Source organism: Panthera tigris, chromosome D2 (genome assembly GCF_018350195.1).
Source record: "Panthera tigris isolate Pti1 chromosome D2, P.tigris_Pti1_mat1.1, whole genome shotgun sequence".
Lineage (NCBI taxonomy): Eukaryota > Metazoa > Chordata > Mammalia > Carnivora > Felidae > Panthera > Panthera tigris.
Window position 1 is genome coordinate 6850001 of NC_056670.1, and position 556553 is coordinate 7406553.

The following is a 556553-nucleotide window of genomic DNA, read 5'->3' on the forward strand; positions in this document are numbered from 1 at the left end:
GGCCGGAGTTCTCCTTCCAAACATCCAGGACATAATCTTTTCTCTTTTGCCTCTCCTTCAGAATCTTCTTCCATAAAAGATCCCCTTAAGTGCAGAAGGAAAGCTATTGTGAGCATGACAATTGTCCCGCTGTTGTGTCGGGGCGGAAACCCTCAGGAGCTCTTGCGACGGGCACCTATCTGGTGCTGAGTGCTGATGGCCCTGTGAAGCTCCATGCTCTTATCACCAACGCTCATTACTTCATGCACATCCCAGCATGCAACCAAACATCCCCAAACTTTACGACTTCCCACGTCCCTTTCTCTCCAACCTTCCCCTCTTCCCAACGTTGTTAGCCTCGTAGCCTCAAGGGTCCAGCCCAGAATACACAACGTACCACATTCCGTGGTTGCAAGTAAAGCACAGATCATTGCTAACATTACCTCATCCTTCACATTAGCTTGGTGAAAATTAATATGCACTCAGGAGTTTTATAGGTATGACTCTCAGTTTCAGTTCATCTAATTCATCCTGACACCTACATTTAATCTAACTCTGGAGCTATCTCTCCCAGCTCCTTTGAGATAAAAGGCCCCGGACCCCCAGTCTTCCAGGAAGCCATCTTCAGGTCAAGCAGTTTCCTTGTTCTGGATGGAGATATTCTCTGAATTGGACATTTGTCATCCTGAAAGCAACGTATTTCATTCGTGTCCGTCCTCGTCTTCTGGTGGACACATTTCCCATAGTTTCAAGTCATGGTATCTCTAAAACAATTCATATTCCTTTCATTGTTAAACCCCGTCTCCGGAGTTCTCCTCTGTAGCCTATAATCTTCATTCAATTCATCTAGGGGGTCTTAGACCCTAAGTACACATCTCTCTTCATCATTTCTCATTAACAAATTTACAATGACGAATATTTTATTTTTCACATCATAGATCTTTATTCTTTCAAGGGGAGGCATTCTCCTAGAACTGCTCAGAGTGTTCCTGGTAAGGGCACATAATGGATAGATTAAGACATGGTTTGGCATTGATTTTTACATCTTTCCTGATGTACTGAGCAGTGTAGATGACAGGAGCAGTTTTATCAAGCACCAACTGAAACCCAAATGTGGGAGTCGAAGGGCCTCACCGGCAGCTCTCAAAGAGGCCCTCTTCACTGGCAACCAGAGGGATGACGGACCTGAAACCAGAGGTGAGCCTTCATGAAGAGTGGCAGAACTTCGGAGAAGGTGAATCCTCTGCCTTGGCAAATCCCTTTGACAGAGTTGGGGCCCCACAGGAAAGGAGAGGGGCTGTGAGGCATGGAGCACGGACCCTGTTAGATACTCAAGGACCTTAATCACCCAGTTTTCCCCAAGCCCTCTGGACCTACAGAGGTGGCCCACTCCCTTGTTGGAAGATAGAAGAACTTCTCCTTGCTTGACAACTATACAGAAGGTTCCAATGAATCGAGTATCTTACCAAATAATGCTGGCCCTGCTCAGAATTCGCCCCCTTCTCTCCCGGCCACCAGCCAGTTCTAGGATCACATTTTAGTATGAGTCAAATGCAGACGTGCAGGGTTTGCTAAGGGAAGAGAGGAACGTGAGGCAAAGGAGCTGCAGGATCTGGCTGATGTAGACCAGCAGGAACCCAGAGAACGAGTCTGGAGTGGATCCCAAGGGCACTGGATCAAGTGGGCAGAGTACGAGTCGAGAAAGGGAGAGGTCATGGATATAATGGTGGCACTGTCTGGGACACAGGATTTAACACCCTGGCAAGGGCCCTCGAATGACTCTTAGAGGTTTGGCTTTCCTACTATTTCAGTGCCATTCATCATGTTTTAACCTCAGCTTCTTCATCTATGAAATGGGGGACTTGGACAATGTTTATTAGTTGATTGTTTCAACAAGTATTTATTGGCCATTCGACTGGTCCTAGGGAGTGGCTCTTCAGTGTTCCATAGCACCGACATGGCCCTCGGTCTTAGTGGGAGAGGCTGATAGCAAACCAGTCAACAAACAAGGAAAGCAATACAGGTTGCAACAGGGTCCCTGAAGGAAATAAACAGGCACTCTAACAGGGGCTAGTGGAAGGGAGAGCCTTATTTAGCTGAGGTGATCAGGAAGGGCCTGTCTCAGGAGGTGACATTAAGCTGACACCTAAAAGATGAGAAGTCAGCCACCTGAACAGCTTGAGTAAGAGCTTTCCAGGCTGAAGAGAAAGGAAATCACACTCGTGAGGTGAGAAGGAGATTGGGTATCTCCCAGAAACAGATAAAAGGTCAGAGCTATATGGACATGTTCCCTTGCTTTTGTTTTGCGGCTTGGGTTTTAGAACTGTACTTAGTATTTGGAGCTTTGTGCTTTTAGGCAAAAATGCCTTTGATGTATAGGACAGGTGCATATATTGTAAAGTTTTTGCTATGAACTCACACGTTGTTATTTCTGGATATAAACAAGAACATTAGTTTCTACTTATTTATCTTACTAAATGCCAAGTATTCCTTATCTCACTTATCTGTCCCAACAATCCTGCAAGAGAGCTAATATTAGCCCGTTTTACAGATGAGGAAACCAAGGCTTAGAGAGGCAAAGTAGCTGGCCCAAAGCCACTTAGGACCAGCCACAGGATTTCCTCCACCACCTGTCCCCAAAACCTATCCCAGCAGACTCAGTTGTGGATTTCCAAATGTAAAACTCAGAGGGTTTTATTTTATTTTAATTTAAAGCTTTGGCCCAAGATATAGTATATTACTTTATGATAGAAAGCAAATAGAAAGGAGCCTCTTCCTGATGGCTACAATGAACACGAGTGTTCTGTTTTTCCAGCTTGCGTCTAGCAATTCTCTTCTTGAGCCAATAGGACACTACTTCAACAGATTAGCCCAGGTTTGATTCGGACGGCAGGGCTAAAACGAAACCCAGCTTGGATTTAAGTTAAATTCAGCAAATGAAAGCAGCAGGAAGCATTCAGCAGTAACGACCACAAAGGTAAGATTAGAGCTGAAGAAATGCCTCCATTTTTTAGATTCCAAAAGGATGCTGCTGACGACTTAGTGGGGACATCTGGAGAGCATCAGAAAAGCATTTACAAATTAAACTCTGATTTGAAGGGCCAATCCAAAGGCTACAAAGATAGTAATTAAAATTCAGGCATGTATAAACATATAAACAAGCAAACTTCGTATTGCTGCTGGCCCTTCCATTTCTTAATTATAGAGTAGAAAGTCAATGGTACCTTGTTGAAATCCCTGGGATAATTACAAAGGGCTAAATGAAGGCAGGTTTTCTTGGCCCAGAAAGATGCGTGTCAAGTTGGTGCAGGATCAAATTCAAAGGCTATTGCCTACATGCACGGAACAAGAGTAATAAAAGGGCACATTTGGGCGAATAATTCAAAGTGGTGGAGGAGAGAGTGGCTGTTCCAGCATAAAAATGAGAAGAAATGGCAAGAGCAGTTCTGTCTAGTTACAACGAGAAATCCACTCCCAGTTTCCAGTGACTCTCACTCTACCCAGAGAGGCCCCTGATAGAATTGGAGGGTTCACTGGAGAAAGAGGGAAACCCTGGGTGAGAGGAACAGAAGAGGTGACTGTTCTCAAACTGGACTGTGCACTGCCCTGGGGTACTTTTAAGGGGAAAAAAAGAAACGGAAGAAGGGAGAGAAGGAGGAGGAGAAGGAGGAGAGGAGGAGAAGGAGGAGAAGGAGGAGAAGGAGGAGAAGGAGGAGAAGGAGGAGAAGGAGGAGGAGGAGAAAGGAGGAGAAGGAGGAAAAGGAGGAGAAGGAGGAGAAGGAGGAGAAGGAGGAGAAGGAGGAGAAGGAGGAGAAGGAGGAGAAGGAGGAGAAGGAGAAAGGAGACGGGAGATGGGAGAAGGAGGAGAAGGAGAAGGGAGACAGGAGATTGGAGAAGGAGGAGAAGGAGGAAAAGGGAGAAGGAGAAGGAGGAGGAGAAAAAGCATGTCCCAGACCTCATCCCAGACCAAATGAATCAGACCCTCTGGGAGTGGGGCCTAGTATCCATACCTTTGGAAAACTTCTTAGGAGATTCTAACGCAGGGGATACATGGAGAATCACTAGCTTTAAGGATCTCAGGGGCTGTGAAGAGAGGGGAGGGAGGATGGGAATGGTACGAAGGGAATGAGGGACCTTCAGAGACTATAGCAGCTGCCCTTCAAGGGCAGGTTGAAGAGAACGAAGGACCTCTCTCACCCCCGCATTCCGTGTAGACTGTGTATGGTTTGGAAGGTAGGATTCAGCCATCATTAAAGGACCATCTATCCATCTGCACTATTCGTGTGTAACTTGCTGAGATAATGGAGTTTCATACCGGACGGCCCCCTCCTGTAAGTGCACAGTACTGTTACATTATTTGTCCAGGGGTGTTCTCACAATGGAAATAGAAAATTTCCAGATTGGATTCACTTCCCCTGCTGCCTTGTCACCTATAAATTATTTGTTTGAGCTGATGTCTGGGGGCTGACTGGGTTGAGCTTGCTAAGTGTTGACGGTAACCAGGCCCTTCACAGCCTGATCATGGGAGTGTTTACAGTGGAAAGTCGACGTATGAGCTACCTATGTGTGGTTGATGAAAAAAAGATTACAGGGACTCCATCATTGCTGCTGATGCCTACAAAAAGAAATTCTAAGAAAAGGGAAAGATGTTTCCTCTTCAGGCCTTGAGTTGATGGAAATTTCAAGCAAGTCCAGACTAAAGAGGAGACTAAGAAGCTGAGATTTTAAGGATCCCAGGACATCTTCCCCCCACCCCCCGCCCCGCCAACATAAAATGTCTCTACTGATCCTGACATGTCCCATGTGAATCATTTAATGGACCTCAGCACAAACGCAAATGTTACCTGAGATAAACAGCAGCATTTGCTCAACTGATCATACTAGGCAGTCAGCTGGCAGAACCCTGGGAAAACTGAAAAAAAATCAGTAAGTTCTGATACATAAAAAGAGTTTAGGTTTGGGATGCTACCTTGGGCTGGTAAAGATTCTAAATTGGGAGGCTCCAGACTCAAGCAAGTTCCCTGAACTCGGCGGGTATATGTGGGTGCCAAAGAAAGGCAGTGTTCACAAAGGAATAAAGAAATCTGAATGCATAGATTGGCCGCCTTTTACTCTTTAATCTAGCATCTTCTTGAACATGATAAATCCTGCTGAACTAAGAGGAAAACATTAACAGAGTTAGAATGAAGTCTCTTGAATTCTGTTCCCTGAGTTCCTGGCAAATCTTAGGAAAATGTGCTATATACTCACTTTGGATCAGTGTTTGAACTGCTCTCTGTACATCATGTACTGCATTGGAGACTTGAATAACAGGATGATTATATTTTCCTTCCCCTTTGACAAACAAGGGTACATTTCAGTCAATTCAAATATTCAAACAGCCTCTTTATGCTAGGGATGGAAGTACGAGGTTAAACAATGTTAAGGACAAATCTTTACTGAGTTCTAACTCCATAGGGAACAGATGTTCCATTTGTCAAACATTATATTCCATTTGTCAAACATCTGCCCTGCTCTTTTCTTTGCCATACTGTAAAGTTTAAGACTCTCAAGCATACTCTATTCTCTAATCAAAATAGCTTTGAGAATGCCTCTTGTGATAAGAATCTCAGAAAGAGGGGCACCTGGGTGGCTCAGTTAGTTAAGCATTCGACTCTTGATTTCAGCTCAGGTCATGATCTCACGGTTGTGAGATAGAGTCCCACGTCGGGCTCTGTGCTAACAGCGCAGGACCTGCTTGGGATGCTCTCTCTCCCTCTCCTCTGCCCCACCCCCAGCTCGCTTGCATATGCATGCACTTTCTCTTTTTCTCTCTAAAAATAAATAAAAATAAAATATAATAAAAATAAGTCTTAAAATAAACGATCTCAGGAAGAGAAGAAAATATTCCCTTAGATGTGCAGAAGAACATATATCATTCCATACTGTAAAGCCAGTTGTGATAAAGTAGAGAATTCAGGCCATTCACAAAATTATCACTCTTGGTCTCTTACCCAATGTGAACACTTGCATAAAAACTATGTAATCTTATTCTAATCTTCTTTGGTTTAACAGAAAAGTCTTTCAAAGACACCTGGACTGCTGAGTGTATTGCTATATCCTGTGAAAAGAACCTTATAATTACTAGAATTCTGTCATTCTGACTGCCTGGCTTCTGTAATAATTTCTTGCTCGAGGAACAACATTTAAATTGATCTCTCTTTTCTAAAAAGGATAAATGCTTGCAATATTTCTACGCATGAAAGCTTAGCTAAGCATGAAGAGCTTCATAATGTCCTTCTTCTCCCCTCATACATAAAAAGGTAATAAACCTATGATTCTGTTGCATTCCTTATTCAACCCAAGAGTTACAGAGTCTATTTCTCATTTACATTCACACTGCTAAGTGCTCTGATAGAATTTAAACTAAGAGTCATCACTGTCAAGAAGAAATAACGGTCCCTTTTGAGGATGGGGACCTGAGAAAGCTTCACAGAGGAGATGACATTTAAGATGCTGTGAAAGAACAGCCAAATCTCTGCAAGCAAAGAAGAGAGGAAGGAGTTGGAAGGAGGGCATTTCTGGTGGAAGGAGTGGTAATGCCTTGACAACATGACACGTCATGTGTTTAAGGAATGTTGCCTCTTTCAACCTTGGCAGGGGGCGGGGGGGGGGGGGCGGCGTCGGTTACTGAGTGAGGCTGGAAGAGTTGGCTGGGTCAGATCAAAAGATGAATTAAGCATTTGGGGACTTTAAGAAAATAAACAGCGGTGTGCCATAAAACATTTGTAAGTAGGTGGTTGCATGATTTGCTATTTACTTAGGGACGTAAAGAGCAGCAAGATAGAAGACATACTGAAGAGAGGAAGACCTGGGTACAAGGACCCCATTTAGGAAGCTACCTGCATAGTCTCTGGGGAAGGTGATGGGGTCCGTGGCAATGAAAGGATAAGGAGAACAGGAATTCAAGACATTTCAGAAGTGTAATGAAGACAAGAGAAAAGTCGGATACACCTACGGGTTACTAAAGGGGTTGTAGTATCCCTCTCTTTTGAAATTTATAAATTTTTCAAAAGTTTATTTATTTAGAGAGAGAGAGTGCACGTGGGGGAGGGGCAGAGAGAGAGGGAGAGAGAGTCCCGAGCAGGCTCTGTACCAACAGCGCAGAGCCTGATGCAGGGCTCAAACTCATGAACCGTGAGATCATCACCCAAGCCAAAACCAAGAGTTGGATGCTTAACTGACTGAGCCACCCAGGCTCCCCACTCTTTGGAAATTTATACTCATAATATACGCTCTGTATATCTTTGGCATGTTTCGGAGGTGAGAGATAGGATCATAAATGCAATCTATTTTACAGGAAGTCCTCCACAACAATGAAGTATAATACTCTGGCTCTTCTCTGTGAAACTACCCTGCACTTCTCCTCTAGAGGACTTAATACTCTTGCCCTGGAATGCCCATATTGACCTCCAACTTGACTCATATCTCAGACTATTTCTTTGTGAATAATTCAACCACTTCTTTATACATAGGCAGAATGAATTTTTACCAAGATCCAATAATTGAACATTATAAGATGCTTCTATAAATCCTTTATCTAGTCTTTTTGAATCAATGGCTCCCATCCTCTGAGTACTTTCTTTTTAATTCTATTAATTTTCCCTGTCTTCAAGTTTCACTCACTTTTGTGGTAAACACTTTTGGTAATATTTTTCATGAAGGATGTATTATGAAAATCAATGACGGAAAGTAAGCCATTGATGTGTTACATCTTGAGCATAAATGATATTTAATACTTTTACAGTTCCAGTTTGATAAAAAGGGACTCACCCAAGTAATAAGGCTCAGCATTAAGGTGCTCCAAGTTGTTATGTATCCAGATTTAATTTTAGGAATATTATGATCATGAAATATGCATCAACCAAATGAATTGAAAAATTACCTCATCTCCGGTCAACCATATTGTATCATTTTCCAAGAGATGAATTTTGATGTAATGTAGAAAAGCTTTATTTTTTGAGTTATCGGTAATACTTATTACCAGAGCCAAAGACCTTGTCAGTATTTTCCTTTCCATTATAAATTTTAAACTATCAATAAAAATTTTAAAGTCAACACTAATCTATAAAAGGAGGAGGCAGAAAGGAAACATGTATATTCTTACATATTTTGGAATAATCCAAGAGAGAAAATCATTTTCTCTGGAAAGGCAAGACTGAGACAAACAGTTGAGATAAAGTGTTGAGGTAAACAAAACGTTTTGTCCCAGAAGCTGAGAAGACATATTACTGAATGATTATTTAGCCCAAGATGTTTACCTTCAAGGGGGTCTTGAGACAAGAATATGTAATTATTTTTTAGTTCAATCTTAGCTGAATGGGTTTTACCAAATTTCATTCACGCAGACATTCACTAACTTATCAACAATTTATGCAACATCTTTTGTGAAGCAGGTACTATGTTAGGTGCACTGTTAGATACAGAAGTGAACAAGGTAAGAGATCCCTCATTTTGTGGAGTTTATGATCTAGGGAAGGACAGAGGCATTAGATATATAATCTCTAACTCATTCATTTATTTATCGACAGATATTTATTGAGGTTCTATCATGTGTCAGGCATTGTCCTGGGCACTGGAGATAAAGCAATGCACAAAACATAAAAACCCCTGCGCTCACAGAGCTTAACGTCTACTCGTGCTAAGCGCTACAGAGGTAAATGCAGGCTGCTATGAAAACCCATTCAAGCCAAGCCCTATAGTTGGTCTAACTACTTGCCCAAATGCCTCTTGGAAAGGGCTGGAAAACTGACCCTTGCTGTGTTTCCCCAGGGGTGAGTTCCACCTGTACTAGACCGGAGAAAGTGAGAGTGATGGAGGAGGGCTTTGTTCATGCCTAAAGACCCTGCAATTACATTTTGCATCGTATGTATGTACATACGTACTACGTACGTGTGTGTATGTGACACTACACTTGAGGAGACTTCTCTGCTTCCAGAACATCTTATAGGACCCTCACTAAACAGGCGTTATCATCTGCAAGTATACATCCTCTGGGGAGGCATTTGGGACCAGGAAGCTGCATGTCTTGGGTCTGTTTTGGAAAGCTGACCATGTATTTTAGTTGTGTTGACTTCCCTCTGTGTCCTTCAAGTGAATTGACTCTTACTTGTCCAGGTGGGATCTGTGCCTGATCTTTCCATCCATCTAAACCTGCTACTAAAATCAGTCAATTTACAAGATGTGCAGCTCAAGGTAGACTGAACAAAAGTGACACATTATCTAGGTTTTCCATATAATTTTAAAGGTGATAATAAAAATTATGAGAGAACTTTTAAAAGCTTCCTAGTTTAGGCATTACATCCTATCACATACACTCACTACAGGGGCCACGGAACAGGAGCATCTCCAGCCCAGGTCATTTCACTATGAAGGCTCATGTGAAGGTGATAACAGACTCATATCTGCATGCAATATGCAGCTGCCTTGAGGGTGTAGTTTGAGGGAAGCTGGAGAAGACTGTTTTTAACCAAAAATGTTCCCACTATTACTTCTTGTTCAGAATCAAATATAATATGTGGTAAGTGTCTTAGTTTGGGTTTACCCTAAAGCACAGCATTCAACAAGGAGGACCTGCGACCAGACACGTTATTTGAAGGTGATTCTAGGGACTAGAAGTGAGAGAGTGGAAGGAGTGAGACATGAAAGAGAGAAACGCCCTAGAGAAACTTGAGAACAGAGGGTGTATCCTTATCACACTTCTCATGAGAGCTCCCAGCTTATAAATCAATTTGCTGCCAGTTAGGAGAGAAGAATACCTCTACAGTATTTTTCATGGAGTGTTCTGTGTTAAAGGCATCTCTGCTCATTTAAGAGAACCTAACAGTTTGGAAAAAAGGATTTTGACTTGACACTCAGATGACTCACACTGATACGGAAATAACAGAAGAAACAGAAGAGCTCTCCAACCGAAATGTAACAAGAACTCTCAGGGAGAAAGAATTAGAGAGCACAAAATAATTCCTGAAACTTAATACATGATTTCAAATTTCAAAATTCAGTAGAAAACCTGGGGGGAATAAAAGCACTACAGGAAAAAAATTAATTACGTGGAAAAATAATGAAGGAAATGCTTTGTAGCACAAAGCCAACACACAAATTTTAAAATGTAATCAATGAAACGTTAACAAAAATGAAGAAGAGAGTCAGAAGACTTTATGTGTATGGAATTTCTTAAGACTACTAGAACCCAAGATGGGCAAAAAAATCTTTTTTTAAAGCAAAGGTCTCACCTGTTTATTACTGAACCAACCTACTGGTGCAGAAGCATAGAAGCAGAACAAAATCACTTTGCCGATAAAAACGTGTCTATCTACTGTTCGGGTAGTAGGGATGTTCAGAGAGTGATAGGACGCGAGCAGGCGACTTGCATGCAGCATAAATACGTGTGCCATCTCACGTGTGATCCCTTATCGACCCAGCTTGGGTCTTCTCCAATACCTCCTCTTGGAGTTGTACCTCACCAGTTTTCATCTGAATCCACTCGGACGATTCTGTATTTGTTTCCTGGCCAGGAATCGCTTGATCCTGAAAGTCTCGTGAGGAGACATGGCGAGGAACACGTAATCACACACATCACGATGGTGGACCAAAGGCGCCAAGATGAGGAAAACTTTGATCTTGAGAAATTAATAAGAATGGGAATATGAGCAATAAGACAAACATTAATTCTGTGATATAATCATTCTTGAAAATACTTTTGTTCTCAAATAGGTAATCTTTGTGTATTCTTCCTCTTTTTGCTTCTTTTTTTTTTTTAATTTTTTTTTAACGTTTATTTATTTTTGAGACCGAGAGAGACAGAGCATGAACGGGGGAGGGTCAGAGAGAGAGGGAGACACAGAATCTGAAACAGGCTCCAGGCTCTGAGCTGTCAGCACAGAGCCCGACGCGGGGCTCGAACTCACAGACCGCAAGATCGTGACCTGAGCCGAAGTCGGTCGCTTAACCGACTGAGCCACCCAGGCGCCCCCTCTTTTTGCTTCTTAAGGTGTAATGTAACACATCGTGTTTGTGACTTTAAATGGTTTGAAATGTTAAGTTAGGGGGCAGCCTGGGTGGCTCAGTCGGTTAAGCATCCTACCCTTGAGTTCGGCTCAGGTCAGGATCTCACGGTTTGTGAGTTCAAGCCCCTGCTTGGTAGCTCTCTCCCTCTCGCTCTGCCCCTTGTCTATTCACACACTCTTTCTCCTTGTCAAAATAAACAAATAAACATTAAAAAAAAATAATAAGTTGAAATGTTAAGTTTGCAGCAGAAAAAATATTTCTTGAATCCTTATGCTTTAATGTATCATTATATAAGTAGTACAGAGATATTTAGAGGAATGGTAATCGTTTCATGATTTAATAAACGTTAATTTTCAATAGATACTTATATTCATTTGCCAGGATTGCCATAAAACATACCACTGACTAGGTACTTTAAGGACCCAGGGTACTTTCTTTTTCGATGCTGCTTAAACAACAGAAATGTCTCTTCTCACAGATCTGGAGGCTGGAAGTTCAAGACCAAGGGGTTAGCTGTGCTGGTTTCTTCTAGGGACTCTCTGGTTTGCTGATGGCCGTCTTCTCTGCGGATCTTCACATAGCCTTCCCTCTGTGCTCATCTGTGTCGACCACCAATCTATTTCTTTATTTCTTGCGCATCTTGGGTTCTAGTGATCTTCCATGACCCAAGAGGAAAAGAATGCCATCTCGGTCAAGCGAAGGTGGCGACTCCTGCGTTGCTGACGGGATTGAAATTTTTCGGAGGAGGGGTTGAACTGGGATCAGAACAGGAGACCCATGAGCAGGTAATTCACATTTGTACCACTTGTAATTAGATTTTTATTACCGAGTTTCACCTATCACATCATGGGATTTTTTTTCCCCCAAAACCTATCTGTTAGTTCCTTATTGACGCTGTAACAAATTATCACAAACTTAGTGGTTCAAAACAACAAAAATTTGTTCCCCGCCAGTTCTGGACTTCAGAAGTCTGAAATCACTTTCACAAGGAGCTAACATCAAGGCATCGTCAGGGCAGGTTCTTTCTGGAGGTGCTGACAAGAGAATCCATTTCCTTGACTTTTTTCAGCTTCTGGTGGCTCCCGTATTCCTCTGTCTGCGGCCCCTGCCTCTGTCTGGAAAGCACAATGCTCCATTTTCTGCTCCCAGCATCCCACCACCTTCTCCTCTGGCTTGGACTCCGCCTTTGACCATCCTACACAAGGAGTGCTGTGCTGACATCAGCCTATTCAGAACATCCAGAACGGTCTCCCATCTTAAGGTTCTTAATCCTTCTGCAAAATCCCTTTTGCCATACCAGGTGAAATTCACAGAATCTGAAGGATTAGGACATGGGCATCTTGAGAAATCATTATTCAGCCTGCCACACTATCCTTAATACATTTCATACGCATAGATTTAAATTTTAGAAAACTTGGTGTTTTTACTGGAATTGAGGGGCTCTGTGGGCTGGCAGCACCTAATTTTTATCCTTTCATAATGATATATTGACATAGTCTGTTGGTGTCACTAGAAACTTATGTATGTCTTATCGGTACCTCATTATAATTATAGGGTCAGTTAAATGTTATATTACCCGCAAGATGGGAAAATGAGTGTATGCAGTTAGGTTTTGGGGGGGCATGTGTCCAATTTGTCATCTCGAAGCACATCTTCAAACACACCATTGGACTCTCGTTTACATGATTACTGTGTATGCCTAGAGGTGCTAATCAGCTATTACCTCCTGTTCCCCAGAGAGACCCTCCTTGTTGATCAGCCCTTCCTTGATACAGTTCTTTTTTTTTTTTCAGAACTGTTGGAAAAAATTCATAAACATTGGTTCACCCTCTCTGTCCATACAGACAGAAGCAGGAACTTAACCTCTTCCTTGTGAATGGATAAACTAATAAAAATAGATCTAATTAACATTAAATTATATATTGTATAATAAACAATATCCTACTTACTAAAATAAGGCTAAACATAATTTATTTACTTTTTTATGTATTACAATGATCATTTTTATACCTTGTATAAATTTTCCTTTTGCACATTAGTTTTATAAACTCTTGGTCCTTTAAAAACTCAATGAGTTCCAATTCGACATAATTATTATAATTTTTTATGATCAAATTGGCCTAACTAGGTGATAAGGAACCCCCTTAAATTGCCTCTTGGCTTTTTAGAATTGCCTCTAAAGATCTTGAGAACACCCTGTCTTCCTAGAAAAACAACATCAACAACAACAACATAGGAATTTCTGGATGCCTCCTGATTGCTTCCTGCCCTGGGATATTAAATTAAATATCCTCAGGTGCCTTGGTTTCCTCTAGTAGAGAATGATGTTACAGATCCGGATATGAGCTGCAGCTTATGTGTAACATAAGCGGTGGTGGTGAGCAAAAGGGCTGTTTCTGTGGTGCTCAGAACTACCACAAGAGAGAATTCTTCCGGGGCGCCTGGGTGGCTCGATTGGTTAAGTGTCTGACTCTTGATTTTGGCTCTGGTCGCGATCTCACGGTTCCTGAGTTCAAGCCCCACATCAGGCTCTGTGCTGACCGTGTGGAGTCTGCTTCAGATTCTCTGTCTCCCTCTTTCTCTGCTCCTCCCCTGCTCTCTTTCTCTCTCTCCAGAATAAATATTTATAAATAAATAATACATAATTTAAACAAAAGATTTCTTTTTACGGTTCACACTGGTGGTTCCACTGTAACACATTCTGTTCTTGCACCCTACTTAGCGGTGTATGGTTTTCTCAGTCACTAAGATTTTCCCCACGCTGACACTTGTGAACAAAACAAAAGGCAGCAGCGGGAAACCATTTTTCATCGTTCAAACAGGCAAAAATTAGAAAGATGGATGGTGCTCAGTGTTGGCCAGAGGGAAGGGAAATAAAGCAGTCTCATAAGCTGTGGTGGTCGTGTGAACTGGCATAGCATCTTCAGAGAACCACTGGGTGACATCTGTTGACAGCACAACATCTTCTAGCCTAGAAATTCACTTTCAGGAACTCACCCTACACATAAGTTTACACACAGTAGGTCTGACCACTGCAGCATCGTGTACCGGGAAAGGAGGTGGTGTGTAAGAGAAACACGTCTAAACGCCATCGTGAGGGGACTGGTGAAATAAATTATTACGGTACAACCAGACACGACGAAATGCTATGGAACCATTGAAAAGAATGAGACTATACATGTTCCCATGGAAAAATACCTATGATACATTTATGGATAAAAAATAATAATATGGTAAAGAAGAATTAGTTTAGTTTGATCCTGTGTGTATGTATAAACACATGTGTACATATATACATGTATGTCCATATGTGTGTATATATCCATGCATCCATGTATGTACGTGTATATACACATGTGTATACATATGTGTGTACATGCATACATGGATATATACATACACACATATGGATATATACAGAGACACACGTTTGCCTTCTAATAGCAAATGGCTGGATATATAAGAAACAGTGGCTTTACCTCTGGAAATCTGAATGGGGGCAGCTCCAGAGAGGAAGACTTTTACTTCTCACTTTATAACATGTTATAATAATAAACTTTAAAGGTACTGTTGATATTATCTCCAGGAAAATAGTTTCATTTCTGTGCTCATTAGTTAATGTTGTTAAGAAACAAAATTCAACTGAGTAAATTTTAAATTTTAAAGATCTTCTTGGCTTTATTCAGTGATTCATGAAATGGGCAGCATCCTGTTTAGCAGACAGAAAAGAGCTGTGAGAGGCTGTACAAAATAAAAGACTTTTATAGCTGGAAGGGAGCAGTAACAAGAAAGTTATACTAGCAGGAAGTGGACTGGCTGGGGCACAGTCCCTTTTCTTTAGGGGATCAGAGGAGTCTCTCAGGCAGACTTCTTCACTAGTGCTGATCAGGTGATTAGTGACTCATTGGTTTAAGATTCCATTTCTGGGGGAGATCAAAACTGTAATTAAGTCTTGGTGTGATGACATGGGCTTACCATAAGTGACTCCATTTTGGTCCTGTTGTCTTGTTTTTAACAATGTGAACTAAGCGTTAAGTTGAGCTTTTGTTTCAGGTTTTCTCTGTTGTTGACTGAGAATTCCTTCTTCCAGTAGTTGCTCTGTTTTCAATAATATCATTGTCTATGTTGAGTCCCTGTTGGGCTTCCTTTCCCCTTTCTGTAGTGTCAGCACCTGGTAAGAAGATATGATCCCTTACCAAGGAATCTGATCGCATTAAAGGCTGCAGTGTTCTCATCAGGCCCTGCATGAGCAGTTGATACATCCAACAATAGTAAAATAGGGGCTGCATGGTCTACTAATGACAGTTTCTTAAGTGGGGGGGGGGGGGGTAAGTAAATTTTATTAAACAATAAAAACCCTTTTTAGGCTGCCTTCATTCTGTTGCTTGAATGGCCATTTTTATCCAGCAGAAGTAGTTAAAATGAAGTGATACAAGAATTCAAAGGTGAATTAAATTCTTAGATATTTTCAAAGAATGATACTATTTACCTCAAAATCATGTATTTGTTGTATATCAAATAAGTTTCAACATTCAGAGGAGACTACAGAAATATGAGATCATAGAAATCAGACTGCTATTAAGTTTTACTTCTTTTGGTATCTCTTCTCTGGATTTCTCATTCATGAACCCCATTTTTAACCATCCATCCACTCATCAAATACCATATTTACCAAAATAAATACTATGACCAGGACTGGATTAAGATTTGGGCATATACCCAAATCTTTAACTTGTTTAAAAAAAAAAGTAGTGTTTACACTACAAGTACAAATATATGAAACAAAAAGGAAAAAAGGGGCGCCTGGGTGGCTCAGTCGGTTGACTTCAGCTCAGGTCATGATCTCAAGGTCTGTGAGTTTGAGCCCCTGTGTCGGGCTTTGTGCTGACAGCTCAGAGCCTGGAGTCTGCTTCAGATTCTGTGTCCCCCTCTCTCTCCGCCCCACCACTGCTTGTGGTCTGTCTCTCTCTGCCTTTCAAAAATGAATAAACATAAAAAAAATTTTTTAATAAAAAAAAAGAAAAAGAAAAAAAAAAAGAGGGTGACTCTGTAGCTTAAAAAAGCTAAAAAGCTAATGTCTTTGGACTATTAACTAAGTTCAAGATGTTGAACCTTGTTTATATCCAGAGTCCAGAAAGCACATTTTAAAAATGATGAGATAATTAGAAATTTAAATTCTTCCGGGATACTTGATGATATTAAAGCTGTTTAATTCATTTCTAGGTGTGACAGTAGCATTGTGGTTATGTTATAAAAAGGAGTGCTTTCTCAAACATACTGAAATATTTGCAAATAAAATCATATGATGTCTGAGACTTCCTTCAAGATAATATAAAGGTGTGGGGGATGGGTAGGGGTGCAGCAGAGATAGCACTGGCTATGAGTTTATGATTACTACGGCTGAGTGATGGTACAGGGAGCTTATTATTTTATTTGGTTTCTTTCGTCTACTTTCAAAAAAATTTAGAAATCTGCCCTCCCTCCCTGCCTCACAGGGGGAAAAAAAGAGATTTTCTCCTTACCCTCTTGGAGTTTTCAGTCTTAGAGATAAAGCAACATTCACTGCGTAACTAAAAGATGAAATGTGTTAAAGATGAGAGTGCAGGGGTGCCTGGGTGGCTCAGTCAGTTGTGCTTCTGACTCTTGATTTCGGCTCAGGTCATGTTCTCGTGGTTCGTGGGATTAAACCCTGAATTGGGCTCTGCGCTGAGCAAACCTGTTGGGATTCTCTTTCTCTCCCTCTCTGCCCCTCCCCCCTTAGGGCACATGCTCTGTCTCTCTCTCTCTCTCTCTCAATATAAACTGAGGGTTGCTGGAGGGGAGGTTGGTGGGGGGGGGGTGGGTTAAATGGGTGATGGGCATTAAGGAGGGCACTTTTCGGGAGGAGCATTGGCGGTCCTATGTAAGAGATGAATCACTGGGTTCTACTCCTGAAGCCAAGACTACACCGCATGTTAACTAATTTGAATTTAAATTTAAAAAAATTAATAAACAGATAAAAGAATTTTTTTTTTTTTAATAAAAATGAGAGTGTAGGGTGGCAGCAGACCTCACAACTTGAGCAAGCTACCTGGAGGTGGAGAGAGACATTCATTGAAAGTTTCTTTGATGAAGTTTGGTTGAAACTAAAATTGGAAGGTGCGGTGGAATTGTGGGAGCGGAAAGAGAGAGGCATATGGCAGGCAGGAAACAGCATGTTCCAAGCCCTGGAGAAGTATGCATATATATATGTAACTTACATGCTGTACAAGCCAAAATAGGATTTAAAGTTAAAAACTCAGCTGAATATTTTGTTTGCATATGTCACAACATTTATCTGAACTTGAAAGAGGTACATCCACGGTATCTTTTGCCATGTCACCCCCAACTACATGCGACTAAATTCAAGGAGCGTTGTTCTCAGTATCACAGATGTCAAGTTGAGTAACATATGGTTGCTTCCTTTAAGAGCCTCACAGTCTAATGAGAGTGACAGAGAGATCTATACCTGTCTATACTTGTCAAAATGAAATATGACAAGGTCTCTACTGATAGGATAAGCTGAAGATGGGAGGGGTATAGAGGGGGAGTGCTTCATTCTGCCTGTTAGAACAGCAAACAGCTCAGAGAAGAGAATGGCACTGGGGCTGGGTTGTAGAAGTTAAGTACGACTTGGTTGGTCAAAAACAGGGAAGATAGGGCGTTCAAATCAGAGGGAACAGCATGAGCACAGGATCAGAAGCGTGAAAAATATATATTGCGTCTGGGGATTCCCAGGTAAATGCTGTAGGTAGAACATACAATTAAAATAAAATTTAAACCATCTCTTTGGTGCTGTGATAACATGTCACATGCATGCCTGCATTTTTTCAAGCTCTTCACAAATAAATAAACCTGTACTGGCTTTAGTCACAGGAATTTCAGGAAAGGAAATGCCTAAGTAAAAATGAATACAGATAATGTGGAACAGTGGATAGAAACAGAAGCTGGGTCAGGATCTGTCTCAATTTTTTATTCATCTAAGAAACCAATGACAGGTACAGTTGAGATAGTACCAAAGCATCAAAGTAAGCTTTTGATAAATGAATTTGGCCATTTTCATGATGCTAGAACATCCTTCCTGGCTCTTCTCCTGACCACCTCTGGATTTGGTAGTTTTTCCAAGCTTTGTCCTGAATCTCTCTCTTTTTAAACAAACAAACAAACAAACAAACAAAAAAACAAACAAACATTACTTTCTTTTTTTCATGGCCTCAAATAGAGACGCTTAAGACTATATTTATCAACAACTTGAACGTCTCTTCTGAGCCCCAAATGCATACATCCAAGTGCCTTCGTGCCATCCTGACTTGAACGTCACACACATGGAAGACAGAGAGAGCTGTGCTCGCTCTGCCATGTCAATACTGCCTTGAAGCCCGTCCTTCCACATCTTCGTTAATGACACCACCTTCCACTCGGATATTCCAGCCAGAACTTGGAAACTATTCCTAACTCCTCCCTCTTCCTTTTCTACACATTCAAACTCTCACTAAGACCTTTTAGCTTAGCTCTCCCCAGATCTCGAATCTCTCCATATGTGTCCTTTACTGCTGTCACCCGAATAAAAACCACTGTCTTCACCAGCTTCCACCAGTTGCCTCCACTATGCATTCTCCGTCTTAGAAAGACAAGGTTAGGTAATTTCTCCGATTAGATCCCTTTAATGGTTTCTTTGCTCATTGATACAATGCAAAATCCTTAATAAAGCTAACAGCGTCCTGCAAGATCTGACCCCTGCCTATCTCTCCCATCTCATTTCTAATTATTTGCTGTGTTACTATCGTATTAGCTTATAGGTTTTTGAATGTGTTAAGATCTTTTCCAGTTCATAACCTTCACACTTGCCCTTTCCTGCCTGGGAAGTTCTTTTCCACTCTCGTGGCTGGTTATCTCTTTTATGCTAAGCATTAGCAGGGGCTTAGATAGTGAAAATCACTTCCATCACTTACCTGGCTGGAATACTATACATGGATAAAGCCAGCCACAAAGTTTACAGGAAGCAACTTCTCCCAAGAACATGCTATTTCTCCCAAGGACAAGTGTCATAACAATGTCTTTGTTGAGTGATTACTGTCTTCTGACTTGTTAAAAAAACTCTGTTCTCTAAAACTATAGACCATTAGAAGCTTTGGTATTTGAAACTTTACGTTAAGAATAAAATATCCCACTCTGTCTGGAGATTCTAAGACACTTTGACACAGAGAATCAAATTCGATTCCCAACCCAGGTACAGAGCTTAAGATAAGGGGGTTCTGGATATACCACTCTGCATCTATCTTAACTTTGTAGTTTCCATGGAAATAGGACTGTGGATCCTTCTCAGACCTGATGTTGACCTCTGATCTGCTTTCAGTCTACCCAAACGCTGCTTCATTTATATGTCCCTCAAATTCTACTCTTACCCCAAATCCTATAATAACTTTATCTTTTCTTTGTTTGGTCAGATGCCTCACAATTCTTCTTATCCCTGGGATTTGACCTGAGGGCAGAAACTCCATTGGAGTCAACAGTCCAAACTTTAAGAATCAAGAAAGGGCCTTTTTCTTTAAAACAAACAAACAAACATGGCATAAGAAGAGACATTCAGATCAATGGAGCAGAATACAGAACCTAGAAATGGACCCACAAATGTATGGCCAACTAATCTTTGACAAAGCAGGAAGGAATATCCAATGGAATAAAGACAGTCTCTTCAGCAAGTGGTGCTGGAAAACTGGACAGCGACATGCAGAAGAATGAACCTAGACCGCTTTCTTAAACCATACACAAAAAAATAAACTCAAAATGGATGAAAGACCTAAATGTAAGACGGGAAGCCATCAAAATCCTTGAGGACAAAGCAGGCAAAAACCTCTTTGATCGTGGTCACAGCAACTTCTTACTCAACGTGTCTCCGGAGGAAAGGGAAACAAAAGCAAAAATGAACTATCGGGACCTCATCAAAATAAAAAGCTTCTGCACAGCGAAGGAAACAATCAGCAAAACTAAAAGGCAACTGACAGAATGGGAGAAGATATTTGCAAACAACATATTAGATAAAGGGTTAGTATCCAAAATCTATAAAGAACTTATCAAACTCAACACCCAAAAAACAAATAATCCAGTGAAGCAATGGGCAAAAGACATGAATAGACACTTCTCCAAAGAAGACATCCAGATGGCCAACCGACGCATGAAAAAATGCTCAACATCACTCATCATCAGGGAAATGCAAATCAAAACCACAATGAGATACCACCTTACTCCTGTCAGAATGGTTCACATTAACAACTCAGGTAACAACAGATGTTGGCGAGGATGTGGAGAGAGAGGATCTCTTTTGCATTGTTGGTGGGAATGCAAGCCGGTGCAGCCACTCTGGAAAACAGTATGGAGGTTCCTTAAAAAATTAAAAATAGAACTACCCTACATCCCAGCAATTGCACTATTAGGTATTTATCCAAGGGATACAGGTGTGCTGTTTCAAAGGACATATGCACCCCAATATTTATAGCAGCACTATCAACAATAGCCAAAGTATGGAAAGAGCCCAAGTGTCTATCGATGGATGAATGGATAAAGAAGATGTAATATAGATATACAATGGAGTATTACTCGTCAATCAAAAAGAATAAAATCGTGCCATTTGCAACTATGTGGATGGTATTATGCTAAGTGAAATTAGTCAGAGAAAGACATATGTCTTTATATATATCATATGACTTCACTCACATGAAGACTTTAAGAGACAAAACAGATGAACATAAGGAAAGGGAAGCAAAAATAATATAAAAACAGGAAAGGGGACAAAACATAAGAGACTCTTAAATATGGAGAACAGAGGGTTACTGGAGGGGTTGTGGGAGGGGGGAATGTGCTAAATGGGTAAGGGGCATTAAGGAATCTACTCCTGAAATCATTGTTGCACTATATGCTAATTAATTTGAATATAAATTAAAAAAAATAAAATTTAGAAAATGCATACATACATATATACATATACATACATATACATATACATATACATATACATACATATATATGTGTGTGTGTGCACGTGCAGCCAGCCATCCCTCATCTACATCCCAAATCAAATATTTTTTATCCACTCTCTTTAAAATTTTTGAATTTCTTAAAAAATGTTTCATTGTATTCATATATAAAGCAGCATTATAAGCATCACTGCTTCTCACTTCCAAGAATATCCTCTAACCCAAACACATAAAATCATGAATAAAAATGGGCTTACCACAACCAATCCTTCAGAAATACAAGCAATTATCAGATAGTACTATGAAAAATTATATGCCAACAAACTGGACAACCTGGAAGAAATGGACAACTTCCTAGACACCCACACACTACCAAAACTCAAATGGGAAGAAATAGAAAATTTGAACAGACCCATAACTAGTGAAGAAATTGAATCAGTTATCAAAATCTCCCAACAAATAAGAGTCCTAGGTCAGATGACTTCCCAGGAGAATTCTACCAGACATTTAAAGTAGAGTTAATACCTATCCTTCTCAAGCTGCTACAAAAAATAGAAACAGATGGAAAACTTCCAAACTCATTCTACAAGGTCAGCATTACCTTGATTCCGAAATCAGACAGAGACTCCACAAAAAGGAGAATTACAGGCCAATACCCCTGATGCAATGGATGCAAAAATTCTCAACAAGACAGTAGCAAATCAAATTTAACAGCATGTAAAAAGAATTATTCACCATGATCAAGTGGGATTCATTCCTGGGCTGCAGGGCTGGTTCAATATTTGCAAATCAATCAATGTGATACATCACATTAATAAAAGAACAGATAAGAACCATATGATCCTGTCAATAGATTCAGAAAAAGCATTTGACAAAACACAGCATCCTTTCTTAATAAAAACGGGATAGAAAGTCGGGATAGAAGGAACATACTTAAACATTATAAAAGCCATTTATGAAAAGTCCACAGCTAATAACATCTTCATGGGGAAAAATGGACAGCTTTCCCCCTGAGATCAGAAACACAACAGGGATGTCCACTCTCACCACTGTTGTTTAACATAGTGTTGGAATTCCTAGCATCAGCAATCAGACAACAAAATGAAATAAATGGCATCGAAATTGGCAAAGATGAAGTCAAAGTTTCACTTTTTCCAGAGGACATGATACTCTACATGGAAAACCCAAAAGACTCCACCAAAAGTCTGCTAGAACCGATACATGAATTCAGCAAAGTCGCAGGGTACAAAATCTATGTACAGAAATTGGTTGCATTTCTAAACACCAATAATGAAGCAACAAATAGAGAAATCAAGAAATCAGTCTCATTTACAATTGCACCAAAAACCATAAAATACCTGGGAATAAACCTAACCAAAGATGTAAAAGATCTGTATGCTGAAAACTATAGAAAACTTATGAAGGAAACTGAAGAAGACACAAAGAAATGGAAAAACATTCCATGCTCATGGATTAGAAGAATAGATATTGTTAAAATGTCAATACTACCCAAAGCAATCTACACATTCAGTGTAATCCCAATCAAAATTGCACCAACATTCTTCTCAAAGCTAGAATAAACAATCCTAAAATTTGTATGGAACCACAAAAGACCCCGAATAACCAAAGTAATATTGAAGAAGAAAACCAAAGCGGGGGCATCACAATCCCAGACTTTAGCCTCTACTACAACACTGTAGTCATTAATACAGCATGGTATTGGCACAAAAACAGACACATAGACCAATGGAATAGAATAGAGAACCCAGAATTGGACCCACAAATGTATGGCCAACTCATCTTTGACAAAGCAGGAAAGAGTATCCAATGGAAAAAAAAGACAGTCTCTTTAGCAAATGGTGTTGAGAGAACTGGACAGCAACATGCAGTAAAATGAAACTAGACCACTTTTCTTACACCATACACAAAAATAAACTCAAAATGGATATGTGAGACAGGAAACCATCAAAACCCTAGAGGAGAAAGCAGGCAACAACCTCTTTGACCTCAGCCGCAGCAATTTCTTATTCAACATGTCTCCAGAGGCAAGGGAATTAAAAGCAAAAATGAACTATTGGGATCTCATCAAGATAAAAAGCTTCTGCACTGCAAAGGAAACAATCAACAATACTAAAAGGCAACCGATGGAAGGGGAAAAGATATTTGCAAATGATGTAGCAGATAAAGGGTTCATATCCAAAATCTATAAAGAACTTACCAAACTCAACACCTGAAAAACAAATAATCCAGTGAAGAAATGGGCAGAAGACATGTATAGAAACTTCCAAAGAAGACATCTAGATGCCAACAGACACATGAAAAGATGCTCAATGACACTCCTCATCAGGGAAATACAAATCAAAACCACATTGAGATACTACCTCACACCAGTGAGAGTGGCTAAAATTAACAATTCAGGAAAAAACAAATGTTGGTGAGGGTGTGTAGAAACGGGAACCCTCTTGCATTGTTGGTGGGAATACAAGCTGGTGCAGCCGCTCTGAAAAACAGTGTGAAGGTTCCTCAAAAAATTAAAAATAGGTCTACCCTACGACCCAATAATGGCACTACTAGGAATTTATCCAAAGAATACAGGATTGCTGATTCATAGGGGCACATGTACCCCAATGTTTATAGCAGAACTATCAAATGTCCATCAACTGATAAATGGATAAAGAAGATGTGGTTTATACATACAATGGAATACTACTTGGCAGTGAGAAAGAATGAAATCATGCCATTTGCAGCAATGTGGATGGAAGTGGAAGGTATTATGCTAAGTGAAATAAGTCAGTTGGAGAAAGACAGATATCACATGTTTTCAATCATATATGGATCTTGAGAAACTTAACAGAAGACCATGGGGGAGGGGAAGGGGAATAATTGTTACAGAGAGGGAGGGAGGCAAACCATAAGAGACTCTTAGATACAGAGAACAAACTGAGGGTGGATGGAGGGGTGGGGGAGAAGGGAAAACGGATGACGGGCACTGAGGACAGCACTTGTTGGGATGAGCACTGGATGTTGCATGTAAGCAATGAACCACGGGAATATACCTCCAAAACCAAGAGCACACTGTACACACCGTATGTTAGCCAATTTGACAATTAATTACACTAAAAAAAACAACAACAAAGAAGGTCCTCTAGGTTTTCTGTTGTTTGCAAAACATATATATTCCAATTACATGAACAGCAACAATTACAAAAAGCTTCAACAAATAACACTTGTGCCTAACGTACCATGTAACGATGTCATTATGTAGTTTTAATACCAAGAACATTCTATTTCTAGAAATTGTAAGAAAATGGATCTTTCTTTTGAGAACATCTAAGGTATGTGAATATTTGACTTTCAAATGCCCAACATACGGCTGGTTGCTTCCTGCTTTCCTAATCTCCCCATGTGAACCACAGCCATGCTATGCTGAATTCATGGAACTGCCCAACCCAACATCTCTTTCCATCTTCTTTCTCTTCTCCCAGACTTCCATTCCCTTACTGGTAACAACTGTCTTTAATCTACACCAGAAGCAGAAAAAGCTGAGCTCCTGTCTATTCTCTTTCAGTGCACGCTCAGTTACACCACTACTGTATGATCTTAAATAATTTCACCTTGTGAGAGACTTTTTTCTCATCTATAAAAGGAGATAATAGTACCTACCTGAAAAGGTGGTAAGGACTTTTAAAATAAAGCATGCAAAGCTTTTAGCACAATGCTTTGTTGGCAAATGCACTGTAAATGGTAGAATTATCTCCAGGACTATCTTCAACAAGGTTAACAGTCCTTCCTAAACCCATGATCTTAACTGAGTGATATAAAAATTGTGCTTGTGATAAAACTGTTCCTTGAAAAAGCAACAATGACTTTGGAAGTAAAATCTGTCCTCGTACTAATCGTGTGGCTGCTGTCACAAATTATGACACACTTAGTGGCTTAAAATAACACGTTTATTATCGTACAGGTCTAGGGATCAGAAGTGTAAATGGATCCACGGGCAGCTTTCCTTGCGGAGGTTCTAGAGGGAGGACCCACTTCCTTGCCTGTTCTGGCTGGCTTCTAGAGGCCACCCACATTCCTTGGCGTGTGGCCCCGCATCACTCTGGCCTCTGTGTCTGCCATCACATCACCTTCTCTGCCATGGCCATTGTCTCATCTCATCTTTCTTCACTCTGACCCTCCTGCCTCCACTTAGAAGGACCCTTGTGATTACCTAGTTACACCAGATAATTCAGGACAATCTTCCCTTAACTTAACCACAACTGCAAAGTCCCTCTTGTCGTGTAAGGTAACATATTTACAGGTTCTGGGGATTTGGATGTGGATATGATTGGGGCTATTATTTAGACTATCACAGTCATTTAAAATAATCGGGCCATTTCACACGTACCCCAGTGTTTACAGCAGCACTATCGACAATAGCCAGAGTATGGAAAGAGCCCAAATGTCCATTGATGGATAAATGGACAAAGAAGACGTGGCATATATATATATATATATATATATATATATATATATATACACACACACACACATATATATATGTGTATATATATATGTATATATATATATATATACACACACACAATGGAGTATTACTCAGCAACCAAAAAGAATGAAATCTTGCCATTTGCAACTACATGGATGAAACTAGAGGGTATTACAATGAGCAAAGTTAGTCAGAGAAACAGAAATATCATATGACTTCACTCATAGGAGGAATTTAAGGTACAAAACAGATGAACATAAGGGAAAGGAAGCAAAAATTATATAAAAACAGGGAGAAGACAAAGCATAAGAGACTCTAAATATAGAGAATAAACAGAGGGTTGCTGGAGGGGTTGTGAGAGAGGGGATGGGCTAAATGGGTAAGGGGCATTAAGGAATCTACTCCTGAAATCACTGTTGCACTATATGCTAACTTGGATGTAAATTAAAAAAATTAGTAAATTATAATAAAATAAAATAAAATAAAATAAAATAAAATAAAATAAAATAAAATAAAATAAAATAAATCAGGCTATTTAACCTTCTGGAAACTGCACTTAAATTTCCGCAGAATCTACACAAAACTTTCTATTTTCTCATTTTTCACTAATAAAGTTTGCTTTTCTTTAGATGCAACCAGTTGATAAAAATAATGCCATTGCTGATTCAATATATTTTTTCTATTTTGGTTAATTATCAATGTTTTGATACAATAGCATACTACAATTTCACGGCAAATATGTATTCTGTGTAATCAGGCTAAATCGAGAAGCAAACAGCTATTATGATATTTATCCTCTGGGTGAGTTATTTCGTACTCCCAAACAATGTACTCACCAACTTGAAAGACAAGCTTTTTTTTTTTTTTTAATGTTTGTTTATTTTTGAGAGACAAGAGAGAGAGCATGACTGGGGAAGAGATAGAGAGAGAGGGAAACATAGACTATGAAACAGGCTCCAGGCTCTGAGCTGTCGGCACAAAGCCTGACACAGGGCTTGAACTCACGAGCCGTGAGATCATGACCTGAGCCGAAGTCAGATGCTTAACCAAATGAGCTACTGAGGCATCCCCAAACTTTTTTTTTTTTTTTAATTTTTTTTTTTCAACGTTTTTTATTTATTTTTTTGGGACAGAGAGAGACAGAGCATGAACGGGGGAGGGGCAGAGAGAGAGGGAGACACAGAATCGGAAACAGGCTCCAGGCTCCAAGCCATGAGCCCAGAGCCTGACGCGGGGCTCGAACTCACGGACTGCGAGATCGTGACCTGGCTGAAGTCGGACGCTTAACCGACTGCGCCACCCAGGCGCCCCATCCCCAAACTTTTTTTATTGTGATTATATATATATAATCGATATTGTAAGAAAATGTATAGGTCTCTCTCTATATATATCAGAAAATGTATATGTCTCTCTCTATATATACAAAACATAAATTTTGCCATTTTAAACATTTTTAAGTGTACAATTTAATGGCATTATTATTATTATTACTTACAATGTTGTGTAACCATCACCACTATCTATCTCTAAAACCCTCTCATCGCCCCAAACAGAAACCCTGTACCCATTAAACACTAACTGCCATTCCCTCCTCCTCCCAGGACCTAGAAATCTTGAATCTACTTCTGTCTCTATGAATTTGCCTGTTTTAGATATTTAAGTGGTACATTATGATAGTTGTCCTTTCCTTCTAGTTTGTTTTATTTAACATAATGTTTTCAGGATCCAGTATGTTGTAGCATGTGTAAGTACTTTGTTCTTTTTATTGCTGAATAATATTCTGTTGTATATATACCACATTTGTTTACCCACCTATCTGTTGATGACATTTGGGTTGTTTCCCCCTTTTGACTATTATGACTAATGCTGCTATGAATATTGTGATGTCAGTATCGGTTTGAGTCCTTGTTTCTGGATACATACCTAGGAGTGGAATTGCTGGATGATAAGGTAATCCGATGTTTAACTTTTTGAGGAATTGCCAAACTGTTTTCCACAGCAGCTGTTCCATTTCACATTCCCACTGTCACAGACTATGAGTCTGGAGTTCTCTCTTGTCCATCAAGAGAACAGATGCAGAATTGAATACGAGAGAGGCTAACGTCCAGGAGGAGACAAGAGCCCTGAAGAGGGGTTTCATCTCTGTATTTATTGGGCTCTCAAGATATTACCCATGTGGTGAATGTGAAGAAAACAAGACCTTACACACGCGGTGAACGTTCAGAAAACAATCAGACAGTAATCATTAACTTGTGTGTGTAAGAAGCAAAGGATCTGGGGGGCAAGAGGAGTTTGTGATCAAAGCACAATAGTATATTGGCATCAGATGGAAAGTAATTTCCTGCAGGTGATATAACAGGTTACTCATGATCCCATTACAATATCTCGCTAGGTAACCTCGGGCACTTTCACCTTGTGGCAGTGACTTTCTGCCCTAAACTTTCTTAACACATTTGTGTAAGTATAAGGAATTCTCAAACCTATTTCCCCACACCCACAAGTGATGGACTAGAGCTCTACTTTCTCCACATTTTAACCAACCCTAGTTTGTGTTAATTTTAGCCATTCTAATAGGTGTGAAGTGATATCTCATTGTGGTTTTGATTTGCATCTTTTCACATGCTTATTGGCCATCTGTATATCTTTTGGGAGGGAAATGTCTATGCAAGTCCTTTGCCCATTTAAAAAATTAAGTCCTTTGTATTCTTGTTGAGTTAAAGGATTCTCTACATATTTTGGATATTTGTCCCTTAGGGTTAGGGTTAGCAAGTATTTTCTCCCATTCAACGGGTTGTCTTTTTATTCTCTTAAAGGTGCTCTTTTTGTACAAAAGTTTTTAATTTTGACGAAGTCCAAATTATCTATTCTTTGTCACTTGTAATTTTGGTTTCATATTTAAGAAACCATTGCCAAACCTCAGTTCATAAAGACTTTTTCCTATGTTTTTTCTCTAAGAGTTTTATAGTGTTTAATTTTTAAATTTTATAGCTTTTAAATTTAGGTCTTTGATCCATTTTGAGTTCATATTTGTACATGGTGCAAAGAAAGGGTCCAACTTCATACTTTTGAATGTGGATACCCCAGCACCATTTGGTAAAGGACTGTCCTTTCCTCACTGAATGGTCTTAGCTACTTTCCCGAAAATCAATTGATCATAGATTTGAGGGTTATTTCTGAGTTCTCAGTTCTCTCGAGTCCATTGGTTTGTATGTCTTCCTTATGCCAGGGTCACATGGTTTGGAGTATGATAGCTTTGTAGTAAGTATTGATACTAGGAAGTGTGAGTGCTATAACTCTGTTCTTTTTCAGGTTGTTTTGGCTATTCTGGGTCCCTTGACCCAGAATTTAGGACGGGCTTCTCCATTTCTGCAAAAGGATTGTTGGGACTTTGATAGTGATTGCACCAAATATGCGTATCACTCTGGGTAATATTGTCATCTTAACAATACTAAGTCTTCCAAATCTATGAACACATGATGCCTTTCCATTTATTTAGGTTTCTCTAGTTTTTTTTTTTTTACTTTATTATTTTTGTAAAATTTAAATCCAAGTTAGTTAACATATTTCAGGAATAGAATTTAATGATTCATCACTTACGTACAACACCCAGTGCTCATCCCAACAAGTGCCCTCCTCAATGTCCATCGCCCATTCAGACCATCCCCCCACCCAACACCCCACTAGCAATCCTCAGTTTGTTCTCTGCATTTAAGAGTTTCTCATGGTTTGTCTCTGTTTTTATCTTATTTTTGTTTCCCTTCCCCTATGTTCATCTATTTTGTTTCTTAAGTTCCACATATGAGTGAAATCATATATTTGTCTTTCTCCGACTTATTTTGCTTAGCATAATACACTCTAGTTCCATTCATGTTGTTGCAAATGAAGGGATTTCATTCTTGTTGACCACCAAGTAATATCTCATTGTGTATATATACCACATACTCTTTATCCACTCATCTATTGATGGACATTTGGGCTCTTTCCATACTTTGGCTGTTGTCAATAGTGCTGCTGTAAACATTGGGGTGCACGTGTCCCTTCAAAACAGCATTCCTGTATCTCTTGGATAAATACCTAGAAGTGCAATTGCTGGGTTGTAGCATAGTTCCATTTTTAACTTTTTGAGGAACCTCCATATTATTTTCCAGAGTGGCTGCACCAGTTTGCATGCCCACTAACAGTGCAAAAGGGTTCCTCTTTCTCCACATCTTTGCCTACACCTGTTGTTGCCTGAGTTAACTTTAGCCATTCTGACAGGTATGAGGTGGTATCTCGTTGTGGTTTTGATTTGTATTTCCCTGATGATGAGTGATGTTGAGCATATTTTCATGTGTCTGTTGGCCATCTGGATTTCTTCTTTGGAAAAGTGTCTATTCATGTCTTTTGCCCATTTCTTCACTGGATTATTTGGGTTTTTTGGTGTTGAGTTTGATAAGTTCCTTATTGATTTTGGATACTAACCCTTTATCTGATATGTCATTTGCAAACATCTTCTCCCATTCTGTCGGCTGCCTTCTCCCATTCTTGTCGGTTGTTTCCTTCACTGTGCAGAAGTTTTTATCTCGATGGGTCCCAATAGTTTATTTTTTGCTTTTGCCTCTAATTTATTTTTCTCTTGCCTCTGGAGACATGTCAAGTAAGAAGTTGCTGCAGCTGAGGTCAAAGAGGTTGTTGCCTGTTTTCTCATCCAGGATTTTTATGGTTTCCTGTCTCCAATTTAGGTCTTTCATCCATTTGGAGCTTATTTTTGTGTATGGTGTAAAAAGTGGTCCAGGTTCATTCTTCTGTATATTGCTGTCCAGTTTTCCCAACACCATCTGCTGAAGAGACTGTCTTTTTTTCCATTGGATATTATTTTCTGCTTTATGAAAGATTAGTTTGCCAATATGTTTGTGGGTCCATTTCTGGGTTGTGGTCTGAAAATATGCAAGGTATGATCTCGATCTTTTTGTACGTGTTGAGAGCTGATTTGTGACCCATTTTGTGATCTGTTCTGGAGAATGTTTCATGTACACTTAAGAAGAATGTGTACTTGGTGCTTTAGGATGAAACATTCTGAACATATCTGTTAAGTCCATCCAGTTCAGCGTGTCATTCAAAGAGAATGTTTCCTTGTTGATTTTCTGCTTCAATGATCTGTCCACTGTTGTAAGTGGTGTCTTAAAGTCCCCTACTATTATGATATTATCATCAATGACTTTCTTTATGTTTGTGTTTAATTGGTTTATATATTTGTGTGATCCCACATTGGCGGCATAAATATTTACAATTGTTACATCTTCTTGGTGGATAGACACCTTAATTATGATATAATGACCTTCTTCATTTATTGTTACAATCTTTATTTTAAAATCTAGTTTGTCTGATATAAGTATGGCTACTCCAGCTTTTCTTTGACAACCATTGTCATGATAGATGGTTCTCCATCCCCTTACTTTCAATCTGCAGGTGTCTTTAGGTCTAAAATGAGTCTCTTGTAAGCAGCATGTAGATGGTACTTGATTTTTTATCCATTCTGATACTCTATGTCTTTTGATTGGAACATTTAAGTCCACTGACATTTAGGGTGAGTACTGAAAGATATGAACTTAGTGCCACTGTGTTGCCTGTAGAGTTGGGTGTTTCTGGTGGTGTTCTCTGGTCCTTTCTAGACTTTGTTGCTATTGCTCTTTCTCATTTTGTTTGATCTTTTCTCTACTCAAAAAGTCCCCCTTAAAATTTCTTACAGGGCCGGTTTAGTGGTCACAAACTCCTTTAGTTTTGTTTGCCTGGGAAACTCTTTTTCTCTCCTTCTATTTTGAATGACAGCCTTGCTGTATAAAGAATTCTTGGCTGCATATTTTTCTAATTCAGCATGTTGAATATATCCTGCCACTCCTTTCTGGCCTGCCAAGTTTCTGTGGATAGGTCTGCTGCAAACCTGATCTGTCTTCCCTCATACATTAAGGACTTTTCCCCCCTTGCTGCTTTCATCATTCTTTCCTTGTCTGTGTATTTTGTGAATTTGACTATGATATGCATTGGTGATGTTTGGTTTTTATTGAATCTAATGGGAGTTCTCTGTGCTTCTTGGATCTTGATGTCTGTGTCCTTCCCCAGATTAGGGGAGTTTTCTGCTATACTTTGCTCACATAAACGTTCTGTCCTCTTCATCTTCTGGGACTCCTTTGATTCAGATGTTATTCCTTTTTAATAAGTCACTGAGTTCTCTAAGTCTTGTATCATGATCCTTTGCCTTTGTTTTTTTTTTTCTGCTTCATTATTTTCCATAATTTTATCTTCTATATCGCTGATTCCCTGCTCTGCTTCATCCATCTTTGCCATCGTGGCATACATTTGAGATTGCATCTTGATTATAGCCTTTTTAATTTCTGCCTATCTAGGTTTTATTTTTATCTCTGCCGAAAGGGATTCTCTGGTGTCTTCTTTGCTTTTTTTCAACCCCAGCTAGTATTCTTATTGTCATGGTTTTAAGTTCTAGTTCAGACATCTTACTTATGTCTGTGTTAAGTCCCTGGCTGTCATTTCTTCCTGTTCTTTCTTTTGGAGTGAATTCCTTCATTTTGTCATTTGAGGGGAAGAAAAACATTAATAAAAAGAAAATTTTAAATAAAAAAAAACACAAAAAATCAAATAAAGGAGGCTAGATCCTAGGTGTGGTTTAGTCTGCTTGTTGAAAGAAGTTTGATAGAACAGAGTAAAAAGGGAAAGGAAAGAAAAAAAAGGGTAAGAAATTTTTTAAAATGTATATAATAAAACAGAATAAAATAAAAAAAGAAAATGAAATATAATAAAAAACTTAAAAAATAAAATTAAAAAATAAAAACAAAATTTTCTTTCTATATTCAAGAAAGAGAAAGAAAAGAAAGAAGAAAGAAAACAATTTAAGCAAAAACAAAAGCAAAGGAAACAAACAAGTAAGCTAACCAGCAAACAGAATGAAACCCAAATGAAGTTACATCCAGTTTCCCCTAAAACTGACACTATGAAGCCCTCTATAGTCCGCATACTAAGCAGGTGGAGTGATTTGTGCTGGTCTTGTGTGGGATGTGCTTGGAGGGTGCAGTTGGGCACAATTTGGTGTAACGGCTCTGTTCTCCACTGGGTGGCACTGCTTACTGGGGTGGAATCAGTGTGGCATGTATGTGCATGCACTGGAAAGGTGGAAATGGCTTCACCTGGTTCCCCAGCCTCTGGCACAGGAACTTTGTGGTCTCATTGACCCGCAATCACACATCCCTCCTTTGTCTCAGGCTTCCATCCACTCCCGCCCTTACCCTGTCTATGTCCAAGCCATCCCCCTGCCAGGGAGCACTTCCCTCCAGAGTTTTGCCTCAGATCGGGTTGTGTTTCAAAACCCCACACTTCAGAGACTCCTGTGGGTTGGACCCCCAACTCTCTGGGGGAGGGTATCACTGAGCAATGGCCGGTGCAAGCTTGCCCCAGAAAACATTTGTGGGATCCTGCAGTGGCAGAGATTAATGGCAAACCACAATACACAGCCAGCGCCAGGTTTCACCACACTCTGGTGTCTTTGTCCCAATACCAGCAAACGTGGGTGCTCTCTAGGGTCCGCTAGAACCTTTGCCTGTGGGGAGGCCATAGGGCCTCTACCAAATGCCCCCTACCAGGGGAACCACTTCTCCTGTGTGGCACGTGGACCTCTTAGACCCTGCTGCCTGCTCCTGGGGATTCACCCTACTTCCTCACTAGAACAGCACCAGGCACTGAGCTCCAAAACTTCAGACTCTGTGTTCCACTGTTTGTAGAATCCTGGTGATATGGAAACTCTCTCCTTTCTTCCCATCAGTGGTTTAGGAATAGATTTCTTGTTCAGTCCCCTGTGAGTGTTTTCACTCTTTCTCTCCAGCTACTTTTGGGGAGGGGGGACGGTGCTTTTCTTGCATGATCTCCATATGCCTCACTCTCTCCCTTTCTCTTTCTCTCTCTGTGAAAATAGCTCCCTATCTTCCATGACTTTTGCCTCCCTCAGTTTACCTCTCCACACTGTGTACGTACCGAGTTCTGCGGCTCACGCTATGCAGACTTTTGTTTTAATCCTCAGATCAATTTCCTATGTGTTCAAAGTGATTTGGTGGTGATCTGAGTTTCAGGAATAAGACAAACTTAAAGGCTCCATGCTGCTTTGCAATCTTAACCCCATCGGTTTCTCTAATTCTTTAAGCAATGTTTTATAGTTTTCAGTATAGAAGTTTTGTGCCTCTCATTGGTTAAATTTATTCCTAAGTATTTCATTCTTTTGGCTGTTATTGCAAATGGAATTGTCTTAATTTCCTTTTCAGATTTTCCATTGCTAGTATATAAAAATTCAGTTGATTTTTGTGTCATTTTGTAGCCTTCAATTTTGCTGAATTCATTAATTAGCTCTAAAAGGAGTATGTGGGGGAGTATGTATGCATATTTGCATGAATTCTTAATGTTTTCTACATTTATATAATGTGTGATATAGGCAGTTTTTCTTCTTCATTTCCAATTTGGGTGTACTTTATTTCTTTTTTCTTGTCTAATTGCTCTGGAACTGCCAACACTATGTTGAACAGAAGTGGCAAAAACAGGCATTCTTGTCTTGTTCCCAGGATTAGAGGAAAAGCTTTCTATCCTTTCCCATTGGGTATGATGTTAGCTGTAGGTTTTTTATATACAGCCTTTATCATGCTGAGAAGGTTCTCTTCTATTCCTAGTTTATTGAATATTTGTATCATGAAGGGATGTTGGATGTCATCAAGTGCTTTTTCTTTTAACATTTTTATTTGAGAGAGAGACAGAGAGAGAGAGAGAGAGAGAGAAAGAGAGAGAGAGAGAGAGAGAGAGAGAGGGAGAGGGAGAGGGAGACAGAGCATGAGTGGAGGAGGGGCAGAGAGAGAGGGAGACACAGAATCGGAAGCAGGCCCCAGGTTCCGAGCTGTCAGCACAGAGCCCCATGCAGGGCTGGAACCCAAAACTGTGAGATCATGACCCGAGCTCAAGTCAGACGCTCAACCGACTGAGCCAACCAGGCGCCTCAAGTGCTTTTTCCACATCAATTGAGATGACCATGTGGCTCTCCCCAACCTTCGTTCTATTAATGTAGTGATTGATTTTGTATGCTGAACCACTATTGCCTAAATCCCCCCTTGGCCGTGGTGTATAATCCTTTTTATATGCTGCTGAATTTCATTTGCTAGCATCTGTTGAGGATTTTGGTGTCTATATTTGTAAAGGATAGTGGTCTGTAGTTTTCTTTTCTTGTAGTGTCTTGTCAGACTTTGATATCAGGGTAATGCCAGCCTCAAGGAAGGAATTGAGAAGTATTTTTTCCTCTTCTATTCATTTAATAGGCCTTTCTTTGTTGGGAGACTTTTTTGTTCTGTTTTGCTTTTGGTTTTGGTTTTTTGTTGGGAGATTTTTGATTGTTGATCTAATCTTCTTATTAAAGGTCTTTTCCGATTTTCTATTTCTTCTTGAGCCAGTTTTGGTAGTTTGAGTGTTTCTAGGCATTTGTCCATTTCCTCCAGGATGTACAATTTATTTGGTATACAGCTATTCCTAGTATTCTCTTATGCTGTTTTTTTTATTGCCGTAGTCAGTAGTAATATCTCCTCGTTCACTTCTGATTTTAGTAGTTTAAGTATTCTTTTTTTACTTTCTTAATCTAACTAAAGGTTTGTCAATTTGTTCATCTTTCCAAAGAAACAGTTTTTGGTTTCATTGATTGTATTGTTTTTTCATTCTCTATTTCTGCTCTAATCCTTATTATTGTTACTTTTTCCCTCAAACTCAATTTAACATATCCAGGAATTAATTTTTTCCTTAAATGCCTAAAACATAAAAATAAATAAATACCTCTGTGCCATCAGAGAAAGAATAGCCTATTTGTTAGATTTACTGCTTAATCCACATGAACAGCTCTCATATAACAAATAGAATATTACCATGTCTTTATGAAGATGTTCAAAAAAGGCTTAATTAAGGTCATGGGAGAGAACAGCCCCAGACTGGATGTTTAGGCCATTCGCTTAAGACTTGTATCCAGCTGAGAGAGACCAATGCCATGAGCCTCTTGGGTATTTACAGGAAAAACTGAAACCAAGCCTCTCATTTTTAGACTGTGATGTCATCATGAAACACCTTATAACTGGGTCTGGTTCTGAAGAAGACAAGCATGACAAGAGTCCTCTGATATCCTATGAACAACGATTCCTCCCCTTGAGGGAAAAGCATGGATCTAAGTGATGCCAGTATGGTAACGTGGATTCCACCACTCTCCCCAGAGATGTGGCTCCTAAGTCCCTAGGACTGGCTTTCTAGGGCTGTGCTTGGGAGAGTTGCCTTCTCTGTGAGGTTCAGTTGTATCTCCTGCTTAGCCTTCACACTTCACCTTGTCTGACCCAGATTACCGTCACCGCCCACACACCTTCTCTTCTTCCCTGTGCTTCTCATGCTTCCTAAACCATGATCATTCTGAGTGAGAGACCTCGGTCTAAGGAGCTGGGATCAGAAAGTCACCATCTGGGATTTGCTTTTATTCTCAAGAGGTGACTTCAGCAAGATCAAGAAAGGCACAACAGGACGTTTAACCTAAGGGGCTAATGAGGCTTAATGGGCACTTATACCAACTAGGAGACTTTCTGCGGAGAATAATGAGACAAAGGGTAGTTTAAACAGTAAAGATGGGTATTACCTTAGACACCAGGACGCCCACGGCAAGCACACTCCTGGGTTACTTGATCAGCTCCACAGTATCACGAAGGGCTCGGGTCCACATTCGGCCGTGTCATCTTGCTGTGTTGGTCTTGTCTGCAAGCTGGCTCCTGTCTGCTTGCAAGATGCCCGCGGCAGGTCCCGTCATCACATCTGCATGTGACAATGACCAGGGCAGTTGCCTCTTCCTTATGTATACTGTTCTCACTCACTTTAAGAATGAAGTTTTTTTTAGGATTATATTTAAAATTATTGGCATCTCGGTGCTGTCCATCTCTTTCGTCTTTGCGAACCATCAGTCCAATCTATCAAAAACAAAATGTTGGTGTAAAATAAATTTTTTTAAATAAGTTTCATGGAATAGTTGTTGAGTGAGCTGGGGATTTGAGGTGCATAGAGGGAGAAGTGCATAGACTTTTAGAAGGTGAGGATCTACTGGGGCTTAAATCCTGCAGGAACAGAAATTTGGAACCGGAGGAAAAATTTTGAGTCGGGATTTCTTGGCCTGTTTTTTTTTCTTTGTTTGTATCTCCTTAATTCTAAAAGAATTGTATTCTATAACTTGCCTTGGCTAAGTTTTCTTAATCTTATACTCTAAACTGTCTCATTTAATCAATAAGAAGTACTCCACCATCTTTGAAATACCCATTTTAGGCATTTCATTCACTGAATACCATCTCCTTTCCTTCCAGAATATTGAACTGTGCCAACTGCAATACTCCTTTGAGTCATTAGGATCTCCAATCCACTGATCCTATAAAGTGTTGAGTGTTTATTGCCCCATCACTCGTCTTTTTTAGAACCAAAACAACTTTCTCAGAAACTGCTCAGTAGATGGTCCTTCATATCTCAGTGCCTAGAATTGAGTGACATGTTTTTTTTTTTTTTCTTTTTTAAAGAGAGAGAGAGAGGGCACAAGTGAGTGAGGGGCAGAGAAAAAGAGGGAGAGAGAAAGACAGAATCCTATGAGAGGCAGAGAGAGAGGGAGGGAGAGAGAAGGAGGGTTCACCTGAAGTGGGGCATGAGCTCACCCAAAGCATGGCTCGAGATCACCCCCATGAGGGACTCAGACTCACAAACCGTGAGATCATGATCTGAGCTGAAGTCAGATTCAGATACCTAATGACTAAGCCACCCAGGTACCTGACATGCTCTTTATTTAACCAAAACTGGCAAGAACAATATAGTTACCAGGATTGGTTTAAACCAATCAGGACTCTTCCCTTAAGTGGGGACAGAGTGACCTTCCTTGAAGGTGAACACGTACACACATTGATTCCAAGAAAAAAGGCAGAATGAATGTTGAGTGGTTTACTAATAGTAACTATTATAGCGTTATACACAATATTTATACTTTTAGCCCCACCTACAAATGACACTTTTTGAGGTCACTGTTCATTTGTAAGGAATGGGGTAGGTGTCAGGAAAAGAAACACAAAGATGACTCTTTCCACTGAAACATTCCAGAACTGGTTCTACTAAGTACTAGTTAGATGAGATGACTTTAGACAAGGCACCTAACCTTTGTTTTGATTTCCACATCCACAATGTCATGGATAGCTGGGAAGGTAATTACATTGCATAAATACAAAGCAATATTATTACCACATTTCACCTTCCCATACTGTCTGCTCTATGTCATTTATTCATTCATACTTACACCCTTTTAACAAATAATTGCTGACAGTCTACTTAATGCAAGGCATGAATATCTGAGGATCAACCAAGTTTTCACCATGGCTCTTGCATCTAAGGTATTAACTAATGAATGATTTACCAGTAACTGCTTTATCTCCTAGAGTACAGAATCAGACAAGGCAGTGCAAGATATAAGACAAAAAAGGCGGGGGAATGACGGGTGTTGTTTATGGAACCACAATGGTTGCTTCAGTTGGAGCAGTTATCCTGTTTACTAAAAATGCTGCCACCAAGTATGTGAGTTCATAGATGCCTACACTGCTTTCGTAGCTTAGAAACACCTACTGATACACAGTATAGGCAAAGCAACCCAACCCAAGAAATACGGGTTTATGTTACAAGAAAACAGTGGCAAAACCTGAAAGATTGGTTCATGTGTGGGCCAGTGAGACAACGTGAAACTTATTAATGTATTAAAGAAGAACTAATAAACTTTTCTCTGAAAGTTCTCTGTTCTTGGGAATAAGGAAATAACGATGGCTTTAAAGTCAGCTAACCAATTATCTTAAAGATCTAATCACTCAAAGGGATCTTCCCATTTTGGAAAGCTAACATTTCGGGGAAAAATAAGATGTTTAAATTATTGCCGTTGTCTATGCTTGTTCTTGAAAAACACAAGGAAGAGGAGAAATTTTTACCAGGATTTAGAACACATTATTCATCTTTGTGATGGGATAACAAGACATTTTGGAGGGGACTTCTCAAGGAAATGATGTCTCTGAACAACAGTACTGGCATGTACAGGAAAATCCTTGTAGACCAGGACCAGAAAGTGAATAGCAAAGCACAAAAAGAATACTGGCAATTTAAACACTTAAAATAGTTCAATGGATATAGAACCAACATTCGATGGGAAGGAAGAATTTCCAGTATCAAAATCTTAAGATGTGTCAAGACACTAGACGGGAACTTTTGTCACTGCAAAATAACTCCCATAGCAAGGTATAATAGAGAATGTAAAATAAAAGGTCACCTCTATTATTGTGCATGGTTCATTGAAGTTGTCTACTCATCAGTTGAAACACAACGTTGTTAAACAATTCAGCGTAGCTTTCATATGCTGGCGAACAACATAGTGGTCAGCTATCAGTGATGATAGCGTTCCTTTCAAGCCAAGGTAGTTTATCTCTGGAGTCTGGTGGTCTATCGAACCTCCACATTCAAGCAAGGTTGAAGGGACTGCTGTTGAAGCATGGATCGTACCAGCCCCATCCATACATATGGTCCCTTCTTCTCTTGGCTGTTTCTACTGCAATAAAAAACAAATAAGCACTAAATCAATGACCAGGAAAGGAAAAGTGAAACAGCAGGGCAGTAAGATACTAGAGTTAAAGCTTTCTTGGCACAGGCACGAAGTTAGTTGCTTAATGTAGTTGTGAGATCACAAAGATCTATGACAAGCTGGCCATTGTCAGTTTACTTGGTTAAAGGAAAAGCGACAATAAGAAACATCTTAATTGTGCTCAGTAAACATTACATACTGATTTGGGGCCAGGAACTATAGCACATCTTTAGGTAAACTGCTTCATTTAATCCTATCAACAACCCTATGATATAGATATTATCCTCAGTTGAGGCAACAGTTTAACTTGCTCCAGATCTCACAGATATTAAGTGATGCAGCTGGAATTTGAAAACCAGAAAGCCTAATTTCAGAAACCACGGTTTAAATTTTTTTTAAGTTTATTTATTTATTTTGAGAGCGGAAGAGACAGCACAAATGGAGGAGGGGCAGAGAGAGGGAGAGAATACCAAGCAGGCTCCACACTGTCAGCACGGAGCCTGATGCAGGCTTGAACTCATGAACCCTGAGATCAGGACCTGAGCCATAACCAAGAGTCAGTCGCTTAACTGACTGAGCCACCCAGGCGCCCCCAGAAACCATTTTTTTAATCGATACTTTCTATGCTTACACAGACAGTCTACCCTTCCCCCCATAGTATTTACCCTTTTCCTTTCTTTATTGTTTCTGCATCAGAAAGCCATCTTCTTTAGGAACGTTTTTTAAAAACATTATAGATGTAACTTAAAATACTATATTTGACATCATGCAATCTTAAAAGTGGAATGACTATTTTAGAAATCCTATGAATAATCTGGGAAAAATACCGTATTCTTTAATATAATGGATGGATTAGAAAAGCTCTACATTTTTTAAATTTTATATATTTATTTTGAGAGAGTGGGGAAGAACAGACAGAAAGGGAGAAAGAGAACCCCAAGCAGGCTCCATGCTGTCAGCACAGAGCCTGATGCAGGGCTCAAACTCCTGAACCAACTCATGAACTGTGAGATCGTGACCTGAGCTGCAATCAAGAGTCAGATACTTAACCCACTGAGTCATCCAGATGTCCCAGAAAAGTTCTGCTTAAGACAAATTAGAATAATGTAGAACAACAGAATTGAACTTTTTTCTTTTCCACTCTGGGAGACACAACAGGCAACGTCCACTTCTGGATAAAATTGCACTACCGCAAGCAATTCAAGTCTTCTACGCTCTGTTGGATTCCCAGAGCTGACCACCTAACTTTCTGTGTTTCCCATTCCTCTCAGTTGTAAATCCAAGCCATTTCCATATTCTGAAGACCTAAATCCTACTGTCCCATCTCTTTAGTCTTGCGTCCTAAGTCATTGAGGAAACTGAGGCCATCAGCTTGAAATCCATCAATTCCCTCCTGCTAAACCAAGAAAATTTATCAACCTGTGCGTCCATCCTCCAATCTTCTCTTGGAAAATAAGGTCTCCTCTTGTTTCAGTCCAAATCAAGTTCTCTGTGCTCTTGGTTCCATGCTCTGTCACCTCTTCAAGGAACCCAAACCATTAATTTTCCATTCAACTTCTTGTGTTATGGTAGATTTGTCAAATACATTGCTATCATGCTCACAACGCCATAGGAGAGAAGGCAACCCATCCACGGTCTTTGCCAAGGGGCAGCCACGTTTTATACCATGCAAACTCCTGGGTACTAGCTGAGTACGGGTGGCAACTATCTCAAAGAGCAGCCAACATACAGACATGAAACGATGAGCAGGGCCTGTTGCCTAAACAATAATAAGAGAATATTATGAGAAATTATATGCCAATAAAATGGGCAATCTGGAAGAAATGGACAAACTCCATACATATACACTACCAAAACTGAAACAGAAGAAATAGAAAATCTGAACAGACCCATAACCAGTAAAGAAATAGAATTAGTAATCAAAGTCTCCCCAAAAACAAGAGTCCAGGGCCAGATGGATTTCCAGGGGAATTCTACTAAACATTTAAGGAAGGGTTAACACCTATTCTCTTGAAGCTGTTCCAAAACATGGAAATGGAAGGAAAACTTCCAAACTCTTTCTATGAAGCCAGCATTACCTTGATTCCAAAACCAGACAAAGACCCCACTAAAAAGGAGAACTGTAGGGGCGCCTGGGTGGCGCAGTCGGTTAAGCGTCCGACTTCAGCCAGGTCACGATCTCGCGGTCTGTGAGTTCGAGCCCCGCGTCAGGCTCTGGGCTGATGGCTCGGAGCCTGGAGCCTGTTTCCGATTCTGTGTCTCCCTCTCTCTCTGCCCCTCCCCCGTTCATGCTCTGTCTCTCTCTGTCCCAAAAATAAATAAAAAACGTTGAAAAAAAAAATAAAAATAAAAAGGAGAACTGTAGACCAATTTCCCTGATGAACACAGATGCAAGAATCCTCAATAAGATATTAGCCAACCAGATCCAGTAATATATTAGAAAATTATTCACCACGACCAAGTGGGATTTATACCTGGGATGCAGGGCTGGTTCAATATCCACAAAACAATCAGTGTGATTCATCATTATCAATAAAAGAAAGGACAAGAATCACATGAGTCTCTCAGTAGATGTAGACAAAATACAACATCCCTTCTTGATAAAACCCCTCAAGAAAGTAGGGATAGAAGGAGCATACCTCGAGATCATAAAAGCCATATAAGAAAGACCCAATGCTAATATCATCCTCAGTGGGGAAAAACTGAGAGCTTTCCCCCTAAGGTCAGGAACAAGACACGGATGTCCACTCTCGCCACTGTTATTCAACATAGTATTGGAAGTCTTCGCCTCTGCAATCAGACAACACAAAGAAATAAAAGGGATCCAAATCAGCCAGGAGGAGGTCAAACTTTCACTCTTCACAGACGACATGATACTCTATATGGAAAACCCTAAAGATTCCACCAAAAGACTGCTAGAACTGATTCATGAATTCAGCAAAGTTGCTTGATATAAAATCAATGCACAGAAATCAGTTGCATTCCTATACACCAGCAATGAAGCAACAGAAAGAGAAATCAAGGAATCAATCCCATTTACAATGCACCAAAAACCATAAAATACCTAGGAATAAATATAACCAAAGAGGTGAAAAATCTAAACACTGAAAACTATAGAAAGCTTATGAAAGAAATTGAAGACACAAAAAAATGGAAAAAGATTCCATGCTCCTGGATAGGAAGAACAAATATTGTTAAAATGTCGATACCACCCAAAGCAATCTACATATTCAATGCAATCCCTATCAAAGTAACACCAGCATTCTTCAGAGAGCTAGAACAAATAATCCTAAAATTTGTATGGAACCAGAAAAGACCCCGAATAGCCAAAGCAATCTTGAAAAAGAAAACTGAAGCAGGAGGCATCACAATCCCAGACTTCAAGCTATACTACAAAGCTGTCATCATCAAGACAGTATGGTACTGGCACAAAAACAGACACTCAGATCAATGGAACAAAATAGAGAACCCAGAAATGGACCCACAAGCGTATGGCCAACTAATCTTTGACAAAGCAAGAAAAATATTCAGTGGAATAAAGACAGTCTCTTCAGCAAGTGGTGCTGGGAAAACTGAACAGTGACAGGCAAAAAATGAACCTGGACCACTTTCTTACACCATACACAAAAATAAACTCAAAGTGGATGAAAGACCTAAATGTAAGACAGGAAACCATCAAAATCCTCGAGGAGAAAGCAGGCAAAAACCTCTTTGATCTTGGCCGCAGCAACTTCTTACTCAACACGTCTCCAGAGGCAAGGGAAACAAAGGCAAAAAATGAACTATTGGGACCTCATCAAGATAAAAAGCTTCTGCACAGAGAAAACAATCAGCAAAACTAAAAGGCAACCGACAGAATGGGAGAAGATATTTGCAAATGACATATCAGATAAAGGGTTAGTATCCAAAATCTATAAAGAACTTATCAAATTCAACACCCAAAAAACAAATAATCCAGTGAAGAAATGGGCAAAAGACATGAAGAGACACTTCTCCAAAGAAGACATCCAGATGGCTAACAGATGCATGAAAAGATGCTCAACATCGTTCATCATCTGGGAAATACAAATTCAAACCACAATGAGATACCACACCTGTCAGAATGGCTCACATTATCAACTCAGGCAACAACAGATGTTGGCGAGGATGCGGAGAAAGAGGATCTCTTTTGCATTGTTGGTGGGAATGCAAGCTGGTGCGGCCACTCTGGAAACCAGTATGGAGAGTCCTCAAAAAACTAAAAATAGAACTACCCTACGACCCAGCAATTGCACAACTAGGCATTTCTCCACGGGATACAGGTGTGCTGTTTTGAAGGGACACATGCACCCCCATGTTTATAGCAGCACTATCAACAATAGCCAAAGTATGGAAAGAGCCCAAATGTCCATCGATGGATGACTGGATAAAGAAAATGTTATCTATATCTATCTATCTATAGATAGATAGATAGATAGATAGATAGATAGATAGATACAATGGAGTATTACTCAGCAATCAAAAAGAACGAAATCTTGCCATTCGCAACTACGTAGATGGAACTAGAGGGTATTATGCTAAGCGAAATTAGTCAGAGAAAGACAAAAATCATATGACTTCACTCATATGAGGACTTTAAGAAACAAAACAGATGAACATAAGGGAAGGGAAACAAAAATAATATAAAAACAGGGAGGGGGACAAAACAGAAGAGATTCTTAAATATGGAGAACAAACAGAGGGTCACTGGAGGGGGTGTGGAGGGGGGATGGGCTAAATGGGTAAGGGGCACTAAGGAATCTCCTCCTGAAATCATTGTTGCACTAGATGCTAACTAACTTGGATGTAAAAAAAAAAAGAATGCCAAAAAAAAAAAAAAACTTCTCAAAAGCTACTCACTGCTTTAAGAATAAGAAACCCATTTTAAGTAAGATGAGAAGATATTTATTATTAGAAAATTATGAAATGATCTTTGATGCATGTCTTTTGAAAGTCATTCACTTTAATGTTCAAAAGTAAGGTGATACATTGTAATTGTTAGAGACTTCTGCATCTTAGTGCAGGAATAATAATACATAATATCAGTGAACATTATTAATGATAAAAATACTATTTATAGCACCCTCTTATATGAATTTTAAATGTCATCTCTGATTCCCACAATAATCCCACAATATAGGTTCTAATAATTCCTAATTTTCAAATAAGGAAACTAAGGCTCAGAGGACTTGAGTTACTTCCCAAGATCACTCAGTTAATGCTGGGCCGAGCTTGGAGTCTGGATCTAAAGCTTCTACATATATTCATTGTCCTCTTTATACTACCTCTGGCTTTTTCCTAGCAAAAACCATGAAGGCGTTGCTTAATTTCATCATTTGTTACCTTGTCATAACATCAAAATGATAGGAATAGGTTTAACAAATATATAAATCAGCATAATACTAGCAGATGAAGAATGAGAATGAGAAGGAAAATAAAACTGGGGGGGCCTGGGTGGCTCAGTCCGGTAAGCCTCTGACTTCAGCTCAGATCATGATCTCACGGTTCATGAGTTCAAGCCCCACGTCAGGATCTGTGCTGACAGCTCAGAGCCTGGAGCCTGCCCCATATTCTGCATCTCCCTCTCTCTCCTTGCTCCCCCGCCCCACCCCCCCCCCACTCTGTCTCAAAAATAAATATTTAAAAAATTTTTTTTAATTTAAGGAAAAAATCAAGCTAGGGACAAATTTAGTGTAAAAGAATGTGTGCCAGCGGTTCTGTATGTGGTTACATACACATACAGATCTAAAGATCAGTCATGGGAGGCAATCGTTATTAGGCGCATATATTAAGCAAAATATAACGACATACATCTGATACAAATGCTTGCTGAATGCACTTAGAAGTATTATCAAGCATTTCAGCCTATAAAATGTCAAGGTTAGGGGTGCCTGAATGGCTCAGTCCATTAAGCCTCTGATTCTTGATTTTGGCTTAGGTCATGATCTCACCGTTAGTGACATGGAGCCCTGAGCCCAGCTCTGCGCTGACAGTGTGGAGCCTGCCTGTGATTCTTTCTCTCTCTCTGTCTCTTCCCTGCTCACACGCTCCCCACCCCTTGCTCTCAAAATAAGTAGATGAACTTTTTTGCTTTTAATGTAAGGGTTAGGAAGTCCGCAAAGAAAAGGTTCACCAAGTGTTAATTTGAGTCAAGTTCTTGATCGGTGGCCACAAATATTCAGACGTTCTACAAAATGGCCTAACAAAAAAAGAACACCTGTCCATGTGAAGATGACTTCCTGCTACGAATGTCTTAAAATGTGCAGCGTCCCAAGTTAGAATCTATTGGTGATTTTCCACCATTTTCTTCAGTGGCTAACATTCAGAGGCACACCTCTCTGAACCAGAGAGCCACATACGCCAGGAGAAAAGAGGTAAAGATGCACGCGGGCTTACCAGGGGCAGCGTGGTAGCGTCTTTGAAAGAAAAGCGACCTTACAAACACAGGATCCAAATTTCCTTCAATTCGCATCACCGTAGGACTTCTTCAATCTTTATTCTTTTCCCAACTAGCGCACGAAATGGTGTTCAAGTGGAGAAACCAAAGTGTGGTTCCGATTTATGATTTCTCCTCTTTTCTTGGAGCAAAGATTCTGAGCAAGAACGTATGAACAAACCTAGCCGCTGACTGGAGTATGGAATCACATGGGCGCAGAGTTTGCTCCATATAGCAGGTTAGCTCACACTTAGTAACGCAGTCAACCTGCTGGGCTGTGACTCAGGGCGCCCAGGAGATGACGGTCGCTGGGTCTCTGCTCTGTAAGCCTCTGGTATCAACGAGCACAATCCCGGGGTGCTGTCTGGCTGAGGTCAGCTCCTCTGGCCCAGGTCCCAATACCACCAAAGGCTCGGGAATTAGACTTCCTGCAGGACAGAGCCTCTTTCGGGTCCCCCTCGCGCCTCGCCGTGTGCTATTTTCAGACTGCAACCGGAGAAGAGCCTGGGGCTCCGGGAGGCACGCCGGGGCGGGGCCCGGGGAGCTACATTTTTGAACAACCGCCTCAGGTGCCCCGGCCGTGGGTGGTTCAAACACGACGTTTTCAGACACGCAGATGAACGGGGCGGGGCGGGGGCACGAGTCAGCCTCGGGAGACTCGGGCTCAGTCCCGACGCATTCCCGCCGTAGAAATTCAAAGAGCGGGGGCGCCCTCGAGTCAGCCTGGGAGGCGCCTGCTACGCGGAAGCTCGCCCACGCCGGAGGCCAAGCCGACGCCGGCTGCCCCTCAGCCACAGGTCTCCGAAGCTCCGCGAGCGGCCGTCCCGGCGCCACCGGAGCCACAGGCGCCCCGAGCCCCTCGGCGCTCCCCGCCCGCGCGCCCGCGCCGCGCCGCGCGGCGAATCCTGGGGGCGCAGGCCGGAAGCGCCGTCCGGACCCGCCCCCTGCCCGCCGGAGCCGGAAGTTGCGACCCCGGCCCGCACGTCGCCCCTCGCGGGCCGCGCCGCACCATGCTCCGTGGCCCCCCGCGCCTCCTCAAGGTCTCCGTGGCGCCGGTCGCGGCCCTGGCTGTGGCGCTGCTCTCGTCGCTCTCGCGCTGCTCCCTCCTGGAGCCGGACGACCCCGCGGCCTCCGCGCTCAGCCCCTACTTCGGCACCAAGACCCGCTACGAGGATGCCAACCCCGGGCTGCTGCCGGACCCCGAGGCGCCGCGGAGGGACCCCGAGCTGCTGGAGGACGCCTGCACGCCGGTGCAGCTGGTCGCCCTCATCCGCCACGGCACCCGCTACCCCACGGCCAAGCAGATCCGCAAACTGCGGCAGCTGCACGGCCTGCTGCAGGCCCGCCCGTCCGGCGACGGCCGCGCCGGCCCCGCCGGCGGCCGCGACCTGGGCGCCGCGCTGGCCGACTGGCCGCTGTGGTACGCGGACTGGATGGACGGGCAGCTGGTGGAGAAGGGACGGCAGGACATGCGACAGCTGGCGCTGCGCCTGGCCTCCCTCTTCCCGGCCCTGTTCAGCCTCGAGAACTACGGCCGCCTGCGGCTGGTCACCAGCTCCAAACACCGCTGCGTGGACAGCGGCGCCGCCTTCCTGCAGGGGCTGTGGGAGCACTACCACCCCGGCTTGCCGCCGCCCGACGTCGCAGGTGACAGCCCGGGCCCGGGGCGGGGCCCCCTGCCTGGGTTCCTCCGCGCTCTTTGTCTTCCCCAGCCATCGGCTCGGCTCACCTCACCTCCCCCCGTCTCCGGAGCCCCGGCTCCTCTCCGGGCTCCCCTCACCTCCCTCTGTGCCCCGGAGCCTCCGCCCCTCCTCGGACTCCGCTCACCTCGCCCCCCCCCCCCCAGCACCCCTTCAAGACTTAGCGACCTCCGGCTTCCAGCACACATTCATTTGTCCTTTGATCAGGTGTCGGCGGGACACAGCCGTAGGTGTTGGTGCGTTCGACCAGAAAGGAGACGGAGGGGGGCACTCTTTGATCCACTATTCCCTAATAGAAGTGCGCCCCCTCTGAGCACCCACCTTCGCCTTTCCTCCCTCCCTGGCAGCTAGTTCCATAGTTGTGTAGTCGCGCGCACTTGGTAAATACAACCTGGGACTTTTCTTCCTCGGGCTTTGCTTCTGATACTATTGGGTTGTTTTGTTTTGTTTTCCTTTTTACGTGCCGGTTCTTGACCCACATCCTGCTATAAGGAAGCTACTCTCAAACTTTCTTTTCTGCTGTGCTTTTGATGAGGTTTTGGGCGATGGTGGGGTGATCCAGAGCCTACGGCCAAGAAAATTCTTGAAGACGTCTTTGGTGCAAAAAGGTGATTTTATTAAAGCAGGGGACAGGACCCGTGGTCAGGAAGAGCTGCACTGGGGTTGTGAAGAATGGCTGGTTTTAGACTCCGGAGATGGGGAGATAAAGTCAAAAGGGAGGCCTCCAGAGGGACTTGGATGCTACAGAGGACTCCAGTCTAGCTAAGGTTGTTTCCTTCTAGTAAGGCATTAGCAGTAGGGGGTTCTGGAGAAATGTTCTACTCTGTATTTGTCTCCAGTATTTGTCCATGGGCTGCAGGTTTATAAAGAAATTTGATGTTACCTTCCATTTCCTTCTGCCTTTGTTCCCCACATCACTACGGAGGGAGATGTTGGGGCTCCAGGAAACTGAGTCTACAGGTTTTTGGAGATTATGCTGTCGATAAGATTTTTTCTTGTATTTACTAAGATATTTGTAAACTGATGGAGACTCCTGTCCCGTATGACTGTGATCTCTGTCAGTTAGCGATTTGTTTTCTTTCCTGTCCTTTGTCCTTGGTCACCAGGAGAGCCTGAGGACTATCACACAGATCCCACCTGCACGGGGCAGAATGGGGGTGTGTGCTAGCTTGCATTTTGTCCTCAGCCCGCCCCAGGCTCCCTCATCACTTTTTTCTCTGTTTTGTTCTTGTATGTACTGTAGAGTACCATCCCTTAGCTGTGATTCACGGTCGCGCTCAGTTCTCTCCTAATTTATTCCATCACTTACTCTTTTGCAAAATAAGAGAGACCGTCTATTCCGCAGGTGAAGAAGCCGGGCCCCAGAATATGCCTTGTTGATTGTCCTTGGTGAGTTTGAGGACTAGAGTCAGGCCAGGAATCAGTGTCTTCTTTTTCTCCCTTGAACCGGTGCCTTTTTTCCCCCCTCAGAAAATTTTTAATAGTCACAGATACTAATCACATACTCTTAAGGCCAGCTACGGTGTAGGCTGTGTGCCAGGCATGCCTAACATTTATTTCACTAAATCCTTACAAAAGCTCTCTGAGGTTGGCAGTATTTTCTCCCCACGTAACAGAAGAGGAAATTGAGACACAGAAACACTAAATAATTAGCCTGCTTTCATATGGCTGGGTATGGGCCCGGGAGATGTGATTCGGCACATGGGCTCCTAACCATTATGCCCTGCATTCTACCTTCCGTTTGTCTTAAGAATGAAGATGAAAAATACAACGTGCTTGTGCCAAAGAGACGGGCACGTGTTCATGTTTTCTTGGCCACTTTTAAGGTCAGAGACGAGGTGAGACATTGTTTAGCTTTAAACCCCAGTGAAAAGTAAATTAGGAGTAGACTGGTTTGCCGTTTCTCCAGGAGCATTGTCTTCAGCGAAGCTCAGCCATTTCCAGGAGGTCATTCCTGCGTCCTGTTACTGCTGTGCGGGTAACCGTCGGCTGACTTGTGTTTAGTCACTTGTTGAATTGTGCTTTTTAATGATTAACGTGAGTGAAGATGCCCCACAAATCTGAGAGCTGCATGTTAAAAGCAGCACATACTTCAGTGTAGCACAATATATACAGTGTATATAAAAAAGGGGCTCCTGGACCTCCTGAGATGAGTTCTTAGAGATTGAACTCTTTGTCTGGCTACATCATTATAATCCATGGACCGTTGGTTTGCCTGTTGTGTACATCCAGGCTTTTGAGAGAGGCCACTGAGTTAGGTTTTGTATTCTTACAGAAACGGGACAATAGCTTTTTGTTTTGTTTTCTGTTTAAAGAGCAGCCGTAATGAGATAATAGCAAGGATGAAATATCCAGGTCCACTTGGGAAACCATATTTTGAGTCCGCAGAGAAAGATGACAAAGGTCACTTACTTCCAAGTCAAGATGTTTTTGGAACTGTAACCCAATTGGCAGTTAAAGTGGGCAAAATTATCCATTTCAGGATCTTCTGAAAATGGATACACACACATCCATCCATATATTTTTTCACACCCACATCCAAAGCAAAATAATAACTTCATTCATTTTCTCATTTTGTAGACAGAAGTAGTATTCTTGGTGTTCTTTTCATGGTAAATTATTGGAGAAACGAGGACTGACATGGATGTGTTTTGAATATGACCGAAAAAACTTAAAGGGTACCCGGTAGTTAACGCATGATTGCAGATGCTATTACAATACATATTCACTGCCAAATCAGCGAAATATGTAATTCCCAAGACCTAAATGGAAGGTCTTTGGGAACTTTCATTATAAAATAGGCCAAAATTAGAGGCACCGTGAAATGGAAGACCTGAAACTCGGTTCCTGTATTTTGTGCTGTTGTCAGTAGTTTTTGTCCAAAGCGGAATGTTTTGGAAAGTAACAGCGTTGGGCATGTTAATCGAGAAAATAAAACACCCTATTTAGATTTTGGCTTAGGGTAGAAAAACAGATTTGATCGGTTGAATTCGTCTCTCACTTTGTAATTAAGAATTTTGCTACTTTTCAATTTGCTTTCCCAAGTTTTCTGTGCCTGGCAGAAGTGATACTTAATAGAACACATTTTTGCACGTTTGATGATTTTCATCTCTATTTTTGTTTTCTTTAAGAAAATACTTACTTCAGCTACCTTTTTTCATTGTGTAGTACTGCATGCGGTAACGTTTTATTTTGTATTTGATCCTCTGTTTCTGTAGTCTTCTCCACCACGGACTCTCATGAATTACGGTCATTCCACAGTTTGGCCCTTGCTTGGTCGGTGTGCACTTATTTCAGACACGCCAATAAATAAGCAGGTTTTTAGTGTTCTTTTTCACACTCGAAATGAAATTTTCAATAATTTGAGATCGTCATTTAGGCCAATGGTATATATAATGAATAAATAATTTTTTTTCTCTCAGATATGGAGTGTGGACCTCCAAGAATTAATGATAAACTAATGAGGTTCTTCGATCACTGTGAGAAGTTTTTAACTGAAGTGGAAAAGAATGCCACGGCACTTTATCATGTAGAAGCCTTCAAAACGGGACCAGAAATGCAGAACATTTTAAAAAAGGTCGCAGCTACTTTGCAAGTGCCAGTCAACAATTTAAATGCAGGTAATGTGCCCCTTATCTTTCATTTGAACTCTGAAATAATTTAAATGTTTCTTGAAGTCTGAAAATGAAAAAATATGGAAGCATAAAGTTATTCCTTTTAAAGGCCCACAATTGATTTTACACTAAGAAGATAATGTGTTCTAGGTCAAGAAAATTGTGTGTCCCGTGCTTACTGTTTTTAGAGTCATATTCTTCCTTGAACTGTATGTAAATTAATATACAAGAGTCTTGCAATATCCTGGAACTTTTTTATTGAGGGCAGAGGTATATAAAGCTTTAACTGTAAGCATACTTTATAAAACAAAAAGTGTATTTTTGAATTATCTCCCCAAGTGAAATACTATATTAATTTTTCAGCTTTTGAAGCCGTTGAGAAGTATGTCCAGGTTAATGTTTCAAGAGGGTATTAGAAAGTGAAAAGCAAAGTGCTGTGGGTATTTTGTTTGAGGCTTTTAAGCCTAGAGATGCTAAAAAAATGAACAGTTGTGTCTCTCAGTAGATATTGCAGTGGATGGGCTGACTGGCAATTTGTTATGCAACCTGGGACGCTTGAAAGACACTATTAATACTTATGCTGGGAACGCAGGTGGAAAGCCAGGGCACGTGGTCACCTACCTATAGGAACTTAAGAAAAAGTAGTAAGATTTTCCCCTGATTTCTAAGAATTTATAAATCACACTACAGAAGTGGACAAATGTGCATACGAAGATTGTGGATTTTGTGTGATGTAAATAAGTTTCCAAAAGACTAGAAGTAGGAGATGGGGGAGAAAAAGATTAGAATCATGGAGCCTGAATGCTTTGTAAGCATCAAAATAGCGAAGACGCGAGACTAGCGTTTAAAATTGAATTTTTTTCTCTTTCCTCAAAGGTGCTAAACATTGAGATCACCTATAGAGCTTTAAAAATTATTTATTTTAGGGGCACCTGGCTGGCTCAGTCAGTAGGGCATGTGACTGTGGATCACAGGGTGGTAAGGTCAGACCCCACGTTGAATGTGGAGATTGCTTGAAAATAAAATCTTGTTTTTAAAAAAAAAAAAAAACATATATATATATATATCGTATATATGTATATATCGTGTATATATATATATCGTGTATATATATATATATATATATATATACTTTTTTTTTTTTTTTTTTTTTTTTTTTTTTTTTTTTTTGAGAGAGAGACCGAGACAGGGTGCTAGCAGAGGAGGAACAGAGAGAGACAGAGACTCAGAATCCAAAGCAGGCTTCAGGCTCTGAGCCAACGCGGGGCAGGAACTCACAAGGTGTGAGATCATGACCTGAGCTGAAGTCACATCCCTAACCGACTGAGCCACCCAGGCGCCCTGCAAATAAAATCTTTAAAAAAATCAATTATTTAATGGGAAGCCATTTAAACGTATAGTCATAAAGGCTAATCTAATGAGCGTCAGTATACCCACAACTCAGTTTTATCAAATTTTAACACGCCGCAGTGAGTCGCTTTAAATCATTTGAGGTCCTTTGGTCCCTCCCAGGATTTCATTCCTCTTCTTTTTTTCCCAGTGGTAACCATTGTCACGAACTGAGCATTTAAATCATCCCATGCCAGTTATTATATTTAGGTTCCTGTACATAAATGGGATATCGTTTTGCAGGTTTTAAAACTTTCGTGAATGGTATCAAACTATGATAGCAGTCTGAAATTCAATTTTAATTCACCTTTTTATTTTTCATTTAATGTGTGTGATTTTAGTCTTACATTTTAAACTTCTGTACAGAATTCCATTATATAACTATAGTAGTGTCTAGCCATTATTCTGTTAGTGGGTGGTAAGACTGAAGATTTTTTAAAAAACAATATTTAGGGGCGCCTGGGTGGCTCAGTTGGTTAAGCAGCCGACCTCGGCTCAGGTCACGAGCTCACAGTTTGTGAGTTCGAGCCCCACATCGGGCTCTGTGCTGACAGCTGAGAGCCTGGAGCCTGCTTCGAATTCTGTGTCTCCCTCTCTCTCTCTGCTCTTCCCCCGCTCATGCTCTGTCTCTCTCTCTCTCTCCTTCAAAAATAAATAAACATTAAAAAAAAAATTTTGTAAAAACAATGGTCTCTGACTGGAAACAGATGTTGTGTTTTACTGATGGAGTAGCTGAGAGCAACTTCTCTCTGGAGGCTCTAAGCGTGGTTGTTGAAATCCTGGGTTCTGGAGTTGGACTGTTTCCATTTGAATCTTGACCCTGTTATACTATCGACTAACTCTCTGGTCTTTGGCAAGTTCCTTAATATCTCTAGGCCATAGTTTTTCCTCTGTAAAATGGGTATAGGAATTGTACCTTTCTTTTAGGATTATCGCAAGGATTCTTTAATTCACATAAAGCGTTAGCACACTGCCTGGCAGAGTAACTTCTCAAAAATATTGTAGCTATTTAAATGCTTTTTCTTTCTTTTTTTTTTTTTTAAACGCAGAGGGATGTTGCTGTATATAATCATTTTTACTTAGTAGAATATCTGTCTTATGCAGATCTGTCTTGTTCTGAATTTTATGTTATTTCACAGGCTATATAATTGAATTTCTAGGTCAGTGATAATTAAAAACTTATTTAACCCTTCAGATTTTACTGGTGGAGGGAGCTTGGAGCTAATACAGTGCAAATTCTTTTTACAGGAAATCACTTTCCTACTGCGGTTTTTCGTAGTTTGTCACTCTTTTGAATGATGTTACAGTCTGGGTTTTGCCCTGGAGAATTTATCTGTAAGATAAATACTGTAGGTTGGAGTTGTTGGGTTAAGGACAGTGCATATTTTACCTCTTGACGTATATTTCCAAATTGTTCTGCGAAAGTGTAGAAAAATTTATATCAATATATGAGATGCTCACTTTTCCTATTTTATCCAACAGTGGTTACCATTAGTCATTTTTTAAATTTTTTATTTATTTTGAGAGAGGGAGCAGGGGAGTGGAGGCAGAGAGAGAGGGAGAGAATATATCCCAGGCAGGCTCCACGCTGTCAGCGCAAAGCCAGACGTGGGGCTCGAAATCAGGAACCACGAGATTATGACCTGGGCCAAAACCGAAGAGTCAGACACAACCAACTGAGCCACCTAGGCGCCCCTTTAGTCATTTTGATTTTTGCCAATTTGATTAATGAAAAATGGTATCTAGCTTTAATTTGCATGTCTTTCGTTACTTGTGAGGATGAGCCTCTCTTCATATGTGTGTTGGCTGTTTGCATTCCTTCTGGGAATTGCCTCTTCATTACCTTGTCCATTTTCTCTTGGATTGTTTTTTGTTTTTCTTATTGGTCATAGCTACCCTTTATGTGTTATGGATATGTCAATTATATGTCCTTTAATTTTGCTTTACAAAGGATAAGTCTTTTCTGTATCGTATGTTGCTAACATTTTCTCTTAATTTGTTGCAGACTTTTTAACTGTGTTTATGGTGCCTTTGATTATACACTTTACATCTTTTACGTAGCCATGTATGTCTTTTTGTTATGGCTGTTCAGTGTTGTATTTTGCCTAGGAATCCTCCCTTAACCCAAGATTATTATATTTTCCTATGTTTTCCTTTATTTTATTTTAGTTTTTTAATGTTTTATTTTTTTAATTTTTATTTATTTTTGAAAGAGAGAGAGAGAGTGAGCGTGTTGTGAGCACAAGCCAGGGAGGGGCAGAGAGAGAAAGAGAGAGAGAGAGAGACAGAACCCCAAGCAGGTTCCACGCTGTCAGTGTAGAGCCCGATGTGGGGCTCAATCCCACGAACAATGAGATTGTGGCCTGACCCGAAATCAAGAGTCGGACACTTAACTGATTGAGCCAGCCAGGCGCACCTGGCTTTTTAACATTTAAATCTCTGATCCATCTGAAATATTTTTGTGGTTCCACAAGACTGACCAAGAGATCAGCGTGGTCATAGTAGATGGGTCAGAGCTGTAACTCCTGAGAGACTTCCTCACATTTCTGTTTTGCAGGTGGGGAGATTGAGACCTGAGAGGTTAGAGTCACTTGCTCAGGATGATTAGTGGCAGAGTTAGGTTCCATAGCCTGTCATCATCGTAAGTGTTTTTTGGTGAGATTTTTCTGTCGACTCCCTTCTAGTGGAAGAATAGATCATTAGGATTGACTTTCACAGCTTCAGAACTGGAACTTTGGGTGTGAATGAGTCCGGCTCTTTCATCAAAGGTCCTTGGCACTTAGGAGTCACTATGGTATGTTAGGTATTAGGAATATAAACCCTTTTGTTTACATAAGAAAGGTTTTAAGTGACTTCTACGTGTATTCTCAATTAAATATTCTTTTTGTACTATATGCTGCTTTAGGGAAGTTCTTTAAAATCAAAACTGGTTTCTTGGGAATGCGGAAAGACTCTGAAATTAAAGAATAAAAGTAAAGCGTAGGAGGCAGCCTCGCAGCGGACTTTCTTTCTCTCTCTCTGACACCGAGTGTCACCCATTTTGCCGTGACCGGAGAGCACTGCTCTCATCTGGTACTGGCATAGCCACCTTTCATGGCCTGGGGACTTGTTGCCTTCTTCCTTCTTGTCAAATTCCAGGTGCATCTAAATGTAATCGGCTAGTTAGCAGCGTAAAAATCCAGGTACCTTGCTCGGAAATCTGCCTGACTGAGCAGCCAAGTTTGAAAAACGGATGCTGTTAGCCCCCCCCCCCCCCCCCCCCGCAGTGTGTGAGTTCCCTGCTTGTTTCTCTCCTTCTTGACCTTTGTCTCACCTTCCTCCTGACCTGATCCACTTTGCCCATTCTTTCCTCACCGCCTTCTGCGTTCTTTTCTCCCTTTTTATATCCTCTCTCCTTCGTAACAGTTACAGTGTGAATTGTGTGACGAAGAGAACTGTTCAGAACTTATTGCTGATTTTCAAGATGAGGACTGAAAGCTTATAACTTTATGTCCCCTCCTCCAGCCCTCTAAAACGAACAAAAGCAAGTTCTGTTTAACAAGTTCTTGGATTAAACTTTTTGTCGGGTTCGTTAGGCAAATATGCTCTTAACAAACACCTTACTTGTAAAACCTGAAAAAGTTAGCGTTTTGTAGAGAGAAAGCATCTTATTTTCATTGGACTGAAATTTGGACCTCCTCGTGGTTTCTTCCTGACAGTTCCTTATGTTAGGGATAGTACACAGTGAGTCGTCTGTGATGGCCAGGAAGAAGCTGAGTCGTGTTTTCTCCATGCTAGACGTGCCCAGGTCCTCTGACTGGCTGCACGTGACATTCTGTAGACATTCAGCCTTTGGAAGATTACAGAAAACAGTAACTCACAAATTTTACCTTTCTTTTTCCCCCCCCAGATTTAATTCAGGTAGCTTTTTTTACCTGTTCATTTGACCTGGCAATTAAAGGTGTTAAATCTCCTTGGTGTGATGTTTTTGACATAGATGATGCAAAGGTAAGTATTACTTTTGTAGTTTATTTGCTTTTTTTGCATGATTTTTATCGTTGTTGTTGTTACTTGAAGCAGCTTTTCAAAAAATAAGCAGAGTAGGGAACATGAACTGCCTTTGATTACTTGTAATGTTCCTTGCATAAAGAGATGAATTGTTCAGATACGGCCCACACACTTATAAATAGTTCAGGTTCAGAAAACTTTGGAAAACATCCTTCCATGGTGATGTGATTTCTGGGTCCACCCAGTTAAAAATCTGTTTTGCCTGTCATCAGATTTTACTGCTGGAAAGGACTACAGAGCTGTTAAAATCCCAAGTTTTCTTATTTAACAGTTTTTGTGACAAATTGAGTTCCATGGCAGTAATTCCTCTATGGTTTCTGTCTGCTTCCTATTTCCTTCTTTTTCTCCTCATTCATGTTGCCTTTCTGTGGACTTTCAGACTCTAGAAAGAGAAGGGCAGACAGGCCTCTGGTGAATTCTGGTCAATTCTGGGATGTTGGGAGCCAGAGAGGTGGGTAGGAGAGTTCATTGTTTTCACAGCACTGAGAATAGCACCAGCTGGTAGAGTGCTGGTGTCTGTGTGGATCATTCAGGAACGTGGACGTCGGAAACTTTCATCGTCTCCTACATACACACAAAGCGTTCAGTACTCCATGCAAAAATCCATTATTAACCTCAAATTTTGAAAAGAAGGGTACTACTTGCCAGATAGAAGCAGGCTCTTAAGCTGAGAGCTAATGTACATTTGAGGGTAAACAAATGCTTTGTTCTGTTACTCAAAGACCAAAGTGACCAGCAGCCAGATGAAGGGTGATGTGATGTGTTAGTGTGCTCATGCGGGAAAGAGCAGGTGAGTGGGAAACAGAGGAGAGGGCCCTGGGTGGGTGGCTGTTCTAGGACACAGCACCAGGGGTAACGGGTGCGTTCCATTTCCTCCCTGTCTGCTCCTCTCCTGTAACTGTTCAAAAACTCATCACTTAGAAACTTCTTGACCACCGGGGTGCTTGGGTGGCTCAGTCGGTTAAGCATCTGGCTCTTGGTTTTGGCTCAGGTCATGGTCTTGCATTTCGTGAGTTTGAGCCCGTGTCAGATTCTGTGCTGACAGTGCAGAGCCTGCTTGGGATTCATTCATTCATTCTCTCTCTCCCCGCCCTCCCACCTCTCTCCCTCCCCCTCCTCCTCCCCCTTCCGCACTTGCTCTCTCTCTCTGGAAATGGATAAACTTAAAAACAAGAAATTTTAAAAGAAATTTCTTGACCATAAAATTAATTAATTATGCCCAGTGTAGCTATAAACTGAAACTTCTGGTCCCCGTTCACCTGTGTCAAGATACGTCCTTTTTCTCCCTACCCAGACTGCTCTAGGGCAAAAAGTCGATAAAGCAGTAATTTTCAGTGCCGTACAAATGATTGATGAGTGTTGTCAAAGGGAGATTTACCTTTTAGCAGAACAACTACAGCTACTAGTTACTACAGCTGGTGGACTATTAGGCAGGTGCCCACATGCCTCTGCTGGCCATCCTTCTCCCGTTAGGAGGTGCTGCGTCCCCCTGCTCTCTTCCCAGGCCTGGCGGCTTCCGGTTGAAGTGCAGGCTCCCGCAGCTCCAAACCCCGCCCCCCCCCCCAGCCAGTGGTGCAGATGTGCCTCAGAGCCTAACCGGCCTGGCCTCCACTGACTCATCTTCTCTCCACCTGCTTACCTCCTTCCCTGTCCCTTCCCGAGTCCCTCTCCTCTTAAATATTTGCTCTTGCTTTTTGTGCCTCCGTCTCTTCTGGGAGATGTAGTGTCACATGTTCCAGAAACCCTGGAGGTCATGATCTGGGTAAAGTTACACTTCCTCTTCCTATGCCTTGATTTCCCTATCTGTTAAAGGATGCAACTGTTGGATTACTCAGGAACACCCCTGTAATTCTAAGATTCTGTATTACTTGGCTTTTCCTGTTTTATTTATTTATTTTTTTAAGGGTTATCCTTATATCTGTTTATTGCTTGTGAAGAGTTTTTTTTTTTTTTCCTGCAACTTACTTTGATAAATTTGAAGCTGACAGAAGTTGTGAGAATAATACAATAAACATTCACATTCTTCACCTATATTCACTGGTTGTTAACCTTTTTTTTTTTTTTTTTTTTTTTTTGCCACATTTCCTTTTCTCTATATATGGGAGTTTCCTGTTGCTGCCATAATGAATTACTGCAGACTTAGTGGTTTTAAAACAATACACATTTATTATCCTACAGTTTTAGAAGTCAGAAGTTCAAAATGATTCTTAACAGGCCTAAAATCAGGATATCAGCACCGTGTTCTTTCTGGAGGCTCAAGAGGACGATCTGTCCCTTGCCTTTTCCAGTCTCTAGAGGCTACCTACCTTTTCCCCCATCACTCTGACCTCTGCTTCTGTGGCTAATCTTCTGCTCTGACTGTCCTCGCTAAATATTTATCCTAAGGATGTTTGCGATGACATTGGCCAACCTAAATAGCCCAGGGTAGCTTTCTCATTTTAACATCCTTACCCGAATCACACTTGCAAATTCCTTCTCATCATGCAAGATAACATATTCATAGAGTCTAGGCATTAGGATGGAAACATCTTTGGGCAGCCATTTATTCTGTCTACCACATATAATCTTGGCAGACATCAAAGCACTTCACCCTTAAATACTTGGGTATGCATCTAAGAAACAAGAACATGGCTGTAATAGTTATATACGTGTATATATATATGTGATAGTGATACATAAAGGAGAAAGTTGATTTAATGGCAGTTTTCAAAAAAACAGATGACATATGAAATAGGTATTTTTCTGTGGGATAGCTTTTTGCAACTTTGTATATATTTTATACTATAATGAGCATATCTTGATTTTCTGTCTCTTCTGGAGTCAGTTTTGGTATTTAATATTTTCTTATAAAAATCATTCAGGTTTTCAGATTTATTTGCAGAGGTTGGCAAACTTTTCTTGCAATTAAAAAAAAATTTTTTTTAATGTTTATTTTTGAGAGAGGACAGTGCAAGCGGGAGAGGGGCAGAGAGAGGGAGAGACACAGAATCTGAAGTAGGCTCTAGGCTCTGAGCAGTAGGCACAGCCCAACGTGGGTCTTGAACCCACAAACCATGACCTGAGCTAAAGTTGGACGCTTAACCGACTGAGCCACCCAGGTGCCCCTCTTGCAATGTTTTAAACAAAATGTTTCCCCTCTGTATCTGAGATTATTTCCCCACTATTATTACTTGTGTGCTTGGATTTTCATCATTACACTAATTTAGTATTTACTGATGTCATTTTTTTACAAGTAACAGTTTATATAATGAAATCACCCACCTTTTTTTGTCTATCTAGTTTTTATTTAACATGTTTTTAAGTTTCACCTATGATGCTGCATGTAGCTTTAGTTCACTTATTTTCATTGTTGTATTGTATTCCACTATATGAATTACCACAGGTTTTTTTTAATCCATTATTTTGTTGGTAGACATTTGGGTTGTTCTCAGTTTGGGGCTATTACGAACATTCTTCTGTATGTGAATTGGGGCATACACACACACGTTTCTGAAGCTCTGTCTGTGTGTGTGGTAGAATTGCTGGATTACAGGGCGTAGAGAACTTGAAATTTACTAGATAGTGATGCCAAACTATTTTTGATGTTGTTCTAACTTGTTTCTGTGATTATGCTTCTTTTCGTATCTTTTTTTTTTTTTTTTTTTTTTTTTTTTTGCTTTTGACTTTTTTATTTTCTTAAGCCTTTGGAATTCATGATACTTTATTTACTCACAGTTTTCATCTGGCTGTTTCATCTGTTAGCAGGGTTTTTTTAAACATTTATTTATTTTTGGGACACAGAGCATGAACAGGGGAGGGGCAGAGAGAGGCAGAGACACAGAATCCGAAGCAGGCTCCAGGCTCTGAGCTATCAGCACAGAGCCCCAAGCAGGGCCATGACCCACGGACCGTACCGCGAGATCATGACCCGAGGTGAAGTCGAATGCTCAACAGACTGAGCCACCCAGGCGCCCCTTGTCATATAACTTTAAAGAGTTTTGAATTTTGTTTTATTTTACAGTTTAGTTACTTGTGGGTCAGCTTGATCCTTTTGACATTTATTTCTGTGAGTTTCATGCCCTAGATCTGAACTTAACAAAACTCAAAACCAAATCTTGTAAACATGCTTCTGCTGTTAAAGTGTGACGTTTCTGGGGTCTGCGTTGAAGCTGTGGATGTCTGAGTGTGCCCTGAAAGTCTCTTACTTAGGCTGCTTGGAACCTGATGATCTCCCACTTTTGTGATAGCTCTGGAATTCAGCTTGTAACGCCCACAATATTCGGCGACAGACTCAAGGGGACCCCCAGATTCCTAGAGCTCTCTTCTGGGCAGCTTCCTCCTTTCTGATACTCCGCCCTGCTACTTCCAGCCCCTTAAGACTCTGTTCTCCCTCCTCTGCTCAGCAGGATTCTGCCTGACATTCCTTTCCCTGTGCCTCCAGGCACAAACCTGGGACAATTGTAGGGTTTGCTGGGTTGGTTTCTCTTCTCTCAGCGATCACAGTTCAGTGCTGATTACTCAATGACTGAAAATATTTATTTTACATATTTTGTTTTTTGGTCCAGAGGACATGCTTGGTATCAGGTAGTCCATCCTGGCATATGGCATTTCTTTCCGTATGCTGTTGAATTTTATTTGGTGATGTTTTATTTCAGATTCATTAAAGCCTGTTTGTAGTGAGGCTGGTTTATGGCAGTGGCTCTCCTTTGTGGGTGGTCCTACTGGCCTGGGCCCATTCTTTTTCCTTCGATGGGTTTAGAACGTGAGGGGGAATTTGTGTCCGTAGCAGTGACTAGGACACACAGTGGAGGGCACAGGAATTGCAGTGCAGTGGTCCGGATTTTCTTTCCTCGACCCTTTCCTTAGGGCTTTATTTGTTCAGGTTTGGGTACAGGCTTCTAGTAGCTTCCTAAAATGAGTTCAGAAGCTTTCCATCTTTCCCTGTACCTTGGAATAATTTAAATATTAGGAACTAACCCTTCTTGAAGGTTTCGTAGAGCTCCTATTTAAAACCATATATACCTGGGGGCACCAGGGTGGCCCAGTCGGTTGGTTAAGCATCCGACTCTGGACTTCACCTCAGGTCAGGATCTCGTAGTTCGTGAGTTCAGGCCCTGTATCCCGCTCTGCGCTGACCGTGCAGAGCCTGCTTAGGATTCTCTCTCTCTCTTTCAAGATTAATAAGTAAACTTAACAAAAATTATTTAAAAAAAAAAAGAAAAGAAAAGAAAACAAATATACCTGGTATGTTTTAGGTAGACCTTTGTCTCTATTTTGTATGATCAGATTTTTCTGAGTCAGTTTGGGTAATTTGTATTTTCCTAGAAAAACCACTTATTTCATTTACATTTTCAAATCTTTTTGAGATAAAGTTTCAATAGTGTGCATGTATGATTTTTTTAAAATCTTTAGTTATATCTCCTTTTTTATTTCTGACCGTTTTTTATTTTCTTGAATGGATTTGACAGAACTTTAATTCTTTTAATGTTAATTCCTTCCTTTTAAAAAAATGTTTACTTTGTCCCTTTTGCCAACTTCTTGATTTAATTGCCTTTTTAATATCTCTTTAGTTTTGTTTTTGGATTATGGCAATGACTTACCCTGGCTCTTGCTCTTAAAGTTATAATAAAACTACTACTAGTTTTCTCTGGGGGCTTTTTCAGAGAAGAATAACTTATAATTACTACAGAGGCTTCTCTTGTGTCTCTTTTAATTGCACGTTTTAGTTCTCTAGTTTTGGTGTTTATCTGATCAAATGATACGTGAGTGCAGAGTCTAACATTCAGAGAAAGCCTGCCTTAATCACCAATTCTAATCCAAGACCTCTCCATAGCGATCAGTCATTGCTGTCAGTTTAATATGGGCCTTTTAACCCTTTTCTGTGCTGCTGTTAATAATCTATGTCATTCTTAGAACTATAAACAGCATAATGTATACATGTAGGTATGTATGTCTTGGTAATACAAGGTATTATACTGTATTTATTATTCTCAACCTACCCTTCTCATTCAGTACATCCTGGAGATCCTTCCACATCAGTGCACGAAGATCTACAATACAGAAGTTTTAAATAACTGCATAGTGTTCCATAGTATGTGTATACCCTAGTTTAGTCAACCATCTGCCTATTAACGAAATGTCAGTATTTCCAGGAATCTTTTTTCCGTTCGATAAGCAGTGCTGGTGTTAAGACATTCTTACACATTCTCTCTTGTGTTCCTCTGTGACTAAAACTTCCTAAGAAGTGGAATTAAATGGGTCATAGAGATGTATGCTTTTATGGAGTTTGCCGACTTGCCCTTTAGAACAACTATGCCAGTATACATTCCTTTTCTATATTCTTGGTCAAATTTCATTACTAATTTTGCCGTGCTGACACATGAACCAAAGTAACTTGTCTTCTGTCTGGTTTCTATCTTCATAAAGTTCTCAAAAGTTCCTAGTCTGCTGTTGGCATCTTTCTGTCCTATAATAAATAACCTTCTATGTGTATCCTTTTTTCTTTTTTCTGTATATGTATTTGCTATCACTTTAATTTTCGCAGAAAGGGGAAGTGAGCATGTTAACCCTCTGTCCTGCGGTGTCCTGGGTGCTGGGTTATGGCATGAGTGCTCCTCACTTGCTCTTGCATGCCCTCCTCTACGCTCCCACGGTTTGAGTTTTTGTGTCATCGTAAATCTGTCTGTGTCATGGACTTAAAATGGCAAATATAAACTCGACACACTTTGTGTAGAATGGCAGTTAAACAACGTAATCTTTTCTGAGAATCACTGTTAAATCAGGGAATCTGTTAACATTAAAAAAATGTAATAGCGATTTTTGAAATTTTCGTTTTTAGGTATTAGAATATTTAAATGATCTGAAGCAATATTGGAAAAGAGGATACGGGTACACTATTAATAGTCGGTCCAGCTGCACCCTGTTTCAGGATATCTTCCAACACTTGGACAAAGCAATTGAACAGAAACAAAGGTAAAAACTTAATTTTTTTTAATGTGTCTTCTTAAATGCTCAACTGAACTTCTGGAAAATGTTTTATAATGGGTGATTTCAAAAAATAGTTTTGGGCCCCGTGGCTGTCTCTGTCGGTAGAGCATCCGACTTCGGCTCACGTCATGATCTCACGATTCGTGGGTTTGAGCCCCGTGCCGGCCTCTGTGATCACAGCTCAGAACCTGGAGCCTGCTTCGGTTTCTGTGTCTCCCCCTGTCTATGTTCCATCCCCCACCTGTGCTCTGTCTCTCTGTCTCTCAAAAATAAAGATTAAAAAAATTTTTTTAATAGGTTTTGCTTGTGTTTTTAAAAAATAATAACTAGACATACAAAAGAATGAGATGACATATGTGAGTTATGAGATATATACACCCTTTGTTCAACCCAAGACCTAGAACGTTACTAATAATTCGCATTTGCAGTGCTTCCCTTTTCCTGCCTCCTTGTGTTCCCTCTACTCCATGTCCGCTATAACCACGGTTCTGAATTTGCTGTATATCAATGCTTTGCCTCTTTAAAGTAGTTTTTATTGTAAATGTATGTGTGCAAACAGTATGTTTGGTTTTGCTTAGAGTCATATGCCTGTTGTCTTCTGGGACTTCCCCGCCGCCCCCCCCACCCCCCACCAGCATTACATTTATAGTGTTCATCATATTGTTACCTATACTATAAAGTCAGAAAATAAACAATTTTATGTGGCACCTAGGTGACTCAGTTGGTTAAGCATCTGACTTTTGATTTCTGCTCAGGTCATGATCTCATGGTTTGTGGGTTCGAGCCCCACATCAGGCTCTGCAGTGACAGCACAAAGCCTGCTTGGGATCCTCTTTCTCCCTTGCGTGTGTGTGTGCGTTCTCTCTCTGTCTGTCTTTCTCTCTCTCAAAATAAATAAACTTAAAAAAATAAACATTTTTGCTATAGTACAAGATTCAATGGCATGTGATATTCAGTAACTAAATACCACAGTTTATGCTCTCTTTTGTCAGTGGACATTGGGTAGTTTCTATTTTTTGCTGTTATGAAATAGTGTAATTAATTGTACATGGCTTGTGGTAGGAATTGCAAAATGTTTTTGAGTAAGACTCTCTCATGGAAAATCTTTTGTTAATCATACTTTTCAAGTTTTTTTTAAAAAACTTCTCATAATTTAAACCTGATAGAGTCTAAACCCCATTTTATTTGACAAATATGCTTCCACGAAAGCTTATGCATTCATAATTAGAGACAAAAATGCTATAAAGATGGAGACAGAAAGATGGAAGATTGTGTATTTGATTGTGTTTGCAATATTAAGTTTTTCATATATACATGTAGAGAGAGAATTTGTGTGTGTGTGTGTGTGTGTGTGTGTGTGTGTGTGTGTAGCTCCAGTTCATGAAGTTTTCTTGTGTTTGATGGGAGTTAGGGAGAAAACTCAATTGAGTATTTAGTTTCTGCTACCAAATGATTTTTGTGGGGCAAAATAGTCAAGGCAAGTTCTATCTTTGAGGTAAGCATTAACTTTTCCCTACTTAGTTTTATGAGTGGTTTATAACCCATAGACTTCATAAGATAACAGATCTTTTCTATTTGTTCATCGTTTCCGTCTCATTGTTGAACGTGTTTTGGGAATCTTGAAATTGTGTCAGAAAGATTCTTGAAAAATTTTTTGTAAGATTTGCTATTATAATTTGATGCCAGATTAAGGTTAAGTTAAGTTTGTCTTCATGTTTCAAAATGAATGTTACATTACAGAGTGAATTAAAGATGACCCAGATAAATGAAGAGATATACTATCTTTATGGATTGGAAGATAGATTGATCATTTGTAGACTGAATGCAATCCCCATCATAGTCCATAGGTCTCTTTGTAGAAATTGGGAGGCTTATTCTAAAATTTATACAGAAATGCAAAGAAGCTTGAGGAGCTAAAACAATTTTGAAAGAAAAAACAATAAAAACTTAAAAATATTTCACTTCAAAACTTACTATAAATCTATAGCCATAGACAAAAAGACCAATGGAATAGAATCAAGTCAATAAATAAACTCATAAATAAACCCTTATATGGTCAATTTGCAACAAAGATGCCAAGGTCATGCATTGGAAAAAAGGATGGTCTTCAGCAGTTGGTGCTGGAACAGTTGGATAACCATGTGTTTAAAATGACACTTAGGCCCTTACTTCACACTATACAAGAGATAAAACTGTGAAACTCCTAGAAGAAAACATGGAAGTGAATCTTTGTGATCTTGGATTAGGTCAATATTTCATAGCTAAAAAGCCCGAAAGCTCAATCTACAGCAAGATGGTTAAAATGGACCTCCTCAAAATTAAAAATTTTTGTGCTTCTTGGGGTGCCTGGGTGGCTCAGTTGGTTGAGCATCCGACTTTGGCTCAGGTCGTGATCTCACGGTTGACGAGTTCAAGCCCTGCGTCAGGCTGTGTGCTGATAGCTCAGAGCCTGGAGCCTGCTTCGGATTCTGTGTCTCCCTCTCTCTGCCCCTCCCCAGCTCATGTTCTGTCTCTCTCTGTCTCAAAAATAAACATTAAAAAAAATTTTTTTTTAATGTTTATGCTTCTAAAAATACTATTTGCAAAATGAGAAGATAAGCTATAGACTTGGAGATAATATTTGCAAAATATACATATATGTTTAAGGATTTGAATCCAGAATACATAGAGATGTTACCTCCCAATAAGGAGACAAACTAATTTTTAAAAAGAGCATAAGATTTGAATGGACAGTTAAGAAGATATGTGGATGGCAAATAAGAACAAGAAAAGATGCTTTTAACATCATTAGATGTTAAAACCACAGTGAAATACCACCAGTATATTCCCAAACTGGTTTTGAAATGATTTGAAAAAAAAAAAAAAAAAAAAAAAAAAAAAAAATATATATATATATATATATATATATATATATGTCTCTTCCCCAAGTTCTTGACATAGGGCTCCTGAAACCCGTGGAATTTCCTGGGTGATAGGCGTATCTTTTGTTCTAATGAGGCAACTTTGGGTGGCACCCTGGACAGCTCCAGGATGAGTGTTGAAAGACCAAGCCTTGAGTAAGTAGAAGCTTGCAATTTTCAGCCCTGAGCCCCATTCTCTTGAGAAGGAAGGAGGATTGGAAATGGAGTTAATGATGAATCATGCTTGTGCGATGAAGATGTCATAAAAATCCAAAAAAACGTTTGTGGTTTCGGGAGCTCCTGGGTTGATGAACAAGTAGATGTGCCGAGAGAGTGAACTATTATGTAGTCCATGCCTCAAGGGGGTGTGGAAGCTCCGTGCCCCATCCCACAAACCTGGCCCTACCCATTGCTTCCATGTGAACATTCACCTGCATCCTTTATCGTATCCTTTTGTAATAAACTGGTAATGTGTTTTCCTGAGTTTTGTGAGCTGCTCTGGCAAGTTAATAAACCTACAAATCCTTTGATTTGTAGCCCAGTTGGATAGAAGCTGTGTGTAACCTGGGACTAACACTCATACTTGCAGTTGGTGCCTGGAAGCGGAGGGAGGAGCAGTCTCGTGGGACCGAGTCCTGAGTGGAATCTGACACTGGCTCCAGGTACACGGTGTCAGAATTGAGTTAAATTGTAGGATACCCGGCTGCTATCACAGAATCGCTGGGTGTGGGGAAAAAGCCCCACATGTTTGGTATCAGAAGTGGTAGGAGTATGTAGTGTGAGAGTAGAGGAGAAACACGGGAGGGAGAGCCTGGGTGTTTTTCATACTCGCTGGCTAAAATTTAAGTTAAAAAGAAAAAAGACTGTCCTAAATGTTGGCAAGATGTGTAGGAACTAGAAGCTTTACACATTGCCGGTGGAAATGTAAAATTTAATACAGCCACTTGGGAAAAGTTTGGTGGCTTCTTAAAAAGTTAAACAAATCTACCATGATTTAGCAAATTTAGTCCGAAAGTACCCAATAGAAATGAAAATACAGGTCTGCACAGACTTTTATGTGACTGTTTATTGCAGTATTTTTCATAGTAGGTAAAAACTGTAAACAATTCCTTTGTCCACCAGCTGATAAATGAATAAATGCAGGTCTTATGGCCGTGTGATGGAATACTACTCAGCAATGAAAAGGAATGAATTACTGACAGATGCAGCAAAATGAATGGCTCCCAAGATACTATGCTAACTGAAAGAAGCCTGTTGGAAAAAGGAGGGGGAAAGAATGAAATAGTCTTTTGGTAAAAGTGGAAATAATTTTTAATGAATTTAGCAACTCAGAAAAATGGAATCTTTCCTTAGAAATTTTGACAGGATGACTCCAAAATGCTTATGACATGTAATTGCTTTAAATGTGTTTTAATTATCAGTTCGCTTCCCTGCCTTGATAAAATACACTAAAATAATTGAGGAGTCAAAACAAAAAATCAGGGCTCTTGCAGTTCCATGAGATGATCTGGATTACTATAGACAGGACAAGCCGGTTTTTGTTTTAAATAGTTTTGTTTTTTAGAGCCCATTTTGGTCTACAGCAAGATTGAGCGGAAGGTAAAGAGACTTCCCAACAGTCCCTTCCCCACAGCCCTCCCTACTATCACAATCGCCTACCAGAGTTACTTTTTAAAAGCAGTTTTGAGAAATAGTTTCTATATCGTGTAGTTCATCCATTTACATTGTGCAGTTCTGTGGCTTTTAGTATATTCAAGAGTTGTGCAGCCGTCACCACTGTTTAATTTCAGATCATTTTCACTACCTGAGAGAGAAACCGTATGCCCATTAGCAGTCTCTCCCCATTTACCCAAACGCTCTGAGCAGCAGGCAGCCCCTAATCTACTTTCTTTCTCTATGGATTTGGGTTTTCTGGACATGTCATATAAGTGGAATCATGTAATATGTGGTTCTTTGTGACTGGCTTCTTTGACTTAGCGTAACGTTCTCAGGTTCATCCGTGTTGTAGCATGTGTCAGTATTTCGTTCTTTTTATGGCTGAATAGTATTCTGCCGTATGAATATACCATATTTTGTTCATTAATTGATATCTGGGTCCTATCCACATTTTTGCTCTCGTGCGTAATGCTTCCGTGAGCATTTGCATACAGACTTTTGTGTGGTCACGTTTTCATTTGGCTCGGGTATATGCCCAGAATGGAATTTCTAGGGAGTCATGAAGTTTGACTCTCGGGAATTGTTAAAAGAGTATTGAAACTGTAGCCATGTAGGCAATCTCTGACATGCGCTGGTTCCTGGATGTGATTTGTAGACAAAGTGTTCCAAGTTGAGGTTGCCCTGTTTACAGTGATCCAGATGACCTGCTGGGAGGTTTTACTTGTTTTGTTTTTATCTTAAAGTGAAATTCCAGTTTTTAGCTTATTTTCTTACAATTTGTTTATCTTACCCACAGATGAAATACAGACGGAAAAATGGAACTAATTGAGGAATCATTACGTTAGGTAGTAGCCAACTCTGTACTCAGAAGCTAATGAGGCTAATTGTCGTGCATGGCTCCTGGGATCAGGTGCGGTAATACAGAGGCAGTGTGATGCTGTAGGCAGGTACTTGGATTTCGTGTGAGTCCTGATTCTGCTTTATTGATGTTGCAGATTCCTCACTTCTGAAAGGGGGCTGCGTCTGCTGACTGACAGGGTTGTTGTGATAATGAAATGAGATAATGTCTTCAAAGCACTTAGTATAATATGATGTTCCCATCAGCAAGATGAAGGAATTCTTACCCTCTTTTGGATGATTACTCCTTTATTTGTGGAGTTGTGAATTATTTGTGAATTAAAACACCTGCTATGATACATGTCAGGCAGTGTTTCAGGACCAGCAAACAATGATGAGTAAGACAGACTCATTGCACTTGTGACTTACAATCTAGAAAAAATAGAAATGTGTATCAAATTCACGGGTAATGGTGTAACTGTTCATGTGAGATTGTGAAACAGTATAAACAGTCAAAGGAAGGAGAGTTTGAGCTTGTATGACAGCTGATCATGTTGGCCACTGCCTCCTTTTCTATCTGAGGAAGGAGAGACAGCAGTAATTGTGAAGAAACTGGCAGGTGCTTTTCAGGGACCGGTTATCTCTATACTAAAAGACTGATCAGAGTTTTAAAAAGTATTTACGTAGCTGAATCAAGATTAAATTGTCTTGCCAAAATTACCTTGATTCCAAAACCAGACAAAGACCCCACTAAAAAGGAGAATTATAGACCAGTTTGTCTGATGAACATGGATGCAAAAATCCTCAGCAAGATACTAGCCAATCGGATCCAATGATGCCTTAAAAGAATTATTCACCACGATCAAGTGGGATTTATACCTGGGATGCAGGGCTGGTTCAATATCTGCAAAACAATCAATGTGATTCATCACATCAATAAAAGAAAGGACAAGAACCACATGATCCTCTCAATAGATGCAGAGAAAGCACTTGAAAAAATACAGCATCCTTTCTTCATAAAAACCCTCAAGAAAGTAGGGATAGAAGGATCATACCTCAATGAAAGACCCACTGCTGATATATCCTCAATGGGGAAAAACTGAGAGCCTTCCCTCTAAGGTCAGGACAGGGATGTCCACTCTAACCACTGTTAACTCAACAGACTATTGGAAGTCCTAGCCTCAGCAATCAGACAACGCAAAAGAATAAAAGGTATCCAAATCAGCAAGGAGGAAGTCAAACTTTCACTCTTCACAGATGACATGATTCTCTATTTGGAAAACCCAAAAGATTCCACCAAAAAACTGCTAGAACTAATCCGTGAATTCAGCAAAGTCACAGGATATAAAATCAATGCACAGAAATCAGTTGCATTTCTATACATCAATAGTGAAGCAGCAGAAAGTGAAATCAAGGAATTGATCTTGTTTACAATTGCACCAAAAACCATTAAATACCTAGGACTAACCCTAATCATAGATGTAAAAGATCTATATGTTGAAAACTATAGAAAACTTATGAAGGAATTGAAGAAGACACAAAGAAATGGAAAAACATTCCATGCTTGTGGATTGGAAGAATAAATATTGTTAAAATGTCATTACTACCCAAAACAATCTATACATCCAATGCAATCCCAATCAAAATTGCACCAGCATTCTTACAGCCAAACAATCCTAAAATTTGTATGGAACCACAAAAGACCCCAAATAGCCAAAGTAATATTGAAAAAGAAAACCAAAGCAGGAGGCATCACAATCCCAGACTTTAGCCTCTACTACAACACTGTAATCATCAAAACAGTATGGTACTGGCACAAAAACAGACACATAGACCAATGGAATAGAATAGAGAAGCCAGAATTGGACCCACAAATGTGTGGGCAACTAATCTTTGACAAAGCAGGAAAGAGTATCCAATGGAAAAAAGTCTGTTTAGCAAATGGTGCTGGGAGAAATGGACAGCAACATGTAGAAGAATGAAACTAGACCACTTTTCTTAAACCACAAAAATAAACTCAAAATGGATGAAAGACCTAAATGTAAGACAGGAAACCATCAAAACCCTAGAGGAGAAAGCAGGCAACAACCTCTTTGACCTCAGCCGCAGCAATTTCTTACTCAACATGCCTCCAGAGGCAAGGGAAACAAAAGCAAAAAATGAACTATTGAGACCTCATCAAAATAAAAACCTTCAGCACAGCAAAGAAAACAATCAGCAAAACTAAAAGGCAACCGACAGAATGGGAGAAGATATTTGCAAATGACATATCAGATAAAGGGTTAGTATCCAAAATCTATAAAGAACTTATCAAACTCAGCACCCAAAAACCAAATAATCCAGTGAAGAAATGGGCAAAAGACATGAAGAGACACTTTTCTAAAGAAGACATCCAGATGGCTTGCAGACCCATGAAAAATGCTCAACGTCACTCATCATCAGGGAAAAACAAATTCAAACCACAATCAGATACCACCTCACACCTGACAGAATGGCTAACGCTAACAACTCAGGCAACAACAGATGTTGGCAAGGATGCAGAGAAAAAGGATCTCTTTTGTACTGTTTGTGGGAATACCAACTGGGGCAGCCACTCTGGAAAACAGTATGAAGGTTCCTCAAAAAATTAAAAATAGAACTACCTTATGACCCAGCAATTGCACTACTGGGTATTTATGCAAAGGGTACAGGAGTGCTGTTTCGAAGGGGCACATGCACCCCCATGTTTATAGCAGCACTATCGACAATAGCCAAAGTATGGAAAGAGCCCAAAAGTCCATCAATGGATGAATGAAGAAGATGTAGTGTGTGTGTGTGTGTGTGTGTGTGTGTGTGTGTGTGTGTGATGGAGTATTACTCGACAATCAAAAAGAATGAAATTCTGCTGTTTGCAACAATGTAGAGTGTATTATGCTAAGTGAAATTAGAGAAAAACAAATATATGACTTCACTCATATGGAATTTAAGATACAAAACAGATAAACATAAGGGAAGGGAAACAAAAATAATATAAAAACAGGGAGGGAGACAGAACATAAGAGACTCTTAAATATAGAGAACCAGCTGAGGGTTGCTGGAGGGGTTGTGGGTGGGGGGGATGGGCTAAGTGGGCAAGGGACATTAAGGAGGACACTTGCTGAGATGAGCGCTAGGTGTTACATGTAGGGGATGAATCACTGGAATCGAATCCTGAAATCATTGCACTATATGCTCACTAACTTGGATGTAAATTTAAAAAAAAAAATTTTTAAATAAAAATTTTGAAAAACAGCTAAAAAAATTAAATCTTCTTAAATAGAGGGAAGAAGGTATATTTAGAGACTTCTATCATATTTCTGTCCAAAAAAGCAGATTGATAGGATTTTAGGAGCAGTGCTACATTTAAGAATACTTCTAAAGAAAACCAACATATGCTCAGTAAAGAGAATAATAGCGTTTTAAAAAATTAATAGATTTTGTGTCTTAGAGCAGTTTTAAGTTCACACCAGTTTGGAGTGGGAATTCTAGAGTTCCCAACTACCTTCCCCTCCACATACACAGCCTCCCTCAACATTAACATCACACACACAGTGGTAGGATAAGACTTCAGTAGATTTTTCTGACCCATTCTATCAGAACATTAACCTTTTTTCTTTGCGACTCTTAAAATCTTTTTTGTATTTGTGTTTAGAGTCTGTGTGTATGTTTATGAGCAGTATTTTGTCATCCTGTTGTCTGAGGGAGAGGTCTCTCACTTCATGGTGGAGCCCCCAGGCTACGTTTGCGTTCCATGTACTACTGCTTAGGCAGGCTGTTCCCTCTTTATGTTCATGGTCAATCAGAGATCGGCTTCCGAGTTTATGAATACTTCTTCAACGTAATTTTAGGAGCCTGGTTTTACTTCACAGAAAAACTGGAGATTACAAACAATGTTAATTGGCGAGGGTCCGCATTTTGGCTGCGTATAGCTGCCCTTCAAGCTCAGGGTCCTTTACTCTTATTAGGATCTTGATTTTTATTTTCCTCCTTGAACCATCACCACAGTGATGGGATTAAAGTTAAAACCAGTACATTCACTATTTAAGCAAATTTGAGCAGCTTTTGCCATTTAAGCAGCTGTGATTAGAAAAGCAGATTGCGGAGGGGTGCCTGGGTGACTCAATTAGGCGTCCTCTGTTGGCTCAGGTCATGATCTCATGGTTGGTGAGTTCGAGCCCCATATCAGGCTCTGTGCTGACAGCTCAGCGCCTGGAGCCTGCTTCAGATTCTGTGTCTCTCTTTCTCTCTGCCCTTCCCCTGCTCTCTTTCTCTCTCTCTCAAACATTAAAAAAATTAAAAAAAAAGACTGGATTTACTAAAGGGATGAGACTATATGGATTTTATTCTACTGTACCCATTCCCCATTATCTCTGTTGATATATTTTTATCTTTTTAGATCGGGGTAATTCAATAAGTCACTTCTTTTTTAAAATAAGGTTTATATTCTGGACTGTAGTTGCTTAGCCTGATGAGAGCTTTCATTTCATCATGGATAATCTCAGAGGCTGAAATTGACTGCTGTCAATATTGTTACTATCATTCAACTTACTAACTTTGTCTACTTTTTCACTGACTCTCAAATCTTGATATTTTCATATTTTGCCATTGAACAAGGGTATGGCTTTTTAACGTTGTGTAGTTCCTTATTTTAACATAAGATGGCAGCATTGAAATTCACGTGGCAACAAGTGATTTTATTTTTTATTTAGTTTTTATAATTTTTTAAAGTTTATTCATTTATTATTTCCGAGAGAGGGAGAGACATGGAGAGCCCGCACAAGTGGGGGAGGGGTAGACACACACACACACACACACACACACACACACACACACACACACACACACACAGAATCCAACGCAGGCTCCAGGCTCTGAGCTGTCAGCACAGAGCCCGGCTGGGGGCTTGAACTCAACAACCGTGAGATCATGACCTGAGCTGAAGTTGGACACCTAACCGACTGGCCCACCCAGGTGCCCCAATGGGTGATTTTAAATAGCTGTTTGGGTTGTTTGGCCCGTGGGAATTAGGGAGGGGGGGCTTGTCTTTTAAAGTTCTTGGAAACGTGTGCAGATTCTAAGTCCTCAGGACGTGTGTGCCGGTCTTTTTGCTCCCTTTCTGCAGTCAAGGTTCCATGGAGTCCAGGTGGATGTTCCAGCAAACTCTAGGAGTGCTGCCTGTCGAAAGAAACTGGCTAAATAAAGATTAAAGTATAACTAGTCTGGCTGTGCCAATGTCCGTCTGGTTTTGGGAAAAACTTTTGGACTCTCCGTAGAGCATAGGTTTGTGGTGTCTGGAACTTTATCTCGGTGTCCACTCCTCGGTGCCTAGAACGAGCACGGGGTACATACAGTTGGTGGTCGCTACGCATCACAGGAGTGTCTGCAGTCCTCTCTTTCTCTCCCATCCGTTGTCCCTGTTTTAGTCCGTGCTTCCGTCATGCAGGCGTCCCAGCCGCAAACTGCCTCATTCTGGACTCTGCCTCCCTCACCTTCTACCTCTACTCACCGTGTTGCGTTCTGTATTTGTCGTTTTGTGGGGTTTTTTGGTTTTGCTTCCAGATTTAGATCTGTTCCTTCCACGTTTTTTACCCCACCGCTCCGCCCTCAGTTCAGGCCAGTATCTTTCTCTTAGATTTCAGCAACTGCTTCTAAGTGCTTGCCTGGCCTCAGCGTCCGCCCGCCTGACTCCCGTGTATCATGCAGGCGGTAGAGGGTGTACATCTAAGTTACTGTCTCAGGGAGCTCATGTCCTAGTTTGGAGGATATTTATATAACAGCACTAAAACCGGTTTTTAAAAAAGTGCTAAAGGAGAATGAATTTGAACTTTGGAATTTGGTAAAGGCTTTATGGGATGAGTCCTTGAGGTTGGTCACTGAAGACTTCTTTCAGTAACCTCAGTGTATCCACCCTTAATACTCATTTTAATTTCTTTAAAAGGTTTTATTGACCTATCATTGATGTAAAGTTAAGTGGTACATATTTAAAGTGTACAATTTGGTGAGTTTTTACATACGTACATATATGTGAAACCGCCAGCGAAGGCAAGATAACGGAATATCCATCCTGTGCAAAGATTTCTTTGTGACTCTTTCCACCTGCCCCCATCCCCAGGCCAGCCGCTGATCTGTTTTCTGTCACTCTGGATTAACCTATTTTTTCTAGATTTTAGATAATGGAACCATCTACTGTATACATTTTTTGATTTGACTTCTTCTAGCATAATGGTTAGGAGATTCAGCCACGTTGTTAGGGGTTGTTAGGCAGTCCCTCCCTTTTACCGCTGAATGGTATTCCATCATACGGACACACGCCAGTTCGCTGATCCATTCCCCCTGCGGTAGATGTTAGGTGGTTTCCCGTTCAAGGCTATTCCACGTGAAGCTGCTGTGAACTTCGGTTGTCCTGCTGTGGACCTGTGCCTTCTTTCCTGCCGGGTGACACCTAGTCAGAGAATAGCTGAGTCCCCTGTCGGTGAATGTTTCCCCTTCTTGAGAATCGGCCAAACTCTTCCTGTCCGCGGGTGAGAGCTGACGTACTCTACATTCTGGCTGACGCTTGGTGTGGTAGGTCTTTGTAATTTGAGCAGTTCTGATGGGCACGTAGTGCCTCATTGTAGTGTTTGCGTTTCCCTAAAGACTGTTGACGTGCACCGCCCTTGCAGGTGCTCATTTACCACCCTAGTGTAATCTGCCGAAGTGTCTTCCCATCTTCAGCCGTTTTGTAAGCGGGTTGTTTCTCATCTTTTATCGTTGTCAGAGTTCTTTGTACGTATTCTGGGTACAGGTCCTTTCTCAGATTTATGCCCTACAGATATATTCTCCTAGTCTGGGGTCTGCCTTTTTGTTTTTGTAAAAATGTCCTTTTTGGGCTGCTGGTGCCCCGCTATGGAGGCAGGTGCCCCCGAGCGTGTGTTTGGTCCCTGTACGTTGGGAGGTTTTCCTAGTCTGCATTATGGGAAACAGACTACTCCTGGCCCTGGGTTAGCTTTGGGAATGGTTTCACCTGTTCCTTCCCAGTGTTTTTTCCTGGATTTGGATGGTTTTCTCAAGTGTGTGCGGATCGGTGCCGGCTGCAACCTCGAGGTGTGGGTCCCTGCCGGTCTCTCTTCTCTGGAACTCGGTCCTGTGAATTGCGGCCAGCGTGGCCTCCCTGAGCTCTGGGTCCTGTCTCATCCACAGGGAAGGTGGTCACGCTCCGCCCGGGCTCCCCTTGCCTGTGCTGCCACCTGGAAACCCTGGGCGGTGAGCTGGGGGAGCCACTTCGCTTTTCTCGCTCCTCCTCTGCCTCGTGCTGAGCGCCTCAGAACCACCGCCCCATGTCGGTTTTCAGGCTTCGGGTAAATCCGGTCCCTGTCGCCCTGTCTTGGCTGAAAGCGGGTTATTTCGGTTGTATTTTTGCCTGAGAAAAAACTTTATGCTCAAGCCGTTTTAGTTCTACATTTGTGCTAAGCTCTCAGTCAAACCGATGCTTCCCCAGATGCCTCACGGGGCTGATGTTTCAGTCAGATGTATAAACAGACTTAAAAAATATCTCTTTTCCCTGGTAATTTTCTTCCCAGAGCATCTCCTGTGTCTGGCACTTCACGTTTGTGTCCTTACGTAAGTATGGGAATTGTCTGAGTTGTCTGAAGCTGGGTTTGAATTCCTGGATCGCAATTAAAAATGTACTCTGTGTCGCATTGGTTGAGAGCGAAACACGAATTAAGAGTTTAGGAAGATCTGAGCTGAGTACGTGTAGAGGAAAACCCTGCAGTTATCAGTTGTTTTTATGATTGAGCTTCTTTGTGTGACTTTTAAGTACTTTCTTGAGGTGTTTTGCGTACATTGAACATACATAGTCATCAGCCCTCGTGTAACAACGTAATTTGAGACTTCAAATTCAATTTTGTTTTTTATTGAAGATTTAGTGAAGTCTCCTTACCAACTTGTGTACGTAAAAGGGGGCTGTTAATTTGGAGAACTACATTCTTACGTCGCTAGATAGAGTTAGGTAATCTGCTTGCCTTTTTCTTATTTCTGTGGTTCTCTATATTTGTTAGTACAGAATATTGATTTGTTTCCTTATATTTGTATTAATAGTTTACATTTTCTATGATGTTTTTTCCTTCTTAAAGCTAAAATGTGCCTCTTTTTTAAAAGTGGTTTTGTCACGTTTTGGAAAATGTAACATTCCAAAATGCATTTGATAAAAATGCATTTTTGTCAAAAGAAGAGAACAGAGTTACTGGTATCCTATTTCACGTCTTTGTATTCCTTGTCGTTTGGGAGACCGTTCTAAGAATTCTAAAGGATAGTTGTTACAAGTCAGGGATAGACGTGAACTTGACAAACGTGACCAATGGATCATAGAACTCTGTGTTGGGGACACCTGGGTGGCTCAGTCAGGCGCCTGACTCTCGATTTCGGCTCAGGTCGTGATCTCAACGTCGTGAGTTCGGTCTCTGCGCAGACAGTGTGGACCCTGCTTGGGATTCTCTGTCGTCCTCTCGCTCTGCCCCTCCCCCACTCGTGTGCTGTCTTTCTCGCAAAATAAGTAAAGGTTAAAAAGAAAAGAAGTCTGTGTTGGTTGATGGATCAGAATACGGAAAATACAGAAAGATTTCATCGGCTCAGACATTTGAAATACAGGCCTCATTAGGGTAAGATTACTAGGCTTCCCCAGAGCCCACGTGGTGCAGGAGGCACCAACAGGTGCGGGTCGGACGTGCCGTGCTGTCCCTCAGGATGTCAGACTGTGACACGCAGCGCAGGGAGTCTCGGCTCCCAAGGCTGTACTCCCGGTTCCGTGGGTTCGTGTGTTTCTCAGGGATGAAGTCCCAGTCCTTGAGTCAGATTCTCAGTGGTCGTGTGTCCCCAGAAGCTTACGGCTTCAGTAGGTATCGAATCCGTGCCTCAGTACCGAGGGCCCGGCGGCTCCTGCTCTAACAACACTGACGTCTTTCCGCCAGAAGACTGCGTTCTTTTGTTACAGATGAGAACCTGGTACCTCCCGTGGAGACACCCTGAACCTCCCAACCTTGTTCCTGGGATGGTCACGACAGAGAAGGCCACACGGAATCAGAGAGAGAGTGGGATGTAGTGTCTTTGGATTGCCTTCAACAGTCCAATGAAAAAAATTATGTGCCGTGGTCTTAAATTAGGAATCGAATAAACTGAGAAGTGGTGTTTTCCCCCACATTCTTTCCCCTTTTATCCTCCTCACATTACAGTCTCTCATTCCTCGTGTTCTGACCCCCCACGCCAACACACACGCACCCTCCCTTACTTCCTCATTCAGACACACACACGTCCTACCCATTTTCCGTTGCCAATATTTCGGGCTTAATCATAGGCCAGCTTTGCTTTGAAGAAGCTTGGGAATGAAACCCACCAAAGTTCTTACGCCGCCTCAGGACTCTGGTGTATTCAAGGAGAAGCTGGGGATTTGGTTCTTTCAGTAGCAGGCGGGCCTCACTGGATGTAAATCAGTTCCTAGCGGACGGCCCAGAGCATTTCTGAGATTTATTTTCTGTTAGGAGACGGAGCAAAGAGCGGGGTGTTCTTGAAATAGAACCACTTAACTTCAGAGAAATTATTGATTTACTTTACAGAACCTGGTACATATCTTTAACGGCTTCTGATAAAAATAGGGCCATAAATAAATACTCTTAGGTATTTGCTCTGTCATCTTTAGAGCTAGAAAAACAAACAAAAAACCCTTTGTGCGTATGTCCACACAAACTCCACAGCTCTTTAGTCTCCACTAATTGAAGATATCCAAGTCCCTACTTTTAGTGCGTGGATGTAATTTAGGATAGAAATACAATATGTTTTCCATTTAACATTAATGCTGCTTAACTTTGTCAAAGAAAACTGAGATGTGAGTAAGTCTTAAAAGGGGGGCAAACACGTATACGCATGAGCAGCTGTTTAAAGGGGAATTGTATTAGCTCTTTGGAGGGAGAATATACTCTTTTTTTGGTCACCCGTATTCTCGTGGTAGCAGTTTGTTCCTTTGTTTTTTTAATTAACGAACTTAATTTTTTAGAGCAGTGTTAGGTTCACAGCAAAACTGGGCAGAAAGTACAGAGTTCCCATAAATTCCCTCCCACACCCCAACACACACCACACCACATTGGGACCTTCGCTACACTTGATTACCCTACACTGACACACCTCATGGTCACCAAAGTCCACGCTTACATTAGCTCTCACTCTTGGCGTTCTACGTTCTCTGGGTTTGGACAGATACACACCAACATCTACCCACCGTTGTAATATCCTACACGATAGTTTTACTGCCTTCAAAACCCTCTGTGCTTTGCCTGTTCATCCCTCCCTTCCCCCAACCGCTGGCAACTACTGATCTTTATACTGTCTTCATAGTTTTGCCTTTTCCAGAATGTCACATATTTGGAATTGTACAATAGCTAGCCTTTTCAGAATAGTTTCTTTTACTTAGTAATACACATTGAAGTTTCCTCTGTGTCTTTTGATGGCTTGATATTGCATTTCTTCTTAGAACTGAGTAGTATTTCATTATCTGGATGCACCACAGTTTAGTTACCCCTTTACCTACCAACAGGCCTTCTTGGTTGCTTCAAGTTTTGACAATTTGTAAACATCCACGTTCAGGTTTTTGTGTGGACATAACTCTTTAGTTCATTTGCATAAATACCAGGCAGCACAATTGCTGGATTGTATGATGAGAATATGTTTAGTTTTGTGAGAAAACCTCCAAACTGACTTGCACAGTGGCTCTATCCATTTGCTTTCCCACCAGCAATGAGTGAGAGTTTCTGTTGTCAGCCTTTGGCATTGTCAGTGTTCTGGACTTCTGCTGATAGTGGAGTGGTGTCTCATTGTTTTAATTTGCAATTCCCTAATGATGTATAATGTTGAGCACCTTTTCATATGCTTAGTTGCCATCCGTTTATCTTCTTTGCTCAGGTTTTCTGTTCAGGCCTTTGGCCCATTTTTACATTTAGAGGGTTGGTTGTTTTTTTTATTGTTGTGTCTTACGAGTTTTTTGTATATTTTAGATAACTCCTTTATCAGATATGTCTCTTGTAAATATTTTCCCACAGTCCGTGACTTGTCTTTTTATTCTCTTGACATTGTCTTTAGTAGAGCAGAAATTCTTACTTTTAATGGAGCCCAGATTATTAATTTTATCTTAAATGGGTCACGCCTTTGGTGTTACATTTAAAAAGTCCTTGCAATACCAAGGTCATCTAGGTTTTTCTCCTACGTTATCTTCCAGGAGTTTTATAGTATTGAGTTTTACATTTAGGTCTGTGATCCTTCTGAGTTAATTTTTGTGAAGGGTACAAGGTCTGTGTCTAGGTGCAATTTTTTTCACGTCCGGTCTTCCAGCACCATTTGTTGAAAAGATTGTCTTTGCTCTATTGTATTACCTTTGCTTTCTGATCTTTACTTTGTCAAAGACCGGTTGACTCTATTAATAGGGGTCTATTTCTGGGCTCTCTGTTCCTTTCTATTGGTCTGTTTGTCTTTCGCCAGGACCACACTATGTTGATTACTTTAAAATTACTGTAAGTCTTGAAATCAAGTAGTGTCAATCCTGCAACTTTCTTTTTCTCCTTCAGTGTTGTTTTGGCTCATCCATATTGTTTTGCTTCTCCGTGTAAACTTTAGAATCAGTTGTTGTTATCTACAAAATCACTTGCTGGGATTTTTATTAGGATTGTATTGAATCCATAGATCAAATTGGGAAGAACTGACATTTTGACGGTATTGAGTCCTCTTTGATTCTTTCATAAGAGTTTGGTACTTTTTCTTATATAGATCATAGACATATTTTATCTTATACCTAAGTATTTCATTGTGATGGTACTAATATAACAACAATGTGTTTTTAATTTTAAATTTCCACTTGTTTATTGTTGGCATATAGACAAGCGGTTGGCTTTTATGTATTAACCTTGTAGCCTGCAAACTTGCTATACGTACTTACTAGTTCCAGGAGTTTTGGGTTGATTTTTTGGATTTTCTACATAGACAATCATGTCATCTGCAAACAAAGCCAGTTTTATTTCTTCCTTCCTAATAGGTATACCCTTTTTTCTTGTCTTGGAGTGTTAGCTAAGACTTCCAGTATGATGTTGAAAACTAGTGGTGAGAAGAGACATCTTTGCCTTCCTTGTACCTGATCTTAGCAAGAAAGCTTTGCATTAAGTATGATGTTAAGTGTAGCTTTTTGCATATGTTCTTTATCCAGTGGAGGAAGTTCCTCTGTTCCTAGTTTGCTGAGAATTTTGATCATGACTGAGTGCTAAATTTTGTCACATGGTTTTTCTGAAGCTCTTGATGACATGATTTTTCTTTTTTAGCCTGTTGATGTGATTGTTCGCATGACTTTTGAATATTGAGCCAGCCTTGACACCTGAGATAAATCCTACTTGGTTGGGGTGTATAATTCTTTTTATACATTGTTGGTTGGATTCAACTTGTTAATATTCTGCTTAGGATTTTTGTGTGCTTCTGTCTTCATGTATCTTGATTGGTTGTGTTTTCTAGGGGTATCTTTGCCTAACTTTGGTATTAGGGTAATACTGGTCTCAGAATGAGTTAGGAGTTCTTTCTCTTTGCTTCTGTTTTCTGGAAGTGCTTGTAGAAAATCGGTAGAATTTCTTCCTTGAAGGTTTGGTAGAGTTCACCGGTGAATCCTTCTGGAAGGAATCCTTTTGGGAGGTTATTAATTACTGATTCAAGTTTTTAGTAGATATAGGCTTACTTGGATCATCTATTCTTGTGTTTTGGCAGATTTGGTCCGTTTTATCTAGGTTATCAGACTTAGCAGGTATGGAGTTCATAATATTCCTTTATTATCTGTTTAATGTTCATGGGATCTTTGGTGATCTCTTTTCTTTCTTTTCTGATATTAATAATTTGTGCCTTCTCTTTAGCCTGGCTAGAGACTTACTGATTTTATCGATCTTTTCAAAGAACTAGCTTTTGATATTGTTCATTTTTTTCTAAAGATTTCTCTGTTTTAAATTTCACTGATTTTTGCTCGTATTTTTAATTTTATTTTCTTCTGCTTACTTTGGATTTGATTTGCTTTTCTTTTTCTACATCCCTGAAATGGAAGCTTAGATAGTTGATTTTAGATCTTTCTTCTTTCCTAATATAGGCATTAAGTGCTATCAAATTCCCTATAGGTACTGTATTCACTGCATCCCACAAATTTTTGGTAAGTTGTGTTTTCATTTTCATTTCATTCAAAATGTTTGCGAATTTCTTTGGAGTTAAATTTCCTTTGAGAGTTCTTCTTTGACCCATGTGTTATTTAGAAGTGTGGTGTATAACCTCCAAGTATTTGGGGGTTTTCCAGTTGTCCTGTCAGTGATTTCTAGTTTCATTACATTGAGCGAATGTCACACAATTTCTGTTCTTTTAAATTTTTTAAGATGTGATTTGTGTCACAAAATGTGGTCTCTTAGTGAATCTTCCATGTGAAGTTGAGGAGAATGTATAATCTGCTATTGTTGGATGAAATCCTCTACAGATGTCGGTTAAATCCAGGTGATTCATGGTCTTGTTGAGCTTAATTTCTCTTTACTGACTTTTTAGCCTGCTGGATTGGTCCATTTCTGGTAGAGGATTGTTAAAGTCTCCAACTATAAGAGAGAGTTTATCTGTTTATTCTTGTAGTTCTGTCAGTTTTTGCCTCATGCATTTTGTTCTGTTAGGCACATACCTACATACACATTAAGGAATATTCTATCTGCTTGGAGTAGTAACCCCTTCATCAATATGCAATGCCCCGTTTATCCTTAATAACTTTCCTTGCTCTGCAGTTGGCTCTGTCTGAATTTATATAGCTACTCCTGCTTTCTTTTGATCAGTGTTCATTAGCGTGCTATATCTGTCTCCGTTAGTTTACTTTTAATCTGCATTGAAAGTGGGTTTCGTGTAGGTAACATGTAGTTGGGTTTTGTGCTTGGTCCACTCTGACAATCTTTGTCTTTTAGTTGGTATATTTTGTCCGTTGACTTTTTCAGTGATTATTAATACAGTTGGATTAATATCTACCATATTTGTTACGATTAGCTGTTTCTTGCCCTTGTTCTTTGTTCCGATTTTATCTTCCACACTTTTTCTAACTTCTGTGGTTTCAGTTGAGGATTTTGTATCGTTCCATTTCCTCTTCTTTCATAGCATATCGGCTGTATTTCTTTTCTTGGTGGTTGCCCTAGAATTTGCCATATGCCTGCACAACTAACCTAAGTCTGCTTTCAGATAACACTGTTAGCACTTCAGGGGTAGTGCACGCACCTTATAACAAACTGTTCCCAGTCTTCTTTCCTGTCCCTTGCGTCATTGCTGCCATTCATTTTACTTGCACATAAACATACGTGTGTGTGTGTGCGCGCGCGCGCACGCATGAACACGCATATATAATCAAGTGCGTTATTGCTATTATTATTTTGAGCAAATTATTATCTTTAGGTCAGTTAAGAATAAAAAAATACAGTAGCTCAGTGGGTTAAGTGTCCGACTTCAGCTTAGGTCATGATCTGTCGGTTCGTGAGTTCCAGCCCCACGTCGGGGTCTGTGCTGACACCTCGGAGCCCCGAGCCTGCTTTGGAATCCGTGTCTCCCCTCTTTCTCTGCCTCTCCCTCTCTCACACTCTGTCTCTCAAAAAATAAAGAAGTGTTAAAAAAATTAAAAAAAAAGAAATCATAAACATTTTTATTTTACCTTCACTTATTCGTCTTCACTGTTTTTCTTTATGTAGATCTGAGTTTCTGACCTACAACTATTTCCCTCTCTCTGAAGAACTTCTTTTAACGTGCCTCGTGAGACGTGTCCACTGGCAACAAATTTCCTCAATTTTTGTCTGAGAGAGCCGTTATTTCTCTCACTTTGGAAGGATGATTTTGCGTGGTACAAAATTCTATGTCGGTGGGCTTTTTCTCTCAATACAGAAATACTTCACTGTCTTGCTTGCATGACTTCTTTCAAGATTTTTTTCTTTATCTTTGATATTATGAAGTTTGAATATGGTATGCCCAGATACAGTGGGTGGTTTTTTTGTGGTTTTTTGTTTTTATTTGCTTGGCGTTTGAGCTTCCTGGATCTGTGGTTTGGGGAAATTCTCAGTCAGTATTGCTTTAAATATTGCATCATTTTCTGTCTTTCTCATCTCCTTCTGGTATTCCCATTACACATGTTCATTAAACCTTTTGTGATGGCCCCGCAGTTCTTGCATATTCTGTTCTGCTTTTCCCAGTGTTTATCCTCTGTACTGTTCAGTTTGGGAAGTTTCTGTTGTTATGCCCCAACTTGGAGATTCTGTCTGTGTCCAGGTTACAGACACATTCCTCGCTTCTGTGCCATGTTTTTAATGTCTAGTACTTTTTTGATTCTTTCTTAGAATTTCCATCTCCCTACTTACATTATCCATCCATTTTTGCACGTTAATATTTGTTGTTGTTTTTCTTTTTTATCATGGGAGGGGTGGACGCACAAGCTGGGGAGAGGGGCAGAAGGAGAGAGAGAGAGAGAGAGAGAGAGAGAGAGAGAGAGAGAGAGAGAGAGAGAATCTTAGGCCCCATGCTCATGTGACGTGGTACTCAATCCCATGAACCATGAGATCATGACCTGAGCTGAAATCAAGAGTCAGATGCTCAACCAACTGAGCCACCCAGGTGCCTGTGAAGCCCTTACATATTAATCATAGTTAAAAATTCCTGGTAATTCCACCCTTATCTGCCATACCTGATTCTGGCTCTGATGTTTTTTCAGTCTCCTTAAACTATGTTTCTGCCTTTTAGTATACCTTGTAATTTTTTTGTTTAAAGTGGGCATGACGTGCTGGATACAAAGACCTGTGGTAGATAAGCCCTTAGTAATGTGGTGGTGAGGTGTATACTCCTGTAGACCTGGGATGAGGTCTCAGCCTTTTGATGAGTCTGTGGCTCAGGCTGTGGACGGCACCAGTGCTTCTCACTTCCCCATCCTTAGGTGGCACAGGACGGGTGGAGGTGGCTAGAACTGGGTATTTCCCTGCCCCTAGGTAAGTTAGACTCTGGTAGAACAGTTTCTCCTGAGGGTAGGCCTTGTTAAGAGGAATAGAAAGCTCCGTGTCTTTCAGAATGGTTCCTTTCCCCTCCCCCTGCCAGCAACAAGAAGGGATTCACTGTGAGGACCTGGCCGGGTTCCTGGAGGTAACACTCACTAAGTGTGGGTGTTCCCCAGGGTCCCTCGATGTTTTTAACTCTGACTCGCCCATATTGAGCCCCTAGCCATTCGTCACTAACAGTTGAGGTTTTCCCACCATGCCCCGATGCCCGCCGTCTGTGTCTCCAATTTGGGGGGTATCACTTTGCCTTGCGAACTTTGGCTCAGGTCATGATCTCACGGTTTGTGGGTTCAAGCCCTGCATCGGGCTCTGTCGCGCGCTCTCTCTCTCAAAATAATATATAAACATTAAAAAAATGTATACCTAGAGTTTGATATTTTGGCAGTTGAGTTTCAAACAATAAAGTAAAAATCAATTTATGTGTTGCTTAATCATTGTAAGAAAAGACAAAAAGCATTCTGACGTTCTTAACTATAAGGAGATCCCTGATTTGTAGTAGAGAGTATAAAATGGCTGAATAATTATTGGCTTTATTCTTTGGAATTTTATACCTCGTAATTATAAGTTAGATGTTTTACTTCTACTTTCTTGGGGAGTCTTGAAGAAGATTACATTATTACATTTAGTTTTAACACTGGAACCATTAAGGATTACTAAGATGAATTTGGCTAGGAAAACATAAAATAGTGAAGAAAAACAATTATGTTGGAAACTGAAGTGATTTATATTGTGAGCTATAATTTAATGGAACTACTTTTGAGTTAGTACAAAAAATACTTAACATTCTTTTAGATTTCTTACCTTATTTAAGAGTGTGTTAAATTCTTTCTGCCTTAACCCAACCTAGACATTTAGTGAGCTCTGAATTCTTTTCTTTTTTTTTTTTAATGTTTATTTATTTTTGAGTGAGAGAGAGAACACAAGTCAGGAAGGGGTCAGAGAGAAGGAGACACGGAATCCGAAGAAGTCTCCAGGCTCTGAGTTGTTGACCCAGAGCCCGACATGGGATTTGAACTCACAAACTGCAACGTCATGACCTGAGCCGAAGTTGGCCACTTAACCGACTGAGCCACGCTGGTGCCCCTGAAATTTTTTAATGCCAAAATCAAGAAAGAGATTTTTAAAATTGTGTAAAACTTGAAAGTGCTTAAAGAATTTTTAGGCCACTTCAGGGTTTCAATTTTATGTTCATGTTGATAATATATTTTATAAAATATCCTAAGGCATTCTTTTCTATTTAATAAGGTTTTTCTCTATGGGATAAAATTTCTCTAAGCCAAATTTTTGATAGTCTGCTTTCTTGACATTTTTGAAAAGCCATAAACCAAACCAATTAAGTGTCTTGTATGCTCAATAAAGATTTGTGCACACACATTTATGACTGATTTACATACAGCCCATGAAATGATCCTTCTTTTCAGGTATGGATGAAACAAATTGATGAATGAAACAAATTAATAGCTAGTGTTTTTCTAGTGAGTTAAGAGATCACTTGGATAAGTAAGTTAACCCCAGTTTTTTCGTCTGTTAACAGGCGATGATAATATCCATGTCGTAGGGTAAACCAGCCGTGACCCTTTACTGAGCCACAGTGGGCAGCATTTCTGTTGTAAGACTTACTAGGAATGTATCTGTGACCCTGCTGAGACACCGTCTCCTCTAAGTTCACCCAGCTCTTCCCCAGCCAGGAGGGTTTGCTTCCCTTTGTTCAGTTCCCTTAACACAGGAGTGCTAATCTGCAAGAGCCAGGAACATGTTTTATTCGGATTTTTTGTTCTTTCATCTTTATAACCTTTCTTATTTTTTCCTCCCCTTCTAAAAACAGATAAGCACAAACAGCAAAAAACACCTAGCGTGGTACCTGGCACTTGGCAGGGAATGATCGGACCTGTCACCCCTATAAGCTTAAAATATTTTTATCTGGTTATTGTAGAAAATACAACCTGCAAATAATTGTAAGTTCCGTATTTCCTACGTACACATTTGGATTTCTAAGCAAATTAGTGTTTTCCGTGTTTAAGACTGTTTTGGGGAAGGCTATGTTAGTTTTCGCCCCATAATCAGTAGTTATCCTTGTCTCAAGTTATTATTATTGTATTGGTGAATTTAACTATTGGTGAATTAACTATTTGCCTGGAATACTTTTTTATTGAAGTATGATTAATATACTGTGTTATATTCGTTCCAGGTGTACAATGTAATAATTCAACAGTTCTGTACCTTATTCAGTGGTCACCATAAGTATAGCCACCATCTGTCATCCGACAGCGTTACCTTACTGATTATGTTCTCTATGCTGTACTTTTCATCTCTGTGACCTATTTATTTTGTAACTGGAAGTTTGTACCTCTTAATCTACTTTATCTATCACACGCATACCTCCCCCCTGGCAACCCCAGTTTGTTGTCTGTATTCGAGAGTCTGGGGTTTTTTGTCTCTTTTATTTCCCATTTGTTCATTTGTTTCTTAAATTTCATTTAACATAATACCCTCTAGGTCCATCCACATTGTTGCAAATGGGTCCTTTTTATGGCTGAATAATATTCCATTGTGTGTATATACCACATGTATAGAACACCTCTTTATCCATTCATCTGTGAATGGACGCTTGGGCTGCTTCCTTATCTTGGCCGCTATAAATAATGCTGCGATAAATGTAAAACATTTTTTTTTTAATTTAGATGTATCAAATGGCAGAAGACATTTATTTTTGTTAACAGAGCTCCCTGTGTAAATCTAATATATAAACTAACTTGATTTCCCATAAAATTCCTGAGTATTTTCAAAGCATAGTTTTCCTCAACTTTCTTCTAAAAAATAGCTGATTTTAACATATAAGTGACAGTAAAGCAAGTCAAAACAGAAAACGAAGTTTGATTGCTCTTTCTACATAAAGAGCCTTCAGGTTTAAAACTTACATGTGGGTCCCAACCTAAATTTAATTTTTTCTGTAGCTTGGATGTCATCACTGCGACTTTGGACTCAATGATTTGTACATAGCCGTGTTGGTTTCTTCCCTTTCCCTAGCACGCATTTTTTTATACATGTGCTTGTTATTTGTCTCATATCTTTCTTTCCATTTTCTCTTTATCTGATTGACTTTTGAGTCCAAGTATATAGGGCTGTCGTCACCACTGTCTGTCATATACTCCTATGTGGGTATGCTGTATACAGTTCTACGCAGTAGTCACGAGCCACACGTGCTCATTCATTCGGCACTTGAAAATGGGGCTGGTCTGCATGGAGATGTGCTGTGAGCATGAAGTACACACTGCATTTCGAAGACTTGATAGAGAAAAAGAGTGTAAAATAGTTCATTGATAATCTTGCTGTAATTGGTTGAAACTAGAAAATTTTGTATCGTATATTGTCTTACATTTGTTGGAGTTCCTCAGTGGGGAAGAGAGGAGGGTCGCTGACTGGTCTTTCTGCAGGACTCTGGAGGTATTGCTGCGATCCTTCCTGACCTCTTCCCATCCTGATGGATCCTTTGGATAACGGTAATGGAGCATCAGGATGAGAGCCTGTCCTGGCTTTGCAGTTGCTTCCTTGTACTAGATGACTTAAAACGTAAACCAGAGCAGGCGACCCTCAAACAACAACAGATTTAAACTGGGTGGGTTCACTTACATGGGCGTTGTTTTTTGTTTGTTTGTTTGTTTGTTTTTCAATAAATGCAGTGTAGTACTGTGAATGTGATTTCTCTTAGGACTTTCTTAACATTTTCTTTTCTCTACTGTGAGAATACAGCATGTAATGCATATAACATACAAAATATGTAATATATTGCATTATGTATGTATACACTGTAACATGCAAAATGTGTTATGTGTTATATACAGTCAATAGCATATTATAAAAAACAGCAATCAACTGTTTATGTTATCAGAAAAGCTTCCGGTCAGTGTATTATATACAGTCAATCAGTAGTCTATGATAAACAGTCAGTTAACTGTTTATGTTATCATCAAAAAGGCTTCCAATCAACAGGAAGCTAGTAGATAAGTTTTTGGAAGTCGAAAAGTGGTACACAGATTTTTTAAAAAATTTTTTAATACATTTATTTATTTTTGATAGAGACAGAGCACAAGTGGGGGAGGGGCAGAGAGAGAGGAAGACACATAATCCAAAGCAGGCTGCAGGCTCCGAGCCGTCAGCACAGAGCCCGACGCGGGGCTCGAACTCACAAACCGCGAGATCATGACCTGAGCGGAAGTCGGATGCTTAACCGACTGAGCCACCCAGGCGCTCCGGTACACAGATTTTCGACAGCACGGAGGTTTGGTGCCCCTAACTCCTGCATTGTTCACGGGTCGACTATATTTTTACATGACTTACTTATTATGTATTACCGTTAAGTTCCATTATCTTCACATTATGGCAGTGGTATTAGCTCTGGCTTGCATTTATTCAAATGTATAAAGGCACCAGGTAAGTAATGAATGAATCCATCTTGGTTAGACAGTGTGCAGTGACAGATGTCCTGGGCTGTGGGTATGTATGTCCTCTCCGGAGTAACCCTTATTCCTGTTCAGCTTATTTTTTGCCTTATGGGAGCATATGTTGTCAGGTCTTTTAGGTTTTCAAGAGGAGCCAAAAATCTGTGGATTTTTCAGAATCTGAGATCCACCCGATCTTTAAAGACTGACAAATAATGCAGAATTCAAAACTAGTTATGCAGATGAAACCAAATATAACTGTGGTCTAAATGATAGTGCTTTGTAACTTTGGGCCTAAGGGGATGCTTCTTGGAAATAAATACAGATTTTAAATACTTTAGATGACTGAATTAAAAAATACACCAATTAAGAAGAGGGAGTAACCCCCCCCCCAACTCCCTCTTCTTAAAGTGCTTATTCCCTTTTAGAGAATATTAATCTCAGAGTAGTGGATAATTGAGAAATAGTATGTTACAGTTTCTATGTATTTTTTGAGTAGTTCTAGTACTGTATACTTTTATTTTTTGTAGGGATGTTTTCCTGCTCCTTATTCTTCTATTTACTTTTCTATCACTCATTTTAATGTGCATTTAGTTTCTCTGAATATTTAGAAGGCGGCTCACGTCAGGTTGCTTCTTTAACCTCCTGGGGCTCCCTTCTTTGGTACTGTATGTGTGTGCTGTTCAGAAAATGGCAGGTTGCTTTCTGAGATCTCCTGGTTCTGGTTTGCTGCCCTGACCTTGATCCGACTGGCGCTTTTTTTGGCCTTTGCTGTCCCTGTCCGACTCAGTCTTGACTCCCTCCCACAGCTTCTAGTGTGTGCAGCCTCTGGGCTAGAATGGGGCCTTGGAGTGGCTGTTTCGAGAGTTCCCGGTGGCTAGATTTCTCCAGCCCTGGGAGAGGTCTGACGTGGTCCTCCCTGCACCCGCCAAGTGTGAGCTCTCTCAGTACCTACCAGCTGTGAGCTCTCTCAGTACCCACCAGGTGTGAGTTCTTTCTGCACCCTCCAGGGGTGAGTTCTTTCTGCACCCTCCAGGAGTGAGCTCTCTCTGCACCCACCAGGTGTGAGCTCTCTCTGCACCCTGTCGGTGTGAGCTCTCTCAGTACCCACCAGGTGTGAGCTCTCTCAGTACCCACCAGGTGTGAGTTCTTTCTGCACCCTCCAGGAGTGCGCTCTCTCTGCACCCACCAGGAGTGAGCTCTCTCTGCACCCTGCGGGTGTGAGTTCTCTTAGCACCCACGACCAGGTGTGAGCTCTTTCAACACGCTTTTCCACACGGACACTGATCATGTTCAGGTCTGAGGCTGTTGGTGATTCACTGAGAAAACCTTTCCCTACTGTTATTTGTAAATGTTTTCTTTGGGTTTGGGATCTGCTCTCTAGTTCTGTCTGAATTTGTGGGGAATCATGAAGGTCCAAACCTGCTCAAATGCTGCTGTCCACTGGGAAACCCAGGTGCCCCAAGTGTGTAATCTGGTGTGGGGCTGGCAGGCTAATCGATTAGACGGCTCAGTGTGTTTGAGTAGATTTACAGATTTTGTTTAAGAGCAAAGTTATATTCTTTCTATTAAAGTTGGGGGAAAACTAAGTCATTTGCTGCTGTATATATATTAAAAAAAAAAAAAAAAAAAAAAAGCCTTTACCAAGAAAAGGCATAGAAGGCATAGAAAACTTGCAGTAAAAAAAGGTGACCTAGCTCATGGTGTGGAAAGCTGTTGTATTGCTGGCCCCGTGCAGACTCCACTCCAGCCACAAACACGGCCGGGCGGCTGGAACAGGTTGTCTCTCTGCCCTTTGTGGTTCTCTTCCCAATGTAGTGCCCAAGGCAGGTCTTATAAAACATTGAAGGAGTACATGAGTTACCATTCACTGTTCAGACAGGTTTGAGCCAAGACCTTGACTGAGTATTGCTTGTCCCCATTTCCCAGATACAGATACGGTAGCGCCTGAGGTTCGTTCAGAAGCCCTCCGTGGAGTAATCAGTGTTTACTAAGGGCCAGTGTGCTCAGTTTCCTTCACGGAAGGGCCATACGCTTTTGAAATCCACATCTGCTTCGAGGTCGTTAATCTCCTAGTAAAGACTCTCTTCTCTCTATGTAAAGAAGAGCGTGTGTGCAGTGTTTTAGATGGATTTGCAATACCACAGCGATCCTGAACTGGGAACTTAACCCTGAGTGTAAAACATTCAGTTCTCAGCCACACAGAACCTTAGCCGTATTGTTGGCGCTGTACATAAAGATTTGAAAAGGTGAGAACGTTGTGTGCTCCTTCTCACTACTGTAGATATTACCTCCACGACATGAATACATACACGTATTTTTTCTCCATTTGTCTTTCAAGGTCTCAGCCAGTTTCCTCTCCAGTCGTCCTGCAGTTCGGTCACGCGGAGACCCTTCTTCCACTGCTCTCTCTCATGGGCTACTTCAAAGACAAGGAGCCCCTGACGGCTTACAATTACAAGGAACAGATGCATCGGAAGTTCCGAAGTGGCCACATTGTGCCCTATGCCTCGAACCTCATGTTTGTGCTTTACCATTGTAAGAATGCGAAGACCCCCAAAGAAGAGTTCCGGGTGCAGATGCTATTGAATGAAAAGGTGTTGCCATTGGCTCACTCCCAGGAAACTGCTTCCCTATATGAGGATCTCAAGGAGCACTACAGGGACCTCCTCCAGAGCTGTCGCGCCAGTGACGAGTGTGAATTACCAAAGGTGAACAACACGTCTGATGAGCTATGAGTCACCGGACAGGATCTTCCGTCCGTCAGGGAGTGACCCCGCGCTTGGAGTGGCTGGGCAAGCCGCGGTTGCAGGAAGCTTTCCCAGTACTTGTGTATTGCTGTCTTTTCACAGAAAGACGTCGAGTTTCTTTTTGAATCTGGACAGGGATGTGTAAGCAGCGGTCCTCCCGGGGCAGCTGTCTTACGGGGGAAAAGTCTGTTGGGAAAAATAGCCGGCACTGCACGTGTTGACAGCAATTAGATTCTTCCTATTTGTAGAAGAACTCTCACACTGACACAATATGATTTCACAGTGATCCTTGAGGGTGCTGGAGTCACAGCGTCTGCCCCAGGGATGATCGTAACTTCACGGTTGTGCTGCCCTTCGCTTTCCCGCAGGTGGCACGGCTCTGCTGTCATCCATCTGCCGCGGAAAACAGGCGGAGCCCCGGGAGCGTCACTCTGGAAGAAGCTAGCCTCTCTAGTGAAGGATTTGAAACGATATTAAGAAATAGAGTGTGATTTTCAAAGGACACCTTCACCGAAGGAAGATAGAGTATAATAAAACAGATATTTTATAAAGTATCTGAACACTTTTTCAGTAATTCCTTTTGACCTCCTGGTGAGTCTTGCGAGGCCATTCCTTAATTACTACCTTAGCTGCTCTGCATTTGTAACGGTGGAGGGACAAAGGGGACCATTAGCAGCGAGTAAGACGGAAAGAATCAAAGTTTCTTAGTCCGTTGCTTCGCAGTTTGGTTTGTTTGTTTTTTCATTCTATCACTTTGCCTCTTTTTATATTTTGCCTCTATGTGAAATGTATCTTTTGGTTATTTATTGCTTTTCCATTCTCCCCCTTCCCCTCCCCACCCCCCATAAAGATTTCATCCTGGCTGGCTTAGTTTCGTAGATCTGAACCCATTTTTCAGATACTTCTGAGTTTTGTCAGATGCTGTGAAAGTGTTTGCTATAATAATAAACAGAATTCTTGTGACTTTATTATCAGGTCTTTTCTGCTGTGTTGATACAGGCAGTAAATGATGGTAAAAAGTTGGAGTTTCAAGTAGCTTTGACTAAATCAGGCAATATAAGGCAGTTTTATTCTGATAGAAATTTCCTCAAGTAAATTTCCACTTTAAGAGAAATGGAAATGCATTTTCTTAAAAATCTAGATAAGAAGTATCACAACTATATACTGAAATTATAAAAGAAGTTGCATAGACCATCTGTTGATGATTGATCCTCAAATGAATTATGTTCATAAAATAGATGATTAGCTGGTAAATACCCCTGGTGTACCAATATGCCTCTGATTGTGCCTGCAAAGGTCTGGTGTTCTCTCTCTCTTTTTTTTTTTTTTTTTTTGGTAAATGAGCAAAGAAGAGAATACTATAACCAACGTTCATGTCCATCATCCTGTTTGTAGATCCAAATAAGGACAGTTAAGGACTTTTTTGTGTTCTGTGCCTCGGGGTAACCAGCATAAAATTTAGTATTCTCACCAATTCCCTTGCCGCTTGACTCATGGAAACTGGCAGTATTGTTGCGGGGACTCCATTTTCTGTGAAAGGACATATTATACATCTCATTCTTGAATGAGGGATTTACTTTAACTGCCGTGTCTTCTCTTGAAGATTTTCCTCGATCCTGATTGTCACAAATTAATATTGTCAATACATCAGTACTTGAGTACGCATTATATGTACGTACACTAGACTCAGAATATAAGTATATAAAATAGAATGGACGTAGTTCTTCCAAGGGGCTTATTCTACAAGCCCTTAACATTTACTTGGTGTCTGACACATCGACTAAAGAATTTTTGATTTACAGACTTTCTCCTGAAAGTTTAAAGGTCTCATGTTAAGAATCGTTTAATTTTATTGCTAAAAGGACCATATAGTCATCTTAACAGTGAATTCTTCAGGCTGGAAGGTAAGTGTGGTCCAGTTTAGCTAATGCTACAGAGATCATGTTTATTCTGGTGCTATTATTCCCATTTAGGATATGCCTGAAACTGAAGAATTTTATGGTAAAATCCAGCGGTCTTCTCCAGGATGGGATATGTAAAAAGTTGAACATCGAAAAATGATCTTTGGCTAACAAGTTCATTCATAATAGGTGACCAAATCACTGAGTTAAGCCAAAATTTACTGACCGCTGGTTCTGACATTTTGGTCGATTCATAACAGGCTGTGGCCATGAGCCATTTTTCTGTCTAATCTACAACTTGATGTATGTGTGCATTGTACTTACTGTTTTTTATAGTCATGTTATCATTTTGAGGTTTCTGCTCTCCAACCCGTCATCATTCACTTGATACTATTTTTGCATATAATCCTGATCATCATCTTAACACTGAAGGCAGCACTGAACTTGTAAAGAAATAAGAGCTGTTTTTTTCCAGGCACAACCAACTTTTGTATCTTCCCTTGGTTGCTTTCCTCTTGTCACCTGCAGAACTGATGCATGCCCTTAAATATCTGGGAGCCACACATACGACCAAACCAGAAGATGTAAGTGTAAGTTTTCAGAATATATTTCTCTAAGATGGGTATTTCATGTGGTTCATTAATGATTCTTGGAATTCGGACTGTCTTCTGCCAAGTGGAAGCTGAAAATAAATATTTGCATTACCATACAATTTGCCTATATGTAGCTGTCTGGAACTTACTTCCCAGATTACTGCGTTCCCTCCTAACCATTCTTCCCACTCCCTTAGCATTTCCCTCCACTCACCCAGCCGCTCTGGCCACTCTTAAGCACGTTCACATCCTGTTAAGCTATTTTTTAGTGTGTGTGTGTGTGTGTGTGTGTGTGTGTGTGTGTGTGTGTGTGTGTGTGTGTAATAGTATTTTTGAGAAAATGCCACAGCAAAAAAAAAAAAAAAAAAAAAAAATCATGTTGTTCCATTGAACAGATTTGTAGTTTGAGCATCCTATCTAGCAACCTGGGAGGACGTTAATTTTTAGAGCTGTAGCCATATGGGGAACTTGTGGCTCAGTATGAGGTAGAGTATGTGACTCTTGATCTCCAAGTTGTAGAGTTTACCTAAAAAAACCAAACTGTTTTGTCATTACTGAAGTAATACATTGTAAGATAGAGGGATTCTTCATCTTATTCGAAAACTAGTCTCAACTCAACACCTTCCATCTCTTCCCGGATTTTGAACCATTATTTAGACTCCAGCATTTCGCGTTCACACTTTTGTTTGATGTACTGGGAGAACAAATGTTTGTTCACTAAAATGATAGCCTTCCAGATTCAATAATACTTCTCGTATCATGAGAAAATTCCGTGAGAATGTTGTACAGGATTTCTGAAATAGCTAACCTGGAAAATCAAGCTGGGGTGGAAATCTATGGATACTACCTGCTTTTTTCTTTAGAGTTCATGCTGCCGACCTTGGTTCTGATTGTCTTTTGACCAAACGTTAACAATATGGGTGCTTCTGGAGACTTTTTCAACAGATACTCTGTTTTAAAAAAAAATCCAGTTTTGATACAGATTCTACAGATGGTGGTGTATGTCTTTGTATACCTCCGGATGAGAAAGCTCTCTTTAACTGGTGAGACAGTCTTCGTGGAGATGGAAAGAACACTAGCAGTGCCCTAGCCATAGTCCCTCTTCCCCTGGCAGACCATTAGTTCTCTTCCTGATGTCTGCCCTTTCCCTTGCCTTCCCGAGATGGCGCGGACAGGAGACTGCTCTTTCTCCTGTCTGCAGTGTCGGCTCCCTGACATTCTGTCACTCTTTGCCTTGGGGGGATCGCGAGGAGAGCCCGGTTTCCTGACTTGACTATTTTTAGACAGTTAAAGGTTTTGTAGTCTCCTTCCCCTACCTGAGTTCTCTCCCTGGTGGGGAAAAAAACAATTGGCTTTCAGAGGGTTTTTTGGCCATTTCACTACTAAGATGCCTGGAAAAGAGTCTGAGGACAGATTGAGATGCTTGGGACAGATAGAAGCAATGTCCTGGGGCCTTTTCCTCGCTGAGACCAGTGCCTGAGACTCCCAGTTACCTGTAAGGAGCCGGAAGCCGCTGGGATTCTGTGTTAGCCTGGTTGCCAAGTCTTCAGGGCTGTCTGAGAGGGAAATGGGCTGGCACAGCCAGCCCCGTGCAGCTTTCCCAAACAGGTAGTGCTGATTTTTGCCTCATCACCTGCTGGAGGGAGGAGATGAAGCTGTACTTGCTTTTCAAGTCTGGCTGTCAGCAACCTCGTTCTTGAAAAAACAGAAGCCTAGCAGGGAGACTTGCCTCCAAGAGCTTCAAAGAACTGTTTACTTTGACAGGTCTAAAAGCTCTGGTTCCTCAGTATTTTACAAGCACTGTTGTAGATCGGGGTGCACGTATTTGTTAGTATTTGCCCAAACGGATCGGCCAAGTCTCGCCTTCAGAGAAAAATCATCTCGTGGTACAGAGCCATAATGTAATGAGAGGTTAGATAATTCCCAACATACCTGGTGTTAACGAGGTTCCTACAAAATAGTGTGTAAACTAATAGTCACCATCGGGTAAGGGAAATACCTACCCCTACCGCGTACTTTAGAAGGTATTTTACTGTTATTCCGCCTAATCTCTGTTACGGACTGTGTAGTCAGCGTGAAATCCATTTTGCGGATGCAGAAATGAGGCCGAGCACGAAAGTGCCTGGTTTTTTGTTTCGTCGTGTTTTTTGTCTTAATACTTGAAGCTCTATTCGGATGTGTTCGTTCTATCAGTGGTAAGGATGGAATTTCGACCAAGTTCATCTGAGGCACTTTGGTGCGCAGATTGTTTGAGTCATGCATTCTGTACACCACATGAATCTCTTAATTCTGCTCACCAGTGCAATGAAAATGCTGCCTCCCTCTATGCTTCTCTGAAGCCGTTGGCTCTAACTGCTGAGCTCAAGGGAGACAGAACGTCATCAGAGCCTTTCAAATGACCTTTTCCAAGGCAGATGGGTTCCTTCCGTCTCCCCAGGCTCAGCTGACTGCACCACGCACCTAGTGGAGAAGGCTTTCCGAAGGGCGGGTTAGTTGTTGTATCACAGACCGTCCCTTAAAATTGTATTTGTGGTATTTCAATTTGTTTATTTTTGAGAGAGACACAGTGTGAGCATGGGAGGGGCAGAGAGAGAGAGAGAGACACAGAATCGGAAGCAGGCTCCAGGCTCTGAGCTGTCAGCACAGAGCCCAACGCGGGGCTCGAACTCACGAACGGTGCGATCACGACCTGAGCCAAAGTCGGACGCCTAACCGACCGAGCCACCGGGTGCTCCATGTGTCTGTAGTATTTCAAGCAAGCCAGACCCTGTTGGAGATTCTAGGTCATTTCAGTTCCAAAATAATGGGAATGATCATTCACTGCGTACTGATTTTCCCTTCCATTGCTTCATTCAGGAAAGCAGCCACTCACATGGACTCTTGTAGCCTCACTCCCATGACTTACCCTCTGAGTCCATAAAGCCAGGTTCTTTGAGCACACCTCAGTGGCGGCAGCGGGCAGATGCTTTACCAGATATCTGTGATGCAGAAGTCTAAGGGGGTGGGAGGTGCAAAAGGTGAGAATTTACTGCCAAGTTGCACAGGTTACGCCCCATCAATGATCTCTGCCCCACTCCATCATATAACCGTGCCTCTTGGATTCATTCCCATTGCAAGAACAATGTGGGTTAGAGCAAACACCACGTGACTACTGGGTGGTTTTATGTCAGAATCCTGTTCCATACAGGCATTGCTAGAAAATATTTCCCAATCTGAGGACCTGAACACAAAAGTTGATCTCTCAGTGATCATGTTATCACTTTAAAGTGTAGCCTTCAGACCAGCAGCACGGACCTCACATGGAAGCTTGTGCACTTATGTGTGGGATCTTCCTATAATCTGCTAATTCATTTTCCTGCACCTTGGCTGCGGTGGCAGGGTATACAGGGTGGGGGGTTGGTCAGAAGGGCTGTCCTTTGCACTTCGTGAGCTCTCCTGATTCAGTCCCAGCCCCCATTTTCATCTGGACCTTGTCTTTTATCTCCCGTTCTACCTTCTATGGATTTTTATTCCCAGGAGAGTCTCCTCAAAGTGGGGCCATCTCCTAGAAGGGAGCACCAGCAGCTGACGTTTAGGGGTTCACGGGGCCTCTGCTCAAGTCCTTTCAGAGCTGAAGGTAACCCAGCTGCATTTGGGTACTGGCCCTCTACTTTCAGTGAGTACCTGTGGGTGAGTCCCCATGCCATCAGCTACCCCACTGTTCCCATGGAGACGACGCTTATATGGTTATGGGCCGCGTGGCTCTGTGTCCCTTCTCAGTTTGGGGAACTCTTGGGGCTACTTCATCAACTTGTACTGTGGATGTTGTCTGTGGGCTGTTGGTTTTATAATCTTTGTTGCTCTGTTTTTATGGGAGTCAACGGGTCGGAGAAAGCTAAAACATTATGCCACCATTTGCCATCTTCTCAGATTCTCTTTCCCAAGCCTTTTATTTTTTTAACTTTTTATGTATTTATTTTGAGAGAGACAGAGGCAGTGCAAGTGGGGCAGGGGCAGAGAGAAAGGGAGAGAGAGAATCCCAAACAGGGTCCACGCTCGGCACAGAGCCAGACACGGGTCTCAAACCACAAGATCGTGACCTGAGCCAAAACCGAGAGTCGGATGCTTATCTGAGCCACCCAGGTGCCCCCCAAGTCTTTTAGAGGGTCACCACCATTCCTGTCTCTTCTTTGATAAAGTGCCTGTTCAAATATTTTGCCCAGCAGTGGGTTGTCTGTCTTCTAGTTATTGAAATGTGTAAAGATTCTTTACAGATTCTGACTACAGATTCTTTATCAAATAAATGTTTTGTAAACATTTTGTTCTAGTATGTGGCTTCTTTCAATCGACACGATGTTATGAGGCTCATTCATGTTTCACGAGTGACGGTTCATTCACTCTCATTGTATTGTATTATATGAATATACCATAAGTCACCCATTTATCTCTTGATGGACATTAGGGTAGTTTCAAGTTTGTGGCTAGGAGCGTAGTGCTGTCATTAAAATTCTTGTGCCTTTGGTGAACATATATATGCATTTCTAAATCTGTATAGATTCCATTAGGAGCGGAATTGCTAGGTCATAGGGTATGTCTGGGTTCACTTTTGGTAGTGAGTGCTAAACATTTTTCCACAGCAGTTGTACTAATCCACACCCCCAACAACAGCATGTGACAGTGCCATTGGGCTGACAATACTACTTGGTATTGCCCATCTTTTCGCTTTAACTATTTGCGGGGGGAGGGTTGTTATCTCATTCTGGTTTTAATTCGCATTTCTCAGGTAACTGATGGGATTGGGCTGCTTTTCAAAGGCCATTACACAGCTTCTTTGGTGAAGTGCCTGTTTAAGTCTTTTCCCCCTTTTTCTGTTGGATTATCCGCCCTTTCTTTGTTTTTTGTTTGTTTGTTTTAATCTGTAGGCTCTGGTAGCTTTTAGATTTTTCTCTTTACCCTTGATGAAGTGTAATTGTAAGTGTGGAATTGTCTTTGTTCAGTATGAGAGGGTAGACCTCAAAGCTCATATCTTTCTCCGGTTCTGGAACCATCTCGATTTTTCTTTCTTTAAATATTATTTCTCTGCCATTTTCTCCGTCCCGTCTGCTGGAACTTCTGTTAGATGTTATGTTGGATCCTTTCAATCTCTTCACCTGTAAGTTGATCCCCCAAGCCTCTTGGCTGCTGCTTGCTTTATCTTTTTTAACCCTTTGTGGATACTGCTTTCCAACTGATGTTCTGACCACATCCATCTGGTGAGGTGTTTTGGGTTTTTTTTTTTTAATTCATTACTACTTTTTAAAAGCTTCAATGACTAAAAATACTTTCCAGTACTTCTAATTGGTTCTTTTTCATATCTGCCTGTTTTAATTTCCGTATTTTTGTTTTGTCTTCTTTTTGTTCCTTACACTGAAGGTTAATCTTCAGTTTGTCTCTTTGGCCATTCTGAACATTTATTTTAAGTCTTTGTCAGCCTGTGGCCTAAAATTAATTTTCATTTCCTCCTGAATGAATTCATGTTCCCCCTGTTGATTTTATTTTATGTGTGTATTTATTTTTCTCTTCCTAGTTAGATTTCTTTTTGGAAATGTCGTGGGCACACTTGTTTAGCATGGAACTTGTGTTTATTTCTGCCTGCCTTTTCCTCTTCCCAGTCTTTCTGTCCTCACTTCGACATGCCTGGTGTTTTTGCAGTTGCCACAACCTAGATTCCCGGTCCCAAGCCACACTTATCGCGATATTGGGGGAGTGGCTGTGTCACCAAGCCACTCCTAGCCCTCAGCATGGCCCACCGTCCCTCCGTGGGCCAAGGCACACCCCTTGCTCTCGGGCTGTGTCTCCCAGGAGTGGCTGTACAGCACTTTTGTTCATCCTTTGAAGCCCAGGACCCTGCTTTCAAGCAGCAAATCATTGATCTCTCACCTCATTTGAAACACTTTTGGTCCCCATTAAATTTCAGAACTTACAAGCCGAGCCCCCTCTGCTGTTTCCTGGGGAGCGCCAGCCCATCTCGCTACTCCGTGTTACTCTTCTGTTCTGGCTCATGGAATATGTAGTCTGTGTTTCAGACCTTCTGTCTTGTCTTGTCTTTTTTTTTTTTTTTTTTTTTTTTTTTTAATTTTTAAAAAATGTTGATTTATTTTTGGGGCACCTGAGTGGCTCAGTCAGTGGAGCATCTGACTCTGGCTCATGGGTTTGAGCCCCGCATCGGGCACTGTGCTGGCAGCTCAGGGCCTGGAGCCTGCTTTGGATTCTGTGTCTCCCTCTCTCTCTCTCTGCCCCTCCCCCCCCCCCACGCTCTATCTCTCTCTGTGTCTCAAAAATAAATGTAAAAAACAAAAATTTTTAAAATATTTATTTTTGAGAGACAGAGAGCGAGCGCAGGGAGGGTCAGAGAGGGAGGGAGACACAGAGTCTGAAGCAGGCTCCAGGCTCTGAGCCATTAGCACAGAGCCTGACACGGGGCTTGAACCCACGAACTGTGAGATCATGACCTGAGCCGAAGTTGGATGCTTAACCAACTGAGCCACCTAGGTGCCCCCCCCTTTTTTTTTAATGTTATACCATATTATTACTTAAGCAGAAGAAGTATGTCAAAGTACGGACTTACTGAACCATCTTGACCAGAAACCCAAGTACTGTATGTATTTTTAATACCAGTGGGTACTCCCAAATCTGGGGAAAATTACTGAGCTGCTCTGAACCTCTGTTTATTTCTCTGTAAAACGAGGTCTTTAAAGTCCCTCCTGCTTCTGAGTTCTGTAGTTGATGTTACCGACAGACAGCCTCTGGTTGTGTCCACATTCACTGGGACCATCTGCCGCGGGGCGGGCTTGGAACCACGGTTTCTGCTTTCTGACTCCAGAGCTGTTGCTGCCATGATTCCAAACAGCAGGTTGGATAAGGTTTCAAAAGTAGAACCTCTCTGACGCAAAAGTGGACTTTTATGGAAAGAGCAAAGGGCAGCAGTTGAGAAAGAAGCTTTTTTAGTGTGGTTCTTACAACCTCAGAAAACTGGGAGCAATAGTGAGGGCAAGCAACAGGCCTGAAACAGACAGAAGAGGTGGTAGTTAGTGATGAGGTTTTGGGGGCGATAGTGGGGCTCGCGGGGTCCAGAGCACACGGCCGAAAAAGAATTCTTGAAGACGTCTCTGGTGCAAAAAGGTGATTTTATTAAAGCTCGGGGACAGGATCCCGTGGGCAGGAAGAGCTGCCCGGGGACCAGGAGGAGAAACTGGGGGAGGTAAAGTCCAGGGGAAGTTTCCAGCGAGATTTTCATATGCTAAAGAAGATTCCCAGGATGGTGGAGGCCAGAAACTAGGGTGGTTTTCCCTCCAGCAAAGCATTAGCATTGAGACAGCAGGGGGTTCCCCGAAGAAACGTTTGCTCGGCCGGCCTCAATTGTTTGTCAATGGGCTGCAGGGTATAAGGAGATTTAGTTCTACCTGCCATTCCCTCCTGCCTCTGTCCCCACATCACCATGGAGAGGTGATGTTGGGGCTCCAGGAAATGGCGTCTATAGGTTTCTGGAGATTTGGCTGTTGATAAGATTGCCTGTTTCTTGTGATTTACTAAGATGCTTGTCAATAGATGGAGACTCAGGTCCTGCAGGACTGTGATCTATCAGTTAACCCTTTGTTTTTCCCCTTTCCTTCTTGGGCAGCCTGGAGGGTGTATCACGTGTATCCCGCCTGGCAGGGAGGGGGGGTGTTGCAGCCTGTCAACTTGCCTTATGCTCCCTCATCAGTTAGGGTGACAGACGGCTCTTAGGGCTCTTAGGTCGTAAGAAACGGTCACAGTTACCACACCATCAAGGAAGTGGGGCCTGGCAAAAACTACCTGTTGCCTTTTCGTTTACCAACTAGACAAACTAAAGAGATAGTCTTTTAAAAGCCACAAAACCTGAAACTTTCAGAAAACTGCTAACGTTTTTTTTTTTTTTCAGCCAATTAAAGCCCAGGCTCAGGTCCTGACTCCTAGAGTAGCTTCAGGCACCAGCCATGGACAATGAGAAGGCTTTGTTGTGTTTGGGGACAGAACAAGAGTGCTAGACTGAAGTTCAGTCCTGGGGTCTGATGAGGGAGCGTGAGGGAGCGTGAGACAGGCTGAGGGGCCAAGCACAAGCTAGCACCCCCCTTCCTGCCCCACAGATCAGATGGGATCTGTGTGATATTCCTTGGACACTCCCACCTACCCCAAAACAGGAAAGGACAAAAAACAAAAGAGTCTGTCCGTTTACAAGGAAAAGGCAATCCCATCAGTGGCCTAAAGTCCAGGAACTCCCTACTGTCTTTTTTAATTTTTTTTTTTCAACGTTTTTTATTTATTTTTGGGACAGAGAGAGACAGAGCATGAACGGGGGAGGGGCAGAGAGAGAGGGAGACACAGAATCGGAAGCAGGCTCCAGGCTCCGAGCCATCAGCCCAGAGCCCGACGCGGGGCTCGAACTCACGGACCGCGAGATCGTGACCTGAGCCAAAGTCGGACGCTTAACCGACTGAGCCACCCAGGCGCCCCAATCCTCTGTTTTTTTTTAAGCACAAAGGGGTCCTGGTCAACTGAGTTCGTTCAGTTTCAAAACCTCAAAGGCAAAAATATAAGCGTGTTAATGTAAGCTGATTTAATTTGAAATGGTGAGGATAAGAAAATGGCAATTTGAAGGAACAGCTGGACAAACCAAGTCCTGCTGCGATTCAGACGAGCCTGGGCCCAGCTTTCTCTCCACTGTGCCTCCGGCTGCATTTTGGGACCCACACTGGCATAACCCATGATCTGGATTGGCCTGGAAAGGAAACATCTGGTCGGGCCTCTTTGCATTGTCTCCAGCACTTGGCCTCACCTCAGCTCACCACACTTGAGCGGATTACTGTTGCTCTCCGCCAGTCCTGTGCTAACATCTTCCTGCTTGTGACGTGAAGCAGGCAAATCATTTCCCAAGGCAAACAAGTGCAGGCTGTTCATCTGCAAGGCTGTCCACTTTCTCCCCCGTCCACAGCAAGTGCCGATTTTCTCCTTCAGGCCAGTGACAGCAGTGAGAGGTCCATGAGGACTTGGGACCCAGGGAGAAGAACTGAGGCTTTTGTGCGTGAAGTTACAAATCTAAAGAGGCTTTGTGAGAGCCAGTCCTGTTCCCCACCCCACCCCCACCCCTGCTGGGACACCCTGTTCTGAGCTCTGTGGTAAAGTAAAACCAGGGTGCCTGGGTGGCTCCGTCCAACTTTGGCTCAGGTCATGATCTCACGGTTCGTGAGTTCGAGCCCCACCTCGGGCTCTGTGTTGACAGCTCAGAGCCTGGAGCTGCTTTGGATTCTGTGTCTCTCTCTCTGCCCCTCCCCTGCTTGTGCTCTTTCTTTCTCTCAAAAATTTAAAAAAAAAAATAGAAAAGAAAAAAGAAAGAAACCAGGGCAACCAGCCAAAAAGTCCATCTCGGTGCCTGATGCTTGCTAGCTTCGAAAGCTCGAACCTCCCTTGTGCCCCTTCTCCTCCCTCCTTCACACCCTGGCCTCAGCACAGGTCGGGGGCAAAGGGCAAAAAGCCTTTGACAAGGGAAGGAGTTAAGCTCAGAGAGAGTAGAGGGCAGGTTTGAAAGGCGTGGGGTCAAGGGCTTGTGTCCTCTTTGACTTTGAAACTGGCTTCTACACTGGGGTGTGTGGGGTTTACGCATCTGGAATGCATGCTTGCCACACGCTAGGGGCTCAGTAAACTAAATGTTGAATGCGTTGAGCGAGAGAACCTTCTGAGCCAGGTGTGGTGGGTGCTCTCGAGTCTTCTCTCTGTCCCTCGGATGATGGGGCTCACCTAGCCTGAGAGTCCCGGGGCTCACGCTCACCTCCTGAAAGAGCCCGGAGCAGCCGAGCGCTAGGTAGGGCCACATGCTCTTTAGAACGTATGGCTTCTTTGCTGACTTGCCAGTTCTCCCCGCACTCCCTTTTCTGTGTTCTTGCAGTGTTCTGATCCAGAGGAACCTGGGTTTGGGCTTTGGGAGGGAGGGGGCGCGAGGGCTCCTTTGCCCGGGGACCGTCGGCCTGCCTCTGGCCACCTGGAGGGGACCTTCCACAAGGTCCGGCCCAGCCCGCTGTGGTCTGCGGGGGATTGGGGGCCAAAGTCTTATGAGGTGCATTTGCCTGGCCTTGTTTTTTGTGCGTTCGTTTTTCTTCCCTCAAGGGTGTAAGGTGGGAAGGGGGCCAAGAGCAGGGAAGGGGAAGGAGAGAAGCATTTGAAACCCCAAGTCCCTGCCATCTCTCCCTATGTAAATCCCACTCCTCTTTCGTACGACGTGCATCGTTCATGAAAATCTGTCTGGAGGAAGCTGAGGTCTGAAGCGCCAACTTCCTGTCCCGCTCATTTCAGCCATGCCGACGGGCAAGGAGGACGGGCCAGAGGAACGGATGTCCTGTGGCCGCAAGGTGCTAGCCCTGGACTCAGCCACTCGCCCACAGTCTCACTAACCCCCCTGAGAACCCATGGGGTAGACACGTTTCCCATTCCCATTTCACAGACCAGGAAGGTGAGGCTGAGACAGAAGCACCTTGTCCAAGGTCAGGGAGCAGCAGGGCCAGCAGGCCAAGTCCGGCAGTCTGACTCCAGAGCTGCTGTTCTGTCCGCTGTGTGTGTCCCCCGCATGCTGAGGAACAGTGCGCCTGCCGTGGCCCCGCCTCGCGGATACGCACTTGTGTCTGTCTCCCAAGACACGTCCACACTGCATGGTTGTGGTGTTTGGGACTCCACCATCAGGTAGACTCCCGGCCCACCAGGCTGCATCCGTCAGTTCCTCATCGTGAAAGAACAACTTGGCTGTTTTTCTGAGTGGATCATTCCCGCCAAAGAACAGTCGCCCCTTAGGTCTATTTGTCTTAATAGAAATCAAAATCTGGGGCGCGTGGGTGGCTCAGTCGGTTAAGCGTCTGACTTCGGCTCAGGTCATGATCTCACGGTTCGTGAGTTCGGGCCCCACACGGGGCTCTGTGTTGACAGCTCAGAGCCTGGAGCCACTTCCGATTCGGTGTCTCCCTCTCTCTCTGCCCCTCCCCCACTCACACTCTGTCTCTTCTGTTTCTTAGAAATAAACATTTAAAAAAATTAGCAAAATACGAGTTTGTCAGTCATTCCTAAAACACTGACCAGCTTAAACACCTACCTTTTTGTAGCATTTACATGTCATTTTGGAAAGGGCCTTGGCCCATAATTATTCTTATCTGGAAGACCTACAGGACATGGACGTGCGAGGACAACCAAAGCCAGAGGGAATGGGTGTATTTCTGTTCTCAGCGACATGGTGCTTTACTGGCACAGAAGTGAGTCTCAGTTCAGGATGCTGACCTGGTCAGCCAAGGGACAAGGGTACCGTATTTCTTTTCAGTAATTGTATTGGGTGCCCTTGGAAATCACGAGCTCGGTGCACCGAGGAGGAAACACATAGAGAAACCCTGTGTTCACTAGAACTTTCATCCACTTTTAGATGACTGGAAAAAAAAAAAAAAAAAAGAAGAAGTCTCTGGAATATATTCAAGGAAATACTTCAAGGAATAACATCCTTCCATGCCAAGCACATGTATCTTTAGCACATAAAATGACCTCATTTTTCACATAAAATTGACTTTTAAAAACGACTGGCTTGAACTTTGCTGAGCTGGAAAGGTGAGGCTCATATTTTCTTCCTCTCCCTCCTTCCCTTCCGTATATTTTTGAATGTTAACTAAGACTGATTCATTCTCAGATAATCCAGGTTGGTTGTGCAATAACACGAGTTACATGAATGTCAAAGGGCACAGGGAAAAGGGACTGTGAAAAGAAATGTAACTGGTAGGATTGTTCCCAAGTTAAACAGTAAGAGATGATGGCTTTCTTTTTTTAAATTTTTAAAATGTTTATTATTTTTGAGAGAGAGAGAGAGAGACAGAGCGTGAGCAGGGGAGGGACAGAGAGAGGGGGAGACACAGAATCTGAAGCAGGCTCCAGGCTCTGAGCTGTCAGCACAGAGCCCAGCACAGGAGTCGAACTCACAAACCGAGAGATCATGACGTGAGCCGAAGTCGGACGCTTAATCGACTGAGCCACCCAGGCGCCCCGAGGTGAAGGCTTTCTTGCCATAGCTTCTGGTGTCCGTCCTCTGATGGCATTTTTCACGGAGACCCAGGAGAACCATTGGTTCCCAGTCGGTAACCGCACACATGATCGAGTGGACTGTGTCGAAATCTGATGCCCAGAAGCTGTACTTCATCCCTCAGGCACTCCCTGAGCGTGTCCTGCGGCTCCACCCCCATGCTGGGCACTGAGAAAATGACACAGGCCCCTGCCGGTCTTCTGAGGGAGACGGGCCCTTGAGAAGGTCCTCGGACACCGGGCAAGTGTCGAAATGAAGGCACAGAGCGGTCAGCTCTCCCCAGGATGGCCAGGGAAGCTTCCTCAGGAAGGTGACCTCTGGGCTGAGCCCTGAGGGCCGAATAACACCCACCTGATGAGAAGGGGCGGACGGCCCCAGGGTTCAGCATGACAAAGAGCTGTGTCTATTAATCTCACCGCGGTAACACTCTAACACTCTTGCTGTAGATCTGAACAAAACAGCCATAGCAATCGCTGCTTTTCCCAAGAAGCCCAAAAACAGGGCCTTTGTGTTTGGACAGACCTAGCTTCGGATCCTGACTCTACCCCGTACCAGCTGTAACCCAGAGGATCTTATTGTGTCTCTCTAAGCCACAGCTTCCTTATTTGTCAAATTAGCATGGTACTCCCTGTGTGTGTGTGTGTGTGTGTGTGTGTGTGTGTGTGTGTGTGTGTGTGTGTGTTTTAGGGGTTACGAGGGATAGCACATGGCAAGCCAGGTAGGTAGGATTGCCAGATTTGGGAAATAAAAATACAGGATACCCGGTGAAATTAGAATCTCATAAAACAACAAATAATTAAGTATAAGTATGTCCCAAATTGCATGAGACATGCTTACACGAAACAATTACTTGTTGTCTATCTGAAATGCAAACTTAACTGGGCATCCTATATTATTTTATCTAATAATAAGTGAACTGTACCTTAATAAGCCATTGGCATAATGGATGTTTTCTGAGACTGGGACGTACTGACTTGGAGTAAACAGGAGTTTTGAAACACAAGCATGGACTCTACGTGGTATGTGGATGTGAGTGTTCATACGTGGGGATGGGAGAACTATTAGTTAATGTAGGGCATTCAGAAGCTTCTCCAGGATTTTGAACATAGTCTCTTGCGAATTATTTTTCAAGTCCGTTAACAACAACAGAACCAAGAAGTCTGTGAGAACCATTCGTTTAAAAGCCATGCCAACAGGATCTGAGATTTGGCACTTTACAGCTTCAAACTTCTTAGCAAACTGGAACCGCAGAGTTGTTGGCCCTTTTTCAAGACATAAAGATAGCTTTCGGGCCCTTAACGTGTCAGACTCCACACGTATTCCCTTCTCTCTCCTAATCGCACTGCCAGGCCTTGGTCTCCTTGGCTGAGGAGAGGACGGTGTACGTCAGACCAGCTAAGAGCCCAGAGTCTGGCACTTTACAGAACACTGAGCTTACGCCAGGAACTCTGGGGAGGGGGTGCAGAAAGGGATAAGTCAAGTCCCTTGCCCTCTAAAAGTTTATGACGATGCTGCCGAGTCTGCAAAAGGAAAGATAGATTCGTTGTTAAATCGAGTCACTTCTGGAACTTCTGTCCTGTGAAGGCCAGGTCAGCCTTAGCAAGGGCACCCCAGAGCCCAGCCAGCCCCCTGACAAACACCTGATGGTAAATCAGTCGGTGAGGGCTAGGTTCACGAGGGCAGCGGTCATATCCGTGTTATCACCGCTGTGTTCCCAGCACCCACCAGCCAACTCATTCCCTGGCACTGAGTGGACACCCAGTAAGTATTCATTGAACAGGTACATTTGTCTGCACAGAATCATCTCCTCAACCAAAAAACACAAAAACAGGGGCACCTGGGTGGCTCAGTCGGTTGAGCGTCCGACTTCGGCTCAGGTCACGATCTCGCGGTCCGTGAGTTCGAGCCCCGCGTCGAGCTCTGGGCTGACAACTCAGAGCCTGGAGCCTGCTTCTGATTCTGTGTCTCCCTCTTTCTCTGCCCCTCCCCTGTTCATGCTCTGTCTCTCTCTGTCTCAAAAATAAATAAACGTTAAAAAAACACACAAAAACAAAAAACCCCACACCTAAAGACAAAAAAACAGCTGACAAGAACTTGCCCAAGAGTTTCCAGATCCAAACATCCAGTGGTGAGCCCAGGCGTCTCTTCCTTTTCTTTAAAAAAAAAAAAAAAAATTATGGGGACACCTGGGTGGCTCAGTCAGTTAAGCATCTGACTCCTGATTTCGGCTCGGGGCGTGATCTCACGGTTCCGTGGGGTCGAGCCCCACATCAGGCTCTGTGCTGACAGTGCAGAGCCTGCTTGGGATTCTCTCTTTCTCCCTCTCCTTCTGCCCCCCCCACCACACACACATGCTCTCTAAATAAATAAATAAATAAATAAATAAATAAATAAATAAACTTAAAAAAATTGCAAAACAAATTCTGTGACTGTAATGCGTAGCTGAAGCTGGGGAATCTCTTGGAAGGCATACCACTGTGAGGAAAGTGTATGGACCCTGCTATAGTCTCACGGATGAAATTTCCTCTATGCAGTCTTTGACATAAAGCTTTATAGAACCTTCTCTACTCTAAAAAAAACACGATGACCATGACCTTTGCTCAGTATAAGCTTGTTTCTGCTGGGTGTTTTATTTCTAATCACACCCATCATGTTCTCTCCAACTTTATTTTAATTCCAGTATAATTAACATACAGTGTTATGTTAATGTCAGAGGTATAATAAAGTGATTCAGCACTTCCCGTACTCTTCAGGACAAGTGCCCTCCTCAATCCCCATCCTGCACCCACCTCCCCTCTGGTGACCATCAGTGTGTTCTCTATAGTTAAATCTGTTTCTTGGTTTGCTTCTCTCTCTCTCTCTCTCTCTCTCTCTCTCTCTCTCTCTTTTTCCCTTTGCTCTTGTTCTCCAACTTAAAAAAAAATTTTTTTAACGTTTATTTATTATTGAGAGACAGAGAGACACAGAGTGTGAGCAGGGGAGGGGTAGAGAGAGGAGGAGACACAGAATCCAAAGCAGGCTCCAGGCTCTGAGCTGTCAGCACAGAGCCCGACGCGGGGCTCAAACTCACAAACTGTGAGATCATGACCTGAGCCGAAGTCAGTCACCCAACCAACTGAGCCACCCAGGTGCCCCTCTTGTTCTCCAACTTTAAAAGTGAGAAATTACCACCATAATCAACAAACATATTTGAATTAAAATGTATTTTCCATGGGGCGCCTGAGAGGCTCAGTCAGTTAAGCTCCCGACTTCAGCTCAGGTCGTGATCTTGTGGTTCATGGGTTCGAGCCCCACATCACACGCTCTGTGCTAACAGCTTGGAGCCTGGAGCCTGCTTCAGATTCTGTGTCTCCCTCTCTCTCTCTGCCCCTCTCCCACTCACTCTCTGTTTCTTTCTCTGTCTGTCTCAAAAATAAACATTAAATTTTTTTTTAAATAATGGAAAGATTTAAAAAAAATTTTTTTTAAAAGGGGTGCCTGGGTGGCTCGGTCGGTTAAGCCCCGTGTCAGGCTCTGTGCTGACAGCTCAGAGCCTGGAGCCTGTTTCAGATTCTGTGTCTCCCTCTCTCTCTCTGACACCCTCCCCCATTCAGGCTCTGTCTATCTCTGTCTCAAAAATAAATAAACATTAAAAAAAATTTAAATAATGGAAAGATAAATCTAAAACTAATAAAAAGAATTAGCTATGAGGAAGGGAAACTAGGCTTTTCTAAATATACCTCATTTAAAATTTTTATTTGTGATGAGGTAAATGTTATAATTTAAAAACAAAATTAAGTTAAAAAGAAAAATACACAATCTCTAAAATTCAAAACCAGGAGCGCCTGAGTGGCTCAGTCAGCTAAGTGTCCAAGTTTAGCTCTGGTCATGATCTCATGGTTACTGAGTTCGAGCCCCACAGTAGGCTCTGTGCTGAGAGCTCAGAGCCTGGAGCCTGCTTCAGATTCTGTGTCTCCCTTTCTCTCTGCTCCTTCCCTGCTCATGCTCTGTCTGTCTCAAAAATAAATAAACCTAAAAAAAAAAATTCAAATTCAAAACCAAACACAAAAGAAAACCTACCTAGGTATTAAGGTGGTGATGTAGTTACACTGAGAAGAATTGTTTCACAGTAATTTAAAACACAATATTTTGGGGCACCTGGGTGGCTCAGTTGGTTAAGCATCAGACTCTTGGTTTCAATTCGGGTCATGATCTTGTGGCTCATGAGTTTGAGCCCCATATCGGGCTCTAGGCTGATATTGTGGAGCCTATCTGGGATTCTCTGTCTCCCCATCTCTCTCTGCCCTCCCCCCTCACAAAATATATAAACTTAAAAAGTACTAAAACACAATATTTTGGGGTGCCTGGCTGGCTCAGTCGGTAGAGTATGCAACACTCAACCTCAGGGTTGTGAGTTCAAGCCCCACATTGGGTGTAGAGCTTACATTTAAAAAAAAAAAGGAAAGGAAAAAAAAAAAAGAAACGCACAATATTTTACGAAATATTCTAAGGGTAAAAAAAATAAATAACTTCACAGAAACGTAATGTATAGTCAGGAGTCTTTGTGGTTATATTGGTTTTTAAATATTTGATATTATTATTTATGTATATTGCTTATCATGTTATTAGGAATCAAATTTTTTTGGCCTAAGAGAGCTGCAAATAGAGAATATAAAATAGAAGTTATTAAGTACAATCTTTGCAATCTTAAAATTGAATTGAAATTATTAGTATGAACTTGTGATTCACTTTTCTAAAAAAAACGCATAATTAATAGCTGTGTCCACTGAAGCCTGAGAACAATGACATCCCAGTAGTGAAAACCAGTTCGTGTTCCCCAAATGCCATTTCCCACTAGAAGGAACCAGGGCACTTTGGAGAAATGGCTGATTCCTGGTCTGGGGCAGGAACCACAAGATGAGCCTGAGACATCTTTTGTGCCCAAGGCAAGTCTCAGACATGTCAGACCGATGGGGGTCAACAGGACTGATGCCAACCTGGAGCAGCTCCTAACTGGCCAGAGAGGAGACAATCTGAGCATCAAAAATAATAACTGCAGTCGATTAAAACACATTGAATATAGAAAACTCTGAATTCGGGGCACCTGGGTGACTCATTTAGTTGAGCGTCTGACTTCAGCTCAGGTCATGATCTCATGGTTGATGAGTTCGAGCCCCACATCGGGCTCTGTACTAATGGCTCAGAGCCTGGATCCTGCTTCGGATTCTGTGTCTCCCTCTATCTGCCCCTCCCCCACTCACACTCTGTCTCTCAAAAATAAATAAACATTAAAAAAAATTAAAAAAGAAAACTCTGAGTTTATAATGATCCTTAAAAAAGGAAATCCAAAAACGTGTAACAAACCATTCACCATTGAAGGTAGCTAGCATACTAATACCTAACTTTGAAAATTGGCCATTAAAAGGAAAGAATTAAAATTTACCTTGCCTTGTACAAACTGTAGTCTTATTTACAGAGTTGCCGCACACGCCAGGAACTGCCCGTTTGGGGAATTCTTTCTTCTTCATTTTTAAAGGTGGGGGGGTGGTGGAAAGAGAGAGAGAGAGAGAGAGAGAGAGAGAGAGAAAATCTTAAGCAGGCTCTTCACTCAGCACGGAGCCCAACTTGGGGCTTGATCCCATGGCCCTGGGATCAAGACCGAAGCCAAAGTCGGATGCTCAACCAACTGAGCCCCCCAGGCGCCCTAGGACGGCTGTATTCTCTAATCATGAAAACCTGCTGGGCTGCCTGGCAAAGGAGAATTAAGGTAGCAGGTAGAATTAAGGTTGCTAATCAGCTGACTTTAAGAGAGGCCAATTAGCCTGGGTTATCGAGGTGGGCTCCATATTATCACAGGAGCCCTTCAATCCGGAAAAGGGAGACAGAAGGGGTCAGAGTGATGTGGTGTGTAAGGACTCAGCAGCTGTGGCTAGTGTAGAAGGTGGGAAGGGCCGAGTCCCAAGGGATGTGGGTGGCCCCTGGGAGCTGGAAAGAGAAGGAAAACAGATCCTCTCCTGGAGCCCCGGAAGGGAGTGAGGACACCTTGGGGACAACTCACTGTGGCCCGGTGAGACCCATTTCAGGCTTCTGGTCTCCAGAACTGTAAGCTAATAAATCCGAGTTGTTTTAAGCCACCAAATTTGTGCTCCTTCGTTGTAGCAGCAATAGCAAACGAATCCACCTATGTACGGCCATAAACCGAAGCTCACAGGTGTAGATGTGATGGTGCGTTAGGGGACAGCCGCACTGGTGGGGGGCACAAGGGAAAGGGGCTGACAGGTCAGAGCCTGAGAAATTAGGCAGGAGATCGGGTGTCCTTCGAGTCCTCGTGTCATGACACGCTTGGACAGGGAGTGACCGCAGCTTTGACCCTTGGTTCTTTCTCTAGCCCTCCTTCCTATCTGTGACCTCAATCTCTATGGGAGAGGTAAGGAACACATTTCGTTTCGCGGCTACATTTTTTCCTTTGTAGATTATCTGTTTCTCCTGTATGTAGAACACGTCTAAAAAAAATTGAAACTAAAAAAAAGAAAGAAAATCAACAGGATAGGTCTAGGTGTTAATGTTTTTCTTATTGTTTTCAGTTGCAGGGATAGGGTGGGCTCTTGGATTCCACGTGGTACGTTTTCTTACCAGTAAAATTTTCTCCTGTTGTTAATTCCCTGCTTACGTTTAATTCCGGCCTGTGGGATAGCTATTATCCCGTTGTTGGATCTCCAGTCTCTTGCCCCATGAATTTATTGCATTTCACCTCTCTGTTTTTCCTTTCTCTGTTCCCCCTTGGGTAGCCTCCGCTCCCACTCACATACAGACCCTCCACCGTAGCACTGTCCCCAGGGTCCCCAGAGCCTGAAGGTAACAGATACCAGGCCGAAGGTAACAGATATTCCGGGAACAGTTCTACGTAGGGTCATTCTGTTCACGCCCGTGCTTGCTGAGGAAAACCAGTGCCTTAGCAGGAAGCTTGGTCAATGAAAGCACACGGAGCGTGGATTCTGAATTTTCAGCTTCTAAGAGGTACTTTAGGCTGAAGACAATGAACAAGTAAGCAGATGAAAAACGAAGTATTCGGGGGCGCCTGGGTGGCTCAGTTGGTTAGGCGTCCAACTTCAGCTCAGGTCATGATCTCGTGGCTCATGGGTTCGAGCCCTGCGTCGGGCAGCCTGGAGCCTGCTTCAGATTCTGTGTCTCCCCCTCTCTCTGCCCCTCCCTGCTTGTGCTGTGTTTCTCTTTTTCAAAACTAAACGCTAAAAAAAATATTTAAGGGGCACCTGGGTGGTTCAGTCGGTTGAGCGTCCGACTTCGGCTCAGGTCACGATCTCGCGGTCTGTGAGTTCGAGCCCCGCGTCAGGCTCTGTGCTGACAGCTCAGAGCCTGGAGCCTGCTTCGGATTCTGTGTCTCCCTCTCTCTCTCTGCCCCTCCCCTGTTCATGCTCTGTCTCTCTCTCTGGCAAAAATAAATAAACATTAAAAACAATTTTTTTTAAATAAAAAAATATTTAAAAACAAACTATTCAGAAGAAAATAGGGTATCTGTTTTTTGTTATGCTTTCCTCTTCTCAAGCTTATTCTCCAAATCACTGCCTTGGTTTCCTTTCCCGTCGATGTGTGACTAATTGTGTGACTGAATTTTTTTTTTTTTAATGTTTATTTATTTTGAGAGAGACAGAATGTGAGCAGGGGAGAGGCAGAGAAAGAGGGAGACACAGAATCTGAAGTTGGCTCCGGGCTCTGAGCTGTCAGCACAGAGCCCCACGAAGTGAGGCTCGAACCCATGAGGTGAGATCATGGCCTGAGGTGACAAAGTTGGATGCTTAACCCACTTACCAGGTGCCCCTGTGTGACTGTATTTCCAACTTTTTTTTTTTTTTTTTTTTTTACGGTGGTCCCATTAGCTCATACAGCTTTTGATTTCTGATTCCCTCTCAGCGAGCTCCTTTTTCATCTGTTTGTTGTCCCATCTATATTTTGCCTTTTATTTCATAAGATCCACATCTTCCTAAATCTTATTAAGAGTTCAACCCTGGTGGGTGATGGGTATTGAGGAGGGCACCTTTTGGGATGAACACTGGGTGTTGTATGGAAACCAATTTGACAATAAATTTCATATATTAAAAAAAAAAAAAAAAAGAGTTCAACCCTGATGTTTTGTTGAGTTAATTAGGTTTTCTGTAGAAATATTTTTCAAACACTTGTTTTGCTGAAAACCTCAAGTGCCAGATTCTCTATTGTGTATGTTAATGTTTCACAGGCTTCTCTCGCTACTTTTTAAATATTATCCTTGCAAAAGGAGAGCTGTATTCAGCCCCAGTGAACGCCTGTAATCATGGGGAGATGGTCAGTGTCCGAATCCTTTATTTGCATCTTAGACTGGAGAATGGATACCCACGCCCCCTGGCCCAGCTTTCTGTTAGCCTGAGATTCATTTATCCCTTATTCACTTTAAGGGATAGATCCCTGACCCTTCCAAGATAGAGCTTCTGGTCTTCAACATTGATTCACCCCTCAACCCGGAGGAGAATAATCTCTGGCCATTCTGCCCGTATTTACTCCTCTTAGAGCCCCTCTGTTGTGTCTCTGGGCGTCTCACTCCAGGCTTTGGTACAGAGACATCTGGCAGATGACCACAGCATTTCTAGTTTCGAATGCCATTGTAACTTTATCTACTCTCTTTGGTTCATGAGTATCTTAATAGGATGTAGGAGAAAGGTGATCAGTGTTGTTTGGTTCCTGCCATCTGGAAGTTTTGGTTAAGAACCAATGGAGACTTAAAAAAAAAAAAAAAAAAAAAAACAACGGAGACTTTTCTGCTGGGCTTTCAGAAACTTTTCGCACTTTCTCATTTGTCTCCTCCCAGATACATATCCTGGGCTACGGTTCTCCTGGTTTCTTACCCTCCTCCCTGAAATACCACCTGCGTTCCCAGGCCACCCTCTCCATAGTAGTTGCACAATTGTGCTGCTGCCCACCTGACTCCGAGATGGTGATACGTGTGTAGGAAGTCGCTAGGGAGAGCTTGTGGAAAGGACACAAGGAAGCAAGGTTAGGCAGAAGCTGAGTTCGGATGTGGACAACTCCACCAGGAGCTGTGGGAATACATTTTTCATTCCCGAAGGGGAAGCTGGCTGGGGTAGCCGTGTCTACCTTGGGCAATCGCTGGATATGACAGCCCCCTACTTTGACCTCTCAAGTCTTAAGGACCTAGCTTGAAAGACACAGAGTGCCATCTTCACTGGGTTGACGAAGGTAGAAGGACAAGATTATAAACTTCCTGCAGTTGATTAGAGTTAAGATAATAACCAGATGGCTTTACATTGTTTAGGGTACTTTAGGCTAAAAACATTTTTTTTAATTTTTTTAAAGTTTATTTATTTATTTTGAGAGCAAGCAAGAGACAGCACAAGTGGGGAAGGGGCAGAGAGAGGGAGAGGGAGAGAATCCCAAACAGGCTCTGCAGACATGGGGCTTGAACTCATGAATGGTAAGATCATGACCCGAGCTGAAACCAAGAGTCAGATGCTCAACCAACTGAGCCACCCAGGCGCCCCCAAAAGTATTTTTTTTTAAGTGTATTTCCTATTGAGAGGTAACTGACACTGACACATAACGTGTTAGTTTCAGGAGTACCACATGACGATTCAATATTTGTATACACTGTGAACTGATGACCACAATAAGTCCAGTCAACATTCATCAGTTTACACAGCTACAAAAAAAATTTGTTTTTCGGGTGATGAGAACGTTAAAGATTTACTCCCTTAACAACTTTCAAATATGCAGTGCAGTATTATTAACCCTATTTATTTACTTATATTTTTATAGCTATGTATACTTATATTATTAACTAAAAACCTTGTTGGCAACAACTGATGAGGAAAGAGAATAGCTCTAGATAAATACAATCCCCTAGTAGTAAGTTTTAACCAAACTGGCAAGTGTTACCTGCTTTGAGTGGTGACAAGGAGAATTAATGCAGAGACCCTTGGATTCTCAGAGAATTGACGTTGTCTCTCTTGTCTCTTTCCATGTTATACAAGTGATTGAACATAGAGGGGTGCCTGGGTGGCTCAGTAGGTTGAGCAGCTGACTCTCGATTTTGGCTCAGATCACGATCTCACAGTTCATGAGATCGAGCCCCGTGTCGGGCTCTGTGCTGACAGCGTGGAGCTTGCTTGGGATTCTGTGTCGCTCTCTCTGTCTACCCCTTCAGTGCTCTCTCTCTCTCTCTCTGTATCTCTCTGCCTCTCTCACTCCCTCAAAAATTAAAATAAAATACAAATAAAGTGCTTGAACTTAGAATCATCACAAAGTTTAAGTGCCAAAGGAGAGATTTTTGTTTCATTCAACTGTGAAGTGAATCCCTCCTTTGTACCCTGTCTTCCTCAGGGACAGTTAGTGACTGGTGATGGCAAAAATTCCAGGGGGTTACAATCTCCTGTGCCCACAGAGGAGCAGGTACAGAATGGCAGGCCTGGGAGCTGGGATGTGAATGCTCTGATGAGGGTGGTAATCTCTCCTACTATTAACACCTCACTTCCTCCATTCGGGATTTGGCCCAGGGCCGCCAAACAGTGTGATTTTGCAAGAGAAGCCGGAAATCCAGATTTCTATGTGAAATTTCCAGATTTTCTAGTATGGGAAGTTAATCCAAAGTTAAAAAAAAAAATTATGTAAGCCAAACAATGTTATCAGGTGAAATCAGGTCTGTGAGCTGCCAGATTGTGACTTGTGAGTTAAGTCTTTACTCACAATCCTTTTTGGTAAAGTCAGTGAGAATTAGGGTACAAGCAGAATGATGCTACATTTTATTGTAAGAGCATTTCCTTCAAAAACGTTGTTACAACCTTAAATCGGCCCCAGGATATTGTTGTCGAAATAGCCAACACCAGGAATATCCCTAATGATGCATTATTTTTTTTAAGTTTATATATTTTGAGAGAGAGATTGAGCACAAGTGGGGGAGGGGCAGAGAGAGAAAGAGAGAGAGAGAGAATCCCAGTGCGGAGCCCAAGGTGGGGCTCGTACTCACGAACCATGAGATCATGACCTGAGCCGAAATCAAGAGCTGCATGCTTAGCCCACTGAGTCACCCAGGCGCCCCTATTATTACGCTCGTAACTGTACATTTCTTTATATTTGGTAATAGTCCAAGTCGGTAAAATACTTTAAGGCTATTCTAAAACTTTAGACCAATGATCTCTTGCCGTTTGCTCTTCAAAGTCAGTAATGACACGGACACATGCTACTTTTTATTCGTAGTACCTCCTCTGTCTACTGGGAATAACACCTCCCCGTTCTTGGGAATTGTCTCCCCCTTCCCTGTTCCAGCCATGTGTCTCCACTGGGAGCTGCTGTGTTTTCCTCTCACCTGGATTTCCTGTTCACGCTTGACTGGTCTGCTCCTGAATGTCTTGACCCAAGGCCGATGAGGAAAGGGAGTCAGGTCTTCAGGGGAGAGAGGGAAGGAAGCCCAGCTCACCTGCAGAGGGAAACGGAGCGAGCGGTAGGAAGAGAGAGGGAGTCCCGGCTGCAGTGGTGATCCTGATTCTAGTTGTTTCTGAGGCCTCGTTGCATCCCTGGCCCACCTTCCTTCTGATTCTTTATGAACATCAACAGCATTCGTCATTGGGGAAATAGCCCTTCACAAACACTCGCATGGCGATAATTAAAAAGACAGGCAGTAGCAAGTACAGGTGAGGATGAGCAGACATCGGAACCCTCACGGCTGGTGGGGTTAGGAAATGGCACAGCCGCTTTGGAAAAAAAGTTTGGAAGTTGCTCAAGGAGTTAGACGCGGAGTTACCTACCTTATGACCCAGCAATTCCACTCCTCGGTATCTACCCAGGAAAATTAGAAACACGTGTCCACACAACACTTGGACTTGACTATTCATAGCAGCGTTCTTCATAATAGCCAAAAAATGGAAACAACCCAAATAACTATCCACTGGTGAATGGACAAATAAAATGTGGTAGATTCATACAATGGACTGTTGTTCAGCCTTAAAAGAAATGGAATACTTAAATAAACGTGGTACAGTGTTTATTAACCTCGAAATCATTATGCGAAGTGGAAGGATCCAGTCACAAAAGATCACATGTCGTGTGATTGCCTGTGTATGAAGTGTCCAAAATAGACATAGAGAAAGATCCAGAAAGAAGATGAGTGGTTTCCAGAGGCTGGAAGGAGAGGAGAAAGGAGAGTGACTATTAATGGATATGTGGTTTCTTTGGGGTGGTTTCTTCTTTTAAGGACAACTTTTATTCTGAAGTTTAATGGTGGTAACGGTTCCATAACTATGAATATGCTAAAAAAAAAAAAACCCACTGAATTATACACTTAAAAAGGGTGAATTTTATGTTAAGCAAAATATGTCGCTATAAAGCTGTTATGAAAAGCGCTTAGGTATATTTGTTTACACTAATTTTGTCTCTGTTTTTCAGATAATGTCAGCATTTCATTTAACTATCCTATTTAGTCAGAAACCTAGTAAGACTCAACAAATTAATATACTACCAGCGGCTGCTGCAGAGTTTACCGCAGAGAATGGAGAAGGTGGTAGACAGAAGGCTGGGAATGTACGAAAGGGGTTTAAAACACAACAAAAAAGACTTAAGAGGTGGGGGTTCAACCAAGTCCTGCTCCAGCTGTGGTTTGGTTCGGGAAGGAGCCTCTGGAGCAGAGCCGCCTCATGCCGTTGGGCACACAGTGCACTGAACAAGGGCGTGAAGCTAACGGGCTGAATAGGGCTGAGATTACTCTGTTCTCGGCCCCCGAAGCCATGTGCCCTGGTGTGTCCGTCCAAAAGAGCCTTTCTCTCTCTCTCTCTTTTTTTTTCCCTCTCTTTTTTTTTTTACATTTATTTAATTATTTGTTTTGAGGAAAAGAGAGAGAGAGAGACATGGGAGAGGCAGAGAGGGAGAGAGAGAGAATCCCAAGCAGGGATCCAGCAGGGCTCAATCCTATGAACTGTGAAATCATGACCTGAGCCGAGATCAAGAGTCAGATGCTTAACCGACTGAACCACCCAGGTCCCGAAGGGCACCTTTTTGTAATCGACACAAAGGGGCCATGCAGCCTGGGGACAGTCCTCCATCAAGAAAATAGTAAAACGAAAGTGGTGACAGACACAAAAGCAGAGGATGGTCCCCAAGGGGTGGGTCAGTTAGGGAAGTCTTCCTGAGAAAAGCAAGGCTGGAATTGGGCCTTGAAGAAAGCAGATAGGAGCGAGGAGGACAGAGAGGAGCTGAGAGAGGCACTAAATGACGGAGTAAATGTTCAGGCATATTGGGGGAAAGCATGTGGCCCCGTTCATGCACTCGGCACACGGAGCCACCACTAGGGGCCAGGCCCTTCGCTAAGCACCGAGATAAAACCATCCTGAGACCCAGCCTCTGGGCAAAAAGGCCAGAAATCTAATAGGCCGGGAGACCGCCAGTCCCACCACAGGGGGAGAAACCCATGGTGGGACGTTTCAAAGCCTCTAGTTCTCTGTAACCAGAGAAAGAGCGGTTCCCGGAGGGAATGTTTCTAATTCTCCATGTGACCGGGAAAAACCACCCGGCTGCCGAGTGCCGCAGGAAAAAAAATGCCACCGACGTCTTTTCCTATGTGAATAAAACAGATTTGGAAATCCTCTGCTTGGAAATCTTATGCATGTTAGACCTGGAGCATAAGCTCTCTGAGGCTAATTTATTTTACGGCTACTTAATTGCCCTCACGCTGTCGACTGAGATCAAACTGGATGTGAACACACTGTGTAAATGGCATATATCAGGTTTCATTTCCTTTTTAAAAAAATTTTTTTTAAATGTTTACTTATTTTTGAGAGATAGAGAGAGGAAGACACAGAATCTGAATCAGGCTCCAGGCTCCAAGCTGTCAGCACAGAGCCCAAAGTGGGGCTCGAACTCACAGACCGTGAGAACATGACCTGAGCCGAAGTCAGATGCTCAACCGACTGAGCCTCCCAGGCACTTTTATAACCATTTTTAAGTGTGGAATTCGATGTCATCAATTACATTCATGACATTGTACACCTGTCTCCACTATCTCTTCCAAAACTTTTAATCCACTCAAACAGAAACTCTGTACCATTAAGTGATAATTCCTCATTCCCTCCTCCCCGTAGCACCTGGTCACCTCTAATCGACTTTCTGCCTCTATGAAAGTGTCTGTTCTAGATACTTCATGTAAGTGGTATCATACAATGTTTTTCCTTTTGTGTTTGTTTCACTTAGCATACTGTTGTCAAAGTCCAATCGTGTTGTAACAGGTAGGAGGGCTTCCTTCCTTTTCAGGGCTTAATAATATCTCATTGTATGTACACGCTGCATTTTGTTTATCCCTTTATCTGTTGGCGGACATTTGAGTTGCTTCCAACTCTTGACTATCATGAATAAGGCTGCTGTGAGCATTGGCATACAAGTGTTTGCGGCCCTGTTTTCAATTCTGAGTGGAGGATTCTGGAAGTAGAATTGATGCGTCACATGGCAAGTCTGTGTTTAACTCTTTGAAGAACCACCAACCTGTTTTCCACAATGGCTGCACGAATTTGATATTCCCACCAGCACTGTGCAGGGTTTTCGTTTCTCCGTATCTTTGCCAACACTTGTTATTTTTCCATGTTTGGATTACATCCCAGCTGTTATGAATTGTTGTCTCATTGTGGTTTCAATGTGCATTTCCCTAATGATGAATGATGGTGAACACCTTCCATGCGCTTATGAATCATTTGTCTATCTTCTTTAGAAAAATGTCTATTTGAGTCCTTTGTCCATTTATTAATCGGATTGTTTGTCTTGGTTCAGTGATAGGAGCTCTTCATATATTCTAGATGTTAAATCCTTATCGGGCGTATGACTTGCAAAATATTTTTTCCCATTCCATGCTTTGTCTTTTCACTCTCTTGATAATGCAATCTGTTTTTTGAGCAATACCTCCAATCCTTACATGGAAGGAGGAAGTCGTAATTGGGAACAGAACAAAATGCAAAAGATCATGGGAGTGAGGTGGAAACAGTGGGAGGTAAAATAAATGCATGCACATATGAAACAAGTATCACTCTCCCCAGAGTCACAGGCTTCCAAGAGGATTTGAAGCACTATCCACCTCATCTTATCTGGTTGGCTGAACATGAATGATGGAAGCTTAGAGCACATATTCTGAGCATCCTACAAGCCTGCGGTGGAATCCCAGGTCAACCACTTGCCAGCGACAGACCTGGGGGGAGGTACCTGTCTATCTGAACTTCAATTGCTTCACCTTGTAACGATTCAGTAAGGTGATATAAAGAAAACATTTAGCGTACCTGGCATACAGTGGAACTCAATAAAGGGGCGCCTGGGTGGCTCAGTCGGTGGAGCATTCAACTCTTGATTTCGGTTCAGGTCATGATCCCAGGGTCGTGAGATCAAGCCCGGCATTGGGCTCTGTGCTGGGAGCTTGGGAAGCATGGAGCTTCTTGAGATTCTCTCTCTCCCTCTCTCTCTACCTCTGCCCCTCTCCCTCATCTCTCTCTCTCTCTGTCTGTCTCTCTCTCTCTCAAATAAAAAGGCAAATTAAGAAAAAAAAAGGGTATCTGTGAATACCATTGTTGTGCTATGTACGTGTCCAGTGCTGAGTCTTTCCGGCACCCTCTTAGCTCTCTTCCGCCATTCGTTCCATGTGACCCGAAAGTCCGCCATTGATCTGCCTGCAGGACAGCTCTCTCGAACATTTCCCTTCTCTGTCGGTCATTGACCTCACTCATTTTGTCGGGTTGGAACTTCAGTCCTTACCTTTGAAGTGCTCATGTGTGTTTCCACATCCTGGTGCCCTGTGTGGTCTGCTCATTGCTTTCAGGCAGGTGTGAGGGTTAGGGAGGAGTCTGTTTGCTGGCTTTCTTTCTGTTACATTTTCCCAGATTTCCTGAGGAACAGAGAAAGGTGGAATCCTGCCTACTTTGCTCCATTCCCCTTAGGATTTGGCTCCTAATGAGAGCGGAGGCATTGTGCGTCAATGGGCTAGGCAGCGTTCTATATGGAATTCAGGTTATGAACGAGAAACAACTATGCGGAAATCAAAGTACAAGGCAGAAAATGGTTAGTATTATGAAAATGACACGAGCCGAATGTTACACGTTTATACAAGGAAATATTTACATACGGTTAAAGGATTCATAAAAGGCTTCATGGAAATGGAAGAAGTTGAAAGGGTCAGATGGATTGGTTTTTGATGATGAGAGAATATAAGAATATACCTCCATGTACAGGGAAGGGTATAGCAAAGACATAAAGGTAGAGTGTTGCACACATGTTTTTTTGTTTTGTTTTGTTTTGTTGAGAGAGAGAGAGAGAGATTGCAAGGGAAGTGGGGAGAGAGAGTGCCCAGCAGGGAGCCCGATGTGGGCTCAGTCTCACGGCAGTGAGATGGTGACCTGAGCCAAAATCAAATGAGATGCCTAATAGACTGAGACACCCAGGCGCCCCTACACACGTTTTCTTATTTAATCTACCGACCAGCCTGTAGCAGGGATCTCTGAACTGTGCCCCTCACTGAGACGCCTTCAGGTTTGCCTGGCCTTTTAGGTGGCCCCCAAGATGGCACCAGTTTACGCCATCACTCTTCAGGAATAAATAGGCTTGTTTGGAATATGCCCCACCCAGTGTGCTGCTTTTCACGTTTTCCCGTGAGTGTGCACTAGACCTAGTAACCTACCTCTAAAAAGAATATGGTAGACATAACGGGATGTTGCACCTGAGATTAGGTTATAGAAAGACTGTGGCTTCAATCTTGGACGCTGTCCCTCTCTTTCCCTCACCTTCTTGGGTTTCTCACTCTGGGGAAAGGCGGCTGCCATGTGGTACACAGCCTTGTGGAGAGCCCCTCCTGGCAACATCTCTGGCCACCAGCCAATCAGAGCCCGGGGCTCGCCATCAAGCACACGAGGGAGCTGAGACATGGAACTTACCCCGGGTGAGCAGGTCCAGTGGACACAGTGACTGGAGCCTGAGCCAAAGGCATCATGATGCACAGAAAGTTCTGAGAAAATAAAAGGTTGTTTTGGATTTTTTTCTTTAAGTTGCTAAGATTTGGAGTCATGTGTTATATACAGCACGTTATGCAGACTTTGGTGAAAGTCTAAATGTAATTAGTCTCCTTATTCTCCAAACCAAAAAGATAGCACACTTCTTCTCCCAACTCTCATGTTACTACTTTCTGAAATTTGGGTTCCAGCTTGTTTGTAAACACATAATTTTAAAACTTATTATTTATTTTGATTTACCGCTCTCTCTATATTTTTGATTGACCCCGGTATTTTTAGTGTTTTATTTGCTCATGGTGATTTTTTTGCATCCTTTCTTTAGATGCACTTTATTTTTCTCCCTGGAGTACTCCCTGGGGTAGTTCTTTCAGAGACCATCTTTGGATAGTAAACTTTCTAAGTATTTGTAGGTCTGAAAATGTCTTCATCTTGCCTTTATATTTGGGTGATAATTTGGCTAGAAATAGAGTTCTGGGTCCCAGATTACTTTCCTTTAGCACATTGAGTCGTGGCCTTCAATGTTTCTAATAATCTCATTCTCCTTTCTTCTAGATATTCTATCTTTTCCCTCCGATAGCTTTTAGAATATTCACCTTATCCCTCATACTCTGGAATGTTACACGACATATTTAAGAGTGTGTTCTTTATTTATTCTGCTGTACACTAAGTGGAAATAATTCCATTTGAGGACTCTTTCTGACCCCCTTTCAGTTTGGGGATGTTTTTGCTTGTATCTCTTCAATATTACCTCTTTGCTATCCCTTCCACTTTGCTCCTGGCACTCTTATTAAATATATTTTGAAGGGTCTGCATGTGTCCTCTTCTCTTTGAACTTTTCCTTAATATTTTCACTCTTTTTACCTCCTTGAGCGACGTTCTAGTAGATAAACTTTGTTTGACATGTTGGTTCACTCATCCCATCTTCATCAGTGAAGATTCTAATTCTAACACGTTCTTATTTCAAACTTCCTCTGGTTTTGTGGATTTTTTTTTCCCACCTAGATTTGTTTCTTTGAGGATTTTGAGAACACCGTCCTTGGAGAGCTCACCCTCTACCCCAACACTCATAGGAACCAAACAGTAAAATTTTGTTTATGAGTTGGATCTAAGTGAGATAAATGTCCCAAGAGCTGGAAGCTTCTCAGGGAGGGAGAACCAAGAACACTCTTCTCTCTTTCTACTTTCCGTCTTCTCACAGGACAGCCCATGGGGATGAAATGGAGAGGTTTCTAAAATGCACTGTGCACACTCAGAAATAGTTCTAAGAAATTACATTCTGCTGGAGAGGGGCCGGGAAGTTACTTTCCTTTTTCCTCCTCTTCAAGTCTTACTCTAGAAAGCTCAAGGGGCACCGGGTGGCTCAGTCAGTTAAGCATCCAACTTTGGCTCATGTCATGATCAAGTTCGTGATGAATTATCGCAAGGTGGACCAAGATGACAAACCTTGAAAATCACAATGGCCAGGACTCTCAGCGTCCACCAGTCAACATTCTGAAGCTTAAACAGTGGCATGAAATGAGAATAAACTCTGTCTTTAACGTTTGAAATCTGAGATCAGTAATCAGGTTAAAGTTGTAATTTGGATTTAGATGGGATTTAGCTTTTCCCTCCTTAAGAATTCTAGTTTGAAACCTGAGCTTTGCAGGGCGGGCTGAGTATGAGTAAATCTGAGATTCTTAAGGTGACATTGAGAAGCCTTGAGCTTTGCTTGATTGTTGTTCAATATGGAACAAAAGAAAACACGAAACAGTGGGTTCTGATTAGGTGGAGTGGACATTTAGGACTGTTAATGTAGAAGCATCCTAGGATAGGACAAGTTACAAAAATAGGATGAACTTCACTTTGATTGAAATGCCCAGAGTCTAAGAGACCCCCAAAAATGAACCACCAGAGTCCAGAGTCAAAGCTAAGCAGCAAGGGTCATTTATTGCAGGTTCGAACCTGGACCTCTGCGCCCTCGTTGCCGGTGACGCCAAGAGGTCCTGAGAGAGGTTTTTACACCCCTTTTATAGACAGGTACAAACAAGTCATAGGGAAATCAGGAATTTTCCACAGTTACAGAGCTGCGATTGGTTTGTGTTTAAAGTTGGACACTTAACAGTATTCGATTGGTTCCTGCCTTTAGGTCAGACCACAACCGGGGGTACGGGTATCACAATGATTGATCAGGAATACACGGATGTGCCAGGCAACAATGATTGATCAGGAGTACACGGATGTGCCAAGTAACAATGGTTGATCAGGAATATAAGGATGTGCCAGACAACAATGATTGATCAGGAATACATGGGCGCGCCAAGCAATTGTACAGAAGCGGAACAAGCTGGTTAAGCTTGGTTAGGTTTCAGTTTCCCGTAACTTAAGCTTTTAAGTTTTAATTTTCTCAGGCCTCTCATGATAATGTCATCATCACTAATTCTGTTTTCCATTTCCCCTTATGCCCCAAGTGATATTTTATCCTGTAAAGTTTGTTTTTCTGAGGGTTTGATTCGTTTCTTCTTTCAGAGATAGGACATGTTGAAGTAATCCCTGATAAGTTAGAACTTTGTTTGACAACTCGATAATAGGGGACCCACCACTTTGGACAGGATTCCTAAGTAGGGAGCAGCCTCGTGGGACTCAGCCAGTAACCTGTGGGGTCTGGTACTACTTCCGGTAGTTACTATTAGAATGGAGTGAATGACAGAGCACCCAGTTGGTGTCTGCAGAGAACAGAAGAGTTGCTTGCCACTCACACACACGTTTGTCGTCAGAAGGATTCCGCTGTTGTAGATAAAAGCACCCCGGTGGTAGACTCCAAGGCCTTTGCTGGCCACCCTCCCAACCCTTCACAGCTCAGCCTCTGCCAAGTGCTTGGAGGCCCCCGGACGACCACGTGGTCCCTGCATCCATCTGGCGACTGCTGTTTCCACATTTGACTACGTGGTGACCTTCTACTCATCATCAAGGCTCCTGGCGAATGAAAGCCCTTCCGAGAAACTGGTTGTTGATTTTTACATAGTTTGTTAATGGAAAACCACCGAACTCTTTGATCTGCTTGGACTTTCTTAGATCACATACCGTTTGAGTAACTTGCCTCCTGCAGCACAAAAAGAGTAGTGCGTGTTGCTGACGATCAGTTGACAGCGTTAAGTGACAGTCTTAAGTGGTTTATGTTCTCTTATGTGTCCTTTGGAGGAATTGTTCTACCAAGATGTCATGGCAGGAAAAAGAAATTTACCAAGAAGCCCAGAGCTTGCTGTGTGTCATACCTGGAGTCGCTTTCAAAACCTGTGCACTGGAAAACCTGTTTTACAAGTAGATTTTCATGGTGTTTGGTGAAACCTTTTGTGCCAAATGAATCAGCAAAAACGTCTTCTAGATTAAAACCACAAATTAAAGTTAGTCATGATATTTCAAAATTACATTTTGTTAGAAAATTCCTTGTACGGTAAAAATGACAGATATGTGTTAAATATATTTATAGTTTTCATCTATTTAAGTGAACTGTTGGGCTCTACCAACCTATGTACCAGGTTAGAGCACAGCTTTTCAAAAATTTATTTTGAAACCTGCGAAAATCAAATATGCTCATTTCCCACATCGCTGCTTCAACTCTGAAATGAATTGCTTCATTAAAACCTAGTTATTTCTGGGGCACATGGGTGGCTCAGTTGGTTAAGCATCCATCTGACTTTGGCTCAGGTCATGATCTCACGGTCTGTGAGTTTGAGCCCCGCATCAGGCTCTGTGCTGATGGCTCAGAACCTGGAACCTACTTCCGATTCTGTGTCTCCCTCTCTCTCTGCCCCTCCGCTCCTCATTCTCACTCTCTCTCTCTCAAAAATAAATAAACATTAAAAAAATAATAATAAACTCTGGAAAAAAAATGTTTAAACCTAGTTGTTTCTAACAGATCCCCTTGTGATACACGGGCTCTAAATGACTAGTCAATTTTAGGATTTTCCAGAAGTGATCCTAGAACTGACTCAAGCTTTCTGATGAGTACATTGGACGAGGGGCATTTTGTGGTTTGGCTCACTTGCGGGAAGGAAATCCAACATTTGTCGAGCACTCGCTGTGTGCTTGACACTGTGCTGTCTTTAGGTATGTTTCAGCTTATTTCAGCCGCACGACAGCCATATGCCACAGCCGTCATGGTCCCCATTTTACAGACGAGAACACCAAGGATCAGAGAGATTGCGTGACGTTCCCAAGGCCAGTCAGTGGGAGAATGGAATTTAAACCCACGTTAGCTGGTGTTCCTCCCGCAGCAGCGGCCTGCTGAAAGGAAGGACACTGATGGTTCAGCACCCACCCACCCCCCCACCCCCCCCTCGCCGGCTGGCACTGGGGGTGGGTGGGTGCAGGCTTGCTCAGAGCACAGGGTGGAAAGCACTTCCTGAAGACGGCTAGCGGGCAGGTATGCCAGCTCCAGAGCAGGCTTTCCTCCCAGGGTTTGGTTCTTGTATAAAGTGCTCACACGCCGGGGCTTCAGGGACAGAGGGCTGCAGCCGGCACATTGCTCATGCGTCTTCTTTAAGCCAACAGCGACCTGGCAACTGAGTTTTCCAAGCCTGGCCAGACAGATCCTTCAATTTTGCTTTGTTACTTTCAAGGGAGTATCCTGCCCTTTCACAGACTCGGTGCTGTGCGGGGGGACTACATTTATAGAGTGTTCTGGATAATGAGGTCAGGCAAACATTTGAAGAGACAGTTCACAGACTACAGGGACACCACTGTCTTTTTCCAGGACAGGCTGGGAAAAGAAATTGGACGCTGGACCAGACAACGTCTGCGGTTCCCTCTGAATCGCTGAAGTGCGCCAACGCCTGGCTAGCAGGGACGCAGCTGAAGAAGGAACTGTAACATTATTATTCTCGAAGGATGTATTTTTAGTACACAGCATATAAGGTGTGACCCTCTTCTGTGGAGAAACACAGAATGGAAATTTGCTTCGTGCCAAGTTGCCACCACATGATAAACTGAAGTGAGTTAGAATCCATAAATCGTGTATATGAGTCCAGAGAATTTTCCAGTAGAGCCCCTCAGACTTGTTTCATTTTTAATCATATACACGAATTACCAGGGAGTACTGAAAATAAGCTAAAATTTGATAGGTCAGTACTCCTTGCTGATTTTCTTACATCAACTTCCCTGAGTTTTTTTTTTCCCTGACTGTCCTCTAACGAGACATCAAGGCAACGATCTCTGACCTTTATTGATTGTGTCTCATCAATAACAAATCCTTGTGCACTAATCTCCAATACATGTGTATTTACATATTTAGGAATTATATCCGTTGACTGCTGCGCTAATATTTTCTGCACAATATAAAACAGGCCAGAATTAAATTTTAAAGGATAAAATAAAGATTAAACTTTTTTTTTTTGAAGATCTAATTGGCCTCATTCAGAAGTTGTGAATCAGGCAGCAAGCACCCCATCTAGCAAGTAGAAAGAGCTCCGGGGAGCTGTACAGAGAGTTTTGTAGGCACGTGTAGGCACGTGGGGCAGGAAAAGGAAGTTTCTTAACAAAGGAGGGATTATTTCAGGCAAGGTCTTCCTTTGGGGGAAGGTGGGGTCTAGCATGCAGACTCCATCACTAATACGGATCAGAGGATTCCAGACTGACTGGTTAAAAGTCACATTCCTGGGATCTTGGTGAAACCATAATTCCGTCAGAGAGTAAGTCTTGGTTTGCTGATGTGGGGCTGAGCACAACTGACTCCATTTTGGGCCTGTTGTCATCAACACCACTCTCCACTGCTGTTCTTATCCTCTCAGCTTCTGGTGATCCTTTGTGTAGTATTTACAGGTTAGGACATTTTTTGCTCGGTCCCTATGATATTCGCGGGTCATGACTTCAGATTCACATTTTTAAAAAAATTTATTTATTTATTTTGAGAGAGAGAGAGCACCCAAGCACAAGCAGGGGAGGGGCAGAGACAGAGGGAGAGAGAGAGAGAATCCCAAGAGAGAATCCCAAGCAGGCTCTGTGCTGTCAGCATGGAGCCCAACGCGGGGCTCGAATCCACGGACTGTGAGATCATGACCTGAGCTGAAACCAAGAGCTGGACACTTAACCGACTGAGCCACCCAGGCGTCCCGCATTCATAGTTTTTAACTCAGTCATTCTCTTCATTCCTTTTCTGAAATACTGGTCTTAGGAAGATCATTTTCTTCGTGGTTAGTGGCTACAAACATGTATTTAAAGTTTTTGAGAAGAAAACAACACACCAGGGAGTTTACTTATAACTGTTTTAAACAGGATAATTCCCAACATCTACAATGGACTTTGGAGCCATCACCCCTGAGACCTAAACCAATCAAAATCAAATAAGTTGAAGACTCCATTGAAGGAGTCACCCTATTAAGCCAATTTCCCCAGAAGTATTGATCCAGGCATAGCAGGTGGTACTGACCATAGCACTGACACCTTGCTCAACAGCTATCCTATTATCAAGAACAACTTTGGCCAGAGAGGCTAAGGATTTTTGTTCAGCAACGATTGCTTTAGCAACAGATTCTGCAGTACTTTTTTGAGAGAGAGAGAGAGAGAGAGAGCGCATGTGTGTAAGTAGGGGAGGGGCAGAAGGAGAAAGAGAATCCAAAGCAGGCTACAGGCTCAGCGCAGAGCCCAACTTGGGGCTCTATCCCATGACCCTGGGAGCATGACTTGAGCCAAAATCAAGAGTCAGGCACTCAACCGACTGAGCCAAACAGGCTTCCCAGTTCTGTAATATTTTTTAAGTGTTTTATTTAATTTTTTTTTGAGAGAGAGAGAGAGAGCGTGAGCAGGGGAGGGGCAGAGAGAGAGAGAGGGAGACACAGAATCCAAAGCAGGCTCCAGGTTCCGAGCTGTCAGCACGGAGCCCGATGCAGGGCTTGAATTCACAGACCACGCGATCATGACCTGAGTCAAAATCAGACGTCCAACCGACTGAGCCACCCAGGAACCCCTAATTCTGTAATATTTTTAACAGAGGTCAAGGAGAAGTCCCTGATTATTTTACACTTAGTCTCAACCAGGGAAGTAGGGCCCTGCCAAAGGAAGTAAATCATAAATCATGAATGCCTTTTGGTAATTCCCATTTGAATCTGTGGCTCAAGACTGGAAGAGTGATAGCCATGGAGGCCAGTAAAATTTTAGGAGTCTGTAGACCACACAGGAAGCTTTATTCTGGTTATCCTTGCCTTGTGTCCCGCCCCACCCCCACCCCCCCTTTTTAATAGATCCTCGACGCAAAGTTCCCCTTGGACTAGGGAAAGGATTGACATAGCAGACATCACTAATTGGGAATGCAGACTGAAGGCTCCACACTGATGGGGAGCTGTGCACTGCCATAAACAGCTCTCAGTGGATCTTCACACAGAATTAAGGGCTGGGGAGTTTCCTGCTCAAAAACCTGGAGACTGTGGTCTGAAAGGTTAGGGGCATGGCTCTAGGCTAAGCCATCTGCCAGCTCATCTGGGCTCCGGACAGATCTGGCTGCCAGCTTTACCTGACTGGCCCTTCATTGGAAAGCCAACCCTATCGGGAGCTCAATGCAAAGAGAACAGAGCTCAGAACCAAGAGGAACTTACCCATGGGCCTAAGAAACATCTAGAAAAACAGAGAACCCACAAAAGGGCTCACAGGTACCAGGCCTGTGTTTTTCATTGGCCCCGTAAATGCCATCAGAACTTCACTTTGGTTCCCACCACTGCCACCAAATCTGTTAAAAAACAAAATTCAACCAAGTAAATTTGAAGTTCTAATTGGCTTTATTCAGTGACTCATGAATCAGACAGCACATCATCTAGCAAGTAGAAAGGAGCTTCCAGATTAAATTATTTTAGGGGCGCCATTGGTTAAGCCTCAGACTCTTGGTTTTGGCTCAGGTCGTGATCTCTTGGTTTGTGAGATCGAGCCCTGTATCAGGTTCTGTGCTGACAGCACAGAGCTTGCTTGGGATTCTCTCTCTCCTCTCTCTACTTCTCCCCTGCTCACTCTCTGTCTCTCAAAATAAATATATAAACATTTTTAAAAAGAAAAAAGCTATTTTTTAAAAATTTTTTTAAATGTTTTTATTTATTTTTGAGACAGAGAGAGACAGAGCATGAGCAGGGAAGGGGCAGAGAGAGAGGGAGACACAGAATCAGAAGCAGGCTCCAGGCTCTGAGTCATCAGCCCAGAGCTCCATATGGGGCTCGAACTCACAGACTGTGAGATCATGACCTGAGCTGAAGTCGGACGCTCAACTGACTGAGCCACCCAGGCACCCCAGAAAAAAACTATTTTAAAAGTACTTTCAAATTGTGTTTTATTTAGTAACAGTACAAAACCCACTGCTTTTGCTAAGGAGAACAATATGATTGTTTAAATATACTTCTTTCTTTTTAGGAAAACATTTGTGATTATATACTACAGTACAAAATTTGGGGCTAGTTCAGTTTATTACAATACTTGTCTCCTTTTAATCTTTCTTTTCATTGAGATATAATTCACATACTGTAAAATCCACCCCATTTAAAATATAAAATTTAGTTATTTTTGAGATGTTCACAAAGTGATGTGAGCATTACCACCATATAATTTAAGGAGATTTTCATCACCTCCAAAAAAACCTCACACTTATTAGCAGTCACTATCCACACTCTCACTTCCCAGTGCCTGGCAACCCCTAATCTATTTTCCATCCCAATGGATTTGCCTATTCTGGACCTTTCATGCGAATGAAATCATGCTCTATATGGCTTTTTGTGCCTTGCTTCTTTCTTTTGGCATAATGTTTTCAAGGTTCCTCCATGTTGAATCATATACCAGTATTACATTCCTGTTCTATTCTCTGTGTATCCCACAGTCGCAGACTATGAGTCTGGAGTTCTCTCTTGTCCAGCAAGAGAGCAGATGCAGAATTGAATACGAGAGAGGCTAATGTCCAGGAAGAGACAACAGCCCTGAACAGGGGTTTTGTCTCCGTGTTTACTGAGCACTCAAGATCTTACACACGTGGTGAATGTTAAGAAAACAATCAGATAGTGATCATTAACTTGTGTGTGTAAGAAGCAAAGGGTCTGGGAGGCGAGTGGACTTTGTGATCAAAGTATATTGGCACCAGATGGAAAGTGATTTCCTGAAGGTGATATAACAAATTATTCATGATCCTATTATAATATTTCACTAACTGACCTTGGGTGCTTTTGCCCTGTGGCAATGGCTTTCTGCCCTAAGCTCTTTTTTTTTTAATTTTATTTATTTTTTTATTATTATCTTTTTAACATTTACTCATCTTTGAGAGACAGAGAGAGGCAGAGCATGAGCGGGGAAGGGTCAGAGAGAGGGAGGCACAGAATCTGAAGCAGGCTTCAGGCTCCGAGCTGTCAGCACAGAGCCCGACGCGGGGCTTGAACTCACGAACTGCAAGATCACAACCTGAGCCAAAGTCAGATGCTCAACTGACTGAGCCACCCAGGCGCCCCGTGCCCTAAGCTTTTTTAACGCATGTAAGTATAAGGAATTCTTGAGCTTATTTCCCCACATCCCACCTTCTTGTTATCTCTTCATCAGTTGGTGGCCATTTGAGTCATTTCCACTTTTTGGCTGTTGTGAATAATGTTGCTTCGAACATTTGTGCATTATCTTTGGTGTGGACATTTGTTTTCATTCCTCTTATGTGTATACCTAAGCTTGGAATTGCTGGGTCATATGCTAACTCTATGTTTAATCATTTGAAGATTACTTTCCAAAGTGGCTGCACCACTTTACAATCCTGCCAGCAGTGTGATGGGGGTTCCAGTTTCTCCACAGCCCCACCAACAGTTGTTTCTGTCCATCTTTTATTGGAGTCATCTTAGTGGGGTGTGAACGGTATCTCATTGTAGGTTGCCTTGGTTTCCCTAATTACTAATGTTGTTGAGCACCTCTTCATGTTCCTGTTGGTATTCTGTATATCTTCTTTGGAGAAATATCTATTCAAATCATTTTTCCATTTTTACAGTGAGTTATTTATCTTTTTATTGTTGAATAATAATAAGAGTTCTTTATATATTCTGAACACTAGACCCTTATCAGATCTCTGATTTACAAAATTCCTTTTTCATCCTGTGGGTTATCTTTTTCACTTTCCAATAGTGGCCTTTGAAGCACAAAAGATATTATTTTTGAGGAAGTCAATTTATCTGTTATTTTTTGAAGGTTGCTTGTACTTATTATTATTATTATTATTATTATCATTATTATTTGGAGGTTGCTTGTACTTTCCGGGTCATATCTAAAAACCATTAACCTAATCCAAGGTCATGAAGCTTTACACCTGTGTTTTCTTCAAAGATTTCATAGTTTTAGTTGTTACATTTGGGTCTTTGATCCATTTGGCATTAGTTTTTATACATGGCCTGTTGTAGTTCAAGCTTCATTCTTTGAATATGGATAGTCAGTTATTCCAGCATATTTATCGGAAATATTATTCTTGTCCCTGTTGAATTATGCTGATACTTTCGGAGATCACGACCCGAGCCGAAATCAAGAGTCGGACGCTCAACCGACTGAGTCACCCAGGCACCTCATTTTTTAGCGATTTTTAAGTCAGTTGCATCATTGTCAGAAAAAGCGATCGGCATGCTACTGATTCTTGAACTTCACTGAGACAGATTCTACAGCTTGATACTAGGTGGACTCATGGAGGCTCCTTTATGTGACCATGATTGATTGGCTGATGACTGCCCACATGGTCGAAGCCAGTATTCAGGTGGACCCGGACCGTGTGACCCCAAAACCCTGATTCTTCCGGTTCTGTGAAACGATACAAGTAAAGCTGAAGAGTTAAGTCTTACCATTTTCTCATTTTTCAAAACCTCCGTTTAGCCATCTGAATCCGGCCAAAGCTTTCCTGGCTCAAGTCCCATTTTCCCCAGTGGCTGAAAAGTCTCTTGAATTCTTAACTACTCTCACGTTGAGGGCAGAACTCTCTTTTGTGGGCCTGATCAATAAGGAAACTGGATCTTTGTCAGGAAAGCCAGTCCTTGTCAAATTCTTCTGTTTGCTGTCCCCTGCGGCCCTTTCCCTGACGCTCAGTTTGAATGACTCCCTCCTCCCTGTCTGCGTCATAAAACTTTGCTGCTGGGTTAGAGAACTTATCAGAGTCTCTTTTTCTTCTTGATTGTTTATTTACTCTTTGCTTGACTGTGAGCTTCCGCCTTATTCATCTTCGTATCTCTCGTACAGCCCAGTTTAGAGTAATAATTACTGTATTACATGGACTGGAGCTTTGAAGCACAGGAGACTGGCAGGAGTAAGAAAAAGACACAGTCACTGGTGTTTCTATAAGAATTTAGTCCATAGAGGATGTGACTCTTGATCTTGGGGCTGTGAGCTCAAGCCCCACATTAGATGTACTTAAAAATAAAATTTAAAAAATAAAATAAAAAATAAAAAAAGGGGGCACCTGGGCAGCTTGGTCAGTTAAACGTCTGACTGTAACTCAGGCCATGATCTCACAGTTTGTGGGTTCGAGCCCCACGACAGGCTCTGTGCTGACAGCTTGGAGCCTGGAGCCTGCTTCCGATTCTGTGTCTCCCTCTCTCTGCCTCTCCCCTGCTCATGCTCTGTCTCTCTCTTAAAAATAAACAAACACTGAAATAATTTTTGGAAAAAAAAAAGAAATTTGGGGCTCCTGGTTAACTGTCTGACTCTTCATTTCATCTCAGGTCATGATCTCACGGTTTGTGAGTTCAGTTTGTGAGATCGAGCCCTACATTGGGCTCTGTGTTGCCGGTGCAGAGCCTGCTTGGGTTTCTCTCTCTCTCCTCCCACCCCTCTCTTTCTCAAAATAAATAAATAAACTTAAAAAAAAGAAATTAAAAAATAATTTTTAAAAAGTTGGGCTTAAAGATAACACAGGTAGCATATTTCATTTTATTTTATTTTTTAGTTTTGAAAGGGAGATTATTTTTAAATGTGTCAAAATTTACAGAAATATATTGTGCAAATTCTTGAGACTCAACTCATAATTTCTACAATCTATGCCTCTTTTTTTTTTAATGTTTATATTTATTTTTGAGACAGAGAGAGACAGAGCATGAGCAGGGGAGGGACAGAGAGAGAGGGAGGCACAGGATCTGAAGCAGGCTCCAGGCTCCGAGCTGTCTGGACAGAGCCTGATGCGGGGCTTGAACTCACAAACTGCGAGATCATGACCTGAGCCGAAGTCGGATGCTCAACTGACAAAACCACCCAGGCGCCTCTTTTTTTAAACACATACATTTACAGCTAGAAAAAAGGATAGACTCATTTAAAGACTCACTTAAGCTTGAAGGGGACACTAAGTTCTATTATGTTTATTAAAACATCCTTTCCTTACGTTATAATCACTTCTTATATACATTAAAGGGTAGTGTTTTTTTAGTTCTTGTTTAGGAATTTAGAAGGTACTGATTAAATAGTGTCTGACTGCATACTCAATTTGAATGTATCCTTATTACTAATATATTCGACGCTTAAATTTGCGCAAAGACCGTGACCTAGAATTTTGCTAGCATGCAGTGTCCTCTAAAGTTAGGGACATGTGCCATACTGTGGATAGAAAAGCTCCCAGGGACTTCTGTATTGTTGGTGGAAAGGCTTTTGAGTGGAAAGGCATCCATTTCAAATAGATCCATTGCAAGCCTGGGACACAGCTACCAGTAAAACAGCTAGATGCGTAAGGAACCCTGTCGCCCCACCCATGAAGTTCCCAAAATTTTGAACACCCCACCCTTGAATCTTAATAGAAAGAGCCCCAGATAAGCACCTGTGACCTTGCTGTGTGGCCTCTGGGTGTATATGCCAAGTACCTTCCAAGACTTGGGAGTAATAAATCTTGTTCTTCCAGATTCTTTGATGGTTTTGCTGAGGTGTGCCCTGAAGCAACAGTTAAGAACCAGGGGGCCCCTGCTATAGCCACAACGTTGGCCCTAGCAGGGAAGGGGGAAACACCCGTGGGGCTCGCTGTGAGTAAATATGGCCCTAGCGAGGGGCTCAGGTATTTCTAGGCAAGGACGTCACTATCAATAGGATGAGAAGACACAACATTTTATTTTGAGTAACTTTGGATGGAATGTTCCCTGGTGCCCTGAAACGCAAATGCAAATGATTTCCTAGAGAATGTGCCCTCAGGGTCAGGCATCAGGCAGTCCTCACAGAGAGCACAACAAATTTGGGCTCATAATATTAAAAAAAAAAAAAAAAAATCAAAGAACCTTCAAGAAAATAAGCCACCATGAATGAGAGGCAGCAGAAACGACAAATGATGAAAGCAAGTCCATAAAAACCTCAGATGGCTGAAGGTGACTGTTTTGAGTCAGGCATCCTAAGATCTTTTAGTTTTTCATGTTTATTTATTTTTGAGAGAGAGGGAGAGAGAGAGAGAGAGAGAGAGCATGAGCAGAGGAAGGGCAGAGAAAGAGGGAGACCTAGAATCTGAACCAGGATCCAGGCTCTGAGCTGTCAGCACAGAGCCCGACACGGGGCTCAACAAACTCTCAGACTACGAGATCATGCCCTGAGCCGAAGTCAGACCCCCAACCAACTGAGCCACCCAGTCACGCCCCCTAAGATCTTTTCAAAAGAAATATATTGATTAAATTTACTTTATATGTTAAAATTCTAAGAGTAATCACCCAAATAATAGAAATTGAATGTATGTGCTCCAAACAGATGAAGGGCAGAAAAATGGAATGAGAAAAAACACTTTAATCGGTCCAAAAGAAGACAAGAAAAGAAAAGGAAAATATGGAAAAAAAAAAAAAAAGCAAGGCAAATAGATAGCATATAATATAAGCAAATAAGAAGAGAGCAAAAACAAATCCAAATAAATGAGTTATCATAAAAAAGGTCAATGGCATGAACTTTTCAGTTAAATGTCATGGACTCTTAGGCTGCATAAAAAATTAAACTCAGATATGGGCTGCTTTCAAAAGACATAACAAAAACAGCAGAACAGAGAAAGGTAGAAAGTAAAAGACTGGATAAAAAATAAGCAAGTAATGAAGGGAGGTGGGTGGGGGGTGGGTAACTGAGGGAGGGCACTTGTGATGAGCACGAGATGATGTTGGGGAGGGTGGAATCAGTACATTGTATACCCGAAACTAATATTGCACTGCATGTTAACTAACTGAAGTTTAAATAAAAACTTAAAACAAAAACAAAGACGACCAGGTAAATACTAACCAGGAGAAAGCTGGTGTAGCTGTGTAAATCACAGGCCACAGTCAAACCAGGATAGAATTTTGAAATGTTACCAGTAAGTCATCACTGAATGATGAAAGGTTTACTCACCAGAACAACATAAAAATTCTAAATGTATTGTACCTAATAGCATAAATAGAGCTTCAAAATATATTAGGTAAAGGAAGAATAGCTATACCGACCATTATTGTGAGAAACCTTCACGCATACTTTTCTCAATAATTGCTACAACAGATGAAAATTTCTTTTTTTTTTTAATTTCTTGATGTTTATTTATTTTTGAAAGAGAGAGAGACAGAGTGTGAGGGGGGAGGGGCAGAGAGAGAGGGAGCCACAGAATCCGAAGCAGGTTCCAGGCTCCGAGCCGTCAGCACATCGGGGCTCGAACTCACGGACCTCGAGATCGTGACCTGAGCCGAAGTTGGACGCTCAACCGACTGAGCCACCCAGGCGCCCCATTGAACAGATGAAAATTCCTAAGGATATGGAAGAATTGTCCAACATAGTCAGCAAGCTTGAAGTACTAGACATATTAACCCATTACTCAACGACTAGAGGAAATACATGCTTTTCCTGAGCGCAGCAACACTGTGCATTAAGGAATTTGACCTTGCCAAAGACAGGTCTGGCTTTTTCCCTTGACTTCTGGGAGATAATCTAAGTCATACTTCATGGGAGTGTCTTTGTTTAGGGTAGATGTGGCTGGCCATGCCAGGTGGTCTTAGATTAGGGACTAGTCATGCCAGAAAGACCAATCATGGGGTATAGAGTGGGGGGCTTTGGGTCACACAACATAGGAGACTGGATTCAACCATGTGGGCAATCAATCAACCAATCAGTCATGTGCACAGTTGAGGCCCTAACGAAAACCCTTGACACTGAGGCTTAGATGAGCCTCCTCTGTTTGGCAACACTCTGTGCGCACTGTCACAAATCAATGCCAGGGACCCCGACCCTTCCAAAGAAGGGTACTAACCCTTCCAAAGAAGACAACTGGAAGTTTTGCATGAAAACAAAAAATAAAGACCCTTCCCCTCTCATATGTGGGGAATTTTTAAATCACACTAGTAAATTGCTTATGGACCAACATAAATCTTCTAAATGAAGAGTTTTAGTTAGTTTTGTATCTACGTGTTAAAAAGGAAAAATAAATGCAATACCGTATTCTTGGTTTGCAAGGTCAATTCACAGACATCAGAGAAGATGGAAAGAAGCTCACTAGCTAGATCTTTAACCAAACATTTGCATAATTGGTGGATGTGATAGGAAACGCTTAGTAAAAGGAGCCGATGATGCATTTTTCCCCATTTGATGTCAGAAACTTTGTGAGTTGTCTTTTCGGCTGTGACATACATTAAAAACCAAGTACTTGAGGGAAAATGGGTGATTGGCATTGAGGAGGGCATTTATTGGGGTGAGCACTAGATATTGTATGTAAACCAACTTGACAATAAATTATATTCATATTAAAAAAACAAACAAACAAGTACTGGGACATGCAGATCAATGGAATAGAATTGAGAGTCCAAAAATAAACCCATACATTTATGGTCAATTGATTTTTGTTACCATAACAATTCAATAGGGCCAAGAATAGTGTTTTCTTTTCTTTTTTAATTTTTTAATTTTTATTTAAAAACAATTTTTAATGTTTTTATTTTTGAGAGAGACAGAATGTGAGCGGTGGAGGGGCACAGAGAGAGGGAGAGAGAGAATCTGAAGCAGGCTCCAGGCTCTGAGCTGTCAGCACAGAGCCCGACGCAGGGCTTGAACTTGTGAACTGTGAGGTCATGACCTGAGCCAAAGTCAGACGCCCAACCAACTGAGCCACCCATGCGCCCCCCTAAGAATAATATTTTCGACCAACGTGCTGGGACCACTGGCTATTCGCATTCAAAACATGAAATTGAACTCCTACCCCGTGCCATGTGCAAAAATTAATTCAAAATGGATCAAAGACCTACACAAAAGAGCTAAAACTGTAGAGCATAGATGTAAAGCTTCCCAAGCTTGGATTAGGCAGTGGTTTTTTTACATATGGCACCAAAAGCAAGGACTTTGGAATCAGACCTTTGTGTCCTATGCTCCTTGCTGGATCTACAATCTTGTTCATGTCGTTTTCTCTCTTCGACTCTGTTTGATCATTTGTAAAATGAGAATAAACCACCTCACAGAGCTGTTGTAAGAATCAAATGAAATATGTTTGAAAGCATTTTAGCGTAGCGCCCGCACAGCGTAGACATTCAGCTGCAATCATCCTCGTCACCGTCAACATTGTCAGGGAAGGCAGACGAAGAATCAAAGCGTGCTAAGGGCTCGTCCGATCAGGAACCTGTGGGAACAGCTTGAACGACTCTGTAATTTGTAGGTAACTGATCACAATGCGACATAATTCTTGTCTGTAGACACACAAATTCTGTCCTGTCTTTTCGCGGTTTGGTTGACTTCCTACTCCATCCCTTGTGGGCTCAGCCTCCATTTACACGTTCAGTTTGGTATGGCTGATCTCTAAGCAAGAGCACTTTGTTGTATGCTTTAAGTGGTTAAATTGTGTGGTGTGTGAATTTTATCTCAATCAAGCCATTAAATTTTTTATTTATTTATTTATTTTTTTTTTAGTCCCCCAGCACCATTTAGCATCATTCCAAGAAAGAATCCAGGTGGGAGCAATTCAGGCCACCCTTCTGGAGCTGGAGCTAGCCAAGCCATAGGCCCCTGGAGGGAATCCATACGTATGGAGCCCAGAGCTCTAGGGGTATCTGGTTGGCCAGATGAGGCAGCAGGCAGTGGGGCAGAAGGACTCCACAGGGGAGAAAATAGATGCATGGCCAAGTTGGGTCCCAGTCCATGTCCCAGACCAAACGGGACTTAGAGAATTTCAAGGAAGGCACTTCAAAGTGTGGGGGCTGTACGGGTGGAGGGGCTCCAATACAGGCCCCTTTTTCTAAGGTAATACCACCAACATGATGTCTCTTTCAAAAATGCTTGCCTTTAGTGTTGAGTTCTGTGAATATATTCTAATTAAGTTAGCTGAGGACAGCAAAAATAGAAAGACATTGTTTAAGTCTGTACTACAAAGTCCTTCTCTTCTCCCATCCCTTGGGTTGTTAACCTCTAGAGAGTTTTCACACTTTGATGCTCTGGGGTCTTTCACATTCGTAAACCCTCTTCCTAGAATCTTTGGTACCCTCAACAGATCAAAGTCTCCTGGAAGATATCCTTCCTCGCTTGTATTAGTTCCATTTCCAGGAAGTGAGGTACATCTGCATTGCAAAACAACAGCCATGCGGCCTTCTCCCTCACCAGCCCGGGGTAAATGTTATTTTCCTGACAAGCCGTCTGGATGCCTTCCAACCCCCACGGCTCTGTGCATCAGTCTCTATGGAAACCGTTTTCCTTTCCAGACAAGCTTGTCTCCTCCGGTACAAAATGGATTTTGCACTCTTTTGCCCTAATTCAAATCACCTCCCCTCACTGCTCTCTAGAGCTGCAATTCTGCAGTTCTTCTAGCAAGTTCTGTTGAATAAACCACTTCTGGCCCCGCCAGACTCATCTCCGCACACGCACCCTGGGCAATTCCCCTCTCTCCCTGCCTCCCTCCCTTTGGTCATGTTCCTGCCTGCGCCTAGCATTCCGCTCCCCGCCCCCCTCCCCATTTAACCCAGCCGAGGTAAAGCACCACATATCTGAAGCATATTGTGGCCATTTGCCTCTCAGAAGAGTCTAGAAGCACAAAGTTAGCCGCATGTGAGTCAAAATTTCCAGCTTCAGCCGGTGCCTCAGGCTGGCAGGTTGAAGTCGAAAGGAACACAGCTTTGTACCCAGCCAGCCGCTGATCTTAGTAGTCGGCTATTAAAAAGAATAATAATTTTGTTAAAAAGGCACAACTTCTATGCGGAAGGATGTGGGGGAAAGAGGAAAAAGAAGTAAAGTACTGCCTTTTCCAAGAAATGTGTTTGGAAAATTCCTGCAGGTAGAGCTCTCAGAGCCTGTGTATTTGGGGCCCATGGGCCTCCTACCATCGTAACGACTTTTCGTGGCCCCACAATTTTCCTTTCTTTTTGGGGGGGGGGCGCTGTATGAGGAAAACAATGAAAATTTTCTTTAATCTTACATTCATCTTTTTCTTGTGCTTTTAAAAGTGGTTACAGTAGTTTGGGGGCACCCGGGTGGCTCAGCCGGTTAAGCGTCTGACTCGATTTTGGCTCAGGTCATGATCTCACCATCATGAGCTGGAGCCCCATGTCAAGCCCAAGCCCAGCATGGAGCCTGCTTAAGATACTCTCTCTCTTCTCTCTATCTCTCTCTCTGCCTCTTCCCCATTCACTCGCTCTCTCTCAAAAATATATATATTATATATCATATATGATATATAATATATGATATATATATAATATATGAATATATGAATATAATATATTCCTGGAATTACAATACTTTTAGAGGTCAAAAATATATATTATATGGTATATGATATAATATATATTATTATATGATATATTATATGATATTATGATATATGATACATAATATATGATATCATATATCATATATATCATATATTATCATATATATCATATATCATATATTATATTATATCATATATATCATATATCACATAATATCATATATCATATAATAATATATTATATAATATATCATATAATATATATATTTTTGACCTCTAAAAGTATTGTAATTCCAGGAATTACTCCTAATGGAGAGTCAACCCAGAAGTCCTGTCTCTGACCTTCCTAGCTACGTGACCTCAAGGGAGTTGTTTTAATATATTTGCGACTCAGTTTCCTCATCTGTAAAATAGTTTATTGGATTGTGGCTAAGGTTAAACGGGCTAATATGTGCTAAGACCAAAGACTGACACACAGCACTGTGTGTGGCAGCGACAATCATTATCACTTATTGCTAATATTAGGTATTTAATCAATATATATAGAATAAAAAAACGAATATTATCCTTATGCCAAGATATTATTTTTCAGCAACATCAAACCACCTTAAAAGAAGGATTTAACATTTTTTTTAATGTTTATTTATTTTTGACCGAGAGAGAGAGAGAGAGAGAGAGAGAGACAGAGCATGAGTGGGGGAGGGGCAGAGAGAGAGGGAGACACAGAATGTGAAGCAGGCTCCAGGCTCTGAGCTGTCAGCACAGAGCCCAACGCGGGGCTTGAACCCACAGACCGAGAGATCGTGACATGAGTCGAAGTCAGACGCTCAACTGACTGAGCCACCCAGGCGCCCCAAAAGAAGGCTTTTAAATGTAGGCATAATTATTTCTATTTCTGAGAAGGAGAAAAAGGAAACAAAGCCTTCTGGGAGATGAGGCAAATCGGTGATAATATATGAATGGATCTTTTTTCCATACAGGTTCAGGAAGTCACAAACCCTTTTCCAGTGTAAGCATTAAGAGGCCACCTGGCCTCGCCTTCTAAACACTGAAAAGAATCCTTTATTTTTTTTTTAATTTTTTTTAATGTTTATTTATTTTTGAGACAGAGAGAGACAGAGCATGAGCAGGGGAAGAGCTGGACGTGGGGCTTGAATCCACAAACCGTGAGATCATGACCTGAGCTGAAGTCAGACACTTAACCGACTGAGCTACCCAAGTGCCCCTGAAAAGAATCCTTTCTATAACACAGCATCTTCAACACTCTCAAGAACATGGGGGAGTTGAATCATCCATCAGGGATCTCTTTCCACCATTAATCAGGTCAAGTCTGAGAATGTTCTTCCATCTATGCCCACTAAACCATTGCCTTCCTGCAACTTCGATCCATTGAACCGGCTTCTGCCTCCTGGAAGCTACTTAGAAGAAGGTTGTTTTCAGACAAGCTTTCAAGCATTTTTAGATGGAGGTCAAGTATTCTTTTGTCTTCCATGTTCCAAGGTCATATCCACACTTTTCATCGATGCTCAAGAGCCCGTGACTCAGACTCAACGCCAACCTGATCTTGCTCCACGGGGCACAGTCTAATACCACCCGGACTACTTGGGCCCCCAGCATGCTGTGCCCGGACCAGGCAGGGAGCCCTGGCACGTCATTGCCTTTGGTCTGGGTACCTCACTATATTAACAGAAATATAGGTTGAGATTGCTCGAGATGTTTTGTCAGTTTCGTTATGCTGTGGTTGGTTTATACGAAATTAGTGATCAGTTAAGTTCTCGAAGTCCTTTTCGTATAAGAATTTATCAGGCCAGGCTTTCTTCGTCATTCACTGGTACAATTCAATTTATAAACCTGTACGTAGGACTTCCCTTACTGCTTTCCGCTCAGTGTCTTAGCCTGTTAAATCTTGATTTTCTTTTGGCAATCACATTGGTTTTCCCAACCTTTACCACCTAAAAACTTGGCGAGCCTACCTTGTCTGGCTTTATCTAAGTCATTCACACACATCTCACCTAGAGCAAGGTCAGACCACTCATCTAAGAGATTGCCTCTGGGTTGACATACTTTTTGGATATAGTCACCCAACCAGTTTTGAATGTCCTACTTGCCATCATTTAGCTCAAATGTGAGCAGAAAAGACTTTGTCAGAGGCTAATTCAAATCAGCATTTAGTTTGTCTAGCGAGGTGGTTTGCAAACCAAGATGCCCTTCAGGATCACGTCCTTTGAAATACAGATTCCTGGCCCCAGCCCAGAGACCCTAAGTCAGTAGGTTCTAAGTTCTGAGAATTGGTCATTTTTATTTTTTTAAGTTTATTTATTTATTTTGATAGAGAGAGAAGGAGAGAGAGCGAGTGGGGAAACAGCAGAGAGAGAGGGGGAGACAGAATCCCAAGCAGGTTCCGCATTGTCAACGTGGAGCCTGACGCGGGGCTTGAGCTCACGAACCGTGTGATCATAGCCTGGGTTGAAATCAAGAGTGGGACACTCAACTGACTGAGCCACCAGGTGCCCCTATGAGTCATTTTTAAAAGCACCCCAAAATCATTTTGTATGGCCGGCACCGGGGGACCAAGTGCTCTTGCTAAGCCAAGTGTGGCTGCTGGGTCAGAGGCAGCACCTGGGAGGAGCTGGTTGGGAAGGCAGCGGCTCCTCTCCGACCTCGGCCCTGCTGGGTCAGCATCGAAAGATCACCAGGTGACCCACTGGGAGCATTACTGTCTAATGCGGAACTCTGTCTAAGCTGTTCCCATAAGTTAGCTCTCTGATCACTCAAGAAGAAGGAGAAGGATGAGGAGGAAGAGGGAAAGGAATGGGGAAAAGAGAGAAGTTCTGCCCCCTCCATTTATTAGAAGTTTGGAGCTGGCCAAATTATCTCACGTCTCTTTCACCTCCGTCTCTTTGTCTATCCAATGGGCATGGTTCGCCTGCCTACCTTACAAGGGCTTTGTAAGGGTTAGATGAGCTGATGCCTGGGAGTCACTGAGCACAGGGAGCTCTTAGTGTGTCTGCCCCAGGGTGAATTGCGTGCCCCCCAAATATATTCAAGTCCTGACCCTGGGTATCTTTGAAGATACCCGGTGACGAGGCAGGGATTGGAGTAGTGCGGCTGTGAGACAAGAAACACCAGAGCCTGACAGCCACCGTGGGAGGCTATGAAGAGGCAAGGAAGGACTCCCCTACAGTGTTCACAAGAAACATGGCCGGCCAACACCTTGGCTTCAGACTGTAGCTTCCAGAGTTGTAAGACAATCCATTTGTTACTTGAAGCCACCTAGTTTGTGGTACTTTGTTAGGACCGCCCTAGGGAACAACTATAATGTCTTAGATACAATTACTGTTATTACTACCCGACGCCGGCACTGTGGTGAACAAGACCCAGTCTCTGGAGGGTAGTGATGAATGGCTTCGTACCCATCGGTGGGCCTCTTCCAAGAGCAGGACCACACCGGGAGAGCAGAAAGACTTCCCGAGGGAGATGTGATCTCTGGGACTGGACAGTCGGGTAGGAAACAAGGCTGCTTCTGCTGTTCCAGGCGGAGGGGCAGTGGTCGAAGGCCACTTAGGGGAAAGAGGTGGCCAGTAGCACCTCTGAACTCCCAGCTGCCATCTTGGCAGCCTTTGGTCTGTGGGTTGTCCGAAGATGGCTGAATGAGCGCCTTTCAAATGGCCACGTGGCCTCAGTTTTTCTTCAGCACCTGGAGCGTCGGGTCCCCTCTTTACAGTGAGTGCTGTTCACACCCCATCTGAAGACTCCTTTTGGAAAGAAGACTGCAAAACGGTACTTGAGCGATCCTGCGGTCCCCCGTTTAGCCTTCCTCGCTCTCTCTCTGGTGTCTGCGTCGTGCAACCCTTCTGTCCGCTCCACTGTTCCCGCTCAGCCTGACTTACTGCCTCCCTGGTAATGTTCAGATAAGGCCGTGTCCGTTTCTGGGATTTGTCCTTAATTCAGCAACCCATCTTGTCTCTTCTGGGTTTCTGTGGTGCCTGTTCTTTGAAAAATGTCCCCTCATCAGAAAGCTGCTTCTAGGGCCACTCTTCTTCTCTCTAGGACTATCGAGAAAATTGCTTTTATTCTCACTGTACTCAACGTCAGTTTTATTTTTAGTGTGTTCATTTTTAGACCCTTCCATCCCTGTTGAACACATGCATCTCCTTGGGGGTTTCTAGCCATAGACTCCTGTCTGTCTTCTCTATGAACTTACAAAAAAAGCTTTATTGGGGCGCCCGGGTGACTCAGTGGGTTGAGCCGAAACCGAGAGTCAGACGCTTCGCCCGCTGAGCCACCCGGGCGCCCCTAATGAAGGAACTATTTACGAAGTTGTGGGCAGGGTTAAGAGAAGCCAAGGGCTCACCACGAAAGGACACGGTCACCCCGCCTGCGTCTGACGGGCAAAGAGAGAAGTGTGGTGGAAGGTCAGGGCCACCTACGGGGACAGTGGGAGCCAGTACCCCTGGGCAGCCTGGCAGGACGGGAGCAGGGCCCTTAGTACCAGTGGTGATTAATCTTCTGTGTCAGCTCGGCTAGGCCGTGGTCCCCAGGTTTTGGTCAAACGGCAGTCTCCATGCTGCTGTGAAGATACGGTTAACATTTGAATCGCTGCTTTCCTGCCCACGCCCGAGAAATACAGCCAAGCTGGTGGACGTTGTCTGCGGAGGTCAGAGTCGGGGGGGCAGATCTGGAGGGGCAATCGGGACTACCAGGCAGGGCCAGCCTCTTGCCCCGAGTACCGATCTGGCCTGTCTACTGATGCCCAAGGCCTTTCGCCGGCGCCCATCGCCAGCCGTGCACAGCCAGGCGCACCCACGGTGCCGTCGGGATGCACCTGCCCACCGGCTCCCCCCGCCCCTCTCCCACCCTCCACTCGGTTCCCATGGCAGTTCCGTGAAGCGCTTCTGCTTCCCCACAGCAAGCGGGCTTTTTCAGCAAGCTGTGCTCTGCCCCTCTGTACACACTGCTCCGTCTGCCCGGGCTGCCCTTTGCCCCCGTGCACTTGCAAATTCTCGCTTATCCTGCCAAATCCGGCTCATGTGTCACACGCCCCGTGCAGTCTGTGAAGCCTGTTCTGTTTGCGGGGCCCCAGAGCGGCCCCGGCATCCTCTCGGTTACCTCCGCGTGACACACAGAAGTCAGTTATCTATCTAGAGGTCTGCCTTCCTCCTGCTCCGTCAGCAGCATGAGGTTGGGGACGGGATGTGCCCCCTCTCCCGATGGACACCCAGAGCGCAGCCTAAGTGAGGGAGCTCCTCTGGCTTCCCACTGACTTGCAGATGCACCGACTTTTGGGGACAGCCTCAGACGACAACCGTGGCTTTTTAGATGCATGCATTCTGAGTGTACCTGCGTGTCCGTACTTTACACGCTTTGAGGCAGGCTGGGACACGTACTGGAGATGGAGGTCTTGGCGAGTATCTGATGTCAACCTCACTCCTACCAGCTACCCACGGTGTGTAATGAAACACACTGGGCTACATTCTTTGGCGGCTTCTGGCAGAGCGAGGGGCATAAAAAGCAATTCAGCGGTGGGACAAGGCTCTCTTGGTTCATCTTGTCCCGAGGTCTCAGCACCAAAGCAAGCTGTTCTAAAGCCCTTTGCAAAATGGCTCGTCACTTGCACAGGCAGGTCTCTGTGTTTGCTGGGGGAGCACGAGGGGAAAACCTAAACGTGTGTATTTAGTGCACTTTTTTTTAGTGAAACCCTTATTCATGCTTCCTGGAAGTCAGCGACCATGTTCAATTTCAAATCCGTGTCCAGAATCTCTCGAAGCATAGCATGGAATCCCTCACTGCCAGTGAATGCTGAAAGGCTGTATTTCTTTTTTTTTTTTTTTAATTTTTTTTTTAATGTTTATTTATTTTTGAGACAGAGAGAGACAGAGCATGAACAGGGGAGGGTCAGAGAGAGAGGGAGACACAGAATCTGAAACAGGCTCCAGGCTCTGAGCTGTCAGCACAGAGCCCGACTCGGGGCTCGAATTCACGGACCGTGAGATCATGACCTGAGCCGAAGTCGGACACTTAACCGACCAAGCCACCCAGGCGCCCCTGAAAGGCTGTATTTCAAGCTGAAGTTCATTCAGACACCACCCCGCCCACCACGAATGAGCCCCTTTTTTGATTGCTTAGAAAGGCTGGAGTCCAGAACGGAATGGCTAATATAATAACATCATGAAGGAGAATAATTCAGTTGAATGCCATTCTACTGGATTGGGCCATTTTATGTAAATTTAATGCCTGAAAAATACTATTCTGTAAACGCTTAATTGGTGACATACATGTGCGAGGCACAGAGCTGTTGATGAAAGGACGCTTACTGAGATGGGGTCCTGCCTTCAAGGAGCCCACGGTTCGTGGGGGCATCTGGTGCCTCACAGTCAACTGTAACCTAAGCCAAGAGGAGGGGAGATTTGCTGGGACAAGGCCAGAGAGCGTGGCAGAGGGAGCGGGCATGGGAGCCTTGGAAGATGGTAGGGTTTCGACAGGTTGAGCTGGGGGAGAATGTCACCCTAGGATACGGGAACAGTGTGGGTCACGGCACACAGCAGGTTACGTGTGTAGTCCCTTCAGTGAGCGGTGGCAATAACACAGCATTAGGTGCACTGGGACAAGTGACCAGGGGGAGAAAAGGCTCGAAATACGGCTTGGGAGTGATATCTTCAGGGACCCGAATGCTCCCTAGAGGATGGTAATCAAGAGGCAATAGGGAGCCGTGAAGAACTCAAGCGAGGACTTGGTATGAATTGATTTGTGCTCGGGGTCAGTGACTCTGGACGCAGATGGCTCAATGGACGGGTTTAAAGAAGAGAAGATCGAAGAGGTCTCCTCGGGTTTATACTTGTTTTCTTAATACCTGACTGTTTAGACTTTATAGCACTTTATACATTAACAGGTAGCAGCAGCTGTGTGTGTCCTTCTTTCTTAGAAGGTGGTCTGCTTCTCTCGACCGACTTATTCCCTCACCCTCTCATTAGGAAGACAATCTCTACAATTACAATACAAGTAGCGTCTTGTATGCAACTGACTTGAGTTTTTCACCCCTTCTAAAGGGAAAGTGTGTGCTGTATAATATTTACCTGTTTGGCTTAAAATTGAAATGTGAGCTTTATTTTAAAATATGTAAACTCTGGGGTGCCTGGGTGGTTCAGTCGGTTGGGCATCTGACTATTGGTCTTAGGTCATGATCCCAGGGTCATGAGATGGAACCCTGTGTCAGGCTCTGCACTGAGCATGAAGCCAGCTTAAGATTCTCTCTCTCTGTCTCTCTCTCTCTCTCCCCCTCCTTCTGCCCCTCCCCCACTTGTGTGAACACGATCTCTCTCTGTCTTTCTCTAAAATAAGATTAGGGGTGCCTGGGTTAGCTCAGTTGGTTAAGCATCCAACTTCGGCTCCGGTCACGATCTCACGGTTCGTGGGTTCGAGCCCCGCGTCGGGCTCTGTGCTGACGGCTCAGAGCCTGGAGCCTGCTTCGGATTCTGTGTCTCTCTCTCTCTGTCTCTGTTCCCTCCTCCATTTATACTCTCTGTCTCTCCCTGAAAATAAATAAATAAAACATTAAAAAAGGAAAACTTTAAAATTAAAAAAAAAATCCAGGTGACGGTACCCAGACCCTGTTCTTTTAAAAAAAATTTTTTTTTAACATTTATTTATTTTTGAGACAGAGCGAGACAGAGCATGAACGGGGGAGGGTCAGAGAGAGGGAGACACAGAATCCGAAACAGGCTCCAGGCTCTGAGCCGTCAGCACAGAGCCCGACGCGGGGCTCGAACTCACAGACCACGAGATTGTGACCTGAGCTGAAGTCAGACGCTCAACCAACTGAGCCACCCAGGCGCCACCCCCCCCCAGACCCTGTTCTTTCAGCCCCACTTTTGCTTCCGTCGGCCTCTTTGTCCACTACCAGCAGCCTCGAGCTCGCGTTCTGACAGCTTCAGCCTCCACTGAGGGGAGACTTTCATCTTCTCAGTCCTTCCGCAGACGTTCCAGGTCGCTTTTCGTTGAGGACCATGCACATCATTGTGGCCACGGGCTGAGAACATAGCCAGTACCTGTGGTCGGTGGTGGTTGCCATGGGACGGGGTGCCAAGCCTAGACCTCTGTGGAAGGAGCCGCATGAACAGAGTCGTCTCCCAAAGGAAAATCAAGCTGCTAAGACCGGTTAAGGAGGAGACGAATTCTAGGCCAGGAAAATAGCAGCTGTGCCCCCTTTTGTACCTCCAGCCCCTTGCCGTGTGCCTGACATCAAGTGCGTAAGGACTCAGTACAGCTCATGGGATGAATGAAGGACCAGCGTATGCTGTCGCTTTTCTTCCCCACAGAGAAACACAAATCTCACCTGATTCTGATCGGCCCGGTGGTCTCCTGACTCACGTTTTCCATGATTGTTCATTCTGGCTCCAATAGGTTTTTGAATACTTGGCTTCATCTTCGCTACTAATAGAAATTTGAAGATGTTTTTATGAAGACATTTTCCTCTTCAGCTTTTATTACACTTTCATCTTCTCAGGGTCAAGTGAGAGCTTCTCTTGGATTGATATCAAATGAGCATGGCTGTTGTGGCTCTGACATCCACTCCAGGCACTACAATGAACTGATTTACACCTGATCTTTGGAAGACGGTGTGGGAAATTGTCCATTTCAAACATGCACTACTTTACTCAATGATTGCAAAGCTCTTTTGCTGGCCAAGCAAAGAAAAAGAGCACTAGGGATTCTGTCATTCACGACTCTGCTTTAATACAGGTGAAATGCACATTTTTGTAGTTCCTAGTGTTTGGTCTTCCTTTTGTTTTGTTTTGTTTTGTTTCTTGTTTTTTTGTTTTTTTGTTTTTTTTGAGAGGCAGAGAAAGTGAGAACGAGTGAGCAGGGGAGGGGCAGAGGTAGAGGAAAAGAGAGAATCCTAAGCAGGTTCCACGCCCAGCGTGGAGCCCAACGTGGAGCCTGATCCCACAACCGTGAGGTCACCACCTGAGCAAAAATCAAGAGTCGGACGCTCAAACGCCAGAGCCACCCAGGCTCCCCGTGGGCTTCCATGTTCTTTAGAAAATCTAATACAAGCACGTATAAAAAAAATTCAAACACTACGAAAGGACGTCCCCTGAAAATTAACTCCTCCTTCTACCCCTGATTCACCTTCACGGAGACCACCCCTGGCGATAGCTTTCTGCTAGTCCAGAGATATGCGATATCTACATGTATTTATCATCTCCATAGCTTCCCTTTCCTTGGTTACAAAGTTGGCAAATGCACCTGTTGTGCTCCTTGTGTTTTTTTTTTTAACTTATCAGTATGTCTCAGAGAACGTTCTATATTACAACATATAGCTCCACCTTGTTCTTTTTAATGACCGCCTCGATTTCTATACTAACACTGTACCATAGCTTTTGTTTGTTTTTCAGTGCAAAAAGATGTTTCTAAACATTGAGTTAGTTAGGTTATTTATTTTTATTTTAAGAGAGAGAGCATGCAAGCATGTTTGCACGCATGCAAGTGAGGGAGGGACAGAGAGAGAGAGAGAGAGAGAGAATCCCAAGCAGGGATTCAAACCCAACTCGGGGCTCGATCTCATGAACCGTGAGATCATGACCTGAGCTGAAATGGAGAGTCAGACGCTCAACCAGCTCAGCCACCCAGGCTCCCCAAAAAAGTGTTTTTATTAAAGCACAGGGATAGGACCCATGGGCAGAAAGAACTGCCAGGACTATATAACATGACTTTTTAAACACTTATCTGTTGACGGCCATGTAAGTTGTTGCAGTCTTTTGATAAAGACTTTCCAATAAAGACTTTCCACTTCAGCGGACACAATGTTTTTGCCTTTTATTAAAAGGCAAATTAAAAGGTATCACTGGAGAACACCCCAAAGAATAAATAAAAATAAAAACTTTAAAAATTCTAAAGCCATGGTATTGGCATAGTAGCATTTTCTACTGCCGGTAAAGCGCAGAATGCCTTAGTTTTCCTGGGAAATGGTACCTCTGTCCTCACACTCTATTCCTACTGACTCCTGTTGGATGATGAAGGGAGGGGTATTATATTCCTGCCTTTGGTCATTCCCCACCTCAAGTTCTGGAGCCGTGCTGCTCCCCAGAGTAGACCCTGAAATCTCAGATTCAACCGGACTGAAGTCAAGGCATCTCTCGCCACATTCCTGTCTCAGGAGGGGAAGCCTAGGAGCTGCCGCCTCCGTCACATAAAGATTTGGGGGACTTTGACCTCTTCTTGGATACATCTGAGGGTCTCTCTCCTGAGGGCTTAGTCAGCCCTTTGCTAACCAATTTATAGATTTTCCTCTACTTTCTATAGGGTTAGTAAGCCCATTGTAAATTGAAAATATGGTAAGTCAAAAATGCATTGAATATACCTAACCCAGAGGACCCTATAGCTTAGCCCAGCTGACCTTGAATGTGCTCAGAACACTTACATTAGTCTACACACTTGGGCAAACCATCCCACACAGAGCCTGTCTGATAACACGTTGCGGACGGCCTCATGTGATCACGGAGAGCTGTGCTGTGGTGAGAACCGGGATGGCCGTGCGGGTGCGGGATGGTCGTCAGCGAGTCGGTCGTGGACCCTGTTGACGGCAGGCTGCCTGGAGGCTGCAGCCCCATCGCGGGAGAGGATCGCGCTGAATCTCGCCAGCCCCAGGAAACAGATCCAAACTCAGAATTCAAACCGTGATTTCTACCGAAGCGTGTCACTTTCGCACCATCGGAGAGTTGAGAATTCATACGTTGAGCCATTATAAGTCGAGGACTGCCTGTATATATTTAGCAGTGGGGTCCCATCACACACATCTTTAACTTACAAGAATTCTATCGTGTGTCCTTATCAAAAAGAGAAGGAATTCAAATAATGTGGGGACCAGCCCTGCTAGTCTACCCAGGAGTGTGCCCCCGGGGGGAACAGTACTATTCAGTGTCTGAAGCCAGCACCACCTGTGGGCTGAGAACTTTGGGAAGACCGTGTGAATGACTGCAAGGCTTTGATCCAAAAAGGGAAACCGTTTCTCCTGGTGGCAGGCACGAGGGTGGTAATAGAAGAACGAGAGGAATTCGATAAGCGTAATTCATGAAGAGTTGGAGAATCTGGTAAAAGAATTTTCACCATCGACCACACCAAACCATGCATTGGAACTGTACGTGGTTTTGTATCTGAAGGATTTTCAAGGTTACTGTTGACTGCATGTGAACCGCACCTCCTAACGTGGTTGAACTTCCACCACCCTAAATATGACCCCGCCATATCTCGTCTGAGCTTCTGGGAGGCTCACAGAGGTAACGAAGCAGCCAAAATTCGCAAGCCAACAGATAAGTAACAAGAATTCAAACCGATGTTGCCAGCAAAGCCTAAAGATGTACGTGGTCTCTGCCCTTTCCCGAATCCTCATGTATAATTCTGTCACATGACAAAGAGAGTGAGGCTGACTCTGGGCTGACTAACCAACTGGGCTTCCCTGATACTAAAGGACTTCCTGGGATTTTCACTTTTCAAGTGAAGACAGTCCCAGGCAAATTGTGGTGGTCAGCCGCCCTGTTTGGATTTCGGAAGGCTCAGAGTCCCGTGATGTGATCACCCTTTCGTTGATCTTTCTATCCTGAATGCTTCCTCTGATACTCTGCGGCTGGACCTGATTCTGAGCCGCGGGTCCAGGAATAATGCCTTGAAGGTTAAAACAGAGCCTGTGGATAAAGCAGGTCTGCGAGACTCTTTGGGTCTTGAACGGTATTAAAATCAATCCTTTGATAGTTCAGGTAATCACTGAGTGATTCAGGTGCTTTATAAATCTGTGTCTGTGATACTCTAGAAGTTGTGGATTGCAATAAGATGAACGAACCCAGTAGCGTCATGTTGCAATACCTTTTGCCATGAGAGGGAAAACAGAAGCCAAGTGGTGGGTAGGAAGCTCTCCAAAGAAGATATACAAATGGCCAATAAGCTCATGATGAGATGTTCAACATCGTTAGCCTTCGGGGAAATGCAAAGCCAACCACTATGAGATCCCACGTCGCACCCATTGGGAGAGCTGTAATAAAGACGGTCGAGAACAAGGAGTAGCGAGGACGTGGAGAAATTAGAACTCTCGCAGCACCAGTGGGAATGTAAAACAGCGCAGCCACCCTCAGAAAATAGTCTGGCGGTTCAAGTCCTTGGACATAGAGCTAGCACGTGACCCAGTGATTCTACTCCCAGATGCATACCCAAGAGAAATGGAAATATGTCTACACAAAACGTTCATAGCAGCGGCATTCACAATAGCCTAGCCAAAAGGTGGAAACAACCCAAATGCCCATCAGTAATGGATAAAGAAAATGTGCTTTTCCCATACGATAGAATATTATCAGCCATGGAAGGAAGTGGAATATTGATGAATGCTACAACATGGACGAACCTTGAAATACGATGTTAAAAAATAGAAGTCAGACACAAAAGTTCACATATTGTGCAGGAAATATCCAGAATAGGCAACTCTAGAAAGATTCATGACTTCCAGTGCCTGGAAGATCGGGGAATTGTGGGGTGATGGCCAAAGAGCGTGGGGTTTCTTTTGGGGGTAGTAACAATGGTCTACATTTGGTTCTGGTGATGGGTATACAGCACAAGTTTGTGAGTGTACTAAAACCCACTGAGTTGTATATTTAAAACCGGTGAATTTTATGGTATGTGAATTATACTTCAATGAGGCTATAAGAAAGAAAAAAAACTAAGGAAGGAAGGAAAGAAAAAAAGCAGGGAAAAGATGAGAGGTTGTTCAAAGCTTTGCTTCTATCTCAAGGCACAGCCCAGACCACGTTGCCAACCTTCTGACCTTCAAGGAGGTTAAGTCTAACTCAAACTCAGCAAATTCCTCTGTCATCAGCCCCTCCCTCCAGGTTCGGCTGGAAAGATCCAGGGATTTTAAGCCTCTTCTACTATAAATAAGAGTAAGTGATCAGATCACCACCCTCCTACCACAGACAATAAAAGGGCTAGAAAGGACTCCTGTTTGTTGGGCTTTGACCATTTTCCAGAATTGAGGTTGAATCTATAGGAATCAATTTAAAGAACTATAATTATCCTGGCCAATAGGAGGGAGAGTTCATTTATGATTTTAAAATAATAGTCTATTCCCTGTGCCCTGGAAGCTAGCTAGCATGGAGAGAAGATCCCTCCCTAAAATGTTCTGATACCAGTTTTTGTAAAAAAAAAAAAAAAAAAAAAAAAAGTCAAAATTCTTCCTTTGGACTCCACCGATAAGAAATTTCTGATTATTCAGCCTGGACAATAACATGAGACAGAACTGCAAAAACACTGTCTCCAATTTGCAAAGCAAATTGACATTAGGAGCACACCTTCAAGGATTCATTAACCCTACGTAAGAGAAACTGTTGTTCCTGAAGTCCACCAGATGAACGTGTGTGAATGAAGCTAGTACGTACGAGGGCCCCTTCCCTCGCCACGTCTCTGCCCGGAAGCATAACTCAGGAGCTGGGCATTAGTGCTCTCTGTTGGAGGTATTTGAAAAGAATTATAAAACCATTTCTTTCAAAGCAACAAACAAGAAAATAGCTAGAGTCTCTAAAACCATTAAAGTTCCTCTTTTCACTTATGCAGAATGACTTTTCTCCTGCTAACTCCAAGGTTAATGAGCACTATTCTGTGTAATCAGTTTTTAAAGACAGATTTCAGGGGCGCCTGGGTGGCTCAGTTGGTTGAGTGGCCGACTTCGGCTCAGGTCATGATCTCGCGGTCCGTGAGTTCGAGCCCCGCGTCGGGCTCTGTGCTGACAGCTCAGAGCCTGGAGCCCGTTTCGGATTCTGTGTCTCCCTCTCTCTGACCCTCCCCCGTTCATGCTCTGTCTCTCTCTGTCTCAAAAATAAATAAACGTTAAAAAAATTTTTTTAAAGATAAAAATAAAGACAGATTTCATGCACAGTCATGGGTGGGGTTGCATGCATCGTTGTTGGATGGCCTGTGGGCCACACTCCGGGTTTGAATCCTGGCTCAGCCGTTGACTTAGGTACTTAACCTCTTTATGTCTCATTTCCTCTTCTATAAAACATGCGAAGCAATATTACATGCTTCTTGTTGTGCAGGTTAGGTAAGTTAATATATTTAAAGCACTTAGAATGGTGTCCAGTGCTCTGTGCCCTGGCTTCATTGTCATGACTTAGCCAACCAGGCACTGGGCCTAAAACAACAAATTAATCTTAACAGCTCAACCTCACTTTGCTGCACCACCCTGGGAATCTGTATTTGTCAAGAGAACCCAGTCGGTAGACCACGGGTGGGTTAAGCTAATGCTTTTCAGCAGAATTCTAATATGAAGGAAAGGGTCTGTGTCCCCACAGATTAAGGAATAGAGTGAATAATGAGGACTAAGTGGGGAAATACGTTTTTTAGGCAGGGAAAAGTCTACAGAATCCCGTAGATGACTTTTTTTCTGAAGTTACCTATAAGAACATTCAGAATTATTTTGAGAGCCCTTATATCCATCATTTTTTGGAATGTTTGTGTCTTACGTGAATCTGCTACCTAAGTCAACAGGCATGTAATGTGACACATGAGTTAAAATAATTGCTTCCTATTAGAATAGCATTTTAGGGGACCCCTGGGTGGCTCAGTCGGTGAAGCGTCCGACTTTGGCTCAGGTCACGATCTCACGGTTCATGAGTTTGAGCCCTGCATCGGGCTCTGTGCTGACAAGTCAGAGCCTGGAGCCTGCTTCGGATTCTGTGTCTCCCCCTCTCTCTCTGCCCCTGCCCTGCTTGTGCTCTCTCTTTCTCTCTCACAGACAAATAAATAAACATTAAAAAAAAAAAGTGAGTAGTGAGTATGGACAGAAAGCACATTTAAGAATTCATTTAAATGATCTTAAAATGATCTCACTTTGTCAAGGCCATCTTTGCACCTCATGATGCGGTCACACCTCAGGAGGGAAGGGGGTTACAGGTGTCACAGCTTTGGGAGTGTTCTCTCAGGTGGGCTCCTGGGCCTTTGACACGTCCTCCTTCTTTTTTCTTTTTGTGGCTTTCTTTTTGATTTAGTCTGTTAGCACTTCCTTGCTTTCTGGTGCCTAGCCTCATTTTGTATTCTTCCTGCCCTAGACCCGACCTCTTCTCCACGGAAGGCTGGTTCCTTTCATGGGAGAATGACATTTAGAAACCAAGGTCGGGGCCCTAGGAGGGCTGATTGCTACTGTAAACGTCGGTGCCTTGAGACTCTCTCAGTGGCCAGAGCGAGGAAATAGAAGCATACATACTAACACGTTTGTACACACACATCTACATTTCCACATCTACTGATATGTATATACGTGAAAACCCCATGAACTCACACTGGTGTCTCTGTGTCCGACCCAACACTACCAGGTTCGTTCTAGCTTTGGCCTCTCCTCCATTGGTCATCTTTTTCTCACTGGCTGAGAACGCCGGTTCTCGTTACTTGCAATGTATTTATTTTTTGTCGTAAGCCTAATACGCCTATCAGATAGCTTCAGAATTGCTACCCCATATTCCCGTGGTAAACAAACTTACTAAGTAGAATACCGTTATCTGTATTCAGTTCCTTCTGTCTTAGCGTACAGGAGCCAGTCAAAATACTGTGTTCTAATGTAACTTACGGTAGTTCTTTTCTTTACCACTTTCCTCAGTATAGTCATGTTATTCGTATTTATGCTTGTTTTTTTTTACCATTTGTATTCCATTTTGGATTCCCCACACACTTTTTTTTTAAGTTCACGTTCAGTAAAATTTACTCTTTGTAGTATACAGATCTGTAGGTTTGACAAGCGCATGATCAGGTGTCTACCTCCACGGTCATGGTATGGAATAGTCAGAACGGTTCCGTCACCTTCCAAATCCCCATTGCTTCTCTTCAGAAATCAAACCCTTCCCCCAACCTCAGTCTCTGGCAACCACTGATCTGTGTTCTGGCCATATAGTTTTCTCTTTTACAAAATGTCTTTTTAATTGTTTTTTTTTTATTTGAGAGAGAGAGAGAGTAGGGGGAGGGGCAGAGGGAGAGAGAGAGAGACTCTCAAGCAGGCCCCACACTCAGTGCAGAGTCCGACATGGGGCTTGATCCCATGACCCTAGGATCATGACCTGAGCTGAAATCAAGAGTCAGACGTTCAACCTACTCAACCACCAGGCACCCCTAGAAAATGCCTCATAAGTAGAATATAGCCTTTTGGATCCGGCTTTTTTCAGGTAGCAAGACGCTTTTGAGATTCTCACCTGTTGTGTGAGTCAACAGTTTCTTCCCTTGTTACTGCTGAGTACTACCCCATTGTATGGGTGTACCAGTAAGACTTGGTCTGTCTCCACCCACCCATTTATCCATTCACCATTAGAAAGGTGTCTAAATTGTTTTTAGTTTGGGGTCATTATGAATAAAGTTACTATAAACACGCATGTACAACTTGTGTGAATGTAAGTTTGAATGTTTTCTTAGGTAAAGTTTTAGGAGTGAGATTGTTGGATCTATGGTTAGTATGTGAAGATCCAGCTTTATTTTTAATAACAATCTTGTTGAGGTATAATTTACATAGCGTCAAATGTATGATTAAAAGTTACTAGTACGTCTATTTGTAATATATGCGTGTATTAAATCTCGTTGACTGCCTAACACTTATACAATGTTATACGTCAGTTATGTCTCAATGAAAAAACAAAACAAGCCAACAACACCTCATTGAGTTAAACGCTTAAAAAATGTCATTATGGGGGCGCCTGGGTGGCTCAGTCGGTTAAGCGGCCGGCTTCGGCTCAGGTCACAATCTCGCGGTCCGTGAGTTCGAGCCCCGCGTTGGGCTCTGTGCCGACAGCTCAGAGCCTGGAGCCTGTTTCAGATTCTGTGTCTCCCTCTCTCTGACCCTCCCCTGTTCATGCTCTGTCTCTCCCTGTCTCAAAAATAAATAGATGTTAAAAAAAAATTTTTTTTTAAATGTCATTATGGGGCACCTGGGTGGCTAAGTTGGCTAGGTGTCTGACTTTGGCCGAGGTCATGATCTCACAGTTCATGGGTGCAAGCCCTACACAGGGCTCCCTGCTGTGAGCACAGAGCCCGCTTCAGATCTTCTGTTCTCCTCTCTCTCTGCTCCACCCCCTCGCGTGGTCTCCTCCCCCTCTAAAAAAAAAAAAAAATGTTATTAGTACCATCACAGTGTCAGGCAACCATCACCACTATGCAATTTTAGGACATTCTCATGGGCCCACAAAGAACCCATGTTCCCATCCGCAGTCACTTCCAGTCCCCGTGCCCCCCAGCTCTTGGCCAGCAGTAATGTACCTTCTGTGTCTATGGGTTGTCCGTTCTGGACGGTTCATACACATGGAATCATACAGTGTGTCACCTCTTATAATTTGTTTCTTTCACTCAGCATTATGTTTTCAAGTTTCATCTGTGTCATAACAGATATCAGCACTTCTTTTTTTGAATGGCCAAATGGTACGCCATTATATGGATGGACCACGTTTTGTTTACCCACTCATCATCTGCCGATGGACATTTGGATTATTTCCATTTTTTTGGCTCTTATGAGTAATGTTGCTGTGAATATTTATGTACAAGTTTTTGGGTGGATATTTTTTTTCACTTCTCTCGGGAATATAACTAGCAGAGGAATTGCTGAGTCATGTACTAACCATTTGAGGAAATGCCAGACTGTTTTCCAAAGCGACTACACCACTCTACGGTCACACTAGCAATGAGTGAGGGTTCCGGTTACCCCATTGCCTTGCCAACACTTGTTATTGTCTTTTTTATTATAGTCATCTTAAAAAAAATTTTTTTTTAATGTTTTATTTATTTTTAAGACAGAGAGAGACAGAGCATGAGCAGGGGAGGGGCAGAGAGAGGGGGAGACACAGAAGCCAAAGCAGGCTCCAGGCTCCGAGCCGTCAGCCCAGAGCCCGACAGGGGCTCGAACTCACGAACTGTGAGATCGTGACCTAAGCCGAAGTCGGGCGCTCCACGGACTGAGCCACCCGGGCGCCCCTTATTATAGTCATCTTAATATGGAGTGGTATCTTACTGTGTTTGGTGACACAGTTTTTTTTTTTTTTCTCCGTTTAAAAAATTTTAATTGAAGTGTAGTTGTCGTATAGTATTACATTGTTTCAGGTGATTTGACAATTATGTACATTACACAATGCTCACCGCAGTAAGTGTAGTTCCCATCTGTCACCGTGCAAAGTTATTACAACATTATTGGCTACATTCCCTATGCTCTACTTCTCATCCCTTGACTTATTTATTTTATAACCAGAAGTCTGTACCTCCTAATTCCCTTCACCTATTTCACCCGTCACCCCACCCCCATGATACACTGTTTCACAAAATTGAAGCATAGTTCACAAACAATGTTACATTAGTTTCAGGGGTACAGCATAGCGATTCACCAAGTTTATACTTTCTGCTCTGCTCGTAAGCATAGCTGCCATCTGTCACCACACTGGCCTTGACTCTATTCCCTGTGCTGTGCCTTTTATTTCCATGACTGGTTCATCCCGTAACTGGAAGCCTGTGTCTTCCACACCCATTCACTCGTTTTGCCCGACCACCTCCCCCCGCTTCCCTCTGGCGGTCATTAGTTCGATCTGTGTATCCACGGGCCTGTTTCTGCTTTCTGTTTGTTTTGTTTTTTAGATTCCACATCTAAGTGAAAGCATATGGTGTTCGTCTTTCTCATTCTAGTGTGTGTGTGTGTGTGTGTGTGTGTGTCCCACATCTTTATCCATTCATCTATGGATGGGTGCTTGAGTTACTACCCTGTCTTGGCTATTGGACATAATGCAGTAAACGCAGGGGGACGTGTATCTCTTTGAATTAGTGTTTTTGTTTTCTTTGGGTAAATACCCAGTAGTGGAATTGCTGGCTCATATGGTAGTTCTGTTTTTCTGCTTTTAATTTTTCGAAGCACTTCCATCCTGTATTCTCCAGTGGCCAGTTTACATTCCTAACAACAGTGTAAGAGGGCTCCTTTTTCTCCACATCCTCGCTGACACTGACTATTTCCTGTGTTTCGATTCTGGCCATTCTGACAGGTGGGAGGTGGTGTCTCATTGTGGTTTTGATTTGCCTTTCCCTGATGATGGGTGATGTTGAGCATCTTTTTGTGTCTCTGTTTGCCACACAGTAGACTTTTGGTTTGAAAAAAAAAAAAAAAAAAAAGGAAAGGCATGGGATTAAAGTAAAGAGCCACCAACTTTGAAATCCTTCAAAATGCACAAAAAGTCTCTTAGATTCGTTGCAGTTCACAGCTTTTTCACCTTCTCGAACTAATCTGACCCTCCTCAAGCCCCAGCATTCAAGTGAAGAAAAGAGTGATTTTGGGGTTTACGCATTGTATAAAAATATTATCTTCTGCTTTAAAATTCCCTATGTACCAAATTTCAGGTGCATTACTGACTGACTAGATTTTCTCTTGGGTGCCAGGGACCAGAGGCCTGGCCTGGGAACCTGGACACAATATGTAACATTGTGTCTGTTCAAAACCATTCAAAGTTCCAAACCACTGAGTAATAAGTAAAATGTGGCATAGGATCCTTAGTAAATCAGGAACTCTCTGAGGTTAGTCTTTGGGTGAGGATACAAACCAGATGTTATCTTGAAAGTGCCAAAGCAGCCCCCATGCTTTCGCCTACGGAAACCAAGAATTGGCTGAAGTCATAGTTTAAGCCCCTTTCTCCACCATGGATCCCGTTCTGGTGGCAGGGTGGGAGAACCAAGCCGTGACTTTCCACTAGCCCAGCTCCTCGACTGTTCCAAGGGACAGGGTCAGAGCTCTAAGCTGAAAGGGGACACAACATGTATTTCTCAAAGCACAACTGATCCAGAATCCTTCCTAAGTTAACTTTAGAGATCATGGCTACAGATTAAAGGGACACCATTTCCCTGTCTGCCAGATCAGTTTCTTTTCTGGTCATGACGACTAGGAATCAGAATCACGTTAGCCATTCACGTGGACTCTTGTGCTAAAGGAACACATTTGGGATATTACGCAGAACCAAGACCCCCGTGTCCAGCGTTCCTGGCTGGCAAAGGAAAGACGCTCCTTTTCGAAAGCTAGGCAGCAAAATCTCTCACATACGTCAGAGATTACAACGTCTCAGTATTTTTGCAGAATAGCATGACTCTATAGACGTCATCACTAATGATCTAGTTGGGAACCTAATTAAATCACTGGATGCAAGTTATGGGGACGTCAGAGGGAGCATGAGCAGAAGAAACAGGTGTCATTTGTAATAACATATTGTAATAAAATAAAATGAGCAGAATTAAAGCCAAGTGAGAAGGGGCAGAAACATTTCGCACAGAATTGTCTTTAAAACCACACCGCAAAGGAAGCATAGGTGTAATATGTTCTGTAATAAATTATTGTTGACTATAAACTGCGGTCAGTCACTTAGGCTGCCGTTGGCTGTGGCTACCTGTATGATGACCTGAAAATGCCACCAATTTTTCACATTTCGGAAGATCTTCAGATTTGGGGTGGGATTCAAGTCATTTCTATTTTACACCTTTAAAATTGTGAAATAAGCTTGGAGATTATAATAGAATTTTCTATCAAGCTTGAAACCCCGAATTGTCACAAATGTAGAGGCAATTCTCTCTCTCTCTCTCTTTTTTTTTTTAACGTTTATTTATTTTCAAGACAGAGAGAGACAGAACATGAATGGGGGAGGGTCATAGAGAGAGAGAGAGACAGAATCTGAAACAGGCTCCAGGCTCCGAGCTGTCAGCACAGAGCCCGACGCGGGGCCCAAACCCACGGCCTGTGAGATCATGACCTGAGCTGAGGCCGGACGCTTAACCGACTGAGCCACCCAGGCGCCCCAACTCTCTCTTTTTTTTTTAGGTGTATTTATCTACTTTGAGAGAGAGAGAGCACGTGCATGTGCAAACGAGTGGGCAAGGGGCCGAGACAGAGAGGGAGAGAGAATCCCAAGCAGGCTCTACTGTCAGCCTGGAGCCCCGATGCAGGACTCAAACCCTTGAACCATGAGATCATGACCCGAGCTGAAGTTGGATGCTTCATCAACTGAGCCACCCAGGCGCCCCAAATGTAAAGGCAATTCTAAATCATCCTGCTCGATTCCATTCAGTTGGTAGATTTATTGAGCCTTGGTTGGTGCCATGCTGGGCATCTCTTGTCCCTTCATGCAGTTTTCACAGTGGTCCAAAAAAGGTGGTCTTAAATAAGGGAGGCCTATTTTGGTCCCAGGAGAGGCCACCCGACTCAGATTACCTCGAAGTAAGCAAGTGTATTTGTTGGAAGGCTACTCAGGTAACTCACAGGATCACGGGAAGAGCCTCAGCAAGCCGGGTAGTTCTGGGAGACTTGAGGCAGAAACTAAGAAAGAACTTGACACCATGAGGTCTTCTCCCCAACTTTTCGTCCTTCTCTAGGTAAGACTCCTCCACGGGGGAGTAGAATGGCCACTAGTGTTTCTATATGCAATATGTACTTATACACAATACCAACCCTTCCTAGCAGAGAAGGGAAGGGTCTCCTTCCAACAGAAGAGCTCCAATAGGAGAATCCTGGCAAAAGACTTAAGCTGGTCATGGGCTGCTCTGGGGCGATGCTCAGCCTGGATCCCATGCCCACCCAGCGGAAGGGAATGGCTAGACCAACAAAAAGGTATGAACCTACGTCTTCTGACTCCGAGCCTAGGATCCTTTTGGTGTGTCCTATACACAACCTCATGGAGCCGGCTCGCCCTTGCACCGCGGCTCAGACAGCTGGCAAAAGACCGTTTGCGGCTAAGAGCCCTGTCCAGGCTGACCACTCCTGGACGCAACTGAGCCCCCTCCCAGAAGGACTCCTCAACTGGCCTTTGATTCCATTCTTTGGGCCACTGGCTCTCAAAGTGTGTCTGAATTACATTTGTAAGGGGCGGGTGGAAGGAATGTAGTTTTATTAAGTAAATAAGTTTTTAAAAGTTACTGAATGCAGTAATCCATAGCATTCCTCCAAAACAAGAGTGATAGAAGGGGATAGGATGGGAAATCCCTTTCATAATCCATGGGGATGTATGTACATATGCACGAGGGTCAAGAAACCAGAACAGAGGGGCGCCTGGGCTTCTGAGTCGGTTGAGCGTCCGACTTCGGCTCAGGTCATGATCTCACAGCTCATGAGTTCGAGCCCCTCGTCGGGCTCTGGGCTGTCAGCTCAGAGCCTGAAGTCTGCTTGGAATTCTGTGTCTCCCTCTCTCTCTGCCCCTCCCCCAGTTGTGCTCTGTCTCTGTCAAAATGAACAAATGTTAGAAAAAAAAAAAAAAAAGACCAGAGATACCATATGCTAGAGAAGAAGCTTGACTATCCCATCAATTCTTCCCACACTGAAGGTATAATTTGTTATTAACAATTTACATTTTTTAAATATTTATTTATTTTTGACAGAGAGAGAGAAAGAGAGAGAGGGAGACAGAGCATGAGTGGTGGAGGGGCAGAGAGAGAGGGAGACAGAGAATCCAAAGCTGGCTCCAGGCTCTGAGCTGTCAGCACAGAGCCCCATGCGGGGCTCGAACTAGTGAACTCAAGATCATGGCCTGAGCCGAAGTCAGACACTTAACCGACGGAGCCACCCAGGCGCCCCAGTTATTAACAATTTAATAGCAACCCTATACAATTTTGGGGGGGCAGGAAAGGGGGCTTGATAAAATAATTCATTAATTAGGAAGAGCAAATGAGCAAAAACGTTCCGAGTTATCATTTGTAATTGAGCTGCTTCTCTCAGGATATCGCTGGGGGGGCGTCACAGGATGTATCGCTCAGTAATTGCCAGGGGAGGCCTCAGCCAGCTCACACCGCGTTCTGGAGAAAGGGCCATACACCAACGGACAAATGGATAAATCATTCATGAATAATGTCAGAAAAACAAATGATACAGCAGGACAATATTTTAAGTATAGTTTTCACACCTAATATTTCCCCATTCGGGCCCTCTACCATTCAATCCAAACCAATTCTGGGCTCAGGATGGAAAGCAGAAAACAGAACTAGGTTCTTTTCCTTGTTTTAAAGCCTAAAGCCCTTAGAGAAAGAACAAGAACTCTGAATAAACAAAGCATCTGGAGGGAAAAAGGACGAAGGCCTAATTAAAAACCCTCAACGGAGAATTAGAACCTGCTAAGTGATCTCCCAGGGGAATTCTAAGGGTGGGCTTCAGGAATGCGTGTTTCTACAAGCACCCCAGGGGATTTTTGTCGTGGTGACCAGTGGGCTAGATTCCCAGCTGCAAAGCAGAATGGGCCCCAGGGTGTGACATGTTCTGGAGCAAGCCCCAGCCTGGAGATCTGTAGATTGAGGAGGGAGGGAAGCCCAGGCAGCTGAATGTATAATTTTAAGGCTTTCAGTGTGATTTTAATAGAGCTCGTAAAACCTGTTTCCTTCCCCGGTTAACATTGTAAGACATTTTATTCCCAGTGGTGGGATGGTTTTTAAGAGTGTTACCCAAGGTTGTCTCCCCAGCACACCTCTTTCTTCTCTTTCGACTTATTTTCTAAATTTCCTACAACAAAGTAAAATGTGTGGGTGAGTGGGAAGGCCTGTATCCAAGGCAGGGATCTGTACAACTGTGGTTCCTGGACCAGTAGCAGCAACGTCATGCGCGAACTCGCCAGAAGTGCAAATTCTGTGTCCTACCCTTGACATCCGAAGTGAGAAACTCTGGGGGGGCGGGGTGTGGGGGGGGGGAGGCAGTCTGTAATTTAACACAGGTGATATTGATGCACCCGCCCCTTTGAGAACCAATGATTCTCTTAAAGAGAAACCTTTCAAAACTACGGATGCTGGGACCCACCCCCACCCCCCCACCCTGAGTTTGATTTGATTAGTCAAGTGTGTGGTTCCTCAGATGGTTATAATTTACAGTGAAGTGTGAGAACCTTTAGGGCTTCAGGTATATATGTTCTTTTTATTTTAGAGAGAAAGTGAGGGAGAGCGAGAGTGCGTGTGTGGGGAGAGGGGCAGAGAGAGAGAGAGGAAGAGAGAGAGAATCTCAGGCAGGATCTATGCTCTCAGTGCAGAGCTCAGTGCAGGGCCCAATACCATACCCCCGACCCTGGGATCATGACCTGAGCTGAAATCAGGAGCCAGAGGCCCAACCAACTGACACACCCAGGTGCTCTGAGAACCTTGAGGGCTTCAAAAGTACATCCCCCTGTCCAGAGCAGATTTTTCTTCCTTAATCAAAAGTGAAGAGGGGAGCCTGGGTGGCTCAGTCGGTTGAGCGTCCGACTTCGGCTCAGGTCACGATCTCGCAGTCCGTGAGTTCGAGCCCCGCGTCTGGCTCTGTGCCAACAGCTCGGAGCCTGGAGCCTGCTTCCGATTCTGTGTCTCCGTCTTTCTCTGCCCCTCCCCTGTTCATGCTCTGTCTCTCTCTGTCCCAAAACTAAACAAACGTTAAAAAAAAAAAAAAGTGAAGAAAAGAAAGACAAGTATGTGTGTGTGTGGTGGGGGAGGGGGGTGTAATTAAGAAAATAGAGGGATTTCAAGGTTCGAGCATAAGTTTGCTTTAGCGGCACATGTAACAATTTTGGCCAATATTTATGATTTTTTAATATTTTTTTATTTATTCATTTTTAGGGAGACAGGTGAGCACGGGAGGGGCAAAGAGAGGGAGAGAAGGAGAATCCCAAGCGGGCTCCCAGCTGTCAGCGTGGAGCCCAATGAGGGGCTCAAACTCCCAAACCGTGAAATCATGACCTGAATGGAAATCAAGAGTCGGGTACTTAACCACCCAGGTGCCCCCAGTATTTATGACTTTTGTTATAAACGGACCGTTGCCCCACTTTTCTTTGGAGATTGATTTCTCCTATGATTGTAGCTGCATTTTTAGTATTGAAAACATGATGATTGAAAATATTATATAAAGATCAGGAAATGAATTTGATAACATTTTAAATGAATTTGAATTTTATTCTTTTTTTAAAGTTTACTTATTTATTTTGAGAGAGAGAGCGCAAGCAGGGGAGGGGCAGAGAGAGAGGGAGAGAGAGAGACTCTTAAGCAGGCTCTGCCCTGTCAATGAATTGTGAGGTCGTGACCTGGGCAGAAATCAAGAGTCAGATGCTTAACCGACTGAGCCAGCCAGGTACCCCTTGAATTTTCTTCTTTACTGCAGCATCTAAAGACATTTGAAAAATAGCAATGTATGTGTAGAACTAGTCCTTTTTCAGAAAATGCTTAGTATCCATAAAAACTCTCTTATAATACTGTAAGGAAGCCTGATGCCTATAAGTTAGGATTTTTGTATCTTTATCTAAGAGAGATGGGAGCACCTGGCTGGCTCAGTCAGAAAGACGTGTGACTCTTGATCTTTGGTTTTTGAGTTGGAGTCCCATGTTAGGTGTAGAGATTACTAAAAAAATAAATAAGTAAACTTAAAAATAAATTAAAAAAATAAAAGATATAGAGAGAGTGAGAGAATATGTTGATTTTTTTTTTTTTTTTTTTTTTTTTTTTTTTTTACTGCTTAGCTTTACATGATGTGGCTGTCCAAATTTATAAAATCCTTACAGAAGATTTAGGACACACTAGTAAATTAAATTTATGCTCAACATATTATATTCCAGTTATTTGCAGATTAACTGTACATTTATTTGCTAATCACTATAATATTTATTATACCACCACATTTCTTAGTTGTGTTGGAAAAGAGAGCACTTACCGTGTCTCCGTAGAAGTGATTTCTAAATGGAATACTTCTGTCCTTTCATAATTAGAGACAGATTTCTAACAGTGTAACTAATTTCTCTGACTATGTCATCTTTTGTGATTTTTTTTAACTTTTTAAAATGTTCGTTTGTGAGAGAGAGAGAGAGAGAGAGAGAGAGCGAGCACGAATGGGGGAGGGGCAGACCGAAAGACACACACAGAATCTGAAGCAGGCTGCAGGCTCTGAGCTGTCCGCACAGAGCCCGACAAGGGGCTCGAACTTCCGAACTGAGATCGTGACCTGAGCTGAAGTCAGATGCTTAACCGACTGAGCCACCCAGGCACCTGGTGTGATAGTTTCTTAATTTTTGGCCAGATATCACAACCTCCACTTCTTTCTTCTTTTTGTCGTTTCTTTTTTCTTTCTTCCTTCTCTCCTTCATTCCTTTATGTCTTAAAGTTTAGCTAAGTTTCGTTGGACGTGTTTCTAATCAGTTAAAGTTTAAGGTACATAATTTGTTAATGAGATAGTCAATAGTTACATAATGTAAGTTCAGTTGAAAATTTTTCTGATAATCTAAAGCCTCTAAGTGACATGGCTTACATTATCTTCTACCTTGCTAAACACGTTTTAAAATAAACAGTTGGAGACTGAAAACTCGCCCAGTTACCAAGTGTAACTTGTTTCCGCTGAATTTTGGAGTGAATTTCCCTAACTACCCTAAGTGTTTCTATTTTGCATAGTGTGTGTGTGTGTGTGTGTGTGTGTGTGTGTGTACTTATAAAGTGCATTTCTTTTACCACCAATACAAAGAGTAGACGCTTTGGACCAGATTCCACCTGAGACATGGAGGAAGACTGTCCCTTTTGCCTGGGGGTGGGGGCTTTTCCTCTGTGGGCAGGTTCTTGGCGGGCGAGTCCGTGCTGCCGTGTGCTCTGGCTGGCTGCAGCTTTGCTCTGCTCTGCTTGGGTCTTTAGCAAAGGCTGGGGCACGTCTGGAAGGAGGCCAGGGAATGGCGGGGTGTTCCGTGTGGCAGGGACATCAGCCTGGTGACAGATCACCCGTCTACCTGGCTTTCTCGTATCCTTGAAACTCAAATTATCACCACCCATGAGAATCTCTTCATAGTCCAGCGGTCATGGCATGTCGGAGGGTTCTTTCCCTGTTACTCTGAATATGCCTTTATGCCAGCACTTACCGCGTTCCCTTGGAACTGTTTGTGTACATATCCATCTCCCTCGCCAGACCGTGGACTCCCAGGACAGTGACTTTTCATCCCCGGACACAGGAAGTATCCGGTAATGACTAATGAGCTGCCGGATTGCACTTGGCACACGTCCTGTCTTACAGCCTTCTCCTGCTCCTTTTTTTTTTTTTTTTTAAGAGAGAGAGAGCACGAGCAGGAGAGAGGGGCAGAGGGAGAGAGACTGAGAATCTTAAGCAGGCTCCATGCTCAGCACAGAGCCTGACGTGGGGCTCGGTTCCACGACCCTGGGACCATGACCTGAGCCGAAATCAAGAGTCAGGTGGACGCTCATCCGACTGAGCCACCCAGGTGTCCCAGGGCACTTAATGTGGTTTATAAAATCCCGAACTGGACTTTGTTGGAGATGTCTGCTGGGAACGGTTTCTGGAACTCCTATCAGCAGAACCATGCCGCAGTAGAACCCGAACCCTTTAGCTGTGCTTCAAAGACGAGGGATGTGCCTGGCTAAGGCATGTACCATTTTGACCTGTCCAGTTAGGGATTGTATTGAAATGATTGGGACAGATGTGGAAGGCACTTGTCACCTGTACTTGAGTGTGAGTTTCTTGAAGACAGGGACCACATCTTGCTTGATTTGGGACTACATGTGCCTGGGAAGAGTGTTTGGGTCCTTTAGAGGACTTTCTCTAAGGGCCTCTTGACTCAAGGCAGCTGTTCCACTAAGTTTTTGTTAAGGGGGTTTCAACAATTGGGTCTTTTTTTTTTTTTTTTTCCCATTCATTGCAGCCACTAGGGGGCAATGTAGCTGCATTCTTTTGGAATGACCATCCTGGGGAGCATGCCTCCAGGCTAGATCCCCTAAAATGTGATGAGCCCCGCAACCCCACCCCCCCAAAATGTGTTGGAGAACCTATGGCATAAAGATCTCACCGTCACTGTTGTTCTTTGCAAATGTGTTTCCCTTGTTTATTTGTGGGAGCTGACTGATTCCATCTTTTCTAAACAAGAAAAGGACCAAGCAGTAACCACCAGCTCATTAAGTTAATTATTAAGCCCAGCCAGTTCTGGAGGGAAGAAAAGTAAATAGGAAGAAGAAGAAAAAAAAGAAAAAAAAAACAACTTTGTGCACATTCGTGTAAGGATTACAAATTGGCACAATGCAGCCCACAGTGATTCCCATTGGAGTCTTGGAGGGAACACTACTGAGAAAGTGATGGGACTGGTGTCCATATGAATGACAGACTTCAACCCTTCTCCTGAATGAGTCTTCTTTCAAGCTCGAATGGGCTGGAATCATAGACGCCAAAAATTAAGCTACCAGCTGCCCATAAGAAGGCATGTCCTTTTTTAGACCCAAGATAGTAGTGAAATGAAAAAGAATTCAAGACATTGCCTTTAAATTTTTTTTTTCAACGTTTTTAATTTATTTTTGGGACAGAGAGAGACAGAGCATGAACGGGGGAGGGTCAGAGAGAGAGGGAGACACAGAATCGGAAACAGGCTCCAAGCCATCAGCCCAGAGCCCGACGCGGGCTCGAACTCACGGACCGCGAGATCGTGACTTGGCTGAAGTCGGACGCTTAACCGACTGCGCCACCCAGGCGCCCCAAGACATTGCCTTTAAAAGAAAAAGCAACAACAACAACAACAACAACCATGAAAGTAAAAAAGAATGATTATTTTGCTTTTGAGTGAGTTACCATGTTGAATTCGTGAGACGGATACTGTGATGTTCAAGGGTCTTAGAGCAGCTTGGGTCCTTCTATTTCACAAGAACTGCTTCCAGATAAGTTGTAAAGCCTATCTATTCCAAAGTTCTAGAAAATTAATTATATCTAAAACAAGATAAATAGTCCAGTTTACAGTTTCATGGCATCTTGAAATTGCTGACCGAGTGATGGGGTGATTCAGCTCCCAGGGCATTGAGGGAGTCACCGACCTGGGTTTTAATTCTCTGCTGCCCCCCCCTCCCCCCACCTGGTGACAAGGGTCAGGCTCTCCGTCTTCACACTGCCTTTGTGGTTCACACTGCCTCTGTGAAATACTGGGCGATTGCACAAAGCATGTCAAGACCTCCCCCAGGTCTAAACAATCCTAGATTCCTTTTCCAGGAGGTGACCCTTAGGGACTTGCGCTTAACTTCCTTCGGTTTCAAAAACACCGCTATTTGAGAGGCAACATGAAACACCACAACCGTGATACAAATCGCCATTTCGCCATCCGCAGTCCACCTTTTTTGCAGAGGGCAGGATCTGGCAGGGTTCAAGATATGGTCGGAACCCATACAACAGGCTCTTTCCGATGACATTAGCGTGGATGTTACCGTTTAAACCACGTACATTCAGAGTGTTGGCGCCTAGAACAAAAACTCAAGTCCAGCATTTGCCCTCTGGCTGCTCACAGTTGAAGTGGGTGGTGGGTGCTTATTCACGGCGGGTAAGAAAATAAATACACTGACATTTCAAGACTGCACAGGCATGTAGGCCGACTCTGGAGTTTTTGGCTCCTGACATTTTTCCTTCCCGCCTTCCCATAGGGAAGGAGTGAATGCCCAGGTCTTCAGGTGTCCGTCTGGAAAGCTGGTAGCCCTCCAGAAGAACAGTTCGGTGTGAAATAAAGTTCCACCCTTCACCTCTCTAGGAGATAGAACTTCTGCAGCCGTTTTACAGAAGGAACGTAATGGAAATGAGCCATGTGGCCCTTGTGCATGTTCGGGGTTCCTTTTTCGTTCTTTCTTGGTATGTCTTATTGATCTGTCGGTGGCATTTGCAAGGGGTGAGATACCCAGTGATTGCCTGCCAACTGCTTGTCACGAATTACAGCTTCCCTCCTTACTTCTTTGCTCCTCGCAGACGCGGACGCGGACGCGGACGGTTGGGTTAAGAGGGGTGGCTGGCCTCATGCTGTCTTCCCATAAAATCTGATAAAATCTCGGATGCCCGAGGGTCTAGGTCATAAGGCTTTTGGAGTGGGGCCTCCTTTCTTTTGCTCTTTCCCCACAGGGCCCATCCACACAGAAGTACTAGAGGAATGCTCGGGGAGGGGCGGGGGACGGAATACAGTTGCAGGGCCACCACTGGCCACTGTCTGGGGCTGCCCTTGCTTCCTAGACTTTGTGGGGAGGAGGGCCCGCTGGGGCCCATCTGTAACTCGGGGAGAAACACCGCGAGCTCAAAGGAGCGAGTGCGTGCAAAGCCCTTAGCACCGCGCCGGGCGCAAAGGCGCGGGCGAACCTTGGCCTCTGGATTTTAGCAGCACGCTCGAGGACGCTGGGGTAGAAAGCCTGGGCTGCGGAGGCCGCCCGCCCGGGTCTGAATCCCCCGGCCTCAGAATGTACCTTCGGGAAAGTCTGAAAGCTTCGATCGCTTCTTTTGTAAAACGGGGAGAAAGGAGGCCCTGATGCCCTCGCGGGGGCGCGCGAAGCAGAGGGCGCGTGCCCTCCCCCCCTGGCTGCGGCTGCGAGCGGAGGCGAAGCGGGGCCGGCCGTCGGTGCCCACCGAGGACCCTGCCCACGCGCGGGCGCCCCGCAGCCGGTCCCGGAGGCGGGAATCCTTCCCGGCGGGGGCGGGGGCGCGCCCCGGCCGCCGCCGGGAGCGGCCCGGGCAGGGCGAACTTGACCCCGGCCTGGCGCGGGCGCAGCGGCTGGGCGAGTCGGGGGGCCGGGCCCGGGACCCCGCCCAGACGGCCGCCGGGTCCCCTGGGCTGGGCGCTGCCCGCGGAGCCGACGGGGCGGAGAGGAGCGCGGCGGGGGGAGGAGTGGGAGGAGGGGGCCGGTCAAGGGAAGTGCGACGTGTCTGCGGAGCCCTTTTATACCTCCTTCCCGGGAGCCGGGCCCCAGCCGCCGCCGCCGCCGCGCTCGGAGCGTCCCCGCGCCTCCGCTCCCGGAGCGGCGCAGCGCCCAGCCCGCCAGCATGTCGGGGGTCAAGAAGCAGAAGACGGTAGGCTGCGGGCCGCCCGACCCCCGCCGCGCCCGCCGGGGTGGAGGGGGGCCCGAGTCCCCCTCCGCCGAGCGCGCGGGGCGCGGGGGAGGGGGAGGGGAGGGGAAGCGGGGGGACCCCCGGGCGGCCCTCTCCGCCAGCGCCTCCGGGAGCCTGCGCCCCTCGGGGTCGCCGCGCCCGGGAGCGACCTCGGGAGCTTGCGCGGCGGGTCCCGGGCGCGGGAGAGGGGCCGAGGCAGGACGCTTCCTCCCGTCCCCAAGGGCCTCCCGGGACCCGCCTTTTCTTCCGTGTGAGCTCCGCGCCGCTGGGGTGGGCGGTGGGCTGAGCCCAGCCCGGTGCCGCCGGGTCTGGTCGCTGGGCGCCCGTCGGCGACAGCCACCGGGGCTTGGTCCACGCAGCCTCCTCGGAGTGCGCTTTAATGACAGACCTCACGGAGGAAGCTGCCGCTGTCTACACCCGCAGCGCTTAGCCCTCCAGCTGGAGTCAGCTCCCTGTTGGCATCGGTTCCGGGCCCGGGGGTTCCTGGGCTCGGCGGGTTAGCTGCTTTTAGAGGCTCGGTTTTGTCCGGAACTAATCTGCGCCCCCCTCCCCCCCCCCGCCCCGTTATGGGAGATAGAGGGCTTGTCAAAGAGAAAAGTTCCCTTCTCACTTAGCAGTAGGGGCTCCTGTTAATTTTGCATCCTAAAAATGGCAGCTGTGATCCTTGACCGGACCTGGGAGGAGCCTCGCGGAAGGCGTTTGGGCCACACCAGGTGGTCTGCAAGCCTTCCGTAGGTCCCAGCCCGCAGTCTGACTGCTGAGCGTCCGTCCTCACCACGCTGCACGCCTCAGGTTGATGATTGTGGTTACCGCATGGGTTGACCCCGCTCCCATAGTTAGACTTGAACTTGGCACATAGTAGGCGCTTGATACGTGCTTATTACTGTGATTATAGACTGCCTATTACTGAGCTATCTTTGAGGTCTGTTCCTGGCGGGCTGGGAGGAGACGTGGAAAGCCAAGAATTGGGGAAGGAGCCTGGTGGGGCGATTCAGGGGCTGCAGGGAAAGGGGGTGGGGGCCCCCTCCTTTCAGACCACACGACCCATCCGGGCAGGAAGGCCCAGGAGGAGGGATGGGATCCGGCTGCCTTTTATAGGAGCTATTTTAAAGTGGGGAGACTCTCAGTATTGTGGTATCTTTAAAAATACTGTTAAGTGAAAATCACTTGTGTTTTAGTCCCATTTAGTCCGGTTAATTTCTGTAAAATTCGGAATGGTATCTTTTAAGTGATGAGCTGCTGTGGCACTTGGTAGCTTTGCAAATGGGGGTGGGGGTTAATTCTTTCCTTCCGTGTTCTGATAGGGAGCCTCCTCAAGCGTTAGTAAGGAAGGGGTAGGTGGGCTTTCCCTTCACGCCCCCACTCCACAAGAGCTGCTGGAGCGAGTGGGGTTTGAGACCAGGAGCTCTACACACTGATCCTGGGAACTGTGTGGTCAGAGAGAGTGTAGAAACGTGACCGCCAGAGGCTTCGCTTTCTCTGGTTACACATTTTGAACCTTCTGTTTTTTCTTTGGGGGGGTGTGTGTGTGTGTGCTGTATAGGATTCAGCTGAAAAAGCTGCAGGGCTCCTGAACTTTTATTTAGCCAACACGATTATAATCCAGGTACCAGCACTCGTGCCCAAAGGGCCAGGTAGATGCGATTGGGTCAGACAAACCAGCTTTAAATGCATGGGAAATCTCTCAAGCTTTAAATGCTAACTCAAGATGTATTCTGAAACCTTGCGGTCCAAAGCAAAAGATATCCACGTGTGTGGCCTCTGAAATAATCAGTATTTGAGAAGTGAGTCTTGCTGCTCTAGGAAGCTCTCCTAGAGGGGAGGCTGGGCTTTTTCAGAGACTCACGGGAGCCATTACATTCTTTTCTGCGTTGTTAAAGAGGATGTTCAATATACAGTCGCCTGCAGTAACTTCAGATGCTTGTTGAGCCCCTACTGTGTGTCAGGCAGTATCCTGGGATGAATACATTCCCCCCTCCCCAATTTTTTTTTTTTTTTGCCACATTTTCCGGATGAGAGACTCGAGGATGATTTTCTCACAAGTTTGACCAAAAAATGTAGTGTTCTTTAAAAAGGGAAGGTAGCACATTCCTGCTGGGCTCAACATCCTTACCATGAAAACCAAAGATGGCTGTGTGTCACAATACTCCCCTCCGTCCCTTGACTTAACTCTAGCCTGGCCACCAACATCCCCCCTACACACGCACATACCCAGGAGAAGGAAGGAGTCAGAGCGCTCCAGAGGACTGGAAAGAAAGGCAAAGGCCTGATTCTTTCTTCTTGCATCATTTCCTGGATTAGCATTTTTCAAGGCAATGTTATTATGTTCAGACAATATTATTGTGTCCTGGAGACAGGAGACAGACAATGGACCTAAAAAAGACAACTGAGATAGGAAAATATTTTCCAAAGGCCCCAACCAACCAATGGTTGGGGAGGGGGTGAAGGGGCATTGGAACCTTAGAGTTATTCATAAATGTAAGAGATGATCTACCTTTTATTATTTTATTTAGTGTTTTCAAGATTGTTGATTTTATTTTGATGAGAGGGAGGGGGAGCAAGCATGAGCAGGAGAGGTGCAGATCAAGAGGGAGAGAGAGAATCCCAAGCAGGCTCCACACTGTCAGCACAGACCCTGACTTGAGGCTCGATCCCACAAAGCGTGAGCTCATGACGTGAGCCGAAATCAAGTCAGACGCTTAACTGACCGAGCCACCCCGGCTCCCCTACCTTTTATTATTTTAAAGATTCTATACAATAGGACATTATTTTTCCAACAGTAGCTACATTTAGACCTATTTGGAGATGCTGTCCAAGGCAAGACATGAATTTTCAGATGAGTAAACGTTGGAAGGAAGGAGGAACCAGCGCTCCCCCAGAGGCCACACTGTATCTCATTTCACCCGCACCGCAGCCTGCAACCCCCCCCCCCCCCCCCCCCCCCCCCAGCAAACAGGGCCTCATCTCCAGGGGAGGAGAACGCCAGGAGCAAGTCAGGATTCGCATTCAGGCTCTTGTTCCCTCTGTATCCTTGGCACATAGTACCCCATCTGTAAAATGGAGGTAATGACCACTTACCCCTTACAATTCTGGTGAGGAGTGAATGATCCCTAAAAAAAGTATCTCGCACAGCTCAAGGCCCGGAGCGAGCACCCCGGATGCGGTAACTGTTGTTCCTACACTACACCGTCCTGGTGGGGCAAACAGGGAGCAGAAAAAGCAGGTCCTACTGTTCCGAACGCCGAGTACAAAAGAACCACCAGAATATTTCATAAGAGCACACAGCTGCGGGCGTATAGAAGCGATGATACACACCCTGACTGTGAAAAGCTGGACAGGAGACCAAGGGGGGTAAGCAGTGTGGACACACCGGAGTGTGTCCAGATTATCAACACGGTTGTGCCAACCACCTTGGCCAACCGAGAAAGGCCTTCGGTCAGTATTGGACTAACTTCTCTCCACCCTTCTTGTGCCTCCGGCTGTTTCCAGAGCTGCCTCACAATGAATGTTGTCCAATTCGTGCCATGATTCCCAAATCCTCTTTTGTGGACTTTTACAGTTAAATGCACTCCACCTTGACATAGTTATCTGTGTCTTTTGTCCCTTTTCTGTTAATGTAGGTGGCTCTGTGGTTTGCTGAGGGGTGAATTCGGCGTAACTTGAATGGGGAATGGGGGCCGGAATGGATGAGGTCGATCTCCGTTCTCTGGGAGATCACTGCTTATTTCAAAATCTATCAGTAAAGAGTCAAGGGCACTCCTTGGTCTTCGTGCTTGCAAGTCTTAGGAAAACACAGACACCAAAAGCAAATGGATATATCAATATAATGGTGTTTCAACTCCCCTTGTGTCCCCTGGGTGACTTGTTCATGTGAGAGCGGAAAGGGCACGCATGCCCAGCAGCCTGGCGTACAAACTGGAACCGACTAGATGCTCAACACGTAGCTGTTGCACAAATGCCTACAGAATTCATCCCAGGATGAATTCGCCTTGGGCGATCTGTATTCTCCTGAGATTTCCCCTTCCCCCTGTCTTATCTACATGTCCCTGCGCGGTTGCTTATTTTTGCCTGGGTATTTGTCATTACCACTGAAAAATGACTTGTAGGGATTCTTGGAGGCTTAGGATGAATGGCCTTTTTTTTTTTTTTTTTTTTTTTCCTCCTCCGGGGAGAGTTTGCTTTTGTTTCTGCCCGTGCCTGGGGCCACTTTAACCTAAATTTACCACTTGACGAGTCTCAGACCACCCAGGTGAGGTGACTTGGAGGTGCAGTTTGGCGCACAAGGGCCAGCTGTAGACTACAAGTGCTGACGCCCACCCCGCCCCTTTTTCCGGATTCTTCTAGTGCCTAGGTGGAGTGTCCTCCCCGGTCAGGATCTCCGCGTGGGGTGGGAGGCGGGTGTATTCTCATGCACTCTTACTTGCTTGGGGGATTCTGAGCCCCCCCCCCCCCCCCCCCCCCCGCCGCTCACCTTGATAAGGGCTCTTTTCATTCTTCTCCCTTGGACGTGTTCTGGGCTTCAGTTTCTGATTGATTTCTCTCCCTGCGAGGCCGTCAGAATCAGTTGTGAGAATCAGTTCACACCTGCCCCTATCAGGACAAACGTAGCTCCCTGCTTGCTTGCCTCTTCCCGGCAGATTTTAACCTGGTGGTTTCTTATTATTTTGTCAGCTTTCGATGTTTCCAGTGAGATTATTTTATGTTGTAACTTGCATTTTTTTTTTCTACTTGTTTCCGTGGAAGGAAATGTATATGACCTTGACCATCATTGCTGCAAACGGAGATCTCTGCCTCTTCTGGATTCTCTGTGTGTCAGTAACGTTTCATATCATTTCTTTACCTTCTGTATTTGTATCGTTCTTATAAAGGGAGAACTTTAAAAACAAGGGGCACCTGGGTGGCTCAGTCAGTTAAGTGTCTGACTTGATTTTGGCTCAGGTCATGATTTCACAGTCCCTGGGATCGAGCCCCATCGGGCTCTGGGCTGACAGCTCGGAACCTGCTTAGGATTGTTCTCTCTCTCTCTCTCTCTCTCTCTCTCTCTCTCTCTCTCCCTCCCTCCCTCCCTCCCTCCCTCCCCCCCCCCCCCTTTGTCTCTCTCTCTGAATAAAGAAACATTTAAAAAATAAAAAAAAATAAAAACAAGTGCCTTAAAAACTTAAATCAGTTTGCTAGTCAGAAAGATTTAATTTAATCCTTTTTCCCTACAAAGTACTAATGTCGGGGTGGGGGGTGCTTACCTTGTCTTGATGGCTCTGCATGTGTGGGCGTCTTTTGAGATGTATACGCTCCTGTCTCATCCTTAGTGTGGGTCCAGTTCAAGTGCATTCCGGTCTGAAAGGCCCCTTCTCCTTGCTTCCCCATGCCGTCCTTGGGTACCCCAAGGTCAGTGCTGCCCCTAGCACCGTTCTGGGGGAGGTGTGGCGAGGCCGGCTAAGATCCTTGACACTCGCCGCCATTCCCAGGAGCGTGGGAACTGGATTCCTGCCCTTGTGTGACTGAGCTGGCCCTGTGAGGAGCTCTGGGGGCTGCTGGGGGCTGTCTGTGCGTCCTCCCCCCTGGGGTCTGTCCGGGATCAGAAGCAGGCCTGATGCCCTCTGTTTTCAGAGCCCCCAGAGCTACTCGGCCCCTCCCTCCTCAAGCCCAGTACCAGGCACAGGACACCAAGCCCCTTCTCAGACTCGCACCGGCATCTAAGCACCCTTTGCTTTCCATAAATAGGAAATAAAGCTTTTCAGGAAGGTCAGTTAACAATAACATTCTATTTGGGCAGATTTGGTCTTGTTCCTCTTTTCCGCCTTTTCGATCATCAAAACATTTTTGCAGTTTAGAATAAATTAGTGCACGAGATGGAAATATTTCTTCTCTCTGCAAGAGGGCCACTGTCTAAAAACCTGAGCCAAAACTTTCTTGTGATAACACATGGTGTATGCAATGACTTCCACCAGTTGGCTCGTGTGACTTCCTCTGAAACCTTATCAGCAACTCTTTCTGCATTTCAGATTTACTCCGGAAGTCCATTTTGCTCTAACATGACTGCAACATAAATATGGCAGGTTTAATCTATCCAGCACCAAATATTAACTTCTGGCAATAAAACTGCATAGCTTTTCTAAACATTGCATAAATCTGTTACGTCAAATGCTACATCATTAAAGGCGATCATTTGCTTTAAATATCTGGTTAACATCTACTTTATGTGTTTTGTTATGAAAAATATTGATATTTATCCACCAAGTGTCTGTGGCCAGTCTAATAATGACTTTTTTCCTTTTTCTTTTTACTTATTAAAAAAATTTTTTTTACTGTGTATTTTTGAGAGAGAGAGAGTGGGGGAGGGGCAGAGAGAGAAAGAGAGGGAGACACAGAGTCTGAAGCAGGCTCCAGGCTCTGAGCTAGCAGCACAGAGCCCGACATGGGGCTCGAACTTGCGTACCGCAAGATAATGACCTGAGCTGAAGTAGGACTGAGCCCCGCAGGTGTGCCTTTCTCCTTTTTAATGTATGCTGGGTTTGTGCCTTAAAAATCATTTGCAGACTTTACTTTGAGACTTAAATAAATCACAGAGGGTGCAGTCTGAGATGTTATCCCCATAACCTCATTCATCTGTACTCTCCCCAATCATCATTTATTTGTGGGTAATTCATGTCTTCCCAATTTCTAGCAAAATCAGCAACTCAAGATGTTGGCGATGAATTTATTTTCTTGTATTTCCTACTGTTAAAAACCTGAATTCACTTTTTGGTCATCCGCATGTGGTCCCATTGTACACTATTTTGTTTTCCTGAAGGTCTCTTAAAATCTTTCCCCTTTTTATTTCCTGTCAAGTCTTCACGTATGTATCTGTGCATTGGTTTACTCACCAATCATTTGCTGAATAACCTAACCAGGATCTGGTCTTGCCGTAATTAACTATAGCTACTAAAGCCTTGTATTTTCCAATTATAGTTTTTTACTCCATTCAAACTCTGTCATTAAGTCTTTTGTAAACACAGCATTTACTTTTTGTAATTGTAACACCCCACCCACAGCCTTTCTATTCTTTCAACCTTCTGCCCAGTCAGTACTCGAGCGCTCTAGGCCAAAATCCACAAAATTCCCAAGTAACTTCTTATACAATTGTTTTTCTTCTTTTTTTTTTTTCTCATATAATTTTAAAACTCTTTTCCCTATTAAGCTAAAATTTTAAATTATTTACTTTTTATTTGGGCTGCTCCTACTTAAAAAAAAATATATATATATATATATTTAAGTTTACTTATTTATTTAGAGATTGAGGGAGAGCTCGGGGAGGAACAAGAGAGAGAGAGGGAGAGAGAGAGAATCCCAACCAGGTCTGGGCTGCCTGTGCAGAACCCTACTCAGGGCTCGACTTCACAAACTGTGAGATCATGACCTGAGCCAAAATCAAGAGTTGGATGGGATGCTTAACTGACAGGGCTACCCAGGCGCCCCTTAAAAATATTTTTATTTTATTTTATTTTATTTTATTTTATTTTATTTTATTTTATTTTATTTTATTTTATTTTATTTTTATTTTTATTTTATCTTTTTTGTTTTAATTTTTGAGAGAGCGAAAACACAAGTTGGGGAGGGGCAGAAAGAGAGACACACAGAACCAAAGCAGGCTCCAGCCTCTGAACTGTTAGCACAGAGCATGACATGGGGCTTGAACTCACAAACCGTGAGATCATGACCTGAGCTGAAGTTGGAAGCTCAACCGACTGAGCCCCCCCAGGTGCCCCTAAAAAAAATATTTTTAAAGGAACCCTAGCATTTTACTTCTGGAAGAAAAATTCAGAGCTCATCTTAATAAGCCCTTTATAATTGCGATTGATACACAGCTTTTAAAATCTTTGCCAAGGCTTGTGGCCACCTTCCTGGCCAGCTGGTTGGTGACACCACCATAAAGGTAGAACTCTGATCACTCACTCCATACCCAGCACTTTTGTCTCAATCATATGCTCTTTGGAGGAAGCCCAGCCCATTTTTCTGCAGCTTGGTTTCTTTTATTGACTAGGAAGTATTCTCCATAGATGAAGAAAAAACCACTCCCAAAGCTGATTATCGGTGAGTCATGATTACACCCTGATTTAGCTTTCACATTTTGTTTTGACATTCTGGAGATAGAAAACACAGACCAAAGAGCAACATTCGAAAAATATAAGGGTACCATTCTGAAATATTTTCTCATTAGCCGGCCTGCTGCTCGTTAGAAAATTCAACCTGCTCCCCCAACCTCACTCACTCTTCCTTAAGCCTTCTCATACGGTTTAATCGTTTTATCAAGAAAAGAGAAAAAGAGATGTCAATGATTATATGCTGTGCGATACAGATAAAACCGTATTCGGTCGAAGCTGGACCTTGTCAGTTGCGCATGAAAGCCTCAGTTCTTATAGTTCTCGGAATTTCCAGTCTAACCTCAGAATCCATCCATGTGTACTTCTCCGAAGTTCATGACCCGCTGTGCGGTCAATTACGATGATTGTGTGGTCCTGCCAGGCAAATCTACCTAGATGGCGAGTCCCAGCAGGGAGTCTGTTCCTAAAGTATATATGTTACAGATCTTGGGCCATTGGGTCAGTAGTACAACGACGTTTTGAGTAGTTACTAAAAAGTGAAAGAAAAAATTGTATATTCATCCCACTGTGTTTAATCGTAAGGAGAGAGCTGATAAAACCGAGACATTAAAATACCACCCGAGGGATTTGCATACGCACCAGGAGTTTTGATGTGGAGAGCGCATTGTCTTAGAAAATCCCTTCTCTGTTGTGACTTGTTTATCTCCAGCGCTGAGCCCTTATGCGTTTGGCACCCGATTCAGAGGGTTCCTGTGCTTTAACTCATTTAGGCCTTAACAGCTCATGAAGCAAGTTTGTGGACAAATAGTCAGAAGGGAACTCATTTCACTGGAAGAAGTCTTTGGAGAGTTCCCCACAGGAGATGCTAAAAATCGTATTAGCTCCTCCGTGGTGAATAAGGTGTTTATTTCACAGAGGGAATGAGATTCAACACCCAGTAGCAATAGCGCAGCTGGGTTGGGTAACTAGTATGCTTCATTTGTAAAATATTTTGGCAGCTGCCTCGTGCTAATACCTCACGAAGATAATAATGGATTCTGCTTAGAGATATTCCCCAGCACTTTTTAGAAAAGAGTGAATGGCAGGTGTTAGCAAATGTTGTGACCTTTACCATCCCACACTTTTTTCCCTTTTGGTGACATGAGGTGAATAACGGGAAAATGAATTTTCTTTGTTTTCAGACGCCACAAGTATGGGCAATAGTTTTTTGCTTATTTTTTTATTTTTTTCAATTATTTTTTATTTTTTTTAAAAAGAGAGACAATTAAACATTTTTTTTAACTTTTATTTATTTTTTAGAGAGAGACAGAGTGCGAGCAGGAGAGGGGCAGAGAGAGAGAGACACACACAGAATCCGAAGCAGGCTCCAGGCTCTGAGCTGTCAGCACAGAGCCCAACGCGGGGCTCGAACCCACAAACCGTGAGATCACGTCCTGAGCCGAAGTCAGACTCTTAAGGGACTGAGCCCCTCAGGTGCCCATGTTCCCACTGTGTCAGTATTTAGCAAACACGAACAGAATGCTTTGTTTCCACTAAAACTGCTAATACTTGAGCCAAGTAGTAACTGTGATTTCTAGAAGGTAAAAGCAGACTGGGCCACCAGTGCATTTTTCCTACAATAAGGATTTGACCCAAATGGAGGTTGAGGCTTAAGGATGTTGGCGACCAGATAGCGCCTGATTCCACTTCACTGGGGACCGATGAGGGGCACCTAGGAGCTGTGAGATTATAAGAGGCACCTTCCCATGGTTGGAAGAAACATTTTGGGAGTTGCCCCATCCTGTCATCAGGAGGCCAGTAGAGTCCCGGGCCACCTCCTCAATGACAAACAACAGGAAGGCCTAGATTCCAATTTCAAGGAGGCCCATATGTGGGAGGCTGGAGTCTACCCTCATGGTGTGAAGGACAGCGGCACTGGCCGCGTGTACTTATAGGCGGGGCGAGACTGAACCCCTTCCTGGAGCAGGCTCATGCTATTTCAATGAGGAGAGTAGTGTGGAGACCGTCTAGAAATCACGAGAATCCACGTTGTCCCCGTGCCAGACACCCCGGATAGAAAGTTCCGTCAAAAGGATGTGTCGTACCTGCACAGGTAGCTACTTTAATGAGTGGAAAAACCGGAGTCATCATGAGTACCTGATTTCTTCCTTGGCGTGTGTGTGTGTGTGTGTGTGTGTGTGTGTGTGTGTGTGTGTGTGAGAGTCCACCGTTTAATAAGCCTTTTAAACGCCACGCGGTGATACGAATTCTTGATTTCATCATAAATCTCCCTCAGGGTTCAGAAAGGTATCTCATTGATCCATCTGGGTTCCCTAAACAGAGGGAGGGACAGACATTAACTCAGGGACTTTCCAGAGCCTTATCTCACGGTGACCTACGAAGCACCTGCTGTTTTCGTCCAGTTTCTAGTCCAGGACGCTCAGGCTCGTTGGGCTTACGTAACTTGCCTCGGGACACGCGGCTGTAAGTGGCCAAGCTGGGCCAGACGTGTCTTCAATCATTCTCTTTCTTTCGTGTCTTACTGTAACGGACGTGACGGATACTAAGACTCTCCGAGTGAGGATTATTCCGATCCTTTAGACATCACTTTTAGATCCCGTCCCCGTGGATGCGGATGAATGCCGCGACGAAACCAGCAAGATGCTGCGCTTCCCTCGAAAGGAAGGTCCCTCAGGGGCTTCCTGGAATGAGGCGTGCTCCTCAGAAGACGTGGATTTTAGCAAATGCCGTTAAAAGGCAGTAAATTCTAGTTTGGATGAGGCTCTGCGGCCAGCGTCGGGAACAGTGACGTTTGGAATCCGACCCAGCATCTCGCTCGAGTAACACAAAGCTCCAGTGTTCCGGGGGGTGAATGCGTACACTCAGGAGTAAGTGTCCGTAGAAATAATTGCAGTGACTCACATGTAACCGTAGCCTTTGCCTTGTTCGTTACGTGAGCGCCGCACAGGCAAGCACTCGTGGGCTCCGCGTCCCCAGAGCCCCCAGGCTGCGTGCCTGGCCTCTGCGTGTGCTAGACCGGCACAGAATTTTAATCCTTCACGATGCGAGGGGCCCGTATCCTAGGCACAGCTCCTAACCAGGACCAGTCGCAAAAGTGAAAAAAAGATACAGAGGGGTATCAACACGGCCTGAGGCCCACCGTGTACAGGGCCGGTGTTTGGAAGGGCGACTGAGACCTGTGTCGAGCCCCCCCGCCCCGAACCGCGCGGTTTGGGGCACGTGCTGAATGCAGTCACGTGTCTCGGGGAGACGCGATTTGATGTGTGCTGTTTGCACAGGGGTGACTGTCGCGTCCCTGATCTGTAGGGGGCCTCTTCTGGGCCGTGCACGCTCCCTTTCTTGCATCACACTCTTCTCACTGACCCGAGCAGCTCTCCAGAATGGGTAGATCACAGGTGAGGACGCTAAAATAAAGAGATGGGGACGGGGGCAGGGCGCCTGGGTGGCTCAGTCTGTTCAGTGTCCGACTTCGGCTTAGGTCACGATCTCACGGTTTGTGGGTTTGAGCCCCGCGTCGGGCTCTGTGCTGCCAGCTCAGAGCCTGGAGCCTGCTTCGGGTTCTGTCTCTCTCTCTCTCTCTCTCTCTCTCTCTCTCTCTTTCTCTCTCTCTCTGCCCCTCCCCTGCTCATGCTCTGTCTCTCTCTCAAAAATAAATAAATAAGCTTTAAGAGACAGGGCCTTCTTGGGAACCAGTGGCAACCCCAGGTTCCCAGGGCCCCTCGCACCTCATTTTGTCTCCGCAGACAGAGGCTCAGGGACATCGGAGTGATTATTTGAATGAATTTGAATATTTGAATTCTTCCCGGGATTGCACCAACTCACTGTGTGTCATGAGACATCACGTGGTCTCGTTTCCATCGAGAGAGCTCGGGCTGTAACAGCCGTAACAGGTGGATTAAGTGGTTGTTATAATTATACATGTGTTTATATGTCTCTCCAGGACTAACACATGATCCTGGACACAGGGGAAGTTGTATATTCAGGTTTACTACTGTGTGTGTGTGTGTGTGTGTGTGTGTGTGTGTGTGTGTGTGTGTGTGTTTATTTTAACGAGGAGACCGGGAACTCAACCATTTCTTTGCTGCTAATTCTTCCTGGATTATGCTCTTATTTCCATGGAGCATAAAAATTCTGCTCTTTTTATGGTGTCATCCTGGTTGGCTTTGTGAGCAGGTGCCTATAAAATGTGGAAACAGTAATTATCTCAAAAAGTGACTATAGATAGAAACTCGAGGAAAGAGATGGATGGGTGTCCAGGAGATCTCTGGGTGGGGGTGGGTGACCCTGTGTGCTAAGAGTTAGGAAATTACGTCCTTGGCCCCCAACCCAGCCCCTCCCCTGTTTTGCTATAGCCTGTAAGCTAAGAACAGTTTTTACATTTCTTTATATGGCTTGGTAAGAAAACAAAAAAACAAACAAAAAAACAAACAAAATCAAAGGAGGAATTCTATTTCATGACGTGTGAAAAGTATATGAGATTTGGGGCGCCTGGGTGGCGCAGTCGGTTAAGCGGCCGACTTCGGCTCAGGTCATGATCTCACAGTCCGTGAGTTCGAGCCCCGTGTTGGGCTCTGTGCTGACAGCTCAGAGCCTGGCGCCTGTTTCAGATTCTGTGTCTCCCTCTCTCTCTGACCCTCCCCCGTTCATGCTCTGTCTCTCTCTGTCTCAAAAATAAACGTTAAAAAAAAAATTAAAAAAAAAAGTATATGAGATTTAAATTCCAGTGTCTATAAACCAAGCTTATTGTAACTCAGCAGTGCCCGTTCATTTACACACTGCGGCTGCTTTCGTGGTAGAGATGTGTCTGTGCAATAGACCACGTGCCCTGGGAAACTGAAAATATTTACTGTCTGACCCTTTGTGAAAAGTTTGCCATTTCCTGCTGTTGACAGTGGGGGGTCAGTGTGCTGAGTTCTGACTTACTCAGGTCCCTGGCCTGTCAGCCTAGCTCTCACATCTGCATTCAGAGGCCTGAGTGCCTAGCCTGCCTTCTCGAGCCCCCGCCCCACTAAACTGTGTTTGGTTATTTTTGAGACCGAGAGCAAGTAAGGGAGGGGCAGAGAGAGGGGGCAGAGGGAGACACAGAATCCGAAGCAGACTCCAGGTCTGTGCTGGCACCTTAGAGTCTGACACGGGGCTCAAACTCACAAGCTGTGAGATCATGACCTGAGCCGAAGTCAGACGCTTAACCGACTGAGCCACCCAGGCGCCCCTGCTTTGTTTTTTAAAAAAATTACTTTTAAAAAGGTTCCTAGAAACTCATTGTCATTTCTCCCGTAATGATACTATTGAGGTTATTGTTCATTTATTGTGACACATGGTATTCTCTTTACAGACACCCATGGGAGAAATTTCTGTCTGGTCCAAGTACCAGAAAGGTTCTATTTTTCTGACGTGTTTGTTTGCTTTGTTTTGTTTTTGGCATCATCCTTTGGAAACTGTAACTTGTGCAACTGTCTGGGTTTTCAGCCTCAAGATGCCTGCCAGCAAGCTCAGAAGTGAATTCGAGGCTCACTTTCCTTTTTTTTTGTACCAGATTTATGTTTGGTGCCATTTTGCTGTATGTCCTGTGTTGTTTTCCCATCTCTCTGTCTCCTACGTTTCCGATTCATGAGCTTTTGCTACGCGTCTTGTATCTTACAAGTCACTGTACATTTTTTAAGGAACTCTGCAGAACACATTAAATTAAAAATAAGATGCATTTGAATTTTGGTTCCAGAAAATCATGGAGCTGTCCTTACGGTACCATCTCAGAGAGCACTGCACCCTCTCTCTCTCCCCGTTATTTTGCGACTGTTCAGGGCTCTGTGTCTGCAGGGCCTTCGACACCAGTCCCTGAAATGTTCACTGGGTGCTCTGGGGTCTAATGTTCCACCTTTCCTGGACGCCTATAAACCAATCACTTCAGGATGGATAAAGACATAGATCAAAGGTCCTTCCTCTAGAATCCAGAGAACTTAAGACAATTGTGAACAGAGATGAGGACGATGTTTTCTATAACCTCCAACAGAAAGTATCGTTTCTTTGCATGAGGAACCCACCCAACGAACCACGGTAGCATTAGCAACAGTTCTGATTATGTCACTGATAGAAACCACAGACGTTTTCATGTCACATTAGGTCATTGCTGATGTCACCCAAGATACAAAATTAAGACACCTGTTGTGGCGGTCTGAAGAACTAGAGCTTGTTACGTAATAAGTTGGTAAGGAAGAATAGCTATTACTGTATTGTAATTCAAAAAACCCACTTTTCGTAGCTACGGTTCATTGTTTGCCTTTGCAACCCTTCGTAATTTATTGAGTGCACTTGAAAACTTGTCTTTTTTTCTGAGAAGGGATCTATCTGGCTTCCGTCGCAGCTGGCTACCGAGGGGTTTCTTGACTCAGAAAAGAGTAAGAAACCTCTGTGCACAGGTACATTCATGCACGCACACCGCCTCGCACTGTTTCATAGCGTCCACGGACCTCCTATGGGGCCTACGTCTAACGTCCGTAGTTTGAGAATGCATGCCCTACTGACTAAAATTCAAGGCAGTGGCAGGCCAGGTGAAGGAGGGTTTTTATCTTGTTTTATTTTTTAAGTCTCCATTCAAGTGGATCACTCAAAGGCATGGACCTACAAATGCCGTTCCAGTCATGGTATTGGTTCTGGCTGTAATGGTTATGTGTCCTCTCCTTCCTCCATAAAACTACGAGGGTATCTGTCCCTATAAAACAGTCCTCTTGGCTTTTGCCCTATCAACTCTTGGAATTTTCCAGTGAGAGATTAACAACCTACTTTCATGCTCGTTGATTTATAGTTTGTATTAAAAAGAGAGTTGAGGGGGCGCCTGGGTGGCTCAGTAGGTTGAGCGTCCGACTTCGGCTCAGGTCATGACTTCTCAGTTTGTGAGTTTGAACCCCGCGTCGGGCTCTGTGCTGACAGCTCAGAGCCTGGAGCCTGCTTCGGGTTCTGTGTCTTCCTCTCTGTCTCTCTGCCCTCCCCCAGCTCTCACTCTGTCTGTCTCTCTCTGTCACAGAAATAAACATTTAAAAAATTAAACAAAATTTTTTTTAATGTTTATTTTATTTATTTATTTATTTTGAGAGACAGAGAGCGTGAGCAGGGGAGGAGCACAGAGAGAGGGAGACACAGAATCCGAAGCAGGTTCCAGACTCTGAGCTGTCAGCACAGAGCCCGATGCGGGGCTCAAACCACGGACCATGAGATCATGACCTGAGCCGAAGTCGGACGCTTAACCGACTGAGCCACCCAGGCACCCCTAAAAAAATGCTTTTAAAGATATTTGAGTCTCTGACTTTTCAGAGCTCGATACATATGTATGCCATAAGTTTGGAGTTGGATAACAAGTTCGAACGCCACCAGAGGCTAATGACATAATACCTTTCATGTGGTTCTGGGCCGCGAATGGTTCTGTTATTGTTTTTATTGATCAAGAATATTTATTGTTCACGTACAGGGAAGCCAAGTTTCACTTGAGAAGATCGTTCTCTGCTGATACCTATGTGCTGTGAGTCCCTGGTTAGAATTCTCTTTACGCTTGCCTGTGTCTTGTGTGGTCTTGTGTTCCATCCAGTATGCTCATGCTGCTTGCTTCCCTTAATTAACGAGACCTGGCTGCAACCTTAGAGACCATCTGTCTTGTCCAGTGTTTTTCAACCCTGCTAAGCTTCCCCGAATATTGATGCCTGGACCCTACTCCCAGAGAATCCGATTGGATTGGGGTCTGTGTTGGTTTCTTTAAAAGCCAGCTAGAAGATTCTGTGGTTCCCCCCCCCCCCCACGCCCCAGCTGGAGAAATGTGGCCTGGCCTATTTCCTTCGCCGTACAGATGGGGAGCATTGTGACAGGCCTGAGGCCCCCCAACTAGCTAGTAACAGACGGGTTTCTCCACTTCAGGATGATACTTGCTCTTTCCAGATTTTTTTTTTTCTCCAGATATGTTAGGCCATTTCCCCGCAAAGGCAGGCTTCTGTGATCGCTGCATTGCTCGCGGAATATTTAAAATTAACTACTGCAGCTGGAATGTTTAAAAGCTTGCCAGGCCTGTCCTGTTTCACCATTACCTAATGAGCAGACAGCTTTCTGGAAAAACCTGGAGAGCGTTGTCTTAGTCAGCTGTTGTTGGCTTGTGGTGCCTGTCTATTCCTTGGAAAGTTGCCCTGTTGCCTATTCTCACATCGCATTCAAGAGACTGGCCCATTCTCGTGGGCAGCTTGTGATTGTTGAGCGTGGAAGTTTCCAGACCTCCCTGTTGAACCTAGTGGGTTCTGATGGGAGTAGATCTAAAAGAACCCCTTTGTCATGTTTGATGGACTTGTGTCGTAAGAAGCCACATGGGGAGAACTCTCCAAAGATGCCTTTGCTTCGTGAGTCGTGAGTGTAAATTGAGCGTTTCTGGGAAAAATATGTAAGGACCTCATGGGCCTCATGGGCAGATACGCTGTCCGTTTATGTATTTCGTGCCTGTCTTCTTTCTGTAGATGATTTATTATTTTTTTAAATGTTTATTTATTTTGAGAGAGAGGGTGCAAGCACGGGAGGGGCAGAGAGAGAGGGAGAGAGAGAATCCCAAGCAGGCTCAGCACTGTCAGCGCAGAGCCCGGCGTGGGGTTCCAACCGTGAACCGCGATCGTGACCTGAGCTGAAAAGAGTGGGCGCTTAACCAGCTGAGCCAGCCAGGCACCCCATTTCATTCCTATCTTCTAAAATTGCTTAGAATGAATCAAATTAATTTATAACCATTGTACCTTTTCCACCCAAGTTAATAGACTCCTTGTCTCGGTTTATCTGAGGGTTTTGATATATGGGTTTTAATCAACTTTATTGATCTCATTAGGTTTAAAAATTAATAAGTTGCCATATATAGCAGTAACCTTCATAGAGATTATTCATTCTTGTTTGCTTTTTAATTTTGATTTTTTGAGGGAGAGAGCACAGGTGGGGCACAAGAGGGGCAGAGAAAGAGGGCGACAGAATCCAAGCAGGAGCCACGCTCAGCGCTGAGCCCAATGCAGGGCTCGACCTCAAGACCGTGAGATCATGACCTGAGTGGAAATCGAGAGTCAGACGCTTAACCACCTGAGCCACTCAGGCAACCTGAGATTATTCATTCTTAATGCAGCAAATAAAAGAAAAAGTAGACTTTCATTTAATACAGATACATAGACTTAAAAAGATTAGATGAATCAAGCTCGTGGCAGTTCTTAAGTTAATGGCAGGCTTTCTGATTTACACTTGGTTTCTTTCGGATGGCAACTTTTCCTTCTGTCTTATTTTGAAGTGCATTTGGTTACAACGGTTTTGAACACCATGTGCCCATTTATACGAAACTCAGAAGAAATTCAAAATGATCCTTTTACTATAAATCTCCTATATAACTATCAGGAGGAAAAACAAATTTCACCTGTAGCGGGTCAATATACCTTGGGATCAAACATGAACAGGGGCACCTGGCTGGCTTAGTCGATAGAGTGTGGGACTCTTGATCTTGGGGTCATGAGTTCGAGCCCCACGTTGGACATAGAGCCTACTTAAAAAAATGACCGAGACCAAATGGCTTGGTGTCTTGGAAGCAGGGTAAATAAGACTGGGAAGTTCTATCCTAAGTCTTCTCACCAACCCTGTGCAGAACCAGCACAGAGAACTGTCAGGTGCATTCCTCCTCGAAGAAGTTCTGTGTGCCTCTTTTGGACTTCATTTTCTTGCCTTGCTTTGCCTTGCCTTGCCTTGCCTTGCATTTTTTTTTTAAGTTTATTTATTTTGAGAGAGAGAGAGAGTGAGCACGAGCAGGGGAGGGTTAGAGAGAGAGGGAGAGAGAGAATCTCAGGCAGGTTCTGTGCTTGACAGGTGGATGCATCTGGACAGGTACCAGTGCAAGCAGCACGTTATGTTACAGGAGAGGAATTCTAAGCTTAGGGAATCTGAACCTCTTAATAATGGGCGATAGGCATGCAGGCTCTTTGCCCTGGAAGGAGATGCTGTCTCTGTCATCCAGGGCTATTTACGGACATTCCTGAAAAGGCGGTCTGGAATAAATGGCAGTTGGCACCCAACCCACACGATGTGCAGAGACATGGGAGACCCATGGAGAAGTTATTTGCTAATCTGGACGTGCATTTGCAAGTAGGAGACTGGAAGGCTGTGAGGAACTCCCGATACTTTGAGGCTTTCAGCGAAATGGTATAGTGAACTCGCTGGTCGTATTAGTAAGCCTGGGTCTGATGTCACCCAAGTCTGCTTAGATCAAAGGTCGTTATGGCCACTCCACCCTTGGCCCTGGTCCACACTCTGCAAGGCAGGTAATTGGTCTGGAGGGGTCCCAGCGGACAGTGAGAGCATGGAGTCTGCAAAAGTCATTCTCCACGACCGTGGCGAGCAGCCATCTTGGGCACGTGTGGTACTCTCAGATCTGGGAATTAGACCCACTATTTTCTTCTTTGCTTTTCTTTCTTTTTTTTTTTTAAAGATTTTATTTTATTTAAGTTTCTTTCTTTCTTTTTTTTTTTAATTTAAAAAAAAATTTTTTTTAACATTTTTACTTATTTTTGAGACAGAGAGCATGAACAGGGGAGGGTCAGAGAGAGAGGGAGACACAGAATCTGAACAGGCTCCAGGTTCTGAGCTGTCAGCACTGAGCCCGATGCGGGGCTCGAACTCACAGACCGCGAGATCGTGACCTGAGCTGAAGTCGGACGCTTAACCGACTGAGCCACCCAAGCGCCCCTCTTTCTTTATTTTGAGAGAAAGAGCAAGTTGGAAAGGGCGGAGAGAGAGAATCCCAAGCAGGCTCCACACGGGCCAGCACAGAGCCTGACGTGGGGCTCGAACTCACGAACCGTAAGCTCATGACCTGAGCTAAAATCAGGAGTCGGATGCTCAACTGACTGAGCCACCCTGGGCGCCCCGACTATTTTCTTTAGCACTGGAGCGAGCCTTCCTTGATTTGTCTCCTTTAACTCCGTTTCACACTGAAACAGGCCTGTGCTCTGCAAGCATGAGTTGAAAATGGGCAGGGCCGGGTGGGTGGCTGTGGCTTTCTTGGTTTTGGCACCTGGATGACAAAGTGCCCGGGGAACAAGCTGTCATTCATCAGCGGAGCACACTGGATTTCTGTCCTGCAGTAAGGGTGGGCCAGAAGGAGTCACGGTGGAGGAATGAGTTAGCACGCCTGTTACGAAGCACCGCGCCCTCCCGAGTTACCTTGAACGCCCCCTTTGCTGCTGTAGCAGCAATGGCCCTTATTTTTAAACTTTCTTTAAATATAATATACATACAGAAAAATCTATAAATCTTACCTGTAGTGCCCAGTGAATTTTCATAAGCACACCTGTGTACCCAACACCTAGACTGAGAAACAGCTGCCAGCAGAATCTCAGAAGCTCCTTCCAGTCTCTCTCTCTCTCTCTCTCTCTCTCTCCCTCCCTCCCTCCCTCCCTCCCTCCCTCCCTCCCTCCCTCCCCTAGGTCACCATCTGATTAGTCCTGCCAGATTTTTAACTTTACGTAAAAGGAGTTGTGTGTTACAGACTCTCCTGTGTCTGGCTTCTCGTGCCCAAGTTGTATTGAGGTCATCCGTGTTGTGTGTGTGTGGGGGGGGGGGGCCAGAATTTGTTCATTCTCACTGCCGTGTGGCCCTGATTCTCCAACCAGGGCCGACCGGGTCCCTCCGGGGACATTGGCAATGTCCAGAGACAGTTTCTGGTTGTCACAACTGGGAGCAGGGAGAAGGTTGGTGCTAACCGTCCTGAAATGCACAGGACCGCCCCCCACCACAACGTATTCAGCCACGCATTTCTTAGGGCCTCGGCTTCGGCGTCCAGGAGCATCATACAGCTCAGCCCTAGCTTGGCAATTCTTGAAGTCACGCTTACCACAGTCTCCTCGAAATAAAGAAACTTCCAAACAGGAGACGCTCTTCATTTCAGGTAAAGGTTAGCGTCAAAGTGAATTATTATGTGCAGTCTTAGTCATAGACCAAAGTTGCATGTTTTGGAACCGGTACAAGAATCCAAAGAGGTTCTGAGTGAGGGAATGAAACGGGCTAACTCAGGGTTTCCATCAAACAATGAATATGTGTAAGAATGTTCTTAAACACGGCTCTCTGGAAGTCTAATCTACACACTATAAACTGTTATGAATTTACATACTGTAAACTGGCCCAATTTAATGATGCAGTCACGTAATACGTGAAGGACCCGAGGATGCTTACAGCTGTGCAATCATCATTTCAATCTTATTTTATTTTTAAAATTTTATTTATTTTGAGAGGGAGGGAGCATGCAAGCAGGGGAGGGGCCGGAGGGGGGGGGCAGTGGGACAGAGAATCCCAAATCCCAAGCAGGCTCCATGCTGTCAGCACAGAGTCTGACACAGGGCCCGAACTCAGAAACTGTGAGATCGTGACCCAAGCCAAAACCGAGAGTCGGATGCCTAACCATCTGAGGCTCCCAGGCGCCCCACAGACTGATTTTAGAACATGTCCACCACACCCAAAACATTCCATGTGCCCATTTGCATCACTCCTGTTCCCACCCTGAGTCCCAAGAAGCCAACTGTCTATTTTCTGTCTCCAAAGATTTTCTGGCTCTGGATGTTTCCTGTAAATGGGATCATACAATGCACGGTCTTTTCCGTCTGGCTTCTCTCGCTTGGTGAAATGTTCTAAAGGTCCATCCACGTTGTAGTATGTATCGTTCGTTCTTTTTTTTTTTTTTTTTTAATTTTTTTTTTTTAACCTTTATTTATCTTTGAGGCAGAGAGAGACAGAGCATGAACGGGGGAGGGTCAGAGAGAGAGGGAGACACAGAATCCGAAACAGGCTCCAGGCTCTGAGCCATCAGCACAGAGCCCGATGCGGGGCCTGAACTCACGAACCGCGAGATCATGACCTGAGCCAAAGTCAGACGCTTAACCGACTGAGCCACCCAGGCACCCCTCGTTCGTTCTTTTTTATGGCTGAGTAGTATTCCACTGCAGGGATATATCAGGGGTTGATGATCGCCAAATGAGGGACACGTGGGTAGTTTCCAGTTGTGGGCTATTGTGGAAAGCAGACGTGAAGCAGAGCGAGGCGAACGGCCGACACGAGGAGGCCTTTGAAATAGGGACATGATTCTGGGCCAGATGCTATGTATCCTTTTTATTTATTTTTTTATTTTTTTTAACGTTTTTATTTATTTTTGGGACAGAGAGAGACAGAGCATGAATGGGGGAGGGTCACAGAGAGAGGGAGACACAGAATCTGAAACAGGCTCCAGGCTCTGAGCTGTCAGCACAGAGCCCGACGCGGGGCTCGAACTTAAGGACTGTGAGAGCCGAAGTCGGACATTCAACTGACTGAGCCACCCAGGCGCCCCTATGTATCCTTTTTAAAGGTAATTGGCACAATTAAAAAAAAAATAGGGGAGGGAAAAGACCGGAGAATGATACAAGGAGCATTAGGCTAACAGGGAAAAGGGACCTCTGACATTTACCTGTATAGGCCCTGGCATCTTTGAAGGCATTTTATAACCAAATTGCAAGGCAGCAAAACTCTGCCTTAAAGGGAAGGAAACCGTATCCCTGGTTCCACTAAGCGAAGTCATTAAACATGCCACGCTTTTTAAATCACATTTTTGTCATGTCACTTCAAAGAAATCCAAGTTTACATCTTTATCCAGGTTCAACAAATGCCTAATATAAGAGAGAGAAAGAGAGAAAGAAAGAGAAAGAGGAAGGAAGGCAGATAGATGTGGAGAGGGGAGGAAAAAAGAAACAACAACTAAAACTTTTGCTCAGCTGATCCAGGTTTCCATTTTGGTAAAAGATCTTCCATAAAAGATCTGTTTGCTTAAGGTTTGCTAAGTTAGCTCGTTCGTGCGTCTGCAGAAGAGCAAAGCGGAACGCTCCGCCCTGGGCCCCAGCCTCGCCCGCACAAATCAACAGAGGGACGGCTTGTGAGGTAGGCACACAGAATCCAGTCAGCTCAGCCTTGGGGCTAGTTTTTCCAGTTGAACCAAGAAGACCCTTGTTGGGGGCCCTTGTTGGGGGGGGGGGCAGAGTTAATAACCAACATTCAAACAAGGCGTCTTTATAATGTACCGTGAGGGGATTTCCCAGGGCTGTGAAACCACCTACCTCAATGGGAGCTGTCCATACTTGAGTTGGAGCTTTAAGATTAGGTCCTGGAGATGGAAAGCGTGTGTTTGATAACCGTGCAGAATGTTTGTGTTCGAGAAAGGTTAGGAAGCATGCAGCTGAAGAGACGTTTGCAAAAGAAAGACGGCAGTCACTGGAAGCGGGCATGAAATGGTGCAGAGTGACTCATTCCATCATCCATATCAGGACATTTTTTCTGTTTTTTTTTTTAATGTTTATATATTTACTTTGAGAAGGGGGAGGCAGGGAGAGGAAGAGAGAGAATCGGAAGCAGGCTCCATGCTCCGCGTGGAGTCCAGGGTGGGGCTCGATCTCACGACCCTGAGATCGTGACCTGAGCCAAGATCAAGAGTCTGATGCTAACTGACTGAGCCACCCAGGCGCCGCCGTGTCAGGCCATCTTATCAAGTGAGGCAGCGCTGACGGTGTTGATGGCAGAGGTCGTGCCGAGCTCAGAAGGTGGGGGTGGCCCTCGTGCCCCCTCTCACCTCCTCGGCGCCGGGAACAGGAGGGGGTGTGCCTGTCCTCACAAGGAGGAGGGACACGGAGGACAAGTGTGGGCAGATTGACACTGTGCTGACAGAGAGGGGAGGCATCTAGAAGTCTCTCTTCTTCGCCCAGGGAGCGGGGAGGCTGCAAAGCCCAGAGATGCCGTTGGCCTTCCCCGTAATTCTGAGGCTACGGCCGAGTATCCCAAATCGTGTAGCTTCTCGCCTGACCAGAAGCACGACGGTGCGACAACGGGGGCCTTGTGTGTGTCTGAGGGGACGCGCCTCACACTCGCCATGTTCCCATCGCAGAACACGAGACCGCGGAGTGGCTCCGCATTGATCCTGCAGGACTGTGGTGGCACCATTGTGTCCTCGCGTCCATCCATGAGGGTTTGAACACGTGGCTGGGGGGTCAGGCTCACTAGCAGCTCTTTTAGGCTTCTTCCGCGTATTCAGCTAAAGTATCTTCTTCGTGTAATCCATAGAAGCAGGAAAGGAGGGAAGGGACACACAGCCTGCACAGCCATTTGATCCGTTGATAGTCAAGTCGTCCCACTCAATGCACGTTGTCCACAAACTGCAGCAAAATAGAAGTGCCCGGTGATTTGAATGCATGATCCATGGAGACGAAGCCAGCCCGTCAGGTTAATCCTGTTTTGTTTTGTTTTATTTTGTCTTCTTTTTTTAATTTTATTTTTTATTTTTTTAAAATTTACATCCAAATTAGTTAGCATCTAGTGCAACAATAATTTCAGGAGATTCCTTAGTGCCCCTTCCCCATTTAGCCCATCCCCCCCCCACACCCCCTCCAGTAACCCTGTTCTCCATGTTTATGAGTCTCTTCTGTTTTGTCCCCCTCCCTGTTTTTATATTATTTTTGTTTCCCTTCCCTTATGTTCATTTGTTTTGTCTCTTAAAGTCCTCATAGGAGTGAAGTCATATGATTTTTGTCTTTCTCTGACTAATTTCACTTTGCATAATACCCCCTAGTTCCATCCACGTAGTTGCAAATGGCAAGATTTCATTCTTTTTGATTGCCGAGTAATACTCCACTGTATATATATACCACATCTTCTTTATCCATTCATCCATCAATGGACATTCGGGCTCTTTCCATACTTTGGCTATTGTTGATAGTGCTGCTTTAAACATGGGGGTGCATGTGTCCCTTCAAAACAGCACACCTGTATCCCGTGGAGAAATGCCTAGTTGTGCAATTGCTGGGTCGTAGGGTAGTTCTATTTTTAGTTTTTTGAGGAACCTCCATACTGTTTTCCAGAGTGGCTGCACCAGCTTGTATTCCCACCAACAATGCAAAAGAGATCCTCTTTCTCCGCATCCTCGCCAACATCGTTGTTGCCTGAGTTGTTAATGTGAGCCATTCTGACAGGAATAAGGTGGTATCTCATTGTGGTTTTGATTTGTATTTCCCTGATGATGAGTGATGTGGAGCATTTTTCATGTGCCGGTTGGCCATCTGGATGTCTTCTTTGGAGAAGTGTCTATTTGTGTCTTTTGCCCATGTCTCCACTAGATTATTTGTTTTTTGGGTGTTGAGTTTGACACGTTCTTTATAGATTTTGGATACTAACCCTTTATCTGATCTGTCATTTGCAAATATCTTCTCCCATTCTGTCAGTTGCCTTTTTAGTTTTGCTGATTGTGCCCTTCGCTGTGAAGAAGCTTTTATTTTGATGAGGTCCCCATAGTTCATTTTTGCTTTTGTTTCCCTTGCCTCTGGAGACGTGTTGGATAAGAAGTTGCTGAGGCCAAGATCAAGGAGGTTTTTGCCTGCTTTCTCCTCGAGGATGTTGATGGCTTCCTGTCTTACATTGAGGTCTTTCATCCATTTTGAGTTTATTTTTGTGTCTGGTGTAAGAAAGTGGTCCGGGTTCATTCTTCTGCATGTCGCTGTCCAGTTTTCCCAGCACCACTTGCTGAAGAGACTGTCTTTATTGCATTGGATATTCTTTCCCGCTTTGTCAAAGATGAGTTGGCCATACGTTTGTGGGTCCATTTCTGGGTTCTCTATTCTGTCCCATTGATCTGAGTGTCTGTTCTTGTGCCAGTACCATACTGTCTTGATGGTTACAGCTTTGTAGTATAGCTTGAAGTCTGGGATTGTGATGCCTCCTGCTTTGGTTTTCTTTTTCAAGATTGCTTTGGCTACTCGGGGTCTTTTCTGGTTCCATACAAATTTTAGGATTATTTGTTCTAGCTCTGTGAAGAATGCTGGTGTTATTTTGGTAGGGATTGCATTGAATATGTAGATTGCTTTGGGTAGTATCAACATTTTAACAATGTTTATTCTTCCTATCCAGGAGCATGGAATCTTTTTCCATTTTTTTGTGTGTTTCTTTCAGAAACAGAGCAGGTCTGTTTTGTTAGCACACCTTTGGCTTTATAACTGTTAAGGCTTCACTTTTCACAGGTGGAATGTGAAGAGACCTGTTTGGATTGGGTTTTTTTGGGGTTTTTTTTCCCCCTCTTGTTTTTCCTGTATTGAGGAATTCTTTTTCCTGTATGGAGCCTCCTCTGGCTCTTTGTAGGAAAAGAAATACCAACTCACATTTATGTTTTTTAGAGAATTTCCACGGATGTATTTTCCTTCCTCCTGCCTCTCAAGTGACAGGACGTTCAGGTAGAGGTGGTTTAACATTGAAAAGAAAGATCAATTTCCCAGCCTTGGGTCCAGAACCAGGAAGCTGATGGGAAGTCAGTTCTTGGCATCTCCCTGGGGCGAAATGGCGGAGCACACACAGGGCCACCCGTTGCCAAGTTCCCTCATCAGCAGGACATGACATAATCCACTCCTTCATCCCTGACCGTTTTAGAACAGGGAAGGAGGTTGCTGGATCTTTGGTGAGATGATGGCCAGAGATTCCGCACCCAGGAAGGCTCATCACTCACTTTGTTTCCTGCTCTGGAGAATAAGAAGGAACATTCGCCACCTTCAAGTCTGGACGGAAGTTTCTGTTTGTTAGTTGGTTGTGTATGTGTATAGGGATAGGTTAAAACCAAGTTTGTTCTAAAGGCCTTTTTATTCAAGTGAAATGTGCAGGCTGTCTTCCGTAGAACTTCATCCTTTTCTTCCAGACACTTCTTTCCGCTGTGGAAATCTGTGAGCCTTGTCAGCCAGGAGAGTGGCAGTTCTCCAAAAAAAAAAAAAGAAAGAAAGAGAAGAAAAAACGCCATTTTACTCACTGGTTGACAGAGGGGGAGAGTGTGGCCACCTAGGAATGTCTGAGTTGCTCAGTCGTGGATCCTGAGGTTGAATTCTCTTCCCCACAATGTCTCCGTATAGTCTCCCCATGCCCTGCTACACAGCCTCCCCCCTCCGCGTCCCGTTCCATCCCCCTCCCCAGCCCACGACTCTGCTCTCCACCAGTTTCCAGGTAATGTGTGAAAGCTGCATGTTCTTAATATAGGCTATCAGTCTTGCTGGAAAAAATGATCTAGACTTTGAAAAACAGTGATGTCTGAAATTTCAGAACCGGTAAAACTTTAGTCTCTTGCGATGACACATACTGTGTTCCTGCAACCGAGTTGTTTCTAGCAGCTAACAGTTTGGAAGCAGGACTTTTTTTTTTTTTTTTTTTTTTAATTTTTGAGAGAGCGTGTGAGCAGGGGAGGGGCAGAGAGAGAGAGGGAGAGAGAATCCCAAGCAGGCTCCATACCGTCAGTGCAGAGCCTGATTCAGGGCTCAATCCCACGAACTGTGAGATCATGACCTGAACTGAGATCAGGAGTCAGACACTTAACCTACTGAGCTACCCAGGTGCCCCTAAGACCGTCTTATTTTAGATTTTCGCTGGTTAATTTACTTACTAGACCAGCGCACTTAGGTAAAGGAACTAGAATGTAAATATGCGAAAGTTTACACCCACTTCAAAAGGAAGTGATGATTGAATAGGAAATTGCACATAGTCTTTTCTGAATTTGATGTAATCTTTTAAATGGCCGGATTTAAAACTGCCCTAGTAGGCATAATGTCACCTACTTTCCTTCATATACTGGTTTGTTCTAAAGTTCTAATCAAATGAATTGTGTATCCTTAAAGCCCTTATTTCTAGCAGGGTTGAATTTGATCAAGGGGAAAATGAATGTGTACTATGTAGTCAGGTATGACCTGGAGCCTTCGTATAAAGTACAAATTATTATGGTTCGATCTACATTGTTCTAAGGAATTTATAACTCATTATAAGCACTTTCTTTTTTTTATTTTTTTTTTTAATTTTTTTTTTAACGTTTATTTATTTTTGAGACAGAGTGAGACAGAGCATGAACGGGGGAGGGGCAGAGAGAGAGGGAGACACAGAATCAGAAGCAGGCTCCAGGCTCTGAGCTGTCAGCCCAGAGCCCGACGCGGGACTCAAACTCACGGACCGTGAGATCGTGACCTGGGCCGAAGTCGGACGTCTAACCGACTGAGCCACCCAGGCGCCCCTATAAGCACTTTCATTTACAATGACACTAAATAAAAAGCTAATTCACATATATTTTTCCAGTACAAGAATTAGGCATGTGGGACTTCTCATAAATTCATCAAGCCTCAGGATTGCAAAGACTTTATACTATTTACCATTGAGTTTATATATTCTCTCTTCTTCAGAGGAAAATCCTTAAGAGTGATAGAAATTTCTAAGAAACAAAAGCCCAACCACTCTTTTTTATTCAGACTTTCATTTTTTTTTTTAAAGACTGGCCAAAACAACTCTGTATTTACGTTCTTTTCTTACTTTTCTTTTCTTGCTTGACGTGGTACTCGCATTCCGTCACACCAGTTGTGTCCAAGCTGTAGTATAACCAGAAAAATTGGAGTCCCGACTGAAAGAAAAGATTGATCGATTCCACTACACTGAAAACACTAACTCTGTGGCGAGCAACATTGTAAGCAAGTCATAAGTCATACCGATCGCAAAGTCAGGGAGCAAAGAACCGACGGGAAGATTACTGCCAAAAGAAAGAGCTCCTATAAATCAACTAGCACAAGAGCAAGAATGCAGTAAGAAGATGGGGGAGGGGTACGAAGGAAAGCTTAAAAAGTAAATGAGTAAAGGAAATACAAACAAGCCTAACGTAATACAAGGTGTGCAGCATCATTCTATTCTAAAATAGAAATTCAAAGTAAAATCAGATTGAAATACCATTTTTTACCCATTAGATTGGAAGAAATCCGAAAGTCTTGATAACATACCCTGGTGTCAGTGCTGTCGGAAAGCTGGAACTTGTGTATCGATGGTGAATGTGTAGCTTGGTATATTTTCCAGGAGTATAAATCTTCTCTGGAAGGCAACTTAGTTATATGTATCAATATGCCCATATTGATTGACCACCTAGTGATCCTACTTCTAAGAATTCATCCCATAGGCATAGTTTCACATGGGAGAAATTAAGCACATGGGAATTCATTGCTGCATTGTTTACAGCAGTAAAACATTGGAAATGTCTATCAAAAGTTAGCCACATTATGGTATATCCATACAGTGGAACACTATGTGGGTAAAACGAATAAGAAATCTCTCTGGATGGAGGTGGAAAGATTCACCAAGGTAGAGCTGATAAAGATGTGCAATAGTGTGGAAAGGAGGATGAAGCAATTAAACATTAAATACAGATTTTAAGCTTTATTTCCGTTCGCGTCAAGAAACTGACAGGATGTGGGGCACCTGGATGGCTCCGTGGGTGAAGCCTCCGACTTTGGCTCAGGTCGTGATCTCACGGTCTGTGAGTTCCAGCCCCGCGTCGGGCTCTGTGCTGACAGCTCGGAGCCTGGAGCCTGCTTCCGATTCTGGTTCTCCCTCTCTCTCTGCCCCTCCCCTGCTCACACTCTGTCTCTCTCTCAAAAATAAATAAACATTAAAAAAAATTAAAAAAAAAAAAAAAAAGGAACTGACAGGACATACGAGGAACTATTAGAAGGGGCTACGTATCTTCGGAGGTGGGAAGGGAGGCGGGTAGACCTTCCTGTGTAACAGAAAGTTTGTGGGTCATGTGGATATTACTTATTCACAGTTCAGTATTAAAGGTGAAGAATGGTGTGGTGCATGGACCCAAGAGACAGCTTGGACTTTAGGGGGAAATTCTGGGGTTCAAACTGACGGGTGCGTAGAAGATGGAGGTAGAGGGTGTGCGAGGTGAGGTGTGAAAATATGAAGCTGTCACAGCAGAGGGCCACCCACTGAGCCGTGTCAGAGCTGCTGGGTAAGAGTCAACCCAGGTGAGCAAAGGTGGTTTCTAAGAAGTCTTAGAATCAACAGCTGGGGCCAGAGGCTCCAGGAGAATGGGCCATGTGCCCAGGAGTGGATCTGGGGTAGAAATGCCCCAGTCATTTCTAGGAACCAGATCTAAGTCAATAGGAGTAGAGGTTTCGGGAATAAAGATTATGAAATATGCAAAACATGTGTTTTCTAGATCCTGGACTTCTCCTCTGGAGGGGAAAAAATGGCTTCTTATAGGCAGCCTGTTTCCACTCTTGGGTTTCATCAACCAGCCCCAGGCACGTCTTTGTAAGGAAGCCGTGGTAACGACTCGTTTGCACCCTGTGTCTAATGACTAAACTGAGTGTGTAAGATCCTCAAAGATTGTTCAGTTTGGAATAAGAAGACTTGGACTTGAGATTCTGTGTGACCGTGGGTCAAACGGTTGACCTCTTGGAACCTTAGCTTTGCTGTCTGTGAAATGGACATGATGGGGCATGCCCTACTCTGCTGTTTTGTGAGGCTTTAGAAACTCTAAGTTTCGGTAAGGGACTGACTACTGAGATATCTTTTTAATTTTTATTAAAATTTTTTTAAATGTTTATTTATATTTGAGAGAGAGACACACCCAGAATGCGAGTGGGGGAGGGGCAGAGAGAGAGAGAGGGAGACACAGAATCCGAAGCGGGCTCCAGGCTCTGAGCCTTCAGCACAGAGCCCCATGTGAGGCTCGAACTCCCAAGCGGTTGAGATCATGACCTGCGCGGAAGTCGGACGCTTACCCGACTGAGCCACCCAGGCGCCCCCTGAGATATTTTTGTATACGCTCGAGTCAGGGGGGCCCCGTGCCGTGTGCTCTGCGCGGAGTTAGAAATGCAGGGCACGAAGAGCTTTTACAGCTGGAGAATAAGGGAGAATGCCCCTGAATTTTGAGGAAGATGGTTACGTTTCTTTCTGTACTACATGTTCCATGGCAGGGGAGGACTGAGCAGAGAGAATCCCTTGGGCTGTCTGGATAATTTTAGCTATGATCGGTCACTTAATTATTGTTGTATTATAATTATTAGTAATAATAACTATTTTAATTATCATTAACAACAAGCGTAGCTGACATTCAGGGAGGGCTTAGCTATTGGTCAGGCCCTACTGTTTTATGTCCATTTTCTCATCTAATCCTTGTGACAGCTCAGTTAGGCAGAGACTGTTACGCAGGCGATTTTCCAGGGATAGGAATGAAGAGGTTAAGGAATTTGCAAGAGGCGTGCAGCTGGCAGGTCGGAGAGCCGGGGGGGACCCCAGTCGCTGCCCGTGCCACCCATGTTTTCAGCTTTAGACCATGCTGCTGTTTGAAGGGAACATGCGTCCAGTCTGGGGAGGAGAGGTGGGGGCCGGCGCTTCTGTTCATATGTATGTCGGTTTTTAATTGATATTGTTGAGTTCATCTGCCAGGGCTGATAAGTATGGCTTAGCCCCGGATCTGTAACTCTGCCAAGATTTTGAAAAGATTTTTACCCCTCCTGTCACCAGTGCCCCTGCATTGGCTGCCATATTCTTCCAAGAGTAGTTCAGCATCAGGCCCTCTACCTGTGCCCATAATACGCATTAGAATTAAGGGCGCCTGGGCGGCTCAGTCGGTTATGCGTCCGACTTCGGCTCAGGTCATGATCTCGAGGTTTGGGAGTTCGAGCCCCACATCGGGCTCTGTGCTGACAGCTCGGAGCCTGGAGCCTGCTTTGAATTCTGTGTCTTCCTCTACCCCTCCCCCACTCACACTCTGTCTCTCTCAAAAATAAAAATAATAAAAACAGTTAAAAAAATGGATCACCTTTAAAAAAAAATAGAATAACAAACCTTATCTTATGGACTGTCACGGGCATGACAAATTAGTTTCACTGAAAATACTTAATATTCATTTCAGTAAATTTTAATTTCTTTTAATGTTTATTTATTTTTGAAAGACATAGAGACAGAGCACGTGCGGGGGGAGGGGCAGAGAGTGAGGGAGACACAGAATCCAAAGCAGGTCCGGGCTCCGAGCTGTCAGCACAGAGCCCGACACGGGACTAGAACCAGGAGATCATGACCTGAGTCGGACGTTTAACCGACTCAGCCACCCAGGCGCCCCTCATTCAGTAAATCTTAAACTCCTTCAATAGGCCAGACACATGGATTCCAGGACAAATGTGGGTGCAGACTCGACCGAACTCCTAATCTGGGGAAGCAGACAGAGCTGTCGGTTAATAACCATAATTAACATCAATTCTCTTACATCAGCTAGCGTTCTGACATCTGCCTGTACTTCCCAAACAAACAAACAAACAAGCCAGTTTCTCGGGCCTTACCCCACAGCGGCCGAATCGCAGTCTCTTGGGGTTGGTCTCGGGAATCTGTATTTTTAACATACACCCCTCAGAGTTCTGCAGTTAAGTTTGAGAAGCGAGATATGGGTAGAAGCAGGATACTGTGGGATCCGAGGGAGAAGCTAAACCCGTCTCTGGGTGGGAAGACGAGCCAGAGGCTCACAGCCACGTTGAACCCATACCTGCAGGAGTGAGGGAGCGTCGGGAATGTAGAGAACAGGACGTTACAAGGAGGGAGAATGTGGGTGAAAGCACAAAGCAAAAAAAAAAGGATGGTTTGTTTTGGATGGGTGCCTTGGTGTAAAGGCCAAGAAAGGCGGCAGGTAATGCTGAAAAAGGTGGTCCTGACCCCCGTGTGAGGTCTGTGGACTTCAAAGAAGCCAAGAGACTTTATTTTAATGTTTATTTCTGAGAGAGAGAGAGAGAGAGAAAGTGTGAGCAGGGGAGGGGCGGAGAGAGAGGGAGAGAGAACATCCCGAGCAGGCTCCACACTGTCAGCACACAGCCTGATGAGGGGCTTGAACTCTCCAAGCGCGGGAGCATGACCCGAGCCGAAATCAAGATCAGACGCTTAACTAACAGAGCCACCTGGACACCCCAAAGCCAAATGATTTTAAGCGAGAGAATTTTACTCTTGGTAAAGGAGGGGACTGACGCGATGTGGGGGGAGAGGCAGGGAGTTGCGTCTGAAGGCCGTCCGGGACGTTCTCATGAGCAGTTAGCTAACTGACAACAGCGGGGTGGCTTGGAGGGTATTTCTTCGCTAAGATGGACAGCACTTACGGATAAATTGTGGTTTTTTTGTTCTAAGAGGGAAGGGACAGTAGGGTGGCCGAGCTTAGCTAACGGGGAGAAGTAAGGTCATTGCATGTGGCAAAGGAGCGGGGTGGCGGAGGGGGGGCGGTTGATGACAGGAGATGGATCCTGCCTTGATCCTGCTGCGTTTCAGAGGCCCTGGGGGACTGCATGTCCTGGGCATTTGGGCGTCTGAAGATGGAGATTTGGAGCCCACAGCGGAACGACAGTAGACAATGCCCTACCTTGCAGAGAGCCACTCAGGGTGCACGGGGGAAGGCAGAAGGCTGGCTAGGGGGGATGAGGACAGTTTTGGCACTGGAAGCCGCTGTTACAAACACTTTACGTGCAGCTGTTTGTTTATTTATTTATTTATTTATTTATTTAAAAAATGTTTGATGTTTATTTCCGAAAGAGAGAGAGAGAGAGCACAAGTGGGGGCGGGACAGAGAGAGAGGGAGCCACAGAATCCGAAGCAGGCTCCAGGCTCCGAGCTGTCAGCACAGAGCCCCATGCGGGGCTCGAACTCGCCAAACCGTGAGATCATGAGCTGAGCCAAAGTCGGACGCTCGACCGACTGGGCCACCCAGGCGCCCCCATGCGGCAGTTTCTTGAATCTGTCTGAATCTCCCGGTGGGCATCAAAGTCATATGGCAATGGGTTAGAGTCCCAGAATCCTAATAATAATAATAATAATAATAATAATAATGCCAGTGAGCTACAAGAAAGGAGTTCATCTGGCTCTTTCACAACCGCTCTTGGCTTTGCTCCTCCTCACTGAAGTAGGTGCCTCGCTGGGTGCACTCGTGATGGTTGATGGAGACACTGTGCCTTCCGATCTCAGTTTCGGTCCCCGAGTTCTCGTCATCGAATCATCAAAAAATTACCACAGTACTATACATTTCAAAGAAAGACTTGAGCTGGGCAGGATGATTGTGTTTATCTCAGAGCATGATGAGTTTAGTGACCTTTCTTATCCTTAGGTATCGGCCTCACCCTGCACATAGGACAGTCAGTGTGGCAGGGGAAGTTTTAATTTACCTGTGTTCGAGCACAGAGTGAGCGAGGTTCGCACGTGCGGGCATCTTGATACGAACTCTTCAGAATGGTGATTTCAGGCTATTTCAGGCTGAGGAACTCTTTTAGTTGACGATGATACACATTTTAGTTTGGCAATCTTTGCGTTATTTGTTTTGCAGTTGTGGTGGAAAAACAGTGGCAGAATCCGTGAGAGGTAGTGCTTAGGAAGTATGTGGCCCGTTTAACTTATTCAAGAAATGCCTTCAATAGATGTCCAGTTTAATATTTTACCGGATTCAGGCGATGGTGTGGATTTCAGCACTAACTGGAATGCATTGGGTCCCATCAGCTGCAATGAGTCTCCGGAGATATGGGAGACTCACTAGAAACCCCAAGTGCAAACTGTTTCACACTTGGGGCAGATTTGATGCAGATTTCAAAGAATGGACGAGAGATTGCTTAAGGATATCCGCTTCAGTCCATCAGCCAATGGAATATTTGTCAAACTTCTATTATTCATCCAACAAATATTTACTGAGCACTTAGTGAAGCCTAGGTACTGCACATTTGCTACCTCCTTTTCATCCTTGCAGCAGTTAGCAAGAATTGTAACCCCACAATTTTGCAAGAGTTGGAGAAGTCAGGCTTAGCTTGTTCAAGGTGCGAGGGGAGCCAGAATTTGACCCGAGTCTGAACTGGCCAGCCTTAAAATCCGTATCATTTCCTCCTAGCTGGTCCTTGTCAGGAATATAAGATACATAAGCCATAGCTTCCCACACTTAGGGTTGACAGTGAAGTCTAAAACAGAAGACTTAAGTCTCTAAGCGTGTAAAGCATTAGGTCTGCGTGCAGAACATCCAAGGGCGCCTGGGTGGCTCAGTCAGTTAAGTGTCCGACTTCGGCTCAGGTCATGATCTTGCAGTTCGTGAGTTCGAGCCCCGTGTCGGGATCTGTGCTGACAACTCAGAACCTGGAGCCTGAGTCATCAGATTCTGTGTCTCCCTCTTTCTCTGCCCCTCCCTCCCCTGCTCATGCTCTGTTTCTCCCTGTCTCTCAAAAATAAATAAATGTAAAAAAAAAAAAACATTTTAAAAGACTTTACTCTACAAAGTACAGAAAAAAGAACAAGATACGTATTTTAACAGTGAGTGAGGTCATTGTCCAGAGTATAGTAAATTACGAGGGAGAGAGATGACTATGCAAATGTCATTTGTAACTTACGTAGAAATGCATATTCTTACTAGTAACTAATCTAGGAGGAAAAAAATAAAATTGCAAACACAGCACATGAGTTGGGTTATGTAGAAACAAGTATATGGCAGTCTGGTGGTTTTGTCTTTCTGGAATGAATTGGCAGTCCATAGTGAGACCTAGGAAATAGTTCATGGCCTTTAATACTCAACCATTTCATTCTGAGTTAGACGTCCCAAGGAAATAACCTGAAAGGGAAGAAATATAAATACACATTGATAATTATAAAACATTTGAAGGTCTTCATGTTGAGAATGCCCACAAAGCGAGATGTTTATTTATTTATTTTGTTACTTATTTTATTTTGAGAGAGAGAGAGAGAGAGCGAGAGCGAGCAGGGGAGGGGCAGAGGAAGAGGGAGAGAATCCTAAGCAGCCTCCGTGCTGACCAGCTGAGTCCCACGACCCCGGGATCATGACCTGAGCTGAAATCAAGAGTCGGATGCTCAACCGGCCGAGCCACGCAGGCGCCCAGGGAAAGAGTTTTCGATTATTTACACTTTTGTGTGCTGTCAAAAGCCCGAATGTGCGTTATCTTGTGTAGTCTCCAGTGATGAAGCTGTGACACAGAAGTCACCCGGCAGGAACAGGGAACGTGGGGTTCTGTGTAGGCAGAAGGGGGACCTGGCCTTGGTGGGGAAGGGCAGGCGCGCCTGAAACACTTTCCACCACAGGGATGCCCAGCGGCAGGCAGGACCGGCGCAGAGTTGTCCTTAGGACGGGAGGTGGCTGTGTTCGTGCCATGTGGGAGGCGGGAGGGTGCAGGAGAAATTCAAATCCACTTGACCATCTTCTAGTGAAGACGTTTCGCAAAAGTCCAAACGGCCTGGGAGCGCAGGGAAACCCCTGTCTGACCCACCGGCTCCTGCGTCCTGGTTCCTCTGGCTCTGAACCTTTCACGACACCCGGCTTGGATTCGGATGCCCTGCCCGGCCCTTTCCCCTTTCTCCTAGTCACGCAAAGTCAAGGCTGAGGCTGGGTCCTCCCCTCTCTGCACCACCCGGCGCCAGAGTCAGAGCGACTGACCTGGGGCTGCGACCCTGGGCTGTGGGACAAGGTCCTTGCACTAGCAGGGGTGAGGCTGCCCTGGGGCAAAGGCCATCCTGTGCGGGTAACTGAGGACTGAGTGGGGAGCCAACACTCTGGTCACTGATGAGTGGACTGAGGTGTGTGTTTACTGGCTGGACCTTGGGTCAAAGATAATAACAATCACAACAGCAACAACAACAACATAGGGTCACGCACCGAGGTGTGGAGTGTTTACTGGCTGGACCTTGGGTCAAAGGTAATAATAATCACAACAGCAACAACAACAACATAGGGTCACGCACCGAGGTGTGGAGTGTTTACTGGCTGGACCTTGGGTCAAAGGTAATAATAATCACAACAGCAACAACAACAACATAGGGTCACGCACCGAGGTGTGGAGTGTTTACTGGCTGGACCTTGGGTCAAAGGTAATAATAATCACAACAGCAACAACAACAACAACATAGTGTCGTGCACCGAGGTGTGGAGTGTTTACTGGCTGGACCTTGGGTCAAAGGTAATAATAATCACAACAGCAACAACAACAACAACATAGTGTCGTGCACCGAGGTGTGGAGTGTTTACTGGCTGGACCTTGGGTCAAAGGTAATAATAATCACAACAGCAACAACAACAACAACATAGTGTCGTGCACCGAGGTGTGGAGTGTTTACTGGCTGGACCTTGGGTCAAAGATAGTAATAATCACAACAGCAACAACAACAACAACATAGGGTCATGCACCGAGGTGTGGAGTGTTTACTGGCTGGACCTTGGGTCAAAGATAATAATAATCACAACAGCAACAACAACAACATAGGGTGTATGTGTTTAACTCTTTGCCCCATTCGAAGTCCTGTCCTGCCTCACCTCCCCAGACCAGCCTTAGCGTGGACCCCAGTCCCTAGGTCGCTTCTGAGTCTGGCTGATTTAGACAAACAACCATGATTTCTCCAGACTAGATTAAATGCCCCCCGGGCCACGTAAGATTCACTGTCTTCCTGTGTGTCCTGTATTTTCTTTGATACTTTATATAGAGAATCATTTTATGTAATCCTTTCAGCAACCCTGTGAGGAAACTTCTCGGCCCCATTTTACAGAGCAGCCAGTGGAGGTTCCGTGATGTTATTAACATACCCAGAGTCCCAGAGCAAGGAAGGCTACGAAGCAGGTTTCAAACCCAGGTTTGCTGGACTCCAAACCCCATACTCACCCTACCCCTGTTAATGCTTCAGGGAGCCTTTCTGGGCCAGTGACTGGAAAAAGGGAGGGCTTTTTGCCACATTTTTCTTAGGGACCCAGAACAGAAATATGCCACCGACGTTATGGTTTCTGCTAAGAAGCAGTGCTCAATGAGGTGCTGAGGCTCTCTGTTGATACACGCAGGGAAGCAAACATTTTTTTTTTTCTTTACCGTGTGTTTTGTCTTCCACAGAGAGCATTCTTTTTCTGACAGCCCCTTTCTTTCCAAAGTTTAGAACAGCAGCATATGCTCGCTAGAAGAGAGTAAAGGTTTCAGCAAAGCAAAGTTTTTGGCTGCCCCGCCCCTTTGCAGTTCAAATATCATTCGAAACATCTGTTTCTATTCTGTTTGCCTTTTGGAGAAAATCAAGGGAAGATATAAATAAGAAGCAAAAATGCTTTCCTGAAGCAAAAAGCCCAGTACCTGGCCATCTGAAAAGATTTTGTTTGTTGAGACATTGCTGGAATGATAGAACACTTGTACAAACATCAATGATTAAGATTCAGCTAATAAAAAACCCCGAAAAGTCAGAGGTGAACTATTAAACACTACAGTGGGAGCTTTTTTCCCCCAGTGGATTCTGAACTGTTTTTGAAAACCAAGCACTTGGTGGGAACACAATTTACAAGATGGTAACAAAGTTTCCACAGATGAAGAAAGTGTAGAGTTTATTCTGGATCTCCACCTGTGGCGAGAAAAAAAAAAAAAAAACAAAACAACAAAACAGCCCAAAGAGAGCAAAAGAACATCTTTGTGGACAAATTCAGCTCTGGTGGGTGTTCGTGCGTACAGGTGGGTGGCCATCCCTTAAGTCAAGGGTGTTGTGATTAGGATCAGAGCCCTTTTTTAATAAAGGCAACAGTGTGGAACAATAGAATTCCGTCATCTGAGTCTTGACATCTGAGTCTTGTTACATATTTTCTTCTTTGCTTCCTTTTTTTTTTTTTTTTATGGCTCTTTTTGTGTGTGTGGTAAAATTTACACGTAATGAAATGTCCATCTTAAGTAAATATTCCGGGAGGGCCAGCCGATGCACCTGTGTACTTCAAACCCTTGCCAAGACTTCCGACACTGCTCTCCCCTGGGGAAAGCTGCCGTTCTGACTTGGTGTGTGTGTGTGTGTGTGTGTGTGTGTGTGTGTGTGTCCTGTTTTCCCGTTGATGGCTACTCGGCTCTTTGCGGTTTTTGTCCAAATGAAGTTGTACGTGTCTTTTTGTGGATACGTTTTCTCTCGAGTCCGTGCCTGTGAAACGTTTTCTCTGGAGTCATTGCGTACGAACGCAATTGCTGAGTGGTACTGGAGGTTAATGTTTAGTTTTACAAGGCACCTGCCGGACGTGTTTCCGGGATGGCCGTCCCACCTGACACCCTCCACTATTAACATGAGAGCGATGTCCTTGGTGCCATTCGATGTTAGCAATGGCGTCTCATTTGGGTCGCAGTTGGGATTCTCTCGTGACCCGTGACATCGAGCACTTCAGTACTCTCTGGCCGTTTGTGTGTCTTTGTGAACTGAGTGTTCAGATCTTCAAAGAGGATACCCATGTATGTATGAGACCCTCCAGCTCTCCGGGGTGTGGGGCCCCACTTCATCTCTTCCGTCTATATTTCTCCCCAAAATGATGCCATCCTGCTTTGTTTAGTATCCTATTCCCGGTGCCTAGGATGGCCCCTGGCACAGAATAGGAGCTCATTTAAATAAATATTTGCTGAAAGAATCAATGAATGAACAGATGAACTGACTTTTGGATCTGATATCCAGACACGGTTTCCTTGACTGAATGGCAGTGATTAACCAGGAAACAGAGAGAAAAGGAAATTTTAATGTTCTCCTTGAGCTATAAAGTACTCTTGGCACGAAGGTCTCAGGATACCTTCAGGGGATTTGCTCGCCCGAGGGGAACAGATGCTAGAATATCTCACGAATGAATCTCATTTGACCTCATTTATGAACCGTCTCGTGCTTCTTGGGTTCTGACTGGGTTTGCTTGAAAGATGATCAGAGCCTCTAGCCCCAGAGGGTTTATGTGACTTAAACCAGATTCCACTGTGCCTTCGGGACCTAGCTGTTGGTTCCCTCTGACACTGAAAATGCCTGTCTCCTACCGGACTGCCCCTTTGCTGGGTTCCATGCCTCCCTGGCGGGGCCCCGCCCACTGATGTATGCTGCGTTTCTGAGCCCCCAAGGGCCAGCAGGGGGCTGGCTCTTTCCCCTTGGTCTCCAAGCCATTTCCCTGGTCCTAACCCAGCTGGCTCCAGCCTCTCCTGATGGGGGTAGACCCCGGTAATCATCAGCAGCGTCCATTGTCGCGGAGAACTTGACCATGTATAGAGTATGTTCACACCCATGATCTCATACAAGGTCCCAAACAGTCCTAGCTGTATTCCTCTTTGTTGTTTTTTTTTTTTTTTTCCCCAAATGAGGTGCCATAAAGAAGTAATTTAATTTGCTCCAGAGTATAAAATTGCCCACATGTGGCCCCGAGTTTTCTCTGGGACTTGCTCGAAGAATATCAGTAACCACCATATGGGTTCCCCCCTACCCACTGCCCTAGGATCACTTGTTGTTTAGGAAATGTCCACCCCAGACTATACTTACTGGCTCATGTTACCATTTTTATTCATCAGAGTGTAGGATCAGGATCAGATAATCCGTGCCCGTACTGGCTGATTTTATTACGGCCCAAATAAAGACACTCGAGATTTGAATTTGCCTCCAAGACTCATAACTGGCACATTTCTGCTTTTGCGGGTCTTTTTGAAAGATTAGAAAGTTCACACGCTGACCCTTGGGAAAGTAGAAGCAGAGGGTAGTGCTTGTGAAAAGCAGCCTCGGGCGCTGGGACTGTAGTCTGAGTCTGCAGGGAGCTAGCTGGGTGTTGCTGTCTCAGCGCTTTACTCTGTGATCGTGATCGGGCTTCTTCCTGGCTCCGTAGAGAGAGGGGCTCAGTGAGCCCCTTCCTAGCACTTCCCCGGGGGCTGGGTTATCTGGGTTGTTTTCCACTGACATCCATAGCATTTGGTGAGAATAGGCACTTACAGAGACAAAGGCTTTCCCCTAACCATTATCTAAAGGTGCACATGAAAAAAATTAGAGAGAGATAAAGAGAGCATTTGAGAGGGGGGAGGGGGCAGAGAGAGGGAAAGAGAGAGAGAGAGAGAGAGAGAGAGAGAGAGAGAGAGAGAGAGAGAGAGAATGAATCCCAAGCAGGCTCCACCATGTCAGCACTGAGCCCAGTGAGGGGCTGGAACTCACGAACTGTGAGATCACGATCTGAGCCGAAATCAAAGTTGGGCGCTTAACTGACTGAGCCACCCAGGCTCCCCTAAAGGTGCACACTTTTATTTTTATTATTTATTTATTTAAAAAAAATTTTTTTAACGTTTATTTATTTTTGAGACAGAGAGAGACAGAGCATGAATGGGGGAGGGTCAGAGAGAGGGAGATACAGAATCTGAAACAGGCTCCAGGCTCCGAGCCGTCAGCACAGAGCCCGACGCGGGGCTCGAACTCACGGACCGCGAGATCATGACCTGAGCCGAAGGTGGACGCTTAACCGACCGAGCCACCCAGGCGCCCCAAGGTGCACACTTTTAAATGTCACGGAACCAGAACTTTTACAGTGTGTCAGTAATTGTTTTATTCAATGACGCTTTCAACGGGTCATGGGGTGTATTCTAAAGGCAGCGTCTTTCTCTAAATTAGTAGAATTAATAAGTGTCTAAGTTTCGGTTAGGGATGACTGTTAACGTCATCGGTTATTTAATTTTTTAGTTTTTGTATACGTAGTGTATTATTTTACTAACACGCTACTGGGCTTGGTCTTACTTTGTAGGAGAGCCAGCAGAAGTCCACCAACGTCGTCTATCAGGCCCACCACGTGAGCCGGAACAAGAGAGGCCAGGTGGTTGGGACACGGGGCGGATTCCGAGGATGCACCGTGTGGCTGACGGGTATGTTGCGTTGATAGATACGTATGCATTTTGTTAATTGAACACTGGTGCGTGACACACAATTTTAAGGAACTTCGTGTGATATATTACACATATCACGTGTCTGTTGTAACACGGGAATGCGGCCGGCAACAGTGTGAAAAGCCTGGGCCTTAGCCCTCCCTCTGCCATCAGGGGGAAGAAGGCCTCCATTAAGGCACTGAGCTTCTTCTTGGTTCACGTCCTCTCTGGCAGGAAAGAAAGGGACAGGTTGATGATGATGGCATTGCTTTCAGCTAGCTCTAAAGCATCCTTGTGCCCAAACACATTTACTGGCAGATTCCTTATTTGACAACAAGCATTTGGCTGTCTATGAAGTTTTGGATGTTTAGAGATGTTCTTTATCGTTTTCTGATGTTTTAACATTGTGGGGAATGTTTCGCTTCAAAAAAAAAAGTAAGGTTCTGCATAAGAAGGAAAACCAGTGAACCTTCATTAGGCTGACGATTGCCCCTTGCAAATAGAAATAACTCAGTCCCGCGGAGGTGACCAAACGAATCTCCCTTTTCCTGTGTTTTTTGAAAAACATTTTTTTAACTTTTATTTATTATTGAGAGACAGAGAGACACAGAGCATGAATTGGGGAGAGGCAGAGACACAGAATCCGAAGCAGGCTCCAGGCTCTGAGCTGTCAGCACAGAGCCCGACGCGGGGCTCGAACTCACGGACCGCAAGATCGTGACCTGAGCCGAAGTCGGCCGCTTAACCGACTGAGCCACCCAGGCAGCCCCCTTTTTCTGTGTTTTTATAGTCTCAGAATGTCAAAGCTGCGGGTTAGTGACAGAACAGGAATTAGTCCTGGGCTGTCACCTTATACTCTGAGTACAAGGCGCAGGATGTGGATCCCTGGGAGAAGGCCAGCGTAGCCCGGACTCAAAAGGAAGTACCACGCACCCGGTATTTCAAATAGACGCAAAGATGTTTGCCCAGGTTCTGAGATCAACAAATGAGTTCCTCTCTGCTCACAGATGCGGATTCATTCCAACCCGAAGGGAACTCTCAAGAATATGGCGGGCAGGACCCGCCTTACCCCTTCCCTTGCCGTTGAGTCTTTCCTGTTCCTGTCTCTATCAGCCTCATTCTTTCCCAAGTTTTTTCCCCGGTGCCGGAGGCACTTGCCTTTGGCTTCCTGGTTTCATCCCTCCGTGGCACAGCACGTTTTGCCAGCTGGCAGGGTGGGGATAGACAGCGGAGCAGGAGCTCGCTATAATCCGAACGGCGCTGTTCACCTGTCACGATTCCTGGAATCGCCCCCCAACTGCATCTCAGGGACACGCTGGGCAGCAGTAGACAAAACACGGCTGTGTGTTCCAGACGCTTCCCTCTTCTTACGTGTTTGCCTTCACGTGTTCAGTTTTTGTCCCGGGACATACACGCAGGGTCCGCGTTATCGAACGTGGAATGGCCTTAAAACCAAAAAGAGAACAGGTAGAAGAGGGAAGAAAAACCCAAAACCCTAAAGCATGCACTTCCCCTGTCTTTTTCTTACTCTTAAAAAAAGACATCTTTCCCCGATTTATTCCATGTTCTTAGGCTGCCAAGATAGGCTACTGACCGGGCAGACCAAGAGAAACCAAGTATTTCGAATCCAGAGACTTGGTTTGGAGCCCCAGCTGCACTTACATTAACTGTGTGACTTGGGACAAGGCAGCCAACCCGGCCAAACCTTGGTTTCTTATTTGTGAAATGAGAATCAGCACAGGACCGGCCTCCCGGGGACGGGGGTAGGAATAAAAGAAATAAAGCACGTAGGCACTGGGCCCGGTGCCTGGCCCGTAGTAAAGCTCTTGGGAAGTGTGATTCACGTTACCTCAGTGCATTAAAATAAATACGCCAACAACCCGGTTTAATACAGTCACTGTGATTTAGCTCTTAGCTTTGAGACCTGAAGCAAAATCGAAGGGAATTTCTATTATTTCTCTCCTTTTCCGACGTGAGAGAACATGCCAGAGATTCGGGAGTCCTGCTTCTCCTACCCCACACCAGACACCCTTCTAAGAGGAATTTATCACCTGTGTCCCTATTCGAATGAAACTGAGTCACACACTAATATAATAGTGCCTTCAACAGTGATTTACGAAGATGGTGGTGCCTTCCTCATGGAGCCATTTCTACTCCTGATTGTCCGTGAAGGCCAAGGGCCTGATTGGAAAACATAACTAAACCTCGGAAACTGATTGTTTACTTTTGTATATCACCTTTCTTTCCCAGTCTTTTTTTTTTTTTTTAAGCTTATTTTTTTTAGTAATCTCTATACCCAACGTGGGGTTTGAACTCACGACCCTGAGATCAAGAGTCACATGTCCCTCTGCCTGAGCCAGCCAGGCGCCCCTCTTTCCAAGTCTTTATTCCTCTCTGTCTTTGACCCCTGCTTTTCTCTTACTTTTTTTTGTCCTTTCTCTCCTTCCCCCTGCCATCTTCTTTGTGTTAAGTCCTTGTCCTTCTTTTCTCCCCCGGTAACTTTTCCTCTCCCACACCCGGCTGGCTGCCCGACCGTGGCTTGGTGCTATGCTGCATTTTCGGATTTAGAGATCTTTAGGACAACTGGAGTTTTGGAGTGCTACATTTCCAGGGCAGTTGAGGTTGTGAGCTCTTAAGTAATTTTGGGCAGTCAGCTTTGTCTTTCTCCTCACGACTTCCCTCATAGAGAAACTATAAAGTGTGGCGTCTCCGTCATTGTGCCTCGAAACCGGGGGAAGAGGCACGTGGCAACTCAGTTCTCGCGTGAAGACTCCAGGCACCTGACCGTGCATCGGTCTCCTGGCTCAGGACTGTCTTCCTGTTTTGAGAGTCGTTTTGGAAAACATCTTGAAGCCAGAGGGGTCTGTCGTCCAAAATGGTTATCAGCCTCCGCGGGAGAGGTGGGCCTCCCGCTCTCCGTGACTGGCTGTCCCCTCCACCCCAGGTGATTCCTGTCGGGAGGGGCCGCGAGATATTCTGATTCTTTTTTTTTTTTTTTTCTCAAGAGAAGCCAGGATCTGGATTTGCACGCACAGTGTTCTGATCTTGCAAATACCCTTCAGGCAAAATAGGACACACCAAGAACCACGTGTAACCCCCCCGGGCCCCCCAACTTAGGAACCCCACTTGCTATGAAATGCTGTAATTCTAACACAGAACAGCCGGCTATTTCAACACGGAAGGTGCAAATACTTGACTCGTAGCAAACTATGCTTTTTTTCCTCGATTTTTGTGGTATTGATTTGAGATCAACTGGTTGAAATGAACAGGTCTCTCCGGTGCTGGAAAAACGACAATAAGTTTTGCTCTGGAAGAGTACCTTGTGTCCCACGGCATCCCGTGCTACTCCCTCGATGGGGACAATGTCCGTCACGGCCTGAACAAAAACCTCGGATTCTCTCCCGGGGACAGAGAGGAAAACATCCGCCGAATCGCCGAGGTGGCCAAGCTGTTCGCTGACGCTGGTCTGGTCTGTATTACCAGCTTCATTTCTCCGTTCACGAAGGTAAGATGATGTGGCCCTTCCCCCCCCGCCCCCCGCCCCGTCCCATCCCCCCAGCTCCCCCCCCCCCCATGCCAGTGCTTCTGAACCTCCGGAGAGAGGAGTCAGGTGGAGGGGAGGGCACCAGCGAATGTTGTCTTTTCAATTTCCCCCACTCTTTCTTCTCTTGCTCCCCCATTTCCTGTTTCATATTGGTTATGTAAAGAGAGTTCCTTCATTTCCAGATGCCGGGCCACCGGCTGACATAAACCCTTCCGCACTCAGCACCGTGAGGGACATCTGGCCGCAGTTGAAAGGAAGAAAAAGTTAAACAAAAAAAGTCAAAGCCTCTCTAATCTCATTTCTCCAAAAAGTCCGAATGCTTATGGTTTGCTGAAGAAAACGGGCAGTTCAGTGGGGGCCTGGGTGGCTCAGTCCGTTAAGCGCCCGACTTCGGTTCAGGTCACGATCTTGCAGTCTGTGGGTCAGGGCCCCGCATCGGGCTCTGCGCTGACAGCTCGGAGCCTGCTTGGGATCCTCTGTCTCCCTCTCTCTCTCTGCCCCTCCTCCCCTCGTGCTACCTCTGTCTCTCTCAAAATAAATAAACAAACTTAAAAAAAAAACCTCAAAAAAACCCCAACAACTATCAAGTGCCAGAGCCCACACCGTTTTGTGAGGGAGCTTTCCGTGGCCAAAGCTCTGCTTACCCTCTCCAATGTGTTTTCTCCAGGACCGTGAGAACGCCCGCAAGATCCACGAATCGGCAGGACTGCCGTTCTTTGAAATATTTGTTGACGCGCCTCTAAACATCTGCGAAAGTAGAGATGTCAAAGGTCTCTACAAGCGGGCCCGAGCTGGCGAGATCAAAGGTAGGGGAGCCAGCGCTGTGGCCCGTGCGTAAGTTACTTCTGCCGCTGAGCCTTGGCAGTCTGTCCCCACAAACCCGTCTGAGGTTTCAAAACCCATTTTCCAAAATTGCATTAGCACACCCAACTTTTTGTCAAACCACAGTATGTTAAAAAATTGTTTTTTTAATGTTATTTTTGAGAGAGAGGGAGAGACAGAGCGTGAGCGGGGGAGGGGCAGAAAGCGAGGGAGACACAGAATCCGAAGCGGGCTCCAGGCCCCGAGCTGTCGGCACAGAGCCCGATGCGGGGCTCGAACCCATGACCCGTGAGATCATGGCCTGAGCCGAAGTCGGACACTTAACCGACTCAGCCACCCAGGCGCCCCCAAAGCACAATATATTCACGATGTCCCCGGGCTAATTAAAAGGTGGGCTTGTATTTTCCAAGAGCTATCACCTCGGTCGTGAGTAGTAAAGTTCACGGAACTGAAATGGGTTTGTGCACATGAGTGTGTGTCTAGAGGGGATGGTTTTAGACTTTTCTCTTCTGCTTGTCTTCCTTTTAGATTCTAATCAGCTCCAGAGGGCTTGGACCTCCCCAAATTTTGTTGATAATTTGGGGCTTTCTATGTGGAAAATACAGCTCTGTGTGTGTGTGTGTGTGTGTGCATGCATACATATTTTATCCTTGGCTAAAGGTCAAGGGTGGCCGATGACCTTCTCTGTTATAATCTAAATCCTCAGCTTAACGCATGATTCTGACCCATGTTATGCCTTGTTGTTTAAAAAGACTGTTCTGTTGGTGCTGATGTGATCTTCACCCTTGTGCCCGGCAGGGTTCACAGGTATTGATTCCGATTACGAGAAACCCGAAACTCCCGAGCTTGTGCTCAAAACCAACTTGTCTCCAGTGAGTGACTGTGTCCAGCAGGTGGTGGAGCTCCTGCAGGAGCAGGTGGGTGGCCCGGCCGTCTTTTCTTCTTTCTCTTTTTTTCTGAAGTTGAACCAAATCACAGAAGATCATTTATTTACCAAGGCATCCTTCTTACCGTTTTCATTTCAAATTGTTACCAATTCCGCTTCATTGCAGAACATCGTACCCCACACTATAATGAAAGGCATCCACGAACTCTTTGTGCCAGAGAACAAACTCGACCAAGTCCGAGCTGAGGCCGAAGCTCTCCCTTCGTTAGCAATTACCAAGGTAAGACAGACAGTGCAGACTGACCGCAGCAGAACCAGGCGTAATGGCGGTCGTTGTAGTCCATTTACAATCACTCTTAATAATGAGGACGGAATGGGGGCGCCTGGGTGGCTCAGTCGTTTAAGCATCCGACTTCGGCCCAGGTCATGATCTCATGGTTCGTGAGTTCGAGCCCCGCGTCGGTCTCTGTGCTGACAGCTGGGAGCCTGGAGCCCGCTTCGGATTCTGTGTCTCCCTCTCTCGCTCTGCCCTTCCCTGGTTGATGCTCTGTCTCTGTCTATCTCTCTCTCAGAAAATAAATATTTAAAAAAAATAGGGGCACCCAGGTGGCTCAGTTGGTTAAGCATCCAACTTTGACTCAGGTCCTGATCTCATGGTTTGTACTTTGACTCAGGTCATGATCTCATGGTTTGTGGGTTCAAGCCCCACATCGGGCTCGGTGCTGACAGCTGGGAGCCTGGAGCCCGCTTCGGATTCTGTGTCTCCCTCGCTTTCTCCCCCTCCCCCACTCATGCTCTGTTTCTCTCTCTTCTCTGTCTCTCTCAAAAATAAACATTAAAAATTTTTTTTAATAATAAGGAAGGTATGGGTGAGGGAGGTACAATGTCCATAAAGAAAAACACTTCATTTTTTTTTTTTTAAAACCTCTTCTTCAAGAGATTAAAAAAAAAAATTTCCCATGAAGAGCTGCCCCAGGGCCCTGGTCGATGCCACAGACAGGGAACGTAGCTTCTGGTATGCACAGGGCAGCGTGACATGAGTGTTGTTGTATCTTCAGTTATGCAAAAGTGCAGGCATCGGGCAGTATTGACTGGTTGGCAACTGCTGAGAAAATAGTTTTTTCAGAATGCCAGTGTTCTTTGGGGCAGTCGAGAAGGAATTTGGAGAAAACCAGTCACCCCGTGATCTAAAGTCACAGGAATCTTTTTCTACTCTGCAAATCCTACTTTTTCCTAACGAGGCAGAGTCCAGCCTCAGTGGAGGGTGTAGACTGCTTCGGTCACATTGAATTTACTGCCCGGCACAGGGAAATACCACCTCGGCAAACTGTACTACACGCGTCTGCCTTCCTATGGGTCAGTACCAGTCGGTCCATAGCAGGCGATCACATCTTCACTGGTACCTTTTTGTTATCCTTGAAAACCCCGGACGGTTTTGAAAGAGGCACAGTAAGTTGGGAACCTGTTTCCGCTCACTTGTTCTCTATGAAGTCGTGAAAAATTTATAAGCAGAACCCCCTGGCCCCACAAAATAAATTCTGAGGCCTCCAGCGCTCCAGAAAAATGTTATTATGTATTGCTGTACGTAATTATAATTGCGGTGTGGAATGATAGTTTCAATAACAACATGGGCTGCAGGGTACAGCAGAGCTTCAAATAACCTAATAATTAATTTTTTGGCCCTAGGGTCGGCAGGAAAGGGCATCCGAGCAATGACGCATGATTAGGGTTTTAAAGGATGAGTAAGGTTTCTCCATGAGCCCAAGGGGCCAGGGCTTGCAGGGCTCTCAGTATCACGCTAAGAATTTGGGACTTTTAGAGTCAATGATTTGGCAATTTCAGTCGACTAACTAGTACATGTGGTGAAAGCGTGTGGCCATCCCAGAATTTTCTGTAGGAAAAAAGGAAAAGAGATTGAACGGTGAATGTTCACACAGCTGCACACCCTCGGGAAATCTGCAGCCTGAGGCGGTCAAAGAGGTCGCCTCCATTTGAAATCTTTTCCCTACACTCCAGTAGGAAAGTTTTAGACTCAAACTTAATCTGACCCCTGGATCATGGGTCAGCATAAAAGTGGGAAGACTGAAAACAGAAAAACTTTTGCCTTTTTCTCCTGACAGCTGAGTAAGAAAGGGCTTGCCCCGGGGCCAGATGGCTGAGAAACGAGCTTCTGGAAATGTTCACCTGTTTCTTGTGTTTTGCAGCTGGATCTGCAGTGGGTCCAAGTTTTGAGCGAAGGCTGGGCCACTCCCCTCAAAGGGTTCATGCGAGAGAAGGAATACCTACAGGCTGTTCACTTTGACACCCTGCTGGATGGTACGGGCTCTCCCTGTTTGTTTCTCACTCTTCGTTATTATAGAAAAAAAATCTTTCTCGAAATCTTCACAGGATCAAGGAACGTTCATTCTTAGTGTTAATTCTCGAGTCGCACATCTTAACCGTGGAGAAACATTTAGATCATGTATGGTGGGTCTAATTCTATCATGCGTAAATTCCATTTTTAGGACTTTTTTCATGATCCTTGAGGGATTAGTGATTATTTGAATCTAAGGGCCTGAAAAAGGAAGGTTTTACTTGCACGCAAAACCAAGAGAAGGTGAAGTGTTTCACCGCACTTGTGCTGGTGTTTAGAATCGAGTCGGGAGCACCGTTGCCGGCCGCTGGGACCCCCCTGGGGCAGCCAGGGAGAAGCTCGCCCAGGGTCCTGATGTGCAGGGTGCCCCTCAGCCCCCGGACTGCCGGGTCACATGTTATCGCAGCAGCTGCATTCCTCGGTGGATGAAAGTGTCACTGTTCATGCCCTTCCACGAGATCAACGCGGTGGCTTCCTCCTAACCCTCACAGGGAGCATTAAGTCAGCCTTCTGGGCACAGGCTGAATGACTTTAGAGAACTGACTGGTCCAGGTCGGAAGCACGTGTTATTCAGAAAACTTCCGGCCCCTTCCGTGATCATTTCCTTCCCAGAACTGCCTGTACTTGTCAAATGGAACTTGTCTGTTTCAAGATTCTCCGCCCCCCCCACCCCCCCACCAGGAATGGCTCCTAAGTGGGAGGGGCTGGGAAAGCCCCCCGGGATTTGTAACACTAAGCAGGGCTCCCAGACCTTTTCGGAAGAAACATCAAATCAGATGTTCTTTCTTGACAAAAGATGCTGACGTTCTGAGCGTGTGACTCTGCCTAGGGAATGGGGCAGAAAGGCAGAATCAGAACTCCGAGAAGGCTCTGGTCAAAGTAGACCCTCCCCTCTTATTCCCCTGTTGGGCCTGAGAAAGTGCCATCGCCCGCGACCTTCATTCCTCAGATACGGTAACATTCCCAAATACGATTGCTCTCCTTGTAGCCTGCCTTTACAACAACAACAGTAACGTGCGTCTGTAGGCTTTCCCCATATCCAGGGCATACTCTCGGGCCTTATTTAACTTGATCTTTATGAAAGTCCTGGAAGACGGGCAACGATGCTCGCCCCCTTGGCAGACGAGGAAGCGGATCTCGGGCAAAGTGCTTTGCTCGAGTTCATGCCCCTCGTCCAGGACCAGAGACCAGAACCTCCCGACTTCTGGCCCAGAGCGATTTCATACCAGGCTGTTCTCCTGGCGTCCTTTCCGATAGAAGTTAGAAGGCCAGGACGTCTGACGTTTACCTCGATGTCTTAATTGCGACACATGCCGAACACAGGCGGTGTCAAGTAAACGTCACGGGGCCCAGCAGCCAAACGCGGACGAGAAGAGGTTGACCACAAGCACCCCGACCACCGTTGTGGCTCGGAGACTGGCAAACCGCAGTGTAAGTGAGGGCTTAATTCCAGACACGGCGCTGTCACCTTTTGACAGGTACTTGTTCCGGAAAGAAACATACAAGGGCGGTGGGTGCAGGTGCAGAAGTCAGCGTTGGTGGAAATTCGGGGTCCTTCACCCCGGGGTCTAGGACTTCGTCGTGGGGGGCACAGAAACCATCCTAGGATAGGCCCCAATCATTTGTGGTTTAAGGGGGGGGGGGCGGAAGGGGCATTTTCCTGGGTTGAGAGTTCCTAGCTTTTGGTAGATTCTTAAAGGAGTCTGTGGTCCAACAAGATGAACAGCGAATGCTGTAATAATCCATCTGGAGAATTTAGGCACATCTCGCTCCCTCCTTCACACACCATTTCAATGTCAGTTTATGGTGTTCTTCAATTGGTGAAACACCTCGATTTTCTCCTTATTCGGTCCTCACCATCATGAGGTAGATGAAGCCCTTATCGCGGCCCTCCCTGCTCATGCCGTCACGTGTCCCCCCCCCCCCAAAGCCTACCAGTACGGAGACATGAGTGAGGCCACTTTGCCATTGATACTGGGGTCCCACGAGCTCCCGATTCCTACCTGCTGCCGCAGAAACCCCAGTCCTCCCCCCAAACCCACAAGCAAGCATCTGCGGGAGTTCTCCAGGGTGTGTTTCGTATGGTCACGAGTCAGGCCACAGCCACGTGGATCCGTGTGGTTGTCGCACCCACAGAGGTACGTGTCCCACCAGCTCACTCCAGCCACTAAAGCCTCTGTGCCCACAGGGCACAGACTCTCTCGAGTGGGAAGGAAAATGTTCCCTTCCTCCGGGCTGCCCTCAGTCAAGGACTCTCCAGTGCACTGCTTGAGTCCCAGGGTGTTAGAGAGTTGGGTGAAACCTCTTGGGATGAGTACACATGCCTTTATGGTCCTCTGGTTGCCGGTCAGCAGGAGTCCGGATCACATGCCATGCTGCTTCTTGACCCTTACCCCTTCCCACCTGTAGGGCCTGTTTCTGGGACTCTTTGCAAGACTCCTTCCACCCCCTGCCCCCCTCCCCGTGGGGATTTTCTGCTGGCTCTACCGTCTACCCCGGAGTCAACCACAGTCCCACTGGACACGGGTCTGCAACCCCAATTGTAGTTACAATTCAAAAGTGCCCCCCACCCGAGACGCCTCCTCGACTCCTATGTAAACTGATTAATAAAAACAGACACCAGGGAAATAGAGGCGGGACATCACAGTGGGAAGAGTGCGAGCTTTGGATCCACACTGCGTTCATAGGCTAGTGATTTGCTAGGAACCTGGGGCAAATTAGTTACCTCTTTGGCCCCAGCTCCCTCATGTGTGGATGCTAATAACCGTACCTACCACATTGGGATGCTGAAAGTTTAAGGAACGACCGGTCCATGAGTAAATGTTCCATATATGAACAGACCCCCACTGCATACAATGAAAAGACCCTGAAATCTTGAAGAGACTCTGTGGCCATAGTTACATCAGTTTGGAAGCAGCACAGATAAGGTGTTCATCGGTTAGCCAGTAAATATTTACGGAGTGTCCTCCTGTGCCAAGTTTAGGTTTGTTCTAGCTGCTGGAGGTAGAGTGGTAGTGAAGACAGATATGAGCTTGCGAGGACAGATATACAGCCCAGTTTCCGAACCCTAGAACAGTGGGTTCTTCCCCCCCACCCCGTCCCATATCAGTGGTTGCCAAGCCTGTTCTTCTTTAAGCCAAATAATGTGTTAATTTCAGTGAAATCTGAGGCAGTCTATGCAACAGAATGGGTGGGCTTGGCCTCCCTCCCCGTTGGACGGCAGCCCGGAGGGGGTCGGGAGGAAACGGCTTGCAACCCTGTTCTGTGCCACATCTGTGACGGTCTCATGGGAGGGGTTGGCCTCTGACGGCTTTGGACTGTGTAGACACAGTTAAATTCCAAACAGTGATGGATGTGTATATCAGAAGGTCGAACACGATATCATTCATAGGGACATCGTTTTAATCAGTCCACGAAAGTCTGAGTGACCACCACTGACCATTTGAAATTTCTGTGGCCACAGACACGTAGTCTCCAACTTTGGCCATCAAACAACTGTATATTTCTTGATCACTTATAATCTGCAGGCAGTATTTTCTTTTTATTCGGACCATGTCTCCCAGAAGTATTTTTAAAAAATTTTTTTAATGTTTATTTTATTTTTGAGAGAGAGACAGAGTGTGAGCAGGGGAGGGGCAGAGAGAGGGAAACACAGAATCTGAATTAGGCTCCAGGCTCTGTGCTGATAGCACAGAGCCCGACATGGGGCTTGAACTCATGAGCCATGAGATCATGACCTGAGCCGAAGTCGAATGTTCAACTGACTCAGCCGTCCAGGTGCCCCTATTTTGTTCATTTTAATTTTCTCGAAGGTTCACATTTCTCCTTAAATTACAAAGCAAAACAAAACAAACAGAAACCTCAGCCTACTCAGTCCAAAAGCAAAAAAAAAAAAAAATTTTTTTTTAAGTGTTTGTGATGATTGCATAACATGAGTTACTCCTTATATTACTCAAGGATCTACTTTCATGTCCATTGATTATACCACTTTATTTTTCACTAGATACAGAGTTTTGAGGTTGTTACAGATCCTCAGGGCATAAATGTCTCATCTGAATTTTTTAAAATGGCACCTCAAGCTTGTCAAGTTCTTGACTGGTGGCACTTGAGGAGGGTCACAACATGGTGGCCTTGTGAGTCTTGACCGTTTGATGACGTCTTATGTAGCCCTGACTTGCCAAGACAGGGCTTGAGGGCTTTCCATATATCCCCCCCCAGCATTTATTTAGCACCTAATGTGTTCCGACCCCGGTGTTTAACACAGGATATCACATTTAATCCGGATAACACCACTGTGAAGATATTTTGCTCCTATGAGGAAATAAGTATTGGAAAGATTAAATAACTCGAAGCCCGGATTCAAATCCAAGTTATCTTGGTTCTAGTTTTTGTACTTGTTCTACTAGGCATACTTGTGTGTGCTTTAAATATCTGGGATTCCAGGACATTCTAGAACAGTTTGCTACTACGCCTACCAATACCTGGTTTGGAGCCATTTGGTAGTAGTTATACAACATCACATATTTGTAAGAGACAACTTTTTGCTGAAGTAGGAGGTGCCTCTGGCATATGCTGTAATTATTTTAAAACAGATAATCATCTAAGTATTGCTTGTGGATTGCACTGAACGACATTTCAGTACAAATTCTGCTGTCACCAGCTTTTTGCGGTCATATACTCTTTAGAGCAGAAGCAAAAGGCTCAGTGCGTTTATCTGTTGTATGTGTGACGTTGTGTATTAGGAATTTGTTCTTTGACATTGTTGCTTTAAGATTATCTTGGTGGAGAGCTGAAAACATGTTTCTTAATTGTGTTTGTATTTCTCTAGGCATGGTCCTTCCTGGTATGTACTTTAACTTTCCAAGTAGTTCAATTATTATAATTAGATATTTATATTAATTATAAATGGTTAAGAACATAATTTAAAAAAAAATTCAAATGAACCAGTTGGAATTGCTAACAGTTCATGATCCAGCCAGTTATAAGAGAATAATGCTGCATTCTTCTGTTGATTGGAGTCCAAATAACAGGAAATTTCTGGATCAGATGCAGCTGTTGTCTACAATGTCGTATTTGGCTGACAAAAGTAAACTTGTTTCTAAATTATTGTTGCACATTTTGTCCCTGGGATTTAAAGAATTTATAATCCTTTCTGCTAATTACTTCTGAGTGCTGTTCCTCAGTTAGTTTTGCAAATCCAGAATGCTTTCTCTACTGCATTTGTAAAACATTTTTAATCGATGAAAGATAAATCAATTTTACATGCAATTTAAATGGACGCACCTGGTTGGATTGTGGATAATTGTACTTCATTTGTTTGTGATGTGTGATTATGCATGAATTTAATTTCAAGCTATGATGATTGATAGTTGTAGAACTGGGAATGAATACACAGCTTTGTTACGACTGTAAAGTTCTGCACTCTACCAGAATGAAAAGGTAAAATTCTGAAGATACCATTTATCTTGGGCATTGTTTTCATCACCGTTGTTTTCCTCGTTGTTATTTAAAAAGCCCAGCTAAGCAATAAAAAGCGATTTCGTTTTTGCGTAGAAACAGCCCTTGTTTCACGAAACACGGAGTTATGTGTTGGACTAGCCATGGACTCCGAACCCAGCAGTCGTTTCCAAAGCGAGATGGATCCCTGTAAGATCAGTGCTCGCTTCGGCAGCACGTACACTAAAATCAGATCACTGTAAGATCAGTCTCGGCAGACGAGTGGCACACGATGGAAAAGGCTGACAGCCTGAGTCAACGTGTGAAACCGTGGAGGGTGCTTCAGCACAGAGTGCCCTTGTGGGATAAATTCCTGCGGTAGAACAGTTGGTAACGCTGGTAGAGAAAGCACAGTAAATCTGCTTATACTGATTGTTGCTGCAGGCGGATGAGTTTGGGCGGCCTCAATTCTCAGCAGACCTCTTTCCCTAACTCCCCGAAGATTAGCTCTCTTATCTTGACCACCTGCCAGGAAGGGCCGTTTCCCCAGGTCAAGGCCAACGTGAACGTGGCTGAGAGACTACCTTGGGCAGGAACCTAGTGGACCGAAGGAGGTGATTGCCACAGGAAAGTGCTGGAGCCCTTGGATTTCAACCTAGAATAACTGCCCGAAGCCAGCACTGCAAGGGTGTGGTGGGCAGACCTAGGCTCTCTCGGGCTTCCCGCTCGCTTTTTGCTTTGCATTTGGTTTTCCTTCATTTTGGTCAAGTCGCTATAAGCAGTGTGGTCCGTAATCCACAGAACGCATGCTATCTAGTTAGATCATCGACAGCCTTGAAGGGGTTCCTGTTAGCCTCTCTCCCCTTTTCTCAGCTCGACTGAGCGGTAGGATTAATCATCTTCCATCATCACCCTCCACTGGCGAAGTGCTAGATGACAGGGCCACTCTCGGCAACCCAGCCATGTACGTAGTATTTGTTAGCCCATCTCTCAAGTGGGGAAACAGCACAGGGAGGATGAGTGGCACAGGCAGTCAGTGGGAGAACGCCTGAACTTTGAAACAAAGGAGTTATTTGAACGACAAAACGCCTGACTTCCTGTGCAAGCGTCCAACTTGTGGTTTACCAGGGCTCCCATGGCCGGTCACAGGGTTTTGAAGGTTAGGTTTAAAAGACTTCATGAATCGAGGGGGTATTTCCTCAGGTCCATAAATAACTGCATTTGTTTCCTATGGAGTTGAATGTTTTCCTTATTCACATGCTCTTGTTCCCTTCTGAGTCTTGAACTTGGGAAGCCCTCCTAAAGCTTCCTAAAATTCTTCACTGTCGTACACTCAACGGCGTGCCCCATTTTCTTGCCTGTAAGTACAGCAGACGTAGTTGGTGGATGTTTGGCGTCACCATAGAAGTGGGGAGACAGCTGGTTGTTTCTTTTTTTTTTTTTTAATGTTTATTAATCTTTGAGAGAGGGAGAGAGAGACAGAGACAGAGCACAAGCGGGGTAGGGACAGAGAGAGGGGGAGACACAGAATCTAAGGCAGGTTCCAGGCTCCAAGCTGTCAGCACAGAGCCCGACGTGGGGCTCGAACCCACGAACCGTGAGATCATGACCTGAGCCAAAGTCAGATGCTTAACCGGCTGAGCCACCCAGGTTCCTCTGGGTTGTTTCTTTTATATTATCTGGCCTCATTAAGAAATGAGATGTTTCTAGGAAGCCGGATTATAATCTTTGAAGCCCCAAACTAAAAAACGACTACATCTTTTAACCATTTTGTCTAGAAATATTTAAAAATGTACTGCTAAAAAACCCCAAATGATTTCATATTCACTTTAAAATATGTGTTAAACGCAAGGCAACTTTAAAAGTGACTTCATTGGGGGCTCCTGGGTGGCTCGGTTGGTTAAGCGTCCAACTTCGGCTCAGGTCATGATCTCACGATTTGTAGGTTCAAGCCCAGCATCTGGCTCTGTGCTGACAGCTGGGAGCCTGAAGCCCGCTTCGGATTCTGTGTCTCCCTCTCTCTCTCTGCCCCAACCCCGCTCACACTCTGTCTCTCTGTCTCTCAGAAAATGAATAAATGTTAAAAAAAATTTTTTTTAAATAATTAAAAAAAAAGTGACTTCACTGCCACTATTGAGCTGAGTGGTAACATAATGGTGCCCTGAGGGGTTACTGGCCCCACACAGAAGGAACCCCTGTGATTCTCCTTTTGGTTTCTTTATTAGTCAGGGTTCTCCAGAGAAACAGGAGACGGGGGGGGGGGGGGGGGGGGGGTCACAGACAGAGAGGGAGAGATTGATTTTAAGGAACTGGCTCTCGCAGTTGTAGAGCCTGGCAAGTCTGAGATCTGCAGGGTAGACTGGCAGGCGAGAGACCCCGGGGGAGATGTAATTCAGCCCCACAGTCTGTGGGCAGAATTCCCTATTCTTCCTAGAAAGTCCGTCTGTTTCTGTTGGGTCCCTCAAGTGATTCTCTGAGGCCCACCACCTTACGGAGGGTAATCTGCTCTACCCAAAGTCCCCTGACTTACATGTTCATCCCATCTTAAAAATACCTTCAGAGAAACATCTAGAATAATGTTCGACTGACTACCTGGGAACTGCAGGCTAGCCGAATGGACACATAGAGTTTCTGCATCAGTTTTTAAGTCGTTTTCCTGCCTCTTCCTTTGAGGCCAAGCTGTCGCGAGGCATGGTTACAGCTGAAGACGTAAATTCTCTGAACACCACCTCCCACACCTTCCAGTTTGTTGTGTTGTATACGGAGAGACCAGAATGCCAGTTGACTTAAATTCTTTGTAAAGTAGGATACTTAGCCTCAGGGGGAGAGGTGCTCGCTGTCCATGGGAAATGCATGAGTTTTAGGAAACCAGCTTTGCATGGTTTTCCCTTCTCTCTGTTTTTCGACTGGTAGTTCTCTATAGCAGTTGGGCTGGTGAGGATGTTGGTCCTCAGGTCAATCTTTTCGATAGCATTTAAAGGTGACGCTGAGCCTGGACCATAGTAAACAGAGCAGGTGGATGGCTTGGTCCTTCCTACCTGCTAGTGTTAATGGTCTGACTCTTTTTTTTCTCTCTCTTTTCAATACAGTGTGTTGGTAGCACAATGAGAGCCTAAACAGAGAACAAGAGATTGGCCAATGTTGTTACAGGACTCATTTCCAAGAGAGACTAGAGGTTTGCGTTTGGGTTTGCTTGGCCAACCTTTATTTTGTGTAATTGGATTTCTAAAGACCTTAAAACTCTTTGGTATGTTGAGGTCAGCACCACGCTTTCAAAAGGGAACTCAGAAGAGAGATGTCCCCTCCTCAGTCCCCAAATTAGGTCACTTACTGAAGCCACCTCCGTGATTTGAAACGCAGCCCACTTTTCACAGATGCGCGTGTCTCTTGCTTTGAGAAACCTCTCAAGGACTTCTTGTCAGACCCCCTGGAGAAATTGCTGCGGCCAACACAGCCATGGGGGATTTTGGTCTTCGTGCCCGTGCACTTCAGGCAGTGTTTGAATGCACGTTGTGTGCATTCGAATCGCCCTTCAAGGATGGTACACCTTGGATCCCGTATTCACGCGTCCTGTGGCTCTTTCTACAGATGGAGTGATCAGCATGAGCATCCCCATCGTGCTGCCTGTCTCTGCGGATGACAAGACGCGGCTGGAGGGACGCAGTGAGTTTGTCCTGACCTACGATGGACGGAGAGTGGCCATCTTACGAGACCCCGAATTCTACGAACACAGAAAGGAGGAGCGTTGTTCCCGTGTGTGGGGGACAGCGTGTGCAAAGCACCCCCACATCAAAGTAAGTTGCAAGACCTCTGGAAGGGCTCTCTTGTTCTCGTTCGATTTTGGATGAAAAGCGTTCCTTTTTATTCCTTCACGAAGGACTTAGCAACACCGGGGTAGATGGAGGAAGGCATTCCTAAGGTGGGACTTACAGGCTTTGCCTTGGGAGATCTTGTTAGAAAGGGGCAGAAAATGTCTTCCTGTTTGAGGGCTGCTCTGAACGATCCCCTGAATCTCCACATGATGGTGACTCCCTCAGCTAAATGGGAAACGACTGGACCGGGTATCATTTAGCCTGGCACCTCAAATACAGGGCAAAAGTCAGAGCCGCAGCGGTGCCCCAAACTAGGGCTTGTGGCGCTCTCCATCTTGAACATTCACCGGGGAAGCGCGTTCCTTCATGCAGAATGGGTCCAAGCAAACCCTGGTAAGAGACTCCAAGTTCATGCTCTGTGGCCAGCTGAAGGGGGGTCAGTGACATCCTTTCAGTAAACAGAGCTCAGCACATATAGCGGCAGAGTTTCCAGAGGGAAATAGCGCGTTTTTGTCAGTGGCTATTTTAAGACTGAAAAATGTGGTCATCTGATTATGATCATCTTGAGTCCATCCTGCCTACAGGCAAAATAGGCTAATCTTCCTCAGATTCCTTCACAACCTCTACTTGGTGGGGGTCGGGGAGGGGCAGGAATGGAAAATACCATGGAATCACTGGGTGTGGTTCATTTCCCATAAAGACAAGTATGTGAAACTGAATGCAAAAGCCAACCCTCACCCAAGATCAGAGCATTAGGGTTGAAATTTTAAAAAGCCTTAAACTAGTAATTCGACTTACCAGCTTCCCCAGGGGGCTGGAGTAACAGACTTCCAGAAAATTCATGGGGACAGAGAGCAGTTTGAAGCCCAGGAGACACTAAGAAGCCTTGTGATCAGACAAGGTCTGGGCCTCAGTTTCTTCATTGATAAAAGGAGGGGCCAGACTCAACTCCAGAATCTCTCTCAACCCCATGACCCTAGAAAATGGCTGTTTGAACAAACCTATTGGTACTGGTCGGGCAAATGTTTGTTTTGTCTTGTTTCCTTTAGTTGTGAAAGGTTGCAAGGTAAGAGAAGGGCTCTTTCAAGGCCCCCAGTGACGTGACGGCCTCTGAACACAAGAGGTTAATGGGCAGCTTTTCATTTATTGGACACGATCCGTCCTGCAAATTAAGCATCTTTAATTTTAACGCACATCCAGTTCAAAGTCATCTGAACAGGGTCCAAGAGGCTGGCAGACAGTCCTTGAAATGGCTGGGCGCTGACTGAGAGTGATTTCAGGAATTGTGTCCTGGGCCTTGATCATGCCTGTGGTGCATTTATTTCCTGATCGTAATTGCACAGGGTTGGGATGTTATCTTCGGTCAGTGACCTAAAGGATGAATAATAGTGACCTTTTATCCTCCTACCTCAGAAATTTCCAGATTCAGAAATCTCTGGGCCTATCATCCACATCTACATGATAAGCGCTAAAAGAAAACAAACAAACCCCCCCCCCAAAACCTAAGGAAGCCCTTAAGCAATTATTTCTTTTCATTTTTGTCTCACAACATGTGTTGGCACTTGGAGTTCAGAATTTCTTTCTTTTCTTTTTTTTAAGTTTATTTATTTTGAGAGAGAGAGCAAGTGAGCACAGGGGAGGGGCACCGGGAGAGGGGGTGGGGAATCGATGTGCAGGGCTCAAACTCCTGAACTGTGAGATTATGACCTGAGCCGAAGCCAGATCTTCATCAACTGAACCACCCAGGTGCCCCGGAGCTCAGAATTTCTTAGAAGCAGGCATGACCTGTGGTCTTGGTAATACAGTCGGTGGCCCTTCTGTTAGAGCATCAGGGGGGACTCTGTAAACATTCCCAGTGAGCTAATGGCGAGAAATGGGCCATGGAGAACGAGACAGAGGAAGCCACTCACGGTAGATTCTACACTCGGTGTTTACCAGACACACAACACATGGGATTTATGGGGGGAAGGGGCTCTTCTCGTTGCACCTTTGTTTTTAGCACCTCAAAATTTACAGTAACGCTAAAAGGTGTTATTTTTCTTTTTAACCCCAAACTTGCAAAAGTCACCCCTTCCAAAAGTAACCGTGGGCCTTGTATTTGCACTTGGCCCTGGGAGTGATATTTGTGTGAATGGTCGGCCACCACGGAAATGGTCTGCTTCCTCAGTTCCCCACGGACACCGCCCTGACCCTCCACCCTAGTCCCCCCCTCATCGAGTTGCTCACTGAACCGTGTGACATGACATCAGGTGAGGTCACGAGAGCAGGTGAAAGTTGCGGAACTAAACCCCAGAGGAGCCGTGTTGCTGCCTCCCAGCCTGCTCCCAGCATGCTTCCATGCCCTGATTATTTTGCGCAGTGATTATTCTCGTGAAGCTCCGAGGAATCATTAATCCCATTTACGGACGTAGAAACCAACCGCTTGGGGCGCGGCTTCCCGATGAGGCGTAGCAGTGAGAGAGGGTCTGCATCCCGAGGTCTGCAACATACAGCATGTGGTCCGTTAGGTCCACGGCATCCCCTGGGGAGCCTCACAAGCTCCCACCCTCACAGACCCTGGTGTACTTGGCCGGGTCTGGGTGCCAGGGTGAGTCCGGGAAGGTCGGGAACCATGGCATTAAGAGAATTCTTTGGAGCGGTTTCCCGCAAGCACTCGACACCCACACGCCCAACGCCTCCCCAGCCCTGCTCCCCAACGGCGGTCCACATCCAAATCCTGGACGTCCGCCTTCTTTCTCCTCCCTGCTTCGTTCCGCCGTCGGGTCCTGGCGATGCTCCTTCCATGTATCGCTTGAACTTGCTCACTTCTCTGTTCTACCGCGTGTGGGGCCGTTCACCTTGCCCTTGTCCTGCCCCACCGGCCCCACTGTTTTGTCACTTCTTAGTCTCCTGCCACCTCTTGGTCAGCCCCCAGCAGTGCCAGGGCTGGGCCGCTGGAAGGGCTGACCGCGCGGAGCCTGAGCATAGGTCCCTCCGAAGGCAGTGCCCATGCGGGACAGCAGGTGCAGTGGCAGGAACAGCGGGTTTGGAGGGGTCCTGGGGGTCCTGGGTGCCCTGTCCTGCCATCTGGGAGACGGCTGTGTGCACTTGAGCTCTGCCTCTTCTCCCGTCTGCAAATGAGGCATGAAGGCCCCGTTCCCTCCATCCCCTCCGACTTCCTTGCGGCCCCAGGCCTCTCTGATGCGGAGGGAAGAGCACAGAAATGGATATATGCTCTCCACGTGCACCGCCTGGGTTGTCTCTGCCTCTTGACGCAGATCTCCGGACCCTGTTCTCCTTCTCTGCATTTCTGTTGCCTGGCCCAGCTCCCCTTTCGCTACCCTGTTCGATTCCCCCCCCCGAGCCCGTTCCTCCCTGCTCTCCGTGTGCGCAGGTCTGCAAACTCCAGCTGCGTTCCTTTGCCCGCTTTTGGCAGGAGGCTTGAAGCAGGTGGGGGCTGGGCGATTGGGCAGAGCCACTGAACCTCCCAGCCTGGTAGCGGAGTCTCAGTTCTGGGGCGCGTTGGACCACCCTGGGGAGAGAGATGCCCTTTGCGCCCTCCCCGTCTCAAAAACGCCCAAAGCATAGTGTCAGCACTGCTTTTCAGATAGACACAGGCCTGGTTTGTGAACCAGGTTGGTTCCATGTTGCCTTCACCAGCAGAATGGTATAGGGTGGACCCCTAGCGTCCAGAATGAGTTACTGCACTCCTAGGGATTTGGGGTGTTCACGTCTTTCAAAATTTTATCTGTAGCCTGACTGGGGCAATGAAGAGAAAGTAAATGAACAGGTAAGGATATCTGACAATATCTTATTAAGTGACTTTTCTCGGCACCGAGTTTAGAAAGGGGGCCACGGACCCAAACCCTTGAAAATCACCCTCTGTACCCAGAGTTTCTCAACGCCAGCACTGTTGACGTTGGGACTGGGTGATTCTTTGCTGTGGGGACTGTCTCGTGCCGTGCTGGGTATGTAGTAGCATGTTTCTGGCCTCAGCGCATTAGATGCCAATAGCACACCCTTCCCTGCCCCCATCATGACAATCAAAATTGTCTTCAGATATTGTCAAATGTCACCAGGAGGGGCAAAATCGCCCTCTTTTGAGAGCCACGGCTGTATCCCAGTTTCCCAGATGTTGAGCCCCGATGGAATGCAAATCGTTACAAGCTCCAACGTCCAGCCACAACAGGGGATGTGAACCAGGGGTATGCACACCCTGGGTGCCTTGGCGTCTTCCAGCTCAGCGCTTTATCTTCCATCAGCTTTATCTCGCTACTCCTGCGCCCTCTCCTCAGCTGTCATCACAGGTGGCCATATTGTCCTTGGACAGCACGAGAGCAGTCGTGGAATTTGATCAGTGGAAGGGTTATGAGATCATTAACTGATGGAGAAGTTGGACTTTCCATAACGTCCATCTCAGCAACTGAGACCCTTGCTTTAGCAAGGTTGTAGGTTGTAACTGATCACATCACAGCATTATATGGGGCGTATTTAGGTTTATGACAAAACAAAGGTCGTGTTTTTCTTCTCTCCCCAGCCTTATTGAGATATAACTGACACACAGCACTGTGTGAGTCTAAGGTGCACCTTATGACCCAGTTGGATGTCACCAAGTGGGTGACATGGGTGACACCCATGTGTCCTGTCAGGCCCGAGGGTGTCTTCCCTCCCATGAGGGGAGCGCTGGCCTTTCCTCCCTCCATCCCACACTGGCTTGTTCTTCGTTTTCGTTCCTATGGCCGCTCCTCAACGCCAGGCTCACCCCGAACGTTTGTGGGGCCCGGGGCAAGGCCAACATACTGCATCTGAAGGTCACATATCTAACTCACGAACCGTCAGAAACAATGTGTCCCATCCTTCTTCTCTGACAGCTATGCCTTGAGAATAACCCGGAAGGTCAGATTCCAAGGTATGCTTCTTGATTCTGCACTAGAACACGGTGCCGTGTGAAGAGTTGACTCCTGGCCTGCAAGGAACCCTCCTTCCTCTTCTATGCTTGGCCTTGTCCCACACCATGAGGGCGCCCTGGGCTGGGTGTCCAAGCTGCACCCACACCCCTGGAAAACTCCCTTCACTTGGCCAGTCTCCAGAACCAGTGCTGCCCTGGCAGGGTCCACCCTGGAAAGACAGGCGGGGGCAGAGGGGTGAAGCGCTCTGACTCCTGGGAGCCAGCTCGAGGCTCCTTACGCAGGGAATTCTGGAGTCCCATGCGCACAGGTCATGACCTAGACCTTGGAGATGTAGACCAAGTGCGCCTGCCCCCCCCTCCCACCCCCCGAGGCTTCTTTGCCCTGACAGAAAGGGGCACAACCACAGAGGGGAAGAGTGGGGTCATTGATAGTGTGAGACACGGTGCACAGAGTGTTTCCTATAGGTCTCCATTTCCTGTCCCTCACTCACCCTTTCCCAAAGTCATCTTTTCAACTGAGACTTTGCCAAGTGAGGGTATTACTAGTAACCGCAGTAAAATCCTCAGTGAGTAAAAAAACAGGTCCTAATCTATCCATTTATCTATGCCCAAAGCATATAACCTAACATTTACCATCTGTAGCATTTTTGAGCGTACCATTCAGGAGTGTTAAGTCTATTTACTCTGTTGTGAAAGGAAGGGCCAGAACGTTTGTTTGGCAAATCTGAAAATCTATACCCATCAAACAACTTCCCTCCCCCTCCCAGGTAGAAGCCCTCCTATTCGCTGTTTCTATGAATTTGACTCGTTTTAGATGCCTCTCCTAGGAGGGATGATACAGTATTAATCTTTTCTGTGAGTGCTTTTATTTCATTTAGTGTAATATCTTCATCCACGCTGTAGCCTGGGACAGGCTGTTCTTCGTTCTTAAGGCTAAATAATACTGTTGTCTGTATGTGCAACAGTCACGGTTTACCCATTCATCTGTTGTTGGGTCCTTGGACAGGTTCTACCTCTTGGCTTTTGTGAATAGTGTTTTTATGAACACGGGCGTGCAAATCTCTTCAAGATCTTGCTTTCCATTCTTTTGGCTTTATGCCCAGAAGTCAGATCGGTGGATCGTATGGTAGTTATATGTTCTAATTTTTTGAAGAAATTCCACAGTGTTTTCCACAGCAGCTGCACCAGTTTACAATCGCACCCGCAGGGCACAAACATTCTGGTTTCTCCACATCCTTGCCAACACTTGACATTTTCTGCTCTTGCCAGTAGTCATCCTAACAGGGGTCAGGCTTGCATTTTTCTGATGAGGAGTGATGCTGAGCGCCTTTTCCTATCCCATTGGCCATCTGTAGATCATCTCTGGAGAAATGTCCATTCAAGTCTTTCACCCATTTAAAAAAGCAGGGTATTTAATCTTTTGTTGTTGAGTTGTAGGACTTTTTTTAAAAATATATTTGGAACATTAGCCCCCATTAGATGACTTGCAAATATTTTCTCCCATTCTTAGGTTGCCTTTTCACTCCGTTGATTGTGTTCTTTGAGGCACACAAGTTTTAAAGCTTCAAGTAGTCAGTCCCATGTCTATTTTTGTTTTGTTGCCTGTGCTTTTTGGTGTCCTATCCAAGAAACCATTGCCATGTCCAAGGTCATGAAACTTCTCCTCTGTTCACTTCTAGGAGTTTTAGAGTTTCAGATCTTACATTTAGGACTTTAATCCATTTTGAATTAATTGTTTTTACAGGGTATAAAATAAGGCTCTAACTCTATTCTTTTATCTGTGGATATCCAGTTTTCTCAACACCATTTGCCAGAGACTGCTCTCTTACCATCCAGTGGCCTTGGCACCCTTCTCAAAGATTATTTGAGAAAAACAAGATTTTAGCTAATTAGTCTGTGCTTAGCCTTGGGTGTGGATTTGGCTACATAGTGCTGCTCTTTGGACATTTTCTTTTGTTTCCAAATTAGAGATAACTAAGAAAGATGCTTCTTTGGAGAGTTTCCTTAATAAGTGTGCTTAGCAATAATTAATTAATTGGTAGAAAACAACTTGCCTGATTTTTTTTTTTTTTTTTTCAGCTTCTCTATTCTGGGTCCTTATTGAAAACAGTCTAAAGATACATGAGGCTGTATTAGGAATGCACTGGCAGTGGTCCTCGGAGAGTGGCTCACAGAACACTGGGGGTCCCCAAGACCTTTCCCCAGAACCCCAGTCTCAAAACTGTTCATACTCCTGAGACATTATTTGCCATCTTCACCGTGCTGACGTCAGCACTGAGGGTACAACAGCAGTGGCGAATAAGATTGCCGGCTCCTCAGACTCGGGACAGGGACAGCCGGCCGCACTCGGGTGGTTGTGCCCCTCACCACACACACTTGCAGGCAAGGCAGTGCCAGCCTCAGTTGAGAAAGTTCTTTTATCTTTTTTTTAATGTTTATTTTTGAGAGAGAGAGAGCACAAGACAGGGCGGGGCAGAAGAGAGAGGAAGACACAGAGGTAGGCTCAGGCTCCGAGCTGTCAGAGCCCGATGTGGGGCTTGAACTCACGAACTGTGAGACCATGACCTGAGCCGAAGTCGACGCTTAATCGACTGAGCCACCCATGCATCCCAAGAATGTTCTTGATGAAGCTGTAAAAACAATTACTGAATCTGGACACTTGATCATCTCCTTTTAATAGTCTATCACCAGGCATCCAACTTAGGCTCAGGTCATGATCTCACGGTTCATGAGTTTGAGTCCTGCGTTGGGCTCTGTGCTGACAGCTCAGAGCCTGGAGCCTGCTTTGGATTCTGTGTCTCCCTCTCTCTCTCCCTCCCCTGCTTGCGTTCTGTCTCTCTCAAAGATAAAAAACGTTAAAAAAAAAGTTTGTGTCAGGAGACGGGCAGTGCACACGAAAGTGCTTTTGTCACACGCACGGATACACAACGGTTGTCTCAGTTGGAGACTCAGTCGGGCACCTGAGCCGTGAGCAAAACCAGCCACTTTTTCAGGAAATGCGGTTTTTGCTTAGATGACTGACAAACTATGGCTACTCACACTTGGTTATTTGGCAGATATTTAAAAACAAAAACAGTGAACGTGTCACTTCAAGGAAAACAATGGAGGGTGTTGGTTGCCAATGATCTCAAACTGAGCTTTCAAATGAAAAAATGCTGGAAAGCTTTTATTTGCCACAGTGGGTCTGGCATCTTCCCAACACTTAAAAAATTGTCTGATGATGTTAATAAATATCAAATATTGATATTAATGGCAAGTATATAGATATTAATATTGATATTGATATCAAATATCAATTTTTTTTACATCCTAAACTGAAATATGTCGACATCTGAGAAACTGACAAACTCAGTGAACCAAGAGTTTCTTTTTTTTTTAAACTTTGAGAGTGAGGGAGGGAGGGAAAGGCAGAGACAGAGGCAGAGACAATCTCAAGCAGGCTCCACACTCAGCATGGAGCTCAATGAGACGCTTGAACTCACAACTGTTGAGATCATGAACTGAGCCAAAATCAAGACCCAGACGCTTAACTGAGCCACTAAGTCCCCCTTCACTGCCTTCTATTAAGTCAGACATTAAAGAGATTTGCAAACATGTAAAGCAATGCATTTCTCTCTCTTCTTTCTTGGAAAACATTTATTTTTAACTAAAAATAAAGTTATTTATATTACTATACAGTAGGTTTATATTAATCTTAAGCAAATTAAAAAATATTTTTAAAATTTCCCACTTTTAATTTCTAATACGGAAAATACAATAGGCAAGAGCCACAAAAACAAAAGCTCTTTGGGGGGTCCTCAGTAATTCTGAAAAGCATAAAGGGGTTGAGAGACCACATAGTTTGAGCAAGGCTGCGCTAGAAATGCTTAAGAACTGAAGGTGGTTCTTCAACAGGAACCCGAGATCGGTTCGGAAGGAGAACATTTTTTTTTTTCCAGGTAAAACAGAAGCTGATCTAATCTCCAACACCTTTGCTAACGGTCTGTTCTAGATGGTGATGGAGAGCGGGGATTGGCTGGTTGGTGGAGACCTGCAGGTGCTGGAGAGAATCAGGTGGAACGATGGGCTGGACCAGTACCGCCTGACACCTCTGGAGCTCAAGCAGAAATGTAAAGAAATGAATGCTGGTGAGTAGGCTGGCTCGAGAGGGTGCGTCTGTTAACACTCGTCGCCACCCTCCCGTTACACAATTAAAGGTACCAGGAATCGGCAGGTTTATAGTTAAAAAAAATTTTTTTTAATGGTTTTAAGTTTGAGAGAGAGATAGAGAGCGAGCAAGCAGGGGAGGGGCCGAGAGAGGGAGGGAGGGACAAAATCGCAAGCAGGCTCCAAGCTCGGTGCAGAGCCTGATGCAGGGCTCGAACTCCCAAACTTTGAGATCAGGAGCGGAGCCAACACCAAGAGTCTGACGCTTAATTGACCGACTGAGTCACCCAGATGCCCCGGCATGTTTATAGTTTTTAAAAGCTGGAAGCCTCCATCAGCATTTGTATTGACACAGACTGGAATGAGCGTATAAGGTTGATGTATATCCATATATTGGAATAGTTGCAGCCCGTTAACGATATGCATGGACACAGAAAAACACCCCGGCTGTATTTATTAAGCAAAACCGCAAACTGCAGAATAACATGCAGAGCAGAGTTCTGGAAAACAAAATAAAATAACTGTTCTTAAGTTAAATAACTGTATATAAGCCAAGGTCTGTGCAGAGTATGTGCCAAACCGCAGGTGACAGCGGCTGCTTCTTGGGGACAGGGACCAATGGGCAGGAAGGTTTTCATTTTACGTATTTTGAAAAAGAGAGAGAAAAAAATCATGATAGGATTTTAGGTAGTTTCTATATCCTATCTTGGGCTTTTCTGTATTTCCCAAATTTTTCATAATGGATATTTCTTTCATAACTAGAAGGAAAAATTAAGCCTCTCGGGGGTCCATTATTTTTTTTTAAGTTTCATTTATTTATTTTGAGACAAAGAGTGAGCCAGGGAGGGACAGAGAGAGAGAGAGGGAGAGAGAGAGAGTCCCAAGCAGGCTCCGAGCTGTCAGCACAGAGCCCTGACGCTGGGCTCGAACCCACAAACCATGAGATGGTGACCTGAGCTGAAATCAAGAGTCAGACGTTCAACCAACTGAGCCACCCAGATGCCCCAGGAGCCCATTATTAAGTGGAGTAGTTTTGGAGATTTTTTTTTTTTTTTGACAGTTGAAGGTGAAATATTTTTTTACGTCTTTAGATTATTGAAACTTTTCCCAGGCCCAGAAGGTGCTGGTCATGGTTCTTGTGCTGGGGACGTGAGAGACAGGAGCAAAGGGTAAACTGAGGACTGACCAGCACCAGCTCTGGTCTGAGCCGTGCTTGGCTGCAAAGGCCCTGGCCACAGATGTCTTCATTTCCGAGTCAGGCTCTCCCTCTAGGGCTTCCTGCCTGTGTGTCCCCGCCCTGTGGATGCGGTCTGGCACTGTGGGCACCTTTGGAGTAAGAGTCCTGAAGCCCCAGGTGGAGTCTCTGGGTGCTGTTTTGTTTTGTTTTTTTTAATGTTGTATTTAGTTTTGAGAGAGAGAGAGACAGAGCATGAGTTGGGGAGGAGCAGAGAGAGAGGGAGACACAGAATCCGAAGCAGGCTCCAGGCTCTGAGCTGTCAGTGCACAGCCCGACGCGGAGCTCAGACTCCTGGACTGTGAGATCATGACTTGAGCCAAAGTCGGACGCTCAACCGACTGAGCCACCCAGGCGCCCCTCCTGTTGATTTTTCAAAGCTGATGGGCATAGCAAATGCTCTGTGCCTTAGACATAGCTGTGTTTCCTTTCTTTTAAAATCAAAGTTCTATCTGGCTTTACTAAACGATTCTTGCAAGCAGAGGGGAGCTCCCCTGCATTTCCTCTTGTTCTTGCGGACGAGCGACAGCGTGCACTTCCTTCACCTCGCCTTCCTCCTCTCCTTTCCCAGATGCGGTGTTTGCCTTCCAGCTGCGCAACCCCGTCCACAACGGCCACGCTCTGCTGATGCAGGACACCCGCCGCCGACTCCTGGAGCGGGGTTACAAGCACCCCGTGCTCCTGCTGCACCCTCTGGGTGGCTGGACCAAGGACGACGATGTGCCCTTGGACTGGCGGATGAAGCAGCATGCAGCTGTGCTCGAGGAAGGTGTCCTGGACCCTAAGTCAACCATCGTGGCCATCTTCCCGTCCCCGATGTTGTATGCCGGCCCCACGGAGGTGAGCTGTCTCCAGGCTGGGCTGTGGGCCTCAGAAATGTGGGCTCAGACTTGACTTAAGAGGAGTGAATGAGTCTCTGCGATCCTTTTCCCTCATGAGCAGATTCTGGAGTCTTCTGCTGTGTCTTTTTTTTTTTTTTTTTTTTAATTTTTTAAAAATGTTTTATTTTTGAGAGAGAGAGAGAGAGAATGAGCGGGGGAGGGGCAGAGAGAGAGGGAGACAGAATCCGAAGCAGGCTCCAGGCTCTGAGCTGTCAGTACAGAGTCCCACACGGGGCCCGAACTCGCCAAACCGTGAGATCATGACCTGAGCCGAAGTTGGATGCTTAACCAACTGAGCCACTCAGGTGCCCCCTGGTCTCTCTTCTTTATCCAACTTCATTAGGTTTCCATTTCATTTCTGTAAAAATGCTAGAAACACCAAGTCGAGTCTGTTACGCACTGCCTCTGAGAACACGGAGGTTGGTGTGCAGATAAGGAGAATGCAGCTTAACTGGGGTGGTATTGGGCAAACTGTATTGAACCTAATATTCAATTTCCAGAGTCTAGTCACTGAGTCACCACACAGGCCCTGTGAGCTCCATTAGAAAGCCCCACTGAAAGCTCAGTGTCCCCTTTGATCATAACACAGAGAGCCTGTCAAACAGACTTTCTTTGTCCTCCCGGACCACCACTGTAGCGGGTTTGAACACGTTTGCAGGAAGTATGATGAACTGCGAGGGTCACAACTGTTTGGAATGCCCCAAACCGAGTTTAGTAAATTCTCTTCAACCAGATCAAAGTACCTGGTCTCTGGCTCTCTTCTCCACCCTCCATATTTCTATCTGAGCTTTAGAGAGGGCAGTTCATTTTGAAATCCCAATATTTGTGTCAAACTAGAATCGATGTCTGTGTATAATCAGCTCATTATTGGCGATCAGATAATCAAAGATGTTGGAATTTGTAATTTCCTTTAAACTGTGATTTATTCTGAATAGGGAGGGCCTGGAAAGTAAGATTCACATGGTTCTGTAGAACAGTAAGGTCCCCATGCTCCTGGCTCACCTGCCTGTTTAGAGAGAACGATTAGGAAATATAACCTCAGGTTCCAGGAAGCTGGGGGGTCAGGCAGGGGGGATTTGGGTCTAAAGCTCCTACCTCATGTAAACAAGCATGAAGAAGAGCTTGGGGTCTTAGATACCCCACGGACTTCTGCACCTATTAGGTGATCCTGTCACTGAATTATTTTTACAGCAGAATAAAGGCATCTCTGTAAACAGGGACCCAAGTGTTGGCCAGTGGTGACCAGCATCTCCCTCCCGTGATGTCTCCTAGGTCCAGTGGCACTGTAGGTCCCGGATGATCGCAGGGGCCAACTTCTACATCGTGGGCCGGGACCCTGCCGGAATGCCTCACCCTGAGACCAAGAAAGACCTGTATGAACCCACTCATGGGGGCAAGGTCTTGAGCATGGCCCCCGGCCTGACCTCTGTGGAAATCATTCCATTCCGAGTGGCTGCCTACAACAAAGCCAAAAAAGCCATGGACTTCTACGATCCAGCAAGGTAGGTTTCCAGAGGAGGAGGCGTTCATCAACATCTGCTCAACCAGAAAGAGGCGGCAAAGCTTGGGCCCCGTGCAAGCTCTCCAGTGCTTCTCCACCTTCTCCTAGCAGGAATGAGAGTCCCTTGAAGGCCAAGACCGGTCTTACACATTGTGTGTCCCCGTAAAGTCGTAGCATGGCCGCCTGGTATGTCAGTAGAGGGTCCGTCCATAGCTCGCTTTCAGCATGTCTCCCCTGAGCTCAGAGCTCACGGACGCAGGCGGGGCAGCAGAAGACAGAGCAGGTACACGGGAAATGTCGAATGCATACCTGCTATCAGTCGCCCTTTCTTGTGCACATTCCTTTACTGAAGACCTAGTGAATCACCCATTCCAGAAAGTGCAGCATTTTACAGAAAAAAACAGGGTCTAAACACCCCCTCACCTACCGCGGGCATCTTTAGGTTCGATGTGCCTCCCCCACGCTGAGTTCTGTGTTGCTGTCCTGTGACAGGCACAACGAATTCGACTTCATCTCAGGGACCCGGATGAGGAAGCTGGCCCGGGAAGGAGAGAATCCCCCGGATGGCTTCATGGCCCCCAAAGCATGGAAAGTCCTGACGGATTATTACCGGTCCCTGGAGAAGAACAACTAAATTGCCCTCCGGTTCCAGAAGTTTCTTCTTGAAGTGCTCTTGGATTCCCTTTTCTATTTTTGTGATTAGATGCTTGGCATATGATTGCTTCTCAGTGACTGATTTTTCGTGTTTTATGACAAGGTTAAAAATTGTGTCTATAATTTAAAGTCAACTTCAATAATATATAAAAGAAAGTCACACTGAAGACCACATCTTAGCAGTGACAGCAATGCTGTTATGATTTCAGAATGAAATTAGTTGTATTCTCTTTTGCATCTGATTAGGCAGGTCCTGGATTTCTTGATGCTTTGACCGTGTGCCTAGTTTCCTCACCAGAAGGTAAAAGCGTGTTTTCCGGCGTAAGTCTTGCCAACCTGCACTCGCCCAATGTCACGGTAGTAAAATAAACCAGGTGAGCAACCTCTTCTGTACGACTGACCTAAGGCGGGGGAAACAATCCTCACCCTAAGTGAGGGGTGGCTCGCATAAGATCCTTGCCCCTATGTCACCCCTCGTACAACCTCGCTGCCCAAACTTTTAGGTGCTCACCTGCCTGGAGACACCAAATGTGTGAAAATGCGGATTTAATCTCGGATCTATGCAACCTCGTTCTGCCAAGAAAGTTACGTTGTCTCATAAAGAAGTCTTAGCGCCCTTGTGTGAGTAATCAAAGTCCAGTTAAAGGGTGATTTTCAGTTGGAGAGTGGAGCGTGCTTTGACCAAAAGATTTGCACCCGAGGCTCCAACCATCTGGCATTGTTGTGGCAGGTTAATTTCCCTCCTCTTTGCTGTGGTCATTGTGTCCTGGGTGAGGCGGCACTTGTCGGCTGCAGCTGCAACGGAAACCAGTTCACACCATTAGACTAGCCAGCTGCTGGGATGGGAAGAGACCACAGAAAACGTGGCCTCCAACCCTGTGGTCTCACAGAGGACCACACTAGGCGATGCATAGCACATGCTCCGTGAGCTGCTGAGGCTGCCAGAAAAATCACCACTGGTATCATTTAGGAATGACTGGGAGGACGGGGGGCCCGAATGGGCACGCTGCCACTTGACTCCCTGTCTGGTGCTCTGTGTGCACTGCACATACGCCCGTCGGTTTGGCCAAGCTCCTTGCACCAGGGCACCCGCGAAGCAGACTTCTTGGATGCCAGAAGGTCCAGAGTTTTCTCACCAGTTTTGTAGTTTACGGCTGCAAAAAAAAATCAAAACGCCGAAAAGCCCAAAAAAACCCCGCATACTTTTCCAAAGACTTATGCTGTGCCGACACCTAACCTCCAATGGCTTTACTTCTTGGGAGGTGATCTTTTGTACTTTACGCAGAATTCCTTGTTGCCAAAGAATATATGAAGAAACGGTACCTTGTGTACTTGGGTCTCTCTGGGAGAGACTTAAAACTGGAAAGAGAAAACTGTGATTTTTTTTTTTCATATTCTCAGTTTTTTTAAATGCTAATCTTCGCTAATGAAAGCTCTTTTGAGAATAAATCACATACAGTGGCCACAGCAAAACGTAACTGCCTTTACGAGAATAGTGCCTGTATTGATTTAATCATCAGAGGTACTCATTGCTGCCTTTTTAAAACAACAGCGTATTTATTGAAAACATGAGACGGGAGGGATGTAGTGCCTTAACTGATACATTTTGTGATTTTAAAAAGTAGATTTAAAATTGCTCTTCTGCTCTTAGTACCACCATAGTGCAAATGACTGTTTCCATGGACAAGCAATGCTTGTTTTTGTTTTAATAAAGTTCTCAGAATGGCAGCGGAGTCTTTTCTGCCTGTGACGCTGAGTGGAGGTTGGCCCCGTGAGTGCTGAGAGCTGTGTGACTTTCATAATTGGACAGCAGCAACCCTTACACTGCAATTAGGAGGCTGTCTTTCCTTGTTCGAGTCGCTTTATAAACCGTGCTGTACATGTGAACGGCTCATGTGTTCAGGGGTGACTTGGTAGCTTAGGGACGCCCCTCAGGATGTCACTGCAGGAGGATCTGACCCTTTTCTTCCTAACTTGCTTCCTTTTCTCCAAGTGCCCGCAGGCAGTCGCCCCAGCAGGGTGAGGAGCGGTCTTTTTGCTGCTTCGTATTCACATCATCCACTCCAGCACCTTTTCCAACGGGAGCCACTCGAGAAAGGGCACCTGTTTCCACCCCTGCTTTCAGTGGCCTCCAAGCACCTGGTACTTTGGGCTTTCCCCTCCCTGGCTGCCTCCCTTCTGTCCCAAAGGCTGGGGGCAAATTTGGCTGCGGATCCTTTGTAGAACGCTGGTGTAAACGCTGGTGTAAGAGCCGCTGGAGGCTGCCACTCTTTGTCCCTCCCTCTTCCTGTCCAGAGCCTGCTCACTCGTTCCTAGTGGCAATTAGCAGCACATAGTAGGGCAGGAAATGTGTTAAGGACATGGAGATACAAGAGGTGCCTACGGAGGACGCCAGAATGTACAGGGCAGGGGGAAAAAATCCTGGAAGGGCGTATGTAAGTCATTCAGTCAGATAATGGCAGAACTTCCAAATACAGTAAAACCTTGGATTGCGAGTAACTTGTTCTGAGTGTTCCGCAAGACGAGCATTTTTCTTTCTTCCTTTTTTCTTCTTTCTCTCTTTCCTTCCTTTTCTTCTTTCTCTTTCTTTCCCTTCCTTTTCTTTTCTCTTTACTTATTTTTGAGAGACGGAGAGAGAGAGAGGCAGAGCATGAATGGTGGAGGGGCAGAGAGAGAGGGAGACACAGGATCTGAAGCAGGCTCCGGGCTCTCAGCTGTCAGCACAGAGCCAGACGCGGGGCTCGAACTCATGAACTTCGAGATCACGACCTGAGCTGAAGTCCTATGCTTAACCAACTGAGCCACGCAGGTGCCCCAACGAGCAAACATTTCTAATAAATTTTACCTTTACAAATGAGCAATGTCTTGTGATATGAGGAGTTTGTGACACTGAATGTCACATGATCACAACTGAGCCAGTTCTCTCTCTCTCTCAGATTGTAGGTGATCATCTCCCATGTTCAGATGCTCGGTCTCAGGCCACAGTGTTTGGCAGAAATCAGTGATTTTTCAGAACGTTGGAAGGTGCCCACAACTGGCACTGGTGTATTTTCTGTCCCTTCAAAGCACCTGTGGACAGTCCTTTGCTTTTCCAGACAAGAGTGAGCTTAGGAATAGTTTGCTTCATTCTAGGCCAGGCTGCCTACAGATACAGACCGTTTCCCCTGCTGCCTTATTGCCAGTTACATGAAATACAGTCTATGACAAGAGTTTATTAATTCTGCACTGTGGTCGGCATCCACGTGAGCGTATACAATGGCCCCATGCAGAAAAAGATTCCTTGGAGTCGATAGCAGTGATTCCGTTGGTGAGAGTGAAAGTTGTCCTACACAATAACCCTCCTCTCTTCTGTCTCCCTCATACCAGCCACGAAGGTTTTCAAAGGTAAAACTAGGTAAGTACAGGTTATTTTTCTTTGTATTTTCTTTACTATTTTGCATTATATTACAGAATTGTAATCATTTTTATATGAATGTTTTTGGGTTGTGCAACAAATCCTCTGAGTTTTCATTATTTCTTATGGGGAAATTCGCTTCAATATACAAGTGCTTTGGATTAGAAGCATGTTTCCGGAACGAATTATGCTTGTGAACCAAGGTTTTACTGTACGTCAACACTCAGGCGATAGGATTTCCTTCCAACCCATCCTCCCTGGCACAAAGAAAATCTCGGTTACTTGAGAACACCAAGTTGGATTTCGTTTTTTCTTCGTTCTCCTCCTTTCTGTCACACGGCTTTCAGGTCTGGTACTGATCTTCAGAATTCCCTGACAGTAGGACACTAGCTGATCAGAAATTAGATGGGCACCAGACCACCAACTGCTCTTACGCCTGAAGTTTGGATGCAACAGTAACAATGCAGCTTTTGCCTGAGGTTTTGCTACAGGTTCCATTATCTGAGCGTTTCCTCACTACCAAAATGCATCAACTGTCAAGAATGAGCCACATACACAGGTACTGACAACCACGGATTTTTCTTCTCCCTCGGATGCACTTAGTTCTTTGATGAATATTTACCATTATCGGGCCACTCAGTGCCCACTCACCGAATGCTGAGAATCACATACAAGCAGGTGGCTAATACACACGCCAGAGGACAGCCTGGCTTTTCTGCTTATGTTGGAAACTATTTTAATGAAAATAAATTATTATGGAACTTATATTACCAAACATAAATGGGTCATTGGCTAGAGTTTGGAGATTTATTAGCCACAATATACAAATCCTACTTTCTTATGGGGACCCTCAGGGGAGGCAGTGAGTTTACCAACGGTTTCTCTCTTGTAACAAGGTACCTCCCACCCCGCCCCAGCCTATTACCCTTCCTGTAGACCTCTTAATTTGGATTAATTGCAGGGAAGGCCAGTCTCCATGAGTAAGATACTTAAATTATGGAATGTTTTTTAAAGTAATGCAGTTTTATCATTTTCAAACACATAAGTCACAAACGGATGGACACAGCTCTTTTAATTTCATATGTATTAATGATTGCTGACATCCATAATACTTGGTAAAGTTCTTAAATATGGTTGGTTTCGGGTTTTTTCCCAGAGGTTTAAACCTGCTGTGCACTTCGTTCACAAAACAATGTGACAGTTCTTACAAACTGTACTGCATTGTACATGCTTACGTGGAAAGAAAAATCTTGATTTATATTTATTTCACAAGCCCGCTTTCCATAAATAGTTCAAAGGCAAAATTCAGCTCAGCCCAGGTTGAAATAATGATGGGCTACTTGCATGAAAACAACTACAGTATCAACCTGGAATTGTGAACTTGTTAAGAGACTGGCTTTTTCATGTGTCTTCACCAAGGAAAATCTGCATTTATGGAAGATATTGATTCCATGAACCACTAAAGAGGCTGTAACCCCCATCCTATCCTCAGAAGGGAAAAGGAATTCTATAAAACAATCACAGAGAGAGCTACAGCTCCAACAGAGTCCCGGAAGGAAACAAGTCTAGTACACACAAACACCAGGCACACAGAAGTGTCTCCAACCCGCCTACATAATGGCGTATTTTGTAATCCGTGCCTGTTAGAGCAAGTGTGTTCACCGAGGCTGACAGCCTGCAGTAGCTGACTAGGCCGCCCCGTTTCGGAGCCCTGATGGGCAGGTCAGCCTTGCCGAGGGCCCTGCATCTGTCTGCCAACATGGCCACCGTTGCCACAGTGTGTGGCTTAGAGAGCTGGGATGCGGATGTAAAGACATCCATTTCAGCACGTCCATCACCGTGCAGACAAGGAAACAGAGGCCTGGAAGTGGGAGATGGGAGACGACTTTCCTAAACACATGATGACCGGCGGACATATTCATTTCCTAACTTCCAAAGCATTTCCATAGGATTCTTAAAACCATTCCAGGAGGTATACATTAGGATTCCTATTTAGAGATAAGGAGACAGATGCTCAAGGAAACAGATTTTGCCCAAGGCTACACTGCCATATATATGTGTGTGTGTGTGTGTGTGTGTGTATGGCATTGTAGCCTTGGGCAATGTATATATATATATATATATATATATATATATACACACACACACACACACAGACACACATACATACATATACATACACACACATATATTTATATATATACACATACGCACACACACATATATATATAATTATATTACACATATAAAAGTTTCACGGTTGGGATTGAAACCTATAAAGTTGGAAATGAACTTCACCTGAGTTAGAATTCTGCTAGAATGAATGTAGGAGGGCGTGAAAGACCTTCATTACCAGGGCAACAAGAAAAAAGCCGGGCAAAATAAAAATAATGGTTTTCTACAAGGCTCGCAAAGAACAGTAGCTACGAGGATTATTCGCCAACTGCCTTCCGGAGAGAGCTAAGCCGCTCAGGGGTGAGCGGGGCGCCTCGGTGCTTGTGCATACACTGGGGAGGAGACTCCACAGTCTGGATGCAGTGTATGGAAAAGCAGGCCTGCCTTAGATGGCGAGACTTTGCAGGGATGAGAATTCAACCAAGACTCACGTCACTGACTGAAATCTACAAACACATCACCTTCAAAAATAAACTGCCTGGCGAGATGATCCCCCTTCCCGGCATCTTGCAGAGCAAATGGTGAAAGAGGAGCTCAAGTCTTGTGCGTCCTCATGGTGGCTGGACGCCAGGACCCTGTCAGAACCGAGTCCACAGGGCCACGAACATCTGAACCTCACACCTCCCACCCAACCCATCTCCAATACCGCTAAGATCAAGAGGCTGCTGCAGGAGAGGGCAGGGGTGGCCGAAGCCCGGCCACCCCATCTTATGAAAGCGACAGCCCAGACCCGGCGTACCCGGGCCCTGGGATCGGGATGACCAGGCCTTCACCCTCACTGCCCACAGAGGAAGAGGTCTGCGTTCCTTGGAAATAAAACAAAACCTAACATTATCCTTCTGTCTCCAGTGTTCTTTTTTTAGACCTGTTATCTGGAACAAAATCAGGAATAAGTTAAAGATCACCCAGCTAACACGCCGGACAAGCCAGGCGGCACTCTGGCAGCAGGGGCGAGTAGAGCGCGCGGTCCCCACAAGGCTGTGCCCACACAGTGCACAGTGCACTCCAACCACAGTGTTGGCGGCTCCCACTTCAACAGGCCCCCTCTGGTTACAGGATCAGCTCCGTTTGGCTCGTACCTATGGTATCGCGCGATAAGCTGGTCCTTGTCATGTGTTTGTCCAGCCACCTGGTCCACAGTACTCACTTTTCTTTGGTTGAAATCCTGCCATCTGTTGCATTTAGTCGTGAGGAGGTGGTACACCCAGATCCTTGCCCTCAAGCCATTTAAGCCAGGGGTCCTGGAGGCTCATTCTCTCAAAGCGCCAGGGCTGCCGACAGGGACATTGACTTGGGTTTGCACACCTACTTCCAGGACTTTGAATCACTTCCGGGATTCAAGAATGGGGCAATTTAAAGACAAACAGGATTCATTTAACCCAGCAGAGGAATAAAAGCAAGATTCTTGAACAATTCCAGTTAAAAAACCTTCTGGAGCTTTCTGTCCTCTAAGTCCACTTTTTTTTTTTTTTTACATTTGAGAGAGAGCGAGTGTGGGGGAGGGACAGAGAGAGGATCCCAAGCAGGATTCTTGATTAGACTTGCTCAAACCTACAAACCATGAGATCGTGACCTGAGCCAAGATCAAGAGCCGAATGCTCCCTAAGTCCAGTTTTTTACTTCCTTTTGAGCTCCTGAGCTCCCCCATACCCTTTCAAGTGAATTCTTCACTGCATAGGTCAGCTGTCTGGTTACCTAACCAGTACCCTTTACAAGACCAGGACTATGGCCCAGTAGACAATGCCTGTCTCGCTCAGATGTGTCTGCAAAGATATGTTTTGAGAGAGAGAGACAGAGAGACAGAGAGAGAGAGAGAGCAAGAACCCCAAGCAGGCTCTTCACGGAGCTCAGCACGGAGCCTGCCAAGGGGCTCAATCTTACAACCCTGGGATCATGACCTGAGCTGAAGTCAAGAGTCGGACGCTCAACTGACTGAGCCACCCAGGCGCCCCAGGAATTTGTTTTACTGGATGATATATCACCACCCCCCATTTGAGTATCTCGGTCATTCCTAGAATTTCTGGAAGCTATCCGTCTTCCAAACACAACACAGTGTTCTATTCTCAGTTCTAAGTTTTGCATGTCAGTAATTACTTAACTAGAGCTTTGGCTCTGGTTTTGAACTGAACTATCATGACTCACAAACTCACAAACTATCATGACACACTCCACACCAGCATGAACATTATTCACTGCGACTGTATTTCAAAGCCCAACAACTTACACCTAAAAGCATTCTCAAGCAGAGAACTATAAATATTAGACAATCACAAAAATGTACTCCCAGTCCAGTGTCCTATTTAGAATAAAATGCTTTTTTGAGAGAGAGACGGAACGTGTGCAGAGGGAGGGAGAGAGCATCCCAAGCGCTATGAGTGCAGAGCCCGACGCGGGGCTCGAGCCCACAATCCGTGAGATCATGACCTGAGCCAAAATTAAGAGCTGGACACTTAACTGATGGAGCCACCCAAGCTCCCCCAGTAGAGTGTTTTAGTAATGAGACCTTATGTGCTGTTAGTACTGACAGTGTTAGAAGTTACACGAGTGTTACTTAGGATGTTTTATTCTTACTCACATGAGTAAGTGATCGTGTTTAGGGCCGATCTCATTTACATCTGGCACCCGTGCTGTCCATCTTCTCGGTAGTTTCATGGAGTGGTGAGGAGGGCGTAACTTCCACCGACACGTGTAAACAGAGCTTTAATTTTTGACAAGATTAGTGAACTGTTTCACGGCTCAGTCTACAACATATTTAATAATGAAGGCCCTCTGAAGATTTGTCAGCTCTACATGGAACGATTCTATGGCTTCAAGGGCAGGATATATGCTCAGGATATCAGAATTCTATTCAATATTCTGACCTTGAGAAAAGCTAAAAGATAAATATCATCTGTTTTAGTTTCTTTATCCAGAAGAAAGTTACAATGTTCGTCTACAAACAACACAATGCCGATAAAAAAAAAAAAAAGAAAAAAATCCCCATCAATAAGGGAGGCACTCAACGCTTACTCAAGGCTTGAGCCATCCTCCTGGAACACCAAACCTTTAAGGTACAGCTGCTAAGTGATGTTAGGTCATTCTGGTCCACGTGGCATATTTCCAGGAACCCACCCAGCTCTTGACAGCATGGTGGGTTCTGGGTTGTCCTGCATTTGGGAGCTGAGAGGTAGAAGCAAAGGAAATCATAAAGAAGATACTGAGCTGCTTCCAATATGGAGTTCCCGAACTCTCCACAGAAAGGCCTGGAAAGAGTGTGAGACACACCAGACTCACCAGCCGTCTTCCAACGACGAGGGTGTCAGAAGCATCACACAGGTGATCATCTCTATCTCAGTCCCTAGAGTACGGGCCTGGGGATTCTGCAGGTGGAGTAAGCAGAGAGAATGCTCCGAACTTCAGCCTGCCAACAGATACGCACGTCGGTGGGTAAAAGTAAGAAACGAATACGGTGACGGCCCGCATTTGAGCGAGGACTGCTCTGGGGCCGGTGCTGAGCGCCTTACACGCACCGTCTCCTCACACCACCCCGTGGGTGGGCGCCACTGCAGCTCCATTTTGTGGAAGCGGAGGCTCAGAGATGTTAGGGGACTAGCGCGCAGGCAGAGGGTTAATTCACAGGGAGCCTGGATTAGCCACCTGGACGTCCACAGGGAGCCGCCCAACTCCACGTCCGGCGTGCATAACTGCCGCCCACGAGGGAATACCCGGGAACCTGGAGCCCAGCGACCTGTGTCAAATGCACGTCTACAGCGAGCACAGATTCTGTGACACTAAAAGCTCTCCGAAATGACATAAAGAAGGTTCCTCGACTACTGTAAGGCCCCAAGATGCCCGGATGAGTCACGATTGACGGGACCTAACTTCACGTGGTGATTAAAACCATGATAAACTTAGTAACTGTACTACTGGATGCTCTGAATTTAAGATAAAAAGAAAGGACATGAGAGATAGATCACCTCTTTTTTACACCAGTCTGCCATCAGAGTAAATGATTACTGAAATCCATCCTAAGGCAAAATAACGATAAGACCTGAGATTGCATGCTACTGAAGTGTGAAAGCTACTCAGCAAGATAAAACACTCCAAATGCAAGTTGATAAACTAAAAAACCCCCAGAAGATTTGTAACTTTGGAAGAAGACCAAGTGGAGAAAAATTAATAAAGAGGGACCTCTTTATTGTATGTTTATAAAATAATCGTATAATATAGTTATTAAAAACGGGAGACGAAACTTTTTATTTTTGATATCTTGTGTTTTGCAGTCAATTTTTAATCGTCTTCACAGTTTTTGAAACTTGCTTTTTGTCGTCCAGAGTACTTTCCGCAATCTCTACCCGCCCGCTACTCGCACAACCAAATAAACTCCCCAACAGGTTCAAGTGAGAGACCTACTATCAAATAAATTACTCTAATGACTCACGAATGAAGACTGAAGAGTTTCAAAGAAATACAATAAAAACAAAAATATATGGAGCATAATTTAATCTTTCAGATGGTTCACAGAAGGCACCTCAAGACCATATTGTGCCATTTTCCTCATGCGGTGTGTTTAAGGGCCTATAACAGAATTCTGGTTAGTGAAATTCTGGACAAAAAAAAAATGTTTCCTATGGAGGGCACACAGCATCGAATGACCACGGATACAATATGGGGACTCTGACGTGTGTATCTGTACTAACTAGGGCACAATTTATAATATGCTAAGAAAACTTTAAAAATCAAAGTCACAAAATGAGTATTTTTAGCACAGCTAGCAACAGCTACTTGTTTTAAACTATCATTCCATTTCTGATGACCAAATTATATTTGACCATAATTAAAAAACATAACTTTAAAATAACATTACAAAACCATGGCTACAACAGAACTACGTTCCATCAAATGAAGGAGAAGTCACAGATGTGTGCCGCATGGCACTGTAGTTTTTCAAAGCCCTTTGGAAAGGCTCCTCCAACCACGTTCACGTGTATCGACTGAAAACAGGCCTCTGCTCAGTGTGCTTCCAGAAAGACTTGAAATCCGTGTCGATCGTCCAAAAGCCTGACAACCACTCAATGCTGATCACTGATCAAGTATTTTTGTTGGATTTTCCGACCAGCGTAATAGTGGAGCCCCTTCTGAAGCAGAGACGTGGCGGACTCCGACTATTCCACTGCGGAGAAATGCTCAACTTAAAACGAAAGCGGACACAAGTGACAGCTGGAAATGGCTGAATCACTGTACCTTTACACACGACCAGAAATCTCAGTTCTGCTGTACACTATTTGGTACTTTTTGATTCAGTAGTTGGGGTAAAAAAAAGTTTCCGTATTCAAACATATCTACAGAGTATTGATATAAAATGTGTGAATATATACATTTAATACACACGCACGCACCCACTCACTCACTCACTCACTCACGTATCGAGAAACCAGCACTTACCCACATCCCTGTTTCCACGAATGACTCGACAAATCGTTACTTTAAGACCAGCTTAGATGCTCTGAGGCCGCAGCGTCCGGAGACAGAGGTCAGACGCGAGCCCGCACTCAGGCTGGATTAGACTGTTCCTCCTCATGATTTCTGACGAGTAGTAACACCGCTTATAGAACAACTACATCTCAATAACTTAGGAGTCAGAGTATAAAACCAGTGTCGTGAACATTTAACTCTCTCACGGCGTGAAGGACATTCCTGTTTTCATTCTATTTCCACTGATGATAAGAGTGCACCAAACTAGATCACACTGAACTGTACAAATGATCTTTACTCTTAATCTAAACAAACATGTGTCAAAACATTCTGAAATGCGGCGTCCTTGGATTTCTTCATCTTCTCAATCGCTCGATGCAGGTCCTGCTGTTGCACAGGCCGGATTTCATCTTCATCGCGGCTAAGACACAGACAAAACCGCCAGATGGTCAAATAACTTTCAAATACACCTCCCTAAAACATCCTCCTGAGATTAAGAAATGAAATCTTTGTCCCACCTAAGACCCCCAAGGACAGCCACAATTATGAGCTTCATGTGAATGCTTCCAGAATTTTCTGTGCAGACACAAGCTGGGGAGGATGTTTTTAGAAGCACGGGCTGCTGGGAGGGAGGGGGCCAAAATGGCCGGCTGTAACTCAGTGTTGCAGATGTGGTCATGAAAACCAAATGCCTCACACTAAGAACCAAATGCAGAATGTTGGCACAACGCGGAAATATTAGATAAAGGTGTGCAGTTTATGTGGGCGTAGAATTCCCATCAAGGAATCAAAAATTATTCCCATGAAAACTGAAATTAAAAGTAGCATTCTTGGGTATATATTCATGTACATATTTAGCATGTGACAAACTAAAAATAAAATTCTTTGCTGTTAGTAAAAAACCAACTAGCCTAAACCTCCCCTATTCAATAATGAGAAAAACAAAATCCAATATATAATGTCTCCTTGTAATTTACAAACATTTAGGGAAAAAGTTACGATAAGCCAAGTCTAAGACCCAGATTTTTCATCCTGACATATAAAATTTTCAAAGGCTTTGAGGACAGCAGAAAAATAGGACTTTCTTTATTAACGTAACTTATTCACACAAAACGTATTCATAAGTTGTTTCTCCTCCTCTCCTCATTTTCTTACACACAAGAATAAAAACCTTTGGCAAGTAGACTCTTGGCTCCGGTCAGAGGTCAAAAGTATTCCCAGCATCAGCATTAGGGGAGCTGGAATAATCCAGCAACAAATAAATGAAGTGAGCCTCTCCATAACGGGGCCCCAGGGAGCACTGAAGGCAGGTGCGGAACTAGGGCAAACATAGCTAACCTTTCTTTCTACACCAAGCGAAAGAGTTTTTGGTGAAGCTTGCCATGGCGATGCACCGTCATTAAAAACATGGTCATTAAGAACATGGCACCACCAGCATATCCAAGTCTCCTGGAGTGAGAGCCTCGGTGGCGGATGAGGGAGGAGGCCTTAGAAAAAGGGGCCAGAGGCAGAGAACTCATTCAACATGAGGCCCCAAAGTACAACAGTGTGCTAAGAGTTACAGGAACTCTTCATCAGAAGGTCAATACTCTGAAAAGAGGCTTAGAAACGCAGTGTTAGGCTGGCCCAGGGCAAGCGGCCTTCTGGGAAAGGTCCTTGCAGGACACAGTTCATGGGGGCGGACTTGAGCCGGCTCACTAGCGTCTCTGGTGAAACAGCCGGGCACAGAGCTGGTTTCTCAAACTCGTGCTCTGAAACGGCTTTCGAGTGAAGTTTGCCCCAGTGACAACAGTCTGTTTAGTACACGCATTACTGTTAACACACTGAAGTCTAATCCCCAGCAATGGCCCCCAGGCCCACTCACGGGGGAAATCCCTGGAAGAGCACAGGAAATGGAACTAGGACTTTCAAGTGCAAAGCAGTCCGGGAATCCTAGAGAACCCTCTTTCCTAGGAGTAAGTAAGCCTAAGCTGCCGTCGGCCTCCTGTGACCCAGTGCGGGGATTTTTGGCAAACGTGCGGCTTCTGTTTCTTCCTCTTCCTTCCAGAGCCTCCCCACAACCCCCGTCCCCAACTCGCTTTCAGAACTTCCCTTTAGGAAGAAAAAAGGGCAGTTCATAAAGTTGGGGAGATTGTTAATTCAAGTTCACCTTTTATTCCATAAGCAGAGTTGGTATTGTAAAGAAAAATAAGGGAAACCACCCTGAAAGGTCTAAAAGGGTCTGAGAAATAGGAGATGATACCTTTCTTCCGATGTAGAGTTAACATACTCCCGGACACACAGGAGGGCGGCGTCCCTGCACATCTCCTTCAGGTCACTGCCCGAGAAACCGTCCGTCTCCTGGGCGACTTCCAGCAGGTCCACGTGCCTGTCCACCTTTCACGAGGAAAAACAAACGTGAAAAGTGCTGCAGAGCATGAGCTAGCCACTGTCCTTCCACGTAAAGAATGTTGAGCATGTTGGAATAGTACGGAAGGAGAATCATCCAAAAATACTTTGTTTCTACTTTTCCTTTAGCCATAAAACCTGGAGTTTTGAAATCTAATTGTCATGAACTGCCATTACGACTGGAGTATTAAATAAAGCCTTACTCGATAGATCATGAAGCGAGAGGGAAGAACAGACACTCCAACACTGTCGGACTCTCCTTGGCGCCTCTTAGGAAGGTCCTGAGTTGCAGGACTGCATTCACCATTCTTGGCAAACAGCCCGCATCAAGTCCCGGGTCCATGACAGCAAACCTATCAACGGGCGCTTGCTTGCCCTTTGGCCGCAATGCTCTGTGTTTACCAGCCCAACACCCAGCGTAATAGTCTCGTTCCTCAACGTAAGCTTCGGTCACCGTCCTGGGCGCACAGCAGGCCTAGGAGAGTACACACTAGGCTTCCATGTAGGTTGAGAAGAGAAAATGAGCAAGAACGACGTCCTTGTATTAGATGATGCATACGTGTCACTCGCCACGCTAAGCACTCTGCATGTTAATTAGTTTCAGGGGACCCTGCCAGGCAGTGTTCTTGTTCTGAGGGAGCTTAAATACACTGCCCGAGGTCACACCAGAGCCGGGCTGTGGACACGCTGTGGTTAAGGTCCAGCCGAACTCTTCCCCTGCATAGCTGACCATCTGCCTTAACAACACTTACTTTCTTCCACCGACCTGAAATGCCACCTCTGTGAGTTATTAAATGCCCACTGGGTAAGCCCCAGTGTTTGAGTAACACTGGCAACCGTGCACGAGACTGGGACGCCAGACGGTGTGGGGTCTACAGTCAGCTCTGCAACTGTGACCTCACGCGACGCCGGTCTCCTCATCTCTAAAAGTGGGGGTTGAATGAGGAGATACCCCACATTCTTTGTGAACAGAAGTGAACGCAGGAGGTAGGTGTGGGGCTGGCAGTAGAGCTAAGCGAAAAAAATGGTAAACACGGAACTAAATAAGTTTTAATAGGGGCGCCTTGGGGGGCTCAGTTGGTTGGGCATCAGACTTCGGCTCAGGTCATGACCTCACGGTTGGTGGGTTCAAGCCCCGCATCGGTTTGTGAGTTCGAGCCCCACATCGGGCTCTGTGCTGACAGTTCAGAGCCTGGAGCCTGCTTCAGATTCTGTGTCTTCCTCTCTCTCGCTGCCCCTCCCCCACTCGTACTCTGTCTCTCAAAAATAAACATCAAAAAATTTTTTTAATAAATAAAGCAAGCAAGCAAGCTTTAATACATACACAGTAGTGACAGTCATTTAAAATTTGGGGTGGGGAAACAACGTGGAACTAAAATGTGAGACACAGAACATGTGAGACAGGGAACATCCACGCAGAAACATTTGAAGTAAAATTATAGTATCAGGAAGAGGGAGGAAATAGTGTTAACCTGGACTATAGGTATATATAAAAAAATTTTAAGGGTACCCGTAAAAGATAAAAAGAGAATGTGTACCTTCCGAAACAGCAGAAGAAGAGGAAAAAAGGGAAGAAAACACAAGAGTGGGGGTGGGTGGGCAAAAAACAAAAAGCATAATACATAGAAAGTACTAGAGTAAGAAAGAATGAATCAGAGCTTATCAGTGATCCCCACAAATGCAAATAGGCTAGGCTGGTGAAAGCCCATTAGACTGTATAAAAAACCAAAATGCAGTTAATTTGAGGTTTAGAATGGTCACACCCCGTCCAAGGGGAAAATAAAACAGATTTGGTGTTCAGTTTTAAAAGAAAAAAAGTTCAAAACAAAAGGTTGAGAAAGGACAGACAAGGCAAATATTAACCAAAAGAAAGCTAATTTAGTTCTATTCTCATCAGATCAATAGAATTTTACTCAACACACATAATTTGGAATAGAAATCATTAAATAATAAAAAAATAATACATCAGAAAAATACAACAACTCTGCACTGATATGCATTTAATAAAATATGGCCCTGAAATACATACAGCAGAAATGAACATAAGGACAGGGTGAGATGGACAAATGCACAGTAATACTGGGAGATGTTTTCTTTAAGATCTTAAGTAATCTCTACACGCAGCATGGTGCTCGAACTCACAGCCCCCGAGACTGACAGTCCCAATCTCGAGTGAACTCCCGTATCATGTACTGATGGATCAGACAGTGAGCACTTCTAGGTACAGTGAGCGCCTGTGATCTGATGTACACAACAGAAAACATGACGAACTCACTACGGGACTTCTGTATAATTTGGATATTGGTCCCCTGTTGGTCACAGGGTTGTAAATCTGTTCCCGGGGGCTTTTCTTTCATTCTGTGCATGTTACCTCGTCATGCTTCTGATTATAATCAGACCTGTCTATTCTCTTCCTGGGAAGCATACGCTCCCTTGTATCTGACAACCCTTCTTACTTGTGCACAAACACACGGCACCAGACATGCAAGAATCTAATTTCTCTACAGTTTGTAAAACTCACGGAAGAGTAAAAATAACCTACACCTGCACACGCATCACGTGTCCATCCACACACAACCACGAAACAAATTTCCACTACCCATCAGGACAACGGGCTACCAGTGACAGTGACTGCAGGACATGGGAAGCAAACATGTTAAGATCACCCGTTAAATCCGGGTGGTGGATATAAGGTTGTGTCTGTGTATACAATATTCCATACATTAAAAAAACTACTTAAGAGGGGCGCCTGGGTGGCTCAGTCGTTTAAGCGTCTGACTTCAGCTCAGGTCGTGATCTCACGGTTTGCGGGTTCCAGCCCCGTGTCAGGCTCTGTGCTGACAGCTCAGAGCCTGGAGCCTGCTTCGGATTCTAGGTCTCCCTCTCTCTCTGTCCCTCCCCTGCTCACACACACTCTCTCTCTCTCAAAAATAAACAGTAAAAAAAATAAGGGGCGCCTGGGTGTCTCGGTTGAGTGGCTGACTTCAGCTCAGGTCATGATCTCACAGTTTGTGAGTTCGAGCCCCGCGTCGGGCTCTGTGCTGACAGCAGGCCTGGAGCCTGCTTCGGATTCTGCGTCCCCCCCCACCCTCCGTCCCTCCCCTGCTCATGCTCTGTCTCTCCCCCTCTCTCAAAAATAAACATTAAAAAATAAAACATTAAAAAAAACCTACTTAACACCTTCCAAATTGTACTCTGAAATATTAACAATCTGTCTTCCTCACTTAAACAATCAACGCCTCCACCCCATCTTTTGGCCATACTTTGTTGGGCCACACTATGTTCTAACCACTCACAAATCTTGTGCACGACACAGCGATAAAGTTACAAAGCGATAAAGATGAACAAAGCAACTTTGAGAAAATATCAAAGAGGAGAAGATTCCAGGCAGCGGGGGAGCAAGATGAACAGAGGCAGCATGCCATAATGGTTGAGAGAAAGGCTCCATCACTACTTTGCTACATCGGCCTGGGCAATTTATTATAGAACTTCTCTGAGTTTCGGTTTCCTCAACGTAAAATAGTATCAACATGTGCTCCTCAGATGAACTGAGGATTAAGTAAAACAATGTAAATCTCACCACTATGCTAGGTACACAGCAAATAATCGGAAAGTAACCCTTTTTATAACAGCTAGTAGATAAACCATAAAGTCATGGGAACTGTTTTCATTAGGCATTCCTTACACCCGTGCCGAATGTCATCCTAAAAGGATTTCCAAAGGTGCTACTCTTAAAAAAAAAAAAAAAAAAAAAAAAAAAAAAAAAAAAAGGAATAGATATTCCTTGATATAGATATTCCATTGAATAGATATTCAATGACAGTAATGAATTATTGTCCTTTTTTTGTTAAGTGTAATAATGGTTATGAGATTAAGTCAAAAAAGAAAAGAATTATTTCTTTTAGAAGTGAAACTAAAATATTCACAGATGCAGTGCAATGGGAAACCTGGGGAGTGGGGAAGTAGGGCAGCGAGGGGCACAATCACCCTGACAGTGATTCATGGAGGAAAACCACAAAATACAAGCAACCCGCCCTATGGGAATCTATCAGGTTTTTTAGTTTGGACAGCAAGTTCAAGGAGTGAGTTTATTTTATTTACTTATTTTGTTTAAGTAAGCCCTATGCCTGATGTGGTGCTTGAACTCATGACCCCGCAATCAAGAGTCGTGTGTTCCACCGACTCAGCCAGCCAGGCGCCCCTCAAATAGAGCTTAGATACAAAGTTTAGGATGGTGAAGAATGCCATGTTATTCAAACCTCAGAAGCCAAAAACGGGGGAAAAGAATCCAGCAAGTTAAGAAAAACAAACCAGGAAAAAATACTTCAAATCATATCAACTAAGAGAATTCTCTCTAATATATTAGAGTTCCTATAAATCCCTAAGCACAAGAACACTGCAACAGAAAAATCGGCCAAGAATATGAATGGGTGTTTCACAGAAAAAAACCTCAAGAGGCTCTTAAACACGAAATGCTCATTTCATCCTTAAGAATACAATGAGATACCATTCTCCACCTAGATCACGGGGGCACAAAGCCCCACCGCATTCGTCGGCAAGGCAGCCGGGGAGGCGCTAAGGCTGCTGGTGTGAGAGTACATCAGCGCGGAATCTGGCAAGAGCCACCAGAATTCTAAATCAGATCCTGTGATCTAGCAATTCCTTTTCTGGAAAATCACCCCTACTAACATCCCTGGACAAGTGCGAAGTGACATATGTTCAAGGTTGTTATTCAATACGGCATTTTTGTGGTAGTAAAAGACTGGAATCAACCTGAATGTTCTTCAGTATGGCACTGATTTAATGAGCCGTGGTATATCCAGACAGTGGAGTCCTATGCAACGCAAAAACGAGAGAGAGAACGAGAGAGAGCGACTGAGCGCACAGAGTAAAGACACTATCTGCTAATATGGAAAGGTCTGCAAGATGAGTGACAAAAGCAATGCACAGGACAGGGTATGCAGTCTATTAATATGGCTTATGTAGGAAAAGGAAAAGGAGTAACAGTATATCCTACGTGCTGTTACAGACTGGGTCATCTGAAGGGACACAGAAGAAATGTAGGAGGAGAAGTGGGATTCTTCTCTGAATACCATTTAACGTACATGTTTTAATTCTGAAGGATGTGACCTTAAATACAGAACCCATTTAAATTTTGATTATCATACCCTTTTAAATCTCAACTGCAACTTCAAAAAATATCGTAATCAAATAAATAAAACCCATACTGCTGTACAAAAATAAATGTATCTTATATAACTGAAGAACAGCCTAAAAATATCAAAGATATGAAACACAGCACTTTAAAAAAAAGCAGACCATCTTTAATTAGTTCAAATGGACCATGGCTAATGCGTTACATGAACGGCCAACAGTTTTACAGTGATTTATGTCAAGTACAAAGCTGTTTATTCTCCAATTACTTTTTCATTTCTAAAACGGTTTTATGAACGTAAACATATTTACAGGTTGGGGGAAAATGTAATTTTCTACTTACGTTTTCATTTTTCAAGATGAGTCTCAGGATTGCTTCTCTTTGTTTCAGAGCCTAAAACCAGAATCATTTCCAGTTAGCATTTAACAAAACTAAGGATCAACTAGTTTTCGTGATATTTCTTCTTTCCTCTGTAAACTATCTGACAATACTTGCAGGAAACGCCAGAAACTCTAACAAAAATCATAAAATATGTTGGCTAAGCAAGGTCTAGATTCTAGACTCTAGAGTAATTGTGGTCAACCTACTGAACTCCTGTCTTCTTATTCTGAACCCCCAGCGATCAGCACAATGTCTGGGAAACAACATGCCCTTCAATGTCTTTCCTCTACGGCTCTGGCAAACGTCCTTTTCTTCATTTACACAATTGGACAGGATGGCGGCGATGTAGGCTCGGTTCCTCCACGTCTGCCCACCGCTCCCTCACTCGCTAATTTATACCAGTCAGTGTTTGTTTGGCGTTGGCGGTACACGTGTTTGTATACTTTCCACCCGAGCGATGGCTCACATTATATCACAGAACAGGCATTTTGATAGGATACCTTACATAGAAAGTAAATATAAAGGCTTTAAAAATGTATTATGGCTGAACTCATTCTTGTTCTCACAACCACTGAAGACACAGCTGGTTACCACCAGTATCAAATCAAATGACCGGGAAAAACGCAACCGAACCCTGCTGTTCCCGTAATTCAAGATGGTTAAGTATGAAGGTAAATTTGGTATGTTATGTGATGACCAATGACTACTCTTTGTGAATAACCACTCAATTTGGAGAAGAGTTTTAAGGTAAGGTTAATCAGATACTTCGACATCAGAGTTCTGCGATAAGAAGAAAATTACCCTATAGAGTATATGTATCCACTAAAAATGGAATGAAAAGGGGGTTACAAAATCCCAGTTTGTACATTAACAGCATACAAATTTGTAACAAGTTTGACAACCCATTTTGGTAACTAACACAATTAATATGTTAAAATGAGAACTGTAGTAAAGGCTACCTTGTGAGTTGTTGTATCCTTGTTCTATTCTACTGTGTATCAAAAACCTGTTTCCTGTCGGACTCCAGACAGAGATTCCATCAATGTAATCTTTGTCTTCAGATCCACCGAGGGAAGGAAATTAATTTTCTTTAAAAACGTCCTGCTGTCTTGCCAACGCAAAAGCCCGATTCATAGGCAAGGCAGACAAAAGCCACGTAAACCTGGAGGCAGCCTACTTCTCCAGCCTCGGGTCCCTCTGCTTCCCGGACGCCCTGCCTGAACTACCCCCAGAGTCTCAGCAAATACACATTACCTTTCACACATTCTTGCCTTTGCTCGCCTCCCCCGCGTATCAAACTCCTGCCATCCTGGATTCTGTAAAGCTTACTACTACTCAGACAGAATTAGTGGTTTTCAGCATCATTTCAGGGTCTCAGTTCTTCAAACATTCTTTTGGTAAGTATCTTTTATGTCATTCATTTACGTGTCTGCCTCCCGTGCCACCCAGAGCTAAGGACAGGGGCCGTGCTCCATTCCCCGGAGTCTGGTGGGTGCCTGACACAACCCAGTGCTCAACGCTAGTCACACTAAATAAATTTAGTGTGAATTTCAGCAAGGTGAATTTCTCCATTGCTGTAGCAGGTGAATCTTCTAAGAGCGGCACACTCTGAGCATGTTCTCTCTCTGAGAGGCCGAGGTCTTAGCTACAGCAAATAACTGATCAGAGTAAGAGGCCACAACCCTCAATTTTAGGAAACCACGTTTATTGCCACACACTGGTACGTTGTGGGATACACAGTGGGACAGATGTTTTTTAGCCAGAGACTCTCAGGGGTATTATAATCTTTTATTTCAAAATTTGAAAGGATTGACACTAAAAATTCCTCTACACAGCTATACATGTAACACGCGGACTGACTGTATGGTGCGCATTTTCAATGATCAACCCTGTTTTTTCCCTCTTCCATCGAAAGGCACCCAAAATTCAAGATTTGAGGATTCTGTGCAAAAATTATGTAGAGTACCAGTAAGTTATAATCGCCTACTCGAGGGTACTTCTTAACTGACAGAAAAGGATGCTAGAAAGAAGATAGCCCTGGTCCAGTACACCCTTACATCTACATTAAGTTAAAGTGTAATATCTTAGCCACTGGTTAATCATTAATCCTATCAAAGGGAAACACAGATTACAATCGACAACAATCAATCAGATAAATCCAGTTCTTGTCAGCCTTCTGCACATGATCTTAGCCAAAAGGCCGAGAAGCGACTTGTCAGCCTTCTGAACAGAACAATTCTTTAACCCCATCCCTCCGAATTTTATCCTGTGCCAAACCAAAATTATAACTTCAATTTTCTATGTACTTTCTCAGACAACGTGCTACAGTCTAAAGAAAATCAAACAGGTGGCTAAGCACACGAGGTAAGTATAGACTCTGAAGGGAAGCAAATGACACTCATCTTAGGAAAGAAAGAAGAAAAAAAGCAAGACAGAGTGGAAAGGACAAATAATTATAGGGACTCTTACCCCATTCCTTTCCTGCCTGCCATAAATAGTAAGTCAATCCTATTAAAAAAAGATCATTCCTGGGGTGCCTGGGTGGATCAGTCAAATGCCTCACTTCAGCTCAGGTCATGATCTCACAGTTCATGGGTTCGAGCCCCGCGTTAGGCTCAGTGCTGACAGCTCAGAGCCTGGAGCCTGGAGCCTGCTAAAGATTCTGTGTCTCCCTCTCTCTCTGCCCCTCTCCCACTTGCACTCTGTCTCTCTCCAAAATAAAAAATAAACATTAAAAAAATTAAAAACCAAATCATTCCTTTCCTGTAAAAAGCTGAGTGTCTAACAATACACAACATCAATCACAAGCACTTACAGGCTGGTTGATATGAAACCTCGTAGGCATTCTTCTCATTATGGCCGAGTCAAGGTCCTGAGGACGGTTGGTGGCCCCCATAACTATGACCTGGGTGGGCATAGAAAGAAAACACAAGGCATTAAATCCACTGATAATGCACCTTTTAGGATATTACTACTAGGGCTTAGAAGCTATGGAAAAATAAGGAGTGTTTACATCTTCTTTAAAAAATGACTTTAATCTAGTATTACTCAAAAATTTATACATACAAGTCAAAGTTAATCCTAAATGGATCCAATGATGGCAAAAGTGGTAAGACTGATGCATTTCACCAGAATTTTAGTAACTAATATACTGTTTAGTTACTGAAGAATTATGAAGATTTAAAATAAAAAGTATTTTGCAATATATGGTTGCTCAGTGGCTACACACTGAATAACTAAAAGCCATTTAGGTTACAGCTTGGGAGTCTATACAGGGGATACTTCGCGTCCTTCGATACTAAAATTAAATCATTTCCCCTGAGTCTAAGGATTCTGGTGACGGTAACAGGTATCGTGTACTTTTACCTCTAGATTTCACACCACTATCTCATGGCACTGTCAGCCCTGCCGGTGATGTCTTCTCAATGCTACAATAAAACCTCAAGTGATCAAACTTTCAACAAGGGCAAAAATTAATCAGACAAATGCTGGGCAGAATTTAAAAAAGAAAAAAGAATTAGGTGCTTGGCTGGCTCAGTCCGTAGTGTGTGTGACTCTTGACCTTGGAGTTGTGAGTTTGAGCCCCATGTTGGGGGTAGAGATTACTGAAAAAATAATTAATTTTTAAAAAAAGAAAAGAAAATGCTGGTGACCTGCCAATCTCTGGGCCTATGTCACTTTACTCATAAAGGATATAGACATGAAAAATCAATGCAAATAAAGACAGAGATATCCAAAATAAGTTAATTTCTGGAAGCCCTCAATATTAGCATTATTGTTGGTATTTTTTATATAACCCAATAACAGCCCACATCTGCTACCCAAAATGAAATTTATCAGTATTCTAATGGAAACTTTTCTTTAATATAATTTTATTTCAGCCTAAGAGGTTCTCAATTTCTGAAATAATCTGAAATCTAACTTCCAGAACATGCTGAAAGATCCATTAAACCTTACATTCTACTTCTACTCTACATTTAATGACATTCAAGAGACAAATTATTTTCAATTTAACTGTTGACAGGTTGCCACCTAGAGGGAAAAAATGTAAATACAAAGGTAAATTTGAGAAATGTTAGTTCCACAATATAATGCAATTTTGTATTTAAATTAAGTGGTCCTAAAATCAAAATATTAAGGCTCTTACCTATTTTTCAAATTTATTGACTTTCCACAACCCTATAAAATTAGTAAAGTAAAATTTCCATCAAATGTAAAACAAAGAAGCCCTAAAAGTGACCAAAGGAACTAAATGCATAAGATAATGTATGAGTAGAAGAACATCTTGAGATACAGTATACATTATGTGTTAGAAGAGGTTCAAAGTGATTTGGAAGCTTGCGGAAGACTGACCACATCAACTTAAAATAAAAACAAAGCAAAACCCAGTATGGCAGATGGGACGCTAAAAATTAGGATCAAGGAGTCTAAACAAATCCAGCACAACACAGTCTAATGGATACATACAGGATGATACAGGTACTCAGGATGAAGAAAAAGCAAGTGATTCAAACTACCTGCTTCCCTTAAAGAAGCTCTTTCAAGCAGTGATTTTAAGGGGCAAAAACGGATCAACTGCACACACACATCTTAACTCTAGTGCAAATGAGCAAAAATCCAAAATGGGAAGAAACAGTACTGTTTTAGTGTTTAAGCAGAAAAATTAGTGCTTTGGTTGACTTTTTAGAATCTTTACAACATGTGATGCTTTATCATTTAACATTTCAAACAATCAGATCTAAAAATATGCCTGAAACCTTTACCTACGTCAGCAACTACCCTACATACACAGTTAAGTTGTATGTCTCATGTCTTAGCAGATGAAGAACATGTCATCAGGTACCTCTGACCCCCAGTGTGGGTGGTGGCTACCTCAGACCCCCAGTGCCGGTGGCGGGTACCTTTGGACCCCCAGGGCCGGAAGTGGGTACCTCGGACCCCCAGTGCGGGTGGCGGGTCTGACTGGGCCACTCGGCTACCTCTGTTTCCACTGTAGGATATCACACATACAAGAAAAAGCTGGGGTACTGGGCTTGATCCGTAACCACAGAATAGATAATTTTAGAGAAAGCCGGACTGGTTCGTTCATATGAAAGAATATGTCTAAAACTAATATTCAAGTTAACATCAATTTTAATCCCCTCAACGCACAAAAAAGGTTGAAAAAATTTGTCAGCTTTATAAAAAATTAACATCTTCATTTGCTAGGAAGGTTTATCACAGTGAAAACAGTACATTGTTACTATCAGTGTAATAAAGAATGACGGTTCTGAAAACTCAGTGTTGTTTCATATCAGAACCATGCTGTGTGGCTCTGGAGAATACTTCATCCAAATGCTATTTTCTTCACTTCTAAAACTACACTGTGATACGAAATAATATTAAACGATTTTCTCTTACATGGGCTAACTATTCAATAGTCTAAGTGTTTTCAATACTGTTGCTTAGGAGGATCATCAGTTTTTGGAAACCTGTAAACTATTCCCATTTTGAACAGATTTATTAGCACCAATTACTAATAACATTGTTTCTATTACCATCACCTAAATTTACAGATGTTGTACTTTGTTTTCTATCACCCAAACACTAACGGCAACTTTCCCTCATAATGAAATTATATTTTCATAAAGGTGATGTAGAAGGAGGACATGTGGCTTAATATTCTCTTTAAGGATGGTGTTTTAATTTTTGATTTATGGTAATGTGGTGGATGTAGGAGATCCTTAAGCCCTCCAGCTATAAAACAAAAATAATAAAGTATAAAAAAATCTCAATCAATCAACAAATCTGCAAAAATGTGAAGGAATTAAGATAAGGCCAACAGTGAAGTCTACACATAAGGGAGGCAAGGGAGGGTAGAAGCTGCCCACGTACCACACAGAAATGTACAGATCTTACGCAGTGGGGCTTGCACTGGACACCTTACAGGCTTAATGGTAAGAGGCCACCCTACATAAAGCTGGGACTCATGAAGTAGGAGGGTCTGAAAACAGTGTGAAATATTAGAAAACGCATTCAGTAGAGTCAAGATTTGGTTCTTGGTCAGATGTATAAACACACACACACACACACACAAAATCCCTACGATTTCATGGTTCTTCACCAGCTAACCTGGATCTCAGACCTGAATTTACCTAGTGTTGAAAAAAATCTGGCAGAAGACAAAAAAAAATCCTCTGAGGAGCAACAGACCTTCAACATAGGTTCCAAAAATCTATGCACACGGTTTTACCAAATATGACTTTTCCCATGAAATCACAAAACACACAAGCAAAAACCACATAAAGTCAAAGTACAGAACCAGATGTATAGTCATATGTTAGAATTGCTGAATAGACTATAAAATTAGTATGTTAACATATTTAAAGGAATAAAAAAAATCACATAGCAAATACTTGTTAACTGGTACTAAGTTATACCAGGCAAGTTATAAGCACTTCACTTCCTTAAAACCATTCACCAGTTTGTAGTGGATGCTATCCTTCCCTTTTTTATAGACAGTACTCCCTCCATTCAGATACAAAGTGACTGTATTATCTGATCAAGGTCACACAGCTAGTTGATGCCAGGACTCTGGTTCTCTAATCCAATTGGAAACATGAGTTGATGGGTCAGAGCCCATCAAAACTGACCCGTCAGACTTCAAGAAGGATCTAAAAGAATCTCTAGGACTAAAAAATGTAAGTGAACTAATAAGCTCAATAAAAAGGTTAACTCTAGCAGAAGAGATGCAACTCAACTTAGTTTAGTTAAACTAAGTTTTAGTTAAACTTTAGTTTAATTGGCCAATTAGACTAACAAAAACATTTCTCAGAATGTAGCACAAAGAGAGAAAATACGAAAGAGAGATAAAACGCGCGCAGTGTAAACAGGAACATCCAACGGGCATCCCACAGGAAGATCGCATGGTCACGGAGGGAAACGGTATGTGAAGAATGGCTGCATTTTTCAGTTCTGGTTCTGGAACTGCCATTTCCAGGAACGTGGCAGAAAAACAAACATGCGGGGTGAGGTGTTTGTTTGTTTTTTTTCTTTTAATGAAAATACATTACTGTTCTGGCAGGAAAGTATGGATTATTCAGAGGCAAAGAACTAGGAGAAAATGGAAACTGCCAGAGGTACATTGAACAAGACAGGTGGCTCTCCCTCTGGGGCCATACCAGGGGACCTTGGTTCCGGTTTTCAGGGCCCACAGGGCACAGAGACAAAGCGTAGGATAAAAGACTTTCATAAAAGCGGGATGCTAAGGAAAGTACACGGGCAGGAAGTGGGAAAGTGTGTGAGTTCCAGCAACTAATGAAAGTAGTAAAGTGAAACTAAGGTGACAGGAACTGAGAGGAGGGAGTGTAAGATTCACGCTAAAGGGTCTAAACACGCACAGAGTACCCACAGCCACTAACTAGTTGTTTCCTTTCCCTCAGAGGAGAGACTTCACCCTGGTTTTCTCTTTTCTGTAGTATTTGTTTCAGGCACTTAGGCAATCTTTTAACATTGTGTTTAACATAAACCCTCAAAATGACCAAAAGTATACACAAACCATTCTTTCAGATCCCCGTCACTTAATGGTAAGTATAAATAATTATTAAAAACAAAAACAAAAACAAAGAACTTCTCAACAAAACCAGAAGGTGGTTCTTTGAAAGAATTAACAAAATCGACAAACCACTAGCCAGTTGGATCAAAAAGGAAAAGGAAAGGACCTAAATAAAGTCAAAAATTAAAGAGGAGAGATCACAATCAACACAGCAGAAATAAAAACAATAATAAGAGAATATTATGAGGAATTATATGCCAATAAAATGGGTAATCTGGAAGAAATGGACAAATTCCTAGAATCATATAAGCTACCAATAGTGAAACAGGAAGAAATAGAAAATTTGAACAGACCCATAACCAGTAAGGAAATCGAATTAGTAATCAAAAATCTCCCAAAAAACAAGAGTCCAGGCCCAGACGGCTTTCCAGGGGAATTCTACCAAACATGAAGCCAGCATTACCTTGATTCCAAAACCAGACAGAGACCCCGCTAAAAAAGGAGAACTATAGACCGACTTCCCTGATGAACATGGAGGCAAAAATCCTCAACAAGATTATTAGCCAACCGGCTCCAACAATACATCAAAAAAATTATTCACCATGACCAAGTGGGATTTATACCTGGGAGGTGGAGCTAGTTCGATATCCGCAAAACCATTAACATGATTCATCACATCAATAAAAGAAAGGAAAAGAACCGGGGCACCTGGGTGGCTCAGTCAGTTGAGCGTCCGACTTTGGCTCAGGTCATGATCTTACAGTCTGTGAGTTTGAGCCCCGCGTCGGGCTCTGTGCTGACAGCTCAGAGCCTGGAGCCTGCTTTGGATTCTGTGTCTCCCTCTCTCTGCCCCTCCCCCACTCATGCTCTGTCTCTGTCAAAAATAAAATAAACATTAATAAAAATTTTTTAAAAAAAGAAAGGACAAGAACCATATGATCCTCTCAATAGATGCAGAGAAAGCATTTGACAAAATACAGCATCCTTTCTTGATAAAAACCCTCAAGAAAGCAGGGATAGAAAGATCAACCTCGAGATCATAAAAGCCATATAAGAAAGACCCAACGCTAATATCATCCTCAATGGGGAAAAACTGAGAGCTTTCCCCCTAAGGTCAGGAACAAGACAGGGATGTCCACTCTCGCCACTGTTATTCAACATAGTATTGGAAGTCTTAGCCTCTGGAATCAGACAACACAAAGAAATAAAAGGCATCCGAATCGGCCAGGAGGAGGTCAAACTTTCACTCTTCACAGATGACATGATACTCTATATGGAAAACCCACAAGATTCCACCAAAAAACTGCTAGAACTGATTCATGAACTCAGCAAAGTTGCAGGATAAATTGGTTGCATTCCTATAAACCAACAATGAAGCAACAGAAAGAGAAATCAAGGAATCGATCCCATTTACAATTACACCAAAACCCATAAAATACCTAGGAATAAATCTAACCAACGACATGAAAAATCTATACACTGAAAACCATAAAAAGCTTATGAAAGAAATTGAAGACACACAAAAAATGGAAAAAGATTCCATGCTCCTGGATAGGAAGAACAAATGTTATTAAAATGTCAATACTACCCAAAGCGATCTACATATTCAATGCAATCCCTATCAAAGTAACACCAGCATTCTTCAGAGAGCTAGAACAAATAATCCTAAAATTTGTATGGAACCAGAAAAGACCCCGAATAGCCAAAGCAATCTTGAAAAAGAAAACTGAAGCAGGAGGCATCACAATCCCAGACTTCAAGCTATACTACAAAGCTGTCATCATCAAGACAGTATGGTACTGGCATAAGAACAGACACTCAGATCAATGGAACAGAATAGAGAACCTAGAAATGGACGCACAAACGTATGGCCAACTAATCTTTGACAAAGCAAGAAAGAATATCCAATGGAATAAAGACCGTCTCTTCAGCAAGTGGTGCTGAGAAAACTGGACAGCGACATGCAGAAGAATGAATCCGGACACTTTCTTACACCATACACAAAAACAAAGTCAAAATGGATGAAAGACCTAAATCTAAGACAGGAAGCCATCAAAATCCTCAAGGAGGAAGCAGGCAAAAACCTCTTTGACCTCAGCCACAGCAACTTCTTACTCAACACGTCTCCGAAGGCAAGGGAAACAAAAGCAAAAATGAACTACTGGGACCTCATCAAAATAAAAGCTTCTGCACAGCAAAGGAAACAATCAGCAAAACTAAAAGGCAACTGACAGAATGGGAGAAGATATTTGCAAATGGCAGATCAGATAAAGGGTTAGTATCCAAAATCTATAAAGAACTTATCAAACTCAACAGCCAAAAAACAAATAATCCAGCGAAGACATGGGCAAAAGACATGAATAGACACTTCTCCAAAGAGGATACCCAGATGGCCAACCGACACATGAAAAAATGCTCACATCACTCATCATCAGGGAAATACACATCAAAACCACAATGAGATACCACCTGACACCTGTCAGAATGGCTCACATTAACAACTCAGGCAACAACGGATGTTGGCGAGGATGCGGAGAAAGAGGATCTCTTGTGCACTGCTGGTGGGAATGCAAACTGGTGTAGCCCCTCTGGAAAACAGTATGGAGGTTCCTCAAAAAACTAAAAATAGAACTACCCTACGACCCAGCAACTGCACAACTAGGCATTTCTCCACGGGATACAGGTGTGCTGTTTCAAAGGGACACATGCACCCCCATGTTTATAGCAGCACTATCAACAATAGCCAAAGTATGAAAAGAGCCATCGATGGATAACTGGATAAAGAAAATGTGGTGTATATATACACAATGGAGTATTACTCGGCAATCAAAATGAAATCTTGCCATTTGCAGCTACGTGGATGGAACTGGAGGGTATTATACCTAGTGAAATTAGTCAGAGAAAGAAAAATATCATAGGACTTCACTCCTATGAGGACTTTAAGAGACAAAACAGATGAACATAAGGGAAGGGAAACAAAAATAAAATAAAAACAGGGAGGGGGACAAAACAGAAGAGACTCTTAAATACGGAGAACAAACTAAGGGTTACTGGAGGGGTCGTGGGAGGGGGGATGGGTTAAATGGGTAAGGGGCACTAAGGAATTTCCTCCTGATATCACTGGTGCACTATATGCTCATTTGGATGTAAATTAAAAAAATAATAAAATTAATAAAAAATAAATAAATAAAAATAAATAAAACCAACCAAAAAGTTAAAAAAAATTTTTTCTAGGCCCATAAAACTAAGTATTAAACATTTTGTATCAATGAAATATGAAATAAATTATTAAATGAATTGATAAAGTTTTACTAACAAATGACTGAACCAACAACAAAAAACTTCTCTAAAAAAGCCTAAGAAGTAGCCCACTAAATTTTCTCCTACCACCACCGCCAACCCCCACACCCGTCGCCACTGCCACCAGCACCCACTGCTGCCCCCCATCCCCCATCAGCACCCACCACCACCACTGGCTCAAGGCAGATTTCTTTCACACACCTGACAGCTGTGGTCAGTATCCAATCCATCCCACAGACTCATAAACTGAGCTTTCATCATGGCGGTAGCTTCATGGTCAGAACTTGAACGGTTTCGCAGAAAGGAATCTAGAAGGAAGAAGTCCTCAACCTTAGAAACTAATTTGAATTATTTACTCATCGTAAAACTTCAAATCATTAACAAAAAAATCAAAAGCTAACAAATTTGTGAAAGAGTACAAGACAAAGAGTTCAACTATGCCTTTTCATACGTTGGTCTGATACAACAATTTTGGCAAATAATTAAGAAATTAAAACGCAATCAACTCCCAATCTTCAATTCTTTCCTATCAATACATTAATGCCAACATATGTAAAGAAGTACAGGATCGGGTAATTAGAAGATATGGATCAAGTGGTGTCTTGGAGGAAGGTCTGTATGCTTTGGCCCTAACATCCCAGGTTATGTGCATCCTATGTATTCCTAATTGTGGGTCACACTCTTTTTCTTCACACGCTTTTCCTGGAAATAAAGAAAAATGGCATTGGAAAAATGTCAAAACACCATTCCGTGGGAAATGCAGGACAGAAAATGGTTTCGAACACACATGCTCGTAGGCATGTGCATATACGTGACACAATGTAAAGAAGCCAGCAAGAAAATACACCAGAATGCTAATCGCTTTAGTTATCTCTCAGTGACAGACTTGAGGACAATTTAAATGTTCTCTTGAACTATTTGCTGTCTTCCCAATTATCTACAAAGAACATGAAATGCTTTTAAAGAGGGGTAGGAGGAACAGTACATCCTAATTATGAAAAAAAGACAGGCATAAGTCCTAGATTTTCTAGTATAATCCTATTTCAAGTGCTTTGTCTTCTATTCCTTCAAATAACTAGCATTTTAGCACTGAAACTACAATCATACGTGTGAGTTACACAGAAATGCTTTGGTCCAAACTTAAAAAAAAAATTTTTTTTTTACAGGGTCTTCGGATGACAAATACACATTCTGGATTTTCTTTTGTAGTTTCAGTTTCATACAATCCGTCCCACTGTTGGACTAGGTACAAAACTAACCCATCTATTCTGGAGGTAGAAAATGTAGTCATTTTTAAATTGCTTCTTTTTAAAGATAATATGTGTCAGTACAGCTGCCAGCTAACCACCATAATTCTGCTATCAATTATTCCTAAATCATCTTCATTACTAAGAAGTTGGTTCTGGAAAAACAGCTGCTTGAAATAATATAAAAAACTTAAAATGCTGGATAAGTATAAATAACCTAACTGTATTAGTAATTACATCAAATGTTAAATGTAGGGGCGCCTGGGTGGCCCAGTCGGTTAAGCGTCCAACTTCAGCTCAGGTCATGATCTCACAGCTCATGGGTTCAAGCCCTGCGTCAGGCTCTGTGAGCCTGGATCCTGCTTGGGAACCTGTGTCTCCCTCTCTCTCTGCCCTGTCCCTACTTGCGCTCTCTCTCTCTCTCTCTCTCTCTCAAAAGTAAATAAACATAGAAGAAAAATTAAAGAAAAAATGTTAAATGTAAATGGTCTTAGAGTACCTACATAGGTGGTTGGGAAATCAGACTGGACAGTTAGGAAACCCAAATGTGTGCTGCTTACAAGAGACACTTTAAATCTAAGAGCTCAGAATGTTGCAAAGGATGGAAAAAGACATACATGTAAATACTAACAAAAAAGTTGGGAAAAAAATATTTTTAAAGTTAATGCATACCTGACAAATGGTGCTAGAACTGAACATCCATGTGCTAAAAATCTATCTAGACAAAGACCTTATACTGTGCACAACAATTAACTGAAAATTGATTCTAGATCTAAATGTAAAACACAAAACTGCAAAACGTCCAAAGATAACATAGGAGAAAATCTACGTGACCTTGGGTTTGGTGATGAGTTTTTACATACAACACCAAAAGCATAATCAATCCAAAAAAAAAAAAATAGTAAAGTTGGGCATTATTAAAATTTAAAAATGATCAAAAATGAACTACTGGGACCTCATCAAAATAAAAGCTTCTGCACAGCGAAGGAAACAGTCAGCAAAACTAAAAGGCAACTGACAGAATGGGAGAAGATATTTGCAAATGGCAGATCAGATAAAGGGTTAGTATCCAAAATCTATAAAGAACTTATCAAACTCAACAGCCAAAAAACAAATAATCCAGCGAAGACATGGGCAAAAGACATGAATAGACACTTCTCCAAAGAAGACATCCAGATGGCCAACCGACACATGAAAAAATGCTCACATCACTCATCATCAGGGAAATGCACATCAAAACCACAATGAGATACCACCTGGCACCTGCAGAATGGCTCACATTAACAAATCAGGCAACAACGATGTTGGCGAGGATGCGGAGAAAGAGGATCTCTTTTGCATTGTTGGTGGGAATGCAAGCTGGTGCAGCCCCTCTGGAAAACAGTATGGAGGTTCCTCAAAAAACTAAAAATAGAACTACCCTACGACCCAGCAATTGCACTACTAGGTATTTATCCAAGGGATACAGGTGTGCTGTTTCGAAGGGACACATGCACCCCCATGTTTATAGCAGCACTACTGACAATAACCAAAGTATGGAAAGGGCCCAAATGTCCATTGATGGATGAATGGATAAAGAAGATGTGGTATACACACAAACACACACACACACACACACACACACACACACACACACACACACACACACAAAGGAGTATTACTCAGCAATCAGAAAGAATGAAATCTTGCCATTTGCAACTACGTGGATGGAACTGGAGGGTATTACGCTAAATTAGTCAGAGAAAGACAAAAATCATATAACTTCACTCCTATGAGGACTTTAAGAGACAAAACAGATGAACATAAGGGAAGGGAAACAAAAATAATATAAAAACAGGGAGGGGGACAAAACAGAAGAGACTCAAAAATATGGAGAACAAACTAAGGGTTACTGGAGGGGTTGTGGGAGGGGGGATGGGCTAAATGGGTAAGGGGAACTAAGGAATCTACTCCTGAAATCACTGTTGCACTAGATGCTAACTAGTTTTGATGTAAACTTAAAAAAATAAAAAATAAAACAAGCTAAAAAAATGTTTTAAATGCTCAATAAAGAAAAACAAAATTAAAAATTCTTCCCTGTGGAAGACACTGGTAAGAGAAGAGATAAGCCAGGGTGCCTGGGAGGCTCAGTTGGTTGAGCATCTGACTTCTGCTCAGGTCATGATCTCATGGTTTGTGGGTTCCAGCTGTGGGTCAGGCCCTGTGGTGACAGCTCAGAGCCTGGAGCCTGCCTTGAATTCTGTGGCGCTTTCTCTATGCCCCTCCCCCACTCATGCTCTATCTCAAAAATAAACATTTAAAAAAAGAGACAGTGAGAGAGAGAGAGAGAGAGAGAGAGAGAGAGAGAGAAGAGAGAGAGTAAATACAAGCCACAGACTAGGACAAAAGATTTTCAAAATACTTCCCTGATAAAAAGTGTGTATCCAAAATATACAAAGAACATAAAATTAAATAATAAGAAAACAACCCAATTAAAAAATGGGCCAAAGACCTGAACACACACTTCAAAGATACATGGATGGCAAATAAACACATGAAAAGATGCTCAACGTCATATGTCGTTAGAGAACTGTAACTTTAAATGACAATGAGATACCGCTCGCTACATGCTTGCTAGGATGGCTAAATTCCAAAACACTGATAATATCAAGTGATGGACAGGATGCTGAGCAAGAGGACCGCTCATTCATTGCCAGTGGAACTGCAAAATCACACAGCCATCTTGAAAGTCAGTTTGGTAGTTTCTTACAAAGCTAGAGTTTCACTGTAGGATCCAGCAAACGCGCTCCCAGGCATTTACCCAATTGAGCTGAAAATGTATGTCCGCGCAAAATCTTGCACATCACTGTTGTTAGCAGCTTTATTCACAATCGCCCCAAACTGGAAGCAACCAAGATGTCCCTCAACAGATGAATGGATAAACAAACCGTGGTACAACCACACGATGGGAGTATTACTCAGCCATAAAAAGAAATGAGCTACTAAGCCACAAAGACACGGAGGAACCTTAAATGCATATTGCTAAGTGAAAGAAGCCAGTCTGAAAAGGCTACATACTGTATGATTCCAATTACAATATTCTGTAAAAGGCAAGATAGTAAAAAGACTAGTGGCTGCTGGGCTTTAGGAGTTTAGGATGAACAGGTGGGGCACAGGGGGTTTTCAGGGCAGTGAAACTATTCTGTCTGATACAGTAATGGTAGATACATGACATTATGCATTAGTCAAAGCCTGTAAACACAAAGAATGACCCTTAATATAAACTATGGACTTTAGTGACTAATAATGTAGCAATACAGGCTCATCAATTATAACAAATGTATCACACGAATGCAAAGTACTGATAATAGGAAAACTGTGTGTGTAGGGGATGTGTGTATGGAAACTTTCTACGTTCTGCTTTCTATAAACTTAAAACGGTTCTAAATAACAGAGCCCAGTTTAAAAAAAAAAAACAGCTTAACGAATATCTGAGATTGTAAGAAAGAGAGAAAAACAACCGTCAGAATTCAGGAAATATGTGGTGGGAGCATGAGGTGTCTGTGCCAACTGTGGACACGTGCACTCGTGGACACGGCAGGGAGGCAGGGACGCGTGTACCGCCTCGGCGTTCATGTCCACGCTGAAACCAAGCTGCTCAAAAGGATGTCCACTCACAGAAAGTGTAGACAAGAAAAAAAATCCTGCTCACTACTACAGGGAGTTAAAGACCAAGTCTGTCTTGTCTGGGCTCTGGGGGTAAACAGGTCTCCCCTGAAAAATAAAAAACTAAGGTCACAGGGGCTCTCCCTCAGGCACGAAGACTGGATTTGTGCGGTCATTCAGTCTAGGAACATCCACACTGAGAAATTATCATAAAAATTAGCCCTGAATGATCAGACTCCACACAAAGGCTCTAAGTGGAAGGTAGGAAAAGCACTCTGACTGTTCTTAGGCAACACAGAATTCTCCTATAAAAACAAGCTGTGCTCTGTCTCAAAAATAAATAAACGTTAAAAAAAAAAAAAAAAAAAAAGGGGGGCGCCTGGGCGGCTCAGTCGGTTAAGCGGCCGACTTCGGCTCAGGTCACGATCTCGCACTCCGTGAGTTCGAGCCCCGCGTCAGGCTCTGTGCTGACAGCTCAGAGCCTGGAGCCTGTTTCAGATTCTGTGTCTCCCTCTCTCTCTGCCCCTCCCCTGTTCATGCTCTGTCTCTCTCTGTCTCAAAAATAAATAAATGTTAAAAAAAAAAAAAAAATTTAAAACAAGCTGTAGGCTATCTAATGTTAGAAATGAGCCAAGGAAACAAGTTAGTATGAAACACTCAACAATACAAAGGAGAAGCAGAATTTCAGACAACAGAACAATCCAAAAAAACTATATATAAAAACAGTATGCTTAAAACTGAGACATAAGAGGGGGTGGTGCCTGGGTGGCTCAGTTGGGTTAAGCATCCAACTCTTGGTTTTGGCTCAGGTCATGATCTCATGGTTTGTGGGTTTGAGCCCCACTGACAGCACAGCCTGCTTGGGATTCTCTCTTTCCTCTCTCTCTGACCCTCCCCCACTCATGGTGTCTCTGTCTCTCCCAAGACAAATAACTTAAAAAACAAAAACAAAAACAAAAAAAACCCAAGACATAAAAGGGACTGAAATTCAAACAGAAGAGCAACTACAGTGAAAAAAGGGAAATTTAAAAAAGAACCAAATAGAACTTCTAAAGTTCAAATGTAATCAACAGAATACAAACCCAATGGCTGTGAGGTTAACATAGCCAAGCAAAGAACTGCTTTTTAAAACTTAAAGATTGATGTTTAAGTTGTATCATTATTTTATGTATCAACAAAGTTTTAAATGTTGCCAAGTAAGTTATAATACTCAAAGAAAAAACTCTGCCACTTAAATTATAACATGTTACCCCAACTTCAGAAAGGTTAACATGTAAATAACAAAATGGTATATTTTAGAACTGATGAAATATGGGAGAACTCGATGTGGCAATGACTCAAAATTAAGTAGAGAGGGTAGATACATATAAATATATGTATATATTTATATTTACATATAAAATGGAAGTCTCGCCACAATCAAAGATACGCAGTGGCTGAGAAATTTTCTGGAATGAAAACCACGAATCATCAGATTAAGAACCACAGTAAGTCTCAGTGGGATAATAAAAATAAATACAGACCTGGAAAAACCATAATCAAACAGGAGAACAAGATAAAAATCTAATAACACTAGAGAGAAAAGATAAAATTACTTACAAAGCAATATTTGACTATAAGCAGAATTCTTGAAAGCAACAAGAAAGACTGGAAGACAATGGACTTGTAGCTTCAAAATGCTGAAGAAAAATAATTCTGTTATCATTTAAGAGTGAAGGTAGAATTAACACATTTTCACCCAAAGACAGAATTTACTGTATTCATGATCTTTGCTGAAAGAACTCCGATAGACTTCAGTGAAGGGAATTAAATCCAGAAAAGGCAGCTTTGTAAAGAAGCAACAGTGAGCAAGCAACTGGCAGAGGTGGTCTCTAAAAAGTACTGCCAGTACAGAAACAACAACCACTATGGAGGCTGTAAAATAAGAGAAAATGTTAACATGTAAGTAATGAGTGGAATGATTAGTGTTCACGAGTTCTAAGGTCCCTGTGATTATTTGGGAGGAGGGCAGAAATGATTAGCCTGGACTTTTAAGGCAAGTAGGTATTCTAAATGTTTCACTAAAGAAAAAGAATATGTTACTTCTAAACCTGTAGCAGGGAAAAGGGGATAAAGTGAGAAAAGTCCACTAGATTGGTAAATAAAAAAGCACACGTAATGTGGCAGAAATAAATCTAAATACATGAGCTATCGAAATAAAGGTAGACTGACCACACCTCCTGGTTAAAGTGTCTTAGATTAAAATTTTTTTAAATCTAGCTATAAGCACTTTTATGCAAAATTCACACCAAAACTCCAAAATAGCTGTAATAAACCGATGAGACACACAAGACAGACAAGTAACCAAAGAATTATATATCTATACCATTTTTCTCTCTATAGTTCTGTATAGTCTATCACATTACATATAATAGTATAACTAATTCAAAGCTATAGTTTCAATCACCATAGCCTTATTATGACTTACCTTACCAGGAGCAGAACCAAAAATACTGATGATCCATAAAATACAGAAAAAGTATACTAACATAAAAGTCATGAACAAATAGGGAAAGATAATCTATTTTATAAATTGGCTGTCTATATGGAAAAGAATGAAATTAGATTCCTACTTCACAATATATATTTTGAAAAGAGGGATATTTATGGGGGTAGGGAAGAAATTTGTAAGCCAGACACAAAAAGTATAAATCATAATAAAAAGATATATACAACTAAATTTAAATTTCAATTTCTGTAAAAGAAATTATCATAAAGTGAAAAGCCAGTCTAGAAAATATTTGCGATCATAATAAATATCAACAAAGAATTACCAAGAAAATGCAAATAACCCTAAAGAAAAACTGACAATTTATAAGCAAGGAAACTCAATGACTAGTCAGCATGGTAAGAGATGCCCAAATTTACTAGCAATGCAGGGAAACACGAAACAATGATAATTCATGTTCTTTACTTTGACCAAAAAAAAAAAAAAAAAAAAAAAAAAATCAATCAATCAATGATAATATCTGAAAAAATAAATTTTAGGGGTATGCAGGGAAACTATATAACGGAGAGAGTGAAAACAGGTAAAACCACTTTTAACAACTGGTAATCCTAGTGAGGCTGAAGACAGACATGTCACACAACCTAACAGTTCAACTTCTGGGCATGTAGCCTGGACAAGCACAGGAACATGACGAAACACGTACACAGATGTCCACCGCGTGATGTTTGTAACACGGAGAAGACAGGCAACTACTATCGAGCAGCGGAATGAACAGACTATGGTTCATTCTGGAATAAATTATACATAGCATATAAGGATGTTGGTGATCTCTTTTGTATTACTAATTTGCCCTAATAAATGTTGAAAACTAAATCTGGTCATCTAAATACCACCCTTAAAAATGGCGTTATCAAATGCTCACACAGAAAAGTCGCATACCTATTTCATCTATAAAAATGATGGAAGGCTGTAGCTTTATGGCAAGGGAGAAGACCGCAGCAGCCAGTTTCTGAGACTCTCCGTACCACTTATCCGTCAGCGTTGAAGGCTGAAGGTTAATAAATCGACAGCCTGCTTCTTTGGCTGTAGCCTTGGCAATCAATGTTTTACCACAGCCTGGAGGCCCATACAGAAGAACTCCTGGAAATTAACATGTCATTTTATTATTTACGTTTTTATGTGATAATCAACACACTAATTCGGCCCACACTAAAATTTTCCCCAACATGTTAATAGTAGGAAAGGAAGGCGCCACTTCCTAAGTTCAGTGTCAGTGACGGCTATAAAATTACAGCATGCTTGTGCCTTCTCCCTTCACGCAAAGGTCTAGTTCAGGATCCCCTTGACATCCAAACTCACGCCACTCGATCCATGGTTGACGAAATGGTCCAGTGCCCTCCACCTTCACAAGCTAACAGAGCACTACAGCCCATTAGAACAGCCCAGAGAAAACTGAGAACTTCTTCAAAACAGGCTGCAGGAGGGGCACCTGGGTGGCTCAGCCGGTTGGGTGTCCAACTTCAGCTCAGGTCACGATCTCACGGTTTATAAGTTCAAGCCTCACATCAGGCTCTGTGCTGACAGCTCAGAGCCTGGAGCTTGCTCTGGAGTCCGTGTCTCCGTCTCTCTCTCTGCCCCTCCCCCGCTTGCGCTCTGTTTCTCTTTCTCAAAAATAAACATTAAACAACAACAACAAAAACAGGCTGCAGCAAACACCGTTTTGATGTTACTGAGACTTAAGTTTTATCCAAAAGGGCACATGCCTTCTTCCAAACAGATAATGATCTCTTCTTCCAAAGGACAAAAGCTGCCAGTCACTTTTGTTTTACTCTCCAAGGAATAAAACTGAATCCTTCACCTACCGTCTCCACAGACAGTAGTCTGCCGCTTAATACAACTTAAGGTAATTCTTTTAACAGGAGATTTCTAAACTGGTCGAGGCCTTGGGCATTTTGGGAATCATCACCAACTGTTTTGCAACTAAAATTAAGTAACATTGTCTATGTTAATAGTAAAATTATGTTCCTGGCTATAGATTATCTGTAGACGGGCCTGACGAATATTATAACCTGCAGACTTAAAATATTTGCTTAATTCACAGCTTCTCTACTTTTCCCATGTCATAGCACTTAAAAAGACAATATTTACAGGTGGCATATTAGGGTAATATGAAGAGACTTTGGAGATTTCCAAAATATTATTATGCAATAAAAATAAAATATAGGGGCGCCTGGGTGGCTCAGTCGGTTATGCATCCGACTTCGGCTCAGGTCACGATCTCACAGCTCATGGGTCTGAACCCCGCATCGGGCTCTGTGCTGACAGCTCAGTTCTGGAGCCTGCTTGGAGTTCCGTGTCCTCCTCTCTCTCTGCCCCTCCCCCGCTCACGTGCGTGCGCGGTCTCTCTCTCAAGAATAATAAACATTAAAAAAATACAAAAATATAAGAAAAGTAAATATTTTGTATTAAAATCCCACCCTGCCTAAATTTTCATTTTTTTCTTTTTAATGAGAAGCTTGATTCCATAAAACGAATATTTTTCACATCAAGCTCTTCAAAGTAATGTTCAGGCACACAGACTTTTCCTCGGGCACGCACAGATTTTTCTAGGGGTCTTCATAATTCTTTAAGAATTAACGAAGTTTAGTCATCTTACTTTTCTGAAGCCATTTTAAAATTTAAGTCAATAAGCTTTGCCAGTACATCGCTTTGCAATTTTTAACTAAGTCCATTCAGGTGTAAAAAATGTAGTTAAGTCATTTATAATTTGAGCCCCCTATCGATACTTTGTCCTTTGGATGGCACATGTGAACACCACAGAGCAGTGGCCTGATGCCATTTAATTCACATCAAACTGAAAACATACGGGGTGACTGCAGATGCCTGAATTATTACGACATTTATTATTTTGATCATACAATTTAATATGGAATGCAGATCCACAAACTTTTATATGCATATTATTTGAATCTTAGGGTTTTCTGAGCAAACTTCTGATGCAAAAGTCCTCGTATCTTGTTGACTGTGCTGCTACCGCACACCTCACAAACCGAGGCAAGTGTCCTTAGAATGTCCTCTTTGATTCCAAGTATTCGTTCACCACTTTGAGTCCTCTATTCCTGATAGTTTCGTTTTGGCACTCCTTAGCAGGATTAAGTTTTTCCTATATTTTCCTTCAGGAATTACAATTAGTGTTATTAATTAGGCAGCTTTTTTACAGTTTTGTTTTGTTTGTTTACAGAGTATGAAACTCAACATGCGTTGAAAGCTTTGGGATTTCATCATCTTCCGGAGGACAGACATGACGGGGAGGTGCACGTATGAGCAGGGAGTGTTCACTTCCCGACTCGGGTGGTAGCTATGGAGGTGTCAGCTTTCCAGTCACCCACTTGGCTGCTTTATCCCCACTTCTGCACGTTGCTTCACTAAGACTCACGTTGTCTCACCTGGCATGTTATCGAGTCTAGCAGTAACACTGTTTGAAGGGCCATCTTCTCTACATCCTTTGTGGGATGAACACTACCCTGTTCGTTCTTAGGAAGAGTGATACACGAATGGTCCCACGATGAATGCGAGGCATCCGGCTTCAGTTATTAGTTTTGCAGTCTTTTAACTAGTTTTTTTTGAGCTCAGTCTGGTACTTTTACAACCATTTTCAACAAAACGAAAAACTACGATTATTACCTTCATGCTTTGCAGAGACTAAAAATTCAAACCCCTCTTTAACGTGGATGTTTTAGTAAGGGCTTTACTTCGTAAGTACTACATGCAAATAAAAAATTTAGGGTGAGGAAGAAAAGAAGAATTGGGACAAAAGATCTAAATTTGAAATAATCCTGATTAGTGACAAGTATATTACCTTATTAGTAACCAACTTTTTTCTTTTTTGAACTAGTTTATTGACTTTCAAGCTTTAATAAAAAAAAATTGTCCAAATGGTGGAAAAGTAAGTATCTGTAAAAACTGAGTCTATTTAAATACAAAGTACTCAAGGAGGTGGAGGGAGGGATGGAGGCCTTTATGGCCCCAGAAAAATCACTTCTCAAAATATATTTTTCCTAAGTTACCTACATTTTCAAGAACATCACAACATGGAACATGATAAAATTCACAAACATAAAATTTATGCGCTAAAATAATGATTACCGAAGCTAGAGTTTAGCGAGAACTGTTTGTATTCACAGGAATTTTAAATGTAAATTTCTAAACATTTGGAAGAAAACACGGTTATTTTTTTAATGCAACCATGAACATTTTATGGCATGTCCTTGTGACCACTTGGTGGCATGACAGCTGCCAACTTTCTACCTTCACGTGATTGGCTGATCTCGTGTGCTACTATGGAAGACATTCTCAAATCATCCTCGCGTAGTCTGTAAGGCAGTGCGGACTTTTAGCCCCGACAGCAATGAACTGTCCAGGGATAACATAAAATTGGCAATAAAACAACGACTCTAACCTATGTAACCTATTTCCAGTTCAAAAATGGAACAAACTACGGTATACAACCGATTTTACGTTCTGCTTCTGTCTGCTAACATCCAATTTATGTTGAGGGTCAAAAAGTAAATCAATGGCTTTTCAAATTTTGTTCCTGATAAAAAACTTTCCAAAAATGCAAGGCTGAAAAGGCTCAAACAGTATAACTTTAGATTACATAATCAAGAGCTAGTCAGGTAACTTAAAAATTTTGAAATACACACAGAAACCACTTCTAGTTTTGGACAATGCTCTCAAAGAAGCACCAGATATACACGTAACTTTGAGGTATCCCATTGTAATTTGGTGTCTGCTGTGTTAATTGACTGGGGCTTTAAACCAAGTGCGACTGGTACAGCGACCCAATTACCCGGGCTAGGCGTCGCTGACGAGGGCTGGAGCTTTCCCGAACAGCACAGAAAACGCATCTTACTTTTCTCCCATCCAACTACTAACTGGGCCCCATCCTGCATCTGACTTTTCTAGATTCACAAATTAAGAAACTAGGAGATGACAACTCACACAAGGTCTTTCTTGTTCAAACTACCAACCAGCCGGAAGAGGGTAAAGAACTAAATAAGCCAACTTGTACTTTACTCTTTGATCTTGGCTCAGATAAATCATCTGCAATTTTCTTCTGGGGAAAAAATTTTTAAAAACACAATAAACTAAATGCTTTTTGTTAGGGGGGAAAAAAGGAAGTATTGTTGTTTCAGAAAATAAAACGAAATACCTAATGAACAGTTTTGCTGTTCTAGTTAATGAAAAGAACACGTCATCATCACCCTCTATTTACCAGGAGTAAAAATTACCTACTTCGTGAAAGTGTACAGGTATCGGCTTCAATTACTTTTGAAATATAAATTGATGCATTTTGATAGAACTGCAAAATTAATAAGATGACAAGCAACCATAACTTACACACAGCACTATGTTGATATTTCTAAAGATCTTTTTTTTTTAATGTGTCTAATAATTTGGTTTCAGCCTCGAAGAGCAATGGAAAAGTAAACCTGTCTAGTGTGAGGAATACCCGAAAGGGCAGTTTCCACTCTTTCCGCTGCTGTAGCGTCTGTATGGGAAAGCCACGGTAACACGTGTATTTATCTCACTGCCAACGGTCACCAAAGCTCCATCTGAATCACCTTCCATAACACTTAGACGTGATTCATATTTGAGTGGACAACAATAAAAGCATTACACGTAAGGAAGGAGTTGTAAGCGTTTCCAATTCTTGAGTTCTGAGGTGTTTAAAATCATCGCTAACTAGGAATAAGGAAGTTTCCCTTAAAAATAAGTAGCATTTAGGGGCGCCTGGGCGGCTTGGTCGGTTAAGCGTCCAACTTCGGCTCAGGTCGTGATCTCACGGTCTGTGAGTTCAAGCCCCGGGTCGGGCTCTGTGCTGACAGCTCAGAGCCTGGAGCCTGTTTCGGATTCCGAGTCTCCCTCTCTCTCTGCCCCTCCCCTGTTCATGCTCTGTCTCTGTCTCAAAAGTAAAAACGTTAAAAAAAAAAATTAAAAAAAAAAAAAAGTAGCATTTAATTTCTAGTTCACCTGTACTCCAGTACTTCTTCTAAAAAACCACTGCAATCCAAAAATAATGAAGATTACTAGGAGGAAAAAACAACATCGCTAAATTATGAGACAACAAAAAGAGTTCTTACTTTGAAAACAAAAGAACCCATACCATGACTTCAGATTTTTTAATTTCAATTTTCCCAATTTTTATTTACTTGGAAGTAATGAGTTTGCAATAAAGGGATTATTTTGACATGTAATCACAGGGAAAAAGTTTTACCTAAATTTGGGAAGCTGAAGAATGAGCAATTATTTTAAAACTACTATTTATAAAACAGCTCACTGGATCTCAGTATTCTCTTCAACATCCGACCTCAGCGATACCAGTTCTATAATGGCAGAAAGTTTCAATGTTTCCTACATTTTTAATACTTTAGCAAATGTAAACTTTTACCATACCCTTCGGAGGCTGCAGAAGCCTGGAATTTTCAAACAAATGCTTCTTTTTGATGGGTAAGATGACTGTGTCTTTCAGATCCGTAATGACATCATCCAGACCTGCTATATCACTCCAAGTAACCTGATAAAAGGTAAGGTCAACATGAATTTCACAACTTACATATATTCAATGAAGTTAAAAGGAAAAAAAAAAAAAACAAAATGGCAAACCTTAATCTGATAATTATATGTAAATGATAAAAGATTAATATATAATACTAGTAAAGACTTTTTACAGCAATACTGAAATTATTTAATTACCATGAAATTACAAAAAGGAATTAATCATCAACTACCTACTATTAAAAGCACTAGGCCCAGGACTCAAAACTCTACAGGGATCTAATAAGCTGAATTCACTCCGTGTAAGAGGAAGGAATACTCTGCCAAGAAGCTGGAGAACCAGCTCAGACAGAGAACTCAGCGCTAGCTGATGGGGAAAAGCTTACCAGCAGTGTCCCTGATTCATATAGGGTGCTATCAAACACAACAGGTAGACATTTTGGAAATAGGTTCATGCAACACTGGACTTCTGAATTTTATTAATCAAAAATAAAACTTTCAAAACAGAACTTTCATCTTTGTAAACAGGGGATATATACTGTCAAAATAAGCACAGCTTGTGTATTTTAAAACCTTCTGACTCACCTTCAAAAATGGGGACGGAGGGCGCCTGGGTGGCTCAGTCGGTTAAGCATCTGACTTTGGCTCAGGTCATGATCTCATGGTTCATGGGTTCGAGCCCCACATCGGGCGCTATGCTGACAGCTCAGAGTCTGGAGCCTGCTTTGGATTCTATGTCTCCCTCTCTCCCTGCCCCTCCCCTGCTTGTGCTCTGTTTCTCAAAAATAAATAAATGTAAAAAAAAAAAAAAAATTTTTTTTTTTTAAATGGGGACGGGGTGAAGGGGGGAGAGGAGAAAAAAACAAACTGAAAAAACCTAGGGGGAAAAAAAAAATCAATCTTGCTCTAACCTGGCAGAGTAAAGAGGCTGAAGGTGGGGTGAGTCAGAAGCCATATTTACAAGAAATTTACTTTCACTACAACTTAAAAAAAAAAAAAAGGGTGAAAAACCACAGCCAAATCTGAAAAAAAAAAAAAAAAAAATAGCACCTACTTTCACTATAACAAAAAAGAGAGTCTGTTAGTACAGCCTTACTCAGAAATGAACACAGAGACAAAAAGTCCCACTGTAAATTTATAAATTAAATTGAAATGGAGGATTAACTCTGGGGACATGTATCGATCTCTGTGCACACAGATACTAACAGACATTGAAGACTTTTATTTCCTAGATTTGGAGATAGGAATACCATACTTATTCTATTCTATTTATTTATATCTGTCGTACAAAACCTATTTATACCTGCTGTTATCAAATATTCACATAGGATTTTAGAGTTTATATATTACATTAATCTGATCCTCCAATAATCCTTTTGAAGTAGGTACAGCAGGTATCACACCATCCCTGGATTACACGAGGGGACTGACACTCAAAGAGGAAACAATTTGCCAAGGCCATGAATGGAAAAAATTAGAATTCAGAATCTTGTGTTGCCTACCGTATCTTAATATGAACATCTACATTTAAACTCCAAATCAAATATCCACATAACTTAAAGCAGTACGTTTTATATGCCACAAAGGTGAATATATAGAAGAACAAGTTTATCTAAACAAGTGTGTGCCAAAAAAGGTTAACACGGCAGGCCTCAGGCTGTTGTCCTTAGAAAGGCCTACCTGCAAGGCTGGCCTTCGGTTGCAGTATGGGGGCTTAAATTTCGGGAGAATTCCTTCATTCCCTAATAAGAAAACCTCGCTGTGCAAACAAAATGGTTTACGGGGGACATGTGTTTCTCCTCTGAACGTCTAGAATTTTGGTAGATGTTGGGATGGGGGGTCTACATGACCAGTCCCAATTAAAATCCTGGGAGTCTCTACTGAGCTTCCCTGGTGGACACGGCACTTCACACTTGTCCTCACAACCTGCTGCTGAAGGAATTAAGTGAAGCCCGTATGACTTCACTGGGAGAAAGCTCTTGGAAGCCTGTGCTTGATTTCTTCCAGACTTCACTCCAGGCCCCTTTTCTTGCTCATTTTGCCTCGTATCCTTTTGCTGTACTCAGTCACATCCGTGAGCACAAAACTATGCCAGATCCTGTGACTCCTCTTAGAGGATCATCAAATATGTTCGTCTTCAGGACCCGACACAAAATGCCAGACCCAAACGATCTTAAATAAGATTAAAGATACGTACGTGCATGTTAAGAGGGTCTACGAGATGAGCTGCAATACTCATTTCATATTCTGAAAGCTTCACATTTTTCACACCAATCTGTTTCATTAATTTTTCTGCCTAGAACAAAAAAACAAGCAACTTCCTTTAGTCTGGTATTTGGGTCCTGGCACTTCAAAAGAGATTATCTGTGAAGTCTAAAGAGCCATGAACAGACATGCAAGAATTTTCCAGGGAAATTCTAGGCCCCTTGACCTCCTCTTTCCCCAATGTAAGCTTGTAGGTAAAGACAAAAGGGGAGTGTCTAACTGCACAGAAACCAGGGCAATTTAAACCAGCTCCTAGGAAATGAGAAAATTAGGGCACATGATTGAGGAGATACACATAGGGCCTTGCACTGCTCCAATGAGATTCTAGGGTCCAACTTGATGTCCTTTCAAGTAAGACCATCATGACAGGTGCAGGTGAAACCTCCAGATGAGAGCAGAGCAGTTAAACATTTAAAAAATGGACAACTGGAGTTTCTTTTCTTAAATCAAGTTTCTGAAAACAGATGCTTAACTTCCTTCAAATTACCCAGTTATCGACACCAGGTGCCCACGGCAATCAAACTCCAAATTGTTCGAAGATGCTGTCCTTTTTGGTTAAAGCCAATTCTTGGGACTCGGCAACCAGAGATAATAATTCCTAAATTCGAAATGATGGGGCGCCTGGGTGGCTCAGTGGGTTAAATGTCCGACTTGTGGTATCAGCTCAGGTAGTGATGCTGTGGTTGTGGGATTGAGCCCTAAATTAGGCTCCGTGCTCAGCTCGGAGCCTGCTTGGGATTCTCTTTCTCTGTCTCTCTCTCTCTCTCTCTCTCTCTCAGCTCCTCCCCTGTGAGCACTCGCATTCTCTCTCTCTCTCAAAAAATAAACACTTAAAAAAATAAATAAATTGTAAGTATATTTGCATATATATTTTTAGAGCTGGACAAGACTAACCTGAAACCTACGAGCTCTAGCAATACAACAAAGATTTCAATTAAAATTAAAATCAATAATAATCACAGACATTTACTGAATGGGCCAAACCATACGCCAAAATACTGTAAATGGATTAGCTCACTGAATCCCCCGAGCGAGCCTATGGGGTAGGTACAATTTCTCCCCACCACAGAAAAGGAAATTAAAGTTTAGCTCAGATGAAATAATCTGCCTCAGGTTCAAGTCAGCAAATGGAAGAGACGACAGACACATGCAGGCAGCCCCACTCCAGAGCCCACCCTCTAACCACCTCCCAATGACCCTACTTCCCCCAATTATAACGGGGCTTTGTGAGCACTGAGGAGTCTTAAAAAGACTGCAGAAAACACATTCAAATTTCAATTAAATGAACATACTTAAAAGTGCTCTGATAAATACCTGTTTTTGTTCCATTTTCCTAAAATGCTTTAAAAATATATTGTATACTTTGTTTATTTTTAAGCAGGCTGCAGTCCAACTTGGGTCCTGAATTCACCACCCTGAGATCAAGAGTCACATGCTCCACCAAGTGAACCAGCCAGGCGCCCCTAAAATACTTTTGATTTTGTAAGATCTTGCTTTGGTCAGGGGGTATGGCTGCTCTAGAAGGAAATGCATCTCACACAGCACTATAGTTACAGACTGCTCAGAGCATAGGATAAATGTGGATAAAGTAGGATAAATCATATCCTAGTAATGTAGCATTTTTAAAATAAATAACCACATCGTTTTCCTATTTAGCCCTCCCACCCCCCCCCCCCACCCCCGCCGGTAAAATTACCAAATCAATGGAGAAAACAGCCTTTTCCAGGTTTTTTAATCTCTTTCTTGTAAATATCTTCTCTTTCGCTGATTTTAAATCTTTTGTGTCAGGTATGAAAGGTATCCTATTTTAGCCTCTGTAATAACATCAATTATTCTTTTCCATTATGCTTCTATAAATGTGCAGCCATCCCACATGTGTTCTTTTTAGGCTATGCTGTAAAACAAAAGTTTCCACCAGGGGTGACTCTGCCCCCCAGGGGACATCTGGCAAGGTCTGGGAATACTTCTGGCTGTCACGACCTTGCGGGGAGGGTGCTCTTGGTATGTAGTCAGCAGAGACAGGAATGCTGCTTAACATTCTGAAAGACACAGTACAGCCTGCCCCTCCCCAATTATCTGGCCCCAAATGTCAACAGTGCCGAGTTGAGGCATCCTGCTCTTTCGCCATTAGCTAGCTGCTCTTAAAATTTTACTCTAGGTCACAAATGCTTCTTGCTTTAAACAAACTTTATTTACGTTTGGGATTTCCTAAGTAAAAATGATCAACTATGTTGTTTATGTTATAGAAATAGAAAATGCCGTGGTCAAATTTACCTAAAATCTTTCCCCCCATATAAGCAGTCCCATTTAACAATGTCTTCAGGTTGCATTAACAACACTGACAGAAAACAAAATTAATGTTTATGGGGCAAAACTCATTTTCATTTCCTTACCATCAGCCCGTACAACCATCCTGAGAGGTAGCTATTACTATGCTCGTTTTTCAGATGAGGAACTCAAGAGTCAGAGAAATCAGAAGAATTGCCAAGATTATGAGCTAGGAGTTGGCATTACCAGAGTTCAAACCCTGATCTGTCTAATTCCAAAGCTGTTCTACTGAAACACTAATATTCCTCATCTGCGAGACCAGAACGTGGTTAACAAATAAATAAAATAAAGTACCCCTAAACACATCAAACTGTCTTCCAGAAGAAGTTATCCAACTGTTTCTAGCTTTGACAACTTTAAGTGAGCCCGTTTCTAAAATGTTTTACCAAGAAAAACAAAATGATTGTACTCTAAAAATGGCTTATGTTCATGAACTGCTTTATCACTTACAGCTCAATGACAATCGTATTTTCTAGTTACCAACTTTTGCTTGGTTTTTAAGTGAATCTCTCCAAGTAGTTGTCACTCTGTGGAGGAAAAATGGTAGGTGAGGGGTTGAAGGGAGTCAGAGGTAGGAGGGAAACTTACGTATTATTGTATAGTCATCTCTTTAACTGTTTCATAGTATTTTTATCCTTTCATGCTATTTCATTTTTTTCCTCCATGTAAACTATTAAGAAGATTAAGATTAACAAGATTAAGAAGTGGAGTAGGAAATAGTGAACTATTTTTGCCTAGAATGGGAAAGGAGGAAATGGAGAGAAGGAGTAGCAGAAAAGAAACGTTTCATTAGTTTCTGAAAGATTTGTAAAATTGGTTGTTCTTTTGGGAGATTAATTTTAGAAAATTAGAGAGAGCATTAACAAGGGTGAAAAACCAGAGGTAGGTTAACTGATTAAACTTAGGTCTGTTTATTAAAGTCACAGCTAAAGTACTCTGATTTAAGTGCGGACAGAGGAAGTCACTGACAGACAGAAAGCTCACAACACTACATTTCCACGGGAAACGGCAAAGAGTCTGAATAATTATATTTTAGATGTAATCTCTTATACACTTGTATTAAAATTCTTGAAAGCACCCTTTTCTAGACTAACATGGAGACAAGTCGTCTCCCCTCTCACGGTCAGTCTCTGGACGTCCTAAGAAGAGTGGGCTTCCTGCCCTCCACCGCACCTGCGTGTGAACAACACTGCGGACCCCCCGCCCCGAGTATCCCTCTCTCGGGAGCTCTTTCCTCAGCATTTCCACCTTGGCCAGTCAGGCAACACCAACTGTTTACTCCTGACCTCCTATCTCAATGTACTGGCTGCTCTTACAAATACCTGGCAGTTGAGGGGCACTTGGGTGGCTCAGCGGATTAAGGATCCAACTCTTCGTTTCTGCTCAGGTCATGATCTTGCAGTTCATGGGTTCGAGCGTCAAGTCCAGTTCTGCGTGGACAAACGGGGAACCTGCTTGGGATTCTCTGTCTCTCCCTTTCTCTCTGCCCCTCCCCTGCTTGTGCTCTCTCTCTCTCTCTCAAAATAAATAAACTTAAAAAAAAAAAATACCTGGCACTTGAGAGTTCCAGTTTTGTTTTTTTTTTAAGGTTTCAGTGTATCATTCCTTCACAAAATATTTCAGCTATTATTTCTTTCAAAATAACTAAAAGTTTTGAAGACTAAAGTACAATGACAGGACTAAAAATAAGAAGACATTAACTTATCTAAGGTCACAGTCCACAACCTTCAGGTGTATGAAGAATTCTCAGTAGTGAATCTTCCCTGGCCTTTGACAAACTACAATCTCAGAAATATTATACAGTGTAATTCTTCAGAAGTATGACATAGTCTCAGAACAGGTCAAGCATTGTTATTCCTCCTGTACTTGGACAGCATACCCAGAGGGTTCCTTCTTCTACGCCCCAATTATCCCGACCCACCCTTTCATCACACAGACCTATCAAAACTCTTCCACTACATCTAAATACAATCCAAGCAGCAGCCGCGGGCCCAGGAAATCCCTGTCCATTCCGTACAAACGGTCTCCTCTCTCATTGCCAATTAAATATTCCACATTTCACCAAGCTGGGACGTTTTCCTGGCTTCAGGCTAGAAATTATCTACAAATATCGTGTTTAATTCAAACATTAAGACTACTTCTGGGTTACTGTTCCCGATGCGAATGTACCTACATCATGTTACCTTTCTTTCAACTATAACCGTACTACCTTTAAACTCGCACGAGGCCCGCTGATTAAGGTAGCCTCCAAATGTTGCCTAGGCTGTTAAATTCAGTGCTCTTCCTTTGTGACTGAGGAAGTCATACCTTCCTCCTCCCCCCCCAGTCACACCTGATCTCTGCCCTCAAGGTGTGCTCCTAATTCTCTAATTCCTTTCTGTACTCCCACTTAATTACCCCCCACCTGGCAACACTGCACTTCCTAAATGGCCTGGACCGCAGGTCATTATTTCAACAATGTCTTCCGTTGAACCTTAGCACACCCCTTACACTTGTACCGGTCAGGGTCAGTCCTGTTCTCGGTGCTGGCTCCGCACCACCACTCAGTTTATCTGCTACCGAGATGCTGAGAAACGCCCAAGAAGTTAAGAAAAACAAAACAACTGAATTCCCGATAAACTCATGCTTCCTTCAACTACGCCCTAATGTTCATAACCCACAATTTCTCTCATGAAACACGGATCACGTATTTACCTGAGCAGGTCCGAAACCTCCATTCCCGTTTAGTTGTAACATCGCCCCACTTCACTGAGAGCAAATGAACTCGACCTTAAAAGGTTCTCGTGACCACTGATCCCGACCCCTCTGGGACCCACCTCCATCCTCTTTGGCAGCAACTCTCCACCTCCTCCTTCTGCGTTAGTCTTTTCCCTTTCCTTCTTTACCTGTCCGCCAGCAAACTCTGGAACGACCACATTCTTTTACTTTAAATGCTGCTTGCTGTCCCCAGTGAATGGAAAGCACTCTACATTTATGGACCACTTTTTCTGATCACATTCTCCATATTCTCCTTTCCTCCTGGATCACTCTATGACACAACATTCACAACCAATTCTCTTTTGCAACCTTCTCTTCCTTTGGTTTTGAGGACTTGACCAAAGGATTTTTCAGACAGTGGGAGACAAATGTGAGGAGGGGCTTATTTAAAGTTACATTCAACACCCACTGACTTCCCCCAATTAGTTCTGTGATTTCAGAATGTAGGCCTTCCAGTTCCAATTGACTGCCACAATGAACGACTTCTACAGTGTGCGCTGTTTTGTCTATTTCAGGTGTGTTGGGATGGGAAAGACTAGTACCAGCACCTTACATTATCCTGGTTTTATTACTACTCCTCTGGCCATTTTTTGGGTGTTATTAATAATTGGGTAGATGTTAAAAAAAAAAGCCTTTAGAATTTACAGGTGAGGCAAAAGAACCATAGAGCATGTGCTCTATAAATATTTGTTACACGAATAAATTCAAGTCGTTAATCTACGGAAGAGATTATTGTAAATGGTACCAAGTAAAAATCGAATTTTACTCCCTCTCATATAGAACCAACTGTCCAAGTGTCAGTTATTGGTTCATCCTTTCTCCAATAATCTACGTACAAAGCAGAGCCAGTCCTTTCATACATCAATTTCCCACAGCATGCCTAGGTCTGTTTCTCGACTCCACTCTGCTGAATTTGCCAATCCACCCCTGTACCAATAACATACTGTCTTAATAACTGTAGCTTTGTGAAAAGTTTTGATATAAATTAGGGCAAATTCTCCCTCCCCCAATATACATCTTGTTTTCAAGAGTGTTTTGCCTATATCTCAACTTTTATTCCTCCATAAAAATTTTAGAAAAAAAATACAACAAAAAAAGCCTGTCAGTATTTTTTCACTGGCATTGCATTGAAGTGTAGCTTTCAATCATTTTGTAATTTTCATTAAAAATGTGTTGTACAGGAGCCTGGGTGGCTCAGTCGGTTGAACGTCTGACTTCGGCTCAGGTCATGGTCTTGCAGTTTGTGAGTTCAATCCCCATGTCAGGCTCTGTGCTGATGGCTCAGCACCTGGAACGTGTTTTGGATCTTCAGGTTCTGTGTCTCCTCTCTCTGCCCTCTCCCTGGCTCGCACTCCATCTCTTTCTCTCAAAGATAAATGTTAAAAAATAATGTGCTGTACAACTTGTGCTTGTCAGTTATTATGTATTTTTTTAATGTTTATTTTTGAGAGACAGAGACAGAGAGAGGGAGAGAGAGGGAGGGAGGGAGGATGGGTGGGGGAGGGGCAGAGAAAAGGAGACAGGATCTGTGCTGGCAGAAGAGAGCCCAGTGCAGGGCTCAAACCCCCAAACTGTGAGATTATGACTTGGGCTGAAGTCAGACACTTCCATTGACTGAGCCACCCAGGCGCCCAGTTATTGTGTATTTTTGATACTACTGTAAACACTATCTTTATAAAGCTGCATTTTCAAACTGCGGTGGGTACACAGAAATAGTTGATTTTTGTATACTAATTTTATATCCAGCGGCCCTTAAATTCTTATTAATCCTGACAGCTTTGCTACAGATGTTGTTTACTTTCTATGTAGATTATTGTATTATCTGTGTTTAATGACTGTTTAATTTTTTCTCTTCCAATCCTTCTATCTCTTGTTTTTTCTTGATTTATGCATCATTAACAGTAAAATGTTACACAGAAGTGATGACAACAGGCTCCCTTGACTTGCTCCTAATCATAAAGGAAATGCTTTCAACTATTTACCATGAAGTATGTTTTCTATAGTAAATTCACTGCATCAGGCTAAAGACATTATCTTCTATTCCTAAGATACTAAGAGCTTTTTACTAAGAGCTTTTCTAAAAAGAATGAATATTTAATTTTAACAAAGGCTTTTTCTGCATTTGAGATAATCACAGTTTTATCCTTTAATCTGTTATTATAGAATAAATATATTTATTCCTCAAATGAAGCCAGCCTTAAATTCCTGGAATAAATCGTACTGGTCATAATATGTTACCTTTTTTTTTTTTATACACTGCTAAATTCAACTTGCTAATATTTTAAGGTTTTTCTATTCATTTACAATCGAGATCAAGCCTGTGACAAGTTTTAGAATTGTTATTATGCTGCCCTCAGAGTTTGCATCAGGTTGTTATTATAAATTTATTCTTTATATGTTTCTAGAATTTACCAGTAAAACTTGATGGGCCTGGAGTAATCTTTATCAAAATATGTGTCCAATATTACTTCATAGGTATGAGACTAAGTATCCACGTTTTCTAATCCTACCTTCCTTTGAGAGAGAGCGCATGCAAGTGGCGGGGCGGGGGGGGGGGGGGAGGGCAAGGGGATGAGAGAGGATCCTAAGCAGGATCCACAGCCGGTGTGGAGCCCAATGCGGGGCTCGATGCCACCACCATGAGATCAGGACCTGAGCTGGAATCAAGAGGCCTGACGCTTAACTGAGCCACCCAGGTGGCCCTCGTCACCTAATGTTTAAAAAAAGTTTATTTATCTATTTTGAGAAAGAGAGAGTGAGAGTGCACGTGCAAAGGGAGGGACGGAGAATCTGAAGCAGGCTCCGTGTCCCGCACAGACCCTGACACTGGGCCCTATCCCACAAACCATGGGATCCTGACCCGAGCCGGAATCAAGAGTCAGAGGCTAAAACAACTGAGCCGCCCACATGCCCGTCGTCTTCTAATTCTTAAGTCAGTCACGGAAATAAGTATTTTTCTAAGAGTCTGTCTAGGTTTTTACACTTATTGGCGATTATTTACTTTCCTTATTTTTAACGTCTGCAGCATCGTCATTATGTTTCCTTCATCATTCCTAGTAATATTTATTGGTGGCTTCATTCTTTTTTCATGATTGGTTTTACAAACCTGTCAAAAATTTTTGTATTTTCAAATAACTAACATATTGGCTTCACTGACTTTCTTTACTCTGTATTAATTTTCTGTATTTTTATTCACTCTTCTATTGTATATTCATTTCTTATTAATTTGTCTTACCTTGACTATTCCCATTTTTTCATTATTTGTGGGTTTATGTTGAAAATCTTTTCTTGAGCTTAAGTTGGAGATTTAATTAATCTTCTCCCTTCTTTTGTAACAAACACTTAAGACTATAAATCTCTGAGTACCATTTAATACATGACGTTTAATTCAATTATAAATATTTTCTAATTTGTATTATATTTCCTTTCACTGAGGAGATCTTCAGAGATGTTTCTTACTTTCCAAGCGTACTGGGGGGCACCTGGGTGGCTCAGCCGGTTAAGCATCCGACTTCTGCTCAGGTCATGATCTTGCAGTTTGTGAGTTCGAGCTCCACGTCGGGCTCTGTGCTGACAGCTCGGAGCTTGGAGCCCATTTCAGACTCTGTCTCCCTTTCTCTCTGCCCCTCCACGCCCCCTTCATGCTCTGTCTCTCTCTCCTTCAAAAAAAAAAAAAAAAGTCCAAGCGTCCTGGGTATTTACTGACCTTCCTGTTCTGCACTGGAGCGGGGGGATGTAACAAGCACGCTACCAGTACCACGAAGCCCGATGTCTGCTGTACAATGCGGCAACCGTCCAATTTTGTAAATCCTACATGAGTGCCTTGGATATGTACGCTGCGTTTGTCTGATGCACAATATGCTATACATGGCCACTAGATAAGCTGCTACTTACTTAAATCTGCTATATCCTTACAGATTTTTAAAAATGTTTCATCTGACCACATCAAAATAGAAAAGCTTCTGCACATCATAAAGGGAAGCAATCAACAAAACTAAAAGACAATCTACTGAATGAGAGAGGTATTTGCAAATGACAGATCCGATAAAGGGTTAGTATCCAAATTATATAAAGAACTTATATAATTTGGGGCGTCTGGGTGGCTCAGTCAGTCAAGCATCTGACCTCAGCTCAGGTCATGATCTTGCGGTTCGTGAGTTTGAGCCCCCCATTAGGCTCTGTGCTTACGGTTAGGAGCCTGGAGCCTGCTTTGAACTCTTTGTCTCCCTCTCTCTCTGCCCCTCTCCCATTTGCTCACTCTCTCGCTCTCTCTCTCAAAAATTAACATTAAAAAAAAAAAAAGATATTACACAATTCAACATCAAAAAACCCAAATAATCATCACAGACATTTCTCCAAAGACATCCAGATGGCCAACAGACACATGAAAAGATGCTCAATGTCACTCACCATCAGGGAAATGCAAATCAAAACCACAATATCACCTCACATCTGTCAACGGCTAAAATAAAAAACACAAGAAACAACAAGTGTTGGCAAGAATGCAGAGCAAACGGAACACTCACACTGTTGGTGGGAGTGCAAACTGGTGTAGCCACTGTGGAAGACAGTATGGAGGTACCCCCAAAAAATTAAGACTAGAATTACCATACGATCCAGTAATTCCACTACTGGGTACTTACCCACAGAATAAAAACACTAATGCAAAAAGATACATGCACCCCTATGTGTACTGCAGCATTGTTTACAAGGGCCAAATTATGGAAGCAGCCCAAGTGTCCATCAATAGATGAATGGATAAAGAAGATGTGGTCTAGATACACAATAGATTACTCAGCTGTCAAAACGAATGAAATCTTGCCATTTGTGACAACATGGATGGATGTATAGGGTATAATGTTACGTGAATAAGTCAATCAGAGAAAGACAAACACCATATGTGGAATTTAAGAAACAAAACAAACGAACAGAGAAAAAGGAGGCAAACAAAAATATAGACTCTTAACTATAGAGGAGAAACTGACAGTTACCAGAAAGGAGGTGGGGGCAGGGAATAGGTAAGACAGGTGAAGGGGAATTAAGAGTATACTGATCATGATGAGCACTGAGAAATGTATAGAATTGACCAACCACTGTATTTTGCACCTGAAGCTAATGTAACACTGTGTGTTGACAGTTTGGAATTAAAACAAAACAAAGCAAAAAAACTTTTCATCTACCAATTACTGAAAGCAATGTTAAAAACCTTTCACCATGATGATGGATATGTTATTTCTCCTTATAGTTCGATCAGTTTTTTGCTTTATATATTTTGAGGCTGCATTAATAGATGCACACGAATACAGAAATGTTCTATTTCTTGTTGAACAGAACGTTTAATCATTCCATAATGAACCTTGTTTTCTCTAATATTTTTGCCTTAAAGTTTATTTTTGTTCACCCAGCTTTCTCTTTGTATTTGTATGGTATATGCATTTTCCATCACTTTATTCTCAACAACTTTCTGTATCTACAATTTCTACGTGGCACTTCAACCAGTGTATGTCTTAAATTTCTCTTTTTAAACCATCTCACATCTTTATCTTTAGGTGAATTACCAGAGGGTATAGTCTTTTGGAGTCAAAGATTTATGGGACTGTTGTCTCTTGGATACCCTACCTTGGAATAGGCCTGTGCTTTGTGTCCTGAGCTCCTCTAGGCCATAAAAAGAGAAGTTCAAATTCAGTGGGTTCAGCAAATTCTCCTCCAACGTGAAAGCTGGCCATCAAAGCTCATCATATCTTTTCCGATCTTTGCCTTCAGTTTTTTAGCTGAATTTCTTACTTTCTTGCTAGCTCATGAATACCTTTAAGATGATTTTAGAAAATATTTTATCTAGATCGTTTAGTTGTTCTCAGCAGAAAGGTGAGTCCGGGTATCTAGTTACCCTAACTGACCTATTCATTCTCCACTGGCTTCACTTCATCTCCCCATTCCCTAGATGAAGGCTGACTCTTTGGCCTACTATTCATGGTGTTTGATAGCATCTCCTTTAGAGATCTCATTGCTCCCAATAGTCATCCGCATCTATCACAGTGACAACTACATGAAAAACTCTCAACAAAGTTTGAACATATAAATCCTGATGGTGGTAGGAGGAAGATGGAGGAGTGGTTTGGGGAAACCCCACAAATGATACGTTTTTACAAGAATCACCCTGGGGCCCACTGCATCCAGTGAGACTCACTTCTCTAAGGAGTCCGACTACTTACGAGCATCTCATGGATGCTCTGAGGACTGATCTTTCCTCCAAGATGTACACCTACAACTGTAACTGCTGGATGAACATTTTCCCCAGGATTCCTACCACCAATACAAACTCAATATGCCCAAATCAAGTATCATCTTCCCACAAATGTGCCCTAGCTACTAGTTTCTAAACCTCTATGAAACACACTCGGAGTCTCCGAGGACTCTAGACAAATCTTGGATTCATTTGTAAAATGTCCTTTTTCTTTTCCCATATAATCACGAAGTCCTTCCAGCATTCTTTTTTTTTTTTTTTTTTTAAGTGAGGCGGGTGGTGGTGGTTGAGCATCCGACTCTGGTTTCAGCTCAGGTCATGATCTTGAGGTTCATGGGATCAGGCCCTGTGGCAGGCTCTGTACTGAAAACACTGAGCCTGCTTGGGTTTCTTCTCTCTCTCCTCTCTCTCTGCCCCTCTCCCTCCCCCTCTCAAAATAAAATAAACTTTAAAAGATAGTCACATCTCTGATTTTAAAAATTCTGAAAATGATACGACCTGTTAACACTGTGACCTCAGACTGAAGTGGGCTTTCATAGTGTAGGCGGCGGGAAAAGCTGCACTTCAGCTGACACGAGGATATACTTAGTTACACAGACACACGGGCGCGCGTGCACACACACACACATACCTGGCGATGGTCAGACATCTCAAAGAGTGACAAAATGACTGATATCATGACATAATTGAGACCTCGAGTCAACTATTTTGTAATCAAATTTAGGGAACAAACTCATACCTGTTCGAACTGCTTTTCAGTTACAAACACTAAGCAGTGTTCGTGACACTGATTCTTGCCGATTTACAAACTATGCGCAGCGCCGTGAGGCAGTCATCTATCCACATCCCGGGTTGCCACACTAGCCCCGAGCATTTTAAAAGAACAAGATTTATTCATCTTTTACCCTTGGCACCAAGAATCTGCTAGGAGCTCAGTAAATGTTTACTGAGTTCACCAGTCACAACTCACAGAAGGAATCTAAAAATTGACGAACAGGAGGAACATCTTGCCCTCAAACAGCAAGAAAAATTTGAGAGGCTCCTTGAGGGTTTTACTTTTTTGACTGAGAATAGACACCAAAGCAAATATATCATCCTAATAAGGAAATGACCACAAGAGGCAATAACAGAAAAAAATTAAAAACTACTACTTATACTAATAACATTTAACAATTTTTAAATTAGAAATCAGAGTAGTTTGCAAGTGTGAGATCGCAGCTTATCAGTATTATCCACATTTCAAATGTCATGCAAAACAAATTGTATACCATTACTAAAGATAAATTGTTTTTCTTCAGTCTGTTGACAAATTTTACCTAGACTCCCTCATTCATTAGCTGACAAAAACCTTCTAATGAACATGTTCACAACAAAACGCTGGAATGTCTTTATTCTTCATCATTTTTTTATTCTGGTAAGTTACTAACAGAGTTGGAAAGTTGAGAAGCGAGCACTTTTTTAAGAAACAATGAAATTAAATATGATGTGCAAACACATTTTCACACGGCGAACCTCTCAGTGTACAATTCTACTATACCCCTTGTTTTACGGCCAAACCGCAGCTAGCTGCAAGGAAAGTGACCCTCAGACATCTCACTCGTACCTGTTTCTGAGCTTCCACTTTCTGCTTTCTGGTGGGATCGATTGCATCTACCATCCATTTGATTGTGAAGTATGTCACTGCACCAAATATTGTCAAACGGAAAATTAAACCAACAACTTCATTCCGACTCAAGGGACGAGAAAAGGCTTCAGCATGTACCATCTTGATTAACCTTAAAACACAAACAGAAATGTCACTAGGTAATAACTACATTGATTAAAACTGGGAGACTGAGATGTAGTTCACCCTCAGCAGGAAAAACTTAGTCAAATTCAACAATATCTACCTTAAAGGGTTTATTTTGAGGGAAAATGAATTTTCAAATGTTCAACACACACATTTTAAGCTCTCTTTGGAAAATGAAGGCACATATTAAAACACTGAAGATTTATTATACTTTTTAATGAATTTTCCTAAAAGCTCACAGAATTTAAGCAGACAATAACTCTAGATGAAAAATGCATTCAATATCTTAAAGTATTTATTTACTCTTTTAAACAGCTTTTAAATAACCACTTCAGAAAATGCAGAGATACACTGACTATAACACTAACCCAACTGAAGAAGGCAGCCCATTACTAGTGTGAAAAGAATTTCTTCTAAGTGCAATGGACAGCAGGTGATTTCTGAGTGAAATTAAAACCGTGAACAGACTTGCTTCTCCCTCAGACTTACTTTTTTTAATTTAATTTTTTTAATTTACATCCAAGTTAGTTAGCATATAGTGAACAATGATTTCAGGAGTAGATTCCTTAGAGCTCCTTACCCATTTAGCCCATTCCCCCTCCCACGCACGACCCCTCCAGCAACCCTCAGTTTGTTCTCCATATTTAAGAGTCAGACTTACTTCTAAAGGTTTTCAAGGCCTGCTTAAATTTAAACATGACATTTTCTCTATTAATAAGTGACGTTAAATTTTTTGAGGCATCCTATCGTTTCCAACAACCCAGCTAAATATGAAGCAATACATTCAAACATTTTTGAGCCACAAGATTATAGTACTCACCCAAGAGAGGAAAAAAGGAGGCAACATGCCTGCTTTGACATGCATCTCTGAGCAGCTAGATCAGTCCCGTACAGGCTTGCAGAAGGCATGCACGTGCCTATCAAAGGCAGTAACTACCCAGAAAACTAAGGCTGTTAGGGGATGATTTGACTATCACATTTTGCAAAATAGGATCTCGGCTTCGAACAATGTCATTAGTTTCTCATAGCGCAGGACCGTGCTGAGTGCTATGCTATACGAATAAGAGAGGGGGAGGCAGAGGGAGAGAATATATTCTGCTCTCAGGTGAAAAGGAGTAAGTGAGACTTTGCACAGGCAGCTCAGCAACAGGTGAAAATCAGGAACCGCAAAGATTACCATCCATGGTCTTTTCTCCTCTAACATCAGGTTTGCCTTCTCACGCCTACTACCCAGTTAAAGACCTTCGCTGCCCTCCCCTGGGATAGCTCCGACAATTCCCCAAAGCTTTTCCTTTACTAACAGGATTTCCAAGCATTCAAGGCATCCTAACCTAGCCCCAAAGAGGAACTTCTCACCCCTTCTGTAGCTGGAGGCACTGGTACCAGAAAACGCTACGTGTATTTTCCCTCTACAGTATTTGCCTGGTGCCCCAGATGGGCCAGTTCTCCCCCTTTATCCAGGATCAGTCAAATTCTACCCACACCTCAAAGCCTTCAGATCACATTGATATCCTGTATTATTCATGTGGCCCCATTATTGAGCTTATATAATGCCTAGCCTACTCAACCAGAATTCAACTCCTTATAAAAAGGGATTGATAATCTTCTCCACATGAGAGGCTACTCAGTAATTATCTGTTCAAAAGATAAACTCTGACTGCAGAAAAACTTCCCACTCTATCATTCCAACAAAACCACTGCCAGACTTTTGAACGATTTCCAAAACAGAAAGTCAAGGGTTCCACGTGTCTCCATCACTAGGGGCCATTTACTTCACAGCAGCACATCATTAACTTCAACTGACTTAACAAAATAATTGAAAGCCTTCATTTCAGATGAAGAAACTTTGACCTAGGGACATTAAGTGATTTGAGTCAAACCATAAAGCGCCTCCTGAACATGAATATATATATAATGCCTACTATATACTGGCATACGATAATGGCTAAGAGACAATGACTTTGCTCAAGGAACACACAGTCCAGTTATTAATTATATTTTTATAAACGGAGCTAGGGAGGAGCCACCTAATTAAAATCTCTCATGTAACAAACTGAAGTGTGCTTTCATCCGTCAGCACGGACTCCTAAAGAGGAGTTAACAGCACTCCACTTCTGATAAGAGGAAAATTGACCGAGCTAACCTTCATTCCAACAGGGTCCATTTGAAAATGCAGTTGGAACCTGTGGAATCATTGTGTGGGGATATTATTCATACAGGAAAATAAGCCAGTAGGCAAAAATCAAGGTCTTATTAGCCTAATCTATGAAAACTAGTGACAGCTGAATAAAAGGATTCCATTTATTGAAAAGTTTGGGTTGCCGGTGATGAAACCGCCATCTGCTGGATGTTCGCCGAACTGCACGAACAACTAGGGCGATTTTCAGTACATCCCAGACATCGAGACAATGCCACTTTCGAATCCTACAGGGAGTATCATGACATAAAACCTGGTAGCTACACATATTCCTGAATTTAAGTTAGTGCCTGTCGTACTCTAGACCTATGGCCACCCCTAAAACAGTAGTCCGTCTTTTACAATGACTTTGAAATCCTGAAATGAAACAGAAACTTCTACTTGTAGGTTGAAACTGTATATACTTTATTGTACACTCATCTATCATTCATACGACATTGATACACCTGCAATGTTAAGGCCGTTGCAGGAGCCGTGCCACGACAGCAGAAAACACAACCAAAGCTCCATTTGCCTACAACAGTAGGGCATGGGTTTCAATCGTGTATAGACGTTAGCGACGAACCAAATGCACACACAAATATGTACATAAACAAACAGTATTACGTGCAACTAAGAAAGAAACCCAAACGCTGCCAATTCGCAGTTATCTGTTAGGCAAACGTGATCCCAGGGAGTTTCACTTAAGAGAGTTCTCCGTTTCAGGGCAGCAAACTTTTGGAAATCGGACCACCTCGTCACTAAGCAATCGACTGACAGCTGAGGGGCCGAGGGTAGAGTGTTTCGGTCCTATTGCACCGCGGGGTTGCAGAAAGTTTTTCTCAACCCCGGAGTCCCAGTTTCGCAGGCAACAAGGCCCCAGGAACACAGCCTGTGACAATGCCTGCCAACCTTCACATAAAGGACGCGTTATTACGGACAGCACCATCCTCTGCGAAAGCGAGCCCTGGCCCGAAGAACCGCCTCCGCCTCTGCACTAGGTGGTGGCAGCGCCGGGCCGACAGTCAGACCCGGCTCCCTCCGGCCGCCTCCGCCCAGGATCCCCCGGTGCCGAGGTCGCCCGGGACGCCCCCAAGCCCCCGCAGCGCCCCAGCTGCCTACACAGGTCCCCTCGCAAGTGGCATCAGTCAGAGGGGTAGCGCTAGCGGGAGACCTAAGGGCCTAGGCCGGGCCGGAAGCCAAGGCGAGGCCCGGGACGCCCTTGGAGGTTAATCCGCGGGATACCAAGGGCTGCGGGACGCCGGAGGGGCGGCACCGAGGTGGGGCGTGGGAGGAGGGCGCGATGACCTCTCCTGCTCGGCTTCCCGGAGGCCAGCCGGTCCCCAAGGGGGCTCCGCGGGAGCCCGCGCCCGTCCCACGAGGACCCCGCTACTCACCCCAGGGCGGACACTGAGGCAGCAGAAGCCCTCAGCCAGCCTCACACAGGAAGGAAACGCCGCCTGGGAGAGAATGCTTCCGGCGGGAACCGTGACCCGCCCCCTCGCACGGAGCATGCGCCACCCCGGGCCGACGGCGAGAAGGGAGCGCGTTTCCGGCTCTCAGGAATGGCGGGGGGCCGCGGACGGGAGAGCGCTCGTCCCGCAAGATCTCTCTTGCCCTCTGCGGGACTGAGGCGCCCTCTGCGGGACTGAGGCTTCCCGCGAAGCGGGTGTGTCCGCTTGCAGCCCTCGCTCAGGCTCCGGGTTTAGCTGCGGAGTCTCAGAGGTACGATAGGGGAAGGCGCTGATCGCAGAAGGACCCTGCCCAGCTCGCGGGCTCCGGGTGCGACACTGACACATCGGGGAGCCTTCCTCATAGTGCCAGGAAATGCCCGGTGTCTCCGCAGACTTCTTCCCTGACTCCTCCTCGATCCTAACTCCCGCCCTTAGCCCCTCACCCCACGTGAGGCCGCTGTTCCGTCTGTCCTTTAGCCAAAGCGCTGACGCGCATGGCCACCCCCCGCCCCTCACCATCTGCCTTTCAGTTTCTCGGGTGAGCTCACCCTCCTCCCCCGTCTCCGCGCGCTGACAAACACCTGGGGGTGGCGCCTGAAAATCCTGCAAAACAACTTTGCAGCCCACCCAGGCAGGACCGGTATTCGGAGCAGAATAGGTTATCTGGTACCAGGTTTTGCATTTCGGTGACTTCCCTTTTTCTTCTACACCTTCCCCTTTCCAGAATGAGAGACGTGACACCAGAGGTCCCCAGGGAGCAAGGCCCGCGCCTCCTGAAAACACACAGGCTACCAGGGGGCAAGATGACATTAGCCACTGTTTCCAGATACTTCCTTCAGATAGAGGAGGTGAGACTACGAAGCAGTGAGACGGTTGCTCTCTACCCTCCTCTTTCTGCTTTGGCCATCGTCTCTGATATCTGAAATTCTGCAGCCTGATAGTAAAAGTTAGTGTATGCCACCCTTGTTACAAGCGTGTGATGCTGGGGTGAGGAAAGTCGCTGCAGTATATTGAAAGCCTACTAAGTATCAGGCTGTAGGCTTCAGTGTGCTTCAAATCCATAATTTAAATTCCTCAAAAAACCCAGTCCTCTGAAGTAGCCATTGCTTTCTCTGTTTTTATAGATGAGCAGATTTTGAGGCTTGGGGAAAGAAACTTTCCCAAGTTCCTGTACCTAATTGGCAAATTTCGCTGGAACCAAGTCTGTCTAATTCACACCCTACGCTTTACACTTTCTCTTTGAGATAGTAGTTTCATCCCAGTTATGTTTTAACGTTTAGCTGAGAGAAGACTATGAAATGACAAGATCATAAGGCTTTAAAGGGTGAGGATGAGGTGGCAGGGATATGTAAATATTTTAAAACTGTGCTTGGGTTCAATGGCAATTAGGATGGAATTTAATACTCAATGATATGAAGATAGGTTTGGGAGGGCTAGACTCATTAGAGAGGAGATAGAACTTTGGGAAGAACAGGATGATGATGAGACCTGGACGATGTTTACAAAGAAACAAAAAACAAACAACACAAAAACCCACAAACCCAAACCCCAAAACCATGGTTGCTCAGCAGTCTTGGCAGAGGCTCTCTACTGGTTCCCTAGGATTATCCTCTGTCTGAGTCAATCTGAGCTTGGATGCTCCTGGAACATGCATTGCCAGAGCTAAAAGGCAGAGAATACTGAAGGAAAGAACTTTAGGTGTCCCACTAGAGTAGTCACGCTCTCCAGTAAAGAAAAGGAGCTGCGAAGTTCAAGATGGTCATGGATTTCCATCCTTCACGGAATGAAAATGCACCGAGTAAAGACCTCACCTGCCTTATGCTAAGGATCAGGGTGACCAGTCTACTCAGCCTGTCTGGCACCAAGAGGGTTTTTGGAACTTAGGACTTTGATTGCCGAAACAGAGGAAGTCTCAGGCAAACCATGAAGCGTTGGTCCCCTCTTGGGGACACCTTAAATGAATTCTAGAATGAAGGGGAGCTCCCAACGTGATTGTCTCTAGTCTCAATTCACCTGGAGGATTGTACAGGAAGTTGTTGGATAAAGCAGCCAAGACGGGTGCTAAAGAGTCGACATGCCCCCAAATCAATGCTGCTGCTCATTCCTTTTCCAGTCCTTTGGCTGGACACCAAGTATCTACACACGTACCTCTTGGACGTAATTTACATTTAGCAAATTCTTAAGAAGCCTCTTATGTCTGGGTCCCAAGACGTCAAATTACTGCCTTCCCACATACCATGCATGTTCATTTCCAGCAATCACTAAATCAGTGAGGTTCTTCCAGAATAGAGCTGAGTGAACATATGCTTTTCATCCCAGGATAGCTTTATATAATCCCTGGCAGCATAAAACACCATATTTGGCCCACAGTAGGGGCTCAATAAATAATTCATTATGTATAATATTAATCAGGAAATTATAACAACAGATTTTTTTTGTGGACTTTCTGGGCCTTCCCCCTGTGATCGTTGGAATCAAGATATCAAAAATAATTATTGCATTTATTATTGAAAGTTAGGTTTTGGGTTTTTGTCTTATTTTCTTTCCTTTTAATCAATGCCTCCTAAAACAGTTTATGGCCGTTCTTCGAACCACATGGAATTGAATTATCCCTTACTTTTGTTAGGATGGGAGTGTGATTAATTTGCTCTGCAGCCAAGGTAAATCTTTGTACTGCATCCTGAAGGGGAAGGGATTCCTTAGATTGGGGTTCTCAGATTTCATTGTGGGCCTGTACAGTTGGACAACATGGCAAAATGCAGATTCCCAGGTCCTAGCCTTAGAAGCTCCCATGTAACTGCTCTAAGTTTTAGCCCAGGGGTTTGAATGTTGAATAAGCATCTGAGATGATTTGCACATGGGTAGTTTTGGATCACACTTTGAGAAACTCTGCTCTAGTGAGTGATGATTTTAGATGTATTTTTGCAAAAATCTCTATTGCCCCAGTCCCCAAAGCCTATCTGATCAGCTGAACCATTAAGTCAGCTGGGATATATCAAGATATCAAGACAAGGAACCCTCATGATCAGATTCAAAATAAAATCTCTTTGGAAGGAGAAACAAATCTGAAATTTGTGGATAAGTAAGCACAGTAAACCTGACCGTGTTTGTTGTTCATTAGAAATGATTCCCTTGACAGTGATTTAGAAAGAGCAGAACTTTGGGGCTCCTGGGTGGCTCAGTCCATTAAACATCTGACTCTTGATTTGGGCTGAGATCATGACCTCGCAGTTCATGGGTTCAAACCCTGTGTCAGGCTCTGCACTGATGGCATGTAGCCTGCTTGGGATTCCCTTTCTGCCCCTCCCCCACTTGCATTTTTTCTCTCTCTCTCTCTCAAGATAAAAAAATAAACTTTAAAAAAATAGAAAAGAGCAGAACTTCAACAAATAGATAAAGTTATATAGCAGTAATTATGCCAGTATAATAGTCACTTGGTAGCCTTGGTTCTTTTAAAAACATTTCATCAGTATAGAATAATCTTCATTATTATTTTGACAAGTTAAATAGACTAGTTGGAGAAGAAAAGTAAAGCAAGAATATGAAGCTGTGCCTGAAGCCATAAAAACACTGTGAAAGACCAAGATTAAGTGCTTGAAGCTCCAATAGAAAGAATAAGATGGAGTTGAGGCAAAAGGAACGAAAAATTAAAATTTCAGCAGTTTGGAAGGAATGGAAAGATGAATTGGTAGCCCCATTCTATAAAAAGCACAGAGAGCTAAAAGATGCAATAGCCAAGTTTAAAGAACATGTCGTAAATCTACTTTTCATGCTTCTGTGTTTTCAATTTCACACATAATTTAGGAGCACCTGGGTGGCTCAAGTATCCAACTCTTGATTTCGGCTCAGGTCATGATCTCATGGTTCATGGGATTGAGTCCCACGTCAGGCTCCGTGCTGGCTGTGTGGAGCTTGCTTGGGATTCCCTCTGCCCCTCCCCTTCTCCCCCCCCCCCAAAATAAACTTTAAAAAATTTTTTACACGTAATTTAAAATATGCGTGTATGTGATTTTCTAATGTTATCAGGATGGCACTAAGCCACAACCTTACATCGCTACACGATCCTTTTTCTTAAACACTACTGCCAAGTGGACCTTTTTACAGTTTAGGTGAGCAATAAACATCATCTAGAACTTGAGTATTTATTTTAAATCTGCAATATTTTATCACTCAGCTTCATACAGTACTGAAAATAACACTGTTCAAGTGATACTGTCTGTGGAAAGTCACGATCCATCAACACAGAATTGCTTGGGAAGAAGTCTAACCTTACTATAGATTCATTAGCAGAGGATTTAAAGCACAGGCGAATGAGTCTCTTCCCTAGGATTCGTTTGGGACCTTCATAAGTGGTCTTCCATATGGTGTTTTACATGGGAGAGGAGATGCGAAGGATTGGGTGAGAGGAACAAAGATATGAATTCATCAGCCAAAACTGAAGAAACAGTAGTTGAAACATTAATTCTCAATTTCTGTAACAGCAGATTGATAGATGAAGCATAAAACAAGACCAGATGCTGTGGTTTCCAGGATGCACTTGGCTCCCCATCCTTTATAACCTGGAGCATTTTTTTGCCGTAAGTAGGTCACTTGCTTGCTCTCATTTACCTGATTCTAAGAAAATGCCCTTGAAAGTATTTGGAAAAGAATGTGTGCTGGTGCTTAACATTCAAAAAAAATATTAAGATTGTGTAAACCCTTCCCTGCCCCCATTTCTCTATTAGAATATGTTGTAACCTTGAAACACATGTGAAACTGAAATGGAAAAGAAGAATTTGAGATCTCTTATTTTCTAAGCACAAAGACACTAAAATCTGTGCCCATCCTGTTAGCCCCCGTGATTTCACTCTACGTAGCACTGGCACAGTGTTCACCTCACAGATTCTAATTGGGGTTTAAGTTTTTTGTATTCTCTTATCACATGCCAGCTGCTTGAGAAAAGAGGATGCCTCGGACATAGGCAGGGCTTAAATGCTTTCTTAAAATGTATTTATTGAGGTATAGTTGACATACAATGTTACGTTAGTTTCAGATGTACAACACAGTGATTCAACAACTCTCTACCTTACTCAGCGCTCTCCGTGGTAAGTGCGGTCACCATCTGTCACCATGCAAGGTTATTACCATATTATTGACTATATTCCCTTTTCAGCCCCGTGTCCTGTGTATTTTATAACCAGGAGCTGAATCCCCTTCACCTATTTCACCCATCTCTCCACTCTCAACTAGGGTTTTAATTAATTGACTTTTTCCCCCTGCAATCTGACATATCTCATGGGGCTTTGGAGGCTCTATTACTGCAGATTTAATCTGACCGAGAGGGGGAGAAAAAAAGGGCAGGAAGGATATACAGTCCAAAGATAGGAGATGTGGAATCAAACCATTTTATTGACCGTATGTATATCATCACTCTGTCTTTGGTAGGTCCGTTCCTAACGTGTCCATCGGAGACCAGTCCCATCAGGGTGAGTCTTGGTACTCATGGGATTTAGGAACATAGACACTGAGGCGCAACAGACCTGGGTTTGTATGGACAATCTGCTGTTTACTAGCTCTGTGATTTGGGGCAAGCTATAAAGTTGTAAAGCCTCAACTTCCCCATCTTTCATACGGGGACAGTAGCAGTACACGTGCCACGGAGTGGCACTGAAAATTAAATGAGACGGTTTCAGGGAAGTGCTGAGCTCTGTGCCTGACGCTTAGCAAGTGCTCAATAAACATGCTGTTGTAACATCCCAGGTGATGTTTTTTATTGTACTATGAAATGATGTTCTCTCATTTCCCGAAGTCTGTGAGGACAAAGATTCCTTCCTATCTGCTTATTGTTTGTTTGCACGAGGACTTCACCTCCCAAGTTTTAACCATGGCATCTTGTCTGGGAATATTTCCTCTGACTAGTGAAAAGGCCGTGCCCCTGTCTCCCTGACCTCTTGATTCTCTCATTCTCGATCTTAATACACTCATCTGGCTGAGTCTTACTGATTAGTAGTCAAGAAACCATTTATGATAGTTCTATAAAACCCGTAAGATTCCATCCTTATGACCACCAGACAATTACATTTAAAATACTGATCAATCCATGAAAATAGCTACCTGGATATTTCTCAGTTCACCAAAGACCATTATTGATACTGGCTGTTGTTCCCATCTGTCTAATAACAGCCATTTATTGAGCTTATACTTCTTGCTTTCATGGAGTTCTAAAGACTAAAACGTCTTATAAAAATGCAAGTCCTCACAGAGCTATTGATTTTTTTTTTTTAAGCTCAAGGTTTATCCCATATTTCACCCCCATTTCTTATTTGTTTAGGGAAAACTTTCTGCCTTAGATTGCTGAGTGGGTTTTACACAAGAAAAAGAACTTAGTTCAGTGGGTGAAAGTGAAATGCTGAACCAGACTGGAGATTTTAGACGTCGATACTTTGCATGTCTGATCTTTCCTTTGCAAACTACAGCCAGAGATTTTGGACGTCGATGCTTTGCATGTCTGATCTTTCCTTTGCAAACTCCACTTTCTTATTACACTTGGGGACTGTCATAACATCAGAGCTGCTATTCTTCGTATAGAATTTAATTCATTTGAGCACAACACAGTTAAAAAAAAACAACATTTACTATGTGCAACTCAGGCCAACGCTCCTAAAATTGAAGGAGTTTTGCTGAGCAAAAGAAACGCAATGTCCTGTTTAGAGCTTGAGTACATGGCTTTCAAAGGCAAAGCCAAGGTCACACCTTGCTGATTTTAGATGTTTAAGACTGAGATACATACTAGACCTTCTTCTTTCACCTTAAAAAGGCCCAGCAATAGAGGACTGGCAAGCTAACATTAAAATCGCTTTCTCGTCTCTTTAGTGTCAATGTTTCTGGAACTGGAAAAACAAAACAAAGGTGTAAGTAAAAAAAGGAAGAAAGAAAAGCCTGTAACTTGAGTTACAGAAGTACAGGAAACAAATCAAGTCCCATTCAGCTTCAAAACATTATACCTGATAGAGTTTCACACAGCTTTCTCCTTTCCAGTCTGCTTCTTACTGAGTTTGAACTCCAGACTCATAATGGAGCTGTCATTGCTGAATGAGGCCCAGTGCCAGAGGCATGGCCCACACCCATTTCTTTATGTCTTCTGTGTTCTCAGGTAAACAGGGGATCACAAAAGGGGTCATTAAGGAAAGGAGACAAAGAGGTTGACTCCCCAGCAGTGGTTTTTTCCCCCTATGGTGTTGAGATGCTAATGATTCTTTGTATTTATTTGTTTAGTTGTTTGATTTTTATTTGAGAGAGAGAGAGAGAGAGAGAGAGAGAGAAGCTTAAGCAGGCTCCATGCCCAGTGCAGAGCCCAATTCGTGGCTCAATCCCACAACCCTGGGATCATGGCCTGAACCAAAATTAAGAATTGGATGCTCAACAGACTGAGCCATCCGGGTGCCCCAAGATGCTAATGATTCTTTTTTAAATTTTTTTGAAAATGTTTATTTTTGAGAGAAGAGAGAGAGCGAGCACGGAGGAGGGGCACAGAGAGGGAGACAGAGGATCCGAAGCAGGCTGTGTGCGGACAGGGAGCCCTATGCGGGGCTGAAACTCACGAACTGTGAGATCTTGCTCAGAACTGGAGTTAGTCGCTTAACCGACTGAGCCACCCAGCCGCCCCAAGATGCTAATGATTCTTAAGCAGCTGAAAGCAACATTAGAATTCTGTCTAGATGATCTTGATTCTCAGGCTGGACAGTATTCCACCTTCCATATTCTGATCCATCCATCATTCAGTTCTCCTTGTGCTAGATAAACTGGCTTTATATTGTCTATTATCATGTTGTCGTCATAGGCTAGTATTTAAGGAGTCTCCCCCCACTCCTCCCTTGGAACTCTTGGATGTAAACGAGGAACAGTTAAGTGAATGGTGTCTAAAGTCATGAAATACAATGACTGTTTTTTGTGGGGAGAGGGAGAAGAGTAAATAATGATATTTCTTCAGCCGAGTGAATCATAAACATTTCCAGCACTCGAACTTACACATGTAGGCAAAAGCAGAAGGCAACTAAAAACCTCTCCAGGGGACATTCTTCCTCTTTCTTTAGGAATGTGGGGTCGATGAGGCTCCGTTTTCATGATCATTCCCAAATTCCGTCTCTGTGCCCAATCAGTACTGAGGTGTCAGGTACAAATACAGCCTCGTCAGGATAGTTTCAAACACGCAAGACACGGATTATTGGGTACGGTGTGTGAGAAACTCTGAGAATACTAAATGAAAGGGCCAGTTGTGTGGCCTGTCCCGTGTTAGGTAGGCTTTCTGGGTTCCCTCCTCTGGAAGTGGGACCAGCCTCCTAATTCCACGACTCCATGATTCTTTCTGACCTGAGTGTGGAGGGACTTCTGTTTGAATGTTTCCCCCTTTGGACCCCATAACTGAATGCTAAATTTGAATTCTAGCTCTGGGGGGTATAGTTAAAATATTAAGTACTGAAGATTTCCAAGATTCGTGTAATAATACTTGGTGAGCCACCCACCATTTTGCCAGTCCTAAATTTTCCACAGTGTGGTTTCACGTTTGTGAAGGTCTGAAATCTTGGTATGTCCGGAGGGGTCTCGTTGCTTTACGCCAAAGAACTTAGCTGCAGTGATCCCTCCCCTCATCCCCACTCCTACCCCATCTGAAGGTCACAGGGTGAAGATGGAGGAGGTCTCCTATTCTCCACCCTGTCCCTAGATGACAGTACAGAACAACAGTAGGAAGCCGGGTCTAGAAACACCATGCCCTCCTTTTGTGGAGAGACCAGCTGGCTACTGAGAATGTTGTCGAGGCTGGCAAAAATGATACTACACAGAAAGCAAATGCAAGAAAGCATTAAATATCAATACATTAAGGGCTACAACAAGAAATTAAAAATTTTTTTTTCTTTTAATCTTTATATTTGAGAGAGAAAAACAGAGTGCAAGCCAACGAGGGGCAGAGACAGAGGGAGACACAGAATCGGAAGCAGGCTCCGGCTCTGAGCTGTCAGCACAGAGCCGGACACCAGGTTCAAAGTCATGAACCTTGAGATATGACCTGAGCCGAAGTCGGACGCTTCACTGACTGAGGCACCCAGGCGCCCCAAGAACTTTTTAAAAAGGGAAGTGTGGTTAATATAAAATAAACCCCATCTCCCACAGCAGATCATGGCTTTCAGGATATGAGCTCATGAACAACAGAGGGAAAAGAGTCTTTTTTTTTTTTAATTTATTATCAATATTATTGTTGGATTCTCTTGTAAATTCCCTATTTTCCGTGAAACCCGGAACTTGCCAATGAAGGTTTTAGCTAACAGGACACTTTTCAGGAATGTATCTGTTACTACCTCCAGTTGGTGAGAGATGACTGTGACAGATTTATCATGTTTTAATAGAGAGCTAAAGAGGAAGAGTGGAGGGGCGAGGACACAGATTTATCGCCACTTACTTGTTCATTCGGAACTTTTATTGACAGAAAAAATATTTCCTCTTTTTTTTTTTAAAGAAGATTTTAAAATCTCATTCTCTAGGAAGTAAATTCAGGAGTAAGAAATGCCACACCTGTTCTACATAGTACAGTTGATTGTTAATTTCATTGACTATTGACATGCTGAGTGGTGGGTTAAGCTTGTAACCCATCTCTTTACTCAAGTGAGAAACTAACATTAAGAAAGATAGGACGTGCATTTTTCCCCTTGATAAAGACACCTGCTGTTCCAGTGTCATAGAAACGGTTAGGGAAGATCTAGATACAGATTTAGAAGGATAGAATTTCCCGGAATCACATTCTCTCAGGATTGAAAGGAATATTAAATGTCATTGACTCTTCAACTCAAGGCAGTGTAGAATTGTAGAAAGGATGTCTGCTATGGAATTGAGGGGACCTGGGTCAGATCATAGCCTTGCCACATCGTAGCTATGTGTTTTAGGAAATTTAATCTCTCTGAGCCTTAGTTTCTCGCCTATAACTTGTGAATAGTGACTGCATTATAAGTTTGGGGAGGATTGAAGGTACTGTATGTAAAGGACCTAGGACAGACACAATAGGCATTTAGTAAATGACTGGTGGTTGTTATCAAAATTGTGCCACCAACTGGTCATAAAACTTACTGGAACATTCCCAGTGATGTGATTCCCAACTGTTGGGAAGCCCAGGTCATGTTTGAAGAGCTCTTCTGTGTTCGCCCTTTTACAGAGCCAAATTCCTTCCCCCCTAGAACTTCGATCTGCTGTTCCCATTCTTGCCGGCGGGGCTGCGTAGGCTATGTCTGTCACCCGATTGAATGCGCCGCCGAGAATGGAACAAATATGCCTTCAGAGTGGTATGACTGGTGAGGACACTACAGACGTATCAGCACAACTCAGAGTCAGACTAGCTCCCTTGTCCTGGCAGCCACCAGATACCTACTGAACTTGCTGTTAACGAAGCCCGTTCATCATCCTCACAAGAGCTGAGCCAAAGTTTGTCACGGTTTTGAGGGAGAGACTCAAGCGCAGAAACTTACAATGAAATCTTTATTATATTAATTAATAAATTGGTAAAATTTCACTTGAGTCATGCTAGTATTTTTGAATATTTCATCAATTCTGCCATTCTGTGGCATACGTATATGGTAATGTAACTGACAAACGGGCATTTTCTTTAACTGACACTCAATATAATATTTAATATGTGCCAGGCACTATTCTAAGTGCTTTGCATATATTAACTCACTCAATTCTCACTCATATTTACCCTATGTAGTAAGTACTATTATTATCTACAGACAAGGAAACCAAGGCACCGAGAAGTAAAGTAACAGAGTAACACTAGCTTTCCAAGGTCAAATAGCTAGTAGATGGCAGAATTAGGATTTGAACCAGTCTGTCTGGTTCCAGAGCCTGTGTTCATACTGATGCCCTTCCCCAAATTTGTTGAAATTAAAAAAAAAAAAATCTGTTACTTAGATTGTTAGAACTTCTTAAAAGCAAAAAACAAAGTATAGTGAATTAGTGCTGCTAGATTCACAACCTCCAAGCTTTATGCAAACATTATTAGAGAATATCTTTTGAATTACTATGAACATTTATGAGAGTCCAAAATGTTGATTGGAAGCAATATCTAACTCCATTCTAAGCAAGACTAGGCTGGCTTGTATATATATATATATATATATATATATATATATATACACATATATATATATATATACACACACACACACACACACACATTTTGGAGAGAGAGCACAAGCAAACAGGGGAGAGGGGAAGAGGGAGAAAGACAGAATCTTAGGCAGGCTCCATGCCTAGCACAGAGCCCGACATGGGGCTTGATCCCACGAACCTGGGATCATGACCTGAGCCAAAATCAAGAGTCAGCCGCTCAACCAACGGAGCCACCCAGGCACCCCAAGACTAGGGTTCGAATAATGTTCTGTTTTATATTTCCACAACATAAGAAGAACTAAGAAGAAGTTAATGGCTGCCTCTGAATCTTGGTCTTATTCTGATAAAAATTGTTTTCAAATATTGTAACAGCATTGTATCATATTTGAGTGTTATTTTAAATTAGCATATGGTAGGGGCGCCTGGGTGGCGCAGTCGGTTAAGCGTCCGACTTCAGCCAGGTCACGATCTCGCGGTCCGTGAGTTCGAGCCCCGCATCGGGCTCTGGGCTGATGGCTCAGAGCCTGGAGCCTGTTTCCGATTCTGTGTCTCCCTCTCTCTCTGCCCCTCCCCCGTTCATGCTCTGTCTCTCTCTGTCTCAAAAATAAATAAACGTTTAAAAAAAAAAAATAAAAATAAATTAGCATATGGTAAAATTGTGCGTAAGTGCATGTGTGTATAGGTCTTAGAATTTTGATACAATAGATTCATATAACCACCACCGCAATCAAGACACGTAACAATTCCATTATCTTACAAAACTACTTTGTGTGACTCTTTTTAATTACTTCCTCAACCCCTGGCACCCACAGATCTGTTCTCCATCCCTGGAGTTTTGTCTTTGTGAGAATAAGACGTCAATTAAGTCACGCAGTGTGTAACCTTTTGAGACTGGCTTCTTTTATTCGGCATTCCTTTGAGATGCACCCAAGATGTTGCATACGTCGGTAATTCATTTGTTTTTATCGCTGAGTAGTATTCCGTGGTCATACAGTTTGTTCATTCAGTCATTGAAGGACACTTAGGTTGTTTCTAGTTTTTGGTAATTATGACCGGAGCTTTTATAAACATTTGTGTGTAGGTGTTTGTGTGAGCAGAAGTTTTTGTTCCCTTAGAATAGATACTGAGGAGTGGAATTGCTAGGTCACATGATGGAAGTATTTTTAGCTTTATGAGGAGCTGCCCAACTCTTTTCCACAATGGCTGTACCCTTTTACATTTCCTTGAGAATGTGCGAGCATTCCGTTTCTTCTGCATTCTCACCAGAACTTGACAGTATCGGTATTTTTTTAAGTATTCTAATAGGTATCGAATTGTGGTTTTAATAGGCATTTCCTCTAATGGCTAATGATATTCCCATCTTTTCGTGAGCTTATTTGCCATTCATTAATCTACTTTGGCAAAACACCTGTTCAGGTCTTTGGTTTATTTTACAATTGGGTTGGTTGTGTTCTTACTGTTGAGCTTGGAGGATTCTTTTTTTTTTTTTTTTTAATTTTTTTTTTTTTTAACGTTTATTTATTTTTTTGAGACAGAGAGAGACAGAACATGAACAGGGGAGGGTCAGAGACAGGGAGACACAGAATCTGAAACAGGCTCCAGGCTCTGAGCTGTCAGCACAGAGCCCGACACGGGGCTCGAACTCACGGACCGCGAGATCATGACCTGAGCCGAAGTCGGCCGCTTAACCGACTGAGCCACCCAGGCACCCCAAGCTTGGAGGATTCTTTACGTATTCTGGATCCAAGGCCTTTGTCAGTATGTGATTTGCAAATGTTTTCTTCTAGTCTTATCTTTTTATGCTCTTGCTAGTGTCTTTTGTAAGGTTTTAAGTTTGGATCGAGTCCAAGTTATCAGTTTTTTTCATTTATGGATCATGTGTTTGGTATCATGTGTAAGAACTCTTTGCCATACCTAGGTCATAAAGACTTTCTCTAAAGATTTCTTTGGCAAGCTTTATATTTTACATTTAAATCTATGATACATTTTGAGTTCATTCTTGTATAAAGTGTGAATTTGGGGTCGAGGTTCATTTTTAAGTGTATGAATGTCTAACACCTTTTGTTGGAAAGACTATCCTTTGGACCTTTGTCAAAAATCACTTGGCCGTATTTGTGAGGATCTCTTTCTGGGTTGTCTGTTCTGTCCCTCTGATCTATGTGGCTGCCCCTCCACTGTCACCACCCTGTCTTGGGTAATCTAGCTTTATGGCATAACTTAAAAAATCAGGTAGTGTGATTTCTTCAACATTATTCTTTTTCAAACTTATTTTGCCTTTTCTATTTCCTTTGAATTTCCTTGTTAATTTTAGAATCAGCTTGCCTGTATCTACTAAAATCCTCCTGGGATATTTAATAGAATTGAGTTAAATCTGTACATGGGCTTAGGGAGCTGAGTTTTTTCGTCCCTGAACATGATATGTCTTCCTGTTTATTTAGGTCTTTTTTAAAAATTTCTTTTATTAGTGTTTTGTAGTTTTTAGCCTACAGATCCTGTTTATGTTTTGTTAAATTTATTCTTAAGTATTTAAATAATTTAGGAGCCATACTAATGATTTAAAAAAAAAATCAATTTTGGTTGTTCATCCGCTGGTATGCAGATAAGATTATTTTTGTGTTTTACCTTATGTCCTGTGACCTTAACTTTACTCAGTTCAAGGGGGAGGTTTCTTTGGTCACTTCTTTTGGTTTCAATTATGTCATCTGCAAATAGGGACATTTTCGTTTCTCCCTTTTCAATGTTTATGCCTTTTATCTCTTATTCTGGCCTTATTATACTGGCTAGGAGTTCTAGTAGAGCATTAAATAGCGATGGTGAGAGGGGACATCTTTGTCTTGTTCCTGATCTGAAGGGGAAAGCGGTCAGCTTTTCATCGCTAAGTATGATATTAGTTGTTAGCTTTTTGTACATGAACTTTAATGAGGTTGAGGGAGCCCCCTTCTTTCTTAGTTAGCTGACTTTTTTTTTTTTTTATCTTGAATGGATATTGAATTTTTTCAAGTGCTATTTCTTTATCAGCTGACATAATTATGCAGCTTTTCTTCTTTAGTCTACTAATAAAGTAGATTACATTGATTTTTTTAAAATACTGAAGCAGCCTTGACTTTTCAGGATAAGCTCTGCTTGGTTGTGGCAGTGTATAATTAAAAAAATACTTAGGTGTTCAATTTGTTAAGGTTTTCCCTGATTTTTTATATCAATGTTTATAAGACATATTAACCTATAGTTTTTGTTTGTTTTTGTTTTGTTTGTTGTTTGGTTTTTTTTTATCACCTTTGTTTGGCTTTCATATCTGGGTAATGTCAATTTTATAAACATGACTTGGGAAGCGTTCCCTCCTCTTCTGTTTTTGGAATAGTTTGTGTTAAAGTGGTAGTTCATCTTTATATGTTTAGTAGAATTCTACAGTGTAACTGTCTAGGTCTGGAAAATTATTTTGGAAGGTTTTTAAAAAATGTATAGTTACAGGATTCTTTAGGTTGTCTATTTTCTCTCTAATGAATTTTAGTAGTTTGCTCTCAAGAACTTGTTAATTCTACCTAGGTCATATTTATGTGTTTAGAGTTGCTTTTTGCATTCCCTTGTTATATCAGGTTCTGTAGTGATATCCTCTTTTCGATTCCTGATATTGGTCATTTGTATTTGTTCTTTGTTCAGATTTATAAATTTCATTTATCTTAAGGGATCAGTTTTTCATTACTTTTCTCTATTAATTTTTCTTCAATTTCATTTATTTCTGCCCCTAGCTTTTTTATTTCCTTCCTTCTGCTCGCCTTAGGTTTATTTTGCTCTTTTTTGGCTTTTGTTTTTGTTTGTTTGTTTGTGTTTTTAAGATCAGTAATTTGACACCTTCCTTCTTTTTTAAATCTAAGCATTTAATGCTGTAAATTTCTCTCTTGCACTGCTTTAGCTGAAGCCTACAAATTTTGACATGTTGTGTTTTCATTTTTATTCAGTTCAAAATATTTTTACCTTTCTCTTTTGACTTCTCTTTGACCATAAGTTATTTACAAGGGTGTCGTTTACACATGTTAGATTTTCTTTTCATTTTTCCTGTTATTTAATCCTAATTTAAATCCATTATGATTGGAGAGCATAATTGGTGTGATTACAATTCTTTCACATATTTTTTGGGCTGGTGTTATGATCCAGGATATTGTCAGTCTTGGCGAACATTCCACATACATTTGAAATGATCTGCTATTGTTGGGTGGAGTAATCTGTAAATATCTGTTGAATCTAGTTGGGTTGGTGGTGGTGTTCGGTTCTTCTATATCCTTGCCAACTTTGTTTACTAGTTCTGTCCATTGCTGAGAGAGGAGCGTTGAAATCTCCAAATGTAATTGTAGTTGTGTCTGTTTCTCCTTTCGGTTCTTTTAGTTTTTGATTCATGCATTTGGTAATGCTCCAACTTTTGATAATTTTGGTTTATTTTTGCTCTTTAGTCTACTTTGATGTTAATATAGCTGCTCCACTTTGTTTTGATTCGTGCTCATATAGCATATATTCTTCCATCCTTTTCTTTTTAACCTTTTATTTTAACCTTTTATTTTATTTGAATTCAGATATTCTTTGTATCCATTCTGCCACTTTGTGTGTTTTAATTGTCATATTTAAGACCATTTCCAGTTAATGCAATTCTTGATTTATTTGGCTCTTTGATATATTTGTTTTTTGTTGATTTCCTTTTTTGAATTTTCCCCCTCATTTCTCTGTTTTCTCTTTCCTGCCTTATTTTGGGACATAGAATTTTTGTTAGTATTCTCTTTTATCTATTGTGTTTTTCACTATATATCTTTGTAAAAAAAAAAAAAAAAAAGCCCTAATGGTTGCTCTTGGGATTAAAATATAAATGTTTGATTTTCCGCAATCTATGTGGAATCAATATATGTTACCATTCATTTCAAGTGGAATGTGGAAGTCTTATCATTATTTCACTTAGATCTCTTTACGCTCTATTTTACAATTGTCTTATGTATTGCGTTTACATAGGTTGAAAGTTCAATAAGACACTTTTGCTTTCAAACATGAACTGTATTTTAAGGAACTCAAGAGAAGAATAGCCTATTATGTTTACCTAGATATTTACGATTTCTGTTGTTCCTCATCCATTCCCAATGTTCCAGGTTTCCTCATGGTATAATTTCCCTTCTAAGAACTTCCGTTAGCAGTTCTTTAGAACAGGTCTGGTGGCAATGAATTCTCTGTTTTCCTTCCCTGAGAATGTGTTTGTTTCAACTTCATTTATGAAGAATATTTTTCCTGGATTTTGAACTCTGGGTTGAAGGGTTGGTTTTTATTCTTCCAGCACTTTAAGCTGTTCCATTTTATGCTACCCTCCATAGTTTCTGATGAGAAACGTACAATCATTGAGTTGTTGCCTTGCAAATAATGCCTCTTTTTTTTTTCTGCCTGCTTCCATGATTCTTTTTGTTTGTCTTCAATTATCAGCAGTTTGATTATACTATGTTTGGGCATGCATTTCTTTGGGTTTATCATGTTCAGAGTTCACTGAGCTTCTTGACTCTGTATGTTTCTGTTTTTTACAAAATTCAGAAAATTTTTAATTATCTTTTCCAATATGTCTTAACTGCATTGTATTCTTTCTATTCCTCTTCTAGATCTCCAGTAACGTGGATATTAGATCTTTCAGTTTTGTTATATTGGTCCCTAATGCACTGTTCATTTTTTTCCCATTATTTTTCTCTTCATCGTTCAAATTGAATAATTTCTGTTGAGTTATCTTCAAATTCTCTGATGCTTTCCTGTGTCATCTCTGTTCTGTGATTGAGTCCATCTACGGAGTTTATTTTGGTTATTGTATTTTTCAGTTATAAAATTCAGTTTTGTTGTTTATATCTTCAGTGTTTGTATTCAAGGATATTTCCTCTCCTTTTTTTAAAATGTTTACTTATTTATTTTTTTTGGGGGGGGAGCAGAGAGAGAGGGTAAGAGAATCCCAAGTAGGTTGTGTGCTATCTGTGCAGAGCCCAATATGGGGCTCGATCTCACAAACTGTGAGATCATGACCTGAGCTGAAATAAAGAGTCAGAGAATCAACCAACTGAACCACCTAGTGCCCCTCCCCTTACTCCTTGGTACACTTTTATAATAACTGCTTTACAGCCTTGGTTATCTAATCCCAACATCTACATCATGTCCGCATTGTCCCCTGTTACTGTCTTTTCACATGTGAGTTGAGATTTTCCTGGTTCTGTGTATGCTGAATAATTTTGAATTGTATTGCAGACATTTAGAAGATTTTTTTTTATTTAAAAATTTTTCTTTTAATTTTTTTTTTTTTTTTGAGAGAGAGACAGAGCATGAGCAGGGAATGGACAGAGAGAGGGAGACACAGAATCTGAAGCAGGATCCAGGCGCTGAGCTGTCAGCACAGGGCCTGACATGGGGCTTAAACCCATGAACCGTAAGATCATGACCTGAGCTGAAGCCGGACACTTAACTGACTGAACCACCCAGGCGCCCCAAGAATATTATAAGACTCTTGGGGGTGCCTGGATGGCTCAGTTGGTTAAGCATCTGACTTTGGCTCAGGTCATGATCTCACAGTTCATGGCTTCGATCCCTGTGTTGGGCTCTGTGCTGACAGCTGGGAGCCTGGAGCCTACTTTGGATTCTGTGTCTCCTTCTCCCCCTGTCCCTACCCTGCTCACACTCTGTCTCTCTCTCTCTCTCTCTCTCTCTCTCTCTCTCTCTCTCAAAAATAAATAAACATTAAAAAAAATTGAAAAAAACATTAGAATATCATAATTCTCTAGGTTTTGTTTAAATCCTGTGCAGGATATTAATATTTTTGTTCTAGCAGGCAATAGAGGTGGTTGGGTTCAGGCTACAAATTCTAAGCACTATTTTGTAGTTTCCATGTCAATTCTGTTTTCAAAGCATTTGCAGTGCTATTTGGATCTGTCTTCCGTGTGTGCCACAATCTGGGACACGTGTGGTGGTCTGTCCTTCAGTTCAGTCCCAGAGTCTTCGCTGTGCTGTCTAGGTCTGTTCTGTCCTTGTGTAGCCTGAGGGGGAGCCTAAGAGTCTCTAATCAGCTTTACCTGTTAACTTTCCTGAGTTTCTCCTTCTCCATAATCTCTGGTACTTGCCGGCTCCCTGGACTTCCTCTTTGAGTCCTATATCCAGAAAGCTAGTGCTTTAGCTTTGCTGTTGCACAGCCTACTTCCTGGGATAGGCCCGTGTCTGGGGCCAAGCAATGGAGGGACAGAGAGGAAGCACCGACTATGATTTGTACCTCCTCCTGGAACCACAGCTTCTCTGTAGAAGAAGGTTTCCCTCCCTCAGAGATGTTGGTGCCTGTGGGCCCCCACTGCCGTTGGAGGCATTGCTACTGCTGGGGTGGCAGGATTTCCCGGGGCCGGGGCACTAGAGAACAGAGGAAAGAACAAAAGATGGCAGGCTTCCCTGAGACTCTCTGAGCCTTAGGAAATGTTTTCCTGGTCCTTGAGCCAGAACAGAACTGAAGGGCTTCTTCAGGGCCCTGGTGCCCATCCTGAGTTTTAGGCTGCTTTACATCTAGGCCAGGGGGTGCTAGCAGGGGAAAAACAAAACAGAAAACACTCACTGCTGATTCAGTGGTGCTTCGAATTCTGGTCTTCTTTCCCAGTTCACCTGCTTCTATTTATGGACTCCTCAAATGGCTGTTCCATGTGTTCCATCAGGTTTTATAGCAGCATTCAGTGAGAAAGGGTAGAATGCACTTACTCCATTGTACCTAGAGCTGGAATAATATATTTTATTTGCTGTCATGGACTGAATGTTCATGTCTCTCTAGAATTCATATGTTGAAGCCCTAACCCCCAATATGATGGTAGTTGGAGAGAGGGCCTTTCGGAGGTAATTGGGGTTAGATGAGGCCATGGAGATTGAGCCCTTCTGATGGGATTAGTGTCCTTATAGAAAGGGCCACCAGCGTGTACTTGTTGTCATGCTCTCTCTTCCTCCCACCCTCCGTGCCCTGTGAGGTCACAGAGAGAAGGTGGCCATCTCCGGGCCAGGACGGGCACCCTCTCCAGGAATTCAGTTGGCCACCACCTTGATACTGGATTTCACAGCCTTCAGAGCTATAAGAAAATAAATTTCTGTTGTGTAAGCCATCCAGCCTAAGGTAGTTTGTTGTGGCCATCCAAGCTAATTGAAGACATTTGCCAAAATACTCATGAAAAAAATTCATGGCGCTCCACCTTGATTGTGTCACTCTCCCCAACTCGTAGCCTTTCCGTGTAGTTCTGCATAGTTCCACCGAACATGTTTTCCCCAAGGTTTGCTAACAATTTATATTTAGCTGAATTTCCAGAAAGAGGAAACGATTCCCCAAAACTAGACTGGTAGCTTTAGTGCTTTTTATTGTTTAGTTATAATACCTCAAATATGTTTTCTGGTATGTCAGTGTTTTGAATTAATTTACTGCTTGATTGTTTGGGTCCTAGTCCCCTTGACTAAGTTTGCTTCAGATTTCACTGTAAATAATCTCAAGGCTAAGTGACCTACGTCCTGCATGGACCAATTCTTTTTATTATTTATTTCATGCCTTGGAGAAGCTTATTTCAAAGAGCATGTGGTTAGAAGGCCACAGTCCCCGCTTCTCCCCCACACAGCACGGTAAAACACAGGACACGAGAGTAGGTGCCGGATAAACCGTACTTGAGTGGGGAGCAGAAAGGAACCACGGGACCCTTCTCTGCTCACTTAACAGAAGCCATCTCAGGTGTTCCCTTTTCCTTTTCCCTTTGCCGCAGTCTTCTACCTCCGTGAACTTGTGCTAATCGGTAGAGCTGGCTTTGAAGAGCTGCTGATCGTTGAGGATCGTTGAGGGTAAAGCCTTTCCCTCATCCAGCTTGCGTCTCTTCCTGGGGGGCTTGCCCCGCCCCCGCTCCTACTCCACCTGTCCATACCGTCCTGCGGGTCAGGGCCAGCGCCCAGCTTTGACTCTGGCCCCACTGGCCAGAAGGCCTTGGCTTGACTCGCCTGGGGCTCCCTTGAAAATAAAAGCCCATGACTTATTCTAGGATAAGAACACTTGTTTCCCCCTCCCACACTAGAGTTTTGTCAAAGCGTTACATTATTCCAGAGTTAATACGTAGGATTTGCGAAACTGAACCCCAGTTGTGACTTGGACACTTCCGTCTTAGACAACATCAAAAGAGCAGCATTAGAGAAAAATAATCCCACCAGAGCTTGTTTGAAAGAGAAAAGTTAGCCTCTTGGATAGAAGTAGGTGTCCACGTTCCGGGAATTCTGGTTATTTGTGCCGCAGCTGAGAAAAGGTATATTACTGTGTTTGGTCTGTAATTAACACGGTCTCGTGGGCCTACCCCCCACCTCCCTACCCTCAGGGCACAGGATATTCACTAAGACTGACACTTCCTCTGTTGATGTTCCCTTTGGGAAACAAAAGATAGAAATGGTGATTAAGGTCTTTCCAGATAATATCCCACGCCAAAGTATTGACAGAAAAGGTTTGCATAACATGACATGATAACGTAATGTGATGTATGAATATTATTACCTAAGGGTTATATTATACCCAGCCGATAAGTTATATTCGTATGGTTATGTGTATATTTGTAAAAGTGCGTAGCCTTTCAGTCGTTGACTTTATAAATACTTAACCGAGTGTCTGTCTGGTATGGAAAAAACTGTGCAGGGCATTGTGAGAAGTACAGAGGTTTACACAAGATGGGGTTTTTTTGTTTGTTTTCTAGCCTTCAAGAAAGTTCAGTGCAGAGTGGGAGTAGCATCACTGAAGTGACGACCGCGCCGTAGTTAGGAGTTGTCAGGATTTAAACTAGAGAGTGTGGATGAGGTTTTGACTCTGAATGTTACTGTACCTTCTGAGGGCTGTGCATCGGGCAGGTTCTCGGGAAGCCCCTGGGGGGTTTGTTGCTTGCCCAGTTGGGCTGGGATTAGCATCCTTCTAGTTTGTAGGAGACGTTATCCAGGAAGCCATCTAGTCCGTGGGGGAGGTGGCATCTCCTGAGTCTTGCTGCCACAGAGAACTTTGAATGGGTGGAAAAAGGAGTTTGTGAGCATTCTTGCTATGTCACAATGTTGGACATGTGACTTAAGAGAAGCATGTGACAGGGCAGTGTGATTGGACCATTTGATTACCAAGTCCAGACTCTAGAGTGACTCAGTGGCCAGTGCTGCTTTTTTAAACTGTTAACTGAAACATTGGTATGACAGAAGATCTATGAATAAAAGACCTAAAATCCTTTTAAACGTACTATTTATTGGGACATCCTGAAGGACTGGGGGAATCCTTATTCCCATATCATCTCCCATCTTGCACTTGTTGATAATTGTTCGACATTCATTCGGCATTTACTGGAAGCTTCCAGATGGCGGACAGCGTGCAAGGTGTCTGAGATGGCAGAAGGAAAATACAGAGGAACAGGCTGTATCTCCTCACTCGGTAATAACAACAGCTAACAGTGAATGCTCATTTAGTGTTTACCACGTGTCAGACTTGTTCGGAGAGATACATTTCTCTTCCCTTAATCCTTATAACAGCCGTATGAATCAGTACTATTATTGTCCCCACTATACGGTGGATGACACTGGCAAACAGAGAGATTGAGTAACTTGCCAAGTAATAGCCTTGCAAGGAATTTATGGTCTGAGTATACATAGTTGAGTACCTCCCTTTTTAGGGTAAGGCAGCGATGAATGGGGTATAGGGAAGCAAAAGGTGACTCAGGTAGAGTGTTTGCTGTAAACTGACACCCAGAGTATCTGACTCAAGAAATTCTTCATTCTGTGATCCGAAGAGAATTATGGAATGATAGGAAATAATTAAGCACAGCAAAACGCTGGAAATATTTACCGGCAGTGGCAATCCAGTTTACTTTTATGTCCAGGACCACGGCCCTACATCTTCCTTTCAGTATACATTATCAGGGTTAATGTATATAGTCAATCCAATAACATTGTTTTCTCCTCTCTCTCCGCTTTGGTAGGGGTACCTGTATGAAGGCTGCTTCACTCTGGAGATTTGGACCTGTGTGGGCATGTCTGGTAAAATGATAGGATGGATCTGCTGGGAGAGGACTTGCAGAATACCGGGGACCTTAGCGAGAAAATTCCTGAAGGTGGAAGACTGTAGCAATGGTAATAAGGCCTCAGCTGTTATAAGAGAGGGGTGACTTCAGTACTTGTGGTAAAGAGGCAGGATAGGTAGGGTCAAGTGGTAAGAAATACAGGAGACATATTTGTGTAGATCACTTAACAGTAGTATGTAATCAGTAAATACTCATTATTATTTGTATTATAGTACTCACCCCAGGCTGTCCCTATAAAAACACATATGCAGAGACCTAAGAGAAAAAGTGTGAAGATGCCAGAAGTCTTCATCAGACCATATAGATGTCCTTTAATGACCTTATAGATTGCTAAATGTTACCAACAAATGTTAATAATGATAAGTGGTGGTAGATAATATCATTATTGCTCTTATCTCCATTTTTTGTTGTCATTAATTTTATATTGTGGTCAGTTGGAAAACAGGACTTAATTTTGAAAATATTCAAATATTTAAGTAGATTTTTCTTTCTTTTATCAGTTTTTATTTTAAATTTTATTTTTTATTTTTTAAAATTTACATCCAAATTAGCATATCGTGTAACAATGATTTCAGGAGTAGATTCCTTAGTGCCCCTTACCCATTTAGCCCATTTCCCCGTCCCACAACCCCTTCAGTAACCCTCAGTTTGTTCTCCATATTTATGAGTCTCTTCTGTTTTGTCCCCCTCCCTGTTTTTATATTACTTTTGTTTCCCTTCCCTTATGTTCATCTGTTTTGTCTCTTAAAGTCCTCATAGCAGTGAAGTCATATGATTTTTGTCTTTCTCTGACTAATTTCGCTTAGCATATTACCCTCCAGTTCCATCCACGTAGTTGCATTAAGTAGATTTTTCTAAGCAGAAAGAGGAACGACATTCACGCAAATAGGCAAAGAACTTAATTGTCATTGGTGGGCATTATGGATTTTGCATTCTTACAGAAGCCAACTCGTGAACTGTGATTTTATTATCACAGAAATTAATTTCTTGCCAGGAGTCACTTTCTGCTTTTCTCAGCATTTGATATATGCAAGATCATTATTTCCTGTATCCACCCTAAATAGCTTACTTCTTTCCAGGCAAGTAGAGATTTCAGAAAGAAGATGGGGAAATTCTTTTCCTTCTGATTGGTTCTTTGGCCCTTTTCATACCCCTCCCCCACTCCCTGCAGGGGGTGGTCATTAAAATGCCTCAGACAACTGTGGAGCCTTCAGGATGGTAACTGCGGTATGATCATGTTACACACCCATTCAAAGTTCTCTGCTCCAGGGTCAAGGTTTGGATGATGTCACACAGCCTGCGGATCTCCTGCCTCCTGGACTGGTTTCTCTGTTGTGAGGAGGATAGGAAATGAGAGAAAGATGAACCCACTGTAAGTCTGAGGATGACATTTAACTACAGTCTGGTAAATTTTGAGATATTCCCATGTTGATAAATTAATCTAGTCCTTCTAACCTGGTATGTAACACTCTATTGCATGAAAATATCACATTTTACTTGAACATATTGATGGACGTTTAGGTTCTGACTTTTTGCTCTTTCAGATACTTGCGCGCACATCCCTATGTATGTGTTTGTATGACATATACGAACGTTCCTGTAGGATGGGGGTCTTTAAACTTGCTAGCTTACCCGCAACTTGGAAAAACTTCGCCTCCTTATACATTTAGAATTGGAATTAAACTTTTTACCGGGACTTCAACATTAGACATTTCTGAATGTTGTCAACAAATGTTAGTAATAAAAACTGGTGGTAGGTAATATCATTATTGCTCTTATTCCTGTTTTTTGTCGTCACTAATTTTATATTGTGGTCAGTTGGAAAATCGGATTTAATTTTGAAACTATTCATATATTTACATAGATTTTTCTAAACAGAAGGAGACGACATAACTTTCAGTAGTTGCGAAGGAATTAATTTCCTTGTGATGTAAACATTAGCATTTAAAAGTAGGATTCTTCAGTGTATCCAATTGAGTGTAAATACTCCAGTTGAGTGATTTGATACTCACTATTATCCATCAAATGTTAACAGTATGAACAAGGTCTCTTACAGTGGGAAATTTTACATCACTTCTTTTTCTTTCTGCGCTTGAATTTTCTTTCTACTGCTAAAATTCTACAGATTTTTATCTGAATGTATTACACATTATGTGTGAATGTTTTTTATTGGTCACTTACCATATTTCCCTACGACACAATGTATATATAAATTTTAAATTAAATTACATTAACTTTCCTTGACCATAATACTCCTAATGGTTAAGGTTTTTTCTGAATCATCATTATTTTTAGTTCATATTTGACCAGTGAAGTGCTTTGATTTTATTTTATTTAATTTTTTTAAATTTACATCCAAATTAGTTAGCATAGAGTGCAACAATGATTTCGGGAATAGATTCCTTAATGCCTCTTACCCATTTAGCCCATCCTCCCTCCCACAGTCCCTCTAGTAACCCTCTGTTTGTTCTCCATATTTAAGAGTCTCTTATGTTTTGTCCCCCTCCCTACAATAAAGTGCTTTTAAAGGTTAATAATTATTAAACATAAGTTAACAGAGCTTTAAAAATTGATTTTTTCCTTCTTCTGATTAATTAATTAACCAACTAACTAATTAATTAATTGATGTATTTATTTTTCTGAGGCCAAAGTTTACCATTTCATCTCCTGAGAAGATTCTAAATATGCCTATTTGTGCAATGCTCTTATTTACATTTGTTTATTTATGTATTTATTTAGTTAGTTAGTTAGTTTCAAGTGTTTATTTAACTTCTAGTTAGTTATATTGGTTTCCGGAGTAGAATATTGTGCAATATTGGTTTCAGGAGTAGAGCCCAGTGATTCATCACTTACATATGACACCCACTGCTCATCACAAGTGCCCTCCTTAGTGCCACTCACCCATCTGGCCCATCCCCCACTAAGAAATTCATTTGTAGATCATGAATGAATTTTACTTATTTCTAGAAGGAGACAGGGTCAGCATCAGTTTATCCCCAGGTTTTACTTTTCATATTGTAAACACTGAGGAATATTGTTCACATAAATAAGTAGATGGCCATTGGAATAAATTGTGTAGGTGACGTTGCTCATTTATTTGAAAGCTTTCCAAATTATATGCCACACATCACTTAGTGGTCTTATTTTTAACGATTTATCAGTGAACACTTTGCACGGGTCTTCTGTCAGTTCACTAGGAAACAGGTAATGTTAGGCTAACATTCAAAAGTGTTTGTTAGTTGGTAAACTCATTCAGCTTCTCAACATTAATATTGTTTCAGGTTATCTCTAGCTCCTTTCAGGTTTTTGCCTTTGGGGCAATATATCGTTTAGCATTCACATGGAGACCGGTATCCCTTTCTGTTTTAAAGTGGAGAAAGGGCCTCTGTGAAGGGGAGGTAGGGACTAGGAACCACGGGGGCCACCTAACTACACTGGTTCTCAGGGAGTTCAGCTGTAGGCCGAGCGTACATGGAAGATAAAAGTCTGGAATTACCCGCTGAAAACTGGCTGCGGGCCTCCGTTCTCTAGTTTGAAGCTCCTACTCTGAGGTTGATACCCAGCACCGGAATTGCTATCTCTTAACCTGTGTGGCCGGTTCATCGAACCCACGTCGCTGAGGACATGGCTCTGCCTCCCAAGGATTCAGGAGAAGTCCCCTCTGAAGGTCCCCATATGTGAGTCAAAGGAGTTTTCTAACTTTAGGAAAATCCCATGGTCACTGGATTCAAACAGCTGGTGGCCGACGAGTGGTACGCACCAGAGTTCGATGAGACTCTTCATCCGTTTCTATGATTTGCTTTGTGACACCCTATTTTTATTCATAACTTTCTTTCTTTTAAAGGGCATCCTTAGTCTACATCAACTGAGGTGGGACAAAAACAGCACTGTACTTGGTTTGCGCTCTGTGCCCTGAAGCAGAAATGCCTTTAATTGTTCATTGCAAAATAAACAGATGTCTAGTGGAGAAGGTTATTAAAAATATTTTGTGCATTTTGGGAGAACTGGAGGTCAGGATGGCTTGACCTAGCGTCTCACAGCAAACCCAAGTCAAGTAAGCCACCAAGGTAACATAGCCTATTCTTAGGGCAAAATTTTCTGGTTGGCTAATTTCTGGATATTATTAAAAGGGACAGTACATTTTGAAAATAGAATGATGGCTGTCCTCAGGCAGGAGAATTCTACTTTAAAAACAGAAGATTTAATGTGCCAGATTCACATCATAAGGAAAGGCTGCCCAGTTAATAGGACAAATGCCTCCACATTGTAAAATAAACAGGATTTGAAATGCAGACAGTCTTATTTTGCAGTTACAAGTTATTTTAAAAATCTTTATAAAGACCTAATACTAAAAGAATAAAACGTTTAACAGCAAGTCCACAAGAACGCATTAGTCATAAGGTACATCTTAATTAAGGCCTCTCTTCTACTTAGTTCAACAGGTGGCCTAGGAAGGGGGTGGTCCCATGAGCTCTAGCAGCCAGGGGCCCGGGACCTCACTCTGGGAGACAGCCAGGACAAAGGTACTACATCCAGGAAAGAACTTTCACATAAGACTTCAGTCTCAGAGCTAAGTAAATAAGGATCTGTTTGTTTGTTTGTTTTCTTCTTAGACCTTTTTCTTATGAACTCCCTTTTCCTCTAGAGTTTCCTGAAATGTAAAACCTGTACATCTTCTAAAAAATGCAACATATTTAAGTACAATTAATTAGCAAAAATCTACCAAAGAAAACTGTTTATCTGTTGTTTTTAGAAAAGATAAAATTTCCCTTCTAGGTTAGGTCTGACAACATTAGGTGTTTCTATGGTATTCTTTCTGAAGTTGCTACAAGATAGAAAAATCTAAATCACAATGAGAGTACCTTTGGAACTTCTTAATCCTAAAACGAGTTAACAAGAAGGCTGTGAAGCATAGGATCTAGAACTGCTATATTTTGTCACGAAGTGGAACCAGGGAAATTAGTGCCCCCCGCCATTGGGCTGCTAGGTTAGGTGGAAAAAGTGAAATTAAGGGTACTGTCTGTATTCCTGTGGCTGAAAATCCAAAGGCATGAGGCAGAAGTATCATGTGCCGTGGGAGGTACGGCCCTTGGAGCCGTGTGGGCCCTGGCAGCACGGCGGACGTCACCTTCCCACCTGTCTCCTGGCCGTGCCAGTGTATTAATCAGGGGAACGTGGAAATGTACAGGTACCTTGAAATGTACGAGGAAAATGGGACTAGGAGGGAGGAGAATGGCAAGAAAGAGGGCAGGGCAAGGAGGGGGGAAGGATGGGAGGAAGAGGGTGACTCGGTCCATTTGGGCTGTGGTAACTGAATACCGCGTCCTGGGTGGCTTCTCAGCAGTGGAAGTTTACTTCTCACAGACTGGGAAGCTGAACGTCCGCGATGAGGCTGCCTGCAGGGTCAGGTTCAGTCTGGTGTGGGCGTGCTTCCTGATTCATGGGGGGCTGTCTTCCACCGGGAACCTCACCTGGGTGGCGGAAGGGGAGGGCGCTCTGGCAGGCCTCTTTCCTAAGGGCACTGATCCCATTGGTGAGGGCTCCCCTCCTTCGGACCCAGTCACCTCCCAAAGGCCTACCTGCTAATACCATGACCTTGGGTTAGTTTCAACCCAAGGTTTTGGGGAGGACGCAGACATTCAGTGCATCGTAGTGTGGGAAAACTGAGGCTGTCCACAAAGGATCAGCACCTTTCCCAGCCTTCTCCATGTACGTGTGTTTGTACAAGAGGAAGGGGTGCCACTCTTGATCTCTTGGTTGTGGGTTACAGTATTGGGTGCAGAGATCACTTAAAAAAAATTTTTTTTTAAAGAGGAAAAAATGGGAAGTGTAAAAGAAAAAAAGGCACTTATCTGGGGAAGGGTATTTAGTGGGTCACTAGGAATTCATAACCACGTGAACGTGTTAGTTGAATAAACGTCTTCGTATTGCTCCTTCTTCTCATGTCCCTTTTGTCTGGTCTCAGCAGAGTATATTTTATTATTTTGAGGTTTCGGTCTTGGGGGAAAGTTCAGAACTAACAGGCATAAATATTCGTGGAAGAGAGGCAAGCAGAGACGCAGTACTCTCTTACTTTCCTGCCAGGAACCAGCTGACCTTTCTCTGGCGCAAAGTGGCCTGGTGAGATCCAGAATTAAACTTTCTCTCTACAATGACCTGTTCAGACGGCAAATAGATCCATCATCTGGTTCTGGGCCCTGCGGAAGACACCCCCCCCCCCCCCCACCCCGCCCACGACTGCGCGGTGCGCCATTTACACCGACTCCGGCCCTTCAGCAGGTGGCGCTGTTCGCTCTATTCCCGCCGCTTGGCATTCCCTTCCTTTCTAGAGCAAGGTCCCCTTCCTTTTTTTCAGTCCATAAGTAACGGCTGCCTCTTTTACATCGTCGCTTGGGAGGTACTCTCCCAGTGATCTTAGCACTGAGGAGGAGAAGCAAATTAACAACATGGAACAACTCACGTTTTCATGTTTGATCTTTAAAGCCCTCATCTCCTGATCTGATTAATTGCCCCACTTAAGGGCAAGCTGAGTGAGCCTCAGAAATCGTATTGTTCACTCATCCCTGTCTTCCCCTATCCTCCACCCTACTTATCGTCCCTCCTTAGGCAGCCTTCCCTTCTCTTCATTCACCCCTGCCCAAGGCTTCAAAATACTATTCAAAGTATCTCAACCAAATTTGTCTCTAATTAACTTCTTTAGGTGTTTATAAAAGTGAAGTTCTCTTCCCATCCTTAATCACGGATGGGGTAGCAGGAATTTTCCCAGGCTGCCATCCCGCGTCCCTCATTGAGTAGCTATGTAATCTGGGCCTAAAAACCCCTTGTAAAATGGGATTGGTGGACCAAGAGACTTTGAGGGTCTTCCAGCTCTCATACTCTGGGATTATAAAGCGGTTTGCCACTGCCTTAAATAATAGTTGTACTGTGATACCAGATGATTGTTTCTGATATTTTCTTTGAGCAGGAAAAGTTAAGTAGCACAAAGAGTCAGTGGAGGCAGTTGATCTAGGGAGAGAGGGTATTTGGGGTAAGATTTAACATGTCTACCACACTAGACAACACTCATGACAGATATTCTCATGTATTTCTGTGGTGCAGCAGATACCAAATAGGCGTTTAGGCATAAATTCTAGAACTTTCTTAGTGTGCTTATTTATTTAAAAATGGAAATCAGAATTGAGCTGTCTCCCTGGTTTATTTGATATTCTTCTGACAATAGGCATTTGTTGTATTGTTAGACTTCATTCTGTTGGATGAGATCACTTTTTTACCTTATGAAAACACTAAATGATCATTGTAAAGAACCGTCAACCCATACAGAAAGAAATGGAAAGAGGAATTCTCCTCCCTCCCCATCCTGTCATTAGAGATAACCCGTATTATTTTCTCTCTTGTTTATTCCTTCAGATGTTTTCTATGGATGTACACAAATACCTGTATATGTATCATCACTTCTGTTTTATCACTAAATATTGATGAATATTTTTGCGGCACATATTAATCCTACTGGAGAATTACGCATGTAAACTACATGAGAGAGCAAATGAAGACACTGTAGGGTTAAGGAGCAAGATCGATAACAAACAGAAAGCACTCCATTGCTGATCAAATAGTCAGCTGATAGCGATTCCTAACAGGTAGAGGTTCTAGAAAGAATTGAGCACGGAGGATCGTGTGTTTGGAGGAGTCCTTTCTAGGGGAGTGTGCTGGGGTCATGGTGGGAGGTGACCACCAATGATTTCTCCACTTCTGTACGTGCTTACAACTCAGAGGTAGAGTCTCTTCTTCTTCCTGTAATGGTGACAGTCTCTTACAGGCTAATGGTGGTGCTGTTACAGTTCTGGTGTATGCCTGGCAATTTCAGGTTTTGCTTTCTTGGAAGACGATCCTCGTGTGAAGAAGGCTGACCGCCTTGCGGAAGAGAAAGGCCTGACAGATGCCTCTAGAGGATGAGACCCTCAGGAGGGAGATCGGTCCAGCCCCTCGCCTTTGCAGCACTCCTGCCGAACCACCAGCCATGTGGCGCAAGTCATCTTGGGTCCTCTAGCCCAAGTCAAGCTGCCCCAGCCGACACTCCATGAAGGAAAGACAAGCTGTCACTGTCATGTTCTGTCCAGATGGCAGAATGGTGAGCAAGAAAATGGTTGATGCTCTTTTAAGCTGCTACAGTTTGGGGTAGTGCGTTATGCACAATAAATAACAGAAATTGATGTCTGAAAGTTGGGTGCTGGCACAACAAAAATCTAAACAAAAATCTAAAAACAAAAAATCGAAAACACGAGGCATCAGCTTTGGGACAAGGCATTGGGTAGAGATTGCGGAGGTGATGAAGGATGAAGGAACTCTCTCTCTGTCTCTCTCTTTTTTTTTTTTTTAAATTAACTTCGTCTTTAACATTTTTATTTTGAAACAATTTTAGACTTACAGAAAAGTTGCAGAAACGATAGAGTTCGTGTACCAGAGTTCACCCAGCTGCCCTAATAATAATAAATTACCCAAAGCAGGAAATTAACATAAACTACAGACCTTAAGTGAACTTCACCAGCTTTTCTGGTGATGTTCTTTTTCCATTTCAGAATCCAACCTAGGATCCTGCATTTGCATTTAGTTGATATCATCTCCTTAGTCTGGGAAGGAGGATCTTAGTGGAGGCTCTGAGAGTGGCGAGTAAATTGTATTAGAGGCTGGAGAAACGGTGTTATATGGTGGCAAAATATTTGGTAGTCCTTGTGTGCAGTAAAACAGAAGATGAAAAATGTACCTAATGAACTTGTAAATCTGGCAACAGGGATTTTCATGCTGAGTGTTCAAAGTATCATTTGGCTTTTAGTGATGTGTGATGGTGTTACGAGAGAGATGTGTTAAAAAAGGAACTATTCAGTTTTCAAGCAGAATGTAGAGGAAATACACGGGGCCTAGGAGATTCTCTTGAGTCAGCAATAGCCTCAAAGTAAGAAATGGCCTCAGGGGGCCTGTTAAATGTGGCCTCCAGGTAATGATCCAATCAAGACTCTTATGTTAAGGCCTGTCAACATTTTAAGATGTTGTCTCATAGACCCTCTCAGCTAGTCAGAAGGGCTTCTAAGAAGAATCTTCAGAGGAGTCCAACAGCAGCTTCCTTGACAAGGCCCAAAGCAGGCAGAAGTTTGTTTTTGGAAGAATTATAGATGTGGCTTTGTGGGCACAGTTGTTGTGGGCAAGGAGTAAACTCCAATAAGAGTCCTAGAAAACCCACAACATTTTAATGACAATTATATTGATAAAACCACCACCGGCCTAAACTAAAGAAGAGATGGTTTAAATGTAAAAAAGAGCCACTAGGCTCCCCAAGTTTCTATGGATAGGACACAGGCTGAGAGAAGCCGTCCCACTGTAAAGGACAGGCCGTGTCTTATGGAAAAGGAAGCCTCAGAGGTCACAGCCTGCCCCTGAGCGCAGGGAGCCCAGAACGGTGGTCCGGGAAGCTCCCGGGGAGAAGAACCAGACCCTGCTGGAGGTGTGGGTCCCCAGAGTAAGGCTGCCAGTGCTAGGCTGGCTTTGGGGACTGCTATGGATGGCGGTTGCTTCGTGCCTGCCCTGTTGCCAGCCTCGGACACGAGTTCGTGTCGTGGTTACCCTACCCCATCTCAGCACTGTCCGCTGTGAATGGAACTGGTCCTTTTAGCTCACAGGTCTTCAGAGAAGCGGAGCAGCATCCAAAATGCCTCATCCACACCTGGGCCTAGCGCGTGTCCTCAGAGCCGGCGCTACGCAGAATGACAATTTCCGGGGTGGGACGGGGCGGATTTTGCAGGTCAGCGTGTGGGGGTGTGTGCGGGTGTGAACTGTTATGTTGGGAGTGTGTCCCAATATGACTGCCCATAATTCCTCCTATTCCAGGTGGTCTCTTTGCTGTCCCCTGGCATCTGGGCTGGCCCTGTGGCCTGCTCTGGCCGCGAGCCATGAAAGTGATGTTCCGGGACTTCCGAACCCCCTGCTTTCGGAGGCCTCGTAGCTTCTGCTTTCTCTTTTGGGACCCAACCTGTAAAGAAGCATAAAGGAGCTGGGGTGGTGAAGCCGTCTTGGTCATTCCAGCCCCAGCCAGATGCACAGCTAAAGGCCCCCACGTCTGCCCCCTCCCCCACACTGTCTGCATGGGAAGGCAGAGGAACGGCCCAGCATCGCCTTTCCAAATTGTAGAATTGTGAGAAAGTAAGGGGTGGTGGTTCTTTGAAGCCACTAAGCTCACGGTGGTTTGCAACGCGGCAATAGGTAAATAAAGCCGTTATCAAATATCAGGTTTTTTTCTACTGCTTTCACTTCACTCCACAGGCTGTGAAGAGGTTGTAACAGTGTCAGATAAAGAAGCCAGGTTTTCAAGGAGACTAAGTTCCATAAAAGCTGGAGCTCATATGCCACCCACAGTCATTGCTCTGTCCACAGAGCTTAGCACAGAACTAGCACATAACAGACTCCCAAATATTGGTTGACTGGATAATTAAATGGGTGAATGGAGATAAAAGATGCCATACCATGAAAAAGACAAAAAAAGATACTTTAAACAGAGTTTGTCTCATTTTATCTTTGAGAAAAATTTAACATTTATTTATTTTTGAGAGACAGAGAGAGACAAACAGGGGAGGGGCAGAGAGAGAGGGAGACACAGAACCCAAAGCAGGCTCCAGCCTCTGAGATGCCAGCATAGAGCCCAATGCAGGGCTCGAACTCACGAACCGTGAGATCAAGACCCAGGCTGAAGCCAGATGCTTAACAGACTGAACCACTCGGAGGCCTCCACTTATTTTATCTTTCAAAAAGGTGCTCTTAGTTTTTCAAAAAATGTGATGCCTCAGAAGCCACAAGGATGCTCTTAAGGGAAGGACTGGTAGGAGTGAGGCACGGGGCACTCCTGAGTCCTTCTCCATGTCCCTCCTGTGCCTAGATGAAAGAAGGTCCCTCTGGAAAGCACCTGGCAAATGCCCCGATACCTGCCGGTACATACAAATTATTACCTTTTTCTATTATTGGCAGAGCTGAAAAGCAGAATATGTGTTCCATAGGACTCCAGCTAGAGTTAGTACTAAAGGCAGAATATCCAATAGCCAGTGCCAGGTTGGAGAGTAAAACAGTCAAAACGGATTGATCATGTTAGGGCTTTTCTTTCCCATCACTCTCTGGTCCGAGTCACAATTTCTGAATGCCACTTGGACACAGTGAGTGCCTGTTTCTGCTCTGTGGTTCTCTCAGGAATTCTCAGCCCCACCCTCATTTCTGTGAGAGTGAGAATTTCATCTAGCACACCTCTCTACTGCGATGTGAAAGGAGACCCATGTGCAAGAGCTCCAGGAGAGCCTATGGACAAGAATGGAAAATTCTTTTTTAGGATACAGTTACTTGTAGTGCCTTCTGGAGAACTGTCTTGGGTAAAATGCCTTTATTTAAAAGAACAGCAATATTTGTAATTAGGATAAATGAAATAAGGGGAGAAGACTTGGACCCTTGCAAAAATAGGGTGGTTTAAATTCAAACCTATAATTATTATATTTTCTATTCTGTACTATTCAGAAAACCGTGGTAGTAAAACAAATAAAAATAGAAAAGATTGCTTAAAAAATTAAAGCCATTGATTTAGATCTCTATTTGAAAGGTCACTGTGTGGGAGATGTTAAAGGCATTATAGCGATCAGTGTTCAACAAAAGACATTTTAGCAGTGGAATCTACAAAGAGCATATCAACTATTTATATCAGCCACATCAAGTTGCTGGTCATTTCATTTATCAAAGAAAATAAGAAAGCTATTTTCTTTGGACATTCTTTGGGTGTAGTAACAATATAGTTTTGGAATCAGCTGTTAGAAACTATAATTAAAGCTGGTTTATCGTGTTTACTAATTAGTCTACATAGTCTCCCTGAAGCTTTATATAATTCTCCCTTTGTTACAAGCTTCTGTTTCTCCCTAAGGCATTCTGAATCCAGACAGGTAAAGAACTGAAGTGCCTGGAAACCAATGTATTGTAACATCTGTACAGCCAAGCAGCTCTTTGCAATTGAAGTTGAAAAACAACATATAGATTTTAAGCTTTCTGTATATTATAAGCCAGGGTCAGCTATTTAGAGGTTTCAGCTCTACCACTTGGGTAAGGAGATCTCTTGGGTAGAAGGAAGACGTGAAGGAAAATAAAAATCGAAAACAAAATTTCCTTCAGGAGCCTATTTAATGAACACTGGGAAGGGGTGGAGGTTTTTATGCAGTGACTCCTAGTAACTACCTGATATTGCCGTCAGGCTGGCCAGATGTCAGCCAACAGCGGTGATCCTTTCATTCACCACTAGAGAGAAGTAGAGGGACCGCATGTGCAGAGAGGCAGCAAACTCAGGTCCCATTTTCTTCCCTCTGCTAGTGGGAGTGCCGTGGGCCAGTCTTACATTCCAACACTTTGGTGCTGGTGGTGCACACTCTCTCTGCTCTGGAATAACTCTGTGCCATGGGAATGGAAAAGCATCCTCTCTCCTCAGGCCTAAGGGGCAGGAATGAACCCATTTCCTTCCCAGGAAGTGGATTTCAGAACTTCGCAGAGGCTGTGCGACTAATCCTTACACAGGGTAGGCTCCAGGGGAGGGGCAAAGTAGGGCACGCTAACAGCAGGGACTCTGGAGACAAGACCAGCAACCAGAGAAAGAAAGGTGGGGCATTTTACCCCTTCCCAATCTATCTCCCTTCATTTACCGTCCTCCTCATTTTCCCTTTCCGCACCAACTGGTATTTGCTACTCAATGGGGGCACACACAGCTCAGTTTCTTACCCTGCAATCTTGTGAAACACCTAGAAATCAGGGACTCCTTATCATTGGTTATTTGTAAAATAAATCTCTGGCTCAACCTAGGTGGTGTGGACAGGATTTTCATTTTTGGAAACCAAACGGAGGCCTTTCTCCTACTCTTTCCAGATTACCACCCCACCCCCCTTTCCTTTTCCACTTGTGGCCTCCACCTCCTGCAAGCTGACCAGGACCATGCATGAAAACAGCCTCCAATGAATATCCACACTGAAGCTTCAGCAGGTTGCTAACTCCTGCAGAGCTATCTTAAAAGGATGTTGTATATAAATGCAAAGTGTTATGGAGCCTCAGAGATCTGTAAGAACACTGTAAATATTCCTGGTTTAATTAGTAGTCCTGGAATTAGGTAATGGCCTGTGGCTTCTAAGCTCTCTTGGGGTTTCTAGTCTTAAAGGGGCTGCCTGCAACCGTGATGTGCAATCTTCTTTCTCCGACACCGAATAAATCCTTTTAGACCTTCCTAGGCACCTACTCACAATTACTGCAATACACATGCAAATTGGTTCCATTCTCCCAGATTTTTAAAAAGAAAGAAAGAAAAAAAAAAGAAAAACGATCCAGCGCCTCAGCCTAGGTTTCAACTCCGATACTTTGGACTCAACTGTCTGCTTGAGTTCTACTTCCCAGGGGAAGGAAAAGGAAGAAATTCCTAGATTCGTGTTGATGGGGTGCTCATTCTCTTCAAGCAGAAACCGGGCAACTCACTTTGCAGCTGATCAGTGTCAGGGCAATGCGCTCCAGTTCTCAGAATTTCTGAACCAGCTCTCTCACGGGGACAGGTCAACCAATCGGGGCTGTAGGCAGACTTGACAGGTTTGTTCTGGGCTGACGGCCATTGACTAGGTTCTCGGACCAGATAAGTCACTCGGCTGAGTCTACAGTAGGTGGGGCGCGCTCACCAGCTCTGGGGTAGTGACTGGAAGTTTGTTGCAACACTGGTGAATTCAAGCAGCGGGCTGCTGCAGCAGATACCCTTTTGCCCTGTGAGCACAGCGCGGAAGGGTTCGCCCTAAGGGGCAGGGCGCTAGCGAGGGAGATGCCAGACCCCAGGGGCCCAGCCCGTTCTCCCACGGTTGGGAACGCGCAGTGTTGGCCGACCCGGAGCTCCGATCTCGGGTCTTGGCCCTTTAGCTTGCTCGGCAGGTAGCACGCGAAGGGTGGGACCGGCTCAGGAGCTCTCCCTCGGTGGTCTGCGAGAGTCGGCGACCGCGGCCGGCGGTGCGGGGAGGCGGGGGCACGTGCTTGAATGTGGGTGCTTGTGTAACCAGCTTCCCAGGCGCCAGCACCGACCGTGCTTGGGCCGGAGGCCCGTCTGAGCCTGCTCTTCCGCGGCGACCCGGAGGCTCGGGGTCCCGCTACCGGGACCAGGCAGGAGCACCCCGCGCGAAGGAGGCGAAGCACTTGCCTCCCAAGCCATCATAGGGGAGTGGGAATTTGGAAAGTTCCCCAACTAGGAACACACGTGACCTCCTCCTGAAAGTAGTTCCGACTGCGGCCCGCGTATCCCTCCACCTCCTTTTGAACCCTCCTAGGTCTCCTCGGCCCCGCCCACTCGCAGGGGCTGCCGCTTCCTACCGTCCCGTATTTCACACTCGGGCCCGGGCAGCCCCGGCCGCCAGGCTGCGCAGCCCGGCTGGGGCGAGCGCGGAAGCCGGCCCTCGGCGATCCATCCGGCCGGGTTTTCACAGCGGCCCGAAAGGGGCGGGGCGAGGCAGTCCCCGAGCCCCGAGCCCGTCGTGGAGAACCTAGCTGGAGCCCCGAGGGGAGGGATGCTCAGCCCTCCAGGGGGCAATGCGGGGGGCTGCGGGTTGGGTCCCCTCCTCCCGGGTCCTCTTTTGGTCCACGCGGGCAGTGGTCCTTGGGGACCTAGAAATTCGGGAGCGATGTGCTCCCACACCGCGCGCTCGATTGCCAGCTCTCGTTTTTAGGGCGAAGGAGCCGAGCTGCCGGGGAAGCGGGAGGTGGGGCGGTGAGAGGGAGCCGGATGAGGTGATACACACGGAGACACAATAGGGGGTTGTTCTTTGTGCTGAGACTGACACCTGGAGAACACGGGTGGGGGGCGGACAAGGAGGGAGGGTTTCTCGGCAAAGGCTGCTGCAGGCGGGTCGCCCCGAGCGACCGTGATCCGGCAGCGGTGCAAAAGGAGGATGAGGCTGCAAGGCCGAGCCGGGGAGGTCTGGGGGCGGTGGCAGGGGGGAGGGGTGCCCTCGCGGCAGGGGCCGTGCCTTCGTTTCCCTGTACCTCCACCAGCGCGGGTCACCTGGTCCTCCCCACCTGTGCACAGGTAACCTCAGGCCCCAGTCAGTGAAGCCCCTCCACGCACCCCGGGGCTTCCACCTACGGCCGTCCCTGTCCCCGCCGGGTTTGTGGGCTCAGGCCGAGGCTCGGCTCATCTCCCCCCTCCTCTACATCCACCGCCCGCTCCCTCTCCACCCCCCCCCCCCCCCCAGCCCCGCGCTGCTGCAGAAGCAGCCAAGGCAAGTGCAGCTCCTGACGGGCGTCTCGCACAAGCCCGAGCGAGCCCTGGGCGCTCGCACTGGGCATGCTCAGTGGCGCCCGCAGGCCGGGGGCCCGGCGCTCGCCCCCGGAGCTGCCGCCCCTGCCCCGCCGCGTCCCTCCCTCCCCCGGCGCGGTCGCGCCCGCCTCCCGCCTCCCCTCGGGCTCCCAGGCGCCGGGCTCCCGGCGCGGCGGCGGAGGGGGCGGGCGGGCCGGCGGGCGGTGATGTGGCGGGACTCTTTGTGCACTGCGGCAGGATACGCGCCGGGGCGCCGAGCCGCGGCTGCGCTCCGCTCTCTCCTCTCGGAAGCTGCAGCCATGATGGAAGTTTGAGAGTTGAGCCGCTGTGAGGCGAGGCCGCGCTCAGGCGAGGGAGATGAGAGACGGCGGCGGCCGCGGCCCAGAGCCCCTCTCAGCGCCCGTGAGCAGCCGCGGGGGCAGCGCCCTCGGGGAGCCGGCCGGCCGGCGGCGGCGGCAGCGGCGGCGTCTCTCGCCTCCTCCTCGTCCTCTCTTCTAACCGTGCAGCCTCTCGCTCGGCTTCTCGTGCAAGGGACGGTGGAAGCCGCGGGCCCGGGCGGGAGCCGGCTGAGGCGCGGCGGCGGCGGCGGCGGCGGCACCTCCCGCTCCTGGAGCGGGGGGGAGAAGCGGCGGCGGCGGCGGCGGCGGCCGCGGCGGCTGCAGCCCCGGGGAGGGGGCCGGAGTCGCCTGTCACCATTTCCAGGGCTGGGGCCGCCGGAGAGTTGGTCTCTCCCCTCCTACTGCCTCCAACACGGCGGCGGCGGCGGCGGCACGTCCAGGGACCCGGGCCGGCTCTAAACCTCCCCTCCGCCGCCGCCGCACCCCCCCCGGCCCGGGCTCCGGAGGCCGCCGGCGGAGGCAGCCGTCCCGAGGATCACCCGTCGTCTCCCCGTCCCGCGGCCGCCGCGGCCAGGCCTCTGGCTGCTGAGGAGAAGCAGGCCCCGTCGCTGCAACCATCCAGCAGCCGCCGCAGCAGCCATTACCCGGCTGCGGTCCAGAGCCAGGCGGCGGCAGAGCGAGGGGCATCCGCCACCGCCAAGTCCAGAGCCATTTCCATCCTGCAGAAGAAGCCCCGCCACCAGCCGCTTCTGCCGTCTCTCTCCTCCTTTTTCTTCAGCCACAGGCTCCCAGACATGACAGCCATCATCAAAGAGATCGTTAGCAGAAACAAAAGGAGATATCAGGAGGATGGATTCGACTTAGACTTGACCTGTATCCATTTCTGCTGCTGCCCCCCTCTCTGCCTTTCTGTCACTGTCTCTTAGAACGTGGGAGCAGACGGAGGCGAAAAATTCCCGTGGTTTGGGGGCCCGTGGCCGCTACCCCGGCTCGCGTTTCTCGATCGTGCGTGTGTCTGGTGCCTGCTTTGAATGCGTTCAGCCCAGGGTGTGTTCGGCGCCGTGGAACTCTCTGCCTGGTTGCAAGTGTCAGGGCACCAGATTGGTTTTCTCGGTCTGTCCACGGGGTCTCCTCTTAAGGGCTATTGTCCGTTAATACGGAATCCAGTGCACGGTTAGTGGATTAGTGAGCTCGGTAATCCGGTCTGCTAAATGAACAGAAAAGTAGACGCTTTGAGGTTGAGCATATTTCGATTAAATCTTGGCTTTAGGCCCTAGATCAAGGGTATAGATTAGATTAAAATGAAAATTAGTGTTTCACGTATGCATATTGCATCAGAATCTTGCAGTGATTGTTTTTAGTTTCCTGGGTTGCAATGATAGACTTTTTTTTTCTTTTTCTTTCTTTCTTTCTTTCTTTCTTTCTTTCTTTCTTTCTTTTTTTTTTTTTTTTTTTTGATGTGAGTTGTGAACTGATTTGCATAACTTTGGAAGCAGAATCCTTTTCGGCATATATGGTGTTCATTTGAGGGCCAAAGTGGGCTTGTATATTTAAACTAAGTCAATCACAACTTTGAAACGGCATTTCGAAGTTTTGTAGCTTCCCATCAGTCGTGGCATACGTAATCTGCCTCCTTAAGGCGTTCTTGCTGGATCTTTGTTAAATTTGCCTTTTTTTTTTTTTTTTTTTTTGCCTCCGCTGGTGGGGTCGTGTAGGATGGGGCACGAAATTTGCAGTTCGGTAGCATTTTATATCCAGCGGTCTTGTCGCACGAAACAGAATGGAGAGGGAGTGCTTTTTGATCCCGGATGATGATGTGCAGCGTCTGGGCTGTTGCAGGGGTTCAACTTCAGCTCTTGCTTGGAATTGAGGGGTTCCTGTGAGGCCAGAATTTCAGGGTCGGGTCCTCTGACACGTCTGGGTGTCCGTGAATGTGACTCTGACTTGTGTAACCTGTCAAGTGTAACTTACCAGCTAATCACCAGAAATGCTGGCTAGGGTGGCTCACTCCGGCTTCAGACTGTGTAGGTCTGTTAGCGGTTTCTCACACGCTGTATTAAATTTACTGACTCAGGTTGTTGAGTATTCAAGACAGAAACCCGAGAATTTTAACAGAGTATCGTTTTGGTTGTCTAGGCCTTTGTACCTCAAAAGATAGTGGTTATCGAAAGGCATTAATCTTGGCAGTTTCAGGTGTAATAAGCTGGTTTTGATCAAGGGTGGGGATGGAACCCTCCTTTTTTTTTCTTTTTTTTTTTTTTTTTTTTCAGAATGGAAAGGATCGCAGACATTGCGAGTTCCTGGTAGGTGAGAGGCACGAAAAACAATTCAGTTACTGGCCCGAGGTGACTGAAGCATCTGATGAAGGCCTCCCTTAAGACCAGAATTTTGGTGATGTGAGTTATAAGTGTGGGCATTACTTAGTGAAGGTTATGTAATTGCATGAGCTCTAACAGAGCATTCTTGATTAAAAAAAAAAAAAAAATCATTTCTGGGCAAATACCAGTAAACCTTTTGCTTAAAGGTAGAGTGGTGCTGGAGTGTCTGTACGTCCTGCTAAAAATCGTGGGGAAGATGTGTCTTTTGAAGACGAGAACGTGCTTTCTATCTGAAGAGGTTTTATTCCTTTGGATTATGTAGCTGTGCACATAAGCGTGCACAGCTAATTTTGCCCGAGTGTTTGTTTTGAGATGAAGAGCAAAGTTACTGAAGAAGGAGCTTTGTAGCACACAAAACGTAAGTTTTCTGTTAAGTTAAAAAATAATATTTTAAGGGAATATTTAGAAGTTTTGGAGCCTGCATTAATTGCAAAACTAGGAAGGCTGAACTTGACCCGCTCGCCTAGAAGATAATTAGTTATGGAAACCCTTCTCTGATTTGTAATTTATTTCAAAAGCAGTCTACTGTTGGCAGGAATTGACAGTCATCTGGATGTATAGGAACAAATTAATTAAATGCTTATTTAACTTTTTAGGAAAAGTCCTCATGTAAGAAAATGTCTAGAATGCTGTTTGGTAGATTGCTTTTATGATTTAGAGTACGTTTATACTATTTTTACTTTACCCATTTGCTTTCAGATTGTCAGGGTTTGAAGATTAAAATTACTCTGCCAGGTTCTTACATGTGAGTAGTGAGATGATTGGCCAGTTCTTTGACTTCAGATGTTTGCCTCTGTACGTGACACTTACGTGACTTAGAACTTTCTCTAAAACTGTGCTTTTCGTTTTGGGATGCATAGAAAGCAGTATCAAATATTGCATCAAATGACTAATAACACTTAATTTCTAGAGTTGTGGTTTTATTGAGCCAAATATTGATACGGAAAAAAAAATCACTTAGGAAAAAGATCAGTGAAGGGCTCGCTTTTTTGATAGTCGCACTTCCAAAAATTTTGATGCACCAAAGCACTTTACTTTGCTTGGTTTCACTTTAGTGTTCTGTGTTTATTTGGGGGGGGGGGAACTAAAATGGCCATTGAAGACTCTCTCTGGCAGGTTGTGGTGTCTGTTTCAGCAGCTAGCCTGTGAGAAGGTAAATTCCTTTATGAAAGTAGCGATTGGAGTATTTCTATCTGTAAGATGATTTCTCAGAGGAGCAACGAGAACCATTGTTCAGTTTTAAAATATTATTTGCAAAATTGAGTTATTCCAAAAATAATTTGTTGGTATCTTACAGTTAGTCTGGAAAGTAGTGCTGAACATGAGACTGTAAAAAATTTAGTGTCTTTCGATTTCATGGAAACTTTAGGCTTTGGTTGTATGTATTTTTCTTGTTCGATGAGTTTGGGTCTTTTCAAATATTAACCATAGGGAATATTTTTTTTTAACTTGCAGAGGGTACAGTGACTATTGAAGTTAACTGTATTCTAGGATTAATGCTTACTGAAATGACCGTATTGTATTGTCAGGTTTTGTGTGTGTGTGTGTGTGTGTGTGTGTTTAGGTTTTTTTTTTTTTTTGAAAGATTCTATTCACGATTTTTACTTCACACTGTTTTATATCTGCTAAGTTGTATTTTCTGAACAACATGACCACCTAATTGGGGCCACCTAAGTGCTGTATGACAATGTACAGACTTCATTTTCATGAAAAGTATTCAGGAATAAAGGGGATCTGAAAGAAGAGTAACTTGAAGTTTCTATGATTTAACATAAGGAAAAAGGAATTTTATCGCTGTCCATTGTAAAAGTTTGCACGGTAGTACAGTCCTCAGTGCAGATTTACATTGCTTATAATATACTAAATGAATATTAGATGAATAAACATCATGGTGAACAAAAATGTGGTGAGTTGTATATAACCTCCTTACTTTCAAATATATTTTAGGAAGTGTAGAAAAGATGCATTGGTATTCCTTACCTTTTAGAATTTTATTTTAACAACGTCAGAAACGTATCTGTCAATATTTTCGCTTTTGTGTGGAACGGTGTATCTGCTTTTTCCTAATAACCACATAAAATCCACAAACCTCTTAATGTTACAGACTTCTGTACTTTTTAGAAGTGAAGTCTTCAATTCTTATTTTCACGTGTTCTCATTTTGAGATTTGCCCCTGTTGCTATGTGTTCATTTGGTGATAGCTCAGTATTTTAATGATTTTTAAGTCACTGAAGTAATTCCTTCAGTGACTTTTAATGGAGGAGTATTTATTATGGGAAAATCAGTGCACAAAGTTTCACCATTAATTCACTCTCAGTGAACCTTTTATTTTAAAAATTTGACCTCAGCCTTTTAGTAGGACAGATGTGTAGGAAATGTTTTTATATTAATATTGTACGTGAAATGGAGTTTTTAAAGAGAAATTTAGAAGTGTGTGTGCATGTGATAGTTTGTCACTTGGTGGTGATACAAGGATGTAGCTTCCAGAGGATATGTTATTAATGGTGGTATAAAAGATTTATTTGATATCGTATTTTTTTTTTCCTGTAGAAACCATTAGTTCTGAAGATTTATTTCTATTCCATAGAACCCTTACTCTTTACTTGCCTTTTCTTTCCTTTCTCCTTTCTTGTTAGATAAACTTTAAGTCAAGTCAGTTTTGGAGAATTCTTTTGTGACCTGAATTCTTTCAGAAAAGGTGTTAGGATTGTTGTAAGGGTGGTGACTTGAGACATTTGTGTCATCTTCTGAGAGGGGTCAGTAATGATTTCAGTAAATATTCAGTTCTGTTTTACAGTTGCTTTCGGTCTGGTGGCTTTGAAATTAATGTCGTTGCTGTCAGAACTGTCAGTAATGTTGAGGCTCAACTGCATGACCTTAAGTTGGTAAGATTCTCTGAGCAAATTGATATCCTTAATTGTCTCCTAAAGGCCACGTACTGCCACATGCATTCTTTGCTAGGTGATTCAAAAGTGTTTTGGTCTGTCAATAATGATCGTCTAAGTATTGGATACACGCAGCTAGTAATGTAAAACGCTTGTCATTTGCGAGGAAAGGTGAAGTTAGTATAGTGGCTTTGACTCTTCACCTGTTCCCTATTTTTTTAAATGTTTTTCATTGGTTACAGAAAAGGTATTAACAGTGGGGTTCTTTTAAAGTCATTTGCACTGGAGTAAAGTCTATCGGAAACCTATTAATATAAGAAGAACACACATTGTTCAGAGGTGAAGTAATTTTAGGTGGGAAGTTGTAGCTCAGTATAGCTCAGGAGTATTCTCTTCATTTGCAGCAGTTTACATTAGGAGGCAGGTGGACCTCTTCAGGGTGTTAGGCATTTACGTGGTAGCCTGGACGGTCCTGAGAGGTGGATACAGTGGAAGACTACTTACACCTGCATTTTAGGTGGTTCTACACTTTAATTGTCGTCAGTAGTCGTCGTGTCGACTACGGAAGTGTTTGAATATTGGGTTAGTGTGTGTAAATAAGTATAAAGTCAGCAGACTATCCTAATATTTCTAAGTAGGGAACTCTCCAAAGAGATTACCTTGGTGGATATTGTTTTACAGTTTTCAAATAAGATTAAATTTATTTCAAATTGCGTTAAAATATTATTAGTTTTATGTACACATTGTGTGTACGTTGTTTCATTTTAGATGATGGGGTAGCAGTGTGGGCTCTGCAGCCAGACTTTCGGCCTGTGTTGGGATCCTGGTTCTCCCACTGAGCAGCTGGGTGACTTTGAGTAGGTTACTTCATCTTTCTCCATCTGTTTTCATCTGTAAAATTTATCTTAAAGAATAAATGAGATGATGTAAGTGACTCACTTAGCATACTGCCTGCCACATTGTAAATACATGGTAACTGCTGCTGGTAAAACTTACAATTTCAGATTACCCACATGTGAGAAATTTGTATTTTCATTTATTATGGGAGGAGCAGTGACTGTAACTGAGTTTCCTCAGTTTGGGATATGTTAGAATTTTAATTGGTTGAGACTGTGAGTAGAGTTTGAACTCAGGGTGTCCCTTTAGGCGCTCTGAGTGTAAGCAGTCTGTGACTGCTTTGTGTCATCACACACAGAAGGCAAAGGTCCGCTCCCTCCCACAGTCTACCACAGAAAATCAATTATGCTAATCACAGAGGATTTGCTGTAAGATAGGTAAGAGGACAGCTTCCTGGTGTTACTGCATCATGAAGTAGATGTTTTCAAGTAAAAAATTGTTGTAGTAAGTTTTCTTTAGTGTTAAAGATAGGTCAATTTAAATATCCTGTATTTTATTTACAAAGAGTAATCTTCTCAAAGAAAACTTTGAATGTATGATACAAAAAGTTATATAAACTTTATCAATAAAGGTATGTATCTTAGCATTTCTTTTTTAAGTTCATAGTTTGGGGAGAGGCATGGGACTTTGAGTGCCAGGTTTCAGCTACTACAGTACAATTTATAGTTAATCTCATGGTGCATTCATATAACGTAAGAATTTTAATTTGGTGCTGAAATTTTGTGTTATAGTGCATCCCGTGTTCACATTTGATCAAGAGTCTCAATATAACTTTAGTCCCTGGAAATGGGAAGAAAACTAAAGAATTTTTTTCTTCATTCATTCTTACCAGGTGTGGTGAAGGATGGTCTAAGCTTGAGATCTGCCTAGTAAAGGCCATCGTGTGTGTATAGGGATGCTTCTTTTTTCCCTTTGTCCCTGCTGGTCCCTCAGCTGTCTCCCAGTACTCTCAGTACTGGAGCACTTGATTTCCAGTGAATTTCTGGGCTTGTTGGTTTGTTTTGCATTGCAGAATGAATGGTGCCCTGTCTCATTATATGTGTGACTTCTACGTATTTTGTTGTGTGTTGTACTAACTGGCTGTAGTTTTGGTCTGGTCCAGGTCTAGGTTGGAGAGTTGAACGTTTGACATCTTCTAGGACAGTAGAGTTGCCTAAAATCCTCTTTCTCTCATGCCACATGCCATCTGTGTTTTGCTTTATATCACTACCCAAAACTTACAGTTGATTTAATACTGTTAGGTCCCTTCAGAATAGTTGTGAATTTTATTTTCTTTGATTTTTGTAGATTTGCAGGCCAAAATATCAGAATTTCTTCATTACTAGTAACCGCAAGGATTGCATTCTGCCAATTTTATATGTTTAATACTTTTGACCTTTTAGAAGGAGTATCTAATTATTTAAGGTGTTATGAAATGCATTGTGATATGAATCACATCTTTTTAAAAAAAATTTTTTTAACATTTATTTATTTTTGAGAGACAGAGACAGAGCGCGAGTTGGGGGAGGGGTGGGACACAGAATCCGAAGCAGGCTCCAGGCTCTAAGCTGTCAGCACAGAGCCCAACCCAGGGCTCGAACTCACAGACCATGAGATCATGACCTGAGCTGCAGTGGGACGTTTACCCAACTGAGCCACCCAGGCGCCCCTTGAACATGTATTCTTTAAGTCAGATGGATTCTTGAAGTGATTTATAAATACAGAATACATGCTCAAATTGCAAACAACTCTTTGCTTTAAAATCAATGCAATTTTTCTGTTTAAAATTCCTTTGCTCTCATGAATTAGTGAGACTTCTTTTTGAGTATTTTAGTCATTTTGAACTGATTGGAGGTTAAATAAGTAGAACTGAAAACTTTTTTCTACTTTTAAAATGAAGTTTGGGTGATGTTACTAAGCTTGATTTTTAGGTGTTTATTTTTTAAATGTGTATTTATGTATTACTCTGAGTCTGTTAGAGATCAAATGGAATGCTTGGGCTTTTCCTGTTTTATTTCTTAATGTGAAAACTGTGTTTTGCCAGGCTGTATCTAGCCATGATGTAAAATTTATTTACCATTCTTACGTAATCATTTATGAGATATGAAATGAGAAAGATGAGAACTTGAGTCAGAAGGGTGTTTTTCTTTTTAATGTAGTAAGTAGAATTAGCTGGCGTGTATCCTACCAAAGTCTTAGATTTGTTTAGCGTTTTTTATTAACAAAGCCTTTTCTTAATCTTTAGCTCATTTGGTTTTGCAAAGAAGAAAAGAGCCTGAACAAAGTATTACTGTCCTTATTTTTTTGTAGTATAGGAATCATGGCTCCAGTAAGAATCAGTAACTTGTTAAGAGGTAGTTGAGATTGAGTCCAAGGAAGGATGCAGCATGTTCAGGCACTTGGTGCAGTATTTTTCCCATTATGTTATGTCAGTGGTTCTCAAACTTTAGAGGGCATCCGAATAACCAGGAGGGCTTGGTAAACTATAGATTACTTGCCCTACACCAAGAATTTCTGAATATTAGGTCTAGGTTGGGGTGTGAGAATTTGCATTTGTAGCAGGTTCCCAGGTGGTGCCAATCCTGGTGGTCCGAGGGTCATACTTTGTGAGCCACCATACCATACTATCTTCAGTCAAACAAATCCTTAACGTGTATTTGTTCTGTAAACCCTAAGTAGCTCAACATGGCAAATGTTATTCTGATTATGTAGATGAGGCAATAAGTTTAGAAAAGCAGCATGGTGGAATGCAAAGAGCATGGACTTAGGAGTCAGCTAGACCTAAAGTCCAGCTTAAATCCTTGCTCAGCCACTTGTCAGTTGTGTGATAAAAGATACACGGCTTAACATTAGTGAACCCTATTTTCCACATCTCTAACATCGTGGTAAAAATCCTTGTAGGGTGGTTTTTAGGTATGTTGGAACTATAGGTTAGGTGTTTTTCAGAATATTGGTTGCCAATTGGGAGTGACCCCTTCCCACCTTGTCTGGGCGTTTGGCAATGCATGGAGACATTTTGGTGGTCATAGCTGCGAGATCGCTGTGGGGAGGGATGCTCTTGGCATCTGGTAGGCATCTTGTAGCAGCCCAGAGATGCTGCTGTGCATCCTACAGGTTACAGGACAGTCCCTCCCACAACAAAGAATTATCTGGCCCAAATGGCCAATAATGTGAGGTTGAAAAACTCTACTTTAAACGTACCAAGTGTCTGGTACATGATAAGTATAATATTTGATGGAAGTCAGTACCTTTGCCATTAGGCTGCGGTATGGCTTGTCAATTTGCTAATGACTGATGGAGCTAGGCTTTTACAAAACATCTAGGTCTTTGGACTGCTGTTAGCCCGGTACTCTTTATAAAGAGAACTTTGCCCACAAAAGATATCACTGGTGACTAAAAAGGTTTATTTGAAAAAGGCTCATGTGTTATTTGGCTGATTGTGAAAGTTTTGCTTTGAACTCCTTTTAGAAAGACTGAAGATGTTTTCAATAAATGTCTAAATGTACCTTAAAGGGAGGTATTCAGAAGGACGTTACATAGAACCACTCTAACAGGATGGATATGCTTTATTAAAAAACAAAAAACAGAAAAACCCAACTTTTTTTCATCTTTATATTGGCAATAGTTTTTAATTTTAAAGTAATCTTTAGCTTGTTTCCTTTAATTATATACTTGCGGAGCAACTGAGAGATACTTTGCCCCCAGTGTATTTGGTTTTTGTTGTTTAATGCATTCTTTAGTCTTAGACTTTATTCTAAAGCTGTTTTTATTATAGTCAGATATGGTGGAGTTAAATGTGTGGGTACAAAATGGCAAATTTCTGACAAGTTATTAAAAACTTCTCATATCTTTCCAGATAATGATAGTAGGGCTGACTCTGAGGTTCCCTGATGGATGTGTTGCATTCTTTTCCAGACCCTAACTTTGCTGTGTCAGCCTGTTGAATTAAAGTGCTTTATTTATCTAATTAAAAAAACTTGCATTAATGTGAAGTTTTTAGAAGAAATTAGGACAGAGCTTTAGATTAGTTCAGAGATGAGATGTCAGGGGAGTATCTTGGTGGATTCTGAATTTTGTTTTGTTTTTAGGGCAGACAAATGTAATTACAAAAGTGTTCTAGGAATAGATTGTTTGCTATGAGGATTTTTTGTTTTTTTTTTCTTTTTCTGTTTGCTTGATTTTACAATTTACTTTGCCTCTCATTTTACACAAGCGAAGTAAAATGTCAGGCCTATCTTAAACCTTCTTATGAAATTTAAGTTTTGACTGAGTGTTGTGATTCTTTTTGAAATTACAGGAGGTATCCAGAGATACTGATAAATATTTTAAAACCGGGACTGCTAATTATATGATAGCTTCAGATTTGTTAAGGAAAACAGATGGCATTTATTGCTATAATTTAATTGAGTAAGGCTCATGGTATTTATTTCATTACATGAATAATAAACTTCATTTGCTTACCATACCTAAGAAAATTTCTTTTAAAAAATTTGTTTTATAAATATACAACTAAAGAGAATTTTTTAAAGTGCTCATTGTCTTTCTTTGAAACTTCACGTTTCCATTTAGCTTCTAGTTTATGTGCATTTATTTAAAAATGTAATTCATCAGAAAAAGTGTCATTCATCATAGTGAACTTAAAAGGTGTGTGTGCATTTTTAAACAATTTCCAGAGTCCCTCATAATTGGCTTAACTATTTTAAATGTTGAGGCTATTAGATATATTTATTTCCCTATAGTTATACATTAAACTTGTTTTCAATATTTGGCTAATATTTTTTCCTGCTATATTTTTCTGATTTTTTTTTAGAGCAGATTTAAGATGACCTAATATTAGGAAAGATTTTCATGATTTTGATTCATAAAATCATAATCTGTTATGCACACAAAAAAGCTGAAGTGTTGGACTATTGAAGTTTTTTTCCCCTTGGTTATTTATAGGAAAGCTATCGCATATTTAAAGTTTTAAGCATATTTTACTCATTTAAGTAAGAAAATATCTAAACACTTTGGATCTGTCAAATTTCCTTTTGTAGGAAAATTGTATTGAAATTAAAGTGGATACAGAAGTAATTTGAATAAGCTATCACATTTTATAATAAAAGTAGTTATAACTCTGTTGCATTCCTATCTTTAATCAGAAAGGGTATGGCTTGTCATGATGTTACTGTTCCCTGGAGCATACTTTGAGTGATACAGTTTCTATTTGCATAGTTGCCTCGGTAATTGGTGATATTTATTGATGAAGGTTTGCTGTGCATTTGCACTTATAATCAAAAGTTGCATTTGTTAGTGTCAGATTTTCAAGTGTCAGGTATTAAAATAGGGAGATAATTTTGACATTAGCTGAATGATAAATCTCAGTGAATGTATTAATTCGTGTACTTAGAACAAAAATATTGAGGAAGAAACAGACTTCTCTTTTTTAAACAAAATTACTTGTTAGAGTAACATTTTTCTAAATGAGGTAAAATTGTTTCAGTTATTAAACTAAAAAAAAATTTGATCTAGGTGTGGTATATGCCTTCTTGGTGCTAATGTAAACAAAGTAATAGTAAAAATACTTTGTGAATGTATGCACGTGTCTTTTGAAAACTGAAGAAGCACTCTGACGTCTGAAGAGTTCATGGACTAGTTGTAGGAACCTTATGTAAAATAAATAGCAGCACACTGAAAGTACGATGCAGTTTTGCATATCTAGTTTCTGTCCACTGTGATCAAAATTATATGTATTACTGCAAAATACACCAAGGTGCTGGTTATTAAGGCTATTTGGATTTTTTTTTTAATACTGAAAAGGTCACACAGATTGTGATTATTGTGTTGTGTCCAAGAACTAAGGCTTACCATCTGTTACTCAAACGTAGGGAAAAGTTAAGATAATCTACTGATATAAGTGGTCTTGACATTTCTGGTTTTGGAATCATCTATTAATTACAGTCTTTAAAGACTAATATCAAATTTTAAGCTTTTGCAAAAACAAAACCTAGTGGTTATGCCAGTGTTTATATTTTTCTACCAAAATGCAGAGATACTGGTTGAGAACTAAAGCTTATGTAATGGAAGTCTGGCTTTTAGTCATTTAGTTTTACAAGGTTATTTGGATATTTAAGTGGAAACATCATGTTTTAACTGAGGTATTAAGTTATACAAGATTTCGGTATTTTTAAACTCTTAGTTTTCCTAGCAGTTGATACCTAGGAATTCATTATTACAGAACTTAATCAGGAAACTGATTTAATATGTATTCCTTAAATATTTGCTTTAAAATATTTTTCAGGTTCTCTGCTTTCTTGTACAACTCACTTCTTATCTTTCTGCTAGTAAATGAGTTTTCTGCCTTTAAAATTTTGCTGTTGCCTTGGAGCCATTACATAAGGTGTTTCTATAACTTAATTTCTTTTCACCCCTAAGAACTTGGTCTTGCCAAGGTGCAAAGAAGTCTTTAAAACTGCATGTTGGGCATAATAAGATCTGATTAGTTTTAATCTACTTTGTTTTATTTATTATATTGACTTTGTTTTTTTATTGAGAAGTTTGTCGTCATGACAAATGATTAATGTGACCCGGTATAATATATCAGTTTAGGTAGGATTTTTGGATTTATGTTCCCACATCCAACTTTGTGTTTAGGGCCTCTTTTTTTTGTGTGTAAGAAACATCTTGCCAATTTCAAATTCATGTCTGATGGAAGTAGATAGTTTTACCAGCATCAGTTTATAGAATTTGTTCAGGTCTGCACTGTAGGCCATGGAAAGAATGGTGCCTTTTTGGATAGACAGATAATGTGTGCGTAAATTTCCTCTCTGACGTTAAGTGAGGCGGCACACATTAGGTGAGATTTTTGTCCAGATACTAAGTTGTTACCTGTTTTGTTTACTGAATAGTATTTAAAGAGTGTGTGTAAGGTGTTAAGAGCTCCTTTCTCTCTCTTTTTTTTTTTTAATGTTTTTTTATTTTTGAGACAGAGGGAGACAGAGCACGAGTGGGGGAGGGGCAGAGAGAGAGAGAGACAGACAGACAGACAGACAGACAGAATCTGAAATAGGCTCCAGGCTCCGAGCTGTCAGCACAGAGCCCAATGTGGGGCTCGAACCCGCGAACTGTGGGATCATGACCTGAGCCGAAGTCGGACGCTTAACTGACTGAGCCACCCAGGCGCTCCATTCTTTTATTTTTGTCTTTCTGTATATTGAACTTCATGTTTTTAAAAAGTTTATTGGTTGACAGAGTTGATTCCTTAGTTTTTGCTTTCATGTTTCAGCTTATTTTCCAAGATGATTAGTATGTTCTCCTCTGAATATGAAGATTCCACAACTAATTATGATCAGTAATTGGGCATTTTTTTCCCCAATTGTAATAATTAGATTTATACTAAAACGATAATGCTTCAGGAACAAGCATTTAAGGGTAGCTGATGAAAATTAAAAGTATTACCTGTTCAATGTAGACTTGCTCTCATATTTTTTAGTATATTTAAAAATTGCATATTATTAAAATTTAAAATATGAATTTTCACTTGTAATTCAGTGTATGTAATTTCAGGGTTTTTTTTTTTTGATAATCCACATATTCAAGTGATTATAAAGTTCATATAATGATAAAAATACACTCAGTGGGAAGTGAATATTTTTCAATATTACAAGACAGTTATCATAAAGTCAGTAATATGAGTCTTCCTAACGTAGTAATGAATGCCAGTATGTGTGCCTTCGTGTTTTAAAACCTACATGTATTTCTGGCTTATATTGTTTTTATCCAGGATTAAAATACTGCAGTTAGGCAAAACTATTTTTGCCAATTGGAAGAAAAAAAAGAAAAAAGAAAGCAAGTCCTTTCCAAATGATTTCCTGGCTTAGATATAAAATAAAAAGACATGATTTTATTATATTAAAGCCAAATATAAAATGAAGCAGTCTAGCTACACACTTGCTTGGAGCTGATGTGTGTAGTAGTTTTTGAATATTAGGAAATTAGTGCGTGGTTGTATCTAAAAGATCAATACAGTTGGAAATGTTGGAATCTTTTTTTTTTTTTTAATGCAGTTTACTACTCTTGAGTAATTTGCACTAAATATTACTAGGCCTTTATTCTCAAACTCTTGACACATCCCTGGTCATCTTCCATATCTTACCTGTTTGTTTTTTTTTCTGTAAAAGTTAATAGCCTTTTGTCGTTTTGCATAACTGTATAGAGTAGCCCAAACCTAGTGGTTTTATCTGTGGTACAATAAATGATAAAAGCATGGCTTTTATAACAGAGTGAATTACAGAAGTAACATGAAGTCTAATAGCGAATACAACATTTATAGCGTTATAGATACTCTTTTCTGTATAGTAATGGTGGATCAGTGTTATAATTTTAACTTTTCTAATTTTTCATGTTATTTATTATGATTTTGCTGTAGAAAATTAGAGTTAGCTTTGGCTTAGTTCGGATATATAATGCTGACAAGTATGTCTAATGCATTTTGTTGACCTAATGATCTTTTTGAAAGTTGTTATGTAAGTTATAACCGTATTTTATTTGATTTGTCATTGGTAGTCAGTCTTGGATGTTTGTTAGTGGAAGCAAAACCATAGAGAGGGGGTAGGGTGTGCGTGTGTGTATTTTAACAGCAGCAGAGTTCTGAAACAGGAAATCAGTCTTATCGTATTCATCCAGAGACCTAGGAAGAAGGTAATTGTTTCTCATACTCGTTAAAACCAGTTAGTTGGGCAACTTAAATTTTTAGAGGTTCACAGATGTAGGCTTGAACAGTTGTAGATACATTATTTCATAACAACTCTGAAGAAAAATTGATTAAATTCGTTGAGGGGACTAATCCAGCTAATACACTAAAAAATTGTACTTTGGATTTTAGAGTATTGCTAGCATTATCAGTGACTTGATAAGATACTTTTCCGTGGTTCTGATTTGCTTAAATTTAAATAAAGTTCAGAGTTCCTTGATTGTTCCTTTAAAAAGTTTTTAGAAACTGTGTGTAATCTTAATCTTAAATTTAAACAGTAGGAAAAATAGTTAATTCTGTGTCAGGTGTATGTCCCTGGAAATTGTCTTTCCCTCTTTGTTAATGTACATATGCTCATAATTACATACATATGTATTCACAAAGTAATTTTTATTTGTCATTTTTAAAGCTATATATAGGTAATATTTCATCAGGTTAAGTACCACATTCTCCTTACTGTACTATGTTAAGGTTATTTCCATTTTTTTCTTTTATAAACAGCATTATTGTGAATATTGTGAAAAGTATAGTCTACTTTTTTGTTTGTTTTCGGGTGTCCACTATAAAAGGGAAGAGTGTTTCATAGCTCTTTGTTACAGATTGTAGATTTCTTGTCAAATGAACCAATGTATAGTGTTGCTACTAAGTAGAAGACTTACTAACATTCTTGATATTACCTTTGAAGAATGTGATTTTTTATTTAGAAAGTGAGATCTTGGGGCACCTGGCTGGCTCAGTCTGAAGAGCATGCAACTCTTCATCACAGGGTTGTGAGTTCGAGCCCCACGTTGGGCGTGGAGCCTACTTAAAAAAAGATTTTAAAAAAATTTAGAAAGGGAGGTCTACACTTCATTTCAAAGCAAAAATATGTGTAAACTTTTCAGTCAAGACAAGTTGGTATAATATAACAACACGAGAGAAAGTTGTGAGGTTCTAATTGTTTGGAGGAGTAGAAAACTCCAGTAGAGTTCATAAATTACTTGGCAGTCAGTCTTCCTTTCTGGTTTGGCACTGTGGGCAGTTAATTTAGAAGTGTTAAAAGGAACCTAAAATTTATGCTAAAGTGAATTGAAGTGAATGTATTGGAATTCTTTCTTTTATAATTTGTTTATAAAAACACCATATTGAGTCGCCTTGTAATGAGACATTAAAACTAAAATTAACAGGACATTTCTGACCCATGCAAACCTCAAATAATAATAACTTCTTGCTACAATTGTAGAGCCCTTTTCAGTTTACAGATTTAAAGATATATCTAGATATCTCATTTGATCCTTGAAACAACCAGTGAAGAAGTTACAGCAGGTATTATCATTATTTTGCAGAAAAAAAGACACAAAAAATATTTGAGGCCCAGAGATTTAGTAATTTACCTCAAGTCATAGGTTTTTAAATTGCAAAGCTGAGAACGGAACTCTGGTCTTCTATATTAAATGACAGTATGCATTAAGTGCTCCCGTACAGGGCCTGGCACCTAGTAAATATTTAAATGTTCCTGTGTCCTGTGTTGTTCTGACCATTACTTCTTTATTCATAAAATGCCCATCATTGGGAGCATTCTTTCTATTATATTGCTGTAGTTCAAGCTTTGGTACTTTAGAAAATAAGATTTTAGGCTGTGTTACTTTGGTCTGTACCAAACTGTATACCAGGAATGATTATATGCTTTGTATGTTGGGACAAATTGTTCTCAAATAATGAACAATTAGCACTTTATCAACTGGAAAATTCAAGGAAGTCCTATTTCTGCTTTCCTACCCATATGAGTCTTCAATTTAGAAACCAGATACAAACATTTTACACATTTAATAGGAAAAAACAAAATGTAATAAGAAATATGAAATGTTTCATTAAATGAAAAATTCTTACAAGTCTATGAGAGTGGCAGTTATTTAAAGCATAATTTGATTAGTAAAGTTGATAAGACAGATATAACTGGGATACGCGTGGAAACTATTTGTTACATTTAAACTTGTTAAAATTTGTTGAAACAAACATGTAGACCTGGTGTAGCTTATGAGTCAGTGGCTGAATTTTTTTTCCTCTCACCTGATCCTTAAGCATCCGTTAGTTGAAAGCCCTGACAAAAAGCAGGGAAAAAACTCCAGAAATTCCTGGAAAGGAAACTTAAATGGTGAAGTCCTGGTATTTGCTAACTTGCTTTCAATTCTCCTTTTTAGTCTATTTATTCCTTCACTCCTGTTGCTGGCTTAGCTCAGTGTTCTCTTGTGAGCCAGGCCCCTTCAGATTTGCTTTCGACGCTTTTTGATCACTACCTCTGTGAATCTGTATGTCATTTTCCGTGTGCCAGCCAGTCGTGTTCCGTGTATGTTATGGCTTCATTTTGTCAACTTTCAGCCAGTTAGAATTTTAAAGTAGCTTATATGTGATCAGTGGAAATAAAATATTTCCCTAAAATAATTATGGCAGGAAAAAAGTGTTACTGGTTTGAATACTACTACTCTATTAGTTTTTTAGTTTATAAGTTGTTTAGGGATAAGTAGATTTATATATTATGTTGAATACTACAAAGAAACTTCAGAACTTTATTTTCAATAATTATACTTAAATTAAGATTCAGTCTACCTTCAGGAACACACACATAAAATAAGGTTTAAGGAGGTATTTTTGGTTATCCTCTATTTGAAAATTCTTAAATTTGTAAAATAAACCCCATTAATTTAGGTTCAAGTAAAATTTTGAGAAGGTAGGTATGAAATCTCAACTCACAAGTTGTTTTCTAAAAGGTGTTTTGTTAACTAGGCGTAACTTAGCATATACTTTTAGTGTTTTAAGTCATGATTGGATACTTAGAACAACCAGTAAAAATTTATTTAGCTCATATAATAGCCATGTTATTTTACAGCATGTCAGTGAATGTTATTGGTGAAACGGACTTCTGTGGACAGGTGTTAGGACTTAATTACCTTTTTTTTAAATTTTTTTTTTTAAACGTTTTTATTTATTTTTGAGACAGAGACAGAGCATGAACGGGGGAGGGTCACAGAGAGAGGGAGACACAGAATCCGAAGCAGGTTCCAGGCTCTGAGCCGTCAGCACCGAGCCCAATGCGGGGCCCAAACTCAGGAACCTTGAGATCATGACCTGAGCCGAAGTCGGTGCTTAACCGACTGAGCCACCCAGGCGCCCCTTAATTAACATTTAATTTTTTTCTTTCATTCAGTTTTCTGTCGTGTGAGATGGGATTGTTGTAGCACTTGAATCAAGACTGTCCAAATATGGTCTATGTAATTATCAAAACAGCAATGAGTCCCTTAAGATCTTGTATTTTATTGTATGTAAATGATACCTTAATTAAAACAAGTTGAACACATTTGCTCACAGGTTGGGCCAAAGGAGACTGTCTGCTGTATGTCATGCATGTCATCTCCTGTAGCAGTGGTGGCTCTCGTGGCTCTCCAGCTTAGGCGAGCGAAACACAAAGTACCAGGCGTGTACGTGTGCGTTTCTTCTGCCTCCCTGCTTCCTGCACGTGGCCACTGATAATGGGGAAAGAAGGCTTTTGTTTTTCCTTTGGGGAATTTGGGAATATTTTACATTTGTTCTGTTTCTTTTTTTTTAAAGTTTATTTCAGACAGAGAGAGGGAGGGAGGAAGAGAGAGAAAGGAGAGTGAGGAGAGAGACACAGAGGATCTGAAGCGGGCTCTGCGCCGTCATCCCAGAACCCGTTGTGGGGCTTGAGCTCAAGAACCGTGAGATCATGACCTGAACCGAAGTCAGATGCTTAACTGACTGAGCCACCCAGGTGCTCATGATACTGTCAAGTGATATTGTCAAGATTTCAAAGAGTTAAGGTTTCTGTTAGGCTTTGGTGCTCTTGAGAAGGATTAGGCTATTCAGTAAGTCAGTGTCAGTGGAAAAAAAAAACCACCCAAATAGTTACGGTGAGCTCCTGTGGTCTAGGTCTGTGCCATTCAATTGTTAGACAACTGCCACTATGTTCTGGTCATTTTTTAAATATATTCACGCATTTATTCCTTAGAAAACCCTGTATGATGAGTATTTTCACCAGTCCCATTTTTCATAGGAAACTGAGGATATGGAACTTGCAAAAAGGATGTACCTGAAGCTAGAGTTCAAGTCCAGACAGTTTGGCTCTAGAGCAAACGTTCGTAGCCATGGCGCCATATCGCCTGCGAGTAGATCCCTAGATGGCAAAATATTTGGCTCTCTTTAGTGACCTAGTTAGTATAATTCTTTATGTTCGGCATTTGTAAGTCATTAGATCAGAATTTCATATTAAACCCTCTACTACTTGTTTAAGAGTATATCCAGTAAGTTCAGGTTAAGGCTGTTCTGTATTAAAAATCATACATTATTTTTTCTCACTTATATTTATTTGGTTTAAATTGTCTAAAAAGGTATGTCAGAAATTTAGACATACTGGTAAGCAAAAAAGTCATATTAGAGGTTTATTGGCATAAGTCTTGGCATAAGAAATACTTGCTTCAAAATTCAGCCCTCGTTATTGCTGACATTCAGTATTGGAAATGCCAGTGAGTTTTGTATTATCTTTTAGAAGTTTTAACATTTGGTTAGTAAAATTCACTTTCATTTGAGCCTGCTTCGTTTGTAAATTTTTTATTATTGATTTGGAAATATATAAAAAAAAAATTTTAATCCCCTTTTGTGAGGCAGCATGGTATAAAAAGCCTGGGCTTTGGGTTATGCACTTAACAGGTTTGAATCATAACTTAGTACTTATTGGCTGTGGAACCTTGCACAAATTACTCAGTCTTTTTGACCTGCAATTTTATCATTTATGAAATGGTAATATTACTCAGTAGGATAGTTAGGATTAAATGGGAAGGTATTTCCCATACCGTGGCACGTGTTCTCTGCCTTGTTCTAACTTCTGATGGGTGCCAAAGTCTTGGGTAAAATCTCAAACTGTGAAAAAGGAAGGTGAGAATTTGAGGAAAAGGAAACCTTGAAAGACCGACTTCCTAGATTCTGTGTAAAGAAAGTATTGGATTGTTGCTCTGCAAAAGACCCCCACGTTATTTCTGGCCTCTGACTCCTTGTGTGTGGTTAAATTGAACTCCCTGCCGACAGCATCCTTAAAACTAGACCTAATCTTCTGTCCTGGTGCTTTCTCCATAGAGCTTTGTGTGCGAGCCACATGGGACTGCTGGCTTTTTCCAAATATTTTATGTATTTCCATAACTCTGTCCTGTACTCTGCTTGGAATGTTACAGTCGCTCTTGTTCTTCTGTCTGCTGATGCCTGACTGCTTAAGGATTATCTAACATATCGCCTACTTTGTGAAGCTTTATCCGTGCCCTTACAGAATTTATCCTGCTCTCTTTTTCTCTTAAAATATCTTGATCTTGTATTCAGTAGAGCCTGAGGCACAGTTGCACGTCTGTGTGTCTGTCTTCCCTGATAGAACAGGAACTCTCTCAATGCAGTAGGCTTTGCTTACTTAGCGTTACATTTTCAGTGCCCCTTCCGTAGAATGTTCAATTTGTGTTTGGATAAGTGATTGAAAGAGGGGGCCAATTGAGTTTACTTTAATGAGTATGTAACATCCCCATTTATGTATTGTCATAAACAGTTTTTTAAAGTAAGTTAATCAAATCCTTTGCAACTTTATTTTCTTTATTAGTTAGTATTCATAGTGTAAGGATAAATTTGAGTTTAGTCCTGGTAAAAGTGACTGCATTTCAAGGGCCTTTGTTTTACTGTGCTCTTCTGTAAGGCTAAAAATCTTCCTAGCGTTTTCACTGAAATTAAGAATTCAGTTAGGAAGTTTGTTAGTAGCAGTCATTATTATTTCTTTGAATAAAACATATTTCTCTGTTGTATTGCTCAGAAAAACTTGGGTGATTTCTCTCTCTCTCTCTCTTTTTTTTTTTTTTTTTTAACGTTTATTTATTTTTGAGAGACAGAGACAGATCGTGAGCGGGGGAGGAGTAGAGAGAGAGGGAGACACAGAATCCGGAGCAGGCTCCAGGCTCCGCACAGGGCCTGACGCGGGGCTTGAACTCACAAACGGTGAGATCATGACCTGAGCCGAAGTCGGACGCTCAACTGACCGAGACACCCAGGCGCTCCTTGGGTGATTTCAATTTATATTTTTGACTGACATATATTTATAATTTTTAAGGTAGGAATTCTGGGCTGGCGGCAGCTGCCACTGCTCTGGGGCCTTACTGCTCCCTCATGTTGTTTTCCGAGTGTTATTTCTCATTTTCTACATGTTGGTGCTCCCAAGACAGAGTTACAAAGTAAAGATTATTTACTTTAAGGAATTACACTGCTGTAGACTTGATTTGAGCCTCCATTCTTTTATTTTCCTCATGAATGGGTATAACAGCCTAAACCATTTCGATAATTGAACGTAGCTGCTTTTTTTAAACATTTTTATTTATTTTGAGAGAGAGAGCGTGAGTAGGGGAGGGGCAGAGAGAGAGAGGGAAAGAGAGAATCCGAAGCAGGCTCTGCGCTGCTCAGCTTAACTGACTGAGCCACCCAGGCTTCCCAATCATAGCTCTTTGAATTGAGCTACATTTTTAGGTGGGACTACTTTCTTATGTGAGAATAACAGATGACAGCTGATATTTGTAATGTTAAAAATGATAATCCTAGTAGTTTTGGAACCTTTCCAGTAAAGAACCCTTTGAGGTTGGGGTGAATTTATAAATTCTTAAAGTAACAAAAATTGCCACATAGTAAATGCTATTTAAGTGTTAGATACTTTTATCATTATACGTATGTGTGTGTGTGTGCATATATATGTGTATATACATATATGTTTTTGGGCAGAAACTCAGCATTTTTTTCTTTTTTTAGCTACACAGCTGAAACTGAGTCATGCAGGATAAGACAATATTTTGTCATGATGCTTAGTAAATAGACTTAGAGATAATTATAATCTTTTATAGAAATAGTACAGGTGCATTGTACCAAAACTAGAAAATATAAAACAAAAATGAGAAAAATATATATTTCTACCACCCAGAGATGATTACTTTTAGTACCTTAGTTTGTAAATCTTTTTGTCTACATATGTCTATATGGATATATATGCATTATTATGCCAACATGACGTAATGCTATATGTTCTCTTTTGAAACCTTTATTTCAGTCAATAATAATAATACTGTCTACTTTTCCATTTCAGTAAACTTTCATCTTATCTAATGCCCAGATGATATTCATATTTCTCTAGTTAGCTCAAAAATGTTCTTTATGCCTGGTTTGCCTAGAACAGTATCCAGAACAGCATTGTACATGTGAACTTGGCTCTTAGAACCCTTAAGTCTTTTTAAGTCAAGGATAGCTACCTGTCCCTCCCCTCCTCACCTTTAAAAACAAGGCATTTGAGGGGCGCCTGGGTGGCTCAGTTGGTTAAGCGTCCGACTTCGGCTCAGGTCATGATCTCACAGTTCGTGAGTTTGAGCCCCACATCGGGTTCTGTGCTGACAGCTCAGAGCCTGGAGCCTGCTTTGGATTCTGTGTCTCCCGCTGTCTCTGCCCCTCCCCTGCTTATGTTCGGTCTCCGTCTCTCAAAAATAAATAAACGTTCAAAAAACAAAAAGGCATTTGAGCAGAGACTGGGTCATGTGCTGTAGACCTTTTAAATTTATCCAGTTTATTCTCTGATAATGTCAGTTAGCTTGGTTTTTCTGTCTCTTTGTAAATGAGTAGCTATATCTAAATGCTTGGTGGGTTCTCAGGTTGAATATAGCTTGGCTATCATAGATGATGCTATGTCCTTCATATTGTATCACATCAAAAGTTATACGATCTCCACTTGATGATGCTGAGATTGACCAGTGAAATTGGGTGGTGGCAGTCTCTTCTGCCCATTGTTCAATTATGTTTGTTTCCTTACATTAGAAAGTATTTTGTGTGGCATTACTTTGACTGTAAGAAAGTTCAGTTCTTTTTTTATTATTTAAAATTTTTGTTAATGTTTATTTTTGAGAGGTAGAGTTGAGTGGGGGAGGGGCAGAGACAGGGAGACACAGAATCAGAAGCAGGCTCCAGGCTCTGAGCTGTCAGCACAGAGCCCACATGGGGCTCGAACTCATGATCCGTGAGATCATGACCTGAGCTGAAGTCAGATGCTTAACCGACTGAGCCACCCAGGTGTTCCAGAAAGTTCAGTTCTTCATCATCAACTCACTTACTGCTTTAGAACCGGTTGTTGATCCTGGCCTAATCAATAATTTTATTAGGGTTTGCAAAATATGATTTTCAAAGTTCTGTTCTCTTGTGTTTTTCTGTAAAGTGTATCTTTGTCATATGAACTGGGGCTATTTGATTGCCCTGAAATATAGTACCTACAGGAAAATTTGCATAAATACTTAATCCGCCCCCCTCATTAGCTATTTTCAAAGTAAAGAAAGAACCATTCTGATAGCTACTTCAAATAAATGAAAAAGAGATTTTCTTTTTTTCTTTTGAACATCTTTATAGGCTCAAGGTTTTAGTTTTATTTAGGGTGTTTTAATTTACTAGCGTTTAAATTTTTTCTTTGATGCTCAGATTGTTACAGTTTTAGTTGTTGGGATGTCCTTCATGTTAGCTTCTATGTCTGGTATAGACCATTAGTCTCTGTACACCTTCCATGTTCTCTGGCACAGAAAGGAATCCCAGGCTCACCTTGAACCTTCTTGTCCCACCCCTGGCATCAGCTGTTGTTCCAAGGAGTTTAGTACCTTTTAATGTATTATGATATGAGAGATGAAATCTGGGTTTTAGGATTGTTTACTTTTGCTAAGGTAACATGCTTTTAGGCCACTTCAGTGAAAAGACCTAGAGAACATACATTTTAACGTGAGTTCGTATTTAATTAATGTTTTTACCTTGATTTTTGATTTTTTTATTTAAAAAATTTTTAATGTTTATTTTTGGGAGCAAATGAGAGAGAGAGAGAGAGAGAGAGAATGTGGAGGAGGGGCAGAGAGAGAGAGAGAGAGAGAGAGCAAGGGAAACAAGGCGCTCGAACTCAGGAACCATGAAATCATGACCTGAGCTGAAGTCCAGAGTCAGACACTTAGCTGACTGAGCCACCCAGGTACCCCGTTGATTTCTTGATTTTATAATGGTATCTCTTTTATGTCTGTAATCATGAATCTGAAAATCATTAGCAAAATTTTATTTTTCTCCCTACAATATAAAGAAAAAAAGCTTGAGGATATCCATACTGATATTAGTAAAAACGAACTCTCAGAAGAAGTTTAAAATTTTTTTTCTAGCTGTTTTTGTTCTTATAGTGTGCTTCCTAACAAGAAGTACAGTAAAATTGTTGCACTGTCCAGATGAAATCATTTCTCCTGGTCATCAATTTAGTATTTAGTCAGGTTTGTTGTTGCTGTTTTTAGTGTATGCTTCTCCCCTTTCCCTTCCCCCTCCCTTCTCTATGAAGCAAACATTTGTATTAGTTTCTCGGTTGTGTGTGTGTGTGTGGTGTGCACATGTGCATTGGAAAGTTCAAATTCAAGCAAATACGTGTGTAAATGTTATTTCATCCAAACAGTAAATATTTTTTCATATAAAAGGTAGTATACTGTATATGTTGTGCTTCTTTTTTCTTAAAATATTTGTTAGGTCTGTTCAATCAGTGTGTGGCAAAACTATGGATAAAACCTTTTAAAAATTCTGATACTAAAATAAAAGCTTTTAGTAATTCGATAATTATTTTTGGATTGAAAATAATACTGAGATCAACTCAATAATGTGAATGTAGCAGAAAGTGAAGGAAAAAAGATCTAGAAAAGGGCACTGGCTTTGATGAATTTTGAATTGTATTTGAAAAATGAATGGGTCCAGAAGTAGACAGGCAGAACACTTTAGGGATGATTTTGAAGAGAGGCTTGAGGCAGATTAGCTTGGCTGTTTTGGAAGGTCCATGTCAGAAAATTATGAGATTAAAGAGATGGATAGTGGATCTCAAGAAGAAATTAGTGCTGGTATGATCCAAAATACATAGAAATGTAGATTGTGTGTGTGTGTGTGTGTGTTTTAGTTAATGCTTCTGGAGTGCAGAAGTTTTTATGCCAAATATAGTGTGTGACATAAGTGAATAGAATGGCATGCTAAATGTTGATTACCTTGATGGAAAGGGAGAATAAGTTTGTACCTTAGTTCGGTATTACCAAGTCACAAATACCAAGGACTGGAAGAGATCACTGTGGTTGTTTCAGCCTAATCATGTGGAATAGGAAATTGAAGCCTGCAAATGTCTAAGTCACATGTCAAAATTATACAACTGGTTAGATGAACAGCCAGGTCTTAAATCTGGCTTCCTAATTCTTAATTGTAGCTCCCTTTCTCTATGCCATGGTGCGTTTTATATTCATGAAAAAATTAGAAGTTGTGTAGCTATTTTTGTTTTTATTTTGATACTTGGTTTTTGTCCCAAGATAACTTGAGTTCTGTGATTTATAAAGTCTGAGGTTTTTGTTTTTCATGTACATATGCCTAAATACCGTAAATGTGGAAGTTAAGTTTTTTCCTTGAGGGCATTTTTAATGTAGTAGGTAGAGGGATTTGAAAATTATTTTGCCATATAATTATTTTGATATAATTCTTTCGGAATTAATGTATTCAATTGTGTTTCTTAATTATGCATGATGGTTTATAAATAAATAAATTTGACAGTCTTTTGCTAACATAGGTATAGTACTTTTTATAATCAGCTAATGCTTTAAAACATTTACACGTAGTTTGCATTTTTGCATATTTCAGATATTTCCTTAACCTAAGTACTCAGATATTTATCCAAACATTATTGCTATGGGGTTTCCTGCAGAAAGACTTGAAGGCGTATACAGGAACAATATTGATGATGTAGTAAGGTAAGAACTCTTAATTTTCTGTTTCAACTATTGATGTATTCATGCTGTATTTTCATTTAGAGAAGATTTCTAAACCATAGAAAACGATGTACTTGTGAGGTAAACTATTTTTATTATGTTGGTGCTCTGTACTGCTTTTTTGTTTGTTTAATGGACTTCAGTGGGATACAACTCCGTTGATAAGAACTGACCTTTGACATGATCAGGTGTATGTGATATAATTTCATGGACTCCATACAATACTTCTTAACCAAGTTAATGTCTGGATTCCATTACACTATGGTTTTGTCTTTTATTTCACAGTAGGGGATTAGGTTTAACATCATGCGGATTCATTCACTTAAATTTATTCATCCTAAGTTGGAGATAACTGATACCATGTATTTTTTACATACAACAGTTTATAGTAGGGCATAAATGTACCAAGCGTTTGAATAAGTATTTGGTAGAGGGTCTGGACAGGAGTTGGTGGGCAAACCAAAGTCTGACTTTGTCTCTTTTATAAACGTGAGTAATTTTCTAAGTGTGATTATCATTCAGTTCCGAACAATGTTTCTCAAGGCCCATTTAAATGATTTTAATACATTTATAACCTAAGAGTACATCATGTGTTTCATGAGAGAAGAAATTTGTGTCTGCTGTGTAGTCTCAATATATTTTCTCATTCCAAATAAAAAATATATATGTATGAAAAACTAACTGTAAATGTCCGTAGAAACTTTAATGGTTTTTAAAGTTTAAAATTTTGGATTATTCCCTTTATGCTCTTTCAGAAATCTCTTTCTTGGAGACTTTGGATTTAAATGTTTGCTGGGAATTAAATGTTACAGTGAGTGGGAGAGCACTTTGTAAAGCATTATGCAGGTGTAGAGTCCTTTTGTGTTAGTTGTTTAAGCACATGAGCCGACCTGTGTCCTTATATGAGTGAGCCACAAGTTGTTTTTCTAAGTGGTAAGTTTTTACCAATTTGCTTTGAACCAATGTATATTTAAATTTTGCCATATTGAGTTGTGTCCAGTTGGACTTTTGTAGTGTTTCTGTTCTGTGCAGAATTAGTAAATGTCAGTGTCTACAAAAACTACAGAAAAGCCCCAAACTGCTTCTTTGTAGTTTGTATTACAGTTATAGCTACATGAGACTGTTAGAAGTGCTGTTTAAGAACTCGAAAATAGGGAAATAAATTTGTTTTCTCCTAGTTAGGTGGGACACAGTTGGAAGGATGCTTACCATCACAGATCCATGAGAGCAACACTGTGATACGGTTTAGTCAGTGGCAGTACACATGTACAGAAAATGTGGGTGGTAGAGAAAAGAATGAGGGACGTAAATTTTGAATCAGCAGAGAAGGAGGATCTGGAAAAGGAGTCGTGCAGTCACCAGACTTGTGTTCTCTGCGGTGGTGCAGGAGTGTTCATGAGGCCTCCTTATGACCTAGGCAAGATATCCTCCAGGGTGACTATCTTATATTACTGCTTTATCGTTCTGTGTCCAACCAAGTACTGATTCAATCAAATCAGGTTAGTACTCACCTGGAAAAGGAGTATGAATAGTCTGGGTAGAGGACAAGTTTTCTGATCACTGTAAGGGTATCATCCTCGTGGTAAATTAACCTGGCATGTTAGTTTTGGTTGGTTCTCTTTGTTCTCTTCTGACTGAATTAGTTTCTTCTGACTTGTTAGTCACGAGGCTGATTTTTCATCTTTCAGGTTACTGATAAAGTTCAGTTTTTGGATCTGTACACTTCATTTTCAGACCCTTAGATTGTAATAATTTCACCAAGAAAATACTTTTTTGGGAAGCATTTTGATATGTCATCTTCTGACTTCATAGCCCTCGCCTGAATTAATGACACTGAATTAAGATTCCCAAATTTGGGGCTCCTGGGTGGCTCAGTCAGTTAAGCGTCCGACTTTGGCTCAGATTATGATCTCGCGGTTCACGAGTTCGAGCCCCATGTCGGACTCTGTGCTGACAGCTCAGAGCCTGGAGTCTGCTTCAGATTCTGTGTCTCCCTCTCTCTCTGCTCCTCTCCTGCTCATGCTCGCTCGTGCACTCTCTCTCTCTCTCTCTCTCTCTCTCTCTCTAAAATAAAATAAAACATTAAAAAGTTATTGAAAAAAAAAGGATTCCCAAATTTAATTTGTAATCTGTAACCAAGATTGAAGTTTATTCTGCCTGCTTTAATGTATCTAGCTTATTTTGTCCAGTTCTTGGCTTTTTCAAATGTTATTCCTTAAAAAAGTTTTATGTACATGGTTTTTTATTTAGCCAGTAGTTGCTTTAGCCAACTGATCCTGTCACCTTTATGGTAATGGCAGTGGTAATAGCACGTAAATGATGAGGAATTACCTGTGGAATATAATAGCTATGCTGTGCCTGGTTTGTCTTGCCCTCCCACATGTTGCGATTGGGGGATAAATGGCTAGTGAGGCTTTGCTGGCTTCCGTTGCTCACTCCGCTCCCCTTCTGCGAGAGAGAGGATGAACAGTGACCAAGAAGATAGTTGTGGTTTTTCCTGTGAAATAAAATAAAAATAAGTAACTTCCAAGTAATTGGCCTGTTAGGATTAACTTCTCCAAGGGGGAATGGCTGTCTCTAGTACCTAAATGATTGATTTTCTTGTTTGGTTCCCACGGTATTGGACACAGTAGTAATAATCAGTAGTGATTCCTTTTTGGCTCAAAGATGATAATGTCTCAGTGAAAAATGTGTCTTTATTCTTGTAAATTTTCTCTCAACAAACATTTCCAGTTGGATTTTCCTTTGCCCTCTCATTCCATGTGTTTTCTATGATTTCTCCCCAAAGGAGAAACACTATGCCAGGTTCATAGTTTGTTAGTGTTGAACATCTTTGCTTTGAGTACAAGAAACTCACATTGCAAATGCCTTTACTTAAATTATGCAGTATTTAACCGTTGGGGATATGGTTTGTTAATGGCAACATGAAATTTTATATTTGAGGTACTCAAGTGACAAATATTTAACTTCTTTTGAGGTTACCTCCTAGGGTCAGGAATTGATGCAAAAAAATAAAAAGTCGGGGAGAAGTGAACAAAGCTGAAATTTTTAACTATCTTAACTGCAAATGTTTTGTTTAATAAGCAATCAGAATTGACAGGGTAGGACAACGACGTCTCAAAAAGAAAGTTGAAGAGCTGAACTCTTCCCAGATTGTTTTTTCTTCTTTTCCTCTTATTAACCACCTTCTCTCCTCCTCCTTTATTGCCCCTAAGATCTTGCTCTGAACTGCTGGTAATTTGAAACAATGTTTTATTCAAATAATTGATTATTGTGTGGTAATCTCATCCCTGGGGCTAATATTGAAGTTACCCTAATTTATATGTTATCTGGTATAAAATCTAAGCAGTCTTTAACAAAGTGATGAATTATGTGTTTAACAGACATAGCTTAGGAACTGTTCTGTACTTAATAAATCAGACAAATGTAGGTTTAATAGAGTCGTGAACTGGCTTTCTTACTGCAGAACCTTTAATATACTACTATGCCTTGTAACTCTCCCAAGAGTGAAATTTGAATATGCTGCTTTTCTTTTCCTGTTTTTTCTTTCTCTTCCCTTCCCTTCCCTTCCTTTCCTTCCCCCTTCTCTCTTTCTTTTCTTTTTATATGTTAAATAATGTCTTCTAAACAGTGTTCCTTGGAGCATAATTTGGGAAGTGTTGAAAATGAAAAAAGATGCATAGAACAATATTTCCCCTTAGTCTGAAATCAGTAGGAAGTAATTTGCTTCCCGTTTTATTGGAACGATGTTAGATGTGGGTGGGTTCCCATATTTATTGTAAGGAAATGCTTTGAGCTTAGTCTTCTGATATATAGTGATTTTCTTTAAAAAAAAAAAAAAAAGACTTTATTCATTGTGTTCTATACTCTCAGCCTTTTTATCTGTGTGTGTGTGTGTGTGTGTGTGTATGTATATATATATATATATATATATATATATATATATATATATATATATATATAGCTGTATTACAGATTCAGGTGCAGCTTCCAGCTTTCCTCTTTTATACATTTTCTCCCTGAAGAAACGTCACATATTCTTATAATTATATGTTGATCTCTCAATCAACCTTAATTATGTGTTGATATTCCATGAAAAAGGAAGTGTTTGTCATCCCAACATTATCATTATTGGTTATTCAGTTAAAAAATTAAAAAGAGATTATTTAGAGGAAAGCTTCGAAATAATTTAGAGAGAATATCAATTCCATTCTCCCTTTTCAACAACTTTTGACTTCTTCCTTGTATTGCCTTTCTTTTCCCTGCTTCCTTTTTGTTCTTCATTGAGGTGAAAATTACATAACATAAAATTAATAATTTTAAAGTGTACACTTCAGTGACATTTGGTACTTTCACAATGTTATGTAACCACCACCTCTTTGAAGTTCCAAAACATTTTTATCACCCCAAAAGAAAAAGCTCTACCCATTGGCTGCCTCCCACTTCTTTTGTTGGTCTTATTTTCTTAAAATAGCAGTCTTGACAGATTTGACAGTGTTTATAGTATCTGCACCAATTCAGTTTTTGATATTTTAATAATAGGTAACATGTATTTTACATTTATTTACATACGTATGTTGCTTTTGTACAGTTTACATGTGTCATATTTTATTTTATTTTATTTTATTTTACTTATTTATTTTGAAGGAGAGAGAGAGCAGGGGAGGTGCAGAGAGAGAGAGAGAGAGAATCCCAAGCAGGTTCTGCGTTGTCAGCAGAGAGCCCCATGCAGGGCTTGATCTCACAAACCAAAATCAAGCTGAAATCAAGAGTCAGCGCTTAACCAACTGAGTCACCCAGGTGACATGTGTCATCTTATTGAAAAACTGCAGTTTTTAATAAGTCCCCATTTCATATATGGTGTTAAAGAAGTTAGCTTCCCCAAGTACCAGAGCTGGTTAAGTAGTGAGGCTAAGGGTTGAGTCCAGTCTGTCAGATTCCAAAGCTGATAGCCATATGATCCTGTATGTCAGAGAACAAAATGTTTTATCCTATACATGTGTACACCAGAGGTTATATACCATGTATAGGTAAATACCAGAAAGTTTATTTAGGATTTGAGTTTCCAGATTGAAAAAAGCTATATTGTGCCAAGCCCAATGAATGAAAACAGGCCTATACCAGGCAATTATTATGAGATTTCTTTTTTTTTTTTTTAATGTTTATTTATTTATTTTGAGAGAGCATGTGCCTGGGGGGAGGGGCAGAGAGAAGGAGAGACAGAGAATCTCAAGCAGGCTCTTTCCCATAAGCACAGAGCCTGACACAGGGCTCCCTCTCAACGACCCTAGGGATCATGACCCGAGCCAAAATCAAGTGTCGGACACTCAACTGGCTGAGCCACGTAGGCACCCCTGAAATTTCTTTAATGATGCCAGAAATAATGAGAATGTCTCAAAAGCTTTCAGGGTCATGTAGGAGGGATTAGGAATATACATGACGTCCAGCTTCTCAGGATGGAAGAATTAATGATGGAAGATGGAGGTACAGTGTGTCACGTTTGCGTTCAGCATAGAGTTCTGTATCCAGCCGAGCCACCAGCCGAAGTGCGAGAGGAAGAAAGAAAGCCATTCGAGAAGAGCAGCAAAAACTTGTATCCATGCAACATTTCTTAGAAAATTATTAGACAGTGTGTTCTAACAAAACAAGAGAATAAGCCATGAAAGAAGAGAAAGGGGCTTTGGTAAATTGAGGCTCCAACTCCGAAGCAGCAGAGGAAAGCCCAGGGATGACACCTGTGCCATCGGCTGAAGAGCAGCTAGTTCTGGGTGAGCAGTATGACAGAGGGCATCAAAGAAGAAAATAAGAAGTAGAACTGATAGATGGATACTGAAATGTTTTGGGAAAACGTGATAGATTCTTACAAATATAGGTGAATTAGGTTAGGAAGCAAATGTTAACATCTGCCGATTGGCTTCTTAACCACAAATTGTCATATTGCCGTTGAAGGTAGGGATTCGGAGAAGTGAAATGTGGAGGTGCTTCTGGTTTTGTAAGCTTCATCTACCATGGCAGAAGATAGGCAGGTAATTGATAAACCTGTAGGAAGCAGTGGTATGTATATTATAGAGAAATGCCAAATTAAATACCAGCAAAAAGGATATGATAGTTGAGGATGGTTACTTTTGGAGAAGACCCAGGAACAGATGAATGAATAGAGCTGGAGATGAATTTTTTTTTTTATTGTGGTAAAATTTTATATACACATATATATATCTATAAAATATGTGCAATACAATTTACCATTTTGACCATTTCTAAGTACACTAGTGGCATTAGGAACATGCACATCGGGCAACCATCACCAGTACCCATCTCAGACTTTTTTTTAATCACCACACTGAAACCGTGTACCTGTTAAGTAGGAACTCCCCAGTGCCCCTACTCTCAGCCTGGCAACACTGTTCTACTTTCTGTCTTTGGTATTTATTCTGGGTACCTTATGTTAAGTGGAGTCAGGCAATATTTGTCTTTTTGTGACTGACTTAGTGTGACATAGCATGTGACTTCACTTAGCATAACGTCTTCAGGGTTCATTCCTGTTCTGGCCTGCGTCAGGATTCTCTTCCATTATATGTATATACCACAGTCTGTTTATCTGTTCATCCACTGATGGACATTTGGGTTGCTTCTGCCTTTTGACTATTGTAAATAATGCTGGTGTGAACACAGGTGTACCAGTATCTGTTCAAGTCCCTGCTTTCACTTCGTTTGGTTGTACACCCAGAAATGGAATGGCTGGGCCAAATGGTAATTCTGTGTGTAATTTTTTGAGAAACTGCCGTATTGTTTTCTACAGTGGCTGTATCATTTTTCATTCCTACCAGCAAGTGTAAGTGTTCCAATTTCTCTACATCCTCAACATTTACTATTTTCTGGGCTTTAAAAAAAAAACTTTTTTTTTAAGAGCCACCTTAATGGGTGTGAAGTACTATCTCATTGTGGATTTTTTTTCTTCCCTATCTTTATCTTTTGTTTATTTTTTAATTTTTTTTTAATGTTTAGTTATTTTTAAGAGAGAGAGAGACAGAGTGTGAGTGGAGGAGGGGCAGAGAAAGGGAGACACAGAATCTGAAGCAGGTTCCAGGCTCCGAGCTGTCAGCACAGAGCCCGACGCGGGGCGCTAACCTACCAGATGTGAGATCATGACCTGAGCTGAAGTCAGACACTCAACCGACTGAGCCACCCAGGTGCCCCCCCATCGTTATTTTAAACTACTGTAACTTGGAGAAATCACACACCTCAGCTACAGAAGCAGAGACCTGAGAAACTTCCCTTCCCCTTGGTAACTGACCTCTCCTGCAAACCCCTTCTTTCAAAGTCAGAGGGAGGGGATGAAACATAAAAGAACCCTTATTTTAGCTAGAATCTTTCCGAGATTTTCCCGTTCTTCTTAGTTTTGGGGTATGACAGCTGGTAATTTCTTCATTTGCTAGGAACCAGAGCTCTGGGAAATCTAGTTAACCAGGAGGCCTGGTGTTTAAAAAAATGAAGAAATGCTAAAAGGATCTTAGAAACAGAGGTACTTAAAATGTGCACATTGAATGCATCAATACTTTCAGCATATGCATGCGTACAATGGCTATATAATTATCTTGAGACAACTTCCAAAGTCTAAATTTGAGGCTTATGATCTCCCTTCTTGGAAGGCCTATTTAAGCATCTAGTAGATTGAGTATTACATTTTTACCACCTAATGGGAGGCCTTCCATCTCCTCCTCCCTCTGTTCCTCTTTTAAATTTGAGTCTAGGGGCGTCTCGGTGACTCAGTCTGTTGAGTGTCCGACCTCACCTCAGGCCACTATCTTGCAGTTGACGAGTTCCAGCCCCGCATCAGGCTCTGTGCTGATGGCTCGGAGCCTGGAGCCTGCTTCCGATTCTGTGTCCCCCTCTCTCTCTGCCTCTTCCCCTCTCATGCTCTGTCTCTCTCTGTCTCAAAAATAAAGATAAACATTAAAAAATTTTTTCTTTTTCAATTTGAGCCTAGACAAGTATAGCACAGGTTCCAGAAAATGTCCAGTGGTTTTTGATCTTTGGGGCATGCAATTTTGTGTATATTTGTTAAGTGATATATTTTTTTAAAGGAGGCATATAGTTAACATATGTGTTATATTAGTTTCAGGTGTACAACATAGAGACTGGACAATTCTGTGCCTTATGTTATGCTCACCACAAGTGGAACTACTGTCTGTCACCACACGGCACTGTTACACTGCCATTGACTCTGTTCGCCATGCTGTACCTTTTCACCCCTGGCTCATTCCATAACTGGAAGCCCATATCTCCCACTTGCCTTTACCCGTTTTGTCCATACCCCTACCCGCTTCCCTCTAGCAACTATCAGTTTGTTCTCTGTATTTACAGGTCTGTTTCCGCTTTTTGTTTGTGTATTCATTTGTTTTGTTTTCCAGATTCTATATATATGAGTGAAATCATATGGTGTTTGTCTTTCTCTGACTGACGTCTGTAACTTAATACCGTCTAGGTCCATCCATGTTGTCACAAATGGCAAGATCTACTTTTTTTAATGGCTGAGTAATATTCCATTATGTTTGTGTGTATGATGTCTTCTTTATTCATTTCTCAGTGGACACTTGGATATTATAAATAATGCTGCAGTAAACATAGGGGTGCATGTGTCATTTTGAATTAATGTTTTAGTTTTCTTGTGCTAGGTATCCAGGAGTGGAATTACTGGATCATATGGTATTTCTATTTTTAACTTTTTAAAGATGTTTATTTTGAGAGAGAGACAGAGAGAGCACGTGCGTGTGCACAGGGGAGGGGCAGAGAGAGGGAGAGAGAGAATCCGAAGCAGGCTCCATGCTCAGTGCGGAGCCCAGTGTGGGCCTTGGTCGGATGCTTAACCGACTGAGCCACCTAGGGGCCCCCTCTTTTGAATTTTTTGAAGAACCTCCATACTGTTTTCCACAGTGGCTGCACTGTGGAATTCATATGCCACATATTCCTATTCCTACCAACAATGCATAAGGGTTCCTTTCTCTCCACATCCTTGCTAGCCCTTGTTTCTTTTGGATTCTAGACATTTTGATGGTTGTAAGGTGATATCTTAGTGTGGTTTTGATTTGCATTGAACATCTTTTCATGTGCTTATTGACTGAATATCTTCTTTGGAGAAATGTCTAAGTTTTTTGCCTATTTGTAAATTGAATGCTTTATTTTTTTGTTGTTGAGTTCTAGTAGTTCTTTATGTATCCTGGGTATTAATCAGGTGATTTGCAAATATTTTCTCCCATTCTATGGGTTGCTTTTTTGCTTTGTTGATAGTGTCCTTTGATGCATAAAATGTTCAGAAGTTTGATATAGTCCAATTTAGCTGTCTTTTTGTTGACTGTGTCTTTGGTGACACATCCAAGAAATCATTGCTAAACTGGTATCCTAAAGCTTTTCTCTCATGTTTCCTTTTTAAGAGTTTAGAGTGTTAGGCCTTTTTTTAGGTCATTAATCCATTTTGAGTAATTTTTGTGTATGGTGTAAAATAAGGGTCCAACTTAATGTTTTTACATGAGGATATCCACTTTTCCCAGCACCATTTGTTGAAAAGACTGTCCTTTTTCTACTGAATGGTCTTGGCACACTTGTCAAAAAATTATTTGACCATATATACAAGAATTTATTTCTGGTCTCTGTTCTAGTTCACTGGCATATATGTCTGTTTTTGTGTCAGTACCACACTTTGTAGCTTTGTAGTAAATTTGAAATCAGGAATTGTGAGTCCTACAATTTTGTTCTTCTATTTCAGGATTGTTTTGGCCTTGGAGGGTTCTTTGAGACTCTATATGAATTTGGGGATGGAATTTTCTACTTCTGCCCCCCCCCCAAAAAAAAAAGTTTTTGGGATTTTGATAGGAATCACATTAATCTGTAGAATGTGTTGAAATCTTAACAATATCAAGTCCTGATCTACGAATGTGGGATGTCTGTCCATTTATTTAGGTCTTTAATTTTTTTCAACAGTGTTTTGTAGTTTTCTCTGTGTATCACCTTGATTAAGTTCATTTATAGATACTCTTTTTCAATGCTATTGTAAATGGAATTTTCCATTTTGGACTGTTCATTGTTAGTGTACAGAAATGCAACAGATATTTGAATTTGAATTTTGTATGCTGTTACTTTACTTAATTTGTTAATTCTAACAATTTTTTGTGGAATCTTTAAGGTTTCCTACATATAAGAACATGTCATCTACAAACAGGTAACTTCATTTCTTCCTTTCCAATATGGATGCCTTTTTGGATAGAAGTGGCAAAAGCAGACTTCCTGTCTGTCTTATTACTGACCTTAGAGGAAAATTTTTGTCTTTTATGATCGCATATCATACTAGTTGGGTGTGGATTTTTTTTAATAGATTTTATTTTTTAGAGCCACTTTTCATTCATAGCTACATTCAGCAGAAGGTAGAGAAGATTCCCATATCCCGCCTGCCCTCACACATGTATAGTCTCCTTCACCAGTTTTTTTTAAGTGTATTTACTTTGAGAGAGAGAGAGAGACAGCCTGAGTGAAGGAGGGGCAGAGAGAGAGGGAGCACACATGGAGCCTACTTGGGAATTCTCTCCCTCCCTCTCTGTCTGCCCCTCCCTTTCTCCCTCCCTCCCTCCCTCCCTCCCTCCCTCCCTCCCTCTCTCTGTCTCTCTCTGTTTCTCTCTCTCTCTCTGTTTCTCTCTCTCTCTCTGTTTCTCTTTCTCTCTCTCTCTCTCTCTCTCTCTCTCTAAATAAACATTAAAACATTTTTTGTCCAGGGGCACCTGAGTGGCTCAGTTGGTTGAGTGTCTGACTTCAGCTCAGGTCATGATCTCACGGTTTGTGGGTTCGAGTCCCACATCGGGCTCTGTGCTGACAGCTCAGAGCCTGGAGTCTGCTTTGGATTCTGTGTCTCCCTCTCTCTATGCCCCTTCCCACTTGCGCTCTGTCTGTGTCTCTCTCTCAAAAATAAATAAACATTAAAAAAATTAAAAAAAATTTTTTTTGTCCAAAACCACAGGATGCATACCAAGAGTGAACCCTAATGTAAATCATGGACTTTCTGTATGATAACGATGTGTCAGTATAGATAAACTAATTATAACAAATACAGTAAAACCTTGGGTTGTGAGTAACTTGTTCTGCGAGTGTTTCACAAGATGAGCAAACATTTCTAATAAAGTTTAACTTGATAAACGAGCGATGTCATGCAATACGAATAGTATGTGAAGCCAAATGTCACATGATCACAACTGAGCCAATGGTTCCTCTCTCTCTCTCTCTCTCTCTCTCTCTCTCTCTCTCTCTCTCTCTCTTTCTCTCTGGGATTGTAGGTGATGATTTCCCGTGCTCAGATGCTCAGTCTCAAGCCGTGGTGTTTGGCAGAAATCAGCGATTTTTCAGGATGTTGGAAGGTGCCCACAACTGGCACTGGTGTATTTTTGTCACTTCAAAGCACCTGTGGACAGTCCTTTGCTTTTCCCCACAAGAGTGAGCTTAGGAATGCTTTGCTTCATTCTAGGTCAGGCTGCCTACAGATAGAGACCCTTTCCTCTGCTGCCTTATGCCAGTTACATGAAATACAGTCTATGACAAGAGTTTATTAATTCTGCACTGTGGTCAGCATCCACGTGAACGTATACAATGGCCCCGTGCAGAAAAAGATTCCTTTGAGTCGATAGATAGCAGTGATTCTGTTGGTGATAGTGAAAGTTGTCCTACACAATAACCCTCCTCTCTCCTGTCTCCCTCAAACCAACCATGAAGGTTATCAAAGGGAAGTACAGGTTAATTTATTTTTCCTTATGCTTTGTATTTTCTTTATTATTTTGTATTATATTACAGTATTGTAATCATTTTTATATGAATGTTTTTGGGTTGTGGAACAATCATCTGAGTTTCCTTTATTTCTTATGGGGAAATTTGCTTTGATATACAAGTACTTTGGATTAGAAGTGTGTTTTTGGAATGAGTTATGCTCGCAAACCAGGGTTTTACCATATACCACTCTGGTAGAGGGCATTAATAATGAAGGAGAGCCCAACATGGGGCTCAGTCCCATGAACCGTAAGATCATTACCTGAGATGAAATCAAGAGTCAGACTCTCAACCGACTGGGCTGCCCAAGCGCCCCTGGGTTTGGACACATTTTAATGACGTGTCCATCATTATAGTAATATACAGAGTACTTTCATTGCTCTAAAAGTAGTCTGTATTCTGCCAATTCATCCCTCTCCATCCTCCCTGCCCCCTGGCCTCTGGCAAATGCTGATATTTTTACTGTCTTCATACTTTTGACTTTTCTAGAATGACATATAGGTGAAATCATCCAGTATGTGCATATAGAAACTCTCCTACTATGCAATATGGCAGTATATGAAAAACCCACAACATGCACAATGGTATGGCCATTTTGGAAGATGGTAGTTTCTTACAAAACTAAACATACTCCATAAAATCAAGCAAATGCATCCCTATGAGTAGTTACTCAAAAGAGTTGAAAACTTGCATTCACACAAACATGGGTGTCATGTCTTAAATGCCTGACTCCCAAAAGAGGAAAAAGGGGGATAAAAGGAGGAAAAAAAAAAAAAAAGCCTCTGGATCTTTAAATCCCCTGGAAGCCTTTTCCATCAGTGGGGATTTCAGCCGGGGTGGCCTGCTTCTGTGTCTGCATGTCTGTTATCATAAGCAGAAGTCAATGATAAGAACACAGATCTCTGATATTTGGAGGACAAGGTCCCATGAGCTGGTGCAGGCTGTGCTAGGAGTATGTACATGGCTGCCTGCTGGGAGGTGAGGGGCACTGGGGGTGAATAGCTGCTGCCATACTGAGTTGAAACGGGCTGAAATTAACTATGATTTACGGTCTAAGCCTTCGTCTGGACGATGCAAGCTTCTGACTAGACTCCAGGGTTCCAAAATAGTTACATCAGTCCGATTATGCCAGTAGAGTATTTGTCTAGGTGGGGAGATGGGTTTCCTGGGGTTCCTATTCTGCCATCTTCCCTCAACTAGTTTTTTATTACATGTTTTTGTCTGTCTTTTGAAATACATGTTTATATATTATTTTGACAAAAATAGTTTTAAAATGCACTTTGGCAGCTAACTTAGGACTATTTCATAGGAATTCTTTGAGGAAAGAAAAGACTTCTAAAAAAGACAAAGACTGTTTATTCTCACAGCTGTCTTTAGTGAATTCAGATTTTTATATATTGAAATTATTTGAAGTAAGGTATAGTTGTCTTAGAAAGATTTATATTCTAGATTTTCCACGTCTTGAGGATATTACCTCTTTGCTCTTGTCTAAGTTTTTAACCTACTTTCCAAGTATCTCCAGTTAAATTTTCCCATTTCCCTTTGGAAAGTGCTGTTTTCTTGCTTTTTTTCCGCTTTTCCATTGTATCAAATTTATAAGGCAATGAGCCAATTGTGGGCATGAAATCCTTGGGAGGAGAGAGGAGGAAGTGGGAGGGGCAGCCATGGTGAATGTTTTCCTAAGTAATATTCAAGTTCTTTGAGAGAACTTACCCTCCCCCCTTTTTAAAAATGCTGTGATATTTTCTTTTAAATAGATTGTTTATTCTCCTGCCAGTCTCCCTGTTGCTCAAATGCTAGATAAGAAATTGTAAAGTTCACATGTTAAAGGGAGCACAAAAAGTATTTTACCAACCCTCAATCAAAAAAAAAAAAAAAAAAAAAAAAAAGGAAAATGCTGTAGATGAACAGGGTCAGGGTTCTTGGTTGCATAGGATGGAAAATAGCTCTAAATAACTTAATCAGAAAATAATTACTTGCAAAATGTTAGATAGCTCATAGCTCACGGCTCAGAGCCCTGAGCTGGGAAGATTGGCAGAAGCCAAGGGAAATAAGGCATGTCACCAGCTTACGATAAGGGCAGTCTCTGCTTAGGATGCTGACTGCTATTGGACGCTTGCTGTCCTAGTGCTGTCCCAGTGCTGTCCCAGTGTCCCACACTGCTGCCTTGACTGGATATTGGTGACTGTGCTCATTACCTTTCCACTCTGCTGGAGATCTCTCTCCATGACCTGACTCCTCCGCACCCTGCTTTTACCCCTGGGAGTCAGTGTCCAGAGCAGGAGGACCTAACTGGTCTCGGCCTTGCTCCCATGAGGAGAAAGATGGGGAAGGGGAGTATTTATTTGCTTCTCACCTTTTGATATTGTCTCCAAACTGAAATGGGTTTGGGTGCAGAGCAGCCTCAAAAGGACTAATACCTCCTACCGATTTCTCCTGCTTTACACCTCCTGTCTTCAGACTCTGTTTGCAACTAGAACTTGCAGTCATTCTTTAAAGAATTGTTTTCATCTCAGACCTACTTTTTACAAAAAAACAGATGGGAACATACTGCATACTCTTCTGCATTTTGCTTTTTTTCATTGAACGTACTTAGGAATTTTCCATACTGGCACGGAGGTGAAACATCTTTTTATTGGTTGTCCTTTATTCCATTTTATGATCATTCCATCATAAATAGTCCCCTCTGAGGGACATTTAGGTTATTTCTGGTTTATCACGATTGAAAACAGTACTCTAGGAAACATTTTCACACATGTATCTTGCTGTCCTTTAAGGTAAATTCCTAGCAGTGGAGTTGCTGCGACCAGTGGGTCCATGGATTAAACTTTCACCCTCAAAAACAGTATCATTTTATATTCCCACCCACATGCATGAGAGTGTTTCCTCCCTCCCACAGCCTTGGCAGACTTTAAACTTATCAACTTTTTGCAGTTTGTTGTAATTTGATTTTTGATTGCATTTCTTTAATTGTGACATAAAGCCACTTTGTGTTTATTGGTCATACGTAATTTTTTCCTTTGATCTGTACATGAGTGCTGACTCCATCTTCAACTTTTTTAAAAAACTTTTTTCCTAAATGATTTTGATGAACTCTTCAGAAAAAAGGAAGTTAGTTCTCTTTGTTCAGTTTTATGGCCCTGCCTCTGCTTGCCTTGAATTTGATAACTGCAAGATTCAGATGAAGTTATTTTAGAGCTTGATGGATTACTCTATTTTGAATTATTGATTGCTGACTGCTTTACTAATATGTACAATCATGAAATACCAAAGATTTTTTTTGTTGATAGTTGTTTGTTAAAGAATATTCTTTAAGAAATCACCTTGCTTAAACAGCAAATTGACAATGCTTTTAATCCAGAAGAATGTCATGTATCCACCACTGTTTGAGTTACTGAATCAGCTACATTCTCTTGGACAGAGATGGTAGAAATAAAAGGGAACTTAGTGGTTTTTAAACCTTTTTTTTTTTTTTTTTAAGGAGTTCTGCTTTTTCTCTGGTTCTAGTGTCATATAGCTGTCTAACCTGTGGCATGCTGCCTTACTTAATATTCTTTTTGATGCAAACATTTTCCTCACTCCAAGCCTTTTCTTTTGTTGTTACCATTTTTATGTTCTTTTATATGTGCTATTTGTGTTCATCTATGATTATTCCCTTTTTTTTTTTCCCTGCTTGTTAAACCTTTTAAATCTGAATGTTATGGGTAAATTTCACTGCAGCTTTGTTGATTGGTTTTCTGAGATAATTTCTGTTATTTTCTCATTTGTCTTTTTTAACCTAGTATCATTTGTAATTGTTTATACAGAATTTTAGTTTTTAAAGTCTCTCTGTAGTCTTTCCTCTTAGATTTTGAGTTATGAATTCATAGCCTGTTATTTAAATGAAGCTTTTGAAATCCGTTTTACTGATCTGTATCATATCTAACTATGCCAGTATTTCCTTCCTTGTCTGACGTGAACTCTAAAATTATATGAACACTTTCTCCCTGTTTCCTGGCATGTCCACTCAAACTTGTTCCTCATTCTTGGTTGAAAATGTGTCCAGAGTTGTAGTTTTCTTCTTTATTAATCAAGCATGTCAGGAATTTGTTAGAAAACTAAATATGGTTGAATACTTTTTCTGTAAGTATTTTGACAGTTGTAAAGTACTATATCTTTCCTGTTTCAGTTTTATGCACTATTCCAAGAATGTACCCATTTCTACCTTACTAAGGCACGTGTATTGTGTTCCACTGGATTTTTTCATAGATACATGTATTTTAGACTTGTGCTATCTAGTATAGTAGCCATGAGCCACATGTAGCTATTTATGTTAAAAAAAATTTTTTTTAATGTTTGTTTATTTTTGAGAGAGAGCGGGGGAGGGGTAGAGAGACGGGAGACAGAGGATCTGAAGCAGGCTTTGTGCTAAGAGCAGAGCTTGAACTCATGAACTGTGAGATCATGATCTGAGCTGAAGTCAGACGCTTAACTGACTGAGCCATCCAGACGCCCTATTTGTTTAAATTTAAATTAATTAAAATAAACATTGATTTTCATTTGCACTAGTCGCCTTTCAAGTGCTCAATAGCTACATGTGGTTAGTGGCTACCATGTTGGACGACATAGATACAGAACATTTTCATCATTGTGGAAAGTTCTATTGTACAGTGCCATTCTAGACAGTGCCGTTTTGCTTTTCATTCTAAAAAGGTCTCATTCCTGGAGATGATATAATTATTCCTTCTATGGCTATCTCTGGTATTAAGCAAAAAAAATTTGAGATATTTTGAGGTGGGTTGCATTTTACATATTCATAGTTATAATGAGATTACTTTTAAAAATCAACTTTATTGAAGTATAATTTATGTGCAATGAAATGTAGTCACTTTTAAGTTTACAGTTCAGTGAGTTTTGACATGTATACACATCCACGTAAACAGCACCATAGCCAAGATTTAGAACATGCCCTTCTGCCATCAGGTCCCCAAACCTGGTTCTAGGCAGTTTCTAAATCTTAATTGTAGTTAAGTTTTGCCTGTATGGATATTTTATATAAATGCAGTTACATGGTATGTACTTTTTTTGTATCTGGCTTTTTTCTCTAAGCATAATTATCTCAGTTGCTGCTTGCATCAGTAATTTGTTTCTTTTTATTGCTGAGTAGTATTCCATTGTATGGATAGGGCAGGATTACTTACCCATTCACCTTTGATGGACATTTGGGTTGTTTTAAATTTGGGTCTATTATGAACAAAGCTGCTATGAGCATCCATGTCTAAGACTTTTGTGGACATTTATTTTCATTTCTTTTGATAAAATATCCATGAGTAGAATTGCTGGGTCATATAATATAGGTTAATAAGTTAGTAAAAGAAAAAAAAATAGATGTGAGGTTAATGTAGCAGAATAGAAATCATAGGAAAACTGACACATACATTGTTAGACAAAGATGCCAAGATAATTCAATGGGGAGCGGATACTCCTATTAAGCAACGCTTTGGAACAACTGAATGTTGGTATAAAAAATAAAATGAACCTTGACTATTTGTCATATACACAAAAATCTCATACTACATACAAATGGATTGTAGATAGAAACATAAAAGTAAAATTTAAAGCTATAAAATAGGTAAAAACAGAGAAAAAAATCTTTGTGACCTTTGGTTTAGTCAAAGATTTCTTAGTGCACAGGAAGTTAAGCATGAAAAAAAATTCACAAATTGGGCTTTATCAACATTAAAAATTTCTGTTCTTTGAAAGGCACCGTTAACAAAAGAGAATGAGTCTGGGAGAAATACTTGCAGTGCATATACCTGACAAACGACTTGAATTCAATACAATATAAAGATGCTTTTACAAATTTGTAAGAGGACAACTCCATAAAGAAAAGGGCATAAGATTTGAACATAAACTTTACACAGAAGATATGTAAATGATAAGTAAGTATATTAAAATATATTCAAAATCAATCATTAGGGAAATGAGAATTAAAAGATAGTGAGGTGTGGTTTCATATTTACTGGGATGGCTAAAACTTAAAGGGCTAATTGGTTGGCAAGGATATAGATCAACTGAAACTCTCAACCATGTTGGTAAAAGTGCAGAGTGATAACTTCTTTGAAGAAATACGTGGCAGGTTTTTTTTTTCTTTTTTTTTTTTAAGCTTAAATTTTAGTTAATATACAGTGCAATATTGATTTCAGGAGTAGAATTCAGTGATTCATCACTTACATACAACACGCAGTGCTCATCACAAGTGTCCTCCTTAGTACCCATCACTCATCTAGGCCATCTCCCACCTCCCTACCTCCATCAACCCTCAGTTTGTTCTCTGTAGTTAAGAGTCTCTTATAGTTTGCCTTTCTTCTCCACCCCTCCCCCCATATGTTCATCTGTTTTGTTTTTTAAACTCCACATAGGAGTGAAATCATGATACTTGCCTTTCTCTGATTGACTTATTTTGCTTAGCGTAATACATTCTTGCTCCATCCGCGTTGTTGCAAATGGCAAAATTTCATTCTTTTTGATAGTTGAGTAATAGTCTTCTCTCCCTATCTGTCTCTCTGACATCTTTTTTTTTCCATTCATCAGTGGATGGACCTTTGGGCTCTCTCTGTAGTTGGGCTATTTAATTCTGCTATAAACATTGGGGTGCATGCTTCCCTTCAAATCTGTATTTTTATATCCTTTGGGTAAATACCTAATAGTGCAATTGCTGGATTGTAAGGTAGTTCTATTTTTAGTTTTTCCAGGAATTGCCACACTGTTCTCCAGAGTGGCTGCACTGGTTTACATTCCCACCAAGCAGTGCAACAGGGTTCCCCTTTCTCCACAGCCTCACCAACACCTGTTGATTCTTGTGTTGTTAATTTTAGCCATTCTGACAGGTGTGAGGTGGTATCTCATTGTGGTTTTGATTTGTATTTCCCTGATGATGAGTGATTTTGAGCATTTTTTCATGTGTCAATTGACCATCTGGATGACTTCTTTGGAGAAGTGTCTATTCATGTCTTTTGCCCATTTCTTCACTGGATTATTCGTTTTTTTGGGTGTTGAGTTTGGGAAGTTCGTTATAGATTTTGGATACTAACTATATATATTATTTTTAATAGCCTTCTGAATTTTCTCAATGGGTTATAGTTCACTTCCCCTACTGTTTCTTTTCCCTCTAGTTTTATTTTCTTTAGTACTGGGGATTATTGTCTTTGAGCATAGACCTTGACGTAAAGCTCTTAGTTTTGCTTCTCTGTTTACCTTGAGGTAATTAATATAGGAAAAGGCAGTACTGTCCAGGCAAGTGTTAAGAGTGGATTTTCAACAAGATACTTTACTTGTATTGGATGTATAATTGATTTTAGGTTTGACAACATGAAGGTAAGTAGGAGAAAATAGTTAAGGACTAGAATGTTTGGAGCACGCCTGTGTTAATGGGATTAAGGCAGAGATGACTTATATGTTGAAAAGGAAAAACAACAACTCAGTTTTTGTTTTCGTAGTAGCAGTGGCAGCTGTAGATGAGTAGAGTTCTAAGAGCAAGTTTTAATTTAACATGAATACATCAGAAGTAAATATGATGCCAAATAGCTACAGAAAAATATAGCAGATAAGTAATTATTTTGCTGTTTTTAGATATGCACTTTTCTTTTTTTTAAATCTGTTTTTGGATTAGTAGGGACTGTCCAATGTTCTTAGGCTCTTTTCTGAATGGGATACCTTAAAAGAGGGTTTGCTTCTGGGTTTCTCTCCAAGTGCTAGGAGCATTTGTTATGATTGTGGTTGTCTGTACACTACAGTGTATCTGTAGTAGAGCTTGTCACATAGGAGGTACTCAATAAATATTTCCAAGATGAATTTTTATCAGTTCCCCAAGCATTTGAAAATGAAATAATGCTCTAATAATATAAAATTAGTATCAATATGTATTGGTACCAAGCAGAGATCTACCAATTCATCTTTAAGAAACAGATTAACTCTCAGGTTTTACAATAAGACTTGAATTTAATTCTCTAGAATATAGTCTACATAAAGCCTGTCAACGGGTTGGTTAGCTGTTGAAACATGGAAGAAACATGGCTAAGGGAAAGGAAACTTTAGCCAATGAACTTCAGATATTTTGGGCAAGACCATTCCTGTTGTGGAGATGGAAACATCAGAATGTCTTTGTTAGAAATTGATTTAACTAGCTTCTTTTGTTTGATTCCATGTTTACTCAGCAGCAGTATAATTTCACTTTTCAGTGCGTCTGCTTATGGCAAGATCTTGAACTGGCCATAAAGATGTGAATAATTTTGTTCCTGTGGCAGTTGGATTTTTCAAGAAAATTAATATATTGCCATTATGGTCATTATGATATTTATATATCAGTCGTGTGATATGAGTTTGAATTTGTCCCTGAAAAAAACAAAAGCACCACTCAATATACTGACAGGATCAGGGCTTACCCAGAAAGGTAGAAGATCAGACCCTGGACCATCACACTAATAGTACTTCACCAAAGTAATTAACAGAATTTTTGAGGCCTATAAAGAAAGCTTATCTTGCAACCCAGATTCTTTTCCCCCCTCTATTGGAATGAGTTTAGTGGCATGGTCAAGTGTTTGGAGCAGCTAGATAGAATTTGGCATTTGATTTATGTGATCTTCTTTGCAGTTGAACATTTTGTATTCATTTGCCTGTAGAGTGCTCTCCAGTTGGTAGAGCAAGTATATGTAAATGTGTATGTACTGTATTTCATAAAGAAATATTGTAAGGTCAAATTTGAAGTTATTTTATGATCACTGACTTTCTTAATTGGAATATTTAGCCCATTTATATGTAGTATAATTATTGAAATGTTTTGTTTACGTCTGTCATTTTTCTATTTGTGTTGAGTTGTCCAGTATTCATTTATTCATTCATTTATTCCTTCATTCCTTCTCTCTCATTCGCCTTTTCCTGTCCTTTCTGGAGTTAATAGAATAACTTTAGGTATTTAATTTTAATTCTGTTGACTTTAGCTGTACTAAATTTATATACTCATACATATTTTAGAGATTGCACACCAAGAATTACAAAACACATTCTTAGCTTACTATAGTCCTCTTAGAGTTAGTATTGTCAGCATTAAAATGTAAGAACCTTACAAAAGTAGAATTCCTTATCCTTCCATTTCTTTTATGTGGTTATTGTCATATATTTTATATCTATGTATGTAATAAACCCCAGAATACAGTGTTACTTGATTGCTTTAAGCAGTTGTCTTTCAAAGCAAGGGAAGAAAAAGATGTTCTTTTATAAATATAAATATCTTTTATATGTACTCCCATTAGTTCCCTTCAGCCTGAGGGCAACAGATTTTCACTCATCTTTTGTTGATCATTTTTGAGGGGCATTTTGCCGGATATAGAATTTGGAGCTGAGGTTTTTTGTTGTTGTTGTTGTTGTTGTTGTTTTCCCCTTTCAGCACTTTAAAGATGTCATTTCATGAGCTTTGATAAGAAGTCAACCATTATTGATAGTCCTCTGTTTTTGTTTCTTTCCCTTTATCGTTGGTTTTCACTGGTTTTGACTAATATGCATAGTGGTTCTTTTTCTATTTCTCCTACTAGAGGGTTAGTGAGCTTCTATAATCTGTAACTTGATGTTTTACACCATTGTTGGGGAATTTCCATCTGGGATGTCTGTAAAAAATGTTTTTCTGCTCCATTCTCTTTTACCTGTCCTGAGACTCCAGTAACATATATGATAAATTACTTTGTATTGTTCCACAGGTCACTGAACTGTTCATTTTTTCAATTTCTTTTTTTCGTTCTTCAGATTAGATAATTACTACTAATCTGTTGTCAGGTTCATTAAATTTGTATTCCAGTTAGCATTTATACATAACAAACCACCTCTAAACATAAATACGACGTAGAACATTTATTTATCTTCTACTCATGCATTCAGGGAGTCAGGAATTCAGATGAGGCATGGTGGAGATGGCTTGTTTCTGCCTCACAGTATCTGGAGCTTTAGCCGTGAAGACTTGGTGACTAGAAATGAGTTGACACATTGGGGGCCCGAATTATCTGCAGGTGTTTTCACTGGCATGTCTGGTAAATGCTGGCTGTTATCGGGTCTTCAGCTGAGCTGTTGGCCAACACCCCTTTACTTGACCTTTCCAAGTGGTCTCTCCGTGTAGGTTAGTTTGTGCTTCATCGTAGTATGTTAGCTTGGTGTCCAAAGTGAGGATCCAGAGTCCAAGGTGAACGTATGTGACATGTTTATGATCTGGTCTTAGAAATCACTCACTGTCACTTTTGCTACACTCTCTGAGTTCCAGCAGTCACAAAGCTGTGCCCAAGTTCTAGGGAGGAACCGCAGACTTTACCAGTTGATGGGAGAAGTATTAAAGGTACGTTAATGAAGAGTGTGTGGGATGGTGCTACAGTCACTCTTGGAAATGCAGTCTGCCATGTCTTTCTTCTGCAGTCTCTAGTCTTCTGTTAAGAGCACAGAGTAGATTGTTCTTTCCAGATACTGTACTTTTGAGACCTAGAATTTCTGTCTTTTATAGTTTCTGTATCTTTGCTGAGACTTTTCATCCTTTTACTTATTGTAATAACCTTCCTTTACATTCACGTGTGTATTTACAATAGCTGCTTTGTAGTCTACCTCTGCTAATTCCAACATTTGGTTCATCTTGGAGTTGGTTTCTATTGACTGCTTTTTTCTCTTGGTCGCGGGTCATGTTTTTCTGCTTTGCATGTCTAATAAATTTTAATTGTATGCTGAATGTTGCGAATGAGATGTTGTAGGGAGTCTGGATTGCTACTTTCTTTATGGGTGTTGAGTTTCACTTTGGCAGGCATTTAAATTAACGGTTAATCTGGTATTGTCAGCCTTGGTTTTCTTTGTTAAGGCAGGCCTATTTCAATTTTGTCTTTCATCTTAGGGCATGGTCCTCACTTCGAAGGTGTGGCCTTTCTGGGGTCTCAGCTGAATACCTGAGGTGCTTACATGAAGTCTCTCCGTTCTGGCTGGGCCAGAACTCCTTCTCCTGGTACCGTGCTGTCTCCGGTGTCCTCTCTAGTATGCTTTCAGACCCTGCGCACCTGCAGCCAACCTTTGGCCAAGGACCAGAGGTGCATTTCCGTATGGACTTCTGAGGCTCTCCCATTCATCCCCTTTTCTGTGCTACTCTGTTGCACAAACTTTAGCTGCCTTAGCACCCCTGAGCTTAATCAGATCTCTGCCTTTTACCTCGGTGAGATCTTTGTTACATTTGTTGTTTCTGCTTCATCAGAAGAGACCCTCCCAGCTGAAAGCACGGTGGTTGTGGGAGTACTCTCCTGTTTTTCTGGAAGCCTCAGAAGCCTGTGCTGCCTTCTGTTTAGTGCCTCAAATAGTCACCTCATCCATTTTGCCCAGTTTCACATTTGCATATAGCAAGAGGATGATTTGTGTACCAGATATTCTGTAATGGTCAAAAACGTATACATGCTACTGTAAGAAAATTTTTATTAGATGACCCCTTTATATTGAATGCCAATATGAAAAGAAGATTCTTAGAACAAAATTATTTAAAGCATGTAATTTGGTTACAATAACCTTGCTATTATAAAATAATTTATAATGTTCAAATTTTGCTTTTTATTGCATTTTACCCATAAATTTGTATTGACTTTCTCTAGAAATGGCAGATACAGTGAAAATGTTTATATTATTCTCTCTTCCCAACTACTGGTTAAACATTGCTAATCAGTAATGATATTCTTTTCCAGTTTTCAACCTGGATGTTTTTTTATAGTCTTAATATTGCACCCCAACAGGCCGCCACCAGTTTGATGCCTGTTTGCCAGTTCTAGCGTATTTCCATCTTACTAACCCAATCAGTATTATTTTGTGGGATATTTAATTTTATGAAAGGTTACCCCAGTGGATAATTTTCTAGAACTAAGGTGATTTAAAAAAAAAAAAAAACAAAAAACTCAAAGGAATCATTCAGGCTATTTAGTAAGTCCTCAGCACTTAACTGTATAGAATGTAGAAAAATACAAGATTGGGAAGCAGAAATTCTCAGCCCTTGTGCCTCTAATAATACTTGAGATTTAAAAGAGAATCAAAAACTGGGTTTGAATATACCTTATAGACACCTAACCAAAGTAACCCGAGAAGTGTCTTGATGAAATTAAAGATTGGGCTTTCCATGGCTATGCCTCTAGGAGGGATTTAAAGAGCATTTACTAGCATTTTAACAAATTGTTTGTGTTTGGTTACTCGTTGTTTCTCACTGGGATCTGATTTGTGGTTTTGTGATTGTGTACGCCAATAATTTCTTTTAAATATCCTCAAGACAGGCTCAGTATGAATGAAACCTCATGAGTCTTCATAAACAGGAATTGCATGAATCTCATTAAAACTATTTCTCAAAGAGGACTGTTATCACAGTAAAAAAAAAAAAAAAAGCCTAACTTCTATTTTTTTCTAATTCAAAAATAGTATATGAAAATACTAATTTTGTGTAAACTAAGGTATATTGTTCAAAAGCAGTTGGATTTCTAAGCTCATCAGACCCATTTTTTGGAAGTAAAATAGTTTGATACAACTTTGTCCGTTCTGTACTTTTTGGGAAAATACAGTAGGACAGGCAACTTTTCTTTTCTTTTGAAAGTAGTGTACGCTTCTGTTTTAACAGCATAGTTGCAGAAGTGTTGGAAGCGAACAGTGAAAACCTGCGTCTGTCCCCGAGAACTTTTGCTAACCATTATGACCGTTTTGGTAGGTGCCCTTTCCTTCCTTTAGGCACCACTTGAATGTGCCTGCGGGGCCGCCACGTGGGAACCCTGCTCCCTGGATTTGGGCAATAGGATGTGCATGTCCTTGTTAATATAGTGTTGCTTTATGTACTTGGATTCAAAAGTTAAAATGACCAGACCCAGGATGAACTAAAAATAAATTGTTAATCCTCCGGAACACCTTTTTCTCTGCTCACATTTACATTACAGGCTTTCTGTGAGAAAACTGTAATTTGCAGATCATTTCCTGCTTATTCATTTTCTCTCAAAAGAAACCCTTGGAGGAAAAGATAAGGCAGATAGTGATGAATTGTTGTTTTCTGAATTTTATAATCACTGTCCTTCAAATAATTTGTTTTTGTCTTGGTTATCCCAGTTGTCCATAGCATTTATCTAAATTTCTAAATTTTCAACCAAATTAAAATACAAACTGAGAAAAAGTTAAAAGCTTCTGGAAGAAAGCATAGAGAATATCTTTGTGAACTCTAGGGGTAGGGAACGATTTCTCAGAGAGAGGACACAAAGTTCTAAACAAAAGAACAAAAGAAAACTTTGATATAGTGGATTGTATCAGAATTTAAAATCATTGTTTGTCAAAACACGTTATTAAGGGCATGAAAAGGCAAGTCATAGACAAGGAGCAAATATTTATGTCAGTACATGTGTCTGACGAAAGACTTTTTACCCAGAATATATAAAAGCCAGTAATAAATAAAAAAGCCAGTTAATACAACTGGGGTGGGGGAGAAGAATGAGCCCATGATTTGAAGAGACATTTTAAAGAAGAAGGTATAAAAAAGGCTAATAAACGAATGAAAACATGCTTAAAGTCACTAGTCATGAGAAGGAAATTTAAAACCGCAGTAAGATACCATTGTATGTACATTAGAAAGACCGTGATTAAAACAGCACCAGGTGTTGATGAGACTTTGGAGCAACTGGAACTCTTTTAAAATGCAGATGGGATTGTAAAATGGTATCACTGTTTTGGAAAACCGTTTAGTAGTTTTTTTCTAAAGTTAAACATACCACCTGTCTACCCTGTCTACCTTATGACCCAGCAGCTCTACTTCTAATTATCATTTATTTATGTGAGGAACGAAAAGCATGTGTCCCCAAAATTCTTGCACAAGAATGTTTATGTACTTACTCATAATAACCCCAAACTGTAAACGTCCTAAATATCCATCAAAGGAGAAGGAATAAATAAATGGTGGTGTAGTCACACGATGGAATCATACTCAGAATGAAAGGAACGAACTGTCGATATAGGTAACATAAATCAATCTGTAAAACATTAGATTGGATGAAAGAAGCCAGTTGCAAAAGACTGTGTATCATGTGATTACATTTATATGATGTTCAAGAACAAGGACAAATTAATCTGTGGTACTAGTAGCTGCCTGGGAGCTTGCTGGGGTTTGACTGTAACTGGGCATGAGGGAATTTTCTGGGGTGGTGGAAGCATTCTATATCTTGATTGAGATGGTTGTTACAAACTCGTAGAATTGTACACCTAAGATCTGTTTGTTTCACTGTATGTAAATGTTGCCTCAGTTTAAAGAAAAAGTACAAACTGAGAAAGGTACAGGCATGGAGAAGATAAAGATGGAACAAGAGACAAGAGACATAACACTTTTTTCTGTAGTGTATTCAAGTTCGGTAGAAGTCGTCGTAGAATCAGTGCTTCCTTGATTAGTTGAAGAAGTAGGTTAAAGTGATGTATCATAAAAAGTGGCACATACCTTAAATATTTAAAGAAAAGAACCTGTGCAATATTAGAATCAAATATTGTTCTACAGGTTTATTAACAACCACCACCAGAACCAAAAAGTAGTTATTTTTGTTTCCTTCTGCTTGTGGACCCCTTCTTAGAGTGATTTTAAGTTAGGATTACGAATATGCCTGCCATGTTGGTCATTTGTTTTTGGTTTGCAGTAGAAAATAAAGATTAGAGATAAATTAGAGAACAGCCATAGAGAAAATCAGTGATCATCTTTTTCTTCTCCTTCATTAGTAGAACGCTTGCTTGTTTGCTGTGTACATGTTTTCCCAGAATGCCCATAGTAATTCCAGCTCCCCCTTTGGCTAGATATGATAATGTGACAACTTAAGATCTGTGGTTTTAAGTTGAGTGATGATTTCTTAAAGGAGGGACCTGTTCTTCTTTCTCTTCTCCAGTCTGTTACTGCTGCAGATATGGCACACCTTCTTGGACCTTGCGGCTGCCGCTCACATTGGCCAAACAAATGGTGGAACATTCCTTTTATGAAATCCTTTTATCCAGTCCTTTATGAAACATCTACCTTACCAGCTGTAGACTACTAATCCTGGAGTTTATGTGAGAAAATAGTGTATTTAATATATTCAGTAGCATATTTGTTTACGAACTCCACCTCCGCACCCCCCCCCACCTTTTTTCTGTTTCTCACAGGTAACCCTTATTCTAATTGATTCAGTTACTCCATTATTAGTTTGATAGCAGGAGCCATAGTTCATAAATAATTTTATCCCAGGGAAATAAGCACAGTTTCAAGTATATAATACGTGTTCTCTCCATATTCTTAAATAAATAAAAGGTAACATTGATAGGAATGGGTATCGAGGAATGAACACAGGAAAGCATACCATTCAAAATAAATACTAGTGACCTGAGCCCTCGATGAAGCACTGGCCATGCAAGGAAAGAGCCTGGTCTAGAAACTGTTGAGTGGTTTAGAGAATGAGGGCCTGACTCTGCAGAAATAAGAGGAACCCATCTTGTCATACTAAATCCATGAGAAAACGTTTTGTTGGTGTAGGAATGTCAATAGAGAGCCATTATTATGTTAGTTTTGATTGTAATCAGAAAATTTTCAAAAACCTAATACTTGATGTATTATAGTTAACACACTAAGTAAAATCTACTTATAGTCTAATGACTTAATTTTTGTGTATATAAATAATAATATTTTGACATTTGCAACAACTGTAGTGTGACATAAAAATATATCATTTTAATTAGTGACAAAGTTACTTGTGTACCACTTGTATTACTGAGTGACACGATTTTTCACATCCAAGTTTATGAACTCTTTCCCCCTCCATCCCAACCACACACATACTTTCAGCCCTTCTTTTGCTCGTTAAATAGTAATTTTGGTTATATCAATTTTGGTTTTTATGTGATTATGACTAGATAAACACCATTTACAGTTAAGTAGTATAACTTTTTCTCTGGAAAATTTTGTTTTCCCTGGAGTTCTAATTCTCTCTCCCTCTCTTTCAACTTTAGTTTCTATGTTCTTATCCCTGAACTGTGTAAATCTCTCAACATGTTCAAGCACATTTGGCATTATGTCAATTTTATCTTCTTCAGGAGCCTTCTGATGTACCCTAATCTGGGTTAGTTGTTAACTAGACTTTCTTCACCAACATTCTGGAAATTCTCTTTTCCCTTCTCATGAGTTGGATTCTTCAGTTCCTGGAATTGTCATCTTTCATGGTTTCCCACCCTTCTTTTGGTGGAACAGATCTTCCAGTAACTTCCTGAGACAGACTATGTGGGCAGAAAAATTACTTGAGACTTCTCTTATTTAAAAATATCTTTATTCTATATTCACACTTGATTTGTAGTCTCTTTTGGTATGGACTTCTAGGCTGGGAATAATTTTCCCTCAAAGTCAGAAGGTTTTCTGCAATTGTTTTGTAGCTGCTAGTGTTGCCATTAAAAACGGTGATGTAATTCTGATTCCAGATTATTTTTATGAAACCTGTTTCCTCTTGGGCAGCTTCTAGGGTCTTAGGTTCTTGTCAGTATTCAGAAATTTCACTAAGCTATGTATGCCTTTATTTGGGTCTGTTTTCATCATTTTTGCTGAATACTCATTGTATCCTTTCATTTTGGAAACTCCTTCAGTTTGGGGTATTTTTCTTGAATTATATCTTGCATTTCTTCTCCTTTTGTTTTCTTTTCTCTGAAACTTCTATTCATATGTTGAAACTTTTGGGCTTTAAAATTTTTTTAAATGTCCTCTTTTGTTTTCCATTTGTCTTTTCTATTTATCCCGAAACATCCTCAGCCTTATACTTTTCTAACTCGTCTGTTACCTACCTCATAAGAGTAAACAAATTTATATGCATAAAGTTTTTCAATGTGATAAATGAATGTGGTAAGTGCTTTTGTTGACTGTAATTGTTGTTCAGTTTCTTAACTGGAGGGAGAGGGCTTTGGTCTGGATTCTTTGACTTACTAGCAGTATAACCTTGGGCAAGTTGTGTAATTTCTTTGATATCTACTTTCTTCATTTGTGAAATGTGAATGAGCTCTCTCTCTCTCAGATGTTTGTGAGTGTCAACTGAGAATATATATGTGAACATACTTTAAAAACTTTGCATGGACTTATTGGTTAGTACTTGTATCTTTCAAATATCAAAAGTTTTTAGTTTGAAAGAAAATGGTGGCTGAATTTTCAGGGTGGTTTTTCAGGTTGCTTGATTGCATGTGACTATTTCTTGCACATCTGCATGAGCTAGGTGAACTTGAGCTAAATGCTAATGCTGCCTTTTAAATGACGTATTTCTTAATGCTTTGACCTCCTAATCCTAGACTGGAGACAGGTTATGACAGTATTTATTCTGTGACAAGCTCTATCGTTACTTCAGATTGTATAAACCTGTGTAATGTAATAATTATTTACAAGTATCCTGATTACCAGTTGAAATCCATGAAGAGAATATTTACTGGAATTTATTTACTTATTTTTCTTAAATGGTATTTGAGATTAGGAAAAATGGAATCTCTCCTTTAGGTATTCTCAATAGTATAAATGTAATTTCAAATGTTAGCTTATTTTTGTTAATGGTGGCTTTTTGTTTGTTTGTTTTGTTTTAAGGTTTTTGGATTCAAAGCATAAAAACCATTACAAGATATACAATCTGTAAGTATGTTTTTTATTTGTATGCTTGCAAATATCATCTAAAATAACTATTAAGTGAAAGTTATTTCCTTGTTAGAATCAGGTAGAGTTAAAGATATATTTTAACAGAATTGTGTTCCTAAAACAATTAGTCCAAGATGTCTGATTAAGAGCATTGTTAGGTCACTCAGAAAGTGTAGTGATGAGGTCAAAACAATGTTGGCACACATTCACATTACTTGATCTGCTTTAAGTGACTTGGAATCCAGCCCATCTTTGAGCCAATAACCATGCGGTAACTTGAAGCGTAATTTACAGCAGAGCTTTTTCTGTTAAAGCATTAATAACAACTTCCATGGAGGGATGCTTCAGAGTGGGTGTAATTTTGTTTCTTCTGTGTCTTTAAGGTCATTTGATTGAAACAGCTATTAGGGTAATCTCTAGCTCGTAGGTACCATACATAAGTTACCTACACCTGTTGAGTTGGGTGGTTTCTCTTGTCTCGGGCAGGATGTAAGGATTGCCCACTTGGTACAGCTAGCTCATCTTCTCTTTAACCTTTTGTTTTTCTTTTTGACTTTGTGAGTAAGGATGTAAAAAGGGAAAAAACAAAAGAAAAATGGGAAGAAAATATTTTATCACTTTTGCCCTTGAAGACTATTATTCCTTCCCAAAATATTGACCATTTCCTACCGTTTTAAAAATGGCATATAAAATGTGTTATTTTCCTACCTGGTTTTTATTTTTCCTATGTGATGTCTGTAAATTATGCAACAAAAATTTTTAATCTGAGGTTACGTTTACTAATTCACTGTCACAATTTTTGTAGAATTTGTTAATCAAATGTGAGAGCAAGATTCTTTTCTACCTTCCATAGGCATTTAAATCTTCACCAAAAAAGATGTCTGCCTTGTCAGCTTGTGAGATTTGCTTTTCTATCTTTAATTTAGTGATCTTTCTGTTCTGATAAGACCTCAGAACACCTGAGGGTGAAGTAGACACCATTATTGTTTCTCTTTGTAACTTTTCACTAATTTCCTCAGATTCACAAAGAAGCAAATGTTTATGCAGTGCTTGCCACATTAGGCATTGTAAAACTGGGTGGTGGTTCAGAGGTGAATAAGATAGAGTTTCAGTCTCTGGTAGTTGATAGTCTAATGTGATAGGGGGACAAACTATTACAAAAGAGGTGACTGTTGTGTAGAAGAGAGCTGTGTGGGCAACAGTGGAAATAGTAATTGTACTCCATAGGAAAGTTTTCATAAAGAAAGGCATATTTGGGCTGGGGTGAAAGAATCCATGGGGCCTGTCCTGCAGCCCTCAGGTTAGGGAAATGGCATTGCAGGCAGAGAGAGAGGCACATAAGGACCTTGTTGGCATAATAGTGTTTAGAATATGGCAGATAATCCATTACGGTCAGATTATGGTAGGTGTGGGGAGGGGGCGGGTGTGGCGGTAATAGATAACAAGGTGAAAGAAAGTAAATGTGCTGTAGAGACTTAAGTTTTGGTGGGCCCCAGCTTACAAATGCTCTGTGCATATCTTTTCCTCTTGTACTGATTAACCTCCTGTAACAAGCCTTGTTGCAGATGCCATAGTGTTTCCATGTAGGAAAATAAAAACCACAAAGCTTTTTATATTTTTTGAATAACTAGATTCAGAAGCTAAGTTTAAAAAAGAAAACACACACACACACACACACACACACACACACACACACACACGACAAGAACTGTGAAAAGCTTCAGTCCACTGAGTTACTTCGGGTTTAGACTCTCAAGATAAGGCATTTAGAATTCCAGATGGAAGGGAGAAAGATACCAAAGACATATTCTGCCTTTTTCAAAAATTTATTTGAGTTCAACATTATATCCAAAGAAAGGGAAGGAAATTCTTTTCATTCCTGTATTCAGTGGCTTCCTGCTTCCAGAGTTTAGGACCTAGGCTTGCACTGTCAGTACTGTGGATCACTTGGCATTATTTTGGTTAAAGGTGGCTTTCAGGAGCTCGTCTGGGGACTTGGCTGCCTGTTTGTTTTTGTATTTCTAAACATTGGATCCCACAGTTAATGAACTCTCGTTATCAGTGGAGAGTAGCTTTTGGTGTATGTATTTCAATTCCCCTTCCCCACTCCGTGTAATGGAATCATAGACTTTTCAGAACTGGAAAGTACCTGAAAGATCATTTAGTCCAACCTTCTCATTTTACAGATGGGGAGTCTGAGGCCTAGAGAAGTTAAGTGAGTTGAACAAGGTCACACAGGTACATATGGTAGCAGACCATCCACTATTTATGCCAGTATTTTCCTTTCTGGTTTGTTGTTGTTGCTGTTGTCATTTGTTTGTTTTAATCTCCCCAAATTTCACTTACTTCAGAAGGTTCTAGAACTGCCAACTTGTAGCATGTTGTGATTTCTGATGTCACTTTTCATTCTACACCTTCTTTCTACCTGTTTATATTTCTGGCTCTGGGTAAGTGAGTCTGGCCAGCAGCAGATGTTTCTCTTTTATTTCTTTTATTTTGGGGATGTTAATTACTTGTGATGTATGTTTTTGCGAACATATATAAATGGAAAGATCTTAAAGTATTTACTCTAGACATATGTATATTAATGGCATATTAAACTTTTTATGGCAATTACGGCATGTGGGTGAAGAACGGTTTGTAATGTGGACTTTTAAATGATCGTACCTGTTTATATCTCTATATTATCAAGCATTCAGTAAGTTATTTTAAGAAGGAACAAAATTTTGCCTCGTATCATTAATCAAATTTGGGTATAATGATACTTAGTAAATTAGTTTGTTTTGTGCAGGTGTGTGTATTTCATTCTTGTATGTTCCTCTATTATAGCAGGTATGTGGGTGGGTGTAGGAGGTGAAGGGGGCAGGGAGGGAATGAAGGCATAATATAGTTCTTGCCTTTGAGGAGCTTAAATGTTCACTGGATACTAATTTTTAAAAAGGTTGCTGTATTTTCACTGTGTACACTGTTTGACATACAGCTCTCCATCATTTTGTGGTAAATCTTTAGCTGTTGTTAATTGTCTCTTAAGTTTTCTTTTGTAAAACAGGGATAGCTTTGTTGAAGAGAGTTACAGAAGAGATCTACATGCCTAGCTGATTCCTCAAATCTCACTTCTCTGGAAGTTTTTCCTAGTAATCTTATCTCTTTCTTCACATTCTGTCTACTGCTTCATTAAAAACTAAGGTTCTTCATCTCTCTTGTCTCATATGAGCCTACATAAAGTGAAGATTTTTAAAACATGGTATCTTTTAATTTAATTTTAATTATAAGAAAGTATAAATGGTCAGATTCACCTAATCCTTGTCTTAGTCAAATCCCATTTTCCATTTACGTATCTTCAGTTTTGGTTTGTTGAGAAACTTGTCTTATCAACTAACATAACACACAAAAGCTATGAGGAGCTTCGTGTGTGTGTGTGTGTGTGTGTGTGTGTGTGTGTGTGTGTGTGTGTGTGTGATGTGCATGCAGTTATTAGAGAAGGTTGTAATTAAGAAGAGAGTCCTCATTCTTACCCTAGCAACCCTCCTGCAGATCACTTTCATCACTACGGGTCTCAGTATATGTTCTCACATACGCCTCATCCATACCTGCAGAGATTTTCATAACTTTTTCATTTTTTCATGATCACTCTTTGTTGGTTCTATCTTTTGTGGCAAATATCACTTTTATAGGAAGGCTGACTTTGAGTAAAATTTGTTACTGCTTTTGTTTTTAAAACCGTTCTCTATTTTTTCTTATGTATAAGAATATAAATATTCCTATGGCACAGTGCTGGAAGGAGTTTGACTTGTAATCACAAATATTGTGCTTAAGTCCTGGATCTTTGATTTGCACGTTGTGGTTTGGGGCAAGTTTTTCGATGCTCTTCTAAATCTTTGCTTTCTCATATATAAATTGGAGATTATATGGCTGTGACTATGAATTAAAAAACTCGGAAACTCCTTTGGAAGGTGTGCGCATCTGGTAGACACGTAGCAGCTCGTTATTTCCACTTCTTCCTCTTAACGGTAACGTTGGAGAATCAGTTTATGAAGGTAGTCCTTCAGCAGTGTTTGTTGAACCAAACATTTGAGCTCCTGAAAAAGCACAGGAATTTTAGCGAACTAAGGTTGTGCTGCCATGAGACCAGCTTCTTAGAATTGTTTCCTAGGTTGTTCCTTGTCCCTGCACCTAAATCCTGTCTTTGCATGATTCCTTATAAAATATTCCATTATGGATTCTTCACTATTGACCAGACCTCTTCTTTAACCTGTACTAAAGGAAGTATAAAATGTGACTTTTTTCTTGGTCAGTCTTCCTCGTACCTGTCACGTTTTTTATGAGTGAGTATGAAATTATTTAGTAAGGATACATATATGTGCATATGTCATAGCTAAATAATTTTTTTGAGTGAAACTCAATATACTAAATTACACAAAAAAGGGGAAAAGTTTTATTTTAAGCAGTAGTATGAAAGCTGATTTATTTCAGGTCTGACGAATTAGAAACTACTGGATTCTAATTTGTTGATAATGAGTTCACTTTAATGTAGATTTGGATTTAAAACTGTTTAGAGGAACTATACAGATACTTATAGGATTTCTTAAATGTAAGATACATGTCTACAGTCACGTATTTGAAACTCTTGGGGCCAGTTGTGTTTTGGGATTCAGAATTTTTCCTTTTGCAGAAGGGTACCATGAAAGCAGATACTTTGTATTACATGATACCTGGAGCAGTACATAACATGAAGTGTTTGACTCTTCACTCCAAGGGCATTAATTAAAGAGGGCATACAGTATCATTAACTCAGGTCAAGTTCTGCTACAATTGAGTTTGCTGTATATTTAACAGAAAGTGTTAGATGTTTCCAAATTTGGGGGTTTTGGAATTGGAGATTAAGGGATTATAGGCCCTTATTTGTTTTAAAATGCTAAGTTTTTGTTTTATATGATTTTTAAAAAAAATTTGGTTTGGTTATAACTGCTGTTGTAGTTACCACGATGCTGCTGACCACAAACTAAAGTATAGGGTCCCTTTTGGAGCCTCTTAAATGTTTATAAATACAGTCTGTTAATCATAAGTAAGCCAGTGCGTGATGATAAACATGTCACTACTGTTAAAAAGACAGCTTTAGCATGCTCTAAGTAGTGCTAAGTCAACATTTTACTATTCTATATTTATTTTACTTATTATTCCTTCATGACTCTGAGACTTTAATTAAAACTTGTAACCTGAGAGATTATTGAAGAAGATGACCTTTGGCTTTTCTAAAGAGAGAAAGGTCTGACTTAAAAACATTTTTAGTTAACTGTTGTTTTTTAGTAGATTAGCATCATTCACTTTCTTCCGTTACGTTTTCTTTGCCCTTATAATTTTACTATTTAAAAAATTTATCTTTTTAAGTAATAGTTTGAGAACAGTATGTATGTGCAACTCTGAGGTAAGGATAATATTGAAACTAGTTAGTTGTTTCTGTATACTTGTGAAATCAAAAATAGATTCCATTAGCATGCAAAATGTCCATCCAGGAAATTTGAAGTTAGAGATGCGGCTGAATTGGCAATGTTGCATATTAGTGGCATCACATGTTTTGTAAGCAAGTGTATAAGCTATAATTGCATACACTTAACATTTCCAAGCTTTGGTTTCCTTAATTGTAAAATATTGGGATAATATCAGTACCTACTTCATAGAATTTCTAGGATTGAAAGAAATAGTTAATACAAAACAGCATGATGTGTGGTACATTATAAAAGTTCAGAAAAATGTTTGCTACTGTATTTTTTTTTCACAAGTGTAAAAGATAACTTTAGATCACATTTAAACTTTTCTTTTAGGTGTGCTGAAAGACATTATGATACCGCCAAATTTAACTGCAGAGGTAGGTATTAACTGCAGAGTAATGTATTATGTTATATAAAACTTAAAACCAGTAGACTAAATCTTACTGTCATAGCAGTGATGACTGATCTCATTATTAAGTGAGATAAATATTTCTCTTAAAGATGGTCTTAAAAAATTTGCAAAACAAACTTAATTTTGCTATTGTGTTTTGGGAAGCAAGTATCCTATAAACCTGCCGGTACTAACTAGTAGGAAGACCAATCCCAGAGTAGACTGGAAGAATTTGGAGAAATTCCTAGACTAACAATACAGTGAAGAGAGGGGTAGACCTACGCTGGAGACATTTGGTGTAATAGTGAGAGATTATAGATTATAGGAAGGAAGCAGATCAACTTAATAATTCTGTCGAGCTTGACCTAAAAGGGGGGAAAAGATATGACAAATACGGACAAGAGGAACCTGGCAGATGAGAGCAGCGAGCTGCTTTCAGTGAGTTCTTCTCCAGGTGTAGTGAATCCTGTCTCCAAGTCTACATAGAGCTTCCTCTGTGTTTGTGGAACCTCTTGGGCCACGAGAGACCTGGAGCGTGGAGAGGCTTGGCAGGTCCTGCCGTGATAGTCAAGAGAAGGTAGACGCCGGGATCCCTTCTGAAAATCTAGAATGGACTTTCGGACGGCTGGTTGGAGAATTCAGAAGCACTAATGGCTGTGAAGCCAGGACATACTCACTAAGAAGTTTTCCTTTTTCATGACTTAGGCTGCTGCTTACTAGGCAAAGTGTGTTTTAGTCAAGGTTCGTCTAGCTTTAAATAGATGTTTAACAGATTCTCCTGGATGTTTTTGGGTGCCACTGGGAAGATGAAGATGGAATGATAGTACAGCCAGACCGATGGCCAGGTGAAAGCTGTCCTGATGACTCCTTGTAATGGAAGTCGTGTCTTCCAGAAGAGCTCACCTGACGTACGGGAGGACTTAATCGATCAACTCCTGTTCCACATTATTAATGACTTGACTGAAATTAGAAGGCATACTTTTCACATAGTTAGATGACACAGAGATCATTATATCCTCTGGATTCGATCAGGATTTTTAAGGATCTTAGTCGAGTGGAACCGAGGCAGAGACCAGTAAGACAGAATTCAATAGGGATATGTTCAAAATCCTATTTCTAGGCAAGTTAAAAAAGAACTCTCAACTCTGACTATAGGGAACAGAGAAATTTTGGGTTTTTATAACCCATACGAAAAGACCTGAAATTTCATTTGATAAAACTTTACTACAATTGTACACCTTTTTATAAATGGCTTTTTTTCAGTTTCTTTTGTAAATGCCTTTAAAATCCCATGTAGTAGGTACAACACTAACATTCGCAAGGCCATCTTTATTTTATTATTATTTTTTTTTTATGTTTATTTATTTTTGAGACAGAGAGAGAGACAGAGCATGAGCGGGGGAGGGTCAGAGAGAGAGGGAGACACAGAATCTGAAACAGGCTTCAGGCTCTGAGCTGTCAGCCCAGAGCCCGACGCGGGGCTCGAACCCACGAACCGTGAGATCATGACCTGAGCTGAAGTCGGCCACCTAACCGACTGAGCCACCCAGGTGCCCCTGCAAGGCCATCTCTAAATAGCACACTTTGCATTTTTATTATATGCATTGCAAATTGCAGTCCTTTCCAGTGTTGATTTACTGGTAATTGATACTTTCTTTGGAATGTATATTTGTGATGATGTAATAGTATAAGCGTTATTACTCGTTTTGTCAGAAAATGCATTGAGAGCCCTGACAGGAAACCTGTGTGACATTCCGGGTCCTCCTCTCCCTCTGACACGTTGTGACTTGTGCTTGCTCTCCAGAGCAGTCTCCTCTTCGTCACGAGGGGAAATACTCGGCCTCTCTGTCTAGTGCATAGGTTTAAAAATTAATGAGAGACTGTTTTCTGTTCAAAAATTGGAAAATCATCAGACGAGTATTTTTCTCTGGAGTTTAGTTTTCCTTCTAAACATCTGTTAAGCTTATATGCAACGTTTCTGAAGTTAACCTACTTTTAAGAAGCAATTCAGGAAGGCCTCTTTTCTCATTCTGAGGTGATCTTTTTACACAGTTGCACAGTATCCTTTTGAAGACCATAACCCACCGCAGCTGGAACTTATCAAACCCTTTTGTGAAGATCTTGACCAATGGCTCAGTGAAGATGACAATCATGTTGCAGCAATTCACTGTAAAGCTGGAAAGGGACGAACTGGTGTAATGATTTGTGCATATTTATTGCATCGGGGCAAATTTTTAAAGGCACAAGAGGCCCTAGATTTCTATGGGGAAGTAAGGACCAGAGACAAAAAGGTAATACATTATATTAAGTTATATTTGATGTTCTTTCTTTCTTCTTCCTGGATCTGAGAATTTATTGGAAAACAGGTTTTTAAAAAGTTGGTTGGTAGCCCTCGTTTCTTTATTCTGAACACTGAAACCAGTTACTGCCTTAGCTGTCGTATGAGCAAATAACGGATTCTTGCAGTTTTTCTGTTGATGCTAAGCATTATCATATCATGCTAGTAAGCGTATTGGGTATTTGGTGTGATAAAATCCTTACAAAGCAGTACATTGATCAAAAGTAAGCTTGATACTTCTGAACGTTGCCTGAGAATAAAATGTCTTTGGATAATAACTTGGATGCCGTCACCTAGTTTTACAGTACATGAAAACCATTCTTTAATATGAATGTTCACAAATACAGTTATGATTAAGATTAGTCAAAGGTTCTTCTCTTATTCGGAAGATTAAAGACTGTTGAAAATCAGTGACACACTTAATCTGTGTAGTATGTTTGAGAGGAAAACACAAACTCTTGGGAGAGCTTTCGCAGTGATTTTCAAGGGATTCATTTCTTTGGGTGGCAAGTGTGATAAAATATGTTTATATTTCTTACAAAGAGATTTTGTACAGTTCTGCGTCTCTGAGAAGGAAAAACCCAAGATACTCCAGTGAGAGAGAGAAAAACCCATTCCCTCGCAACTTTATGTGAAGATTTTTTTCTAGTTTTAGTAATGTTTACAATCAGGAAGGCTCTCTTCCAGTTTAAGCTGATTTCTTTTTAATTCAGCTTCCAAACAGAAACATAAGTGATCATTTCCATCATTTTAGCCAGGTAGTTGCATTGATTGCTGGTTTATTTTCTCCTTCCTCATTTCTTGTTTTATTTGTCTTTGTGACTTTTTATTTACATCTGAGGATGTCAGAGTACTGTTTACTCTCCTTGTTTATAAATTTGAATCTTACATTAGTGCTTGATTTTGGTGAATGTTGATTATGGCAGTGCCTTACACTTCTGCATGTTGCACATACCTGGGATGAGAGCAGTGGCCTGAGTCTTGGAGTGGAGGGCGGAGGGCCTGCGCTCTTTACTTCGGCTCACTCTTTCATCTGGGGGGAAATTGTTGCTTTTACTGATGAAAAATGTAGAAATGAATTGTTCTACACTGAAGCAAATAAATGCAGGGCAGCACAGGGAAAAGAGAATGCATGGGAAGAAGACCACAGAGAAGCAGGTCAAATCAAAGTACAGTTGCAGAAGTAGTGGTAGGAGTTGAGAACAGGGTTGATGAGCAGTAGGCATTTTGGTTGTGGGAAAGAAGTCCAGTAAAAAGAACTTAAAATGAATATAGAAAAGCTGTATAATATGGAGCCAGAGCACTAGATTTAAGCTAGTGGCTCTGTAAGTGTTTATGTTACATACCTTCCAAAAATATGATGAAAGCTATAAATGGTCTCTCCCTAAAAATGTTCATGATATACATGAACATAAAATTTTGCTTATAGTTTTTAATTGCACTGAAATTTTTCTTAACGTGGAAAAGAAAAGGAGTCTTCATAAGAATTATGTCCCTTTTTTAAATGCAAAAAGCAGTGACCACTCACTACTTGAGAATGATGAGTAGATCAAGTGGTAACAAATTCAACAAAACTAAGGCTTAATTCTATTCAATAGTAAGTTTTAATGAAAGGGCTGCTGTTATTTAGATTTTAAATAATGCATTAAAACTATGTCATCATCTTTTACTTGACAACTTAAAACAATTTTTTTCCTAATGTTTATGTTTTGAATTGGGGTGGGGGGTACAGAGAGCAAGCAGGGGAGGGGCAGAAAGACAGAGGCAGAATCTGAGGCAGGCTCCAGGCTCTGAGCTCTGAGCTGTCAGCACAGAGCCCGACGGGGGGCTCGAACTCACCAGGAGTGAGATCATGACCTGTGCTGAGGTCGGACGCCCAACCGACTGAGCCACCCAGGTGCCCCTGCCTGACAACTTTTATGTGATCTCTGATATCCAATCAATTTTGACTTTGTTTTTGTTGAAAACAATTACTTAAAACCCCTGTCTCACTAAAGAGTGAGAGAGTAGATGGAATCCGTTAGATTCTTTTCTCAGATGAAAGTAGGCTTGTGTCAAAAAATAAGAATTCTCTCCAGATAAATTCGTGTTACCTCATTTTCTTTGCCTTTAGTTAATGAGATCATTTTTGGCAAGATCTTGGCATAACGCTATGTTAGGGAAGGAAAGGATTATGACTTCACATTTTAGTTTTAAGGTTGGAGAGTTAGACTGTGTAAATGAGTTTGTATTTTATCTAGTTAACAGCAGTTGAAATTTTTGACTATGGAATTTGTCTTCTGAAACCAGTGAGTTTATGTGTAGCAAAGCATTTCATAATTGCTCCCACTTCTTGACAAAACCTCTTGAGAAGCCCTTGATTGAAAGTCTTGGCTTTCCTGAATTTGGCAATTTTCACAACAGTAGATTTTTCATGACAGAAACTCTTGCTCAGGCTGTGATTCAAGGCTTGGCATTCATGGAGCAGTAGAGCACTTTCACAACAATAGATAAGATTTCTCTCAGGATTGACGGTAGAGTCTTGCACCCCAGTGCACAGCCGTGAACAAGGCGGTGAGTCACAGTGACAGGCAGAGCTCTGTCTTTACCCGAGCAACGAAACCAGATGTTTTGCCAGGCATTAGGGGGTACTGTCTGTCTGTGGAACACTGCGATTTCTTCAGCAGTGTTTTTGGGGCAAGGAAACTTCACCATTTTGAAAATGTTAATGTCCCCTGAAGTTTCCAAAGAGGATCCCAAAATAAATTATTCTTTGGTTGTGTTAGCATGCGTGTATTTGATGAAAACTAGTAGCTGGCTAAAGGGAGGTGTCATCATCCTATACTGAATGGAAGTGGTATTTCCGATCTTTTCATGCCCTGCTTCATAGTTTTAGAAAAAGAGGTCAGTTTTTTTTGGATTGGGTAAAATTGGTCACTAGAGATACTGCAACGGTATTATTTTCTGTTGCGAGCTCCAAACGTGTTTGACCATTTCCAAAGTATTTGCCTTTGCCACGTTCATCTGCGACTTTCTTGTTTGTTTGACATTCATAACCATCGGGATTTTGAGGTGGGAGTACTTAAGGTTTTTTGGTAATAGTCTGTCTAGCCTTTCCTAATCAAGCGGTGCTCTCACCCAGTGTCTCTTTCCCTCCCGCTTCTCTCCCTCCTCTCCACACTCACCCATACTCACCCATACGCATATACATATGTACTTGGTCTGATGTAGGGCTTCTTCAGGAGAGTTGGCTAAATGCTTCTGATCGTGAGAACCAGCCATGTAAGAAGTACTTGGGATAGTCTGTCCCATCATATTCTGGGATAAAAGTATAACCCAAGGACACTCAAACAGTTTAACTTAGATCCAAGAGAAGTCTTCATGAACAAAAAGGACAGGTTTCAATTTGTCTTCGGAAAGATATTTTAGTCCTCACAATCTGATAAATATCCTCAATTCTGTTTTTCTGTAGAGATTTGGTAAAATGGCAAGGCCCGTGGGATATTATTGTGAAATAGGGGCCAGGGTGAAAAGGTCGCGAGAGAAGTGCTTATGAAAATAAAAAGCGGTATGTCCTAGAATGTGATAGTCCCCACATCATCAGCAGAACTGCTACAGGCACACTGCTTTCTTCATCCTCTTCGAGGTTAGGATCTCCCCCAGGAGGAGGAAGCTGGCTAATAGAGGATGGAGTTCTGTGTACTCCGTAAAATTGTTATGTTTGGCTGTTACATTATATCAAGACTCAGAGTTAAGTAATTTAGCCAAAATTGATCACTTTTAGCATCTTGGAGTCAAATCATCAAGATCTGTTGTGCTTATTAGTTCATGATTAATTAATGTTTACAGACCTTTTTTGGGTGAATTAGTCACAGGGTCTAAAGAAGTATGCTAATGTGCTCTTACCTTTATTTCTGTGTATATTTAAAAAGGCAAAAAAAAAATTTATGAGCAGATGCTGTTGATGAAATTGTATTTTACAAATGGTCCCATTTGCATCTTATGTTGAAATAGCATTAGAAAGCTAGATTAAAGGGATACAGATTGTGGGCATAAGATTATGAATTTTTTTTGGTAGGATTTTTTCCTATTTCAAAAATGATAAAACTGATTTCCCAGAAAGATGAAGTGCTTTGATTAAAGGTGATTCAAACAGTTAATGATAGGGGTGCCTGAGTGGCTCAGTTGGTTAGCGTCCGACCTCGGCTCAGGTCATGATCTCGTGGTTTGTTAGTTTGAGCCCCGTGTCGGGCTCTGTGCTGACACCTCGGATCCTGGAACCTGCTTCGGATTCTGTGTCCCCCCCCCCCCACCCCCACCCCCGCCCCTCCCCTGCTCATGCTCTGACTCTCTCTGTCTCAAAAATAAACATTAAAAAAAAAAAAAACAATAATAGCATTCAGAGTAAAAGTTGAGTCTCCTGACACATTATTGAACATTTTTTCTCTACTGTCCCAGAACTGCAAAAGAATTTTGAGACTGTTCAGAATTAATCTCTGTACAGCAACCAGCTCTCCTGAAAGGTCATGTAATGCTGTTGAAATAGGCCTATTTTGACAAGGCTCATCAGTTCATACCCATTTTTGCTGATGTTTGGGCATTGAGTGGCCCCTGGCTCAAGTAGAAAAAAGGCAGCTTGAAGTGTTGGTCTTATAGATATAATGCTGCCAGCTGCCTTTAAATCTTTGAAATTTGTCTAAAAACTTTCCAATAATATATCACATGCTTACCTATTGGTTGCAGTCCTAGCGAAATAATATATTTTTAACCTTTAATGAATATGATTTCATCGTAAGAAATGAGCTGAGCTGAACATGGTAAAGCTATTGTTATACAACCGTGGGGTTCTTCTGGGGAAGTGTCTTATAATAAACAGAGTTGATTATCCAAAGTGGTTTTATTCTTGAAACATCTGCTAAAAATTTACCCTCTTGCAGTATTTCCTTTTAGTCCTCATGATCAGATCAATAGCGTCAGTTCTCTTTCTCTGTAGAGGTGAAGAGAGATTTGACAAACTCTCCGTAGATGTGCAGTTTTAAAATTGTGATCCATTATTACAAGAGGTACATATATTTGTTACCAGCTTTTCAGTTTATATAGGATTACTTTTATTAAAACATTATCTTTAGTGTTACTTTGTTTATATCCTTAATTTCACTTGTAGAGAAGCATTAAGAAGCTGAAGAAAATTGTGTTCTGGTGACGTGTACAGGCGAGCGTATTGTTTCTCCTCCTCCTCCTCTTTCTCCCCCCCTTCCCCCTCCTTCGCCTCCTCTTTTCCCCCCTCCCTTCCCTCCACCCCCCTACTCCTACTCTCCCTTGTTTTGGAGAAAGAAGAGCCAGGTGTCATGTTTTAGTGGAGAATTTGTGGACTTGGCAGAGACACTCCCAAAATAATCGGGGGCCATCTTGCCATTTTCTCAGCAGACTTGGGGCAGATTCGATGGCACAGCGGTGGGTGGGTGCCAGGCGACCATAAAATGTGCCGCTGTGTTAGTACTGCCCAAATAACACTCCGGGCTTTGACTGTTGCAGGGAAGTCAAAGTACAACTGATAACGTCCTCTGAAGAAAAATGTTTTCCGAGAACAGGATAACCACTGGAGGGAAAGAAGGGTCCTTCTTTTATGGGCTAATTTTGTAAGAAGGCAACTGGGTTACACTTCCCTAAAGGTCATTCCTTTGCATATTTGATCCTGTCACTTTAGGAGTATTTGGCAGATTATGTTAAAACAAGTTGTCAGTGATTCCCGCCCCCCCCCCCCCCTCCCCGGCTCACCTGAGCATCTGCAGGCTTGGCCCCCATCTAGTCCTGTGCCTCCCAGCCCACACTTACTCTTATGAATCTGAATCCCAGTCAGCTCATAGTGTTTCTTATAAACTGTGAGTAAAGAGCTAAAGCGTCCTGCTAATGCTGGTAAGGATGTATTTGGGAAAGATTCCCTAAATTTCGGAAATCAAAGAGGCAAACTTTTGTTATACGACAGATGTACCCAGAATTTCTGCCACTCCTCTCTCCCTTGCCTTCCCCACTTCTAGAATGGTGGCAGGTAAAGTAAGCATTGATCATTGTTTGCTTGGATTAAACCTTAGGAAAGGTTCTTTTTTGTGTTGAGCTTCAGAGTTCTTTTTTGTGTTGCTTTCAAAGCTGTTATTAAAGTTCCTTTAATGATCTTTGTATGTGACTTCATTAGCTTATGTAATGAAGACAAACTTTCAAGAAATAATAAATATTAACTTTATTCTAAGTGATCCCAAGAAGAGGAAATTTTCTAGTTTCTCTGAGGACTGAATTTTTTATGTCCTCATCATACAATCAGGTTAGTTTTTTTTCTAATTAGTTGCTAACTTTCCCCATATGATAACCTAATAAAATTTTCTCATTTTCTCCTCATTTAAAATAAACTGCAACTCTCCTCATTTTCAGTAAAACAAAACAAAACAAACTCCTAATGTAACATTCTTATTTTTTCTAACACATTAATTCTTCTGGGCTAAACTGTGTTCCTCTTATGCATGATATTTAAGCCTGTTATACAGTCTATATATTCATAAAATTATAAGCTCTTTATACACTGAAGAACTCTAGCAATGACTTACTTCAGACCTATTGTAATATAAATGATCAAGTAGATCTGTAGAAATCAGTCTGTCCTAGGTCATTTCATCTGCCTGTGTAATGACTCAAAGCCATACCTCCTAATCTCAAATCCAGTATTCTTTTTTTCTTTCTCCTTAAAAAAATGTTTGTTTATTTAGAGAGAGTGCACACACACATGCGGGTGGGGGAGGGGCAGAGAGTGAGAGAGCAAGGGAGAGCGAGAATCCCAAGCAGGCTTCGCGCTGTCAGCACAGAGCCTGATGTGGGGCATGATCTCATGAACTGTGAGATCGTGACCTAGCCAAAATCAACAGTAAGATGCTTAACCAACTGAGCCACTCAGGCACCCCAAATACAGTATTCTTTCTACATTACTGTCTTCTTCTGTGCAAAGTATTCTTATTGTTTTGAACCCCAAAGTAGAAATAGAAACTTAAAAAAAAAGCAAAAGCTATATTATATTAGCATGCTTTCAGTTTCCTGTCATAAGCCCAACTTAACAAAGCTTATACCAAGGAGACATGTATATGGGATTATATTACCATAAAAGCTCTGGCCTGGACATAGATGCTTAACAGGTGTCCAGAATCTCTCTTTCTCTCAACTCTCTCCTTTCCTCTGTATATGCTTTATTTTTAGGCAGGCTCTCTGCAATAATAACAAGGTTTACTTTAATAACTACAATGGGAAGAAAGCTACAATATGAGCAGAAATTCCTAGATTGGCTGCTGATTTACCTGGATTAGGGCATGTATGCATCCCCGAACCAAACATTCTGGCCAGACGCTTGGGACATTTATCTAAAGCTGAAGAAGACAGTCCACCTGACTTCCCCGAAACCATACGGGTAATGATAGCTTCCCAAAGGGGAAAGGATGCTGTGCAGAGAGAACAGTATCAGTTGTCTGCTTCGTATTATTCTCAAGGATTCTGTGGTTCATGCATCACTACTTTTAATACATTACTTACAATCAAGTTTCCAGAATGAAGCACTGTTCTACTCTAAACTTTGGAGATTCTTCATAGATGGGAAAAATTGTGTTCTAAGAGGTGGTGACCTCTTTCATATTACCTTGTTAGTTTGTGTACTATTAATGAAACCCAGGGCACTGGAGTGTGAAGCTCTAGAATCAAAGTCACATTTAGGTTCAGGTCCTAGTTTTGAACAGGATAATTGTGTGTACTGGGATTGTTTTCTTATCCTTGAAATAGAGGTGATAGTGTCTGTCTTATACAGTTGTGGTAGTGTTAGGGAGGTATGTAAAATGTCTGGCACTTAGTTTAATATACAGTAACTACTGTTATATGTTGTCATTGTAATAATAGCCATTCCTAGGAGCTAGATTTCTTCCTTTGTTGAAACATTGTGAAACAGATTTTCAAGCTTCAAGCAAGCACTATTATTTTAAAGCATCAACATTATTTCTTAGTTTAGAAGTGCTAGTGAAACGTTTACTGAGGTATAAAATTACTTTTTAAAAAAAATTTTTTTTTTTAACGTTTATTTATTTTTGAGACAGAGAGAGACAGAGCATGAATGGGGGAGGGTCAGAGAGAGGGAGACACAGAATCTGAAACAGGATCCAGGCTCTGAGCTGTCAGCATAGAGCCCGACGCGGGGCTCGAACTCACGGACCACGAGATCATGACCTGAGCCGAAGTCAGCTGCTTAACCGACTGAGCCACCCAGGCGCCCCTAAAATTACTTTTTTAACTGAGGAATCTAGATTATGAATTCATCTTAGAGAAAATGATCTGAAGGTCCCAATGCACAGAATATGAGCAAAACATTGCATATCTTGTGTTCTGGTATCCAGGTGGTGTTCTGACCTGGAAGCACTATGACAGTATTCTAGGTTTGAAAGGTGTGTGTAACCTATACTTTTAAGTTTCTGTTTTTTAAGAGATTAATCACATACAAGGGGCTTACATCAAACAATTCAGGTTAGAAAAATAAGTGGTCTATTAAACATACAGCAGGCAAATGTAAATTTCAAAAGCAGATGACAGAATATCATTATCAGTGCATTTACAACAAGATGTATAAAACTAGATCAAGTATGTCATTTTGTATTAACACAGGGAGCACTCCACAGTGAAGACAGAGCGGTATGAACTCTTATGTGCTAAGCATAACATCAAATGTAGTAAGCATACGCTGGGAGAAATGAAGAAAAAATTGACAGTAAAGGAGTGATAATAGGAATCTTTAATCTACTTGAGGATCAAGAAGGTACACAATAAGAGCTATAGATGACTCGAATAATATATTAAAAATTAGCCCATAAAATGTATCTTTTTTTCCTTTTTTGTCATCCACAAAACAGTTACAAAAGATTAATAATTCATTAGGCCAACTACAAAGAAAATCTCCTCTCCAAGTAGAATTATATAAACCCCATTCCTTGATTATACTTCAATAGAGCTAGAGATGTTTTTACAAAGTTTAAATCAACCATTTGGAAATTTAAAACCAGTTACTTTAAATAACCTTGGGTCAGTGGAGAAATACAAATAAAGATTATTAAGATAATAACAAGTAGGAAAGAGGGATTAGTAAAGATGGAAATCTAAATTTGTGAGGTAGTAAACAGTAAACCATTTGCGCTGACAATCTCAAACACTTGACTGTATGAAAATGCCAGTAAAATCAATACATCTCTTTTAAAGCTCTCTTCAACGAAAAAGGAGAGGGAGGGGAAACAAAAATTATAATTAAGTTTGATAAAGGTGATGAAACTACAAGGTGCAGGTATCTAAATTATATCTAGGTGTGTGCTAATGAATTTGCAATTTTCAATTGGAAGCAGGCAGTTTTCAATGAACATCACTGCTTGAAGATGAAATACAAAATTTAAACAGGCCATCCATGAATCTAAATGTATAGGAGACCTCAAGGTGTACCTGATCTGAATTGCATTTCAGGTGGCTGCTATCAAACCTGGAAGTATCAAATAATTATATCATCTAAGTTGGTCTAGATGTTAGAAAATATGTAAAACTTCCCAGATTTTTTTATGTTGTTACGGAATTACAATGTGTGATAAATTTTCTTATTTAGGTAGGCACTGGGAAACCATTTAGCATTTTGAATTGTCAGTGTGATTAATCTTACAGTTTGTAAAATTAATCACAGAGTGGTGTAAAAATAGATTGGAGAATAGATAAATCAGAGGCTGCTAATCAGTTGGCTATTGCAAAATTTAGAAGGTGGCTGAACCAGAATAGCCACAGAAAATTGGAACTGGTATTTGGAGAGGTATTTCACAGTCAAAATCTGGACTCTGGCATCGGAATAGATGTGTAAGAATCTAAAACGTATATTCTAAATGAACTTAACCTCCGGTTTGCCTTTCATTTTGTGTGTACTCTGTGTGTGTGTTGGGGGGGGGGGCGGTGTTTGTGTTTGTGTATTGTGTGCATATGCCAGGTGGTTGATACACCTACTAATCTCTGCCTTTACTCTGCTGCCCGGAGCTTTCCTGTACTGCTGGGGTTTCCTTACCTTTTTTTTCTATAACCCTGTGTATATCACTACTGTCTCTCAGATTCTTGGCTTTAGTCTAGCAGGAAGAAGATGGCAGGATTGTATCAGAGGTTGAGTGTAAACTCTGGAGTTGGAGCACCAGGATGAAATTTAGTGCCATTACTTGTAAGATGTGTGACCCGACCTCATCTATAGAATGGTGTTACCGATAATACCCACTTCCTGAGTACTAAATTATATTTATGAAAATACTTAGAACAAAGCAAAGAACATGGTAAGAGTTCAATAAACAATAGTGGTGGTGGTATTAGAAGAGGTTTTGGGTTCAGGTGCTGGAGAAAATAGTGAATATCATTAATAGAAATAACAAGAGGTTGGAAGAATATGAAAGCTTCGGTTTTTGGGTATGGTGTGTTTTAAATGCTTCTAAAGTTTTTGGCTAGAAGTGTCCAGCCAAGTATTGGAGATTCTGTATTGGGCGTTGGGAATGAAGTCATATTGAGAGACACAGGTTTTGGAGTTAATGTTTAAGATCGATAAGTAAACTACTATAAATAACAGAGGATTGACAAAGAGGGGCTCTCTAAGATCAGATTTTTGAGGTATGCCTACCTTTAGGGACAAGAAGAAACAAGATAGCCAGTAAGGATAGGAGAAAACCTTTAGAGATTGGGTCCTGTGACAGGCAGAGAATTTTCAAAATGGCGACAAAAAGTGATCCAAGATGGGACTAAGAAAATAGTAGGAAATGACCATGAAGAAATCAGCCTCATAATAACAGATTCCTATGAGGTAAGGAGTGGAGGCTTACCTTTGGGAGTTGTTTTTTGTTGTTTTTTGTTTTTGTTTTTTTAAGAGAGAGAGCAAGAGAGCGTGCACATGAACAGGGGAGAGGGGCATAGGGAGAGAGAGCAAGCATCTCAAGCAGGCTTGACACTCAGCGTGGAGCCTGACACAGGGATCGATCTCATGACTCTGGGATCATGACCTGAGCTGAAATCAAGAGTCGGATGCTCAGCTGACTGAGCCACCCAGGCATCCTCTTTTCAGAGTTTATATAGAGAAAGAGGATGTCAATTTGAGAGAGATACAAGATTTGGGGAAAGTGTGAATTTTCAATCTTTAAATTGTTTGTTTTGGATAAAGAATGAGGGTTACCTGAGCTGATTATTTGGAGGAAACAGGTAGAGCAGAGGCAAATGCCAGAGAGGGGTTAATTAATAGAGCGATTGCCAATATGGAACCTAGGCGAACATGAAGAGACACTTGTATAAAATATCAGGAGTAAAGAAATTTTAAGATGGGAGAAGGGAATTTGGTGAGTGCCCACACTGGATGACCTAAGGGTCCCCAGTGAAATAGGAGCTAAATTCATTGAGGATGATGTATGGGACAGCATGGAAAGAGAGTGGTTCAACAGAGTGCTGAAATCCCTGTGGTCGAGAGTTTAATCCGTGCATGCCAGAAGAACGAGGTATTGAGTGATGGAAATCAGGAGTCAGGGAGACCGAGTAAAGACTGTAGAAAGTGGCTGAACAACAGTGGGAGGAACACCAAGCCGCCTCCTGAACCCTTCCTCCTGGTCTGTGAGCGTCAGGGGTTCGGAGAATCGAGAAGCGAGGACTGCCTTTTGAGAGGATGGCCAGGAACGTGGTGTTAAGTAGATCTGAAGAATGCTAAGTATAGCCAAAATTAGAATGTTTTAGAAGTGATATTTGAGGATGAAAAGGTTAAGAATATAAGTAATTTTCTTCCCGTTTAGAGTGGGTCATTAGTGGTAGAGGGTGGAAATAACTTTTAGGATATAGTTATAGACCAGTTTAAGCTTAAGTGTTCTTGGTTCATTTAAATGAAAAGTGGACATTTTGAAAACATGTAGTATTTTTTAATCTCCAGGAGCTTTAAAGGTTAGCCCACTTTTCATATGTGTAAAACAAATTTTCAAGAGCCTAAAAATGTTCATTTCTTAGAGTTTAAAAGAGATATTTTATATGAAGTCTTTATATTCAAAATGCTATAGGTAAAACATGCACATAAGCCATTATTTTCAGTATATGAATTCAGGAAATACAATATTTCAAGTGTTATAAATTTGCATTGTCAATTTAGTACAGAAGTTGCGTTCACTCATTTCAAAATCTAGATAACAGTTTGATTCATTGTACCATTAATTAAATTTTAGTAAGTGTGCATCGTGGCCATGAGAGATGAGAAGAGAGAGGACACATTGAGGCCTGGGGTCCATACATATTTGAGCCTTCCTACTTTGTTATGTCTGCTAATCCGAATATAGTGAATTGGAGGTGCTGGTAGGTAGGAATTACAAAGTTAAGTCGCGGAAGCTTAGTTATGCGTAATTTGATGGTAAAGTCATTAATTAAATTTAAATTGTGCTTTTCAGTGTTTTTCTTTGAATTGTGTCAGTAATTTGGTTCAGCTTGTATTTAGACACAAGTATTCATGCGGTGTTGACATCTAACACATTCATACATTCTTTCTCTATACATGTGCCTAGCCCTTTGGGTAAGGATCGACTCTGTATATAAACAGCTGCATTATAGATATGCTACCAATTACTTGCTACTTGAGAAAAATTAAAGCTTTGAAAACCTTTAAATTATTCGTACAAACTTATACCAAGAAGATAAAGAGGAAGAGGTCATCTGTCATTCCACTAAACCCCAACAAATAATTTGACAACTTGGTCTTCTTATGGACTTCCATTGATTGAATTTTGTAGATTTAAATTTAATTTATAGACTGGATCATAAATTCACATGGTTCAAAAAAGATTCCTTCCTGCCCAGCCGTCTTCCGTCTGCTATTTTCCCCCAACCTGCTTTGCAATTCTGTGTTTTATCTTGATAAAGTGTGTTGTTTGCCAAAGTAGCATTAAATAATGTGATAAACCATTTTAAGTTTAAACACTTGTAAACTTTAACAATGATTTTAACATTAATTTTTATAGCAGCTTTTCACAGTAATACTATTTCACTGCTATTTCTTTAAGAAAATACTGTACACGGGACTAAAATTCCATTTCTTCTAAAATTGTACTTTAAATATAGATAGAATTTCTAAAACCACTAATTAGGATTTGCATAACGTTTTGTCAGTTTAGCATGCTTTTGTGTAACTGCATGTAGTGTTTAATCCTCGTGAGAATCCTGTGAAGAAGATAGGCCGTTTATTAACTGTCTTCATTTTTCCAAGGAAACAAATCAGAGTTTGTATTTTGACTGTCAGCTTTCAATCCAAGTCTTCTGATTGTATGGTCTTTGCACTGGAGCCAAAATCTTAAATCGTTTGTCCTGATTTGAAATGGCTTTTATCCATTTTTGACATTTTATATATTTTTTAATTGTAATGAACTTATGCTAACTTTTAAAAATTACTGAGAATACTACAGTGAATACCTGTTTACCTGCTATTCTGTGTATCTGTCTTTAAACTCATAAACGTACTTTATTAAAAGTGCCAGAGTTCTTAACACATTAGGAAATTTAGATAACAACTTACAAATACTGCTCATTCTTTTTTCTCTTGAATATACTTTTAACTTTTTTGCAAGTCACTTTTAACTGTCAGACAGCTTAATGTTACTATTTGCCTTTTATTTCTAAGTTAAAATGCTTAAGATTTTTCTGAAGTCACACATGTAATAGGAAAAGAAACCTTAAATAAGTACCCTAATGCCTCATTTATTCTGCATCACTAATGAATGCATGGCTGCGCACATTAGATTTTTCCTTTAGATAAGTGGGGTTTTTTTAATAGCACATGAATTAAATATATTTTTAGCATTTGTAATACTTAAGTTTTCTCAAACATTATGTCTGTCCCTGGTTTCTTCCGCAAAGAGATACGTGCAGCTTGGGAACATCTTGAGGAACCTCTGTTGTGGAACTCTTGTCTCCGTTTATGCCAGCCACATGTTCCTGGATTTGTTGGGGTCTGTGGCCATCACTTTTTGCTGCTACTGTTTCTGTCTCTTAAAGGCACTGTGCCTTCATGTACGCTGCTGATTCTGATATACTTTTGCCTGAAAAATAACCAAGCTTTTGAGGAATTGTGCGTTTAATAAAAGTCCATACATTTTTACGGGAGGCCCTGTGTGTAAAGACACAGCTGCAGTGGCCTTTGCTTATCGGGTTCCTGGGCCGGGGAATTGCTGTGACCATTGAATAAATGAGGGTATTGTGATAACTATATTTTAAGGGAGAAAAGTTCTTCTCGTATTTTCCTTTGTACCGATGTTGCTCTGGTTTACTGTGTTGTTGAGGTGGATTTAAATATTAATCATTTAAGGTCAAATTTTTAATGTGTGTATGTTCTTCAGTGGGCACAACCCATGTAACCATAACAATTTAGTGAAATAACTATAATGGAATTTTTCTTTTGAATGTGGCTTTTCTTTCTTTTTTTTCCTGTCCACCAGGGAGTAACTATTCCCAGTCAGAGGCGCTATGTTTATTATTATAGCTACCTGTTAAAGAATCATCTGGATTATAGACCAGTGGCACTGTTGTTTCACAAGATGATGTTTGAAACTATTCCAATGTTCAGTGGCGGAACTTGCAGTAAGTGCTCTAAATTCTCATCCTTCCGTGTATTGGAACACTTTTCTGAACATATGTAGAAGTTTACATAAAAATCTAGACAGAAACAACACTTAACATTTATGCAGGGGCATATATGTCTGAACTATCCAGACTAATTAAGTAGCTCAATTTAGCACATTGGACTAAGAAAGCCAATAAATATAATGTCTTGGAAGCAAAATTATATTTATGAAAGAAACATTCTTTGCTGCATCTACCAAATGCAGCCTAAATTGTGATCAGGTAACTGGAAAACCTATCCCGTTAGAGATGTACCATCAGAGTGGCAGTGGGATTTGTTAGTTTATTGGTGTTGGGGCAGGGACTGATTCCTCGATATCTTAGGAAGACTAGATGGTGATAGTAATAGTGACTGGGACAATAAAAAGAAAAACAATGATAAGACGTGGTGAAAAGCTGAAGTATATTGAGTGAATAGGGTTGGGTCAAAGTATGTGGAGTATTAGAGAAAACCTGGATTTAGATCCAAGTTCGCATTCTAGCTCTGTCATTGCTGTACTGTATAACCCCGGGCACACCGTCTACCTGTCTTTGTGTTTGCTTATCAATACAATGAAGATATTTTGAGATCTGAAAACTTCCTAGATACATACTAAATAGAATAATGTCGGTGATGTCTGCCTCACATTGACCTCTGGCTTACCCTGACCTCTGTAAGCCTTCCTCAGTCACCCCAGTCCTGTTCTGCTTCTCTGCTATTCTTGGCTGGAGTTCTCAGCCAGCCTGGTAGGAGCCTTCATACTCAGACCCAGAGCAGTGAGTCAAGAGAGAACGCATAGAAGGAAGTATCATCCAACCCTGTGAAAGATCAGACTGCTGCTGCTTTTTCCTGTATCAGAATTTTATCAGAAGCATGTTAGCTCTGCCTTGGCAGTGATTAGCCATGTTGTCATGTTTAAGAAATACGTTTTATTTATTTATTATTTAGAGTGCAGTTTTGTAGTTTGTAGATAAGATCCCACGACATTATTTCTTCGAATACCTCTAATAATATTTCAGTGAGGTTCTGTAATTTGTTAGTGATTTTAGTTTTTAGCTTTAAGTTTCGCTTCTTGAAAATATTTGCGGAATTAAAAAATTCTATCCCTAAATTAATTTGTACCTAGGAAATTAATTTCTTGGTTGTGTTTATCCTTTTCAGTTAGGTGTAATCACCTTCATCTTATCTTTCCTACGTTCTTAGAACTAGATAATTTCATCACGACCACAGATTTATTAATATAACATGTTATATAGAGCCTTCTGAGAGACCTCACTGATGCTTTTGTCATCTCAGTACAATTTTTGAAAGTGCTGATAAAAGGCACAGCATAGGGAATATAGTCAGTGGTACTGAAATAGTGTCACATGGTGACAGATTGTACCCACACCTATAGTGAGCACAGCGTAACGTGTAGAGTTGTGGCATCACTGTGTTGTACACCTGAAACTAATATAACATTGTTATGTTAGCCAGCTATATCAAAACAATAATAATGTTTTTGATAAAAACTTCTAAATGCAAGGCACTGAACTGTCAGAGGTAATTGACATAGGGACTTAAATTCATAGAGGAGAAGGAAGAAGGAAGGAAAAACTCCTGCTCTTCCTGTAGGGTAGATATCAGGTTTAAGAGCCAAAAGAAAGGTATTACAGATTAGGGACATTTGCTAAGGGGAGGAGAACATTCAGTTCAGTAGTCTTATTATCTAGTGTAATTTTTTCACATTCACCTCCTCCAGCAAAAATCTATCAGTTGTGCTCTGCCTGCTTCCACTTAAACCTTGTGGTGGCCTTTTCTTTTTTGGTCTCTTCTCAGTATTACATTTAAACTTTTAAAATTACTGACTACTGACATCTTTTTAATCTTTATCAGTTTTCTAGTTCTCCATTTATGCACTGTGATTTACTACTATGTAATGAAGTTGTATTATAACAAAAGCAATACATAATTGAATGGGAGATTATATGTATAAGTTATAAATGGTATACTCAGAAAAATAAAAGTTTTGGGGCTTGTCAAATAGTTTCATGGAGGAAGTCGGATTCTCAGTGAACATTGGAGAAAGCGTACAGCTTAGATTGGCATTAAAACCGAAGGAAGTATTACAGGCAATAGGAAATAGCTTGCATTGAAGCATACCAGTAGGAAATGAGCTGGACAGGAGGGTAGACACAGAGAATAGAAGAGGACTGGAATGTGTGGTTGACTATAAGAGGACCTTGAATGGGGTTATCAGACTAGAGGTGATAAATACTATGGCATCAGTGACAATTCTGGAGGCATATGCTGTGTTTTAAGTGTGGCTTTGTAGGAAGTGGAGGTTGCAAGATGGGGGAAAATGGGGGAAGGGAAACCAGTTGTGTGACTTGCCGTAAGCCAGATGTGCTTTGCTAAGGCAATCAGTAGGATTTGATTACTTTTTGCTTTGCCATTTATATCTGGATATTTTGTCAGTTTTGATTCTGGCCCTGTGATTAATACACAGAGAAGGTATGAAAGAAAAAAATGAGTATCACGGAGACTTGGAGACATGAATGTTGTGGGTTTTAACCCCGTCTTAATCAGGTGAAGGTGAGCTGTTTACATGAGGATAGTGAGTGCTTGAAAGTATGGGTCTGTTAGGTGTGAGTCTATCTGATACTTTGGGGAGCATCAGGAAACAGAGCTAGAAGTTAACCAGCCTTCTACGAAAGGGTCGCACGGGGCCGGGATGGTGAGGCCCAGAGGGGCCGGGATGGTGAGGCCCAGAGGGGCCGGGATGGTGAGGCCCAGAGGGGCCGGGATGGTGAGGCCCAGAGGGGTGGGATGGTGAGGCCCAGAGGGGCCGGGATGGTGAGGATGGAGACGTGGAGTTGCAGGTTTGGGCTCAAGAGGAGATAAGGAGTCAGTGAAGAAAAGAAAACTTGTGAAAGTAGAACATTTTCTGCAAAGCTGTCAGGGGTTAGCGGCCTTTTTCATATTTGAGAATTGTCTTAATATTTTCTAAATAAAGGAAAAGTTATTCTACTTTTAACATCAGAAAGGGTCAAAATGTTAACAAGATGATCACTGTGATTTTTCTGTCAATACTCTATCAGTATGCACATGTCAAAAAAATTTAATTCTGATTTTTGTTTACCAGGTATTGACTTGTCATTTCTTTAGAACACAGTTACATCAAAGGAAAAATATCTGAACTGTGTCTAGAAGTCAGCAGAACCATACTCTTGTTGGACTTCTGATAAATTAGGTGTGAGATATCTAAAATGGGAAATTCACAATGTAGGGAAAATTATTTTCTTTAGTGATTTGAAAAAATCTTTTCCACTTAATTTTGTTAAAACTTTTTATCTTAGTTTTGGGGGTAAAGTCTAAGTAACACTGAATTGTAATTAGCTTATGAATTGATTTGACTATTCTGGGATTCCTGAAGATACACATTTTAGTTGTAGTTCACTTGAAATCTGGCTTATACAGTTAATACGCAGTTTAAAGTCCTAAAATCAGGACTATCAGGTTCTGAATTAGGAGTTTGAATTAATAAGATTACAAGGCATTTTCATCCTGGTCGATTTTTATCACAGTTTTGAAATCGTACCTTTTTGTTTGCTTCTTCAAGCCAGAAAATTTCGGAATCAGGTAAAATCCTGTAAAATGGCTCATTGTACTTTGAACCTTTAGTCAAGGGAGTGACAATTATTGACAGATGGTTGGTAGAATGTTTCCCTTTTTTGGAGTGCCCTTTTTCTCATAATAAATGCCTCACAAATTCATATTAGAAAAGCCCAGTGATGCTATTATCAAACCCATTTATTATGTGAGTGCTGATACTGCTTTTGATACTGCATAGATGGGCCAGCACATGTTTATTAAACCAGAAAATTCATCTAGCTTGGATAAGCTTTTTGCTTTGTTCTCAGTTGTTGGCCACATTCATAAACAATGTGATATTTCTTTTTTCATCTTTAAGGATGATGCCTTTTGATGCTGAGTATTTTATGCCTGTGTGTGTCTGTGTGTGTGTGTGTGTGTGTGTGCACGCGCGCGGGTGCGAATGGAACATATACGAAAATTTCTAGTACTCTTTGCAGGCTTAGGATTTTACTTCTTGATTGTCTTGGCATATTTCCTTCAACACACACTTCTTATTCATAAGGTTACTCACTAAACCATGTAGTCCTTCCCTTTATTTTGAAACAGACAGGGGCCAAAGCCAAAATATGTGTTGATGAAAATGCAGTGTGTTTGGAGGGAGGGGGGTTGTGCTTCAATTGGTGCTTGAGTCTGTTGTATTTCTTTGCGGACATTTCACACCCTTTTCTTCCTGTTTCTCATGATGATGGCTTTATATACCTTTAAGAAATAAAATATGAGCTATAGGTAAAATAAATCATGATTAATGTTTTGTTTTGTTTTATAAATATTCAGTCTTGCGTTTATGGAATTTCGTATAACTTTGTTACAGATTATGTTCTCATGCCTGTTGTGAACATGTAGTGGTTTGTACTTGGTGGGTTTTGTTACATGGTAGAGACTTTAAAATACTGCAGCAAATATGAATGTGCCAGGAAATTATTGTAGCATTTTAATTATCAATCTAGTTTATGTTAGGTATTTTACAACTTAATGTTAAAATTTGATGTTAACTGCAGTGCCAGAAGTCTAATGTTGGGACTTACTGTTTGTAAAACAGATTGGTTTTCATACAGTGAGTAGAACCTTATGTTGAAGGTACGAGTTAGAGAAACTTTTGGACTGATTATATTTTTTGACCTTAGTTTTTCCGTTGATTTGTCTTAGATCAGGGTTACAGGTGCAGAATTACTGTTTTGTGTATATTGCTAATAGTAATCATTTAAACAGTTTTTGGCAGTCTGGCACTTGAAGGCATTTCCTGTGAAATGATGCTAATGTGTATCTCACCACGCAGATCCTCAGTTTGTGGTCTGCCAGCTCAAGGTGAAGATCTATTCCTCCAATTCGGGACCCACACGACGGGAAGACAAGTTCATGTACTTCGAGTTCCCTCAGCCGCTGCCTGTGTGTGGTGACATCAAAGTAGAGTTCTTCCACAAACAGAACAAGATGCTAAAAAAGGTTTGCACTTTACTCGTAGTGGGAAAAATACCCGGACTCACCATACCTCGGACGGCGACCTTAGATCTTTTGCTTAAAATATTTGGTTAAGCAGAAATCACTTTGTAAGGAGAGATTATAAGATATATTTTATGACAGACATTCATGAATTATAATTGGTTTTCTGTTGAATCTGCACACGCTTTGCGTACTACAGCATTGATGAGACATTCTGATGGTAAAAAGTCTTATTAGAAGGGAAAGTCCTTATGACATATTATAATTTGAGATGAACGTTCTTTAAGTTGGGTTATGCAGAGAAATTTTGTAAAAGTATTAAAGATTGTATACCCCATTAAATCAGTTATAATCCTTCTGGAAAGGATGAGCAGGCACTAAGAAATTAGCAAGGGGCTATCAGTTTGTAGAAGATTTAGTGTATATGTATAAATAAAGATGTGTTTCATGGTCTTGTGTAATGACACAAACCATTTCCCCCCCATTAGGGTTCATGGTTCCTGAGACCAGATCATTTTATATTTAACTTCCTCAAGTTTATTGAATATTTTGAATTTTAGATAGAAGATCAGTTAATATGCAAAGGAAGTAATAAAGAATGAAAACAATGTGGTATTAAATATGCAGGTTTAGGAAGTTAGTGAGGTTTGCGTCTTACTGAGCTATAATTAGGGAATGCGAGAGCTCATTCTTAAACTGTCTTGGCTTACAATACTGAGTGAACATTTAAGGTAAGTGTGCCTAAGGTGCAAACTTTTGGGGTAGTAGTGAACAAATATACTACCTTTGTATGTTGGTACTGCTCATGGAACATGCTAGATAATGTATTGCCAGTCTTTAGACATTCTCAGTAATAGGACTGATTTTGTTTTCCTGATATTTAGCTTTAAAAAAAAAAATAAGAGGAAGTTTCATTTATTACAAAAATTTTAAATTCTACTTTGACTTATCCAAAGAAATACAGTCTCCTATATCCAGAATCCACATAGCTGGGAATCCACATAGCTCTACAAAACGTTGAGCTGGTTTTCTTCCGCCAGAAACCCATTTCCTACCTATTCTGTATAAATGAAAGTTAAATATATCTCAGTAACTTTGGAAAATTATTTTTCAATAATCCAGGAAGCATTAGCAAGTGTTTTAAAATTAAGGTAAGTATTTCTTTTCCTTCTATTTGTTATAAGACTGGCACACATAAAGTTTTATATTTTCTTTTGAAAACAGGCAGCTGCATCACTGTTTCCCTATACCTTTAGGAGTGCATAAGTTCTTATTTCAGTTATCGTCTGTACATTAATACATGCAGAATTTAAGATTAGATCATTATTTGTAATACGTCTGTATCTGGGATTACTTTATGTTTATTTCCATTTTATGTGATTTCCCCTACCTACCTGTTAGAAATGTTGCTGTGATTTAAACAAAAACCGTTGTAGTGTAATCAGTTATCTATACAGAATCCCCACTTGTGGAGATTTAAATATTACTAGCTTATGTTCTTCTGACTCTAAGTAAATATGTATATAGTTACTAATTCAATGACTTTCCTAAAATAATTGCAATTAATATTTTTTAAAAGACTTATATATGACATTGCTAGGTATTGTTAAAAGATAAAAAGACAGTTTTAAATGTAAGATACCTAAAGGTCTTACCATCTTTCTGGGAAAATAACAGAACTTGAAGATAAATTAGAATAAAGGATTTAACCGGCAATTTAAATGAGATGAGATGCCACAAGGAGGCTGCGCATCATTAACTGTCAGGTGATCCGTACAGGCCAACTTCCAGTAATTAGGAGAGGGGAGAGGGGAGAGGGGAGAGAGAGAGCATTTTGTGTGTTGGTCAGGAAAGGCTTCAAGTCATGAACTTCTGGTGTGTTTTTGATTAACAAGACATCATATTATAAGTAAGAAGCGATTTTTTAAAAATAGGCATTTTATAACATAAAAAAAGTCAGAATTGCTGGTCTTCCTTCCCCCACATTGTGAAAGTCTCCAAATGTACACTCGTACTGTCGTGTGAGGAACAGGAGCCACCTAATGTTTGTTTGTATTGCTTCAGAAGTAGAAATGTACCCGCCTTGCTATCTTGAGAAGTCGTGCTGACTTTTCAGGAACGTTTATTAAATTCGTAATAGATAACTTGTTGAGACAGAGGAAATTAAATCCACTTACAATTTTTTTTTAAATACATACATACATATGAACTCAAAACATTTCTTAAAGCTAACATTAGACAAGAAAGGTGATATTTTACTTAAGGCTTTAAAACAAAAGTAAGTTATTTTGGAACTTGTGGAGTTCCAATTTTGGTCTAAAATGTGAACAAAAGAATAATCTTATGTGAGTTAGATGTGGCAGATAACCCAGACTGCCAAGTTTTGTGTGTTTGTCTTTATTCAAAATAGCAAACGGCACGTGGCTTAGGTTACTGACTTCTTGGGGCAGATGTTTAATATAGGGGATGTATTTTCTTCTTTAAAAAAAATTTACAATCTGTCTTTTTTTTTTTTTTTTTTTAAGGACAAAATGTTTCACTTTTGGGTAAATACATTCTTCATACCAGGACCAGAGGAAACCTCAGAAAAAGTAGAAAATGGAAGTCTATGTGATCAAGAAATTGATAGTATTTGCAGTATAGAGCGTGCAGATAATGACAAGGAATATCTAGTACTCACTTTAACAAAAAATGATCTCGACAAAGCAAATAAAGACAAGGCCAACCGCTACTTTTCTCCAAATTTTAAGGTCAGTCAAAAACATTTTGAGGAATTGTTGGGTGGCTCTGTGTATGTGTGTGTCTAATTTTAGGTGTATAGCTGGTGAAGGACTTGGCATGACTAAGTTTTAAATTAAGTACTATTCAGAAGCAATATTTACATATCAGTGACTTGAGTTTCTAACAAGGATGCACACAGAGTAAAGAAAAAAAAAGTATGGTTTTTTTTTTTCTTTTCTTAACCCTCTTCTGTGTGGTTGTTTGGTGAAATCTGAGGCAGGGGTTGGGAAGGGGAGTTAAGTTTAAGCAGGATGTGAAGTAGGACTGGGGGAAGAAAGAAGTAGAAGGGAGCTCAGTCATTTGGGAATGACTTCTAGGGAATGTTCTTACAATTCCTACCTTTGTCCCCTTCCCATATATCCTCAACTCCACAGAGTGATCTTAAAATAGATGTGATTGTGTCACTCCTGTTCATCCTTTTTAAAGACCTTGTGGTTTTTTGATAGGACCTACAAGGACCTACCTAATTCAGCACAGGCCTCCCTCCTACATCAGCACTAGCCATATGCCCCCTGCTCCCCGAGAGTCCCCCATTCTGGGCTGTCTTCAGTTCTTCCACAGGCTAAGCTCTCCTGCCTCCAGTCCTTTTGGTTCTTTTTTTCTCCCTGTACCTCTCAACCCTCTGCCTTTCCCCTGCCCTTCCCGCACTCGGCCTTCCTGTTGTAGCCTTAGCTTCGGTCTCTCGTGCCCTGGAAGGCCTTCGCTCATCATCCTCTGGTGTTAATCCCATTCTAAAACTCTGTCTGCTTCCTCATATTGTGGAAGTATTTGCTTCATTTACTTTTATCTATATGTGATGTGTGTGTGTATTTCTGCTCCTGTCTATAGATAAGAATTTTCTATGAAAAGCTGATCTGTAAATATTTCCAAGTGGTTAGTTTGCCCTTTTTTTCTCCTTTCTTATTTCTTATTCTACTTGATCCTCCCCCCCTTTATTTCACCATACCCTTCTCCTTTCTCTTTTAAAAAATTCTCTCTTCCTTGTTTTGCCTCATTCCATTTTTGTAGTATACAACAAGCCTAACTATAGCTTGTAAGTATAAGAATATTGCTAGTAATAATAAAAATAAAGGGGCTACATATTTTAAGTGAAAATAAATCCATTTTTAAGTGGCTTTAGATCTTATATTTCTTTTAAGTGTCTATAAGTGTCTTTTAGAATTCACGGGTTTCCATTGATGATGGTCTTTTACCTAGCGCTGTATTTTCCTTAATTACTAGCTTTTACAGTGTGACTTCCTCTAGTTTTATTGTTTTCTGTTTTAATATCACAAGAATATGTATTTGTGATTACATATAGAAAGTATTTCAGTTATCAGTAAACAAGTACCATATCATGGTAAGTGCTTGTGAACAAATAAAGCGGAGATCATTTGGTGTGTGTTTTTAGGTGGATAGTTAAGAGAAGTCCTCTACAAGCAGGTGACATTTAATCAGGGCCTTAATGGAACGAGTGAGCTATATAAATATCTAGGGAAAGAGAGAAGGACAGAGACAGTTACAAAAGTCGTGAGACAGGAATAATTTGGGTAGTTTTGAGGAGCAGTGGAGGAGTCATTTTGACTAAAGCACATGAGTCTGCGTGTGAAGACGTTGGTGTGTTTTCAGCACAGGATGGATATAATCTGAATTTTGTCTTTAAAAGTTCATTCTGTCCACTCCTTCAAAATGTAGACTGGAGAGGAGAGTAGGGAGAGGAGGCAAGAACGGAGCTGTGAGGTGAGTTGAGAAGCTGTTGCTGTGGTTTAATCCAGTGGAGACGGTGCTTGCTTGGACTATCGTGGTGGCTGTGGGGCACAATGAAAAGCTGTCAGGGTGGGGACAGATGGTATTTTGGAGGTGGAACTGAAAGGAGTCACTGATGGAACGGATTTTGGGTGGAAGAGAAGAATTGATGAAGACTGTTGGACCATGGGGGAGGGGCTGCCGATTTAAGAGAATGAACGAGGGGCTTCCTGCCAGATCTCCCCGAAGCCTCACATCCACCACCTACTAGATATGTGGCCTTCAGCAAGTTGCCTGAACTCTCTGGGCCTTAGCTTCCTCGCCTTTAAAACAGAAATACCTGCCTTTGTCGACTTGTTTGACAGTTAACTCGGCTGTGCCTGTAAAAAGGCCCTTGGTCCACTGTTCTGATCACTGTGTGATGTTCTCTCCTCATGGGAGGTTTTTAGGGCTGATGGGATCCTAAACATCATTGTTGAGCAGTATTTTTATGATATAGCATTTGTATTTGTTCAGTATCATTTGTATCAGAAAACATATTGAGGTTCAGACAGGTAGTAAGTGAAATGTTCTTTCGGAACTCAGCTCTTTGTACGTTGAATTTCGAGATGGAAAATACATTTTGTAAACTTGATGAACTTCAGGCTCAGTGCATTTCTTTTGTAGAATTACTTAGTCCGTGCTTGCAGCTTATGCTTATTAAAGACTAGTATTTTAACATTCCAGTATAACTTTTTAGTGTATTGTAAGAAAGAACATAGAGGGAATCTGAAGAAGAGGGTCATTTAAAAGGCAGCTGCCTTTTAAAGATCATATTTGTCGTAGCGCTTTTAAAAACAAATCTTAAATTACTTAGTAAAGATCTCTATTTTTTAAGATTAGTCAGATTTATGGATTTTTCCATTTAAACCTTCTCTTCTTTCTCCAGGTGAAGCTGTACTTCACAAAAACAGTAGAGGAGCCATCAAATCCAGAGGCTAGCAGTTCAACTTCTGTAACACCAGATGTTAGTGACAATGAACCTGATCATTATAGATATTCTGACACCACTGACTCTGATCCAGAGAATGAACCTTTTGATGAAGATCAGCATACACAAATTACAAAAGTCTGAATTTTTTTTTTTTTACCAAGAGGGATAAAACACCATGAAAACAAACTTGAATAAACTGAAATTGGACCTTTTTTTTTTAATGGCAATAGGACATTGTGTCAGATTACCAGTTAATAGGAACAATTCTCTTTTCCTGACCAATCTTGTTTTACCCTATACATCCACAGGGTTTTGACACTTGTTGTCCAGTTGAAAAAAGGTTGTGTAGCTGTGTCATGTATATACCTTTTTGTGTCAAAAGGACATTTAAAATTCAATTAGGATAAATAAAGATGGCACTTTCCCATTTTATTCCAGTTTTATAAAAAGTGGAGACAGACTGATGTGTATACGTAGGAATTTCTCATTTTGTGTTCTGTCACCAACTGAAGTGGCTAAAGAGTTTTGTGACATACAGGTTCACATCCTACCCCTCTGCACTTGTGGCAACAGAGAAGTTTGCAGTTGGCTAAGAGGAGTTTCTCGAGGGTTCCGCTACATTCTCATGCATGTGTTCGGGTCGGGGATGGAGAGGGAGTGCTCAGAAAGGGATGGGTTTCACGCTGGACTCTGGACCGTATGCCGTCTCCAGCTATTTCCACGCACCTTTCTTTAGCATGCTACAGTTATTAATCTGGACGTTTGAGGAATTGGCCGCTGTCACTGCTTGTTGTTTTGTGCATTTTTTTTTTTTTTTTTTAAGCATATTGGTGCTAGAAAAGGCAGCTAGAGGGAGTGAATCTGTATTGGGGTACAGGAATGAACCTTCCACAACTTGTTAAGAATCCACAAATGAAGGGATATAAAAATAATGTGGTCATAGATAAGAAACACAGCAACAATGACTTAACCATATAAATGTGGAGGCTATCGACACAGAATGGGCTTGAAACATTTTAAAAATTGACAATGACTTATTAAATATGTTTTCTCACTTGTAGTGACCGCTCCATCTCCTGTGTAATCAAGGCCAGTGCGAAAAGTCAGATGCTATTAGTACCTACATCAGTCGACTGCATACACTTAACGTTATTAGTTTTCAATCATATACCTGCTGTGGATGCTTCATGTGCTGCCTGCAAGCTGCTTTTTTTCTCATTGAATATAAAATATTTTGTAATGCTGCACAGGAAATTTCAATTTGAGATTCTACAGTAAGCGTTTTTTTTCTTTAAAGATTTATGATGCACTTATTCAATCCGATAGCTGTCAGCCGTCCCACCCTTTTGACCTTACACATTCTATTACAATGAGTTTTGCAGTTTTGCACATTTTTTAAATGTCATTAACTGTTAGGGAATTTTACTTGAATACTGAATACATATAATGTTTATATTTAAAAGGACATTATTTGTGTTAAAAAGGAAATTAGAGTTGCAGTAAATTTTCAACACTGCACAAATAATAAGGCATTTACTTCTTCAGTAGAAATTGTCCCACATAATGCTTTTATCGATTTTTATTGAAAGAATAGATTTTTTTTCTTTTAATGTGCAGTGTTGAATCATTTCTTCATAGTGCTAGAGTTAGGACTAGGGCTTCAATTTCACTTCTTAAATATCATATATTTGATATGCCCAGACTGCATATGATTTTAAGCAGAATACAACTACTATTGTAAAGCTAATGTGAAGATGTTATTAAAAAGAAGTCCCCCCACCCCCGAAATTTGGTGTCTTTCAAATTCTACCCTGACCTTGAAACATTGAAATATCCAGCCAATTGATTTCTTAATGGTGTAAAATCTCATTTTCAATAACTTCTTGGTGCTGAAATTGTTCACTAGCTGTGGTCTGACCCTAGTTAATTTACAAATACAGATTGCATTAGGACCTATTAGAGCAGCATTTTTAGAGTTTGATGGTGAACAGATTAGGCAGAACTTCATCAAAAATATTCTTGGTATATATAATGTTGACATGTTTTCCATACCTCATCAGTTTCATTCAACGAATAAAAAATTTTTAAATTTTTAACAAAGCTCTTAGGATTTACACATTTGTATTGAAACATTGATATACAGAGAACTGATTGCTCACCAGTTAAATTGGTAAAGTTAGAGACAACTGTTGCTAAGATCTCAGCCTTGAAATTTATATGCCACCTTTTCTTTCGTAAAAGCTGAAAATTGTTGACTAAAATGAAAATCAACTATTCATGTTTTGATGATAGTTATTAATACTGTTATTTGTTACACTTTTGGGCACAGTATATATTAAAACATAACTTGTGTTGTTCCAATATGTAACATGGAGGGCCAGGTCATAAATAATGACGTTATAATGGGCTTTTGCACTGTTATTATCTTTCCTTTGGAATGTGAAGGTCTGAATGAGGGTTTTGATTTTGAATGTTTCAATGTTTTTGAGAAGCCTTGCTTACATTTTATGGTGTAGTCATTGGAAATGGAAAAATGGCATTATATATATATATATTATATATATAAATATATATTATACATACTACTCCCCTTTATTTCAGTTACCATCCCCATAGAATTTGACAAGAATTGCTATGACTGAAAGGTTTTTGAGTCCTAATTAAAACTTTATTTATGACAGTATTCATAATTAGCCTGAAATGCATTCTGTAGGTAATCTCTTTGAGTTTCTGGAATGTTTTCTTACTTAGACTCTTTGGATGTGCAGCCGCTTACATGTCTGAAGTTACTTGAAGGCATCACTTTTAAGAAAGCTTACAATTGGGCCCTGTACCATCACAAGTCCTCTGTAGCTCCTCTTGAACATTTTTTTTTGCCATAATTATTAAGGCGTAGTTGAAGAAATAGCATCACCATTCTTTGCTGTGGCACAGGTTATAAACTTAAGTGGAGTTTACCGGCAGCATCAGATGTTTCAGCTTTAAAAAGTAAAAGTAGGGTACAAGTTACATGTTTAGTTCTAGAAAATTTGTGCAATATGTTCATAACGATGGCTGTGGTTGCCACAAAGTGCCTCGTTTACCTTTAAATACTGTCAATGTGTCGTGCATGCGGACGGAGGGGTGGAACTGTGCACCGGAGGGCTCGAACTGCAGTGTCTGGCCCAGCTGCCTTCTACCCTGCCAGTTCAGAAGTTCAATCTGTTTTCATATCGATTATATATACTAAAAAATTTCAGTCTGTTAAACAGCCTCACTCTGATTCAGCCTCTTCAGATACTCTTGTGCTGTGCAGCAGTGGCTCTGTGTGTAAATGCTATGCACTGAGGATACACAAAAAAATACGATGTGTACAGGATAATGCCTCATACCAATCAGATGTCCATTTGTTATTGTGTTTGTTAACAACCCTTTATCTCTTAGTGTTATAAACTCCACTTAAAACTGATTAAAGTCTCATTCTTGTCATTGTGTGGGTGTTTTATTAAATGAGAGTGTAACTTAAATCGCTTAAATTTATTGAAATTTTAAATGATGGGCAGCCAAATGTGATTAAGTTTTCTGTAAGTTTTCTTTTTCCTTGCTGTCCTGCAAAGCCTGCAGTTATAAAAACATGGGCCTTTGTCAGCTTGGGAGTAGAGTATCCGTCTACTCATGTTTAAGAGAGGCACTTTTTTTAGGGCCTTAGTCAGCACTTCATAAATTCTTTCAAGCACATTATGTAGCATTCTAATCCTGAAAAAGTTCAGGATTCTTGAAAAGTTGCTGCCTTTTTTTCCCCCTTTTTCTTTTTCTTTTCTTTTCTTTTCTTTTCTTTTCTTTTCTTTTCTTTTCTTTTCTTTTCTTTTCTTTTCTCTCTCCTCTTCCCTTCTTTTTCTTCTTCTTCTTTTTTTTTTTTTCTACTAAGCCAGATGTCTGAAGATAGTTTCCCCAAATGGATTTCAGATTTCAACTTTGTGACTTTTCCATTCTTTGTGATTCTGTAGAGACTGCCGGCAACATATGGGAAGCTTCATCTACTCATTGTGACTTGTGCCATTTACAAGTTGATATTCCAGAGTAGTCTGAAAGACTTTGTGTACTTGAATTAATCTGGTTATTTCTAATGTTCTTCAGAGTTTAAAGACGAAGGCATATGCTTTCAACAAAGCATAGCGAGACAATAAGTGAAAGTGTAGCTTGCACCAATGTTTTGAAAATAAAGCAGACCACTTAGGTAACAGCGGAATTTAATGTGATTTCAAGTTTACATTTTCTCACGTGACTTTTTTAAAAAATGAACGTGAATAATGTATCATCTAAACTATGAAAAGTGTGGGTATGCACACAGGTTTATTTTTTACTTTTAGGTCTATTAAGCATGGACGAAAACTATACTGGGGTTTTAAATTACTGTGTTTTATAAGAAGATCTTGGTCATGTCTGAAAGCTAGGAATTTAATGGCAATTTTGTTTTTATTGCATGTTTTCACTACAGTGTAGTTTGAGCTAGTTTGGTTAAGTGAATGCCATCACCATTTCCATTGAGAATTAAAAAATCACCAGTGTTTAACATGCAGGCTTCTAAAGGCAGACAAAAAATCAAACCCTTAAATCTAATGAATTTGCTGCTAACGTCCCAACTGTTTTTGCTCTTTTATTCCTGCCAGATAAACTAGCCAGACATCTAAGACTTAGTCTTAAACGACGTAAGTAGAAGTTTTGATTCGGAGTGCCGTTAACTAGCACAGAGAGAAAGGTTTGTGAATGGAACAGTATAATCAGTCTAAACTGGTATAAGGACAGTATTTGAAACTTTTAAAGATGAAATGTTAGGGACTGGTTTTTCTATAGAAGTAGATTGCTGTAGGAAGCCTAATGATTAGGTTGCTTCTCCACTTTGTTGTTGTTGTTGTTGTTGTTGTTGTTGTTGTTAATTTTGGAGCAAGTCTGTTCCTTTATAACCATGATCTTGCTATTTTTCCATCCTTCAAGAGGGCTTCCTCCTTACAAATGTATTAGAATGTAGGTAGCTAGACTTGGTAAAGTCACATTGGTTGGCCCAGGCTTTAAAAGCTTGTAATGTGAAGAAGACAGGAAAGGGCAGATAATTTCATTGGTGGTAATAAATACCCTTTGGTTCTTAAGTTAGCTATTTTGAGAATACTTTTCCATAGCAACAACAATAAAATAATCTCTCCTAGTTCCCCCGTGTGGAGACATGGCCATTATTGATTCTTCAGTGACTATACGTTTTTTTTCTGTATATTCATATATATATTTTCTTCAGTAATAAAATTTGTACTGTGCTTACTCTCAAAGCCCATAAGGTTAGTATTTCTGACGTAGACTTACAGTATTCAGTTACATCAGAAAATAAGCAGTGAATTGATTCTTTCTAATGCTACAGATGCAGATTATATGCAGTGAGAGCCCTTTCTAAGTCGGTTGCTTAATTATGAATGTTTAGATACTGTTGGTATCAGGATGATACATGTCTAAGTAAATAAAATAGTTACATTTATTTAGCATAGACAAGCTTAACATTGCAGATACATCTCCTCAAAAGCCATTTTAAATATTTGCATTTTGGAATTACGTGTTAAATAGTTAAGCGGAGTATGTGAGACACTATATGAGTAGTTCACTTCACTGTTACCTTTCAATTTCCCTCCTAGGTTGGAAAAGAGGATGAGCTTTTCAGTTTTTATAGTTCCCAAACAGTTCAATATAGAGTGAGTTAGTTTAACACCTGCAAAAAAAAAAAAAAAGAAAAGAAAAAGCTACCGCTTGTCTGTCAATTGTCTTTAAGTCTCTGTGCTAGTGTGGTTTCCAGCATCTCAGAAATAGTATTTCATGAATGGTTCATCTTTAGTTCTGGAACTTACCGTGTTTAGTGTCCTGGGGGCTTAGAACATGCGGCTCTTTTTTTGATAGTCATTTGAGAATTTTGGTGAGAAAGATTCAGCTGCAGGGCAGTACGTAACGGAAAACCAACATACTGATATTTCAATAACATTTTTACATATATGAGTGAGGTCAGCTGCCAGCTTTGAGCATTACCAGATTTTAAAACACAGCCACATATTTTTAAATGAAGTGTTAAGGATTTATATATAGATATTTTTAATTAAAGATAATGTCTGTCTTGTTGCATGTGGATTCTCCTCTGTTCTTGAAATGGTTAGAGGTTTTGTTTGGAGCAAGGCTTGTAGTCACGGCTCTACTGTTTCAGGTTGTCAGCTGTTTAGTGAAATTCTGGAAATGTTTAGGTGTGGCTTTCTGAAGCCTGTCATTTATTGGCGTTAATTTACGTGCACCTTTAGTATTTTCTGCCCACCCTATCCAGTCGCCCAAATGATACCCAGTGGTTACAAATGCCCTTTCAGTTTTTACTTTCTCCTGTCATTAAATTGCCCTAATGGGAAGTTTATAAATGTGAGTGTGGATGGGTGGGTGGGTGAATTAAATTTTTGAGTGCTAGACTCCCAAGTTCAGAGACTAAATCCTTTGATTGAGGCAAACCGTTCTCACTGGAATCTCACAGTTCATTGTAATGAAAATAATGTTTACCTTGGATGACCTTTGACATACAGGAATGAATCTTGGATATTAATGAACTTGTTAGTAGCATCTGATGTGTGCATTGAGTTATTTTCAAACTTGTGCATTTAACCAAAGTTGGTGTATTGGAAATGTTGATATCAAGTTCCATTTGGCTACTGATGGACATAAAAACAAATGCTTTCCTATGGAGAGTATTTTTTTCTTTAAAAAATTAAAACAGTTAATTATTTTGAATATTTGGTTTTAAATTTTTTATTCAACAAGTATTTATCAAGTCCCTTCCTTTTATAAGATGTTTGGAAAATATTAGTGATCAAAACAGACATACCCTCTTTTGCCCTCAGGAGTTTCCACGCCAGGAGAGGAAATGATGTTTTATTAAAATAAAATGTGATCCGTGCTGTGAAATAGGAGTTACACGTGATACAGTAATGACCACCAAGCCTCTCATATGCTCCCCTCGACTTCGACCCCCTTGAGCTTGGCTGGGGCCATGGTAACTAGTCAGTTCCAATGAACAGACGGTGAAAGTGAGGTGACACTTCTGAGGGAAGGCACTACAAATTAAGTTCCTCGCACACTCCTTGGGCTCCTTTCTTCCCCTCTGGCAGTGACCAGGGACTGGACACATTTCAGATGGTGCAGCTCTGTCAGCCTGGGTCTTGAGTGACTTTACGGAGCAGAACATCTTCAAATCAAACATGTTAGACATTAGCATGAGCAAGAAACCGATATTAAGTTAGACCGAGATCCTGGGACGACTTGTTGCCATAGCGTAATTAATTATATTCTGACATGCTTTGGAAGGGTCAGAGAAGGAAGCGGGGAAGGGGGATTTAAAATTAACCCGAACAAAGGGCAATGTCTTAAAGCCAACAACATGGTGCAATAAAGAAACTAAATTGCAGGTCAGTCATTATGGATCACCTGCCAGGCACTGTTTTAGATACCTGAGACCAATGGGCAAACGGCAGATCCCCATTCCCATGAGGTTTGCATCCCAGCGAGGGATACTAGGTGATAAACAGCGAGCACTCGGCCAGATATAAGGCAATGCGGGTGGCTGGCTGGGGGATTGTGGAGGGGGGGGAGGGGGTTCGGCTTTGCAGAAGTGATGAGATTGCAGTGGTGATAGGACAGTCTGGAAAAGCCCTCACTGGGAAGGTGAGGACTGAACAGAGCCCTGAAACCGTGGCATTAGAATTTTTTCCCATCCTATCAAACAGCAAGATGCACCCCATTATCCTTTATAAAATTTTATTCTCACCTACAACTCTATATTAGTTCCTGGGTTTTTATAAGATCATTATTGGTATATCTATCTAGGGGTAACTTTTGAGAATGACACCCAAAATAATCTAAATCATTCTGTTTTCTAAACTGGTTTGGCAAAATCCATATAAACAACATAGGTGCCTCTTCATTCTCAGAGTTTAGTTCATTTTAAATTTTTTCTTGTGAAATCTGTATATGTCTCAAAAATACTTGATAACCGCTTTTCAGTAGAAGTTATGGCCTTAAACATTTCTGTAAAGCTGAAAGGAAATGCCATTTATGATTTATCAATGGGAAACAAGCTATAAATTTTGAGTTACTCCAGAAACAAAAGGGGTGAAATTTATGGCTTAGTGCTATATGCTTTAATTCTTAACTCACGAGCAAAAGTTTCTTGAAAAACACCAATATCTAAATAGTAAAAGAAACTTTTTTCACAAAGGAGGAAACCCTTCCTTCTCCTACCTCATTTCAAGATCCACAAAATTTAAATTTGTGATGAAGGGCAAATAGTATAATTGAGTTAATTTGATAAGATAGAGACTTGCAACTTTTTATTTATTGGAGCATCATCTTACGGTATTTGCTGTTGATCGGTTTCTTCCGTCCGGGCAGGCACCTAGGGCATGAAATTTTGAAAGAAAATGTAAACTATTAGCTTTTCCTCTTTTCTTAATTTAAAATACAATTTTAAGTGATTTTAAAGACACTTTCCTTTGGAAATTTTGCATTTCGTTTCTATTCTGACTCTGATGAGTTGTTTTTTTGTTTTTGTTTTTTTTACATTTTATTTTGCTTTAGAAAAAGCTTAAGGTACCTGAATAGGTTTCCCCAACATGAGAAAAATGGTCATGTAAGTTTAGAAGAAATATTTGTGTACATCCTTTGGTCTCGGCCTGAAGATTAAACATTATTTACTGGGCATGTCTCTTAAACCTACCTCATTGGAATTTGGAAGAATATTCCAATAGTAATGATAAATAAGCCTCAAACTTAATTTGCAACGAATTAGCCATATTTTTATTCCACTTGAAATACCGGAGACTTGGGGCAAGATTTAGTTATGCTTTTCTATTTAATAATATTCCATTAAATGTGACCTGTAGAGATTACGAAGCTTATCAAAAATATAGTCTATAAAAATACCCTAAGTATGACGATGCTTTTTATGTATTAAAACTGAGCTCAAGTAGTCCAAGCAACTGATACTGGGATACCTCGTGACCTGTAAGTTAGGAAAAATAACAGATGAGAGTCATGTTTATGCTTCTCTTTTCAATTATAATCATGTTTTTGAAATTACAGATCTCCTAATTTTCCAATCCTTATCTGTAAGGAAGACCAATGTATATAAGTTTTACGGGTGGATGTGAAAATTAGCAAAGTATTTCATTTTATTCAATATTTTCATGAAGATATCATTGGCAGGGCAGCTCAACATTTTACATGGTTATCTTCAACAAGGGAACTGTAAGTGTTCTTTAAGTCATTAATTAGCTAATCCTTATTTACTGCGTATAGCCATCACAATTCATATGAATAATGCATGGGCTTCTCAGAATTATTAGTACTGTACATCAAATGAATGTTTGAAAGGGGAAATAACTCTTAGTCTTTGGTAAAAGAGTAGGCATAAATTAAATTTCCCGTTTGCCAGACTCAGCAGACACCATTTCATGTGTTGAGTTGTCCTTGGAGAAGACTGAGGCCATTGTTTCCATTAACAACAACAACAAAAAAAAATCCAATAATGTTAAAACAAAAATACCACTATAAACATGATCAACTGAGGTAAAATCCCTGCGAGGAGGTACTTGAAAATCTCAAGCAACTTGAATCTTCCTCAAGAAAGTTCAACACAGCTCTCTCAGAAAACCTGGAGATGCATGTCTAAAATTCATAGGAGTTCTGTGATAAGTCACCTACCTAGAGACCAAAATAACAGAGCAGAGAGAAAGGAAGCTGAGGTAAGAAAGGAAGGAAAAGGGAAGAAAAGAGCCCTGGGGGGGAGCTCATGCTAACTCTTAGTACTGGAGGACTTGTAGGAAAATACTTGGTGCCCGTCTCTTGTGCCCAACACTGTAGTAGACGTTTCCTATGCCTTACCCACCCTTCAAGGTGTGTGGTTTCATCCCAATTTGTGCACAAAAACTGAAAGTGTTCAAGCTGCCCAGGCCTCACAACCAGTAAGTAGGGAACTGAATTTGAACCCAGGTTCAAATTTTTACCATACTATGATACCACCTCTTAACTAAAATCAAATTCACAAAGCAAACCAAAAACAAAAGCGTGAACAACCGGTCGTAATGGAGTCATGCCTGTATCCTTTATTACTGACAGAAGAAAAGCAAATTTGAGTACAAGGTTTTAAGTCCTGCAAGGTGAACAAAGAAGAGAAATACTTAACCGCTGTTCGCGCCGTGAAAGAGAAACAACTCAATCTTGCAAAGTTCTTGGGAGGTAAGATGGTAAGGTGTTGGCACATATGTTTGTATCAAGACTCAGAATGAGAGCAAAGTTTGCTGTTTTGGTCTTTAGATCTGTTGAATGAACTTGTACCTTATTTTCAACTGAACTTCAAATACACTGTTGTTTAAAGCAATTGGTTCCCGTTAAGCAGTCCATCTAGCCATCTATCAGGTGCATCTGTATATGCCGCATGCCTGGTATCTAGTTGGAATTATGGTGGTGTGGAATCAGAACAGGTCATTTAGATTTCAGATTGGGAAACAGAGTTTACGCAGAGGGCAAAGCAAGCAGAGTGGCTTGTTGTGGGAACAAACCTGGCCGTTGAGGAAGCTGTAAGAAGAGAAAAGCTAGAACAGGGAGAGGGACATGGAGAGGCGTGGAAGACAAAACTTGGAGAAGTAGGTGGGGAAGCTTCTGATTCCTCTCAAGCCCATTTCTTCTGTGAACAGCAGCTAAACATTTCTGGACCACACACAAAAAAGCAAATACCTAAGAACTCAGACGGATTGTGAAGGAGACTCAGAACTTGGAAAAGCAGCCTCTATGAGGATGCTTCCCTTCCCTTTTTCTTTTTCTTTCTCTTTTCTCTTACAGGTTTGCGCCAGGGGTCAGCCCCACTTATGGAGATGTACAGCAGTGGAGGTTTACTCTGGGTTTTCTATGCAAGAAATCCAGCTGCCAGTCCAAAGAGCCAGGAGAAGCCTCTCCTGTTGGCCAAAGAGCATGGAGTGGGGGGAATGGGAAAGTCCTTAAGAGGGGAGAGCTGGAAAGGGGGACCCTCTCTCACTGTGTGTATGACTTTCCACATGTCCTGGGCTCACTCCTGAGCTGGTGTGCACAAGGCAGACCCAAGGAACTCTGGCAAAGTCGACAAGAAATGAAAATGAGATCAAAACTACTGTTCGTAGAAAGTAACACAGGATTTGCAATCTGAGCCTAATTGGGTTGATTGCCTGCTTAAACAAACAAAATATTTCTCAGACAATTTTAGTAAGACCCAGAGTTGACACAGCCCAGTATCCAAAATTGCTTAAGTAGGAAGACTAGGATAATGTGACCAATTTCCAAGGAAAAAGTCAATCAAGAGATGCCAGCCTCGAGATAAACCAGATGTTAGAATTATCAGACATAAAAGCAACTGTTATAATTATGGCCCATGAGATGGAAGATAAACACACTTGAACAGAAAGATAGAAGTTCTCAGCAGAGAAACTGTAAAAAAGAATCACATGGAAATTCTATAGCAAAAGATACAATATCTGAACTTAAAAACGACTAGATGGGCAATAGAAAAATGGAAATGAAAGAGTCAGCAAATTTGAAAGTAAATTAGTAAGTGTGCCTTTAATGATGCCTTTAAAGTCTTAAAGGTGGATGAGGCTTTGAAAAGCAAAATGTATCTGACTGTAATTAGCTACAGGGAGCCCCAATAAGATATTAATCCAAGTACATTCTTGTGGCTTCCTGAGATACATATGAAGAAATTCCTGCTGTTTGTCAATTACGTTGAATAAGGAATTAGCATTATCATAGGCCCAACTGTAATGATTATGCAAATTTTCTACTACAGCGTCTTACACAGGCTTACTATGTAGAAAACATGTCACATATGTTCTGCGACTTACAATGTCCAAGGTGATGCATGCATTGACAAAGAAAAGTTTCCCAATCGGCTCCATTAAGTTGTGTACCTGCAGTCAAAGCAGTTTTGAAACATAGGAGTGTCATCACTAGGTAATTGCCAAGCTCATCATCAGAGTCAGCGCCTGGGAAATTGATTGGCTCGCCTGCTCATGTTAACTCTTTGATTCAGCTTTTGTAATAGGACCTCTCCCTAAATATAGATGTTATTACAGTGATGCTGTATGAAAATTGACCTATCTTGTAGGCACAATACATGCTTTTCAATTTTATAACAAAAAAAAAATGCTGTTAGTACTTAGGAATCTGTTATGAGAAATCATTAAGGTGAATTGGGAGTAAGATTGAACTGGTATATTATGTTTGGAAAAATGACTTCCTGCTGAAGGAAGAGAATTTCAAGGCTTTAGAATACCTCCCATTGTTACATTAGCACCATATTGCTCTTAAGAGGTAGTGTAAATTCTTGTAATGCTGGTGATAATTCTAGATTTAAGAGTTTAACAAGTGTTGCCATTTAATTCTTATAAGATAGGAAGCACAGTTATATCCATCTTATGCGTTAGGAATCGAGGTATAGAAACGTTCAGTAACCGTTGAGCCTAGAAAAACTAGTAAGTGGCAGAGCCAGGACTGAAGTTCAGGTCAGCCCGATCGCCAAGCCTAAGCCACTAACTACGTGTTACATATGTTACTTCCTATAGCAACTAAAGGAGAAATTTCATGTTTCGTTTTTTTTTTTTTAAAGTTTGTGTGTGAGAGAGAACGAGCATGAGCAGGGGAGGGGCAAAGAGAGAGGGAGAGAATCCCAAGCAGGCTCCACACTGTCAGCGCAGAGCCTGATGCAGGGCTTGATCCCACGAACCACGAGATCACGACGTGAGCAGAAACCAAGAGTCGAATGCTTGACCAACTGAGCCACCCAGGCGCCGCTCAGGTTATTTTAAAAGGGCATAGCCTTCAAGCCACAAAGGGTAGAATAGTAGTCAAAGCAGTGGTTCTCGCGTTTTTTGGTCTCAGGATTCTTCTTTTTTGGCCGCAAAGAGGGTTTATTAAAAATATGGAATGCTTCACGAATTTGCGTGCCATCCCTGTGCAGGGGCCATGCTAATCTTTCTGTATCGTTCCAATTTTAGTATATGTGTTGCCAAAGCGAGCACAGTCTCAGGATTCTTTTAAACTCCTGAAATTTCTTGAGGACCTCAAAGAGCTTTTGTTCATGTGGGTTATTTATACTTACTGATATTTTACTCTATTCGAAATTAAATCCGTGACATTATTACCTGAGAAATATTTATTAATTAAAAATAACAATAAACTCAGTACGTATTAACATAAATAACATTTTTTAATGAAGATAATTATGCTTTCCAAAACAAAACTTTGGTGATGAGGATGACTTCTTTAAAAAGAAAATACATTTCTTCCCCAAGTATCTATTAATACTTGACTTAATAGAAAACAGCTGGATTTTCACATATGCTTCTGCATTTAATCAGTTGTGATATGTTGTTTTGGTTGTAGTATATAAAGAAAATAGAGCTTCTGTACACAGATATGTAGTTAGAAAGGGAGAAGTATTTTAAGGGCCTTTTCAGATAGTTGTAGGTATTCTTACCTGGTATCATCAAACTCAAGTTGTAATTTTTAAAAAGGTTGTTGCAGTGTGGGATTGGGAAACCTCATCGAACTTTTTGTGCTCTGTTTAATTCAAACCTGTTGCTTTTATCTTGTTCTTTGAATGGTCTTTTACCCATGTATAATTTTGTAACATCATGCATGGATTATTTGGAACATACTGGCTCACTGATTTGTATAGATCTTCCAAATGTGGACACATTTCATTGTAAATGTAAAAAAGGGAAAAGCACATATGCTAATATCATCTTGAGCTCAGCAGAAAAGTCTTTAAATACTGGGAAGCTATCAAGTTCATAGTAGCAGAAACAAGTTATTTAAAATATTTATTTTTACTTGAAAGCTTGAATTTTATCACCGAAAATACATACTGTTAATTGTTTTTTCCAAAAGGGTCTCAGTATCCCACTGGGGCCATAGGCCACACTTTGAGGGTCACTGGCGTAAGAGCTTAGATTGGGGAGAAGCAAGTTAGAAAACATTTGTCTAAAGGTCCAAACAAATTAATTTTCAGGGTGCTGAAGGAACTTGAAGACGAGGTCTCAGAATCACTAGCAGTGGGGGAATGGGAGAGAGTTCAGACATGTAAGAATGAGAAAAGACTGCCTTGCCTCTCCAGAGGGATGTATTCTGGGTAACTCTGATTCCCAGAAAAAGACTACGGGATCTTCCGTAGCAGGTAGCTTAACATTACAAAATAATTCTGTGATTGCCAGATGTGGTGAAGGCTAGGAAGTCATCTCAAATATCGTTTTTTCTTTCTGATCATGTGACACAATGTGTCACATGGTATATACACTGAGCTATTTGAATAACTACATAAAGACAGTTGAAGAGTAATTTGTGTGGGTACTGCTTGTACAAAATGGCACATGTTGCTTTTGATCAGAAAATCAAACATAAAGAAATTATACATAATATAATTTCTCATAAAAGAAAATTTATAGAATACCTACCATATGCAAAATGTGGTGTTGGGAAAATGGCAGCTCTGAGGGGCACATATGAGGAAGTAGCATGGCATTATGGGAAGATCATAGCATCAGGAGTCGGGACACTTGAAAATGTGTTCATCCTGGTTTTCCACCAACTCAGTGGCTGCCCTTGGGCAAGTGACTTCGATTCTAGACCTACGCTTGATATCTGTCATATTAAAGAAGTTAAGGCCTCTGAAAGGGATGGAGTTGTGCTCTCCTATGCCATGGAGCATAACCAGAGTTGACAAATGGGATTTGGGAGATGCCAGTTTGCCTCACGGTGGATAACCTCCTATCTCCATGAGGTCCATTACTGAAGCCACTAGCCTCATATGGCTATTGAGCACTCAAACTAGGACTAGTCTAAATCGCGATTTGCTCTCAGTGTAAGTTACACACCAGATTTTGAAGACTTCATATGAAAAATAGAATGTAAAATATCCCATCAGTAATTTTCATATTAATTTCATGTTGCAAAAGATAAGTTTTGGATGCATTGGGCTATGTTAAAGTATTATTAAATTAATTTCATCGGTATTTTTAAAAAATACGTGGCTACTAGAGAGCTTAAAATTACATTAGATGGCTCACCTTATATTTCTTTTAGACAGTGCTGTTCTAGCTAACAGAGTTTCCAACAAAAGAACAGTAACTTGAAGAAGAACACAAATTTACTTTTAATTTTACTTTTTGAGGTTTGCAAGCAGAACCCGAGTCACAGTTTTGAGAAGACAGCCTCACAGAAGACTGCGTGTGCTATGCAGCTGGGCTATACTGGGTTCTCCATCTGCACTTGGGTGAGTGCTAAGGTTCTTTCAGCTCTGCTCCCAGGATTTGTCAGTGGTGGTAGGTGAGGGAAACGGCCCAAAGGAATGCCTGACATAGGACACGGGGGACTTTCCTCCGTTCCCGGATTCAAGCAGAGAATGTTCAGTGTGTACTAATTGAGTGAATGAGAGCGTACAAAATGTGTGTGGGTATTTCAGGTAAAATGGATGATGGTTTAAGACTCAGGCTTTGCAGCAGCTCACTGCCACCATTTTCTAGCTCTGTGGCCTTCCTTACCTATCCATTCGGTGCCCCCAAGGTCTTGGTCTGTAAAATGCAGGGTCCGCAGGTGCAACTTTTCAGAGCATGCACTAGATTTCCCTGGACACGCGGCGAGCTACGAAACTTACTCTGCAGTGCTCTTGTGTGAGTCACGGCTTGCGAGAGAAAACTACACACGACGACAAACCCTTTGTAAAACACCTTGCCTGTCAAGTTGGTAAGCGTGTTCTCACTTCCTTGTGTCCCCTAACCACCTGTGCAGCATGATTCTGAAACGGCTCCACAGGGCTCGTCACTGAAGCAGACCTGCCGGGAGGCCCTTAACCACCCCATCTCCCCATCTCCTGGTGGGAGGTCCACTTGTGGGGAAGCGGACCCCTTAGGTGCAAAGAGAGCAGAGGCGCTCTCTCTCCAGTCCTGCACCTCCCATGCAGACCCGCCCCTGCCTGTCAAGTGTTGATCTCATGTACCTGCCATCTGACCCTTAGGATTCTGCAGCCGAGGCCTGGGTGATGAGTAGCGATTGTTTTTGTAACCCAGGACTGCCTGCAATCACATCCTCCTTCCCTCCCCTCCACCCAGCTCTCTCCCCTTCCCCAAACCTTCTCCATCTGCCCATTCTGTCCCTCCCACCTTCCCCCCTTCTCTCCCTCCCACCGTCCCCCCTTCTCTCCCTCAGACCTACCTTGGCCTGATCTTTTACTGGAGAACCAAAGGCTCCCAACTTCTGTCCTTCTATCATCACCCAGCCCTCTCCCTCCTTCAATCTGCCTCCCTGAGATGCAAAATGAAAAATACTCTTCCTCTTGTTGAAGGCAGACTTCTCTACCGTGTTCTTAGTCCTCTCTTCCCCAGGACCTAGACCATTTTTTATTGAATTACCTCTTTTTCATCTTATTTTTGACATTTCAATCTCCTTTGGTCATTTCTTAAAGAGTTTATTAAATATTCTTTTAAATATTCTTAAATCCTTTTTTTTTTTTTTTTTTTGCAAAGGAAGAAAAAAACCTTCCCTACCTTGCATTCTGTTTAGGTATCACTCTCCTCTATTTTTTTTTTTTTATCAATTTTTAATTTTTTATTGAAGTATAGTTGATACACAATGTTACACTAGCTTTAGGTGTATAACATAGTGATTTGACATCTCTTTTTGAAAAAGCTTGTTTTATTTATTTATTTGTTTGTTTATTTATTTTGAGAGACAGAAAGAGAGAGGGGGGGAGCACGTGAGCAGGGGAGGAGCAGAGAGAGAGGGAGAGAATCCCAAGCAGGCATCCCTGAGGCGGGGCTCGATCCCACAAACCATGAGATCATGACCTGAGCCAAAATCAAGAGTCTGAGGCTTAACCAATGGGGTCACCCAGGCACCTGGTGATTCGATATCTCTATACATCACACTATGTTCACCACAAGTGTGGTTACCATCTGTCACCACACAACGCTATTACAGTACCATTAGCTAGAGTCCCTGTGCTGTGCCTTTTATTCTCATGACTTATTCATTCCATAACTGAAAGCCTGTATCTCCCACTTCCCTTCATCCTTTTTGTCCATCCCCCTCTCCTCTGTCTTTTTAAAATCAAGTTAAAAAAAAAATTTACCCTTGTCTCAACTTCCTCACATCTCATTCACTCATTTTCCTATTTATAACATTTACCATATTAATTTAGTTACAAATGCATTCAAGAATCACATGTAGAATAATATGTCTATTTAGAAATATTTTAGACCTCATCAAGTGATCAATCAAGTATAGTAGTGGAATATACACATTTTCAGATATTTAGGGATTCAGAATCTTTATCTCCTATGCAACTTTCCTGGCAAGGTATGGGAGAATATGTTCTATGAAAATGCAGAAGTAAACCGAGAAACAGGAAGACACAGGATCTGGGAAAGGGGAGGGAGGGCAGCAAAGGGAAGTCCTAAAAATAAAAGCTACATAGCAGGCCTAGAGAAAAACCAGTCCAGATTGAACCAGAAATGTGGAGTCCTCCGGGAGGACTCAGGTCTCCAGGAGGGAAAAAATGGAACCAGTGTGTGTGAGTGCATGCAAAAAGTTACCAGTAGGTAGGTGACAGAGATGCTGGAGAATTTTGTGAGAAAAATATGTCAGAGTGTCAGAGGCACGTTAGAGTGTCAAGCAAATGAAAACATGGGGTCGTTATCAACTCCAGGAAAAATGAAATGTTGAATAAGATAGGATCTATGCTTACAAATGACTATCAGTTTCCTCAGAAGCATTACTATACATTATTAAAGTGTAAACACCGATTAATGATTTCACCAAAAATCGCTGAGATGTTGGTTGGGTGGTGTGGTGGGGTAGAGAGGTGTGTTGTGCGAGAGCTAAGTCTTTCTCCGCCATCATTAGGAAGTCACCAGCTAACACCTAACACCTGATATTGATGAATAAAGAGGTAGAACTATGATGTGGAGTTCAATATGTAGAGACAGATTAACAAGAAAAGGTGAGGGTCCAATTGAGACATTGTCTCTGGAGACTGTAGTCATGGAGAGGGGCAAAGGTAGGAATCTGGTTTTTTTATTATAAACTTTTGAGTATTGTTTGAGATTTAAAATTATGCACGTGTTATTTTCATACATAATATTTAAAACTTAGGGGTAAGATTTTGATGTCACTGTTCTCCACGATTCAAAACCTCTCCCTCTTCCTTTCTTCTATACCAACAGCCTTCCTTGGTGATTTCTTCTATTTCATGATATTCACTGGTATTAGTACTCCACAGCTTATAGCTGGCTGTACCCCAAAGGCACAGCTTCCCCTGTAGTCTTCTCTAATGGGAGGTGATTTTTTTTTATTAAAAAAAAAACCTCACTTCTTTAAATTTAAGTTAGTTAACATACAGTGTAGTATTGGTTTCGGGAGTAGAACCCAGTGATTCATCATTTACATACAACACCCAGTGCTCATCCCAACAAGTGCCGTCCTCAATGACCATCACCCATTTAGCCCATCCCCCCCCCACCTCCCCTCCAGCAACCTTCCGTTTGTTCTCTGTATTTAAGAGTCTCTTATGGTTTGCCTCCCTCTCTGTTTTTATCTTGTTTATTCCTTCCCTTCCCCTATGTTCATCTGTTGCATTTCTTTTTTTAATGTTTATTTATCTTGAGATGGGGGGAGGGGCCGAGAGAGAGAATCTCAAGAGGCTCCCCCGCTTGGAGCAGAGAAGCCTGACACGGGGCTCAAACCCACAAAGTGCAAGATCATGACCTGAGCTGAAATCAAGAGTCGGATGCCTATCCGACTGAGCCGCTCAGGCGCCCCTCATCTGTTTTGTTTCTTAAATCCCACATATGAGTGAAATCATATGATATTTGTCTTTCTCTGACTTATTTCACTTAGTATAATACACTCTAGTTCCATCCACGTTGTTGCAAACGGCAAGATTTCATTCTTTTCCATTGCTGAGTAATATTCTATTGTGTGTGTATGTAAGGTGGAAGCTGATTTTACCTTTCCTTTCCTTTTGTAAGATTTTGTAGGGGTGGGATGATGGGATAGGGATGGATCTTGCTCCTCATTGTTACCTCTCTTGTCCGGAAAACCAAAAAACAAGAACGTGTGCACGCATGCGCACACACACACAACACACACACATGTGTCCATCTCCTCTGAAGTTTATACCGTTAGATTTTCCAATCCGAACCCCTTCATGGTGCAATTTCCTGGTCATCTACTCTTCTTCCCCGAGGACTACAGTATCTGGCTTACTGTTTCCCCCCATCCCTTAATCCTGCCATGATTTCTGGTAGGTTTTCTATGCAACAGTTCCCAGACCCAATCACTTCTATCCGTTGTTTTCTCCCCTCTGCCTCAACCAGCAGCTCCCATTATCATCATGTTATTTCTAATTGTCAGTCACCCGAATCTCTGGTTTTGAGCCTCCTACCTACCCTGTATGACTCCGATATTTGCACTCACTTTGTCTTGTACCACCACTATTCACCCTACCACTTTTTTTTATTATTAATTTCTCCCCTTATATCCTTACATATATTCATACCCATTTCATGGTTCTTCATTACAATCATTCTTTTGTAGCACATTCTTGATTTCTTTGACACTTTCTTTCTCAGTCATTTGCCTGGCAAGTTCCAATCTATCTGTCTATGTGTCGGCAGCTGAACATCAAAGGGTAGAACACAACTGCGCTTTCTGGTTTCACTCTGCATTGACTGCCACCACTGAAACATTCCCACCAGTCGGCAGTCCTATTTTTTCCTGGCAAATTTACTTTCTCATTCTCCAAGGTGACTACTTCATATCTTCTCACTCTTCAGACCTCCATAACCTTGATTGATGACCTAAACTTCTATTTTATGGACGGCATTTAAGTAATTTCATGCTAGTGCTCATATTCCTACCACAGAATCGAATAACCTCCTAGAATCAGTACCCATGCTCTCGGATTCTTTTCTTGGTTACAACGAAAGGGAAAACTTAGTTCATTTCAAAGACCAAGTTCTTCATATTGGCCCAAATGCTATCTCTTCTAGTGGTCACAAACTTTTTTTTTCAATCATCTCATCTCTTTGTTCAGCAATTTTTCCACTTTACTTGATGGATTGTTCCCATTAGCACACAAACAAGCTTGGGTATTTCTTCCAGATAAACTCTTCAATCCTTAGCATAGCCTACAAAAACGTCCATGGTCTGGCTGCTCTTATCTTTCCATTTTCATCATCCCACATCCTACTTTCCAGTCACACTAGACAACTGGCTATTTGCCAAGTAGCCCTTCTGCTGTATACGTCCAGGTGTCTGATTACATTCAGTGTACAAAACTCAGGGAGATATGACCCAGAACCAGGAGAAAAATCAACCAATAACCCACTCATGATAAAAAGCCTCAGCAAACTAGGAGTAGAGGGGAACATTTTCAACTTGATAAAGAACATCTACAAAAACCCAAAGCTGACATCATCCCTACTGGTGAGAAACTAGGAGCTTTCCTGCTAAGATCAGGGATAAGGTAAGAATGAGCCCTCTCACTCCTTGTTTTCAACATCATACTGGAAGTCCTAGCTAATGCAATAAGGTAAAAACAAACAAACAAACAAACAAATAACAAATGGTATAGAGTTTGGGAAGGAAGAAATAGAACTGTCTTTGTTTGCAGATGACGTGATTGTCTATGTAGAAAATCCAAAAGAATCAACAAAAACCTCCTGGAACTAATACCTGATTATAGCAAGTTTGCAGGATACAAGTTTAATATAAAAAGCCAATCGCTTTCCTGTATGCCAGCAATGAGCCAGTGGAATTGAAGTAAATACACAATACAATTTACATTAACAACACTCACCCCCAAAGTGAAATACTTACATATAAATCTTAAAAACATAGTAACAAGATCAGTATAAGGAACATTATAAACTTGACTAAGGAAATCAAAGAAGAACTACATTATTGGGGAAATTTTCCATTTTTAAAGATAAGGAGACTCAATATTGTTAACATCTCTACCTAGTCAATGCAATCCTAATCAATATCTCAATTTGTGGATGTGGACAAAATGATTCTAAAATATATGTGGAGAAGAAAAACACCCAGAATAACCAACACAAAATTGAAGGAAAAGAACAAAATCAGAGGACTGACACTATCCCACTTAAATTTGCAGCAATGAAGACAGCAATGAAAACTTCTACTCTTGGCAGAAGAATAAACAAATATATCAGTAAAACAGGATTAGAGAACCCAGATATAGACCCCTGTGAATATAATCAACAGATCTTTGACAAGGATAGAAAGGCAATATGATGGAAAAAATCCTTTTTTTTTTCTAGGTTTATTTTTATTTATTTGAGAGAGAGAGAGACAGCAAACAGGGGAGGGGCAGAGAAAGAGAGAAAGAGAGAGAGACAGAATCCCAAGCAGTCTCCACACTGTCAGCACAGAGTCTGACGTGGGGCTCAAACTCAAGAACCGTGAGATCATGACCTAAGCCAAAACCAAGAGTTGGACGCTTAACCGAGTGAGCCACCCAGGCACCACAAGATAGTCTTTCCAACAACTGGTGCTGAAACACTGGACATCCACGTGCAAAAACTGAATCTAAATACATACCTCACACCCATCACAAAAATTAACTAAAAGTAGTTCAGAGACCTACATGTAAAATGTAAAAGTGTAAAACTCCTGGACAATAACAAAAGAAGAAATCTAGATGATCTTGGGTGCGGTGATAACTTTTTAGATACAACACCAAAAGCGCAATCCACGAAAAAAAAAACGTTTGATAAGCTGGACGTCATTCAAACTAAAGCCTCTGCTCTGCGAAAACCACTGTCAACAGAATGGGAAATCGAGCCACACACTGAGAGAAAATATTTGCAAAAGTCACATTGGATCAAGAACTATTATTCAAAATATACAGAAACATACAAAAAATTAGAGAACAAGAAGAAAAATAAATAAACAAGTGGCAAGAGATCCAAATAGGCACCTCACCAAACAAGATACTCAGATGGCAGGGGACAAGCTGTTCCACATTCTGTGTCTTCAAGGAACTGCAAATTAAAACCACAGTGAGATACCCCACATGCTTATTACAGAGGGGAAAATCCAAAACACTGAGAGCACGAAATGCTGGTGAGGATGGAGACCAGTGGGAGCTCTCATGCACTGCTGGTGGGAATGCAAAATGGTCCTGCCACTTTGGAAGACAGTTGGGTGGTGTTTTACAAAGCTAAATATAGTCTTACCGTATGATCTAGCGATCGGGCTCCTTGGGATTTACCCAAAGGAGTTGACAACTTATATCCGCACAGAAACCTGCACGCAAATGTGTATAGCAGTTTTATTTATAATTGCCCAAACTTGGAGGCAACCAAGATGTCCTTCAGTAGGTGAATGGGTAAAGAAACTGTGGTCCATCAGACGATAGAATATTATTCAATGCTAAAAAGAAATGAAATATACAACCCTGAAAAGACCTGGAAGAACCTTAAACATATATTACTAAGTGAAAGAAGCCAATCTGAAAAGGCTATATATTCCAATTATATGACATTCTGGAAAAGGCAACAATATGGAGGCAGTTACAGGATCAGTGGTTGCCAGGAGTTAAGGGCGAAGGAGGAATGGATGGGTGAAGCAAAGAAAATTTTAGGGCAGTGAAACTATTTTGTATGATGCTATAATGACAGTTGTATGTCATTACACATTTGTCAAAACCCATAGAATGTGAACACACTGAGTGATCTCTAAACTGTGGACTTTGGATGACAATGACATATCAGTGTAGGTTCATTGGGTGTAACAAAATTTCCACCCTGGCCTAGGAGGAGTGGAGGAGACTATGCATTTGTTGAGGCAGGGGGTGTAGGAGCACATTCCATTAAATTTTGCTGTGAACCTAGAACTACTTAAAAAAAAAAAAAAAAGACTATGGGGCACCTGGGTGGCTCAGTAGGTTAAGCGTCTGACTTCGGCTCAGGTTATGATGTCACGGTCCGTGGCTCGAGCTCTGCAAGGGCTCTGTGTTGACAGCTCAGAGCCTATAGCCTGCTTTGGGTTCTGTCTCTCTCTCTGCCCCTCTCCCACTCATGCTCTGTCTGTCTGTCTCTCTCAGAAAAATAAAATTGAAAAAAAAGATTTTTTAAGGCTATTAAAAAAAAATCAACCAAGAGAACCAGGCCCAGCAATAATAGTTAATAAAGTTAATAGAAAATAATCCTAAGGGGTGCCTGGGTGGCTTGGTTGGTTAAGAAATCCAACTCTTGATTTTGGCACAGGTCATGATCTCACGGTTCGTGGGTTTGAGCCTGAGTCGGGCTCTGCACTGACAGCATAGAGCCTGCTTGGGATTCTCTTATGCCTCTCTGTCTTTGCCTCTCCCTCGCTCATGCTCTGTCTCCCTCTCTTTCTCTCTCTCTCTCTCTCTCTCAAAATAAATAAATAAACATTAAAAAATGGGAGAAAGAAAATAATTTTAAAATAGTTTCTATAACTGTTATCATGTGTTAAATAATGTAAAAGAGTATACGATTGTCAAATTCGATAACTGATTTTTAAATACAAAGCAAACAACACAATGTAAACTTAAACACAAGGACTATTATGAAGGATAAAGAGGGAAAGAGGAGCATTTCTTAATGTAAGAGAGGCCAATGCACCAAGAAGCCATAATTGCTTTAAATGTGTATAAATGTAATAACAGAGCTTCAAATATATGAAACAAAAGCCAGTGGCATTGAAAGGAGAAATAGAGAAATCCACACTTACAGTGGCAATTGAATCTGGAAATATGACCTAAACTGTAAGCAGGCAAAAATAATTTAATTTTGATTTATTTTGAGTGGTTATTCCGTTCACATGGCTGAAAATCAGAGGTGAAAAGCACATAGTGTATATGGTATATACAGCATAAAGGTATGGTGAAAAATCTCGCCACCTTGTTACTCGCTCCTTAGCCAGTTTTCCTTGGAGGTAACACTGTTACCAATTCTTGTGTATTGCCTAAAGATATTTTATCCATATATAAAAGGTTTATGTACCCACTTTTCCCCTTTTCTATACAAATAGTAGCACACGGTACCCATTTCAGAATTTTGGGGGGTACCATTTAATAATATTTTTGATTCCATTATTGGTACATAAAACCCTAGATTAGGTAAGCTTTAGGGCATGGCACTTTGTCCGTAGTTCTATGCATTCTTTTTTGTATTCAATTGTGCGTGCCATGGCTTGAAATTCTTCAGAAAGTTTCAAGCCCCACTGAGATCGCATGAGAATTTTTTTTTTAATTATTGGGATGTAATTCACATACCATAAAATTTACCCTTTCTTTTTGTTTTTATTTTTTCAATTTTTAATTTTTATTTATTTATTTATTCACTTTTTTTTTTCTTTTTGAGAGAGCGCGCACACGTGTGCAAGTGAGGAGGAGCAGAAGAAAGAGAGACAGAATCCCAAACAGGCTCCAAGCCCAGTGCAGAGCCTGATGTGGGGCTCGAACTCATGACTGTGAGACCATGACCTGAGCCGAAATCAAGATGCAGTCGCTTAACCGACTGAGGCACCCAGGTGCCCCACACACTTTCAAAATATGCACTTTAAGTGGTTTTTAATGTATTTATTAAAGTTGTGCGAACATCACCACTTCCTAATTCCAAAGCATTTCCATTACCTGTATCCATTAGGAGTCACCCCGTTTCCCCTAACACACCTGCTGACTCTATAGATATGTGCAGTGGACATTTTATAGAAATGAACTCATACAATACGTGGTCTTTTGTGTCTGGCTTCTTTCACGTAGCGTACTGTTTTCCAGTTTCATCCATGTTATACTTCACTCCTTTTTGCTGTTGAATAATACACCACTTTTCATTTGCATTAGAATTTTATTTCATTTTTTAAATTTTTTTTTAACGTTTATTTTTGAGACAGAGAGAGACAGAGCATGAACAGGGGAGGGGCAGAGAGAGAGGGAGACACAGAATCGGAAGCAGGCTCCAGGCTCTGAGCCATCAGTCCAGAGCCCGACGCGGGGCTCGAACTCACGGACCGCGAGATCGTGACCTGAGCCGAAGTCGGACGCTTAACCGACTGAGCCACCCAGGCGCCCCTGCATTAGAATTTTAAACATCCTTGCTAACAATGTGTAATTGAATCGGTACAGGATGAGGTGGTGTGGTCTCGTACACATTAAAACATAAGTCCTTTTTAGGTTGTGAATTCGAAAAGGTCTATTTTTAACACATTTTACAAGAATCTTCAGATATGAATGAAGCGCATTTCGGAGAATCAGGAAGCTGTGCCTGTTGCCACAGACTTTTGGCAAAGATGGTAGTTTATGTGTAGGTTTCTGAAGCTTTTCTCAGAATTGGAAATGACCAAAAGACATTAAAGGAACAAAAACAAAATGCCCCAGGCTAATTTGTGTGGAAACCAGGGAATGATGCCAACCACACTGCATGAAATTCAAGGTATGTCTGTTAAGTCCAGTGCAGTGGGACCAGATGGAAGTCACAGAAGAGGAAGGAAATTCTTCAGGTTCTATCAGCATCCCCTTAAGTCACTGATCGAGGCTGACGTAGGGTGGGACACAAGGCTAAATTAAGAATATGACACACGGCTTACAGCAATGAAAAGCAGGTTGGGGATTTTCTCTGATCCATTGTCTCAGTGACGTCGGGTTTCACATAGAGACAGATAAGGACTTTCCCAAGCAGGAGTGCCATGAATGCCTACTTTCTCGTCAAGAGGATGGGACACTGTTCCAAATGAGTGGATGTACCAAGAGTAGCTACCAAGCCAAACAGTAAACACGTGGAAAATGGCCTTCCTATGACAGGGAATGAAATATGGAAGTCAACCAACAAAGACAAATGACCCCACCCCAGTGTGACCCGGGGCAGACTTTGGCCTCAGTTCTTTCTGGCCTTCTATAGACTTCTTTTGGAATGGTTATGAGAACATATATCATCAGCCCTCCAGCTGATGTTTAAGGGGAGGTTTAAAGGGCACCCAGGAACAGTGAGGAGACTCAAGGAGAGTCCATGTACATTATTTGGGGGCAAATATTGGATTTGTCCATGTACATTTCCATGTACATTTCCATTGGATTTGTCCATGTACATTTGTCCATGTACATTTCCACATGTACATTATTTGGGGGTAAATATTGGATCTGGTATTTACCTCCATGTTTGTAAGTATGTCAGTACACAATCTCTTTATTTTTTCATTTTAGAGCTTATATTGACCTCCTATTTTGGTAGATGCTGTTTAGCACACACGTCCTCCAAACACCAATTCTGATGCTTTTCCAGTCCTCCTGGTTATACCACAGGTTTTAGTTAAATCATTATGAAGTATTAATATCACTGGACTAAATAAACACTGCCCTCTGCTTTGCCAAGCAGCATACTGATTGCTTCTTACACGACTTTTGTTTTTCATGTAGTTAGTAATTGCCCGATTTATTTCACTTGCCCATTTCCTTGTACCTTGTACTTTTGCTAATATTTCTCCTTCCTTTCAATATAATGTTCCACAGAGTCAAATTCACCTGTAACCTATCCATTTTACTGATTTTCCCCGAGACATTCCATTGATCTTCATGGGTTGTCCTCTAGTGGACATGTCTTTCCGCATATCAGGTGTCCATCCATATGGACAAGCAAGACATCCCAAATCCCAAAGCTCCCCGTGCGCCTGCACAACACCAGACGCCTCTGCTTCTGGCGTCTTTTCGGGGTTTGACCTTGTTCTCGTCAGTGCCTCTCGTGGCACACACTGAAGTGTCACATTTCACTGCTCTGACAGGTGCTAACCGTCCCGCCCTATCTTTTCTGTTCTTCATATTTTTGTGGTCTACAGACATTTCCAGGATTCATTATGGTTGGAATCTGTGAATCTGTGTTTCTGTTCTCATTTTTCTTGTTCAGTGCAGATTTCTAAGAGGAAAGGTGTGCAGAAGGATCTTTACGTTGCCATTTTACACAGAGGTCAACCACTCTGTCTTCTTCAAACACCTTCTTTCCTTGCTCCTGTGACTCTAGTGTGTGGGTTTTTCTCTTCCCTCTTTCTGTCCTACGACACGTCTGAATTTGGGAGTCCCTCAGGCTGTGGTGTGTGGCTACCTACTCATCTCTCTCTATCTCTCTACCCACGATTCTCTTTTTTTTTTTTTTTTTTTTTTAACGTTTATTTATTTTTGGGACAGAGAGAGACAGAGCATGAACGGGGGAGGGGCAGAGAGAGAGGGAGGCACAGAATCGGAAGCAGGCTCCAGGCTCTGAGCCATCAGCCCAGAGCCCGATGCGGGGCCCGAACTCACGGACCGCGAGATCGTGACCTGAGCTGAAGTCGGACGCTCAGCAGACTGAGCCACCCAGGCGCCCCTCTACCCACGATTCTCTAATCCATCCATGTGATGTTAAATACCTTCTGTGTCCTGAGGACTCCCCAACTTTTAATTTCATCCAAGATTTCCCTGTAAAGACCTGATCTTGTCTATTTTTCAAATGCATCACAAACTTACCATGTCTCAAACTGAACTCCTGATTCTCAGCACTAAAGCTGTTTTTCTGCAGGACTTTCACATCTCAATTACAGTGGTGCCATCCACCCGGTTGCTTGAGCCTAAAGCCTGGCAATTTCTTCCTCTTGTTTGTTTGTTTTTATTTTAGAGAGAAAGCATGTGTGTGAGTGGGGGAGAGGGGCGGAGGGGGAGGGGGAGAGAGAGAGACAGAGAGAGACAGAGAATCTTAAGGAGGCTCCATGCTTAGTGCATAGCCCAACTTGAGGCTTAATCCCATGACCCTGGGATCATGACCTGAGCCAAAATCAAGAGTTGGACGCTCAACCGAGTGAACCACCCTGGCACCCCTCTTCCTTTTGTTTAACAAACCTCTCTGCACCCCCATTTAACCCCAGTTCACTTAATCCAAAATTCCAATTCCAAAATATATCTTGAATCCTTTTGCCATACTCTAAACTATAATTTTTTATTTGGATCACTGACTTTGCAGCCTAACAGACTTCTGCTTCGACTACTTGGCTTTCCACCCCATGCTTCCCAGCAGCAGCCACAACGGATTTAAAGTGTCAGTCAGATCATGCACTCCTTTCCTTGGAGATCCTAGTGAATTCTCGTAGCATCTCCAAGAACACCCAAGCTTGTACCAGCCTGGGTGTGGCCTGGTTTTGCCTGCCTCTTTCACTGCAACTCCTGCAGAGTGATCAGGGCAGAGAAAAGCAAGAGGGTTTCTGGCCTCAGGGCATTTGCATGTGCTGTTCTTTTTACCTGGTTCACGCCTACACTCTCTCTTCATATGGATTGCTCATTTTCATCCATGAAATCTCATCTCAAATATCACTTCCCAAGAGGTTTAGAGGGTCACCCAATCTAAGGCAGTTTCCCCGGGTATGGTCTCTCATAGGACTCCCTTCTTTTTCTTTAATACCTGGCCCTAATTCATATTTGTTTTCTTACTTGCTTAAAGTCTGTCTTTCACACCAGAGAATGAGACTAGAAGCTAGTTCTAGGATTTTTTTTTTTTTCCCTTTCAACATTATCCTTCCGGTGCCTGCCCTGTGGAGATCCTCAATATATTTTTCAATTAAAGGAATGATTTTAAAAATAAGCAAGCAGCAATAAAACAAAACAAAAACAGGACCTATCAAAACATTCTGCTGCAAACAGAGGATTGCCATCGATTCAGATACAGAGGATGAGTGTATTTCAGGAAAGACGATGACATTTTAGGGAGCATTTGCTCTCTCTCGGGGCCCTTAAAGAAATTGTGAAGTTTCTGAAGAAGAGAAGAAAGATGTTACAGAGAGACAGCAAGATGAGGACGAAAGGGAAACGTAGACTCAAATGCAGGGGGACAGTAAGACCAGGACAGAAATTCCGACGGCATCGGAAGCCATGAGGAACAGAGTCAACGCTGCCAAGAATAAAGTCAGTTCAGTGAAAGGCAGGTAAAGGATGCTCTGAGAACACAGCGGGAAAGGGAACTGGAAGGAGCACACCGGACATGTGATAGATAGACAAGAAAGAGTGCGGTGTGGACAGATGGCGGACAGTCCTGAGAGGGAGAGAGGAAATGGAGCCAATGGATCCAAATACGCCCGCGCACGAATTAACGGCAAGACTAGCAACCTGGACGTATGTTGGTGACTTTCTGTGTCCTCTGTGTCTTGTACACAGTAGGTACTCAATCCACATAGCCAATTGTAACATAAAAAAATTTTTATGTTCTTAATAAAAATCAACAACTAAGACGGAGGGTTGCAGTTTTATTGTTGACCTATACAAACTTCAATAAAATTACTGTAATAAAATGTGTACTGAACAACAAAATACATAATACGAAATCTATTTATAATGTGTGAAGAAAAGAATCAAAACAACAGAGGAAGGAAACACTAGCGTCATTCCTTTGAATTTTTACCTGACCAAAGAGATCTATGATTATATCTATGATTATAGATAAATTTAATATAAATCAATAAGATTTCTTTAAATACATAAAACATTTTGTTCTTCTTTTTAATGTCCATGGAACACTAAATAACAAGTTTTAAATTAAAAATAACTTATGCACATAATATAATTTTATCTTAAAAATATGTATAGATATATACAAATATATTTATTTTTAAATTTATTTCCTTATTTTGAGAGAGAATGTGAGTGGGGGAGGGGCAGAGAGAGAGAGAGATTCCCAAGCAGGCTGTGTGCTGACAGCACAGAGCTCTACATGGGGCTCGATCCCACAAACCATGAGATAATGACCTGAGCTGAAATCAAGAGTATATGGACTGAGCCGCCAGGTACCCCACAAATGTATTTATGTGGGTAAAAATAATGCAAGATGGAGACTGGAGTAGTAAGAGTGTTTTCTCTGAGTGGTGGGATTTCTTTTGTTTGTTTGTTTTTTTAATGTTTATTTGTTTTTGAGAGAGAGACAGAGTGTGAGCAGGGGAGGGGCAGAGAGAGAGAGGGAGACACAGAATCTGAAGCAGGCTCCAGGCTCTGAGCTGACAGCACAGAACCCGACACGGGGCTCGAACCCACGAACTGTGAGATCATGACCTGAGCCGAAGTCCGATGCTCAACCGACTGAGCCACCCAGGCACCCGTAGTGGTGGGATTTCTAATTATTACTATTTTCCTTTCATTTATATGAATTTTCTGTCATTTCTACAATGGACTTGTATTGCTTGTATAATTGAAAAAGTGAAGGGGAAGCCGGTCAATTCACACTCAAGTGAAATGTTATTAGTAAAGACACAGCCCATCATAAGGGAGGGGTGACCAGTAGGAAGGACGAGACATGCATACAGACAACAAAACCTTCAGTGTGTTTGGGGAAAGCTTTATTAAACCATAAGAATTGAGAGAAGTCCAAGAATACGTTCTCTATGGAAAAGGAAACCAAGGGAGGACAAAACTAGATCACAGGCTGTCTTCACAGGCAGAAGGCTTTCCCAAGCATCACATACCACGAGGTAAAGAGGAGAAAGAGAAACAATCCCAAAGGAATATGGATATTAAAATTAATGCTAACCCTAGAAGGATTATAGTGCTGTGCTGTTGATTTTGGAAAGTGGAGAAAACTCCAAGCCGCTTGAAGTCATAAGAGACACTGTGCTGTAGTAAAAAGAGCCCTGGGTAATCAGGCACATTTGAATTTCAGTGCAAGGTCTGCAACTCAACCAGCCTGTAACCTGATTACTGAACTGTCTCTGACCCTCAGTTTGCACCTCTATAAAATGGGGATAACGATGCTTGCTTTGGATGATTGCTATATTGAATTATCCAAAGAAAGTTTGTGAGGGGTGCCTGGGTGGCTCGGTTGGTTAAGCGGCCGACTTCGGCTCAGGTCATGATCTCACAGCTCACAAGTGTGAGCCCCGAGTTGGGCTCTGTACTGGCAGTTCAGAGCCTGGAGCCTGCTTCCATTCTCTCTCTCTGCCCCCACCCTGCTCGCACTCTGTCTCTCAGTCTCTCTCTGTCTCTCTCTCTCTCTCAAAAATAAATAAATAAATAAAATAAACATTAAAATATAAAAAAAAGGAAGTATGTGAACACATATGGATAAACATATATACAGAAAGGGGTGTGGATCTTGAATTAATTCGGTATCTATGTGTGGAGCACTGACTACATAAGAGCCACAGGGGCATAGAGACCTCGTGTCTGCCCTCATGAAGCTCACGAACGTCATGTCCACGAATGCAGCCTAAGATAGTGGAGGTGGAGTTCCCCTGAGGACAGCATGCTGGGCGTCTCAGGGAGCAGATGTTGGTGTTCGAACTGGACCTTACCGGAAAGCCAGAGTCTGGACGTACTAATCCACGGGCAGGAGGGGGAGTGATTAAACACCCCCTGCGTTATGAAGAAGGATGGAGAAAGGCAGGAGGAGAAAAATAACAAGTTGTCAACAGAGCGTTGTTGGATTTGATTAGATCCGCAATGATCTAATCATTTTTTTTCCTACAGATCTTCAAAGATCATTGTTTGGATGACCATGCAGGCGCAGAGAACTGAGACAGTGATGTTAGGAAGCTGGTGAAAACGCTCCCTATTTATTTCTGCCTGCTTGTCTGTGACCAGTGTTTCACAAAAGGAGTGAGAAATTAGTAACCACATGCTGGGTAAGATGTTCACGAGAAGGTCAGGAAGCTTGTTTGTCAACCTTAATTGACAACTGATGTTTAAAAGGCGAAGCATCGTTCTCGTAATTTAATGGGAGAAATTGCTATTTAATGCCAGAGGGGGAAGAGCTACCATATGCAAAAGCCTGTGGAAATGAGACATACGGACAAAATAATCCCCTTTTTGTTTTAGGAAAACGTAAAGTGGTGCCCCAGGGATTGTTGGCAAATATTATCATCTTTGAAAGCTACTACTTAACACAAATTCCGGGAAACCAGAGGCTTCTGGGTAATGTGAATCACAAGGAAAGAATGCCCCGTTTTGTGGCTGAAACTTTTTAATGGAATACTGGTTGATCTTAGCGAAGAAGGCCAGGGGTCAGGGTCAGTTTGGGAGAATTTTCTGCCTGTTTCTGTAGAGGCCCCTACAGAAAACACTTCTTTCTCGGCCTGATTGAAATGTTTCATGTGATCACCTACCCGTGGGAGCCACTCACATCTCCAGAGATATGCTTCCTCCTTTTTCCCTATGTTGCCTAACTTGAGATAGAGCTTAATAGGGCTCCACTCATTCTTTAAATGAAAATTTATTAAGCACTGGTTGCCTCCATGCCTCCTGTCTTTGATGATCTTGATTTAGAGATGGTGTATCTGAGACAGGATCCCCTTAGCCAAACAGAATCACTCTACATTTTAAACCGGAGGGCATTTACTACAGGGAATTGGTTACCTGATGAGGGGGAAACCGAGATGCCAAAGTCGGTGGTAAGGCCACCCAGGGGTTATCGTAAGAGCAGGCAACTGCTTCGGCCCCAGGGCTGCAGAGGGCCGGGGGGAGTTGGTGGTTGGGGGGGTTGTTGTGGGGTGTCCAGGAGCATCACAGAAAGCTGAGAGGAGGGGAGAGATATCCTGACTCCTTTGGGTTTCTAGCTTTCTAATCTTTCACTGGTGTCTTCACAGGCCAAACCCATCCAGAACTGGAGGAAAGGGAGGAAGAAGTTCCTTGTAATACAGAGTACAGCACTAGGAGAGAGATGGGTAAGCCAGGACTGTACTGTGATGTAGTCTGTCTGTGCTAAGTCCTATGAGAGCAGGTTGCACGGTCCTCTGTGCGCTGAGATGCCTTCAGAAGAAGCTATTATTTGAGCTGCTTCATAATGAATAGTTCTATGGTAGGAAAAGGCAGGGTGGGGGTAGGGGAGGAAGGGTGCTTTGAAAGAGAGGGGAAGAGACTTGGAGGGCTCAAAGCTTATGTTGGAGTTGAGGAATCACAAACAGCTCTTTGGGGATAGAGCGTCAGTGGATGGCAGGTGTGCAGGGGATGAAGCTGGAAAGAGTTGGGGACCTCCTAGCACTTAGGACGAGGAGCTGGCCTTGGCTAGGACGCTAGGATGGGGACAGTGTCATTGAAAGTTCCCTCGGAGGTCTGCACCAGCGTGAAAATGTGGTGTAATGGGGAGACTGAAGACAGGGAGGTCAATTAGAAGGAGAGAGTGGGGAGAAGGGCAGGACTCCCCAGGGAGGAGCATGCAGTGAGGAGGGAAAGCTAGTGACATCAAGAACGTTGAATGGATAGGATTTGGAGATTTTTTTAATGTTTATTTTTGAGAGAGAGAGAGAGAGAGAGAGAGAGAGAGAGAGAGAGAGAGAGCAGGGGAGGGGCAGAGAGAGAGGGAGACACAGGATCCAAAGCAGGCTCCATCCAGGCTCTGAGCTGTCAGCACAGACCCGAACTGTGGCTTGAACTCACGAACTGTGACATCATGGCTCAAGCCCAAGTCAGACGGTGCTTAACTGACTGAGCACAGCCAGGCGCCCCTAGGATTTGGCGATTTTAATGTACATCATGAGGGGAGATGCAGAAATCCCCATTGGATGGCCATGGTGCCATTTACCCAACAGGAGGAGGGAGCTTTTTATTGACCTCTCTGATATTTTCCATGTAGTTTTATTTTTGGCTGCTAGTAGAGTTTGAAATGGAGAAAGCTAAAGCTGTCTATCTGGTTGATGTGTCATTACTGATAGGAAGAGAGTAGATAGGACACACCCACCGCTCTCCCCATTAGCTGCCTCATTTCCTGTGGGAGAGACATGTATGCCAGCACAGAATAGCAAGACAAAATGATAGTCATGGAAGAGGTCAGTGCCAGCTGCTAAGGAGCTAAAGGGGGAGCCAGCTTCCAACTCTGCCTGGGTGCAAGTGGAGATGGGGTATTCATGAGGGCTTCCAAGGGGAAGCGGCTCTTGACCTGACTCTTGAAGGGTGCGTGGCAGTTCTGTAGGTGGAAGAGTGAGAAGATAAAGTGTGCAGAGACATGACCTATGAGAGAACATGGTCCCATCTTGTTGAACATAAGTGTGAGAAGGACAGAATGATGCGAAGTGACGCCAAGAAGGAAACGAGAGGTAGAGCAGTGACAATGTTTACCCTAAAATTGATGGGGAGACCTTGGTAAATTTTGAGGAGATCCTTTTTAGATACCACTCTCTTGCTCACTCAACAAATATCATCTGAGTTCCATGTTGGACCACTCTGGTGGCAGAGTGAAGGATGAATACATAAGAGATATTTCACAGGGAACCAGCTGTTTTCCAAAACGTGCTGCTTCTGCCTCCAGACGCAACTAGACCACATCTCTGTCTCTCTTGCCATTAGGTGTGGCTGCGTGTCCTTATTCCAATCTAAGCAATGTGTGCAGAAGTGAATCGTGCTTCATTTTGGTGAGATGGGGCCTTTGGGGCCTACCCTGTGCTGGGCCTTATGCTTTTCCTCTTCCTGGCCGACTGGGTTGAGACCTTGGAAACCAAGTCAGGAAGATGCTGGAGCTGCCATCAGCACGGGCCTCCCTACTGTCTGGAAACATACCCTGGACCATATGTGAGCCAGAAATAAATATTTCTTAATGTGAGCCCTTGTGTATATGAATCTATCAGCATAGCTCAGCTACCCTAATCATAATCTTAGTGACATAAGAGGTTGGTGTAAGTAAATGAAAGTTTCAGCTGGGGCCATAGAAGTGAGGATCGAGAAGCAGGAGGAGAGGGAGTAAATGGCTATTTAGAAGAAAAAACGTGCTGGAAAGTGGTTGGCTTCGTGGGTGAGAGCGGTCCAGCATGACTCCTGATTCCTGCCTTGGGTGACTGGTCAGATGATGGTAACATTCCATGATGGAACCAGAAGAGGAGCAGGATGTTTGGTGTTAGGGGTATGGATCTGACTTAGTGAAGGTCTGGGATTTAGACATTTGGGAGACGATAAACTTATGAAGGTATGAAATGATTCATTTAAGCATAGAGGTAGAGTGTAGAGAACAGGATAGATAATGGACTTCGATGAAGCATCTATCTATCTATCTATCTATCTATCTATCTATCTATTTACTGTTGGCCTTCAAATATTTTGATCATGAAATTTCAAACATATAAAACTGAGAGAATGGTGTCATGAACTCTGCACAACCATCATCATGCTTCAGCGATTTCATGTTCATTAGCTTTCTATTGCATAGAACAAATCACCCCAAAACTTAGCAACTGAACACAGTAAATATTTATTATTGCATACCATTTTGGTGGGTCATACATCCAGGAACGCCTTAGCTGTGTGGATCTGGAACTGTGGTCATCAGGAGGCTTGACTGGGGCTTGAAGATCGGCTTCCAAGGTGATTCACTCACATGCTTGGCAAGTTAGTGCCAGCCATTGGCAGGACGTCTTATTCAAGGGTCTTTATGGTGTGCCTGCTGGCTTCTCCCAAAGTGAGTCACCTTTAGAGACAGCAAGGCAGAAGATGTATGTGACCTATCCTTGGCAGTCAGACGCCTTCACTTCCACAGTGTCTTGTGGCTACACAGGTCAACTCTGTTCACTGTGGGAGAAGATCACACAAGAGCATGAATACTAAGAGGTGGAGGTCATTGGGGTCATCTGGGAAGCTGGTGACCCTATCACTCCCAGCCAGTCTTATTTCCTCTATACCCTCAACTCACGGCCCCTTGCCTACATTGTTTTGAAAGAAATCCTCAATATTGTACCATTTTATTATTAAGCATTTCAATAGGTATCTGAAAAGTTAACAGTATTTTTTTTTGATAGAATCCAATATCTGGTCAGTAATAAAATTTCTCCATAAATGTACATACCTATACATATATTTATTTGTTATATTATTTGTTTATTTGAGTCATGTTCCTACTAAGGTGTATATATTGCAATTAGTTAATATAACCATTAGGTCTCCACCTGTGGGTTCATCCTTTTTTTTTTTTTTTTTTAAAGGTTTTACATTTATTTGTTGAGGTAGTTTGTTTTGTTCCACAGTCTATTTTTTGATGATTGCAGTATTATTTAACGTGTCTCATCCTCTCTGTATTTCTCACAGAGACATCAATATTTAAAGTGTCATCAGAGAAAGAGAGCTTACAAATAGATACTTTTGCTAGTGTTAAGATCGGTACTCGGCCCAAACCAGGACACTACAACAGAATGAAATTCTGGTATATAAGAATACATTTGAATTCTTATTTTTAACTATAATAATTATTACTCTTTTGTTGTTTAAAAACCAAGCAGTCAGATTGGAGCACTTCGAGTGGAGTAGAAGCCATCAGCCCTCGGTGCCGTCTCTTCCTGGACTCTGGCCAAGTGTGTGCACATTTGCAATACTGAATTGTTGTTCACTTTCAGTTGAGGCCAGTAGAGGAACCAGATATTCTGGGGGGCCCTACTGTTCTCTGATACTTTTTTCTTTACTTTCTTTCTGTTCTGTCTTGTGTGTGCACCAAGATAACTGATGGCGGCAGTGTCCAGATTTTGGAAAGCTTTACTTGTGAAACTTGGAGGCGGTCAAGGTGTCATTGTCCTTTTAATTTGTCCTTACAAGGCATGCAAGGGTTCCCAAGTAAGACTTTTTCTTGAAAGACTTACTGCCTAATGTGATTAAGCAGCTGCACGTGAAGTATAGCTCTTAAAAGTGATTTTATTTATTTTCACGAATGCTAGCCTACCAATTAGTCTCACAAAGCCTGAAATGGTGACACGTTATCTTTACTATTTTGACCTGTATTATTAATTGAAATTGTATTTAAAACATTATAAACATTAAAAAAAAATTTAATGTTTATTTTTGAAGGAGAGAGAGACAGAGCACGAGTTGGGGAGGGGCAGAGAGAGAGGGAGACACAGAATCTGAAGCGGGCTCCAGGCTCTGAGCTGTCAGCACAGAGCCCGACGCGGGGCTTGAACCCACAAACCGTGTGATCATGACCTGAGCCGAAGTCAGACGCTTACCAACTGAGCCACCCAGACGCCCCTGAAAGTGAATATTTTGATATTAACAATAAATCTGAATGACATGCTCTTTCTGTATTACGGTGATGTGATCAGCTATGAAGGAAACTTGTGCCATCACACGATTATTGGTGGGCACAAGTTCAGGGATGCCAGAAATGACAATGAAGTTGGTATTTAGTTATTTGGTCTTTCAGAAGCTGAAGCAGAATCCTCAGGTGAAAGGACATTCAAAGAGAATGTCCAGATAAGCAGAAGCGGGAGAGAGTACTTAATTCAGCAAATACTTGTTTAGAGCCTATTGTGGACCAGGTACTGTTGTTTTAGGATACACTTGGGACATGTTTGTGAAAACCAGACAGGGCTCTGTCTGTATGGAGCATACACATTCTCAAGGCCAATGGCAAAAAGGACTGGAAAATGTCCACTGAGCTTGACAAGGAAAGCGTTAAGCTGGTAGGCTTGTGAGAACAGCTCTAAAGGGCTTGCTGGAGTGGAGGCCCCTGTCTCCACAGGCTAAGTGGTGAGTGGAGGAGAGGGAGTATAGATTCGTGTGTGTGATTCGTTCAGAAGTTCAGCTGTCAAGGGATGGAGGAAGGGCTGCATAGAGCAAAGGATTTTTCTTGTAAGCTAAGAAAGGCTGAGCACGTTAAGCTGATGGTGCAAATGAGTGTCAACATCTGGAAGAGCAAGGAGAGATATTAAGAGTTCAATGGTCAGGGACAAGGTGAGGTAGACCTAGAAAGTTCTTTGAACAACCTAAGCTGATGGAGAGGGAGTCCTGCAGGGAATTGCCTTAGACACCACCAAGACCTTAGCAGCATACTCTCCCCACTTCCTCACTAATAAGAAACTGGGGCACACTCAGCCCTTACTTCCATGAGCCATGGCAGGAGATGCCTTCCAACTCCTGGATCCTTCTTAGTGTCCAACTTGCTTCATTAGGCACAGGGCTTCCTTCTAAACCAAACCTACCTTCCTTCCTTCCTTCCTTCCTTCCTTCCTTCCTTCCTTCCTTCCTTCCTTCCCTCCTTCCTTCCTTCCTGATCCTGGTTGAGAAGACAACCAGAAGTGGTGGTGCTGACCTCCAATCTGAAACCATCATGCAAGAAACTTAGGCCATAAAAGTGGGGAAGTAGCAGAATTCCTCCTGCTTTGTTCTGGTTTTCAGAAAACCAGGAGTTCTTTATAGAAAACAGGAGTGACCAACCCAGGGCAGTAGGATAAGATCAAGCAGATTGTTCACCGTGTAGGGGCACGTGGGCTCGGGAGCAAATGAAGACTGGAGCTCTCTGCTTATCAGGCCTTGTCCCTGGGCCATGGGTTTGAAACTCCAGCAAGAGACATCTTTTTTTCTTTTTTCTTTTCTTCTTCTTCTTTTTTTTTTTTCTTTCTAATTCATACAGACATACTCCTTATCCGCTAGAAGCAGCCCTGGAAAAACTCAAAAAGATACCTCAATAGACAGTCTACCAGTGGCCAGATGAGGTATTCCTTATTTTTTGATAGATAATTCCAAGCTCTCATTTACTTAGAGCAAACCTGAAACATGACTGTTTCCAGAGTCTAGTAAGAAATTCTTGAGTGGGTATTTTTTAGTGATATCTCTGATAGCCAAGAAATCATCCGCAGATGAGTCATACAAGAGTCAATGCAAGTATTAAAGAAACACATGGGAAAAATCTACGACCTCATTAGACAACAAAGAAAGTAGAATTGAGCAGCCTTGAGGCAACATTTTAAACACATAAAGATAGAATGATTTTGTCCTGTGTGGGGAAGTTGGTGATGAAGTTTACCCCTCACAGGACAGCCGGCATCATTTGAGGGCAAACCCATTTGCAAAACAGCATGACAACACGCCCCAACAACTATAAAGATGTTCCTATTCTTTTTTCCCCACACGGTTATCCCATGCCTGGAAATTTATCCCATGGAATTAATTCAGAATGCGTGAAATGGTTCATGGCATCATGATGTACGTATCAGATAAATAATAGGAGCTCAATAAATAATTATGCATTGATCTAGCAGTACATGAGGGGGTCTGCTCTAGGAACATTCTGCAGAGACTAGCTCTGTGATACTGGTATGTTTTCAGAAGTCATCCACACAAAAGGTGTGCTAGCATCTTGTAACGAAATAGCATATATACACGTTACACAGCGGTGTCTTTGGTATCCACAGGTGATCTTTAGCAAAATTTTCACAAGGAAAATCATCTAGGCATTGCTTCGTGCTTAATATAAAGTAACGGTCCTCAAATTGAAGTGTATTTCAGACTCCACCCCCCAGCAATTCTGATTCAATGGGTTTGGAGTGGGGACTGAGAATTTGCATCTCTGACAAGGTTCTCAGACAAGCTGACCGTGTTGGTCCCCGGGCCTCACTTTGAGAACCACTGGTTTAGAGTAACTAGCTTTGGCCCCGGGAATTCTAATTATGTCTAAGTATCTGGAATCAAAAACACAACTGAGATTTAAATGATTAGGGGTCACGAATTATGCCTTACTCATCCATGTGTCCCTAGCACCGAACCCATGTCGTGTCTGGGTTAATGCTTGCTAAACCGAGTTGCAGCCACAGCCGGGAATTTCAATAAATAAGGCACATCTTCATTTCACTTTCCGGTTTTCCTCCATCCACTGGAGGCAGGATTGACGAGACCATGGGTCACAGCCATGTTTATGTGGAGGCCACCTGGTTGGCTCAAGCTCTCTGATCTGACCTTGGAGTATTTAAACAGCTGTTGAGACCGGGCAGCGGGGTGGGTGGTGAGTCCCTGCTCTTTCTGTTTTCTGTGCCTCTTAGATCCTAGACTCTCTGTGATGGAGGCCCAAAAAGTGACCCTGTGGCCGAGGATGTACTCTGTGCATTTTCCGCAGTGACAACCGGGAGAGAGCAGTGTGCTTGAGAATCACGTGGGCGTTGAGTTCCCTGAAGGGATGTACTACGATTTAAAAAAAGTACTTCAATTAACATCTCTTTCACGCCTGTGTTTTCACAAATTGTGGAAATGCTAGTCCCACGTTTGCAAAATGCTCTGCAAAAGGGTTTTGTCATACTTTTAAAAATTTTGCTTCCAGTAATAAGGTTTCTTTACAGGTTTGCCGGCATGGCATATGATTAATCTTTTAAATTTCTTTTATCTTACGGGAAACATTATATTTTTATTGTTTTAAGTTGCATTTTCCCAACTCCTAAGCTTCCTATGTTCGCTGTCCAATTGTGTCTCTTCTTACGGGACTATGGCGCCTTTGTTAAGGAAATTTCCTTTTATTCCTTTTCTAAGGTTTCTTCCTTTTTAAATTAGAATAGGTATTGAAATTTACCAAATGCCTTTTCAAGTCTATTAAAACTCATATATTTTTCCCTTTGATCTGTTATAGCGTAGCAGATTATATGAATATATTCTACATACTCTACAGAATAAATTCTACTTGGCCATAATGTTATTCTCTTAATATTCTGCTGGATTCAGTTTTTAAATACTCTCCCAGTATCAGTTCATAAGTGAAATTTGCTTATGAACTCTTAATTATATATTGACTGAACCACAGTCCCCTCTGGCTCTCCATATTTCTTCAATCTGAATTGAGGTTCTTCTCTTCACACTATTTTTCTCTTGTGTATGTTTCTATTTCCAAAGAACTAATCACTGATGAGACTTTCTTGTGTTTTCCACTGCTTGTTGGGTTTACCCCTGTTGTACTAAAAATGTGACAGTCATGCGTGTTCTTTGATCTATCACCTTGATCCAGTTCCAATGCCATTGCTGCTATACCTAAGAAAAAAATTTATGTCTACTTTGTGTCTTTCTGCCCTATTAAATTCTCTTTTTCAGACTGATAGTTTTTCATTAATTGCTTTGGGTTTTTTTGGATAAACAGTGATAGCACATACAAACAACAATTTTACCTCCTTTCCTCACTTTTCTTTCATTGTCTTATTTCAGAGACTGGAAATTCTAGACTATGTGAAACATGGTGAGAGAGGACATCTTTATCTTATTTTTGATGTTAACAGGACTCGCTTTTTCACCATGCATATCATATTAGCTGTTGGCTTTATATAGACATTTAAAAAATCTTTATTTATTTATTTTGAGAGAGAGAAAGAACACGCAAACAAGCAGGGAAGGGGCAGAGAGAAAGGGAGAGAGGATCCCAAGCAGGCTCCACCCTATCTGTGCAGAGCTCTAGGCGAGACTTGAACTCACAAACAGCGACCTGAGCCAAAAGCAAGAGGCAAATGCTCGACTAAGCGCCCCTAAACCTTCTTTATCTTGTTGGGGTTCTGTCTCTTTGTTCCCTCTATTTCTAGATTACTAAGCCATTTTTAAAAAATAGGTATTGATATTGAATTTTTATCAAATTCCTTTTGACCTTTATTCGGAAAGTCAATTTTTCCCCTTTGACCTCATGAAATAAATACATTTCCTAATTGAGGGAGGTCAGTGTCAACCTTTTGTCCTTGGTTTTCTTTCATTGTCTCCTGTCATCTTTGCAGAGCAGGCTGAAAACGAGCCCCTGGGCGACAGGTGATAGGGTGTCCCCTGCCATCGAAGATGGCGAGATGGATGGACGGGAGTCTGATTTTCTGGTTGTTGTTGCTGGTTGGTTGGTTGGTTAGTTGTCAGTCATGGGAAGAAGTCACTCTCCAAAAGTGTCACCCAACGGCAAAGAGAACAAGGTCCTGCAGAACAAGGCACATGTTATAGCCAATGGATGAGAACAGACCAACTGGGGAACAGGATGGAAACCATCACTCTGGCTCTTTACCAGCTAAACAACTGGGCACAGACACCCCAGGTGTGCTCTTTGCCAGGTCAACAGGCCCAGAGTGGGTGCCGGGGCCGACCTAATGAAGACTCTCTACTGTAACTTCTTACCCTCCTCCCATTTTGTTTGTTTTCTGAGTAGTGGTTTTGATTCTGAAATACTTCATCTTTGGCCATTTTCCTTAATGCTAAACGCTTAGGACTAAGCCTCAGGATTTCCACCAGCCATGGGGAAATGCTTTTCTTGTGAATGCTGTTTGGCTAATGTGCCCAATTATCTCCTATGTTCACAATTATTTCCACAAGGTACATCCTGGACCTTTCTAATTTAATACCAGCTAATGAATTATGTGTGGGAGATATATCTATATATCTATATCTATATAGATATAGATATAGATATAGATATAGATATAGATATAGATATAGATATAGATATGTTTTTTTTTAAGAATTCAGTCATGGAAGGTGAGCCATCTTTTCACTGAGTGTGTGATTCTAAAGGCCTTTCTTGGTATTTAACTACAGGGTAAGACAACAGCTAAACATGTTAAGGCCCTAATGATGAGCCTGGTAGGCTAGGTTATCGAACTGTGAGAGAGGATTCAGATCGTGCTTGCTCCCCAAAAACATGCTCAGTGGAGGCAGATCTGGAGACTCTGATAGGAACCCTAGGCTGCCACACTCAAAACCTCCAGCCTCTTTAGCAGGGGAGCCGCGAAGGGTCTCAGAGCCTGCTCCAATCACAGCCCTGCTAAGAGGTGAAGTTTCTCAGAGCGAGTGGTCACAGCCACCATGTCACCCGTCCCCGTTACTATTGTCCCATTGCGCTAACACGTCACAGGCTGAGTGGGAACCTAACTTAGGCTCTTCAGTGACCTTGTTCAAAGTGTTTTTGGGTCAATCACACTGCTCTCTCAACAAGACAGATTTGGGGCTGAAAGACCAAGCCAGTCAGGAAATGGACACAAAGATCCCAGGTCAACTAGGGGCAAGAGAGGTCTTGAAAAGCCAAGGACAAGTAAAATTACGAGAGAGGAAAGACTATGAGGAAACAGGCAGTGAGTGGATGGCGAAAGGAGAAGAAAGGAGCAGATGTGCTGAGCAGAGTGGGTAAGTCCGGAGAAATACAGACTGAGGTTCTGATGTCTCCCAGTTGTGGTTCTTGGAGGCGTCCGCATGTGTGTTTGCTTCGTGTCCCCGTGTTCCCTGTGACTCCTGTGGATTCTCGCGTTGCCCACCTGCAGGTACTAGTCTGTGTGTCCTCGCAGTCAAAAGACCCGGCCCTGGACGCTGACAGTTTGAGAACCCCCTTCGACAGGCAGTGGGACCTTTACTCTCACCCCGCTGTTCCGAATCTGCCCACCTCATGGGAACCCTGTCAGACACTAGCATGTCTGGGACTGTCCAGGGCTTGAGGCTTTAAAGTTCGCCAGCAGGGCCTGGACCTCTTCACACTCAAACCCGGGAGGCCTGGAGATCATCCTTTAGCTCCAGGAGGGCTCGTCCGGTGCTCTCAAGTCACGAATGGTTATTTACCAGCGGGGCTGGGGAGCCGGTCTCCTACGTGTCCCCTCACACCCCTGGAACTGCCACAGTGACAGTGCCACTCATTCTCAGTCCCTTTTTTTTTTAATGTTTATTTATTTATTTTGAGAGAGAGGCAGAGGGAGTGAGCTGAGGAGGGATACAGAACCCGAAGCAGCTCCAGGCTCCGAGCTGTCAGCCCAGAGCCCATGTGGGGCTTGAAGTCAGCACGTGATCATGATCTGAGCCACCAACTGGGCCACCCAGCCCCAGTCCCATTCTTTGGAAACAAAAGAGCAAAAGAACAAAAGGTGAGAATTGATTGTAGGGAGTGAGCGTATCAGGAGAACCTTTCTGATCTCAGCTTAGTGGAGGAAAGAAGGCTTTTTTGTGATGGACATCAGCATTGGGAATTTTCCGAACGCCCCGGATTCCCATGGAGCCCACTGCCCATTGGGCAGCTTTTCTCCTGTGGGGACTGAAGGGCCGGCAGGATGTGGATGGACGTGCCCACACGAGAGGAAAGATGCTCCCTGTAGAGACGGTAGCACGACTCACAGCGGACAGCATGGGGTGGTCAAGCTTGCTGTCTATACGGAGAGCCAAGGACAGGAAGGTAAATCGAGGCTACATCCTGCAGTGCTCCTTGCGTGGGCAGAGTGGGCATCAGTTTTAGGAACAGGAGAGCGATTCATCAGAGGCCTTCGGGGAGGACCGGGCTTTGTGAGGACCGGAGGGAGGAGATCGGACACAAGACCAGGGTAGATGAGTGACCTACCTGGGCCAAGGACAGAGGCAGTCGGAGCTACTCTTGGAAGTTGCTTGTTTATGGCATTGTGGAAGACGGACGGTGACTTTTAGGAAAGTGGGAAATGCCAGAGGGGGAGGGGATGGAGAAGAGGAGGAGGAATGGGGGGAGAGAGGCACTTCTTGGATCACTTTAAAAATCTTCAAAGACTCAGTTGATGAGTTACCATCAGATTTCAACACACCCTGTCTCAGGGGGAGACTCAAAAAAATACATGTAGATCACGGCTAAATTAGACTAAGCGTTTCATGTCTGCACTGGGGGAAGTGTGTTGGTCTATAACATATATGTCACTGAATCCTTGAATGTGCTTGCAATTTGTATAGAAATGTAAAAAAAATAAAACCCAACAAAACCCAACTTAGCCTCTTTTTGTACCCCCCCCCCCCCACCAAAAGAGTTCGGCTATCCTAGGGTCTCTTGACTTAGATTTTTAATTCATTGTGATAATTTTCAAGTCAGTTAAAAATTTCCCACATACTATCAATTTATGACTACAAATCAGAAAAATCTAAACCCTCTGTCTTAGCACATTGCATCTTTAATAAGACATTCTTTCCAGAATGACATTTCAAGGATATCTGGAGGTGACCGATGGGATGATAATTTTGAGTGAATTTAGAGTTTTAATTACTGTTTTATTTGTAATTGCAAGTGGGTGCTGTGGAAAAAAAAAAAAAAGAGCTATCAACAAAGGAAATAATTGTTCCAAAGAATTACATCTGCACTGCATTCTCTGTCAAAAATTTCTCATTAAAAATGTGTTTCTTTAAAAGTAACTCAAAGCAGCTGATGAAATATAAGAGCATGGAAAGTTTCAAATCCCAGAGCAAATGTGGATTCATCAGGGATCATTTGCCAGAGACCTGACTCAATGGCAAAAGACCTTCTCACCATTTCTCACATCCCTTCCTGGGTTTCATACGTAAGTTCAGATGCCTGCAGTTTTATTTCCAAAGCTCAGTATTTTCCACTTAAACACTTCCTTTTCATAATACTTCTGGTGTCTCTGGAGTGTTATTACTGTTTGATTTTTCCCTTTTAATAATGACTCTGACTGTTGTGTTTTTTTTTTTTTTTTTTTTTTTTTTTATTTTAAGAGAGTGGATAAAGAACGACTAAGCTCCGAACAAGTCTCCCAAAGAGGAGACAATCCCGTAAACCTTCCCAGGATCTCTGCGCCACTCGCCGAGACTGATGCGCGAGAGATGGCTGTTACCAAGATTATTCCCAAACATCCTCTAGCTTGCTGGAGACCACAAAGATCAGTCCTGCCTGAGAGGCCACCGGTGTGCATCTGACAAAAGAATAAGATGATGGAAAAATATGGCCATGTCCTTGAAGTGGGGGCTGCCGATGGAAGAAAAGCAGTAGATGGGCAGAAGACAAGGTCAAAACCCAGGTCGGGCTGACGCCGTCTGGAAGACCAAAAGCCAGCTGCCTTATCGACGAATTTAATGAGCACCTATTATGTGTGGGGACATTGCCAAATGCTGCAGGAATCCCTTCCCGAGGGTATTTACAGTCTATTGAGGAGACAAGACACGTGTAGACCAAATGATTTAATTATCATCTCAGGTGGGTGTTTGGTTGATCTCTGGAGTCCCTCTTGTTCTTCCCCAGTCAGAGAACACTATGATTTTATTTTTTCCCCCACTTTTAGAACACTTTTTCTACATATGTAAGTATATGCTGATTTGTTTATCTGTTTCTAGTCTGTCTTCTCATACCGAGCTGTTAGAGCAAGAAGAGCAGGGGCTGTGTGTGTTTTGGTATTGCTGTATCTCCAGAAGCTAACACAGTGCCTGGTGCGTAGTAGGTGCTCAGTAAATGTTTCTTTAATGAATCCATGAACAAACCAATGAATGAGAGATTGGCTGGGAAACTCTCAGGTGTCAGGAGAACACATTGCAGGCACAGCTAGAAAGAAAGCTGGTTAAAGTGACTTTTTTTTTTAAATGTTTATTTTAGTTTTGAGAGAGAGGCAGACAGATGGACCATGAGTGGGGGAGGGGTAGAGAGAGAGGGAGACACAGAATCCGAAGCAGGCTCCGGGCTCCGAGCTGTCGACACAGAGCCCGATGCGGGGCTTGAACCCACGAACCACGACATCATGACCTGAGCTGAAGTCAGATGCTTGACCGACTGAGCCCCCCAGGTGCCCCGTTTCGGGGTCTTTATTACTAGTTACAGATAATTGTCAGACTCTGAAAATGTGATTGCTCAAATTTCACTTTAAATATAGTCGGTACGAGTTGATATTTATAGAAGTTTTACTTCCCTCTATGCTGCAAAAAGCCTCCTGCCTGTTAGAATTCTCTATCTGCGTTCTTTGCCTCCACAAGGGCAATGAATGACAGGACCAACCACAATGGTAACATGGCCACTGTTTAGGTAGCACTTCCTGTATGGCGGGCACAGGGCTGACTGGTCCTCATGAGGACGCTGCAGCATGAGAGGTGTATTACCTAGAGTGGGGTAACTTATATTTTGCCACCGTGGCATCCGTGTAGTTTGGTGGTCAAGGTTATCTCCTGAACCTTGGGATTCAGGGCTTATTTGGGGCTTCAGGCTCCTTTCATATAGAAAGCCAGTAGGGCATCAGAATCCTCCTTTTGGCCCCTGTGAATCTGGTGGTAGTTGATAAGAGAAAGGGGAGGGAATGTGAGGATCAGGCAGAAGGGTTTAGATTCCAAGTCGAGAAGTGGTCTATTTCCTCCCTGTGCTCAGATTCCATCGGCCAGGTGTCGATTCCATGACCCCATCGAAAGGCAAGGGGGCTGGGATGCATGGTCTTGGCAAATGCCCAGGAAGAAGAGGAAATGGTGTCGGTGAGCAGCTAGTTTCTGTCTCTCAAAGGTTAAGTGACTCATAAGGTAATAAATATTACAGCTCGGGGACCCAAACCCACGTCAGTTGCAAGCTGTTAACTACACACTCCCTTTCTTCCCTTCATCTGTCAGTTCATTGTCAGTGTTTGCTTGTTTTGTGTCGAATGTATAGTGTACCACAGCCGGGCCATGAAGGGAAGGTTCTGGTCTGCTCTTTGTCAGGAGGACTCACCACCTGATCAAGGGCTGGGCTGAAAGTGGATTATTTGAAGGGGCAGGAAGATGGATGGCTGTGATACTTCCTCTGTGAAACCATATAGCCTCCGTTTTCATGTCAGCAGCTCGGGGATGCTGTTCCTGCTGAACTAATTCCCGCCAGATATCGTGAGGCCACGTTAGACCAAGGACATCGGACCCTTCTCTGTGGCCGGGCTGCTCATGGACCCTTGGATCTCCCATTGCTAAACCTGTGTAATGGGCATAACTTCATTTTACCCAGTCCACCGTGCAAGATATGCACCTTTAAGTATTTCTTTAACTCAAGTTGTCATACTTCATTAATTCCAATGCATGCCTTTTCGTGCGTTAACGTCTCAGAAATCAGGATCTTCTCACTGATGGCATCTTTGAATTGCTATTTCCCCGGGTGGCAGGGTGGACGGAATGGCCCGTGCATGTCTGAACTTGTTCACAGGCATTCCTATGACCGTCCCTTCTGTTGAAGTCTGTGCATTGTTGGTAGGACCCAAGTTGAGTTTAGTTGCTGTTTGAACTGTTTTCAAAAAGATCATCCCAAGTTTCAGGTTTGAGATGAAAAGTTATCGTCAACAGAAAGGTTTGGAAACAGAGCAGTGGGGTGCAGATATGGTATTAGTGAAGCAGGTATTTGTGTTGGGGGGTTCGCTGAAAAGCAACAACCTCATACAAGGTAATAGACGTAGATTACTACAAGCGTTTGAAACTGTGGTCATTTTGTTACTGAGTTGTGTACAAAGGCAATGCCTGTTTGCACACGTCAAGCAAGCAAGCACCCACATCAGACCTTTTAGAATGGATGGCAGCATCTCGGAAGAAAACCTGGAGCCAACAGTGGGGACACTCGTAAGAAATGTTTCATCGTCAATACAGAGGACAGCGCTGTGCAGAAAAATATGAACATTGATTCCGAATGCGTAAACTCTGAATGCGAGGATAACTTCGGGAATTTCTTAACTAATTTATTTTCTTTTTTGTATATGCGTGAGTGTGATGTATAATAAAAGCCTGTGACCCAATAAGTCTAGAAAAGCTTTTTCAGCAAGCATAAAATACAGATTTTAAGTGATGAGAAAGCATTGTTTCATAGATTAATTGGCGTCTTTCTTTCTTAGTGGTACATAAATTAATGATGCATTTTACAATCGATGGCTTCTGAGTATCAATGAAATAGCTACTTTCTCATTTGAGTTCCCATTCCTTTGGGTATTAGAAATTAAATTTCCGTCAGTTCAGCAGCACCCCTCCCCATGATTACATTGCATTCCTGGGGGCTTACCCACAGCTACCATTTAGACTGAGGACCCTGTGTTTGTTGGGCATGAGTTTCTCTCTGTGCTGGCAGCCACCGAGATGGCCATGTCTGATGCCACACAGATCGCTGCTGGGTCCTTTTTCTGTTCTCATCTCAGGCCTCTTTCAGAGTTGGGGGGATCTTTCTGCTAGTTCAAGTGGGCTTGGGGTCCACCTCCCTGGCAGCGAAGATGCTGAGCTGGTGAGGCCCTGGGCCCCTCGGTGGGCTCTCTGGAGCAGGAAGGGCAGTTTGCATCCTCTTGGGCACTGGGTGGAATTCACTCTTCCCACTGCTCTTGGGCATGTAGGATCCAGCTTCCCTTTGCCATCTCTTTGGAACGGGGAGACCTAGACCCCGCCATGTTTCCACTCTGGCATCTCGTGGCCTCCCTGGCTCCACCTGGGGAAGGGGTACGCGTGTCCTCCGGCCTGTGTGGGGTTTCTGGTTGTTCCTCTCCCATCTCTGCACGATGAGGGGAGGGGGCTGTGCTGCAGGACCCCCTGTTGAGGTCCCTCCTGGCCTCCTCTCCAGCCTGCCCTGTCCTCCTGGTCTGGGCAATGCCTTCTAACCCGGAAGGCCAGAGAGCCTGTCTCTTACTCCCCTCCCCAAGTTTTGCAGCCCCTCAGAGGCTTTGGGTTCTAAAACTCAAGCCAAGGACAGACTCGTGGTTCCCCTACCATCTGGACGAGTGCTTCAGAGCACAAAGCTGACTAAATGGAAGAAAGATCTGGAACAAAGAAACACAAGAAAATCACATTGGCTCACATTTCAAAATATCACCCCAATGCAGGTTCTCACCGTGGTTCCCCTTTCCCCGTTATTTTAATGTGTCTGTGTGGGTCCATTTCTCACATTGTCGGTTTTCCACCCTATTTTGTAGTAGCCTGGGGCCCCGTTCCAACTACGATGCCTCAGATTGACTGTTTCTCATTACCTCGGAAACCGGGGTGAAGGGACAACCATGTTCTTCCTTCACCTCCTCCTCCTTCAATTGTCATCATATAAAGTTTATAATCTTTGTTCCATCATAGAGAATCCGTAACATGAGACCAAGTAGAAGGAAGGAAAGGAAATCATGCATCACCTCACTGTGCTAAGACATCCACTGGTGGGTGACATTTTGTTCTTTCTCAAGTTGGTTCTTCGTGCTTACATAGCTTTTGTGTATTTTTATATAGCTGACATTGCATCAGCCATAAAAGCGAATATCCTGCTTCGTTCGTTCAACACTGTGGCTGAGTATGTTTCCTTATTATCCTCAAGTCTTCAGAACCCTTAGTCCAATGTGGCCGTTTATGCAACCATCTCCCTTGCGTTGAGCACTTAGCGTATTCCCTTCGTCATAAGTAAGCGATAGCACTGTGATGACATCCTTGTGCATGGAAGTTGCCCCGCCGTTTCTGACTATTGTCTTGAGATAGACTCCGAGGATCGGGATCGCTTGTAAGACTGCCGTCTTAAAAACAAGCCATTTCCCTACCCTCTCGGTGACGTCTTCTCTGCCCATTTATCAGTTGTTACAGTAACACTTATCTGCGGGTAGCGCGAACTGTTTGGCTGGGAGTTTTCTACAAGCTGGCGTCCTTACAACAATTTGGCATTTATCTATAGGAGGTCACGTCCGGTACCTCCACGTACAAAGTCTGACTCGGTCACTTCGAAAGTTTCATCATTTTTTAGCCAAAGATGTTGACAGGCAGCCTGCGGCATTAGACCTGGAGCGTCACGTTGAACATGAAAATGACTCTGAACGTGATGTGGCCGATTTCGTTCTAAACAATCATCCAACGCTGATCCGTAAAAAGCACTGTCCCCTCTAAGGAGCCACTGTGGATGGCCGAGCACTTATTCCAAAGATGTATCATGGGTGACTTTCTGGTGTGACTAGTCGGTAGCCGAGTGTATGAAGACAGTTCTCCAAGAGAAAAGAATTACGCTGTAACCCACAGCAGCATCTTTGGGACCGAAACATCAGCCATGTTGACACCAGGTTGGGGACGTATATGCTCTGAAGCATTTAACCTCGGCTCATTACTTACTAGTGATATCATTTAAATTAAAATAGTCACTTTTTTTTTTTTTTTAAGTATGAGATCAGGGGCGCCTGGGTGGCTCAGTCAGTTAAGCGTCTGAGTCAGCTCAGATCATGATCTCGCAGTTCGTGAGTTCGAGGTCCACATGGGGCTCTGTGCTGACAGCTCGGAACCTGGAGCCTACTTCGGATTCTGTGTCTCCCTCTCTCTCTCTCTCTCTCTGCCCCTCCCCTGCTTGCACTCTGGCTCTCTCTCTCAAAAATAAATTAACATTAAAAAAAAAAAAAGTCTGAGATCAGGAAGAAGAATAAAATGTATGTATTGCAAATTCCTGGGCTTGATTAATTTTAACACTCCAGGGAGGACCTTGCCTCTTTTAAAACAATGCCATCTTATCCGTTTAAAATAATACAGACGCATCCCAGGGAATTGGAGAAACCCAGGAACTTTGTCTCTCAGAGATGTTCCCTCATAATAACTGATTGGGTTCCCTGGAAACAGAGTCCGAGATAAAAGTTGCATGCGGAGCGTATCTTGGGGAGACTCCCCTGGATGAAAGGGAGGGAGAAGCTCGCAGAGGGAGACTCTGGCTCCAAATGTGGCTCCCACTGGCCGGGGCTGAGTGGGCCTGGCCTTCCAGAATGCTTGCAAAGGAAGGTAAGTGGATGGGCCTTTGTGGCCCTGCCTCAGCAAGTCACTGCTCCCCCCTCCCTCCCCCCCGCTGCCCCGCCCCGGAGGGGCTAATTTTGGATGCGTCTACTTCCTGGGGCCCAGAACAATTCCCAGTGAGGGGTGCAGCTGTGAGCTATCAGCAGTGACATCCCAGCAGCCGGGGAGGGATCAGGGCTCCAGAGGAGGGACTTGGGTGAAGACACATGATGTACCACATTGCATCCACATTGGGATCCCCCCCACCCCCCACATCACATACAACTTCAAGCCCACTTTTTTGCTGAACGTTCTTTGGTGAATTGTCCCCATCTCGTGAACCTTTCTTTGAAAACATTTTAAGTAGATGCCTATTTGATTGTGTGGAAATATCGTCTATGTAACCATTCTCTCATTGTGGGACAGCTCATTTTTAACACATTTTCCCCGTGAGAGACGATGTTGCCACGGCCACATTTGTGTCTCGGCGATGGACACGGTAACAATAAAAAGAGTCCACACTTAATTGACTGCTTATTGCTGACCGCATCAGGCTAATATTTTTCTTGCCTTCCGTGTGGAGTTTTCATGAAAAATAAACGAGAAGATGTATATAAATAAAGATGTTACACTTAATAACTCAGTCGTCTTCACACCTCCGTGACGCAGAGCCAGTTATCCCCATTTTGCAGGCGAGGAACCCAAGGTCCAGAGAGGTTGAGTCCCCCTTGCAAAGTTGCACAGCTGGTGAAATACAGACCCTCTAAATCCAGAGGTCAAACAATACACTGTACTGCTTAGCCTGCTTTCCTGAAGTTCATATCCTTAGAAGGAAAATTCCGAGGTCAAAGGGCTTGATTTATTTTAGAACTCACGATAAGAATTGCCAGACGGTTTTCCAGAAGCAGTGAGTACTTGCGCTAGCAGAGGAAGTGGGTTTATTTCAGCGCAGTCAACCCCGAAAACCCTGAATCCTTAGAACCATGATACACGACTAGTCCTCTATTTCCTTGTCTTCCATCAGGCATTGTGAACATCGGTGGTTCTTTAAAAAAATTTTTTTTTAATTTTTAAAAAATGTTTATTTTTGACAGAGAGAGTGAGGGACAGAGCGTGAGCTGGGGAGGGGCAGAGAGAGGGAGACACAGAATCCGCAGCAGGGTCCAGGCTCCGAGCTGCCAGCACAGAGCCCGACGGGTCTCAAACCCACGAGCCACGAGATCCTGACCTGAGCCAAAGTCACATGCTTAACCGACTGAGCCAGCCAGGCGCTCCTGAACGTCGGTGGTCCTTAAGCAGAAGGTTTTCTTTTTGTTTTAGCACACACAACTTTTTCAGGATCATCTTGTAAGGGTTGACTCCGTTGTGCCGCCTACATTTCCAAGAAGAATTTTTCGTTTGCAGAACGAATGCGTGAATGAGGGCGGGGAGAGAACGTGAACCCGCAACCCCTCGCTGGGAGTGAAGCAGGCGAATGGAAACCCCGGAGAAGACCGTCCTCCGGAAACAGCGGGAGTAGTTTTCGATAATGGAAAGGTTTCCCAAAAATTCTTTGCCAGGGTCTTTTTCTGAGTCTCCGTTGAACTGCTTATTTAATAAGCACTATCCACCCTTTACGAGCTGGACTCTATCATGTGCTTGGAAACACCAATGTTTAATGCTGGGAACAAAAACCTTTGGGGTCATCTAGCCCCCACCTGATTTCAAGCTGGAGGAGCATGAAGTCAGGGCAGCCGCCTGCTAGGGGAGGGGCATTTCCCTGTTCTGGGGGTGGCCGTGCAGGAGCTGGGTTTCGGTTATCTTTCATTCGTGGTCAGAGGAACCCTTCTAAGATGTCACCAGAGTTATTTTGCATTATTTTAGCAGTGACTTAGGCTGATGCTACCTTCAAATACCTCAATATCTAGTTTGCCACCGAATTCTGAAGGATTTCTTTGGAAAACCAAGAAGTTTTTCCCTCGATATTTTGCCCTTTGGCACTGGATCAAACCTCTCCAAGTTCATTTCCTGACCCCTCCTCTTCCACCTAGGTTCCTGGGAGGCTTCGGCGAGCTAACGTGTGTAACATACGTCCCCAGAGTAAGCGCTCAGTAGATACTGGCTTCCACTTCCTCTGGGTCCGCACGTTCCCTGAACTTTCTTCCGCCTGGGATGGCGAATGATTGCGTGAGTTTCCGTTCTTTCTTTCTTTCTTTCTTTCTTTCCTTCTTTCCTTCTTTCTTCCCTCCCTCCCTCCCTCCTTCTCTTTCTTTCTTTCTTTCTTTCTTTCTTTCTTTCTTTCTTTCTCCTTCCCTCCCTCCATCCCTTTCTTCCTTCCTTCCTTCCTTCCTTCCTTCCTTCCTCCCTCCTTCCCTCCCTCCATTTCTTTCTTTCTTTCTTTCTTTCTTTCTTTCTTTCTTTCTTTTTCCCCTTTCTTTTTCTCTTTCTTTCTTTCTTTCTTTCTTTCTTTCTTTCTTCCCTCCTTCCCTCCCTCCATCCCTTTCTTTCTTTCTTTCTTTCTTTCTTTCTTTCTCCCTCCTTCCCTCCCTCCATCCCTTTCTTTCTTTCTTTCTTTCTTCCTTCCTTCCTTCCTTCCTTCCTTCCTTCCTTCCTCCCTCCTTCCCTCCCTCCATTCCTTTCTTTCTTTCTTTCTTTCTTTCTTTCTTTCTTTCCTTCTTTCCTTCTTTCTTCCCTCCCTCCCTCCCTCCCTCCTTTCTTTCTTTCTTTCTTTCTTTCTTTTCTTTCTTTCTTTCTCCTTCCCTCCCTCCATCCCTTTCTTCCTTCCTTCCTTCCTTCCTTCCTTCCTTCCTTCCTTCCTCCCTCCTTCCCTCCCTCCATTTCTTTCTTTCTTTCTTTCTTTCTTTCTTTCTTTCTTTCTTTCTTTTTCCCCTTTCTTTTTCTCTTTCTTTCTTTCTTTCTTTCTCCTTCCCTCCCTCCATCCCTTTCTTTCTTTCTTTCTTTCTTTCTTTCTTTCTTTCTTTCTCCCTCCTTCCCTCCCTCCATCCCTTTCTTTCTTTCTTTCTTTCTTTTTCCCCTTTCTTTTTCTCTTTCTTTCTTTCTTTCTTTCTTTCTTTCTTTCTTTCTCCTTCCCTCCCTCCATCCCTTTCTTTCTTTCTTTCTTTCTCCCTCCTTCCCTCCCTCCATCCCTTTCTTTCTTTCTTTCTTCCTTCCTTCCTTCCTCCCTCCTTCCCTCCCTCCATCTCTTTCTTTCTTTCTTTCTTTCTTTCTTTCTTTCTTTCTTTCTTTCTTTCTTTCTTTCTTTCTTTCTTTCTTTCTCCCTCCTTCCCTCCCTCCCTCCTTCTCTTTCTTTCTTTCTTTCTTTCTTTCTTTCTTTCTTTCTTTCTTTCTCCCTCCTTCCCTCCCTCCCTCCTTCCCCCCTCCATCTCTTTCTTTCTTTCTTTCTTTCTTTCTTTCTTTCTTTCTTTCTCCCTCCTTCCCTCCCTCCCTCCTTCCCCCCTCTGTCTCTTTCTTTCTTTCTTTCTTTCTTTCTTTCTTTCTTTCTTTCTTTCTTTCTTTCTTTCTCCTTCCCTCCCTCCATCCCTTTCTTTCTTTCTTTCTTTCTTTCTTTCTTTCTTTCTTTCTCCCTCCTTCCCTCCCTCCATCCCTTTCTTTCTTCCTTCCTTCCTTCCTTCCTTCCTTCCTTCCTTCCTTCCTCCCTCCTTCCCTCCCTCCATTCCTTTCTTTCTTTCTTTCTTTCTTTCTTTCTTTCTTTCTTTCTTTTTCCCCTTTCTTTTTCTCTTTCTTTCTTTCTTTCTTTCTTTCTTTCTTTCTTTCTCCTTCCCTCCCTCCATCCCTTTCTTTCTTTCTTTCTTTCTTTCTTTCTTTCTTTCTTTCTCCCTCCTTCCCTCCCTCCATCCCTTTCTTTCTTTCTTTTTCCCCTTTCTTTTTCTCTTTCTTTCTTTCTTTCTTTCTTTCTTTCTTTCTCCTTCCCTCCCTCCATCCCTTTCTTTCTTTCTTTCTCCCTCCTTCCCTCCCTCCATCCCTTTCTTTCTTTCTTTCTTCCTTCCTTCCTTCCTTCCTCCCTCCTTCCCTCCCTCCATCTCTTTCTTTCTTTCTTTCTTTCTTTCTTTCTTTCTTTCTCTTTTCTTTTCTTTCTTTCTTTCTTTCTTTCTTTCTTTCTTTCTTTCTTTCTCCCTCCTTCCCTCCCTCCCTCCTTCTCTTTCTTTCTTTCTTTCTTTCTTTCTTTCTTTCTTTCTTTCTCCCTCCTTCCCTCCCTCCCTCCTTCCCCCCTCCATCTCTTTCTTTCTTTCTTTCTTTCTTTCTTTCTTTCTTTCTCCCTCCTTCCCTCCCTCCCTCCTTCCCCCCTCTGTCTCTTTCTTTCTTTCTTTCTTTCTTTCTTTCTTTCTTTCTTTCTCCTTCCCTCCCTCCATCCCTTTCTTCCTTCCTTCCTTTCTTTCTTCCTCCCTTCTTCCTTCCCTCCATCTCTTTCTTTCTTTCTTTCTTTCTTTCTTTCTTTCTTTCTTTCTCCTTCCTTCCCTCCATCTCTTTCTTTCTTTCTTTCTTTCTTCCTCCTTCCTTCCCTCCATCTCTTTCTTTCTTTCTTTCTTTCTTTCTTTCTTTCTTTCTTTCCCCTTTCTTTTTCTCTTTCTTTCTTTCTTTCTTCCTTTTAATTTAAACTTAATACTTTATTTATTATTATTTTTTCTCACTATAGATTGTGTGAGCTGAGTCTCAGGGCCCTCATCTGAAAAAAAATACAGATGATACGTTACTATATAGTCAGTCCACAGGGGTTTAGTGGAGATCAAATGTGTAATCCGTGTGAAGCAACTCGCACTGCCTGGCTGGGCAGGCGGCCACTAGTGTGTAGTTGTCCTTGTCTCCTTGCCTGTTACTCTGCCATTAGTATCTGGGTGCGGGGATGTCAGTTGTTCAGGGGGCTGGGCTGTCTACAGTGACAGAGCCTGTGCCCCTTAGTAATTTTCAGTCCTGCTGAATTTAGACAAAGGATGGCCTCTGTACAGAATCTACATAGAAAGAGTATAATATTTCGATTTTTAGGGATTAATCATTAATTTCAGCCCAGGTATCATCAATTTCTGTTTTTTCTCATCTCCTTGTTTCTTCTTTCCCGTTTATGTACTCTTCTCCTTCTTTCTTTTTCCTCTTAATAATGACTCAAGCAACTGAAGTATGCTTTTCCTTATGGTTTAGTTGCAGGGATAATTTGTGATGAGGAGTTAACATGACTGTCACCGTGCCACAAGGTCCCTTCGTCGCTAAGTCTGATGAATTGGTCGTCCTGGCCTCTGGCAGCCTTTGACACCGCTGAACCCTCGCTTTCCTGGGACTTAGGGACACGACTTCCTTTCTTCCTATTTCGCCTGTCCTCAAGTCCCTCAGGGGTTCTTCTCTTCCTTTGCCTGTCACGGAGCTCTGAAGTGCCCCGAGTTGCACGTGCAACCATCTTCTTTACTCATTTCGCACTTTTTTCCAGAGCCGTCTTTATTGTTGAATCCCACATCTGTGCCTCTGACCCAGACTGCTCAGTAGTGTCCATGGTTGGGCACCTTCTCGTGGGTGTGCCTCTCACGAATCAAGCTCAGTGTGCAGAGAACAGAGCCTGTCATCACTTCCCCCCCAAACCAGCCGACTGCGACCCTTAACCACCAGGCAAGACTTAGTGCAGACACGATCGGTCCAGGTGGCACAGCAGAGTGAATAAATGAAGTATTTTGTCTCTTCTGAGTAAAAGCTCTCTCCCTTCTCAAATGTCACCTTCCCTATGAAGGCTTCGTTTCAACCCGTCCTTCTCTATGCTGCACGATCTGGGCCTTGTTATAACATTTATTTTATGCTATCACTATGCTTCATTTATGTTTCTTTTCTTCTGGACCGGGAGTCAGTAAACTTTTTTGGTAGAGGGCCAGAGAGTAAATACTTTAGGTTTTGTGGGCCATATGATCTCTGCTACAACTAACTACTCAACTCTGCGGTTATAGCGTGAAATTGGCCGTAGACGAAACATGAACGAATGGAGTGTGGCTGTGTTCCAATAAAACTTTATTTACCAAAACAGGCAGAGTGGGCGGGATTTGACCCGTGAGCCACAGCTGGCTGCCTGTGTTGTAGATTTTGAATTCTTAAAGCGTTACTTCATGAGAATTTCAAGTTTAGAGATCCTTTTACCAGCCAGATCCCTAAAGAGGCCTGAGCACCCAAAGGCAAGTAAGACTCAGTCCCTGACCTCAAGGAGCTCACGTGTTGTGATGGAGAGGACATGACAAAGAACCATGAACGGGGGAGCTTTAGTGTCTCATAGTTTTAGGGGCTAGAAGTCCAAAATCGAGCTGTTGGCCACGTTGGCTCCTTCTGAGAGCCGTAAGGGAATCTTCACCCCACAGCAAGGTATGTGTATTTACTGTGTGTATGGCAGGGGCAGCGAGGCGGGGGGGGAGTCACTCTCCTGGACACAAAAACCCACCGCCTTTGGCCCGACGGCTGACTCGTATTTTGCTAGACGGAAGGAAAAGGAAAGAGAAATCCAGGCTGGGTAGCCTGAGCAGACAAACAAGGGCAGGATCGGAAGGAACCCATATTGAACAGTCACCCTGGTGCAGGTGTGCAGTGGTGAGGTGGGTGGACGGAGCCCACGCGGGGGCCAGGAAGAGAAGCTAGAGGGGTTCTCGGTGTGTGTGCAGGCTTAACGTGTTGCACGGCCTCGTTCGCTGAGTACGGGAGCTAATGAAGCTTCGGGGAATGATTGCGGCTCTCTGGCAGCTAGGAACCCCTTCCCCTTGCAGGCGGGGGGCTCGTGCAGGGCTCCAGATACTCAGTAGCGTCTGGGCTGTGACCCTGAAGCTTCTCCTGCCACCCACGTTTGCTGGGTTCACAGCTGACCGTCGTGCCTCTGTGCGTCCCCGAAGAACTCGGGGGTGATGTCAGGGGAGGTCCGGCTGAGAAGCGAATGTTCTCTGATGGAATCAGGCAGAGTGTTTGCCATTCAGTAGGGAAGATGCCCGGCCTTTGTTGACGGTTCCTCAGCACCAGCCCTCGACGCCTCAAATCCGCACGCACCTCCGAGAGATGCTGTTATCTCCGTCAATACACGACGCGAGGGAAGCTCGGAGCGGTGCATTATCTCGGTGCGACCTAGCTGGTGAATGGCTGACGTCTAGCCGCCAGGAAGTACTGCCCCCAGCCCTGCTCTGTTCCCCCTCCTCTCTGTCTGCCCCTGCTTGTCTGTCCTGGGCCCCTCCTGGACCTTTCCACCCGCTTCTGTTGGCCTCCACTCGCCACCAACTAATGCCTGACCTTCTGATTCTTCTCCATCTCCTGCTTCCCCTTTCCTCTCTTATTCTCATGCTTCTGCCCCCCCAGCACACCCACTTTTTGGCGCCCTCCTTCACTCTCCCTACATTGGGTTCCCGGTCTTTGCTACTTCGGGTGTGAGCGGCAGGTCTTTGTTCTAAAGGGCTCCTCGTTTTTCTCAGCAGTAACCCAGTGCTTACCAGCTGCGTATACAACGCAGCCCCGCTGATCTCGCAGCTAACCCCACACTCTCTGTTTGGGGGCACGGCCGGAGGGTGTGCGAAGGGTTGCGTGTTCAAGCACAAAACCGCGGAAGGCGTCGTAGCCGCCTAAGTGCCATTAAAGAGGATTCCAGAAGCGCTGAGAGTGACAAACTTCTGGAACGGCGTGTACAAAACACCCCCCTGCCTTGTGCTAGCAACATCATGTTCTGCGTTGCCCTGATTCTGACACTTTAGCCTTGTCTGACTTGACTAGTCCGTCTGGTTCGCTGCTGAAGCTTGAACATGTCTTCCCGAATGTGGGATTTCTGGTTCCACCATGGGAACGGGTTTAGAGAGAGCTAACACGGCGAACACCCCTCGGCGGCTCGCTGGCATAAAGGCCATGAACTTTGTGCCGAGAGGAGCTTTGGACTCTTAGAGGAGTAAGCCTTGGGAGGGATTCTGGGATGATGGTGGGCGGGGGGAGGGGTGGACAACGGGGCCATTTTCAAAGTCACTGCACTAGGCGCTGTTGGCCTTTCCCTATAAAGCGTTCTTGAGGTGCCCTTGTGCCCTTTTTGGGTAACGTTCTTGGATAGAAAACAAACAGAGGGCTTTTGGCTCCTGACCACCCCTGTACCTACAGAAAGCAGCTTTTTAGAACTTGCAGGCGGCTTATGTGTGCATGCGTGTGCGTGCTTGGCAGGAATCTTCTGGAGAGGCATGAAGCACTACTTTAATTCCCAAGGATGCCGCTTGGTCCTCAGAATGGAAAATGTTCTATTTTTGGCCACCAGAATATTTCTGAGGGGGAAAAAAAAATCGAACAAAGCACGGCAGCATGGGTGTAAGTTTTCTGAGTTTGAAGAAGTTTTAAGAGTTCAAGGTGCTTTGCGGGGGGAGAAGCCGGAGCCTCTGGGAGCGATAAGAGGGGCCGTTTGGCGACGATTCCCGGGTTGGGACGCGAGGGCGCTGGGCAGGGCGGCGTGGACGGGCGAGGGCTGGGCAGGGGTGGCGTGGACGGGCGGGTGCCGGCGGTAAAGGCTGCAGCTTGGATTTGCACTGCAGGCAGACAGGCGGCGCGGAGAAAAATGCCTTTTGCACCTGTAAAGGGAAAACAGCCGGAGACAGGTGTCCTTTGCCGGTCCCAAACCTATCTCGGATCCTAAGGTCAGCTTCTCCCCCAGAGCAAGGCAGCCCCTGTAGCACCCCTGACTCAGTGTTCCGGGTGGCCACAAGCCTTGCGGGGGGAGGACTTCAGGGGAAGACTTCCAGCGGAGGCTGGTCAAGGCCCGTCTGCGGGGGCCAGCCGCCCGGGGGTGGGGGGGACTGAACCCTTCCCGGCCCTTCCCTCCACCAGACACCTTTCCAGGAAACAGCTCTTGCTGCCACGCCCCCGCTGGCTGCCGTGTGACATCCTCGCTTCGAGGGACCCGAAGGGCAGACCAGCATTAGTCGAGCAGTAACGCCTGGGGACTAGGACCCGGCCGTGGACGCATCTCGCATCTCGGCGCGGGAGGCGCGGCTCGGCCCCGGGGCTCATGGGAGAATCTTGAAGGGGAAGGGGCGTTTTGCAGAAGTGGTGGGTGTGCCCGGGAAGAGCCATCACAGAACTCGTCGAGCCGAAAGCCCCTGGGAGCGGAGCTGTGCCCTCCGGCTGGGACCCGCCGGTAGAGGGGACCCAAGTTAGCCGATGCCCTGAAGCCAGCGGGGTGGCCTTCCCTCCCCGCCCCGCCCTGCCGTGGGAATGGGCTTGAACTCCCGCTGGTGTTTCCATCGTCCGCTTCACACCCAGGCCTCGGGTGCAGAGGCGGCCGTGGGTCCGGGTAACGTTGAATCCTCGGTGGGAGGCTCTGAGATGCTGTCTGCGGGCTCTCAGAGTTTTCGTCTTGGCTGCGGGCTTTTGAGATGCGCTCGACATTGAGGAGCTGGCATGGCGCTGGGTCAGACGTCCATGCGGACGGTGCGGGGAACCTTTACTGGGAGCCAGCTGGATTTCTCCTGCCTTCACACTCACTTATTCAACACGCACGTCCCAAGCGCCCAGTCTGTGCCAGGCACGCAGGCGAACACAAGTCTCTGCCGATGTAGTGCTCGCAGTGGGCCGGGGAGAGAACAACACACGCCTACAGTCACATTCTGGTGGTTCCGGGCAGGCAAAGAAGGGGGTCCCGAGAGATAGAAAAACGGCAGGTATCCTTTAGAAAGGATGGGTAGGGATGACCATCATGGGAGGGAGAGATTGAAGTTAAAATCAAAGGAAGAAGAAAGGGGGGTGGGGGCGAGCTTTTCTGGAGGAAGAAACAGCAAGTGCAAAGGCCCTGAGGTGAGAATGCTAAGCACGTCTGAAGAGGCTCGCTTTGACACCTGAGATGAGCCGGGGCAAAGTGAGTGAGGGGGTGAAAGGCTTGAGGTGAACTTGGGGAGTTAGCCGTTGGGCTGGATCGCAGAGCACCTCGTAGGGCCGGAAAGGGGCTTAAGTGTCATCCTCGCCAGTGCTGGAAAGCCACGGGAGAGCTTGAAGCAGGGGCGTGACATGATCTCCCTTACGGTTTTGACAGAACACCGGCCGCCATGAGGTGAACGGCTGGAGACAGAAGTAAAGACGGAAGCCGTAGAAGGCTCCGGCTGATGTCCGCGCAGGCGGTGACGGTGGCCTCGCCTGGGGAATGGCGGCAGCTCCTCCTGTCTGTGTTCGTTCTGGTCTCCTCCCGGGTCTTGCCCCGCCACCGCTTCCTGAGGGGAAAGCTGGCCTTCCTTTACCAGCGCCTCATGGGGGACATGGCTTTAGACTTTTGCAAAGTGCTTTAAGTAAACTGCGCATCTGGTTGTGCAGAAGTTTCAGGAAGCTCCTCAGAGAGCCAGGTTCTTGGATTCCCAGCCCAGGGCTCTCGCCTTCTCCACACCACTTGCCCCACTGAACTTTTGCTTTTATACTGTCACTCCGGCTCATGCACTGAGTTAACAAATAATTTTCAGAAAGGTGAAATTTTGACTCTCAGAGAAATGTAAATAAAAGGAACACAGGCAACGAGTTTATTTCACTCACCGTTTAATGAAGGAACCAGTAACATGTTATGACCTGCCCAAAAACTACCAAAGAAATGAGGGTATTTCCAGGCAATTTATTTATTTATTTATTTATTTATTTATTTATTTAAAGTTTATTTACTTATGTATTTTGAGAGACAGAAAGTGAGCAGGGGAGGTGCAGACACAGAGAGGGGGAGACAGAGCCCCAAACAGGCTCCCTGCTGTCAGCACAGAGCCCGACACGGGGCTTGATCCCACGGACTGTGAGATCATGACCTGAGCCGAAACCAAGAGTCGGATGCTTGCCTGACTGAGCCACCCGGGTGCCCCTATTCACAGGCAATTTAATAAAGAAATGTAGGGATAGGATTTGAGTTATATATAAACCGGTTAGAGTCCAACGGGCCGTAAATCCTAGGGGTTATCTGTTCCACTGGGCAGAAACTATTTGCTTCTCTTCCAGACAGAAATCTGTAAGACAACAGGTAACTTCACTAAGTCGGGGGCCTTTATGTCGATAGGAACAAGGAGATGAGCTGATTGCATGCTCCAATAAAGGGGCCTTGGAAAGATACGCAGCCCCACCGCCCCCCAGCCCTTTTTTGGTTTTATTTCTAAGTTTTGGCTATTTTTATGACACTGTTTCTTAGAGTTCTGATGGCTAAGTCCAATGACTTTGTTATGAAGAAAGCCAAGGGAGGGAGATCAAAATGAGTGAGAAATGGATCCATTGAAAAGCAACCCTATCTTGCCCAGAATGAGTTGGGATTCAGTCACTTATCAGACACCTGTTGAGCCCTGACTGTGGACGTGCAGAACCCCGCGGGAGCACGAAGCTTCATACAGAACAGCTCCTGCCCTGTGGATCTCCCAGTCTACACAGCTGGAGACAGGCACTCAAATGAATGCATTCCAGTTCATCCGGTCGGTCACACCCTGGCAGAGGTGTGGAGATTGCGTGGGCTCTGGGAGGGGCACTTCCCAGAGAAGGTGCCTTTGAGCTGTGCCTTGAAGGATGGGACAGGATTGCCAGGTTGAGAAGGGAGGGTCGGGGAAAGCCATTCAGGCAGGATGTCAACTACTGAGCAGAGAAATAACCTGGATGTGCCTAGAGACGCATTCTTTTGGTTATGGAAGATTTAGATTCTTCTCCTCATTTCTCCCCGATAGTTCCAGAATTCCAAGAGTAGGGAGGGGAGGGTGGTGGAAAAGGGAAGAAGTTGGAGTCTCTTGGGCAAGCTTGCAAAATTTTCTTTAAATATTAGGTCAAATTCTCTATAAAAACCCTATTTAAAACTTTTTGAAAGACTTTGAAGTCCCAGAGAAGCAGGAAGTTAATTAGAGTGGCTTTGATATCTTAGGGTATGTTTTAACAGCTGCTTAGGACAGTTTAAACAATAAGAACTTATGCGGTTTGGGATGCGTCTGTGATAGTCAGCTCTGGTCAGAGCGAAATATCACTGCATCTGAGAGCGGCAGCACTTGGCTTTAATTTTAGAAAGAGTCCAAGCCAAAATGTTCTCTAAAACCCAAGAGAGGAACTTCTAAAGAGGAAGATTGCTCCAAGAGAATGTGTTTGGGGGTAAAAGATGAACTGAGTAGGAAACAAATTGATCCTAACCAACTCGGTTCTTGGAAGAGCACAGGGCATGGCCATTTCTGGAGAATTCTCTTAAGGTGGATTTAAGCAAGGCTATTTGTTGGTCGATGCCGTTTGTAAAGGGGCCCCCACGGGGTGGATTCGCATCTGTAAGGGACGCCTGCATAACCCGAGGGGTGTCCAACCAATTTACATTTTCTGGGGAGCGCCATTGTGCTTGCACGAGCACTTAATTTGTTTCCCTGGTCGACACCCTCAGCCTTCGTAATGATTTCCTCAGATTCTACCCCCGATTGGAACTTGTCCAAGCTGGAGAACGGCACAGTGAGGGATCCTCTGAAGGGCAATAAAGAGCTGCCTGCAGAGAGGATTTCAAGAGATTCTGGGAAGGCCCATTCCGGAGGCCCTACGTCTGACACTTGTGCGGTAGGCACCTTGCCGAGCATTTGACTCCCAGTCTCACGCGGTAGGAATGTGACTCTCATTTTACGGATGAGGACTTGCCCATTCTTCCATCCGGCCACGGAGTCTCTGGCTTCCATCAGGTCTCCTACTTCCTAGCAATTTATGTAATAGCGTATTGTAGCCTCTTTCCCCGTACCCTCCAATCGGCTAAAAAACATAAAAGTGGTTTGTAGAGAGGTACTTTTGGTAATGGGCCAACTGCTGGCCGACAGATGACTGTATCGTCCCATTCAAGAGGCAAATTTATCTTCCGAAAATATTGCCTTGGGCATGTTCTGCAAACCTCGCAAGGGCTTTCCCTTCTCCCCAGAATAAAGACCAAATTCCTCTGCCTGAACACCCCATGTCAGGTCACTCTGAGTGTCACTCTTGGGTTTGGGGCTTGCCCGAGTCCTCGCCGGCTGGTCAGGTGGGGATTGTCTTGTGAAGGCTGCTGTTTGCTCCTTAAAAAATGTGCCACCACTGCCTCTTTTTCTGGAGAAACGCTTGGATTTATTAATAAAATGAACTCAAGAAACAACTGCACAAGACCACATTCTGGCAGCACACGCACTCACAATGAATGCACGGAGAATGGATTGGCATAGATCCTTGCACGCGGATAACCTACTTCTTGATAGTTCCATTTCGGGGAGTAGCAGCTACATGAAGAACTTTCAGGCAGATAGAGCTCTGTTTGTGCAGTGCATTCGTACGGGAGGAAACTGGATAGAACGTCCAGGCACAGACAGAAGTCTACTCCAACAGTGGACTTTTCTTGATGAATTACTGCCCTCGAACTTAACATTTTTTGGCAATATCTACCTATCTTTATATATGTTCACGTCTATTGCATATTACATATATGTTAACTATATATACGTATATGTGTGTATGTATATACTATGTATGCATATATATATATGTATATATTTACTTCTATATACAGGTACACAGGTGAGTGGGTAGGCTGCCAAGCTCGGTGTGGGGGGTAAGGTGAACAGATGCATAAGGAAAATTCAGATAGAATTACCTCTCAAAGACGTGTCTTCTCTCAAAGGACAGGCACTGGCCATACAGAGGACGAGGCCAAGACAAGGTGTTCTAGAGCTCAGTGTTGGCCACAAACAGGTGGCAGGGACAAAAATAAGGGAGAAGAGGTGTGTCAGCTTCTCTGTTGTCCTGAACTCACTGGCGTCCAACCTAGTTCTCAGGGAGCCCTCAGCGCTCACCGTCTGTGGGATATTCTCTGGGGTCTGCGTCTCCTCCGATTTTACAGCTCGTGGCAGGCTCCGACTCCTCCGTCCCCTCTCTACAAATCGGGGGGGAAATTTTGGTCTAAGTTTCACGTGTTGTCTCTGGAAAATCGAGCTCGTTCTTTCCTTTGGATTTAGGATTGGCTTCCTCTTGGTTTTATGGGTCCTCAAAGGGCCAACCAAGAACCTACGAGGGATGATATGGGCAGTGTGGCGTTGCCTCGACCAAAGCAGGCTGAGTTCTGGGCACTGCAGTGAGCACCCCAACTTCATAGCTCATCCCGAGTCTCTTGTGCCAGAGCTCACAGCAGCAGTGACATGTTAGCAATCAGCTGGTGGGATGGCTTGGGTTGGGGGCTGCTGCTGTGGCTCCCGAAAGCTAAAAAGAGTAGGCTCTAGAGCGTGCAGAAGGGCACTCCACCTTTCCAGCTCCAACCATTTCATTTAAGAATCCTAGTGTTTCCAAATTTCCAACAGATCTTAATTTCTGGGATTCAAGGGTGAGAAATCAGACCTCCCAGAAATTCTTAGGAAGTCCCCAAGTCCTAAGTTATTCTTGAAATATTCCAACGTTTTCATATTCTTATTAGGATGGTTATCTAAGAAAATGCACTTAATACGTAATTAACATCAAGCTTAGAGTATTTGCAAGGAACTGTAGTTTATAGCAAATATTCAAATGCTTGAAAACGCCAGCAAACATTAATGGTCAGTATTTGAATAATGTGAGATTGGATCTACAGGAAATGTTAACAGCATAACGCAGAATATCATGTCGAAACTGACAATTTAAGAACTCATTTTCCTTCTGAGATGGTTTATATTTTGGTGCATATTTTGGTTTCATGGGATCTTTTATAAGTCTATGTGTACATAAATTTGTTAAAAAGTTTATTTTGAGAGAGAGAGAGAGAGAGAGAGCGCGTGTGCAAGCAGGGGAAGGGCAGAGACAGAGGGAGAGAAAGAGAATCCCAAGCAGGCTCCGCACTGTCAGTGCAGAGCCCAAGGTGGGGCTCGAACCCACGAACTGTGAGATCGTGACCTGAGCTGAAATCAAGGGTCAGATGCTCAACCGACTGAACCACCCAGGCACCCCTATTAATACTGCTGTTTATTCCCCCACACGACCCCCCATTGACTGCAAAGGGGGCCGTGAACACACACTCAAAACATGGAAACCGCTACAAGCAAGATCAACTGGGTTGGGGCAGTTCCCCTCCTACTTGTGCTGGTCCTGATTCCCTGAAATGTTGGCCTTAACCCCTGGCTGCTCGTGTTGATAGCTATGCTGCTCTTGATTCCTACTTGATGTCAGTGGATTCCGTTAAATCAGTAGTGGCTCTCTGTTGATTGCCAAACTTCAGTTCTCTCAGTGTGATTATAATACTTTCCCCCATTGGCTCAATTTCTTGACCAACTCTTCTTGGGATTTGGGATTCAGAAAAATAACACAATTTCTAGGGATATGCTGGAGGGAGGGGGAATTCCCTCATGGAAACACTGCAGTATTCCAATGTTAGTTTCTGTATTCTGTCCACTTCTTTCTCACATATCCAGTCTTGGAAAGGATCCCTCTTTCTGGGAGCAATCCAGGACGCCACCATGGAGATTGAGGAGCTGTCAACTAAAAATATACCCAGTAGCTAATCTTGGATATCCACCGTTGCTTATTTGGTGGTGTTTGTGGGGTCTTCTTCCAGCAAAGGACGGCTTTAAAACATGTAAAAGCTGAACCACAACAGTCAAGGGAAATTCTTAACTCGAATGGGTTGGAATATAGCATCCATCTGGGAGCCTATGGGTCTTTGATGAAGATGGCGGCCTTGGGCCACATTGAAGATGTGGATCTTGGTCACTTCATTTTCTCATTGAGTATAGAATAAAGAGGTAGTAAAGAGTAGAAGCGTCAGACCACCTGAGTCAAAATCTTGCTACTAACGAGTTGTGAGGCCCTGAACCAGTCACTTGACTTCTCTCGATCTCAGCTTTCTTGTCTGCACAGACCTCACAGAGTGGACATAAAGATTAAATGAAATAATGTATCGACAGTGCCCTGACCCATGCCAACTCTGAACCAAGGAGAACCTGCTGATGTGCTTTTCCTTCTAGAGGAGAAAGTTTTGGTGCCATAAATTTCTAAAATGGTGGTGCTAGGCATAGACTGAAGCCCTCAAACTAAATCTAAAAAGTGGTACCAGGAAAGTGCCTGTGTTTGGTAACTCTTCATCTTGGCAGGACTTCAAGGAGCAGCCTTGGGCTTAAACCCAGTAACCAATGCATAGGCAGAGGACAGGCTGAAGAGGTCAAGAATGAACACAGATCAGCGTAGACGCCCCCACCCAGGCCAGTCTGCACGAGTGTTCTGCCCATGCTCGTCTTGTACTTTTTAAGTGGTGAGGCAGGTTTCGTAAGAGAAACGGCCACCCGGAAAGAGTTTATTTTTCTGCATCTATCTCAGGAAGATAGAGGGACTCTCAGATCCGGTCACATCATCTGATGTCAGAGTCCCTTGAGTAGCTTTGTAATAGTACAGTCAGTAAACAATGTGCATTGGAGTAGAGTAGAAGGTTCTAGGTTAAGAGTATTATTGTAGATTTTAGCACATTTGAGTTTAAAAACCACTTCTTTTTACTAGCTGTGTGACTTCGGATGAGTCATTTATTACCTCTCAAGTTCTGTTTCCTTGGTTATAAAACGGGGGTAATACCTGTACCTCCCTCAGAGGTTATCTTGAGGATGAAATAAAACGACATATGTAAAAAGCTCTCAACACAGATCTTGGAACACAGTAAACACTCAAGGAATATTAGCTTTTAAAAAATTATTGTTACAGTTGAGTCAAGGAGGTGTATAAACACTCCTTGACATGCTCAGATGTTGCGTTCTTAAATGGATCAAAAGGAATTTTCTCCTACAAAATCTAGTGGGAGAGGAGTGAAAGGAGCGCAGTTACCCGTGAGGATGTGCTTTTCTATTATCCCGGTGCTCCTGGACTTGGACAGCAGGAGAGGTAGAGCGGGTGAGATAGGAAGCAGGGAGGAGATGTTGCAGAGGAGAAGGACCCCTTATGTTCGACGTGCGGAGGGCGCTGTAGGTGGTGAGGCCCCTTCCCAGCATCGCCAAAGGTTGACGGCTGAACAGTCTCCTTCAGCCTTTTCCTGTTGGTTGTTTCATGGCTTCCAATCCCGCTCTGGTTAAGTCACAGGATTTTCACAAGGAGAGTCTTGAGTAGCCTCTCACAAACGGGGCTTTCAAATAGCGCCCCAGTCCGCCACCTACAATGCCTTGCTAGCAGAAGAAGTCTTTGCCAAGACCAGGGTTTACCAGCAGCTGATCACGTCAATACCAGTGATGAGAATTCAGGGCATCCAAACATCACCTTTACCGGGGGCCGGATGGAAAACGATTCTTCCGGGATGTTCTGACCAGCGACCGGCAGAGGTGGGGAGACCTGGGAGACGTCATTTTCTGACCCATCCTTGCATTTCTGACCCACTAACTTTTAAAAGGAAATAAAGAGACACGCGAAACCGGACGCTTGTGGGGGCCTTTTCCTCAGGCTGTGTCGTGAGTCCTGCTGGGTTATTCATGCCTCTCCGGGAGCACGTGCACTCGGCTGTCTCTGGTGGTATCGTCCACCAGATCCTCTAGGGGTGTCTTCCCAGGTCACGAGGGACCCCGCTGCCAGAGGGAAGGATGGATGCCCAGCACCCATGCGCGCAGTGTGACCTCCCTCTTCCCAGGACGGTTCCTGACTCGGTGTCTGCGTGGCCATAATCAGCTCCACGACAACGACAGTAGCTGCTTGCAGTGCCTTCTATGAGTCACGCACATCACTAGATACTTATATTATTTCCTTTAGTCCTCAAAACGGGGTAAGTATCATTATCTCTAGTTTGCAGATGAGGATACTGAGGCTTAGACAAAGTCCTGGATTTGCTGCTCAAGTGAATGGAATTGAAACTTTAAAAAAAAATGCTTATTTATTTATTTATCTTGAGAGAGAGAGAGAGAGAGAGCTAGCAGGGGAGGGTCAGAGAGAGAGAGAGAAGGAAGGAATCCCAAGCAGGCTCTGAGCTGTCAGTGCAGAGCCCGACGTGGGGCTCGAACCCACACGCGGTGAGATCGTGAGCTGAGCCGAAGTCAGACGCTTAACCGACCGAGCCACCCGGGCACCCCTGGAATTGAGCCTTTACATCTGGGTCTGTGGGACTCCACTTGACTTCACTGTCCACGGCCCAACGGTGGCTTACGTGGATGCGGCCATAGCACCAGATGCTCATTTGGGAGGAACAGAGCTGCTTGGAGAGCTGTAAGCCCGGTGACTCTCTCTTCTGGACACCAGCCCTGCCCTGACGACCCACGCGGGTTACGGGTCTCTCTTGGTTCTCTTTTCAAGACGGATACGACCCCGTACTTTTGCCCCCACGTAGGCCGCACTGGCAGCCCTTGCCTTGAGTTTATGACACAAGCTTTTTGGCGCTCATTACGGCCCTGCACCTCTTGGGTCACAACGGGACCCCGCAGGCAGAGTCGAGCCACAGCCCTCCCACTTCTGAGGTCTGCGACCCTGGGAAAGCTGCTTCATTTCTCTGGGTGTTTGCATCTGTGAACTGGGGACAGTAACGGCACCCCATGGGACTACCGGGAAGAGAAAACGAGGAAAAGTGCTTAGAGGGACAGATGGTTGGGGTAAGCTGCTTGAGGCCAGTATTCAAACTCGGGAGAGTTTGAGTGTTAGGTACACCTGATGACATGCTACGAGTTTGCACAGTGCCCGCTATACTCTCTAGTTTCCTGACTGGTTCGATTCCTCAGCAGATATTTATCACGTGCTCCCTCTATGTCACACACTGTACAAGGGTCACGGATGCGGGGAGGGATAAAACTCTGCGGTTCCCGCCCCGGGGAAATGTACAAGTGCGGGTCGGGGGGCGGTGTAGACAGACATGAAAGCGGACAGGTTCGGCTTCATGTGCCAAGGATGCAGCCTTCGTTCGCTGCCTGGCGGAGAAGGCACGGGTCAGCCTGGCTCTACGGGGAAGGAAGAGCAAACGTGCAGAAGGACAGGAAAGGTTTCTGTGCAGAGCGAACACGTAAAAAGACACGAAGGTGGGAAGCAGCCACGTGGGGGAGAGGTCCTGCGAGCGACTGGTTGGCGTTGAGGTGCGGGGTCGAGGCTAGGAAATGAGGCTGGAGACAAACGTGGGGGTACGGACTTGACTTTCTTCTGAGGGTCGTGGGGGAGTCGTTTCAGTGTGGTGGGCGGGCTTAGGGGGGGCTACGAGCGGCCGGGCTTGCAGCAGGGCCACGAGGTGGGAGAGTCCAAATGGGCCAAACGAGCAGTCGGGCTGGACGGAGGGGAAGGGTTACACCTGAGGAATATTCAGGTCTTCAGGAGGTGAGACCGAAGGACCCCGTAGTTGAATGGATGTCGGCAGCGGCAGGGGAGGGGCTGGGGGATGGTTGCCCTGTCCTGTAAGTTTTGAGTTAACGCCCTCCCTGCCCTGGGAATTCTCATTTGAGAGGATAATTCTTTTTCCTTGTTTTTGCCAAGATCATTTAGACGACGAATTGTACAGGCTTCTAATGTCCGGTCGAGAAAGTAAAGCCAGTTCTAAGCAGTCGACTGAAAAAAGAGCAGAGGCGCCATAGCACTCAGCCTCCCTGTGACTCAGTTTCCCAGCCTGTAAAAGTAGTGCCTGCCCCATTGGATTGACCTAGGGATTAAATGAGCCAAAGCCTCATAACAGGATCTCCCATCACACGAGCGCTCAAGACAGGCGCGCTGTAGTTAGTCTCATGAACCAAAGATCTGTGCGAAGTTACAAAAAGGGAGCTGCCCGATCTCATCGAACTTCACTTTCCCATCTGCAAAATGGGGACAGTAATAGACGCTTCTTAAAAAGTGCCTGCCTCATAGGCGTGTGAGCAGGTGGAAAGTTGGAATGTATGCCAGATCCTGGCACACGGTAGGAAGTCAGGGAACGTAAGCTCCGGCTATGTTCCTTGTTGCGTGCGGGGCATTTTTATGTACATGATATGATTTTCTTTTCCCTGCATCCAGTACAGGAGGTGATACAATCCTTCTCTTTGGGATGAAAAGACTGAAGCGTGGGGAGGTTGAATGCTTTGTCTGAGGTCATATACAGCTGTAGCTAAGCCAATAGCAGCTACTCTATTTAGGAGACCTTGATGTCCTAAAGAATCTGCTCGAAGTTCCTCTAGACCCCTAGGAAAAGGCGCTTTCCATCGTGCCTAGTTCATGACTGTACTGCTTTCTGCCAGAAAGGAATTCAAATCCTCGTTAAAAGTCAGAGTTGGAAGTAACTTTACTGAGTACTTGGAAAAATTAATGACAATCTTGTGTTAGTTCCCCCCCCCCCGCCCCCATCTGTTGTTAAAAGCGAAGCCAACTAAAACAACAACCAAAAAATCCAATATACAGAACTTAGGCCAAAATCCAAAACGAGACACAGGTAGTTATGGATCTCCACCGTCTGGAGACGTTCCCCGTTCCCCCACCAGCCTTTCTGAAAACTCCACAAGACTCTAGGGAACACACTTTGAAAACCACTGATCAGAAAATTCCTTCTCTGACTGGCGAGGAACCAAGAGTACAGGGGAGAGAACAATTTGCAGTGTCACCCACGGCAGGAACTCCTTGGGACTGGGGGGGCCATTCTTCCAGCGGTTGTCCTGGATTTAGTCACGGCCACGGCCACCCCTCCCGTGCGCTGTGCAGAGCCCCGAGGAAGGGGGTCCCTGGTTGGTGAAAGCCTGTCTTCATGCTCACAGGACGGATACTCCATTTTCTGTGACTTCCAAATTTTCTAGAATACATATGTATTACTTTTATAATTAAATTAAAAAATTAATTAAAATAAAAAAAATATATTAAGCTGGTAGCAAGAAAGAAGCTATTTGGAAGCCAAGCATGGGGTAATTCCATGTGGACTTATCTTGCCTTTGGATTTCCAGGTGGCTTGTTGCGGTGACTTTGGGTTGGGTGTGCAAGTTGTTCCAAGGACATGTGGTGCTGGTCTGTGAAGGGGTGCTTGTTTTCCGTTAAAATTTTTTTTATATTTATTATTATGATTATTTTTTATTTTAGAGAGAGAGAGTACAGGAGAGAGGCAGAGGGAGGCTCCTTGCTCAGCGTGGAGCCCGACGTGGGGCTCGACCGCATGACCCTGGGATCATGACCTGAGCCGAAATCAAGAGTCATATGCTGGGGGGCCTGGGTGGCTCAGTCGGTTGAGCATCCGACTTCGGCTCAGGTCATGATCTCACGGTCCGTGAGTTCGAGCCCCGTGTCAGGCTCCATGCGGACAGCTCAGAGCCTGGAGCCTGCTTCGGATTCTGTGTCTCCCTCTCTCTTTGCGCCTCCCCTGCTCACACTTTGTCTTTCTCTCTCTCTCTCTCTCTCTCTCTCAAAAATAAATAAACATTACAAAAATAAAAACAAAAACAAAAACAAAAGAGTCATATGCTCAACCAAACTGAACCACCCAGGCGCCCCTCCTCTTGGAGATTCTGGTCCCAAATTGCCAACTGCCCTGCAGACCAACCCGATTTCTGCCTCTCTGTCTTTGCCCACTTCATTCCCTCTAAGAAAGACTTTTTCCCTCTCTCTCTCTGCTTATCGTCTACCCATATTACTTTTCAAAGGACCCTGTCCCATCCGCTTCACTCATTCATTGATTTACTCATCCATCAACAAATATTTATTAAGCCTTCCGTGTGTCAGGCACTGGATGTTCTAAGCCCTGGGGCTGGAATCAAGTTGACATGGTCTCTGCAATTGCAGAAGTGAATTTTCGGTGTGAGAGACAAGTAAACGTATGAACTCATGCATTATCTGTCCATCCGTCCAATTTCGAAGCGTGGTAAGTGCTACGAAGGAGAATACCGAGGTGGTCCCATTTTAGAACAGATGTTCCGAGAAAGCTTCTTTGGAGAAGCGACCTTCAAGCCGATACCACAGGATGCAAGTGAAGGGCAGTGGGGCTGCTGAGGAAAGAATATTTGGGGCAGATGAGCCCCTCAGTGAGAAGAGTCAGAATGATGGAGGAAGTTAGTGAGGCTGGAGTAGGGTGAATGGCTATGACCACCCAACACCCTAAGTCTCTCACTCACCTATTTTGGGTATTTTGTTTCCCTCCATTGGAGTGTGAGCTCCGTGAAGGAGGGCGCTTTTGTCTCATTTGTTTGCTGCTTTATCCCCAGTGCCTAAAGCAGTGCTTACGACCTAGTAGGCGCTCAGTGAATCCATTTTCGGGAACGAATGCACGGGTGGATGAGTAAACAGTGCAATGCAAACAAACCGGAGAGGCGGCGAGTAGGGGTGAAATCGTACAGGGGCTGTGGGTTAGGATGGGTGCCCGGGTTGTAGTCTACGTGCAGTGGCAGGTAAGAGGGCAACACAAGAATTATGTCAACAGAATTACATGATGTGATACATGCTTTTAAAGGATGACTCTGGCCTGTGGTGTGAAAAGAATCGGAGACCTGCAATCAGAGAATCAAAGTCACTTAAGCAGCTATCGCAGTGACTTGTAGAAAGGAGGGACATGTGCTGGTGGCAGTGCAGACAAAGGGATGAATTTGTGATATCTTGGGATATCCTTCCTTGTAAGGAATAATGACTTGTTGAGGGGTTTTGTGGCAGATACTTCAGACTGATTTCCCAATATCCACTCTCCCCTTGCTCCTCACTAATTTAATGGTACATAATGTAAATTATATAACATCTATAATAGAAATGTTTTGGGGGGTGACAATGTACCTAATTAAAACAATAATCTGTATTTTCCAGCTTCTGTTGCAACTAAGCGAGGCCATGCGATACGGTTCTAGTCAACAAGACATCAGAGGGAGTTGCTGGTCAGGGAGTCTTGGAAAGCTCTTTAAGAGAAAGTCCAGTAAAACCTTGGTTTGCGAGCATAATTCGTTCCAGAAACAGGCTTGTCATCTAAAGCACCCGTCTATCAAGGCGAATTTCAAGAAACCACTGGCTCAGCTCCGATCCTGTGACGTTGGGCATCCCGTACGACGCGTATTGCAAGGCACGGCTTGTTTATAAAGTTACAATTTATTAGAAATGTTTGCTTGTCTTGCGGAACATTCGCAGAACAAGTCACTGGCAATCCAAGGTTTTACTGGGTATTCAGCTGTCAAGTAATCTTTTTCCCTTTGCTACTCCCCTCCTTCCTGCCCTGGCTGCAGACACTGGTGTAGGTAGAGCAGCTGTCTTGCGGACAAGGGGCAGCAAGCCTGAGGACAGTGGCCCGTCGGGAAACAGAAAGTTAGGAGACAGATCTCTGATAACATTCTGGAGCCTCCGCCGTACCCCGGACTACCTCTCTTTGGCCTTCATTTGTGAGAAGCGTAATCAGACTCTCATGTGGTTAAATCATTGCGAGTTACGTTCTGTTCATCTCCTCCCAAGCGTATTCTAACGGATTCAGGTTGGACGTAGGGGAAGCAAGGAAGGAGCATCAGATAGTTTGAGGTTTTTTTGTGGCCCTGAGCAAGTAGGTCATTGGAAAACTGGGTGAGGAGCGAAATTTAAACGGGGGTGATGTGTGTCAATACATGTATGTGTTTGTATGTGTGTGAGTGAGTGAGTGAGAAACAGACAGACAGACAGAGACAGACAGGTTTGCAATATGTTAAGCTTGCGACGTCTTGCATATGTTAAGCGTGAGACATCTAGGTGATGATATTAACCCAATGGTTGATTACACGATCCTGTTGTTGACGGATCCTTCCTATCTGGAATAAAGACCGAAATCAGGCAGCTGACAGCGTAGAGATACTATTTAAGGTCTTGTGAAGGGCTGGGATTTCTAAGAGCAGGACAGGATAAAGGTGGAAGGAAACAAGGCTAAACGCAGATCACGTCAACAGTTAGGGCGAGGGGGAGAACTGCCGTAGAAGGGACCAAGAAGGCGTAGTTGGTGAGGAGAAGCCAGAGAGCCGTGTGGGGTGAGGAAATGGACTTTCTGAGCCCATCTCGCTCATGTGTGGCCCCGCGCGCACTCTCTGTGTCCTGCGTTGGGAGGTTATCGCTCTTCCTGTGTGGGGCCCGATTTCCCTCTGTGGTTCAGCCTTCGGTCTCCAGGGACCAGGATCCTGTCTGTGCCCTGGAGTTCTACGGTCCAAGCACCGCACTTGACCTTGAGGTGATGCTCCTCTGCTTGGAAGGGATGATCTGTGCCCACGGGGGTCAGGGAGGAAGAAGACGGTGGCCAGAAAAAAGGAAAATGAGAAACTGGAAAGTGTGCCCCACCCCCGACTGAAAGGCTCATTGAGCATGCAGCAGAATGAGACACGTGAGCTCGCCAGAGAGAAGCTTGTTCAAGAACGATTTCAAGAGCTGTTGCCCGTGGGGCCTAGTAGAAGCCAGACAGACTAAAGGAACGATGGTATAGAGTACAAGAATTCCACTGGGGCAAGGTTCAGGTGAGAGGGTAGCTGGGACCGGAAACACCGAGGGCTTACCCTGGAAACAGAGCAGGAAAGGACAGAGCGTTCCCAGCACTGAGAGGAGCTCAGGATGGCTGCTGGGGAGCGGAATAATGAGGCAGGAACTGTGGACCCCTGGCTCACGCTGACCCACCCTCATGACACTGGCTGATACTCAAGATTTCCTACGCTGGTCTGTCATGGAGGGCTGATGTCTAGCTAGGCTAGAGGCCTAGTGGGTAGGAGAAAATAAATAAATAGAAAAAGTTAACAAACGAGGAGATTTTGCAGTGTTAAGGGCTTTTGCAGCCCTTAAAAGCAGACAGGACGATATGTTGCAGCCAGAGCTGCCCGTAGCATGGCCCCTGGGTCGGCAGCATCATATCGCTGGCGTATCATTGGCAACGAGCTTGTTACGATGCAGAATCTCAGGAGACGCCCGAATCAGAGTCTGCACTTTTAACCAGATCCCCGTCACCATCCCCATGATTCCTACACATGTTCGTGTTTGAGGAGCACCGTGCTAGAGAGTGTTTGGAAAGGGGATCCCTCGGGTGGGGTAGTTATGGCAGGTTTCTCTGTGAAGGTGACATCCGAGATAAAGCCTGAGTGAACAGAAGCCATCCACGTAAAGATGGGGAAGCACAGCATTCCAGATAGCGGGAATGGAAATTTCCAGGGACTGGATGGTAATAAGCTCAGTGTGTTCAAAAAACTAAAGAGATCGGTGTCCACATCACGAACTCGTCTCTCCTTACCTGGCCAGCCCTTAGCCGGCTGTCGGACCCCAGTCTAAACCTCACTTCCTTTTGGAGGCTTCCTTGACCCTACAACACCCTTCCCGTGCAATCCCGCCCCCAAACTGTCCTACTCCTGTGTGAGAGCGGTCTCATTGTTTATCTCCCCAGCATACCTGGCATCTTGGTACCCCACGGGTGCTCCGTTTTTCTATATTTTATTTATTGATTTTTAATTTGTAAGTAATCTCTACACCCAAAGTGGGGCTCGAACCCACAAGCCAGAGATCGAGAGTCACACACTCCACCAACTGAACCAGCCAGGTGCCCCTGGACAGGTGACTTATGATTTTGTTAAATGAATAGTTGAACGAAAGTGAGAAACCCGGACAGGTGGGAGAGGCAGGCCATAAAAGCAGCCACACCAAGGCTCTGCTGAGGGGCAAAGTCAGTAACTCTTGAAGCCCTCTGGTCTTTGCTTGGGCAGATACACCCCCACTCTGCTCTCTGGGTCACCGGTCCTCACGCATTTCCTTCCTCTTGACCCTTATTGCTCTGTGACCTGTGTTCAGACTCTCTCTAAATATTTCCTTTCAGTCAGGGATTCAGGGTCCGGCAGAGGACACGAGCTACTGGAAACCCTACTCCAGCTCCACGGTTGAGAACCAGCAACTGTAGGAGCTCAGAGAGGGGCTTTGCTCCAAACTCCGGAGGCGTGTAGGGGCTTCCATTTGAGCTGGCTCCGAGGGGGGGAGGACGACTTTTTTTTCCCCCGGTTTGAGAGAATCGTGGCGAGATGATGGTCACTGGGTGGTAAAGGTGGCAGAGGGGCAGGGCTGTTCGTGCTGGTGATGTTGGTTTGGAATGGACACGGTGGTGGGGGTTGGTGGCTGTCGTGGTGGGGGTGGTCACGGTGATCACAGCCATAGCGAAGCATATGCCACACAGAGACCACGGCATGCCCCTGAGCGTGATGTAGTGAAAGTAACAAAAGATCCCGCTGGGTCCAAAAGCTAGGAGAGGTCCCCTTCGGTAGGGAGGGTGTGGATGAGACGGGGAGGTAGGTTATAGCCATTGTCATCCAAGGTTTAAGTCACTGATGGGTTTGGTTAGCCTTGGTTGGTAGCAAGAGAACAGGCAGCATTGTGGCGGCGGGGGGGTGGTGATATCTCCCGTCGTAACTGCCGTCTCGTTTTATAAGTGTCAGGTCAGACCCTAGGGTCGAAGGAGTGTGTGGAGTACGCACATATTCACTTCTTAAATCCAGCGTCCTAGAGGAGGAAAGAATTTCCCTTTCCAGGCAGGAGAATACTGAAGTCACTCAAGAATGGGATTTACAGGGGTGCCGGCCGGCTCCACCAGAAGAACAAGGGACTCTTGATCTCGGGGCTGTGAGCTCAAGCCCCACACTGGGCGCAAAGCTTACTGAAAATAAAATGAAAGAAAATAAAGTGTGAGAAAATAATATAAAAAGAAAAGGAGATGAAGTGAAGCGAAATAAGAGAAAAGAAAATAAGAGAAAAGAAAATAATGATACATACAGATCTTCGTTGACTTACGAGGGGGCTACCTCCTGATAAACCCACTGAAAGTTGAAAATACTAGACGTTGAAAATGCATTAATACACCTGACCCACGGCACCTCACAGCTCAGCCGAGCCGACCTTACCCTTCCGCGCTCGGCACACTTCCGTTAGCCGGCAGGTGCACAGACCCACGTAACACAGAGCCCGTCTGATAACACTGTGCCGACGGCCTCATGTGACTGACGGAGAGCTGTGCTGCGGTGAGAACCGGGACGGCCTTGCGGGTGCGGGATGGTCGTCAGCGTGTCGGTCGTGGACCCTCGGGACGGCGGGCTGCCTGGAGGCTGCGGCCCCACCGCGGGAGAGGACGACGCTGCATATTGTCCGGCCAGCTCTGGAAAAGATTCAAGTTCAAAATTGAAAGTGCCGCGTCTAGTGGATGTGTCTTGTGTTCACACCACCCATAAAGTCCAAAAATCCTCAGTCGAACCGTTGCAAGCCAGGGGGACCCTCTGCAGCTACCTCAGCCACGTAATTGCTTTCCTCTGCTGAATCAGTCAGTACTTCCTTTACTCATTCAAAATATTCTTACCGAGTGCTTGCAAAGTTCGGTGCTTGGGAAAGGCCGGTCAAAAAGAACTGTAAGTCATTTCCTCCGCAGCCCTCAAGGAGCTTACACAAGAGGTAGGGGTGTGGGGAGCACGGAGGACCAGAGTCAGGATGCCCGTGTTCTCTTCCTGATTCTGTAGACTTAGCACAGCTCTCTGACTTGCTCATTTGACACTTTCTTCCTGAGCCCTTATTGTGTTCGTGGTTCCGTGTTGGAGAACACAAGGATAAGTTCAATGGTTCTTGCCCAGAGGAGCAAGAAGCTTGGAACCTAGGGAGGAGACTTCTCCAGACCTCTGTTTTTCATATCTATTATTATGTGTCTGCATATGGGTGGACAGGGGGCGGTTGACCAGATGATTTAAGATCCTTTACAAATTTAATAATAAAAATATTTTTTTAATGTTTATTTTTGAGAGAGAGAGAGAGAGAGAGAGCAAGAGGGGGAGGGACAGAGAGAGAGGGAGACGCAGAATCCGAAGCAGGCTGCCGTCTCCGAGCTGTCAGCACAGAGCTGGACTCGGGGCTCGAACCCACGAACGTTGAGATCATGACCTGAGCCCAAGTTGGACGCTCAACCGACTGAGCCACCCAGGCGCCCCCACAAATTTAATATTTCATGACAAAAAGACCCAAGACACGTAGAGAGCTCTTGGCTTATAAACAAGCTCAAAGTCTACGCTAACTTCGCTAGATGCTATAAAAATCGCAGAAAGCCACCCCCCTCCCCTCCCCCGCTCACATACGCAGGAGAAGTTCTCTAGGGTCCTTGTAAAAGGTGATGGTAGATTTGTGAAGAGCAGTCAGTCAGTTTTCGAACCCCAAGTGCAGGGCATGGGACCATCCAAGGGAATTCGGGGCCCTACGGGCTGTGGCTGGGGACAGAGTCATATAATGAAAGACCGAGTTGTTCTGTATTCAGGCTGGGGAATGTGGTTTGAGTGGCTGTGGGAACTTAAACTTTCTGACTTTCTGCGTAAGAGAAATCTCAACCCCCAAGCGTGTTGGAGTGACTTCTCTGACACAGCACATGTAACTTGGCTCCCTCCTGAGGTCTGTTTTTCTTGCTCTCAGAAGAAGAAATGGCCTAAACAATCCTCATGGGCCAGCAGTTGAAAAAATATTTGTTTTGGTTTTGTCGAGCGTGTTCCCCCTTTCAAACGTGACCGTTTTGAGGGGACGGGAGATTCTCAGTGTGTACGGTTGATTCATTTACGCTTAACGTATCAGTTGTTTTGAGGAGAGACCTTATGTCCGAGGAGGCTATAGGAAGCTTTACTGCCCTTTTCCTCTCAAACGGGAAGTTGCATTTTGCCAAAAGTAAACACATGTGAACCCGGGAAGGTTTGTTTAGCTTCTAACGCTGACTTCAGGACCTGGGAATGGAGACTGCGCTTGGCAAAAAAATGCCTTCTCCGGGATCTATCTGGGCCAAAATGTTCTCTGCTCAGGACCTGGCCTTTGTGCTCTGGTAAACATCCTCCCCGCACCAGCCCCCAGAAATTCGCCGCCAAAGTCCCTCAGCGCCTTTGCTAACTTCTCGGGAACGTTCGAAAGCCGACGGCCACTTGCAAACACGCTGTTAGCGGGGCGCGGCTTTCCGAAGAGTGGCCGCTTTATGGGGACAACCTGAGGTTTGGAGACGTCGGGGGACGTGCGTGCGGGTTGGCGTTCCGGCTGAAGACTTTTTAGGACAGTCACGGCTCCCAGTCCACCGACACGGTAGCACTAAGCACTTGGCAGGACTGATCTTGTGAGTCCTCGCACGGGACTGAGGGGGAAGGCACTGTAACTCACACACAAGGAAACCCAGGCTCGCAAATGCTGGGAAACGGCTCAAGGTCACAGAGCGAGGTGAGTAGTGGCGTCCTCTGCCTTCCGGTTTGGAGATTTTAACCGGTTCAGGATCCATCTCCGAACCTCAGGAAGTTACACGCTATTCGGGAGAGACCCACGCGATCAAGGCAAAGAGCAACGGAGGGCAATTTGCTAGGACAGGGCCAAAGAATCGAGCAGGTTGCATTTCAAGGTTTCCACGAACACGTTTAACATGAAACCTATCTTGTTCCACGAAGGATTTAGGGCAGGTGACAAAAACTGGGAGAGTGTCTGAATAAGTAGAAATGTTGCGGTCCACGGGAATCTGGGATGATGCTCCGGAGAGGGGCTCTGGCTCGCCTTCGAAGACCCTGGAAGGACCGGTAGGAATTCGATAAGGAAGGAACGTCTCAGAGTTGGGGAATCGGACCCCACCGTTTCTCTTGAGGGCTTGCATCGGGAGCTACTTCATATGAACATCCCGAGTGCACTAGGTGCCCTTCCTGGGCCCTGAGGTTGCTCTCTCTAAACTCGTACGTGCTTGACAAATATTTTAGCCGCCTAAACATACACGGAAACACTTGGCCCGAGATGTAATCCATCGCTGAGAGGTGATGGCTAAGCCGGTTGATTCCTCACCTGAAACTCGGCCTCCCCCTACCTCGCCATGCCATCAGGAGCCCGCCGTCCCACGTCCCCGTGGCACCGGTCTCGTCGTGGTTGGGAAAACACACCGTTGCTGACGTTGCTTCCCCACTGTTCTTTACAGACGTTATCTCGAATCCGCACAGCTGCTCTCGTGGTAAGCGAGATTAGGCCCATTTCACAGCGGATAAAACTGAGACTGAGGGAGATTAAGAGCTTTGCCCCATGCCATATACCATCTCTCGATGGTGGAGCCAACTCTTCGATGGAAGAAACGGGGGTGATGCTAAAGTGCTAGTGTTCCACGCCACGCACGTGGTCGCCCTGGAACAGAATAAAGACCGCCCAGGCAGTTTTTGAGCCGGTATTCTGGATTTGCTTAAAGTCCTTACGAGATGTTAACAGCTCGAAGTCCCGTAATCGTACGGGAGACCTGAGCACCCCAGTGCATTCTCTTTTATTCAATCTAACGGAGACACAGACCTCTGGCTTCCCTTGTAGAACCCCCCCTTTTGAAGTGTCTCTGTTTTCTTCATTCGGAAGAACAGATCAGCATCTCTCATGCAAGGCCTGGCTCTATGCCCATCTCACTTTTGCAATGAATTTAGCAACATCTGCTTTGCCCATTAAAGTGATTTTTCTCTTCCTGGCCCTGAGCCTGTGTGCTTGCTGCAATTGATTACCAGCAATTTCCTTCCCAAACCAGAGGGTTCAGTGAACTCTAAATTGAATTGTTGCTCACTGGGTCTCCTCTGGACCAATGCAGACGGCTTACGTGCACAATGGTCAAGCCGCTTTGGTTCCCAAATCTATAGAGGCCGATGATTCTGGTTACACACAGGGGGAGGGACCCGGTGAGTGACAGTTCCCATTTTTTGCACACAGCGGCCTAGGGCTGTGGCCGTCTCTGGGTTTCTCAATTTCAAACCTAAGGTAGGGGGCAGGGTTGGACTCAGCTTGTGTAGACCACAGTTCCTGCGGTGTTCACACGTCCTTTCTGTGACTCCCACTGTACCACCGATGGCCTCAGATGTAGCTGACCGGAAGGCTTACGTAAGAGACAACCGAGAAAAATTATCTCTTGCTCTAGAAGGATCACTTAAAGACCTCTGAACGAGGGGTGCGCTGTACCCTTTCGAAGGCAACTGTGGGTCTTCCTGTGTGGCTCAGGCAGCTTTTATTTTTAAGTTTTAAAAACCTAGTTAATTAATTATTATTATTAATTTTTTTTTTGAGAGAGAGAGAGAGAGAGGGCAAGCAAGGGAGGGGAAGAGAGAGAGGGGGAGAGAGACTCGCAAGCAGGCTGCAGGCCCAACGCGGAGCCTGACGTGGGTCTCCGTCCCACGAACCGGGAGATCCTGACCTGAGCTGAGGTCGACAGTGGGAGGCTCAACCGACTGAGCCCCCCGCCCCCGCCCCCGCCGCCCCGAAGCGGTTTTTCTTAATAAAGCGAAGTCCCAGATGTGGATCTGGCCTGCCGTTCCGTCATTTCTCTGGCAGATTCCTAGTCGTCTTTAAAGATGTGGGCTGGCTGTCACCTCCAGGAAGTGGGTGCACACTCCCCCTGCTTTGCTTACCACGCTTATCCTATTTCAGTGCTTGTATCTGCTTGGGTAGAGCCCTCTGACACGCGTCTTCCGGACCCTATTCCTCGTTCACCCCACCACGCCCCCATATCCGGAGCAACACATAGTAGGTCCTCAGCTGCCTGCCTTGTGGGAAGATTGTACCCTGGTGCCTCAAGCCATTCCCGGAACGTCTCTCTTCTCCCACAGCTCTGGGGGCTTCACAGAAGGACGGTGGGGCACAGCTGCTGACTTAAAGGAGCGGAACTCAGGAGTCCACTCCAACACATTTCCAAAAAAAAAAAAAAAAAAAAAAAAATCAAGAGGGCCCACTACCATTCGTAACCAAGTCGCTGCTGTTTATCAGAGTGGTTAATTTAAAGCTGAGTGTCTATACTAAGAAAAAGGCGACACGCCTGACTAAACCCAGTGGTGGCGACAATAACTTGAAATCATTTGAGTCATTACGTTTTCTGTTTCTTTGAGAGACATCCCCCAATTCCCCCTGCGATTGTGGAAGAAAGCCCACCTCTGTCAGTAAGCACTTCTGAAATGATTATCGCACCCACGGCTGCCTATCTGATTCAGATCTTATTTTCACAGACCTCTGTTGCAAGCATCGTTGGTGCTGAGCAAGCCCCTTTGCTTTTATTTCTGGAAGAGGTCTCCTTTGTGTTATTATCGTAGTGAGAAGTGTGAGAAAGAGCGCGCTTTTCCAAAAAGGGACGGTTTAGCTTGCGGGTGTGAGACCCACCCCTCTTAGCCAAGCAGATTCCGAGCTGAACCTCCCAAGCTTTCGGGGGATCCTAGAGTATCTCGCTTCTAGAAAGGTCTTAGGTCTTTACCGAAGCCCCGCACATCGGCAGGTGGTCCTTGGACCTGCTGAGGAGATGGGCAGGTGCGCTTCAAGGGTAGTTTAGCTGGGTCTCGTATGCGGATGTGTAGTTAAGGGGAGGGACATTTAGCATTTCTTTTTTAATTTTTATTCGTTTTCAGCTTTGAAAACCTAACAGAGGGAAGGCTGGGAAAATGTTCCAATTGCCTGCCTTTGCTCTGATACGTCCATTTGTCAGGTACAATGGAACCTGGTGCCCTTCCGGGGGCCGTGCCTGGCCGCAGGGAGGGAGGGACCTTGAACCAGGCTGGGCCGTGTGCACTCCTGCTGTGTCACCTCTGCCACCAGGCGCCCTGGAGGCCTGGGATACAGAAACGCATCCTTCCCCTTCCAGAGCCTTGGCTCCAGTTGAACAAGGCTTTTCTTTTTTAAAAAAAATTTTTTTAACGTTTATTTTTGAGACAGAGAGAGACAGAGCATGAACGGGGGGAGGGTCAGAGAAAGAGGGAGACACAGAATCCGAAACAGGCTCCAGGCTCTGAGCCGTCAGCACAGAGCCCGACGCGGGGCTCGAACCCACGGACCGCGAGATCATGACCCGAGCCAAAGTCGGACGCTCAACCGACTGAGACACCCGGACGCCCCAGAACAAGGCTTTTCTAAGAGAAGTGGGTCACCCTGATGTCCAGCTCGTCAAGCCCATGCTTAGTCCAAATTTCTGGATTGGACAACTAGGGATTTAAGGACGGGCTAGAATGTATCCAGAGCTAACTAGACCTCCTCCACCATCACATCACCTCCAGTGACCAAAGGGACAGTTCATTTACACGGATGCTTATCACGTGCCAGGCACTGGGTAAGACCTTAGAGGCTTGACAGCATATCCTCATCGCCCGGCTTCATGAGGCGGGCTTTATGATCCCATTTTACGGAGGCTCTGAGGCTGTGGTTATTTTAGGGAACAAGGATTTGTTGAGGGGAGCGGGCACTGGCTAAGTGCTGGGGAATGAAGTAAACACACTCCTTCCTTAAGGAAGTGTCCGTTGGCCCAAGAGGTCTCTGTTGGCCCGATTCGAAAGCTTGCCATGAACCCTGCACACAGTTCCTCGGAGATCAGGACACGCCTGGGGACCTTCTTCAATCTCCCGTCCGCTCAGCATGGACACTGCGGAGGGAGAAGATGAGCTGAGTTCGTCTTTCCAATGGTCCGCCACCGCGGAGTGTGAGCTCACTCGGGCGCGAGTCTCAGCCCGTCCGTCTTCTGCTGGGCACAGAATGTGCTGTGGAATGCGGGCCAACAATCGCGTTCGCTGCGCGCAGTGAAGATACGTGGAGCCCCGTGTGCTGTGACCGGCTACAGAGGAAGTCTTATAGCCCTCTACGTGCAGTGAGCTTAATTCTTCTTCTCTCTCCATTTTCGCACGCCTCCACACTTCCTGCTCCGTCCTGGGCCTGCCAGTGCTGAAAACCTGAGACGAAATGTCCTTCCGGTTTTTAGAGGCCGAAACCAGGAAGGATGGGGAAATGGGAAGGTCAGCTCTCTCTGTCTGGGACACCAGGGCCGGGGCCGGAGACCCTGGACCACATTTCCACACCTCCCTTGGGAGGGCTGGGCTCAGCGAGATCAGTCAAGGACTCGCTCTTAGCTGCGGCTTCCTCATTCAAGGGCAAGTTGATTACCATCCTTCTGGCTTCCTTTTCCATTTGTAACCGAAAGGAGAGGTCTTTAGTGGGAGATGATGCTGATAGTTATTTCCTGATTAGATAGCTGTTTATTCATTCAAACGTATTGATGGATCACCTATTGCCGCCTCTAAAAGGAGCCCTCATGGGAGCTTACGTTCCAACGGAGAAAACCGAGCAAACAGAACAGATAAAATTTGTGTCGTGTTAGAAGGCCCGATTACCTCGGAGGAGCCCAGAAGAGGGTGTGAGGGGCGCTGGGTTGGGGGTGCTGCAGTTTTAAGTTGGTTCTCAGGGAAGGTTCAAAAGGAAGGTAATATTTGCAGTGAAGATGTGAAGGGGTTAAGGGAGAAATCCATGTGGATACTAAGGATGAGGATTTTAGGCAAACAGCAGGTGCAAATGCCCAAGGCTGGAAGCTGCCTGCTGTGCCCCGGCAACAGCAAGGCGGCCGGAGTGACTGGACCAAAGTCAGCGGCGGGGAGAGTAGAGGGTGACACGGTCAGAGAGGAAATGGGGCCAGATAGTGTCACGAGGGCCCTGAGAACAGGGGAAGTCTGTAGGCTCCCTGTGAGTAAGAAGGGGAGCCTCTGGAAGGTGTTGAGCAGAAAAGGGACGTGGTGTGGTAAAGTTACGCGTTCCGCTCCGGCAGAAACACCGACCCTTCCTACCCACTGGCCTGCGCGTGAGAAGCAAGGGGTGATCGATCTGACACCTGAGGGAGCCCCCTGACCTTCCGTGACAAGGCATCACCCCCATTTCCGTGGAGGCCAACGAGACTCAGAGAGTCGCAGTAACTTTCTCAGGCCGTGAGCCACGCAGCTAGGGCGTGGATGAGGTAGGTGAGGCAGGCGACATAGTTTTTGAGGGTCTTCTGGCTGAGTTCCTTCCGGGGGACCTGGCGGAGATTTGGCTCCCTTGCCTTCTCCAACGTGGAGGCTGCCCCAAAGCCTCTCCATCCCCAAAGCCTCTCCAAGCGTCGCATCTTCACGACCCTCTGTTGTTGTCGGTCTGTCTCTCTCTGACCCCAGCTGGACAAAAAGAGTGGCTCTCCACTTCTGAGGATTCGTGCGGCTGGGTTGGGCCCACCCGAATGATCCAGGATCGTCTTCCCTTCTCAAGGTCTGGCACTTTAGTCACATCTGCAAAGTTTGTTTCAACTATGTATGTTAAACATAGGGCGCCTGGGTGGCTCAGTCGGTTGAGCGTCCGAGGCTTGATATCGGCTCGGATCGTGATCCCGGGGGGGGGGGCCGGGGGGGTGGGATCAAGCCCTGCTCAGGCTCCGTGTTGGGCATGGAGCCTGTTTAACATTCTCTCTCTCTCTCTGTCCCTCTACCCTGCTCACGTGTGCACACACTCTCTCTCTCAAATAAAAAACAACATATATGTTAAAAATATAAATATATAATTTATAAAATATAATTTATTTTTACAACACACATTGTCTATAGATATATAGATACATATATCTTTAGATTCTCTGTCTGTATCTCTGTATCTGTATCTGTGTGCATGTGTCATACATATACCCTGATGTTGTCGGCCAAGCCAAACATTTATAAGCGACATAATACAAATAAAAATGCCTTAGGGGCCCCGAGAAGCCTCAAGAGAAGAAGAGAGAAGAAAAGACCCGGGGGAAGTGAACGGAACAGAAGACCAAGGGGATGATCCTTATTTTGGAAGGGAAACCGGGTGACTCGGTATCTGTGGATGTATACATGCAGGTGTAAGCCGAGCGAAAACTCAAGACGAAATGTACCAAACGGCCATGGTCCATTCTATGTAATGTATACCCTATTATATGACTTGTTTTATCCACTATACATACGCGTATATGCACATAGATAATGTAGTTCTAGAATGTATCCATGTAATTGTAGACTGCAATATTTGTTACAGTAAAATGAAATACGATGTAGCAGAATTGTATTGTAATATACAATATAATGGAATTAATGTGTTACTAATGTGCACCAGAGGGACAGGAGGGGGTCTGGTGGTCCAGGGGTCCTTGGATCTTCCCCATTCATGTCTCCCCTTCATCACTTCCCAGGTCCCAGAGAGTCTGTCTGCAAAGCCATCATGTTGACCCCTCCGACCCACACTTCGGTTACACTTCTCCGAGGCCATCACAGTAACCGGGGATGGGGTGGCAGGAACCTGTGCCCGTGGCCCATTTCCAGGCTCCGTCTCTTCCAGCGCAGACCCGGCGCCCCCCCAACCCCCCCGCCCCCCGTTCCCGCCCCATGAAGCAGAATATCTCTAGTCTGCTCTTCAAGGCTGCTTGTACCCTAGCCTCGTCTGATCCTCTGCCAGACTTCCATTCGACTTCTCGGCCACACGGAAGGGACTTTCTACCCTCACACCACTTCCTGGTCCCTCTGCCATTGCTCAAGTGTTTGTCCTTCTCTGGAATGTCTCTCCCGTGTCCCCCTCCCCCGTCCCTTCCTCTCTGTCATTGAAATTCTGCCGTGTCTCTCTGGCTTTTCTGAAGCACCATCTCAAATCTCCATGAAGTCTTTCTTGACCCCTCCACCCCCCCACCCCCAAGCTGGCCTGACTTATCTATCCTTTGAGCTCCTTCTATGGGGACTTTGTCCCTCTTCTTTGGGGCTTATCCCATTTTACAGTTATTTCTGTGCTCGTCTTTTCTCTTCCCCCCTCAGTTATCCTCTCTTCAGATCAGGCACTAGGTCTCACCCTTTGCCAGGCTCCCCATGGCATCACATGCAAAGGGCATGGGCCATCGGAGCAGTGTGAGTTAGAAGACAGGTGCCTGGGGGCTCCTGGGAGGCTCAGTCGGTTAAGTGTCTGACTTAGGCTCAGGTTATCATTTCACGGTTCGCGGGTTCAAGCCCTGTGTCGGGCTCTGTGCTGGCAGCTCAGAGCCTGGAGCCTGCTTTGGATTCTATGTCTCCTCTCTTGCCCTTCCCCCGCGTGTGTTTTTTCTCTCTCTCTCTCTCTCTCTCTCTGTCTGTCCCTCAAAAATAAATAAGTAAACATTAAAAAAAAGAGACGGGTGCCTAATTTGTCATGGTTTGGGTGCACGAGGGAGGAAACACCACTGAGGGGTGATTAGAACCTCTTCTCTCTCTACGGACCACACGCATTTTCATTTTCACTCGCATTATCTCAGGCTTGAAAACGTCACTTCTCTGAATCAGCCTTTGCCACAGTTCCACCTCTCCTGTTATTTGCTTACTTCTGAAAAAAACCTGACTCCCTATTTTTACCTAGCCTGCCGTAAGCCGTAAAACTCCGTGAAAATACTGGGTTTCAGGTGATAGCCACGCATCGAATCATTACGACACGACGCGAGACGTCTTCGCCATATACTGCTACAAGGTCTGACTTTGGGACGTGGCACCTGATACCCAGGTGGGGCTAAAGGGCATGACCAAGGTCGCTGAGTGCTCCGCCCTTTCCCACCAGGCCGCACCGCCTCCTCGCACAGGACCGGGAGATAAGACACACAGGGTCCGCAGGGGGTCTGCTCGGTCACGGCCGGAAGCAAACGTGTCTTGCTCAACACCGTGGGGGAAGCACGCTGCGTTGTTTGTGGACTCGGTGTGGGGCCCGAGTGCACAATGGGCGGTGCACCCACGTCTGAGTTTAAGAGCGCTGGTTCGCTCTCGAATCCCCTCCTGTTCCCTCAGACATTATTTCCGGGGGGGATGTCGGTCTCCCATCATCTGTGGCTGCAGCAGGCGGCCCGAGGGTGCTTTGGCCTCGCACCTGCCCCGGCTGCAAGCGCCTCCCGGGACACAGGGCGCGAGAAATGCTTCGTCATTTGACCCGGGCCTTTTGGGGCTCCCTCCCGCCAGTCCCAGGTGCCCCTGAGGGCCCCTCGAGTATCTTCCAGAAGAAGACAGCTGGTCTGAAGTGATAGCTCAAGCAGGAAATGGGGCCACGGCAGTGACACTCTAGGGCCAAGGAGCAGCTCGAAATGGCCTCCTTTCTCTCAGCCCCTGCCTTTTCCTCAGAAGGAAAGAGAACGCTAAGACCACGGGGTAACCACGTTCACCACTGGGGACCAGGTCCCTTAAGTACCGTTTCGTCACTGCGATGAAAGGGGACACTTACTTGTAAGCTGGGGGTAGATTGTAACATAATTTCTTCAGTCTCTCTCTCTTTTTTGTGTGTGTTTTTTGTTTCTTAACGTTTACTTTTGAGAGAGAGAGAGAGAGACAGAGCGTGAGCAGGGGAGGGGCAGAGAGAGAGGGAGACACGGAATCTGGCTCTGAGCTGTCAACACAGAGCCCGACGCGGGGCTCGAACTCACGAACTGCGAGATCATGACCCGAGCCTAAGTCAGATGCTTAACTGACTGAGCTGCCCAGGGGCCCCTTCAGCCCCTCTTTGAAGAGTGTGTTCTTTGGGAATTGCCAGGCCGCCTGGCATAAGAGGTGAGGGCCAGCCACACGCTTTTTTCTGGCCACTGTGAGCACCAGAGCAGAAAGGAGATGGGGGGAGGACGCAACAGGGCGGCCACAGGCTCTAACAGGGGCAACGTGCTGGGGTTCGAGTCCCAGCCCGGCCGATGCTAGCTCTTGGGATCCGGGGTGGTTTACTTAGCTTTCCTACATGTCTTTCTCAGCATCGCTTCCCGCATGCATACACTGGAGGGCAAACCTCTTGGCACGGTGGAAGGCACACCATGAGCACTCAGAAATTCTGGTGCCTTCCTTCTCTCTACCAATGTCCCTGCCTCATCCGTGACCGAGTTATTTGGGCACCTTTCTTTCCGACCACGTTGATGAGGTCTTCCCGTGCTGTGAGCTTTGGAGACACAATAGACACCTATGAAGTGACTTGAAAACCTTTATGAAGCTGTGGGTCTGAACGGACTGCTCAATAGTGCTTTAATTCTGTCACGATGTTTCAGAAGGGGATTCTGAGCCCTGGATGGGTCCCTGAGTCTACAGCTCTTCAGCGTGCCTTTTGGCTTGGAGATTCTATAACTTGGCAGCCCTCGATGTCACATCATAGACAGGGTATGCATATAATTTATTGTGCAAACCAGGAAACATTTGATCGGGTGAAAGAGGCTGCTATTAAAAATGACAACTGGGAGCAGGTGTCAGTCAGGACTGTTTCAGGCAGGTGGGGTACATCTTTACTCTACTCAGGGTACACATTTTGGCCCCAAGCTCTGTGTGAGTTATAAACCTTTGTGCTTACCTGGTTTCTATGCACCCTGAATCATACCAGCTTCCCCACCCCTCCCTCCAGCCAACAGCACTGCTATGTAGGCAAGGGTCTTCTGGAAGGAAGTTTGAGAGCCATGGCACGACACGCATGCAAATACCATGTCAGATCTGTCTAAAGAGACAAATGGAAGCCAGAGGGTGAGCCGATGCAGAATCCAGAAAATTCTTCGGCACCCCCACCGCCCGCCCCCACGTGCCCGCCTGGGCAGGCAGGCGACCAGCTGTGGAGGGAAGGAACAGGCTGGGGAAAGGCCAGCCGGATGCGGCTTGCAGAAAACCCGGACCAGATTCTGTGCTCTCAGTGACTGGCTCTGATGTGCCAGACCCACGAAGGTGAGGATTAAAGGGAACACTTCATCACCGCATTCTTCAGGTAGCACGCGAGCCTCTCGAATGTCCCAGGTGGCCAGCATTCTGCAGCAGCTGGCTCCAACGTACAGACAGCACGCCCCGATGGGGACAGGGCCCCGCGAGGCAGGCATACAAGCACAGACCGTGAGCTTGAAAGGACCCTTAGATCTGTTGGGGATGAAGAGGAAGGAGTTGTAGGCTTCTCACTGGGATATCTGGGTTTCTCTCTCTGTTGCAGAGAACCGTCAGTGCCCTCCCTGGGAAACTGAGGACAGCATACCTTTGCATCCATTGTCCGGGGTTGTTGAGGATAAAATGATGTGATGGACGCGGACATAACTTACAAACTGCAAATGCCAGGTGGCACCCTAATCGGAGACCCTCAATGCAAACCCCTGAATTTGCAGATGAAAATCTGGGGTCCAGAGAGGTCAACAGGCTGGCCCAGCATGGACAACTCCCTTTATGGAGATGTCGATGACGTGTGTGTGATGGGGGAGCGGTTGGCTGAGGAGGTTAAGTCTAAGAGGAGGAGAAGACCAGGGACAAACCAAGGAGGCAAAAACATTTTCAAGGACCTTAATGTAAATGTGTGCTTGGGGAGATGAGAAAAATGATTCTGTGGTTATTTTTTAAGGGAGTGGGATCCTCACATCTTTTATTCCTTGTCGTCATGGACACTGACCATCCGAGGCTTCGAGGCTGGAGCCATTCTCCCTCTCTCTATCTTTTTTAATGTTTGTTTATTTTGAGAGAGATAGAGAGGCAGATGGAGAGAGAGAGACAGGGAGAGAGAGAATCCCAAGCAGGCTCTACACTCAGCTCAGAGCCCGACGCAGGGCTCAATCTCATGACCGTGAGATCACAACCTGAACCGAAATCAAGAGTCAGACACTCAGTCCACTGAGACACCCAGGCGCCCGGCCACTTTCTTCATAAAGATGCTCCTTTGGCCTGACCGTCCGACTTGGACACTAACATGGGTGGTGGGGGCCTGGCCAGGCTGGAAAAGGATATGCAGACCAGAGAGGATCTACCTTGAGTAGGAGAAGGTGGAGGCAGCTTAACCGAGCAATGGAGAGCACTGACTCTGGAGACAGGCTGCCTGGAGAAGAATCCCAGTTTTGCTGCTCACAGCTGTGTCACCTTGGGCAAGTTGCCTAAGCTTTCTGTGCCTTCGTTTTCTCAGCTGTAGAATGAGAATATGAAAGTGCCCACATCACAGCATGGTGTGAGGTTTCAGCAGGTTAATACATTTAAGAGTCTTAGAAAGGTACCTGGCACACATCCAGCTCTATTCACTTGTTTATTAAATAAGAATAAAATACGTAAGGGTGTCCAAGGTGGACACGGGTGAGAGGCAGTAGTGAGGAGTAGGAGGAAGGACTCTGGCTTCATCGTCAGACAGACTTGCATTTGGATCCTGATTCCACGACGTTTTTCTCTTGACGTTTGTGTTTTTCTGATTATCAAGGGCATATGTGTTTGTAGTAGAAAATTTGGAAAATATAGAAAGCCAGCAGGGAGCAGATAGAGGTCAAGCCCACTTCTACCACGTGGAGATGGTCACCACGTAAGTCTTGCTGGCAATGTGATCTGCGTCGGGGTTTGGTCCTGATGCTGGTAGCTTGTTGGTTTTTATTATTCCTCCCTTGTTTGCATATCCCTCAGGGAGAGATCCAGGAACCGCTGGAGGGCCAGGAGGTGTAAGCATGTATGCTAAATAAAATATTTGTTTTGACAATGATGAGACCCTCGATATGTAGCTCAGAGCCCTTAATCTACCCACTTTTCACAGTTCTCCGTTCTTGACCGTGAGGAGCTCAGTTTTCTAGTGAGACAGCATGCCAAGCATTTAGATTGAGACTCATAAATTTCGTCTTCCAACTTCCCTGCTGTAATTACTTGGCCGCCCACGTTATTGTTGCCAATTGCCAAGTGTGGTGGGTGAGTGACAGGTAGATTATTTGTGCCTGATGTGGGTCACCCTTGTGCTGGGTCTGAGTGCTTTTGTTTAATGCTCTGCGAGGAGGCCATAGTTGGGTAGCAGAGCAGGAGTTATAGGAGAAGTCTGTTGGGTGATGATTTGGCAGCTCAAGGAAAGTTGTAAATTAGGCTGTCAGGAGGGAACTTTCTGGCAGACTCTGTGAACAAACACAAGGTGTGAGTTGGCCAGAACTTGTAACAAGCTGACTTTCTCTCTCGCTGGTGGTTTCCTCTTATTGGTCTTTCGGAGAAGTGGTTAGACGTGTTAACTATCACCAAACAGAATCTGAATGGCTTTGGGGGTACGGGGGTGGCCAACGGTGGTGAAGAGGAGGGGCACGGACGCGCAGGTCCACATTCAGAGCAGCATTCGTGGCCTCTGGAGATGTCACCAAATCTCCTCCTGGGCACTGTCCATGAGCCGTGGCACACAAGCCAAATTTTCTGGTCATTTTTGTGACTTCAGTGGGACGGACTCCAGTAACCCACTCTCTCTGCCTTCAGTGTCAGAAGAGGAGAGGGCCTATAAGGTAAAGGAATGAGATTAATATGATGGAAGGTTTTCTCTCTCTTCTCCCAGTATAGTGGAAAAGCAAGCAAGCAAGCCAGCCTCGATATGTAGGGTCAATCCAATTGTGTACATTGGGTAACTTCCCTACTGGAACTGTCTCCTTTACTCGATGTGACAACTCACACTGATGACCTCCTTAGAAATAGGTCTATCTTTCCCACTGGGGCCTGAGTCAACATGGCCAGCAGCTAATTCGGATGACCTGGCATTCTGGTTCACCCAGGGCAGCCAGAGCTGACGAGGCCTCAGTATCCACCCATACATTTTCATGGAACCCCACTTCCTTCGCAAAAGTGTTCCAATGAGGATAATAAATTACGTGAGCCCCCTAACATGAAGGAACTCAGGGAGAGGACTACTTTCTCTTTTCAGTGTGTGGCTTTGCTCAGAAAAATCTGTAGTGCTTCTGTCTCAAAGACTCCCTGCCCGGGACTCCTGGTCCGATTTCTCTCATTTCTCCCGCAACATCCCGCCCCGCCCGGCACCGCCGCCTCTTGGCACACTGCTTTTCAGCCTTTTTTCATCAGCAGAACCTACTTTTTTTAGGATGCAACGTTAGACAGAGGCTTCAACATTGGAAACAGATCAAGCGGAGCTTTTCCTGGTAGACACGAGGGTAAGGATCTCAGGAACCCACACATTTGGCCCCCCTCTCTCTCTTTTCTTCCGTGTGGATCTCCACTGAATCTCACGGCTTGGTGGGGCAGAGGTTAGAATCCACCGACAAAGCATCTACCGTCCATTTCACGTGCTTGCGCTTAAAAAAATTTTTTTTTTAACATTAATTCATTTTCGAGAGTGAGAGAGACAGAGCATGAGTGGGGGAGGAGAAGAGAGAGGGAGACACAGAAGCTAAAGCAGGCTCCAGGCTCGGAGCTGTTTAGCACAGAGCCGGACGTGGGGCTTGAACTCACGGACCGCGAGATCATGACCTGAGCCAAAGTGGGACTCTTAACCGGACCGTGAGATCATGACCTGAGCCAAAGTGGGACTCTTAACCAACGGAGCCACCCAGGCGCCCCCACGTGCTTGCACTTTGTACGGTAAATCCTCTTGTCCCCCTAGTGAAGTTAGGTTGGCAATAATCAAACTCTGAAAAAATATTACCGTAGGATTCAGGCTCAGTTCTACAACAGGGCTCTTCTTGTGGCCTTGATTCTTTAATCCACTCAAATCTTGACCACTGGCTTTGTTGTCCTGTCACAGGATATGACTGAGGAACGACCATGCCAAGATGGGTGCTCTGGTCTCCGGTCATGATAAGAGGCCCTGTGACCTCGACTGTCCCCTTCAGCTTAACTCTTGCTTCGTGGCTCCTCTGCTGTAACCATATCCTTTGTCCTGGATTTGAGATGCTGTTCCCGCACACTTGTTTTCTCTTCATCCTCACAAATCTCGAGCATTCCACCTTGGGTGCTCTCTTTCGTTGAACTCCCAGCTTATTTGAAAGTTCCTTGTATCTTCAAAAGTGCACGGGACCTACCGTAGACGTCGATGCCTCAGAAGCCTTCGTTCTCTGAATCTTCCTGGTCTTGTCGCTTTGCCGGCCCCATTATTTTAGACATCCTGAGCCAAACACGGCCTCGCATCAGAAAAGAGCCACATATATACCCTTCCACACCTATGTTTCAATCACAGTTGACTCACCAGCCTGACGACCCCCATCAATTCTCAGTGATTCTGGGGAGCGGGTTATTTTTCTGGGCCCAGACCCAAAATATCGAGGTTAGAATTCAGTATTAAGCTGGTCTCCCTAGGATGTCATTAAGAGGGTTTAGTTACCGAAACACTGAAGGATATTGTCATAATACAGCAATTTCACCCCCCATGGCCTCTTATCCCACACTGTTGTAACTTCACATTTTTCAGTTCTGGTGCCCTTGAGGGGGGTTGGGGTGAGGGGACCCATCAGAAACGGACACCTTTGCCTCTTTGTTTATCACTGCACGAATCAAGCAGCGTGGTGCTGTCGCGGCTTTAGAAAATGGAAAAAGCTGGCTCTGCCCGACGTGGCCGCAGGGAGGAGGGTATCTTCCAAGATGTTTGTGAGAATAAGACGTACAAAACACCAGTTTTTAAGGGCTGGCAGATCGTGGAGGTGTCAACCAGAGGAATGTCGAGTGAAAATCTCTGGAATGCTCGAGCAACCTTTTAAATTTACTGCCAGGAAACGTGGGCTGCTTCCCTTCCCTGCATCTTTTCAAAAGATCTCTTGTGAATCCAGTCAAGTCCAGGGCAGGTACAGAGGGCGGCCGACAGTGATAACGGACGCAGTGTTTTCTGCAACTGCCTCAGCTCCCGTCCGACCAAACCCCGTTAATATGTAACCCAAATCCGACCATTTATTTTATGTTTGCCTTTGGTGTCGCAATGACTTTTAACCCGTGCAAGACCGATTCAAAGTCGCCTTTTTTTTTTTCTTGGCCGTTGTCCACGATCTCTCAGGGGCTCAGGAGCAGAATGGCCCTAAGTCACATCAGGGGGATTCGAGTCTGGTGGAATTAAAAGTCACTTACCTTATGACACATGCGAGGGTGCTGATGAGGGATGGGTCAGTTCGTGCAGGGAGAAGACGTTACAGCAGATAGAATATTTGGTTGTTTGTGCTGAGGCCACAGATGACGAGGAAGAGCTACATGTGTGGCACAATTCGTCAAAAACGGGCGTGTAACCACACACCTATCAGAAAGGGCCAAAACAAAAACAAAATGTTGACTCGGGTCGGGGGGAGGGCTGGAGAGGGTACAGAGCAACGGCAACTCTCAAATACTGCTCTTGGGAATGACGCATGGTTCAGCCACTTTGGAAAATGGTTTTGCGGGGCGCCTGGGTGGCTCTGTCGGTTAAGCGTCCGACTTCAGCTCAGGTCATGATCTTGGGGTTCGTGAGTTCGAGCCCCGCGTCGGGCTCTGTGCTGACAGCTCGGAGCCTGGAGCCTGCTTCCGATTCTGTGTCTCTATCTCTCTCAGTCCCTCCCCCGCTCATCTCTGTCTGTGTGCATGTGTGTCTCTCTCTCAAAAAATAAACATTAAAAAAAAAAAAGAAAACAGTTTTGCAATTTCACAGTAAGTTCAGCATATGCTTACCATAAGACCTAAAAATCCCATTTCTAGGTAGTTTTACCCGAGAGAAATTAAAACTATTTGCTCACTAAAGCCTCTGCGTGAATGGTGGTAGGGGCTGTTGTCATTCACAGTCATCAAGTGTCCTTGACTTGATAAATGGGGGGAACACGTTGTGGTTCCCCCACACAATGGAGAGTTAGTTGGCAGTAAAAAGAAATGAGCTGCTGATCTGTGTAGTAACATGATTAAATCTCAGATGCGTTAGGTTACGTGAAAGAAGCCAGACGCAAAAGGCTATAAACTAGACGATCCCATTTTGATGACATTCTGAAAAAAGGCATACCTATGGGGACAGAGAACCGATCAGTGGTTGCCAGGGTTTAGGGGTTGGGGTGTCTTCAAAGGTGACATGTGGGAAATTTGGGGTGTGATGGAACTACGTGGGTTGTGATGGCGATGACGTGACTGTGTGCCCGCCTCAAAACTCCCAGAATCGTGCACTAGAAAGGGTGGGTTTATACCCCAATAAACCTGACTTTTAATAAAGTGTGTGGGTTAGTGTCCCCCAGAATTTCCTATTCTTATATTTGCCGATGTGATATACATATTGGGGGGACCACCCAACTCATACTGCTTCTTTAGAAGTGACCTTTTGGGGGCTCCTGGGTGGCTCAGTCGGTTGAGGGGCCGACTTCAGCTCAGGTCAGGATCTCGCGGTCCGTGAGTTCGAGCCCCGCGTCGGGCTCTGTGCTGATGGCTCGGAGCCTGGAGCCTGCTTCGGATTCTGTGTCTCCATCTCTCTCTGCCCCTCCCCCGCTCTCTCTCTCTCTCTCTCTCTCAAACATAAATAAACATGAAAAAAAAAAGAAGTGGCCTTTTGCCGCCCAGTCCCTGCGGAAAGGGTGGGCTCAGGCTATACTTCTTTTAGACTCCACACTCTGACCGCTTGAAAGGACCATGGGTGGACAGCTACCCTGAACGAAACACGTAACATGCTCTCTTTTGAGACTTTGCTGTAAGAGACGTGGAAACCGCAGTCCAGAGGGTGTAGATTTTGGCTTGCAGATATGTTTTGTTTGGCCCGCCCAATGTTTAAAGAAATCGAATTAATTGCCAACATTAAAAAATGGGAGATTTCACATAAAAATCCAGATTTCCGGCTTCTCTTTGAGAAATGGGAGGATCCGGTAAAATGGGCTCAAGTTCCCGCCTGGAGACAATGGCTGGAACAGAGACCCTCACCCCCTTCCCACCAGCACACCGTCTGTGTGCGCACAGCCGCTCTGGCTCCCCGGAGAAGCCAGCAGTGGCTGTGTTCATGCGGTCAGTCTGGCTACGTACGAGCGTTCAGGGAAATACGAAACATTTCTTGCACCTTCCACTTCCATCAAAAGTGGGAAGGCAAAAGGTAAATCCATGTTCCGTGAGAAACGAGAATGGCGTATTACTCTGCGAAAGCAAGCTTTATTCCAATGGCGTATGATAAGCAAACCAAACGGATGTGCGCTGGAAGAACACAGATTTAGATTCCTCTGAAGCCAGCGAGGCTCTCTGGGCTCAGCTGGGTTGCCTCCCTGGCCTCTGGAGGCCCCCGGGTCTGCTCCACTCTGCCAGTCCACCGACGGAAGAACGGAGCACTGTGGTGTATCTGCCCGCGACTCCTCTTATCCGTTCAGCAAATATGTATGAAGCGAGTTAGACTGAAGACGAATGAGCATCGCAAGACCCCTGTCCATGTGCAAACCAGGGTCATCAGGGAGGGAAACGGAGAGCCTTACAAAGAAGCAAGTCTGCAGAAGTTTTACAGGTGTGTGTGTGTGTGTGTGTATGTGTGTGTGCCAGAGAGACAGTGAGAGAGACAGAGAGGAAAGGACAAACATCCACAAGGGAGAGCCAGTAGATTCCCTCCAATCGCTCACAGTGAGGAGGCCGGGACATAACTCACGTCCTACAGACGACACTTGTCAGGCTCTAACATGCACGTGAATCCTGGGGGAGGTTGTGTAAGTGCCCGTTCTGACTCAGTAGGTCGGGAGTCGGGCCTGAGATTCTGCATTTGTAACAAGGTCCCAGATGACGTCAGTGCCGCTGATCAGCGGACCGCATTGTGAACAGCAAACCTCCAAATCATACGTACAAAGACACAGTAAAAGATTACCTGCCTGACGTTTGCTTTTAAGCCATGTGCTCTCCATTGAAAAAGGACCCGGTAAAACCATTTTTTTAAATTTTTGTCACTTACCGAAGAATATCACTCCTCTTGCGGTCTAGGTAGTGGGTGGCGGAGGCTGGCAGTCTGGGAAGCAGGAAGGACTGGGAATAACCGACTGGCACCTTCCGAGAAGCCGCCGGGGGTAACAGTCCAGTGAACAGACCAACAGGTGCACCTGGCCAGCCCGGGCGTGGTGGCTTGGCTCTGTGACCTTAGGCACAACACTCTTTCTCAGCAGCCAAAAGGAGGTGAGATTTTTGACCTTGTAGCCCATCGAGAAAGACTCACTTAGCATCAGTGAAGGCTTGCAAGATCTATGGAGGGAAGGTACTTCGGAAGAACAAATTTATGGTCTCTAATCGTCATTCCGTTTCAGGTATGGCAGGCAACCCCGTGTGACAGAAGCCTCTGCACAATGTACTGCTCTCTCGTGGATGGAAATAGCTCAATAAAGAACATTACAGCAGTCTGTGCAGGAAGGTAAATTGTGCTCCCTCTTCATAACCCTGCCTATGACTCGGGTGTCTACCATTTCAGGTGTTAATATGATGATTTTTCCACGTAGAGAAAGAAGAGCCTCCCTTCCGTTGTCTCCTCCTTCCAAGTATGGGCCACAGTGATGGTGATGTCCGTCTCAAACCTACAGGCTCTGGTTTGAAAGGAGCACGTTCTCTCATTTCTCTCTCTCTCTAAATCGGCAGTCTGGAGGAAAAGAATCAAAGTTCATCTTAGTAATGCTCTTTATTTGATCTAATGTTTCTAAAATAGCTTTTCAATACACAATTGATGTAAAAGTTACTAATGAGAAAATTTTCCTTTTTGGGGCGCTGTCTTTGAAATTTGGGATAGGTTACGCCTCAAATGGAATGCTACGTTTTTATGAAGCAAGACTTAATCCGTGTTTAGACTTCCTAAAGTTCACAGTTGGGAAAAAGGAGGTTCGCCCGTCCAAGTTGTTCCAAACCTACTTAAATTTGTTTCTAGTAACTGAGTTCAGGTTTTTAAATTTAAATGTCAACTACGGAATGAAATCTCATCGAAAAATCAGTTCCTTCGTCACCCTGGCCACATCTCAAGGGCTCGATAGGCCCCTGTGGCCAGCCAGTGACTATCCACATTGGACAGGGCAGGGCTAGGCACTCAGGTGAGGGCAGCCTTGAGGCTGGGATTCCGGAAGCCCTCCCTCCACCCCCACGGCTGGCAGCGTGTGCGTGCGTGTGTGCGTGTGTGCGGTCTGTTGATGGAGTAGCCTGAGAGCTGATGAGTCCTGTGAGCGTGATAGGAAGGCCTTGCCTCCATCAATACACATTATTTGTCCTCTACCATTCACAGCACTGTTTATGGTTCATCTGTCTTTCAGAACGACCCGCATTCCCCAGAGGGACCTTGCAGAGATCCAAACTGGGCGCCACTAGACTAAAACAGCATTGGATCCGCCCACGGCTCCACTTATCCATTCAACAAATATTTATGAAGCGAGTTTCTGTGCCTAGCCTCGCTAAGCCCCGGGACTGCTTCAGCCATGAGAAAGGACAAGGAGGTCACTGCCCTCGTGAAACCTAATGTCTCCTAGCGGTAGACCCTTAAATGGAATCTTACAAATAATAAGTTAATAATAATTTGATATCTATGAAGAGGGGCAGAGGTCCCCGTGAGATCCTTAGGGAACCTAGTCCAGTCTGGAGGTTCAGTAAATCTTCCTCCATAAAAATGACATTTCCGTTGGGACCGGAAGGGGTTACGCAGCGGAGAGCTGGGAGAGGGGGCCTGTTCTTGGCAGAGGAGACCATGTGCTGGAGAAAGCGCCGGAAGGTCAGGGTGGCTGGGGTGTGGTGAGTCAGAAAGGACGGAGAGATGAGTAAAAGCCCGATCTGAAGGGCCTGGAAGGCCTGGAGAAGGGACTCCGTCTTTGTCCTGAGAACAACTGGAAGACCAGCGGAAGGTTTTAAGAAGAATGATGTGCTCGGACTCGGGTCTCCCGTTTGGCTTTTACCAGATGACGTGTGGCCGCGGATCCTCCTTGGGATTTTCTGCGTACATTCAGCCCCAGGTGGCAAGGACTGTGGAAGCAAAAATGGCGCCCCCATTTCATTGTCCTGTTCACTGGAAGTGGACCCGCGGGCTCTCTGAGGAACAAGCAACCCATAAACATGCTGAGGACAAAGGCAGTCTGGTCTGATGGCTCCAAAGAACGAAACAGCAACACAAAACGCAACCAAGAAACCCAACAACAGCGACAAAAAACCCTGGGTGTTCCAGGTCAGACTTAAATCGGTTCCTCGAGGGCTAATTCTCACTACTGTTCCACTGTCATTAGTGGTACCACCGCTAATTACGATGACCACAGCTACTATTGACGAAGGGCTCATGGCCTGCCAGTTATATATAAACAAATAAATGTGTATACATAAGTGTTATAAACATATATACACACAAATATATATATGCACGTGTACAAAATAGACGTATACCCTGGTTCTAATCCGTGCAAGAAAAACCTGCCTGAAAGACGGATATTACTGTTCCCAATTCATCTGATGTCCAAGGAAAGGGAGTTTTACAACGTCCAGAGCGAAGTTGACGGTAAGGGTAGAGGCAGGTTTGGAACACATGTCTGTCTTCGAAGCCCTGACGTGTCCCCATCACCACACCGACCCCGGTAAGTAGAGGCCGGGCGAGCGTATGGGGCACAGTATGCATGGGCTTATGCAGAATTCACCCTGCTCTCTTCTTTTCTTTTTTGAAAAAAAAATTAAAAAAAAAATTTTTTTTTTAATGTTTATTTATTTTTGAGACAGAGAGAGACAGAGCATGAATGGGGGAGGGGCAGAGAGAGAGGGAGACACAGAATCGGAAGCAGGCTCCAGGCCCTGAGCCTTCAGCCCAGAGCCCGACATGGGGCTTGAACTCACGGACCATGAGATCGTGACCTGAGCTGAAGTCAGATGCTTAACCGACTGAGCCACCCAGGCGCCCCGAAAATTTTTTTATTTAAATTCTAGTCAGCATACAGTGCAGCCTTGGTTTCAGGAGTAGAATTTAGTGATTCAGCACTTACGTGCAACACCCAGTGCTCATTAGAACATGTGCCCTCCTCGACGCCCATCACCCATCTAGCCCATCCCCCTGCCCACCTCCCCTGCAGCAACCCTCAGTTTGTGCTCCGCACGTAAGAGTCTCTTATGGTTTGCCTCCCTCTCTGTTTCACCTAATTTTTCCTTCCCTTCCCCTGTGTTCATCTGATGTGTTTCTTAAATTCCACGTATGAGCGAAATCGTATGATATTTGTCTTTCTCTGACTGGCTGACTTCGCTTAGCATAATACCCCCTAGTTCCATCCACATTGCCAACGGCAACATTTCATTCTTTTTGATCACCGAGTAATACTCCATTCTCTCTCTCTCTCTCTCTCTCTACCACATCTTTATCCACTCATCCGTCGATGGACATTTGGGGTCCCTCTGTATTTTGGCCGCTGTTGCTAGTGCTGCTCTAAATATCAGCGTACATCTGTATTTTTGCATTCTTTGGATAAACACTTAGCAGTGCTTTTGCTGGGTCATAGGGTAGTTCTATCTTTAACTTTGCGAGGAACCTCCACACTCTTCCTCAGAGTGGCTGCACCGGTCTGCATTTGCAGCCACGACATTGCTCACTGCTGTGACAAGCCAAGGGCTCAGTATCCGGTTTGGATATTTGAGAGTTACTGAAACTCTGGATAGACTCGCCCTCAGAATGTTCCTTGCAGCACATCTGCTTCTGTTGGCTTGAGCCGGGCTCCCTTCCTGTAGCTTTCTTTGCAGGAGCCCTGCAGTCCCCGCACCCGGGCACGGCCTCCTTCCTCTGCCGGCGTGTGTTTGTGGGCAGTGTTTCCTGACACAGGGTAGATACGTGTTCTGGGCACTAAGGCACGGCAGGTGGACCTGAAGGAAAGGCCCAAGCACAGAAAATGCCGCGTGCGCTTGTAAAACACCCACCCGTCAGGCACGCAGAATGCTAGGCCCTTCCATCCATTAACTTCTAACGTTGCTCTTGGAGGGAGGGAGGGGCCTCTCCTACCCCACAAAAGGAAACGAGCTGGATCCAACAGTCAAGGGCATAAATCAAGAGGCTTGTTCGAATTTCATCCATCCCACAAAACTTTATTAAGCGCCTGGTGTGGGCCGGGCGTGGATCGGGGCAACGGCCCTGGGATACAGCAAAAAATCTAAACGGATTAAAAGCAAAGAAGCCATTAAGAGAGCAGATCTTAAGCGCTCTTCCCGTGAAAAAGAAGTGGTAACTATGTGACAGGGTGGAGGCGTTAGCTCCTACCGCTGGTGGTCATCGTTTTGTAACACGTAAGTGGATCAAGTCAACAGGTTGCCCATCTTAAACTTCCACGATGTTACAAATCAATTACATCTCAACCAAGCCGGTCAAAAACCAAACAAGCAAATAAGCGACGGCCGCCAGCAGCAGCAAAGAACTCTCCGGAAATGCAGCTTTTATATTCTGGTGGGAGGTGACAGGCGATAAACAGAATAAGATGTAACATACATGGCATGTTTGAATGTGGCCAAAAATAAGGCAGGAAAGGAGAGGGAAGCGTCAGGGACGCCTCACCCAGAGGGTGGCCCTGGAGCAGAGACCTGAAGGAGGTGAGGTGGACGGATGATGCAGAAGTCTAGGGAGAGATGGTTTCAGGCAGAGAAATCAGCAAGTGCAAAGGTCCTGAGGCAGGAGGGTGCCTAGAGCGTTCGACAAGTAGCAAGGAGACCACTGTGGCTGGAGCTACGTGCAGTAGCAGAAGGGGTTGGACAGATAACTGGAGGCTCACAGGGCCTTATAGTCACTGTAAGACCTTTGGCTCTTTCCCTGCATGACGTGCAAAGCCACTGGGGATATCCGAGCAGAGGAGCAGCATTTTTCAGGACCAGCAGAGTGGAAAGCAGATTGTGCAAATGCAAACGCAAGGTACAGGAGGAGGATGAACCAGCCAGGAGGCCACGGCGATCATGCATGTGACTGACACAGAAGCTCAGACAAGCCGGGAGCAGGGACGTGGCGAGAAGCGGTTGACTCCTGCGTGTGTTCTGAGGAAGAGCCAAACGGCTTTGCCGGCGGATTTGGTAAAGACAGTGAATTATCTGAAGTCATTTTTTTCTCCCTACCCACAAGTTCTTTTCTCCATTTTCAGGTCTAGAGAGGAAGCTTGTTTGTTTCTTACCTTTGGTGAGATACCTCTCACATTCTTTTAAGTAATGTTTTAATTTTTGAAAGTATGCAAGTAAACCATCATTTTATTCTTCTCGTAAAAAAATCATATAGTGTAAAATGACAACATCCGTGTGTTCCTCCCCAGTCCTCTTTTTCCAAGAAAGAGATCATCCCTATTGGGATGGACTTTTTCTGTGCATTTACATGCATGCACATTTATTGTTTCATTCTCTTATGAAAACGCGATCATACTGTTTACAACGATTTGTGCTCAGTGAGTCTTTTTTTTCCCCAATATATGAAATTTATTGTCAAATTGGTTTCCATACAACACCCAGTGCTCATCCCAAGAGGTGCCCTCCTCAATACCCATCACCCACCCTCCCCTCCTTCCCACCCCCCATCAACCCTCAGTTTGTTCTCAGTTTTTAAGGGTCTCTTATGCTTTGGCTCTCTCCCACTCTAACCTCTTTTTTTTTTTTTCCCCTTCCCCTCCCCCATGGGTTTCTGTTATTAATTGCTGGGCTTGAAAACAGTATAGAGGACAGCAGAGAATGTGCTCAGTGAGTCTTGGGGACCTTTCCACGTTGGTGCAGAGAGGTCCCCTTCATTCTTTTAAAATGCTTAGGGAGTTCTCCAGAAACCTATCTGACTCATTTGACTCCTCTCTCCTAAGCACTGTCTAAATTAGGGGCTCAAAGACAGGCACCCCCACACGGGCGGTAAACAGAGTCTCTGTTTCCACAAGACATCCACAAGGTGACATGTTAAGGTTGACAGGCTGAGCCCAGCATGCGTAGTCCGTCCGTCTGAAACGTCTTTCCCGCTCTTGGGGGGGTCACCGTTGCCCCGAGTCATTTCTACTTCTGCTGTGGAAAACTCTGGGGGCAGTTTGTGGCGCTGGCTTCCCAACACCTCACTCCTCAGCATGCGTGGCTAGAGAATGTTTAAAGACCCGGGGCGCCAGGTTGCCTGGCATAAACTGATCTCCCAAGCCGAAAGGTAAACACCTGCCTCGACAAGAATAGTTGATGCTAACAGCTGAAAAGAATTCTACATGTAGAGGCTTTCCCCTCCATTATTATAATGTTGCATATTGTTCTTCTTTGCAATTGTATAGGTAATGCATGCATTGTAGAAAAGTTCGTCAAAATACAGAAAAAATGTACATAATAATGGCTACAAAGCTCCTGCCCAAGGGCACTGGTTTGCTGCTTCCAAGAGGATTAGCAATTGCATTGTCTGTGACACAGTGGCTGAGACAGCCGCCCTAGTACGAACTGGTCACTTTGCTTGGTCCTCTGCCTGCATGCAGGGGCGTGTTGTGAGGCAGTGGGAGGGGTCACGAGCACATCCTGTTGGAAAGCCAGCTCTAGGCGTCTTCCCGAGAGTGCTGGGACCTCTTCATATAGCAGGCACTGTTGTCATGCTGGATGTGGTCGGACCGGTGGACCCTGGCCTCCGGTGGTTGGGACAATGCTCAAAGTTTGGCAGCTGCCCCTCATTCACTCTTCTGGCCCCCACAGGGGCAACTTGGGTCACAACCGTGCCTTCCCCTCGCATTTGGTGGCCTGTTTTAAATTGATGGCGGGGACCTAGTCCCTCGGCTCTCAATTGCCTGCACCGATGGGGGATGGCAGGAAATGGAAGAGGGAAGAAGGGTCTGCCCGGCTGGGTGGGCACCTCAGCGCAAGAGACAGAGACAGGTGAGTAAGAGAGCTGGGCCACAAGCCACATCGGGAGTCAGCGCTTGCCAACACAGCTGGGTTGGGTGTCTGCCTTGACACCGGGGGCCCCCCCCTCCTGAGCTGTGACATGACGGCTGGGAACCCTGGCCTGGAATAAGAGAAGCCCTCCCGCATGTTATGCCAATAGGGACGCTGGGGCATGAGCTGTTCTAGCCGTTGAGCAGAGTCCAGTCCCTCTCACCTTTGCTGCAAATAATTCGTGCTCCCGCGACGCGACGGCAAAAGCTTTTGTTTCTATCATCGTGATTGGTTATACTTATTGAACGTAGGAATAGCGCAACGTGGAGATTTAAAGAGATGCGAAACAGGCCCTTCGCTCTCGGAAACCGCTCATCCTACAACGGTTGGGACAGAATGTGTGAGAAAACTAGCACGGCGAGGCAGCAAGTGGGGAGTGCGACGTGGACAGCACAGAAGATCAAGGTGAACGGTGGCCAGCGGACGTGGCCTGAAGCTTTGCGAGAGAGCGAGAAGGTTTGCGACGTCAAGGGAGATGAGCTGGTGGGGCGGGGGGGGCGGGGTGGCATCAGGCAGAGGAGGTGACTGGTGCGCAGGGGGCCGCGCAAGAGGTCATGCTGGTAAGTTACAAAACAAGAATCCCAAAGCGTGAACACGTGGGGCAAAGGGGAGGGAAGGCAGGAGACGCTTCAAGGTCGTGAGGAGAGATCGTTGGAGAAACGATGCCGTCCACTCAAGAGGGAATTTCCGGAAGGGGCATGACTCTGGGGCGAATGTCGACTCTCGACTGGCTAAAGGGAAAGATGGGAATACAGAACGAGGGGCCTGTCCCGTTCAGCCGGGCGGTCGGAGCTGGACCAGTGTGCTGGGAAGTCACTTTCAAGGCTCATTAAGATGATACGACCTCGTGAGGTCTCCGAGGCTGGAGCCCCCGCAAAGCACCCTCGGCGTCACGCTCGCGGCCACAGGTGACGAGGTGGCGGGAGGGGGCGGACCCCCTGCTACGGCATCGCCAGAAGGCTCGCCGCAGAAAAGGCCGAAGGGGATGCCACGAAAGTGGAGCCTGTCCCCTTCCTGGCTGCCACAGAGAGGCCAAGAAAGAGTCTTGAGAATAAGCACCGGAGGGGGCCATCGGACGGAAGTCATCGGTCACCCCGAGAGAACGGCAGTGAGCGAGTCAGAGTGACAGGTGTTTGCGGTGATGATGTGGATGCGGGGGTGGGGGTGTGGGGGGCGGGGGGTGGTGGACCAGAGGCTTTCCAGACCGGCTGGGAGTGCTGGTCACCCGGAGGGAACCTGGGAAATACAAATTCGTCGCCGTTACATGCGGGCCTAGGAAAGACTTTTCACGCGTGGCTCTGATGGAGCCCCAGATGCGCGTCCGCCAGGCCCTGGGAGGCGGTACAAGGTGAGAAATAGGATGTCCTTGAGGGAGAGTGGGGCTGAGGGAGTTCTCTTGTGTGTGTTTTGTCTCTAGTTTTATTTTTGGAACAGACGAGGCCTGAGCTGTTTCTCCAGGCCGTGGGGGAAATAGTCTGATCGAAGACACAAGGGAGGTGGGACCCAGGCGGTGGTCAGGCGACTCCAGGGAAGACTCGGGAAACAGGAGAGGGGTCTCCAAGGCCCACGTAGAGAGGAGGTGGCCCGGGGACGGGATGCGGGGCGGACATTCAAGCGAAAATTCGAGTAAATGAAAGGCAGCCCCTCCCCGTATTCTTCAACTGATTTCAAACTCGCCGGGCGGAGTTTTCAAAAATCGACTCAGTGCATCTCAACACCTTGTTGACTCCTCTGACCGTGTTGAGCAAATTGCACGGCTCTTTCGTCATGCGGGCTACACCCGGGAAACGCGGTTGTGAAAGTTGAGAATTATGAAACGACACGAGCTGTGCGGTTAAGCATGAGCCGTATCTTTTGAAAGTTTCTATTTCACAGCTGCTGAAATGAGCACTCTGCATGACGTTTCATACCTGGGTTTTCGGAAGACTGGGGCTCAGAGCAGAAAAGGCCCCAAGTACCCGTGTCGGCCCCAGGTGGGGCCCGAGAGCCCGGACTTCAGGGTGGAAGGGGACACCCTGGGTGCTGTAAGCGGTGTGCATTGTGGCGTCAGCATCGTGGCAGGAAGTCCTGGGTCACGGATCACACCTTGCACTTTTTTCTCACTGGCTGGCCGGCCTCTGTGTGAAATGCGGGTCTGTAATCTCTTTCTTCTACCTTTTCTCCCTTGTACCCAGTGTCTGCACAGCCCAACTGTCATTAGCGGGTTCTCTTGGCATCCTGTGAAGTGCGCGTGGCGCGTTTGTATGATGGCAATGAACTCGGCGGCCCGAGGAGTGAATAACAACCCCTGTACTCTTTCGAACTCTTCCTACGTGCGTTTTATCAAGCGTGTCCCTTTGAAACGTGCCTCGCTTGGCCAAATTTCTACTTTAGCATCCTACTGCAGTTACGTGATTCTTTCTTATTATAAAAGACAACACGCAGATTATTACTAACAGTGCTCATGCACGCGGGACACGGTTCCGAGTATTTTAGTATCTTGATGCACTTGAAGGTCGCAAAAACCCTATGATGTAGTTATATATTTTTTTAAACTTTATTTATTTTGAGAGAGACAGAGGCAGCACGGGTGGAGGAGGGGCAGAGAGAGAGGGAGACAGAGGATCCCAAGCAGGCTCCACACCGTCAGCACGGAGCCGGAAGCCGGGCTCGAACTCATGAAACCATGAGATCATGACTGGAGCTGAAACCAAGAGTCGGACGCTTAACCACCTGAGCCACCCAAGTGCCCATGATATGGTTATTTTGATCCCCATTTTACAGATGAAGGGATCAAGGCTCAAAGCAGTAAGATGTGTTGCCCCAAAACCACACAGTGAGAGGCGGGGCAGGGATTCGAACTCAGGTCCGTCTGATATGAAGGCCAGAGCTCTGACGCTGTAAATGATGAGGTAGATTGAAATGTAGTCAACAAGCAGGGGAAGGCATGTTTGGGAGTGGAAACTGCTTGTCTTTTTGTTCTGACTTCTCAGCACACTCTCGGACAGTCGTTCTTCAGATCATCTCAGCCGAAATGCCAGCCTGAAGGGCTCCGATTTAGATAAGCCAGGTGGATACATCCCTGGAAGCCCGTGGCCCCTTCCATGAGCTCATAGAACAGAAGAGTGAAGCAGAGGCCAGCCCTGATGCATACATTTCAGAGGGTCAGTGGACAGAGCCCATTCATGGTTCATTCATTCGAGAAACGGTGCCCACAGGGCACGCCCCTATGTCCGTGTTTATATTATGGAAACAGGTGTGGGAATCTATGGTCCCAGGAGAGGACACTCACAAGGAGACAAAGGGACCACTGGGGTGATCAGCCCATGACAGACGGATGCACAGAGGAGGGTCTTAACCCAGACAGCGAGGTGAGTGGGAGGTGTTACTTCTGTTCAACCGAAGTTTAGGCCACTCGTGGCGTAGGGCGAAACCCACAGATGGCGGGCTTTCAGGATTCGGGGCAGGAGGCGGTATATTCCCATGATGCTAGGGCACCGGGGTGCCGGCGACTGCGAATTCTCTCTCACCCGTGGGGAGAGGCGTGACCAGGGTGGTTTCCCCAACGGCCATTACTCAAGAAGGTGGCCATCTGGCAACGTGCCGGCTCCAAAAAGCTTGGGGCAAGGGTCAGGCCGAACCCGACTGGAGGTCCTTTCTGTGATTTGCTGGCCGAGTGACTTCAGGCGAGGTATCTACCCCTCTGAACCCCACTTTCTTCACGTCTCCCGTTGAGTTGCCGGGAGCTCACGGAGCCAATGAACATCGCATGCAGCACGACTTCTGGCAAATGTTCAAGGGACAGCACTGTTCATCCAGAGGGGTGATTTCTCCTGCAGAAGACATCTGGCAATATTGGAGCCATTTTGGCTGTCACCGTGGGGAGTGGGTAGAGGCCAGGGGTGCAGAGAAGAGTCCCATTTGCACAGGACAGTCCCCTCCTGGGCCCACTGTCCACAGCGCCAGAGTCAAGAAAGCTCATTCTGTCTATGTATTAATGCACATCGTCAAAGGAACCCCGCCCAACAGTGCTTCTGTCATTCCCCTGTTTTAGATCAGGACATGCTGGAGAGACAAATGCTTTGGAAATTAGGCGGCTTACTCAGGGATCCGCACCTAGGAGCTCATCCTGGGGTGCCTTCCGTGGGGGTGGGTTGAAAGGCATGTAGATGGGATATCGGGAGGCTTCCTCCCCCCACGCCAGTGAGTTTTAGGCTCCAGCGAGCCTCAGAGCGACGTCAGGAGCAAACTGAGGACGCAGATGCCGGGGCCCCGCACCCGGGCCATCCCCACGTGGCTGCGTTTCGAGCGCCAGGCTCTACAAACAGCCCCCAGGAAGAGCTTTCACGTAGGAGAGCAGTGCGATACCAGACTGGAAATCTTTCGCGTTGTTTTCTGAATCTCAGCTTTTCGGGATATACCGGGCGAAGAGCTTAACAGAAGTTTACAATGTTATCTAAAGCATAAAAAAAAAAGTAATGCAAAAGCTTTAGAGCCTGGGGACGACAACTGTCTCCTCAAGGAGGACTCCATCGGTATGAAATCCTAGTCGGTCTCCAGATGAGGGCAGGACGATTGCACGTGGCTGCCTTCCCAGCACATTAAACGCACAGCACTGGACTTGCACTGTCACCTCCCTGCCCTCACCCTTACTCCTTATGATATTGTCCTCATTGCCGGCTCAGCCATTACCCAGGCCCCGAACGTCAAGCACCTGGGATTCTCCTTCCTTCCACTCACGCAGCCAATCTCCAATCCTTTCACGTGGTCTGCCAGCCTCAACTCCTTGTCCTCCGATGCCCCCAGCCAGGTGAATCCTCTGGAAATGCCACTTTCTTTCCTTTGTGGATCTACGGACTCACTCCCAGGTGGTGACCGAGCGCCACACGGCGCCGGGTTCGGTCCTGTACAGACAAAGCTGAATATGACCCAGCGGCTCCCGCTCTTCCTGGGTGGTGTCCTGCCCTTTATCCCGCCACAGCCTCCCCTCCCACCTCATCCCTGCATCGCTCTACACAGCCCTCTTCACCGCCCGCTGTCCCCACCCGCTCATTACCGCCTCTGTGGCTTTACCACCTTTCCCTCCGCCCAAGGCGTGTTCTCTGTCATCCACTTACCTAACTTCTATTCGTCCCTCAGAACCCTGGTTCCGTCGTCTTTCTTTAGGGAACGCTTCCCTCGCCCTTCTTCTCCAGGACGATTTCTCTCGTCCTAGAGTCTTCCGACATCCAGAGTCACCGTTCTTTTGGGAGGTGGTACTTAACACACACACACACACATGGGTTCATTTTTACGCATGTCTGGTAGGGGAGAAAAGGTTGCAATCTGGAACAGTTTATCGTAAAGGATTTAGCCACTCTGGGCGGCATGGTGGATGCATTCAGAATCAGCGTCAGTCTGCCAGTCGCAGTTTTAAATTCCTGCGGACGGACCTTAAAGAGCCCAGATCTGCAGGCCGTGTGCCTGGCTCACCCACGTGGACCAAGCATTGCTGCTCAGAATGGCCAAACCCCGCAGGGGCCCGGGGGGCTGTCGGTATCTGGCAACACTTCCACAAATTTCTGGATTGGTTCTCCAGTGATTCTTCCCAGAGTTCTCTGCCAGCTAAGGAAACCGAGGGCTGCGTCAGCTACGGCTCAGGTTCATTGGGTGTTTACTATGGGCTGAGCACGGAGTTAAGTGCTTTATAGGTTTGTCTTGTTCAAAGCTCAGAGCGGTCACATGAGTGTGGGACCATCACGTCCATTTCAGAGGCGAAGAAACCCAGGCTAAGGGCAGGGGGCGGAGAGGGGGGGGGGAGTGAGTTACCCCAGTTTTCACGGCTGGAAGCAGCTACAGTCGGGGGAACTCAGGCCTGTCTGTTTTTATTCTTGGCTTGTAATATTTCTAGGCAATCCGGGCTTGGGGATAACAAACATTAAGGACGCCCAAGTCCCTCCAGTTTTTTAAACGAATCCCGGGACTTATAGCCTTTGTCATTTGAAAAGCTTGGTATTGAAATGAGGATTATTTTAGAAACGACATGGCTCCAGTTGAAAAGATGTTTTGTCATATTCGGTAAAAGAAGATTTAAAATAACTGCCGCTTGGTCGCGAGCCCAGCTCTGGATGACCGAGAGGGTAGCGTGTAAAAGGGCTCACGCGTTACAGTGTTTTCTAGGAAAACAGGCAGATGAAAGGCTCCCAGGGAAATTCCACCCTGGACATGTGCACTCCCAGCGGTTACATTTCAAGGCCGATAATGAAGTCTTTTCTTTTGGGGGCGTGCTTGTGGCCCTATGTTTATAGTTTTCGCTAGTTCAGGTGGCCTGGAACGCTTGATGTTGGAAACACTTGCCCTTTTGGGTTCCCCACTGGCCACGGAGAAGGAGCATCCAGTCTCATGAGGAAATGAGTCGTGTCCCTTAGAAAGGGGAATTTGTACCCATGACCAGAGGAGCAGATTTTCATGGTTTCAAATAATTTTTTTTTAATTTGTAATTTTTTTAAAGTTTATTTTGAGAGAGAGAGAGAGAGAGAGAGCTGGAGGGGGGGGGGGGAAGAGAGAGAGAGGGAGAGAGAGAGAATCCCAAGCAGGCTCTGAACTGTCGGTTGCAGAGCCCAAAGTGGGGCTCGAACTCATGAACTGTGAAATCATGACCTGAGCCAAAATTGAGTCAGATGATTAACCAACTGAATCATCCAGGCGCCCCAGATTTTTTCTTTCTTTCTTTCTTTCTTTCTTTCTTTCTTTCTTTCTTTCTTTCTTTCTTCTTTCTTTCTTTTTCTTTCTTTCTCTCTTTCTTTTTCAGAAAGAGGGAAAGACAGAGTACGAGTGGGGGGCGGGGCAGAGAGAGGGAGACACAGAATCCAAAGCAGACTCCAGGCTCTGAGCTGCCAGCACAGAGCCTGACGTGGGGCTTGAACCCACAGACCACGTGATTACGACCTGAGCCAAAGTTGGGCACTTAACCGACTGAGCCACCCAGGTGCCCCCCAAAATCCCAATTTTGAGAGACGTGTTGCTGAGATGAAGTGAACATTTTGGTTCAGAAAGAAGTGCAGAAAAGAAAGACGCTCTTGATGGTTCTGAATATTATCGGGTCTTTTCTTTGGAGTCCGTTGTAATTTTTGCGTCAGTTCTTATTAAAGTAATAGCAGACACCTTCATGTTGAAACTTGATTAAAGGCAGACGAACCCCCAAGAGAATCAGTAGCACTAAGAACAATAATAAAAAAAAATGCGTCGTTGAACCTGCTTTTAAGGTCTCCCCTGTGTCAATTCCCCTAGTCCCTCAAAATTCAGCTGCTCCCTGAAGGATGCCTCCCATTTAAAATTCTTCTTAACCATGTGAAATACTCTTTTTATTTTTAACAAAATAAAAATTTGACTTGAAATACTCATGTGCTGCTCTTTTTAACTTTTAACATTGACAAAGCCTCACCCCTCTCATATTTTCCCAGTTCCGGTATGTAGGATTATGTTGGGAAAATGTAATTTGGGTTCCGTTGCTTTCAGAATTTGCTCGTGTGAGAAAAGCGTTTTTAGAAACGATTTAATGAGAGGTCACATTCCCCTCCCCCCCTCCCCTTTGGTTCCTCAGAAAATCAAAGCAGAGTGGAATAAAACACTGCTCCTCTCCAGCTCGGCTTGGGTGCTGGATGGTGCCCCTTTGCCACTCTTGTTCACTGTTCGGCACGGGGATGCCATTTTGGAGTATATGTAGTATGAGATCTGTACCCATCAAGGATTACGTTTGTGAGCAGACATGTAGCTACCGTGCTTAAACACATAAAGGTTTAATTCTCTTAAATAAAAGCACAAAGACGGGGCAGCCTTTGCTCAGTAAGGGCTCCACAGTGTCCTTGGGGAACCAGGTTCCTTCTGTCTTTCTTCTCGCCACCCTCGGTGACTTCTGTGGTTAAGGACTCCTCGTGGTCCAAGGTGGCTGCTGGAGCGCCAGTCATTAAGTCTGAGTTCTTATCAGGCACTAAGAGGGAGGATTTTGTGAAAAACTCATTAATAACTTCTAATCCTGTTGGCCACCTGTAGGTGATACGTAGTATTATGTAATGTAAGGTAATGCAATGTGATTTTCCGGCAAGGCACATTGCCCAAGATTTTGTTAGTAAGGAATAAAGAATAGATGACATGAGCAGCCCCCATCACAAGGTTTGCGTTTTAGTCTGGTGATTATCTAGTTGGGCTAAATTACGTCACAGCAACAAATTAACCCCCAGGTCTTGGTGACTTCATGTAACAAAGACGTCTCTCTCTGGCTCACGCAAAGCCCGATGTGAGTCCAGTGGCTCTGGTGTACCTCCTTTCCGTGTGATGACGACTTCCTCTTAAGGTCCCTTTTCTTCAACATGTGGCTTCTGGGAGGCTGAGGCAAGGGAGGCTGAAACGGGGGTTCTCACAAGGGCTCCTCACTGCGCCGGCACGGAGGTGACACGCATCACTTCTGCTTATAGTCTTCGGGCCCAGACCCATCACACAGTCCCTCCCACTTGCAACGGGGCCAGGAAGTGCCGTTTTCCTTGCGGTGATGACACCCGTGTCTGTGCAATTCAGTCCCATTCCCAAACTACGCCGATATGGTTCCACCGGCCGGAAAACAAAGTGACGGCCCATTTCTCAGAGGGCATCTGTCACGTGGTTACTATGTACCGAAGCGCGGTGTCACATGCTCCAGGTACAGACATGAAAAGGACACAAATCCCCTTTCAAGGAACTTAGTGACGAATAAAGAAAATGTAGGCACACCGGGAGAATCATTAATAACGGCAAAAATGGAAGCAAAGATCAGCAAAATGGAAACTGAAAGCTGGGAGGACTTCTTCACGTTGCTGCCCAAGGAAAGAGGTTTGGAGAAGGTGACCTACAAGGGGTCCTTGAAAGACTTGGGGAATCAAGCTGGGTGATGCGGTCCAACATTAGCGTCTCCCTCAAGGAGTTTTCCGAATCACAAGGAAGGTCGTGTTGTGATTTCCATGCTACCAGTGGAAGAAAGCAAGGTTTTGATGGAAGAGGTGGATAAAATGGTCTTTTTCGTCTCTTTTACCTTGAATGCCTCTAATTACCTCTAATGTGATCCTCCAATTAAAAAAAAAAAAAGATTTTTGCTTATTTATTTTTAGGTAATCTCTACACCCAACCTGAGGCTTGAACTTACAACCCCAAGATCAAGAGTCACATGTTCTAGGGGAGCCTGGGGGGCTCGGTCGGTTAAGCGTCCGACTTCGGCTCAGGTCATGATCTCGCAGTTCGTGAGTTCGAGCCCCGCGTCGGGCTCTGTGCGGACCGCTCGGAGCCTGGAGCCTGCTTCGGGTTCTGTGTCTCCCTCTCTCTCTGCCCCTCCCCTGCTCATGCTCTGTCTCTCTCTGGCTCAAAAATAAATAAAAACATTTAAAAAAATTAAGAAAAGGGTCACAGGTTCTACTGACTGAGCCAGTCAGGCGCCCCATGATTCCCCAGTTCTTAAACCCACATTCTAGAAGACTTATGATGTGGCCATAGCACGTACCGGTGATAAAGCCTTCGAAACACAAGCATAGTCAACACTCATGGAAATGCAGTTGGAAAAGAGAGAAAAATAGAAAGAGAGAAGATCTATCGGGCAGGAGTCACTATTCTTTCTTTTTACTACAGTTTCTCCAGGAGTTTTCGTGCATCGCTTTAAAGATTTGGTTTTGCTCTTTTCCCCTTTGAGCCTAGTTGTCAAATAAGGCACGGGCTATAGCATAGCCTTCTTTATCTCCTAGTATAGTACCACGAGCATTTTCTTCTATATCATGTCAAACTGTGTAGACACGTGAGAAAATATGGTAACTCTGTCGCTCAGATCCACTCCCGGGCCTCCTTCCTATGAGCTATTGAAACGCCAAGTTTCCCTCGCATACCCGTGAAGCTTAGCAGAAATGACATAATACCGTAGGAACTTGACTCTTGCAGGAGCAGGCATTAGGTCTTGCTTTTGATTATAGTTTGGTCATTAAAGAAATTGGAGCTCAAATGTGTGGGGCACTGACCGTGGCAGCAACCGTAACGTGTGCTTTGGATAGATTCTCGATCGTCGCTCCCAGCCGTGGACACTGTTGCCCCCATTTCGCAGATGGGCAAACCGAAACTTAGCTTAGGTAACTTGCTTAAGGTCTCATATCTAGAGTGGCCGCACCAGGATCCACGTTTCCCTGGTGTTTTGTGAGCCCGTGTAACGACCGCGTGGCATCGTCCGTCTACACGGCAAAGAATGGAAACCAAACTGCAGCTCGTGTATGCAGACAGGTCTGATGTGACTAAAGCCCAGACATTTCTCGCTTCAGGTAGGGCAGGATCCAGGTGTCCACGGAGGTTGCCTCTTGCCTACCTTGCTCTTGCTCTGTGTGCCTTCACCTGGAGTTAGGCTCTCTGGATGGCAGCTTCTACTGGCTCTCATGGCGGGAGTCTTAAGTTTCAACGGAGCTTTGTTTCCCAGAATGTTCAGTGGGAGTTTGGCAGTAGGGTCTCACTGGCTTGTTTTTCCCGCATGGCCGCCCCTGAGCCAATCACAGTTGGAGGCAGGGGTGGAATTTCCTGGTCAGTCTCGTTGGGGGAGGGGGTGGTAAATTTCAGTTTTTGTCCCAGTTTCACGGACTGAGAGGGGTCGGTGTTCTCCAGAGGAAAATTCGATAAAAGTTGCACTTTTATCAAAAGAAGACAACATGGGCGTTGGGCAGGCAAAGCCAATCACTTGTCCTCCACACTGGCCCCTGCCCTGCTCTCCTCATGGAGTTGTTTTCTTCCCTCACTGCCTCCAAAAGAGCGAACACTTTGCCATGTGGTGTTACCTCCCAAGAACACTTCACTTATGTCTTAGAAAAATAAATACATAGCCAATTTGCAGATTATACCTTCCTTAGTTCTGCTATAAATTATATGACTTGTTCTTGGCGAAGTCTGAAGTCCAAGCTGGCTTTTTTCCTCCCCCCTCACCAACTCGAAGAATGGGTAGCATTCACTGGAGTTGTGTGTCCAGGGATGAATTTGCCCACCTGAAGGGGATAGCTCAGTTTATGGGAGGAATTGTAACTTCGCAAATAGTGCCAAACATCAATGACAGGGTGAGGAGCCTATAGGCAAGCAGGAAATATTTTTCCTGCTGAAATGAGGCCAAACCTTCATTTATGGTATTTATAAAATTTGTGAATCTGGAGGAAACCCATTACGGTTCACCTTCGCCACATTGAAATTCCAAAGTTTTTTCAGCACGTCCCAGGTGGTTTGAGAGCAGCGTGAGGCATAGATTTCTAGCAGCAGGAAAGGACAAAACCAGAAATCAAAAAGTCTGGGTTCTAGGCTCCACTCGGACCCTCATCAGCAGGGTGGTCTCAGCCTGGTCCCTTGGGGTCCCTGGTTCTTGATTTCCTCCTCTGTGAATTCAGGATGTGGTTTATTTGGATTACTAAATGCTGGAGGGCCCGAGCAGCCCCAGATCAGATATTCGTTAGAAATACAATTCACGGGCGGTCGGGAACTGCTCTCGAGACTCCGTCCTTCAATACCATTACGCCAAATCTTTTGGGAGTTTCTCTTCCTGGCTAGAGTCAGCCCGCTTGTCACTGTGGCCTCTACCTAAGTGTGCTGTAGGGACAGATTGGCTTTACCATTAAGGAAATCCCGTTAATTCTATTCCGAGAACGTTTAGGTTTCAAGATGTCACTTGACATGACCGAAGGGATCTCAACGTTTAGAAATTCCTGATGCAAATGGTTCATGGAGTAAAACTCCCATGCTATGAAGATTCAAGGACGCCCTCGTCAAGGACCCTGATGCTTATTTAGTTTTTAGCTGGACCACTATACGGATCCTTTACGATCTGGGGAACAAAGTCCGCCAGGCTTTCCTGCTATAAGTAGTTTTAAAAATCTTGTCTATTAGGAATTGAATGTGAGGTTCTCATACATATTCTTTCATTGGGCATTTGTTGAGTGTGTGTTATCTACCAGGTGAAAGAAGTGAATTTACGGACACAAATTTAAATAAAAGGCTCTTTTTAAAGATGAGGAGGCATACTAGGGAACTAACTTTTTTTTTTTTTAAGGCTGATTCAATCAAATAGAGTTCCACCAACCCGTCCTAACGTTCCTGTGTCTTACAGCCTCATATACTTCAATTATTTTTTTTTTACATTGAGATAATTCACGTAACACAAAATCCACAATTTTTAAGTGTGCATGTCAGTGGCTTTTGGTGTATATTTACTCTGTTATACAATCATCACCACTATCTAATTCCAGAACATTTCCACCACCCTAGGAAGAAACCCATATCCAATTTTTTTTTTAAGTTTATTTAATTTTTTTTTAATTTGTTTTTTACCGTTTTATTTATTTTTGAGACAGGGAGAGACAGAGCATGAATGGGGGAGGGTCAGAGAGAGAGGGAGACACAGAATCCGAAACAGGCTCCAGGCTCTGAGCTGTCAGCACAGAGCCCGATGCGGGGCTTGAACTCACGGACAGTGAGATCGTGACCTGAGCCGAAGTCGGACGCTTAACCGACTGAGCCACCCAGGCGCCCCAAGTTTATTTTCTTTTTGAAAGAGAGAGTGAACAGGTGAGGGAAGAGAGAGAGAGGGAGAGAGAGAATCCCAAGTAGGCGCCACACTGTCGACACAAAGCCCAACGTGGGGCTCAAACCCACGAACCACGGGATGGTGACCCGAGATGAAATCATGAGTCAGACGCTTAACCGACTGAACCATCCAGGCTCCCGGGAAACCCACACCCGTGAATCGTTCATTCTGATCCCCATCCTCTGACCCACTGTCAACCACGAATCTACTTCTTTTCTCTGTGGATTTGACCATTCTGGACATTTTGTGCAAGGAAATCACACCACGTGTGGCCTGTTGAGTCTGGCTTCACTCACGTCACATAAAGCTGGTGGGATTCGTCCATCCAGGTTGGAGTATGAATCAAGCTGCATTTCTTTACTTTGGAGGCAATGGGGACATCCCACGTTTTGCTCTTCCTGTCATCATCTGACGGGCCGTCGGGTTGTTTAGACTTTTCGGTCATCGTCAACAATGCTGCTGCGAACGTCCGTGCACACCTTTTTGTGTGAATGTATGTTTTCAACTCTGTCGGGGTCTACATCTAGGAGCGACACTGTTGGGATCCGGGGTAATTCTATGTCTCGCTTCTTCAAGAACTGCCCAGCCGCTTTTCCAAAGTGGCTGCACCTTTTCATATTCCTTAACCATCCTAGGAGTCAGCAGATTTGCTCCCAGCTTGTGGAAGAGAACGTTAAGGCACTAAACTGAAGAATGCTTCCCCAGGGCCCGGGTCTTGGGTTCATTCACGCAGTCTGCTTTCATTGAGCCCCATTCTGTTCCCGGCACTGTTCCCAATGTGGATACGCAGCTGAACAAAGTACGTTGTCCGGGAGGTGTTGAGTCTTGAGCCTGCGAGGTTTCTGCTGGAACCGTTAAAAACAGTCTTTCAAAGACGGCCAGGCATGTGACTTGGCCTAGACGAAACCTGCCCAGAACCACAGGACGGGCCGAAGCAAATATCCCTCAGTCCCGGGTGACTTTCGGGCGACGTTCCTTCATTGCACAGATCCAGCTTCCTGGCCTCCGTGGCAAACTATCAGTCCATGTTTTATTTTCTTAATGGAGAAAATGTGTGAGCATCTGGCATTTTCTGTGTCTGCGAAACGAACGATTTTGCGGTGAAATCATCTAATCCCGGGAGTTTGGGCATAAGCGGGTAAGTGAAGTTCAGAAAGAATGACAACCCGGAACACATACATTATTCCTCACCTTTTCCAGAACTGTTGTGTGTGTGTGTTACTCTGTCTCCTTTGACCACAGTCCCGTGAGATGGGCCAGGCACACACACGCTATTTCCATCTCCCGGATGGTGACCAAACCTCAGGGAAGCAGAGTCGTTTGAACCACTAACGGAAGAACCACTAACGCAGCCCTTTCCCAGTGCTACTCCTTGGACCAGTGCCAGCGCGGGACGGCATTTCCACTGGTGCATGAGGAAACGAGACAAGTGACGGCAAGGTAGTGAGGTTTTCACATCACTAAATGGATTCAATTTTAAGAACTGTCTTTTATTCTAAAATGAAGTACCCCATTTTTGTGTCGGGAAAATCTCTCTGTTTCTCTTTTTGTTCTCACTATTCCATGAAATCCACCTGAGCTGGGTCAGGGCTCATTCAGACCTTGATTGATCCCTTGGCTGTGTGCTCCTAAGCACCTCGTCCTCGGTAAAGGAGGAAATCTATCCTCCTCTAGGTATGACCGTTTTTCCTATGTGCCCATGTCACATGCAATTTTGGTGTCCGGGCTCCTGGTTTTCAGCGAAACCCTCTTAAGCTGCTGTATTTCAGAGATTCACAGGCTGGTGGGATAACCCTGCAGGCAGACTGACTTATTCAGTCTTTTGGTTTCTAATTGTGAGTAAATATGTCTCACTGTTCAGTTTGCTAATTATCGTGATTTTTCGGGGTTGGGCGGGGGGATGGGCTGGCTATGACATTTCTAGCAAAGGGCAATTGGCTATATTTGAAAGGCTGTAGCAATTACCCGTCTTATGCATGATTCTCCATCTGGTAGAAAGCAAGACTCAACCCAGACAGGTTAATTAACTTGCCCACATCACACAGAACAGGGAGAGGAACTAGAAGTGGAAAGCCTTCTACTTCTAAATATTACTCATCAACTTGAAAATGTAATCGTGGGAACGACGTGCAAGTTACCGACGGAAAAATCCACTCGACGCTTTGGAAACACTGAGCAAAAAGACACAGCAGGATCCGAGCTTTCTCAAGTAACCCCCCCCCCCCCCCGGCTGTTCTACTGGGTTTGTGGGAGGGGAGGGGTTGCTGAGTGCCAGTCCCCAAAGCACGAATGCTTACTGGACTCGAATATGTTTGGAGCAAGAATAGGGCTAAAGGAAGTAAATCCTAGTCCTGTAATGTAGGCTTTGGACTTATCACAGGGCATTGTAAATACCTGGGACTACAAGAACTGCCACCCCCCCCCCAAACTTTTTGCCCAGAATCCACCTCGTTCCTCGTGCTGTTTCCACCTGCCGCCTTCAGTATCTCTCGAGAAGAATTAGTCTTCTGCAGAGGGTGGTTTTCAATCTGCGTTCCCACTAACGTCTCATTCAAGCCTCCAAATAGCTCTACAGGGAGTAAAGGTCTCATCCCCGTTTTACAGATGAAAAGCCTAAGGCACAGAGAGGTTGAGACTTTCCCAAGGCCACACAGTGGCAGGGCCTGAACTCCAGTCTGGTATTTGGGTCCCAGAGGTAAGTGTACAAACCCCTGAGCTGTGCTGTTTCCTCTGGCTAAGTGGCTTTCTTCCTTTCACCGAGGTGCAGTGTATTTCTTCACCTAAATGAAGTTAGTCACCTAAACTGGAAGATACACTGAAATTTTCCAGTGTCCTTGGCTTTTGCTGGGGACACTAGTACAAGCGTAATGGGAAGACCACGGGCTCTGGAGGAAAAGAGCTGCACCCGCCTGGTTTTGCAGTGTGACCTTGGCTAGTTGGCTAGCTTTAAGAGCCCCGACTGGGGCACCTGGGGGGCTCTGCCGGCTGAGCACCTGACTCTTGATTTCAGCTCAGGTCATGATCTCGTGGTTCATGAGTTTGAGCCCCACGTCAGGCTCTGTGCTGAGCACAGAGCCTACTTGAGATCCCCTCTCCCTTTCTCTCTGCCCCTCCTCCACTTTGTTAGCTGTCTCTCTGTCTGTCTCTCACAAATAAATAAACATTAAAAAATTAAAAAAAAAAAGACATGCCATCAAAAAAAGAGAGTGGGTCCACAGAGCCTTGAATTGTCCTCCGTGGGCCTTTGTCCCAAAGGGAAGTGAGAAATTGAGAGGAAAGAACAGGCTTGGGAAACCAGCCCTGTTTCTCGCACACTCCTGATTGAAGGTGGAGGGGGTCTGCGGGCTGGGGGGTCCACTCCTGTGGTGTCACCTCACTGCTCAAGGGGTACGGCTGCCTGCTCAGCCAGATAACCGCAGGAGTTCACCAAATCCAAGGAGATGCCCTTGCTTCTCAGGTTTTGTTTTGCAGGTGTGACTCAATTTGGATTCGAATTCCTCCTATTGCTAAACTACTCATCGTCATAGGGAGAAAGGCCTTGTGCACACAATACCGTGTGTCCTTACTGTCCCCCGTGCAAAAATGAATGTTTGGTAGTAACAAAATAACAAAGGTGATGACTTGGAAAGCCCAGCATTTAAAAAACTCTTTAATCCTTGAACGTAAAGGATGAAGTAACAGTATTAAGAACAATTCCGAAAATAGGATTAAAAAAACCAACCTTCAATTTCTATTATTATTTTTGTATATTGGATTTTGATCTTTTCCTTCATATATGGATATTCTGTATGATTCTAATCACAGCACATATGCCATTAGGTATGTCATGGGCCTAGGATTTGCATCCATGCTCTTTATGATTGTCATCTGAATGACTTATGTGGGAGAGGGGAGTGCAGGTGTCTCTCAGGAGTGAAGAGACAGTGACTCCCGGCACAATTACAGTGATGTGACACCATTTGCTAACCCATGCCTCTACTGGTGATCGCAGCCAGTTTTGTGCAATTGTAGATGATGCTGTTTAACGGCTAGGAATAGCTTATAGCTACAGGACGCAGAGACCTAAGTATAGTATCTTAAACGCACAAAAAGAAAAGCCAAAGCCAAAGGTAGGCTATCCAGAGCTGGTCTGCTGTAGTAAGAAGACATCAGTGGCCCAGCTGCTTTTGTTTTTCTGCTTTTCCATCCTTTTTTTGCAGGACTTCCAAGTTCAAAGTGACTAGCTAGCTACCCAGCCTGTAACCCTAGTGTCTGAATCCCAGGCGAGAGGTGGAGAGAAGAGAGAAAGGCAGAAGGTGTCCCTTGCCCACCCCTGCTGTCTAGTCTCCCCCAGAGGTTCCAGGTCAGTGTGACCCCTCAGCTGTGTGATCTGGGGCAAGTTGGACAGACTCTCTGAGGCCCATTTCTTCGTCTGGGAACTGAAGGCAGTAGTCTGGCCTCACCGCGTGCGGGTGGGAGAACGCTGCGGGTCCAGACGGGCCGTGTAGATGCCGGCGCTCAATGAAGAGAGCACCGGCTGTCCGATGCAGGCTGCCATAGCAGAAACAGTTGATGCGTCGATGTCCTTGCTGCAGAAGAACGCGTCACGGTAATCGAGAACCAGCCCCCTTCCCCATCCCGAGGCGCTGCTGGGCAGGAAAAAAAGCAGAACTAGACCGCGTTTGGTTCATGTCAAAGGGAAGTTCGGGAACGGTAAGATTGCAGACAGCGGTAGAAATGACCAAGCCCCAAGCGGCCTCCATATCCTCCACACCTTTGCCGACTGGGAGGAAAGCCTCATGTTGTAAAAATGGGCTACCGCTAAACTCAGGCTGAAAAATCCTAACACAGGCAGTTCGTCCAACACTCACGGGCCCCCAGGCCAACGACACACTCGGCTGTGAGCGGGGTGGTCCAGATCTCAGTCATCGAAGTTGTAAATCACGTCGACGTCGAGGGCAGAGACCCTACCTGCTTAGCTCTGCATTCCGGAACCTCACACCTGGAAGGGCCTGAGTAAATATCCATTTATTAATTCTGGCACCCGGGAGACTGAAGGCCATTCCCAGGGTGTCTTAGGTAAGCTCTTGTGTGACTCAGCCCATCATTGTTGACGAGAGCTAAGGGCCGTCTCAGTTTGAGGCATACTTTTGAACAAAAATAATTACAGTGGTAATTATAGATATCCCCCCGAGCGCTTACTCTGTGTGGGCACTCAGTACCTGACATGATTTACCTCATTTAATCCTTCCGACAACAGTAAGTATATATTATGTTCATTCTAAGGAAGAAGAAACACGAGCTTGGAGAGGGCAAGTAATTTGCCCAAGGTCACAGAGCTAGGGAAAAAGAGAAATTGACTCAAAGTTACTAAACCAGGATGTAGATAGATTTTCCTGAAATATCACGGTTAAATTCCTCAAATGGATTTTTTTTTTTAGTTTGTTTATTTTGAGAGAGACAGAGACAGTGTGAGTCAGGGAAGGGCAGAGAGAGAGGGAGACAGGGAATCCCAAGCAGGCTCTTCACTGTGGGTGCAGAGCCTGACATGGGGCTTGAACTCATAAAACTGTGAGATCATGACCTGAGCCAAAACCAAGAGGTGGACGCTTAACCAGCTGAGCCCCCACCCACCCCAGGTGCCCTTAAATGGATTGTTAAACATCCTTCAGGGAGCTTTATTTCATCTAATTCATTTACTCATAAATGGCCCACTGTAGGCAAATGATTTGGTTTCTTTAATTC

General features: G+C 43.1%; 5 protein-coding genes, 6 long non-coding RNA genes and 1 other non-coding gene across 20 annotated transcripts in view; 8 read left to right on the forward strand and 4 right to left on the reverse strand.

Annotated features, from left to right (window-relative positions):
* The window catches only part of LOC107179360, a 47205-nt gene extending 747 nt beyond the window's left edge, over positions 1–46458 (reverse strand). Inside the window, exons 1-5 of the long non-coding RNA XR_001509961.2 lie at positions 45602–46458; positions 38879–39154; positions 36188–36512; positions 15001–15196; positions 10482–10637 (exon numbers count right to left, since the gene is read on the reverse strand). This is a non-coding gene — a long non-coding RNA (uncharacterized LOC107179360). The remainder of the gene's footprint in view (positions 1–10481; positions 10638–15000; positions 15197–36187; positions 36513–38878; positions 39155–45601) is intronic.
* Positions 46459–46607: 149 nt separating this feature from the next.
* MINPP1 (multiple inositol-polyphosphate phosphatase 1) lies at positions 46608–93396 on the forward strand. The gene is made up of 5 exons (XM_042960218.1): positions 46608–47288; positions 50764–50961; positions 56234–56331; positions 63209–63342; positions 91640–93396. Exons 1-5 carry the CDS (start codon positions 46652–46654, stop codon positions 92034–92036), a joined length of 1464 nt encoding a protein of 487 aa, XP_042816152.1. The 5' UTR covers positions 46608–46651; the 3' UTR covers positions 92037–93396.
* Positions 93397–172838: 79442 nt separating this feature from the next.
* Positions 172839–245506, forward strand: PAPSS2 (3'-phosphoadenosine 5'-phosphosulfate synthase 2). Its single transcript, XM_042960477.1, has 12 exons — positions 172839–173018; positions 213504–213621; positions 216891–217126; positions 217833–217971; positions 218786–218904; positions 219040–219153; positions 221078–221189; positions 230251–230456; positions 239354–239489; positions 241314–241582; positions 242896–243125; positions 243617–245506. Exons 1-12 carry the CDS (start codon positions 172992–172994, stop codon positions 243756–243758), a joined length of 1848 nt encoding a protein of 615 aa, XP_042816411.1. The 5' UTR covers positions 172839–172991; the 3' UTR covers positions 243759–245506.
* An 8306-nt stretch (positions 245507–253812) lies between these two features.
* Positions 253813–327578, reverse strand: ATAD1 (ATPase family AAA domain containing 1). Of its 3 annotated transcripts, none has more exons than XM_015536261.2 (10): positions 327501–327578; positions 302695–302866; positions 289695–289793; positions 287396–287516; positions 281879–282079; positions 273761–273867; positions 265541–265630; positions 262687–262737; positions 257044–257177; positions 253813–255222 (listed from the first exon to the last, which is right to left on the reverse strand). In XM_015536261.2, the coding sequence occupies exons 2-10, from the start codon at positions 302854–302856 to the stop codon at positions 255102–255104; spliced, it is 1086 nt and encodes a 361-aa protein (XP_015391747.1). In that variant the 5' UTR covers positions 302857–302866; positions 327501–327578; the 3' UTR covers positions 253813–255101. The 3 variants fall into 3 exon arrangements, with proteins under 3 accessions (XP_015391747.1, XP_042817184.1, XP_007079320.1); XM_042961250.1 differs by lacking the exon at positions 327501–327578 and adding an exon at positions 306454–306531; XM_007079258.3 differs by lacking the exon at positions 327501–327578 and adding an exon at positions 303701–304510.
* Positions 327579–340518: 12940 nt separating this feature from the next.
* On the reverse strand, positions 340519–343219 carry KLLN (killin, p53 regulated DNA replication inhibitor). The gene is given in 3 exon segments (XM_042961110.1): positions 340519–342886; positions 342888–343120; positions 343163–343219. Coding segments are annotated over 3 exon segments (459 nt in total). The 3' UTR covers positions 340519–342717.
* A 1263-nt stretch (positions 343220–344482) lies between these two features.
* Positions 344483–436498, forward strand: PTEN (phosphatase and tensin homolog). 3 transcript variants are annotated; one of them, XM_042961247.1, is made up of 8 exons: positions 344483–345278; positions 370023–370107; positions 405412–405455; positions 407522–407760; positions 422312–422453; positions 427388–427554; positions 430077–430301; positions 432986–436498. In XM_042961247.1, exons 1-8 carry the CDS (start codon positions 345200–345202, stop codon positions 433169–433171), a joined length of 1167 nt encoding a protein of 388 aa, XP_042817181.1. In that variant the 5' UTR covers positions 344483–345199; the 3' UTR covers positions 433172–436498. The 3 variants fall into 3 exon arrangements, with proteins under 3 accessions (XP_042817181.1, XP_042817182.1, XP_042817183.1); XM_042961248.1 differs by lacking the exon at positions 344483–345278 and adding an exon at positions 399542–399586 and having other exon boundaries at positions 370011–370107; XM_042961249.1 differs by lacking the exons at positions 344483–345278; positions 370023–370107 and adding exons at positions 396986–397008; positions 399542–399586.
* Positions 436499–446015: 9517 nt separating this feature from the next.
* LOC122232197 lies at positions 446016–446121 on the reverse strand. The gene has a single exon (XR_006209543.1). It is a non-coding gene; the product is annotated as a U6 spliceosomal RNA (small nuclear RNA).
* Positions 446122–446321: 200 nt separating this feature from the next.
* On the forward strand, positions 446322–468872 carry LOC122231784. Of its 2 annotated transcripts, XR_006209022.1 has the most exons (4): positions 446322–448373; positions 464616–465059; positions 465731–465808; positions 467427–468872. It is a non-coding gene; the product is annotated as an uncharacterized LOC122231784 (long non-coding RNA). The 2 variants fall into 2 exon arrangements; XR_006209021.1 differs by lacking the exon at positions 467427–468872 and having other exon boundaries at positions 465731–466390.
* Positions 468873–476633: 7761 nt separating this feature from the next.
* LOC122231783 lies at positions 476634–481882 on the forward strand. Of its 2 annotated transcripts, XR_006209020.1 has the most exons (4): positions 476634–476677; positions 477951–478099; positions 478275–478752; positions 480347–481882. It is a non-coding gene; the product is annotated as an uncharacterized LOC122231783 (long non-coding RNA). The 2 variants fall into 2 exon arrangements; XR_006209018.1 differs by lacking the exon at positions 480347–481882 and having other exon boundaries at positions 478275–479166.
* A 36533-nt stretch (positions 481883–518415) lies between these two features.
* LOC107179359 lies at positions 518416–520737 on the forward strand. The gene is made up of 4 exons (XR_001509958.2): positions 518416–518727; positions 518921–519011; positions 519484–519677; positions 519949–520737. It is a non-coding gene; the product is annotated as an uncharacterized LOC107179359 (long non-coding RNA).
* A 113-nt stretch (positions 520738–520850) lies between these two features.
* Positions 520851–524214, forward strand: LOC122231952. Of its 3 annotated transcripts, none has more exons than XR_006209263.1 (4): positions 520851–521905; positions 522781–522889; positions 523128–523438; positions 523695–524214. It is a non-coding gene; the product is annotated as an uncharacterized LOC122231952 (long non-coding RNA). The 3 variants fall into 3 exon arrangements; XR_006209264.1 differs by having other exon boundaries at positions 520851–521240; positions 521328–521905; positions 522781–523438; XR_006209262.1 differs by having other exon boundaries at positions 522781–523438.
* A 7143-nt stretch (positions 524215–531357) lies between these two features.
* On the forward strand, positions 531358–534014 carry LOC122231953. The gene is made up of 3 exons (XR_006209265.1): positions 531358–531538; positions 531667–531770; positions 532651–534014. It is a non-coding gene; the product is annotated as an uncharacterized LOC122231953 (long non-coding RNA).
* The last annotated feature ends 22539 nt before the right edge of the window (positions 534015–556553 follow it).

Bases quoted from the DNA above. Each gene is read 5' to 3' on its own strand.
- MINPP1 (XM_042960218.1), top strand. From the start codon at position 46,652: ATGCTCCGTGGCCCCCCGCGCCTCCTCAAGGTCTCCGTGGCGCCGGTC. The intron at 47,289-50,763 runs GTGACAGCCCGG...TTTTTCTCTCAG, and splicing joins GCCGCCGCCCGACGTCGCAG to ATATGGAGTGTGGACCTCCA. The intron at 56,332-63,208 runs GTAAGTATTACT...TTTCGTTTTTAG, and splicing joins TTGACATAGATGATGCAAAG to GTATTAGAATATTTAAATGA.
- PAPSS2 (XM_042960477.1), top strand. From the start codon at position 172,992: ATGTCGGGGGTCAAGAAGCAGAAGACG. The intron at 173,019-213,503 runs GTAGGCTGCGGG...CTTACTTTGTAG, and splicing joins GGGTCAAGAAGCAGAAGACG to GAGAGCCAGCAGAAGTCCAC. The intron at 239,490-241,313 runs GTGAGTAGGCTG...CTCCTTTCCCAG, and splicing joins ATGTAAAGAAATGAATGCTG to ATGCGGTGTTTGCCTTCCAG.
- ATAD1 (XM_007079258.3), bottom strand. From the start codon at position 303,789: ATGCCTTCTGCAAGCCTGTACGGGACTGATCTAGCTGCTCAGAGATGC. The intron at 302,867-303,700 runs GTGAGTACTATA...TTGTGTTTTAAG, and splicing joins CTCCTTTTTTCCTCTCTTGG to GTTAATCAAGATGGTACATG. The intron at 289,794-302,694 runs GTACGAGTGAGA...TTTTTGTTCTAG, and splicing joins AAGTGGAAGCTCAGAAACAG to GCAGAAAAATTAATGAAACA.
- PTEN (XM_042961247.1), top strand. From the start codon at position 345,200: ATGACAGCCATCATCAAAGAGATCGTTAGCAGAAACAAAAGGAGATAT. The intron at 405,456-407,521 runs GTAGGTATTAAC...CTTTTTACACAG, and splicing joins CGCCAAATTTAACTGCAGAG to TTGCACAGTATCCTTTTGAA. The intron at 407,761-422,311 runs GTAATACATTAT...CCTGTCCACCAG, and splicing joins TAAGGACCAGAGACAAAAAG to GGAGTAACTATTCCCAGTCA.